Source organism: Bombus terrestris, chromosome 5 (assembly GCF_910591885.1).
Source record: "Bombus terrestris chromosome 5, iyBomTerr1.2, whole genome shotgun sequence".
Lineage (NCBI taxonomy): Eukaryota > Metazoa > Arthropoda > Insecta > Hymenoptera > Apidae > Bombus > Bombus terrestris.
Genome location: NC_063273.1, coordinates 4,176,629 through 4,656,095, shown reverse-complemented (window position 1 = coordinate 4,656,095; position 479,467 = coordinate 4,176,629). Strand labels below are relative to the sequence as shown.

Sequence of the window (479,467 nt, the reverse complement as noted above, 5' to 3'; positions counted from 1 at the left end):
TTAGAGCTCTTTGAAGAATATGAAGTTTCCATGCGCTAATTATTGTACATCGCAGATACCATGATTTAAGGTACCTTTGATTAGAATTTTGCAAGCAGTAGATTGCTCTGGGTTGTAACGTTGGATGACGCGATGACGTGAACGTGGAAACAGGATATGAAAACAGACAATGGGGAAATTTCAATCGATACTTTAGAATTGAAAATACGTGCTCGTAATTTTTGTTCTTTTTTTTTAATTCTACTTTTGTTACGCCTCTGTTTCGAATGAAATCGATTTTGAGAAAGCAAAAAATGATAATGTTTACAGCAATTAATCATGTATCTCGCGTGGAATCCGGTTCGAATTGATTCAAACGTGTGGAGACGATAATTAAATATTATTTGCATTTAATTTGCCGGTTTCTGTACGAACATGCTAACAACAATTTTATATCGTCATAACAATATCGTAGTAGTATTTATTTAATTCTTTCAGTTTCGAATGCTTCGCAGCTATCAACCAGACTTACAACTGTACATAATCTTTACGATACAGCGTTAATATTTCTCCTTTAACCTTTTAACACTTATTTCTCTAGTTCTTGTTATAATTAACTTAAACTATCATAACGATATTGGACCAATAGAATAACGATTATCCAAAGCTAACGGTTCACTCGAAATTAATTGCTATAAAGAAAAGTCGTAAAATTTCATTCTAAGTAACTTTTCCAGCAGACTTCTATAGTTTTTTTCTGGTATTACAAAAAAATAATCATCAGTTCGAACAGCGTTCTCTGAAAGTTTTCTAATCTGTCTTTATTGGACGTTTTTTCCCATTCGTTTGTTCAACCTGCACAAAAAAGAGTTCGTGACTGTTTGCAAAAGTTTTTGTACAAAAAACTTACTCGCTGCGACCATAGTGAAACGTTACAGCATCACAAATCCTGACGTTAACAAAGCACCGAAACATGCATCCGTTCTGATTCAAATAATGTAAAAAGAACGCAGCGTTCATCGACGGAAATGATAAAGTTGCAAGATGAAGCGAAACGATCGGGCAGAACGGTTCTAGAAGTAACAGAGTTTCAACTTTTCCTTGCTCTCTGAATTTCATATTAACTTTCTTGAAATAGCTCTTCTCCGTTTAACGTAGAATATTTTATCTTTTAATATAAAAGTAAAATCGTCAAATGTCGAAGCAATTGTCAAGCAAATATACAAATCTGTCAATTTGTCCTTTTTGTTACAAGAAGATTTTGATTCCAGACATCAAACTACATTCACGGTTGCAAATAATACCACCAGACATCGTTATAACTTTTATTATGCTAGCATTGCATTGTATTTTCTTTTTATGCTCTTCATTTTCCTACCTTACGTCTTTTCGTTGTATGACTGCGCTTAGTCGCTTGTTTTGTTCTCTTTCTTTTTTACTATAGATTCTTCCTACTTAATATCTCCTTTATTGTCGGAAGAACGAATATATAAGAGATAAATAACGCGGGAGAACAAAATAGGTTACAATAGGAGCCACCGTGAAGTTCGATCTTCTAATATCCAAAATAACTCTTTCGTCAGAATATGACGTAATCGCATTTACGATAATACCACCTACGCTGTTCGAAGGATTTTACATCAATCCCTTCGTTCGCGTAAACTCTCAACTAACAACTAACTCCTTCGCGTAAAACCTTCCAACTAACGTCAAATATCTGAAAGACGCGGACACTCTTAAACATCATTATCGATAACGATTAACGAAAATATTAAACAAGTTATTAGTTTTTCCCTTCTTGTTACCACCTTCGTCTCGATTTCCATCGATACGTTACGAAACAGAACTCTTGTTTCAACTATAATTAAAACTGTAACCACGGTTAAAATGATATCCGATAAATCCTCGACGAGAAACGACAAATGTCGTTCTTACCGGCAATAGAAAACTCTGTAAAGTAATTGCGTCATTACCTACAGCCTTCAAGAAATACGACTTCTGTTTCCACAAGTCCTTCTTAATTCTTATCCCGACTCGTTAATCCCGAACAAATTGGCTATTCGTCACGAAGCAGAAAGGGAAAAAGGCTTGCTACTGGAAACGACCCAAGCAATTATCAGTCATCCAACAAAGAAGCCACGTTCGTTTGCCACGAAACCAATCTTTCGCCCGACGAAGCTTGCGAGAAACACAGAATTGTCTGTTATCGAATTTGACGTGGTAAAGTTATTATAACGAGGTGAATAATTAAACGCGTTAAACCGTACCAAATGAGTTTCTGTTCGAAACAGAAACGAAGATTTAATTCGAATTGCTGGACTCTAATCGGAGAGCCGTTATCTCGAATTAATTCTCATACGAGTACATCGACATTGATCGATAGACAGTTTCATTTTAGAATGAAACTGAGAAATTTTTGGCAAGAAACTACGATCTGACAACCGATGAATTTTTAAAGGGAATCCTGAGCGAAGCTGTGTTTGCTTTGAGATTCGTTAAATGGTTTCGAGAGAGATAATAAAGTTTCGAACTCGACGCCAAGCTGATTTGCGATCCACGACCGAGCGTCGAAGGAGTTTATTGGGTCGAGAGAATTAACTGGCTTCCTTGAATTAACTGGATGCTCGGTGAATTTCGAACCATTGGATTGGCTGCTGTCAAGCCCGACCTTCGCGACGTCACGGCGGATTTTTTGACATGATTCTGTCGATCCCTTGTTACCTTGAAAATCTATCGAATATACAAGCTGATTCAACTTTTATGTATACGGCGGCGATTTACGATTAAAAGAAGAGGTCGATAAATTTAAATTTTCAAAATCTTTTATAATTATATCCAATGGTAATTGTATCTAACTTCCTAACAAAAGTATGTGATGGTAAATTTCCAGACACCACGATCGAATCATCCTGTATACCGGAACTACGATTACATCGAAAACATCAAGGATCTCGGAAATCCCAGTCCTTCTAACGCGTTGTCGTCGAAAAATCCGATTCTGGTCGCAGACTGTAACGCTTTCGGAAGATGCGCAGCAAGTTCCCCGTCATGTTGCTGACCGCGACCATCCTATTCCGTGTCGCTTGCGAATTGTTCGAACCGAATTACTCGGGCAACTATTCCAACTTATATCCTTTTGTAGAAAAGTGGGCCATGACCAGTTACACGAAAATGTTGACCGTGGTATTCGACGATTACGAGTATCATCGTGCGTTTGATGTTCCTCGTGACATTCTAATCGGCTTAAACGTCTCCACCAAACTAGTCAGCCTAAAACATGCAATATCTTTGAAGTACAAGAACATGAGACGCGATTATCAGACCATAGAGACAGAAAGTTGCGTGTTGCTGTTGTTCTCGAACGTGGAACATCTCAGGGATATCCTTAGTTCTCCGCATTTGATGTCGTTCTGGCATCCAGAAAATTTCTATATTCTTCAAGAACAGGGTCTACAATTCTTCGATTCGCCGGTATACGAGAAATTTTGCAAGTGGGCGTTCGAGAGGCTTTGGAGATTTAGAAGGGTTTATAAGCTGCTTTTGTTCGCCGCTGACAAAGTGATTCGATACGACCCTTTCGATTACGCTGCTCGTCACACTGGGTATAGCGTTAACACCAGCTGCGATTGGAACTGTGTTAAATCGAACAAGGACGGTTTTCTATTGATCAACGGACCAAATACCACCGATATATCGGATTTTTTCATCAAGGATAGAAGAGACTTTAAATTATCCCCGTTAAAAATCTCCATCTTCGAAACGAGCACGATATCTTTCCAGAACGGCCAATTTTCTGGATTAGACTTCAAATATCTCGAAGAAGTTTGTAAAATGATGAACGTGACGTTCGTTCTAATTAGATCGAAAGATAGATTCGGCTGGGAAGAGAACGGAATATTTTTTGGGACTATTGGACACTTGGTCTATAAGTTTGCAGACGTATCGTTCAATCATTTTTTCATTAAAGACTATTCCACCAGGGAGCTAGAGTTCACGACGCCGATCACCAGCGACAAATTATGCGTGCTTGTTCCTAAAGCACCACCAGTTCCTGACTATCTTGTGATCTTCAAGATCTTCACTGAAGGAGCCTGGTTGTTAGTGTTCGCCACGCATTTCGTCATCTCGATGATTTATACGATCTTGAAGAACGAAAGGTTCGAAGCTATTCGACAAAGCGGAACAGTACTTTTCTGCTGCGAATATCTGACTGGCTTTTACTTCCTCGAGAAACGAAACGGAGGCGTGGTCAAAATCGCTCCAAAATTTACGAAGAAGCGAGCGTATGACGAAGCACACGGGTGAGTAAGTGCTGAAAATACGGAATGTACAGTCTGTTGGTTCTCTACCTTGCGAAAGATTTCATCAAAGGCAAAGGAGAGATTGCGAGGAATTGTCGAATCCGCTTGCCAGGGTACATCGATATTTCGCTTGCGTATTGGCGAGTCATTGTTTGAATAAAATATGAGTTTACACAAAGTACGAAAGGGAGAGATATGAGATAGAGTTAGTACGGATGAAAACGGGTCGAGCTTTTATCATAAAGAGATATATGTGAGTATATAAAACGGTCGCAAAAACTGTCGAGTTTTATCAAGTTCTTCGCTTATATTTCATATAGTTTACATTGTATTACCGCAATAAGTAATTTTAAAATATGGAAGTAATATTTTAAAAAATATTTAAAGGAAGACTTTGATTTAAACAAGGTGATATCATTTCAATTCGCCGGTTGCTCGAAATCGCTTTTAATAAAATTTTTTCTGGCATTGCAGAACGATAGAAAGCGGTAAAATTGGCCCGATAAATATAATACGCGTCAACGTTTTAACGAATCCTACATTAATTTCTCTATTTGAACGTCAATTTGTTTCTCTTTTTACGAATCTCGTCATTCACCAGGCTCGATTATAATATAAAATAAGAGGAGATGAATGAGTATTAGAATTATTTATTGCATACGATGATTATTCTCGTTTTGCTAACAGAATTTACCTAGTCGAGAAAACGCCAAATGTTCGATCGACGATAAAAACGAAGAAAGGCCGCTCGAAGCGATTCAACGAAATCTGTTTGTCCTTTGTCACGTGGCTGGGCAGATATTTAACAAAAGTTGTGTTTCAACTGATGCAGCCCTTTAAATTGGGCCAGGCTTGGTTCCCCGAGAGGTTGTTGATGATGTGCAGTCTGTTTCTAAGTTTGATCCTTAATGGGATTATCACTTCTCAGCTTGCCTCTAGTTTCAGTAAAAGATTGTATTACGAGGACATCAATACCTTGGAGCAGTTGAAAGAAAGCGGTAATATTCCATTTTTGAATATTCATTTTGTTCCTTAATCTATTACCTTTTACGCTTTAACGTGGAAGAAATTATTCTCAGTTAATCTCTTCTAAATCTATTTACAAAGAGGTGATTATTCTTAACGTTCCAGTTGTAATAGACTCGAAATGCTTGAAGAAGAAAAATTATATACACGTGTATGGCTATCGCATCTTTGTAAATCTTGGAATTATGCTTGGCAGGTCTCGCGATTTTAACCGACACCAGAGATGTTCTCGACGACGCGTTGACTGACATTACATCGCCAATAATCAAACAGCTAAACGATAGATTGATATACGCGAACAAATCGGAGGTGTATAGAAGATTATTTAAAGCGAAGGATGCTGCTTATCTTCATCGACTCGAGACACTGCCATTTAAATACAGCGAGGAAGAAATGGAAAGTCTGCACGTCGTCAGCGAATGTCCGAAGGAATACATTCTCGCCAATATAATTACAAAAGGTTCGTAGAGCAAATAAATTGTTCAAAACGATTAGCGGATCGGATATCGTAGGACAGTTATCCGTACATTTTTATTTCACCAGTATCCGAAAAGTAATCTTTCTCGATATGTGAGAATTCGTAGTATCGTTCCACCAATTGTTTCGAGCAACATGGTTCAAGATTACTCTTTCGCATTTTTATCCTTATCGTTCCTCGCTACCTACTACTCTATCGATATTAAATTCTTAAATATCCGCAAAACCCAGACAGGTACCTCCTTTGCAAGTTATCTCATTTCCTTACTCATTCGCTCACCACCAGCGATTAATCGATAAATTCTGCATTCCCTACCACCGATTGTCTTCCACTCTCTTCCTCCATCGATTCATTATTATCACAACTATGTTCCATTATCTTCTACTTTCTCGCCGATATCATTTATGCCAATTCGTAGCTATATGTATATCCACACGTCGTTTGTCAGATCGAAATTTCCAGCTGCATTGTAAAACGTGAACGTTATTCCAGGATCTCCATATGGTGGTCGTATAAACAACATTCTCTCCCGGTTAAACAACGGTGGTTTCTATGGAAAGTGGTATCAGAGCATATACCAATCGCAGAAACGGTCGGCACTGGTGCTGAATGGCTCGACGATGCATAGGAAGATCACGATCCGGCATTTATTCATCCCATTTGGGATACTGTGCATCGGACTGGCCATGAGCATAATCGTATTTATCTACGAGTGTCTGCAAAACAACGTCCGATAATTTGCACGTCCTCCGCTCGGAGAAATACGTCCGAAATGGTTATACCTGGCTGGAAGTAAAAAGCGGCAACTGACGTGGAAATCGTTCCGCCCTGTCCACATTCTGTTTTGCTCGACGGCTAGAATGAAACAAATGGTGCGAATGAAACGCGAAGAGTCCCGGCTGAAGGAGATTTATCATCTTGTCTTTCCTCGTCTTCGATAAGAAAAAACATGCTTCTCGTTTACTTGACGCTTTGGCCAATTTCTTACCGTTTAAAACGATCAACGGGTTTACATATATCAACATCTACGTTTGTCATTTTTTTATCTTTCTTTCGCACTGCAAAAAGATACTTCAACGTTTTCGATTTCATCCATTATCCAATAGATTTTAACAATTTATTCAACGATAGTTACCTTGTTTGAACAATAGGATTGTTGCAAACAATACACAAGAGTCGATAGAAGCAGAATTGTTTCTGTTTTTTTCTTTTTGTTCATTCGTGCATGATTTTATATAGCGAAATATTTTCACGACTAAAAGTTTATCTCTGGTTTCATGAGACAACAAAATTTTTGTCGTCATATCCATATTCGTCAGAGGATCAAAGGAACATAGCGAGAATTATATCGAACATCGGTATTGACATTGATTGTCTGGCACTAGTTGTCCCATTTTACTTCAATTTCTACGCTACGCAACGCTTTCGGCATTATCTATCCATTTCCCGCTGTGAAGACGACTTTTCCAAAAATTAAACGAACCACTCTGTTCCACCTGCAATTGAATAGGCTTTAATCTACTCGTATCTCGATGCTATTTTGCGAATAATCTATTCAAAATTCTGAAAATACCTTTTACAAAAAAGGTATCACTTTCGTAATATCTTGGTTTCTCTTCGTGGAACTTAACGCTGGACTTCGCTTACAGATTGCGAAGCTGAAAGTTATCTTACTTTAAAGTTGCTCTAATGGGTCCTTGGAATAATTTCCACGAACGAACTGTGAGTGACACGACACGATGCAAGTTCGAGTATAGGACGTGGAGAATTAAGTTTTACGTAATTATGCAACGAACGAGTTTAAGGAAAAGTAAGCTCTTTGAAGGGATAAGACACGCATCTAAGTTAATCACTCCCACACCACGCTTAACTTCGTTCAAGTTCTTAGTATGCTGATCAACGGACCGCGAGCAGTCCGATCGTTAGAGTTTCAAGAGTCTTTTGGAATTTTTTTACGAAGAAGCTATACAATTTTTCCGATTGACATTTTACATATATATTCTTTGATGTTTCGATAAGCTGCACAAATCTTTTAAAGAGAAATAATTAAAATTGACTGCACTTTCGAATGCAGTTGATCATTAGAAAAATCGATTTTGTCAAAGAAATACGATAGAATATTCCGTTAAAGACGAAGATCGCTGGTAAGGATTTTTGTCATTCGAAAGAATTATCTTACGTCGAATTCCCTTTGACGTTTTCTCGTTCTAAGTATCTCCTTTGCGAATAAATTCCTTCGATCGTTAAAAATATACTAAATTCGGTCGTTTTCCCCCGTGACTCGTTCCACCTTCCTGAAATTTTGAAAGGTGGATGTAGAAGAAGACATTTTCCGAGTGTACATAGCAGCAACAAACGATGTACAATTTGAGTATCAAAAAGACGAGAATATCTGCAATGTCGATAAATGTATACGTATAAAAGTCTGAGAAGTATATCTAAGAAGCGTCTCTTACCTTCGTGTAATCACGTGTATGTTAATTGATCTGTGTGTCCGCGTTCAAACGTTTAACGAACCGATTTTCTTCTATTTTCTAATTTAACGTGGAAGGATATTAGCTAAGGAGATCTCTCGGTATAGTTCTTAATCGTTATTTCAACAAAGTAAAACGCTATTCTAAGTTCAGAAGATAGGGACGTGCTTCGTACTCGCCGAACACAATCACAATTTCAAACCACGACACGCAATCTTCTTCGACATAATGCCCACATTGCCACGATCTCGTGAATAGTAATTTCAGCAACCATCTTATCTGCGATGAAACGGTAACAGGGTAAACGGTCACACGGTAATTTCCTGATGCTCAAAGGATTATGTCTAAAATTTACCAGAACGTGATAATAACGCGGCGTGCATTCGTTTGACGCCGTTCAGGCGTTAATTTTCCCTTCTCGAAAGCAAAACAATCGGTTTTGCTAATCATAATTGAGTCAGATAGCACAAAAGTATCCCTATTCTATAGACAGTATCTCGTCGTTCACGACACCCCCTTCATCGTTTTACGATTATAGTCGCATTTCATATAGCCGCTCATCTGTAGAATATTAAAACGATTCCGATGAAATAACAAATGGAGGAGTTTCTTTATTCGTCCCATTTTCATCGTAAAACTAATTAATGTTTATTCTATAACGAAATTGTCCGTTAATCTATCTGCATGTAATCAAATTTATGATATTCTTTGTAATACAAACGCATTCGTTTATCAATAATATTGATTTACTGAAATGTACAGAAAAGAAAAACAAATTTCAACCCGTAATCAGTACTTTCCATCGACCTGTAGTTTTTAACAATTCTAGCCGTATTTTTACACGTTTCTACACGTAACAGGAAAAACAAAAATAAAAACGAAGTGGATGACGGCTGTGTTCAGAAGAGTAGAACATGGAAAATGGATGCCCCACGAAGCGAGATTTATATGCATATCTTTTATAGCGCTATTTATAATTCAGTTTAACAGCTTTTACGAATTCATTTACGGAACGACAACCGACTATCATCAGACTATTGTACCGACGTATACATGAAAATTAATAACGAACAGTATGAACAGTATAAAAGAATAAGCAAGATCAGTCGTGTAGGAAATTACATAAAGACTATGTTTTCTGCAAGGGCGCGAGATTTTCGTTCTCTGATCGCGCTGATTTATTTCAACAGATTCAGATTCAATCGTTTCCGAGGACAAAGGGAAAAAGAGTATCAGAGAAGCACTCTCGTAACACAGACAGGTACAACTTAATCGCATTTAGTGGAACATCCGCTGTGAAGAAACGAAGTACGTGCTTAGAATATTAAATCCATCGAGGTGCGACCATCGTTCGCGTAATTTTATAATAATTCTAAAACGCTTCTATCATAATTAATGCACCAAATGTCACGATATCAAATTGCATTTAACGTATTATAGCCGTGATTTACATACACTTTTAATTGCTTCTCATTAATAACGATGTACATAGAACCTCATTAGTACATCGGCTTAATTATTAATCAATCTTCACGATGCGACCTGTATAATTAACGATTCGGTTGATTAAGTCGCTTGATCGAAAGCAACGAGTGCACATTTTTTATTTCCCCATTTCTTCGTTTATAATAGATAATAGAGAAAACAATTATCGATCTGTTTCTGTTTAAAGTAGGTCAAAAGATATTTCCTTTTATCACGTCAAGTAGATGAATGGAGACAAATAATAGATAGGATCGTTCGTGTTTCAACGACGCGAGGAAGGATTGGTCTAGGCGAAAATAACAAATCGTCGATTCGGCCGATCACCGGCTGTTCTGTTCTTAAATTTACCAGTATTCCGCCTGGAAAACCAAACAAATGAGAAAATAAGAAGCAAGTAAAAAAAATGTCAGAAATTGTTTCATCGTGGAAAAAACTGTTGGTCTACTCAAACCGTTAGTGGGACGTCAACATTGAAAATACGCGGTATAAACCAAATAGAAAAATTCGTGATAACTGCACGATAGTGGTAAAACTTTTTTGTTACACAACCAACAAATAAAATACATACTTTCTATTTTTTCTCTGTTTCTGGTCACGAGCAATTTCTCGGTTTGAATTTTCCCCTAAAAGAAATAAATTTTGAAACGAGCATTCCTTTTGTTTGTTTTAACATTTTCTTGTGCTTCGTTTCGCCATGTACAGTTCCACGAAGAACATCACGGTAGATCCAAACAAGCCAACGAGCAGCAATAAAAACGTTAATAAATAATGATCCAGCGATAACATGATCTTGTCGCTCATCCAGCTCTTCATCGCCGCCATATCCTTCTTCAATCTCCTTTTCTTTATCTTAACTATCTTAATACGATACAACATATCATCGAACCAGAAATTAAGCAGGCCCGCTTCTCTCAACCTTAACAACACAAAATCCACTTTCTCTGCGTAAGGTGAATGCAATCTTGACACATAAGACACTCTATAATTCATCGGACATTCGTCCACCAGGTTCAATAGGGGATTTCCTTCTTTGTCGAAATAGTCGGAATCATCGAGCTCCAACGAGTAATATCTGGTGATCGCGATTTTATCTTCGTACGCCACAATATCCTTCGTAGATCGTTGAGTGTTGATCAGGCGAATTCTCTGAGCCAGCGTCGCATCTAGTTCGGTATCGTCTAGGAATACGTTCTTCAAATTCGCATACTTGGTGATCACGATCTTTCCAGAATCTACTACATCTTCTAGATTATGTAGTTGAGGGTAATGGAACGGTTTACTTAGGCTAGATACCAAGACGCTTTGATACAGCCCATTGAGGATAAGAGCGAAAAATAGGGTGCCGAGGAGTAGAGCTCTCTGCGCTGGAATTTCGCTTGTTTGAAAGGGATACGTAAGGTACTCGATAAAAATGATCGGATTTTTGATGTATCGGGGAATTTCTGGTGGTTCTTTGTAATTAGATACATCAGACGAACGATGTTCTTTGATTGGAAAATAATTTTTTATTCCACTTTTGGGGAGATACCATGCATGTGGTTTTCTCGTTGAACGATTAATTTCTAATCGTCGACTAGGATTGGCACATTTGTATTGACGTCGCAACGATTCGCTAATGTGTTTCACCAAGCACCACAGGAACGTAACCGTAATGTTATATGCTATTAGCAGAAACCATAAGCTCTTTTGAAACGGTAAGAAAGGCATATAAGCCTTGGGTACCAGACCAGAATCGGGCGACACGAAGCACAGCTTGTCCTCGTACATGGCACAGGTGAACTGAAACTTTCGAAATTTGCTATAAACCTTGACGAAAAATCCGGTGATAATCATGTCCACGTTTCTAGTCTCGATGTCTGTCAACGAAGTGGTGAATGGATCATCCATGAAATCAGCCTTCCTCATAGCTTTTATACGAAATTTTGCCCCCATCGCCTTCTCCAGAGCAAACGCCACATTAGCGTCTGGTTTGCTCAATTTCAGTCTATTCCGAGTATCGTATGAAACGTTCATCAGCAGAGACTCGAACACCAGCACGTTCAGGGGATAATGATTCAAGTTTTGGAAATTCTCGAATAACCTTGTATCTCTGTTCAGTCGAAGAATCTCGCCTGGATATCCCGAATTATAATCTTTTGGCGAATTTTGAAGAAGATCGTATTCGCTGGATCGCTTGGTAAAATGATTTTTCTCCAAACATGATTTGTATACCCTGCCAAAGCCATTGTTAGATCGTTTCTCGAACGGCATGTACCTGGTCAGACATCGAAAATCATCGTCGACGACGACGATTCGATGAACGTCGTACTTTCTCCACAAGTTTGTGAAAGCCTCCGTCCAGAACGTGGTGACTACTTTTCCAGTGAAGATAATCAAATACTGATTACCGGCTTTCCATAGATTCCATTGCCAATAAACGAAGATGTTAAAACTGGACAAGTCTTGAACGACGAAGATCCAAGTGAGTCGTAGTCGGTTCATCCAAGTGGCCTTCAGGGACAGATCCCTCGCCCTGACTTTGTAGGCCTCGATCGAATTTTGCCCGATATAGCTCAGCAAAAATTCGATGAAGCTCGATTGAAACTCCGGCAGTATTACGGAGAACGTGAGCGGATGAAACTCGGGGGATTGGCGAATGAAATTCAACACCAGCCTCAGGTTGTCAGTCTCCTGGCTAGATAAGGGCTTGCTCTCGATCGACGAGTAGAATTTATCGTGGTTCCGAGAGTGTTCCGCCAAAGTGGAGGATTTTAATAAAAGCAAAATACCGAGAGGGATCAGATACGTTGAATATAACATTTCCTTTCGTCTCTATCGTATTTTATATCGTATTTATTATTATTTTAACTAACGCCACACCAGAGACTTATCGTTTCTTTTCTCTTCGTGGAATATCGTAGAAAGTTTGTTATAAAAGGAAAATGGCATTAGCTGCACAACAGCTTTATAATCTGCTTGACTATTTTTAATTATTCAGATTAAACGGCACTACGCAGTTCTTTGGCTTTTAAAGTTCCATCTTAATAATCTCTTGTTCGCTAGAAAAAACCATTTATTTACTATTAATACCGCAGATAGGAATAGTTGATTATCACGGAAAGAAGAGAACACTCGCGTCAAAGCTAGCGCACGATAACGTCGAAGACAGAAGGATATTATCTATGTACATGCAGATACGAGCGGTTTTAAGCTAGAACAAAAAACTGTTATGGGAATTTTAATACGACATATATGTAGTATCTTAAATGGGTCTTAGAGGAAAGGACAAATAATGATGTTTTGATTTAACAAATGATATTCAAAACAACGAACTGATTACAATGCTGTCGTACGTCTTATTCTCATACTCGGCTCTCGACTTCCCGATTCACACTCTCCGGCTTCTGCACTCGCTCACTCTCGCTTCTCAACTAACACTGCTTTAGCATCCCTTTGTTTTTTCCCGCCCTATCGCGCACGTGTTCCGAAAACGCCGGTGGCTAGGGTCACGCAGCCCTTTTCCACGAAATTATTCACTTGAAAGGACCGACGACACATTGATGTACCCGACAATGTCGCGGCTCTCGCGATATTTATGGTTTATGGTTCGGCCGATATCTTAGGCCTTTTGCCCACGATACTACATATATATAAATATTCATGCACCAGTTTGATAGAAATCTACAAAAATAAGAGGCTGTTCGCGAGATTGTAATCGAAAAGATGTAAAAGTTACAAGAATAACGATCAGGTTTGTGGAGTACAAACATTGTGCTAATCGTTCGGATCAATAGCGTCCTCGGAAAGGAATATCCGAGCAGCGACCTAAAGCACTGTCGTAAATCATCCTGTTCCATGCGTAAATAAATCAATAACGCGACCAGTGACAGTTGTTTCTCATTTTTCTACGAAGTTGACGATATGAAAGGTGGTGAAACGAACTGTGATCTATCGTTGATCTTTCTCACGCGAGTTCTCGCGGATAACGATAGCACTACCTAGTGTTTAGAAGAAATAAAATGGCTGGGAAACGAATTTGTCGCGAGTTAGTCCCAAGAAAAGAACTATTAGCTTCAGCTTCTTCGAAAGTTTCTGAAAAACTTGAATAATGTATTTGAAAGTCGATAAGTAGATACGTATGTTACCGTTCATGAATTAAGGAACAATTTGCTAATGTTAAGCGCCTCGCGTAACGTGTATCAAGATAAGGCGTGTAATAAAATCTTTGAAACATACTATAATTTAGTATCGAGTCAATTTTCTAGTAACTATATTGGCGATCAAACTTAAGATTTCTTCTAAAATCTGTAACTAAGAAGGATAAACGAAGCGCCGTTCTAAAAATGATAATATAAGATTCTAAGTACACAATATATCGCACTCCGATATTATCGCAAATCCGATATTGAAACCAAGAGTTATCGCACGATTGCTGCCCATTTTCCTACCCGTCCGATCAACTTCTTTACGTGCAAACGCGATTAATTTTACTGAAAGTGAAAAGCACGAGGGGAAAAAAAGAGTGGTCGGTCGTATAGATACGAAGAATACAAAGTAAAAAGATCGTGGGTACAAAGTAACCATCCGATATCGCAAACACAGACTCTTCCTTTTGCTGTCCTTATCCGCTTATCCGATATCGAACGTACACGAACGGCGATTCGTCTTTCCGAAAGGAGCAAAAAAGTAGAAAAATAACCAGAATGAAAAATAAAGCGAGTACAGAAAAATGAAAAGTGAGAAAGAAGTGAAACTACCGTAAGAAAAATGAACAAAAACAATGATTCTTATCAGCGAGAAAACCTGGAAAATTTCGCCTCGCGGGTCTAATAAATGTAGATCGTAAAAAGGTTCGTTATCGTTCTTCTCGTCGAGTTTCACTTTCTTAACTTTCAAGTATCACCCTCGCGTCTGACTAACGCGGGCCTTCGCTACTTAAATTTCGACGAGAAGGCTAGCCGCGTCGAAATATTTCATGCCATTTTCCGGCATTTATCTCCTCCTGCTGTGTTTGCCCCGAGCAAATCGAGCAAACGTTTTCATCGCAATGTGGCTCCTCCGCGTCAAACGTCGAAAGTTTGACAGGTCGTTTAACTGAATATTACTCCATACGGACGACAATGATTCGCTCTAGGTACTTTTCTTCTTTGTTCCCTAACTCTTCGTAGCGTCTTCACGTTGACTTTCAAATTTGTGTAATCACAAATTGGCGTAAGAATACTTCTTTTTCTTTACAAATTGTTACAGGCGTTTTCCGTTTGTTTCCTATCCTTTTGCCATTCAGAATTCAAGAACCTGTCTTTATTAAACGCTCAGAAATGTTCCTTTTTATTCACCATCTACCATTAAGATTTAATTAACACTTCGCCATTTACTCGACCTCTCTAAGAATACAGGCTTTAATTAAAGGTTACTATGGATTTCTGGTGAGAAGTTAATTAATATGTAAAGAGTCGCTAGATGTCTAATGCGCTTGACTACCGTATTTCGGTGGAATTTCATGTGGCAAAAGTCGAGGTTTATCATACGACGTACACAATTGAATGCCGTGTCAATTAATACGACTACACGCAAATATGAAACTTTCGCTCGCGTGAAAATCGAGAATTGTCCCAGATAAATAAGAAATCAATTTGTTTAATCCGTCGATTACAAATATTCCTTAACGCTTATGCTTCTGCCTGAAAGGATCCGACGTTTAAGTTTCCCGATAAATCTACTTCGTCGTAATAGTTATACAAGTGTCTGATGCTATGTTACTCGATAAATCAACCAAAACCCTTTCTCAGAAAGTTCTATTGCCGTCACGCTCGAGTGTGCTTGGCATTTTCCAAACGACACAGCCACTATCGCCCATGTTTCCGTTTAATCTAGACCATCGGTCACCGTGTCATCGTTAAATTGCTTCATTAAATTTTCATCAGCAACCAAGCTTCCAATATAGTGGCCAGATAATATTCGAGATATGTATGTATGCGCAAATTTCGACACTCGTGCTGTTTCGCTCCGTCTTCCCCCTTTTCTCTTTTCTTCGACATGATTCGAGTCGGAGATACGATCGCACAGATAGTCGTTGGAAACTCGAACGAGGATGATCGAAGGTAGAGAATCAACAACACCGGAAGGTGTTCGATCAGCCAATAAGTTTTTGATCGAACGCGACGAGGCTGAATTGTCTCGAAAGACGTCGGATAAATAAGGATCCGAGTAAACAAAACGTAATTGCCTATTTCTGTAGCGTTGACGCTTCTGCGTAGCGCGTTGGTTATTTGCATTTGACGGAAAAGCGCTTAGGGATATTTGCAGTCTGACGGGCACGTCGCTCCAACGAACGTTTATCGTCGTTATTAAAAGCAATTGGAGAATTTACTTGTTTGGAAATTCGTTGACGCTGCTCGACAGTTTGCATGTGAAAAGAAATTTCTTTAGGCGTACGCGATCATCCGCGAAAGATGACAATGATCTATGGGCCGATCGAAGCGACAGAAATTTAATTTACGTATCGAGGATTGTCGAGCTGTCGTCGTTCTTGGAACTACGATAACGTATAGGGTAATTTGAACGGAAGAATATTTTGCTACAGAACCGTGTAATCCTGTCTAAAATTCTAATCTACGTTCCGGACTATTCTGAAAATAATGGCAGCTGGTTTGCAAATACCAATATCTAATTGTCAGACTTCGATACAGTTTGCAGGGAACGTAGTTTCGTAAGACTATCGAGACGTCGAGACTAATCTCGTTTGGAACGAGATTGTGTGCGTACTGTGCGGAAAACCGTGTTTCACGGAATTTTCATAAACAGTGCGAGAACTTTGCGAAACTTCGACGTTCTCCTTCGGGCGACAGCGGAATACTGCAACGCGGTTGTTATACACGTATCGAATTTCTAGCAACGATCATGATGCAGACGCAATAAACTTCGACATAGAATGGAACAACGGACGAATCAACGCGCGAGAATGCAGAGACGAGATGTTCGGAGAAAAGTGACGCGGAGATTAGTATTCATGATGAAACTTCTTCGCTATGAGTGGAACGTAAGCGGATAGTGGCACAAGAACGACAAATACTACGTCGATATGTGGACGGTTGAACGTCGTCTTCGCGAGAGGTAAAAGTTCGTTCGAGGCGCTGTTGAATTTTTACACGTCGGTTCACTGAAACAGCAAAGAACATTTCATCGTGTTAGCTACGTGGAACGATCTGCTGACGGAATTGGACGATAGGATACCACTGATCGATAGAACATCTGGAGGAAACTATGGTGTATCAAATTCAGGATGTACTTTACGTCCACGAGGATTTTCATTTAAATTTTTACAATTCATTCACGAAGGCAGGCAAACATATAATATCCGGAATACCGAAATATCACTGAAAACCGATTAATTGGAAGAAAGTAATAAAACGTGAAATGTACCTATATGGAAATTTCATGCGATTGAGTTTCAAATGTCAAGAGTAGGGCGTAAAGGAAGAGTATATGTACGATCGGTCAAAGCTTTGAGCGAGCGTAACCGATTGCAAAGATTTTTTTTCCTAACGACTAACTATTTTCGTATAAAATAAAAAGCATAATTTAAAATATAGTTAAAAAGCCGGTCTGATATAATCTAGTAGAAATGAAACGCATACCATTTATGTTTAATTCATCGTCATTTGAATAACAGATGCAGCGCAGGCCGCACGTGGTGTCCTATAATCGTTTAGCATTTTAATAGATACGCCGATTTCAGCATGGAGACAATTGGAAAGCGTGGATGGGACGTGAAAAAGATGGATGCTGTGTTCGTTGTCGACGCTGACGTATCGACGCGCCGTCAATTTCAATAGGTACCGATTCAACGTGAGCATTTTCGATCAGGAACAAGAGGGGCTGAAATTTCAGGGCAGAATAAATCCAGGTTCGACCTACGTTTACTCCAGAGAATATGGAAGCCTGGGCGGAATTCTCCTGGGGGTACTGGCGAAAAAACTGAACTTCACGGTGAACGTGATCGACCCGAATACGAACGGCAGACACAGCCATCAGTTGGAGAACGACACGTTCAGCGAAACTGTAGGTAATCGTCGCAAACGAAAACCACAAGAGAAGAACGTGTTAAGTCACAATTTTCTTCGCTCGTAGGGCAAAATTCTTCTAAAATTCAACACGTTGTCAATTATCTTCGAGACTGTCTTTTTACTGCATTTTGGAATTACATATCTTTTGCTACGTCTTTGAATATTTCGAGCGTTAGTAAGACAAAGAAGGATTCTATTTTCTTTCATAGAAAAAGTTATTATCGTTTGCTTGAAAAATTCTTATTGTTAATACGGTACCCTTGATCACCTTAATTCAACGTTCAAAAACATTATCTTTATAAATTACTCGATTAACGCGATGCCACGATTGATTTTTCCATCAAGGTATTTCTACCACATTTTCCGCCGTTTCGGGTGACGTGGCGTACCGCAGAGTGGTTGCCTCGTTCTTCGTCTAAAAATATGTAGACAACATGAGCAACATAGTTCACCAATAGGACAGACTTTGACCGGGTTTGCGCGATCGCTCTCAAAGCAACCAACGTACCAAAGGATCTGAAAATGTTCTACATCTTCTACAACTCGTCTGTGTGGCTGTGCAGGATGCTGTCGTACATAATAGAGTATTTGACGTGGCACTACGTGTAAGTACCTCGGCCCAAGTTTCGCCTCCTTCAAATTGTCATAATCGTTGATGAAACGTTATCAGACACCTTTCCTTCCCATTTCTCCTCTTCCTATTTTTCAGTTTGATTCTTCTGGCTGTGGAATTTATGTCATTTCTTGCTACGAGTGGAATTACTTTCCTCGAGAGATTCATTTTTTAATTGCTATTGGTGAACAGCATTGATAAATTATCTCAACAAAGCTTCGTATTCTCAGAATCCTCGTATTCTCCGAAAGAAGGAGCGCAAAAGATACGGCAAAAACTTGCGGGTATTCTGGAACTACGTTATGTGATTTATCAATGTTTTGCCAAGTTTATCATCTAGAAGATAGATAAAAAAAGCTCTAGAAGAGGACGAATTCCGTTAGGACGACGGAAACTCCGCGATATCACGAGAAATATACCCTTATCTGGAAAAGGTTGACGATCAATGGCGCGCTGTATCTTTTATATTGCAACTGATCATCCAATTTCATTACCTTCGACTGCTACTGGAAGATACCTTTCACCAGACATACTTTTCCGTGATATAACGCTAACGAGGATGTTCAATGGTGTCCTATACAAGTGTTTGATAACAGATATATGTTCTATAGCGAAATTAACGATTTATTAACAGAACTGGATTGAGACTCGTCTGGATTGCCAATAGAATTTCTTTTATACGATACAGTGGACTTATTTGGTTCCAGTGACGATGGTCGCTTGAATCCAATATTGCAAGGATTACAAAAGAACATGGTACATATTTCCAACGTTATTAGCATGTCGCCATTCACTTCAATATCTTCCTTTGGTAAACGAATCTATCGGAGATAAAACTGGAACTTGTATGCTGCACCGCGTCTTACAACATCCAGATATACTCTTTTTATATGTTCACCGTGACTCGTATTCTTAAAATTAAAGTTTCCCGAATTATCGTCTACGTTTTCTAAATTTCAGCCAAGTTCCATCTAGCTCGCCTTCCATCAAGCGATTTGTTTCATCGCGCAATGATCAATATCATGATCGGTGGATTCAATCACCCAGACCTTGCAACGTTATGGAGGACACATCCTGTATTAGATAGCATCTTGAGGATGAAGATGAACTTTTAAAATATCGACGAGACAAACTATCGCGGCGTTTCGGTTGAACACGACTTGAAGATCAGTTTCTTCGTACTTGCGACAGGGTTATCCATCGTCGTCTTTTTTTAACGAGAATGGATGGTTCGAATTACGGTGGAAAAAAATCAAGAAAAAATTCTATTATTAAATAATTTTCACGCTACTCGTCTGAATAACCACATGACGTGGCTCGTTTATACTTTAAATTGAATATATTGTTTAGTTTGATTTACTTGTAATTAAAAGGAACAAGAGGATAATGAGAGAATTTTGTAACAATTTGCGTGGCATTAATTAAAATGGCAATTCAAATAAAAATAGCCAAACGGATGTTTTCATTGAAAATTTTCCACCGGAGCAATTCGTTTCTTTCGCCATGAAAACCATCGAATGGACCCATATGATCGATCTAGAAATTGCAAAACGATACTATATGAGATATCGTAGATATTGTACAACCTCGAAAGTACGACCAATTTGGCAGATCTCACGCAACCCCGTTGAACGATCAATTTAAACAATTTTTTGTGCCGCACCAGAGCCGTTGCTCGCTATACTACGTTTTTCATGCGATAATTAAATGTCACTTCTGTTTTATAAATGGCACGCGTTATAATAGCACGCGTATTCCAAAAAATTGGCGAAATAACGAGTTTTATCGTAGAAAATAGCAAAACGAAATTGAGCTGCCAAAGATGATATAGAAATTATACATCGCGTTATATAGATCGATTATATAGATCTTTAAGCGGGTTCGTACGTTTAGAAATTTATTTGAACCTTTAAATGTCGCAACGAATATCATTCAGCTAAAATTGTACCAAAGCCGCTACCAAATTTTTACCATTCAAGTTACCACTGTTATATCTGGAACTTAATTTAATATCGGTATAATATCAATTACTACGGGGGAAGGTTGTCTTACATCGTTTATACAAGATACTAAACTTGAAGAATCAACGAATTACACGAGCAAATTATCACACTTCTCGCCGTTGCGTCGCATCGCGTCGGTGGTATTCGAATGACCGATTCTGGCGGAATCATCGAAAAAATTCCGAGTCAACAGGCTAATATTTCATGCGCGATGTTATGGAGACACGAGAGCAGTAGATCACAGTCTTTCAAGATTTCCAGCCATCTCTATCCCTCTGTATACGTGAATTAGTCAGCGAGGCCCGAAGGAAATGGTGGTTTATTTTAGGCATATCTGAAAATACGCGCACACGTCCCATCGTAGAGACTCAGTTGCTTGTCGTTGCCTCGCAATAGGATCATGGCTCTAAAACGGAGTCTACTTTCAATTACAGTGATAACGATCTCCATCGGTATGTATCTTTTCCATTTTCGCCTTTTCTTCTTTTCGCTCTTACCTTTTTAGTATAAACGTTGATAAGCAAAGAAAGCTTCTCGAGAAATATATATAGTCAGGTATAGTCGAAATTAATAATAAAGAAAAAATTAATAATGAAGAATAATAAAAAAATTGGCGATATTTGTCAAAAAATGATTGGCGGTGAAAAACGTTAAATCGCAAGCAAAGCAAATCGTGTAAGCGATAAGTGATGATGCCATTTTGTGTTTGGCACCGTACGAAATTCATTAAAGTTACACACAAAAAGGGAACGGACGAAGAAGAGCTTTTAGAGAAACAACGAACGCGCGAACAGCACATTTCCAACTTGTAAATTTCTAATGAAGTTTATCTTAATTACGTGTTCAATAACAGTTTCGGAACGTCTTCATCACCGCGCTTGAACGAGTCCAGAACCTGGAGAAATTTATTTTGTAGAAAAGCAGAGAGCTTGGTTCAAAGAATTCGTTTAAGGAACTCGTTTAAAAAGGCAACAATAGCGATTAGATCAACCAACGTTCTCAACTTTTCCTTTGCCGCTGGCTGCTTTTATTATTTCGATTTTCAAAAATTCACGATACAATTACCGCGAATTAATTACGTTTTATTTTCCGTCAGGTGTATCGCCCATCTTCACGTGGAGCCCCGATATTCATCGGTAAGTAATTGAACTTTTCTCTCAATTTTCCAATTAGCGCGTATTATTAGAAAATAAAGTCAGCTTTTCTTCTAAACTCGATTATATCTTTCTTGATAAAAGCCTTCCTCAGAATGTTTGATCAAAGTTTAATCGAAGTCATTTTTGTTAACTACGTATTTTGCTCCAAGCTACGAGAGCTACGATCTCGAAAAAGGTCCGGTCTTCTACGAAGCCTACTATCCAGACACCAACGAGGAACCTCGCAGCAACTATCAACAAAAACGTTACTTCGATCAAGGAGCCGTTTTGGAGAAAACCTATCAAGTACCTTCCGAACGTCTCGCGTATCCGGCAAACAATATTCAAGTGGATAATTATGAAAACAGAGCCAACACCATCCTCCAAAATGACGATCGTTTCTTTCTTGAAAGAAACACGCAACCTCTGGACGTAAAAGAAATCTCGAAGCTGGCTAGAAGAGCGATTTCCCGGGATTTGGAAAACTGGAACACCCTTGAGGATTATTTGGATCGCGCCAAATACCAAGATCTCGCGTTTCGTCGTCGAATCGTCGTGCCTGACGGCCTCGTGCCGAACTTGCCAGATTCTTTGAAGGAACAACGTGATTTGAGAAGAGATCTGTACGAAGAAATTCGAGAAGAACCTTTAGCCTTGCCCAGTCGCATCGAATCAACCGAAGATCAAAGAGATTCGATCAGAAGATTGGCCGCTCGTGATCTTGCTGACAGAGATTCTTTGGGATCGCTCAAATCGATTCGATACGAGGATCAACCGACACGAGAGCAGAAAGTGATACAGGCAGTGAGAACGAGTCAGATAAATGTGCCATTAACGAGAGATACGAATCCATCGGATTCGAGATCGATTACAAGTGCTTATCCAACGGAGAACATCTTTGCACCGCGACCTCAGGTGATCAATTACATTTTTTCCAGGAAACCGGAAATAACTACGGAGAATAAGGTTCGAAGCTTGCCTGAAACGAAGGAAACTAGTGAACTTATGCCGAGAAATTACGGAGATAATTTGATTCAGGATGAAATGAAAAAAACAACAGAGAACAAAGATGTAAAAGTGACGTCCATCGAAGTTAGCGAAGTACCTAGACATAAAACTCGTCACCATCACGGGGAATGGCCAAGGCGCGACTATTCTCGCCGTCATCAGTCCTAAAATTTATCATTTTCATGTATATTTTACTCTAAGGGAAGATAGAATTGATTGATCGTTGATTTCGAGATAAATTTTAAAGGGAGTTTAAAAGGAACAATATTTTGTTTTTAGTATCGCACACGGTTGAAATATTTATTCGATATATTATGATACAATGATACAGTTTTCTTTAACAATGCATAGACATTTCGCTACGCCTTGTTCATTCAAACGTCACTTTATCGTCATATTTATGTAACCATACACACGTACTAATAAGTAAGCGATAACACTCCGTATATAGGAAAATATGTAATTTCTTCCGCGCTCGTGGAAGCAACAACATGCTGATATTCGATAAATAAATGTTTCATATTCATATCTTGTACCATGTACAAATGTGATGTGTAAGAAACAGATAAACGACAGTAATTGTAAGAATTTCGAAAATTTCGTTAATTTTTATCTAACATAAAAATATATTTATTTCGAATATAATTTTTCAGAAATATTTGCAAATAAATAGAACGTGTGAAATATGTCTACTCGATGATGAATGCTCTTAAAGGGATGTTTGTGTAATGCCTTTCCCTTCTGATAAATCGGCAATACGATACATTCAAGTGTAATTGAATTTATGAATGAATCTCGATTTGTGCAGTAAGTATACGATGTTTGACGAGGACAAAATCACAAGTACTTTATAAATAATCTACACTATTGGAACACAACTTCGTCTGGTGAATAGTCTCAGTTAGCTACATCTAAAACATTATAGTTAATTCTTCAGTTTTCTTTTTAGATATCTAGCCTGTAGTAAAGTTCCGTCTTCGCATAAATTGACTGTCCTTTGTATACATTCGGCAAGATATCATTAATCTAAAATAATTTGACACTTGCACACATTCTATGTGCATTAAAGCACTAGAGTATTGCACTGAATCGATGTAATCCTATAAGTTATTATGTAAATACTGTACAATGTTTTTCCTATTCGAGTCGAAGCAAAAGTATATACAGAACTGTAAAAGAAACTACAAAAATAACTTAACAAGTCTCTGTTACTTGACATATACTTAGTCTCTTTAAGTATTGGATAGAAACAAACTGTATGAACATTCTGCATATCCTTGTTTCCTTATTCATAGTTTTACTTCAAACTATACATTTGTAATCTTTGCTTTACAATGCCTTTAAAGTGACATTAATCTGAATTTTTACATTAGTACCATGCATGTAACAAGCTTGAAGCATGTATACCTATATTTACTCTTGCAATATTAAGGTCTATTTAGCATTGTATAAAATTATTTGTTATAAATTTATTCTTTGATCTAGTAATCCAATCCTTGGACATAAGTTAATCATGCGCTTCATCGTGTAATAATTATCTATTATTATAATTTACGCAATGATATATAAAAATAATTATAATTTATGATTTATGATTTCAAAGAATAATGTATCTTTAAGAGGCTTATGTTTAATGTCCTGTAAAGTATTAGAAACGCAAATATAAATATACATAACAATTATACGGATAATAATTAACATATAATACATAAGCACTGTTTATTATACCTGCATCACCTCGCTTTAGATTTGACATCAAAAAGTCTCTTAGTTTTTCATATGCCTTAGAAACATTGTCATTTTCAATCACTATGTCAAAATTACCAGGCTTTTCTCCTAAAAAAATTCTAAAGTATATATATATTTCCTCATCTAACATAAAAATACATAGTAAACGTATCCCAGTTTTTAACAAAGCAATAAATTAATTATAATACTTACCATATTCTATCTCTAGCCTAGCAATGGATAATCTCCGCTGCAAAGCATCTTCTGTTTCTGTTTTCCTAGCTCTTAATCTTTTCTCCAATTCTTCGATAGATGGAGCTTTAATAAATATATACAATGGATCCAAAGAACTTTGTTTTATTTGTTTTACACCTTGCACTTCAACATCTAATACGCAAATTTTACCTGCTTTTTGTACTTCTTCTACTGCACGTTTACTAAAAATATTAAAAAAGATTTATGTATAATCAATAAAATCTATTATTGCATCTTCTGTTTAAATAAATTTGATTTTTACCTAGTACCATACATATTCCCACTGAATGTAGCAGTTTCAAGAAATTCATCCTGTTCTATTTGTTTTTGCATCTTATCTTTAGTAGTAAAATGATAATGTTTCCCATCTTCCTCACCTGGTCTAGGACTTCTAGTGGTATGAGACACAGAATAACCAAATGTATCTGGAAATTCTTCAAAAAGCTTTTTTAAAAGCGTACTTTTTCCACTTCCTGAAGGACCACACAAAACTAATGGACGTGAGCCTTTATGAAACATATTACAAGCACCTAAAAATGAATGTAATATTGTTACGGAACAATTTATCACAATAAAAATTCACAATAGAAGATAAAACTTGAGTTTTTAATTTGAATAGATTCAATCACTTCATACCTAATGCTAATGTTCTAAAACATGAAAGTAATGCCATACTCTTACGTATTTATAATTCAATTAATTTTCACACAATTGAAGAGAACATGTAAGTGCAGACATATCTATTGTTGTATTTACGATGAATTTAATACAAATCGATGAAAGATACGGTAGACCAAAAACACCGAAAACACTATTAATTAATAGTACAATTAGAACAAGAACAGAAATAAGCGTGTAAAATAAAACGAAAAATCATTATAGGTAATCACAGTCATATCATTATTTTTGCAGTATATCGAGATTCTTACAAACCATGGAATAATAATTAACGTGTGGTATCTTCGGAATATTGATTTCTTGAAGGAAAATATATCGTAATTGTGCAACTTACTTAATAGGAAAAGTTGATCGGATGCACTGAAAAATAAAAGCTACAATATTTAAATGCTTTCATCCAAAAATTTTTTCAGAATCTTATTTACTGCAATTAATATATGTACATCTTCAATTTTCATTAATCACGTTGAATAAAAAATGAGATCAATGCATAAAACTGACTTCGTTAAGGGTATCACAATCACTGTCTCTCGTGTATTCTTCTTTATTTCAATGAACAAATAAAAAATTCGACGAATATTGAATATTGTCTCACCTTTATATATAACTAAATTTTAAAAACGTATAATATAGTAGTAAGAACTATTAAAAAATATGATAACAGCTTTTAGCAAAGTAAAGCACGAAAGTCCGCAGTCAGAACAAACAGCTACCACGTTTTCGTTTAATAATGGGCGTCTGCGCGTATACCGCCGCATTGTGAATTAAGAACATCTTATACGTATGTATGTATATAGTATACAATACGTGATTCGTATAAACTATATACATTTTCAAGATATATATATATATTTGTGATAAGAGAAATGTGGAATATTTTTTTTCTTTATTGTATACTTATAAATTTACTTCTTTATATGTTATACAAATAATTTTTAACACGATTTAAAATGTACAAATTCTGTTTTTATCTTTTTATTTAACAAGATACGCAATTGATCTTACTATGAAATGAGAGATATAATGAAAAAAAATGGTTTGTTTATTTTACTAATGCATCTAAAACAATACATAATGCATTTAAAAATTATTGCATTTGAAAATGAACTTTTCGTATATAATAATACCTCTTATTTTGATAACAAACACGAATTATATTTGCGTTTGAATATTTATTATAAATCATACTTATTTGTATACTTGCCATAATTTTCTAAGAAATAAAATTATTATTGTTGAATATTAGTTACGTAATATTAGTTACGTATTTATCCGAGTATATTCCGATTAAAAATAGAATGTGAAACTTAAAAATCAACTACTTAATCATTTTAACTATGGTTAAGTAAAACATACTTTATTATATACAATTAATGTTTAACAAATAAAAATGTTGATCAAAAATCAAAATAGATATATACTTCATTTTTACATTTTATTAAATATATATATATATAGATTTTTTCATAAATTTATACTATTATTATAGTTTATATTATTTTTAATATTGAAATAGTAGTCATGTACAATACAGATTATAAGATTTAAAATTTCTCTGATATTCCATTCTTATATTATATTTAAATCCAAAATATGGATCTAAACACACATTTTCTATTCTATACACATACACAAATTTTAACCAGGATAGAGATGATTTTAGTGATGCAAGTTATATGAATAACAGAACAATAACGAATAATTTTTATAAAATTGATACATACTAACTACATTTGAACATTGCACGAATAATACTAGATTTATGTCGACAAAAATATAGTCTTTTCATATACGTAATCACATACATAATTCGTAATTTTTCGTATCTTGCCTTTACTTTTTGACAAAATAGAAACACAGTTGTTTCAAACTTCGGTAGGACCAGTAGGCTTGGCTTGTGTTCTTCGTCGTGCCAATGCAGACATGACAACAGGTCCAATATGAGGCGACCTTGGACTGCTAGACATCGCTCTATATGTTGCTGTTACTGCTCTCTAAAAATATGTTCAATTTATGCTATTAATTTAATCATGATTACTTGAAATGTATCTGAAGAAAATATTATATACCTTTAGGCTATGTGGATCCTTAGAACTATCAGGTAATACTTTCTGTGGAAGACGATGACGATTAGCAATCCACGAATATTTTAATATGGCAGCTGCAGTAGGCCTCCGATTAGGATCAACGTGTAACATTTTTTTAACTAGATCTTTAGCTTCATTCGAAATTTGATGCCATATTCCACTTTCAACGTCAATGCAGCCGAGGCCAATACGATCTAATATGTCTCTTGCACTATCACCGGGAGTATTACGAAATGGTGTATATCTAAAATATAGAAACGTAATCTAGTATTTAATATACGTACTTTTCAAATTTTATGTAATTAGATTATTTACCCAGCCAACATAATGTATAACAAAACACCAAGTGACCAGATATCACACGCCGCATCATATCCTTGGCGTTTTAACACTTCCGGTGCTACAAAATTTGCAGTATAACAAGGCGTCATTAACAAACCATTTTCCGCTCGTAACTGTTTTGCGAAACCAAGATCGCATAAACAAAGTGTCGATGGATCACCCCCCGACTTCGAATACAATATATTAGATGGCTTTAAATCTCTATGAACAACCTATTGATTACGTAAACCGAAATTAATCAGTAAATTTAACATGATAGAATACAAAACGTAAGTGATGATGACTAAATAGATAATTACTCCATTTTCATGAAGATAATTGACTACGCTAACTATTGTGTACATCACTTCGGCCGCTTCTTTTTCTGTGAGATTACGTCTTTGTAGTAACCGATCAAGTAGTTCTCCACCGCGTAGTAATTCGAGTACAAGATAAGCTCGTTTATCATCTTCATGAACAGCTCTCAAAGTTACAATGTGCGGGTGCCTTCCATATCGGAGCAAAATTTCTATTTCTTCTGTAGGATCTCTTTTAGATTTCTCAATTACCTTCACAGCATACTCTGCTTTAGAAGCTTTATGAACAGCTAAATAAACAGTGCTGTAGCTTCCTTTACCAATTTCTTGTTTAAACTCATATTCATCATTCACGGAGATAGGGCTCACATAAGTTGGGAAAGTTGCGCTAAGGCTATCACAGTTTTTATATTCAGGGATTTTCACGTGATCCTCAAGAAGGCACGGCGCGACAAAGCTAAATCCACGGAACAATTCGTGAGCATTAGCACTTGGTGGTACCCCAGGAGAATCTAAAATATTATAATAACTTTACTCATTTAGAACATAAATTATACAGAATTAAGTAATTCACGTTACCTTTGGGCGTTTTACATGTAAATTCACTATCAAAACAAAATGTATCATCTTCTTGACTAACAGCTGGTTTAAAAGGCGGTTTTATTTCTTTTCTGTAAAGCGCATCCCAATCGGTTTTTGCAAAGAACACATGGTTTTTTATCTCTTCTATTCCGCCTTAAATAAATAAAAATAATAAATGAATATAGCATAATAGCTATTTTTGTATTTTAAAGAACATTACAAATAAGTACCAAATCCCAGTCTGTTTGCAGGGTTTCTTTTAAACAATACTTTAAGAAGTAATTGTGCTTCTGGTGAAATATTATGTGGCATTCCGAGTTTTCCTTTTGTTATCTGTGTCATTGTTTCTTTGCGATTTGCTCCTTGAAATGGAAGAGCTCCAGTCAACATTTCAAACTGAAAGTTAAGAATTTGTTTAAATACAATCTGGTGTATATATGTATATGTGTCATCATATCATTTATATGCAACTAACCATAAGAACACCAAAACTCCACCAATCTGCAGCAAATGAATGTCCTCTCCTATCCACAATTTCAGGTGCCATATATTCTATAGTACCACAAAACGAGTATGCTTTGCAATCGTCTAAAGGCTGCTTACTTAAACCAAAGTCGGTTAAAGCAATATGACCTTCAGTATCAAGCAAAATACTGTCATAAACAAAATGAATATTAAGATTTATATAGCTTTATAATGATTGAATTATTGATGAATGATATAATACAAACTTTTCTGGTTTGAGATCTCTATAAATAATTCCAAGCTTATGTATATGACCCAATGCAAGAGCAAGTTCAGCTAAATAAAATTTTACATCATCTTCAGTAAACATTACCTAGAACAATAATTATAAAAATGGATCAATACAGCCGTAAAAACATCATAAAATTACTAATACTGTAAACTATATACCTCTTTAACTAATCTTGAAAATAAATCACCACCTCTTAAAAAGTCTAAAATTAAGTAGAGTTTGCCCTCTGTTTGGAATGCATAATGTAGTCGCACAATGAATGGGTGTTCAACATCTACCAGTATATTCCTCTCCATTTTTGTTCTAACTCTGTCCCGAACTGAGATAATATTGAGATATTAAGCCACTTTAAAAAGAAAAAGAAATAATTTTCAATATAAGAGGAATTGCTCTGAAAACTCCTTTTATAAATTTCAATAAAAAAATAAAATATGTACACAGTAATAAAAAGATCTTTGTATTTCATAATTAAAATCAATGTTTCATTACAACAGTCCTCATTTTGAAACCTTCAGAGCTACCCTCGTACTTATATATATTTAACTTATTAAGCACCTTTCAATGTTGCCTTTTTTAATACCTTCATAGCATAAATTGTCCCACTATCTTTTCCAACAACCTTTCTCACGAGGAATACCTGAATTAACACAAGAATTTTTATTATTGAATAATTACACTTGATTATATCTCAAATTATTTTTCATTCATTATAATGTTCAATACTTTGCCAAAAGACCCTTGACCCAGAACTTTAAGCAGTTCAAATTGAGATGGATCTGCTTTTTCATGTCCATCCCTTACTACTTCACGTACTTCTATTTCATGTGTCTCAGAACAACCATTTGAAGGTGGTTCAACTACATTTTCTTGAGTTATTACTACTTCCTCTTGGGACTCTGATGGGAGTATATCTACATCTTGCTAAAAAAATTAAATTGGTTACAATGCACAAATTTACAATTGTAATACAGAATTAATAACACGTAATTGACACATTTTTAACACTAATCGATGTATTTAACAAATATAAAAATACTACCTTTTCAGTCACATGTTGCTCAGACCAAGGAACTGTCAAATTCGCTAACGGCATTATATTCGACGTTGTGTTATTATCTGTGAAATTGTAGATGTTATGTTTGTAAAATATTCTTGCGTGCGCGGTCGTCATAAATTAACGTTTATTTATGTTACAAGAGCGCAACGTAGATCACCCTCAAAATGTAATACGTTACGGGTATTCGCGGTAAATTGATAGACGCATCTATGACATATACTCTGATACTTATTGACCACAGATAACGCGTTAAACCGTTAATATGTACTAGAAACCGATGTTTCAATGTTTTGTATAACGACTGTCCTTTTTACGCTTCTGTATTGTTGGTCTAAGAAGTCACCTTTATATGTACTTTATTGATTTGTCAACAAACAAAGCAAAATAGATTGGGAAATGTATTTGTAAGATATAGATAATATATAATGCGATAACAATATATTCAAACAAACATGAAGGAAGAAAAATATACAATTGTTTTATAACTAAATTTAAATTCTTTTACTAAAAATTGTACTTCATTTTTTAATGAAATAAAATCGATGTATAAAACATTCATTCTATATATTGTAAGACACGTTCACATGAAACATCCCTGGCGCCTAACAAGTGATGCAATTTTATATAAAATTATATATTTCTCTTTTCTAACTACAGATGTCGAACTGCGAGCTGAAAAAGTTCACTTCCGCTAAAAGAACTCTGCGCGGGAAGAAAAGAAAATTCAAACTTCCATACTTCCGGAAAAGAGCGGCACTCCCTTTTTCAGGGTAAAAGGTCACCTTTAGCCGCGTACTTCCAAAGTATGTAATACAGTGCAATATAATTCTAGAAATTTTTCAGTTCAAATAAGCCTAAGTTAAGATATACATATATTCACACACACACACACAATACACAAGTATAGTGTAAAGACTCGTTAAGAATAAGTACTAGTAATTGAATAACTATTTGTGAAAATAAAATGATTTATACGTAGATTTCACACATAAAATGAAATGAATAATATTTCTGTTATTATTAATTTTAAATTTTAAAATAATTCCTAATAATTCCTATAGTATTATAGTATACGTGCTGCCACCTAGCAAGTGATACAGCCACGCATGAGCAACTTTACGTAAAATGACTTCTTGTTGTCCCTTTCTTGTGTACATTCTGTTACGTGCAGATGCGGAATTATCTTGAAATAGTGTTTACGGCCATAGTGTCTTGCAAGTATTACTCTTTGCAAACTCTTGTTTATAATAAACAATTCAAACGGGTTAATATAGATAGTATATATAATATTATATATAACACAATATTGTATATAATAAAAAACATCTAAGCAAGTAAAAGAAAGAGAACACCTTAAACATTAACATAAACATTGGTAAGTATCTGTAAAGTACTGTAAAGTTTATGGAATAGTAAAGATTTTAGAAATTTCTTTGTGTAACAATAATTACTAAATTATCATTTATGTAAACTTATATTCAGTATAGAAAAGATTTATTCTGTGATATAACCTGTGTGATATATGTGATATAACCTTAGCGAAGTGTCATTATTTATATAAAGTTTTCTTATGTATGTTATTCTTTTTAAGTGCAATAAAAATGCCGTGCTGGTATTATGAGAAGAAAGAACTACGAAATACACCATCCATTCAAGATGGAATTGACTACGAAACAGAATGCAGATATAGGAAAGAAGGGGCCAGATTTATTATTGATACAGGAACCAAAATGGATTTAGGATACAATACAATGGCAACTGGAGTTGTTTATTTTCATAGATTCTACATGTTTCATTCATTTAAAAACTTCCCAAGATATGTACGTATTTAATAATAAATATTAATTTCTTTTTTATTGATGTGAAAAAAATAAATATTTTATGTTATTTTTTGAATCTCATATAGGTAACTGCATGCTGCTGTTTATTATTAGCAGGCAAAGTAGAAGAAACTCCAAAAAAATGCAAAGATATAATTAAGACTGCAAAGTCTTTATTAACTGAACAAAAATTGATGACTTTTGGAGAGGATCCAAAGGTAAATCAATAAACTATATAATTATTATTCTTAAGGCTATATTATAACTATATAGTTTATTATTATTAAGGATATATATCCTTGAAATGTAATTTGTAAAATAATCTTTTTATAAATTTTCTAGGAAGAGGTCATAACATTAGAAAGAATTTTACTACAAACTATAAAGTTTGATTTGCAAGTTGAACATCCATACAGCTACTTGCTAAAATATGCAAAATGTCTTAAAGGTATTGAAATAAATTTTATGAATTTAATAAATAATATATTAAGTGACAAAATAACCAATGATATTTTGCAGGTGATAAAAATAAATTGCAGAAAATGGTTCAAATGGCTTGGACATTTGTTAACGACAGGTATATTTATATATTATAATGTTTTCTTATTACTTTTAAATTGATTTAAAAAGTTTATATAATCTTTATTCCTTTTCCTTTATAGTTTGTGTACAACATTGTCATTGCAATGGGAACCAGAAATTATTGCTGTTGCTCTCATGTATTTGGCAGGGAAGCTTAGCAAATTTGAAGTGGTAGATTGGAATGGAAGATTACCCAAACATTTACGTTGGTGGGACATGTTTGTTGAGGATGTTACTATGGATCTTCTAGAAGGTACCCTAATAAGAAACCGTTTTTTAGAATATATCAATATGGAAAGTAAGTACATCTGATTTGTTTTTTCAGATATATGTCATCAAGTATTAGATTTGTATTCACAAGCAAATAACACAAAGCCGCCGGATTCACCACCTTTAACACCATCTAATGAGCCTTGTAGAGATAGAGCTATAACAGCACCTTCCACAGAATCAATATCTACTACACCAAATGGTATGTACATGAAAATTGTCTTATTTGTGATGACAAATTGTCTTATTAATATCAAATTGTAGTTACACCAGGAAAGGCTACTAAAGTTGAAGCAGTTGCAGTCTCTGCAAATGGATGCTTAACTACAGATACCACAGATGCAATAAAACCAATGGATGTGCCAACGCATTTTCAAACATATCCAACCAATTTTGCACATAGTAATATCAATTATCCTCCAGCGTTTCCTCCAGCAAATGTTTCTGTACCACCACCTTCTGTAAATACAATGAATCACATTGTCCCACCAATGCATCATATGGGTTCCTCTGGTGCCATTAGACCTGCACCACCTACATCTACTACAACGCCAACACCGTTTCAACCATATCCTTATCCTACAAACGCGTCATACTTCCCTCCAAATAATCCAGTACCCCCAGCACCTACACCGCGTACGTATTATCCACCACAACCTTAACACATACAAATTTATAAGACCAAATATGCAATGTTTGTTTGTATGTAAACGCCATTATTGTAATTGAAGTTAATATTATCAAAGAGATAATAGTTAAATCTTGTCTTGTAATCTAAGTCTTGTAAATATTGTAAATATGTAAGGTTTAGAATTAACAGTAATATTTAATTATAAAGTTTTTATATTATTAATGTTTACGTGTTTAAATTGTTAATTTAAACAAGAAACTATAAATACAAAACTTCTAAGGAAAAATTAGTCAATGTTTTACATGTAAAGGTTGCCTTTATTAAAAAAGTTTTTTCCAGAAAATGTAACAGTATGCAATGGTGCATAATTTGCTAATAATTTTAAAAGCGGTTCTGCAGATAATGAGTCCAATACCATACTGTCTGTATATAAAACATACAAAACTGAAGGTAGTTCCATAATTTGAGCATATGACAATACTGAAACATATGTATGTTTGTACCATTTATAATGAACTTTCATCTAAAGATATAGTTTGTATTATTTGAATATTAACCTCCTGCTGTTACTCCATATATAATATTTGGCTGCTCTAAGTATGGCTCTTTCGATTTGCAAATATTCTCTCCACTTTTTGTAGTCAACATCCGTAAGAAAGAAGGTACTGTTGGTATATCCTTCTTTTTGAAATTTGATATATGACAACATGTTATACAAATTATACTTTTTGCACTTGATATAATATCACCCATCTAATAAATTTAATAAAATTAATGCAAATTACTAGAATTATATACTTTATAATTTAAGTTAAATTTTCTTACCTTTTCTACAAATTTGCCTGACAATTTCACATCAAAATGTGGAGATACAATACCTAAATACATATCATTAGTAACTTGATAAGTTGTATATATCTTTTTTTGTTTTTCATCTTCCACGAAACATACTTCTTCTGAGTTTGGGCACAAACACTCTTTTACAAAATCTACAATATCATTAAAACTATTTATAACACGACCAAAATATTACCGATTAATTAAATTAATATATATTACCGATTAACATTTCACCTTCAATTACAATTAAAGTATCAATGCTGGATGGTTTTGTTTTTAACCACTGAACAAAAAACTCGCTGAAATATATTCCAAAAAGTATTTGAGACACTTTTGAAACACTTAACTGAAGAGGTTATGTTTAACTAAAATAAAACTTACGGTTGATTAACTGAACATTCAGTAGCTTTATTTTCATCTTCATCGTCCCAGAACGCACGTGAGACTGGAAATATTACTTCACCGAAAAAACTTGCCATTTTATCAACAAAGTTAAAAGAAACCACAGTAAAACATCTCCAGTTTGTAACAGAATACTTTTATTGCTGTGTCACAGGTCACAGCCACACTAGGCAACAACCTTGGAAAAAATTATACAGTCGATTGCATTTCAAAACATTAAATTTTGGATACAGTTAAAAACAAATTTTCTTTATATAATTTTAACGCAGCTATTAGAAAATTATTTATTTGTCAATTGTACATTTCTGTATAAAAAGTATAAAAATTCTTACTGCAATTTGTTCATTACATCATATTTTGTCTTTACATCATGTAATTGTCTTTATAATAGAAATATACTTTATATTACATATATTTATATCAACAATGTCTCTTAATTATGTCTAAAATGTACTGTTTTGATAATCACACTTTGTTCATTGCTTTAAAGAATTAAAGAAATGACATGCTTAAATTTAGTGCTTAATGTTATACAATCATTTCTTTTGGTTTTATATTCCACAGATTTGCTATATTCAACCTATTTGCTGTTTCACGTGTGTGTTGCATGAGTATATGGACTCTATATAACGATTCTAATACGACTAAAATATTCTATAAAATAATGAGCATTGCAGTTTTTAAAGGTACAATTTTATAACATATTTTGGTATCTAAAGGTAGCTTTGCTAATATTCTCTACATATTATATTCTAAAATATACGATATAAAATCATGTATTTAACACGTGACGTGTATTGTTCCCAAGCTAAACCATAACGCATTTTACAACGTTCATTATCTCTTCTTGCTCTATATATCAACAATCCTGTACATATAATTGCATAGTAATAAGGTAAAATATTATGTGCCAAACTTATACACGATATTGACCACCACATTATTATATCACCTAAATAATTCGGATGTCTTACATGACCCCATAATCCAGATACTATAAGCTTCTTACCACGGGTGGTTGGTATGGTTTCTAAGTCTACAAAATAAATGTACAAATAATATGAAAAATTAATTTTGTAATGTTAATATTGATTTAAATGTAAGATGATTTTATATTTACGCATTAATGATGGAGATAAAGGATTTCTTCTGAACTCATTCTTTTGTAAATTGCTTATTCTATATAGCAAATATCCAATTATAAATGCAAGTATAGGAAAGACAAACAGATAAGTGAATTGTGTTCTAAAATTGAAGAAACATGTTTCAATAAAATTTCAATGGCATGATGTACTGTTATTTTTTATTCTTAGTACTTACTTGTGATATAACATATACTTTGTTGTAAGAGCCAATAAAAATGGGTACATCATATAACCGGTACATAACATGTAACCAGTTCCTTCATACATTATTTCAAAAGTTGTTAGTATTGCAGATTCAAAGAAGAGTGCGTCCATTGCATAAATTATTTGCAGTAAAGTTCCTAACATAACACCTATGTTAAGATATTCTAAACTATACGTTTCCATTTCTTCAATTGTTTTTATCACAATGGACAAATTTATGAGAATCTGTAATTCGAATAAAATCGTGCATATCTTATAATATACATTTCTACAGATGAGGAAACTCTTTGAATGATTATTACTATTGTTATCATGGAAGTCCGAAAAAGATTTATTTTGATATCCACAGGACCAATTCGTGGATTTATTTCCCTCCCTTGCCAAAAATTATATATCACACTGTTAGTAGATCCATGTATGTTTAGATTAGCTACAGGAGCTTTGCCGCCCTTTACAAATAATAATAATGATAAAATCGTTCCAAGAATCCAACCGCTAATTGAAAATTGTACAGAATTTTGTATAACGAGATCAGTGACTTCTAGTTCTTTATATATACACGCAGCAAATATGATTACTGATAAAAGGCTGCATAAAAAACCTAAAAGAAGTATGTAAAATAATAATTTCATTCATATAATTTTTCTTTAAAATGAGTAATTTAAATAATGAATAGCCACCATTTAGACGATACTGTAATCTCCCAATTCTATTTTGTGGTCCATCAATTTTTCGTCCAATCGGTATAGTCGAAAAAATTATTACAAATAAAAAGAAACCTAAATATGCAGTAAAAATTCTAAGATCGACGTATAACGTTACGTCTGTTAGTATCTTAGGATATCCAAGTATACATTCATCTTTTGTACACATTAATTGCGGTAGTATCATTATTACGGGTGATAAAACTATAAGAAGAAGGGTTCCAAACCATCCTCCCCATTCTTGTGGTTCACTAACCATGCTGATTTCTTTCTTTCGTTTTTCTATTACTTGTGGATTTATATCTACATCTTTTTCATAATTTATAGTTTTTAATAAATCCTGAAGTCAAACATTAATAAATGTATATAGAATGTTTATCATAATATACAATAATCAATACACAAAAATCTTACTTGATCTCTTTGTACTGAATGCCCCCTTTCCTTCACGTCAACACTAAAATCATGCATTTGACTCTTCCTTTCTATGGGAAGTGAGACAGCTCGATTAATATTTCTCGTTAATAAAACCATTTTATGATCTGATTCAGGTTTTAGCGTACCAGATAACAATCTCATTGATCTACGCGTCACTGTTCCTATTTCTTTCAATCGCGATTGAAGAGGCATTGATTCAACAGAATGTTCATCATCATTTATATTCTTTTTACTATCAGTATTGCCATTATCCTGCATATCTATACATTTTATGCGGGAAAATGTCAATTCATTTAATAATATTGTTAAAAAATAGCAGATTATTTGTAACAATATATTTACCCCTAGGTATTTCTATTCGTGGTAGAGAAATTTTTGCAAATTTTTGAGTCCTTGTAGATTGTCTATTTACAGATGGAGATCTTCCGGGTGAACGTTTGCGTGGAGATTTTCTGATTGATGAATATCTGGTGGGACTTTTTCTACTTTTACTACTAGCTCTAGTTGTACTTCTTGATGGCCTATTCATCTAAAATTTTGAAGAAATTATACAGAAAGAAAAAAAGTAGTAAAAGAGAAAACGAGGTAGAATATATAAAAGGCAAAATATATAAAATAGCTTAAATTTAACAAAACAGGTACCTTAATATCAGTTGAATGAACATACTGTTCAATGCCTGTTTCAAATTGTACTTTATACCGTTCACCTCTCATACTTAATATTTTACCTTTGTGGTATCTATCAGTACTTGGATGTTTTACAAGTACTTCTTCTCCTTCTGAAAACTTCATATTGTGTCCAAAAATTAATAATGATCTGTAAAACATCGTTACGTTATATAATAGTTAAATGCATTAAATATGTTGTTCAACTTTTAATTTTATATGGCATAACTGTTTCTACAAAAAAGTAAAAGATGCAAATACTATACTATTGTTCACATCACACAGTAAATGAAATTTTGTTCGCAGTTTTTGCGATCAAAAACTGTCGTATAATAACGATTCATGAATTAAGTTCTAATATATAAAGATGTTAATCAATACAGTTTTACAACTTACGTGCAGTTTTACTCAGATTACAGCAATATGTTCTAATGAGATTCGAGTTAGATTAAAAATAAGAGAACTCCTAATCGTAAGGTTATAATTAACGCTTTTTTTTTGCATCATAACACGAAGACGCACACACGCTATAGCGTTCCGAGATGCATAAAATGCAGGCCACGCGAGGTTAAATATATGCTTACATCCGTTGCGCCAGTTACCTTATGATGTCCTTACAAAGAAGATAAGATTTAAGCGTGTTTCATACGAGAAGCAATATTAATATAACACTAATGTATTGAACGAAAAATAAAATTCAAACTCAAACTCAATTCCTATTCTAAAATAGAGATGTCTTTAAATTAAATTCAAATATCAATTTCAGAACTTTAAAAAACAGAATCTTTACTTTTATTTTATTACTAATATAATATTTTTCATCAAATATATCGCTTCCTTGAGTACGCTCATGTACAAAACTTATTTTAGCTAGATGTTGACTGAAATTAGTAATATGTAATATTACATTTTTTATCCCTTTTTTATTTGAAGAAATTATAATCAAAGAAATAAAGTTTTAATCTTTTATGTTGTTTGTGAGAAAGAGGCATTACAATCGAAAATAATTTATAAGTAACGGAAGAATCATCTGTTATAAAATACATATACAAATTAACTATATGTGAACTTATATGTTTTAAATTGTACCGCGCTGATGTTTGAATTTTCCCACTTTTTGTAACGATTTATGTTTCATGCAGGTTACGACAGTTGTCAACATGCTGAAAGTATTTTCATTGATATCAATCCGTTAAACATACGTGAGAATTACTTGCATCAACACAAAATTCAGTTAAACAATTATGGACAAGGATGATGAAGAAAGGCAAACAAATTTAGGAGATGAAAAACAATTTTTGGTAAATTCACATTGGTTTCATATTTCTTTGATGTTTAAAGAACGATTAACATGGATCCTTTTATATCTATGTTGAGATTTGTAGAATATGAAAGCCTGTTAAAAGGAATTGATACTAAAGAAACTGTGCATCCACGTAATATAAGCATATTAAAACTTTTCAGGTTTCTGTGGAGAATACTCTAAAGACCGTCAAAAGAAGCATCCATAAGTTTGTAACAGATGTCCCTCAAGCACTTGTTAATTCTGGATTAGATATAGATTTAAAGAAACTAAATATAGAAGATGGTCAAAATATTCAGGATCTTATTTCTTCATTTCCAAAATCATTCACTGATCAAATAAATAAGGGTACACATAATGTTTGTTTTTTATTCAAAAGAAAACAATAACACCTCATTTTTTAATTATTTCATTGTTCATAGAAGAGAAAGAGAAAATTTCAGCCATAGAACTAAAGTGTGAACAATTGCACAGTCAACTCCAACAGCAAGTGGACAGAAACAAAAAGGCACAGGAAGAAATAGAATATCTAAGAGAACAAGTGATTCGGCTATAATTTAATTTATAAAATATTCATTATGTTAATAGATATGTTTATTATCTCTCTTTCTCTCTAGATATTGAATCAAAGTACATATTGTGCAACTTTGGGAGCAGTTTTAGGCAATTTAACATGGCGTGCATCTCGCCTCCCAGAAATTGTCGACGTTTGGCTTTCTGGGGTAAATACTGTTAATTCCGGTATTCAACGGACAGTACAGTTTCGCGTTAATTGGTACATTATAGTTTCAGCACATGATCGGCGAATTTTTATCGATAACAGACGGAAGTTTCGTCGCTTTTATAAACACTTATCGAAATGCTTTCCCCCCCACATGCAACGTCGAATATCAGTTTATAATTGGCTTGTTAGGCATTGTATCAAATATATCTGCAACACCCGAGGGACGTGAATTTTTAATGACTGATCCGAATGGTAGAGCTTTTGTACAAAAAATGATGAAACTCATGCCCACTTTGCCACTTTCGCAAGGTTCCTTATCACTAAAGAGGTAATTTTGCGAATTACCGGCAAATTAACAATTCATTTGTACTTTTAATCGTGCCGTGTCTCTTATAGATTAATGCTGATGACATTTTATAATGTCAGTATGAATAAAACCGGGCTGCAGTATCTTTTCGAGTCACGAGTAAGCGACGTGTTAAATTGTTATTTGAGGAACAATTCGCTACCAGATGAGACACAGTTCCTCTGTCTGCGCGTGTTGCATTCGATGACATATGGTTTAACGAATCCCAAATACATTCAAGACTTAATCACCACCCTACCGATCAGCAAAATAGAAGATATCGCTATTTCGAACAAAAATGAAATGAGTACAGTCGCGAAACAAGTGATAAAACAGTTGCGAGATTCACAGAAATTTATTCGTATGAATTGAGCGCGTGACTATCAGGATTTTCTTCTCCATTCGATAAGCTCAAGTTGAAATTTGTTAATAACAAAGGAATTTTTGTTTATGTAACTAATCTTTTAGATTAATGGGAATTAAAAGATTCTATTTTACAATTGCGTTGCTATCAAACAACAGAATATATCTTTAGAACGTGTTCGTGACTAGTCTGACAACTGTCGAATATCGATCTGCCTTATACAGCTACAAAATAAAAGCAATTGTGCGGGATAATATACGGAATAGTACAAAATCGATTATACACACGGTTAAATAGTAAAACGTAATCGGGCGCACAAATATTTTCTGATTAATTAAAATAATTACACAAGTAGTTTTTAATAGAATAGACACGACGTTTATTTACTTTATGGACTTACATCTCGAAAAAACGGTGATTTATGGCAAAGTAAGTAGTTTTTCTTAAATTAAAGATTTCATTTAAAATATTAGAGTTAAGCTTATTTAACGCAAATAATTGGTACATAATTGGTGAACATGCTATTCTAAATTTCATTGAGCATCCACAGCCAACTCCGAAAGTTGCAATAAAACTACAGTTATCTGATTTCTAAGAGATAAACTTTGAACGCTTTGAACTCATAAATGTACTTCTGTTCCAATAAATCAAATAATTACACGAACGCTTTAAATTGTAACTATAGAATCGTTTAAAAGTAGGTAAGTATGTACGTACAACTTTCTACCAACCATGTAGGATCAATATATGACCAGATCGATACATATAGTAAAGTGTGGATCGCGTTATATATTTGTAAATAAATTAGTCTAAATATCAAAATAAAAATCCGATTTTATTAAAAAGCAGAAAACAAACTATCTTCGTCGTTAACCTTGCTACATCCTTCGAGTCCAACCGATTTCTTTTATATTTTCATAAAAAAATTGTTTGATTCCGACGAGTATATGAATGGATCTTTGAAAATAACCGCGATTCTTTGTTTCTATTTTATACTAAAGAGAAAAATTGGAAAATTGTTGTATGGAATTAACTGTCACAGAACGAAATGTTGATGTGAATTATGATTCGCGATAAGGAAAATCTCATTCATTGATTCCCGTGGGAAATAAAAAAAAAACGCGGCACGAGCAAAAATAGCAACACGAAAAAATCTGTATGTTTCATTATCCCGCATGAAGAGATAGACAAAATTGGAAAAGAATAGGAAAAAGGAGGACAGAGGTAGGACGAAAGGGCTAGATATAAGCGCATGCAATACCGACCAACTGTCGCGTCGATAATCGAGCTGCGCAAGCTCGTGGGGAAAGACCACGTGGGGGCGTGCGCGACAGGAGATCGCGCATGCGTGTTACGCATAGGTCCGGCGCGTTCGCGGCCGCGGTATGAAGAGCAGCGGGGGGGTACGCGTCGCGACGTCCAGCGTCGCGTAAACGGGAGATCACGGCAGGCAGGCAGGCAGGACCTAGGAAAGGCGACGGCCGGGCGGTCGTTTTATTGATCCCGGGGCGCCGCGGCGCTACCCACCCGCGGCGGGATCGTCTGCGAGAAAATTCTCTCCAACAGAATTTTTACGTTCTCTATCATCTAGCTGTACCGCGAATATACTTACGCGAACGACAGCGAGGACGGTGACAGAGTGGTTGTTAATTTTTTCTCGCAATTTTACACTGGAACCCGAACGATTGAACGAAACGGATCGGGGGAGGCGGCACGTAGTAAGTTCCTGGAAGGTGGATCGAAATTCCGTGGACTAGGTCGTGCGCGGGGTGTATGCTACGTTCTCGTCGTCGTCGTCCTCGTCTTCGTCATCGTTGAGGGTTCGAACTGATTTGGAATTAGTGCTATTGGTGGCGGTCGTGTCGTGGTATCGCCAAATTGGTCGTAACGAGAAACACCGGAAAAAGAAACGATCGGTGACGTATGACCGTCGTTTAACCGCACTCCGAAGAAATAACCTATTATCCTTCGACGACCGTTCCCGACAAGAGCAAGATCCGTTTCTCTTCTCTTCGGAGTATAATTGTGCGTTAGAACACCGATGGACTGAGGGCAAGAGAAACTCGGAGGGAGGAAGAAGGAAAAAAAAGTCGCGGTGATCGTCCGGAAGAAGCTGTCACCGAGCAGCTACGACTTCCAGGATTGTTCATGCAACACCAATGGAGAGCTCATAATTCGAAAGGGGGCGCACCGGACCGCCCGAAGGAGGTGTCATCCGGCTGGTAATAGCTCTGATCTCGTTCCTCGTACACGGGGACACGGGATCGCGAAGCTGTGATTGTTTCAATTTCGTTGAAGATAGTGACAACTAACTTTAGGGTGGGCGCCGCGGCGCCGAGATGGGCCCCGCCAGCAGCCGCGAACAGATCGGGGAGCAGATCGGTGACGATGATGGCCTGCAGATCAAGGCGAAACCTATGGCCAATAATGTCGTAAGTCTCTTTCATCTTCTTATCTTTTTCCTTCTTTTCACGTGCTTGCTTCCTAATTTTTTAGTCTATGTCATGATTCGACTCATATCCGTATAGTAAGGCAGTGGAAAAATCATCGTAGAAAAAGCTCGAAGGAACCGAAGCTGTGCTTAAAACACGTGAAATGGGTGAACCGAACGCTACGATTTGCTACTCTATTTTCGTCATAAAACAGAGACGTATTCGCGCATCTGCGCTAGAACTCCTTTCGTGACGAAACACACGGAACTGTTTAATTTAGAAAATAACCTCCGCTTGATCGTATCGAATTCCACGAAAATTTTGCGGTAAAAGAGATTTAAGCCTTTCCGCTGTTCTTTTACGCGGGTTTTCCTCCTCCTATGGTATCGTTCTCTTTTATCCTTCTATTATAGCGTTATTCGCATAGTTCAATAGCACGATATCGTTTGCTGATATTGCATCGTTTTGAGTTTGTAATATCGTGGCCACTATATGGGAGATGCTCATCTAATCACGATATCTTGAGCATATTTGGAATATCGGGGCGTACACATAGCCAGGATTTTGTACATATCGATAGATCGGTAGCAGCAGCAGCGCGTTCTGTATTCGCATCGTGAAATGTGTGGAAATCTGGTAGCGGAAGGAAGATGGTCGGTTTCGAGTGCAACAAAGAGAATGAGAAAAGGATAAGCGTATGGAGGAATAAATTGTAAAAACAAAGAGAGAAGCATCCAACAAATCGAGTGATAGTATACACGGAGAACAGTTGGGAAGCAAAATGGAGTGAGATAGATATTTCATAGAGTGGGGAATCGGACAGACTTGACGACTGCGATGCGATAAGTCAGCCGGTGGTTGAGCAGCGCGCATTTTCATATCGCTTGTTTCCCATACCGCAGCTGGACGCTGTCCACTCAGGTGGCGCAAGACCTGCCATCTCTCTTTCCCTTTCTTTTTCTCACTCGCTTTCTCATTCACGACGGGGGTGTATTCATCTTCATTTAAATAGGACATTGCTGCCAGCATCTCGCGATGTCGCCTAAGAATAAGGTATGTAAGATTGATTCGTCTTTTAATGAAACGATTGTCTGCAAAAATGTTCATTTTATCGTCTTCGTTATTTGTATCGTATTTAGTTAATCGTAATTGTAGACGTCGCCTTGTTGTCGTTAAAATTTCACATCGAGATAAACAGATATATCTAATCGAAGTTCAATTATGCTTGCGATGCATCGATGGCGTTCGGTGTAAACGGTAATCGTAACTTTCTCGTCCTTGAAGCCAAACTATAGAATTTCAATGTAAACGGTATACTATGATGTACCAGCACGTGGCCTAACTTAGGGAAGGTCGAAGCAATACTAATCGATTGTTTTGTCGGTTTAACGCGAAATTCAATTTAAATAAATAGCGGAACAGCGGCGACAGACGGCGGTGAATGTGTTCTCTTCTTCGCGTGTATACAAATCGTTAATTGGCAAGTCTCACGGGGTGTCACATTTTCGGTAAATATCGTTGATCGTGATTACCACGGATTATGGAGGATTTAGATTCAAGTGACGAAAAGCACGACGCGATCGAGTTAATCATGATACGCACAAGTGAAAGTGATCTCTTCTACCTACCTGAGACATCGGTAATACACATTTACGAATGGCCCATCGATATATTGCCGGTAACATTACAGAGACAGATTTCGCGTACGAGATTCTACGTTTGGGTGTAGTCTGTGGATGTTATTACTTTTTTTGCAGACATAGACCATATCACGTGCCAGTTTACAATGGATTGGTGTCGAGCCATGGATTAAGATGTATTTTATTACGTGCGAACATCTTATCTTTTGAGTGTTTGTTGAATTCGTTATCGTACTGTATCGATGTCGAGTATTTCCCTTATCCTTGGGCTATTCGGCCCAAGAGCGTTAGATCGTAAGTAGGAAAACGTGTCCATGAATCTGATTGCTTCTATCGAAGGCTCTCTTGTTTAAATGAATATAGTCCGACTCACGAATATATTTCAACACGTACTACTAAAATCTTTTAGGAATATGTTACGTATATTAATATATCACAAAAAATTTTGAAACTGTACTAGCATTATCATAAGTCATGACTAAATATGCATATATACAAGATATAAGATATTTATTCTAAACGTACACATCACAAAGGTTACAAAAATATTTGAATAGTTGATTATCTAATGCAGTCATTTTCAACAGTATTCATATTGTACCAATGTCTTATCGTACGCTATGTCTCATCTCATTGTCGATGAAGTTTCAAAACCTTTTGTATAACACGTATAATATATTCATAAAAGTTTTCTATGATAAGCGAGCAAATACTTTCGTGAGTCACTATAATCGATGCGAATAAATTGCTCTCAATAATTGATAAACGAATTTCTCACACTTAGACTTTATTATTAATTTGCTAAGAGTGATTAAATAGATCGATGAACATGATCGCAACAGTTAATCTTTATAACCATAGACGGAAGAAACAGGCGATTAACAATTCCGATTACAAACAGTAGCTAATTTCCCTATTTCCCTTGAGTCGATTAAGTAAGTACGATTAGGTTGGATTGCATCGTTTGTAATATCAATGATATCGACGTCTCTTCGAATTCGTAAGAACTGCTGTTCAGCAGTTCTACAGCGCTCTAATCTTTTCAATAAATTTTCCGAACAGCTTATCGCGACTTAATAAATACGCGCGGATAAAAGGAGAAAAAATATCAATCCGGTGAGGTTATGATAATTTAAAGCGTATACTCTTGTCAGACGATGTGATTCATTCAGCAAAGGGAACATGCTCTTCCTTTCTCGATTATTATGTTCATGTGTTTATCGGGGATCCTGGTATCTCGCGGTCCTAAGCAAACTGAGACAACGAAGAAGGGGCTAGGCTATCGTCGTAAACAATGGCCTGTTGCAAATCGAGAAAATATCATGATGTAGCTCTCATTTATGGTTTCTGAGTCATTTTAAGCTACTGCTGCCGTTAACATTTCCGAGAAGACGAGGACCAGATGTTCTCGCGATTATTTTAAATTATTGATGTTATCTGCGTTTCTGCACGTTTCGTGACGCTTTCGAAAGCTTTATAATTGGAAGTTCGAAAGAAAGATGCGCGATCGTTGTTGTTCAAATCGATTGATTCATAATTATTTCGAGCTCAACCTTATTTTAGGTCGAGACAAAGAAATTACGATTGTTTCAGTAAATAGAATTCTTCCGTCGCTATTATTTCGTCAAATACTACGAATTGATTGTATTTTATAAAACGGTATCGTGCCGTTGCTTCTGCCTGCTAATTTTTCCGCGGAGATCAGAAGCAGATGGTGTTTTCATGTATCGTGCCTTCAACACTAATTGTCGTTGGTTATTATCTAATTAATTCATAAATGTACTCGTGCGTAGAGACGAGCACAGAGAACACCCAGTGGAATGCAGCATGTTGCAGCAGTAACTCGCGTGATCGACGTTATATACCAGTGGTACCATTCTCCTCCCATCTACCTATCCCTTTTATCGGTGCTGATTCTTCGAGTGTTTCCACCACTGTTATACATCGACTCGAGATCATCTTCAGAATGTTTACTTAGTGCCCTCCTGCCTCATCGCCCCGCCTCCTTTCGCCAGCTCTCTCATTTGTGTTCGCTGTAATTCGATTGTTTGGTGATTTTTGTGGAGACGGCCATCGTTAAAAGGCAATCGATTAATCGAGATTTCATGTACATTGTTGATAATCTTGATAACACGACATATGATATATATATATTGGTAACCTCCTTTGCGTGCAAGATTAATTTCATGTCAGTGTAAGCATCAACTTAGATTATTAGTGCGCGCGTCACGCTACAATATGATGGTCACTTTACGATGTACGATGTTTCCCGCATGGCTACAGTAGTGCTTCGCTAACTGGCCACGGGTTGGGATCTTATCTGTCCAGTTATTGAGGGAGGTATATTTTTACGAAATCTTGAGTATCTCTCTTCCTTGTTGAGTGCGAGATATTTTCGAACAAATGTTTGGAACAAAGAAAAGATAGAATTCGAGAGAATCAGACTGTTTAAGTAATTTTTCACATAGTGTACTATTTTAAATAAAATTCCAAAGACCTTGGTAATACTTCCTTGTAAACCAAATAAACTCTTACACATTTAGTTTAATAATATAAATAAGGAGTGTATACACACACACGCGCGCATGCGAGTGGTGCGCGCGCACACATACATACATACACAAAATTTACAATTTGAAAATTGTCGATTCATTAATATTACTAATTAATATTATTAGTTTGTAAATTATTGTGCAAGAGAGTCCAGAGAGTTCCACTACGAAATCAGTTCGAAGAATTGGTCAGGGATAACAATGGCCAGCAAAATTCTGACCAGTTAACGCGACACTACTGTATTCAGCTGCTCGACTATGAACATGATTTCTCGAAGCCACCAGATAATAACACCGCATCGGGAACTGTCACTTTCTTCCTAAAGTACGAGATCGTTGCCAGCAAATATTTGTTTAGTGAGGTAACGTCTCGAAACAACTAACTCTAAAAATTGCATAAACCTCGAGTGACAAGGTAGGCTTGTCCCTCTACCCCTGATATTGAAAAAAGCTACTACAGCGCGTGGCTTACAAGATTAAGTACGGACTAATGGCTAGCGTGGAACAATATGTCGAAACATTAAACGTAAGTTCAAAAGTTGCTCCTGTAGTTGCACGTTAGAGGAAATAACATGTCGATCTCTCCATTATTATGCCAAATGTGAATCATCCGCGCAGAGCTGGGTGACATTGAGCTGCGACGTGTTGGTTAGTCGGAGTTGCAATTCCTCCAATAATGCACCAAGTAACCCTTGATACAAACATTGCCTCGTTGGACGGATATGAACAACGAAAAGGTTTTTGGCCTCGCGTGGAGCGCAGTGTCACAGAGCTGCTTATTTTTGTGCTCCTTTGTCGACCAAGCATATCTCGACTTTGTGAATGGAATGCAATACTTGATGAGTTTTTTTGTCGATTACAAAGATGCGTGGTTAGAGCAATTTCTTAGCTAGAAAAAATTTAAAATTTGTTTCAGTTCAATTTGAAATGTTTTATACTATAAATATTTTGAGTGTCCTTTTTTTACGACATTTCTACGAAAAACTGTTATAGGCATAAAAATAAATGAAACAATAGATTCGTACTGTTTACACCATGATCACAGCTTCTTAATGCTTTGTAGCTTTCATTTATGTAACACTTTCGTGAAGATATAAATCATTTCATATCAAATACATTTGTCCATGCTATAGCTATATGGAAACAGCCGTTGAAATTTTTAAACGGATTCTCCGCCATTTTATTGTCTGTTTTTTCTTTGTCCTCTTCAAATATAACATCTTTCCTTAATTCTATATCGTTTACGATTGCATCAACTGCTCGTACGGTTATTTGCAACATGGAGAAAAACAAGGAGAAAGTTATAATTTAGTATGTAATTTGGTCGTTTTAAATACTATAACCGTTCTCGTATTGATTTTTTCTTCTTTAAGCGGATTTTGTATCGAACCGTTGCGCCCTGTACAAAGCGTATTTCCTATAGTGCAGAATATGTAAATTAGGCATTTTGCTTTAATTAAAACAAATCGCGATAGGCGAAAACTGCGTACGTGTGAAAATTCAAGGCTTCTTTTAGAATCATGAACGATGCAAATTCGAGTGTCGTCTGGTTGTCGCGCCACGTAATTGTGAGATAGGGAGGGGACGCGTGTGAGACGCTTCGCATTTATAGGTTAACTTTTCGCGCACAACCGATCAGTACCGCTTACCGCTTCAACGGGAGGTCCGTGTTCTTTCGTTGTCGTAAGCAGCTCTTTTGTCCGGCGGGTACTTAAATTTTCAACGGAGACTTGTGCTGTTTAGTCATTGGTGCATCGCGACTTCGCCTAGAACAGAACAGTGGTAAACAGAACAGTGCATTTGCATTTGCACTGCACGCGTGTTCGTAATCGCCAAATCGACGATCGAGTGGTCGTATTATTGACACACCATTGCATGCTGTTCCGTCGCATTCAGCATTACATATTTTTACACTACACCAAAGATCATTTGTCAAAGCCATTCACGATGACAGAGAAAAGAACGTTGTACGCGTAGAGAACAAAGTTACTTTGTTCGTGGACGTTGGAGGAAGAAAGGCTATAACTACGGTGTTTATATATAAATAGATTCATCGTAGTGCGTAGTGATACGCATAGTTATACGTCCAATAGTAGAAACCAGTCGTTTCTGCCGGCAAAATTGTCATGACAATTTACGCGTGCCGTATTTACGAGGTATACAGTGTCATTTGATTCGCGTGCATCCGATGTCTCGTGGCTAGACCTTGTTGATGATCTGAGCTTGGTTGAGACGCGTCACCTCGCGCGTATATATGTTGTGTATAGTTGTCGTGCGCTGCAACGAGGGACAAGATAGAACGTGAACTCTCAATCTTTGCAAAAAGTGTACTTTTTTTAAGGGGCCGTTGCACACTCTTCTTTCCGTTGAATAACCGTCAATCCGTTAATTGGTCAAAGGCGTGCGATATGGCAGTACAATAGAGAGTTGACACGGGAGCGCGTGAGTGTGAAAGACATGGCAGCGGATTTTGACGAGTGATACTGATACTACTACTCCTGTTATTCGCTAACAGGGGGAGTGTGTTAAAGTCGCGCGTAAGAGACGCAGCGTGGTAAAACCTTGCCACGGGATAAAGTCACGGGAAAGAAAGAACATACAACGCGCAGCTGCGCGCACTTCTACGAAAATAGAACTTTGCATAAGTGTGCGGAGGCCAACGGCGAAACGAGTGAAGTGTGACATTAAAGCGATCGTAGAATGTCGCGCGTGTCGCTCAACAAGTCGCAGTACAGCCAATACGGCTCGCGTCGCGTGCGAAAGATCAGTACGGTACGTTTCGAAGATTTGTCTCTATTTGGTAAAGCGCGTGCTACCACGTTTACGCGCCTCTTGCGTGATTCGATCTCTTCATTCTTGGGTGATCTGATTTGCCTCGAGTTTCGAGGCACTCTCGTTTCGTTTCGTTTCGTTCCGTTTTACATCGTTTCTCGTCGTAATTGCTTCGTTTGTTTGTCCAGTTTGGTTCGGGGACGACACGTGACTTAGCCTTGACAATCAACATAAATTACACTTTCGCACAGAAGGTTCTGACGAACACGAACCGAGTACGGCTGGCACACCATACACGCATATGTATACGTTGTCAGCACAGCCATGTACCTACTGCATGGCTGTGTGCACAATTTGCACCCGTTGCGAATGTGACACCGACCGCCACGAAAACAAGGTCGAAAACAATGATCTCGTCGAGCTTCGTTTGCCTTGACGTTAGGTGGCGCACGCTTTGCCAATTCTAATGACAGTGGATCAGCTGATTGGGTTGACCTTCCATTCCGCTAAGCTAAGTCACTATTAAGCCTATCGATATGCGTGTCCTATGCTCTAGCGCTGTATTTAAATTCGTTTAATAATTTTAACATACTCGAGGTCATTGTACGGAACTACTTCGATCCTTCGACATTTCTATAAAAAAATTCCTTACAAATATTTCTTCTTATAACGTTGCTGCGATTCTCGAATTTTTATCCAATCTCACTCATGTTGAAGGACTTAAAATATCTTGAAGAAGGTGTTTTAAAAATACCATTGACGACTTTTTTATATTTTCCTCGAGGTGAAGAAACGATAGAAGGACACGATTGAGTCGAAAATGACTCGAAGAATACAGCAGAATTAAGGAAGCACGAAATTAGATTCATTTATATGATCTGTATTATCTTCTTCTCTAGTATTCTTAAAATTTCCTTATCTTAAGGAATTTTCGTTAAACACGATCGTTTTATCGCGTGATCAATATCGCTTCCTCTTTATTAGATTCAAAGGAAATGCTATTTTACCTTGGATAAACGTAGCCTTAGGGAATGGTTAAGTCACAGTAGCCATATCTATGCTTACGTTTGCGTTATGAGATCATCTTATAATACGGCCGCGCGTTCTCACATTACGCTCCAAAAGATATCTTCCGCAGTAGCGTGCTTTTCGATTTATTTCATTTCATTCTCATAATTTCATTTTATTTTCAACGGAGGAAAGTAATTTACATTCGTAAAAATGATGTCATAAAATCGTAGTTGAATCTGCATGATTTTCCGAAATCTATAAGTATTCTAATTTAACAATTTGTTAATCAGGCATGTATAGAAATATCTATAATTTGCCTATGTATTTATGCATTGGTATGAAATGAAGCTTTTCTTGCAGTATTCAAGGTGAACTGCCACTACTTTACTCAAGGCAAACACAAATATCAATGTTACAATGTAACAAGATTTAAAAACAAATATTCATTCAAATTTTCTAAGAAGGGTGAATTACTTTGTTGGAATAATGTTCGAGAAAATGTAGAAAAATAAGAAAATGTTAATACTTTATGTATATCAGTTACAAATTTATGAATGTTGTTGTACCATTTTACAGACGGACAGTGAATATTCTGTAGAAGAGCATGCAAGATTAACTGCCACTGATGGAGCTAGTGATGAAGCATCTCCAGAAGATGAAGGGGGTTCACTGTGCGAATACCACGATATACCACCTCCACCTGATGGTGGATACGGATGGGTGGTGGTATTTGCATCATTCATGTGTAACATGATAGTAGATGGTATTGCTTATACATTTGGCGTTTTTCTGGGAGAATTTGTTACATATTTTGGAGAAGGAAAAGGAAAAACTGCATGGGTTGGCTCGTTGTTATCTGGCATGTACCTCAGTGCTGGTAAATTTCTTTATTATAAATATCATCTTTCTCTCAAGCGTAATAATGTCTTGGTTAAAAAGATTCAATCTATTTTTAGGACCTGTTGTCAGTGCTTTAACAAATAAGTATGGATGTAGGGCAGTATGTATGGCAGGAAGTTTTTTAGGTGCAGCAGCATTTGTACTTTCAACATTTTCAACCAGTGTAAATATGCTTATGATGACTTATGGTGTTATGGGAGGTGTGTATAATATTTTGGATTATAATCTGATTTACTTATTTACATTTTGATTATGCTATAATAATTATGCTGTTTCAGGAGTTGGATTTGGTCTAATATATTTACCAGCAGTAGTTTGTGTAGGTTATTATTTTGAAACTAAACGATCTCTAGCTACAGGCATTGCTGTATGTGGTTCAGGATTTGGCACATTTGCATTTCCACCTCTTGTAACAATGTTACTAGAAGCATATAATTGGAAAGGAGCAAATTTAATTCTGGCTGGTCTTATTTTAAATTGTGCTGTAAGTGTAGCTATTAGCTTTCTAAGACATTCTGGAACATAGATCGTATATTTGATAACAACAACAGAAAAATTATAGGTTTTTGGTGCAATGATGAGGCCATTAGAATATCCAAAGCCTTCTTCTGTTAAACCATTATTACAAAGAATGGCGGAAGAGAAAAGATTTCAAATGGAACGTGGAAGTATCGGAGGTTCTTATTTTATGGTACAACTGCCTGATGGATCTATGGAGAAAAGAATGAAAATGCCTATTAACATTGATCCTGGTGTTCATTCCAGTTTCAATTTAGACCAATTAGTGCCTGGTAAGAAAATCTGTCTTAAAATTAACTATATTGACGATCGAACACCACCGTATTTTACGATGTACTTCATTTATTTGTAATATTAAAGGAACTCCTTTAACACCAGTTCCAACGGTGCCAACTCTGCCCACTATATCGGAGGTGAAAGTACAAGAACACTCTTCCAGTGGAGCAACTAGTAATAGTGGCAGTATGGACTTAAAGAGTATTTCCACTAAATCGAAAAGCAGAAAAAATATCGATGATACCAAAGATACAAAAGATATGTCAGAAAAGTCTGAAAGCGAATTCAAACCAATAATACCTAGAAATGCTTCTCAACCTGCTTTTACAACTCACGTACAAGGTTTACCTAAAAATGGCTCTGTACCCTTTTTCGATCGAATTCGTAAAACTAGCACTAGCGAGAGATATAAACCAAGTCTTAGTGCGATTAAGAACTCTAGAACAACGTTAAATTCTAATGGCGATATTAGAAAGAGTTTGCACTTAAGACTTTCGACAGGCAGCGTTATGGGTTCTCGGAATAATAATGCAGAAATAGATATAGTACGTGTTTTAGCATGAGTTTTTAAAAATATACTTAATTAAAAAAAAAAGACTATTAAGTTATACCATAAATGATACGTTTTACAGGATGGCGAAAGTATTACTTTTACTACCAGCAAATCTAGTATACCAAAAGAGAAACCACAAATTATTCGACCACTATCGCGAAAGGATATATTTTACAGCGGCAGTGTGGTTAATTTACCAGAATATCAGAGTCAAAAATCACTTGCAAATTATCGTCAAAGTGTTATTTCATTATCAAAATCCGTACGTGGAGATGTTAAAGATACCGATATTGAAAAGGCGCCTCAACGTGAGTAATTCAAAAAATTACAAATATAACTATTCATAAACATTTATTAAAACATAGTAAATGTTACAGAACCTCTATGTCCCTGTTTGGTATTACCTGAATCGTTTAAAGAAGCTTTGTCAACGATGATGGATCTATCTTTACTAAAGGATCCAGTGTTTCTTTTAATTGGTATCAGTAATGTATTTGGAATGGCTGGATTATACGTGCCGTTTGTATATTTATTAGACGCTGCGGTCTTAGATGTAAGTTAAAGATTATAGGATATTCTTTTTACTACATATTGTTTGTTGTATGATCAGTTTTTCAATGTTAATTGTTTTTAGAATATTGACAAGACTCTTGCATCATATTTAGTATCTATAATTGGAATTACTAATACTCTGGGCCGTGTAGCTTGTGGATATATCGCGGATTTTCCACAAGTAGATTCACTATTATTGAACAACATCTGCTTAATTATATCGACAGTTGCTGTAGCTGCGATACCGTTCTGCCATTCTTATCCTGCTTATATCATTATGAGCATTCTTTTCGGTATAGCTATATGTAAGTATTGAAATTAATAAATGTTATTATGGATCTCATTATGTGCGTCAATATTATATGTTTGTGTAATATTTCAGCTGGATACATTTCTTTGACGTCGATTATTTTGGTGGATCTCTTAGGGCTAGACAAATTGACCAATGCATTTGGTCTTTTAATCTTATTTAGAGGAGCTGCAGCTATTATTGGTTCACCTTTGGCGGGTGCCGTTTATGACGCAACACAAAGCTACAGTATCCCATTCTTTATGGCAGGATTTTTCTTCCTTATAAGCACGGTTACTAGTTTCATGGCGCCAGCTATGAAACGGTGCACAACGCCGCAGGTAGATATATAGTAACAAGTAATAAACATTATTTAGAGTAATGGAAATTAACGAGTAAGAATAATTCTATTACAGACCCAGCCTGTGATATTAGATACATTGACTCCAATCGATGAAGATATCGAAGAAGAGAACGAAGAAGATATTCCTGAAATCATAGAAACTGCACCATCTCCACAAGAACCACCCGAGAAGGAAATTAAACAAATAGAGTCTGTTTTATAAAGTCTGGTCCGCATAAGGAGAAAGAAATAGCCTTCATCTCCGAGCCACACTGTGATAGGGCTGTTGCTTCTAAAAGGTCTGAAAAAGGTACTTCTTCGTTATACATTCTAATGGATAAAGCACAAATTAATGAGTACAACCTGATGGTATTTTTGACGTACTTACAATTTTTGCAATTATATACCTAATTTTTTTTATGAAACTAATATTTAAATATAAATATAAATCTTACACACATACACGTGGGTTTGCATGCAAACACACACAAACAAACAAACACGTGTAACAATGTAAAAAATGCCATCAGGTGGAAAACTTCATTTGCCTATGTCAATAGTAGATAATAGATAGAAGAATTTATTAACTTAATCAGTATAGAATGATCAGTATAAAAAATAACGAAAAAGTGAAAAAAATGCTTTTGCACTTGCATATCGAAGTAATGTTGAAAGAATATTAATCTTCGTCGTAAGTGATAAATATTATGATTTAGAATAAGAATGGTCAATCTCAATATTTTGCGACTGGCTCTCTCCTTTAGGCTTGTTTATCTTCATTATAGTACTTTTTAAGGATACTTAGCCGCGTTCTACTTTTTGAGCTACGTTTTACTTGTCGAACACAACGAAAGAAACGTTTGTTATACTATGTCGACTTATCGTGTTATTTACGTTAGCGCGTATCGCATTTGACTTTTAAGGTTGCACACGTGGACAATTCACGCAATGATTGACCATTCTTAATCGAGAATACCCCACCTACAAGTTGTTACTTAAATCTATTTTTGGTCACGATCCAAAGATATGTATAATTCCAATTAAATTACATTCAGAGAAATATTTTTCTTGCATACACAACAAATGTATATACTTATTATAAGTGAAGAAAATGTGGATTAGGCGACATACAGATAGATTCGCTATTGCGGAAAGAATTGTAAATAATTATATAGGCAATTGTAAAATAGTGTATAACGAATTTCGAAACTAGGCAAATAGAAAATGATTTCTGTTTCGGGACCTCATTACCGTATGTCCCTGTATTAATATATTGATTATATGAACAAATAACACGTTAGGTAGAGATTAATTAAATATATTAATGATATTCAGCTAGAATGTTTATTTTACTTAATGTATAAAAGGACACAACTCGTCTGATGCATCTAGTTTGTGTAAATTAATAGTTTTTTTTTAATTGACCGAGAATCTACTGTCGGGAAGAAATGTGAAACGATAGTTACATATTAATTAACACAAACTAATTCTCGACTAATACACGTGCTGTTCGATTCTCGTCTCGGTGAGTCTCGGCAGCTGTAGTTTGTCCTGTCGTTTACACATGTAACTAATTAAATATTAATTATCGAGAGTAGAGAGAACGTTATTCAATTACATAAGTATAATACTTTTTATTCATAAACGCATACACGCCTATGATTAGTATAAATATATAAATTTATGTATGACCATATAAATTTATATATTTATATACACATAATGAACGACAAAAGAAGATAATTGTAAATCTTGTTAAACGGCATACAACAAATGTTATACTTGTATGTACATTGTATATACGGTGATTATTGGTAAGCGGCTATGGTGATTAATTATCGATACGTATGCATAAGACTCGGAAGATTTAAAAAAAAAAAAATAGGAGGAAAGAACCGTTATTATGGATAAAAAGTAAAAGGAAGAGAAAATATACCAACAGTGCTATTATTATCACTGCTACTGCTATCACTATTACCATTACTATTACTACTACTATTACTACTACTATTATACTATATTAATTAGTACAACTATCGCGACACTTATTTTTATTCTCACGATTGTCGTACAGGAGACCGTGTTTTTGTGATTTGAATTGGAATATAATGTATACATGTTATTCAGTCGAAAAGGTATATGTGTGCACGCGTGTCGCTGCGGCAAAAGTGCTACCAGTTACACTTACACACATATAGAGTATATATAATATCGACGCGCGTGTTCATGTGACATTTCGCATGCGCATGTTTCGTATGTATGTATGTTAGTAAGAACAGGCGAGATTCTAGTAGAGATACGCAAAGTATGTGTGTGTCGTGTGTGCATAATAGATGCATATATATATATATACATATACATATACGCGTGTATACATGTATATATATACATATATAAACGAACGTTTCAACACACATGCGCACGACTTAATCCTGTGCATATGTTAAAAAAGGAAAACAATAAAAGAAAAAAAAAAGTGAAGTATATATGCTATGGTACAAAGAAGGACAAATGTATTAGGCGACGTTTATTGAAATTGAAGAGGAATTATGAATTTTTATTACTGAAATATTGCGTTGACTTGTTTATTTATTAATAATACGTACATATTTTCCCATAGTTCCCACGAACGATACTCGCGCTCAAGTACGAGTATCCGCGTATCCCCGCTCGCTTTTTTAAATCGTACGTTGTTTTGGTTCGCAGATTATTCTCCGTGCGTTTTCACGTTATTTTTCTTGCCGCATGTAAATCACGAATACGCAGTAAATTATTAGCAATAAAATATTGTAATACGTCAACCAGGTTGCATTATTGTCAGCGATCGTAACGATGGTTCGTCGGTATCGAACCCTTAACGATTCGACTCTTCTTCCCAATCTGCTGCATATCGTAAATATTACGTATTTGCAACAAAACGTTGCCATTGAAACTTTGCGATTTACCGTCCATATGAAAACAAAAGGAATAAATACGTCTACGTTATTGCAAACATTGAACCAACATTTCCCAGTTATTTCTCCTTAATATTAAATCTGTCGGAGTGTAATTTTGAGAGCTTCTAAGGAATAAGTTAATATAATATACATACATACATACATACATATATATTTTCAAAGAAGTGCTCAAAATTACACTATATATATATATATATATGTTTGTAACGTTTATAAAGGCGGGACGTTTGAATATCAAGGATCAAATCAGCGTGTAGTGAAAGGCCAAGTCAAAAAGTTCGAAGGCTCGTATCTGGCAAACACGAAATTGTAGAAACGTTTTCGCACTCGGCCGATGGTTTCTCTGTTCTTTTATAAGACATACATATATAAAAAAGAAGAGGAGCATGCAAATGCTCTGGTGAATCGTAGAACGTCATCACTTTGGAGTGATCTCTTTTCTATCTCCCTCCCTCCCTCCGTCCCGAAGGAACGGTACGAGAGTTCGTCGTGCAATAGGCGTATATTCTTGGCGCGACCTACCTTAAGTAAACTTACACTTTCGTTTAAGCGCCACCGTGCAACAGGAGGGGCGAAACGCAAGGAAACGAGCGGAGGTTTGGCGAAACACCGCCTCCGTTCTGTCGCGCGAGAATTGCAAGTGGCTCGTCGTCGTTTATCGCGACTTCCTCGTACTTTTTCCACCAGTTCACCGCGTGCCTTTCGCCTCTTTCCCGTTCTTCTCCTTCGTCTCTTTTCCTTCTTCTTTCCTTTCTCCCTTTCTCTCTCTTTCTCTCTCTCTCTCTCTCTCTCTCTCTCTCTCTCTTTCTATCTCTCTTTCTCTCTCATTCTCGCTCTATCTTCTATCTTTCTCGCATACGGTCTCGAACTTCAACATCACTGCCGATTTTTATGGCACTCGTCCCCTCGGTCTGTTCTCACTTCTTCTTCGAGCGAAGCAGTCGGCACCAGGATACGACTAGCGCGAGTGTGACATCCGAAGTTCGTGCTTCGTTGACGACAATCATGACGCATACGTGAGTGCATTTCGGTACATGCTCGATGATATACGCGGCATTCACGGGGTTCGGTACACGTGGATTGCCGTTCGTTTTTGTGAAGTTTATCTCGGTGGTGAATATATATATATATATATATATATATGCACATACATCGTGGGAAGGAACGAGGATGAATAGCGGTCGATTCGTAGGAATAACTCTAATGCTCGATAACAAGAAGAATGCAACGAGCAACGTAAATAAATTTCTGTAAAAGAAAATTATCTCGCGAGCTGTTCACGTACACGGTAATTAAGATCGCGTTCGCGACGCTTTTAAAGAAGATCGAAAACGACGATTTATCTGCGCGTACAGTCCAGAGAACTAAATATACGTATTCTTAGACCTGTCGAACGCACGATCAAGCAAAAAGAGAGCTGGTGTGTATTTCTGCGCCATGCGAGTTCGCGCCACACGACGCGATACTGCGTATTCGTGGCACGTGTAGTCGTGCATCGGCACTGCACGCCGCCCTTTTTCACGCGGGAACTAGCGAAACTTGTACACGAACCAGTTTTAATCATCCGATTTATCAATTGACGAGTCATGGATCACGTTGGTTATACTCAAACTGCACAAGCGCATCGGTATTATAGAAAAGTATCGTGTTTTTCTATGGGACGGGCAGATTTTGTTGGCAAATGGCTGCTTTTAAATTGTTCACAGATATCGGACAACGCATCGTCGCTGTGTAAAATTTTTCCGAATTTTTATCGGCGTTTGAATTATGGAATTGTCAAATTACAACTGATAACGACGCAACTGAACAAAAGCGACCACTAAAAGGCAATCGGTATTACGATAAACTAATCGAATATAAAAAGCGGGCCGTACTTGAAATACGTTTAACCAACATTTTTTCCGATATGCAAACATAATGTTCTATGCGTTTCGTTAATATACGAGTATTACCGCGAAACGAACGGGAGGCAAGGACGCGTGCGCCTAGCCACTTCCATAATAAACCTTTTCGCCATTAATTACGTCATCGAATTCACTATCACCGCGTCTCGTGGTTGGAAACGTCGAAACGGGTTGCCGAATGGTTCGGTGGTCACACAATCTCCGCTGATTCGGGTTATCGGACAGTCGCCTCCGGGGTCCTTATCGACGATCAACGGAACTCGCGGCGCCGCGTATCGACCGTTTTAACCGCGGCTCGTTAGCGCTTCTAAGTGCAGCCGTTCGATCTCGTAACCAAGAGGGTGGCGTGTTTCGATTTCGATTGTCGATCGAACGGAGCGCGAATCGTAGCCGTCTCGATTCGTCTCGCATCGAACGAACGTCGATCGTCAGTTTCGACTTAAGATTTAACGCGTGCACGCATATCGTAGTTAACGATCGATTACGATTGATCGGCGATCGATCAACGGTCGTGAGAATTTCGCTTTACTCTTTGCGAGTCAGGTTCCGTCATCTCGATCGAGATAACCTCGAATCTCCGTAGAAGAAGCTCGATTCGCGGACAAACGCAAAGAAGACGAAGATCGAGGGAAACGGCGATTCGATTACTGGCAAACTTCGAAGAAACCTTCGTATTTAATATAATCGTAACTTTCTACGCTCGTTACGTCACGCTTCGTTCCGGCAGCAGATCATCTGGCGGTGTGAGTCGGAGCATGTGTCCAACGAGACGATCCTGTGAGCTCGAAACGGACCAATCTGGCATTCGGTTGTTATCGGTGACCGATGGAAGCCGTGCATACCCGACGGGATACACAGATCGCGCTTACTCTCGGGCACATCGCGCGTACCGTCTTAGTACACGCGTACGACGCGGCTACGAACACGCGCGCGTTCCTCTCTGGCCTCTTTCCTTCGCACCCGCTCCCTGGAATTTCGGCAGTCGGTGACAGTGGCTTGACGAGGAAAGGTAATCAACCGGCCTTAACCGTTTCAGGTTTAACCAGATGTATCTCTCGTCACGGTGTGCATAGTAATCGTGTACATGTGTGCGCGTGTGTACGATAAAAACTTACGGGCATACGAAAAACTTCTCATTCATGTCTTCTGTTTCTTTGAGTTTACGATAGTGTAAACGCGTGTGTAGTGCACATGTAGGAGTACACGCGCGCAGTCGCGTCTATGTATAGGTGTTCTGTTGTGTTTTGTATTCCATCGACGCTTAGGCGCACTTCCCGCCTCGAGGTTCGCGCATGCGCGCTCCGCAGCGTCCCTTTGCACGTGGTCGTGCACACACGTAAGCTTGTTTTACGTGTTCCTTATTGTTATTACGAAATTATTAATCACGAAAGATGGAACGATAAGTTGGACACGCATCCTTCTACGTTCTTCTCTCTTTTCCGACACGCGTATCTCGTTTCACGCGTGCATACATTTTCTCGCTTATCGTCGATCGAGTCTACGAGACTGTAGCTATCGACGGGAGACTGAACCAAGACGTTTGCTTTTTTCTGTCTCGTTCGATAATGAAAACATAACTTATCTTCGATACCGATGACGTTCGGTCAGACGAAATAGCGTCGTTTCCGAAATTTCCATACGGTAAGAATCGTGTGCGCGTAACAGGCGCATGCGCGCTGCTCGACCGACCAGATCGGAATATTAATTCCGAATCCGTAATGAGAGCCGTTCAACGAATCGACCTTGTCTCGCGTATGAAAGTCGCCTGCGTTAATTTCTTTTTCCATTCCCTTTCCGGCTTATCTTTCGATCCGCTTCCCAACTCGGAAACAGATACGTGCCCCTCAGTGCATGTATAAAAACACCATTTTTATTTCTCCTACGAAACAAAAAGTCAATCGGATCGTTGTTCCTCGATCAGTCTTTTTCTTTCCACGATCGCGTTGAAAAACCCGTATAATAATTATCTTTCGCGTCCTCGTTCGCGAATAACCAGCAATTACAACGAGCAGAATGAAATCATTGCGGTGTCGCGCAAACAAGCCTATGATCATCGACGATCGCTTTATTATTATTTAGTGGCCGGTGTTTTTTCTGTTTCACAAATGTCTCGAATATTTCATCGATCGTCGTTCTATTCGATTTCCGCTTCGGCTCGTTCGGTAAGACATGTAAAACTATAGGAGAGAAGCGCCTGTTAATCACGTGTTAACGCTTAATGGTAAGCAAACACGATTCTACGTTTCTGTCTTTTCCCTGACCTGGGTAAGCTTTTCATGATGAGAGAGAAAAATGCATAGCGAGAAACGCGGAGAGACAAAGACGCGTAGGGTGGGTCGAGTGGCCTGCAAAAGGAATGTCGGATTTATTAGCCCGTTTTAGGTCTATTCCTGAAACACAGTCCATCGTCGATTTAGCGTTGTATCGCGAATAATGTTGGTAAATAAACGTGTGCGAAGAATCTGAAAGATAAGTCCCGTTGAACTTTGGCCTCAGCACGTGGCCTCGAGAAGAAGATCGCTTACTCGGCCACACGATTCGTAGGTACATACTACGTGTAGAATCGTTCATTGTATTACCGGTGCCTTTTCAGCGGTCGAGTCATTCACGTTGACGGTCCGAGTGAATGGGAGCTGGCCCACGAGTTTCGCCCTAATCAATTTCTCGAGAGGGGCAACGAGGCCCGCAGCGGAACTAAATAAGGGATTCGCAGTGCTAGTGTTCAAAAGACTTCTTCTTTCGCGAGTTTTTCATCGAACTTTTGATCTACATTGGCTTCCAAGCGAAGCTCGCCACTTTGCCTCGTACAAATTCGAAGATTTCCCTTCGTTGAATCAACGGAGCTTCGAAAAATCATCTGATAACTGGCTTCCGTTTTTTTTTTAATTTCTCGAGATAGAATTTCGATCTTGATTTTTAAAAACATCGACGAATCATCGAAACGAATCTCTGCCAGCTACTCCGGTAGCTGTTTTATTGTTATTGTTTACGCGGTACGCTTTTCGATTGGACCAGCGAAAAATTCGGATAAGTCGAATATCAAAGCACCGATATCGCGCCGATTGCAACGAGTACCAAATTACACGGCACCTTTGATATCGATTTCCTTAGAACAATCACGACGCGGAGAAAAACAAATAGTAATCGCGCTAATTACATTATCTAAACGAGATAGGAACAGATTTACTTGTACGATAATCAACTTTACATTTTGACTCACAACGAGTCGTGTGCTCGAGATAAACGACACTCTCACGCAGTTTAAAATACCTGTAACACGAGAAAATGTTTTGTCGATTAGTTATCGGTTATTGCGTTAACATCTCGTCGATTTATCTAATCGGCGATCGATCTCGATAGACGGGAAATTAAAAAGTTTCGTAAACACGGAAATCTTGAACAAGTGGCGATCGTTCGTTCGATCCTTCGATATTCTGGAAAAATAGATAATTTACCGATCGGTTGAATTTCAGATATCAGAGTTTTACGGCCTATCGAAGATGTAAAGTCGAAAGTTTCTTAGAGATACGATGTCCGTGAACACAGAGCTCGTTTTATTTTCCATGTCGATACTCCAGAAACACAGATAATTTAGTATTGTCGAGTATTTACGAAATTCCTAGTCGCAGATAAAAACGTCTTGACAACGCACGTTCAGATTTATTCGTTACGATAATGCATTAACTTTTATATCACCGATGATTACACGGAAACATGCAAATATTGGTACGATCGTCGTTTGATTTATCGGGCCAGAAAGCGATGCACGGACGTCCTCCATTCCGGTGTATACCCCGAAGTACATACTGCGGTTTGTTTCAATATTTATACACGATATCGACTCGCACCGCGCATATAATTTTCCATTCGACTATTATTCCAAGTGTCGAAGTTGCACGAGATAAGGCTGCAAAAGAGTTTCCTCTTTGCTCGGCTATCGACGATTCCTCGACATCAGAGAGTCGAATAAAAGTTTTCTCGAGACAATAATAACGGAAAAGTATATTGAAAAGTACGAGGCAACGAAATGATGTAATACCGCGGTGTTCGATATCGAAACGAATTCTGTACGAGAACGATAACGGCATTCGCAACTTGGATTCTACGAGTTGTTGCTCGATCGACCGCGTCTTCGTTAAAAAGAGCATCCTGTTACCGGTCGGTGATAATTAAAGCGAACGTTGCATGAAAATTCAATTGAAAACCTGACAATTTTCCAATTAGGCACAATATGCCGCTTAAATAGAATTGAACGAGCCCCTAACGAGGGCTTCTTTCCCGCCATCAAAACGAATAGTGTGTTTCCGCGGCGTTTCCAGGAAGACGCGTTGAATACAGTCGCAGCTATCGTCAAATCTACTTCGTTAGATCTTATTCGTTTGCAACGAATAAATAGATTATTTCTTCGGTTCCTCCTGGAATATTTGCATTTCCTGACGGGAACCACGTTTATTTGTATCGCGGTCGATGGTTTCGTGGTCAAAATTCCAAATAAAAGAATTTCTAACGCCAACTAGATACTCTTGAAAAATTATTTTGCAAGTTGGCAGAAGGGTAATCGTATTTCGGACAGTTTCGAATAATAAAACGATCGAATTCTCCGACTATATATATTTTATCTATATCTCGAGCAAGAGGCCAGTGAAAGCAACAAAACTTTTCAAACGCTGATTGGAAAAGTTTCGCGCCAGAATAGACGCATTCCAAGAAATATAACTACCCTAACGGAACTTTTACAATCGGTCAGACTGTCTGAAACAATCGTGGCTAGTAACGTCGTTTATGATTTTTAAATTACATCTTTCAAGGGATCCCGCTCTTCGTCTCGCTCTTTGCTTTAAACAGATGGAAATCAAAATTTAGAAAACTGACAATTACTGCGCGCGATAAGGCAATTTGTTTATGGAACAAAGCGATGAAAGAGGATTCGGCCAGACGATTCACCAGCTTGTCGTAGGTATTCGCTTCGTTTCGCCGTGGCGTACGTTGTCTACGACGGCGAAGAATGAACAACGCGGAGAAAAGAAAAAGACAGAATCCGATGCGTTTGATATCGAGCCAGGAACGAATTCTCGAATAAACGGGCCAGTGCATTGTGTCCAGTGCAACACGATAATGGCTATCTATCCGCTTTCCATCGATAATTGCTTCTTCTTGTTTTTGAAGCATCGATTGCTCGCCGATCGGTATCCTTTCGATTTCCTTTTCCGCGTCTCGCTCTTCCGACACAACTGCTCCAATGGGCCTTCTTTTTATATCGCTATTATTAGGCGAGCCTGCCTCTATTCTCAGAGCACGCGCCATGCAACCGGGGGATTATTTCGAGAAAATATCTTCGCCGGTGTCGCTTCGATATACCGTTGCTCGCTTCCGTGTATCCGGCTATTTTCTCGATGTTGGAGACGCTACTGGAAGACTTTTTCACTACAAAAGAAGAAACTGGATGTTTCTTCTCCGGTCCCTCGGAGCTTTCGAAATTGCGGTCCCTCGCATTTATAAATTCTCATCCTTAGTTAACTTCCCCAGGGATAAATATTTCCAGCCGCGTAGTTTATACGTAGCAGAGTGTTGAAACGCAGACGGCGATGATCGTTTTTCCAGATGTCGGCACTTTTCCTATGTGTTTGGATTTACAATTTTGTTATTATTAAAAGTAAATCGATATCGTTGCCGAGTCTCAAGATTCGGAAGTTGAATCTCTCAAACGATCCTCTGATTATCCGCAGAATCTTATCGGCGTATCTCAACTGTGTTTAGAGTGTCCGCTGAAACTGGTGTAACGTAAGCAAGCAACAAAGTAAATTTACTCTCAGGTACTGTGTAAATTGTAATATTAGCTGTTTAGAAAGTTAAATAGTCTTGTCGCAGCTTACAGGTGCTCGTTAAATTCAAATTTTGTGCAACTCGGCCTTAAGGACGATAAAAGCATCTACGACTAGCAAGCAACAGCTCTGCACGTTGTGCAAATAAGAAAACTGATCTCCACTTTGTTCGCTTTAATTTCTATAACACGGTCTCCAAATGAGAATGTTCATGTTCCCAGTTTGCTCGCCGCAGTAGATACTTAACATAACTTCGAATGTTTCTCTGGTCCACAGCTATCGATTAGACTGTAATCGTTGGAGTATGTCGATTACGTGTCTCGATCAGCCTGTACAGCTCAGACGTTGCAAATTCCAGGTATCATAGCGCAAAAAGTTGCTCTCCGACGTTGGCTATTTGAATTTTCGTAATACGTTCTGAGAACGTGGTTATCATCGACAGAAAATGCCTATTCTTAATTTCTTCGTAGTAGGTAATTAACCCTACAACGAGTGCCATTCTAGCTCGTAGTTATCAATTAATTAGAGCATCAATTATCACCGTTTCAATGGCAGCCTAACCGTTCGAAACCCTGAGCACACCCCAGTTGTTGCAGGACCGAGAGTCGATAAGCGTTCGATTTGGCTACGATTTCGTTGCCTTTCTAACAAAATTTCGACGACCGTTGGACAACGTTGCGATATCTGGCGCGTTCGGGTGATTTAAACGTTCGTAGGAAGCTGTAGAGAGAGAGTTAGCCGCGACTTACTAAAAATAAGCTCTCCCCTTATCAGCAGGCTGAGTTTACACAATCCTATTTGCACAATACTCGTCAAACCGTGCAACGATACGGCTTCGTCAGAGAACGTCGTTGTTACACGTGGACCAACGGGACCCTGGACCGTTTCATTTGGCGTTAACCAGCCAGTGTCGAAATCTCTGCTGCGTCCTCTTCTTCGTTTTCTTTCCTTCTGTCTTCTGGGCTAGATCGTAGCAGATTATCCGTGGTTATTCGTATTTATATCTGCTACGACCTTGTGTCCAACGACGACCAGAAGGAATAACGGGCGACAGGGACACTCAGGGGACGTTGATCCAAACCGTTTTCGGGGATTTTCCGATTGAAGTAATGTCGACGCTCGTACGAGAAATATTTTTATTTTGGATTTTTTTATTTGGAAATTTTTGTATTTTTTGTTTTGGATTCGATCGAGTCTTTGCTCCTATACGTATGTGTACGTTTATTACCATCGTATTGTTATCCGAATTAACGATGATTGCAATCCTATCGACGAGCTGGCAAACAAGATCGATCGAATCGAGAGATAATCCAAAGTATCGAATAATCGTCGCTTAGATCTTTTAGTCAAATACGCTAATACGAGAGGCAATCTTGCGTTTATCAAAATTTTGATAAGCTTATCCGGCGATTTCCTGCGGTAATTTCGACTCGAAAGCGGACTGCGATATTAATTCGTTACGATTATTGCCTCGGTGATTCTGTGATGCGTAACTTTTTCCATGATAGCTCGACTTTCGTGTGTTTAGGAAGCCGACAATCACGCGAAGATAACCGCGTTGTAATTTAGAAAGCAGTAGCGAACGAAGTAATTCCAAGAGAAATATTATTCGTCCGAAATATCGGAATTTATTTCCTTTCGTTCTTCCATCAACGATATCACGATGCTCTGAAAGATTTGTGAGCGTTGTAAGAGAGTACATAGTAAACACAGATTAAAACGATTTGCCATGTTTTCAGAGATGCGTTTTGTTTGATATGCAAACGACGCGAAATTGGCTAACATAGGCCGTATCTTATCATTCACAGAATACGGCATACAAACACGCCCGTTTATTAGAGCAGCGGGGTGTTCTCGGCCGATCAATTGTCCATGGTCCTACGTCGAACCATCGACGACAGACTATCCTTCGGTGTTTCGCGAACAACAGGCAGTCTCTAGGTGGACCATTTCTTGGTCAACTTCACAGCTTGTGTAGGAACGTTCCAAGTTAATCGACTCCTTTCAAATACTTCAGCCTTGTGTGAAAAGTTATATTTTTTCATGGTTAAATCCTAGATCCACGGTATGTAATGACATTTCATTTATTACTTTTATCTTCGTAAAGCTTCTATTTTTTAATAAAACATTTATGTCGATCCGTTTTTCCAAAATCTTATTAAAATTAATTTCAAGAATATGATTATTTATGCAATCGTGATTTTCATCGGCAACGATTAAAAAGCTCGAGGTTACTCTAACGAAGCACATGCTTCCAACGTTAAAGTTCATTCTCGGCTGAAGGTCGGTCAAGAACATTGAGAAAGGTCAAGGCCGGCCGAACATACCGAACAATCGGCACGTGACACGAACTATCAACCCGTTTGGGATCGGCATGGCCGATTGTTCGTGTGGCAATTTAACGAGCTGATTGCTCTTTTGCCCGTGGGATTGTACTTCGTGTATGTGGCCGTATCAGCTGTGAGAAATTTTCTCAGCAGAAACTTCGTCCTTAATCGAGTTCTTCGTTGCACGTTGGACATCACGGTCAATGATCGAAGTACGGGTGTCTTCGTTCCAATAAATCAGAATTAGTGCGATTCGCGTTGTTTTTGCTCGGCGTCACGTTTCAAGCGAGCTCTTCCTTTCGATTTCGTGTAGTGTCCCGTGGCTCGTTGAACGAACTTAAATGACGATTCTTTTTTCGATAATTGCTTGTGCTCGTTCCGTGTTGGTAAGTTAACATTATCGAGTCGCATCGCCCTTGACCTACCTCATACTAGTCGTAATCGTATCAAACTCGACCAACGTTACGAAACATGGCTGCTGATGAAACAATGAAAGACAGAAGTCTGGAACCGCACGAGGCTTGTTTTCTTCGACGATATCCGTCCGTAATTCTGCCCACTCGTCGGATGTTTATCAAGACGCCACTTTCTTCCTGATACCGGCCACTCTTAGCTACCATCGCCACGTTTACGACATATTGTACGCTACATAAAACTGGCTATAACATCTATGATTCACACAGACTGCTGAACAGTAGCACACTTCCAGTTGAAGATTCCAGTTGTCCGCGAGTGAAGCCAATCCGTGTCTAAACGCTTTTCCATTTCTTTCGCGATCCATCTCGTCGATCTCAACGTTCGCCTGTTAGAATGTGCGCTTTATAACTTTGTGCTCGTTATATCTCATTGACATCTTCGATATTACGACTCTTCGTTGGAGAGGGTTGGTTCGTCGTAAAGGAGAGAAAGGTCGCGGAAAGAAGGAAAGTCTCGTCGTCGATTCCTCTCTCGTCTCGCGGCTCCGCGTGCACGTGGATAATTTATAGGTATGATAATGCGCGCGTATTTACGTTATGTAGCAGCATGCACGACGAGTCGCAGCGAGGATCGAGCACGATGCGAACAAATACTTAATTAAGTTACACGCTGATACATAATGATATACAAATTACAAAACGTACGAACGTAGTCGTTTGCTTTTCGACCTTATCTTCGTCGCGTTCGCCTTCGTTTCGATTCATCTCTTTCTTTTTATTTTCACGATCTATCACGCTCTTTGCAACGGTCCATCCTCTGTTCCAGTCAACCGTGTACGATGATGGCGTCATTGGAGAATAAAGTGGATGAACAAGTCAACAAGGTACCGCAGCAGAATGGAGGCAATTGCAGGAACGAGGAACTGCAGCTGGAAGACGTTCAAGATAACAATAACGAGGTGAGTCGTACGGACCGTGCAAATGAAACGACAGGGGTCTGTTCATTCGGGACGAGCGACGTTACCGCTGTTAATCGTAGAATACGACACCTCGATGATCATATTCCCGACGTGGACCACACGTGGCCAATCGTTGACATTTCTTTCGAACGATTTCAATGACTAGCGTGACGCCCGGTTATTTTCATAAATTCTCCACTGTAAGAAAGCTAACAGGGAAGAAGCTTGAAGAAGATACGAGCTCTGAAAGGCAAGCTACGCGTAATATGATATTTAAAATTTGCCAACGTTATTCTACGATTTACGTATTCGTTTTCTCGAGAAGGGCGGTCAGCTTCGGTACAGCGTGCGCGAGAGAAAAGTTCCAACGATGCTGGAACAGTGGCGAAACTTGCGAAACGCGGAGCTGCTCCGATGCTCTGTAAAGAGATTAGCAACAATCGTCGGCGATATCGTTGCACGAGACTAAAAATACTGGCCGTAGTAATTCATAAATCGAGTTCTCTGTTAAAGTGAATCGGTATCAGCGTCACATGGCGCGGTCGCGGTCGCGGTCGTCGGTTCGATAACACGTCAGAGTTTTGGGTCACGCGCGGTCTAGCAAAACGCGAAAGTCGCCGGCTTGGACGGTTTAAGACGTTCTTTAGCCTTGATCTCGAGCACCTTGTGAATTTCCACGAATGACGGTGTTGAAACGTTCGTCGCTGGCCGTCCACCGAGCCACACGATCTTTCCTGCCTTCAACTTCCGAACCTCCTTCTTGTTTTTACAAATTGCCAGATGTTCTTTGTTGGCCCGTGAAAGTACCTTGGAAACTTGAAACGACGACCTAACGAAAATCGAGCCGCAAGAAACGGGAAACCGATCCTGCATCGTGTTTTAGCTCGTCTTTGCTTGCCTATTAGTATGGTAATCGAAGGAAAGTTTCAAGGAAACCACGAAACTTCTGATAGAAATACATTTTCATGCACGTGAAAACTTTTTGTCGTTGGTGTTGACAGAGCATCGAGGTGGAGATGGTGGTGCCACCGGATGGTGGATGGGGTTGGATGATCGTCGCAGCCTCCTTCATGTGCAACCTCTTCGTGGATGGCATCATTTTTAGCTTCGGTGTCTTTCTCAACGATATTTCCGAAGCTTTCGCAGTGTCGAAGGCGAGAGTGGCGCTGGTTGGTTCGTTGCAGTCTGGATTTTATCTTATGGCTGGTCAGTGACAAAAAAGAGCGTATAAATATAAATCATCCGATAGGCCGCGCGATAATTGAAAAATACATTTTGTATCGAACGTCGAATTAATTTTTCTTCTTGATTCTTTATGCTTTATTCCGTGACTTATCTCATTTATTTTTAAAGCATCTTCTTAATTAGCTGTCAACGTAATAGCTCCAAGTATAATTAGCTTTTTCCATACGTCGTATAACTTGATAGCAAAATTCCGATTACAACGCATTATAATACGACATTTCCCTTTTCAACGCGCAGCATCGTTGATTTTAACGATAAATTAATTTTGGATCGCTTGTGTTTTATTCGCAGGTCCATTCGTGTCAGCATTGGCCAACAGGTACGGTTTTCGTCTGGTAGCGATCCTTGGAAGCGTGATAAGTTGCAGCGCCTTTGTCCTGTCGTACTTCAGCACTTCTATCGAGTTCCTCTATATCTCTTACGGTGTGCTCGGTAAGTTCTTATCCTATGTACAGGGTAGAGCGTCCAACAGTGTACTTAAATATTACGTTTTGGCTCTTGGAAGCTGCGAATGTTGTTCAAATTTCAATTGTTGGACAAATTTGCACGATTTCGAGGCATTTGCATATTCTTCGACGCACTTTTGCCTTTGGTAACACCTACGTAACACCTTGGAAACTGCACAAACATTCGGGTACGTTCTTTCGGACATACCACCCTGTACACGCTTGTTCCGGACCAAGTTTCTACCGCCTGGACAGAAAAGTTTCCCTTTTATCCTGGTGTTCCATTTTGCATGCAAAGAACGTTGCCCTTTCGAGGCACGCGAACGACGTCACTTTCCATTCGTCGTGTTCTCGCGATCGAAATTTCTTGAATAAAAAGACAGGGAACGGGGAGGAACGGGTGCACTCAAAACTAACGTTAACTTTGATACTGAAATTATCGCAACTGGAGAATTCGTGAAAATTCCTTTCGTACGATAAAACGATGCACTCGACTAACGTTAATTTTCATATCCAAAGAAGCGGAACCTTTTGAAGTAAAAGGAAAGAGAAAAAAAATCGCTGTCGCGCGATTGTCGAAACGCGAGTCCCAAGTAGAGCAGCGACGATTTAAATAAAAAAATTCCATTCCGTGATTCATCGTCTCTATTTCTCCCGTTTCACGTGGTATTTGTGTCTTGCATTGTTAGGAGGTATCGGGGCAGGCCTGATTTACGTGCCGGCTGTCATAACTACCGGATTTTATTTTGAAAGATGGCGAGCGCTGGCTACCGGGATCGCGGTCTGCGGATCCGGAATCGGCGCTTTCATGCTCGCGCCTATCTCAGACATACTGGTGAAGCAATTCGGTTGGAGGGGCGCCTTGCTCTTCCAAGCAGGTAATCGATAAAACATCCGGTTGATCCACCTTTGATATCGTAACACCAGTCTTCGATTGAATAGCGGAGAATTTTTCTAAAATTCCTTAACAACGATATCATCGATTCGGTGATTTGTCAATAAGATATTATCGATGTTATCGTTTTGTGGCATGTTTGACAAGCGTCCCATTGTTTTGTCATTCGACACTCTCTTTTCGAGCAAACAGTGGAAACTTTAGCCTTGTATTTCCACAGAGCGTTGTTCAAACACTTACGCTTGCCCAATGTTATCGATGAAGTTTTCCACTCGTTTTAACGTTTCTTTATTTTTTATATTAGAAGTTGAAACACCAGTTTCAATCCAGGACTGATCGAAAGTTCCTATTCCGCGATATTAACCCGTTAACTGAGCAAACAAAAATCCCTTACGGGGTGCGTAGTTAAAATCAAGCAATGACTTGTATACGTGGTCAACGACGTAGTCAACTGATTAAAAAAAAATTATATATAGATATATAACAAACAAGTATTCTACGTTAGAACATTTCTACAACATTGCTTGAAATGTCATAGGAATGCTGTTAAATTGTGCCATTTTCGGTGCCATGTTCCGTCCATTGAAGTCAACGCGGATTAAGGTGAAATCCAGCCCGGAGAACGCGGGTTTAGAGGTAAAAAGCAGCTTGATGGCAAGGGGAGTGTCTACGGCGTCGTTGCATTGTATGCAACCAGAGAGAAGCGGTTTCTTTGGAACCAATAACAATACCGATTACCCAACGGCTGCTGAGTTGCTTGGAAGCAACCCCAACATAGTAAAGTAATGATTAAATGTCCATTTATTTTCAACTTTTCAAAAGTACTACGATCTTAAAGCTAGAAAAATTCCTTTATCTATGTACTTTGAAATTTTCACTCGAAATAAGAATTGCGATAGATTCGAAGGGAATACTCGGAGAAATAGAAATTGCCAACTTCGTACAAGTTTCGTTCGTAGAGATTACAGTCTCTTATTTAAGGCGTAAAACGTGCTGCGAGTTGCACGCTACGGTTAGAACGAAAGTAGCAGTTAAACGCGGTCGAACCAACACGATGAACAAGTCTTAAGTCGACAAACTTGTAAAGATAGAAGAAACGTTAAGCTACGAAGAAGAAAGAGGAAATGGACTGAGTTTCGGACAGTGGGTGCTGATTTGACAAACTTCTTATTGCAGCGCCTCCAAGTCGTTGCATTCTCTTCATAAGATTCACGCGGAGCTGCGAACTCTGGAAAGGAAGCTGAGTAGCTCGGAGAAGCGGCTGTCCGTGCCGATCTATCCAGAGTTGGACGTGAACATGGACGAGAAGATGGTCGAAGAGGAGAACAATCTCCTCGGTGGAGATGTGGAGAGACTGAATGGCAAAGTGCCCACGGTGAGCGTAAAACACTCATCTCGCGTTATTCTAACTTTTAAAGAGGCCAAAATGCGCGAACGTTTCTAACGTTCTACGTTGTTATCGATTGTCCGGGGGCCGAGTAAATAGAGGCAAATAAATAATTATTTATCGTGATGCAGAGCCAAGCTACCGCCTTGCATAAGCTGCGCGAGAATTCCAAAAGATGAACGATGTCTTACGATTCGTAGAAAAAGACGCAAATTGTAGAAAGATCAACAATTGGTTATGCTAGGATATTCGTAGCGATACATGTAGTTTGCGGACACTACTGAACTTTTATGGCATTTTTATGGCAGTTCCTGTGCCAGCAGAATTCATTTAGCCGCGATAACAGTACGTCCTGGTTAAGTGAGTAGAGGAAATTGTTGGCAGATTCGCAGGCATACGATCAGCGGCAGACGACTGCGCGCGGACTCGGACTGCAGCCAGAAATCGCTGAAGATGGGCAACAGGCGAAACCCATTCAGCAAGGATCCGCAGAGACCGTTCTACAGGGACGATATCTTTTACGGCGGTTCCCTGAACAGACTGCCGCATTACAAATCGCAGGTAAAGAACGCTACGAAATACCGTTGAATGCTTCGAGTTGGCTTGAAAACAGTAAATTTTTTTACGAATTACGCGAGTTTACGATGTCTCCAAATTGTAGCAGTAAATGATCGATTCATACATTTTTTAACCACCATTTGCGCAGCAATCGTCCGTTGGCTATCACATGTCTGTCACGCGTTTGCCTACTGCGACGGACGTCGCCGAAGAGGAGAGTGGAAGCTGTTACATCTGTCCAGAGAGCGTACGTCGAATCTTGACGACAATGCTCGATTTGAGTCTTCTCAAGAGTCCATCTTTCTTGATCCTGGCTATATCCGGTGGACTTACGATGATGGGCTTCTATACACCTTTTATGTACGTCCCAGGTATCGTATCACGTTTCATCAAATCGTTTCTTTCTCATCTTTAAAAGCTTCGAAAGCTGCCGACAAAAATATCCCATTTCCCCCCGTTATCTTCGCGGCATTTCGAAAATGTTGAATTCGCCAAAGAAGAGAGAAGAAAATTCGAAGGATATCGGTTCGATTTTATCCGACCGAGTGTCCCATTTTAAAAATCGACTGTGCGCCAAAAAGATGAAAGAAACCAGCGTGGTCGATTCTGTTCTGCAGATCGAGCCCAATTGGCAGGCATCGAGGCCTCGACAGCTATGTTTCTTGTCTCTGTGATCGGTATCGGCAACACCATTGGCCGTGTCGTGTGTGGATTGGCTAGCAGCTTGCCAGGAGTTAACGCGTTGGTCGTCAACAATATATTCATCAGCGCCGCTGGCCTTTTCACCATTTTCTCTGGATTATCCCTCAGCAAGGGCTACCAGTTCTTTTACGCTGCCGGTTTTGGCCTCAGCATATGTAAGTATATCGTGGTTACTAAGCTTGAAGATATCGTTTCCGGTGTTTCAAATCTGTAGATGTCGAGTTAAAATTTCTGTCGTTGCAGCTGTCTTCGCCTCGCTGCGATCGATCCTGGTGGTAGATCTCCTGGGACTAGAGAAACTGACCAACGCTTTCGGATTGCTTCTTTTGTTTCAAGGCGTGGCAGCTGCCGTAGGCGCGCCTCTAGCAGGTGATTAGAAAATATCGATTCTCATGCCCAGAGGGGATGTTACGCGACAATATATCGGAACGTTGTTGTGCAACAGCGATATAAATCACGAACATTCCATATTATTACACTTTACGATAGAGTGATCGATCGTGATACATTTGAATGTTGAATCAAAAGTCATCGGTAACTAATGCCGTTTCGATCATGTAATTAATTAGCATCGATCTCGAGACAAGATAGAGATCGCGGAATAAATTTCACGAGATACTTTCATAAATTGAGAATACAGATAAGATAAGACGACGATGGATAAGTAAACGCTTGAAAGTCGTCTAATCTATTTTTACAAGTGTAAACAATTTCGTATGTTTTAACGTGTTAATTAGTATCATACAATAAAAAGACGTATTGTTCCATTTGTTTAGGTATCTTTATGGATGCAACCGGAAGCTACGACGCCTCGTTTTACCTGTCTGGTAGCTTGATCTTTCTATCGGCTGTGATCTGTTACCCCTTGAAGAGAGTCAACGTGTGGGAGACTAAAAAGAACGGCGACAAATGCAGCGACGATCCATCCTAGTCCTGGTCGACGTCGAGCGCAAGACAGAACGCCGAAGACTGAAGTCTATCACGTATTCTCGTTGTCGGCCACCGTGTGTGTTTGTACATACTAACGCGTAAATAATTTATAACACGACTGCTCGAATCGATAATTAATCCGTGTGGTGGCAGCAGGACCAGCATGATCATCGCAGCTATGAGAACACGTGGCAAAGGGGCTCGTTCGTGTTCCAGCTTCGAACTCGGTCGATCTTTGCAACTAAAACGGTCTATCGAGACGTTCAGGCGAGTGCAGCAGACGATTCCATGCCGAGAGGAATACCGTCCAGAGTATAAAGATTCTGTCCAAATCTAAGGTCGAGCTTTGCATTCCCATGAAACGTCGGAGTGTTCTTTTCGTATTCCGAGTAGCGAACTCGTTGTCAGCTTTTACGCTGTTTCTAATCACCGATGTGCCTTCTCGTATCTTACAACGGATGGTTGGGAGTCGTGAGATATTTTCCTAGATCGTTCGATGACGGAAGATATGTGTTCGTTGTTACGTGCCTTGCGTTTTCATAAAGAGATCTTACTCGAAGGTTCCCACGTTATTCATTGGGATGCTTTATAATTGATAATTCGCCGATCTCCTGTTAATTTACAGGGATTGCAAGGATTTTAGAATGCAAGGGAAACGTTTGTATATCAACACACGCCTCCGGAAGAACAGATTATTGCTTTGCTCCTATGTACGTTCTATTTGATCCAGCTTCGCTTCTATACGATTCTATACTGTCAAAAATCTTATTTATAGCGCGATATCGTAAATACGATCGTATACACCTATTTCCTTATTGCGATGCTGCAGACGGGAATAATTACGCTGCTTTATCTATTGTACATCTTGCATCGTTTCGAGAGGAATGCGCATGGAACGTTTGTATCTCTAGGAAGATTGGCGCGCGAAGGCGAAGTGAATATTCTCGTTAAATCGATCGATCACGCCTTCCACTTCCGCGAATATCTTATAAAACGCGTTTCTATAATGAATAAGCAACACACTATTACACGCGAAGGCGTATGTACTTGCATAAACGAGTACACGTAATCTAGATAGATCGAGCATCCGTTCTGGTGCAATGCTATTTATAGAGTTAATTAATCACTAAACCGACATCCGGCAGCGTGGTTCCGGATGTTCGGCCCACCACTAGGTGTTTAAGGATTTGCTCAAAAATGAAATCCGTTCCTATTGTTCCTAATTAATTATCTACTCTAGCATTTTTCTTTGTGTTTCTTTTTTTGTTTTTGTTTCCTTAGAATTATTCGATGTGCTTCGTGACGATGTAGCGTTGCATCGTTCCGCGGAGGATTGATCATTTCATTACTTAAGAATTTATTTAACAGCGCCGCAAAAAATAACGTTCGTGGAAAAAGGTACAAAAATATTGTACCAAGTGTATCGCAGCAGATAAGAAACGTGTGAAAAAATTCAATCGCAGCTAGCATTTCGAAACACGGTGGAAAAATGCATAATCCGCTTTTAAACTAAAGACCATCTTACCTGTTACGATACACACCCCGTTTCCAATCTACGAAGTACGAACGAAAAGTCGATATTGTTCAGAGTGCGTACGACGCGCGCGATGCCAGTGATCCGAATCGAATACGCGATACAACCTACGATACGAAACAATCAGAAAAGAAAATATCCGAGAAGAAAAAAAACATGTATTTTCCCATCGCGATATTTTCCCAACTTTCTGAACTACCCTCTCTCTTTGCCAAACCGTTTTCTACACGAGCTTCGACATGTCGCATTAAAGAGCGACACGTGCCAAATGCGATATTCCATTAGACGGCGTAACGTTTGTTTCGATAGGTAATCGAGTCTCTGGAAATAAATTATACGAACTCGTTTTCAGACATATACTTGATCGCGTGTCACGAGGATGATCGCCGCGTGATACGCGTCGCATACTTGCTGATTGACAGCGAAACGATATTGTTACACAAATATGTAAATGTGTAATTAAATATCAAGACTATGAAAAGAAAAGAGATAAAAGACGAGGAACGCCTGAAACTTGAATTTTCCATGCGGTTCGCCCGCCCTGCCTTGTACGTTCCTTCTGTTCTGCCACTCCTACTGTCTCCAACGTACGACGCAACATCGCTCGTAAATGTTATAAATTATTTATCAGCGTGTATACGTACGATCGTTGAAATACGTACGTTTGTCGTATTTGATCGTATGCGTGGTTTTCCTGTTCTTTATTGCCAATTACGAGCTGCGAATCCGGGATAAAATTTATCACTTTTCATGTTACCTTTATTGCGCTCGATCCATATGTTTTGCGAAGCCATTCGTTAACGCAACTTGGAATTCTCTCTTTCTTCTCGTTTTAACAAGAGCGAGGATTCTCGACGACGTTGCCTTCTCCGTGAGTTCTTCGGTTTTACGATCCAGACCAAAAGACGATGAACTGTTTCAAGGGGACAGGTAACCTTTTTCGTCGTATACGAGAAGCGTTAAAGATCATCGGAGAATAGGACTCTTTCCTTAATGGTATTTTTTAATCTTCAATCTCTTTTTTCTCTTCTGCCCTGTATTTTCTTCGTTTCTAAAAAATATTTTTTAGCAGATACGTATGTACCTGGAACACGGCGAAGTACTATCACGTTATAAGGCAGAGCAGAGTTTCGCGTGCACGAGATCGATATTATCCTCATCAGTGCGTGTTAGAATCCATAACGAAGCGGCAGTGATACGAAACAACGCGCCCAAACTATCTGCCGGAGAAACAGATAATTCTCGCTGGCCAAACCAACCAGAGAATTTCCTAATCTTCTAACGAATCGGCCAAATTGAAAATCTTATCTTCGTCGTTTCTCCGATAATTCCTATCGGCCATTAAATTACTCCCCGAGCTTCCATTCGTTCGTTCCAGATTTTTTTCCAAAGCGAACTTCACGATTCTCGTCTAGAAATTTGGTCACCGTGTCGCAGCAGTCGTGGTCAAAGCTTCTGTCGAGGTATAAGTTCAAAGAAGAAGGTCGCGCGATGAGGAGAGGAGGAACGTGTTTAACGAACGGCAATAATTTATGCCCGGGCATGGCCGCGCGTGGAAAAAACTCGTTGTGCTCGTCTTCCCGCCTCGACTTCGACCAGTAGGCCAGCCAGTGAGCGAACTCATAAATAGCGGAAAAGGCTGGCAATTCGCTTTTACGTTCGGAGGGCTCTGCTCGCGTCCGTCCGAATTGCTCTTTTTCGAACTGGCTATTGCCACACTCCACTCCGAACGGATGATTGAAAAAAATGCGGCACAGCCGCTAAACCGCGAGATCCGCGCGCATTTCCTTCGAACTCTAGTAATTCCTTTCCCGGTCATTGGGGTTACAACGTCGTTTCTGGTTATCTGCTTACTATCGCCGCATACATCCTTCGCGTTACTTTCCAAATAAAACCGGTTAATCATCCGGAGCTTACATTTTTTAAACGCGTTTCCCGTTGGTTGTACAAGCGGCCTGGATAAGATCGATCGAACTGATCTTTTCTGTTCGTTGAACGCGAGGGGAAAGCAACGATCCAGGACGGAAGTCGATTAGGAATTCTTCTGCCTTCGGGCTAGCCCTCTTTTTCAAGCGTCGAGTAGAGCGGTTTAAAATCGGAGATACGATGTTTTGCCCCGATATTCGCCCCTTGATAACTTTCCGACGACAGATAAGGATCGGCAATGATGGAGGATACAGCGCGACGTATGATTTGTCTTTTGGCAGGAATGGAAGCACGTGGTTGTGTTTTATCTGGGGGCGGTATTGATTGGATATTTTTATAATACTCTTCTACAGCGGACTTTGATTTAAACCCGCCATCTGTTTATTAATATTCTTTGGACGATTCGGAGATCGAATTATTAGTGGAATACTCGAAGACCAGTCTGCCAACGGAATCATCGATATTCCGAAATGACCGATTTCTTTGTCAAGTATCCCCGCGTCGTCGAATCTGTGGAATAGTATCCTCGACGCAACAACAGTCCCTTCTTCAACGTGCAGCAATTACCTTCCCCCTTAAGACAAAGTAAACCGCTCTTTAAACCGTCCCTCAAGTACTCCTTTCCGTCCATCGAGACGGTCCCGTTTCTCCTATAGACTTGTCCTCGCGCGTTTCTATCCTCTTCACAAGGGGAGACGGAGTAACAGCTCTCGGGGGTGGATCAGCAAAAAAGGAGACAGCAGAGCGGGTTCTCGTCTCCCGTGAGGGAAGGACAGAAAGCGAGGAAGCACGAGGGTCGGAAGAAGGAGAGAAGAGAAAAGACGATGGTGGCTGGTGAACGCGAGAAAGGTAGGGTATTAACCGTGAAGAAACGAGGACCGGCTTTTCACGGTGGTGTCTCGAAGGCATAGCGGGGTCTCTGCTTCCGACTGCAGATACATTGCGACATGGAACCGGGGGTTAGTGTAGGGGGTTTCGTGGTGGCGCGAGAGGGGCGAAGGGACCGGCGACGAGGGTGGTGGGTTGCTCGGGGCTCGAAAGGGGGATGAAATGCGCCGCGACGCGCTGCGGCGAAGCCAGACGGAGACGGACTGAGTTTCTGCTCCGCATCCGCAGCATCCTCCCTCTCTATCCTCTCTGTCCTTCTTCAGCCCTTTCTCTATCTAGTTTTCTTTCTTCGTATCCCCTTCCTACTCCTTCGTCTCGTCGTTCACCCTCCTCCTTCTTTCCCTCTATCATTCCTTCCTCTCTCTCTCTCTCTCTCTTCCACCCGGTTAACTTTCATTTCGTCTTTTCCCTTCTCCACTCTGATCCTCCTCTTCCGCGTTTAACGTGTCTTCTATTTCCACGCGCCCGGCCTTACGCTCTCTCCTTCATCCCTTGCGATCCTCCTCTCTTTCTGTCTCGCTGTTTCTGCCTTTCTCCATTTCACCCCCCGACTCAAACCACCGCGGTCCAGTCGAGTGTCGGCCCGTGAACCGTGCAGTTCGCCTCGTGGCTCGTTCCCACGACGGCTGCGTGACGATCAAATTGTCCATTCGGCTGGTAGGAACACGCGCGACTCGACAACCGGCTTCCTTGCAAAGACCACCTACATAGATCACGGCAGGATTTAAGAAGAGTCGGGCATAAGAGGAGATTCTATCGGCCGGCTGGACAGCGAGTGGCGAGAACCAGTGTAGAAGCCAGCAACCGGAATCCACGTGGTGTTGACGTGAAAGGTAGAAGGGGTGCTCTCACTGGGAAGGGTGGAAAGGGTTCGAAAGTGTACTGTTATTGGTCGTTTAACTAATACGGTCACATGTTTCGTGTTTGAACAAGGGGACGATATTCGTAGCTTGTGTGAAAATATTGGACGTGGTATTCCTGAAGAGTTTGTAGATCGCTACGATAGCGATTCGCTTAATTTGCCTCTCTTTCTCTTTTTTTTCAAACAATGATTTTCAAGTTTCGCGTAAAATATACGATCGTAACGAGATGTTGGATATTCGTGTTTCAAGCAGCACGTTGGAAAAATTGAAATGTAGATGAAATATTTGTTTGTTGCCGTTTGTAGTGCTCTTGACCAGTGGATGGAGCAATGGGCAAAATATTTTCTTTCTTTTCTCTTCTTGATACCAACTAATTTTTCAACTTGAACACGCTATTGCCTCAAAGCAGCCAAATAAGCAGACCTAGTTTACGCTATTCTCAACAAGTCGAGAGGAGAAGCATCTCAGCTTATTAAGCTTCACTCTCTTCAACCTTTCCACCGCAACGCCCAAAATACGAAAAAAGAAAAAAAGAGGAAAAAAAGAAGCTGTATCGCGTCGAGAGAAAACATTTCTCGCGAATTTTCTTCCTTGCAATGAAATTCCTTTCCCCGTTTCTTTTATTCCTTTTTAGAGACGCGCCATGTATCACGCGATTTGGTCTAAAAATGAGGGCTTTCAAGAGGACCGGAAGCAGACCCTTCCGTAACTCTTTGACACGTTAGAAACACGCGTCATTGGTTCGCTTAGCATTCTTCGTATTCTGATCAGACGCGATCGAAATTCGCTTGCGTGCACTCTGATTGAAAATCGGCAATCCCGGTCCACGTGCCGCGAATCCTAAATCCTAACAAGCATCTGGCTACTTGATTCTACAGCCATTTTGAATCCTAAACGTGTTTCTTTCGAACGATACAGATTTTAAGCGATGTTTATTGGTGTTAAAGGATTCTCTTTACCAAGAAGAAGAAACAAACTTTTCTGTCATCAGTCAACGGCCAAACTTTTCTAATACTTTCGTGGATCGCACGAGTTATCATTACGTATTCAACATTGACCTATTCGAACGCTCATTTTTCATATTTATCATATAAATAACGCGTAAGCTAAGATTAAATATTATACATCAAAAGGTGAAATAATTTACGCGGAAAAATTTCGGAGGATCCTTTTTGTCATATAACGCGTCGTAGCCGCGACGCACAAATTTCATTTCCGGTGAAATGCGAGGATGGAACGAGCCAAAGAATCGAATGTTTATCGCGTTTCACGGCTAGCAGAGCGAAAAACGTTTCCTCGTGTTCGGTTTTTCAACAACTGAAGCAAAATCGAACCGGACGATCCATGCTTGTTTGGGCAGCAACGATAAATATCGAAGTTAATGGCTATCGCCATCTAGAAGGTGCGCGATTCAATGGAGGTTAATCGACCGACATCGGATCTGAATGAAACTAAATCGCGTTAGGCTTGATTCCCTTCGCACAAAAGAATCCAATTATAAGCCTTTCAACGGCCATTCGACAATAACCGGCCCAGTGTTCCTAACCTCTTTCCTTTCCGCCAGCATTAACCAAATTAAAATTCCCGCTCGCGATTGATGAATGGTTTTTAAGCCGTACAAAGCTTCGTCGTTTAGCGTTTCTCCTCCAACTCTTTGTTATTTTTTTCCTTGCGGACGACTTCATTTAATATCGCATGAAAGATTAACATTTATCGATTTTACGTTGTAGTATATGTATGCCATGGTGAATGTACTGTGAGTGAACGAAGTATATTAGGCTTGTAAAATCAGTCAGGTGTTAATGTTTACGCTTTAAGAGTCAAAACAGTAATTTTAGATACAAGTATGGCGGACAGTAAGCCAAATACCGATATCCCGTATAAACTGGGAGCGGATTTTGCAAGTACATAATCTGCAATTTTGTAAAGAAGTTGTATATATAAATTGATAAATGGTCCGGAAGCCATTAAAATTCATACGACTTCGAGTATGTCACCGATTAATGTTTTAATTCACGATCTCGTTATATCTCTTCTACAAATTATACGAGATGTTTCATATCTAATGATCCGTTTGTTACATTTCAAGAAATTGTTTCATTCGTCTTGCATATTTGGTAATTCGATTGGTCACGTAAGAAACACCGCAATACCGTATAATACGTGTTTCAGCGATAACGATTTGTTACAGTTAAAGTCAGTGACCAATCTCGTAAATTACATGTTCAGTCATATTGTCGTAGTCGACTAACGCGTGCGCGTTACAGCTTTATTTATGTCGCGATAAACGCTTCTAAATTAGAAAATAATTAACGACGCGTCAGAAGCCAGAATTTCCTGCGAAATTCGCATCCGTTCTTTAATGTTCGCATGGCATCCGCGAATTTTTTATTTCAAACTTTATTCAAACAAATAAATGGCGAAGAGAGAGGATCTAAACAAAGAACGCAGCATCGTTTGTCACTTTAAACTCATCATTCATACCTGGTGTGTTAACCGACGAGACCATTGTGCAGTTTGCGAGTTCGTAGAAAGTAAAATGCAGCATTAATGTTCATCCAAGCGTGTCCCAAGAGCGCTCGAATAATTCTTCCAAATCTTTAGAGAATCAGGTATTTTGTACTAGTAACAGCATAATTAATACACTTCTTGATTTTATTAATATTTTTAATTCCATTGTTGGTTGGCGATATCGCAGCTGGGTTCGTTATGGCGGTGTAACGAGATGTCGAACGAAGAACGCTCGGCAAAGTTATCACGATCTTGCGACTACAACAATTTCTCCTGTGATTTTCACGTATAAATGTCGATAAAGTCATCGAGTCGGCTTGAGCGTATTGCTACGAAGAGGCACTCGATTCAAGCACCGATCACATATACCGTGGCAGCATAAAAAACAACACCGGTAATTTATCGCGATGCTCCAATACTTCCGTTTTCGATAACAGAGTTGATGCGATGATTTTCTCGGTGACCGTGCATCTTTTATCACTCCGCGAATTACCAGGCGATTATCCACGGTTATTTACATATTAAAAATATACCGCTATAGATAAGGACATAATTCTATGTGGCAATTCACTTAGTTTCGTATCTTTCGCGACGAATTTAATACGAAAACGCAACCGTTTAACACGTAAGACACGCACCTTATTTCCCGCGAAACGTGTGATGCACTTGATCAACGATCTTTAGCTATTTATGTCAATATTAAACTGGTGGCGCCCCCTTTTAGTATATTGAAAGAAGTTCAGAATTCACGAAAACAGGAAAGGGGGCGTGGTATGGGGAAACTTTAGACCCGCTAATAGGTTTGTAATCTATTAACAAACTCAGTGGTCGGAGGCTGTCACTGATCTTGGCGGTACCGAACGAAAAGAAGAAACACAAGTATCACTCGTGTAAGGATTTAGATACGTTATGGCGACAAATGTTGTATATACGGTGGAAAATATATAGTGAAATCTTAAATTACGGCATTAATCGGCGATACCGATTGACGCATTCGGAGCTTGAAACTAGAAAAGTTACTTGTGAATTAATCGTCAAATTTCTTTCTGATATGTATATGTGTCTGGTGTGAAAGTAGCAGATTGTGTACTTTTAGAATTCTCTTTCCAAATTGTATGTTACAGAGGTCCCGAACTTCTTATCTTTCTCTAGGCGTATCAAATCACTGTCGGAGTTCTCGAAGCATGTAAGCTTTAACGTGTGATCGATTTCGTGACCGTAATAATATCTTTTCTATTCACAATACGTGGACAAATCATGTGTTTCCATTTTAACTTTACCACGAAACGTATTACATTATCGATGTAACGATCGATGAGACACGCCATTTTCCCGCGCTTTCGAAGTGAACAGAATCGCGACATTCGCGTGACTAGAAATAAATGATCGGGAAACGTTAAGTACCATTCCTTACCTGTATGTCTCTTGCGAAGGTGAAGCCGCGGTGCAGCCAGAAGGAAAACCAAGTCCACGAAGAGAAGAAGTCAGTTATTTCGGTGTTAATTAAGTGACGACGTCCTCACATAGACGCGCGAATACATGGTCATCAGGAGCGGTGCCTAATTGGCACGGAAACAACACGGCCATCTTAATTGGTTAATTTGCGAAGAGGCCCGGGAACCCATGCGTCACGGCACGCTCGACTATTGCAGGATGCAGTTACCTATAGCCATCTCGGAATAATCTTCCTGCCCTTTTCTTATATTACTTCCCTCTGATCGGGCCGGATCCGGTGAACCAAGGACTACCATACCGTCTTAACGATAATTCGAACAACCTTCCTCCTTTTCTATGACAAGTTTCTGCAATACGTGACCAAATTCGCGACCATGACCAGCGGACAGAGGAACAAGTCTGTAGTGCATCCGGAACAGCGGTATGCGTACATGCCCTGTCCGCTCTATGATACCGGTGAGTTAACCATTTCTTTTGTTTCCAATACTTTCCGTTTAACGACATAACGATATTACCTATACCGTTCAAGATTATAATCGATGCAATTTATTTTATTTTAATAATTTTAGAGGATTTAAACCATTATGTAAACCATTATGCAGTTAACGTGTTAGAAAGCATACATTTATTTTCTTTGGATGGTTTCGGACAATTAATCAGGAAACTTCGTAGTTTGAATATATTATATTTCTCTCGTGGAGAAATTCAAATAACCAATGTCCAGTGCACTTGTTCGGGCTCTCGTTTGTTCGAACAAGAGAAAATTGCGCAGCCAGGATGCGTAATACGATAGAAAGCCGCGAAATGCACAAGGATCATCGTTCCCGTAGGCTTCATACGACTGCTGTTCCACTTACTTATTATTTGCCATTGGAATGCAAACAGAGTAAGAAACCGCGGTTTCTATGAGATTTCCCTGTCGATTCCTGAAAGTTGCCGGCCAGAAGTTCGTAATAAAGGAAATTGGATTTCTATAGCGAACGAATAAAGTTTCGGACGGTCGAATCGGAACGAGTACTTCGGCCTTGGTGGCCTTACCGCGAGATCCTCCAGTTACTTTGTATCTAAATGTCGTTCGGTTAACAAAGGCTGACTAATAAATAAGCTTCTTCTCCAACTTTTAAATAAATCGTCGTTTCTTTCGCGTTCGCTGCGGCGAAAATGATCGTTGGATTTTTCGTATCGAAGGGATGAGCAAAAGAAACGGAAAATGCGGAGGCGGAAAAGAATAAGGTCTAAGAAAAAAAGGAAGAATGGAAAAAGAGGAACGAAGTTAAGAAGGAAGAATTTATTGAATTGGGCAGGAAGTTTTCGCATTCTTTATGAGATGTCATTTCCGTATGTCACTGAGTAAGCTGTTAATAATTATGTATTCTCCTATTCTCATAACATTATCGCTTAGCCAGATCGTTACAGAGTTATGTCAATGTTGTGTTAAAAATTATTTTACGTTTAAACAATACACTTTCTATGTAAGCAGATTTGCGGAGCGTGAAATGTTATTCATCGCAACATAGCGATATTTACTATGACAGAAATGCAGAAAACTTTCACTCGACTCGATAATTCATATTCAAAACATTTGAATTATCGTGTAGACTAGGCTCGCGAAATTTATTCGCTCAAGAATGATATTTTACTCGTCGCTAAGCCGCGTCGGTAGCACAATTTACGACCACACATAAATTAAGCGATTAGTTTGCGCATTACTGTCATCATCAATATTTATTAAATCATTTTACTGCGTTTTAAGGCGCGCTTATGTAACTCCTTGTACGTACACATGGCCATTTGAATAACAAAACTACGAAGTTTCCTAGCTAAGTGCGCCGAATGCGCGAAACCACTTGGACGCATCTTTCACTGCAGTTTTCCTTTCATTTTCCGATCGTACGGTATAAGAGTACTTGTCATACAATTACCATTGCATGGGCTTTATTTCGATTAAAATAAACTCAGATGCAACCATATTTACGTAAATACGAAAACAACCGATGCGACGTGTCAGCAAACTCCGAGGAGTTGATTGCCAATAAATTCCTCGCGTTTCGAACAAACTTTTCTTACTAACCTTGTTATATCGTAGACTTACGTATCAAGTTTCTTAAGGAAACTATAAAAGAACAATCAATTTGTCCAAAGATCTATAGTAGAAACTCCCCTTTAGTGAACATCATCCTCTTTCTTTTTGTCTTGAAATGTTTCTTCTTAGAGACAAAATTGTTGCATGCGGCAAATCTACTTGCATGCGGTCAATTATGCCTGGAAATTAATTATAGCGACGAACAATAACCCTGGGTGCTCGTGATCTATCAGCGTGACTCATGCGACAATGAACACGCCGCCTAATTGCAAATTTGACCAAAACTTTAGTCTCGGGACATAAATGACACGTCCTGGCCATAGAACAGCGATGACATTCTGTGTCGAAACTAGTGTATCCAAGTTCGCCACGTATGATGAACGATCCCCTAGTGTCGAAGCCGAATTTACAACAGAGCCTAAGAGATAGGGTAGGAAAAGTGATGGCGAGATCTTCCTATCGTTTCGTTTATGACATTCCACCCACGTGTTTCCAGTACCAACGCGTTGTTAAAACAACACTCACAGGCTAGCTGAATGATAGTTAATCGAGAATCTTTTGATCAATGACACGAGATATTTCACTCTTTCCCTATGGTTGATAAATTTTCAATGTTGGTTAAAACGTATAGTTTTCAAGCGATATGTCATGCTCAAGAATGATTACCTATAGTTCGTCGAATTTGGTTATATACATGGAATAATGGATTTCATTGTTGCCTATTCCAGGGTACCTGTTAAGTCAACATACTCTGCATACAGGATCGGCAAGATAAACTTAAACCAGATCCAAAGATACACGTTTGATCGATGGGTGGTCAGCCGCACAAAGAGACCACCGCACAGTCTCGTTTCAATCGGGCAGATCCCTTCGCTCCATAGAACGTTCGATTTTGTACGCCTTGCTTTTAGTTATCAAACGGATATCCAACGAATCATAACGCTATTATCACTGATCAACGCTTGTCATTCCTAGATCAAAACGTATTTCTTTAGTTTTAAAGAATATTCGACTCAACGTTATTCGGCTGATGTATATTACCGATCAACGCATCGCTATACATAGGAGTTGAGGCAATCTTTCTTCCTCACGAACAACAGTCTACAAGAATGCAGGTGATATTAGAAAATATTAGCAGGACATGAATTTTCCACGTGCTATCCGGAGTACAAAGTTGCTAAAGTTGAATAATATCGAAGCTTAGGGTAGACGTAGCGCAGTTTCAAGTTGTTACTCGACAAGTTTCCCTCCGAAGGGAACTCACTATTTCGTGATGCTGGCGATTTAGAACGATTCGCGTCGCTTCATGTTTCATTCACCGTCCGTTTCATTATGCATCGCGGTGGTTAGCGAGGCCACGTGCCCACGTGTTCCCGGATTAATTGCAATTTCCGTCGCCTCGCGACACACCCGTAGACGATGTGACTAACACCGTCACGAACAAAAACCCGATTCCGAGCACCTGCGAATTTAAGTCTGTTCAGTTTACTTAATTCTCTGCGTCATCGTGTGATATGGAAATTGCCTACCTGTCGCTGCAGAAAGATGTTTAGCATGTAAATATATATCGCTTTGCTTTGAATGTCGTACAGGGGGATCGAAAAGCTGTTAGTCTAGGTAGATTTAGGGTTATAGCAGGGTTTAAGTGTAGCGGGATTGGACCTTTACGAGACTTTAGAAGTACAGTTAACTCTTGTGTCCGAAATAAAGTACATATTCGGAGAGAAGTTGATCTAAATGGGATCTTCTTAATAGCGTTCAAAGATAGAAAGTTTGACGAATATGAAATAAATTAAAGTTGCTTGAAATTGTAAACCCACCGTCATTCGAAGTATGTATTTTTCAAACTTTACTAATTGCTTGTGATTTAAGGATCGGTTTCATTCATAATGGCAAGGCTCTCGTAATAAACTTTATAGTAGAAAAAATTATAGCGAGCTTTCAGTTTGAAGCGATATAATCTTGGAATCTACGATCGTTAAGCCGCGAGATTTACCCCACGCATGGAATCAAAGATTCCAATGTCCAGCGTCTTTCAGCATCGAGGGTCGTTAAACGCTAATCGTCAGGCAAGTTACTTGAACAAGCGCTGCAGTGAGATTGCCATCGCGTTCACTTGGCAGATATAAAAGGCCACTGTGTGTCGTTGGCTCGACGAACATCGGAGAAATGGTCCGAGAATAGTCTAATTAAGGAAACTATCGGTTCAGAAACAGAGTCCATTAGATATCGCGTTCGACAAGTAAGCCAACTATTCTTCGCGCCGCGCCGGATTGGCTTCGCTCAACTATCGAACGAGATAAAACTATTTAACCGAGAACAGAGTGACTATAAAAGCGACTGGTCGTCGTGTCCAAATATTTGCCATCGAGTAAACTTGGAACGAAAGATCAAATACTTTCGAACATACAGTTCTAAACTCTCGTTTCGTAATATTTTATACAATGTATTTAAGATGCCATTTCGTAGGCGTTAATTCTAACGAAAACTCGTTCGAAGTAAAGCGAATCGTGGAAATGACTTTTGACGCAAGTTAAACAAATCCGCGTTACAGCTCGAACAAACGTCAAACTCGAACGAGGATAAGTAAAGTTCTCCACGCCTCGATGGAATTGTTCGGAGTTGCTCGTTCAACCAGCGATTCGCGTGTTTCTGAACGATTATTTACAACGGCAACCGCTTCAATGACTCACTTTTTCCTCTGTTTCGATAATTCGATATCAAGGCAAGGGTATAAAGTAGAAACTAAAATATCGCTAATCGATCGTGGTTAATTGTGCATGCAACTATGTACACGGGGATTAAAGAATTGTTGAATCGCGTTTGCCTGCTGTAAACCAGATTATCGTAAATCATGTTGCAATGCGTGGCGAGGAATCGAACCGAGAAATTCGACATTCTGCGATCGCGGTGCGTGTCGAGCTTTGGTTTTCCGAAATTGCAAAAGTCAAATCGCAGCAAAGTCAATTTAGAAAATCTATCACGCGTGCACTCGGCGTAAATGTTACGCGTTTTCTTTATTGTTTCTTCTTCGAGAGCTTCGTGGAACGTCGATCGAAGTTAAACGAAAATCTGTCTTTCCGCGTTTCGTACGCAACAAGGCTTTGTATTACGACGCGTAGACTGGCGCGTGTAAATTTCACAGGAAATTGGATTTTGTAACTCTGAAATGCCTCATGATAGATGGTATACTGTGGTATAATGATCGAACGGCAAGCGCGGTTCGCTTTTAAATGGCAGGATTTCTAATCTCGTGATAAAATCGAAAAACTTGTACACGATTAGCAGCCGCAATATCTTCCTCTCTCAATTTCAACACCACCTTATTTTGCTGCAGAAAGGTAAAAAGTGTGTTAAAAGAACATTCGAAAAACAAGGATGAATCGTCTCGATCCTATCCTTGAAAGCGGAAAAACGTTCTCAAGATCAATCACCCATTAATTAAAAGTCGCAATCGTAACAGCGTCTAGTAATTCGAGTCGATAGAAAAATCGTCGTCTTGCGATCTCTTTCCCGAAAATAGCAAGAATGCAGCAATGTAAATAATTCCGGTGGTAGGAACGCGAGGCCAACCCCTGAAGGAACTGCGAATTAGCTTTAGAGACTAAGTGCGAGCTCGGGGCGTAAGGAAGTCAAGGTTATCGCGAAGAGGATTACACGTTGGCTCGTATACACAGTAGGGAGAAAAAGAAATTTGCACGGGCGCATCAAGGTGTGCGATCGATTGTCTAACTCGTCCGTGGACGAGCGTCGAAACGCTCGTCTGACGGCCATGTTTTCGTGACAGAGCCCGATAGACGCTTTATTTCTAGGAACGGATTGCTTCGATGCGAGATTTCAAAGCTTGCGTGCTACGTTGTAGGACTGCGATTAGATCTAAACAAAGTATATAGACCCATCCGCGTGGAACGAGGTGATAATTATAATTAATCGATAGTTAAAACGGCGTGACCACGTGTCTTTTAAGCGCGATGGATTTCGAAATAAGATTTGGAAGTCAGAAATTGGCCTCTGAAACAGGAGATACGTCGTATCAAAAGCGTTTCTCTTGCGACAGGTGCCATCAAAAGTTTATTTTCATGCGCACGATGGTTCAATCACGTATGTAGAATGTCTTAACTTTCAACGTGGTACGATTTATCGAGAGATCTCTTTCATTTGTATCCTGCCAACCTTTAGAAGCATTGATAAATCTGGTCCGCCTTTTAACAACTGCTATTTGTCTTCTCCTCAAGCACGCAGCTCGTGTGCTGCGTAGTTTTCTGAACGGTGAAAGGGAGAAAAAATGGTACTGGGTATCGCGCGACATTGGCCCTCGATTTTCCTCGACTGGTTAAATAAGCGATCGAGGATAAAAGAACTGGTCACGGTTCTGGTCGTGGGAACCAGTACGTGACGACGATTTATTCTACTTAATCCGTTCGATCGTACCTGTTTAATGAATCTCGTAGTCGTTAGATCAGCGCTGATAAACGAACGAACGGAGGCAACATCATCGAGGATTATTTATTCATTTACAGTGGACTTTTGCGCGAATTTTCACTTCACAGCATCATCGCGTAAAATAGATGAAAATTATGGCCATCCAATATCTCTCGACGTGAAATACGATTGTGAACGTAACAGACTGATATGCGAAGTTGATTGATATCGAGGTTAACGGCTTTGGCTCTTGTCATCGTTCGCGCGCAATGCACAGACGCTTCATGGTTCGTTGGCGAAAAAAAAATGACACGCTCGATCGAATATATTAGAAACTCAACTGGGAGCCATAATTCTTTACGCTCTTTGAAGTGTCGAAGCTGTGGATCGACGCGAAGTGCTAGGTATTTTGAAGGTTTCGAAAGTAACCGAAGGAAAGAGGCGAATGAAATTTCGGATTAACGTATTTCCATTTAAAATTTAAAAGCTTTTTACAAAGATAAATTTTACAGTCTAAAGAAGTGCAAATAAAAAGCTCGGAGACTTTGGTGCGAAGACTCGGTCTCGATTTTATTTAGATAACATTCATTTTTTTTTCAATTAGATAGCTAGAAGAGAAGAATAACGAAGTTCGGATGGCTGGTAGAAAACCGGAAACCATCTGGTCTCCAAATTTCTGGCAAACGATAAATGCAGGATCGTAATTCCGAGTACCGGCCTTGTTAAGCTCTCGTCTGTTTTATGACTACTTGTTGAACCGAGCAAACGACCGTATCGAAACAGTCGGCGATGGTTTTCCTCTCTCCACCAAGTTTACGTTCCCGTGTTGCATTCTTGGCTGCGTCCTCGCAACATTCAAATTTACGCGCTTGAAACTAGGAATTTTCCAAAATTCCGATATTGTACGGAGCTCTTCATCCGAGATTCATTCCTGGACGATCGCCATTTAGAACAACGAACAGACGCAACTTTCCCCAAAGGTAAATCCTTGTTTCGTTCCGAAGAATCTCGCGATTTTATCTCATCGTTTGGAGTCGAGAGCAATAACGAGGAAGCGCTCGTGCTACATTCCTGAATTTCCAGAGATCGTGAATTATTGCGGGCATGTTATTTGCCACGTACGTCCTTTCAACAATAACCGTGATTTTTTATCGAGCGTCTCAGACAATGCCTGACTCGTGTCTCGTTTTATGTGTGCCGGACGGGAATCATTGTCAACGGTGCAAATTGAGAACGTTCCTCGCTATGATGGAAGTTTATCTAGCAGAACCGTATTGTGTTTACCGAGTGTAGATGGCGTACAATTATACGTACACGCTGGCGTACGATGAAGCTCGACTTTACTCGTTCTTCGAAACGAGTTTCCTTTAAACGAAAGGAGAATTCCTTATATTTTTCCTTATAATCTCTTTACCTTGATCTATTGCTAATTTTTCCAAACACCGACTCTTTCACAGTTTCCTAAGGATCTCGCCACGTGCGATCAAATATTCTACTAATAAATTAAATATCCTGTACTAATGTAGTAGTTCGTAACAATATTTTATTTATTATTTATCGTCGCTTAGTCCGTGCCTTTAGACTTTGGACGAACTTTCGGTTTTACATCTCTTATGTCTATTTCTTTCCTTATATATCTACCTCCCCTCTTTTCCACTCTATTCTATTGCACTGCCTTAGTTATTCTATTCTCCAAAAACTAAAACTAGGAACTACAAATTAACCACTAATAACTAAAAACTATTGCAACTTTGGGCTTTAATCTCCTTGCTGTGCATCCTTCCTGTCGTTTGCCCTTCTCTTCCCTATTATTGCTTTCAGTTCTGCTAAACCTTCTCCCGTTTCGTTTAGCACTTTTCCTATGTCCTTTGGTCCTCCCGTTATTTCACATTTTTCTATTACAAGTTCGTAACGATAAAAACGTTGAAAACACGAATCTGTCGTAACATCGTGTTGCTCTCATCGCAAGGAAATCAGACGAAACGATGTAACCGCAAGCTCAACAAATAAAATAGGCTTGAAGGAACGAACGATCGAGGGCAGGTCGAACGGATCGGGAAACAGATAGATTCGGGGTGTTGTTCGACAAACAAGTGGATGGTTTGCCTTGCACGTGACGCGATGGCAACTACGGCGGGGCTGAATGCAAAATTCCAAAAGGTGGCGCGGGTACGTCTCGATTGAGTTGGACTCGGCTCTAAAAATAGCACGCGGTCGTGGAAGCAACGCGACGTGAACTTGACGACGGCGAAGGTCGAACGCGCGCTATCGGAATGCGGATAAAGTACGCAGGTGAGGTATTTGCGTTGCAATTTTACCTCCTCGAGCGTTTTGAAGCGTAGGGGAGCGAACCAGAACGGAATCGATCGGAGTTGGTTTCGCGAACTGTTGCGGTATCGATTCGTTGCTATTGCACCGTGTACTGTCTAACTGTACTCGTTGGTTTCGCGAAAACAAATCGAATTTTAAGTACGAGCTGCTCCGACTTCCTTTTGAACAGTGCTCCTTTGACGAAGGCGTTTCGTGTTTCGTGGAGAAGTTCGAGGAGAAGAGAAAATAAGTTAGACGTTAGTTGGACGCCGTATTACAACGTGCTGTTGAATATACAGAACGAACATAAAATGGATATTAAGCAACTAATGTCAACCAATGATCACGTAAAAATGAATAAGTTATTCGTAGATCTGGAGATCTGGAATTAATTGATCCTGGAGAATTGGAATTAATGGATTGATTTCTCGTCAAAGTATCGCTTTTATCAATCGTGCTCGTGATATTTGAATATTTCGCTTCTATCGTAAAGTTTCCTCGTTAATTTGTACTTCGAATGTCGATAATGCTGTTCCACGTGGTTTCCCTGCTTCTGCCTTTTTTTCGATAGAAATTCTCAAAATTTGATGTATGATCTTTTCGCTATTTTACGTCTTTCGTGACTGGTAGATTTTTCTAAGAAAGATTAATAGTTGCACGAGTGTAAGAAATGTGATTAATAACCAAAATATCTTCCAACTTTTGCTCTAAGAGTTCGGTAAAATTCTCGATATAAAAAGGGTACTTCTCGAAGTTTTTCATTCGAAGAACCACGATACGAGCTTTGGAAGTAGAATTGTAATTGCATTGGCTTGTAGAAACATCCAATACGAACTGCGGACTAAATGGAATTAAAAAGTCAGAGAAAATATCTCGAATACTTTTACGATACAAAATAAACAGAGCGTCGAATATTTCTCACGCGTATTTCTACAAAACTCTTTGCGTTTTCCTTCAAGAATTCAGCCTTACGACTTTTTAAAATTTTAACCAACGTTCCATCGATCGCGTACCTCTCGTCAGACGTTTACAAATATTTTCTACGATCGGATATTTCTAGGATGTCGTAAAATAATTCGACATCGTCTTAGAATCCCCTTCGAACGTTATTTCGCATTTTCTATCCGAAGTTGACTGGATCCGTGCTGACGTAAAAACCTAATGTCTCCGTGCTCATCTTTTCTTGACAGAGCAAACGTCGCTCGCTGTTCCTTCTACGTTCTTCCGTCGCTACTTTTCATCTCATTTTCGTTTTTGCTCGGTTATTACGTTCCAGAATACTTTTTCGATGTCTGCTTTATAAAAAGCGTTTTTCGTGTCGTTTAACGCGCAGACGTGGCTTTCGTAAACGCCAACTCGTTCGAAATTCGTCGGGCAATTTGTTCGAACAAACCGTTCGCCAGCATTTTATGCCTCGCTCGTGGAACGCGTATTTGCAACACACGGCAACGCGCACGCAAAACGCTGAATTTTGTGTACAGTGGATGTGCAGTCAATGAATACTTGAACTTCATGGCAGTTTCGTGACTATCGATGACCACGTATGGCCTGCCCTTTGCTCGTACAGGATGAGCTTTACATTTTCTATCGAACAATTCGCCGAGTAAAAATAACTCGATCGTTTCGTGTTTCGCTTTCAATTACAAAGTCAGGAAGATCGGAAATACTTGCAAAAAACTATCACCACCTTCTGCAATTTGATAAACGTAGATCATTTAGAAGATTGCGAAAGGGTAACGGCAGATAGTCGCGGAAATCGTAGGAACGAATTAAAAGTTGTCGGAAATGAAAAGGCATAAAAATACGATAAATCGCATTAGAAGTTCGTCAACCTCGTTGAAATGACCTTACGCGGTAAAATTAGCAAACGATAAACGTTGAACCGCGAGCTTGAACCTCGAGGTTCAAGTTTAATGCTCCTCCCGTTCTGCTTTCGCCTGAACGCCTAAGTAGAATGTCGAGCGCCGCGAAGTTACGGGAAGTTGCCAACTCCTCGCAGTCGTCACTGTCGAGCACTTAGTGCCGCGTTTCCGCCGGGCTAATATTCCACCGAGAAACGCACTGACGAACCCTCGGAGGGATCGATTTTGAATAGAAGAACACGCTAACGACGAAGAATCTCTCTTCCAATGGTCGTTTAAACGCTACAGATATTATTAGCTGCGAGAAGTTATTTCCTGCTAACAACGACGAATGCTCAGAAGGATGGTCGCGAGGAAAGAAACTTTATTATCATCAGAAATATAAGTCTCGAGCAGAGGGTGTAAACTGGTCAAGAAGACACTCCTCGTTTCAATTCCTCGAATACGATCGGATCTCTACGAAAGAATCGTGATCGTTGAAAAATATGGAGCGATCACCGTTACAAAGATCAACGAAGTTTCGATAAGCGTTTAGATATCAAAGTCGAGGGTCGATCGCCGTGACATTGCACGATCTGCTGATTCCATCGATTCTCCGTTTGCCAATCTCTTGCGCACAGTACGCCGGTTCCTCTAAATTAGCCACCTTGAAGTATTCATAGTTTTGTCGTACCGCCAACGCGGTGTTAATGCGTTTACGTTAGTCCCGCAACGAATGCCAAGAATAAGCTTTGCCGAAGACACGATGTAAATAATATCTAGCCGATTGACTATTTGCCTTTTGCCGTCATCGAATATCCGTGTCATCTTGCGTTTCGTTTCCGTATTTTCTTTAATTAGTAGAAAAATCGTACGGAGAGTAGTTGGCGGAAATTGTTTCATAGGAAATGTGGTGGAAAAGGAAACGAACGATCGTGAGAATAGAACGTGGCAGGTGAACGAGAGAATTGCAAGAAACACGAAATGCGTCCAAGGCTGTCCTGTTAATTACAAATAAGGGCGTTGTTCGTTAGTGCCTCGCAGTAGAATACGCCAGTACTCGGACCAGTAGCGCAGCCTGGCATTTCTTCCTCAAGAAAAGTGATACTCCATCGTTCGTGAATAGAACTAATCAAACGGTAACGACTATGAAATTTCAACATTGTTTTTGTTTATTCCACTCTCGTTTTGCCTTAACGTTTATTTGCAAGAAAAAAGATCCCTTTTATAAATTATCGATCGCTTATCATCGATTCAAGCTTCGCTAGAAATCCCTCAAACATCGTACGGAATCTTAGAATGTACAACGTAGAAACACAAAATAGTTCGTTTCTTTCGAAACCCATAATCTTGACGAAAGGAAAGTCTGTCGACAATCCGCATAAGTCGAAGGCGATGGCGTGGCAGCCATCCGGCAAATCGAACGTCGATTCCCGACTTCGGACCCAGGTCCACAGGTTCGATCGAGCGATTCTCTTCTCTGTACACACAAAATCCGTTTCACGGAAACGCCTTCGTAATCGACGATCAGTTACTATCTACCATTCGATCTTCCATAGTAAAACTGTTCCCTGGGGGTGGGTCGCGCTGGAAATTAGGTAACGAGGGTATAATGGTCGGTGTAATCCGCGGCCAGTTCTTCAAATACCGATAAATCTGATGGTGATTCTTTATCACCGCATAAAGTGTTGCCAATTTGGAGAGGAGTTCGTAAATTTTCACAAAAACTATGCTATTAATCAGAAAGATAATTTCGGTTTAATTCGGTTTAAGTTCGAGTAAGAAGCGATTCCAAATTTTACCAGTATACGTCGTTTTCGTCGTGTTCACTGACTCGTAAATGGAGATTCCAAGACGGATGAAAGGAATGTTGCCAAAAATGCGACGGGCGCGATTTTCGTCCCGCTCTTTTATTCAGACTGCTGCAGTCACGCTCAATATTCTGAATTATAGCGACATTCTGTCATCGTAAATCTCGCGAAAGGGAACCAGTCTCGTCGGTAGTTCGATTACTTCTAACGCAGTTTCGCGCATTCGTAAAATTTGTACGTTAAATATTTGTACGTTAATTGCAAGTTTGGGGTTGGGAAATTGGTCGTGTTTTAAGCTGCCAATTTTCTCTTTTTTTTGTTATTGTATATCGTTCTCCGCGCAACTAAATTTATATGGAACACTTGTTGATCTTTTAATTCCGTACCCACGTTTCTCTCGAGTTAACGTAGTTTCTCTCATAAGCGAGCAAAATTGCTGTTATAACTTTGATAAACATTTTTCTTCGATACACGTATCGGCTATTTTCCCTTTCCTTCCTCCTTGTACAGCTGGAGACGCAGCAGCTCCGCAATAACAGTTATTTCTCACGTCGTTTTGCTCCAACGAGACACCGTTTGTCGCCCGAAACAAATTTCGATGTTTACGATCGCCACGTTCTTCCAACGATTATCGCGCATTTCGAGCATGTACCAGATATCAAAAACGTTGAGCACCGAGAGAGCATTTTACATTCTCAATGAAACCATGTCACGTACCATTTTCCGTGGTTAAAATTGGTATCGCGTCTCAGGAGAAGTCGCGATTGTTAGAAAGTTCGCCATGTTCGTTGATGTAAAGAAATTATTACCATTTCGCGTGATCGTGTTAGTTCTCGCAGTTAGCAGTTTGTAACAAAGAAACCTTCGACGAAATCCTTCGACTTTTTCCCCGATGACGCTAAGTAGATTCTAATAATATTCACGTAACGAGGTTAGTTAATTTTTCGAAGTGGCAGAGGTCCAAAAGAATTGTTTTGTTTCGTGTCTAAACATTCGACGTCCTTTTTACAAGAGGATAAAATAGCGAGCGCAAAGAGTTTCCCTTGGTGCGTATTATCGATTTTTCTCAAGATTCGCCTGCGTTCGAGTTTTCGATTGAAAACCCGCACCCATTTTGCCATCGAGAAAAAGAACCGTAGAAGCATTCGCGCAACGAGCTCGCAACATTGCTCAGGCGCGTCAAGAACCTCGGTTATTCGCAGTCCTGGCGTGTGTCGCGACGCCTCGTGCTCGAGAACCAGTGCCAACCGAAAGCGGTTCGAGCCGCGATTCCTCGCAAGGAACGTAAACTCGATATTCACAGACGTCTTAAAGCCCATGAGAATAACTTTATACACGCGATTATCGTTGAAAGGATCGATAATATTAACGCGTCGCAAGTGTTCAAATTTAAGAGCGTTTTCCCACGTCGCTTGCGAAGAACGCGTAGTAGCCAGGATGTAGACAGACCTGGTTCACGCAGTCAACGACGCGTCAACTATGCCAACAAACTATCGTCTCGCGTTTACAGGCAACGCGAAGTATTTTTCAAGAAATAAGACACGATCCAACTTGTGGTATTTCATAAGGACGTCGGAACCGATCGGAGCATCCAACGCTGATCGAAAATTTCGGTGCATTTTCTCGAGCATCGGCTAACGAAAGTGGCGCAAAAGAGAAGTCGGTGGAGCTGGCAGGCAACGCAACGTCATCGGGCCTGGTCAGCGTCGCGACGCCTCGTGCACGTTCAGTGCGAGGCTGTCGGTCGCGTGGCGAAGCTACCCTCGCTCTCCGGCAAGTTAATCGACGAGGACACGTGGGTCGCGCGTCAAATCGATCGATCATATCCGTGATCGAGCTTCGACGGAAACACAGGCTGAGGCAACACGGTGTACATACGTGCACGGCGAGGAAGAATCACGGTGACCAGGGTCGGAGATAACGAGCGTTGGCTGACAAAAGGCCTTGACGCTGCGCGACACACACACACACACACACCACTACCACACCCGTCCACCCGTGAATATTTCAATACCGCATCGATCTAGCGCATAGTCGACACACGTGTGTCTCGCGATCGCGTCTCTCTGTATGACTTTTCCGTTTGATTTGTAACTCCGCAACTCGGTTTACCCGTGTGTCGCCTGTCCGTCAACCACGCAGCGGACTAATCAGCAGGTACTACCTCGTCAGGACAAGTTCACCAACCAAGTATCTCGTCATGTTTTGTGAATTGTGGCGTGGAATTATTATGGTCGAACGAACGATTAACGGTGCCATTCTCGGCTCGTAAATGTGCTCGTGCATCTGTTCCGCTGTGTTCCAATCCCTATAGACCGCAGTGAAGTAGATCTGTGTACACCTGGACAGCCATTCAACGCCTCCGTTCCTACTTTACCTCGAAATCCTAGTATATAGCTATATGTACGTTGATCATCGAGTTTCACGATCATCGACTCGACTATTCTTGTTTCGTGTTTACTACAATATATTAACAAAGTACCGATTGCCAGGAATCTTATCCTTCTGGTTCGCTGTTTTTACACGCTTCGCTCTGTATTTTTGAGTAGACGTAGAACCAAATCATAGTAGTAAGATTAATGCCAGTAAGCTGGTCCTGGTGACTCATCCTGTTCGTTATTTGAATGCGTTAAATGTAGCTGTTGGAAGGTTCAGCGTGGACCATGTATGACGGCACTGAACGTGTTAACGATCGTTCTTCGTAGCCGATAACCGATGATTGTTGCTTGCTGTCCGCTTTCCATGTTGAGAAAGCCGGCGTGTATGCGCACGGTGTCTTTCTGTGACAGACAAACGAAAGCAACCGAAGGTGGCTCTTCGTTACGATCGCGATCGTACAGTCGTGTACTTTTTTACTCATAGCGAAGCGTCGAGCTCGAACAACCTCGAAATAAGACGCGGCCCTTCTTAACTCTCGACTTGTACGGAAAAACACAGTTCGTTTTGCCTCGCAACTTTCTCCAGCCTAACGATGTAACGCGACGTACCGAACTGTTACCCATCGACCGCAGACTAGTTCGTAAAACACCGCGCCAAGTTCTAGGAAGAAGAAGGTCCTTCGTTCGCGATGCTCGTTACTTCTGTGCCAGTCGAACGGAATTGTAAGATGGAGCGTAATCGCGCGTTTCAATGCTTCTCTTTTGTATATGCAAAAGGTAACTAGCTCGCAATGTCAAAGGTATTTTGTCCGATGGAGCATAAGGAATACGCGTTTCGCGAAGAAAGGGACTCGATTCTCTTCTTCGCGCGACGAAGGATTCGCTAGGGAGACTGTAACTTCGTTTTTCGAAAGTCAAAGGGAAAGGGACGAATGCTGCTTCTTAAATGTTTTAATTAAAAAATAGAAGTTGCTGCGCGGATAGTTGTTCGCCATATATCTTTTAACCTATTTGCAATGACAGCAGTGGCGTGCAGTTTGTAAGACAGTACGACAGCGTTTAAACGCGTAGTTGGCTGAGCGCAACCCAAACTACGTACATTCTCGCAAAAACTGAATAACGTTTATCTATTACGATTAGCATATTCAGAGGCAAAGTAAAAAATGTTCTCCCACGAGAGAAAAGAATTCTGCTTACGGAGGATTCAACGTTTAAACTCGAATAATAAACTTTGAATCTTCCACAACGACCTCGTCCCTATCTGCCACAGTTTTCAGGAAACGTGAAACGGTATCTTCGACTACAGTTTGTCCATTTCTTATCCCGAGTTTTCTCCTTTCGAATAAATCGGTCTTAAACGATCGACGAAAATTATTCAAACACCTGCAACGGATCGAACCTGTTAACAAATATTGTAGGAGCCAGGTTCGCACAAGTACGATCGACGTTGCAGGTCGAGCCGCATGTATCGAGCTCTCGAACGCCTCTGCCGTTTCCCGTTTCACCGACTGCGCCGTAAACAGCGAACGCTATCGTGACAAGACAGTCCTCCTTGCGGCTGCGGCAGATCAATCGAAAGGCTCGAGTATTAAAGTCAGCGTCGCAGGGTCGGCCAAACAGTCCTCCCCTAGCGTGGAGGGCACGTCCGCGTTGCCTGTACCTCGACGTCACGGGTCACGACGTGTCGCGACGTAGTGTTCGCGTCGCGGATACATCGCGGTGTCAGGAAATCCAATCACGGTCTCTCGATTCGCTTGGAAATCGGCGTCTCGGGATACCGGAAATTTCGAATGACGCGCGAGACGGATCGTGAGAGTTTCCGACGAGTTTCGACAGGCAAACGGGGATCGAAGGGTCGCCGTTGAATCCAACATGGGTAACGTGTCTTTATTAGAACGTAAACGAGGATCCGCGATTCTCGCGTGACACGCGATACCGTTATTGCCGAGGTGTAATTATAATTCTAGACCTTGAGGTTTGTTGGTGAGCTAAATCGAGCGTGGTTAGATCGTCTTCGCGGCACAGGTTGGCTCGACCAACTTTGTAAATCGTCGCGTTCTTCTTGTGATCTCATTCCGCATGATCTTGGGCTTTTTTCGCTTATGATCGGACGATACTTGGACGAGGGCGGGAAATGTTAGATTCAGGTGGACGTACGATGGTAACTCGCCAACTGGACGGAGAAAGAGTTCGAGAAATTAGTTATCTTGGAGCACGCCAAGCAAGGCGGTAGGGCTTTCGATTAAACGAGATTCGTGGCGCGTATAAACTGTCGATGTAATCGCGTTTTTTTCAGTAACCGAACTCGAGACGAAATTGTCGCGTGGCTACCGTGTCGAAAGAAAAGTAGAAGAAAAGCTGTGCATGACGCTAGTGGGTAATTCCGAAGGACGAGTAAAGTAGCACGAATAAAAGTTTACGCTCTGCTGACGATTCGTTAGACACGAGAAATCCTCGTTTTCGAAGTTGGCTGGGAGAAGGACGAAAGCGACGGCAAAGCGAAATGACTCGAACGCATCAGGATGCGTTGAATTCCTTCAAAATTCGGTCCTTTCCTAATTAATCGCGTTTCCTCGCGGCAAGTTTTCGAGATCGAAGGTTCAACGAACAAGTGTAATCGTTCAGATGGACCGTTGTTCTCGCGACCGAAGCTCGACGGCGACGGTTCTTTGGCTTATCGAAAGAGTATCGATGAGAACGCGCGGGTCTGGACTCGTTTCGTTCTCTCGTGAAAAGTGAAAGAATAAAAAGAAACGTCGGAAAGTAAAGACGGAAGAAACCGGAATCGCGTACGGGGTACTAAGAGAAGAAACACGGTTAAACGTAAGGAAGCTGCCTAGGGACGCTTTCGTGATCGTCGAGCACCGTCACCACCACCACCGGCGTTGCTTTCCATACGCTGTAAAGCTCCAAAAAACCAACTACTCCTTGGACTTGAAAACATCTCGAAACAATTACATCGCTCGGCCACCACGTGCTACGGTGAACAAAAAATAGATAAGAATAAGAAAATTAAAAGCAAAGTAAAGAAAAGAGAATAAAACAAAGTAGCGGGAAAACGCGCGAGAACCAGACGTTCCTCCCTGTTCGTTACTTGTCTTTGTCACACTGTACCTGTCTGTTTCACACACTTGTCAGTCATGAATCTTATGTTCCGCAAGAACTTCGGCGAGAAGGGATTCGGTGGTGGTGGAGGAGGAGGAGGAGGCCTGGAGGGTCGAACGACCCTCGGCAGCGTTTGCGGGCCGACGAATTTGGGGTACACGGGGACTCGATTCGGCGTGGTGCGCGGCGCCGGCCAATCGGCCGTCGGCACGCGCGCACCGATCCGACGCAGTAAAGAGTTCGGCTACTTTCCCTCGATGGGCGATCACGAGCACCAGGGCTTCGGGTACCGGACTCATCTGTTTCTAACGCCACCGACAGGCGGTGCCCTCGGTTCACCCCCCGAGGAACCCACCGAGAGGTTAGGTCCACCGCCTAGGAAGAACTCCGGTCCTCATCTGATCAAATGGGGTGGTGGGGGAGGAGGCGGGGGCGGTGGATCGGGACAGGGATCCGGAGCCGGGGGACAGGCTAGAAGGAAACAAACTCAGACCGCGCAGCAAAAGGATTCCTCGGAACCCTCGACGCCAACCGCTTCTAGACAGGTAGGTGCAGCTCTTGGTCAGAGATTTATTTTCTTTTCCATATATATTGACACGTTCGCACATCGCTAGCTTTACATTTACCCAAATTTAAGGATTTGGCAATTATTTAAAAGGTAAAACACGCGACCGGATGTGAATTCCTCTAATCTCGTCGGTCTCCGATTTGACGGAATTTTAACGCACAGTCGCCGCGTCGATGCGATCCGAAAGATCGATGCACCTTGGCCGGACGTGTGATCGTTCGTTCGTGTCTAATCAAATACTTCGGTTCAGGTGTCACCAATGTAGGTTAAATTTAATCAACCGCCCTCTCAAGCCGGCAAACTACTACCAGCAACGAGCAAAGATCCGTGGCAATCGTAGAAACCTAATTCCGATCAATGGCCACTACACGGACGACGATTTCACGGCGGAACAGAGTATTGCAGACGGCGTATATCAACTCTGTGGATATTCCCAACGAGAAAACATCGACCAACTGAGCGAGGATCGAACGTTGACGCGTCTCGCTAAGAATCCCGAATCCTTATAAAACGAATGCCGATGGAAATCGTAAATCTTGTTTCGTCTCGTCGACGTATAGATGCGCAGTTCGATGACGAATCGGGGACACGATACGTAGCGTTATCGCGCTCGATTAAAGCTTGTTGCTCGCGTTCGAGGACACACTCGACATAAAACGCTCGGCCACGGAAGCGGCTTTACGGCCTGACTTCTTTTTCCTCTGATACGAGCATCGTCGAGAGCTGGACGGTGTTGTTCCGTTGCAAATTACACGCTTGTAACCCGTTCCACGAACGATACAGAGACTCCGCGAATCCCTATCGACGAGTGGCTACCTGAAACACGGCCAGTCCGGACACTCGTGACGATATTTCAATGGAAAGTACACGCCCCGAGCTGGATGCACACGGACACGCGGAGAGTACGGGGCAGTCCGGACTGAAGCACACGCGGGATAGTTTCGCGACCCGGTGGAATTACGGAGGAAACGAGAGGGCCATGCACGGAACGACCCGCATAAACTTACACCTACGCTATCCTCGTGGCCGGCACGCAAACTCGCTATCTTATTGCACGCCAAGGCGGATCCTCGCGACGTACCATAAATTTCCTGCGAGCCGCAGCCAACTCTGTTCGATATCCTGTGCTCATTGTGCTCGTTCCGTCCGAACCCTTCTCCATCGCACCCGAATTCCTCAATGGATCGCTGCACTGGATGTTTGTGTCTATCGTTGTATTCGATGTTTCTTTTTTTTAAGAGAGCCGAAAGAGCGATAGAGAAATGTACGGAGATCCCTGCGACGCGTTGATTCGATCGACGCGGTTGGGAGCAGAAACGGGCCTATCTGTAATTTAGAGAATGAATAACATTAAACAGTGTGTAAGATATACTCGATTTAGAAAAGCCGTGCGATACGCCGCTGACGCGCGTTAAGCTACTGAAATAAAAAAAGGAAAGTTTAATAAATTAAAACACGGTCCACTTAAAGGCGCGTTACGGTTGGTTTTCATAGACGTTTGGCCGAAGGACAGCAAGTTTTACGACTGCGCTCGGGAAAATTTCGAAATTCTCAGTTGAAAGTTTACCGCCGTGGAACGTAAAGCGGCTTGGCATCTTTTAGACACACTTTTACAACGTCTTGGACGGAACGGGACGTGAAGTCGGTACGCGTACGACAGCAATATAACGTTGCATACGAACTCGGCTCGGTTTCGATCCCGTGAATGTAAATGTACACCCGCAACGGTAGTGTCTTCCTTCGAAAAGTGAAATACGTAAACTGTACGAGACAAAATGCTTTTTACGTGTCGGCAGAAATTTATCTGGCAAATGGACAGTTTATCTAACGAGATCATTCATATTTTTGCATAATCCATTTTTTACTTTCATTCTTCGTTATGTTTTAAGAAATATTTTGAAATTGCCGAGGGGCAAAGATATTTTGCTGTGTCGTTAAATCCCTCTAATGAAGATTCTTAGCTGCAACGGCTACCAGTATGTTGGAATCAATTTCTAAGTGAACTATGCTCGTACTGAAATCCTCTAAAATCAATGGGACCAGTGGAAGTCCCGAAAAAAAACACGAGTCACCTTCTCACCTCGTAGCTTCTCAGCTCGGGCAAAAGAAAATTTGTAGTCCCTGCGTGTCCCGATCGATAGCCTGGCCTCGATCTTGAACTTTAATTATACATTTTACGTTCCGACTGCGTGGCTCGTTGTCGTGAAATAATTTCAATTACCAACGCGCCATGTGCGTCAGGTAATGTTGTGGCCAATTGGTCTCATTGCAATTTGCGAGGAGACCCGATACAACCAAGCCTCGCTGCATCAACGTTATTACTTGATGCTATTTAGAAGAGAATTATCAATGATTAATTGTTAATTAACGATGCAGGATCTGGACGAATTATTGCAGATTGCTATACGACTATAAAATATCGGCCTTCGCGATCATTTTATAGATACAAAGAATTAAATTAGTTTATGGTCGTAAGAAGCTAAATTCTCTGAAATTCAAAGATAGTCGATAATGGTTAAAGTTGCGTAGTATAAGACGCGTAGCAACCCACAACTTGTTCCTATTTACTCAGCTTGCTCGACTATCCTGAATATCGGCGAAAAGCGTTCGCTCCGTTGAAAATGTCGTGCCATTGTCGAAAATGTCGGGTTTGGTTACTAGCGTTTCGCTTGTCGCCATAAATCACGGAGAGGTTATCAGACGAATGGCTGGCAAACGGGGCAACAAGGGAAGAAATCGCGTTAACCTACATCGTGAGACGACACCGGCAACTTTAACATTCGCTTGTTACTCGAGGGTGCTGTTAAAAATGCAATCGACTCGAGCTTAACGTGGAAACACGAATAAACACGAGGTCGTGTTGCTCACTATTGCTATTTACGATCGGTACAGAACGAGTATGACAACGGTGATGCTGCCTCGGCATTACCAGCAATAGCACGATTAACTATTTCGAAAAGCGACAGGATTATTACGTTTGCTTCGTTGGATGTTTGATCTCATCGTGAGAAAGGTCGAAGAAGATGAAAGTGGAAAAAGACGGAATGGAGCTATTGCTCCGTTCGACGTTAAGAATATCAAGCCTTTCAGCACCGATCTGTTTTAAGGGTAAATTTTGTTTTATCGGTTAGTAACAACGAAGACGCGCCTTTTCCTCGAACGATAACTCGCTTACCCAGTGGCTGCATGTACAAAATGCTCAAGCTTTGAAACAAGAAGCCGTATTTTAAATGCGGGAACTCGTATACATAGTTGGAGGTAACTTTTGATACGAGGCGGGCCAATTCGTTGGGATGTACGTGCACGAGTCTGTGTCTGGTCACCAGAGTTAATTATCCCGAATTGTATGGCGTTTGTAGGTTTCCTTTAGCGGTAACCGAGCTTCCGGCGCGTACACGCCCCTGGTGGTTTCCGGAAACAGTCCTCCGCGTGGCGAACCAATCTCCCTGGCCACCTTGGACCGCGACTGTTTCATCATTCCCCTCGCTTCTCTCGAACGTTTTTTACCAGCGGGAGTACCGGTACGTCATATTAATTTCTACGTAATTAATAAATGCACCAGACAACATTCCTTCGCACGAATGTTTGACTTTTTATGCAATGCGCCTGTAGATTCACTCGCTTAGGCTTAAGACCGTATGGGATTTGTTTATTAATACCACGACGGCGTAGCACTATTTTATTGCCTGCAAAGACACTAACAGAATTTTCTTAAATCGTCTATAATTCTCTTGTGTCGTTTCTTTTATGTCATTGTTACCTTGAGATTATCCAAACCTGTTTTAACATGCACTTGCGTTTCACAATAGCATCTTTCGTAATAGGGAGCTATGCAAACATCTCGCACTGCGTCTGTTTAACATCAACAGCTTGTAACAACGCAGTAACCGACCGACCGAAGCTTACTAAAAAGTACATGTTTCCACATCGATCGTTCGTTCCTGGGTAAACAAAATCTGCAGTTGGATCGTGAAGTAATCCTATCGTGGTATCAACGATCGTATCAAGGTCGAGTGAATACTTTTAAGTCACTCGAACGATGCGCACGAAACTACACTAATCGGGAATGCACTCGTTAAAACCAGAATACTCGAGTTATTGGCCTTAGTGTCTCGGGGAGCAGTTACGACCTTGCTGGCACGGTCTCAAACGAGTAAAAATAGACAAAAACTTACCCGGTGGGGCGGAGTACAACAAATGTCTGATGAACGACGCATCGCTTTAACGTAAATGACGCGGGTAACGCAATAAAAATACAGATTTATGCGTTGCTCTTTGCTTACTAAATTTCGGACATTGTTTTTCTCCTCCTTTTTTTCTTTTTCTTTTTTACTATTATCGCACGTTAACAGTAAAAACAAATAAAACCAGGAAATTAAACGGAGCAGATAATTAACCCTTCTTCTCGATCACAGATTTATTCTGACTCGTTTCAGCACGCACCAATCGCAGACAAAAAAAAGCCAGGAAGCCCTCTGTCGGTTCTCGAAGTCGAGGACCCGAAGCAATGTGTTCTAGCTCATTTCATGACACCTCTGGAGCCACTGGATCCTGTGGTCGAATCTCCAGTTTCTCAGCCCTTGGTCCTGCAACGGGATACCGCGGCCGAATTGGTCGCTGAAATTGCACCCTCAGCTTCCCAGAGTATTCTGCTTACGAATATGGAAAAAAATGGTACGTAACTTGACAATTGACCGTACGACGATCGATCAGTTAAATTTCGAGGAATTCGTGATTATAGTCAAGTATAATTCTTGGCCGATTTCAGCGGATTTTCCATTCATCACCTACTACTTGATAAATAAGCAGAATACGGATCCAGTAGACTTCTACAACGAGGTCCAATGCGCTGCATTGAGAAAGTTCGATCCTCGAGATCTTCGATATGCAGCCAGTCACACGTTGGATCTGTTTAACGAGGTAGCTACCATAGCGAGACCACCCCTGGAACCACCTGGTGTCAGACCACCGATTCCGTCCACTGGCTACATTGTCTCGATTTTTAAGGTGTTCGAGGGCGACGACGGTCTCAAGTTTGAGCAGAACTGGCTCTACTGGACCGGTACTCTGTTCATATTTCTTACAGTTACATTTGATCGGTCATGGTCAGTTGATGACGTTGTTTTTCATGGAATCTATATTCTAGGTGCCCGTATGATGTACCGATATTTGCCGAAATCGGTGGGTCTGAGACGGATCACACTGCACAAGTCCATGTCGCAGGGTGACAAGATGTACCTCCTGATCTGCGAATGTTCACAACTGCAAGACAATCTCTCCGCGGCGGCGATATTATTGCCAGCGTTACGCGCCCGTTTATGCGGCTACACCGGTCTCTACAGACCCTCGGTGTGCTTCTGATTCCTCAGGAAACGCTGACCACGCGCCGACAAAGTCACAACAGTACAGCAGAACAGGATTACTCTGTAAAGTTGTTCGTTTTCAAAGGATGGATTAAATAAAAGGCTGGCCTGTGTCGATTCGTTCACGTTGCATTCGCGCTACGACTAGAGTTTGCGATGTAACCTGGTTTGTAATGATTGTCGACTCACTAAACGCAATATTCTTTAGTCGATAAGGGTTTCTTGATCTCGAGTATGACCAGAGGATTGATTTGATCTGCGAAAGACATAGAAATGTAAAGGTTTATGGTTACACGGTAACCATGCGTATAACGAGGGAGCTTTTCAGGGCTCGTTTCGTTCAGTCGTAATAGCAGCCTCTGCGATATTGGTAGTCCGCTTTCTGTACGATACACTTTGATCGTTTCATGAATTTTCCCGGTTTTATAAAGTCACTTATTTTCTTATATCGCACCATCTACCATCGTGGTGTAACGAGTACCGCGTGATTATAACGCGCTACTCGCCACTTTACTGGAGCCGTACTGCCGACGTTATTACGAATCTCGCAATTTCACGAAACGAGCCCTTCCTTTACCAGAGTTCAATGGCCAGCCAACTGGGAGAGAACCGGAGATCTATTTGTCTCGTGATCTCTGGTTGCAACGAAATGGTAAAAAATATCGTTAGAGGGAGGCACGTTCGTATACGCTTTAGAGAAATCTCGATGATAAATCTGTACGCTTCGGGCTGCACACCCGTCTAGCTACGCCTCTGGCCAGTTTGTATTTTTCGACTTTACATATTTCATCCACCGTTTTATGCGAGCGTTCGCAACGCTCGATAACGAGCGCAACTTGCATGTACATAACATAGAGATTTGCGAGATACTTTTATTACTATATCGACGACTATCGATTAAATCGCTAACTACATATCATATACATGTATACTCGAAAAACTGTGATATTCGAACGATTACCGCATATATCACAACGAACGCAATGAAGTGTCGCGAATCCTTCTTGATAAAAAAGATACTCTTTGAAAATGCTACACACTCTTTTTCGAGGTCAGTTAGAGAAGAAGAATCAAACCTTGACGTGGTAGAAGCTCTTCTGGTCGAGGGCATTTTGTAAACATAATCTCCATATATCTTTTACTAATTGCATTCACACCTTTGATATTACATATCCTTGCCTGGATTATCGATACTCGCGGGTTTTGATTGCAGCTGACATGATTCACGAATGAATTATGACTTCGAAGCTGAAACACCGAAATCGATCGATAAGATCGTCGTTTAACTTTTGAATTTGTATTTCATTCGTCTTATTAACGATGAAAGGGTAGATCTCCCGCGTCTTTTTCTCGTTGGGAGAAATAAGTAGATCGATCGAAAGACACGGGAAAAGCTTATATCAGATCTTTCTTAGGTGCCCGTAGAAATTTTAGGATGAGGACGAGTAGCGTGATTCGGCATTGTAGTACAAAAGATGAGAAAACAAAAGATAAAAACGTATAGTCAATATACGCTTGTTGCATACAGACAATAGCTAGGACGATTGCGCAGGCGCGATCTATTAACGTAGATTTTTAAGGATTCGACGGCGTATGACTTATTAAAATACGTCTCTTCGTACTCGCTGAAACAAAAATGTGGAACAAGATGCCCTTTAAATATAAGACGAACGAACAAACAAACGAGAAATAAAAAAACTCGCGATTTTACTGTGATCTCCACGTGTATCGCGACTGAAACGATACACTCGTAAAAATACATGTACGATTGAACCCGGCTGAAAGACCGCGTGTGACTGCGTGTCTCGATTATGTGAGGTGTGATTGGTTTTGTCTCATTAAAGAGAAACGCCGTTAAATAAAGATTCTTTGTCTGCACAAGTTTGTTTATGAGAATACTTTTGCTCCCACGTGGGAGTAATGCCTCTTCAGGGTAACTTTCCGATCGTATCAGAAAACCGAGTTCTATCCGCGGATCCGATCACCAGATTCTGACAGTTTCGTCAGACAAAAGTGAGATTGTACGATACATTGATACTTTGCGATTATGATAGGGTTTATTATATCGTGTACAACGAATAATAATGGAATATTAATAAATCACTTCTAATATTACATCTTGCAGACTATATGACATCGCGTTCGTTTCTTCTCTTTGTTTTAAATTTGTATAACTAAGTATTAGACGCCTCTAGGTCCTCTGAACCTTCGTCTGCCATCAATCTGGAAAAAAAGAAACAAGTTAACTAGTTATTTGTTTATTCCATTTATTTAACCCTTTGTGGGAGCATTTTAAATTTTTTTGAAAGAAGAACATAGAGAACATATGTTCATTTTATAAAAGCCTATTTTTTCTTTGTATCATATTCTAATATGTATTCCTTATAAGGTACAACTAGTGGAAGCAACATTGGGATACATTATGTTGGATATATTTTATTAAATTAACATACGCAGTTATATATAAATAGAAAGTACACGGTATATAACACGCGTAATTTTGCTTAATGAAAAAAATAATTTCCGTCGAATGTGAAAAGGTATACTTACAATTGAATGTTTGCACTCGAAAAATGTTTGTCGCAATAAGTAACATTCTTCAGGGACAGATGGATCTCTGCTTACAAGACAGTCTTTGGGAGTTCGTCTTTGCTATAATATAATAAAATAAACATATTATATACAAAGTTGCATTTTATTTTGTACCATAAATGAAGGTTAATATAGCCGTAACTGCACAATTTGATAACTCACAATTTTACAACAATCCGTTTCCAACAAACACATTTTCAAATTTGCACGTATGGTAGCACATTTTGATTTGTCTTTTAAAGTTTCACCTTCTTCTAGGTATTTAATCATCCTATAAGCCACATAACACGGAGTAAGTTCATGTGAATTCGTTGTATGTTACTACAGAATTCATAACAGAAACCCTAACCTCTCTTTATAGTATGTGCGTGTACATATAATGTATAGACATATGCATGACTCGTGCAAGGAATTATATCTCGTGTACGATCGACACAAGGTTTAAATAGCAATTCTGTTTTGAAATGTCGTTCAGATTTGAATGATACGTTTAACGAACAATAAAAAATAATAAAGAAAATTTGAGGTAAAGAAAGAAGCGTGAGGCTGTGAGGTAATAAACAATTTTGGTAATCGTAGATGATCGTTTGACAGACCACATATGATATATATTGGAAGATAACTCAAATAATATTTCCCTCGGAAATTTTTTTCTGTTACATTTTGTTTTTATGTATTCACATTTGTGTATATGGCAAAACAATTTCTTTCAGACAAATGGTTTATCAACGTGGAAATCAAAGGGATGGTTCCCCACATTATGTTTTTTTGTATTCGGATGATGAAAATAGTGGAGACGAAGAAAATATTCCTTTGCAACAACGTAACAAACCTACATCATTACCACGTAAAGTGGAAGTTATAAATGTTCCACTTAAATCAGAAGATACATTACAAGCATTGGCATTACGGTATAGATGCACGGTAAAGACACAAAAAAAGATCAAAATCAAGAATAAATTGCAATGAACTCAAATGGGAAGTTCTATTTTTAGATCTCTGAATTGAAGAGAATCAACAAGATTCACAAAGAGAATGAAATACATGCAAGACGCTTCATAAAAGTACCTATACAACCATTTTCTTTATTGACCGAGACATTAGAACACCAGAGTGGCCAGGCAGATAGAAGCAAAGTAAGTATGTCCAGTTCTGATCAAGAGACAGAAAATGCAGTAACAAAAGGTCCATTATTAAATGTGATAAAAAATCCTGTTGTAATTGAATTGCCAAAGGCAGAAATTAATACAATTATATTAAATTCAGTTTGTGAACCTCTGTCATCATTCAATAGTGGTAACTCTTTAGAAATTAGCAATTCAGAATGTGACCAATTACTTACCTCAGCAGAGAGTAACACAGAAAACTCTCATTTAACAGAAACATTTAGATGTTCTGGTGATGATTGTGGATTATCCTGGACACAACTTCTTGGTTTTTCTTTACTGTTAGGTTTTGCAGGACCTATTATATACATACTTTATATAGCTGAATTTTCATCCAAAACTCATTCAGGTACTAATCATTAGTTAGATTTCTACTAGACAAGTGGCTATTACAATAAGTATAATTTATTGTACTAGCAACATTTACAGCAATAATTGTAGTTATAACTTGAAATAACAATCAATCATAGGTAACTATGTTATTTTATATAAGTGAGATTGCATTAAGAAGTAAATTGTGTCATTACATGGCTAGCAAAAATACTTCACAAGAAAATAGTAAGAAGATATTATTTTATGATATTTAAAATGTATAAATGAGATTTTTTAATTATATGATATACAAATAAGAAAAATCAAGAAATAATATTAAGTAGCACAATATATAGTGCCTTTGTGATTATCTGTTTAATACAATATTGTGCTAATAATCGTGAAGTTTTTCCGATATTGTATTAAACATTGTGCGTATAAAAATACGAATCGCCAAAGCTATTTGTAATGATCTTGTACAAAAGTGTTAATGAATATCATATATGTCCTTTTTAAATTCTGTTAATATTTTGACGATTCATGTAATATGAAAATATTTGATATTGTATCAACTCTGTTAAAAAAAACAGATGTTGATATTATGAGACAATTGTGATGCACTCTTATATTATATAGTGATAATTATAATTAAGTATATAATATAAAGAATTATGTTCTCTTGCGACAATAAGCATGTTATTAAGCAGTTTTGAAATTATGTAAAAATTGTTTTGATAAAATGTCTTTCTGATTGAAATTTATAAAAATATATTTTTTAACATGTATTTACGTCTTACTTTATAACGTTTCAAACGTGTTAATTACAAATTTATAACACTAAAATAATATTTTGCGTAAATTAAGAAGTCTTGTATAGAAATGTTTTTATTTATTAATTTGTAACATTATAAGATACAAACGAAGATGGTAATTTCTCTTTCCTCTTCTGTTCCTGTCAATGTCAACCTCTCCTGTAAGGTATAAAATAAGTGTAAAATATCGAGCTTTGTTTTAAAAGTATGTCGAAGTTGTATTTTAAAGATATTCAGAATACGATATAATGTCATTCAATTTAATAAATTCAGAAGACCGTCGTTAGTTTCATCATTCTACATTTTCGATTCTTTTTCTATTAACATATAAAAAATTTTTTAACACCATCACTAACCATAGCTTATGAATTTTATAATCTTAGAATTTCTTGAAACTTTTCTTAGATCCTGTTCCTTTAGAAACCTTCAGAACATTAAATCTGACTGTCTTACTGAGAGGTCTGCATTCTCCAATCGTTACGACATCACCAATTTCAACATCTCTGTAATAAACAATGACAATATATTTATATACATATATAAATAAAAGGGGTTTTTATATATGATAAATGCAACATCCAATTTTTCTTCAGAAGACGAATAAGCTGCTTCAAATTATAATTCAGAAGACCGTCGTCTATATCATCACATGTTTTTAACAACTTCTTTAAAATAATGAAGAGATATATAGGAATTAACCTGAAGCAAGGGCTCAGATGAACACTCATGTTACGATGACGTTTTTCAAAACGGTTATATTTTCGAATATAATGAAGGTAATCCCTACGTATGACAATAGTCCTTTGCATTTTCATCTTTTGTACTACACCAGTGAGAATGCGTCCTCTAATAGAAATGTTACCAGTAAATGGACATTTTTTGTCAATGTAAGTGCCTTCCAGAGCCTGAAAAATAATATTAAAAGAAAAATTATAACGCATTCATTAAATATTATTAGTTTCTATTATTTTTTCGGTTAAATTGGATAGTTACTTCACGTGGTGTTTTGAAGCCAAGACCTACATTGCGGCTATACCGCATTGGCTTCCTCCTTTTTGGGCCCAGACCTTTCTTACGGTTAAGAAAGATCGTGGGTTGCTTCTGAAACGCACGTTCACTCTAAAAGCAAAAACACAATTCATTATTACACACGTATGCACATAACAAAGTATTCTGAATTCTCGGTGCATTCGAATGGTCTAACCACGTGCAGCGGTTATTCTATCAACTTTTTTGTAATATTTTTAAGAAGTCAACTTTTTGCTCCGATTATTAACCACGACGATAAAATTGATCGTGTAACAATTATAGTTAATAAATAATGAAGGTGAATGTAAAAAAGATACATATTGTTATTGTTAATATCGCACACGTACCTGATCAGCCATCTTGTTATACTGAAAGAGCGATCGAATCCGGAAGGATGACCAACGTCATTTTCTATCGTTGAATTTCCAGTTGTACCAACATTGGGAAATAATTTGTCATTTGAACGACCTACGTCCTACTTGGTCCTACGGACTTGAATTTTGGTTTTTATATGTAAGTAGTACGATGTATTTCTTTATTTTAATCAATTTCAACTATGTCACCTTAATTACTTAATAATATGTATTTATTATAATTAGTGTGTATAATGCTTTGAAAATCTATATTTACGAGAAACAATTACAGCTGTATAACATTATATTCGTTGCTGTAACTATAAAATTACTATGTAGTGTTCAAATATTTTGAAAATTTAGATAGATTTCTTTTCAAATTACAATTATTCAAATATATTCAATATATTTCATAATTTCTATCAATACAATATTATTTTTAGTACATGAAGTTAAATTTAGTTGATAGCTCGGACACGACGATCAATCGATCGATCGAACTACAGATAGAAATCGAAACCGTTACAAATTGCAACTTGTTGCAGATCACAGTGGTCAACCGTGAAGATTGGTTTCGTTTTTTTTGCGGTTGTGCGTAGGTCGTGGATAATTCAATTTGTTCGAGTTGACGCGCAAAGAGACATGTTCTATACCACATTCCTGTGTTTGCAACGCAATTGCGGTGAGTGAACATTTTTGTTTATTCGTACAGCATTGAAACGGATTGATACTTTGTAAGCTGTAAACGTTACTGCTGCACTGCGGATGTGCAACAAGGTATAGAATGTATTTAATATGCCAAAATATGCAGAATATCGAGAGTAAAGTACACGTTATGACATTAAGTAGGTGAAATCAGCCTTTATTCAATTTCGATATAGAATTTCGATAAAAGCCCGCAGATTAATCATGGCATTCCATAACACAAATTTTCTAAATCTGTACAATTTATTAAATCATAAATATCACTTACATTCGTTGGTTCCTCTTTCATAAATATTTTACGCGCCAAATTCGGTTTTCTCGGTGTTGTTTAGACTCTTTGCCGGCAGATGGCAGCATCACGCCGTGATACTACGTGTTAAAACCTTAAAACGAATAAAAAATTTTTCACAAACGAAAAGAACATTTGCAATTTTATTAACGTTTTCGTTTAACGAATACATATTTATCGAATCTGAGGTAATCTATTTCTTCGATCACTTGTTTCCCCCACCCCCACCCAACGATACAACATTCCTCGAGCTCTGTAGCATAATAATAATTTATACGATTCTATAAAAAATCAACCATAACCTTGAAATCAATCACCTTAATGATCTCGAATAAAATCTCACGAACTTTATATTTTGTTAGGCCAAAGCGAACGATCGTCTTACTTATCGTTGGATACAAGGACATGCTTGAATAACACAGATACCAAACATTACGTTTTCTATTACTTTCTTAATAGTACGATCGGAAAAAGTAGTCGTTTCGTAAGTGGAAATCGGAACCGCGAGCTTCCATTATCACGTCACACGTCATTGCCATTGTGGGAATCGATCGAAACAATCACAATGTCATTCCTTAAACTCTCCGCATATTGTCACGCTTTCGTTGATCGGCTACGGCTACACCTTAGTTACCATTCTATGATCAGCACGGTGAACGGCATACCGCGATCCAACTAATTTTCCATTCTCGTTTCTATTTCATTGTTGCATTTCATACAAATTGCCGCAGCTCGTTTAACGATGCTTATACAATACAAAATAATAGCCGTTTCGATTGCTACGACTCGTATTACGGTTTCGCTTTAGATTTATTACTTAGAATCGTATATCCGGAGTCGATTCTTAAAGACCATGAAAACCGGTCGTATCTTAAATTCAAATTCAACTCGAAACTCGAATTCCAGATTAAAATTTCAAATTCAAATCTAGGTATTGCGAACGTTCGCGAGCTTCGGATTGAAATTCGAATTTCAAACGAAACAACTGGCGTAATTCTGTTCGCATCTGCGATAGAAGCTCGCGTACTCGAACACGTGGGAGGACAGGACATTTCTGATAAGCGAATGCTTTTTATAACACAAGTTTACTACCTATCCTCGCCATTTACTATCCAATACTTACATCCAACAAAGAAGATGTAATATTTTTCAACGCATCGTTTCATCCTTGTTACAAATAGATCGTATCGTATTTATACTTCTAATGGTTGAAATCCACCTAACTGAAATCGATTTATCTTTATTAACATGCCGCGATCGTACAAGTTTCCGGCCAACGAACGATCCTATTAATAAGCTAATTGGTTCACTAAACAGAGCGCGGACGAACGAACAGTACGAATATTTCTACCATACCGGTTTCTCAACACCGAAAACCTGCATCCTACGACACACGTGTGACCGCGTGTAATTGGCAATCTTACATTCTCCGCTCCAAGCATCTAGCCATGTTCGTTTCAATTTTCCTGAACGACTATCCTCCGCGTAACTCGTCATGTTGCTTTCTCCTCGACAGGGAGTCGAGGCGCGACTACATTCTCCGAAGCGTTTTCATTAGTTCTGCCTCGGCCGAATGCAAATCGCCTTGATCATTTGTTCGGCAACAAAGGGCCGTTAACGATTTTTTGTATCCCCTTTTGTATACTGTTTTCTTTTTTCGTTGACCCACGAGGTTCATAGACCAACGATGAGACGTCGTCAAGTGCGAGTTTTCAACGACATTTCGATTCTATCCGCGGATAATTTCTTCGTACAAGCTGAAAATATAGAAAGAACAGCGTCTAAAAAAAGATATCACGCTCAACGATTCGACCTTTTTCTCCAACTTTTACGTAACACGGAGGAGGATTGGAAGGTGCTTAATCGAAGATAGAACGTGACGGATATTCATGGTACGGCTAACAAATTGATTATCCTTGAACCGTGGCCCGCATCCAGACAGTCGTAGAATGTGTTATTAAGCGGAAGAATCTTAGAAACTTCCGCGCTTAACGAATATAACAGACGTATTACAGGACGGCGTGTTTCGACGTACGCTCGTTATTTACCATTGCTATTCAATCGAACGATGATCGATCTATCCGACGAAGCACACGGCTTTTCGAAAGGCATAGCCGAGCCATGCGTTGGCAAATTATCGAACCTTGAAATTAGTCGATAGTCGTTTGAAACGTGTTCGATGAAAAAACCTCGCCGTCTTTCTTTTCTTATTCTTGCCCTTTTTCTTTTTCTTGCGCGACAACCGCGTTAATCTTGTTTTCTACGAACGAATGGTTCGTGGTTACTTTCTTGCAAGACACGAAATCATTGGTAACGGGGCAAGGAATCGAATCAGCTTGCTGTTTCAGGGACGTGCATCGTCGGAGAAAGATGATTTTTCGTTTGTCTTGTTAGAATTCATCGACCTCGATCGTTCGATCGAAAGAAGCCTCGAGTGTCTTTCGATTAGTAGTTTGCTCGTCGTTAATATTACGCAGGCAAATATTATATAATAAACTTTTTCCTACATCCAACAAGTTTTTTTCATCGTTGTATCGTAACGTTCGTACGTATCGGCCAAGTGTTTTCTAAACTTCGTAACGACGATGATGAGCGTATGCCTGCAGGCTATATAAATATTCTCGCTGGCTACGACTCTCGTCAAATATTTCGGCCGATAGTTTGGCATTGACCTGGCTTTCGAACGCGACCGTGGCTGCTGCATCTTCCTTCCTAGAAATGCCGACGTACCAGCCACTTCGAAGAAATTTTTAGCAGAATCGAATTCCAATAACGAGCGTGCTATCCTTAGTCGGCAGTTTCGCCTTAAGGGACCATCAGATTAACGCTGGCACGTACTCGAACGTGGCTACACTTTGCTTATGGTAAAAGTATCCTTGTACAGCTTGTCTACAGATATCGTGCACTTTCGAAAATGGTCAAACTGGTAGTCTGGTATCTGGATACAAAAAAAAAAAAAAGTTGTAAAGTTCGCAACTTGGAGTTGTCGTACGTTAAGTAACCTGGCTCGTACGTACGTGAAGTGGCGGGCAAGTTGCTTGAATTTAAACAACGGTACTATCGACTTATCGTTTCAAGGATGCCTAAGAATGCCGAAGCGAACGGTTTTCCGATTCCCTTCGAGGGAAAATCCATCTAACGTCGAGAAAATCGATAAATAGCCCCGTAGAGCTCGTTTATCGCGGATGATAGGAAGCGTGCGCGTAGTTTGCACGATTAGATCTCGGTTGGAGGTTTAATTGCGACGACGGAAGAGTTCTCGCGTGCGTGTTGCGTGGTGGATGGCAATGCGAGTTTCGTTCTCGCGAATCGGCCTCACGTAAGCCAACTTAATTAAATAAAGGCCGCGTTCGTATTGGCAAACGAAACCGCGTATCGTGGAACGGTACTGCGTCTAAGTTATCGATTCTAAGTTTAACGATCCTTATTTCATCCGTTTCTAATTTGTACGTTAGCAGGGTCCGGCTCGCCGCGTATCATTTCCCGCCACTTAATAGTCAGCGCGTTCCATCAATCTCCTCGATAATTAGTAGTTCGTGTAATGACAGAAACCATTAGCTTCACGGTCACGCTGCACGGTGCACGTCCGTGCAAAACGTCGATAACGCTTCGGCTATTCTGTCTTCCTTCGTTTATAGGGCCGTATCCCTATTCTTTTTTCATCGTTCGGAAGCTGAATATTCGTTTGGAACCTCGAACGTGTTAGATATAGAAGATTTTAATCGAAGACAGAGGATTCAAGTTGCTGAATCGATGCCACGTTCGGCGAGGAACATCCTTCGGTATCGAAGATCGCGTTACGCTCTTATCGTCGTCGTTATCTTTAGTTTGTTAATCCTTTTGATCGATAATTGAAATTACTTCGAGGACAAAAAGGAGCGAGGAAGCCAGCGAAGAAAGCGGTCGAAAATAATACAAATCAGCGAGATTCTAGTTTATGCCGAAGCTCGTGATATTCCTTCGCGATAAGAACACGTTCGATTGTAACTGCGTTCTTCCCATACGCGTTGTCGAACCATCGACGGCGAAAGTAGTCTCTGAAACGATTTCAGCGAGCCGCGTAACCAGCTACGAATAAAACCGAGAGCAAAGCTATTCTATGTACTCTAACATCGATATTACATAAACGTCTCGAAAGTTGCGTCGCGAAAGCTCGGACTGTTAGTAGAATTCTATCGCGCGTTGCGCAAGTCCACGTTAATTAACTAAAAAGCTAAGAAAAAGTTAGCTACGAGATCCGCTGCTTCCGTCTGGCCCGATCGACGCGCAACATCAGCGTGGCTCGAGAAAAATCTGCGTTTCTCATTAAATTATCTTCTTCGCGGTTCTCGTTGCTCCGTTATTCGTTCAGTCATTTAGCTCGGCTATTCAACGATCGATCTTCTTGCGCCGAAGCTCTGTATCGATAAAATGTAGAAGCCACTTCGCTTGCCAGTGACAAAAGGAGGCGAGGGATAGATGGGATAAACAACGCGACGATTTTACTCGGAATTCGGCAGAAGCGATCAATAGATTCAATGGATCTTCTCTTTCTTCTTCCATTCGTACCGCTTTCCTGTTACGTACTCCCAAGCGTCACGTACTCCTCTTGTTCTTCTCTCCAATTTTCTCTAATTTTCCAATTTGTATACCATTCGTTCAGGGTACAATGCTATTCGGCTTTGAATTTTTCCACGATACATCCATCCGTGTAGGTAAATCTCGCGAAGAAGTGGAAAGTCTCGAGTTGTACGCGATTCGAACACACCTCGGGCTGCTTTTTCACCAGGAAGCTCAGGAAGCCGATGTTGAAATGCCGCGAAATCAAGATGCAGCTTCCTTCTGCATATTCATCGGTGGTTCTTTTCTCGTACACGGAACTCGCGAATCCGGCCGTATCATACAGGAAATTTAATCTTCGTCGCAGCTTCGTCCCTAAGGTTGGAACGTACGGCTGGCTACGTAACTAGCTTCCACCGTCTGCCAATCAATGAGTCGGCTGTATTAGACAATTCTGCCGAGGATATTAAATGTTGGCTGCAACGAGGCGGCGAAACAGTGGCGAGGGGGAGGGTGAGAGAAAGGGCGAGGAGAGTCGCGGCGAGCTGCACGCTTCCGGAGCCGTGACTTCTGTCGGCCTCTGTAATTAGTAATTACAGGCGAACCAGGAACAGCAACAATATGATGTCTACACGACGAGGAGGGATGCTGCGAGCAGAGATCGATGGGACGTCGATGACCTAACCGCGTGATTTTTTTTCCTTCAAGCGATTCGTACGCGCTCGCCAGATATCGGAACAGCCCGGACGCGCATCGCGCGAACATCGCGTAGTTACGCGCGGTTACGCGGCAGATTATGCGCCGTCTGCGAAATTAACACTCGGGAGGAGGTTTTTAAAGCGGTTGCCGCCGTGCGTATACATAGGGGAACGTTTCTTGCCTTGAGCTCGTTTGCGTGTTGCGCGGGCTTATTGCGTAAGGAATGATTCGTAGGATTGCTTTTTAAACTTTGCGCGCCGTATTGACTTGTGCGCGGCTTGATTGCGCTGGGACGGTGGTCGATTAAAACGACAGTACCCGTAATTAAGTATAGGAAGTTAGACTTTTACAATTACGGAGATCGCAGTGGCTGGATTGGAAACCGGGAACCACGAGCCTGTGGATTTAAAGCCTCTAAGGGATAATAGGACGTGTATTTTCTTCGCAATCGTAAATCGTTGGATCGAAAGCTCGAAAGATGGAGCGTATTCTTTGGTGGATGACGGTGGTTGGTTCGTATCAATGATTTCTTCGCGTCGAGGTCCTACCGGAATGCGCTTGATTATCGGTGGCCTTCCTTCGATTGAAATAGGTTTATCGTTGATCATGCAGCGTCGTTTCGTATTACGAAAGTAGGGGGTAACGAAAATACTCGGTTCGTCTCGTCGCTTACCTTTGCGTGGCTGGCGAGTAAAAGAGATGCAAACGGTGTATAATTCATGGCGATTGCAGCGTCGCGGCATTATCATTTACGCAGCGAAACGAAAAGAAGAAGGAAAGAAGCGGAAGAAAAAGAAACCGGCGATCGCGCTGCCGGTATTTACGATATCGAATCGTAGCTGAGAACGTTCGTGCGGCTTCGCGGCAACGCACGAAACGCTCTTTTTCTTTAATTAAGTGTAGGATGTCGATGAGATTGCCGGTTACATCCCCCCGGGCGTACAAATAGCGCAAAACGACCGACCTAATGTTTATATTAAACTTCCGGGGAGCATAGACATTTTGCCGTCAGCGATGGAAGAGATTAGTAAATCACTCGGCCGGTTAGAATCTAGATTACTCTCGCTAAACTCTCGCTATGTCACAAGAACTAATCTTCTAGGAAATGTTGTACGTTCGGTTGCAACAGCGTGGCAACTCGTTTCTTTGCAGCGTAATGCGAGGGACATCGTGGTTGTCGAAGCGTTCCTTCATCTTCCTTTTCATCTTTTAACCCAGCATACGTCGCACATTTTTCTCGTAGCTATTTCTGCCAGATGGCGACTCTTTGTTAATATTTGCATGAATATACAGATTTTTACGGAACTCGATACCGTCGATCGGTTATTAGCTTCGATGGGTCTGCTTCGAATCGATACATTAAATTAACTTAAAAAAAAACACCAGGGAAATCGCATCTCCAAGGATGATACCTCGTTCAAGGACGTTATCTCTCGTAGATCGCTCTCGTATCAAGATTCTTAACGACTCGCAGTAATAAATACACTAATAAAACGATGGTAAACTCGCTCTTACGATGGCGATTCGATGAGATTAGAGGTTGACGATGAGACGCGTGTCATCGTTAAATAAATTCCTGGCAAGAGAAAGAAGAAAGGAACGAAAGGAAAGAAAGAAACGGAGGAAAAGGAAAAGGCAGAAAATATTCCTGGAGACGTGCGATCGATGCCGATGGAACGGCACGCGTTGTGCGTTCGTTTAAAATTTGCGAGCAGATTCGCATAAATAAATATCCGATACAGATCGACGCGATCGCGTGCGTCACGGCCACCGTGCGGAATTCAGCGTGCGACAGCTCGTTAGTGACAGCTTCGAATAGAGCCGTCCGTGGTACGCGTCCGCAGAACCACCGGAGATCGTCATTTATCATTTCAGCGTATGACCGCGCGCGAAACCGCGAATCGACGTAGTAATTTCGCTTAGTGGCGCAACCACCTGTTGAACGCTCGATATCGGTGTTCCCCGTTTCCACGTGTCGCCAATGAATTAAACGTTCGTCGAAGTAACCTAAATTGCTCGATCTGGGACGAAATTTCAAGGTAGTTTGCTCTTTGAAAGGCCGGTAAACCGACGTTTTCGTTTCTAACACGGCGTTGAATAACAGGGAAAATCGCTAAACTATCAAAACGAAGAAACAGTAAACGAGGAAACTCGTAGAGTTGAAATACTATTAAAACCGGGACGTTAATAGCGGGACCTCCTACGGAATCAGATATACTTTTACGATCCAACAATTCATCTGGGACTTGTACGATGGTTACCAGGGTTGAAATCGTACAATCAGATACATTCGTTAACGCGTCGCTTGCCTCAGTCTTTCCCTCCTGACACGAACGGTGACCCGTACTTTGACCCGGCGAACATTCCCAACCAACATTCATACATCTCTCGCGATGAAAATTATGCGAGACTGGAGCTGCTGGTAGGGAACCAGCAGCGAGTGTGTCAGATGGTAACGGGCTTCCCGATGACGTTTGAAAAATTAAGAAATAAAAGTCAGGGATGCAGATATAGGATGTGACAAACGACATCGCGTCACGGGTCGCGCGTTCGTTCGAATCTGGTCAGAAGTATCGCTTTCAACCATCGTTTTATTTTTCCTTCCTATCGCGCTACGGATAATTAAACAACGGTGTCGTCGTCGCATGAAGCAAAGCGAGTTCTCGTTCGATTTCTCAGTCTCTGTTCGGCGAAATTTATCATCCGCTCGCAATTCCCACTTTGTCGCAGAAGCTATCCGAGTATCGAAGATTCGATCAGATTTCGCACAAAACTTGCGATTAGATCGAAGTAGCAGTTGAGAACAGACCGTTGTGGCAAGTATCATTTGTAATCGTATAATCGACGCGAAGAGAGTCCATGAAAACCCAATCACTAAGGCGAACACACCGATATCGAAAGATCAGGGCAATCGATCATCGAAACAACCAAATTCTTTATCTCTGTAAAGGTAGGGATCTAGGTGTTTCTTGTCGTTGCAGTGAGGAAGTTTGCGCAACGATAGTCCGATGTTTCTAGCAATTAAATAGTCCGATCGCATTTAAAGCGAAAAAGTCAGACGCGATGACGCGATGGACGGCATCGACAAGTCGTCTGAAATTGTTTGTACGAGATCCTGAAGTGAAAGGTATTTGTATGAGCCGTTCTTGAATAAACGCCGCTTGGGTAAACATTTCCTTCGAACGGAAGACGAAACTCGAACAAGAGAGTCCTTGCGCTGTCCAATTATGGACAATGACGGGGTTATCGAAGCGTTCTCGATTCGTCGAAAATAACGAGCAACGCTCGAAATCAGAGAAAGTCTGTGTAATTAATTCACATGGGAGTGAAGAGTCGGAGGTCGTAATTGTTGGTAAATTCGAAAGGGTCAAGGATCACGGGTCACTCATAGGAACAGGAAGTTTTATTGTGAGACGCGTAATATCGGAGAGTGTCGGACGAGAAACACGATTTCCTTTAAGCCGTGGCTCTCGAGCAACAGAACGCTGTTAATATATCCAGAGAACGAGCTACATGACAAACAGGTTTCTCCTCGTGGCGTTGTACACTGTTAGGAAGCCATTGAAGCGAGCGGTGCCAAGTTTCTGTGGCAGGTGATAACGCGAAACCGAAGATTTTATCGAACCATCGCGAATTTAGTCCTCGTTCGACGATCCCTTTCCGACGTCGTTTTCTAGAACTTTTAGATGATACGCAATTGGTATCGTATGGATAGAAAAATTTTGAAATCGTTGCTTATTTCGTAAAACTCGAGAATCTACGAAAAGGTCAGCTTAGAATTCCTTTAGATTTGGAATAACTTTTACTTAATTAATGGTAAAATTGAAAATTAGCTTAGCTAAAAGACTTCTTCCCAGAAACTATCGTTCGTTTTCTATTCTAATCTCCTTCGATTTGTAGGTCACGACGTCAAGGCCACGGCATATCGCACCACTAGAGAGAAATCGAATTATTCGTGGCCCGGTGGAGGGTGAAACGGAATTACCATTCTAATTGGCAGCATGAATAACCATCCGCCGAGCAGCCAGCGAACAAGTCGAAGGCGGAGGCGGCGAGGATCACGTGAGTACGAAAGAAAATTGCAAACACGATTAACCGCGATTACGGTAATGACGACGCTAAGGATGGGATATAACCAGAATAACTGACACACACCTACTTGAAAAGTATCATGTACGTATATACCACGGTGGTTGAAAAACACAGTGACCGTAACGGGATCAAAATCGATGGACCACGGTCCTAACAGCGACTTAAAGCGGCGGATCGTGGCAACGGACCATTCTCTGTCACCCTCGCACGTAACGCCAGAGCATCCACTTTCTATGCAGATGGCAAAAGCCCGCAGGGACAAAGCTATTTTTCATCGAGCTTTTAGATAAATTACGGTTCCTTCGAGACTAGCGCGACTTTGGCTCGACTCGGTGGTCCCACCACGTCTCCCTCCAATTTCTTTTAGCTGTTAAATTCTTTTTTCGACCGTTGCGTTCGAACGTACGTGTATGCCGTACATGTTAGCGCAGGGTGTGTTAGAAGAAAAGATTTACAAATCGTGAAATTGTCGGTGAAGTATACGTTGCTCAGTCGGAAGCTTTGTTACAGTTAGAACGGGTGATTAAAAAAATGAAGGATTTATTAACGTGTGAAAATACCAGCTTATGGCCCCATAGTACTTTATTCGATACACGAGTTAACCGTAAAAGCAGGTAGATTTTTCACACGAATGTAGCATCTTCCAATTCATTTGTACGATTTTTACACGAATCGGAAGTATATTCAGCGTCAGCTGACGAGCGTACCTTCTTCTTCGCCTATCTCATTCGCGAGACATATTTGCAAGATTCGTGGAAGGAGATTGTAATTACTCCGGCTCGGAAAGATAGGATATTGCACGCGTAATTTATTCACGATGCTTTTAACGACTCCAATCCGCACTAATGCGTCCGGAAAGCGTCGAGTAGTTTGCGTAATGGTTCGGAGGTGTCTCCGCATTTGCATGAACCGTGATTTTACCAAACAACCGACGATATTGCTTAACGTCCTTTGCTCGTACGGTTAGGATAGCCCGACCTTCTTTCAATTTTTCCATCAATCGCGTATTAATTCTACCTATCTTAACGACGCTTATACGTAATTAAGCGAAGAGAGTACTCAGTAAAAATGAAAATCGATCGTTAGGAATCCGAGGTTGGCTGTCTCCTCTCATTCGAGCGATAAAAAATTGACTCTCGTTGTATTTCACGTTGATCTGAAAATAAGCATTTCCACGAAACATCTACCTGATACTCCAATTATTCAACGACCGTCGATATTTTGATCTGTTCGGTACAGGTTGCATATTTTAATCGTCGTTAAACTAGTGCTCAATGATTTGATGATTATCAACCACCTTTCAAATTTCTCCAAATTGCACGATTTGAAAATTGGTATTAAATAGGAAGTCCGCGAGATGTGTAGATCGTCTTGGAAAAGGTCGTTCGCTGGTTCTCGCCCGAGGAGAGGTGGCTGGAAGGCATAGAGTGGCTGGTAATATACCGTTCGGTGTGTTTACACGCAGGCACGAAAATTGTGGGGAAAATGATGATGGTAGGCGGTCTGTTCGGCCGAGGCCAGGTCGTGTCACAGAGAAGTCAGCATCCACGCCTCCCTAACGATCGAAATTCATTTCCATAATTATCTCACGACCGCGGATCGCCGTGGTTCACCGTAGGGAAACGTTCGGCCTGATTCATAGCCGGAGACATGCCTATTCGTGCGAACCGCGGACGGAAGTTCGAGGTTAAATTCCACGAGTCTGCGGGCTCGTTATCGTGCTCGTTAATAAGTCGACAGGTATTTCTTAATGGATTCGTTATTACGTAATTACGTGGCGGACGATGTCAGAGTATTTCGAACATCGGCCGACAATTTTGTTTCTCTTTCTCTATATCCTATGCGCTGTAAATTCTTCGATCGATTGATCGGTAAGGGGAATCTAGGAAAACGTGGATCGATACGAAACGAATACTTCAAACGGTGTTAAAAGCAAGCGAGAAGGGTAGAACGCAAGAAGGGGATAATTAAAGTATCGAATGGAGAAGAAAAAAATACAGGCTTCTCGTTGAAGAAGCCGGTTTCGACGAACTGTGGAGAATTTCGCTACGTAGCCTGATATATTCGCGAAACGTGTCTTACATCGCAACGCTTTTCCACCTTGTCTCCTCGTGTTTCTTGTTTTAATTGTACGCGTGAGAGAAGGAGAGAAAGACAGAGCGAGAGAGAGTCGAACTCGCCGGAATCTCCCGGTGTTCATTCGTTATTCGCTTGGCGGAAAAACAGCGAGGATTTACGTGAACACCCGCGCGGTATGGTGCACCTTGTGTGCGTGATCAATGTCCCACGTACATTTACATATCCGCAAACCCTCATGATTGCAAATGTACTGTTTAGCGTGTTGCCGTACCGAGTGTGAATCTTTTCTCTTATTTTTTTTTCTTTCGTTTTTTTCTTCCTTCTACCGATCGCGCTCTTCCACTCCTCTGCGTATGTAGGAACGACCGTGGCCGAAGCTGAACGTGGCACGGCGAGAGTCTGTATCATCAGCCATAATGTCGGTTTTTCATAACGGGTGTGTAACACAGTCTTAAATCCTCGCTTCTTCGATCCATGGCCATGCACATTAAATTCACCGAGGACGCCAGATTACTTATAATTAAACCTCCCGAGCAACGCGCTCGCGCGTCTCTCGTCGACTCGTTCGTATATGCGTGTCTAAAGCTTCTCGAAAGCGTCAGCCGTCTCTTTTTTTCTTCTTTTTTAGTCTCACGGTTGGACTGGTTGTTTGCAGTATGTTACGCGTAAGATGCGGTAACGTACTCGCGTAACTTGTACTCCTGCGCGTGCTCGTTACGCCTTCCACGACGAATTAACACGGAGGATCAACGCCGTGCCGGATGGACATCGGCCACTCGGGAAGTTTCTTCTTGTTTCCTCCGAAACTCCATCGATGCCTGCGAATAAATATCGCGATCGTTTCACATTACTCGGATAGATTTAGTAAGAACTGAGATTTTTCACTATTAGCGGACTATCTTCAACGATTCCTTTCTTGGCGACCTAGTGCAACGTCAGCTAACGCGTCATAGTCTTAACTCGTTGACCACCATAGGAGTGTTTCACAGCACGTTGTATTTTATATCGTAATTTTTCCACCAACAGAGTACTTTCGATAGCTGTCGTGACACAATTCGCCGAAAGTTCGATAGGGGAGGTTGGCTCGAGCATCGATCAATTCGCCGTGTATTTTCATCCCTGTTGAAAATTGGACGAGGATGAAGAGACAAACGGCAATAACCGCGACCACGACATCGATTACGATTATCGTTCGTGGCTGTCGCGATTTTATTAGCGAATGCGCGTGCAAAACGTGAAACCAGTTTCTCTCCGTAGGAAGGCTTGATACCGATACGCGGCAATATTTCTACAAGGTAATACACTTAACGCGATGCGAGATCAGCCACAAAAAGCACGGTTAATGCAATAATGCTACGATTAAGGTGATCGTTCGAACGCGTTGATGCAAATTCTCGCAAGTACCATCTTCGAACGACCCTTTACCTCCGTTCGGCAAATGCTATCGATAATAGCGATCTAAACCTACCGTTTTCGCAGAAGCAGGCGCGAACGAGGAAACCGTCGTACGATCTACCGCCAAAAATGTCGAGGTTATCGGTTTCCTCTCTGGCGAACAAAACGAAACGAATTCCGGCAGGCGCGTGCACACCACCGAAACGCGCGTCGAAACGCTCCACTCGACGGTATCAACGCGCGAACGCGGCCATAATGCACGCTCACGTAAGGTACAGCCGAGTTCTTCATTATCGTCAGGGGTCTAAATTGCGTGGGCGTACCTATACCTTGGTACACGTTACTTACCTTGATGTACTATACCCAGTACCTGTACGCACACGTTCGTATAGAAACGTACGGACGCGCGTTCGTTCGGTACGCGCACACGTCCGCAGCCACAGGTTCGAGCGGCGAACGAAGCCGAACTCGGTCGAAACAGGCCGAACGCCTGGAAGCCGGTTGTCGCGCTCCTCGCCAGATGCGACGTCGAGTCAGTACCGCGTCAGTCCTCTAGCGGAATTGGTCAGTGATCTGTGTCAGAGCAGGGCCAGTCGTCACTCTCCTTTTCTCCCTGCCGGTTACTCCGTCTCTTTTCCACGTATTTTCGTTCGGCTCACGTCGAAATACGAAACGGTGATTTCACGTGATTCCCTCGTACTTGTCGCCTTGAATCGCGCGGACGCATCCCCTTTTCGTGGTTGGAAACCAACACATATACGCCCGGTATCTACGTACGTACAGCCGAAGAGTTAGATACATGTATATATAGATATACATACGTACAGTAGATATACGGTAATACAGTGCCACAGTGGAGTTACCAGTGGGGAAAACAAAAATTAGTTTGCAAGCGGACGTGCCTCACGGCGACCGTCGTTCACCACGTTCTGGATCGGAGGCAGTGGCAGCAGGTGAGTGGAAAGTTTTAGTAGGATATCGTTTTCGTAGCGACGCGACGTGTCCACTGGACCTTATGTCCCGCAGGGCCAGCTTACTTCATCGGCTTTCTCGGAACTTTTGGCGATTAATAGGGTAACGGAACTTTCCGTGTTCTATCGAGAAAACTGTACGTATTTCTGTTCGAGGTTGAGTGATTGTACGTCCTGGAGACCGATCGTGTTTTTATTACTCGATCTGTTAAAGGTCGTCGTACGGTAGATAGATTCGTAATTACACGGATATTGATATCGGGGATTAATATTTTGCCGAAAGAATCGAATCGACGTCGCGGCGATTAAACGGTTAAAGTTTATTTCGTGGTCGGACAAATGGCGTCCCATTTGCATCGAAACTAATTTTCGCAAAGTAGCTTGTAAATAAGCAACGCGCGTTAATTTCCGTTGTTATTACGATCAACACCCCAACACGTCTCACGATTACATTCATTGTGAAATACGCGTTCAAAGAAAACACGCGTTCTTCCGTTTACCACGACGAATTATTACTCCGCTATAGAAAAACATTTCGACGATCGTAATAATGTTTACCATTCATGAACGAGACGCGCGGTGATCTGTTCCTTCACCGCTGCCCGTATACATTTCAAAGCAAAAACGAACCTCCAAGTTCCCTTCTGTCTTGACGTGCTCCGAAACGTTCTACGCGCTCCATTTGTTAGCATCGTCTGAAAAAATGGCGGTCAAAGGGGCAGGGACTTCTCTCGCAAGGTGATCGTAAACCGAGACTGGCGAGCCATCGTTCTCCTCTTCTTCGTCTCTCGTCTTTTTTCCCCTTTTTTCCCTGATCCCTTACCGTTAGTGGTTCGCCCTAAGGACGAGGAGCGTGTCGATCGGCGTCGAAATTTATACTCTCGAATAGCTGCATTCTGCAGTACCTGTATTCTCGAACGTCCGTGTTATCGAGAGTACCTCGGTTCACCGAAGTAATCTCGGCTTTAGAATACTCCAACATTTCCAAGAGACCTCGAATATTTGCAGCTTTCAACAAACGTTCTTCTATTAGGTTGTCCGAAATGTTTCTTTCGTCTTGTAAGGAAATAATAGGCGCACAATGTTTTTTGTTTTATATTAGTTTATTGAATTATTTACGAACATAATAATAGAGATAGAACGAAATGGATCGTAGCTGATTCAATAAAATAATATAAAACAGAAATTGTGGCTCATTTATTATCACCTTATGAAACGAAAACAACTTTTCGGACAACCTAATAAATTTATACATATTCTGCTTAGTGCTACCGTAATCGAATAATTTTGATACCAAGTATTTGATATTACGAGTACCTTTGTATATCCATTTTTACGAGATACTTCGATTCTTAAATGTCTATTCTCTCGAGCATACTAAATGCCTTTCGACACGTTAACGATGACGTTTGTCAATCGACGTGACTAGTCTGAGTAATGAATGCCCAATTCCACTGACGAAGTAGTAACAAATTGTCATAGCTGTAGCGTAGCGAGCACGTTGTAAAGTCTCGCCAGCTGTTCTAGCCGAACTTGCGTTAACCTTATCCCTTTTTCCCAATCCTTGCCAATATTAGAATATCGCAATTACGCCTTACTATTATTAACTGTTAATACACGGCTTGGGCCGAACTGGTTTTGCAAATCCGGATTCTCTAACGTTGCCTTGCTTGCGGTGCACCGTACGAACAGTCTGTTCGCTACCAATGGAATCACGTAACGTACGCAAAACGCTAACGTAATATCGATATTCCTATTCGCGTATAAATATATATCCTTCGTAATTTCGAAACCTCTACAGCTACGTTCGCGTATAATTTCGCGCAACGAGCTCCGATCTTGGTCGAGGAAGAATCGCGAATAATATACGTTCCAGGAGTGCAATTCTTTTTCAGTTCCAAACGACTGCTTAATAGACGATCACCATTTTTCCACGGGTTTTTCTCGCATCCAGAAGCGGACAATGGCCCGTAAACGCGGCGCGCACGAGTGACTGCCGTCGAGGTTAAAATCGAATGTGTGTCACGTTCACCGGCCGCGTCGATTAGTAATCGGAGCGCGCGAACGGCAATTACACTTGAAAAAGTCAATGTTACGCTGGAAGGTTTCGTACGGGTTGCGCAACCGCGTGTGTTCCGGGTTACGTCCGAACTACCGAGTATAATGTAACCCGCTTTCGCGGTCCTGTGAACCAGATGCAGACCCGAGCCGTATCGTATTCGCCGCCGAGGTGTACTGCACCTGTAATTACCGCTTGGTTCGAGACATGTATGAGATAGCGAGGATCGAACGAGTCACGCGACTAATCTCCAAATGGAATACAAATTTATCAAAAATAAATATCGGCATTTTCGAGAATTTTATTTTCCAGTTAGTTTTCGAGAAGATTAAGTATTAAGAAGAGGGATTAACTATTTAGATCGAGCTTTAGATTAGAATTATTTGCAACGTTTTCGTCAAGGTTTGGTAGCGTAGATATAGATATCGAGTAGATTATTGCGTTTATTTTTGCCATTATCAAACGTAGCCTATCGTTTGTCGCTGTTTCTTTGATTTCTAGAAACTTTTTCGCGGTTTCTTTTATGCAGCTTTCGTAACGACGTATTTGCAAGATATTATCAGTACAATATCTAATTATCTCTACCCAGACATTATCGTCGCTTATCTACGTAAAAATTTCGTGTAATTTTTTTCGCACATTCTTATCGCAGTACAACTTCTATCGAATTTCATAATCGCGAAGAAAAATCTGCTTCTTCGTATTACTATCGCGTATATAGGTTACTGTTTAACCGGACCAAATTCTTCGAAAAACGCGTACATTTCGTTTGACACGTGGGTGTAATCTGTGTGAAATTCTGCGAACGTGTTAATGTCACTCGATATCTGAGATGCTTCTGAAATAGCGCTAGTAAATGCCAGCGTGCCACCTAGACTGTCCGCGATTCTTCACAGACTGTTCCATGGGGGACGTTTTGAAATAACGATAGCACAACGACTCGAGATTTCTATTGACGCCAGAGAAAGAGTATACCGAGAGAAATAGAGAGAGAGAAAGAGAGAGAGAGAGAGAGAGAGAGAGAGAAGAGCGGAGTGGTGGTGTAAGCCAGCGGTGATCGCTCGAAGCGAGTCGTGGGGACTGAATGTCATGGCGCGATAGGTGCCGCACAATGCGCCTCCCGACGTCGGCATTAAGCATTATATGCGTAATTTACGAAGGTTATTTACTATACAATTAGATATCCCCGCGCCACGTATTACGCGCGCAGGTACACGCGGCTGGGCCCTCGCCACGCATCTTGCATGGTAATGGTCCCGCGAGTCCCATCAGCGGCGAACGGGCCAGAGAGAAATCCCTCAGTTTTTCTACCGACGTAGCCGGCATAATATACGATACATACGGTGTAACGAGGTATGTAATGGGTAATAATGCGTAATGATATAATGCGTACATTCCGCGTCGTACGTTTGCTATAACAAACATTGTTAGCGTAGACGGTGCGGCTAGGTTCCCTGACCGTAAAAGGGCCCGTGGTCCTACTCGGTGATTCTTCGAACGGCCCTTGATGATGCGCCTCTCCATCGTTCTTGTAATGCTCGGTCTGCGTGGAAGAGGGCACGCGTACCGGTCTCACCCCGGAGGATCTCTAATTCCAGATACAAATAGGACGATCGTTTGTTCCGTCGTCGCTCTTTCTCTTGCTTTTACCGCGGGCATCTCGTACCTTCAAGTAGCATCAGCCTGCTAGATAAGAAAATTGGTAGGATATTTGTATAGGGTAATGCACAATGCACACGATGGTAGTAAGTATATCTGTCGTATTAAAGTAGGTACTCGTTGCGTAGCCTTTGAACAAAAGGAAAACAGGCCGTCCAGGAGTGTCGAGCATTATCGAGGCCTATTTTAACTGCCTTGATAACGAGAAACGAATGCGATAATTAAACGTTTCTACCGCGGCTCGATATGTCGGCAGATAAGAAATCCAGTATACGGTGGTGAAGTTCAGGTAGACTTTGCGATCGAACGTTTCACAGCTCTCGGCTCTCTCTTCCTTGATTTATCTGACTCTGTTCGACCATCTTCGTCCCCATCTTCGTTTTTCCTCCTCCAAGCATATATTGTCGCTGACATTTTTCACCAGACTGTCTTCGATACACGTCTCAATAGTCGCGTACCGCTGCTTAATACCGGTGATTTGAATGCGCGCAAGGACACGGTCGCCGCGCCACTCGAAATGGCTGCCAGCTAGCCTCGTTTATTTTACACGATTCTTATCGATCTCTGTCACTCGATCACGCCAGACTTACGTCTCGGGGAAATCTCTGCTTGCAGACTTTTAGATTTTCGAAGGCCGTGACTAGAGAAATTTTACTGAATTAATTTACCCCGCGATAAGATAAGGCGCGAACAGAGATCCGTACGTGACAAGGGAGCGCGATTCCAGCATCTCGTTTATCAATCGGCAGGCTACCGATATCGATTTCGCGAAGGTGAACAGCTTCTTTGTCCGCGCCTATCGCGGATGCAACGACCGCGAAGACACCGCGGACGTCATTTGACCAAAAAGACACGCGCGTCTATTTCCAAGTACCTGCTCCGATCTGTTCTTCTCACGGTTAACGAGACTGAATGATCGCCGTCCAAAAGGTAGTTAGCCTCTCTCAGTCATTTTGAGATAGGTGAAAAATTCCGAGTTTTCGCCCACTCCACTGGTACCGACGAAAACGTTGCGTCGAATCGACAATCTTATTCGGTAAGACGAAGACGAAAACTTGGAATTTTGCGGCCCCAGCTTTCGATCTTCGCCATTTTATTATTTTACATTTAATTATTATGCTAATTTCACGTTAATTGGGACATAGATTCGATTTGGCTAGCGGCAACGAATACCTCGGAATCTAAACGGTTTCTCTGCTCACGAGAGCTTCCTTAATCACACGCGATTAGATGCGAATCGTAAATTTGTCATGCCGCGACGTGTCTCGTATAAACTCTGTCTTTAATTCCAAACGGAGAAGCGGATTTCGCATGGAGAAATATTTCTCCTTTCAATTAGTCAACCTTTCGTTTCCAAACGATTTTTCGGTCACGCTGCTGCTCTAATTCGATGTTTCGTTCGAAGAATTCAAAGATTCCTCGGTTCATCGAACTGTGACCAGCGACTGCGATGCTTACCGACTTTCCACGCTAGAGTAATCCCCGCGATGCGCGAATAAAACGAGTGGACTCTCGTTTTCAAGGGAGTTATCCGAACGTCGGCATCGTTTCGAGGATCTTACCAACAATAATCGCATCTTTACGCGCTTTCTCTTTTATCTCTCTTCCGAAGCTTTCTCACCTTCGTCTCGATAAGAAGATCGAACGACGCGTAGCGGCTAACATTGTTGCTGTTTTCGACGTTGCTGCCGATTGCGACGTAGCAGGGGAAAGCCTCCCGATCGACGATAATTTATGTTGCCCGTTCGAAATAGTTTGTTAACGCTTTATGAACCGGTTCCAGCGCAACTTTGACTTGCTAATATATTACCAAGCGCGTTGCATCACCGCATCAGATTATATCGTGCTAAACACGTTACGCTCGGCGTGATTTTTCGACAGAGTGGTTTAATGCATTCTCGCTTGTGCGAGCGCAACGAGACGTGGTCCTTCTTCCTTCTTTTTTATCCGCCTCCTTGCCCCGTGTCCTCGTGGCGCGATCTTCTTCTTTCACGCTGGAGGAAACACCGAGTCTGCAACCGGGGCAAAAAGCTACTTATAGGAAGCGAGCGCGATAAAACAACGTTTTATCAGAAGCAATTACCGATCGCGCAAAACACAGGTCGTTCGAGTCGATCGTTTCTGGAATGTAAAAGACTCCACCTGTGGGAAAGTAACTCTTTGAAAGATAGACGCGTTTGTCGTATCGATAGGGATGCTAGATACGACACGTTTTTAGGACAACTTGTCGACCAGTTACGAGTAAATCGAGTCCACTAGACCGATCGAACCGGTCCAGATTAAGCAGAAACGTACTACAACAACCAATGAACATTTCACAAATTAGCTGTATTTAAGATCTTTTTTCATTAGGAAATATGAAATTTGCATATACAGTGGAATCTCGTATGATGCGGCCAGTACGTTTCGTGTTTCACCATCTATATTTTTATAACAGTTATAATTGCCAGCATTTATACCGGTTAAGACATTAACATACTATGGATACGTAAACAAGATATAGATATGGCATTCCTAAAAAAGAAAGACGGAGAAAAAGATTTCACCTCGCCTTCGTGACCTCCTTAAACAATGTGGTCATTTCATCTGGTCGTTCACCAGCCATTTTCTCCGCCATTGAGCCTCATCGAACAAAGTAACATAGTGGATACACGAAAGGGCACATCCGTGGCGTAATCCACGAGGCTCTGACCGACCTTCGATCGTCGAAGAACCGGAAGATCGAGTCGTCTTCTCCGCTCGGATGCTCCTGAGAGAAGCGGACCAGCCGGTGTCTCTTCATGGCCCTCGTAAACGCCAATTACAATAATTACGATAACTGTGGCGCCTGAGCAATGCTCGTCGCTAACTCCTGTCCGCGCTCAACTACCCGTACCTGCCCCGTACTCTCTATTAATTACGCCGCTTAATTAATATTCCGGGGTGTATCGAGGGTAACGACTAGCCGATCGGGCGTGACCGGTTCACTTTGCGTTTGTTTTAACGAGCGGCGCCTCTATACGCGTCCTCTATGCTCGTCCCTACGAGCTAGAGAGGTACTTAAGAAACATTAAGGTCGTTTATCCCTTTAACCCTTTCTCGTTACGAAATAACGATAGTTCGTTCATCGATTAACGTTTCGGTCCTTTAGTATCGTTGTATAGAACGGAATAGTAACGACTTTAAAATTTTTGCCAACGCGACAATCGTTATCATGCAACGAAGTAAAGGTAGCGGTGTTAGAAAATGGTCGGGTAATGAGCATTTCGTAAAAACTACTCTAGCGTTGAAAAAAACCACGGGATTCTTCCTGATACCGACAATTTCGTCGTTAGACGTTTGATTTAGTCTCGCACGGACATTGTAGAATCAATCTTGCTTTGGTTTTTTCGATTTGACAAAAAAGTGCCGCGGATAGGATAGAAACGAATGCTAATATACTTGAAACCACTAGACGCCAGTGTAGCGGATACTAATTAGACGTTATGCGATGGGTTTCCGTTTCTTGGATGCTTAGACACCTTCGTAAAAAGGGTTCGAGTTGTTGAAACGCGGAACATTAGCCAGCATTAGCCAATATTCTCCACTCATCGTCACTTTCATCATCGCCAACCAACACCATCCTTTTACCGTATCCTCTCCTCGTAGTTCGTTAACTCGTTTCTTCGGTTCCACGTTGAAACTCGATCATTTACCATGTTCCTACCATCGGAGACTCCTCTTTTTCTTCTCGTTTCTTTTTCGCAGAAGTCGTGAACGTGTACCTTATCGTGCAACCGCCATTGGTGGATACACGAAACAAGGTATAGATCACGTTCGCAGCGCGATTCTTGTACAGTTGGACGATCGTTCCACGCAACGCTTCACGAAAGGCTTAAGTCCGAGCAGACGATAATTATCGTCCCATGCAACGGCGAAACGAGCTCAGGAAGCACGGGAGCGCATATTTTTTACGACACCACGTTGATAGACGCACGCGATTATAGGGCGAATTAATAATAATTTTGTGGCGCGGGTAAATCGGGTGTCCGGGTACGTCCAGGACGAAATCTCACGATGGATCGTTTGCTCGTCGGCCGCGCGTGAAAGAATTCCCTAGACCAAGGTGAAATGTTTGCAAGGGCAGCGATAGCGAAATGGCGGGTTTCTCGTGAGAAACATCGAGGATATCGTTGGCTTAACGAGAGAAATCGTCGTGCAGGATACGAGGCTTAATAAGCGAGGTTAAGAATCGTTTGAAATTTATTTTATCCGTGCGAAACTCGGCTGTCGTTGATCGGGACGAATCGAACAGTTTCTCCGGTGCAAAGTTTGTGCAGGTCGTTTCACACCCAGATCTTGACCTTTTCGCAGCCAGTTGTTTCACCAAAGTGGATAATTAGCACGTTAAAAGATGTTATCAGAGTTTTCGATTTACATGTCGACAGCGAAAGATCGCGGGAATCGAGTTAGCCAGCTGAGAAAAGTCGAGGTTGGATCGTTAGATATTACCGGTATATTAAAGTTTAACTTCGTAATTAAGATATTTTCGTTACCTCATCGATTTAATGGTCTTACATTATGAAATTTATTCGATCGATTAATCATGTAGTTACTAAATATGCCAGAAACATTTGTCTGGTATTTGTAACCTGCCGAACCTAACATAGACAGTGTAGAAACAGAAATTTCACTTCGATTAATCACTTACGATTTCATGGAGTCGCGAGTACGAACGCCGCTTTTCTACATTTGTCGAGGCGATATTTACGATCTACGATAAATTATATTATCTCATCAAATTTATCAATCGTTATTTATCAATCAATATATTCATTTTCGTATTCTGAGAAGAATGAAACGTATTGTCAAACGGTATTCGACAGTCTTGGATTTTAAAAGAAAGGCTCTATTAAATTGTCAATTTCGCTGTAAGCATTGTAGATAAATGTGTCATCGATGATCTAATGACAAAACGATTGTGCGCGAAACACAATATGATCGATGTTGATCGACACATAATCGACCCAATAACCACTGTCATCCAGGAACCAAATCTTCGTTCAACTTTTCCACCAATGCCAGACTACCTGGCAGCAAAGCGTGGAGTAAAACTCGCGTACGCGCGCTTAACCATTTCAATAATCCTCTCGGACGAGGAATGGTTGCGTACACCGAGTGACCCCTGTCATTTAGCCGCGGACGTAATCCACGAGCTCGGGGACTCGTTTCAGGCTGTCTGAGATTTCACGGCGCACAATGGAGGCTCGTTGCTTGTTTCTTAGCTCTGCAGGCGAAAGACTTAGGGGCTCTCGTTGCCCCCGTTTCATTTTCACGTTGTTCACAGCGGCAATTCTAGCCGTTTGACACAATGGCGCGGCTCTCGCTCGTGTAACGACCTTCGCGAATAATAGCTGTTGCGGCTCGCTCCTATCTACGCGTCCAATTTCAAACGCAATGGTAAAACATCCACGATGGGGATAATTCGCTGAAACTTCTCTTCTTTGTCTTCCCTCGAACGAAAGTCGAAGAAATATACAGCGAGGTACGAAAGTGGAGGACCGTCGAATAGATTTTACACGTCCTGTTTAGGAAACAGCAGTTTCATACCAGAACCTTGAGCACGCGTATGTTCGTCGTTTTAAATAGAGAAATGTGTCGAACGTTGCGAAGAATTGAATTTTGTAGTAGAAATGCCAGTAAGAAAGCAAACTATCCCTAAACACCCTGTATACCTGATTACACGCAATTTCAAAGGGAACGACGGTATGGGGCTGGTTTCTTATTTCGTTGTGCTTCCAAGGATGGAATTGTTATAAATTATTGTTATTAAACACAGAGGGCGTAGTGGAAAAAAACGAGCGCGAGTGGTGCGCGTGTTAATAAAACGAGCAGATGAATTCCTCGCCTGTTTAGGACAACGTTTATTGCCTCGTTCGCCGCGAGAAACGCGTATTACCATGGGTTCATGGGCATAAACTAGCCTCGATAACCGGCGATGATTGTGCGTCCGATTCCGTATTGCGAGCTTAAACTTCGTTGTTCGAGGCCTGTTGGATTAAAATCTTCCTTGTTCGTCCCGGCAGGAATTCCCGTTTAATGGCCATTGCAAAGGAATCTTATGGTCGATTGGATACGATCGACAATTTCGAGAGGGAATGCAGGCTACGCGCGTTCACCACTCCGCGCTAGTTTTTGTGTCTAGGTTAAAAAACGGTATCGCGTGCTAATTTCCCTGTTAGAAACTCTGCGACGAGTCCGTTGAGTCAGCTTAGATCGATCGCGCGAGCTTCTCAGCAGGTTTCCAGAAAGTTTCGAGCAATATATCATATAGAGGAACTAGTTTGAAGTTTGAACGTTTCTTACGGTATAATAACTTTAGGAACTAGGTGACTCGTATTAGCGTAAATTATCTTATTTATAGCGTAAATTAGCTTATTTTAGCATTCGATATTCCACAGAGAAATTAATATAGAATTTAGGTATTTGCAAGCACGATGAGTAGCGAAACTGGGTTACTGCAAAATTCGAATAATCTATCCAAATCTAATTACCATCCGCCCATTGTCAACTTAAGTAGAATATCATTGGTCGCAGAATTCGCACACGTCTCGCCACCATAAAAGTAGCGATTAACCTTCGATTAACCTCGGACGACCTTAACCCACAGTTCATTACTGACCCAGATCGCCTAGAACTCCTGGAATACCATTCCCACACATGTTGAACGGATCACGAGTCTGACACGTTCGCTGATCTCGTGCCCATTCGTCTACGCAGAAAACGAAGCCTTGTCCGGTTCCTAGAAGGCGAAAAAGGATCGGAAGGGATCAGGGGCTGGCGTATCGAGCTGCTAAATTAAACGGTTCGTCGCGGATCGGTCTGTTCGGAACCGCTCGTTCGATTATATCTACGCGGTCCCAGGGGAGAGTTATAAGGCTACACAAAGGATCCTGACAGGAGCACCACGAGCCCGGTGAAACGCGCGCAGAAAAGAAGAACGCAACGAAGGACGAGCACACTCGGCTTGATCTACGAGGTAGGCTGGGTGGCCAGGTCCAAATGCGCCTTTTGTTCGGCCGCAATAAAAAATACTCGATAGATCCGGTAAGAACGTTATGGCCTTCTGCTTGAAAATTATGTCTGTTATTAAGCGAAGAATTATACACCTCGTGCAATTTCATTCGTCTTAATCTCTCGTCCAACGAAATCACGAATTGCGATTAAAGGAACGTGCGTGAACCAAGTGGCGCGCGATCAATTTCGAAGAGTCTATCTAGATACACTGGAGATATATTTTAGCGATTTAGTGTGACGTTGAGCGTGCGAGACGGTTTGATCTCTCAGCAAGTTTTTCGATCAGTCGTTAGCGGATTCGATATGTCGCACGCGCTCGTTTCCCTCGCACGACCATACATATGTAACAACGATTTAACAATGAGACGTAAGAGGCAAGCGGTGGCCGGGAAGTGTTACAAGTACAGCCTGTTGCACATTGTATGCCTCTTCGTGGCATACTGAACGGATACCCGTTATACTCGTTTCAAAGATTTAAGCGTTTTGCGCAATCGGTCGTGTGGTGTGTCTCTCTCTCCCACACGTACATACGTACACGGATAATACGAACTCACCACACACTACCAACCAATGCGACACACTTTCCTGCGCTCGCGATAGAATCCCGAGCAACGTGTTGTTGACCTATCGCGTGTACGCGAGAACGTGGAAAAACCGTTTTGAAGGCTGCACGGGAACCACTCGACGTCGAAATTCTCGTCCAACTATCCATCGAACCCTTTGATCGATCGTGCGCCGGCTAATGTCGATGCTATCCACTCTTCTAACGAGGGATAAGAGATCGTCCCGCGAGAATGATAGCTTTCCGATGTTCTTCTTCTGGTCGATCTACTCGACAGTTTTAAATTTCTAATTTTTAATTTGTCGGTTAAAGAAGAGTTTACGTAAGAGTTACAGCGAAGGGAGTAAAGTGTGTCGCGAGAAGAATCAACGCGTTCCATGAAACCTTTTACTCCGATCTTGTCCGTTGATTCTTCGTCGGTTTTATAGATCGAAAAAATCTCCAAGAAGCTAGTAAAAATATATATACGATGCTTGTTTCCTTGCGTCAGCTTGTTAGCCAGCGAGTTTAGCGATCTTCGCTCATAAATCATTGCCATAAGAACTAAGGATCCGTCTCGTTTTTTTGCACGGGTTTCCAAACAGTTACAAAATACAGTGTCTGGATGCAGTGGGTTAATTACTCGTACGCTACGTATTATCGTCGTTTGTATAAGCCGACTCTTTACTTTCGTCGTTGTTTTCGATAAAGCATCGTCATCGTTCGGATTAAGAACTTGAATATTATCTGCCAATATTATCAGAGCGATTAATCACCGAGGTTTATTTTATCACAACGCATCTCGTACAACGACGAATTAATAACGATTTTGTTGACTCAAGCATTTTCTCTCGTCGATAACTCGGGCGAAATTTCCGCTCCGTATCGAAGTTCGACCTGTGTAGCTACCAGAGAGGAGAGACGACAGTTTCGCGCGTGTTCGATTAATAATTCTTTATCGAACAGATGTTTCGACACGTCAGACATGCAACCGGGCAATCCATCAACGTTGCCGACATAGCAGGAAGCTGACCTGAAAAGCTCGGTGCCGCTTGTTGCATACTATCTTCATTATGTCACGAGTGCCAAGAGTCCGCGTTACACTCGAAGAAATATGTCCTGGCCGATTTCGTTGTCTACAAATGACTGTCGCCTCGTTGCGACACCGTCGATCGATCGATCGATCGACGTCGATCCCGTGATCTCGATCGAATCAACGAGATCTCTCGTCCAGCCTCCCGACACTTTATCCTATACGATACATCGATTTACAATTCCCATTTTAGCGCATACTTGTAAAATATCGAACGCTATAAATCGGGGAAACATTGCCATTCGCGCAAGCTGATGAGCTTTTGATGAAATTTTTACATATTTTACCGAATTCTTGTCTTTTTTTTCCCCGTTTCTCTCGCTTCAGTGAAATGGAAAAGGGAGAACTTTAAGTAAGAGAAATCGATAGCGGAACGATAGGAAATCGGTGGCTGGTGAATATCGGTTCGACGGGGGTAACGCTCTACTTGCCGAGAAATGTCAACCGCATTCTGCAACGGCGACCAGCCAGTCAGAACATTCGCCGGCTAACGTTTTCTTGCGCGCCTACGTTCCTCCTTTGATTCCCTATTGTTCGCGTCGGATGATATCCTGAAACGTGTTTCACCGGCAAACGTGCACGGAGACACCGAGAGCGTGGAGAATATGCATATTTAGTCGCGCGGCTCATGCCTCTGGCTCGATCGGGTTACCAGCCGCGAAACCCTCTCCGTGCCTGTCGCTCCTAGACTATGCCCGTTCCTTGTCTCTCCTCTATCTATCGAACGTACCAGTTGTAAAAGGAAGAGGGGCACCGAGACCACGCGGGAAAGTGATCTCGCGTACTTTATGGTAATATGTTCGCGCTGAACTTTGTACTTTTCTTTCCAGATGTTGCACGTCGAGATACGGATCTCGAGAATCTTTCTTCCATGTTACATCTTCCTTATTTGGACAATTTCGTGTTTTATTCCGTTATTCGACCGTACGATACGATACCGTGACTTTTCACGAAGAAAAGTAGGGCTACGCGTATAGCACTAATTCGCCAACATAGAAGCGTAGAATGCACGGATAGTTTTGTGTTACAATATCGAGAATCTGAACGTTAAGACGCAGAAGCGCGTGCATCATTCCCATCGAAATACCAACTGAACCGATACCAACGAAAGAAGATAGACGTTTACGTAAAAACCCACGTACCGGTAATAAGGATCATTATACACATAAGAATATTCGCCACGGACAATTTCGAGGGAGGGCCGATATAAATTACGAGTGCGTGGCGAAACCGGCAACGCGTCCATGTAGTATACGCGCCTCTTGTAAAAACGAGACACGACCGACACGCACTCTCTCCGCACCGCGGTTGTATATGCAACGGGCCACGATCGTTCGTGTACTGTACTGCGAAATAACACTTGGCTAACGATCGACGCTAATGGCGAAGGAGGAAAGAATATTAAGCGTCTCGTTGCGTGGGAGTAACTCTCGCTTTTGCTGGAAACGAAGACCGATCGGGGGAAGTTGGAACGATCGGCCGTCTGTCGTTTACGGACGAAGAATCCTCGCGACCCTTAAGAGAAACACGAGAAGACGTTCTCGATCTATCTCTGGTCGTGGTCCACGCACCGGCTATCGATAATAGTTACGTCTGTAACGTTTGTAGGTATCCTTACATCGGAGATAAGTAAAAGGAAATAGGATAGTAAAACTTGGCCGTCTGCTTTAAGCATGATCAATTAAGATATCCTTGTGTGTGTATCGCGTAATATACGTATTCATGCTGTACGCGTTTCGGCGTTGTCCTTTTGTAATGCAGCGTAAAAGTTATGCAAATGCAACAGTGTTGCAGAACGTGTAAGTGCGGTAATTTGTATATCTCTTTGCCAACCACGGCATAAATCGCAAATACAAAGAGAATTTTCACGATACGAAAAGCAAATATACGTAGAAGTTTGCAGACCTATGTTTGATCTTCACCGTTTCTTAAACTATTCCTTTGCCTCGTACCCAACGCAGTAGCGCGCTTATCGCACCAGATTCGACGCGTCATTAACCCAGTTGCTCGATACGAAAGCTAATTACGATCACAAGGAGGATGTGGCATGGCGTCGTGTATCGTCGCGGACAGAGAACCGTTTCCACGCATTCAGCTCCGCTTTTGGTCTAATGCAACGATCCGCGGCCTGGTATCGCGCTACAGATGCGACGCGATAACCACGACACGCGTGCACCTGTATTCGCACACAAATGCAGAAACGCAGAAGCAACGGGCGTCGGCAACGATAAAACGAGAAGAATTCTGTTTAACCGCGTTCTATTTCTCTCGTTTACTCTCTCGGTCCCGTCTCTTTCGTGGCACGTGAATGAACGCCAGCGCCCCAGCCGGAAGTAGGTTACTGTTACGTCATACGAGCGCGTTCGCGCTCACCCAGTATGCACCGTGCCACGAGGGATAGTTTCGCGCTCATATTAGATCAGATTCTGCCGATAGACCGGCTTGGAGAAAGTAATTAGAGAGAAAGAGAGATCGCCAGGTGAGATGCGGCCGCTGTTTCCGCTCTGCTAAATTCAAGGTTACCCATTGTCGGGATCCAAGAGCATCCAAGCCTTGTTCTCCGCGTTCTCTGCCGCGTTCTTCGCCTCCTATCCATCCTGCACGCGTGATAAGCTGCAAATATTACGACCTTGCCAAGGATCATCGTTAGAGGGTTACGCCAGCGAGTCTTTGATGACAAAGTACGTAACTTTTTGTAGCTTATAGATTGGACGCTGAAAGCGTGGGTTGAAGATTGACAGGGGTTTCGTGGTATTGTCATTGGAGCAGTTTGTTTTACTTGCGAATAGAGTTGGTTGGTTAAGTCGTTTATCAGGTACTCGAGATCTTGTATCGAGATGAAGATAGAGATGGCGATAAGGGAAGAGAGCACAGAGTTATGAATCCGTCGGTTATCATATTCATTTACTCGTCTTTGTAGATTCATTTTTTTTTAAATATGTGGAAAACTGGATATCTTCTATATTATATATATTTTGTTGTTACTAAGTTGATAATAACTATCGAATAAAAGTTGGTGCTTCGAGATAAGGTTGTAACGTGGATTGAGTAGAAGCAACGGAACAATGCTCCGTCAGGTGAACGATACGAGGTTTGTCGCGCGGACTCGATTGGATTTGGGAGTAACCAGGAGGAATTTAAAGGGGCGTGTAGGCGACAGTGAAAGCAACGTTACTTAATACTCGTATCGGTGCTCGTAAATAACAAAGGCCGCCTGTTCAACTGGACCGGCCGACTTTTGTCGTGCCTGCGTACGTTTAAGGCGGGCAGTCACGGGAACTGAAAAAAGTCTCGCGGCTCGCGAGCACGAGAACGAAAGTCGAAGAGACAAATTGCGATCGCTGATCAACACGCGTTCCCCTTTTTCTACCCGCGAGCAGACGGATTCGTCCTTTTGCCGACAATCTCGCCGGATAAGATTGCGTCTCGTTCAGGGTGGTTCGTGTTCCGATATTCGCGGACCGAGATAATTTTCCTTTTGCTCGCTAACGAGACGACAAGATCTACCGATACGGAAAGATTCGTCAATGTGCTAACCTGTATGGCAATACGATGGAATAACTATAATACCGCTGCGATACCAACGATGGGGTAAAAAAGAGGAAAGATAGAACCCACGACGATATTTCAAAAGTTCATTAAGCTCATTAGGTATTCCTATTTCTTTAGCATGCGAATCTTTTTCATCGCGTTCTTTCACCGAACAGCGAGACTAATTATCCAATAACAAACCGTAAAAATTAGAGCAGAAGTCTCGTAACCCTTGTTTCTTATTATACCAATTACCTCATTATCCTCGACCTAATATTCCAGCAACTGTCACGCATTTATTAACCTAAAAGCGTTTCGAACGCGATACATTCGACACGCAGTCGACCGACCAACCGCCTCTTTTTTCCTCCGTACAATGGATCGAACTCGAAGGCTCCAAACAAAGCGGCTGGTGTTTGATTAATGGAGCGGCCGCGTTAAGAAGAAACGGATTAAGTTCCAGGAGAAATAATTAATTTCTTTCCGTCGGAGCATCTGCCCCGGACGCACGATGCTCGTTTAATCAGGATCATCAGGAGGCACGACCTTCGTTGCGCGAGGATGGCTCATTAATAAAAAGAAGGCGCCGCATGGCACGCATTTCCACGCCGATCCCCGTCTATGGCGCCGTGTAAATCGACGGGTCCGCGTGCTCTTGCCAGGCCCGAGGGGACAGCTTTCAAGGCTACGACCGATCATCCTCTTTTTCCTCTTCGTTTCCTCCTGTCCTGCCCTGTTCCACGGCCAAAGAAAACGCGAATGCGTGCCACGGATACGGCAGATTGCACCAACTCCAGTTTCTCGCTCGTTTTTCCATTCGCCTGAAAAGCGCCAACAGGCTGGCATTCAGAGGTTGGAACGGAAGAGCCGAGTTTTCCTTATGCTGGAATACCAAGCCCCGTTTCCGTTCCCAGTGAGCATGACGCGAGATTTTCATCTTTTCCGACTCCATGTTGGGAATCTTCCTTCGATTAAGTTTCTCGCGTGGGAGGATAGCTTTTGTCGTTTGTCGTTGTCGGCCTTTCAGCTATTTTATCTCAAGCGTAGATTATCCTAATGTTAAGGATAGAGTGTGCAATATACAATTTTACAAGAAACTTATGCACGTTTAACGAGTTGGTATACAATACCATCGCACGAACCAATTATCTCAAATTATGCTCGCAGTATAAATAATATCAGGAAGTTGGCAGTGACGTTTGCTTAGAATGGAAGATTTAGTTTAACTTAGTTAGCTAGCAGTAGTTTAAATCGTTCGATTCAACCATCTTTAAAGGCTACTCTTTAAATATTCCCTGTATTTTGCGTAACGAGATTCAGGAATCTGTCAGGAGAACTGGCCACGTAAACATGGTCTTTGGACAGGAGATTGATCGGGGTTGGTCGATTTCCGATCGACAGTCGACGGCTAGAGGTCTGCCTCGCGGCGTTGCATTCGTCTGCGATGGTTGGCGCGTGACAAATCGAATCGAGGCCAAAGGGACGCGCGCGAGAGCGATGAATAGAGGAATAGATCTGTCGCGTTTAGGTCGATCCGGATCTTTTTTCCCCCTCGGTGATACAGCGGACGTGCACGGCGGACGTGCACGGCGAACGTGCACGGCACAGCGGAGGACGACGTCCTTCTCTCGATTCTGGATCTAGATCTCTGCCGGATCTAGATACACCGGTTCACCGCGACGACGACGCTCTCCTCCGGATCGAGTCGATTTAGACACGGTCCGCGCAAAACGATCGATTGTTCCCGTTAACTCGCTTTTTGCTTTCGTTTCTTCGTAGAGCTGGACGCTCGCATCCAAGTGTTTGGTTCAGCAAATTCACGAAGAATCCCGCAGGCCGAAGATTCGATTTTTTTACAATCCAAACGATCGGATACATCTTGGAATTTCGCGGTTCGGGTTAGCTTTGCCGTTACGAAACACACGCAGAGAGCAACATAAAATGTTTATGAGGATGTTAACGAGGAAACGATATTTATCGCTTTCGTCGTTTTATTCGATGAAATTCAAAATTCTATAAGAATACAAGGCTGGTAGGTACGTATTCTTTATGGCTCTGTTGACTGGCGAGAAATGTCAAGGCGACAGTAACGTAACGTTTCCCTTAATAACTCGAAATATAAATAGCAGTCGTACCGCGGAGTTTCGACGTTAATTAAAATAGACGGGGACACGTAGGTCGAGGCAGTAAAGCACGAGATTCGTTTCAGGACGATTCCGCCGTGTCAGAACCGTTTCGGAGGAGCACGGAGGCGCAGCTTTTTTCCCCGAAACGATTCGACGAGTCATCGTTCCGTGGCTGAAATTGCCGTTTCTCTGTAAACACGGTGATAGGTGAGAAAGAACATTCTCCATGGTTCAATCTTCCATGCGCTTCGCCGCCGATTCTTCCTGGACATTAAGCTTCAATCGTTAAGGCGGAATCAAAATGACTAATACTGTTATTTTCTCCCCCTTCGTGTTCGACCTGACGTCGAGTTTTTGAATGGAACTCGCGAGTCCACCGTCGATAAGTGGCGAGCTTTTTACGTCGTTTCCCGGCCGGTTTACAGTTTTCGTAATAACGTGGTCGATGATTTGTCAGATTGACGTCGTGAAGAAAACATGGACAATTCCCAGATTCTCGTACCTTCTCCTTCGCGTGTTTCATACCGCAAGGTACGAATAGAGAACTTCTTAAATTTATCATCGACGAACGTCTTTCGCCGGTAGAGCTAATATCGTATCTATTCTACGTGAAGTTAATTCGATGGCAATTATTATATTTAAGTGGTTGTCAAGTTTCAAGATTCATACTTTTCGCCTACGTAATATTGCTTTATTACCAGATGTAATTTGACGAAACGCCGTGTACTACTCGCCATTGAAATTAAACCCTGTTTCGCAGAAGCGTGTAGAAAATAAAAAGAAAGACAGCAAAGCAAACCAATAAGCGTATGTATCTGTCTAATCCATCTTGGTTGGTGTTCACGTGGGCGTGTTGCTTCGACACCTTCCGCGATATGTGTAACGCCGTCGTGTAACCGCTGGTTTACAAGGTTGCAGGCAATTCGATCCACGAGACGAGCCGGTCTTGTATCGAATCGCAATTTTCCTAGTGAATCGATCACCGAATCCAACAGTTTACGTTTTGTCTACGATCTCGGTAATCGAATTAATGGCAGATTAATCGAACGGAGAAAGGTCGACGTAGGAGATACATAGGCGAGAATAATCTGGCACGCTACCATTTAATTTAGAGGGTGATCCGTGAAAAAAGTCGTAGATCGTTATTAGTGAGGATATATAGGGTCTATATATATATATATGGTCAAAGGAATTAAAAAGTGGGTCATCTCGGAGAGAGGTTTAGAAGGAAAGGAAATTGATCCATGGTTGTCGAGTCACTAATAATATACCTACTCCATTTTTCTCTTCGACCGTTCTTACATATTGGGTACAAGGATTTCTTGTCACCGATTCGAGCGATCGACCATATTTCGTTTAATATCGACACGATCGACACATGGAACGATATATCGTACGTTTCGAAGGAGATGCTTGATTTTGGTCGATAAAGCGAGATCCATTATGAACGATTAATAGACCCGCTCAGTGGGGCTTCTAATTTGTCATGCAAAAGGGACAATGACGAACACCGATTGGACAATGTCCTTTAATTTCGTCATTTCCTCGCTCGATAGCGAAGTAACCGGTTACGTTTGTAACGAAACGAACACTTAGCTAGCTATAACGCGTAACATGGTTACGGCGAAGGAACGCTTAATTTACATCATACTTGATTCAACCTCTGGCGATGTTATCGGTCACGTAATGGTATCGGAAGCTGGTGCAGCGTTATCGACCGCTGGAACGAGTAAAACGCTGTAAATCGTTCGAATTGGATTACGCTCGTTGCCGCGATCACCTTGGACGATTAGAAGATTAGAATCATCGGTAGATTCCTTCGGACGGTTTCGCGCGTGCAAGTAGTCCAGCGTTATAATGGGTCGGACGCGGATAAATAAATTGTACCGTGGGCCGAGATGGCTCGAGCGCACGTTCGTCGTTTCACCGACCACTTCTTATGCTAATAAACATCCACTTCGATTTATAATTACTCGCGATCGATTCCGGATAACTGCTCTTCGTATTTGTACGTATGTATATCTGTACAACCGCGTATTATCCTCGAGGAGTAGTATAGGAAAGACTTCTTTCATTCTCCCCTCCACCTCCATTTCTTCTTCTTCTTCTTCTTCTTCTTTTTCTTCCTCGTGTTCTTACTCCTCTCTTTCTCGCTTTCCGGTGTTCTCTTCGGTGTGTGTTCGTGTCCAACGAAAATCGACTTGCAGGCGGCGGAGGGTGTCGAGGACCTTCGAGACCTTTTCATGTGCTTGGTTCGTAAGAAGCGAGCTTGGCTTATCTCGAGAGGCCCGGTTTCACGAATACGGCCTCAGAGTGCGCGTGTAGCCGTGGATAACACGCTGCTGCACCAACTCTCTAGACTTCTCTCCTTGTCCTTCCGCCCTTCCTCTCTCCGATTCTTCTTCTTTCCCCTCTGTCTTCTACCTATCCTCTTCCTCTTGTTTCGCTGGTTCTCTCGTTCGCTCCGTCGTAGTCCTTTTCTTCGCCCCACGAGTCTCTCTGGTTCTCTGTCGATCTTCGATTCCTTGCGTCTACTCTTTCTTTCTCCTCGGATACTCATTCTGTCTCTAACATCTCGTCTTTCCTTTCTTTCTCTGTTAAGTCTAACGCTGTTTCTCCTCTCCTTCGATCTTCGATTCCTCCACCGCCTCCTCCTCCTCCTGCTCCTCCTTCGACTTTACTTTCTTTCTCTGCCTCTCGCCGTCTCTGTTCGATCGTTTCCCTTCTGTCTTGCTCCGAAGCTCGAAGCGAGCTGGTCCTGCTATAACCCGGAGTCGGCTGACGGTCGCCCCATGTATGGCAGCTTGTTTTATGCTGGCTGCGCTGCATTGCGATGCACGCCGCGCCGTGCGCGCGCTCCGAGCGAACCGAGCGTTGCGCACCACGGCTCGAAACACGCGAGATATATCCAGCGCATAGCGCTCGCCACGCTCTTAAATAAGCGACCGCACGTAACACGGTGGCGAGGATGATTTGCCGAGGTACCGTCCGTTTCCGTCGTCTCGATGAATTGGAAAATTCTTTGCAGGATTTAGGTTGAATCGTACGATGTGTATAGAGGCGAAGATGAAATGGGATCGAGAAACTGGCCAGGAAGTGGTTGTTAGGTTGAGCACGCTGGTTTTCTTGGTCGTCGTTCTTGGCAGGTTTTACAGGATCTACTTAATTTTTTCACCATTGATCCGCTATAATTAGAATTTCGTTCGGTTGCGCGAGCTTCGATTCAATTTGGAACGCCAATCTACCGATACTTACGAACTTCCTCGAACCTTGAAGTTGGCGAATGAATTGGAAACTCGCGTTGGAGTAAGGAAAGAAGTAGCCTTGACATTTCATAAGAGCATTCTTCGAGGTTCGCCTCGTTATATACGACCAGAACTCAGCCTAGACCTTTTCGATATCAATAACCAAGTTCCTATTTATATCTTATCTGGATTCAACTCACTTTCGTACTAACGAAGTGGAATTCCAAGTTTCCATATTACGGAATAGAATTCCAAATCTTTGGAAAATAGAGTTCCAAGTGTTGGATGGGAAAGGCAAGTCGCGTAGAGAAGCGTCGCGATTGGAAGAACACCTTTGCCAAAAAGAAAGAGTACAAGGGTAAGGAGGGAAAGGTAGAGAGGAGGAGCGGTGTGCTGCAGCGGCGACTTCGAAACGCGCGTAATGGCATTCCTCGTTCTCAGCTGCGTTCGCACCCTGACCTTACTCGTCCATATTCGGGCCTGATCGTGATTGCTTTCTGCCTTTTTGCACGGCGCAGCTTCCTGCGGCTGCGCGGGCGCGCGTGCTCGCGGACGCGCGTCGCTCTTTTCACGGGCGCTCTTATTACGTTTTTGTTTTTATCCGCGAAAAACCGGACCCCGATTCCAAATTACCCTACCCTTTCGCTTTCTTTCGCGATTCGGACGTTCTCGATGCATTTTACGATCCACCTTGGTGGATGGCTGAGATATCAAAAAATATGCAACTACTATCGTAACTCGATACGGATCGTGGATCGAACATTATTTACAAGGAAAAACGATCTGGAATCTAGTACCTTGAATCTGTATAAAAATATGTTTCTTCCGAAGTATTTTATTCTGTATATTTTATGTATTTTGCATATTATCTGTTATGCGCTTCCATATTTTTCCACTTTGAATGTTATCCAATAAGTTCGTAAAGACGCGCGGTCTTCTCGTCGCTTACCGCGAAGGAGTAGACGAGGCAGAATGCGTTGGAAATTATCATAAAGCAACGATCGTAGGAATGGAAAGCGGATAACGAGAGTCGCGGCTGGAAGCAGCTCGGTAAAAATCAAGGGTAATAATAATTCCTCATTGCAACGTGTAATGACGTGCAAACGAAACAGGATCAAGCGCGTGCTTTTTTTTGCTTGGTTTTCGCAGACTCGCGAAGAGTTGCGCATCCTCGATGCACGGGAAATGCGGGGCGAATATCGAGAGGATGCGATTGCCGCGCTCGCCACTCTGCGCTCTCGACGTCGACCACGTTTACCACTCGCCAGCCCCAACAGATGTATTTATGTTCGGTTAATCGACTCAGCTTCTTCCAGTCGACGCTCAGACGTACCACGGAGAAGTGGAAACGCCGGTGAAAAAGTAGCAATCCCTCTCGCGACGGACTCGAGATCAATGGCTTGGGACAACGGTGGTCGCCTTCTCTTTTCCTCCCTCCTCCTCCGCCTCCTCCTCTTCTTTCTTCCCCTCCTCCTTCTTTTCTTCTTCTTCTTCTTCTTCTTCCACCGCTTCTGCTTTCCGTCTCCTTTCTGTGTTCCCTCTTTTTCGATTACTTGAAAAGCAACTTGGAGATCCCTTTGCGAACTGCTCGGTTCACTTTCAAGATCGTCCAGCGTCCCTTTGTTGTCGCATCTGGTTCGATCGGATCGTCTCGCCCCGAACGTTTCGTCCGGAATACGTCGGGACGCGGCAGCTCCTTCATCCTTCGAGGTTCAATGAACCGGATCGATTTCACGTTCTCGCTCGTGGTACCGGGCAACGCGAATCGCCGTGCGTTACGTCGAATTAATTACTGAAATGAGACAGTTGCTCGTGTGGCGTGGCCCCGGTCTATATACGCGAACGAAATAGTCGCTCGGTTAACTTAAATGCGCCAATGTCTACAGCCTGAAGGCTAGTCTTCACTGACAAGTCCGCGCATCCAGCCCCTACTGGCGGTCCGCGACCTTGAGCCGACTACGGCTACGCTCATGGAGAGCGTGATCAGAGCCTGGCTGGTGCGAGCCATCGTATCTCGAACCTGGAATCGATCGGCTCGTATGATTCGACTCGGAAGACGCGACGATGAAGGATCGAGTCTTTTTACTATAATCGTGCTATCACGCTCGGATAGTTTGACAGGTTAAATTTAATGAGAATCTGCTGGAGGAGACGTTGGAAGATTTCGACTGGAAATCGTAGTTGTCGAATTTGATGTACGTGCGTTCGCGATTTTGAGGATCGAGCGTGCTTCTCGCTTGAGATTTTCATTGAAAATCGAGCGAATAACAAGTTCACATGGCTAAGGCAATCTCGAATTACTCGAACGCAAATAAGTCGATCAATCTGAATAGAATCTCGAGGGTAAACAATTTTACCAGGTTATATTTCTTCCAACTTCGACTTCCTGGAGGATATTTGTTATTTACGTAGCGTCGGTTCCCGTCGAAGAATATAGTCGTCGCGTGCAGACGATTCAAATTCTCCATTCCACATCTATCAAGACTATTTCGAGAGACAGGGGAAGAACGGCGCTCGGCGACCTGGTTGGTTATATTTTTGCGTTGGTAGGACAGTCCCTTTGTCGCGGAAGGTCGTGTTCGTGATCGAGTTTGCGGGCTGTCTCTCTCTTTTCCTCGGTGTCGTCGCGCGACAACTCTTCCGACTCCTCTACTCCGCGGATTTACGGTAAAAACTAGTTTCGCGACGCGGCTCTATTTCAGTCGTCGAGCTCGCGCAACGTGGAAGCGCATCTCCGCCAGCTCTTCGCTTCGATTTATGTACGCCACGCCGATGCTATATAGACTGCGAGTTTGATAACCGTGCTGGTAATACTCGCGTTTCCAGCCGAACCACCAGTGGTATCCGCGATCGCTGTTATCGGCGTGGTAATTAGCTGCAATTAGTAGAGTGTTGCGTCTCTTCAACGGCGCCACTCGACTCATTCCTTCTGATAAAGGGTTCCTATTATCTTGCTTTTATTGTTAATTAACGTATGTTACTCTGATTCGAGTTTCAGTCGTGAAAAATAGCCAACGCATTGAGAATTCGTCGTAAATTTGTCGAATTAGAATTTCGCGGTATCTCGATTACTATCTTCTACAAGAACGAAACGAATGAAATCAAAGTTTCTCCAAAGATCGGTCATTATCTCGATTAAAACTTTAACCAAGGTGGTCTTCGCTTCTACCATTCTTGACATCATCGCATACTTAAAAGTAGAGTCATCCTAACAAGTTTAACATTTTTAGAGGCGGATCTCTTCATCCGTGCATCGACAAGCTCTTAATGGATTTTCCAGGTGGATTAAAAAAGCGTATAAAATCCTTGCTCGTAATTCGCGACACCATCGGATATCGAATCCTCCCTTCGCTCGTTATGTAGAGCTATCACGCAACGTTCAAGGATGCGATGCTTGAAAGATACGCGTATATTTTATTTATCAATTACTTTAACCATCTTTCACGATATAAACTTAGCTTCGACCTCGTTGAATCGCGTCCGGGTAGCATTGAAACTTTCGAATCCTTGTCCATCGAAGAAGATACATTCCGCGATCGTGTTAATTTCAGAGTGTCGGTGAGACGCGAAAGCGACGAGAAAGGTGACGCGTAGATACTTCCTTGTCAGACAGATCCTTCTATTGCACGTATTACCTTGATCGAATCTAGCTAACCTGGTCTCTTATTGCTAATTTATCAAATTTAATCGTTGCCAGGACGTTCTTTATTCCAGTTCGACTTATTCTTACTCGTTCGTTTATAACGCGAGCGATTAATAGCCAGCAAGAGGCAAACTGAATTTTAATACGTTATCGAGCGATAATAAGCTACGTTTAATCGATTATTAGCACTCGTCTTTGGATAAAAATTGCTGAAATAATAGGGGAAAATGTAGCAGGATAATTAACCAAAGTCGTATTGGGTATTAATGACGATTCGATTGGTCTAGTAGGAATTGTACAGCCTTTGCTATATATTTATCGTACTTAGCGATTGCTACGATCTACGAGTATACGTTTGTAAGTGTCGTTTAATGGCGAGAACGTAGACCGACGAAATAATTAATGCAAAACACGCGTAGACAGGAAGTGCAGCGTTCGTGGGCACAAGCTCGAGTGTTTAATTGGTTTCTCGATAATTACAAGTGCATCCTTTACTTTTTTTTTGCTTCTTCTTAATGGAGAATCAGTGTACGAGCATTTATAAAATCCACCGCGATTTTATCCTCAACTCCAAACTGCCTGACATCCGATTCAACGGATGCACCAACTGGTTTTGTAGGAACGAAAGAATTTTCGGTAAATTTCTCTGCTCGTTTCCTACGGTTTTACTTACGATGAATATATTTTAGTAGATCGTCGTTAGGACGAGAAAGTCCAAAAGAAAGTACCGTAACGAACGACCAAGATTGCGTAGCAGATAGCCGATCGAATGAATCGACGATAAAACCACGTTTGCGTAATTGCGTCTCGTTCTCTTTTCTCCTATCTCGACACGCACTTTAGCGTGATCGAGATCGCGTTTGCAAGCAAAATGGACACGGTTAGCATATGTTGCCTCGTGTATCGCGGTACCATAAACGAGTACACGCTTGGATCGATGCTCTTTCCAATCGTTGATGAACCAAACCGACTAGAATCCCAATCAAGGTACTGAAATTACAAAAATTCTGTTTTCTCTAGCTCGCAGTTTATCGTAATATTGCTACTTAATTTTCGTTCAGCGGTAAATAGTTAACGGTATACGTACGTCTAATCCTATAATTCTAATCGTGTTCTTGAAACAAACGATAAAATCAAGACGAAGATCGTAGATGAAAGCAACGTAGATGAAGGAGGATGCGTATCCCTGAAGAATAGCTGATCGTTGGCGTCACCAGGAATACCATTGCAACGCGCGAATAAAATTACAAGACGGCGAACGAACAGGCTATAGTGGCATCGAACGTGACGATACTCGCTTTCCCGTACACGACAATTATTTGTAAATACGTGACGTCACGTATACGCGCCACTTCACTTTGTACGCCGACGCTAATTAGACGGTTACATCGTGAAAAAGTTCGACGAACCGCGTCTCCGCTTCTTTCTCTCAGTCGTTTCTTTCGAGCTATCCTCGTGATTTCGCGAAGGCACGACCAACAGATCCTCGGTTACAGCTTTTTTATGCAAATGTCCGAGAGATCCTTTTTTTCCCTCGCTGCAAGAATTTTATCGACGGTCGCTTTGATTCCGTTGCTCTGCGCTGGTAGACGAGCTCCATCGCTGCGGTGTATAACTTTAAATCGAAAGAGTTGACCGCGTTCTCGTTTATAGGAAAAGGATGTGCGAAGAAAAGAGAAGGAAAAAGCTGGAAGATAACGAAATCTGAGAATTAAATCCGGTGGAAATTGAAACGGATAAAGAAGGGTGTTTATTGGATCTTTTACGTTGACACAAGTTCCATATATTCGTAGTATGAGACGGTACGCGTTTTGGAAAAAATTCTTGACTTACGTGGAATCGTTTCTATAATTCGTGTTATGTTGCAATTTGTATGCGGCTGGCTGCCATGCATGTTACAAATCCTTCGGATCTTAAAGGCGAGACGTCTATTTTTATCGTCGATTGCTTTATGAGTTATAGATATATACCAGTCTATTATACGTATGTGTGAGTAGTCTTCAAATTACGAGACTTCAGAAGTGTCGCAAAGGATTGCTTGGTTTCTTTGGATCTGTTAGTTTTTCCTGTAAGTATACTATATACAGTAATTATAAATGGAAAATGAAAAGAAATCTCAACGTACTTAAAAAGGGATCAGCCTTGAGCCGCCATGTAATGTTCAGTGTTTTTATTTCTTTGAAAGTTGTTTCTCAACGTAAGCGTAAGAAGATAGGAGACAGTGTCGCGTGATCGCCATCAAAGTCTCAAACATCGAGACACTCTCTGGAAATTACTTTGTCGCTGGCGTAAATTGCAAATTACTAATTCGCGCATCCGTGTAACTGGATATTATCACTGGGTCGTTACATCGAGTTCGTGGTCCATTTACTCGACCGCCACTCGTTCTTGGATTACATGCTACTCCCTTCAATCGTCGAACACAGAATTTTTACGATGGAAACGATATCCCGCTCGACTTGCGCAACTTATCGCCATTTCTTCGTGTTTTCACTGGTTTTTTAACACTTTTGAAATCTTTGTTTCCAACATGTGTTGTCTTGTGGTTTCATTAAACCAAGCGTAAATAGCCTTTTACGTACGCCATTGGAAAAGCAAACTTTCACTGCCTTCTTACAGCGTTATTAGAGAGAATTTATCGACCGCGAAACTGCTCTATTATGTTGCCCCACTTTTCCCATTTTTTGAAAATCTCGGATTTCATTCGGGTTAGAAACTATAAGAAACATTAAGGGTTAACGTTCCACTTATATTTTTAATTTGTTACTTTTATGCCTTATTTCATTGCTCGATTCCTAATGGGTTAATTACTTTTCCTCGCGAATTCATATGCCACAGCATACACGTTTAAGACACTGTTCAACCTCGGAGCTCGTCGTATCACTGTACTGGCAAGGAAACATCGACTTACGCTCGAGCCATAAATCACCGGTTAACGATCACAATCGGTGCTCAGTGGCAATTAATTCGATCTTCTACAATTAGCGTTCCATTCGAAGAACCGCCAGCTAATTGAATTTTATTCTGCAGATTGACATGATCGGTTTCGAGATGAGGGCTCGAAAAATCGCGACCAGTTTCCGCGAATCGATTTGTTTCCCTTGCAGTTGGCTCGCACAATTTGGCATTCAGTCGTTAAACTCTATCAGCCATGTAATTGCGCTCTCGTGTTCTTCGCGTTCGCGATCTCTTCGCTTTTTGCTACGCGTGAGATCATCTTCCTTTCTCCCCCTACCTTGAATCGTTTCCCCTTTCCTCCCCTTCACTTTCCCATTGGAATCTGTTGTTTGCCTTACTCATGATCGTTGTGTTTAATTATCAAATACGGTTCCCTTGGCTTCGCCGAATGAAAAACATCAGATAAAGATCTTGCTCGCGTTGCATCTTAACAGCGGATTCGTTCGAAAGGTAACAATCGGATCTATATGGTTGCAAGACGTTTCCAACCAATTTACGAAGCGTTCTAGAAGCACAACGCGTTACTACACGCTACATCCTTCCTGCGACTGCATAATTGGCCACGGTAGGATCGATCGATTCGTATAAGTGAATAATATCCTAATAATAATGCATACCATTATATAATAAATTATCTCGTACAAAGGAAATTGTTCTTATTCGTTGACGTGTGTTTAACCGGATGAACGTTCATTACGCGCGATCTTATCGTTCATTGGATATTATTATTTTTTATTAATTTCTGGGAAATTAATTCCATATTTTTCCGTTACATCAGAGAATTCTTAATTCGCTAGTCACTTATTACGAACTCGTTCGAGTTATCGAATTATTGGATGAATATAACGAACGGAGAAGTTTCGACGAAAGTATTTGGTTCAATGTCGAGCTCGGTTATCCAGCGGCCATTCTCCTGGAGCGCAGTCACAGGCAGCGAAAGTATTTCCGCCAACCGATCGACGTACACCGTCGGTTTGTCGACGTCAAATATTTTCGCACTTTATTTAAACGGTATTCACACCGGTGATCTGTCGCCGGCAAACATTTGCTCGACAAAGAATTCTCGGTGGCGAGTCGAAATTTCCAAATAGTCGAGCAACGCCTAACTCGCTGGACGATCGTCGAGGTTCCTTCGTTTCGCTCGCTGTTCGGTTATAAAATAACTGGAGCGTTCCGCCACACTATATCATTTAACGCCAAAGTTATTCCCAAGCGGAAAGAAGACTAACGCGAAATATCGATAAAAAGATTCTTTCTTCTAGGACATTATCAATTTTCTTTTATCGACAGTTTTTCTGCGACGTATCCTGGGTATATTTTCGATGCGAGAAAGCATGGGAGACCCTGGTTTTGTAAGTTCCCCTGTTCGTCGCCGCTGGAGGAAACACATCCGGCGTGGTGCGGCGGCGCGGCACGCAGTCACGCGTGCGTTCTCCCGGTGCGTTTCCCCTTGGTCAGTGCCACTCGGAGATTTCCACCGTGGTCTTTACTTGCGCGGGTTTTTGCCCGTACGAGCGGCAGACCCGAGCGAAAATTATCAGCCAGACGCGGAGAAACGGCCCCGCTTAGGGCCACTTAATCACCCCGGACACGTGCTTATTATCGCGCGGAGCGTGCCCTCGCGCGCTTATTGATTCGTACGGACGAGCCGCGTAACGAGCCACGACTAATGCTGACCGACGAGCGGATTTCAATTTCGGTGAACGATAGTCGTGCTGCCACTGACAGTGCCGCGATTCTCCGTCCGTTCCAAGTAGAATGATACCGCGCCTCGACAGACTTGAGGCAGCGCCACGCGGTGTCTATGCCAGACGTTTCTGGCCTGTAGCAATTGGTAGTTTTATTGCTCGCTACTTTCACGGTTTCCCACGTGAAAAAATATCCTCGTACGCGACTTTTTCTCTTTTTATCTCGAGAGAGAAAATTTCGACGTGCTGTTAAACGATCGATTTTAAAGGATCGATTTTAGGAAAGAGAGAAATCTCCTACAGACTGAGTTTAGTGCGAGTAGATTGGAAGAATTGGAGGATTTTCTTACGTTTATCATGTTTCTTATCGTTTGTCTCGTAGCTTGTCTTTCTATTTCTCTTATTGTTGTTTGTGAAACTTGGCTTAGACAGCTACTAACGTATATAGACTTCGACTATAGGATACTTTAGAACCGTGCTTTATCTTGGTAGAAAAATTTACGATCATACAGAACCATAAACCAGCGTAATTATATAGATATTCTGATATACGCAGAAGATAGATTTCATCGCGTCGTCCGGAAGCTTTGTCAAAGAATAGCTACTAAGTTGATCGCAGGCTGTACGCTCATCCCTTGTAATCACAATCCCGTAAGAAACACGTTGCCGTGAAAATGAACTTCCAACGACATCGTAATGTTTATAAATCACGGTACGCAAACTCGCGTTATATAATACCCATAAATCACGCTTTATATTGGACAGTTCGCTGTCCTGCATCTTCAAACAAAAACGCGAATTGTTTATCCGCACGGTCTCATGGTTAATTTATTCGTCAGCCGGTAAGCAGTAAAAACGACGGGACGTTGCACGTAGACTTACGCGTTGCATAACTAATGGATCGTGGCTTGGTGATCGAGGAACGCCGATAGATCGACGTTCTCTCGCTATCTGAATAATAATCCTTGGCTCTCGGTTGTGTCTCGTTTTCGCCCTGCCCCCTCTCTCCTCCTTTTCCCTTTCCACGGCGTACGTAGGAAATCGGCGTCGTCGATCGTTCGACGTGAGAAGGTTCGAATTTGCATATAAACGCGGCCGCCTCTAACGTTTTACCGCTCCTCGCCGTCGTTACAGCCGAAACCTAACGGTCCGTCTTTGTTCGTGCACGATCATTAGCAATTATTAGCAGTAATTTTCGTGACTCGTGAGACGCGGCCGGAGATCGACCGCTTCGAGTCTCGTCGATTCCATTCAACGCGTTTACGGCGCCCGTTCCTCTCCATTTATTTAGGAGATATCCTGTTTCGAGGATTTTTCAGCGAAGTCGGAGATATTGTAGAAACCGAGGCATCCGTTTTCCTTCTTCAACACGCGACACCGCTATAATTCCACGTATTTCACGGTTGGATAATCGTTGAAAAAATAATTAATCCCGTATCGAGGATCGATGGACCGATTAGCTCGCGACACGATCGATTATTATTCGAGTTTATTAACCGCGTTGCAGCAGACACAAGAAATATTGACGAGGCCAAGGCTCGTTCCAGATTCGCCCATTTCCTTCTTTGTCTCGTAATCTGACGATTTTACAAGTCTCGTAACAGGTTGTTATTTAATTCACAGGATGCTGATATTGGATAATAATGGCTCGCAATAATAATCTTTACGATTACGATGGCTATACGATGGTCGATAATTAATGGAGATTTCATTAGCAGCGGAATATTTCGACTGAAATATATGAAGCTTAATTATTAAGCTTAATAGTCTGTATTTTTATAGTAGCGATATATGTCACGGAGGAACGGTTGGTTTACGAAAGCGTTTGACGTAGATTTTAAAATGCAATTAAATTTTTGTCTCTGCAATTTATCACGGGAATAAAACCGCATTAACGGGCAATTGTCGAGCGAGTAAGGAGAAACAGAAGGCCGATTCTCCCGCGTGTTCCATGCTAAACTGACACGAACGAGCAGCGTGTGATATCTTTTACCGCTCGCCTTGGATTCATCGTCTATCTTAATTCGCGATCTTAATACGTCATGCCGTGGTGATCGTCCGACGCGTCAGCGTTACGCGGACGATGTGTTCGCTCGAAGCCAAAGTTTGCCCCGTATCTCCATCTTCGCGTTCTCACCGTTCCATTTAACGTTCATAAACGTCGCGGATCTCCGTCGTCGCATCAATTCCTCCGGCTATCACGACTACCAAATAAAATCTCTAAATTATTAATCAAAAAACGCAGTTACTATATTTCTTTCGATACTCGACGTTACTATTATACGTTCGGCGGCCAGACGGTAGCGAGTGTTTTACGTTGCGGCAAAAGAAAATTGTATCATGGAAGGAATCTTTCTCGGCTTGATTTTCAAAGGTGTGTTAAAAAGAGTTCTATACTACAAAATTAATTTCCTATTGAGTCGTAAATTTCGATAAGACTCTTATGTTCTTCTCACGGGTCCGCGAGACCGTGTAGGCACCGGTTTACGAGCGACATCGTAAAGAGAGGCAAAGTTAGCCCTTCCAGTAGAATTTCTAAATTGACGATTTATGATTCCTTTCCAATACTTATCTAGCAACATCGAGAAAGCGGTTCCATACGATGCACTTAAATATTTCGTCACTTTCGCGGCGGGAGATAAGCGAGAAAGGGATTTCTCGGTTCAGGCGACATCGTCGTTTATCCGACGAACGGAAAGAAATCGCGGGGAAAATGGGTAGGCGGTCAGCAGAGCTCCGCGACACGCGCACACGCGTGAATACACGTTCTTTCTTTCTCCACAGTAGGCACATACGATCTCTCCCGTTCCCCTGGCACACAGTGTCAAGTTCATCGTTCAACGCTCGTCCTACGTGTGCTAACGCACTCGGCTCGCTTCCTCTTCCACCATAATTATGCCTCTTGCGCAAAAGCTTGTACGACGACGTTCGTGTCTTCATGCAACTGCGTATCGGCCAGCCGAGACCTTCTTAGCGGTCTCGATCGACAGCTCGAGGCCGTTTGCCTTACGCTTTCTTCGTTTCCTTCGGTTCCGACCTGCGTAACGCGGAATCGCTTATTCATCGATTAATAAGAAATAGGCTTCTCTTCTCGACCATGTTCTTCACGGTTTAAGGCTGTTCGATGTTCGACCGGTATACTTGAATCATAAGTGAGAATACCGGTTGGTGTTAGACTCGAGTTAGATTACATAATCTTCAATGACACGTTACTCGTATTTTTTATCGTGCCACATCGAGTAGTCTCGTTGAAAAAAATGGAACCGACGTGACCTCGATCCATTCCGTTGACCCGAAGATAGGAATTTTCGTACGTTGTGTGAAATTTGCATAGCTGGGTTTCGATGGGACTGGAATCCCACTTCAACTACGTACCAAGCGTTCGTAACCAAAGTTGTCAGGAATCATTCGATATTCGGTTAACAACGGGAATGCCTACGGAATTTTTATGAGTAACGAAATGTCGAATGTATCTTCGATTCCATTTCGTGAATATTTATTTCACTTTCACGGTTTCTTTTTTTCCTCTTTTTTACACAACTCCTATAAACGTACGGGTAAAATCTTCTTTTCTGCGTGTCTCCAATTTCGATTTCCTTGGTACAAATATCGTGCTGTGGTGGTAGATCTTATCGATTCCGTTTAAAACTAGTTGATCTTAAAAGATCATAAGAGAACATCGTACGAGGAAGAATGTCCGTAAAATCGAGTAAAATTAAATCCGTGAGAAAGGAACGTATGATTCGAAGAAAAAAGAAGAAAAAAAAATGCGAGTGGAAGGAGAGAGGCGAGGCAGGAGGTGAACGACCGGCGAACGACATAATATTTCTATAGAGACTGTGACGCATAAATAACGAGGAGCGAGTGCAAGCGGGTCGAGGAAGGAACAGGAAGTGCCTCGGCACCGACACACGATTTGACAAAGTATTATCGATACGTGACGAGAAAGTCGAGCCTTTGTTACGCTGTACACGCGTGGGATTGCCATTCGCTGCACGGACGCCACTCCGCGGCGCTCGGATTTTCGTGCTATTGCCCCGCGAATCTTCAGATCGAGCAGCTTTTCATTCACCCCTCGCAACCCTTTTCTCTTTAAAAATGCCGAACGTGCGCGAATTTCTGATTTCCCTGCATTCCTTCGGACGTCGAAATTCCTCGGTAACTCGGCAACGACCAGTTTCGTAATTTCATACCTTTGAAACCATACAATAAACTTTATTTTAGATATTAGCAATTTTTCAATGATGACGATGCTGCTTTTGTCGAATAATCTTAGAATAATACTAGTTTCTGCGTTCAACGAAGGTAATAGATTTCTTCTATGTCTATGAAAGTATTAAAAATTGAATTACGAAGGGAGCGTTTTATTTGAAGAATCGAAACGTTCGTAGGTTTTCTAAAGTTGGCGACTCGACGCGTCTAAGCCTGTAGTCCTGGACGAAAGATCACTGACACCGGCGAATCCCAGCGCGTATGCCGTGGAAGAAATCAATGATCGAGGTAACCATGGAGGCCAGTGTCAGCGAACATGGTCCCCGACATTCAAGTGTCAGTCTTATACAAACGATCGCCATCTAACCAGGCGAATTAAAAAGCTCGAGATGTTCGGTTTCGCAACAAGTCTCTGTTGCATTGTCCACGAACGACAAAAGGAAACCCGGATTTTTTTCTGCTTCGCCTTTAAACACGGGGTACAAGGAAGCCGTGGCAGCGAACGATAGACGTTATTGATACGTGACGAGAAAGTGAATCCTTGGCCGGTGTATCCCGGCTTGTCGTGTGTGGGATTGGCATTCGTGGCACTGCAAATGGGAAACAGGCAGCCAGGATGAGCCGGGACGTTGCTATGCAAACTGATTCGAACGTGTCTTCGCTTTCAGCTTTGTCTCGCTATCGAACTATGCTCAGCGTAACTGTAAACTAGCGTTGTTAGAGAGTCTATAACAAACAACCTACGATCGATGTTGAACGACCTACGTTGGTCTTGTGGGATTTTACTACAACTTTCTTTCGAGATTCTGAAACTGATCGATTTGCTTGCTCATCGTCTTGCATTTATCCTACAGAATAGGTACACTGTCTCTACATTATCTTTACGTTATCTTTGTTTTACAGTACCTAGTTAATGGCGGACACACTGTCTGAAAACACGCTCTGCTTCTAACTATTCTTTTATGAGTAGAAATTCTAAAACTTCTCTCAACGTATAGCGTACCGTACAAAAACTTCTATTCCTATCTGTTCCGATGCAAGAGCAACACGAACGCTCGGAAAGGTTCATTGGATTTCATCCTGTAGCCTCGTGCACGAAGAACTCTCTGGCGAATAGTGTGGCAAAAACGAGATCGAGCGATCGCGAACCTACTCGCTATTATTTACCCAGTGCGCTAATGGAACGCCAGGGATCGGTGGATAAAGAGCGTGAAACGAAATTTACGTGAGTTTTTCTTGGGTTTCGCGTGACAGACGGGAGAGAAATTCCTACGGAGTCGGCGACTTTGCGTTGCGTGTTCGTGACCCACGCTCGTAAGTATCCGCGACGAAACGTCCCGACCACTTCGTTCTAGACGATTTAAGGGACTAGGTTCAATTGCCTTTCCTCTTCGCAAAATGAGTCTAGAGTTTCTGGCGAGCGTGCACGAGCGACAACTTTCGGCAATCAACGTCGTCGATCATCGTCGTTCTACGAACTTTCTTCGCAACGTCATTCCAGTCTCTTTCCTAACGGTCTAACGGATATGTTCGATTATTATCATTATCGTTGTGATTGATATCGAACAAAATCGTAATAGCTCGTAGTTCCTTTGCAATATCATGCGTTCGATCGAAGTATTTTCCGCAGGATTCGACGTACTTTCGCAACGACTAAATTAATTTCGTTGTACGGAGCGCGTGAGAAAAATTGGTCGTAGAATGGAAAAATGTTTAGGCGGCAACTGTTAAGACAGATCACAGATTTAATGCAATTTCTCGAGGACATGGAGCGTGTACTGATAGCGGTAAAAACTTTTGTGTACACTAGAAGAAAAAGGGAGATGATACACGCCCATGGTGGCATGAAATTGTTGAGATGTGAAACAAATTGGAGGATGATTATTCGACGGTGTGAAACTCTGTTGCATCATGTTCTGCAGAGCCTCGAAACGCGTTGCTAAGTATCTGTAAATTACACCGCTTAAAATTTACCATCCGCGATCCTCGAATCCACCATACTCGCATTATCGCTCGAACTTAATCTCGTATCTGGTTTTACGATCCCTCGCGTCAGCTATTAAATATCTGTCTAAGATCGAATTATACAAAATTTACGTTTTCATCGATTAAACTTTGATCTTGAAGTTTTCACGTTTCGTAATTGTCAGACAACATGTAGTTAGAAGAAAAAAGAAGGAAGAGAAGAAAAGACAGGTCAGTTTCCGCGTTACTTTCGATGGCTCGCGCGAGCGAGACGGCTAAGGAAGGAGCGAGGGGCCGCGAGATCAGCGACGCGCGACCACGTTTTTTATCGGCCCGTTAACCAGATCGCAAACACGTGCAATTAGTTGAATTCGCGGCGGATAACCTCTTTCAGCCGTGATGCATGTTAGAAAGTCTGCAGCGTCGATTTAGAGAAATTTCGCGACGCTGACCGAGAAATACGCTTCACTGCGCGCGTGCGAGTCGTACTTCTTCGTGCGTCATGGAAAATTGTTGTTTCATTGCGTAGGACGATAATGACGTACAATGGATGAAACGGTAAAGTGGGTACTTTCGGAGAAAAGCGTAAGAGTGGTGATTCGATGCGATCAGTGAGTTCGTTCGTTCGGAAAATTTCATTCCAACGATCTCTTTCCCCAGTTTCTTTCCGATTTTGTTCGAATTTATTAATATATCGCGAATTACTTCGTACAGATTTAACACTCTATCGTCTTAAAAGCGATCGTTCGGTTACGGTTGGATAGAAGCTGCAAGAAGATCGATAGTTTCGCTTGGTTGAATGTCAGAGTGCAGGCTTCCAACCCCTTTTCAAGATTCTATTATAATATCTAGGTGATTAGCTGATGAGTTTCATCGGGTATCGAGTTTCGATTCGCTACCTTTGTATTATGTTATTAAAATCTTACTTTCATGTACCTACGCTTTCGACCCTTAGCTTTTCTTTGTCTTTAATACCTGTAATCCGGTTAAATCGTCAGATGTTTGTGGGCGTTAAACGATTAACGAGCATCAACTTGGTTTACTCATTCTTGTCCCCAAAAGTATTCGATACTTGGTGATTCACGAACGATAACGCGTTTCGACAAACCTCGAATCGCGCATCCTTCTCATCGGCAACGATAATTGCTCGAATCCATCAGCGATCATTTCTTCCGTGAAACAAACAGAAGCGTGTCAATGGAGGTTAAGTAAAATTCCTAAGCGAACAGCGATCGACAGTCGACAATTAAAGCCGCGGCAGGCATTAAGCAAACACAATGGGCCCGAGCAATCGTTGCAACAGTCGTTGTCATTCCAGACACATTTTCTCCTTTGTTCTATCCGTCTCGTAGCCATCTGTCCTCCGCCAATGGATTTCCCAATACGGCTGCCCAACCCTCCATTCTCTTCTTTTCTCTTTCTGATTTCGAGCCTCTTTCCTATGTACTTTTTTTCCGTTCTTTCTTTCTCTCTCTCTTTCTCTCTTTTCCTTTTTTTTCCTGGCGTTACTGCGGGACGCGTCAGGGCGCTGTCTGGCACACCCTTCAGCCGCGCCCTACCGTCGTCGGAAGTGATTGGCTGCTTCGCGTAATTAAACGCGACAATTTTAATCGCGTTCCACGATTTTCGTGCGTTCCGTATCGATCGGAGGCGTGGTTCGCCGACGGCTGATTTAATTAGCGAGGGATTGGAATGGTTTTTTCTAGGAAGAAGAGCAAACCTTGTAATTATGGGTCAAAGTGATTACTTTGGCGACGTTTAGGATTACGAAACCCTACAGATGCACGAACCCGATATTTCTAAAAGAATTTAACAATTTTAAATCTTCTTACGACTTTCGCTCATCGACACGATATTCTTTCTCGTGACTTTTGATTCGAATTAATCGACAGACAATTACACGTAAGTTATGGAAACCTGGATATTCGTATGAGAACGTTGAAGCGTCTCTCGCAATGGATAGAACTTGGGATCGACGTTTGAACGTACCGTGTTGGATATAACCCTTTGCGCTAATTGCGCCGAGTTGTCGAGTCTCGTCGGCTGCATGTAAGAATTTCAAAGAGTAGGGCGCGTAGTATATTTTCCAGTTAGGGGTTAGCAGCGTTGTAAATAACGCTGACGATGGCCTCCGTCGTAAAAATAAACGAGCGAGGCAGCTTTGAACGACAAGGTAATCTGGTGGTAACCGGGTCGAAGGCATTAAACGAGATAACATACGGCATCCTTTAAAAAGAATGTCACGGTGCAATTGTAAAAGTCTTGGGCTACTAAGGCCGGCCTCACGTCGTCGAAGAGTAAGTGAAAGCGTTGTGCGTTAACGCTTCTCATGACAGATAATTAATCTAGCCTGATAAACGATGCTTAACGCGGCGTCAATTGAGATCCACCGAGGGCAGTTCGCGTTGAATGGTCCTTTAGAAAGTCGAAACGAAGAGAAAAACTCGATATCGTGCTCGTTATAACTTCTAAAAAAGGAAACGGACGAGAAAGAGCAGAAATACTCTTACTCACAGCGAGAAGATTAATCTTTTTATTTTTAAGCATCCTTAATAGTACCATTCAGAGTACCAAAGCGTGGCTTATTCATCCTTTCGTGTAAAAATATTGCCTAGAAAGTAGGATTTCTTCCAATAACGTGGACAATGTGAAAAAGAGATACGTTCTTAACGTTGGGCTTTAGTTCGCTTGGTCTGATCGTGACGGTCAAGTTGTCATTTCGGTTTACCGCGTGCCTTTCGTGAAAAACCGGCCACAGTATGAGGCGGTCTTTGTTGAGCGCGTCACTGGGTCATCGGTTCGGTGAGTCGGACCGTGGCGGCAGGAAATTTTACGTGGAACCAGGCCACCTTCGACTCGCCAGGAATTTACCACGAGATTCCATCTCGTCCACTCGTCTAGCCTTTGTGGATACTCCATTAAAAGCAAAGGAAAAAAAGGAATAACATCACGGCGAACATTCGATATATTCCGTATACAACTCTCGTGATCCTTGTCGAGATGCCGGTGATCAACATGCTTGAACGATCGTTCGATTCCACTGCAATCGAGTCTTGTACGCGAATCGTTGAAATTCCACGCGTTTGTTTCTTGATAGGATTAGATCCTTTTTAATAACGTTCGCTCGGCCGAAGTTGCGTTAGATGATCAGTTAACCTTGTACGCATCACGGACGGATATAAAGTTAGAGAAATTGCGGGTAAAAAGGAAAATTCAAAGTGTAAATTTCTCGAAGGTATGCGACAGTCAATGGAATTTTCCATTCTCTTCATTTCTATCAGAACTCTATAACTAGAATAATATTGGAATAATATTTACGTAAGTGTAACGTTACATCACATCCGATTCAGCAACGAAATCGCGATAAATCATTGTGAGCAAGGCCACGAATCCCGTTCGATTCTCCAACGTGAATCGACAAATTTCAATTGAAATTTCAGCTCGTAGCATTTGGTTAGAACACGAAACGCACTGATCTAGGCCAGTGGCCCACGCTACTCGTAACTCGCGCTAAAAGCGTGCGTAACAGGCGGTGAAAGGTGAGGGAAACGCTGGACGTCGATGTCACCGGTCGAGGTAAAAGTGGGTAAGGAGACTCGGTTAGCGTCCGCGAGGGTCGCGTGCCGCGACAATTAAGCGATTAAAGACGCTCAGCGTCGACTAGAATCGCTTGCGCAAATTGCGCGATGACGCACGTCCCTCTCGTGATTTCAACGGCTTCTATTATTGCTCAATGCAACCGGTCGATCGGTTACAAGGATCTCTCGATCGCGCCGATTTTTATGTGCTTCGATGGAATACGCGTGCCTGGATGACCGATAATCGCGTGCGAGTAAGAAGCATCGATCGTCTTGGCGATAATTTCCTCGAGAAAAGTGTGCGTACGTTTAACGAGAAGATTAAAGTGAACGGAAGTCGGTTACAGTTTGCCTGTATCTGAGTTGAGCGATTTCGTGTGTTCTCGACGTTTCGTGGGATGTTTTATCGAAAAGGAAAAGGATTGGCGGTTTCTTTCGAAAATAGGATACTTTCACTGCTACAAAATTCAAGTCTCGTTAATATTTCCGTTGAATCTTGATGACACGCGATTGGAAAACGACGAGGTCTGCAGAGCAATCCAAAAGAAATCGTGAAAGCGTGCTGGAAATCGAACAGGATCGTAGCGAGCTGACTGTTTATCCAGGTGAAGGAGACTCGTTTTATCAATTCCCTTTTGCAAGAAAGTGCGATGCACGGTAGCGTCGAGGTCGTTTTGCCTTTTTCTCCGTCGCTTTTTACACGATCGGATAGAACTCGTATTTCGAACAAACGGCCACAATAGCCGTTCGAACTTTTCTCTCTTCGAAAATGTACAACTATTATCCGTAAAATTCGATTCCAGTTTCGCGACTAAAATAATGCCATTAAATTATCCAGCGGAGTTTAGCAAAAATTCCTAAAACACAGTTCCTGACTCGAAAACGGTAATCGCGAGAAAGGGGAAGAGGAGGTGGAACGATAACGCGTGAGAGTGTCCGAATCGAGGCAAAGAGCGGTCCCATTGCTAGCAATAGTCGGTCGCGATCGCGGTGATAGTCGCCGGATAGCAGCGGAGTATTGGCTAACTATCGCGTTGCATTAGCATATCTCCGGTACGGTAAAGGCTTGGACCATATTCAGCCGTGTAAACTGCTCGATAAATTAAACGTGCTAATCGAACGTCGTTGCAATAAACGCGTGTAATCGAGCGTGTGGCGTGCCGATTCAGCGTTTCTGATCGCCGATCAATGGCAACAGACATCCGAGAAAATTCGTCGACAGTCCGCTGCGATCGTTCGCTTTGTTCGTCGTCCAACGAGTAGTACGACGTATAACGAATTCGCATTACCCGATTACTGCGTTATTTCGTATTTTCCAGCGTCGTTGAGATTCTTGGAAACGTTTACAAAGATATAGAGGGTGTTCTCGTTTGGAAGTTTGTGAATTTGTCCAGGAATAGTTCTGGAAGTTAATTGCCTTTCCGTCTGTAACGTAAAAAGGATTAACCTGCATTCGTGTTTAGCTACAAATACGAGAAAACTTTATCACGAAGGATCAATCATGAAAGCTGTCCTTCGCCGGTTTATTTAACTGGCGTCATTGGAGCCAGCCGAGTGTCGAGGCACGCACGTAAGCGTGCGATCCTTGTAAGGATTCTACTCGCGAAGATCCGCTCGCGGAGGACGAGCATTCCGACGATCGCGACCGCTTTTTCGGTCGCTCGTCCGCGGAAAGTTAATTTCGTTTATTAGGGGAAGTAACGAGGAAGAAAGGGAGAGAAAGAGAGAAAGATCGTCGAGAGGGGCGCCTGCTCGCCGGAAACCAGTTTCTTCGTACGTGCTTCGGCGAAATTTTATTTCGGGCGCGTTCCACTGAACGATTATCCTTACCGAGAAAATATGGAGGTAAAGGGAGCAAGCAGAAAAACCAACGTCCTCTCCGATTTCAACCGCCCTCTTCAGCCACGAGATCGCGATTAGTCCACTTGGAATTCGTGCCTCCTCCCTCTACAAAGAATCGACCTTTTCGATCTCGATGCGAATATTCAACGACGGACCCGTATCTGATCGTATAGTTGATAAATGGCAAGGTTTGGAGATAGACGGTTAGGAGCTATATTTTGTAGGTAGAGATGGTGGAATCTGCCGCTAGATATTTTAGAGTTTCGTTGGTCGTACGGCTGTCTCAAGGTCTCTTTCAAATTATACGCAGAGAAATCTAAAGATAACTATTACATCGTCATAAAAACGTATACTACTATAAGAAGATACGTAGAAATGATAAGAATTATACTATAAATATATTCGTATCGTATCAAGCCGAAACTTCAAGGTTATCTATCTAATTCCAAGTTCCTCGGCATAAAGAGGAAGCAATTTAAACTTGTAAACTACAGATACGTCCTACTATAAATCACCTTCTGTTTTACCCTGAAACCAATAAACCCAGAATTTTGCGAGTTATGGAAACATCCTCGTTAGAGAGGTCAGCTGGACGAATCGTGGGCGTTAAGCGTTAAGAGCAGCCGTGACGCACTTAAGATAGAGTCGGCGAATTGCCTGTTATCCGTAGGGATGGTGGCGGCGATCGAGGAGCAATTGCCACGCAGCTATCAGCGTGCACGTCGACCGGTCGACTCGTAAACAGGGCGTAGAATAGCCGTACGCGGATAGCGGGGCTGATTTCGTGGCTAGATAAAGAAGAAGGCGGCAGAATCTTTACGGGCGGCTGCGAGAGACGTCATAACTCGCGATCGCAGCCACCGTTCGTGAAATTACGAACGCCATTCGCGCGGAGAACGCGTTAATTGAATAAAGCTTTAAACGGGCCGCCTTATCTGTCGGTTTTAAAAACCGAAGTCTCACGGAGGAGTCGTGACTTTCGTACTAGTTGCAGCGATAGGCGAAGGTTTTAACCTCGTGCATTCCCAACACCGATCGCCGTACAATTTACCAAGTTCTTCGACCGAGTCTCTAACTTTCTTCGAACCGACCAGATATAAAAATTAGCTTCTCTGAACGATCGAAACGCGAATCTCTGTGATCGGGGGATGGCTCTCAGCATCGAGCGAGCAATTGTCTAATAATTCAATTGCAGGCTCGTGAGATATCCCGACTAGGTGGAGGTTCGTTAATACCCCTAAGTAAATAGACTGGTAATAACAGATAACACGCACGAAGGCGAATAGATATTCGCGGTCACGCGAAAGAGCGAGAGAAGGAAAGCAAGAGAGGTACTTAGGGGAGACTCGGTTGATTCGAACGGAAGCGTCTCGAGATTTCTGGCGACGATAGTGGACGAGTAGTGCGAGCGCGTTATCGACGCGATTAGTCGAAACGCGGAGTGGCTCGTAACTCCGTAGAACGCGGTGAATTATCGAAGGAAGAGTACGCGGCCCCGGCAGCCGGTCGCAATAACACCGGCCCGTATCCAGCGCGACGATAATTGCCGGTTCGTTGGCTATGTACGTGTAGCCCGTTTTCCCTTCGCCTTTTTCCCTCCGCCTTTCTCCTTCTAACCGTAGCGTCGCTGGTCCGTCTCTGCAAAGGTTATGCTCTTGCGAGACGGGTTGAGCAACGAGTCGGATCGCGTCTACCGGGTGTCTTTGTGCATTATTGTCAATTTTGTTGTTGGAATTCGCTGGAAGTGGCGGAGCACTCGGATGGCAATGGTGGGATATTTGTCTGGAAGGAAAATAATCGGCCGTACAAGACTCTTTTTGAGTAAAGGAGACGAACTCGGATTAAGACGCATATTTAACTAAGACACTCCGTATAATGGACGATTCGTGGAAACTACAACCGCATCGTCTTCGGACACGGAGAGCAAAGGGTCACCGAGGTTTCTTATTGCCGCGAAATTTCACCAACGCGCGAGATTAGTTTTACCGATAAACGATCATCGCCGATACGCGGGGCTAATGAAACTGATTCGAGAACGATTACCCTAGTGACCCTTAGGTGTATCTTCTAGCTCTTCTGCCAAGTTCGAACCACTCTAACATCGCGCATCCTCGTCCTAGAAATCATTCGCTTACCTCGATATCCTGCCGATTGCCCACTGAAATTGTCTGAAATTCGCCTGCGGTATCAATTAGCAAATACTTGCAAATACTTTAAGGATCTAGATCTGGCGAAGTTGAAAATAAATTCGTTGGAACAAGAAACGATACAGGCAAAAATGAACTGTCGTTAATGAACTTCAGTTAGAAACGAGTAAACTTGAACGAAGGTGCCGAATTAATTTGCACGCTTAATAGAAAAATTAATTCCCACCGTTTACTTCCTTCGCCATACGTAGATTACGATCGCGAACGATCCGATTGAGTCGAAAGAATTCCCAGGAGCGAAACAAAAGCGTGCCAAGTCCGAGAATTCAAGGGAAGAACAAGTAGAGTGTGGAGGCGCGAATGGACGATAATTCTAAATGAGAAAAGATGCTCGATGATTGGCACCGATATTGGTGAAGACAAATCAAGTGGAATTCCGTAAGGAGGTGGGGCAGGGGGGAACAAACGACGGATCGAATCGTGCAAACGATAAAAAGTATCGCGATCTCGATTCTCCTGGCGGTAAAGTGCAACGATGCAGCTAAATAGGCCGTGGTCTCACGCTCGCTGCTGCATCTAGTCTTCGACGCGTCAAGGTTGCCGCAGGATCGATGTCGCGAGCAGACCTTTTCGCGATTTTGCAATGAAACCTGCAACGACAGTTGCGCAATCTCGCTCATTGTGAGCGTTTAGGTTTCTCGTCGCATCGCTGAAGAATATTTCGCGCGTCTGATGTTCGGCTAGCGGACGAGACGGCAATTATCAGCGTGAAATCGATGCTCGCGGCCTCGCACGAGAGTCTGCTATTTATGTTGTTCGCGGTGAAATCAGAGAATTAACGGGGATGAAAGTTGTACGATTTTGTCGCTAGAAATTTAGGATCATTTACCTTTCAGTGTGAGAAATTTAGAAAACACGGTTGCCATTCCGGATTCGGGGACAAATCCTAATCTAGAAATCTTAAAATCTTAAAATCTTTTAATTTCCTTAAAATTTCTATTCTATGAGAGGTCAACGATCTTCGAATCTACACGATGTTAAAGCGTTTACCTTTAAATCACGGTCAGAGTCAGAGAACGACGGTTCGATTTGAACGGGCCACACGGTTCGATCGATTTTTCCAGAATTGTAGGATTCGCGCCCTAAGCGCCAACAGGGACGGTGGTTGATGTGTGGCGTCATTGGTTATACGTTGCAATAATGCTTCACGACCAATTAAAATGCACTGTTGGATACTGATATACTGCAAATTAACCGGCGGTACGTTGCCGCTTAATCAGCATATTTATTGCTGCCAGCCAGCCAAGTCAGAGAGAAAAGAAACAGATGCCGTGAGGGAATACGAGAGGGAAAGGAAGAAGCGGACGGGACTGTGTGGCTCAATGTTGCAAGTAGTACCAATTTCATTCGAGATACGTTGTTTAATCCTTCCATTTGGATAACTCGAATACGTGGCTCATATAATAAGAACCCTCTGGGCAGCTACGAGCTACGTTGCCCTACTAGTTTTCGTACGAATGCAACGTATAACGTATCGTTCGCCGAGAGACTTAACCTTTCCCTCCAGTATATCAAGCTGCACCTCGTTTTTCGTTTCGCGCCATCCACGATCTTCTTTCACGCTCGCAGTTTCGCTTGGGAAATTTATTGGACTTGTTTGTTTTTTCTAAGCTGAGAACGCCAAGATATTGGCATCATTTCCTTCGTTTTCTAGTCAGGAGAAAGTATGGTTCTGATGTCTAAAAGTGAAAAAGCAGCTTCCCAAGGAGTTATGTGATTGTAGAATTTGATACGTTGAACCGAAAGTGAGAATTTTTATCTAGAAGTGGAATCTAGAGTAACTTTCGATGGTGGAATTGAATAATTTAAATTAATTGCATCGAATTTTAAAGATAAATGAAATTGTAATTGTTCCATAGAGAATCGGTTTTTCTAACGTCATCGATATATTCGGATATTTAGCGTCGTATCACTGATTGGTCTGTAACTCGGTGACGCCTGATGGATATTTATCCAGTTATTATGTTATTTCACCGCGGCCAATTAGTTTTATCTCGGCCAATCTTCGACCGTTTCTACCGACGTTTATTGCCGCTCGTTCCTTTCTCGCTCCGACTATTGCCGCCTTTGCTTCATGGTCAGACACCTTCGGCCAGTCAAAAGTGAACTCTGTACTTTCGTCTTGAACGTAGAACACAATTCTTAGCTAAGTTAACTTTATAGTATCCGTTGAAGATAATAATTCCAAAATATCACGCGCGGAATCACATAGAACGGAGCGTAGAGGACGTAGAAAGCGAAAAGAGAAAATGCACAGTTTCTGAAACTTTCGTTCTTCGATCAAATCAATCTCGAGAAACTACGATTGAAATAATATCGAGCATTTTCGTTCGATAATTAGACCAACATCTTTACAAGCTAAACAGTAAACTCGTATCCTTCGCAACGATCAAGAAAATGAAATATTCTGACCTTCTAAATTCTCAAATAAAAATGCTCTTAACAGGTAAGAAGCTTAAAGATGACGGCTAGATTCGGTAGACCAAGTTGGAAAATGTAGACACTCGCGTGCAGGAACACGGCCCACGCGGTCGCATATTTACGCGGCAGAGCGTGCAGTGCGATTCGAACGCGGACACGCTGCCCGGCCTCAATTTGTCCGGGTGTTTAAGCGCGCGTTTCGCGCGTTTCCATCGCGCGTATCTATCGGCGAAGATCTCTCGAGCAGGCGGATCCGCGAAACGCGAACGACCGGCTCGCACCGTGTCGCCGCCGGAGAACACGGGATCCGGCCGACAGATAAAACGGGAAACGAGGCAACGAGGCAACGAGAGCCCGGTCGATAATCCCAACCGCGAGAGCAAATTTAATGACCCGCGTGCTCGCCTATCCGACGCTTCTCCGCGGCATTCCTTCTGCAACATCTCTGGTTTCTCTTCGCGTGGTTGCGATAGCGATAGGATGCAGGCTGATTTTTGGCTCAGATGGTTGGAATTAAAATTCACAGTTTGCGCGGATATAGTTACTTGTGATTGCGAAGTTTCTATGTGTTGCGATGCTAGTTACTTTCTTCGAATTCGCTAGATCTTTTGTCGGAACAATATCGAAACGCCTTCTGCTTTCGTTCGATTCTGCGATCGAGAAATATACCGAGCTAATGTTCCACGCATCGAGGAAAATTTCCACGATGCATCCGCCAAATATTCTAAATTCGATGTGGAAATTCGTGTACGCGAATAGGAGCGATAGTACCAGTTTTTGGAACGTGACACCGCGTGTCGGCAACAAGCTCTCCAACTGCACCAGATTATCCAAGTAGAAAATGTAATGGAACGAGTAAAGTTTGCGTTCACGCGTCGTTGAACCCGACCGTAGGACCGGGCCTCCGTGGAGAACGGCGGTGGGGCGAAGGGGACGGGAAAGAAAGAGAGACAATGCCGTGGACGATGGAACACCGGTGCGATTAGGTAACCGAGAACCGTATCGACGTGTTCTCGGACCTGGCGGCGTGTGTGGGTGTACGACACACGTGCAATCCGGGCCAGATAGGTGAACACGTCGAATAGATAACGCATTGCATGGGCTCGTTCCAGATTCCAGGCTGAATCAGTCCAGTTTTCCCCAGCAGATGCCGTGAAACTGCTTCGAACGTTCTAGGGAATAACTGTGGGGATATTTTGTGTTGGAAATGGACACGAATGATGTGCATGTAAATCGTAGATGATTAAAAGTTCGCGATTAAAAGTATTAAAATTAAAAGTAAGAGTAGCTACTGTGTGATATAAACTATCCTAATAGACGATTATAAAGGAAGAGATAAACTAGAAACTAGAACTAATAGAAACGGCGCAATTACGCTGTACGAATATAATCGAAGTTCCTAGAAAATCGCTGGAAAATGCGAAATCGATCGACTTTAAACGAGCACGGGGCTAACAAGCAACGTATAACGTCGATTACGTTTCTAATGGGAAAACTAAGCTAAAAGCCGGTCTCGGAAGGGACGAGACATTCAAATTTTACAATCGATCGAACGGTGGGCGAACGACGCATTAACTCTCGCTAGTTTAACGATCTTCCGAGGACTTAAGCGAAGCGGAAAGTTAATTCCGACGATTGATCGTCGTTTAGAGAGAGTGCAAGCACAGTTGCACAAATTAAAGCGTAACGGGTAAATGGCTCGTTAACTCATGACCGTTTCTCTTTCGTTTTGTTACGCCGTAACATAAAATCTAATACTTTCGAGCGAGAGTCTTCGGACGAAACTAGGCTATGAAAGAGATGGATAAGCTTGCGTATACCACTGACTATAAACTAAGATTTATAGATTAAATCTGTAAAGTGGCTGTCGCGTCATCTTCATTTCGAAGATTTATGGTTTGGGGATATCCCGTTAATCGCGTAAAAACCTTAAGTTTTAATTGACACCGATTGAACCGAAATTTGAGTCTATTCAAATCCAAGAGACCATTGAACTTGAAACAAGCTCGACAGGATCGATTTTTTTGCCCTTTTCCAGTATGGTATCCAATTTTTGCACGACTGTATCCTCTGTTATAATTCTATCGTTTTAATTTCATGGCGATTATCGATCAACGACTCATACTGTTCCCTTTTTTTGCTTTTCAGGAACGATAGGAAATCGAAAGGATCGAGCACGAAAAGAAAGAGGACCAACATTGTCGGTGAGTCGAAACATCTGTAGCACGTTTTTCATCGAGTCATCGGCTCTCAATTAACGCGTTTTTAATCCGTGCTCTTTTTTCCTCCCGTCTCCTGGATCGATGGCTTCCTTGTTTGGCCTCGATTATGTAAGAATCTGCCGACAGGAAGTTTGTTTTTCGAACGATTTCATGCGAGCTTCGAATTTTTTTATCTCCGTTTCTTAATGATACTTTATTCTTCCACTTAATGGGTATTTACATAAAATTTGGAATTTTAAGCGATCGAATTAACCTTGAATCAAAGAGAACGATAGAAGGTCCGTGCGAGGGAAGGGGCGGATAATTCGAAGCTATCGAGTGGAAGAAAAATTAACGCCAGTATACCGGTCGACACATTCTCCTTGTCGATCTTGTATCGTCTTTCCAAAGTTGCGGCTTGCGTTTCGCTAACATCCGGTAGTTTCAGAACGCGACACCGTGAACGTATTATCGCGTTAAGAGGAACGCTCTGTTACTCGCAGAGTTAATGGATCGTGAAAAGCACTCAATCGATCGGCGTTTCTTCCTCTTCTGGCCTTTCTTTCCCTTGGTACCAAAGAGATCGCTTGGTGCAATGACGTGATTGGGTTACACGCCAATCATCGATCCTCGGGTGTCGAGCTTCCGTCTCGACCCTTAATTGCGCCCCATCGAATTTTCATGTCATCGAGTCCGACGAATATCAGGAGTCGCTTCGATCTTTTTCAACGTAGTCCCGAAAACGACTCGTCGTAGATGAAGCGACAACAGTTTTACCTTCTTCCGCTAACGAAAGCGACTCCTGCACGATACCAAGTAATTCCACGAAAGAAAAATAACCGATTAATCTGCCATCGCGCATCAAAACTCGCACAGCAAAACATGGAGTAATATTTCCCTCTACACCTCTTGACTCTACACCACCCGATTGCCCGTCAATCCGTGATCACGTCCGCTCCACTTGTTCCGCGTATCAGCGACCTTATAAAAGACGCGAGCAGGAGAACAAGACGAAGAAGCAAAGAGAAAAGAAGAGGAAGAACCAGCGGACGAAGCAGAAGAAGAAGAAGAAGAAGAAGAAAGAGAAGGAGAAGGGAAAGAAGGAGGTCCGATGCATCTGAACCAGCGTGACCCGGCGCAAAAACGGTCACGATATCTCTGACGCGGTGCATGGGAGAGGGAACAGGTAACGAGCGATCAGATTTCTATCAGGATGCAACAGTCTCCCCCTTCCTCTCTCTTTCTCTCTTTCTCTTTCCATCTCTTCTACTCCTGTTTTTTTTTTTTTTTTTCTATCAAGCAACTAACCACCAACGATCTAACGACGACGAACTGTTTCGGTGGAGTGTGCGGTGTACACGGCAGCAGCAGCAGCAGCAGCAGCAGCAGCAGCAGGCCAGGCCATCGTGCATCGCCGATGAGAATATGACCCCTGCACGTACGACTCGGTCGCGCGGAGTCTCTCGAAGCGTGTATAGTGTATAGGCGTCGTGGCGCGTCTCCGGAGGCCAGGCCACGGTAGAACGTAGACTGTTGGCCAGGACTGAATGCCGTGTGTGTAGGTGATGGGTGCTCTCGCGCGCGCGCTCGGCCTGGTGGGAGTACCGCAAGGGTCAATCCATGGTGCAGCATTATATTCCGCACGGGGGCCTCTGAAGAGAGCGGGTTCACAGCCAGCACACGACGACGTTCGAACGCTTAATGGCCGGAATTTGTCTGGCCGGCAGGTACACTGACAGGCAGTCGGTTCAGCGTGGCTGTTGCGCTGCCCTCGGGCGAACCATGGACACGCCGCGAGGATCGGCGACGACGACCGGCTCTTCTATCAGACGCGGAGACCGCGACCAGTAACGTCACGCGGTTACCAACACCAACCTGCTTCTACCCCGCTATGTGGCACAATTTCAAGATTCGAGCATTTTTATTAGAGAGGATAGGTTTTATGGGCGGATGTCGGTTCGCGGAGGTCGATTAGAGAGGGAATGTGGAACGTGGGGAACTGCTGCTGGAATGGTACGCTGCGCAGCTCGGTAGTAGCTCGTTTTTCTCGCGTTTGCTCCGGCAGACGAACATTGGGACGCGTTGCGAGATTATTAACCTTTTAACGCCTGTGTTATGAAAACGTAATTCCACAATGCGATTTCTAGCAAATACGACACAATGGGCAATTTGCATAATTGCTTGTATACGATATATAGACGCGTTACGAAGTAGTACAATAGTCGGCAACAAATCAGGATTACAAGTCTTTTAATACGACGCGCAGATTTGTCGTGTAACGTACGTTTCACGCGAGGCGTTAAACCTTAGATTATAAATGAGAGACATAGATCCCATATTAGCTCCCTATACTAGCCGTGAAATATATGGTCTTACCTGGAAAGACCAGTAGGACGCGTAAGCCCTATCCTTCCGGACTGCTTCTCTGAATACTACAAATATTCTATCGCACGATTACCTCGTATTAGTTCCACTCAACGTACCTTGAGAAGCTTAAATCGTAAAGAGAAGAAAACGGTAGACAAAGATTGCTTCATCGTACTTCAATATCTTCCGAATCTGATCGCAGCATCTGATTGCTAAGCTTTTAACAAACCCTCTGAAGCGGCCCGAAACACTCGCGATTTCTCGTCAGCTAATCGTAATTGAATTCTCAAACGCGGCGTCGTGTTTCATCGTGGACGCGTGTCAGCCATTTGCAGCCGCTTCCCACGTCGATCACGTTTTAATGGTCCCTCCTAGAAACGGACCGATGACGGACTGTCAAGCGATCCCTGGCTAGATAACGTTTAGAGGGTCTCGCGCCTCGACACCGCTTCGCTTCCTCGTCCATTTACGACAATTTGAAAAGATATCCTTATCTAATTCAGGTCCTAGTGTCAGGATCGTTAACGAACCGATCAGAGATTGCCGGCGGTCCCTCCTCTCGTGTACCACTCTCGGCTCCGTATCTTTGACCTTGGTCAAAGGGTGGAACGCCAGCTCATAGCGAAAAATTACTTGGCCGTAATTAAACCATTGACGGTTCCTCGAGGTACCGTAAGGGTCAATCCGTTCTTCATCGAGTATCATCGATACTTCGGTCGAAGCGGCCACGCAGTCTTCGACCGATCTAACCACGCGACCGAGGTTCTTCGCTGGAATTTGTTCGAACGACAGGGAGGCGTAGATAATTATCGATAGACAGAGATAGATAGGTAAATAGTTAGATAGATAGATAGATAGATAGATAGATAGATAGATAGATAGAGAGAGAGAGAGAGAGAGAGAGAAGTAAGTGGTTTTCTGCTATTTAGAATTATTATTAGGTATCGAAATACTAAGCGTAGAAGCTGGAAAAGATGGTTCACCGAGGATATCTCGAAGGTCGTGTCAAAATACATCAGATCCCATATAATTGTCTTGGTCGAAGGTTTACGCGGATCGCTCTCTTCTAACGATTTAATGAAAAAAATGTTCTCTCCAACCAAGAGAGCGTCAGTTCGGAGAACGGACAAGTATCGAACGAGTTTCTTTAGATAGAAACGAAAGCTTTCCCTCCTTAGCAAGGAGCGAAAGTGGCGAAGGTAGTCTCGTCCCTTTGGGAGCTTGGACTATCAAGCAGACAGGGTTCTGGTTGGTTCACGCGTGCCGCGCGGAAGTGGCGAGACACTTGAGCTTTAACGACCGGAATTTGTCTGTTGAGGCAGGTACACGATACGACTAGGAAGGCAATCAGGAAGCGAAGAAAGTCGAAGGAGACTAACGAGTCGTACTAGGAATGGATAAATAGGCAGTCGTCTCTGGAGACTCTTTTCTTTCGGTCGCGACGAGTTCGTCACCGCGTGAGTTTGTACGTCTCGCTATTGCTCGACATAATGTCCGATGGACGTTCATTTCGAGTGACAAGACTCAAGATATCTCGCTGCAACAGAGCTCCAGGTTGACAAAAATTGATTGCTACCAACGAAATGTTTAACATTTTCTCGGGTTCTCGCGAATTTTTACGTTCCTCGGTCACTGTCACCTTTCTATTTTCGCATATTTCTACTCTCGTTTTTTGCAATATTCCTATCGCATTTTGATTCCCATAGAAATTGAATTTCACGATTCCACCATGTCTCTCTTACTATTACGTTCGTTATCTTCACACATTCGTAACAAACGTTTCGCTGATTATCGCACAATCAATCGTCCGCGGCAAACAAATCGACTAAATTCTCGTTCGTTGAGTACGCCGCGACCAATAAACCTCTCCGCTTGGAAGAAGTCGTACGGGAGAATATTTCCATCGGTATCGGCCATAAATTAATGCTACCAGGAAAAGAGAGAAGCCGACTGTCAAAGGAGGCACGTTGACCGGTCAACACAATCGGCGTGCCGGTTGTGTAGCATGCCTTTTTCGGCGAACTGTGAACGTAGCCTGAGGTCTGGCATTCCCCCTTTCTTCGTCGTCGTCGGCCGGTTCGTCCGGGGTCACCGACGAGAGGTCACGTCGCTCGCATGGCATCGGTGACTTTTTCATTTTTCTCCTCCCACCCTCTCCACCTTCTCATACTCTCTCTCTCTCTCTCTCTCTCTCGTCTCGATAGCCGGGGGCCTGACTGCTCCTCCGTCGCTGCCTCGTTTAAAGGAGTGGTTGAATGCATAGGCGCAGCCTTTTGCGTGGATTCTTTTGACCCTGACGCCTCGAGAGTTCTGCCATCTTGCTGACCAATGGAAGAATGGACCGGAGTTCTTGGTTTTTTCGACGTTCAAAAAAAAAAATCGTTTTTCAAGTTTTTTCATTTTAGTCTTCGAGTTGAGAAGCGGACGAGGCAGAGAGGGAGAGGTTTAGTGGTATAGGAAGGACGGTTCGCTGAGTTTTCGCTGGAAGGGAATTGTTTGCGGGTAGCTCGAGCGTTTAACAGAATGAATGGAATGAAAGTTTATGTACTGTTACGCTGGAAGAGGAATTCTGGTTGATGGCGAACGATCGGAATGTATCGGGATTACTTGATACTGCGGTAGCCTATCTTCGTTGGTAGTTTCATGAAAATCAAGGCTATCAAGTGCGGTTGACGTCCGACAAGTCGTATCGAGCTGTCTGACCACGAAAGGGGCGCGTCTACTTTCAATCAGATTCTTACGTACGCGTCTTCTCGAATACACGATAAAAAACCTAGGAACCTGATGCTGGAATTTAGAAACCAAAAATTGACGATTTACAGTTAACAACCGAGGCTATTAACGTACCGTTTCTTGTACCTTTGCGTCCTTGAAAATAAATGTACTCGTAGCGCTGCCCGCGAGACTGTAGAAACCAACAATCGTCGATCGACCAAAGCTAATCGATCGTTAAAGACTGGCAAGTTGACGTTTGCCACTTCGTTGATTCAAAATCGATGATCGTAGTTACGTAATGGTAAACGCCCACTGATAGTCGCGTTGTCGAGGTTGCAGTTTGCCGGTGTAGAAACACATGGCTGTGAAACGTCGCGTACCCTCTAATCGCCTTACCCACGACATCGACCCGAAAAATAACGGTAACAGCTTCTTCCACGATGAATACTGTTCTTCTAACACTTTTTGCCGCGTGCTCGCTGCGTACGGCGCCAGTGGTCAAAGGTGCCCGCGTATAAAACCGATGAAGACGCACTCCGAAGAGAGAAGCGAGCGAGATAGACTCGTTGCACGATGCGAGAGGGAGCGAGAGAGAAAACGGCTTACCGCATACTCGCCACTCCGTACGTCACCGGCGCGAAAGGATAAATGCTCGCGATTAGCGATTTATTTGAATTCCCGATTGCGCCGGTGAAACGGCGACGTTGACCGACTGTTGCTTCTCTTTCTTCCAAGCTTTGCCCCGAGCCTTCTTCCTGGACTCGGGGGAAAATTTTACGAAGGATGATTATCGAGGAACGCGAGATGAAAGAGGCGACGCCATAAAGGGACGTTTTTGCCACGTATCTCCGACATGCGAAGCTTGCGCGTATCTTTCTTAAAAGGAAGTCCCATTGGAATTTCAGAATCGAAGTTTGGTAAATTCGCCGTTAAAGGATATCGGAATGTTTTAATTCAGGGATAAGCGATCGGTCGGCGCGCGTGATTAGTACGATAACGAGTCACCAAGGTATTTTGTAAAGGATCGGCTTTCGCTCTGCCTGTTTCGAACAGCGTTGCGCAGATTATGAAAAATTGCCCTGCAATTGAGAAATGTCGCGACTTGGTTCTATGTACCGTGCGATTGCGTAAATCGTCGTTGCGATAATAACGAAATATTTCATCGTGATATAGGAGGCACTGGGCGAACATCTTGGATTCTAGGTAACTGTACACGATACTCGAACAATTTTCCAAGTCACGCTGTTAAACGTATCGACGAACAATTCAGGCGAATAAACGCGCGATGCAACGATTAAACAACCGTTCGGGACATTCGTAATTCGAATGGATTCCGAAACGTTGCGCTCCGCGAATCAACTAACGGTTAAAACGTCGTTTCAAGAAGAATTTACTACGGTTCGAATAATTTTCCGATCGTAACTAACTATCGTTGCATTTCGACGATTCTTTTCGTTAACGGTCGCGATAATATTCGAATTATTTCGAGTCGCTGCAGCGGAGGAAGAGAAGAAGAAAAAGGATTAGAAGGCCAGGAATTATTCGCCAGGAGATAATCGAACGATCGGACATTCATAACGGAATCGATTACAAGTGGAGATCGAGTTGACCAACGGTTCGCGGGAATAACGACTTTGCGTAACAATTAAACCGCCATCCGGGATGCAGTTACGATCCTAGGAGATTTCTCGAACGTAGCGATTACGAATCGACCAGACAGCTCATCATTTAACCTGCTTCGAGTTGACGTTAATGTCGGTAGATTTAAAAGGCACTCGAATGGCTTGAATTGTGTCGAAGTAACTACTTCGCCATATTCATCAGCGATGATAAATTCGATTCTTCTAGTCCGCTGTTCCTTTGTAATTAGTATCGCGGCTAGCCGATTCATCGTAAACTCATCGAAATTCGATCTTACGAAATTCAAACGATCCGGTATTTCGTTATCGAGGAATTGAATACGCCGGTCCGTGTACATTTTAGAGAAACGCTTTCGAAGTGCAAAATTCATTCGCGCAACACGAAGGGCAATTTTCCTATTGCCGTAAGACGTACAGAAGCTCGGTTCAATCGATTCCCATGATCGAAGGATCGGTTCGTCAGGGCCTGTACGTAGTCGCAGGACTTCCGTTCGCACGGTATGCGATTAGTCGCGAGAGGCGAATTGTCAAAAGCCTGGGCAAGGAACGTGGTGTACCGTTAAGCCGGCGTTCGCCTATCGAATATTCGACCTGTGACCCGGCGACGCTTGGCAGCGTGAACGCGGAAATGCAGACGTACGCTGCGAGCCGCGCCGAGCCGCATCGACCTTCCACAGGTCGACTCTACGCAGAGTGCATTTTGTCTCTTGCCTTATCGTCGGTGCAGAACGATTTTTGAGCAAGAAGAGCTGTCGTCGATGCTGCTCTTTCTCGCGCGGAGACTCGAATCGAGTAACTTGAAACTTGGCTCGAGTTTACAAGGAATCTTAGCAATTGTTCTTACAAGAAATAGATAAGACACGACGAATAAAAGTTTCGTCCATCGAAAGATCGTTCGTAATTCTCTCGGCAGGCTCTTGTCGTTTCAAGTATCCGTATCTTTCCGTTTGTCTCGCCAATAAAAGGTATCGGCGAAAGAGGAAGATAAATACGTGTCAGACATGGAAGAAGTTGTCCGGTTGGCATTTAAAATTCCTTTTTAGCCAAAAGACGCGCGATTTCACGATAATAGATCGTTATTGGGGCGCGCGATACGTGCAGTCGTACTGTTACATTGAATTTCAAGAATACTTGCTAGCATAGGTATCGCGAACATTGATTGACAACTGTATACCTTCAATCACGATTATATTATAATCGCGGCCGCTGTCACGATTCCTCGCGCTATTACATATATTAGATCCGCTCTCGTGGCTCTGCCGTAACTTTCGATCCGCACGATAAGATTGACGTCAACACGACGCAATGCACCTCCTGTAAATACAAATATTTAATTCAGTCTCGGCAGCGCGATTCGCTTCCTCGTCGACGGCGCGAAAGAACCGACGTAAATACGTTCCACGTGGCGTACGAGGCGTGAAACAATGTTAATTGCGAATGTTAACCTTTTGCATTCCAGAAATTTCTACGATACGATCGATCAACGATTCCAACACTCTGAAAGTTTCGCATTCTCACGATTTTTCAAACAGACCATTTTCTTTCCAAACGCATCTCCAAGCTTTCTGAAATATTTCTCTCGAATTTTTCCCTCCTTTATTCTGAAAGACCACGTTAAAATTTAACGCTGGACACGACGCAGAATTTCCTCACCGTACAAAATCGGTGCGCAGCTCGACGTAAGATCGTTGCGCGAAACAATGCAAAATTGATACATAGCCAGGTAGAAAGCGAATGCGCAACACGATACAAAATCGACGCATAGAAATCGTCAAACTCTGGGAATTGATGTTTCAGTCAGAAATCCAGCTGCATCACGGACCCTGTAAAAGCGGCGTTACAGCGACCGAAAGAAAAGAGGCGCCTGACACGAATGCAAATCGGAAAAGATCGTGGTGTCAGATTCCGCAACGGGAAGTGGCTTTCGGAGGCATTGTGCCGGCCGGATTACACGGAATCTATCGCGCATTATACACGGGACCGACTGAATAGATAGATAAATGGTCGGCGTGTACGGGAATAGGCCGAAGAAAGAATCGCGAGGAGAGAGAGCCGACCTGGTACCACTAAAGTGTACACTGCCTAGGCTTCCTCGAACAATGGGGCTGTTCGCCTCTATAATCGGAAGTAAGTGTTGTTAGCGTAATGCGTAACTGTACATAGTGACCGGCTAATTTCGTATTATGTCCCATTACGTGTCGACGGATTAAGGAGTCGGGATCCAGCGAAGAACTTTTCGATCGCACTCCATTCACCCTCGACTTTTCCATCGATCTTGCTTTTTCGTGTTTGGCGCAAAATTGTACGAGTTCAAGTATAACTCTGTTTGGGAAATTTGAGGCGATATTGGGTATAGTGCGTTAAATAATCACTCGGTGTTTAGGTCAACGATATATTTATTAACAAGTGTCTTCTTTTGATCGCGTCGCGTATCGCCCTCGGTTTCGCTAGTCAGTCTCGCGTCGATCGGATTCGACTCTTTTCTTTTTGTCGCTCCTCAGTATCCACGCTCCACTATCCACGCGTTTGTTAGGCATCCGCGACCGTTACCACGCACGCCTTCTTCTCGAACATTCGGCGAAAGGACCGTTGGGATATTGATGGCTCATTAGGCACTTCGCATCGGCGATATATTTACATTGTTGCAAAGTGCCGCAACAAATTCTACACCCTATCGGCGATATAGATATTTTTGCTCGGCAGTAATCGCGTACACAGGTATAAGCATTTAACTTAGTTAAATGAGAGTTTCAGACACTTTCTATCTTGCTTAATTCACTCGAAACGTTTTACGACGACTAATGAGATTTAAATATAAATCGTGCTACTTGCAGTTTTTGTAAGGAGCAATTTACTTATCTAAAAGTAGACAGCCACATAGTTAATAATCGGTGTGCTCGATCAGAGTGCTAGATAATAATTATTCTGGAATTACACGCGTCAGCGGTATCGAGAAAGTGATATATGTTTTAAAAACGAAACTAGAGTAATTGCCTTGATTTCAAAACAGATCCGAACGAGCGATCGGCGAAGATTCTCGCCTTTTTTGGCCGTACCCGTTCTCGCTTCCTGCTCGACGATCGTTTGCACGATCACGCGAACCTTAGAAAGCGCGTTCTTCGCCTTACACGCTAAAACTTGCCTTATTTACATAATAACCGATATCGGAAATCGACTACACTTCACTCCACTCAGCCATGCAGTATTGGCTTCCTCGCTTTTTATCTCCGTGCCAGACAGTGTTTCGAATTTTCCACAAAAATCATTCGAAATAGCACGAACCATTCTCATATCGGAATAAATATTTTCGCTTTAAAATTTCCATCGGAAATTTCCACGGAAACTATAAATCTTCCCAGTCCCGTACTCTTATTCGCTCACGAGTTATCGGAAGCTCGTAAAATCTGATTTCGCAATATTTGTACGTCGATCAATAAGAAAATAGAATCGCGCGGAAAATGCGATTTTGTAACTTTCCTGTAAATTCTTATACGAACGGTAGTTTTCTCGATAGTAATGCGAAAAGCGTGAAAGACCACGGCTTGTTTAACGCAGTGTTCCCGATTCAGTGGATCGCACAGAAAGAGGAGAGGTACAGGGACAGAAAAGAGGCGGAACGAAGCCCTTTCAGGCGCATCTCGGCGCAGCCATGCGTCTTGCGCCGGGCAGCAATGGCATTTAAATGTTAGCTCTATCTAGCCGCTGGTATTTCGCTGCAGTCTCAGGCCGCATCTCGCCGTTCTCTGTTCAATTTCGAAAGTTAAATGTCAATGAGCAGCTCGAACGGCCGCGTACACGCTGCACGCAGATGCACTTTTCGCGGCTTGGCCACGCAGTCGCGTGAAAGCACAGGAATCTCGCGCGATACGTCTGTATCTTCTTTCATCGGTCGTTTTCTGGTCTCTGACAAACAATCCGTGAAAAATACCAGAAGCTTTGAAAAGGTGACGAACGGGTAGATAGATCAATTGCAGGTAATTTGACGCGCGAAAGAATCTCGTCCGGAGTAAGAGGTTCGTTGAAATCTCGAAACTTTGCCTCGCGACTTCGCTGCAAAAAATTCATCTCATCGTAAGGGACAGGGTATCTTCTTTCATCGAAGAAGAACGGCGTTGCGAGCATCGGAAACAAGAAATCGTCGAAGAACCGAGGTGCGTCTTCCTCGCCGCGAACTTTACTCGTATGTGGTACGTAGCGTGAAACTCTCTCGACCTCCTCCACACCTTTTCGACCGTACTTTATCTTCTTCTTTCGCTCCTTTCCTTTTTATCTTCGTTTTTCTTCGTTTTGTTCGCGCATCACGGCGCGCCGTTCAACTTTTCTACGCAATTTACGTCGAAACTTCGACGAGTCCCCGGTGATATAAAGTCGCTAAGTACCTGCGAAAGTAACTCGATTTCGATCGAAATTGGGCTTGGAGAAGTTACACGGGCGAGAAGATGGTCGAAGGACGAATTCGTGGGGCGATGCAGAGGATTCGAGCGAGTCGAGGATCCTCGATGCTGGTAGGCCATTATTGGCCATTAAATGGTCATTCGTTCGGATCGTCTCTGGTGTTACGTGGGAATGCGGAGACTTGTGCGCGTCAAATTTTATCTCGCTAACGAATGATTATTCCTAGGCGAGCCTGAGAATCATCGTTGGAATCTCGAATTCATCCGAGTTAATCGAACACGATGCCGCTGCTTTTCACCACTAATCCCATAAACGAAACGATTGGACAATCGAATTGTAAATAAAAAAGATGGAATCTCGAAGTTTGAAGAACCGTTACCAAAAATTCTTGGATCAATGAAAGCACCCAACTCATCTCCGAGCACGGATTAGTCTCAATCATTGATTGCACCAACGTGCAATCAATGTACTTACAATTGTCATTGCCCTCGTCTCCCATCTGTCCCGTCCTCTAGAGCCAACATTCCCCGACGGTCTCGAGCTCGGCAGACCCGCACGCGGAAGTCAAGCGGATTATTAATCGCGCGATCAAAATTCAATCAACGCTCGCAGGGAAGGAACAACGTAGCCGCAAAAATCCTAAACCTTTTCACGGTCCACTCGCTACCTAGCTGTCCAAGCACGTAACGTACAGTTTTGCCATAACCTTGTTGAACCTGCGGGTAAAAGAATGGCATCGGGAGGAGACGACGTCGGATCGAGGAAATTCCGGCCGCAAGTATGACAAAATTGGCGTGCTCAAGATCGCGACGCATCGCGAGGAAAATCACGGACGAAGCGCGCGGATGGTAACGGTAGTCGCGGATGAAGTTTTTAGTATGCGCGATCCGTAGCCCCGGCAGGAAACAGAGTCCCTTCCATTAGGGCGGCCGACGTTCCTACCGGCATTGTTACGCCACCGACCCACGAAGAATCTTCCCTCTTATCGCGAGCCTCTGGCCGACGCGACGCAGCGAAACGGCCAAGGTGCTGCCCTTCGGCACCTTAAAAGGTTCTCCGGCGACTCGAGGCGCGCAGGTTCATAGCTTGTGTCTGCACGGGTATAGCTACGGGGATCGTTGCCTCTTCCACGTTTTCTTTTTAACAGAATCGGCTTCATCGTTGTTTTTTCTTCTGTGGGTTCTTAATTTAGGTTGTTTGGAGTCGTAGGATGTTTGATAGATTTTACTTTAGAAATTCTAAAAACTCTAGGAAGAAATTGATCGACCAGAGTTGATCTTCTTAAATATTTCATTGGAATTTGATTCAATATAAACGTATTACGTATTACAGAATCGTTTGAAATTCGACAACTATAGAAAATTTCATTGTAAACGCGATACGAGACGAAACACGGAGATTTTCCTGCTTGTCCTATATCCCTAATGGCACCATAGACGCCTATAGACCGTTGCCACTATATAAACTCGGCTTATTAGCCACACGCACGATTACGTCTGCGTGGCGCGGCGTCACGCAGTATCGCTCGTAATTACATCCCCTATTTATTCTGTCTAATGACCGTTTGATTGGCTCTGTTAATTATTGTTAGTCCGCAGACTCATTACCCGCGACTAACGGAACACGCAAACAAGACGCGTCCTCTGTACACTTTATCTCGTATCTGCTCCGTAATACGCTTCTTTTCAGCTTTCTTCGATCACGAGACCTTGTTTGTGCTTCGTTCGATGGATAGAATATCTTTTATCGGTTTATCTTTCCTCGCTCCTTATATATCTTTTATCGTAGAGATAGCAATCGATCGAATTGTGATACAACGACCAGTTCGTCACGAAAGTGCAAGATTGAGATTCAGCTCGTTATATATAGTTCACGACTAACACGCTGCAGAAAAAAGAAATTGATGGCTCCTTATTGCGTTCGATTAGAACGCCGCTTACGTATATTGGCACTACTCCTTCTACTAACTTTTTACGCTGATTAACGTCGAGTCAGATTAAATCTCGCTTACATTCCGCCAATTAATTAGAGAAACGGCGAACAATGGAATATATCGCGATCATGGAAACTCCTCCACTTTGATTGTCAAACAACCCTTAGTTTATTATTCGAATTGATTTAATTACCACGCTACTCGGAATTCCTTCGTGGTAAGCGAAGAACGGAGAAAAAAAGTAATATGCGGTCGCAAACGAATGGACGAGGATTCGCCCTTGGTCCCGAAGAATCGGCGGCCATTTTATCTGCAGGATCTTCACGCCAACGGCGCCACGGCGGGCCCGCGATAGGAAAAACAGAAGAAAAAAATGAACTAATTGCCGCCCTACCTGAGCTCTACGTTCCCGGAACGAACGCTATCTTTCTAACTAATTAAATTACGCGCCGTGAAATCAGAGAGGCGAGCGAGCCGCGGCGAAGGCCGACCACGGTGCACGCCAAGTCCGGCTCGCGTTAAGTGGTAAATCGTCGAATTAACATCCGTTTCTTGCCACTACAACGATTTCACGCGGCTCACGCGCCATTTTTTCGCTCCTCCCTCGCTCTTCCTATCGCTGATCGTAATAGGAATTACAGACTTCCTTCTGCGATCCAATTTGACTCGCAGCTGAATAATTTTAGGGCGCAACAGCGAACGCGTGAACGCTCCATCATCTTCTCTATGTTCTTTCCATTTTTTAATCATCATCTTTGTAGAAGGCAAAGCCGCGAAACTGTCCATCCTAACGCCAGATTCTCTGTCGCATCTCTCGGCAGAACGATGCACCTAGGATTCTGGTAATCGCAAGGTTGACAACGTTTGAAATTTCGCAAGGTTGCGGTTTCCATCCACGTCGTCGCTACAACGAATCGAACGTAAACGATCTATAGATCGAGAGAAACGCGTGGCCAATTGCGAAATGAGTGGAGATGACGGAGGAACCGAGACGAAGTCGTGCAATAACATCGCGAGAGAGTGCACAGTCATACGTTGCGTCCGCCAGACTTTCATGTCCCCTAGAAACTGAAGTCGCGTAGTAAGAGTGCTCCACATAAGGCAAGACGACGTAACGTATACTGTTACAACAGCCTCGTTCCTGCGCGTAACGCGCATAGTGCACATACCTATCCACGGACTAATATCGACTGCCGGGTTGACTGGTCTCCACGGATAAGCCTGAACTGGGTCAAAGCCAGTCGATGCCAGTGAAAAATTCGCTCTACGCTGTCTCGATCGGTGCCCTTTTCCTTTGAAAAAACACCAAGTATTCGGCGTTTCAATTTTTGCCTGTTTAATCGTTTTTACTCGAAACTTTTCCACTTGGGATTCGATCGATCGATACTGGCGCTATCCAAGATTGTCAAGTTTTCAAGTTGGAAAGTTTTCTCTAGAAAACTGCCCCGAATTCGCGACTTTTCCGTTATTGCAGCTTTTTACACGGTAAGTTCGATCGAACACACTTTGAATTCGATATAGGAAAACAATGGAAAGCTCGAAGACAAAGAAGATGACGAAAGTATGTGTATAGAACCTAGCATAATCACACCATGGCACACTCGCACAGACTGGTCGCGTGATTTCTTCACGGCAGGAACGTTAACTCAGCTGGAAAGTGTTTCTGGCCGTGGTACACGACACTGTCGTCGTCGCGTTTAAGTTTACCAGCTTCTCCGAGGGGGACACGCGTTGCCTGATTCACGTTCTGAGCGGTTGCTAATAGCCTGACGAAGGCTTGGTGGAAATTTGCGAGCCACCATCTCGGTGGATCGCGACGATCGTCGACAGCAGGGGGCCCGATGTGACGAAGGTGTCGTTGGTTGCACGCACTTCCGCGAAACGAGATATCCTAGAAGCGATCCTCTCGCTCCTCTCTACGATTCTCCGGAATCGACCAAGTTGACGACACGGTTAAATTTACGCACGTCCGTCGCGAGAATTCCTACTTTCCATGGGGCGTCCGATTCGCATGCTCCGTCTATCCGGCGATCGTAAGACGAACGTCACGCTTTCCTATGCAAACTCGGGGATAATCGACATGAATCGTCGATGTCATGTAAAACGTTTTACGATTATTTAGAATAGAATATTTTAGACTGTGGGACGTGTGCTGTTTGGGACAGGATCGTGGGACCGTATTAAATTCCATCGAATATTGGCGGCGGGTAAAATCGTGTACCTGGCCTATCGATATTTTACACGAACAATTAAAGTTTGTCGAGTTGATAAAGTAAAATAAAAATCGATAAAAAGAATTCCACGCGATAAGATGTTTGGCTCGAACGACTCGATCGAATTTATTCTTTCCCTATTTCTAGAATTCTTTTATGTATCTATCTTTGATGATTAAATAATTCCACAGTGGAGCAATTCAGTCCGCGTTTAATTAACACGGACCTACGATAACAGTTAACGAGGCTCTAATAATAGAATAAAGTACCTACTTCTATTCTAAAATAACTATCTTTTGAAATCATTCCGCATAGTGAATTAAGTAAAGCAACCGTCTATCTCACGAAAGGCTCGCGGTCGATTCCCCCGTGTTTCCACGCGTACATCGTCGAGGCTTCGCAGACCAAGTAGAGATTAGATAAAAGAAAGGAAAAATAAAAAATAAAAAAACATAGTCCAGGCTAGAATAAAGAAGCCCCCCGCGGATAATTATTGTCCCGGCAGGCTCTTTATCGTACGTGATTTTCACGCTGCCATAGACATTCAAATTGCGCGAGGGCTTTAACCAAGCAACGAGCGAGATAGTGGTCTGCGCCGTGCTCGGTAATAATTGCGATAGGCCGAGCGTAGGGGCAGAGAAGAGGAAAAAAAAACAATACACCTGGGGGAGACAACGGAGCGAGGAAAACTTTATTACGCCAGCGACAAAGAAATTACAGCCTGTGCAGTGCCGGTCGGTCCACGCGGGCTGCGACTATGCCTGCATAAATATCATTCTCCGCGACGTTGGGTCTCTAATTTTCTCTCATTAGAGGCTCGAACGACGTGTTTCTTAGGGAACCGTGTAACGTGACGTTTAGAGTCGCTTTAGTGCCATGTCAGGTTCGAATGTTTCGTCGTTTCCTTCATTTCGCTTGGTTTTCCAGCGAAGCAGTGCTACGAATTGCGAGAGAAAAGAAGAAAGGAAGGGAAGGAAAGATCGTGCACTGATCGCCTCAGACAGCAATTGTCTCGCGTGTCTATATGTTTGCCAGGGAGAAGCCAAGCACAGGGTGTAAGGTTGACAAGCTCGTCGTCAGGACGAATGCAGTGCGATCTCTCGATCGAGCATCTGCAGTCGAATAACCCGAACGTTTGCATTGAATCGCGCTCGCCGCGACTGACTGATCTCGTGTAATGCCATTTACATGAAACGTAATCCGCGAAGGTTACGCGTCCGCTGGCAACACGACGAGAAGAGGCAACGAAACGGGCCGCATCGTGATTCCCTGGAATTTCTGTTACGGCCTAATAGGGTGTTGGTGTCGCCGTCTCGCTTCGTCACACATTCTGTCTGTTTTCTTTTCTCGAATTCTCACGCCATTAGTCACGCTCGTTTTCTCGCCTTCTCAGCTGCACACTGCACAATGGCTCTTTTTCATCGATATATTCTTATCAGCGCGAGCTTTGCAATTTCTATTGGACGTAAAGTACGCCACCTTTTGTATTCTTTAGTCTGCCACGTAATTTACCACACAAATTTTATATTTAATTCGTTTACATTTATGTATAAAAATACTATGAATAGAATAATAGAAAAATCCTTCATTTCGTTTTTTCTACGTTTCTCTATCTCGATAAAAGATATTTTCGCTCGATACCTTGGCTTGAAACACGATGTTCGGATGGGAGAGGAGGACGAGGATCAGACGAAGTAGACGCGCGCGCAATTAATGTTTTTACTCGTGCACGGCCGTTACTCTCCCTTCGACCCCAATCTGCGTTCACTCTCGATATTCCCTTTCACGCAGACCTCGTAGATAGCCAGATAGAAAACGACTTCCTGATCTACAGGGTTAAACAGCGACTGGTCGATCTCCTATATCGCCTTCCTCGTGGCACTGTTTACACGAGCCGTGCTTGCCATTTACACGACATATTTCTGTCTTGTTCGATTCCCCGCTTCGAGAAAGGGGAAAGGTGAATATCGACGCTCGGAAAGGACTCTCCATTCTTGCCAATCAAGGACCTGTTTCCTCGCGGCGTTATTTAACATCGGTGAAATTTCACGTTCGCCAACCGTCCAAACAACGTCGATTTCTAATTGAAATCGGCGTATTTTTTCGCAAACTGATTTCGAATGTAAAACAAAACACGAGCCGAAAACTCGCCAAATCGAAATGCAAATGTTTCGACCGAAAACTAAAAATTGCTCTTCCAAGCGCACTCGACGAAGTATTTAGATAGCGAGCCGATGCCTGAGACGATCGGCGATTCTCCGTGGAACAGCAACGTTCGTTCGGAGAAGGAAGAACGAGACAGAGAACAAGCTAGAGACGAAAGAACGATCGGTCTGGCGGGCTCGCAGTGAGGAGGAAGAAGAGGCGAGGCCAGAGAGGGCGAGCTTTCTCCGTAATGCAGTTGGATGCACGCGCGATTCCACGAGCGGAGTCTGTATCCGTGATGTTCGCAACTCTCGTGGATCCATTGTCCTCGTTCCTCGCGGTTGTTGTAGCTTAGTGGGTTACTTAGGCACACGCGAACAGAGGCGAAGAGAAAGAGGAGGATTTTCAGCGGCGCACGCCGTGGCAGCCAGTTAGATAATGCTCGCGTCACAACGGTGAAACAAAACGGGCAAGCGGTGCTTGACTGTCGTCGTTGAAAGCGAGGAAAGTTTTGTTCCCATTGTCTCGCGCGCTAATCGAAGGCCGTGGAAACGCGAATCGTCCTGTTCACCAAGCTTCCGCTGCTTTCTGTATGTCGTTCGTGCGAACGTGTTGCGTTCTAGCCTTTTTAAATCGGCCGTAATTGGTGTCTCGTGTTATTCTTCCTGCGACCTATTGGACAATACGTACCGTCTTGGTCTCTTTGAAACGTTTGCGCCGAGAGAAAGCGTTCTTACCAAACATATATATTTCTTGGATGGCTTTTCAGCAATCCCATATTTAGATATAATTCTTTTGTAAACGTAAGATATTGTGTAAAGTATGGAGAAAAAGGAATTGTTAATTCAGTCAATATAGTTCGTTAGTATCGGCGAATGGATGACGAGCAAATGCTTAGATAACGAAACTCGAATGTAACTTCGAAGGATTAAACCATCCTTCGGTCTCAAGATATGCATATCGCGGAAAACAACCGAATTAAATGTCCAAAAGCGGCGAACAACTTTGCCAACCGATCAGCTATCGTTTGTGGAATCGTCGATTCGTCGAATCGAACGTGGCCAGGCAGGTTAGTAGAAGCGCGAGGGGATCTATCGATCGGTCGTTAGAGCGGGATGTTTAACCAAACGACAAAGATCTCTCTCGTCCGTGTCGCGAACGAGGTGGACGCTTATGTAAGCGAGGGATCTCGATCCCGAGATCTCGTCTGATTACTCTTTACAAGGATCGTTTCTCCTGCGAACGGAGTTTATCGATATCCAACTACGAATTGATCGATCGCGACCAGGAAATACCAGAGACCGAGATCGCGGTGAAAAATCCACGGAGAATTATTCGAATTGAGATTATTCCCATTTCTTGGTTCACGATCACGAGAAATCTTTTCCGTTACACCAATTTATATACAACGATTTGCTATCTTTTATGCAACGAGATTCGCGATACTTCACGTTGGCAATTTAATAAAAATGTAGTTGCGCCGACTGAGGATTTAGAATTGGCATCAAAAGCATCGCCATATAAGAACAGAGGTAAATTTTCTATCGAGATATTGGGCACGCAATAGACATCGATCGTAGAATATGGAAAAAGAAAGGAGAAAAATAGGAAAAAGTAACGGAACAATGACGAATTTTACTCGCGGTAGAAGCATCTAGGAACGATCGTTTTTCACCGATAACATAATTACGCTCACTAGCCGGGATTTTACGAGCGTGTCTATCTGGAGTTCGTGGCTGGAGCGCGAAAGTTACATAAAGACTCGACGGTACCCCATAATTTGATCGAACAAACAATGTTCGGCGAGCCGGTGTATTTAAGTTGGAGGTGAAAGGCGGCAACGCGAAAATGAGAAAGAGCGAGACGGGAGTAAAAAGCGAAATATCGGAATTATCTAACGTTTCATCTCCTTTTTCCTTTCCTCCTCGGACGATCGTTCGATTTTCCAACGACGATGCGTCTACGCGAATAAAATTGTTATATTTATTCGTATGGATGAAAAGTCGCGAAAGCTTTAAATTTAAGTTGCGAGCATGTTCGGCGGCGTCCGATTCTCATCGGGATACGATCTCGCGATACGGGAAAACGAGCGTTGTCATCTGAAACCATCTTCGTCGTCGTCGTCGTCGTCCTCCATCAGCTCTTAGTCGGTGTACGCGCGTTAGTGGCGCAAAAAGAAAACGCGGACGAAACTTGAGTAATATCGACCGCAGGAAAAGTCGCGGGATCGCTGGTCTCATGGCCTTTGCTAAATCGAATCTCGCGTTGCCGACAAACAGCGCGGATTTATCAATAAATATTTCCGAACGCTTCGAGTTATCTACAGTGTACGCTTACTTTAGCGGATTTTCAGACTTCGCCATTTCTATAGAACGCTTTACAATTTCCATGATCTTTTTATGGAAATATTCTTTTATCTGAACGATGATTTTATTCCGTTGAACACGTTCACGCTTCGAGAATCTCGCGAAAGCTCCCTGCAAGGATAACGTTCGTTCCAACGCGTTGGTGAAACACAAGAAAGCACGGCGGAAACGCGGTCGTCGAACGTGGCGGAAATTCGCGTCCCCGAGGGGCGAGCACGAAGCGACGCGGAAAACAAAGTCGGCAGTCGGAGTTTAGATAACATTATTATCGAGCGAGGCTTGGAAGGAAGGGCCAACCGAGTACATGAGAGCGCGACGGGGTTCTAGGGCTCCGGCATCCTTGCCCCGGGCTAAGGGAACACGCGCCGCGGGAGAGTCGAGGCGGATCGGCGAATCTAACGACCAAATCTCGGCACCGGTGTAAAATGCAAAACAGCGGCGGAGAAGAAGCAAGAGCGTGGCGAGGCGATGGGCTCTACGTTCCTCGAACGAATTCCGCGATGCGTAGCGACCAAGGTGGAGGTCGAGTACTTTGCTCCTTCTCCTTCCTCGTCCTTCTACGCCTCCGACTTCCCTTCTTTCTCTTCTTTGCTTCTTCTTCCCTTCTTCTTCGTCGTCGTCCTCGTCCTCGTCGTCGTCGTCGTTGTTGTCGTCGTCGTTGTTCCTCGTGGTTCTACGCGGTCTCTGTCGCAGCTACTGGCGTTGTTACTTCAGCCCTTGCTCGCCGTTGTTTGCTGCTTCCTCCGACTCCGTTTTCCTTTCTGCCTCCATGCGAGAGTGCGTGAAGCAGAACGAAACGAGGCTACCCGCTTCGTGTCCACGTACAACTCGGTCCGACCTTTTGGTCGTACTCGACGCAGGAGAAAAAGTTGCTGCGATCGGTATCGAGCCCACGTTCTTTCGTGAATCTATAGTTTTCGGGTGGCCAGGATGGCAATGGCGGTCCGCGCACACGAACCGATAGGAGCGTCGCTATCGATTTCGTTCCAAGAGTAATCTCTTCGTTTCGCGGGGAATGCGAATCTACGGTTTTAGAATCGCGATGCAACGTGGTGCAGGGCTGCCAACGCGAGGAACGGAACTCGTGACGAGAAAGCTAAGGCTGTATCTACGATCGGCGAACGATTTATAGCGAACGCGTGACGAATCGTTAACGAACGATTAAATAATAAACGCAACGGCTCCTGGATGCCGCGCAATAAATCCGACTTAACGGAGAGTGGCGTATTATTTACGCGGCGCGGTGACAACGTTGAAAAGCCGCGAGAGGTAATAGCGCGAAATGTCGGCGGATTAAAAGCCGTGACACTGCTAGTTCTACCGATCGTTCTTTCTCGCAACGATGTAATTAAATTCCGCGAATATCATTCGCGAGCTTGCCGCTTTTCTTCTTTCACAGCTGATCCTTCAAACGATCCGATTGACTTTGCATGGCGATGAAAAACGCATGCATGTATATCTAAAAATCGTAGCATCGAAGAATATTCGCGAGTATCAGCGAAGCGTTGATAATCGGACTTAATTAACAAAGGTAGAACAAAATTGTATTACAATCTCGAGATCGAGACGGACGAATTACGACGACCGTGAGGAAATGGCGACAGGAAATCCCGAGTAAAGTGGCGGAACAAGCGTCGACGTCCGTCTCGCGAAATGGAGATCGGTAGCGGTGCAATTACACGCGCAAATTGTAGCCGTCGTCTCGTCCGTCGTGCAGCAAGGCCCGTCTGTCCATAAAATGACAATGTACTCGGTGCTAGAAGCGTGCTGGTACACGCTAAAACGTTTAGATCCGCGTCCCGAGATAACCTAACCTTCGTCATAGCTTACCGAGCACGACGCCGGTCGGTTCCCTTCCTCTTTGCTTTTCCTTCTGGTGTATCCGCCTGCCGCCGCTCCAATCCAGACCTATTCCTATGGGATGGAAACCACCTAACGGTAGGTCGAGCTTTTTTCACGTGTGCGCCGCCATTTAAAAGTCCTCGATCGCTCGTCCTCCATTGGAACGCCAGCTCTACCATTTCCATCAACCATTATCCACTTTTATTGTTACATTACACTCGGCAGTTTCATTCGTTTATTACGTTTAGATGGTAAGTTTGTGTTGTCTATTCTTTTTCTTTTTTTTTTTTTTTTTATTTTATTTCGACTGAAATAAACGCGAGAACGTGGAATCGTAATTGTAATTAATCGTTTTACCGGTGGATGGTTTCCTCGTTGGCTGATGGATGTTAGCAGGAAGCATAGTAAATCTAATGACTGTGTTACTATTGGACTTTCAATTAAGGTAGTTTTAGAGTCAGAAGTCGTTCGATATCCTCTGAATTTATTTAGTAGACCGATGTCGACTTTCACTGCATGATCGCGCTCCACGTTTCACTCTGCCATTCTACAAAACAAACCTCGATTTGACTTGGTCTTGAAGGATCGAACAGAAGAGTCGCGGCTACGCAAATACGAGGCAAAGATTTCCACGAAACAGCCAGGGCTAATTAGAATGAAGGCTCGTGTAATTAATCCCGAACACGCTTAAGCAAACGTTTCCCTTTCGAATGCGCGGCGACAGTTTCGTAGAAGCCGACGATGGTTCCACGAAACCGATCGCCAATTCTGCATGCTCGTCACAGTACGAACGCGTGCTCTCTGCCGTTTCGAGGAACAGAAGGAAAGAAAACGAAAGAGGAAAAAGAAAGGAAAAGGCAGCAGCCGACCGGTGAAGAGTTTACGAGCAGGAAATCGCGCGTTTCGCCGTAGTTTTCGCGCGTGCTCGGTTTTTCGACGTGCCTCGGTGAAAATTCGAGTGGAAAAAAAGCGAAGATGGTCGCGAGAATCGTTCGAACGGTCACGTTCTTAGACTCGGTTGAATAATTCGCTAGTTTACAGGGCGGGCACGACGCGTTGATAGTTTGATCCTTTGGTTAGAAAGTGTCGCGCCTCTGCCAACATTCTTAAAACGTTCGCGAGCACGTTGAGTCAGCCTTTCGGGTGAAACTTTCCTGGGCTCGCTGCGAAATAATCCTTTGTCCCATCTCTTGCACTTTGCCAAATGGTCGGAATTTTCGAACGTTTCTCGCGAGAACGATGGAACAAGGATAGACACAGACAGGACGACACCGGCTAATACTTAAAATTTTATTCGCCGCTAATTTATTAAAGCTAAAGAAAAATAACTTATGTAAAACAGGTTTAAGATCGGACTTGGAGTTTCCTTCAGAACGATCGTTTAGCGAATAGTCTTCTTCTTATTCGCTGTCGTTTGCATTTATTTCTCCTACCATCGCGCCGTCTCGCAATCGTGTCTTTTTGTTGGTCGGTCTTAAGACGGATTTAAAAAGATGACACGTTTGAGGCTGATTCGAGGAACGATCGTTGCCTCATTGGCATCCAAGTTCGCTACTTGTCTCTTCTATGATAGAGTGTTTATTAGCTTTATTGTCGCCCGGTCGTTTGACGTTCGTAGAGGAAGCGAGGCAAGCGTCACTAGTATTCGACGTTGTAAAGTCGGCTTAATGTGCCACCTCCTCGCAATTACACGCAATAAATCGTTTCGGAGCGAGCCATTACACCGCGATCCTTTATGGCATCTAGATAATGATCACTCGCGATTCCGCGCCTCTATGGTCATGCACTTTTCCAGCATCTTTCGCGTCTTTTCTTTCTCCCTGCTTTTCTTATTTTTTCCAACAGTTTACATCCATCGCGGAAATATTTCACGCCAGGCCGTGATCGTTCAACGAAATACGATTCGTCGTCTAATTGATCGTGGCTACGCGCAAGTCGCGACAACAGGTTTCCAGCAGAGGCAAAAGACTTCCCTGTCGTTCTTATGCTTGGAATAATTTTCTAGTTTGCAGGGTAAACATAAGAGGCTCGTGTCGCCTCGTAGACTTGGCTCTGCCTCGAACCGCGTTACGATGAATTCGTTCCTGAACGCCCCGTAATTTCAACGCCCCGCGATATTTCATCGTCGCGTCTCGCTGTTACAACGCGTCTTCCAGCCCCGGCCGTCCTTTTTTTCCCTCCACGCAGTCATGGGACGTTAGCGATTTTTCTTGCTGAAACTTATTGCTCCTGTTGCGTCTCCGCGGGGATCGAAGGATAGGTGGTATTCTGGTAAAGTCAAGGTACTGGTTGTTACGGGTTTTTAATGAGAAGAATCGTTTGCGGAGAGTGTGAAATGGAAAGATCGCATGCGATGTTTCTTATATCCGGGATAGTTTCTTTTGCTCTGGAATTTCAAGTTCGAGTTTTCGAAGTTGCTGCATAGAAAAATGTTACCATAATGGAAATTGATACGTAATATTAGTAGGAGCATTAAGAAGAAAACAAGAGAAAAAGGAAACAAGGATCGAGGAGACTCAAAGGAAAGGGAACTTTAAAGAAAATTCACAGAGTATCAAATGTTAAACACTTTTATTCCTGTCGGTCATTATCATAAATTCACCAAGACTATTCTTCTTAAACACCGTGTATATTCTGTCTGAAACGATCTTTACAAGCGGGGGTCACCATTAGCTTTCACACGCACGATGATTTACTCGTTTACATACACGATGGTTTTACAACGGTGTTAACAACAAATAAAAAAAGAAGATATCGTCGAACGACCGACCAAATAGTATTCCTCCTTGCAAGCCAGTGGCTTTGGAATACGTTTTGAATAATTTCCTAGTTTGCAGGGGGAGCACGATCCTTCTGGTGGTCTATTGTCTTGCCAGACACTCGGAAAGTGTCACTCCTTTTCCGCCGGTGTTGACGCGTCGCCTACGACTCTGCCGTGCAACGTTTCGTCGTGTTTCTACGCGACGGCTGATTCAACGCTACGTTGATGCGTCATTCGATGAATTACCCTTGGCCATTTCATAGCGAACATACCAGTTAAAAACGCATAGCTTAGCAACGTAACGCGAAAAGGCCGCTAAAAGTCGTCGCCAAGCACACAATAGAAAAGCTAAACTTTCATAGGGAAAAGATTAAAAAATACCAGACAATGAGGACGCTGTAAATGTTAATATTTGGAAATTTCGCGTTTCAAATATTTCGGACGTCTCATTACGTATTTCGCTTGCTCGGAAATGATATTCGTATTTTCAAGGATTAAAATCGACCTAATTAACATCGATTCGAACCTTCGTTTATCTTTAATCGCGTTCTTACGTTCCGGAACAGAGCGATTCGTTGTAGCGGACGTTAATAATAAATCATATACGATAGGCGGTCACGGGTTTCGTGGATCTTCCGGTTTGAGTTGGCAGGTCAGGCGGCGAGGAAGGAAACAGGAAATGTGGCGGGCCGGCGACTAAACGCGTGAGCTGCGCGCGCGATAGAAAGCGGAAGGGAGGCGAGCGATCGTTCGCTTTTCGATGTTCGTTCACGCTTGCCCGCGGTGATTTTCGGCTCGCCGTTGCAGTGCGTACGACGGACGGTTCGTTGCAGAAGCTAACCTTGGCCTCTTGCGTTTCTCGCGCGTTCAACAAGTGCTCGTAACTTTTCCGTACGATATAGCGGTCATATATCTTAGTAACGAGGAAAAGGAACGCGATATTTTAGTCTTGAAATCGAAATTGCAATATCAAGGTACGTTGCGACGGATCTTTCGCTTCGTATATTCGCGTGACATTTAACGAGAAACGAAGTGTGTTTGCTTTTTATTCGAGCATCGAACGGGAGAATATGTTTGTCAGAATTCGTGCTGTCGCGAATTATCGACGATCCACTAGTTTCTTAACCTCTTGCATTTTGAGGCACGCCGCGCCGCTCAGACGCAGGCAACGTCTGCTGTCTTACTTGAAGTATCGCCCGAAGGCGCGACAGATTACATACCAATACTGTACCTACTGATTTTCGTACACTTTGCGAGAAATGAGAGGTTTCTTAATGCGAAAAGCAAGTCAAACATTAAACGTGTAGCACGGAATATAAAGGAAAGTCGCTGGTTATTCCGCGCTAAGGTATTAAGCGGTTGAGATCGCTTCGCGACAAACGTTTGTATAAATCGCATAAATCAAAACCGTTAGATTAAAAGAGAAAGACACCGGACAAGTCTATATGTGTTTTGTCATTTTTGTTGCAGATTCGGGACACACAGGACGAAAAACAACAAGTGAGTATTAGAACGAGCTTATGTAAAATATTAAGTTTCAATGTAGAGAGGTCTATGTAGATTTTAAGGAACGTTCGCGTTACGGAAATATCGTATAACTTTCGCGTTGTATTGTAGAATTTAAATACGCGTCGTCGAGAATTACCAGGCTCGAACAATAGCTTTCGCAACGTTTCATTAATAGATTGTTACTTGGCTTTTGCCGCCACCAGTCGATGACCCGCGTTAAGATAACAGTAACAAACATAACGTTGTTTGGAACAATGAAACCGATCGTGGCGAAAGGCATCGCGCCGTACATCATCGACGATCCACGACGAAGCGACCAAACTGCGCATCGCAATTATTCGCAACTCCGTGATACCCTGCAACGGTGCAGAATGTTATTCTTATGGAGAAGAGGTGGGGATGCTATGAGAAAGAGATTAGCCACGGATCGTAGATCGATCGATCGCTTCTTGTGGCTCCGTGGCTCACCGATCACCTGCCGAGTATTAATTACATCGAACATTGTAACCAGAAAAGCAAAAATCTCGATAATAACATTGAAACACGCCGGGAGGATTTAATTAGGAAGTTTAGCCTGGGTCGCGAGAAAAAAAAAGTGGAAACGTGAGTCATCGACGGCCCACTGACTGAACTAAACACAGTAATTACGGTATAATCATCTCCCCACGTGCGCTGTTTACGCTATCGCCCTCGAAACTCAAATTCGTAGCGATGGGTTCGAGTCGCTCGCGAGTTCCCAACAATTCATCGTTCTACGTTAATTACTTGTCTAATTGTAGCGATAACGATAGTGATACTTAGATATACTTCTCGATACTGATACCGGTGGTAGGTGAAGATGAAGCTCAGTAAGAGTTACAGAGGAAACCGATGGAAAAACGAATTTTCAGCTGTAGCGATTCTTCGCATATAGCTGATTTTCGATGCTATTCGATAATGCGTTCGGAAATTAAGCTATTCTTGAGCCATTGCTTGCTAGCGACCGAAAAAACTTATGTTCATGGGACAACTTTGTACTTATACAAAGAAAAGCAGGTGATCTGGCTCTCGGCAGTCAGTTGATCGTGCACCGCCGGACGGTTTTGCCGTACAAATCGGCCTTCTTTCCCAGGAAAAATGCCACTGTGTGTACAGCTTGCAATCAGAAAAGATGCATTTCGCTTCTCGTTCTGCTGTGCACCCTTTTGCACGAATTACGTTCGACTTAATACCACGTTCCGTTGACAGTAATGTCGGTTTTTATTGTTTTCGCCGACACCGCTTCACGAAAGAATGACTCGCGTTGGGATTTCTATCCAGCTGAATGCTTAGAGCGAGATATAATCGATCGACCACGAGCCACGAGATATCGCATTGATGACCAAGCGTGGACTTTCTTGGAAATTTTATACCATCCTTGTATTTATATATTAAACGAATCTCTCGTCGATCTTTCGACTTTACGAGAAAAGATGTACTTTTTGACGTCATTCTTCGGTGACAAGACAGTAAGCCTCGAGTGACTAATCCGAAGAATGTGGGAATAATCGGTAAAGGGCGAAGTTTGCCGGTAAACTGGAATCGTGCGAGTCTTCTTATTAATTTTAAAGGAAGAAGATAATTCACCGACTACGAAGAAGTGGCGAAACGTCGGTGATAAATCAGAACAACTCGTGGAAAGATTGTTTCTAACGAATGGGATAGAATTTCTTGGCGAGTTCGCATGCGAGGACAGAGAGCCGAAGGGTTTTCACTAACAGAAGAAAAGTCGGTGGCATGTTCTGGTTTAAGCGAGTTTCAACGAAAATAATTAATACGTTTCCATGAAGAGAAACGGTCGCGCATCCATTAACGCGATCCAGGAAGGTGTTCCGCGAACGTAGCGAGCAATCAGAGAGCCGAAACCGCTCGTTTCCCGCGCAAGATCGATCGACTGTCCCGTTTTTATGCGTTCGTCGCGTGGTAATGAGTGCTGCTCCTGTAATGGCTCGTTGCATTAACGTCGCGCCCGACTTCGTCCCGGGTACCTTCCTCGGACGACGCCTGAGTCTTCGGAGGTTTGGTCGGTAGTTTTCGGGGTGAGTTTGACGCAAGAGATTAAGAATCTCTCATGGACTGTGAACCATAGAACGTTGCGTTGGAACGGGGCAACGTGGATCTTGGATGGATTATAAAATCATATCAACATAGGGCAACGTTAAGTAATTCTCGGTACCAGCGATGAAATAAAAATCGCGGAACTGAAAGAGACTGGAAGAGGAACGCTTTGAGGTACAGTCTCGATGCAAATTTCTGCAAGTCACCAGGTAAAATACGACGGTTTAGCGTGTCGTCGCGCGGCAAGAAATGACTGAATTTTCTTTGTAAAGGGCAGCAGAAGTGGTGGTTTGCCGCGTGCCAATTAGTATTTCCTAGTTTTCCCAGTCGGCCCACTATGCTATGGTAGCCGCGAACGATTACTTATTCTCTTTGTTGCACTTTGTAATTACGTTTAATTAGTTTTATTACTGCGCGTACGCAATTCAAATGCTGCGCGGCTCGAAAAAGTTCCAATTAACCGGAGAATAAAGATTTCCCGCGTTTCACGCGTACACTCGCACGCTCCATCATTATTTTCGCCAGATCGTTCCTGACTAATTCTTATACGTTTAATATACGTATTTCCACTGTCGATCGCCTACCTTTCTTTCCTTTTTTTATACATTCGCTTCTGGAGAGGATCCGATCAGCGATGGGGTGAGTTGTTTCGCTTTCGCTAGGTTCCAGTCGTCAGATAATCACGCCGCTCAACTTCTCTATGTAACTGGAATGAAAACGCATGCTTGTCGCATGATTCACGTCCAGTTTTGAAACGCTGGATTTCAGAGAAGTGATCTCACCCTGTTCGAGACGGTGTCACGCGACCGTACGGAGGTCGTTGATATTCTCGATGAACAGAGCTTCGTTTGTTTCGTCTCGAGTGGCTACGGCCCGTGCTAAACTTGGTGGAAAATTGCATCAGCTTTCGGTGGAAAGAAAACCGTTCTGCGTTCGGTGAATCGACGTCCAGCTCTCTTGTTTCCTTTATTTATCTGCCAAACCTTAGAATTAGCCGTAAATTGTAAATTTGTACATTGAGCTTTAAATTCCTTGCAAGAATTTAAATTTGAAGCGTTCCATCGTAACGTCGCAAGTAACATCTTTGCTGTCATAAGATGTATTCGAAGCGCATCTTGCGCCATTTCGCGCGATCGGATCCTTCTTGCTTTCGGCCCCTCTTCGCTATAGATTGCGTATAGGAGTTACGAAATTTCGGTGGCAAAAAGCCGCCTGATCCGAAATACGATCCATCGCTCGTGCCTTTGCGGCACGATTTTTTCCAGAGGCACGTTTCTTGCCTTCTTGGCGAAGAAAAGTGTTAAGAATCGTCGTACAAGCTCGGTATTACTTGTCCAGGTTTTTTCTCCGCGGTTCACCGTCAAACCACAGGAATTCCTCCGTGAAATTGGAAAGAAGGTTACACGTATAGAGAGGAATAAAAAAGACCGATGGGAATATCGTACGTTTTAATCTGGAAAAAGAAAAAAACAGAAAATTCACGGAATTATTAACCCCAGCAGTAGAATCGTAGTAGCACTAGAATTGCAAGGAGAAGAACAAGTCTTTGTGCTAAAAAATGATACACTAAGGATCATTGAAATTTCCGTGAAAAATTACAAATTGATCATTTCGGTTATCCTGGTAATTTTAACGTTAACAGGCCATCTTCGATCGCGACACGCCACGAATCTCGCGTGACTGTGAGTATTTTTCGGCAAGATATTCGCAGTAACACCCGGCTGACTGTATATGATAGAATTATTCGACTCACGCGAGATACCGGTCCTAGATGGAAATAACGTTAATTGCAAGTTTGGTAGAATCTCATGGGAGCGTGGGCGTGAATTCAGGCTGATTCCATTAGCGGAATTGCGATGTTACGGAATGCGAGTGGGTGAACCATCGTGTTTCATTTAAGACAGCTGTCATTACGATATCAGCGTGTTTTGTCGAATGAAAATGCGATTCTGCTCTATGGGCAGCTGTAACGAGGCTGCGTCGAATGGCACGTCTGGTTATACTCGTGTCGCGTCGTTATGTTGCTCTTGCGTTACGCTAGAATCGCGTCGCGTTGCACTACCGACTTCGTGTCATATTTGTACCGTCTTCGAGGCCCGCTCCTGATGTTCTTGTACTCGTATGGCAGTTACATATCGCGTACCGGACGTTGTTCATGGCTGGTTGTACGGTTTTTTCGGGAGCAGTCTGTTCTTGTAAGTCTCTCTCGCCAAGTTCTCCTACCAGACGTTTTCGCTTGGCGTCTTTTTACTCGTGAAATTTCTCGCATGCTAAATTCCCAGCATTTTACAATTTCTCGATACTAGCGAAAGTACAGTTGGAAGATGCAACGTTTACGTCGATGGGAATACAAAACGAATAATTGAGAAGATAATTATTTATCATGGAGATTTCTTGCATCCCTGAGAAGGGACGGAAAGAAGGTACTTATATTATTTTTACCTGTGTATTATTTCAAGTATATCATTCAAATTATACAATGTATCGTTGCTGGCGTGGACAATCGTCTTATTTCCGCGCCTTCTTCGTGGCTTTCCTCGAGCAATACGCCTCGGCATCGTAACCATCCGCTCGTGAGATATTCATACTTCTCGAAGGTAGTTTTAATAAAGCCTTCCCAAGGTCGTAGCTCGTCAGTACCAGAGGCCTCATCGAGCCACGATGCTGTCAGTGAAAATGAAGGCTCGGTTAAACCAGTGGCTAACCGGAGCCTCGGATTGTCCTTGGATAAAATTCAGACGGAGTTCCATCCTCAAACCCTTGTCACCGTTGGCCAGTAAATAGCCGTCACGTCGGATTCATTTCGAACGAAAAAGAGAAAAATCGACGCGTGATACGAAAATTAATCGACGATCACGTACACCGTTAAAGTTACATCGTAACGAACTATTTGCTCTCGTTACGATGTTACCAGTTAATGCTCGGTAATCGGGGCAACTATTCAGCAAGCGTCACGTCGAAGAAAGCCGGCTTGTCCCGCGTTGCCGAAGGATGAAAGGTACACGGTGCCATTCCAGAGGAAAGAGACTCTGTCAGTTGTGTTTATGCCAGTGAAATTTCACCGTAGACCGCCCCTACAGCCTTGCCGCCAAAACGAACAGAAAGGGTGGCTTCCAGGTCGATGCACTCGCCGAAAGAAGCCGGTTAGAATAACTGGCGTGGTCTTAGGAAGGCTAACAAGGCGGCTCAAGGCATTCTACTATCTCTTTTACTTTAAAATCCTACGAAAAATGATTATTTTCCTCCTATAGAAATCCGAAAACTGTGATTTACAACGTTATGTCCCAAAGGGATTTCAAGGGTCAACCATTCGAAACAGCCGGTATAAAATGAGAAAGAACGATAAGTAGAATATGTCCGCCATTGGTGTTACCACTCTGTAAATATTGATTTTGACAAGAGTGTCGGTGGAAGTTATCACCGGCGGGGAATAGAATTCGAGAAATAGCTGGAACGAGATGGTGAAGAACGGCCTCTCTCGCGAGATATATTATGGCCTGTGTGGTTGCGGGGAACGGGCATTTCGTTAGATTTAGGGCCAACGCCCAGAGCCTGATCCTGGTCCTGTTGCTCTTTTTTTACACACGTGGACACGGGACGGAATCCGGCGAGAGGGCAGCTGAGTAGGTTCGCAGGTTTAGGCCCGGACGATGCCATAGGCGTGACCAAGAAATTCAAGGCGACCACTTGAAACAACGATCTCGATTCGTTTCGATCGATATCTGTCTCGTAATCGTGAAAAAGGGAATTACGCGATTACGACGCTGTCTAGTTGGGGATGGTCCGAAGAAATTATCACGCAACCGTCTTTGGAACAGGCCTTTTATAGGTATTTCCGTTCTCAACGTCGTCAGGTGTCCAAGAATACATCGTGCCACCGTTTCCGAGCAAACAAACAGGAAACAGAAGGATCCGAACGGCAGCAATCAGCATAGCTAGTGTAGCGAGCGTACTTTGCAGAGTTCCCACGTTGTACGAGTCGATCTGCATACAAAATTCCATCGAAAGTGTATACCGAGGGTTACTCGCTTCTCTAGACCCCATCGACGCGATTCCTGACCCTGGTCGGCCAGGTCGGTGCGGCTCACGCAAGAGCCATTGCGGCATTTCTGCCTGCTGCACGCTGCATCTCGTGTATCCCGTCTAATAATCGTGAACAGGATAGAAATTTTCCTCGAACTCGATTGAATTCCTTAGCGGGATGGGGACGCGCATCCCCGTGAATCGTAATTCAATCATGGAAAATACTTTTCTAAATCTTAAAATCATTCGCTACGAAATTATAGACGCTACGAGTCGTCCTATCCGCCGATGGGAGGCCGTGCAATGTCCGCGAGAAACGCCTTTACCTTTGCATGTTGCTCATCGAGCGAAACGTCCATTTCCACGAGTGCCGGCAACACGATCCTCCAACGAGGGCCTCTCACCAGATGGTAGGTGTCTATACCTACGAATCAAAGTCCGGTCGTGTCGGTTCCAGCCCTGTTCCGTCAAATTGCACGGGCTTCTCACGAATCAAAGGGCCTTACGCCAATGGCAGACGCGAAGGGAAGAGGCGCACGGAGCACGAAAAAGAGTTTGCCATCGGGCGAACACTTTCCAGCGCTCCGCGCGCGGAGTTCCACGACCGCGTTTCGGGACAACAGCACGCCGGTACCCAAGCAACGTGGGGGCCCCCCGTCCTTGGTCCGTGTCAGTGGCATAGACCATACAGGGCCCGTTCAAGGTCGAACCGAGGGAAACCGATCTCTCGCGAAGACGACCGACGGGCCCGAACCGAGTACGGCCGACCGCGCTCGAGTCCCTCTCTTCGACTGGCTGAACGTTGGTGGAGTGGGGGACGCCAGGGGCCCGGTGATGGGGAGCGGCGGACCGATCGAGGGCCCGAGCCAAGTGTCATCCTATACCCGTGTGCCTGCCACGTCGTTTCGCAGCGTCTTAACGCACATTAATACACGTTCTGTGTGTACACTAGGACGACACCCGCCTTCACCCGCGGTTTTCGTTTCTTCTCATTTTTTCCCTTCGCTGGCCACCCTTTTTTTTAGGTTCCGCCCTCTTCTTCTCATCCTCCTGGCTCTTCTTGGTCGTTGCTCTGCCGCTGCTTCTTCTGTCTCTTCTTCTTACCTTTCAGCTCGTCCTCTTCGTTCGATGCCCGGTCGTCCGTTCGGATGTTCGTTTTTCGATCTTACGGCAAGGTTTTGTTGTCTTTCCAGCCGGTCCTCGCTGGGATATTCCAGCGTTACCGAGAACCGAGCTTTCCAACAGCGACTCTTGACGGACGAATTAAATGGATCCCTGCCGTACGAAATCTCGGGGACGTGATCGATCGGTACACGTTTCTCTCCGTCGCGACACAAGGTCGATGACTTGGACAGACTCTCGAACGCGACTCGCTGATGTTGCAAGATTCGAGTTGACAATTTTCTGGCTAATTGGGTGGCTTCGTCCCTAGACAGTCTTCCATTCTTCCGCTGAAATTCCACTCGATCCTCGCTCGTAATGTTCGAATTTTATATTCAACGATTGTCCCTTCCTATCTAATTCTACTCGCTCATCGCGCGCGTTGAGACGATCAAAGCTACGCCCATTCTACCAATGAAAACTTTCATAGACTTTACGTCCGTTTGATTCGGTTAGGCGAAACGCGATCAATTCTTTGTCCGTGGAATAGTCCTCGAAGAGATTTACAGTTAAACTCAGGAAGCTTAGTGGTTGGATTCGGGTAGTTGAATCGGATCTTTTGGTAATTCCTGGATTTATAGAGGCAAGTTCCACGGAACCTGCAATTTCTGGGCCCGTTCTGTTGAACGTAACCGGCGTTCGCGGTACGACCTTCCTTGGCCAAGGATTACGGCAGAACGGTCGACCGATTTTAGCAATCTCCCTCTCTAGTACCGGTGTGCTCGTGGTCATCTGATGTAACAGGTTTCGCCTGGCCGTGGCAACGAGCCACGAAGAGACGGACATCGGATTTCAAGGTTATTTAAGAAGAGGAGAATCGATAGGAGCCAAGTCGTGGCATACGGTGCCGATTAATACTTTTCGTGGGTGGGATGGTATGGGTGGGATTCGGGAAATCCATTCGTTTCTTGTCTCGGAAAAGCGAAAAAAATATCGACAACCTTAGTTTTCTTTTTACGCTTTCCTACGAAGATGACAATATTTATTTTACATTTTTTACAACGCTACGATAAAACTCCTATTTTTCTTTTTCCTCCTCGCGATACTCATTTTTCCCACGCGCGATACATATCCCAAAGCAAATGAGAAACTTTCACACAGCGACCCCCGTAAATCGAACCCCGTAAATCGACCCCTCGGAATAGTCAGCGAGTCGGTGAAACGGCGTTCAAGTTACCAAACGACGCTCCCATACGAGCGCCGTGTGTCCGCGTTGCAACTCGACGCCGTAAAAGGTCCTCAACACTTGATATTCAGTGGTTGCGCTTGAGTTCCGTTAAATCGGTGCCCATTGATCGTGGACATAGAGAGGGTCCGTCGCGCGATCGATGATTTTCACGCGACGCGTTCTTCCGGTTCGCGTGCTCTCTCGTTCTCGATCAATCGGCCGATAAGCATCGATAAATCGCGTCATTAATGCAAAGTGAATCGCAAGCCGGAACACGCGACTCGTCGTACGATGACAGACCTGCCGATGAGCCTCGCTGTCACGTCGTCCGAGATAACGGGCCAGCTGGCCAAATAGGTTCGTCCCATGTCTCCGTCCGGTGCTGCAAGATCGATAACATAGTTCGTTCGAGCTCTAACGCCGATTCATATTCCATTCTGATCGTTCTGGATGGAAACGTTTGTTCCGGTAACGAGGCGCGTCGTTAGGACCTTGCCATGGACATTCGAACGGGACTTTCAGCTTTTACGAGGCCTTAGCCACATGTAAAGTAAGAAATTCAAAGTAAATTTGGTCGAAGATACGGTTTATCACGGATCTGATTACAGTTTCAGGTAGAGATAAAACGTTACCACTGCCTGCCACTAAGTAGATGCTGGAGTTTTATGGAGAATCGCATTTTTGCGGACAAAAGCGAAAAGATTGAATTTGTTTGTACGAAGATGCGTTACGGCCAGTTTTTCGATAAATATCGTATATTTTCGTACGTTACTCGGGGAAACTGGCAAAATCAACAGATCGTCTGGAACACCGTTAACATTTCGGGGATATAAAGAGCGAAATAAACGAACGTCGTAAAGGTAGCCGAAAAGTAACTGCCACCGGCCGACTTTTTTTTTCATGGCGTAAACGTCGATACCACGTTGAACCCTCGTGAGTTTTCGACGTTCAGTATCGATAAAGTTGGCCTTGTGATCGCGGGAGTGGATGCCCACCGCTGGTTACCTGGCTTTTTTTCCGGCCGACAACCGTAAAAAGGCAATTATGGTAATCGGAAGATGAATCGTGCCGACCCAGCAAGAAGATCGTTCCTTCGGTGACCGTTTTAATTTCGTCCTCTGGCCACGCCAGATAACGTTGCTTCGGTAATTGGTTCGCGGTTCCAGCGATGATAAAACTTGGTATCTGAGCGGAAATGCAAAAGCAAGAATCTTTTAAATTACGAAAAGTAGAACATTTGGAATGGAAGAAATTTATGGATGAAAACGAAGAAGATTGATGAACGGAAACAGTCGATCAACAGTAGTCTCTTTGGAAAGTGTTCTCTCCTCTACTCGAAATTTAATATTCCACTCTCGCAAACATACGAATATTCGTTTTGATACGATGCCAGCGAGCCTCCTCCGACACCTGTCTGCCATTAATATTGATTAGAATTAGCGAATTAATAAGTACTCGCAAGTGGGTTTCGTGTGAACGTGACCTCGAACCGTACGCGGTCCGATCAGATACAGTTAACCAGAGCGCCTCGCGATTGTCACGTGCCTTTCAACGTTGGTAGCCTTCGATTTCTCTCATTCTCGTTTCAAAACCTTTTCATAGAATACAAGACATAAAAAGCACTATTATGGACGTGTCTATAACAATTGCTAGATCAACAGGTCCGAAGCAGCCATTTCGAACGTTAGATTAATCAAGTTTCTATCCGTAGACGAGTGTAGAATTGTTCATAAATACATGTTCCTTGTTCTTCCGCTTGCAACTTGATAAAAATGTCGGAAGTGAACGCGGTGGACATTGGCCAATAGACGGATCCGCTCGGACGACGTGCCTTTTCCACTTCCCGTTGCTCGGTTCCCTGGAGGTCAGGCACAAAGATCAGCAACGCCAACGAGCCGAGAAACCGAGAGAAATCGCGTTGATTGGATCGAACCGTGGCGTTCGGTCGCGATAAGAAGCGAAGAAATGACTCTCCTTTCATCTGTTAATTAAGGTAGAAATTAGCGAGAGAGGGGAAGCGCGGCAGGCACACGTCGCAGGGATTTCCTGATATTTCCCGCGCTCGATGAATTCATTGCCGGTCCTGGCGGGCCCACGGCAGGCCTTTTTGCGATTGTAATTCGCTTCCTCAGCGGCGCGCTAGAAAAACCACGACGGCAAGCCTGCAATTAAAATCGTCAAGCGGCCGGGACCAGGTCGATGCACCCTTCGTGTCCGGGGGACCATGCGCTCTTTCCTGCGCGCCCGCTGAAAAATCGCAAAAACCGTGGAAAGCATCTTCTTGCCTCTCTTGTTGTGTCTTTGGTTTAATTTGCGAGCGTCGTTGCTTCCGCGAGCTCTGCTCCCTCTCTCTCTCTCTCTCTCCGAGTTCTTTTGAAAGCGCCGAGCGAATCGTTCTAAAGATGGTTGGTTGGTTTTAGTGCTTCATTAAGAGAAGCTTTCGCGTACACGTGAAAATCGGATGCGCCGTTTTTTCTCTGGGTCTTTCGTTTCCTCTCTTCTCGTTCCCTTTCAGATCTCTTTCGATACCAAGCGCAGACAATTTTGCTCGTTAATTACTTGATCCAAACGAACGTTACTTATTATCGTTTATTATCTGTTTTGCCAACTTCTACAAACGCGTCTCGATAAATGTACGCGCGTATTATTTTCATTCAGAAGCGAATGGAATAGAAGGGAAAAAAGACTCGTCTTTGGTTTCCTCGAACGATCGCGTGAATTAATTAGGAGGAGTGGGCGTAGCCGCTCACTTTCCACTTTCCTACGAGCGACTTATCAAAGGGAAAAACGTGTCGCTCGCTTCCCCTCTTTCCCTTTACTCGTCTTCCCACCCTTTCGATTCTGGGAGCATCGATCGGGAACGTTATTTCGCTGGCAAATTGCAAAGTCTTGGTAAAGCCTGGTCGAGCGAAGACGAGTTAAATATCGTGCGAAATAGGCAGGAATCGCCGACGGAACCAGTTAAAATCACAGCATCAGCGTAAACTGCGCCACGGAGGAACTTGTCTTCATAAATATAACCCGTTATAAATCGTCGTAGTTTAACGAACGCGGTGGAAAAACTGCGAGATAATTGCATCGCTCGTGCCGGTCAATTATAAAGCTGAAAAATCGCCGGGTTAATCGTCGATATCTTGGAATCGGACGCTTCGTTGCGACTCGCGGCCTCGGTGAATTATTGAAATCGTATATCGCCCCTGAAGATCGTTCGCGGACCTCGAAGATTCTGGTAGTTCCTCGAGATTAAACCGATCTGGTTTTATTCGATCAGCTCCAAACGTTTGGTATCTTTGATAACCTTCGCGATTACGCTTTCTGCTTAATGCCTAAAAATATATTTTACCTTGGAGACGATTAAAAGAAAAAGCAACGAGATTTATCGCTCGCATAAAATTATCGTGTCTCATACAGCAACGATAACCATGCGTACAATTTAGGAAATTCTGGAAAACTCAATTGCCAATTCAAACAGAGCCATCGCTACATTGGCGATCATCGCTCTATGGAAAACTGGAGCGTATCATTTACACTCGTTAAATGCATAAACATTTACCGCAATCTACTTACGTCTCTACGCTTCCTTGTGCTACGTTTACACCTAATTCGCCATGCTAATCTACTTGGTTCATTTCCAGTTCCTTCTTCGATATACTTTTTCCATGTTCGATGGAAGATAGCGGCGAAGATGCTGCGATCGGTACAGTTAGACGATATTTTTACTAGTGTTCGTAGTCTTCTTTCCTTTAACGGTGATGCATTCGTTACGGTACCACCGTGTTCTCTGCATTCTTATATGACTGCTAAGTATACGGTTCATGTGTAACGTTCAGACGGTTCGTCGACGCCCTTGAACAATAAACCGCACACTTTTCCTCTCCGTCGCTCCGTTCCATTCCCATCTTTTTTCGACTTTTACGGCGTTCTCGTTCGTTCGCCATTTACATTCGTCGGAACGTATTTCGCGAGAGTTGCCATAAAAGAAATCGCGCACCTGCTACGCCAGGAAATATTTTCCCGGCTGTGCGGCACAGGATGCGTGAAATTAGCTTGGGGATGAATCGACGAGGGATCGCAGCGAAAAAATTTATGCGACAACGCGCGTTGAGTGACTTCTTAATGGTTTATGGCGTCGACCCGCTGCTCTGGATAATTACACGCTCTTTTCTGATCTGCTGATTACCCTTTGTGTCGCCTTCCTTCGCTCGTGGTACACGAACATCCAGCGTAATTATCAACGAATCAAATACGGAACATCTGAACAAAATACAAGCATATTTTTTTCCATTTCCAAGGCAACGATATTTAGAAAAATCAGATCATTTTCAATCATCTCGACGAGAAAGATTGGTCCGCGGTAATCGTAGAAGAGACACAGAAATTTCGATAAGTTTACTTTCGGTAGCTGTAGCGTTAAGCTGGCGAGTTATACCTCGAGGTCTTCGAATTTCGCAATGCGATCGATTCTCGAAGAGAAGAAAGCTTCGTTCGGACAGCCAGTGGTTACCGGTTATATTGCACTGTAAATTGTCAAAGAGTTGGCAAAATGGACGTCTCTCCCTTGAAGAGAAAGGCGCGCGCACTCTGTTCGTGGTAATTTGTTTCCCGACGCGAATTTCTAATACAGGATAACTCTCGGGGTGAACGGCGAGTCTGTCTCTGGCGAGAACGCTCGTCTGTTACGCGTGTGTTTATGTAAATTACGATCTAACTGTTAAAGAAGGATTACCGGCTATACTCGTTGCCAGCCGATTGTAAATTACCTGCTGTAATAAGTTCTCTAGGTAGCGGAGTCGATCTCCAACAACGACGACCGTTTCGAAGACGATCGATAATCGACGATTCTTCGCCATTGCTCCGTATCCTGGCTCGCGTCGTATCTCTTTTTGGGCAGCTCGATAATTTTACATTTGGATATCTTCGTTGAAAAGGTTGATGCAGGAGGAAAGTTGCGAAGAATTTTGGCAAACGATCGCAGTTGAACTTACTTGTTGGTTTTCTTTAAATTGAAGGAGTAAAGTAATTGTAACAATACCATCTAAGCGTTTAAAGCGTCACGTTTCCAGAATACAAGACGCTTCGTCTCTAAATATCAGCAATTCCCAAACGTTTAGCGTCAAATGTTCAGAATAAACTTTCCGACTAACGATCAATTTTCCACGACGAAGAACGTTGGTATAGCGCGTCGCTGGCAAACGAACGCCGGTTTCCGGTTATCCTGGACGAGGCTGGAGCTTGTTGTTTATTCGTGTCAGTGAACTCTCCTGGATCGGGTCCATGGCTCTTTGTTTCAGCCCCCGAAGGGTTCGCTCGCTGCTCAATAGCCGCGTTCAATGTTGCACAACGAGACTATAGCCGCATTGCAGGCAACAACAACGACGACAACGGGTTGTAACTAAATCCACCGTCGCGACGATGCCTCGACCTTGAAGTGTACGCGTGCGTTCTCCTGACACACGCTCCGGGCACTCGAACTTTTCCCCTAAGCGTATTCAGGATCGTGAATAATCGATAAAATCCGATGTTTTACGGAATTAATTCTACGAAAAAGCGTTACAGAGTTGAAAACTCTGCTTTGCTCCGAAGGGTCACGAAGATGGAACCAAATTGAATTCGTTTCGAGGAGGAAAGCAAACTTTCCGAGTACCGTGGAAGAAATACGAAGAGCGACAGACGATAATCTGGCGAGATACACGCGTCGAATTCAAGAGTCGGAATATATTTTCCACGCTTTTCCTAACACGCAAGAACGAATTTTTAGTAATTTATCTAAAATATTCAACGCCATAAGGGAAGCTCGCGCGAATTCAACACCGTGGAAGATTTATTAGAACAAAACGCTGTTGCTGGCAACCGAACATCATTCCCATTGCGTGGTGTTTGTCCCATCAACAGCCCAGCCCATGAAAGGCAGCTCGAAATCGAGGTTCGCGACGGGCGGGGTGTAACGACGCGAAAGAAATATCAGCCACTTGTCAGCATCCAGTTCCGAGCGGCGATTCCACGTCCGACAAATGTTGGAGAATTCACGGTGCACGGTCGAAGAGGGATTAAGGTTGCTTCTGCATCCTCCTCCCGTTCTTCGAACGGCCAACACGCAGCAGAGGAAGCGAGGATACAGAAACGGGCCGTAACTAAATCCGCGAGCAGTTTCAGAGAGCCCGTGGAGAGGAGACCTTGACACTGCTCGTGTCCGACACACGTTCGTCGGCGAACTTACCCACGTGCAGAGCCGTGGATAATCGATTCGATCGTAAAATACGCTCCTTAGGCTGCCTGGCTGCCTCGTCCGCCTGGCTGACTCTCGTCTTCGTCTTCTACCACTCTCGATCTCGCTCGCCTCTTCCTCTACGTTCTACGCGCTGATAGCGAGGCGTTTTTACCGTGTCGCTGATGAATTTGGCGCGGATTGTCGGGGTCTTCGTCCTTCTTCCGTCGCTTCGGTCGCTAATGTTCGATGTGACGTTGCAGAGTACAAAGTCGCGCAAGAGCTCGCACTCGGCTGTGACTCGACGATCGAGAGAGTAATTTTCCATTTGCTTTCCGTATCGACGCGGGCTACTGTCATTCCGTTTCTGCTCGAGCATCGCGTAAGTAGATCCAGCACGAAAGAAGACCTCGCAGTTCGCTGATACGATACATGCCGACGCGTTACTAGGAGCCCATAGATAACGGAGAATTAAAGTGGAAAGACTGGTGCCGCGAGATAACCGGTAGTCCGCCTCTTGAGACCAGCCCCGGCGTAAGGACCAGGAACAGTAGCTAATCAGTGGTATCTGATAAAGATTACAGCGAGGAAACGAGATTAGAATCAGTTCACGAGTCGGTTACCCACCGGGATGCTCGTTGCCACAGCATGGAAAGCGTTGCTTTTACTTAATTTTACGCACGGTAATCCGAGCTGACGTCTAATTGTAGATCCTCTGGTTTCTCTCTTCTAAACACGATCGATCACTCGTTCGGAACCCAACGGACCCGAGGGCCATCATCAATCTAGTTGGAGGGACGTTGCGCAAGAGGCAATCCTCTTTTAGTCTTTTGGTTTCCGTGCGTTTCGCGATTTAGTTTCGACAGGCAGAAGCACGCGTGAAACGTTAATTCGATCCGGCGGTGTATCGCGCGCGAACGCCTGTCCAGCGGTTGAAAACGATTATCGCACCGGCAAAATTAATAGCCTCTAATCGAAGGTAATAACGCGGCCGGTCGATTGCGTTCGTGCCGCGTGCACGCGGTCAATCGTGAAAAATTCGCCTAGCTGCGTCCGATTATTTATCTCGTTGGAAAAGATGGCTACCGGTGGCCTGACGGTAACCCGCGTACGAGTTTCCTGGCTACGATCAGCGCGATTTTCGACCGAACGGCACGCGGGAACATCCGTTTCTTAACGTTGAGTTTCTGAAGCGTGAAGGTGACTGATGAAGCGTGAATGGAGAAAGCAGGAAGTTGAAAGTTAGGTTTGTTGGGTTGCGCTGGAAGACGCGATGTCGAAATTGTACGTCCTTACGTTTGATGGATGTTGGTCGTTTGGCTCGGTAGACTCGTTCGAGTTACGCGTGTAATTCGTTTTTAACAAACGCGTGAGGAAACAAATGCCCGCTGTCTAGAGATAAGTTGCTCGCCATCAGGCGCGAATACCCATAATATTTTTCGAATCTGCTAATCTCTTTGGTTCATCGATCCGGCCATCTCCAGCGTCCCTTTGCCTATGGTCGGATTCTGATCGGCCTGTGCCTCGTCTTTTCTCGTTGTTGCTCGTTCAGCAGAGGGCAGAGGTGGCTCGAGTGCACGGAATCGCGGCTATGCGCCAGCGGAAGATCGCCGGCAGGCGCTGCATCCCTCTCTCTTTCTCTCTCTTGGACACGGGAGGGAGCAGTGGGCGCCTCCGCGTCGTAGTTATATTTAGATTCGCGCTGACCGGCTTCGTGCTTCTTGTTTTACATTTAGTCGGGCATCACACCCGTTCCCACCCTCCCCGGCTCACCTCGCGCGATTCCACAGCGGGAGAGATCCTGCGGGAGATCGAGGCCCGTTTAGAGCACCGAACATCTCGTCCCGATACGATCCTCCGACGTCGTAAACGCGAGGACGCGGCTGCTCTCGTCCTTTATTTCACAGAGCTTTTCAAAGTACTCGGTCGAGATTCGGTTGCTTCGTCGATACAGTGTTTCTCTCTGTGCGGTGATTCTCTTTCGATCTGTTCGACGGTATTTCGTTAAAATTCTATCGATCGGGAGTCGCGATGTCGAGAGCGATAACGAGTTCCAAAGATTCGTCTACGGTTTTCAATGGCAGAATGCGGATACTGTTTTTCTACGCAAAGAAGAGACAAAGCTAGAGACACGATCGGATACGGAAGGCCGAAATGCAAAGCGGTCTCGCTAAAGCGTTTTATTCGTCGGTGGACAAGAACGAAACAGTCACGCACCTCTCGAGGGCCGAGCAGTTTGGCTCTTAATTAGCTGATCAAGGCATCAAGGAAGTTGGTCGTTTTTTGCCGGGCTCCCTCGTGAATTCTCCGCGATCGGCCGATCTTATTCAATTGGACCTTCTTAATGGAGACGGGAATCGACCGATCGGAGATAAGTAGCTGAAACATACGCGACGCGGTCTCTTCTCGCAATTTCGTCGGCATCTTCGACGAATTTTCGACGAATTTTCGACCATTTCTGTTGCCTTAAGAATCTCCGATACTATCGATATCCACTGTCGGCCAATTACTACCGTTCCAATTAATACCGTTACATCCTCATTCTCGATATTCCATTACCTGTATCTTCGAACAATGTTTTATAATACGGTGATCAATATTTTTACAAGTCTCGAGTACTCTGGCTGCTTAACCAGATCATCGAAATATTCGAAGATAGATGTAAGAAAATTAATCGACGTTAAAAGCGCTGATGATTCTTTGGAATCCACTCGTCCGTGTGTATTTCTCAAGTATCAAAATGGCAAGCAAGCACCGGAACATGTTCACCAGGACAGTTTCCCTGATCGCGACCGGCGGAACGAATTCTAAATGTCACGATAGCATCGCTGGAATCGCTTGGATCTCCATCAGCCAGGAAGTACTGTTAATTTCTTACTAATGGGACGGCACAATGACGATCGTACTTTGCATGCAGCGTCCCGGTAACAATGTCGAGCGAAACCAAGTCGACCGTCGTACTCTTCCTTCTTTTCTGCTCGTGGGAAACCCGTCGAAGAATCCACCTCCGCGAATCGGATGTAGTCGAACCGGCGATGATATCGGCTTCGGACGAGACGTTCGGTCGTCCGAACGACCGCGATCTACCGTTCTATTCTCGTTGCTCTACTCCTTTCTTAGATCGCGTGGCTCGAACAAACTTCTAAACACGTACCAAATTCGTTTAACGTTAGACCTACCGACCGTCAGAGCGTAAAAGCGTCGAAGAAATCGAAGCGATGGATACCTGACAAGATATAAAATATTTTATCCAAACAGTTTACAAAAATCGCTCGAATCTCCGAAAATCTAATAAGAAATAAAAAATTGATATGAACTATGAATTTGCTGTAAATTTTGCCTGAAATTTCCTGAATATTTCGTTCGAGTAAATAGCTGAAAACTCTTCACCGATGTGGCACACCTGTATCGCGGCAATCTGCACCCGTATAGTAGCAATTTACGAAGCGGAAAAAACTTGCCGCATGTGCCGCGCCAAAGTTGGGGATTCGAGCGTTACGTGGGAAGAAAAAAGCGCGGAAAAAGCTATAAAACCGGAGACCAAGTTAACAGCCTTGAAATCAAAGTTGAAACTGCCATATTATTCACCTCGAATGCTTGGAAATTACGTAGAATTTCCGACTTTTCTCGAAAATGGTTCCACGAGGGTTGCTGTCGAAGTTGCTTGGTTTCAATTAACGCTGGTTACGCCATAAGGCTAACAGAATCGCAGAATGAAATGGAAGAACCGCAACGCAACGCAACACGACAGTGCACTTGAGCCGGTGTTCACGGTGCTTATTCCGCGCAGGAAAGAAGTCGATGAGTGTCCGCAATTAAGAGGCGGGACGGTACAAGAAAACATCTGCAATGTAGATGCAATCCACTTAGTTGCAGATCCCCTTCATACAGGGTTCTTAATATAGACGCGATCGCCGGTAAAAGGAAGCAGAAACGAGTCGTCCGGTAGCGGGAAACCGCGATTCCTTTTTCGTGCTCTACGTATCGAGACGCGCCTCGAACTCGTGTCGGAGAGATTGATCGACTCGCGGTCGTCGAATTCTTCGCATTTCCACCATCTCGCTTCTATCTGCTCAAAGTTACGATTAGAATATATAATTACGAGGACGATTCGAGAGACTCGCCTGGATATTTGAACGTCGTTGAATTATCGTACGACAATCTCCCTTTCAATCTGCAAACTCTGTAAATGGAAGACGGATGAAAATCCTACAAGATTGGTGGCTAATCGAAATCGCGTGTGTCGCGTAACTCCGTCTGTTGGAGCAAAAAGAAAGCGATTAAACTGCATTTAAATTGCGAATCATCATCGAACAGTGTTCGCTTGAAAGTCACGTTTTCTGTTATTCTCTAATGACCCTCGAAGAAAAAGGACGTATACCACGATCACAGGGTAGAATCGCGATAGCCGTGACGTGACGGGCGACCGATCTAACGACTTATTAATGTTAATGCCGGCGGAATGAGAAAGCACCGGCAAATGACAGACGCTGATCGTGCGTTTTCCAAGAACGTTGCACCGTAATGCGTAGCCCCGTCACGTACGATACAATTTCATTCAAATCGTCCGCATCAGATTAGCTAGTTCTCCTCGTGCCGCGGGTGTTGCGGCTATCGAGAGTGAAAATAACGCGCGGATCGGTGAAACCTTGTCGCTTCGAATCCGATTCCTACGCACGTGGACGAAGGTTTTTCGAGAAGACATTGTTACGAGCACATGGCGCAGATAAGTGGAGACACTGAGCGTGTTAAACGAGTAGTTCGTCCGAGGAGTTGGTCGAGGATAGAGCTTAGAACGTGAAAAATCGTAAAACGTTGCTGGCGAGCGACGTTAACTCTTAGCCAAGGTATAATCGCTGTTTCTTTTGTTCTGCTCGGTTTTAACTCTACCTTCTTTCGACCGCTTTCTCGCTGCTAATTATGGAAGCAATCAGAATTCTAGAAACTCGAAGACGAGCAACGCCTGGCTCTGAGACGCGTCGATCTCGATATCTTCGCAACGAAAAGGGTTTCGATCTCGGAAACCCGACGCAACGAAGATTCGACGCGGAAGAACATATAATGCGACGATAAATCTCGAAAATAGATACAGCGAGAAGCTTGGATCTTGAAAGCTCGATAGCAAAATGTGAACAAGCTGGATCGGAAAGAAACTTTCTCAAGATTCTCTAAACTTGAAAATTCGATGGCACAAAATTTCTAGCCTGGCGAGCCTACCGTCAGAAAGCTCTAATCTCGGAAGCTACACGTTCGAAGCTTCTAGAGGACGAAGATCAATTCCTTTCACATAAATCCTGTTCTTTCAACGATTCGTGTAACGACGAGGAGCGCGTTTTCTTCTTTTTCTGACGAACGATTTCCCACGATCAGATTTCTTGGCAGTAGGCGTACTCGTTAAGCGACAATCGGTAAATGCTTCGTATTCGCGGAAGGTAATCGTGTTTACTTTCGATCATTCGACCGAGACAGTTGGACGCTGGTCGCCGTCGTTGCACCGTTTAGATCTCAACTGGACAGGAACGGTAACGCCTTCTTGTCGATCCGCGATCGAATCCCGGCTTTCTATACCCTCCACGGAACGCTGCTCGTCTCGTTATTGGATTCTTAGAACACGTCGAGACTTCGTTGCATTATAAACCTGCCGTTCGTAGCTTTACGATAAGAATACAAAGCACTTTATATTCGAGAAGAACGCATGATTTATACTTAAAAAAAAATAAACGTTTGTACGTTTATAAAATTATTATTTCCTTCAATATTATTATCATCTTCGATCTATAACATTGAAACACGTCGTTTTGCACGTAACCATACTTTCGGCTCTTCTAACGTCTTAAAACGAAGTAACGTAGCTGGAACTGTGGTATAATATCAAGATATTATAGGATATTGTCGGTGATCCAACGTATAACCCAACCATAATCCAGCCAGTCGATGTTTACCAAACTTTAGATTACAGAATTCGGCAATAAATTTTTCCATCCCACGTTTACGATTTACAATCGGAGAAGTTACAGCTGTGGCTCGCACGGACGTAAAAACCACGCTGCGAACTTCCTGACACGATCGTAAAAGGAGAGACGATTCGTAAAAGGAGAGACGAATCGTAAAAGGGAGAAAATCCTTACGTAAGCGACAGACAGCGTTGAAAAGTCGGCAAAAGGCGCGAGGTCGCGGACTGCAGGTAACCTCGTGCACGGAACCGCGTTCTCTTCCACTTCTTTTTTATTTCTTCCCTTTCGTTTCGTCTTTTTCTTCTGCTTTCGTCGAGACCGCAGACCCCGGCGAAACTGCGGCTTTGTTATGAAATAGGCTTGAAAGCGAAATGCCCGTGCACTGCTTCGCCCGAGTTCTGGCCCCGTTTCTTCTTGGTGCCGACGTTGCTCTGCTCCGGAGACAATGTTGCACGGAACAGTGGGCTCGATAATGCGACGATCGATCGATCTCCTCGATACGTGTGCACGCTTGCCGAACCGCAGACCAACGTAATGGAACGAGAACTCGATTTTCTCCCTTCGTGTTTTTCCAAGCGACCGTCTCGCGGACGATCTCTGTATTACACGTTCGAAATTTGTGAACGCAGCGTTTTATGTATTTGAAATTTCTGAGTCATCGAGCAAACGAAATCGGATAATCCAGCGAATATTCTAAAACCGCTTCTATCAGCAAATAAAATTCGAGTTTCCTTTGGTAGAAGCGACAGCAAACGACAGAAAGGAGGAAAGCCCGATCGACTCGGATACTTCGTTGTTAGATATCGAGTGGTTACCGCCCCGAAGAGTAAAATACACGCTGTCCAAGCGACAAAGATTAGCCATTTATTGAGTGGAAATTGGCCGACGTAATTACCGGCTGGAATAACATCGAATATTAATGCAGCGTCGTTCGAAATAAGCGGTTGGATAAATCTATGCTCTCTTAACAAGGTCCTGACGCGTGACAGCAGCCATGAGGTTAGACGGTGTATCTCGTAACGCGTCCTTAATGCACCCACGACGCCGATAAAACCGTAGCCACGCTATCTGCGGAACCGCTACAGGGCCGAGATATCGGCCGGACGTGCCGCAGACCATTGTGCCTGGTCATTAATAAATTTCGGGATCAAGGTGAACCGGTGCTCTCGTTCGGGACGGTAGATTAATCCCCCGAGGGCTGCTTAATTATTCATGGTGATGAGGTGTCTGGTTGAGACTCGGTCGATAAACCAGGCATTCGAGAATCTCTGCGCACCGGTTTGCGGAGTAATTTCGTTGTTTATTCGTTTGGCCGAGCAATAGCTTGTTAATAGCCAGTTTTCTTACGTGACGTTTCAAACGATCGGCTTGAGATTTATATGGAAGTTAATGACACCTTTTGTTCTTTTCTAATGGCATGTTTGCAATCGGACGAGATTACACAGATGGTGGTTGGTAATTCGAGCAGGAAATTAAGCCTTCAAATTTGTACTTTGGAACGGCTATCCCACGAACATTGATCGCTCTTTCGAATTATCCACCTTATTGAATCATCAAAGATCGACAAGGTTTAGTAAAAGTACGCGTGAACATTTAATTTACTAGCGACCACGTTACACTCGCAACACTGTGCCTCTGCCAGTGTGTTGCAGCGAATATTTCGATCGTTTAGTAAGCCACTTGCATTTACTCGATACCTTTGCCAAGATACAAAGTACACCAACTCGTAAACCTATACATTTGTATGTGAAGTTTCGCATTAACGTTTCTACATTTTTCCCCCTAAATTTTCAATCTCGCTCAAGAAAAAAAAAATCTCACTGGAAGCCTCTAAAACGGAATGAAAAGGAAAAGTGAAAAAGAAAAAAAAAGAAGCTGTGTGGCAATAAATTGAAAGCAAACAGTCGGCCGTCGAGACGGTCCGGGGAGCAGCAGTGTTAACCAGACGTTAACAATCCGCGGCATTAAATTCCGCCGGTCGGTCGATCGATCCCTCGGTTGCATCTGGCTGGCTTGCACAATTGGAAAGGCTGTCAGCGTCCGTGTACCGGGGAACGATGATTCTGCGGTCACTCGTCGAGGCCTCGCCGCTGCCACGGTAGCTGCTTTCCTACTAGGCTTTCCAGCCGGGCTTTGTGCTTCTATTAGCGAGCGCGCACGTGCGCCGCTACATAACTTATTGACAGTGACGGCGAGGCACGAAAGGGAAAGGGGGAGGTGGTCAGGTAGATGGAGAACGCGCGAGCCTCGCGTCTTGGTGAAAAGGAGATCCGCAGAACAGGAGGGAAGAAGAGAAACAGAGTGGAACGAGAAGAAGAAGAGAGAAACCTTTTACCGGCGGCGCATCTCGCGAACGATACACCCAGCCACAACCGCTGCACCGTCGAGATGCATCGTTTTTCTCTGTCTCTTTCGCCCTAGCCACCGCCTACGTGATGGAATGAATTGGGAGAAAGGAGATCCTCGGGGAGAAAGAAGAATCTCTAGTCGGAGTCTGGTTTTCTGGCTTCGTCGAGAGGTTCGTGTACGGGCTTCTTTAGCTTTTGGATTAGGTCGCGACGAGAACGCGACAGTTAAAAGCTGGAACAATTTCCTGGAAACTTTCCTTCTCGATAATACGTACTTGCAAGTTTTACAAATTGTCCGAAAGTATTTGCATTCGTGTCAGTTCAAGTATTTCTAATCTTCGAGGGACATAGAAAGGTAAACGTGGATATTGTTGGAAGGAAAGAAAAGGACGAGGACGAGGTATAAAGGCAGAGATTGGTGGTGGCGAAGAGCGGAGAGAGAAAAGGAGGCAATTGCCGCGAAAAGACTGATTCGAGATGGACGACGTGCGACCACTTTTTAAACTCGTGCCACCTTCCAATTAGCAATTATTGAGACGTTTCGACGATCGCCACGGAATCTTAAGAAGGACACGTCCGCGGGCGGATCGTCGCTATCTCGAAACTTGTCGCGTGAAAAACTTCGTCGACGCTGACTGCCTTTAATTGCGCCCGAACCGAACGTTCGAACGAAATTGGCCATCGTAGCGATAAAGAGAATATTCTGAACAGTTCAACATGGAAATAGTTAAACTCGATGTGCAAAGGTTCTTCAGCCTGGGTTGCCGAGAAACTCTGATGGAGAAAATATCGATTTAAAGAACAATTTACCTCGATTTACGTTCCTCTCGTCCAAGCTCGTCCGAGCCACTAAACATTAAATTCACCTTAAGAGCGAGGATCGAATCGTTCATTGAAAGGTTTCAAGAATCACGTGAGCAACATAGATCACGAATGCTGACCGTGAACGTTCGCCTGGTACGTATATGTAAGAGCAGGTAGGAGAGAAGATTACGAAGCGGGCAGACGCGTGAGACGGTTCCACGTGTCACGGCGCGTCTTCTTCGAACGGCACTGCCCGTCTTCTGCCGTGTTCTCGGTTAATGCATCACAATCATCGCGGAACCAGGAACAAGAGCCATCAGCGAACTTTCAGAACTCTGGTCCAAGTATGATGGATGACTGTCTGTTCTTGCTCGGTTCGTGAGGAAGTTATTACTGGTTCGCGCGAGCCGAGGCTAGTCATGTCCCGTGAAAAAACGCAGAATGTCGAGCATGCAGGGCCCCTGAAACTCCCTCGAAAACCACCTCTGCTCCCTCTTACTGCGCTTCGTGTAATTGGTTAACGAGCCCCGGCAATCTCGCGTCCGATCGACGAACCCCTTTTTCTTACGTCTCATTGAATGGAGTTTCTTATCCTATCCTGCCGGATGGAATTGATCTTCCGTGATTTAATTTTATTTAAAGGAGAACAGACGATTCGAGAGATCAAAGCGAAAGTGACGGAGATTTGTTGGTATTCCGGAGCTTTCGGCAATTCTTAATCTCGCTAATCGACGTTCTTTATGATCGAACTTCTTGCAAGTAGCGTTCATTTTCTCAGGACTGGCGTTGGAAAAAACGACTAAACGAAAATCACTCGCTTCTCGATGAAATGAAAAGAACCGATCGATCGCAAAAAGACTAGAATTTAATCATAGGTTATCGAACGAGGCAAAGTCGTGCGAAGCAGCTTCTAATTGCACGCTGGCGGAAGCGGGATAGACGAAAACTGTATGATTTCCAGCGAGCGTCGTTTACAATGTAGCCTGGTCAGCATTTTGTCGCGATAACTGGTTGAATTAACGAGCGCCGTTCCCGTTGCTCGACCGCGCGAAACTGGAATTTCGCGTCGTTCGTGATGATTTATAAATAGGTCGTTCATAGGCGACGATCAAGACCTTGAGAATGTCCGCTGACTGCTGACACCTCATCGATATAAATCCTGATTCTTGATGGCGTGCCGCGCGATTTGAATATCCGTGACTCGCGGTTCAAAGCACCTCTTTCATCGTTTTACCCACGATGCTACCGCCGTGTCTTTTTCTCGTCCGACACCGGTCATAGGATTTTATTCGCGAGGTGGAGCCGCGATTATTATAGACATCGTGAGCTATCAAATTTCACGTTATCGTAAATAGTTCGTAATTTCGGTTCGTAATTACCAGTCGATGATATTCTAGAAAAAGAGATTGTCAACTTTAATTCAACTTTATTCTATCAACGGGTATGCGATATCCTTCAAGTCGACACTTGCGTGCAGTTTCCGCGTTATAAAGGCTAATCCTAGTTCGACACTGCGATCATCCTGTTGAAACTCCCAATTTTATTTCTATCTTATTTCTAGCCATCTTCGCCGACTCTAATTCTGATTGTCCAACGTCGTTAAATGTTTTTTCTGTCATTTCCACTTGCATCGAAACCACTGATTTTCTTTGACGACGCTTTCCATAATCGGAATTATCAAGCAGCGCATCCATCCTACAACGTACGAACCCAGAAGCTCTCGGAGAGGAGAGTTTCGTCTCGATCGGTGTTTCTCGCGATTGCGAAAGCCACCAGCTGGCATAATTTCACGTCAGACTCGCGGCATACGTGCCCGGCCGTAATTAGATTAATACGCCGCGAAATTGGATTAAGAAAGCGAGGCGGCGGCAGCCAGCGCCGCGGATACGACAACTTTTTCGTGAGAACGCCACGAGGGTTAATTAAGGCCCGACAGGCCGGGTGCGAACGACTTGTCACGTACGAGCAGCCTATCTTTCTCCCTCTTATCCTTTCTCTTTCTCTCTCTTTCTCTTTCTATACCCTCTTGTTGCTCCCTCGTTGCCTCCTCTAGCCCGGCTCTCTTCTTCTTTCGATCGCCATTTTCGTTCTTTGTTGTCGAAGACGATCCAACACGGCCGATCGTCGTCACAGTCCGCTCCTTCGAATTAACGAGTTCGCGATTTAATACTATTTATCCGTACCGTTAATTCGTTTGCTTAGAAAATTAGTATTTCTCTTACAGTACAATAATATATTTAGAGATCGGTAAACATCCATCGACATATTTCATCTTTTTTAATTCCTCGCTACCCTCTTCTTTCTCGCGTAATTTCTCATTAATTTCGTCATTAAGAATAAAATTTGCCTTCTTTTTCTTCTTTTTTTTCTGTTAACTTCGCTTCTCTCCACGTTCTCCTCTTCTTGTACCCTCGCATTGACCCAAAGCCTTCTGCGAATCTCTCTGACCGTCCGCTCACGGGACGAGCCAGCGTGTAAATCATTTCGAAAATGGATACGTGCGCGCGTTACTCGCGTGAGAGTCGAAAAAGAGGCTGGGAATAGAAAGAGAGACCGAGGGAAGATACGATTATGGTAATACCCTACAGGCGTGGCTCGAAATGTGATTACTGGAACGAAGACTAATGCGTATCGGCCTTGGGAATTTTCAGCGTGTTATCAAGCGAATCTTGACGAGTCTCGACATCGTTTCTTCGGTACGCGAATACCCCTTTGACCGTTTAATTTCGATCAGAAATTCGAACCGGACCAATTACGTCGTGAATCGAAGGAGAAAATTCGGTGTCAATTTTGAAAACTACGATACGTCGCAGCGATCAAGTCCACAGCTACATACATTTTTACGTGCATCGCGGTATTCGGATAATTCATTGAAACGTGAATTCGCTGCAGCCACAGCCGCTTAATCCTCTTTGAAACATTTATTTTCCTTAAAGATCTTATCTCTGGCCAACGTACAACGATATCACGATCCCCGCGAACCAACGTACGCAACATTAAACCACCCTGCCTTTTACGGACGTCCTGTTCCCGATGAGGTCGACGTGGTCTAGGGCTGGAGCAAAGGGTCAAAGAGTCTGGTGCGTCGTCGGTTGTCGCGGGGACAATCGTCGCGTTGCGATGGCTGGTGTTGAAATCTCACGGAGGAAACAAAAGGATCGCAGAGGGACGCGGTGGTAGCTAAGACAGACTCGAGCACGGTGAAAGCTGGCTCGGGCCGTGGCGTATAATTCGAGGGCATGTCGATAAATCAGCTCGTGTTCGCGTACACTAGAACGAGAGGATCGATCGTAGGGGAGCGAGATCGACGAAGAACGCGGAGAGACGCCGCGGCGCGCCATGCGTTACGACACACGCTCGTCTATTCGTGGGCGTCCTGCATGTATCACGAGTGATCGAGTACCGCGTCGATCGCGACTCGCCACGATATTCGAGGGCGCTGCCTTTGGGGCTGTGCGATGGTTTCGAAAGCGTTTTTTCACTTTTGCAATCTTTTGCTTCTTTCTTTTTCTTTTTGTAGAGTACAAGGCGTGGCAGCTTAAGTTTCTCGATATGGAAGTTTCGAGCTTTGAAATTAATATTTGAAAGCATATAGATTTTTTATACGAGAATACCAATTTTTAGGTAACAATCGTCGATAAAAATTTTCAAATTTATTCGAGCGAATCCTGGAGAAAATTCGAGGTATGCGAATGCGTGGTTATCGTTTTAACGCGGTCCGTCGACCTCCATAATACACGGAATGCCGTTCGCCGACTACAAACTCGCGTACTAATTCCTCGCCACGCACCGAAGGCCGTGTAACAATAAAACATTACGATTAGACGCCGTGTTTCCGAGTTTGCGACCGTTTGCCCGCTCGTAGGCGTCACCCGTGCTGTATATCGTCATCGAGCCTGATAAGTATCGTAGCGGACTATCGTGAACCTCCCGGTCCCTCCGAACACAAAGTCCACCTTGGAATCTTTAATCGTATTTCAAGAAACGATTGGTATCTGCTCGATGAATCTTGCCCTTCCATTGATCCGCCACAACTCCTTTCGATCGCTCTATTGTTCGAATTTTCCAAGATAATTCCTAAGTATTGTGTCGTGAAACATTGCTTCGATTAGAAAATAGAGAATACTTGATATTCTTCGTTATTTTTACGAGATACTCTGTCGATAATGTTCTTTCCATTCTTCGATTTAAATTCCGCATGGCAAATGACAAATACCTCGTGATAAAAACCGATTAAAATTAGCGTATTATTGCGAATAGGATTTTTCTCCGTTGCTTCGGATAAAGAGGATTTGAGGTACAAGTAGAGACAGCGAAGAGTATGATTCGATTAGAAATTGGAAAATATCAAAAAATCGTGCCACGATTTACTCGAACTACAGTACAACCAGTAGCCGTATACGTATAGACAGGTACGTAAAACAGCGCTACTCTCGCGTACATAACATCCCTGAGAAAGATGTCTCTTCTACGGTTCTAAACGGGCAGATTCCTTCAGAACCGTGCACGTACACTCCCATCGACTCGAAAGAGAAGAGAATCGCGGCTGGCCTCGGTGTGTATCAGATACAATGCGATCCGTCTGTTCCCGTATCGCGTAATCGCCTTATCACGGGAACACGCACGCCGGCGAACGAACATAACGGTTTCCTGCGTTCGATCAAAGCACAAGCACCGTTCCAAGAGGAAAAAATTCCAATACAAATTTGCATCGAGCCGCTCTCGCGCCCGCTAGAAATCCACCGTGAAAGCTTATGTGTGTAGTACACTGGAAGGAGATTCTCGTTCGACCAACAGGGAAATAGAGACAGTAATGAAATACAAACGGGTGAAAGAGTGAGACGGAGAAAGCGCGGTGCGGTCGTGTAAGAGAATGCAGGACAGGAGGAGTGTGTCGAATAACTTCCTAGAGGCGCGCCTGTCACGACGCCCCGGGTCATTGGTCACCCGGTGCTTATCTGCGGCTGGCTGCGGGCCATCTCGGAGGCCCCCTTTCAGACGGCTCGATTTTCACCGCGCGATTTCATTATCCCTCGATCCATGCCACGTACGCTTCTCGCCACTCTGAATGGGCCTTTCACACGGCCAGGCGATAAATTGCGACCAAGGATCGCGGTGTTACAACGATCCGGCATCTGGAACCAGTGCGTCGCTTCCGTGTGTCCACCATACAGCCCTTGCTTCCAAGGGTAAACAGCGAAATTTGCGAAATTGTGAAACTTCTCTCGATTAAGGAATGAAGGATCTTTTATAGGTGAAGATTAAGATTTGGCAACGAGTCGTTCCACGGAGAAAGAAACTTGGTGCGTGTAATATACATGGAAAACAGTGACACAGAACGTCCAATTCGGACAAAGTAACATGGTAAAAGCAACCCCTAAACGTGAAACAGAATGTAACTCAACTATTCCATTCCTAAGGCTAATTTCGCCACACCGATCTACCTAAACGAAAAAGATAATTGGCATCGCCAAGCGTTCCGTCGACCCGAATCGAACCGGACCAAACGGTGATTTATATAATCCTTCGGGTTATCCGATATACACGTCGCAACGAGAGGTAACACGGAAGCATCGGCGCGAGGGTACTTCTGTCGGAGTACGCCCGTTCCCAAGCGTTACGACACCGCGGAATTTCCGTGGCGATCGCGCGGCATAACCGTGAAGCAATTCGTCCGAGGGAATCGCTTTTAACGCGATGCTCGATCGCTCGGTCACGATCGGTATGCCCCTTCCTCGCCATCTCTACGTACTTTCGTGAAATCCGAAACAATCGACGACTCCGCCCAGCTATATACGTACACTCGTTAGGTAACCTGGCTTTGAGATACGGTGCCTATCGTTCGACCGCGTTAATCGTCGGTTACACCGATGATACGGCCCTACGAGGAAGTAACGGGAAACGGGCCCACGATCGCGGCCTGTTTCGCTGTTCCAGTTCGACTCTCCGGGCCAAGCCGTCTTTCGATTGGTCACGGACGCGTGTATTATCCCTGCAGGCGTCGCTCTTAATCATCCAGCTGGAAACGTTTCTCGACGACGTTCTGATTTGTTCGAGTTTGCGGCTTCTTGCGAATTATCAACTAAAAAGCAACCGGTCAGGTCAAACCGATCGATCGATATCGCGTACCTTGAATGACTTAACGCTCAAGGTGGGGGAGGTTTAATAGATCGAGTGTTAGTGTAATTTAGCACTTTATTTGCACTTGTTGTACAAAAGTAAGGTTGGATGTTATGAACACGGCGGTTGTAAGATCTTGTTGAGAGTGAAGTATTTCACCCGCACGGTACGATATTCCGATGACGACTGATTTAGCATATCGCTGATTCTCAGCAGCCGTTGGGTCTCGTCCGTCCATCGTGCCTCCCCGGCTGGGTTTTTTCCGATGACCTCGGAGTCATCAGCTCGGGGAGGACAGGTACTTTGGAATTTCCCAAATAAAAGATAGGTGCTGGTTGAGCCATAAACGTACGGTCACTCAAAATCCCGAACACGGCTTTTACGATTCGAAGTTTACGATTGAACTTCGACACGAGAATTTGGATACTTCGTAAGAGCGATCTCTACTCGGAGACCCATGACGGAACCAATTCTGACGTATCGACGTCGGTTTCTGTTACAGATGGAGCATAGAGGCGCGGTGTCCGATCAGCAGGAGCATCAGTAGCGATACTCGATCGTCGGGGCCCTGAGCGGGCCCTCAGTCCGGGGACGTCGGCATCGGGGCCCGTGTTCGCGAGAAAGCTGGGCGGCGTTGCAGCGCCGCGATGGCCGCGACTGACGGTCAGATCGTCGTTGCGGCGGCACGCTGGGCCGAGGAAGCGACGTACTTGCGCGAATTCGTTTCCAAATATCGTCTTCCGGCGGTGATCAAGATCACGAAAGGTCAGTACGGTGGCCTGGGTGTCCCGACGCTTCCAGCGCCCAGCCTCCAGAGTACGGCCCTCCTGGTATCCGCTGGACGTCGACGAAAGATCGTCGCGCAAGCGGTGAAGATCAAGGAGGGACGCAGAGTAGTGGGCGTAGGGCCCAGGCTGGCCATCCCAGACTCTTATGCCGGCTACTTCGAGATACTGAGCGAGGAAGGTAGAGCTGTTCGCGGGATAGAGTCCGTGAACGAGCTGTGTCGAAGATGTCCAGAGGAAGGAGCTCTGGTCCGGGAGACCGTGCGTGGAATAGCTTGCAGAGTGGACGACGACTCCGGTATAGTTGTTCCGGAAGGGACGAGAACTCTGGCTGCCGGAGAGACGATTGTAACAGCTGGCGAGGTTAGTCTGCCCGGTCGTGGTAGATTTCTGCGCTGCGTCGACTGTCGAGGAGAGAGCGTCCTCCTGGGTATGGAGCTGCGCGGACGTTTCAGCGCCCTGGCGCGCGAGGACAATATCAGCGGCGTGCACACGGCTCGAGCGTTGCTGAGCAAGCGTTTGCCGTTGACGGTCAGACTGGTGCACGGTCAACCACCGAGGGGATTGAAGTCATCGTCGCAATTCGTTCCAGAGCTGAGGCTGTTATCGACCTTCGAGGAAGAACACGTGTTCGCCTTGCCGTTACAGAGAGAAGGGGCTGCCGTGGCGTTACCTTTGGCCGCTCCGTTGAAGCTGGTCAAAGCGCGAAACGAGGAAGCTCTCAGATCGATGCAGGAGTTCACGAGGCTGGTAGAGCGCGCGTCGCGTCTCGTTGCCGACGTGGCCGATCGCGCGCACGTGCTGGACGGCCGACTGGGGGAGAGCAAGCCATCCAGGCAGACTAGAAGCGGATCCGGTTTCCTCAGGCGATCGTCGACCAATTCGGATAACGGGCCGCCGAGCCACCACCGGAACAACGCCAGCCATCACCATCATCATCATCACTATCACAGCAATGGACACCAGGCGTCCTCTGGACACGCGGGCTACCGGGACGAGAATCGTGTGCCACCGTCCGCTTGCACGGAGGAGTACGACGAGATCGATCAGATTTACGACTATGTCCGCGGGTTCGCGCCGCTACCGAAGAGCGTCAGGTCCCCTTACGAGAGCCCGTTGCCGGGGGCACAGGGGTCCAGCCCACCTCTGACGCCGGTCACGGTAACGATCGCCCCTCTGCTCGACGACAGACCAGAACCACCTCCCATAGAGACCATACCGACCAAGAAGATCCAGGCAGAGAAGAGGACCAGACGCGCCGTCAAGGAGGCTCCACAGCCGAGAGTCGAGAAGCCGCCGCTGGCGAAGCTCTACGTGAAGAACAGCGGAACTCAGAGGGGACGTCCTTTGATGAGGCAGAAGAGCGCGTCGCCGTTGAAAGAAACGCCACCCGGATACAAGGGTGGATCTCCGCTTTTTAACATCAGATACAAGAGTTTGACGAACCTGCAGCAAGCCATGGAGCTGGATGGTACGTTGGATTCGAGCCATTCCGGGGGAAGAACATCGGGGGACTCTGGTGCTGGTGCTAAGCTACCGGAAAAGAGGTACGAGCAATTTTTCCAATAGCTTGTTAACGAGGTAAACGAAGGTAGGGTAAAAGTAAGAATCGAGAATTGTATCGAGGATTCGCAACGGAGTAATCAGAAATTGTCTTATCGTTCGCTCAGATCGCGGCGTTTGAGTAGACCACGCTCGCTCACGAATTTAGTGTGGGAGCTCCGCGGCGGAAGTGGCCTTGGCTGCGCGAGACCAGAAACCCCGCCACCAGCCACAGCAGCACCGTTGCCGCCGACTAAATGTGGACCACGTTTGGCTGTCACCGTTGTGGCACCCCGGCGTGTTGGCACGCTCTACCTCTAACTCGTGAGTACCGTTTCTTCTTAACAACTTCTCGTCCTCGCCATAGACCCATCCAATAAATAATTAACAGGCTTTAGCACTTAGGAACAATGTTGTCGGCTTAAATCTCCACCGAACGGTCGCCAATTTAATTCGATGAATCGCCCCTAGCGTTGAAAGCCAAATTGTCAGCTCCTGATCGAACTTGCTGAAAGAACATTCTAACAAAACATCTGTTCAAACGTATAAATACTTCCATCTGCGTCTTCCATTTCTACTATATCCATTCACGTACCGTCGATGACGACTGGGATAGAAAAGACTGGCAGGAACAGACGTGCACCGGTTACAGCGCAGTTAGAACGTAATTTGTCCGGGAATCGTTAAATTTACAAGATCGTAGGCCGGGTCGAGGCATTAACGAAGCGCTTTACTGGCCGTTATAAGAGGTGGGCAAATGTTTCCCTATTGACCACGACTCCTTATACGTTTAATCGTCCCCTGCGCTCTCGTCATAATCTCGCGTCTCGGAAACGCACCTGCGCCATCCAGGAAGCAGCAGCCAGATCCTATTGCGAATTATTGTTGTTATCCTGACGTGCCTGCACCGCGTTGAAATGGTAACTTTTCCTACTTTGCCCTTTTTACCAATTAACGGGAACGTAACGAATTCACGCCGCAGCCTCGAGCCTCCTTTCGTTCTGATTCTCCGACTAACGCAAGGTGCACTCAATGCATGTTCCTTGAGTATTTCTTTTTTATTTCTAATCGGGAACAAAGTTCGTTGAGCGTAACTACATATCCAATTATTTTTATCGAAACTTCAAAGTCTATTCGGGTAAAGTCGTGCGGTGAGTATACGATGCAAAAATACGTTTCAGTCATTCCTGAATTTAACTGTGAGCGTGCAACGTTTAATCATACTTGAGTATTATTATGCAGCCTACGCGACAACCATGTTATTCAACCGGAATGCAGATCTCATCTCCATTTAACTTAATCTACATAGGGGTTTATTATATTCAAACGAATTTCTGCACTTGCGTGCCACTATGCTTTTGCACTTACAAATTTTTCCATGAACGTGTAAATATCAAGAGCCTTATAATCGTTGAAAATCAGCCGTAAACTTAACCAATGGTATCTCGATATATCTCGTAAGAACTGCAAGATATCGACACTGCAGTTCTTCCTATTCTATGGGAATAAGAACTGCTAAAAAAACGAGGAAGTCCTGGACGCGTGTATGATCCCTTTCTTGAGGCGTTGGGGGGCGAGGGCAAGAACGCTTCCGGCGTATCCTGTAGAAATTTGTGGAAATTAGCAAGGTCTAGGCGGGTTAATCTGGCGTGTCCTAACCCTCCTCTCGGCTAGTTCCGTTCGAACGAGCGAAAGAAAACGCCAGGCTAAAGGGGGCGGGAAAGGGAGCTGCGGACGAAGATGAGGAGGACGTCGCAGGTGGAACGGAGACGGTGAGGAGATAATGAGGGAATCGGGAAACGAGAGAAAGACGGACGGTGAAGATAGTCGGTGGATCGAGCAAGCGGACAGCCCGGGGATACGTAACGTCATCCTCGCTCGCCGCGGCGATATAATAGCCCTGGTTTGCCTCGAAGCCGCTCCGTGAGCGGAATTAAACGAGAGCAGGTTCAACGGCTGAACAAACCGTGGCTTCCGGTCGGTGTTCCTCGTCGAGCGTCCGCGTTTACCCCTCTCGCAATAAACTTCAACTTGGCAATGGTGACTTCTTTGTTCGCGAACTGCATTTTGGCTTATCCGAACGGATGAGTTGGAATTTTCTTAAAATTTTGCGTGTAAAAGATGATCGTCTGTTATCGGCGCGTATCGCAATTTGTAGACGAACGCGTAAATGATAGTCGTTCGTTTTAGAAGGAAAGGCACCACGCGACTTTTCCTCGTCTCAACGATCCCTTTGCTCGCTCGAATGCAGTCAAGGCTCGCGATGGATGCTCGAGGTCAGCGTTTCCTGCTTAATTAATTAACCAGGAGAGCATCGCCTGGCCTCCCCTGCGTTTCGACCAAGGGACACTTGGTAATTTTCAACTGTCGCGGTTTGATTATGCGCGTGCACGCATCCAGGCCGTGAAGCGCCTGCGGCTAGCCGCAAGTGACAAGCATACGTCCGGTAATTTCGCATAAAACACTGGGATAGCGTTTGAATGCTCCTTAAAACCACTGGAATCAACCACCTTAAGACCTCTAACTTTGGTATCTTCGTTCATCGAAAAATAAGATGCAGTGGAAGATTAATAAAAAATACATTCTTTATCTACTTGTAATATCGCTATTAACGCGTATGATATTTGTAACGCGTAAGAAATTTTCAAATTCGCGCAGGATGCGCAGGTAGTCGTTACGAGATTAACAAATTTGCATAGGATGCTCTAAGTGAGACGTAGCGGAGCGTTTGCGTAAACCAAAGTTGCTGTATCGCGACGCGAAGTCTGGGTGGTGCTGTCTCATGATTGATGAGTGAACAAGATGGATCTGTGGTAGGTTGCTGTCGGAGGAAAGTAACCACGTTCCCTTGTTCGTGTCAGGTTTGGGCTTGCGCTCTCGCGTATATCTTCATTGCGAAACTGCAAACTCTTGGAATCATCAGTTTCGATTATAACTATTATTACAACGAAAGCTATTTCCATGTCTCAAAGTGTAAAACACTCCTCTTCTTTCTGCCTCGCGGATTTCTAGGTTCTGAAGAAAGTATTCTCGATTCCCTTTCGTCGATGGTATTTACTAGATCGGAAACGCAATAATATTTCAAAGTCTAAAAACTTTCCAATCCTTTCACCCTCTATAAATAAAAGCTTCCTTTTTCATCTTATTTTCAAGATAAAAAAGAGGAAATATTTTCAGATCTCGTCGTTAATGATAATAAACCAGAGGCATGATCGATTCGCCTGGCAGAGTTTTTCACAGTCGATTTCGTCATTAGCATAATGGAGACGTGGTCACGTAAGCCACGCTCGCTCGAAGTTAAACGGTGGATGAACTGCGAGCGTTTCTCGCTCGCGAGAAGGACGTTTCCGCGGGATTATGATATCGAATTCGCGTGCCGACCGATAATAACCAGCTCGTGCTCGGAGCTGGTTCGGTCTCGCATCAGAAAATTAATAACCAAAAAAGAAACGAGAAAAAAAATGGACAATGATGAAACGAATGGCGATGGACATGGTCGGAAATCACACTGTCCCTTGATTGATGTCGGATTAACTACCGACATTTACGAAGCTGATTTATTATTACAGACGGTCTTGCGTAATGCGATACACACACGGAACCGTTCATCTTTCTAATACGAGACCCGTCTTGTGTTCTCCTTTTATGAACATTTATCAGCTACGATTATTCGATGCTGAAGGGCTGTTGTCCGAGATCGGGAGTCAGGATAGTCCTTCCATTAGAAGGTGAAGGTTAAGGCGAAGTTTTCCGACCCGTGAATAGCGGTGATTATAGCCTTTCGAAGTCTTAAGAACGAGTTACATTCGTTTTGTTTTATAATGATACATTAAGGTTCGCTAAAAAATGTAATCCGTTGCATCCTTGATCCAGTTTGAATTATCTGACAGAACGCGGAAATTTAAAATCTTCCAATACGATTTGCAACATGGTCCATAAAATCCATAAAATTTTTCAAAAATTAAACAAAGAACGGCACGTTCCTATTAAAAAAAAAAAAAGAAAAAAACAACGATCTCGTTCAATATCGAAGGACCATCCACCGAAGCCAGAAGCACGATCTCGGAAATCGTTGACTGAATTGACCGCGGGCGGAACCGTGCACCGACGTTGATTAATATCAACAAATTCTACGACACGTTCCTGCGATTACCCATGCCCGAGGATCTTTCCGGAATTCTGAACGCTGGCATTACGATGGAAATTGCTTGATCCTGAATCCCGACAGACTCCACGCTCGATATTATTGACCGCGATCTATATTTTCGAGCGATCCTGCTTCCGTTGCATCCGCGTCTCTCCTAGCTTTACCGGAGCTGCGGATTTCATGGATCTCCGCTCAACATCCTTAATAGCGAGCTCGTAGTCGGTTTATCGAGGTAAACGATGCCGATCCAATCATCGAAAGCAACTGTATTGACCACGAAGATCAACGGCGCTGATCGTTTATTGAGGAAACGCGTGGCGCCGTTTCGATCTTACAAATTGCTCGATTATCGTCCACCGGAACGTGATTTGTCCCAAGAAAGTTAAAGAACCGGATTCTTGAAAAATAATTACAAAAGCAAGAGAACAGCGTAGCGTTAGCCCATTAATTACTAAATCATCGATCAACCGAGATAATGTTTTTTCTAGTTCCTTGGCAGATGCTGAGTTCCTGTAATCGAAATAAACACAGCGATACCGTGATATTGCTAAAAGTACGATGTTTCCTTGCGCGCCTTTGCTTAACAGCCGTAAGCGTACACCATTCGGAACGTTCGATTAAGTAATTACCTCGTAAATGACCAATGTTCTATCGATAGAACGCGTGTGTCTATGAAACGATTTTACGAGCAACGCCTCTCAACTCAGGTTTGCAGTTAGTGGGACGACGAAGCAGTGTGTTCTGCTAGCGCTAACTTTGAATTCCTTAGAAACGTATTCTACCCGATACAGATTCTACAATATCTGCTATTTTTCTTAAAAAATTTGAGAATCGTACAACTTATCTTCGCTCGTATAGCTGGTACAGGTGAAGTGTAATTCTAAAAATTTCACACAGAATATCAAATACCCTTCTCGTCGTGTAATAACATAGACGTTCTTCTTTCGCCTGAAACATCCTGAAGCTGAAATTCGCCCAACCATCGTCCATCCCTCTATCGCCTCGTTCGACCGCTATGCTCGTCAAGCCGAATCGATTTCCATACTGAGAAATCGCTGCGCGGACCACCTACCGATACAGATACCTCTCTAAACGTAAAGGCACGCGGGTTAGAATGATCGACAGCATGTTGCAATGCTGGTCGCAGTATCTGCGCAGCTGTGTTTTCGCTCTTGTGCCCGAATTCATGCATATTTATCGCATTACCGGCTGCATTGCATGCAAATTACGGACGAGTCCTCTAGCTCGTTACCCGGTGGGCACACACTCCGTCCCATTGTCTGCCCACATTCCCCCGAAGTGGATGCCATCGTGGCATAGTTCACCGGTTCCCCCTTGAGTCATGTGACTTTTTCACCCATTTACCGAAGCCACTGGTCGTTCGACCGTCTCGATGCAGGAAGAAGAATAGAATAACAGGAAGACGACGACAGGCAGATGGAGAAGATTCCACCTACGAATTTAGACAAACTTTTCTCCGTGTACGAACGTGGGTGCACGACAGAGAGGAGTTTGGGAAGAGGGTACCGTTGCGAGTATCGATGGTAGAGATCGAGGTAATCGAGTGTCTTCTGGAAGTCGTGTAACGCTTCAGTGGTTCCTACCGCAGATAATATCTTTCTTATGTAATTATTAGAAGAAACATCTACTAATTATTAGATGGGAGGATAGACGTTTATCTAAGTTTTATTAGATGAAAATTAGAAAATCTTCTCGTTCTTTTTCACTTTATATCGATATAAAGAAGAAATAGAAATGAAATTACGTAAGAGGAATAGTATCGACATTCCAGCTTTCCAAGACCAATCGACTACAAGTCGAGTCTGATATATGTAGATATGTAATAGTAACGCGTATCGTACTTCACGCCCACACACGTATTGTCAGTTTGCCTCAAACGATCGCGTGCACGAGATACTTCAAAAATGCATACCTCGTCCTCTACGAATTCGTAAACGAATTCGATCGATGCAGAACGATGGCCTTAACCGATAACGAATGTACGAAAAATCGGCAAGTAGAACCATCCGTGCATAGTCGGACAATCTCTGTGCTCGCGAGACGTCACAAAAACGCGAACTTTAGTTTCTAAGCAAACTTCAGGCTGTGCATCGACTATAGGCTGTCTTTCTGAAATTGCTACTGTTAATAATTATTTGATCGTTGATGAACGAACTCAGCCATCGACGTGTTTAAATCGAGTTAAAAGGCTGCCTTTATTCGCGTACGTCGTGGCTTGTTAACGTATAAACGAATATTTTATTCGATCGTTTCGAGCTAATTGCTCGATAATTTCGGTTCGTTCCGCCGTTTTCACGGCGATTACAAGTTATCAGCGGGGAAATTCCGATTGATGCTACTTATAACGCCCTAACACGCTTATCCGCCAGTTTTTCAACCGATAACGCGACAAGTTGCGAGTAGAAATTGCATCAAGTGCAAACTCGTTCGCATAAATCTGTTCTAGAAACACGGTTGCAAAAACAACGCGTGTAGCTTGTACGCGTCGAGGTTGCTTATTGTTGCCTCTTATATCGCGACGGCAGTCACGCGGCACCGACACGCGGAAAATAAGAGAAGAAAGACCAGTAGAAATCCCAGTGCATGGTCAGGCCGTTATGCCATCGACGACAGTGGCGTAATCGACGTAGCTCAGAGTGGGGATACTCAATACGGGGGCGTGACTACTAACTTTCTATCTTATTGTCGCTTCGACGAGACGTCTGTCAAAGTGTCTCGTTAATAAGATACATGTTATTATACTTATTTCGCATCTGTTACGTAGATGAATTTATAGATGGAATACTTTTATTATGTGCGAACTATTTCTAACGCAAATGTTTGTTAATTAAATTTTTATCAAATATCAATTAGAATTAGAATATCACGCAAAAATAGATTCTGTTGATTTGTTAAAACGAAATTTGTTAAAAATAAAGGAATGCGATAAACAGAGGCCTAATGGAACGGGTATAAGGTACATATAGTGTTATTTGAGACGAGTCTACTCGTCGTAAAATGAGTATCATCGTTTCCAGTGACGTTTCGCAATTCCATTCCATCGTGCACATGGACGAACCCGCAGAAAGAGATCGAATTTCTTTCGGACGGATAGTTGCTGAAACTCCTTTTTTCTTCCGACTACAAAGTTCGCACTCGCAATATTCTCATTGCACGCGTTAGCTTGGCAAAAGGTGGACGTCTTTCAAGTAGCTACTATCGGCTATCGCAGCGTGGCGAACACGAACACGCCTATGGATTATTGGACGCGAGTGTGGCCACGCGTGTGGCGCCAATGCACACGTAGTATGTGTAACGTGTAACCGCAACGGGGATAAGACGACGACTCTCGGTTCGTGGCGAAATTGTCCGGTATCCTTGCGCGCCGCGAACGTAATTGGCCTCCACAGGAATCGTGGTTAATCGGAGCCTATCTCTTTTTTCTCTGTTCTACGCTACGAGTCATCTCTCCTTCTTTCGTAGAAGTACCAGGTTCTACGAGGAAATGCGACTCGATTGTGGCCAGCGAATTATGAGATGGAGCTCAGCAATCCAGTTTGATAGAAAGATCAGTCAAAGGGAAAATGGCCAATACCTCGCGTAGAGTGATCTATGTAGTCCGTGAGACTGTCCGCGTTCGGAGGATCGCAGATCTAAAAGTAAAATTTCACATCTCCAGTTTACGACGAAGTTTTCAAACAGAGTATTGTCAATTTGAATATTCGCCGCGTTTAAATAACTATTTCGAGTCTACGGTTTGGAGCTTCGGTATTCGAAACATTTCGGTTACGCCAGTTTCACGATGATCCTTTTCGTTGATCGCGGTTCTCTAGTCGACAAGTTTCGCGTTACAATACGCATTATCACAATGTTGGCCGTGCATTCACGGTGTTTCTCCTGGTCGGCCCTCCTCCGTGCAACGACGATTCGTAGCTCCGTGTACTTACGTGCATATTTGTGCGTGGGCGGAGACCAGTAGCCGGCTGGCCGCACGGCCGGTTGATCGGCCTGTTGGACCGTGACGTGCCAACCACTACCACTTTATTATTACTACTATGCACTGGCGCGCATTACTCCTGGCCCCGTGTTCTCTACGCTGTTGCGAGCGTACAACGCTCGCGTGTGTCCGGTCCAAGGTTTATTACACTTGCCCCGATCAAGCGTACGCCACGCTACGCATTCGTCTTGGAGATCAACGCGGGGAACGCGGAGAAACGCGCTCGACCAGCAATGCGGATATGTCGGCCGTCTTCCCTGTGCGATTCTTCTTCAACTGGCTGGCGGAAGGACGACTGGCAAGGGAGGTTTCTACAACATCGTTGCACTTCGTTCGAGGATCGAGCGCGTTTCAGAGAAGCAGTCTAGTTCGCAGTAGTAGCGAAGATCGTAAGAGGAAATTGTTGCATCGGAGGTGCCTCAGGTTGAAGGACGTTTTCTTCTACCGTTTCTTCTGCTACGCGCGAACAGAGTTTCATCGGCATTCCTACACCGTGTATCTGATCTCTGAACAATGTAAAGGACGAAGATCAAAGTGCAAGATCCTCCGCCCAAAATAAGTAACATCCGCCCTGCTGTTAAACGATAAAATAACGCACAGCCTAGGGTACAGGAAGTAAAAGACGATTCGTAGAATTCCATCTATATCGACTGTACGATAGACCGGAAACCACGTGGCTGAGACGCAAGAGCGGGGAACGCTCGTAGCGCGTGACTCGTGGTGGGGACGGTAGCCTTGCACAGTCGATAGCTCACGCTTCGACTGTAGCTCCAGTAACTCTTCGATCCAAGTATAAGACCACGTCCACACCCCCTGAGCCTCTGTTCCGTAACGTAGCACAAGCGAAAGTGATTCGTATCACCTTCGATCGACATTCTAAATCTCGTTCTCGAATCACCGCTGAATAGCCATCGAACAACGCCATTAAAACACATCTTGAACTTCATCAACTTTCTCGCCACCCTTCAGCGATACTACTTAACGTCCCTTGAGACTGAATAAACTCTAATCCCGGTATAAAACGGTAAATATGACACAGGTCGGATATAAATTCAATTAAAGTCACGGGCTGTGAAGTATGCAACAATTGACCGACAAAAATAGACGTAAGCATGGATAACGAGTCGAAGAGAGAGAGAGCGAGGGAGGGAGGGAGAGAGTACGATGGACCGACCGGTGGAAGAAGAGAAATGGTAGAGTTTCGAGGTTCGTGGGCACTTATCACAGGTGGACGGGCAGCAAATAATAAATTTACGGCCGAGACACGGTGGACACAGTGTGCACATTGTAGATTGCGGCTCTCAGCCGGGCGAATTTATAATCCTACAACGCTGAAATTGTGCGCGCGCGCGAGTTCCGTTACGAATCTACCTCGTGTTAACCAGCGGCGGCCACCTAACCGGACTTGCAACATTCGCGGCTGAAGACCGCCTTGGTCATCGCATAATACACATGATGCTCGTATATCTTCTGTTACGTAATACTCGTTGGCTAGATTACACCGTTTCACGGGCCGCACCACGCAGTTTCTTCGTTTCTAATCGCGCCGCGATCATTGCTCGCTGCCTCGTACAAAAATTCAACCGGCTTCACGCCAAGGTATATATCGATGAGCCGTTCGGGCCGTTTTCAAACGTACAAGCTTCTACATGGCATCGTGGGATAGCTGTACCTTCGACGAAACGACGCGCAGCAAACTATGCAGATTCACAGTTAAATCTCAATTTATAATTCGTAACGTCCTTGATGGGGTTTACTGGCGCAAGTTCCGTCAGTTCAGGAAGCTTTCCGTTTCTTCTCACAATGGCAGATGGACAAGAAAATTCGAAAGACGACAGAGAAATTCGCTTTTCCATCGATAGCTTCGCTAACGATCCCTCGATGTTCGTGATGTGGTAGCCGTGTTCCCCGTAAGCATCGACCAGGACGATCGTAACGTTGTTACAGAGGGACGAGGGCGAGGCTGCTTTACGATCCGATCTCTCTTTCCTGCTGTCGGTTGCTCGTAGTTTCGATAGAACAGAAGAGGTGATCCCCTTTTTCATCGTACGCGCGCAACCGCGTATAAAATGCACGCAGGCGTGCACCTCTGCGGGACCGAAAGCACCTGCATAGCCGAGCAGCTCCGCGGAATCGGCCGAGAGCCCAGTGTTTTACGACTAACCGTGAAATCGGACTGGCCGGTGTTTGCACGCCGCTTGCGACCGCCTCTCCGCATATTGTTTCCTTCCTGCTGGTTTCTTCTTTCTTCTTTTTTTCCTTTGCTTCGCTTCCGCGAGCCCTGCTTCGCGATTGCTCCTCGTCGCTCGCCGCACAATGGAGCTTTTCTTTGAAAAAGGAGAAAATAGAAGAGAAGAAAGAAAGAACATTCCGCGGAACGAAATTGTATTGCATCGAAAAATCGCATGAAAGAGTCGCATTAACAACTCGAGGAAACATAGACAAATCCACTAATTTAGTTCGTAAAAGAAGAGAAGGTACGAATATTTGCGAATACATTCGCAAACTTTCACAAACATCTTCAAACGTTTGTTGAAACTTACACCCTTGGCATTGATAAATTCGCGGCTCAGCACTCCGATACGAAGTACAAATTCGAGAGCAAAGAACCTAAAAATCCCCCTCGAAACTCCTGAATCCATAGAAACTTCTCTGAGAAGACTCTGGTCGAGTAGAATCTTCGAATAAACTCCGTTTCCCTGCGCATAGTATCGATACGAGGGGGGAAAAAAGATCGATGACCCTGTGAGGTCTGGCGTGCGCTATTCGACGTGCAATAGCCAGCGCGGTTTTTCGAGCAGGAACGGCAGAGAGCCACGCAAAAGTGGAAGCGGAGTGGAGGTGCTCGGCGTTGCGAGCGGCGTTCGGTGTTCTTGTGAAATGCGCGAGTGCGGTTCCGAGAAGTGTGCAGGCCGGTGGGTGGTCTCCATTCAGAGATGTTTATGGCTGTGTCGTGGCAAAGTGGCTGTACGCCATAGCGAGAGAGCCATACTCCTTCGTGGCGCCCGCAGGGTCGAAGACCTAGGTTCGTCAGCTTCGTCCAGCAGCCTCAGCTTCTCTATCGACCAACGATCAAACTCGCCGACCTCGAGCTTTCTTTCTCGTCTCTAGATTCGATATATTGGTTGTACAACCACTTTTCGTTCTTTCTTGGAATCGGATGTCGTAGAAGTTTTCCCTATCCAACAAGACTGCATTGTACGAACCTGAAGATTCCGTAGTTCATAAGTTTGAAGTAATACGAATCGGATGCTATGTGTGGAAGATAAAGTTGGCATTTGAATTAACCTGGAGTAGATTAAATAAGATTCTAATGGACGAAGCTCAAAGCTTTCGTAGATTCGATTTGAAGCAATACTGTGGCTGGTATACGTGGAAACGAACGCATCGCAGGCTACAGTCCTTTGGTTGCGCAATCCTAACAACGCGGAGAAAAGCTTCCGAGGCGTGGTCAGAAATCGCGATCACCTCGTTCATCAAGCCACGTGTCCACCTGGCCTCAAAGTAGATTCCCGCCGTAAGTGAAAGCGCGTGCGCTCTAGGAGCCGTTCTCTAGACTCTAGGCCGAGATCGTTCCGTGCCCTAGAGCAAACGCGTACAACGAAGCAGCTTCTGTGCTCAACCACTTTCAGCAACTTCCAGCACCAGGAATAAAGGATGGTAGCTCGTTTGTTTCGTCGTTACTTGTTCTTTCGAATCTCGTCCGGTGTTATATAGACATTGTTTACATTGTGTCATGCACGTTCTATCAGTTATCGCTGATGTGAGTGACATGACACATCGAGATTAATCTTGCGATCGTATCGTACACGTTTTTTCATCACGAAAAGCCGCCGATACCGTTGGCAATGCTATTTTTGGAAGATGAGAATTTGATTTGCCACGCAAGAAGATCCTATCTTGTATCATAGTTCTTCCTATTGCTATCTCATCCTCCGATCACTATATACAACGTTCAATTGATCCAAAATGAGATACACCTCTGCTCGAAACATTCTATTTTTAATCTCATATCGGTGTACGTATAAATTTTTATTTCCTTCTTCGACGTACGATGGTTCTTATATTCGTCTGAAATAAATAAATAAATAATTAAATCCAGCCTTCGCCGACTTGAAATACTTGGTTACCTAATGAAACGCGAACGTTTCAAGCATCTCATTCTTAGATATCGTAACGCGTTCGACTTCCTGATAGGATTAATTAAAACCAGCGCAGAATGCGGCTACGAAGTTAAGAATGTAATGCTATAATATAGATAATCCGTTTTCAATTAAGATCAAAGGTGGAGCATCACGGATTCTGATCCCTTTCGAAACGAGAACAAACTGGCAACGTTTCGAATGGAACGACAAGAACGATTCATCGATCTCGTTAGGCAGCGTTTTAACCTTTCAAATTAAAGGGGCGACACAGGCAATCGCGCAAAAGAAATATCGTTAATTCCGATGATCCGTATCTCGCTCGGTTTCAATAGCGAAATTTTCATATCGTAATTATCATCGTTAGATTTCCAGTACCGTCGACGGATTTCGATCGAACAACGCGAGCCCTGTCCGCTTTCGAATGATGTATTAACCGTTTGGACTACTTTCACCTATGCGGCTCTAACTCTGTCCGTGATTTATGACGTTTGCGCAACGCTTTTTTCTCCTATACTGGATCCGTTGTCCCTTTTCGCTTTTTCCTTCTCGGCGTAGTCCTGTGATCGAACCTTTCAAGGTATCGCTACATTGAAACCAGCCTGAATCCTTTCTCATTGCCAGTCAATTCGATAGACTTCGATAACATGCATTTACGCAGATGTTACAAATGATTCGACTGCTTGATAATTAAATAAAAAAGTATCATCCTGTCCGTAGAATCGTTAAGTGGCTAGCAATAACAACGATACGTCGAATTGGATTTAAAGAGGAGTTGAAATTGCCGGGAGCTTTGACGGGAGAAAATTTGTTTGCTGGTAAAGGATAAAATATAAAAGATCGTAAAGGCATTTAGATGTTTGAAATGGATATTTACACAGATGTTCGGAGCTGCGTTTCCAAAGTTGTTGGGAAACGTAGCCACGTCATCTACGTCCTTTTATTCAATTAACTCTTATCGGTTCGCTTCTATATCCTCGTGCACCAGGCACAACCAGTTTTTTCCGTCGGTTTATACGCCTTCCCCTTAATTTCCTGCTGCCGTAGCTCTCCTCTTCTGCCTTCGTTTCATGATAACCATCCTCCCCCGTGACCGCAAAAAAACATAGATTTTTCCGCGTTTTCACCACCTCATCCAATTAATTTAAATGCTTCCTCTTATGTACAACCCCAACAGCATCGCGCGTCCACGCTCTCGCCGCTTCCTTATGGGAAATCGGCCAGTTTTTCAGATACTTGTACGGTGTCGATCGTACAAGGGAAAAAATATTTAAGCGTTTGAAAAGAGAATAGCGGTAGCATGGAGGATCGCGATGTTACAGGCTAATAGCGTTATGATAGTGGTACTAAGGAAGTGTAATGTTATGGAATGAAACAAGATACTGAGCTGACGTAATTACAGTAGTAGAATGATATTACAAAGGGGTATAAATTAACAAACGAGCATATACGGCCGCTATAATTGTAGACTTGTAACGTGTATTTATTGAAAGCTGAACTTTTAAATTCCAGTTACTTTTTAACCCTAGTTTGCACACTTTATGTTTCGTTCCATAGCGATTATTATGTGCTTGAATCTCGCACATATCGAAGCTTAGGTTCAACGTTTCCCAGACAGGAGCACGCGATTTAGAAATTCTTTTAATTTCAGTAACGGCACATTTCGAACCGCGTATTTTTCGAAGCTCGAACTTTCGTATTTTCACGATCAGACATATTCGTTATGACTTACCTAACACTGATCGATCTTCTTGGTGTTCGATATCGTCCGACGCCCACTTCCTTCTCGGTCTTTTAAATCCCATTTGAATATCGATCGACCATCGATTCTTCAGGATGGTTCGCGCTTGGAAAGAAGCCAGCGAAACGTAGAAAAGCTCGTACGTGTTCTTTCGTCTGACTTTTCTTTCTAGAACTTCGTATATGGCATATCGTTTAGCATACAATCATAGCGTTGCACTTCCTCCTACCGTGTTGTTCGGGATGGTTGCATCTGCAGGGTCTTCGAATGGCCTCCCATACGAGGCCAGGTGCGGTCGATCGAACGATGATAACGTCGCGGTGCCGATATTAATCGATATTCTAATCGGTTAATCGATGCCGCGGGCCTCTTTGAACGTAATATCCGCTCATAACGGGCCACTTGTGCTTCTTCCTGGCCGATGATAATCATCGACGAGGCCTGAACGCGTCGTCGAGGCCACGAGGAAACTAACTGTCCGATCCAACAACGACCGTACTCAGTTCCATCGCTTTTTTTCCTTCTCTGAATATTGATTTCAATACAGCGATGGTTTCGTGTGGGAATTGATTCTCGGTTGAAGCTCGATTCTCACAGCGAGCGGTATCTTTCGAGTTGTTTCTGAAATGGAAGAATTCTTTAGACGCTTTCAAGACAAATTAGCTGACAAAGATCATTCTCTGGGACTATTTGCGCTCTTTCAGAACAGAATTTTAAAAGAAGTTGCTACAGAAGCTCTTCAACGACTTATGCGCGTTACGATAAAGGAACTGGAAGACAGCCAGTAGGTGTATACATGTCAGAAGAGCATTAACGCGTGTATTTGAAACAGGAACGGCTATATATTTCACAGCTTTAGAATTAGTACGACATTTCGAAGCAGAGAGATCCTGTAATAGATCGTTACAATTATAATATGCACGGAGAACTCGACTTTAATTTCATTCTTAATACGTCTGACAGTCGCCAGTACGGTAGTTCCAACTTTTCAACTTATCATTTAAAAAGATAGAAAGGAAAATGTTTATCACTCGTAACAAAAACGTAAGAGAGAAGTTGATAGGTGATATAATGTACACAGAGTCTCGAGGTCACTTCATATCGGATGGCCTCGAAGGAATTCATCCGGAGGATTGGCGCGGCACAGCTACAACACGGGAGAAACGCACGAACGCGTTATTTGAATTTTACCGACGCTTCGCGGCTGTTCGTTCGCGGAATCCGCGCTTTACCGACTGCAGATCATTTGCGCCCTTTCGCCACTTTCGTCACACCCTTGCCAGACGATCATGAATTATTCAGGGTTTCGCCGCGGCCCCTGCGAATCCGCGCTTTTGCCGGCCGGTTAAGTTCACCGTGGCTGCGTTTCGAATCTCTGCTCCTCCCAGCCTCGGAATCCATCGGATTCTCTCTCCGAGCAGCTCTCTTAGGGAAGTACGATGCGTTTTGCATTTGAATGCCGGCCACTTGGAATTATCCGGCTGTCTCCTTTCTTTTTCCAACGCCTTTTATCATTTCACGCTTCGGGAAACTTCGAGAACCCAGAGGATCGCTTCTTCTGTGGATACTGGCTTCTACGCGGACTGTGTCGATGCGTGCTTTCTATGAGTCGATGTTTGACGAGTAGAGGAGGAAGAGAGATTATTCTTCTACCAAAGTCGTTAAACTTTCAGAAAACGAAGCCTCGAACTTACAGCTTCGAGCTTCGAGTCGAGAGACTCGAGCTTCTTGCAAAGTTAACGTGTCAGCGGAAGCATAATCGTCGACGTTGCATAATCCGGAATTACGCGACGGATTCACGGGGGTTTTACGATGCTGCTGACGGCGACGACCTCGCGGCGACCTTCTTCCCTTCGACAGCAACTCACGCGAGAACAATCGAGGCGAAATTCAGCGCGGCAGCCAGCGAGGAAAGAACGCATTATCTCAAATCGAGGATCTCCTCCGCTTCGACCGGATGTCGAGGCCTCAAGGTTTCGGCGCCGACTTTGACCGTGACGGCTGCCTCGGGGCTGTCGGCGCCAATTATTCCTGCTTGCCGAAGCTTTGAATTGTTGTGACAACCACGCGTTTTCTTGAGTAACAGATCTTCTTTACACGATTCATTTTTACGAAGATGTAAAGTATCTCTTCTCTTGTTAGAGATCTCACGTTCAAAGAATTCGATTTTTAAAGTACTTTTCCAGCTTTCATGTTGAAGAGTTTGCGTTGCTATTTCGAAATTGAAAAAAGATCCACGTGTGAGCGTTGAAACATAGACGATCGTGCGAATCGGCGAACATCGATAACGTTAATGACGAACAGTTAGACGACGTTGACCGCTTATCTGCGGCTCGCGAGAAAAGCCTCGACCGAGATCGATGCATCGGTGCATACAGCCACGACCAGGGAACATATAAAATGCACGGGTTATTGTCGCCGGGACCCTTACCGACAGCTGCTCGTTAGTTGTTGCCAGCCGCGGAGGTGAACCAGTCGAACCTACTCTTATACTGGGTGTTTCCCTTCGAACCGATTATCGCCACTGTCCCAAAGGTTTTTGTCAGAAGTGCATTTGAAAAGTTAGTAGAAACGTTACTCTCTTCAGGCTCTACGTAGCTATATCGTATTCCGTACTCTTTTCAGAAATCCATTGTTAATGCTAAGCTCTGATAGAACGATCTCTGTACGTTGGAAAAGTTTATTACGAAAAACTGCCTACTGTGTATTATGAAAACGACGCTTGTACTATTTTTATTTCCTTTCCTTGCCTTCTGTGGATACCTGAAGATATCAAATAAGAATTGAGAAATACCGAAGACTGTACTTAGGATGCTAACAAATTTCGCAATAAATATGCGACCTCCGCTTCCAAAGCTATCTGTTACTTACATTATCTACCTTCTGCAAAGTATTCTATCGTTTTAACACAACTCTGAGTGAACTTTGTACTCCGAGAACGCTGATATGTCCTGATGGAAAAACGAAAGATGGCTTCGATTTCCGCACGGAGAGTCAAAGAAATTCTTCCGGACGAGGAAGAAATGCCCGAAAAGTAGAAGAATTTGATGAAAATCGTTCCGAGAGGAACACCCTGTGCTTGTGCCGAGTGGAAGGCGAGCACAGCGCCAGAAGAGAGCAGAGGAGAAGAAGAAAGCAGGCGAAGGCAAAGTAAAGGGACAGACCACGCCTTGCGCCGCCTTGGCAGTGGAGAGTTCGCCTCCGCTTCTTCGCCTCACCTCGCCTCGAGCATAACTAATATATCGACGGGTCCGTGCCCCTCGCCTCCCTCGCCCCTTTCCGCCCCCTCGTCCTCTTTCACCTCTAGCACCGGCGATCCGCGATTCACGTGATCCCTCTGACGCTCGAGCACTCGCGAACACGCGACTCTTCCAACAACTCTCGATGCTCTTCACGCTCTGGCCTTTCACGCTCTGATTCGAGATATTCCGATGCGTTTGCCTTCTCGAGGAACACTGCCAACAAGCATCGACGAATACAGGCAATTTTCAAACGTTTTATCAAAGAAAAATGACTTTCGCTGGGAATTCAGGCGAAATGATCGAATTTTGAAGATTACGGTTAGATATTTCATCTCTGGGGATTCAGACGAACTCGTTGGACGCACAGATAAGTTTCGTAAAAGCATTACGAAAAGATTCTGCTTCTAATAAAGCTCGTTTCACAATGGAGGATACCATTTGCTGAATACATAGGTATCGATGTTCGCTACCAAATGATTGGCATTTAACAAAGCTGCATTTTCGTTCCAGAATGCAAGATACAATCTCCTGTACAGTTAGAGGAATCCACAGATGCAGGTACAAATAGATTTCATCGAGTATTACGAAAAAAGACGAAGAAAGCTACAACCTTTTTTTAGAGTAGAAGACGTCTAGATACCTGCTATTTCCTGAATAATTAAAATACACGTAGAGGAAGGTTTCGCGGAATCGCGAGGAAAAAATTGACACACTACGCGTGTCGCCGGTCACGCCAGCAGATTAAGTTAATACCCTCGAGATCGTATCGTTCGCAAACGAGCGTTACGCGGATGGGAACAACTCCACGAAGGTCTCGAGCACGGTGTCACTGGGTTACTGGAAAATTTTCCAGACCAGCAATCGCGACAGCAGCCGCGGCTACTCGCCGACATTCCATTCACGATCGAACCTTTATCTTCGTTAATTGAGTCGCCAGCGTATCGAGCACGTGTTTCCCCTATTTTAAATTCAGTCGCGAATGCAATCTCGAACTGAAACTCGCGCGATCTTTGTCCTAAGACTGTCCAAAAGGAAAACACGAAAGAAAAATTAAAAGGTGAAAGAACAAAATGCAGAAATCTTTGTCGAAAAGTGATACGAGTCAAAAATAAAGCAGACTTCTTTGACAACGAGGCACGTTTTATTCGAACGCGTGGAAAGTTGCAAAAATTCTGAAAGCTAAAGGAAAAAACGAACTTATCTTGCAGCTGAAAGGCTCGAAAGCTTGAGAAGGTTTAGACAGGCTACCGGCTATCACGTATCGAGGTGTAGCGATTGACGAAAGATTCCGCCGCTTCTCACAGTGTCACTGGGTTAGTGGATAATTTTCCAGGCGAGTAAGCGCGCCGCGTGAGAGCGAATCCGAGCGAGTTGCATTGCGGCAACGCGATTCGCTCGAACGTGCCTCGATAGCGGAGCACGGGCACGAGAGCCTCGTAAACTATTTGCGTGACCATAAAAATCGAACGGAACATTAGCAACGCGCCTGCTCGCTCTGATATACAGAGCATTACGCGCGGTTAATTGCCCGCGAAATTCAAAACCTCCGTGTTTTCCACTTGCAACCGATCATTCGGCATTCGTAACGCGCCTACAAACTTTACAAAGAAAATTCATCGAATCTACCGATTGATTTTTGTTCCTGACGCTTGTCCCTCTAAATGATTAACTCTGAACTTCTTAAAAAATGAGCGATTTAGGATTTTAAGATTCTCCAAGCGGTTTAAAGCGCGAGACCGAAAATCAAACCAAAGCGTCGTTAAATCCGAAGATAATTCGATAAACAAATAATCGAGCTATCTCTGAACGAAAAAACCAAAGAAATTGAATAGAATCTCAGCGTTCCCGCGGTCATATGTTATAGACGCGAATTAATAGGCTCATCGAGCTTCCGTTCCGATACCGAGCGAAGTAAAAAGCGAGCAAGCAGCGATGAAGAAAGCAGGGGGTGGGGGCCGATTACGACGCGATCCGAGGAGAAAGAGAAACTCGTCATCGAGAGGCACTCGCCTGCAGGCCATGAGATCGCTTTAATCGGTAACCCTCTCGGCTGCTAAATAAATAACATTGTATTACACACCGTCGCCGATCTCCGCATCTCACGGAAGACGAAGGAACGCGCGGATCGTTTTCCCAGGCGTGTGCCTGTGTGTTGCACTCCCGTTATCGTTATCCTCTCTCACGTACGAATCGATGCCGCGCGCCGCCCGATTCAGCCTCACGACCGCGCGAAACCCGCGCCCGTTCACGGTGCTGCTAACGGTGATCGATTTTCCGACCACGGGAACGATACTATTCTTGTAAACGTCGGTATGGTTGACCCACGGGTTCTTCTATTTTCCATTGATCTACTCGAAATCGATCTTCAGCTAAAAGACCTAATTCTAATAAAAGGCCTATGATCAAACGATACGAAGCGAAGATTAATATTATGATAATGATGGAAGAAGATTTCAGCAATGTTCATTTAAGGATTGAAATAGGAAGCACTTGGCACTTTTGCGACGAAACGCGATAAACGTTAAAACATTGCAACGTCGCATCGTGGCAAGCGAAGCTTCTTAGAAAGATACAACTCCCTGTTTAAAAGGTCCCCCGTACCGAGAATCAAAAACTAGTTTTACCGTGGCTCTATCGGACGGTTCGCACATTCGTCCTCTGCTATCAGAGCGGACGAGCATTTTTACGTGACGAGACAAAGAAACGAGTGTCGATAACGGTGCCGTTTCCCTTGTCTCCTCCTCCTGCTCTCCTTCCCATATCTCAATCTCCGCCTGCTTTTCTCTGCGCGTTTTCTTCCATCATGGAACATCCTCTTCTTCAGCTTAGAAATAGACTGCTCGATCTCACGGATTTCCACTTTCGATTCATTCTACATGGAAAATCGTGTTCTCCGCGTGAGAAAATCGCGTTCGCTACTGGAACGCGCCAGTTGGAGCCCTTAGTTGCTTCTTTTCTTCTTTCGTCTATTCTTTTCTTCTTTCCGTACTAGGAGGAACGATCGTTCGAGGCTCGATCGTTTCACCGTTGGAAATTGTGCGTTGCTGGTGTACGTTGGTGAAACGGAAACGAAGGGCCACAATTATAGCAGTCGTTACTTTTCCCGCTGTAACCAGAGTGACTATGTATCTCTCGGTCGATTAACTATGACCTTCGCCGCTCTGGCGAACGTAGAAACTCGGACGAACACTCGTACGCGAACATAACCTCCTTCTATTTATGTACAGGGTGGTCCGACTACCTCGATGCTGACTGCTGTTTGAAATTTGTACGATCGTGTAACTCGTGTTCGAATCGTGTTCACGATAATGGCCAACGTGTACTTGCTTATAGTTGATAGTTGAACGCTGTGATCGATGCAAAACATTGGTTCCATACGTCAGTCCTAATGTTGGTCCTGTAGTCCGCGCGAAATAGATTGTCAAGGTCGCTTCCCCTGCTTCGAACAGCGTCGGTAGTCACTCTGCTCTTTGTAACTTTGTCACGTCCATAGACGTTCTTTGATCTTTTCTATTTGTAATATGAGGAAAAAAGATAATACGAAATAGTAGAACAAGCGAAAAGATATTTTCTCACAGTCTTAAAATCGATTTCCTTCATAATCGAACTTTCTTTCCACCTATTTCATTTACCTTCTTCCATTTACTTTCGTTTGCGTAACATAATCGTGAGAAACTTAAAATCGATATCTCGTAACGATACCGGCAATCTCTTCCCATAACCGTAACTCGAAACTGATCTTTAAGTTGCGTCAAAATATTCACTGGGAGAAAACGTCGGCCATCGAGACCATTTTCCAGGCGTTTCCAATGGACGCCTCGATTAATTGCCTCGATTAAGGAATCACCATAATAATCATGTGCGCGATCGAGGTCGACGTTGGGTGGAAAAGCTTGCGTATCCTGCACTTGGAAGGAAAGGGTGCAATTATATTTGCAAATAGGCGAGTCCCTTGCATGCGTGGCAATGCAAATCGCGTCAAGACCTTTGACTGCTTGAGCTTCGAACAACATAGATAAACATAGATAAAGAAACAAACAACTGATTTGAGAAACTAACTATCGATTACCAAAACAGATGGACTTGTTTCTCTAATTTTCCCTTCTTGAAATTCGTCACGTTAATTTTTTGTTTAAAAAAAAAAAGCAATAATCGGATATAATTTTCCGAAATTAACCTTCTCAGAGAAAAGAACAACTTTATCTTTTCCACGTGAGCTTTTACGTCTGCATTAAAAGATCTCTAAAAAAAAATTAACGTTCATGAATATCGTCTTGCCGATACCGACTTTTTACATTGCGATCAGGATGCTTTCGGACGATAGGCAAGTGCTTTCTGTAGCCACGATATCTCCGTCGAACATTCGACGTACGCTGCTCGTTACCTGTTGCTACGAAACAGACGTTGACCGCAACACCTGCGGAAATCGCGGAAGATCACGAAGCTGGTTGCGCAACCAGAGGGCTAGAGAACGAGGCGTGATGGCTGGAAATCAATTAGGGGTATACGTTGCATCGGCACCAATTAAGTTTTCTCCGGGCGACAATGATAAATTGTGCCGGGCGTCTATTGCGGCCGGCCGATTATAAAGGTCACCGAGTGAAAGTGCGCGGCCAATTAATACCGATCGATACGGAGCGCGATCCGCTCCGATAATAATTACCCACCGCATCAAGTACGCGCGAAAATCCCGTCTATGCAATTGCCAAGCTGTGCAACCTGTACGTAACGATTTTCATCGTTGGCAACGTTCACCTTCTGGCTCGTCATGCTTCTCCTGATAAACCATCGTTCCAAGAGAATGGATATTCATGAAGGAAGCTACGCGAGAAACAAACTGTACCATGTAGGCAGATGTAATTTAGGAAACTGTCGGGTTATACTTGATCGTATTTTGGATTATCGTAGAGATTTGTTTTGCGCTCGATCGTCATTTGTTTCGACTCGAGGCTGATTCGAGATTTGTATTTTGTCAGCGTCTGTCACGAAAGGAAAAAGATTATGACATAGGGTTTCTTGATTGTGCAAAAAAGGAAAAAAAGGAAGAATCTATCCAATAAGACGATGACAGGATAAAATTGCGGTATCCTAAAAAGGAGACGAAGAGGAATGATGCCTGCTTGCGCGTGATAAGTGTGATGTATCTGCATACAGGGTGTTTCAAAGCTGCACGTTCAACCGCTGATCTAAACCTCGTCCATCTTTCCTATATAAATTCTCCAAAATTTTATCGAACAGGAAGGAAATTAAATTGACAAATTTGTATTTTAAACGAGTGTGTCAGGGTCTCCTCTCGGTTTTGCCAACGCGATAAAACTAGCCTTACAAGATTTAGAGGTTAGATCGCAGTTCGTAGAATTCGGAGTTCTTTTCCGGTCGTCCACGGTCAAGCCGAATGGAGCGAAGCGATCTGGGTCGGCCGATTGCTAACAATGCGCTTTGTGCAGCGCGTGCAGCGAAGGAAGGAAGGTACGATCTACGTGTGCATCGGAAAATAGCTGGCTGCTCGCCTACGTGCACGTGTCATGCAGTTGGCTCATTCGTTCCCTGCTATTTGTTGTTACATTTTCTCCCTTCGACAAACTGAATCTAGTTTGAATGTCCCTTTGAAACACCTCTGGACTCGCGCCTTACGTTACCGTTAGGCGGCTTCGTGTCGTATTCGCTACCCTTATCATTTGAATTTATTAGTCTTATCGCAGTGAGCTATGGCGATACGTCTATTTTGCGTACATGACAAATATTGGAATTTTCTCGAATAAAAATTTCCAAGTAGCAAATAGATGCAGTCGTGGAAGAGTAAAATTAATAAAATTTTAAAACGTCGCCACCTTTAGAATTCTTTCGCCAAGTACACGTACGTTAACCCCATAGGTATCAAACAATCGAACGGGAAAGAAAGGTTTTACAGCTCGATTTTTCCCTTCCCTTCCGAGTCTCGCCAGGCTACGCTCTTCCCACGAATTTCATTCTCGATAAGCGGCCAAGATTTAACTAAGATTCTCGTATTAGTACGGCTGAGTAGCATAACATGGTTGAGAACGGTACATGAGACGGCGACAAAGGCCGCTCAAGTAACTTATGGGTATGAACTCTGCAAAAGGACTTCCTGTATGACCTCTGATCGGGAAACAAGGCCGTGGCCACGAGCTGACTCGTTCCACCAGCTAGACGCCGCAAGTGCGGAATATTCTCACCGTGTTGCTCCATCCTTCGTTCTACTTGGTCACGATGCAAAAACTTTGTGAAAAATTCCCGATTGCCGATAAGAGAATTTACTTAACCGGCTCGATCATCGTTTTCTCGGCGAACTTGGAATAATTTTATCGCTGGAGCTTTTCCAGAAAGCTGAGACTTAGAACTGTGAAATACCGTTCGACAAATTTGTCAATTGACTGATTTTTATTTATTTATTTATTTAATTACGAACACCAGAAGAAAACTGTTCGCCAGAAGTGGCACGCGCGACAGTTCACCAAAATCGTCGAAGAGGAAGCGGCGTACCATCGAGTAGGGGGGAACCCACTTTGCTTGGCAATCGCGTCACGCTCGTTTACGCTAGTTTACGCCAGTTTACACAAGCGATATTATGTTAAGACCCATCTTTACGAGGGCCGACAACGTCTCGTGGAAAATATCCTCGGGTTTCGACGTTATTGGCGAACGGAGAAAAAGAGGAAAAGAAAGAAAGTAAGAGGAACGCAGAGTTGCTGGAAAAGAGAGACGAAAGCTGTGTGTTAGCAGCAAAGCGAATCCCAAAGCGAAGTGTTTCCTTCGAGACGATCGCGGCTGAGATATGACGTCCGACTGGCTGCCAGGCTTTGAAGGGCTTCGCAAACGATCGGTCGTTGAACCGCGAATCGTTCTTGAAGCGTTACTCCCCAACGATGGGACGTGCAAATTTCACTGGCCGACATTTGCCTGTCTGGAATTTGAGCATCCTCCGCTTCGGGCTATTTCGAGCCTGTAGCACGTTCTGAAATTTGTCTCTATCAAAGAAATTTTGAGTGCCAAGCTCTTGGGTTTTTTATTTGGAACTTTATATTTGGATAAGTTTGATATCGCTGTTTGTAAAATACGATATTCCTCGAAGTTATGAAATTTCTCATCGACGAGTAATCATTTAAAGTTCCAAGTTCTCGCATTGCTCGACCATTCTTGAATATGGCATTAAAGGAGGATATTTCTTCGTAAGAAAATTGTGAACAATAGCATTCACGATTACCATAAAATTTTACAGCCGTCACTACGATTATTATCGTTAAACGTTAAACCTTCCGATTGCTTCGTGGTACGGCAGTCGGCATATAATAGCAGAAAGGAAGTAATTAAAATTCGATAAAAGGGAAAAGCGTCAGCTGCGTTCGATTTTCGTGTGGCATACGGATCCTGGCGAATCCTACGCCACTGCGGGGTAAGAAAGAGCGAGGAGGAGGAACAAAGCGACCCACGCTGCTACGGGTATCATCATAGTCATATTCATACGCGAGTGTAAGGGCATTTCAGCACTGGGACAATAGCGAGAGCGAATTTTTTCGCGGCTGGATTGCAGCGTGGCTTTTTTGTAGCCACGCGACGAAGCGACGTCGACTGCCAATAAAGGTCCTCCTTTATGAAGCCTGCTGTAAGTACCTGGTCGCAGCTGTCCGCACGGAAACGGGCCACTGTAACCATTCTTTGTTTTCCAACCTTTCAAACGTTTCCCCTCTCGAACGACCATTCTACTGTAGCTTAAAAAATTATCGTAAAATGTTTCGAGGACGTCGCGTCCCAAAGACGAAGGCTTAAGAATCCTACCGTCTCGGTTGCAACAGCTTACAAATTTTTCATTTTCCATGCTTTTTTCATGAGATAACTGCATATCGTGTTTGGATCGAATATAGTGGCTTGGTTCGACAAAGTTCTTTCAGCGAAAGAAGTTTCACGCGACTTCAACATGATAAACGGTGGCAGGTACAACAATGGGTTCATTACCGAAAGTTTGGACCAGCTTGGGCCCCCTTAGCGAATCCTGGGCCGGCGAAGGGGTCCGGGTCGGTGACCTCTGCACACCGACGGCCGGACCGCGGCACCGGCCTTTGCGAAAAGTACACGTGCACCGAGCAAACGTCGCTTCTAACACGAAGAATTTTCGTCGAAGCTTAAAAATCGTTCTTCAACAATTCATAATACCATGTGTTAGCAAGCTATGAAAATATTACTATTTTATCGACTATGCTAATATTTATGGCTCTGGAAACGATAGAACGATCAAAGCGAGAGATTAGATTATTCTGAAACTCGTACCAGTTTGTAATATTTCCTTTTTTCGAACTTGCAAGTTGGTTGGACACGGTGGTCACACATAGTCGCCGAAAAATAAATACATGCACGGTCATTGTGCGGCCACGCACGATGGAACAACGGCAGAAGGGTTTTTGTTCCAACGTATGGCGTACCATGCGCGGCGACTCGTGTCGTGTCATTCACTCGACGTGATACGACGCCACGAAAATGACTGCAAAAGCTGCGAAAGCCAACTTCTTTTCGCTCTCGACGAAAATATCCTGTTGAAAAGGATTCTTGGAAGAGTAGCTGAAACTTTCCTTAACCCTTTGAAATTCTTCAAACTGTTTCACGTATCATTCGTCACACTTCGCAAACGTTACATCTTCCAGTTTATCGTTGTTCACCCTATTCTTTAGCGTATGGTTACGGTACGGTAACGATCCAACACGGTTTGCGTTTAACTCGAATAGAAAATAAGATGTGCGGTCTATATTTAGAATCGATCTTACGCGGAGATTCCTCTCGCGTTTCAATTTGCCTCTTGCCTGCTTTCAATGCAAATAAAAGGAGGGGGGAAAAGAGAAAGAAAAAGGAAAAATCACGTTTTCGATTTAACATCAGACGCAAAATTAATGATCGTTTACGATTATTAATAGCGACGCGAAAGCCTCGACCGTCGTCGAACGCGAATTTCGCACGATTATCGTCGAATGAAATACCTCAGCTGAGGCTCTCGTAGTAATTGCTACGTACCGTCGAGTGATAAATAATTTGCAAATATGCCGCGCCGCGCAATGACAACATTGTACATAGGGGCGGGCTCGCGGTATCGATAGTCGCCACGAGATTTATCGATTCGTTCGATTGCCGTTTCACAAACGCGACCTTGAATCCCTTGCATCCTTTGTCTTGCTCCTTTTTTCCGCGCGTACGTCCATACACCGCTCTATTAGTTGTTCCATCTTCTTCTATCGATGGTAGACAATCACCGATGTGCTTTCGCTGATAAGATTTATCGCTTCAGTTTGTCGACGATAATCGTTGTTTAAGCTTCGTGCTCAAACCTCAGATGGATGAAACATGTCTGTTGATGGAGACATGAAAAATCCGAGTCGAAAGATAATGTGATTTCTAAGGAACAAATCTTTTCTAACAAGTTGCTTTTCGAATCGTTTGATACTTCGTTGAATGAAAAGACTGGGTTGGAAAGATAACGGAGAACTGAGGCGAGGACCATGCGAGGAGAGAAGAAGGAGGAGAGAAGCTATTGACCCGTTTGATTGATTAAAACGTCGAGCGCGTCGCAGTTGTTCGATCGCTAAATGAATTTCGTTCGCCGCGCTAGCCAGGTATACAAAGCGGTGCTTTAAATCTTCGGGGCTTAATAATAATCAGTCTGAAGGCTCGTAACTCTTCGCCGTGAATCCTCCGTCTGGGGGGACGTTGAACGCAACAAGCTAGATGGAACGCCATCGTGAGGGCGTGCTGAAGCATTCGCCCAACCGAAGTAAAGCCAAGAAGAAAGCTGCGTTTCAAAATATATTTTATGCATTTAATTTTCTCTTTTCTTACTTCGATAATAAGAAATTGATTTAAAAAAAAAAAATAAATATAGACAGAGATTAAAAATATTCAGGTAGTCGAACGAGTGGAAGCCTGTGGGCGCCATTTACCATTTTTAGAGGCACGTTATTGCGCCACCGGTGTTATTTTGCGGCGATAATAAATCGTCGTGAAATTTTAATTATCAATTGTATAAAACGCTCGGATATTCTTAGATATTATTAGTCGTTAGGTAAACATCTGAAACAGCTGTAAACGAATGCATTTTCTGCCCTCTTTGCCTTCCCCCTGTCATCCTTCTCATGAATCATCTTGATAACGATCCACTTGTACGATGGAATCGACGTATTTCATTACTTATTCGATCATGACCTATCCCGCACGGGTCGTCGCACGTCCTTCGCGAATAATAAAGCGGTCGTTTTAACACTGCAAACCGCCACTGAAATTCTTGATGTTTCAATTGAATTTCAAACGGAGCGTAAAGCGCCGCTAACCATCTTCAAGATGCGTGTATATGTATAAGAGAACGCGAGCACAGGATGGCTGGTGTATTCGTCTGGCCGTTTATTATGGCACCGAAGGAAATTACGAACGCGCAGCCTGTGGCCGTGGCGGTAGCCGAGTGGTGCGCGGGAATATACGAGTGGCGGCAGGAAATGAACGCCAGCCTCGAAAACTCGGATCAGCTCGAGTGCCTTCGTGTCTCCTCTGACTAAATGAAAATATAGCAAACGTCTGAATTTAAAGAAAATATAACTTCGTGCAAAATATCGTGATGTTTCTCTGAGACTACCCCTTTTTTACAACGCGTTCCAGCTTTCGGACATTTTCGACAGATTAGACACTGTTCTGAAGGAATATCTATCTGTGATCTTAGCTCCGTTTCCAAGACACGAATCATCGACGAATCGAGAAATGCCTTGGATTCTGCTGTATGCACCACGATATATTGTTTCCCACGTAAAAGAGAGAAGATGGTCAGTATCGCGGAGGGCAGGCCTGCATTCTGCATCGGCAATTTGCATGACCGATGATCGAGCACTGGTGCACAGACGGTGGACTAGGTGCATCGTCATTACGCACTGACCAGATACGATCAAACTGTCGGTAATGATAGTCGCGCGACCCGGCGCACGTACGACGAACGCCAGGGTCGCGTTTATTAAATTACGTCAAATTATTGGTACGCTCGAAGGGTCGATTATCGGGGCTGCTCGTTCAACCGCCAGGGATCGTTCTCCTTTTCCCCGATTACCACGGGAAACCAGCACGTGGTGGTAGCTGAGATCTTCATGCTCTTGGACACGGCTCTTTGCCGATCTACCATCCGTCTATCGGTCTATCCTGACACCATTCCTGTTAAGACAGAAAGAGAAAGGGACAAACGAGAGCGAGATTAGATGTAAGAAAGTTCATTTTCTCGAGGGCAGTAATAAATAATAATATTTTCATATTAAAGTAGGTTATTATCTCTACATCATTTCCTAGAAAGAACATCTTTCCAATTTTATCCTACTCTAAGCTTGCTTTCTATACGAATAATCGATAAATCAATACGACTCAATTAACGTATCAGCTTTTGATTTCAGATTCGAACCGACGAAGGGCTGAAGAAGGCAAAGAGCGGTCCGGATGGGGCGTCAAGGATCTCCGATGTCTTCGATTAATCAAAACTCGTAGCCAGAGCTCAAGCAACGATGGAGGGACGGATCCAGAGTCCGTCGATGATCCCACCATTTGTCCCTTTTTCTTTTTTTTCTTTTTTAATTCCTCGCAGCCGCGACAGCCATTCGAAAACCTAACCTTTTGAATCATTCTCGCATCGGACCGCGAGAGACGGTTAGAACGAGAAAAGAGCAAGAATCGCAACAGAATACCGCGTGCTTTCTGCGATTATCAATCGAAGATTTGCATTCAACTTTCATCTCGAAGACGAGGCTGTGACGACGCTAACTGGATGACCTGAAGGAACCGGAAATGGTACTCGAAAGACGGCGCTCACGACTCGCGATCTAGCAGCAAGATCTCTGTAGCTTTAGAGTAGAATAAATCTGAATATCTGACATACTTAATTAAGTAACAATAAGAAACAAGGTTAAAGATCGAGGAGACTCAGGGAACGATTTTATAAAAAAAGGAAAAAAAAAGGACAAATTGTAACCTAGAGGAATAAGATAGATGAAAATCTGATTGATCTTTCGAGTCCTGTTTTTATGTAAACGTCAAGGGACTCGGAGTACGATTTAGGAAACTCGCTCTACCAAAGTTTGAGCGACTTTTGTAATTACAGAGATCTCGAGAGATTACTGAGAGATAAGTCGCGGAAAAATAGAGCTGCGTCGTCTTTGAAACGAGAAGAATAATCGATTGGGTCCAGAACGATCAATGAAAACAGTATCCGAGGATGGTTTTATGAAATTACGAGATCGCCTCTAAAAGAAGGGAACAAAAAATAGCGAATGTAGTAGGCGGTAGAGAATGAGGTGGTCGATTACGGAAGCGCTTCTCGCGATGCGGAGATTGCGAAAAATCATCAGGCACACGATTAGCAGAGAGATTTACGTTAACACGCGCCGTTAGTTAATCTAATAGGGAGCGTAGTTAAGGATTATGAATGCCATAATAATGACTAACTTCTTGTGGTTGTACTTAAGTCATAACTTTACACTTTACTGTTTACGTTTAAGGCCAATTAAGTATGTAAGTTGCATAATATTTCACTATCGGAGTGTCTTCAAGTTAATTGCTAGGCATTTATTTCTACATCTTCTTTTGTTTTTTTTTTTTTTTTTTTTTTTTTTTATTTCGATGGTTCCCGGTACCGGAAGATTCCGTGACGATAGTCGTCGACTCACTGGACAGAGGCTTAATGAATTCTAATTTTTTTTTTCCTCCTTTCTTTCTCATTAAAAGGAAACTTCTTTCTGACAGACGTTGTTCACCTTTCGAACGAACGAGAGTTTGACAAATCACCAGTCATTTGTCACAGCTCCGGTTCGAGGTTCGACGAATATTCTACCTGTTACTCACAGAACAGTGAAATATTAACGAAGTACCCTTCCGACTCTCATTTTTTTAGTCTCGGATAATTATTGAGTAAAAATTCGGACGGGTAATCGATTGGTTTTACAATTTTTTTCTTCAATTTACATTCATTTCTGCGTCCAGCGTTTCGAACAATGTCGATGAAGGCCTGTGACACCCGAGATTGCGCAAAGGAACTGTTTAACAAATTCTTTATCGGAAATCAGGTATCGAGACCGCCTGTCGGTTAATGGTCCTGGCCAGACTGCGCGCTCTGGACCTTGGTCTCACATTTGTGATTATTATTTAAGTAAATTTTAAGCGTACTCTAGGTTAGGTTAGGCTTTTTACAATGTTTCTTTAAAAAATTTTCCTTTTACTCTTATTCTTTTTTTCATCGATGAAATTTTACGAGCGGAAGTAATCAACGAACCATGTCGACGAGACGAGCGTAGTTATAAATATTTGAACAAATAATAACGACGATAGAGCTCGTAAATATTCAAAGAATCGTAAGCGAGATAAGAGTTGTGCATTTATACGATTCGAATATCCCGCTAAGAGTGACCATTTTCCTCTCGATTCCGGAGGAAAGGCAAGATAGAACCGGAAGAGAATTCGATTCAAATGCTGATTTGAAAAATAGTTTCATAATAAGAATACGTTTTAATCTGTCATAATAGTTGTCACAGTTCTCTGTAACATAAGTTTCACTAGTTGTAATGTTAAGAAGATTTTGGATTCTCATGATAAACATTCTATTTTGCGTAATGAATCCGAGTAAGAAGGCACTCGGTCCCCTTTACGATGGAACTCTGTGCGCTATAATCGTTCGTAAACCGAAAACGAATATTTCGTATATCGACGTTCGCCGAGATTTTGCCAGGAGAACAGATTGCAATGCTGCCAATGTTTAGCGCGTAAAACTCCCTACTTTTTTCCTTTTTCCACTCGACCATCTTATATGATATAATATTCATATTTTATCCTATACATAACTTTGTCCTTCTTTCCTCGTGTCCTTTCTTTGTTAAGTCTAGTTCTTTACAGGGCATTGGGTGTATCATTGTCCGCGTCTTCATGTTGCGCCTGATTGACGTAAAACGATGTTTCAGCATCACAAGGCGGCACGTCGGTTTTCATCATACGATTCGTGTTTTCATGGCGAAATACTCGATGCGTAAGGGTCGAGGATCGTTGTGCCTTCGAATGCACGCGTTCGAATGATACGTTTATCGATCGTAAGAACAGACATCCACTTTGTGATTTCGTAAGCAGTTGTTCAATGTTTTTTTTATACTTTCCTTAATGCTTATCTAGGATAGCTTGTGTACCCTAAAGAGTGTTTCAATAAAAGTGACAATGAAATCAATTCCGATCCTGTCTTTCCTTCGCCAAAGATATCACTTTTAACTCGTTTGTTTATTGTCAACTCAACTTACTCGTTTATTTGAAAATTCGATTATCGAAAGTAACAGCAGTTTCGATAATCAAAAGCAAATTTAGCCTCTGGTGGCGGACGATCGTACTACACTAACCAAAATGGCTCTCGTGCCGGGATACGAATTGCTGTTTTGGCGCGTAATTTATTAGTCATTTTTTCAAAATAATTCCAACGGATTGTCTCGCATTTTTGAAAATGAGTTTCCTTGAATATCCGTCAACGCGTCACGTAGTTACTTGCGTCCGTTTCCGTTGATACATCGAAATAATTATGAACGTTTGTTTCCGTATGAATTGTCAGTGTGCGATAATTACGTTTTCTAGCGCGTGTGACGAAGGGAAAATTCGCAAATATGGCACCACGTTACGAAAAAATAATTTTATGTCGTGGCTTGTCTGAAAAGAATGATTCTCAAGAGGCTTACGTAAAAACGTTGAAAACGGCAGGTTATTCGTGCGACTGTTTGCCTACTTTACGTTTCGAATTCGTAAATATATCGAAGCTCAAGGAATGCCTTCTGTCATCGTCTTCGTACTATGGTAGTAATATTGCATATGATTTTAGTGCCTTTTATATGTGGCTTATCTTCATTCATCTCATTATCTTCTTCTATGCATTCATAGGGTTGATATTAACAAGCCAACGTGCTGCAGAGGCAATTAAACTTTCTGCAAAGGAAGACGATAACATTCTACACCCTTGGAGAATTTTGCCAGTGTATTGTGTAGGACCAGCAACTGAATCTTTTGTTAAAACTCACTTAAGTTCAGACAACTGTATTGGTAAAGAAGCTGGCAATGCCAAAGAATTAGCTGAATTGTTAGTGGCTTCTGTTGCAAACAAATCAAAGCCCTTACTATATCCTTGTAGCGAGATAGGGCGAGAAACAATTGAAAAGACCCTTAATGAAAATGACATAAGAGTCCATAGAATGGTTGTTTATAAAACTCTGCCCAGTGAAACTTTGGAGCATGATTTATTAAAATTCATGGACAATATGCCCAAAATATTTGTTTTCTTTAGTCCATCGATAGTAGAACATATAGTAGCTCTATTGAAAAAGAAATTATATGATATGAACAATATAAAAGCAGTTGCTATTGGACCTGTGACTGAGCAAGCACTAGTCCATGCTGGTCTGAAAGTATTTGCTACTGCGAACAAACCTGATCCAATATCTCTATTGAAGGCCATTAGTGATGCTGAGAAAAGTGGACTTGATGAAAAGACTGAATGAAGAAATTGTTTATTATTTTGCTATGTAAGTATATAATTGTTATTAATCTATCGAAAATTGTATTTAATTTGTTGATATTATACTACTAAGAAGATAAAAAGTGGTAATAGTCATTTTATCCATGGTCCAGAATTACAATAATGTGGCCTCAATAAATTAAAATATGTCTTTGTTAGTATTTGTCACCTTTATATAATCTATATATAATCTATTTCTATAGAATATTTGTTGGAATATTTATTTAGTAAATTCAATCAGTTCATAGATTGACAGATATCAGTAAACTTTATTTTGGTTATAATAATAAATATATCTTATTTTATTTAACATATTGATTAAAAAAAATAAGATTACCATCTATTTACAGTATGATGTTATCTAGGTCTTATATGACACTCTATACATTACTATATACTATAAATTATAACAATATTTATGTCAAAAAACTGATATAATCAGAAAGATCACTTTCCCATCTATGATAAAGGGAATTATTTGTGAACATAATGAAACTGCGCTATGCAAAATATTAATATTTAAAAATAGTATGTTTTAATATATAGAGTGAAAGAACAAATAGTTTGTAAAATTGTGCGTGTCAGTCTTAACCATTAACACTTTACCGACCGATAGCCGATTAATCGGTTTTTTTGTTGTCGACCATCTTTCTCATTATTTGAGCAGTAATTTGTTATACAGTACTAAGGTACCTTCAGCAATTGAGTCAGTTGTGTTGCTTTGTAAGCTCTCACAGTTTTATACCAATTTGAAAAACGTACCGTTCGCGATGAACAAAAAGAATGGTATTGGAGAGTTTAAATCGAAACCGGCGTCAGGGAGAATCTGCGCCAGTCGAACGTACGTATACTGTTGAATCGCTAGTTGTCAGTAAAGTGTTAATCCAGAATGTAGGATTTTCTGTTATTTCTCATGAAGGTGTGGCTGTATATGAATAATTATTAGGAAATACTGCTTCTTAAAAACATTTATAATACTCGGGACGATTATGTTTCTCATCTCGTATGATCTTGGATGATAGAACTCGTAATTCGTAATTTCAATATCTACTTCGATTGACTACGTTACCAAGAAGGCACGAAATTTCTGCTCCCACAATCGTGGATTGATTAGCGTAATAAGGCTGGGGTGGATTTCCCCCGTTATTATATTTCATTTGGACAGCAGTTTCATAATCAGGTGCTGGTCTATAGGACGGAAGTAAGGCACGTAAGTTATTGATGTCTGTAGACGACACGGATACAACGGGATACGGTGACGTTGAGAGATCATTATAACTAGTCCATCTTGTGTGACCCTCTGCATTTCTGTTATCCAAATTTACCGATACCGCATGATCTCCCGAATCGTTCGTGTCGCTGTCCTAAAATATGATACAGAGATTTTACTTGGACCTGCTCTTGGCGCAATGTTGCGCTTGAATGAAATAATACTTACGAAATAACCATTAGTTGATCTCTCCATTGGCCGAGATTCTTGATGTTGCATGTAAAATGTGTGCTGTGCTATACATAAACGCCACACATATTTTGCATTCCGCGATTCGGTAAATATGAATTGCTTTGGCTCCTCGCCTTCGGCTTGACATTCTATTCTAAACGTCTTTTTGTGATTGATCACATTGCTTATATCTTTCCATCTGAAGCATATATAAATCTCCACTATAGTTGCTAATTCAGTATGTAATATATTTTTACGAAATAAATACCTATAGAATTGTGTTGTCTGTGTGTTAGGATAGATGACCATAATCCCATTGACAGATATTCCTAGTATCACTTCATTATTTCCATTGTCCTGTAAGTCAAAGTTCTCAATCTTGTGTTGTTAAAGACTATGCAAATTATAGGATAAATGTAAATACCTTAGTAGAAAATGTTTCATTTCCATATCCCTCTAACTGCATAACAATAGAAATGTATAATTCCTCTGCTGCAGGCTGAGTAACACCAACCAGATTCTTGTATTGACATACAGCAGTATGCAAAAGAGAATCTGGTCCTCCAGGATCTGCTTGAATAACATCCTGAATAATAAAATAAAGTAAGAATCAAATAAGACATATCTAATAATTCTTTTATTAGTAGCTCTCTTTAATTACCTTGGGAAATAATGTACATTGTTGCAAGCACTCCATTGTATGTCGTTCTGCATCATAGTTACCAAATTCTGCTTGCATCAAGTAACTTGCTAAAAGAGTTGCTTGCCTAGAATTACACTGAAATCTACTTTCCAAAACATCGCTTTTCAATTGAAGGTAATAATGATACCTAAAAACACGATATTAAAGAAATAAATGGTAATAGTTGAATGATATATAAATATTTAAGATATTACATACCTTGTCATTTCATCTTGAATGAGTTGCACATCAGTAACATAGTACATGACCCTCAAATATAGACTAAAATTTTTGGCTTCTTTTTCCAATTGTTTTTTCAATGGTTTGTCCATGTCAACCCATCTTGGAGATGGAGAATCATGCCTTGAAATATAACGTAGACCAAAGAATTCAGGCTGTCCTAATCCTAAACGTTGAGTCACATTGTCCAAACACTCCTGACCAAGGCTATCAATACTCAGTGTGCATTCTATGGAGGTGGTATCCAACAGTTCTATGCATATCACATACTGATTTTTGGAGACCACATTATATTGTCGACTTTTCTTCAAATGAAACTTAAACGGCATTGTAATAACGCGTTTAACTGGAAAAAGACAGCATTGGTATAATATTAAACAAAATTATAGAAATCGAATTTTTTTATGTTCGATTCACTGCATAGAATATTGGAAAGTATTTTTCAATGAAAAACTTATGCTGGAGATAATAGTTTAACAATGAAAGAGAAACGAATAAAATACAAAAGACTGCAGCAACGATGCGCTTTTATTAAGACCGCGAGAGAAAAATAAGTACCGTATAACTACGACCAAACACCGAAATGCTTCACATTCCACGGTACTTTTACTTTTAATTGAAATATATATGCATACACGTACTGTATACATTCCACTCTGTCGAGCATGAGAAATGTATAATTTTTCACGTTTAATAAATCGAAAGCATTTCTAACCTCGTTTTTCACGTCATTAATGCTAGTTACAAAACTGTGGTATATATACAGTTCCTAAACCGAGCTACTATGACACGAGAAATTAAAACGATGGATTTCTCATTTAAAACAAATTGAAGATAGCATTAGAAACTTCATAAGAAATACATCAAATGCGTAAAACGCATAAAATTAGCATATAGATTACGAATAAAAGTAGTTTTATCGAAAGTGATATGTTCTCCAAATATTTTCCAACTAGATTGGTCATATTTTTGATATCTAAGTGAAAAACTCAATCGATGTTATATTTTTTATTAGAAAGTCAGTCAAATTTGGGCTGAAATTGTTGGAAGTTGTTTACATTATGGATAAATCGATATATTAAATCGAAAACTTATACACTAGAGTAAAATTCTACTGATCTTCACTAGAAATAAATATCACTAGGTCTAGTTACCGAAAAAATTCCCTAAACATCTCATTATGCAAGTAACTCAAATTCCTTGGACGTAATATGTACACGATGACTAATGGTCTTATCAAAATTAATCGCTTGCCTTTTATTGCAAATCCTGTTATCGCGTTGGATCGAATAAAATTACGAGTCTCGTGATAAGAGGAACGTGACGCGTGCAAAATTCCACTTGGTAAAGTTTTTGCGTCTTATCTACGTGTCTTATTTGCAATAATCAAAATTTCCACTACATGGAATAAACAAATGACTACGAAATTTTAATATAATAAATATATTTTGTAACAATTAACAAATTATTATTGTTATACAGAATGCAACATTCATCTAAAATAATATAGGAATCAACGTTTTCGAAAACGTACTTTATAAAACATTTTCCGATCAACTAGATAGTTTATTTTCTTCGACTTATCTCTTTTAAATGGAATAAAATTGCGTGGCCGTAGAAGATTGCATTTCTATTTGTCCCATCTTGAACTGTAATCGATGCAACCATCGTAAGAGCGTGGCATTTGATTCTCGACGAGAGGAGGCAAAGTGTTCGGACATTTTGTTGGGTGGAAAGTCTCGACAATTTTGCAAACGCACTTGTAAATGTCCTGGTAGCTAATTATATATAAATTTTTCATGTAAAGATCATCTTTCAAAAACGGAATTATTGGAACTGAAAACGAGCCGTTTTAATAATTCGTCTCACCTGAACATGATGCGAATGTAGTATGGGGCTCCAAAGGGGTAACAATTTACTTAACAGGATGGACCCACACTCAAGAAGAGCCTCGAGTAGACTCAGGAAATGCAAATTCACCATCTCAGCCAACTACAAAGGCAATTTTTTATTTGAGAAAAGAGGAGTTCTACTTCTGAGGACTTTTATGAACTGTTCACTTACTACTTTTGAGAATTGAATCAATTCCAATATACAGGGCGTTATTTTGCCCCAGAACTCCAATAAAATATTCATCGTAATATTATGACCCTCGCTATTCGATGGATTGTTTTTCGACAACTCTTCCAAATACATTGTCCACAACTAAATACAAACAACAACGATACTGTCAAATTGTATCCATAGATTTTAATTAATATACACAGATACGTACTTGACACAATATGAAAGCATGAAACAATGAAGACATGTGTAAGACCGATGCTTTAGATTGTTCTGGGAACCCAGCGAATATGACTTGCACATGATCTGCAACATGGCAAGATACTTCCTGCGGTATCGGTTGCGCAGATGGAATCGATGGCCCGTGGGTGTGCGTATTATTATTGCCAGCATACATTGCAGTGTGCGTGAGAGAGCCTAATAAGAGCCAGGATAGTAATCTGATGTGTCCTATACAGTCTACGTACTCTCGAGCTCTGAAAATGACATTAACTTCAGCGTTCTTGAACTTATCTTAGTAATTCATCTTTAATTACCCTTGTTGTATCATCGAAGGTGCGCTGTAGAGCCATGGAAGATATCGAGCGACAGCTCTGTTCTCTATATTATTGCCTCTAGTAATTTCTATCGCTACATATTGCGCGAGACCACATTTCAATATACCACCCAATGTATCCTCGTTTAATCCAGCCTGCATTCCCTTGCTGTAGCTCTACATCATTGGAAAATTCATTTAAAAATTATTAGTCTCGTTATTTGTCGTGGCTATGACTATTATTTCATGTTATTTCGACTACCTTCACTTTACTCAAAGTGTGAAAGTCTGCCAAGAAATCGAGCACATCTGACAGCTGATTCTTCAGTGACTCGGAGGCGTTCGTATTGTAAATTGGCGATACGTCCGTTTGGACGTTCTCCAAAGCGATCGTGTTAGGTAACGAGCCTCCAATGTCCTAACCATATTAAATCATAAATTATCCGATCATTATTTTTTAACAACCTTTCCCCTTACCTGAAGCACGAAGTGCAGGAGCAACAGAAAATTCGAATCCGGTAACGTGGTTTTGAATTTAATGGCTTGAATTAACTCGAACACGATGGTTCTTCCAAAGAAGTGTTTGTCTCTGTCTCTAGTGAAGGCTCTGTGACAGAGGTAGCACAGATCCGTCAGGTAACTATACTTTATAGTAGAATTCTGAATGGCGTAGCTCAATACCTTGGCAAAGGGATCCAGCATGCCCTGTAAACGTATCCCAACTAGATATTTTTGCAACAAAGATCTATAAAGCATTTAAAAAAATTCCTTCCTGGGCCACTGTCTAACCCTTGACCTCGTCAGGCGAAAAAATTGATATTTTTTGAATGAAAACACGAGTTTCCAAATAATTTAGCTAAACCAGACCCAAGATCATAAAACAGAAACTCGCTGTAAAACCGTATCATAAATCTGTCTCGAACGAGCATCAAACGATCTCTTAGTCATCGAAAATTCCCGATCATTGCATCGGCCAGCCAGAAGGAATAAATCCTCCGGCACATTTACGTCTTTCCTATAGCGACGACGATCGCGCCGCAACGATAATAATCGCGAACATCCACGGACAGGTTATTTACGAGCGGCGAACAGCTGACCTTCGACTGTTGAATGCTCGGGACCTTCAATAAAGAAATCATGATCCTTAATAACGAAGTGGTGTCTTCGATGGATGAGAGCATCAGCACCAGCCTACGGAACAGGCCATCGAACTGCGTCAGAAGACCGCTCCAGGTTGCTGCACCTGGACCCAGACCTGCTTCTAGCGGCAGACAGTCCAGGTAGCACGCTATGTTGTATAGTATTGTCGGCAGGCGCTCCATTGGCAGAGATTTCTTTGCGTTTAGGGCCTGAAATATGAGGATACGATTATTCGTGATCATTATAGGTTGATAGCGATCAGTGGCGATTCTTATTGATCGTGACAAACACTCATATCTGGATATATGTTTCGTAAAAGATTGTCTTATCGATTTTAGTCTCAATCTTCTTTTGTGAATTTTATGACCAAGGTGCAATTTCTTGCATAAATTATGTTAGTCATAACGTTTATAGCAAATTTGCAGACTTGGAATACGCATAAAAGTACCTCGAGTAATAATTGCAGAGGTGCTATCGGGTTTAGTTCGTTGAAGTCGACCAAGGCCTGAGTAACACTCTTGAAGAACTGCATTCTTGTAGATTCTGGAAAATAAAATGGATTGTCATAGGTTCCATATAAGAGGTCGTGCGAAATCTTCGCACCATTTAAATGCGTTTGGAACATCTGCAAGAAAACTCCATTAGGCGCCAGTTGATGTAGAACACAACGGAGGAACTGATGCGCAACGCTGATTGCGCCACCGGGCAAATGCATGTTGGTCTCACTTTGCCAAGGGTACATCGCATTGAGGGCCACCCTGCAAACGAAGATATATCATCGAGACACGTTTTTGCAGTGTCATGTTATTTGGAAATAGAACGATAAAATAAAATTCGAGTCAGACTTTGTCACGACACGTAGGATTTCTGGCAAGAGCGGAGCTGCCAAGGATGGTTCACGATGGATGAACGTGCCTAGGTTGATGATGCATAAACCGAGTTCCTCGTCGGAATATTCCTCCTTTATCGTCCCACATTCCGAACACCTACGACAAATGTAGAAACCAAATTATGCATCATGCAAAAATAAACATTTATTATTAACAGCAAACTAAAAGCTACCTCTCGTAAATGCAGTCGTCTCCGATGCGGAATAAACTTTGCTTCAAGCTAAAATCAGCGTGGTAGGCTTGTTGGGATGCGACATCGAAGTTAGGTTGCAGTTGAGCACCGGACCTATGAACGATAAAAGAAGATCGTAATGTACGATCTTAAATTTCGAATAAGAGTGTTAGGAGTGTCTTCTAAAGTTTACCAAGAGTCTGTACGTCTGGATAATGGGCCATCGTGTCCACTGATACTATCCTTTCGAGGCCTGTCTCGTTGAATACGAACGTGATCCTTTACTCTACCTCTTCGATCAGGATCGAACACTCGAGAAGGGTAATCTGAGGATTCCATCGCTGGAGGCGGTGATTCTAGAGCTACCTGCTTGGTCAGTCTTCTCGGACTCGCTGATCTACTTGAGTGTATCTCGTTCGACGTTGGAACTAGAGATGCCGACTGAAAAATCGACATTTTTTATTTTTTGTATAGATAGTAGGATTTGCGAAATGAAAAGTACTTTTTACCATATTCTCAGACGTTGTGCTATCTTGTTTCACCGGTGGCTGTGCTTCGCCTTTACCATTTTCATTGTTATTGCTAAATCTATTGGAATCTGACAAATTTGACAAGGTATTATCGTCAATTTAAAAATTATACTGACTTTTTCTATCGAATAATACAATTTTACCGCCGATTTCTTGGACACCAAGCGCTTGACGAACGTGCTCGACCAAGCCACTGAAGTCTCTGTGAGGCCCGATAGGTAACAATCGTTCAGGCATAGGAAATTCCAGCTGTGATATGCTTCTAGGACTCGTTACGTCGCTGGACATACACGTTTCACTATCCTGATCGAACGAGGAGCCTGAAAAAGTTATTTCATTTCTTTCTTATTCGACATTGTGTTTTTTTTTTCTATATCTTCGAAATAGTAGCTAGAATTGTGAAATAGTATGGCGTTTGAAAATCTACAAATACTCACTGACTGTTAACACATCCATCTTGGACAAAGGTGATTCAGGCGAGCCATAAGTATCCTCGCAACGTAGAATTCGTTGACCTACGCTTGGTCGTGGAACTATAAAATTATCGAATCGATGAAAATTCCATTTGTCTTTTGTTAACAAAGATACTTACCAACTGGACGAATGGTAGTTCCAATTGGTAGAAGTCTTTCAACCGTTGGCGTGGTTAAGGGATAGGGAGGCCCGTGCCAACTCGGCTGCTGGCCATTGTCGGTGCTCGTGACTTGCGAAGATACCGAACTGACTGCTGGAGAGCTCGAATGATCACTGCTCGTGACTGTAACCACTTGACTTGGAGACACAGGCGAACCTATGGTCACACTTTGCTCTATGCGCTTCTGACGACCCAGTTGTTTAGTATTTGGCGAATCTGAATTACCGGAGCCTGTTGGGGGTATCTTTTCTTTTTGGAACTCGAATCTGTAGCATAATCATATTCGTCTTTGTCAGTACGAAGATGATACAGTGACGTGTTATAGTAACGAAATGGATAATTTTACTTTTGAACTTGAGCTGGTAGGGTGGTTGCGAGAGCGCTGTATAACTCGAAAGGCTTCGAGGAAGCAGTGTCTCCGTTGAAAGCTATCTGTACAGTGATGTTTCTTTCTTGGGCTGCTTTTTCTGGCGCTGGCTTCTCTGGAATCGCTTTCTCTAGAATCCCTTTTTCTGCCCTTTCTGACATTTTCTCGATTCTCGACACGGGAGAGTACCTTTGTAGATCTGGTTGACCACTTAGCAACGTACTCGTCACCATCATTTTTACGCCCTCGTGAACGCTCCACTTCTTTTGGGGACCAGTTTTTGTACTCTATAGAAAAATAATAGAAAGCTAACTAGCGTCAAAGAACGTTTATTGGTGGCAAAAGAAATGAAATTCTGAATTATTTTAAGGTGAATCTTCTAAATACCTGATGAGAATCCTCCTCGCTACCAAGAAACCAAGTGGGTCGGCTGATCCCTTCAGATTTCCTGATGACGTTCTGATTATTCCAATCCATTTTCGTCAAGACGTCGGTGGTGGTTCTAGATCCATGGAGCGAAACACTTCTGGTAACAGCAGTCGGGGTTTCCTCCAGTTCGCCGAGCGATCCACCACTGCTGCCATGCAAGGTGCTGTCAGATTTTGGGCTCTCGGGTATTGCAGCCAGCTCGGACTCCGTATCATCCGCATTGATCGAGTAGCTTTGCAGAGCATTCACAATAGCGGAAATTGTAACAAGCAGCTACTGGTGTAAGCACAGGCACAGATGTATCATGATGTAATTCTCTCTGGGTCCTGGACTGTATATTCTCAAGATATTCTAGGTAACTCTAGAGCCTAGAATCTGCTAGATTCACTATTCGATTAAAAGAAGGGAAGGAAATTCTACTTGATGTAAGAAAGGTCACCTCGTAGGTTGTATCTCTTAGCTTTTGCTATTGCTACTTCGTTCCATGCCTATAGTAAAATACGAGAGAATGGTGGAAGTATCGATATCTTTGTTCCCCTGGTCTTGAGTCGTATCGTGAAAATGATTCTAAGATCACTATAAAATAAAGTAAAAAATAAATTTTGAATAATCTTTTGACAACTTGCTTCAGCTATTCTTAAAAGAACATGATCATTCTAGATGAGATGATGATGATAAAAATCTGAAACAGAAGTCGAGAAGTGCAGAATTCGCAAAGACGTCAACGTGAAACATTCCAAGCTGAAGTAGCCTAATGCTCTACCTTTCCATGGGGAATCTATGATATTGACTAGGATGCAGTATCGCTAAGAACTAGGAAATGTGTAGATTAAATAACCTGGAGTGTTTGTTCGTGTAACGGCAGGTCGTTGTGCTTTCTTCCCAATGAGTCTCCATCTGACCATGCGTCGGTCCTGGACTCCGTTGATGAACCGATACCATGGGAGTCCTCATTGGAGGACTCTCGGTGTTCATATCTCCCATACCCATTAACTCATGGTCTACGCCTAGAGACGGTTGTGACACATCTGAAATTCAACAGAACGTTTTGTGAAGTCCAGTTTTCTTGTAGGGATGTACCTTTTATTTCAAAACTATTATCTGTGTATACCACGTGATCTGGATGGCGGACCACCCATCACTACGGTAGCTGGTATTCTTTTGCATTGATGATGCTGCGTGTCCAGGGTGTTTAATACGATCTTGATCAACACTTGCAACTGGCTACACCACGGTTGCTGGCCATACTGACACTAGGCACAATGAGAAATGAATACAATTCGATGAAAAGGATAGAAAGATATTTAAAAGGCTGCTCATCTCACCTTGTACAGTATGACGAGAAGAGACATTAACCAAGATCGTCTGTTATGGGGTTCGAGGTACCAGAGACTGTAAGTTGGTGTTTGATGATCAGATGGAGGCACACCTTGCGGTGGACAAGGACAATGTTGAAGGATAGCTAGAACCGGAGGTGTCATCACCCATCCCATCACGTGATTCTGGTCTAGTAGTTGAGGAAGATTCGCGATGAAAACGTTGAATACAGGGGAAACTCTGAAGAGAACCACGGAATTGTTACTTTGGTAATTGGTGTTGTTTCTTCTTTCTATTCTCCTTTTTATTATTAATATTATTATTGAATACCTTAATCGTTGTGGAGAAGTATGAAAAGTGCGTTCAGTTTGGTTGTAACCTAGGAGAAGATACAAATGGCGTAGCACGATTCCTTGCGTTTTTGACAGGGGTTTCTCATCCGTTGGATAAGCCTGTATTTATCAATATATTCTATTAATAACGGAGGATTTTGAATGACTCAATTGTTCATTTACCTGGTCTTGTCTAGAAAGGAATTGCATCAATAAGAAGACCAGCAAATGCATGGTTTCTTTGTCAGCTTCTTCCAAATCCACAATTCTGTGGGTGTACCCTGGTAATGCGCTAGCCTCGTCCACCATATTTAAAGAATGAACGTGACCATCTGTAATATCGAACGCTAGTAAATATGGTCCTTAATCAAAGTTAACCGAGTGAAATAAAACGATTGAAGTTCATAGAAATCTTACCACCATCGCTTGCATTTTAAAATTTTCTAAGACTTTCGTTATCTGCGATCATGCACAAGCAAAGCCTCTCTCGATGTCATCAACGAATTTCTAAGGTTACAAATCTACCTTACGTTGGTCAACACCGGGAAACTATCTACGAACATTCACAGTTATTAGGGTAAGCGATCTACCCACTAGCAAGAAGAAGAAATCCATCGATCAACAGATAAATTGTCCAAAGGAACTACACGCTAATTTCTACTCGCTACAACTACACAGAAAACATTCTCTTTCAACTTCTAAAAATCTCAATCAAAATCGTCGGTCTTACGGACAAACTATGCTCAAAACAACGGGGGAACAAAAGAATACTCTCAATTCTGAAATTGTCATTTCCCTCGAACGAAACTCATCGCTTACAATTAGCTTCATAGCACAAAACCTACGCAATACAAGAACCAAATTCCCGTATAATCAAATCGATCATCATGACAAAGGAAACACCTTTAACCCTTTTAGTTTAGTTAGTTCATATATAAAAAGAAAATGTCTAAAGCGAGCTCCTTAAAAGGAGGCTGACGAACCATCAAACTTACCACAAAGGTTCCACATCGAACATCCCCAAACATTATCGCGTTTCGCGTACACAGAGGGGGCAAAGGGGGTGTATATGTGTACGTGTATACGTGAGAACATAGATAACACAGAGGAGAACGGCCACGTCTAAGGCTAACATCAGCAACGCTACTCTACCTGGTATACTGTTATTAGGTGGGGTGGACCCCAGCAACTGACCCAGTCCGAATCTGGAGCTCTTGCGCTTCAGGATAGGCGCCGAGTATTGCCGGCTGTACACCTTCTCCTTTTCTGCGCGGTTCGACACAGTGCAACACAATTGAAAAACGCGTGTGACAGGTCAGGACGTGAAGTGGTTTTAGACGTGGTTTTTACATGGACGATCGACTAGCTTTCTGTAACTCTAAAGCTAAGTAGCCAGCAAGAGAGTCGATAGAGATCGCGAATTGTCGGTCGTAAAGTCCTTCGAGAGTTAGGGATTCTCTTTTGGTAATAGAATTTTGGAATATACAGGATGTCTCGAAAGTATAGATCGATCACGTGGATCATACTCTGTGTAAGGACTATAGTTTTACTAATATCGGAATCCTCAGCTCTCTTTAAGGATTCATTCGACTTTAACGGTATTCTGAAAGAATATGATAAGTCTGTAATCTGACGTGACTCTCAACTTTGCAAGTCAAGATCAGAGGGACTCTCTCTGACTTGGACTTGGACTCCTATGTCTTCGAGTCCGACTCTTTACTTTATCCTTTAGACTTTCATGATTCATCGTCGATAGTAATCAATTTGAAGTGAATCACGATATGTTGTTCATGAACCGTGAGATTCGTGTACCTTGCTTAGTGTCCTGTCGCGGAATCATCGACGCCGGCGCTGACATGGTGCGTTTGTAGGGCCATTTCGTGCCAAAACTCGCGCTCAGCGTCTTTATAGAGTTTGTCCCGCTTCCATCCGATTGGGACAGAGCTTCCTGCGCTCTGTGCACCTTCTTCATGAAGATTTCGCTGTTCAGATCCGTGTTTCTGAGATCTGCGAGTCGATTTATTATGATTAATATACATAGTGTACTAAGACAACTTTGGCAAATTCAGTTTTACAGCTGAGTTTACAAACTGACCACGTAGATAGGGTACATCTCCGGATCGTTCCAAATTAATTTGAGCCTCGAGAAACAAAGCATCGAAACGATTCAAGAAAAACTCCCAAGTTAAAACATGTCTGTCGCTGAGACTATTGTGTAACTGATACAGTGATTGGAGTACCATTGGACGATCGACTATCACTGTATCGAACTGAGTTTCCAAGCAGAGAATCAGAGACTAGAGATATTTAAATTAAACAAATAAATATTGTGTCAGAATAAATTAATAGACTAGTTATGTATGCAGATCTTACTCTCATAGCTGTATCATGGATGGTACCAAGGTACAAGGTGGCTCTCTGAGCAACATATACGTTGCTGTCGTCCATGCTCGCGACCAGATAACAGAACGCGTTTGCTAGAGCAGCTTGCAGACTCATAACATTTCTCAGAGGAGTGGAGTCCATGAATCTAGCTATTAGTGTGACTCTTTCGACTGTTGAGCGTTAATAAATTGAGCAATTTTTCAGTTAGCCTCCTTCGTCCTATAGTGTTTAATCGTTATACCTGCCACGAATCGAACGCGCCAATCCAAATTATGGAATTCTTCCTGAATCAGACGCCAGAAAGTGTCCGTTCCACACGGTAAAGTCACGCAGTGGAGTAACAACGGCACGGTGACCTGGGCTATGTGAGAGTGTTCGGCGTTTAGGAGTTCCCATAGACTGTCGAAGGAAAGAAGCACAATTTAGTTGGAGAAAATCGTTTAAAGTCACTAAAACGGAGAAATATTGTTACTGAGGTGCAACGAATACCTGATGTTTCTATTCATCTGAAAGTATAAAGATGTTGTTGATAAGGAATAGATAAATATCATCTTCCATGGAAGATGTTATATTCACATATTAAAATTCATAAGGAATAATCTTACTTACTTTTTTATCAATAAATTTTCTTGGCACCATATGAAGAATCCTTGATGATCCTTCACCGCCATGTTGAAGGCATCTCCGTAAAGGCACATCACGTTTAGACATTGAAGCATATAGTAGAGTATGTCAGGCTTGTCAATCGTCATTATCTCCTATGAATCGGAGAAATAGAAAACAGTTTCATCTCCTAAAATATTATCAATTTTTACAAGTACTGTACCTTCAAAAGCTTGTGTATGTACTGTAGTTGTTCAGGAAGATCCTCGATATTAAATCGAAACTTTCCAACGGAGGTGTGCCAGAAGTCGTCCGCCTCATTTTCTGGACTTAGATTCAAAGGTTGATCATTTTCTCCTATCAATCGAGGTTTGGCTACGCTCACGGTGGCTGTGGCTGCAACAGAGATTCCTGATCCTTACGAAAGGACCTTGATGTCTATGGAGAGATTGGTAGGATAGCTAGGCAAATATTAAATCTGTGGATTTATGGGATTCGAATATTTCGCGATCCGAAGTAGAATAGACCCATGCTTGGTCAGGCATCAAACGCACGATTTCCCTCGGTCGATAAATTCGAAGTTGCGTTGATCGAAGGTATCGACGTAATTCAGAAAATTCGCCTTCAAATAATTTAAGTTAATACTACGTTCACTGCAATTTTACATGATTTTTAGTAATTTTAAAATTCCACGTCGAACACGGTATTCGAAATTTGATAATTATTTTTCGATTAACCACGTTCGAACTATTTCAAAAATACGAAAGGTAGAACCAGGCGAATTTGTTTCTTACCCACGTCAGTCTCAGAAAGGGTAACTGCTCGAGCTACAGCTGACATGACCTTTTCCGTTGGCATGATAGCTGCGAGATCCAGCTGCTCCGAAACTGTCTCTACTGTGGCTGTCATGATCTGTTCGAAGAACTGATATAAACGATCAAAGTAGCTACCTCCGGTCACATAGATTAGCCTACCGTGTTAATGGTTCACACAACGCCATTTTGCAGTAGAAGAAGAGAGACAGAGAGAGGCACACACAGTTTTGTATTTTTTTTGTTTTTGTTTTTGTTAGACGAACAGCATGCTGCGTATTTTGTTGTTGCAGAAAGTGTTTCGCACAGAGAGATAGAAAGAAAGACGCTGTGTCTCTTAGGCAGTGTAACAAGATCGTGTAACAAGATAATAGAACATCTCAAATTTGTCAACGAGTGAAGTTTATTATGGCAGTATACCTGAGGCATGTGTGCAAGAACGCCACCGACCGAGTGCATTTCCGGCACTGGCATACTAATTACCACGTCGGATTTTGAGTCTCCTTTTCGCGCTGTCTCTGGACTTTTACGTCCATGATCCTCCGCACTTTCGTCGACGATTTTCTGAACGTTAGAAGACAGTTGAATTTAAACAGAAAATTACAAAAAGACTTTAAGCGATCTGGTTATCTGATCATCACCGAATGTTAGCATAAGGGACTCACGTCAGGCGGATAAGCTGGATTTTCCGGTGCCATGTAAGTGACTAATTGCAGGCATAATTGATGCCAGATCACGCTAGATTCACAGTAAGTACACTCAGCGACCGCGTTGCACACGTGACAGTTGTTCCAATTCGAGGCAACGATCGATTTCATCAATCGACACGCGTCCTTGCAAACCCACGTGTTAATCCCTGTGTGCTTATCTATGTTCTGCAATTCCATCTGTAATATTTGATACATTTCATTAGATTCCTCGTTCATTCCTTCGTAATCATATCCTACTCTTGGATTTGTATCCGCAAAAATGGATGCACCTGTTTTAATAATATATCGAGCATAAGAATGCAACAGGATAAATTCAACTCCGAATTGGTAGTGAATTCCATGTGTCTCGGTGTTGGGACAACATCGTCGGACAATGGCGTCGATTTTCCTGATTCGTTTTCGACCACAGAACCTGTACATATTACACATTAGTAAACCCTTCACTATCATGAAAACGTGAACATTCACTTCCTTTACGAATCGGTAATTGTCATTTCGACGTACAAATAGTATTTCCTTCCTCGTCCTTCTTCTTCTTTCCTTTACTAGGCTTCTGCTCAGACTCGGCAATGTTCATGGTACCCATAACAGCCACGCCATCGCTGAACATGGAAAACAGTTGGCACAGAGGAATGCTGATCTCCAACATAGTTAGCGTTTGCAGCCAATTCAGAGCTTGTTCTTGAACCTTTGCGCAAGTGTTGACAAATCGTTTCGCCACGAAATTGTACATCTTCTTAGCATCGAATCCTAGAGGACTCATGTCCCGATCCAAAATTTTACTGGAGACGATAATCGGATAGTTTTCAACATTTTCACCAAGAATTTTCCAGGCAAGAATCGTTATTGAGCGAGGTATTTCGTACCATAAAATCATCTTTAATTCGTGCAGCTCGTACTCCGGTACGTCGTTCACCATGGCCTCCATCCAGTGTGGCATCACGTAGTCCCAAACGTCTGGGGTAATTACTTCGTAGGGGACTAAGCAGAACAAGCGATTTAGGCCATCTTTTAAGTGCGACGTCCTCGAGGCCAATGTTTCCCTTAATTGCAATCATTCGTTTGTCAAAATCAGCTTTATTTAGGTATCTTTCTTTGTAAAATTAATTTCTATGGCTAAATTAATTTTATTACTCCTCGAATTCCTAACAAGAATTTTCAACATTCGCACCAGTGTCCTCCGACTCGAACGTAGTCCGCCGGATGTGGAAGAAGACAGGAAATGAAAACTTCGTAATGAGTTTTCATCACTTCCGACAGCCATCCACAGACGTATTCGGTCTTCAATTTCTCCAATGCACTCTCTGCTTGCCCTACGGTAAAACATCGCGATAGATCAGACGTGGTCCTTAAGGAAACACCTCTTAAAGTACGTTTGAGAATATCACTGGTCGAATTTACCGTAGAAACCGGGTACTTTATCAGTTCGTGTGTTTTCGAATGGAAACGATACAAAAGCGGAATTTTGGATCACACAGCAAACACGGGGAAGGTACAAAGCTATTGAATCTGTATTAGCAGTGTTACTTCGACAGCATGCAGAAAGTATCATTGAATCTCTGAATCGATCACCGAAGGAATTTTGAGAAACCGATCGATCCAATTGTATTCTTATTTGGGAAATTCTTCGCGAGTTTTAACATGGCTATTCTCGAGAAAGAATCACTACTTCGATGCATAGAAACTTCGCACGATATTCTTTCAGCGTCGTCATTCTATGCATCGATCTTTGAGAGACTCGATCAGCCGCGACGCAGACGCACTCTTGTTCCTTATTTCTGAGATTTCTGAGTGGAAGCTCTTCGTATGTGTGTGTGTGTGTGTGTGTATGTGTGACATGCACACGTAAAGGCAACTTAACGCATAGGCGTCAACCTAGCAGATCGTCGTCGAATATCAAGAATTTTCTACAGTCCCTGACCATCGAATGTAGAAGATGTCATTCTTCCAGGCAACAGTACTATGTTACAAGCAGCAAATTATACTCTTTTCTTTATGCTGTTCAACTCGTTATTCAAAGCTCGGATGGTCGAAACTCGATAGCCGAGGGCTGTGTATTCACGTAACATCAAATATCAATTCTATCTATGAGAGAAGAAAATTCTATTGGTGTACTTCAAACTACACAGTGACGAAGTAAAGGAATAAACTCTGAAACGATAAGAAATAAAATATAGAAATATCGCAGGAACAAGCTGGAACAGCTGCAAAGCTGACGCCTCTACGACAACGAGTTCAACACAGGTAACATCGAATACATTGATTTACTGATACAATTTATAGACACACACACAAAAATAAATATAGGGAGAATTTAGAGAGAGAAACAGGAAGACAACATTGAAAGCTATTCGATTGGAATATGACGAACGGCGATAGTGTTCACGATCAAGCTCTTGTCAAAACACTAACAAATGTGTAACATGTGAATGTCTTTTTACCTAACCATGAGGATTATTCATTTTCTCTGTTTCGTTCTTTTCTAGTCACCACTTTGTCTAACGTTAAATATCGTATAGAGTGTAAAACATGGAGTAGTAATTGTGTCGAAAGCATCTGAAGACAAAGCGAAAGAAAAAGAACGAAAACCAATGGAAAAATCGGCGATCCGCTCGAATGTGCCTACGATCGCGGCCAAACACTACCTACGGTCTAGTGATGGGCTCGAGATGCTTCGAATCTCGTCGAGTACGACGCTCGTGTCTCGTGTTGCCTCGACTCAGGCTATGGTTACAGTGAACGAGCTGTTGTTCTTACGGATGAACAACATCTGAACACCGGAATGCACACACTCGTAAGAATCTACATTGGACGTGTTTGTCAGAAGGACAATTCGTCGCAACATGTATTTACCATAACCACGGTTTAATAAAAAAAAGAGAAGTTTTAAAAAAACTAAAAAGCCTTCAAAATGTCAAAGAAAGGAATTCATATCGTTTTGCAATTATTTGAAATTTGTCGACCTTTAAAAGATTCGAAGCAACATCGTGACATCATCGTCGTTACTCGACATTATCCAAGACCTTCCGCCGCCCATTCACTGCTCATCTACGTTCTACGTTCATTAAGTGTATAAATATGCGAAGTGTTAAATTACCAACAGAAAAGATAAGGTGCATAAGGCTTTTTTTAGTACCATCGAAAGAGTAGGCAGTAACATGAAACCAATGAAATAGCATTGACAATAAACGGCCGAGTATTTCGATCGAGGTTTCTTGATTCGGCGTGCAAAGCCCGACCAGCAGCCAGACACCGTATCTTCCAAGTAGCTGTCTCTCCTCCAACGTAGCCGAATCGAATTGCCCACCGCTCCCGCTACCAGAACCACCCCCGCTGCTCCCACCGCCGCTCCCTGGGAATCCTGCGCTTCCCTTATTAGTATTTATTTCCAAGATGTCTCGGTTACTATCCATACTTAGCGGTTCAGCTTCCTTAAGCAGGCTGCAAGTAGAGAGGAAACCTGGTCAGTGGGATGTGAAACGCGATCTACGGCCACGTCTGGTTGTGGTCGGCTAAACACCGGCAATTTTTCACGCGATAATTTTTTCAACAGATCGTTAAATATGATTTTTAACTGAGATCGACACTCTCTCGGTTAAATCTATCACTTGGAATCGATAGACGAAGGTTCTCGTTGTTTTACATTGAAATATTATCCAATAATAAGAGCGAATTTGATCGGAAGTGAGATTTATTTGCAAATGCAAATAAAGGAACAAATTTCAGTACAATTATTACTTTCTATGTTGTTTCTAATTTTGATTGTGCCGCGATTCGAAGCTTCCACTAACGATTTCAGGCGAGCGAGAAAATGAAAGAGCACCGAACGTCGAAGAATCGAAGCTTCCACGTTCAATGGTGATTTGAATTCCTTCACGATCCTTTTCTTACTTATACTTGACTGAATATCACACCCTTTTGTATCACAAAAGATAATAAAGAATCGCGTGACGGTATCGATCGTGAAACAGTTCATAAAATTCTATATTAAACAACGACAATGTCGATCTACTATTCGGACATTCTGTGTTACAAATGTTCCAAAATAGAAATCCGATTAATCTACGTCGACCACAACGTCTGTTCGATCAGACGCGACTTTAGATCGTGCTCACCATAAGAAATTATATCCATTTATAATAGTATATAGACAATTAGATCGTCGAGAGAAATCTTGAAAGAATTCCTATCTCAAATGACAGCAAATGTAATTCACTGTTCCGTGTTCTATAATTCTAACTACGGGGACTCATGCTAGTTTCAAGATATCAAAACTACATGCAGTATTGATGTGTCGACATTCGAGAAATAACATTCTAGACTATAAAAAAAAAGAAAGAAAGAAATATCAGTGAATAGAAGATATCAAGAATGTCAGAAAAAAAGATCTCAGTGTTTCATAGAGTCCGCGATTCTATTATGAAAATAACAATTGAAGAAAAAAAAAAAAAAAACAGAGAAACAACAGATCCCCGGATATCCCGTTAAAAGAGTGTCTCTGTTCGTGCAGCATACCAGTGTGTCTCGGGTAATGGGTATCTATTCAAGCCTGCACCAGTGGGTCCGTTTTTATTTGTAGAAACGGTACCAAGCTGCTGGTGCGTCGTATCCAGGACGTGATACGGCGTGGTGTCCTCGCATTGCAACTTTAAGGTGCACTTTTCCTATGCTCTCTACTGTGAGGCTGAATGCTTCGGAGTCACGTGTCTTTCGCTTGTGGATAACTCGAAGAAAAACTTGTCCACGCTAGCCGCCATCCGGTTTCGAACGCTCTCCACGATTTTCGAGGCGACTTCGATGCTGCGCTTTTCATTCAACGTTTTCAATAGTCGATAGAAGCGATTTAGTGAAAGTTTGTTCACGTTGGTTATCGCATCTCGACTCCTTTAATTCGCGAGTCGGTGAATCACGTTAACGCTGGCTCTAAAATCTCTAGAATTTTGACATCTTTGCAAAGACAAATTTCTTATTTTGAGATTATATCCCCGATGAATCCATAGAGATTTTCGAAGTCTGGAGGCTTTAGCGTCTATGACGGATCGAGATGTACGCGAAACAATTTATTTATGTGATAAAAAGGAACGTGGAAGATACATTCTTGATCGGAATAGGGTGACATGCGACATCTCGATCGTTTCTGTGAATATTCAAACACAATAATATGGAGCATCGATTAACCACGTTTAATGGACATTACTGTAATCGAATATCGACAATTTATGCTACACGAAGATATAGCAGAACAGTTGCTTCGATGTATCCTAAGTTTCCATTGAACGTGGTTACAGCATAATGTCTTACCAAGCAGGATGGACCAGCACGAACAAACACGCAAAGCAACAATGATCCTGCGATCATTCGTTAGTACGCGTCATCGTGTTACTTTCGAACACATCGAAGATTGGACATCGTGGATAGTGATTAACAACCATCGTTTGGATGCGACCTGTTACCGCTAAATAAATAATTAACTGTCCCGTTAACTACAATTTTTAACGATAAATTTTTCTTCTTTTCAATGGAAATTTTTTAATATCGTAGAGTTACACACGTTATCAGAAATTAACACATAATTAATACATCATGGTCGCGATCTGCGGGTTGGTAAACACGAATGAAACCAATCGAACTGTATCAACGTGCGTCGCATACGTTCACGTCATCAAAAAACGCTTCTGTCGCAGAAAGGACTTTGACATCGACGATACGCTAGAGACAAGAGACTCTGTATCTTTCTTACTATATTTAGATAAGCATACGCTCAAAATTTAGGATATTTAATCGATGGAAATTCTCAATGTTTAAACGTATCAGAGATCCGTGTGAGCGAATCTCTCGTCTCTAGTCGCGACAACGTCTCATTAAACTCGTGCAAATTACAACGACTGTTAGTGTCCCTTGTCCCAACCATAGTCCCCATCCTTGTTCCGATATCTTTCGAACGTTAAGCGATACAGGATCTTTTAGCAAATAGAAAATGGGTTGGAATTTAGGTGTCTCACCTGACGATCGCTTGTACCATATAGGTCTGCGTCTGAGGATCCAATTTCGATATGTGAGGCAACGCCGTGTGATACACGTGGTCCTCACCTCGGCCTTTATCGTGTCGATTAGTGTGACATTTCTGGCAATAGCGAATCGGATGGTTTCCGTTGTAGCTGGCGCATTCGGTGGAGAAACAGACGCTGATCGCCGACTTGTCTGTGGCTTTACAGTTCTGACGTAATTTAGAAATGTTAAGAGGTGTCAAACGGGATTAAATTCTCGCTAGAAACACCTATTCTCGTGTCTGAATTTATTTTAGATTAATTTCCAACTAAAAACCATTCGACTCACCTTATTTTCGCATATCATCGACACCTGTTGCATGGGATGCAAAATGTCGTAGAACATTTGATTAGGATGCGCCCTGTGTATTTCATTCGCGCATTCGATACACAGGTACATAGGTGGTGGTGTTTCTGTAGCGAATGTGATAGATATTCGATGATCGTAACAAACTTTGCCAGCTTCGGCGTTGCCCGCGTTTGGACAAGAATCTCTTTGACAGACGAATGGTGCCAAATCATCTGCGTATGTTAAATTCATATTTTGTATTTTATCGAACGAAGGTTTCAGCGGTATTATCAAAACCCAGTGGGGAAACGCACTTGCGAATTTCATTAGAACCGCCCTGCGATCGAAGAGATTCGGATTGAACGATGGCCAGTAGTAGAACAGTAATTTAGCTGCTGAAGCTCTTGCCGGTGCCGTGCCGTAAGCTACCACGCAAAGAATGTCTTTTACCACGCCTGGTTTCAATGCCATTAGACATTCCAATAGTTGACAATGGTGAGCTAAACAATCATAGACGTTTAGACAATGTTTTTTGTAATCTTTAATTACGAATACATCTCTGTATCTTATAAAAATATAACGATGACAATTAGAACCTGGGTTAGTGGAGTATTGAAAGATCATCATGATAACAGCTGCTATCGATTGACTAGCTGCGTTCTCCGTTCCATCCTCTGTTTTCCTCGCTATAATTAAAGGAACATATTTGAAATAATAAAAACATGTTTTAGTCTCTGCATCTATTGCACGAAACGAAGACACGTACTGATGGTGAATGGTAGAATGTAGAAACAGAGATAGTTAACGATATCTTGATGAAGTTCCACTGGAAGTACCGAGATCGAGCTGGCCGTGAGATAAGGTACATTGTCGATCATATCGTGGTCCAAAAAAGGCAAGAGACACGCGAGACACTGAAGCAATGCCTGTCCAAACACTGAAACATGGATCTTGAATAGCAAACCATCGAATAAAAACAAAATATAGGACAGACCTTGCAAACCGGTGTGAATAGAGGAAACAACATCGATCAGCTGAGTGAGCGCGTTGTACAGCTGTTTGTAATCCAAATTCGGGTAAAGAGCCATACGTTCCGCGTCGTACTTCTGAGACTTGATCATTTCGAAAGGTGCTTCGCGAACTTCCTTTAACAGAGCTACGAAACAAAGCATAAATTATCGAACGATTTTTAACAGACACGACAATAACACGATATTGAGATTATTACACAGCAGCATTTGAGAAAAGAATTTCACTGTGTTTGCCATGTCGAGACCAGAAGGTACAGGTTGACTACCGTGAAGAAGTCTCTGATAGTAGTCGTGCAGATTAGTTAACTTCAGTGAATCTGAAAAAGAGCAGTTATACGTAAATAAATATATAAAACATTGCGTCACTTTTCTAGTACTCACATGCTGCGAATCTGGTCCCCATTTTCTGTATTTTTTACTCCTTTTGTACTTTACTCGATTTTAGTTACCAAAATGACAAGGCCACGGTACACAGATGATAATCAAAACACCACGAATTTCACGTTACTCCATTGTCAACCACCTGCATTTCCTCGTTTTATTTGTCGATTTTTCCTCGTTTCCTAGGATGAACGACATAAAACGCGAGACCTCTGTTCGTGATATGTTTTGCAACTGCAGAATCAGCACGGGTCCATTCCAGCACAGTCGTCGATGGAGAATGAGCGCGCAGGTCGTATCGACCTGTTTGGGAGAGCGGCGCCCTCTCATCTTTTCATCCCCTTCCGGGGCAGTGCTCAGTTCCCGGGAAAATCCAAGAGACACGAACAAATTTGAAAACTACTGAAAAATCTTCATAGCTGATATCGATGTTCTAACGTAGATTCGATTTGTAATAATTAATCAGAGGTAGCGACGGATCTACCTTAAATGAAATCGAACACGATGCTACCAATGTTCGTTGAGTAATCTTTTTACGATGGAAATTATATAATCATTTTATTCTTTATCATTTTTTAAATCGCTGACATCATTGTTTCGATCGAGCGATGTTGGCGCGTTTGGGAATCCGTTCCGACCAACGAGAAATGGAATCCGTCGACCGATGCTCGTTAAACGTGATATATATCATCGTCTAATGACGGAAAGCCGTCTGAAGACGCGTTATGTAAGAAGCTTCCGTGCGATCACGTAACTTCGATCGCATGAGGTTTGACAATTATTCCGTAATACCATTATCCTTGATCCAATGAGCTGCAATTACGGTCTTTAAGAGATTACCAGGTACCGTGGAATTTACGACAGAGCTGCATTAGTAAACGAGCCTCTCAGATCGTTACCTGTTATCGTTACTTCGTTTCGGAAAACGTTTCGAAACGTTGATAAGATAGTCACGTGTCTACACTGGTGATTAAGTGGTTTACTCTAAATTTTAGATATCCGACTCTGAATCGGTGATTCCAGATTCTATAATTTTCTTACTTTACATCTTTCAACCTAACCGGCTGTTTTTATTCTACGATTATGCCATATTAAGATTCTCTGATCATAAAGCGATTGAATAATAAAAACGAGTGAATGAAGCAAAGTCAGAAAACAAAGAAAAGTGTACCTGCCCTATTTTTCTCGTATGATCTTCGTGTATTACGTCACTATATCTATTTAAAGAGCCAGGCTAATGGAACCCATTTTTCCGGAACTGAGGGAGGGAAGATAGAAAGGACGGGATCAGGGGAAAGGAAATTTGAGAGGGAGGGAAGAAGGAAATTACTCTGTTGGATTCGTAGCTGTAAAAAAATCGTTCCTTGATCATCCGCAACAGTTGTCGAGCTAAACAATCCCACGGATTTCGTAGTGACTTTCGTGCTAAAGCACCGTGAACCAGGCTGTAACTGTGTCACGAGGGGTCGATTCTAGGCCGACCTATGACGTACGACTCGCAATCGATATCATCTAAATACGATGCACACTTGCGAACGGTGAAGTCATTCTCCGGAATACGTGCACTTTGCGCGCGGATGTTCGATCGCTACGCCGCGCCGCTTGTTAATCGAAATATATCTACGACGACACCGGAGCCCACCTTTAAATATACCTTCCGTGTCCTGTAATACGCGCTAGGCCGATCGATCTCGTCGACACCTGCTTTCAACCCGTCAACGTGTCATAACAATCGAATCAAAGCAATCTGTTCATTGTGACGTCGCCACGTCGTTTACGTGGAAACGTGACTAACACGTATTATTTCGAGAATTTTTATTTTCCGATGATGTAGAAGAATGGAAATAAAAATTTAATATATCGATAGCCAAAAGAATCGTTGCGAGATTGAAGAAAGAAACTGTTGCATTATAGAGGAAACGATATCTCGATCGGTAATTTTCGAATATTCGCAGGGACGAAGGACGAAACGATCGAATCGTTACGAAAAAATCCGTGTACCCAATTAAGTCACAAAATTGCTTTAGGGTGGCGGTGCGATTGAAATTAAACAAACGCGTGTGGCGGTCGATATAATGATAGTAGAAACGTATTTTACCTGATAAAAGTTTCTGGTATGTTTGGAGGAGAAGAAGGGACCAGTGTAGGACTGCAACTTCGCGATAAAGGGGACGTAATCGCGAGGGGTGCGAAGGCAGGTGACTGGATCGATTTCTCTATCTGGCGCGCGCCTGTGTTCGAATGGTTGCAGCAGTGACGCAGACGCGAATCCACGCGAGATCGCGTGCTTCGCCTCGACAAAGCTATTTAAAAAGATATAAAAAGAAAAAAACCAGCGAAAAACGAAATACTACAAAATTCCATCTTAGGAATCCAAAAAAGTATTAAACGACGAAGAACACGTGGCAAGAAAAGAAGTGAAACTGAAAGAGTACGAAAATAAGCATCGCTACGAATGTGAAAAGGATGAAACGTGAAAAATTAAGAAGATACGATAAAGAGACAGAAAAAGGAAAAGGAGAATAAAAGACAAAATTGAATTGTCTAGATGAGACGTACGGCAGCAAACGAAGACAGAAGATACAGACTTCGCGATGGGGTGAAAGAGGGTTAATGCAAGACAAAGAGAGCAGAAGAAGTGGAAAAAAGATGGTAGAATGGATATACACACGAATGCCGGGTTGCCTAGGACACCACATGGACACCACGTTCGCGTTACGACGTCACGGGACGCGATGGGGGTGGAATGCCGCGCAACCCTCGGCCTATCGTGATGTCTTAGAAAACAGTGCTCGCGGAGCAGGCCACGTCGAAAGTCGTGCGGTGAACCGCGCTCCGTCACGCTTCGATACTCGCACGAGAAAGGTACGAGAAATCTCTCAGCGCGCGTGTGTAGACATTAGAAATCTTGGAACAAATGACGATTTAAAAGTAGAAAATTGAAACGTAGTGTCGTTCGAAATTTAGAAAGGTAACGAAATTTATTTTGGTTGTTATCTCCCAATGCATCGATGAAATTGAATTATTTTTAACTGGTAAAACATATTTTTTATGTGATCGAGGCACAAGTAGAACGTTTTGATCCTACGCTGTCGCGTTGGTTTTGTATCGAAAGACAAGTTACGAAGATAGATAGTGGAAGGAAATATTCGAAAAATTCGATCTCAAAGACGAACGTAATTAAGATAGTCTTCGTTTGTAAGGATCAGCTTTGCGTTTCGTTTCCTCATCATGAACTCTAACTGCAAATTTGGATCCTGAAGGGATTTCGATTATCCCATAATTCTTTTTGTAAGAAATTTAATTATATCTTCAAAAAATCAATTCTGAGAAGAAAAACGAGAGAGAGAGAAACGATCGATGCGTAGGAAATCTGTCCAAACGAACGAATCGTCGGTTTCTGCTCGATAATTCTTTCCGGTCGATCGAAAATCGTTTCGGGACGCGATCATCGTTTATGCACTCGCATTCGTCATCACCGTGGCTGATCCCATCAATTGATTAATGCCACCCTCGGCTAGATAGCTGGTGCTTTCCGGTGGTCGGCGAGATAATAAAAAGCAAACAGATGAATCAACCGGCATTCAAGGCCAATAGGCGGAGGCGGCCAGGACCCGGTTCGGGGGCTCGAGAGGGTGGCCATCCCCCTTTTGTAGCCTGTCAACGGGCATAACGGAGCTGCAAGGGTCCATGTGATTTGATTATGTTGGTAATACGCTCCGTATGCCACCCTAATTGCTGCGGCCAGCCCCCCACGACGCGATACTTGCGCGGCGATCGCGCAGGAATCCGATTCGCTGAAAGACTTTACGGTAGCTCGTTCGAGGGTAACTTGTTTATTTTTCCTCTTGGAAACGACCAATTTTATTCTATCGTAAAATCGTTGCTGGAAGAGCGACGCAGCTAGAAAAAGGGACTTTTTCGGAAAATCGTTTCGAATTAGGAAGCTCGATGTATTAACTTATTAATTGCTCGACTATGTAACAATGAAGATATTTCTTTCTTTTATAAATTAATCAATAATTCTCCGTCTTTTATTATTTTATTTTATTTTTCCGTAAAAGAAAAGATCGAGGCTAGCTCGGTTAACTTCTTCGAGCGAAGCTTTCACGAACTTTAATTTACGTAAACAGGATCATGTCGATAATGAACTATACGACTATTTTTAGGAATATTCCGCGATATATAATATTTTACGAGCGCAACTCACAAAGTCTAACAACTTAACTCGCACAAGAAGCATCGTCAACCGTCCCTAACTCGGGAAGGTCGAAAGTGGTCGTCGAAAGCTTCGATGTATCGATCCAGACGAACCTCCTTAAGGCTGTCGTTTCCGCTATCCTCCACCTTACCCCCGCCTCGATAAATCATTGTTTCTTTACAAAAACGTGTTCCAACTGCATTTCACCTGCAGAGATTGCACAATTGTCCGCAGTCCAAGCAATGATCGATATTATCGCGTACGCTAGTTGAAACTAAATTAATTGTTGCGCCACCTTGCTAGAGATAAAAAGCGAACGATGATGTCAGAATTATTATTGGCGTCATGACGGCGTTTAACCAGCGTTACAATTAGAAGATTCGCATGCAATCTCGTTTCATGACGTCAGGATGATCGTTAGAAATATCAGAGATCGGGCGATAACATAGCGAAGGTCTTTGGTTGCTCGTTAATATATTTAGCCTTCTCGATGTTCCAGAAAATTTCTCCGCTGTTCCACTTAGAAACTGAATCACTTAAACAGCGATTTAAACGATCGTTCGACTCGTATCTGTTTCGATCTACAATCGATAAGCGACGTGCATGCTAGCTAACGATGTTGGCGAATTAAATTTGTCGCCTCGGTTTCGAGCTCAATTATTTAGTTCAACGAATTATAGAGCTGCCACGCCGCATAGGGATGTGAAATGCAAATATAGATTCTCAGTGGCTCTCAGCTTTTCACACAGGCCATCTCCAACCATTCTTTATACACCGTTAAGATGTAATTTTACTAAAAAAGATGTATCGTACTCGCGAAGTATAGATCGTTAAAAGAAATGGCTCGCTAAATCTGTTATCAAAAATTAATGAAACGTGGAACCGTGCACTCGTTTAGAGAAGAAAGAAGTCGACGGAAACCCAAACCAACGTCTCATAAACACTTCAAAATTGTCCCCAATTCGCCTCACGATCTCTATCGCGAAAATTGGTTACCTTAATCGAGTTCGCACACGAGGAAAACGTTTGGTCGGGATACGATCAACCGGCTGTGATCTACAATCGGAGGGGGTTGATTTGTGAACTGAAATTAGCATGCGTTCACCGGAAAAAAGATCTGCGTCTCCGATACGCTCGAGATTTTTCGAGACAGATGGTTCGCTACGCGAATCGCGTCTTCTGTGCAATGCGTGTTCGCAATGCGTGTCGTGGACGCAGATGCGGGCCAGAGATACGCGCGCCACGTTAACCCATTAATCGTGGAATTCCACCCTCGACGGTGGAGCTTGCACCGCTTGTAAACTGCCGGATTTATTACGGCTGTATTTATTAGGCAGAATAATTGGTGTCGTTGCTGATCCTTCCACGAGAGGCGAACTTTACGAGGAGATTAACATAATCGAGCCCCAATTAACTCACGAAAGACAAAAGTTGCGCAACATTTCGATAGCAATATCTTTCATATTAGTGACTTCTATATCTTAATCGATCTCGTTACCTGTATTGTCATCTTCGACGAAACAATGATTTTATCGTGCAATTTTTATTCTTCGTTTCATTTATTGCCATCATCGAATAATCGATTGTCTTGATGAAGCAGATGAACGATCGTTAACGAAAGATCTTCAAAGGGTATCTTATCGAAAAGCTGAAGCTCGAAAGTCTAAGCAAACATCCCGACCGCTGTCGACATTAGGTGCACCTCCAAGGCCGCTGCGACGTTCCGCGCGTGACCTTAAACACTGCTTCGTGTCAAAGGTCTGTGACCTCGCCTTTACCTGTTTTACCCACGAAGTATACCATGCGACATTCAACTTAAAATAGTCTCCTCCGAGTAACTTCGTTCTACCCTATCCGATGACATTTACAATACAGTAACAGAGTTACGTATCAACTGCAAATGAATTTCTATACAAAGTTGATCGATCGTATTTCCAAAAATATAGCAAATCATAAAAATTACCGGAACAAGAAGATCCGGTGGAATTCTAAATGGCGATTCGCGATGGCCGCTCGGGATTCCGGTTATCGTTCGTTAAGGTGGTAAATCATTAAGCGGATGACGGGGGTTTCGCTTTGGTTGCGCGGTAATAACAGTATCGGTAAGTAATAGCCTGGTGAACTGGCTGCGGCGCTCTGCATACCTAGTAATGCGGTAGTGGCAGGGTTCTGTTGCGTTATAAAGTGGCCTTAAGGTGTGCACTCAGTGTCCAGTTACGCGAAACCGTTGCCGCTCGATATCGTCGCGGCTGGCAGTTTTGTCTTCGGTATTGATTCGTCCGAAGTTATGTTGCACACCGTTCGATATCGTTGTGCAATCGCGAGAATATGCATCTCGATGTTAATCGCCGTCACAATGGACATGTTAATCACGACGCGCTAAAATGCTACTGCGAACGCGTTAATTGTGGGAACCAGACGCTAATGAATTCGTCGTGCCGCAATTTAGCCAAGAAATTATTGTATCATGCTCGATTTCCATACGATTATGGTAGCTTAAAGATCGAAAACACTTCATCCATCCCGATTATACGAAATTCGATCGTTTCTTTCGAAAAAATCTTGCGAAACTCTATCTGAAAATTATCGCAAATTTTCCAACACTCGAAATTACTGTCTCATTTTGTTTCCCACTTATCGTTAATACGGCTGTTTATCTTGTAAAATATCACATACACGTTGGTATCGATAATTATTCAACGAGGAGCGTAAATCGAACCGGGAGACAGGAATACGGGAGGCGGCCGAACGTCGCCGCGTGATCTCGATCTCTCGGCCGGTTGTCGGCCAGCGGGATTAATTATGTATGAGTTACTTTCGCGCGTTTAGATGGCCGCGTTTAAGCCCGTTTCACCGGTGGCAGTGATCCGGCGCGAAGCATAAAACAGTCGGAGTCCTTGCCACAGCCTTGCGTTTTCTCCTTGAGGCTTGAATTCTATTTAAATACGCGGCACAGAGCGCGCGACCCTTGGGTGGGGGGCTTGTAGAACTGGCGGCATTTCTACTCGCTCTTTCTGCGCTCCACGCTGTCCTTTTGTTCCCTGACCGCCTCTTTCACTCGACTTCTCCGCGTTGTCCGCGATTTCCGCCGATATTTTCATCTTTCTACGCTAAAATAGTCGACGATGTGGCTTATTAAACGATCGATCTTCCCAATTCTTCGCCGTCGAGTGGTTTCGTCGTTGATTCGTTTGAAAAGATAGTTTGTCGTTTGGAATTATAATTTATATTGGAATTTAAACAATTTGTACGAACATCGAACCAGGAAGATTAAATGGAAATTAATTGATTGAATATAATCGCCTTCGTTTATTGATTAGATCAAATTAGTTTGAACATGTAATTGAAAAGATAACTCGTTGCCCGATGCAGATCTAACTTGGCTCCTCACCGACGCACGTTCTCGTGATTGTGAAATCTGGCCTTTCTCCGAACTTAACCAAATTAACATCTCCAAAGACGTACCAAATTCTCCTTAGAAAACCATCTTGCCGAACCATCACAAATATACCGTAGAATACACGGAAGGGCATAAATCTTCGCGCATAAGGCTACCTTTGAAACTTCCACTTCCTGCTGCCTTCCATTGGCCAGCAAAAGAAGGACCTCCAATACGAGTTGTATCTTTTTCCGAACACGCTGTTAATCAGGTTCTTTCGATCAGTTCGTGTCTGCGGCACTTAACAAAAATAATGGAGATAAACTCGCGGACGCTGCGTTAATGCTACAGAAAGTTGGGACAAAGAGACGCGCGGGATTCTGGCTCGCCTTGGCGCGGAGCCTGTCAAGTTCCTGTTCCCTCTTCAAGGTCCGCCGGTGGCCGACGTCTGAGTCAAGCGAGTCAACGCGCTCCCGGCTGCTGTCCCTCGTCGTGTTTTTCCGTTGTCGATGTTATTCTTGCACGGATCACCCGCGGACATTGTTCCCGGTGACCTGACGCGTTCTCATGGCCGGGTGGAACTCGACCATCCAGAGAATCAACTGATCTTTCCTTATTTGGTCGTAAACCGGATGAAAGAATGAAACATTCTTCCTGTTTTGCTTCACACCTGTTCGTAAAAATACAGAGACTCTGTTTCATTTCATATTTGGCATCTGGCCCCTCTTACGTAATCTTATCGGAGGAAAAATTTTACGATTCGTCATTTTTCGAGATAGAACTGTGAATAATATTTACATACAGCCGTAAAAACTACAACTTATTGTCGATCGATTCACTGATATTGGTTAATAAACAATGACGCAAAACGAGACTGATGTGAATGAGCTATCCATTTATTTGTCGAGAGTCCAAAGAAAAAAGTGATTACTCAATAACAAGCGATGGGTATTTTGTTTGATCAATCTATTCAAAGAGTATGAGTCAGAGTAAGTTGTGTTTATCCACACATTGTTTGTGATCGATGAATCATTACGACTAGAAATTCGTGTCCGAAAGTGTTCCACTGACCACACGCAAATTTGCATCACGTATAAATAGCTGTAGTTGTTTGTTAAATCAATGTTATGTTATTAATAGATAGCTTTCACTCTATAATTTATCTGGTCTTTCTCTCGGTGAAAACACGAAGAATATTTCCAAAAAACGAGTTCCAAAGAAGCCGCAGACTTCTCGATATAATAATCATTAAAAAAACATCTTCAACTCGTTAAAGAATTAGGTCGGTGCCAGGAAAACGCCAACTAAAGCGTCAATAACATGTAAATCGATCGTAGATCATAGATAAGTTCTTGGAACTGTGTGAAAGAAGACCACGTGTCCAATTCTTTCAGATAAGCGAACGAGGTAAGAGAATGCTGGTAGACAGGAAGTCTGGTCCAGGGTTAATACGTCAAATATGGTAATTCCTGAACAGAGATCAGCTAAAAGATCGTTAACGGAAGGCCCGTCGTGATTTCAAGCCGCTTGACCTCCAATTTCCGACTTCCCTGTACGTGATTCCGTAGTCGCAACTCAGTAATTTACAAATCGGTAAATATCGATGAAAAAGTCTATTACCATCCGTCAAACTCTTGCATCTCGATTTTCGAGCGATAGATGGTGATTCTAATAACCAGAATGCGTGTTAGTTTCAGATCGACCAAGACCTGCGTGCCTTTTCGAACAACTTTCGTTTGGACAACGTCGAAACATGTCTGGCAATCGTTTGATCTCGTCTTCCTGGTAGGTGTTAACATCGAATGATCCCTGGTTAAATAAACCGCGTTTGAAGCTGACCCTAGACTTCTCAAGAAACGTGTCAGCGTGATTTTCATGAGCTTCGTGGTTACGTGCATTTGTTTAGAATCGGGGCTGTCAGATTTGCCGAGGAGATTACGACGTTTGCAATTGCTGTTTTGGAAGATTGGCAAAACGATTTAACAAACGTTTCCTCTTTAAATTCTACGATTGTTGTTTCTATCGTTACGATAGAACTTCATTTGCTCGAGATCGTTGGTCTCAAAGAACAAAGTTCGAATTACTAATGAATTACTAATTACGCGTAGTAGTTAGGAACCTCGGTGATTTGTCGTCCAAATAATACGTTCGAATAAGTGAACTCGGACAACGGTACACACGATTCATTTGTCATGCTACGACGTTCGAATCTCTAACCTCGCCAAAATCGTATCATTTCAAGGCAGAGTCTTCTGCTGTTCATTTGTAGATCCTCAAGCAGCGCCGAGGAGAACAACGGAGGATCAAGAAAAACATATCAGTGGCCGGATCGAACAACAACAGCGACCAGAAGGTCTAGCTTGATTTAACGAGGTGGCATGCCAGCGCGACCTCCGAGCACCACTTCCCGGTACGTGAGTCAGGATCGCAGGAAACGGTAGCCTCCGCTAGGATGAGTGCAAAGATATCCCTCGCAAGCCGTGGAGCGGCGCAGTCGCCGGTCAACCATCGTGGCAAAGCATCGTCGGGGCTGTTGCTCGCCGGAAAGTCTGTCAAGAGGCCGTCGTCGATGAGTAAGTCCTGCGAGTACTATAGCGGTCCACGTGGACCGCGATGTGCCGTGTGCGTCGTTAAGCCGCGAATTCGAACGTGTTTGACAAATTGTCGCGACTATCGTTTCGATTATTTGAGCATGATTTCTGTAGAAATTTTATTAGTTCAGAATACGATCAAAATCCGTGGTGAGTAGTTTTCGATCTGTTTGGAATCGTAACTTTACATTTATAACATTTTAGATAGTAGAAAACGTGTATTTCATGTTTATAAAGAATAGTTTCTGGTTTGTTAGGGATTACGGATCTTTATTTATCGATAAAGAGCTTTTCGGAAATATACAAAATATCGTCAGCGTTAGTTAACTCAGAGTATCTTGAATTTTTATATATTTTTATATAAAAAATGAAAGAGCGTGAGTCTTTGTTGGAATGTTTTGTTAAAATCTATTAGAATATTTGTATCTGTGCACTCGATAATGTTTACCGCTTCCGTTACCATAGATAACGCGATATTACGTAAGTACGTATATTTTTCGCTCTTGTTTTTACATTGATTGCCTCGCGCTTGATTCTCCCCGTCATCGTCTAAAAATGCGTCAAATAGATGAGAATTCTTTAAAACAAACGAAGAATCCAGTTATCGTTTACAGCGGATGACGTTGCAGATTGACGTAGTAGTTTCAACGTTTCGAAAACAAAACGATTGGTCATATTTAGAAAATAGGACGTATTATCTAAAGCAAGTGTCGTACTGGGCATCGCACAGTCATTCTTTAGATCGCGACTAACGTTCAGTCATAACTCGATGAATAATCGATTGACATTTTATACGCGTAACTAAAATATACGTGTCACGATACCTGAGTAGAAATTTCAAATGGATGGAAATGTTTGGATGACGATAAATCAGAATTGATCGAAGTGACTTCCATGCGTATGCATTTCTATAACAAGTTCAGCTGCAACATCTGCGTCTCACGTGCCTCTTCAATGACGATCCAACCTCGAAGTCGAGTAAATTTCATTTCGAGGTCGTTCCCTTGCCGAAAATACGCTACAGTGCTTTCGTTTTCGTTCGCGTCCGACGATCGAGCGTGTCATCGTCGAATAAGCAAACGTCCAATCGAACTTGCTTTCACGTGGAAATCCTTAGATCAACAAATTCTTTCGTCGCGATACATTTCGCAATGCGAGCATCAGCATTTCGTGAGCAGAAAGAAAACGTCGAATGTAGGCGATTTACTTCCTCGTAGACCTGTTGATAAATTTATTAATAACGTAACTGAAGCGGTGGGGTCTGCGATTCGAGAAAATTCCAACGTTGGTGAAGTTAAACTTGACTAAGTAGTCCAGAAATACGTCAAAGTATTGACTCGGACGAGTCTGGCTATGGCTAAGGAAAGTTATATACGAAAGAATCGATGGTAGAGCAAGAACTTGCGCGAACAATAGCCCCTCTGGTGGCAGACGCGTGTAATGTTGCCATAAGTAATCGATTTTTCAGTGATTTTAGCGAAGGCAGACGAGCAGCGTTTAAATTGAAAGATTTTGATGCTCGTGTTTTAAGGATTAATCCGACCAAGTCATTTGAAGTAAGAAATTTAGAAGTTAAAAAATACCTAGTTCTCTGTAAGATTCTTCGAACGAGCAAACGTTCGCAATAACGTTATTCTCCGCACAACCAGATATCTATCCTTTCTCTTTTAAAATAAAAATTTCGACACAACGAAACAGGCAAACAAACATTTTTATACGATTATGTATTTAGTACTTATTCAATTAAAATTCCATCGTGCTCCAGTAGGTCATAAAATGGAGAAAAATAACCGTAGCAAAAGTACTTCGAAACAATTAGTTCCTGAATTGGTTCGCGTGGCCACCTGTTACGGTGGAGCGGGGAAATTTTGCGAAATGACGCACGATTCGTACGGCTTAACGACACGCACCGTACACGTCACGAGTTTATACGAGTGAACTAAGGATGCGTTCATTAGCCGTAGAGGTGACTGGCACCGAGGAAAGAGTCGTCAAACGAGCCGCTGCCCCAAAAGTGGAAGGATCGTCCAGTTTATCACGTCCGAATACGCTGTTGAAGAGAGAGAGCACCATGCCAACCTTGACGCGCGGTTGCACTACTGTGACGCTGCCGAGGATCAAGAGATTCAAATTCGGTTCCTTCGGTGAGTCGAGTTACTTTCACATTTTTTTCTCCTCCTTCGATATTTTATCAAGTTGGATTTCCGTCTTAATATTATTTATTCTACGATAAAATACTTTAAATCAGTTGCTCAGGATTTAAGATTTATTCGATCTGAGGCTAAATCGTAGCATCTGATTTTGATATTAATAGGATTCTTTCGTGGATATTCGATAAAATGCTTCCCTAGAATTTTTTTCTTTTATCAAACGTATAATTTATTGGAACGTAAATTATTTTCAATTTCTTTTGTATTAATGGACAGTTATTATTACCAGATAGGTCAACTATATAGCCTTAGAATTAAACATATAGCCTTAATATTATAATATATATGACCTTAAAGATTACGTAGAAAGATGATGAACTCGTATTTAGTTACAAGGAAGATCGTTACGGAAACCTAACCCCAACCTAAACCCAACCTAATCCCAACCTAACCTGTGCGTGATTTTTAATAGACAACGTCAGTCTCGAGTTAATTAGAAGCGTGACATCGTCGTGCGAAATTCAGCTTGTGATTCATAATCGTCGGATGTTGCATTTTTCCTTCTTGTGTGACACTTAATGGTTACATTGTGTGTTGCAATTGCCCAAGGATTATCAGCTTATCGATAGTATTCAAAGAACCGAATGAGTGTTGCCGTTCGAATCTTATCTGAATATCAACTTCATTCATGTAAGCGTAAAGTGACTGAGCTTTTTGAAATGCACGAGATCAAGCACGAAGAAGAACAAAGTGATCGATCCTCGATGGAGTCCTAAGTAACCACACTGCACCCATATCGATCCGTATCGATCGATATCCGCAGCCTATATTCGCGAATTGTCGATCAGACTGTCGCGTAATGAAACTCGGACGCGGTTCGAATACGTAATTACCGCGGAAATAGTATACGGGCCGGCTGGTCAACGGCATAAATATAAATACCGCGGTCGGCCGTTGGGCAAGCGAGTCGAGCTACGACACGCAGAATCGGTGAGTCAAGTTGTGTGTGACGCCACTCCGCCGCGCCGCTTCGAGAACCACTTTCTATCGACCACGTTCGCGCTCGCGGCATTCCGCTTGTCGTTCGACTATCGATGACTCGGCTGTAAACGTTCTTTAGTCGAAAAAAAAAAGAAAAAGAAAGAAAGAGAAAGAACGATGCGATTCGTCGTTTCATCATATCGATCGCGTTGCTTGACCATCGATCTTCATCAGCGTTTCTGGAACTCGTATTCTTTACGTCTTTACTTCTTTCTTTTTCCGTCGATTCAGCCATTCGAACGAATTCCTAGAGCGAATTTTAAGCGACTCGACGAACCATTGCGATATGAACGTTAAGCCAAATGAAAAGCTAAACCGACTAACTGCATTCTTGAAAATTTTCTTAACTTTATAGTATCACAGTGGACGATTAGCGTTTATTTTTTTTTTTTTTCTTTTTTAGAAACAGACGATGAAGTTTGATATAATCGAGCTTGGCTCATTCGATAAATTGGTTGGAAAGCAAAGTGTGAATGAGGAAGTTGCGTGGGACGTATCTTGTAATTCGTCGACTGCATTTAGGATCCTCGTTGTTACAGTATTTGTCAACGTTGTTTGATTTAGTGGAGCGCATAAATAATTCATAAGCCACTTTGTTTGATGATCTACGAAAAAAAGAATTCAACGTAATGCCGTGAAGGCATCCATCAAATCCATTCTTTTATTATCTGTACACTGTACGCTAGGTGACGTCAGGTTGATAGCACAAAGACGCATGTTTACACGCGATCGAGGCTGTATACTCTGTGCGTTATCGGAGTAGCGGCAAGTGTTACGAGCTACTATACGGCTTAAGCAGGCGACAAATAATAAAACGAAATCGTGGCAAAGATACTGTCTTTCTAAATTTACCGACTTCGATTCCGTTTCGGTTCGATAAGATTTCAACGATGGAAAGTGAAATTCGTGAAACGAAGATGAACGAAGAAACATGATCCAACGATCCATCACACAATCCATCGATCGTTCTGTTTCAATCCATCAAAATCCATTAAAATCCATTAAAATTTCAAACCTCTTTCATCGAATACCTTTCGTTTCGAAATGCATTTAGAATTTTCACCATCTTATAGCTCGGTTTTCGACATGACATCCTACTTAAAAATGGAAATTTGTTGCTTTCCAACCCTTTTTCTCCGCGATTCTCAACCATCTTTGCCCGTGAAGTGCCAATTTTCGTTATTTCGACAATTTCTCACGAAACATCAGAGTGCATTGGAAGATGTCAATTGAGACAGTTCTAACAGACAACGTAAACCTTCCGCGTACAGAGGTATCGTGTGTGCAAGTATGTTTATCGCTCGTTCGACCCGAGTGATGCTTCTGTGTATGATGTCAGACTCTATCTTTGGCGCGGAGTAGATGACCACGCTGAAACCGGGTTGCACATCTGCGCATACACGCGGATATCTCGATGAAATTCGCCTAACGCCAATTTGATTAGACGATTTAAGATCAGGTGAAGGTTTGTCAATGAATTTGATAAATGGGCAAAACGCTTTCGATGATTTCGAGGCAGGAAACGTGTAAAGATAGATGCAAGAATTCGTGAAATAAAATTTCAAGATAAAAATATAGCATTGCGATTACGATCAAAATCGATACTTCCGTTCGAATAGTTGATTGGATCTATGGAGACACATGTATCTCTATATGTGTATAGGTTACTTTTATTGTTTTAATGGCGCAAGTACATAGGAAAATGATTACATTATATATCGTTATATTCCGGAGAATATTTGTTACCAAGGAACGTCATACCGTGAAAATGACAGAGACGCATCGCGTCATTCGCGTTTACTTCTGCTTTTCCTCATCTGTGGCGTGTTTTTCGTTTCACAGATATTCCACGCAATCGTGCAAACGTGCACATTTCGCGCAACCGACTACGCAATCTAAGATTACTTCTTTCTCTTCCTAAATTCGTGATGTGATTTCGAAAATTTTTATCTTTCACGTACAACGATTCTTTCGTTCGATAAACGAGGATTTTATGTACAAGTACACCGATACGGACAATCTTATCTAAACGAATGGTTTGATCAAGAATTTATAAGCGCATCGATTAAACTTGACAACTCGATAATTCGATAAGGATAATTCAACAAATTTAAACAAAAAATACAGTAGCGATCCGCCACTGTTCGAATATATTAGAACCATGCGACGAATGTCTGACGAAATTTCCGTTTTCTGATTTTTCCTTCTTTTCCTGTCCGATACCGGTTCGAGAAAAGAAGTTTGCACCGATCGATAACAGATCGACAAAACCTGATTTAGAGCGCCGTAAGAAAGAATCTTAATGTAAATCGAGATTTCGTTTGGAAATTATCTGGTTCTTTTCAACTTACACCAGTCTTCTAGTTAATCTAATTATAGAACGATTAATATATAAAGCAAGATAAGGAAGTTATTTTTAATCGAAGTTATAGAACATTCTTGTAAAATTGAGGCAACCCAGTTATCGATGAGTCAAGACAACGATTCTCAATTTCATCTGAACAAAAACAATTCGCGTTAGCGCATTACCGTGACTCGATTCATCGGAACAATCTCGTACGATCCGTGAAAAATCGCTTTTCACGCGAACCGTAAAACGATCGTAAAACAAAGACAACCTTGTACGTGGAAGGAGAAAAAGTTTCTTTCTAAACAGTCGCATTACAAGTCTCGCTTATGATTCCAAAAACGGAATACAAACAATCGAAAAAGAAACTAAAGATAGAAACGCTATATATATTGCTGCGTCTTTTAAATAGCGCCAATTACACCAACATCTAACTCGAGCTAATAAACTCTAATTGTAAGTGTCACGGTTTAAGAATCATCAAACCGACAAAAAGTATCGTTGGTTGATCGTTGGATGAATAATTCATGGCCACGATCGGGAAAATCGCCATTGGCAGAAACGAGGCAGAAAAGAAAACAGCACGGACGATAATAATAGCGTATTGGCCGGCGCCACGTTGAGTAAATGGAGAGAGGCGCTTGGTTCGGGACGCGACGATTTCGAGTCGTCCGAATGGATGGACGTCGCGTGAACTTTCACCGCGTCGCACGAGACAGGAACGCAGGTGACAACATCGATCTCGCAATAATTTTTGTCGGGTAGCGTCGACGCGTGCTCAGCGAATTTTTGTAAACTCGATCGTCTCGTATTCCGCGAATCCGAGTATTGACTCGCGATTTTACACGAAGATTTTTCGCAAACACCGAGTCGACTTACGCGGAGTTCGTTTGGTGCGAACTTTGGCGATTTTCACGTTGGAACCTGTACTCATTCGCAAATTATTTTAATCATGTTCATCTCACAAACATAATTTCGGAAATTTTGGAAAATTATAGACGATCGGTGCGATATGGAACACTTTGAATGACATTCTTACCAATTCCAGGTCGACATCCGACGTTTCACGTGACGGGGTTAATATCTCGTGGAATCGACACGATCGTACGATCAATCAACTTATTGTTTATTGTCGCGATATCGTTCTTATCAATGGAAAATTCGCCATTGATCCTTCAAAAAAAAAAAGAAAAAGAAAAAAAGGAAGCTTCGCGACAGCGAACTCGCGCGCGCGTGTTACCAACGAGAGGTGACTCATTGGCTGGCTCTCAGTCACGTGTACGTGTCTCCACGTGTACGTGACTGCATTTGTACGTACGCTCGATGCACACACGGATGCCTCGCCTTACAGTGCCGTACAAGCATCGTGGTTCGTTTGGAAAAATCGCGAATGCTTATCGTTTACTGATCTGACATAACGCGAATCGGAGATTTCACTTATAGTGCGCTAGTCGAGGTGAATCACTTTTGCTTTCGAGTCGATAGCCGTCGATAGAACTTTTGCTGGTTCGATCGTCGGACATCGGAAAGAAATTATTGTACTCAAAATACCGGGGATGCATTCTTTTATTTTAAATAATTGTACAGAATCGAAAGTTTTACAAACATGGAATTTAGGTATAATTTTAAGGTGGGTTCGAAGTGATAAATTTAAGGTGAAACGTGATGTAGATAAAAGAAATTTACGGGAATGTCGTGTTTAAAAAAGTTGAAGCGTGCGATAGTGGACTGGACAGAATTAACCGACAGACAAGGTGTCCGTTCTGTACGAGTGTTTATTTTATCTGAAACCAAGTATACATGAATCTATTAATACGTTCGCGGAGCAGACTCGCTAAGTAGTTACTAATTTCTGTTACACGTGTGCAAAACAAATACATCAGCACGCATTATAACGAGACTGATATAATCGGGACGACGTGGGAGGATGGACAAAAGTTGTCGGTAATTTTCTTTTTTTTTTTTTTTTTTTTTCGTGCAACGAAAACGAGGATTGATGATCAGACTGTCATAGTAATGATCAATTTTCTGTGATTCGTCGACGGAATTAGTCGAGCTTCCGATCTTCGAGCTTTGAACGTTAGGAAAATGATTAACGACGGTTCTTTGACCCCGTCGAGCATTTTCGTTGCAGGAAACTTAACAAGCGCGTGTTACCGAAATACCAAGTTATTGTTTCCTCCTGGCCAAATGGAATCTGTCGACATTCGTCTTCGAAAATTTATTGAACATGTCATGTGTGAAGGAACGTGACAAGTATATTTCAAAGAATTATCCGAAAATTAATTCTGAGATTAGAGCTCGTTGCGCAGCACAAAACACTAGGACTAAACCAGCTCGGAAATACAAACAATCGGTCGTCTTTCTTAACCGAATAAATTAAAAAATGGGGCGAATACCAAGAAATTGAAAAAAAATGTCGAATTGTTTGGAAAATCCGATCGAACGATTGCGCTGAACATTAGTGTACGTACCTGCTCGATGTTGATGGCGCGCGCGCGCGCCTCCGAGTACCTCGGCAAGTCCTCCCGATGCGATGGTCCGTACACTCACTCACTCACACGAGTAAGTTCGTATAGAAAGGCACTCACACGATGGCCAAGCCGGGCCGTGGCCTCGCGTTGGTAGTACTCGTAGATCGCGATCGGGCGTTCCGTGGGGACGAGCCGTTCAGTCTCAGCTCGTCGGCCGCCGTGAACGGATCTATCGAGCACGCTCGGTCGATCACACGGTCAGCATCGTGTTTACTTCCGGCCCCCTATCGTGGTAGCACAGCGCAACCGGAAATGTTGACGAAACGAGCCAGGCACGGGGGACGTCGCACCCGCGTGCCAACGCTCTCCTGAACACCTCGTTCTCGTAACCGAGAATAACCTATTTCTTCTTTTCTCCTCCCTTTCCTCCTTTTTCTTTTCTTTTCTCGTTTCCATTCTTTTCCCCCTCTATTACCACCTTACTCTACCTTCCTTCCTCGTCACTTCATTCTTCCCTTTTATTAATTTTCTCTCTTCTAATTCCCCTTAACCTTTTTTTCATCCTTTTTCGGTCCTGTTTCTCCGTGTACCAGCCTAGTCTTTCCTCTCGTTACCGGTCGCGTCCTCGAGGACGTTGTGCCTCGAAATCCGCCGGTGAGGACAGTGGTGGTTCCATGCTGTCGCACGTGGATTATCGTCGACTGTTATCGGGATACGGAGTGCACGACGGGTTGGTGAACAGGCCTCGAACGACGACAACGGTGCGTCACCGGCACGGTTCGTGAGGCGGCTGTTGGTTTCGTCGTAAAGGCGAACCGGTTCGATCGATCGGGAAAGGTAGGTGCGTCTGACGAACCCAGCAGGAACGTTTCGTTCGGTCCTATTTTTTCCTCCCTTCTTTAACCAACTATGTGCCGTTTTATCGTGTTCCCGGCACATCTGTTTATTATCATTGACCGCTATTGATTCTTGGTCGTCTGATCGACAAGCGTGTTTGGTAGTCGTTGAAACGATCGTGGCCGACGTTACGATTCGCTGAAAGACTGGTGAATCTTGAACGGCGACTGGTCTTTCCTTTAATTGAACTGGATGGGGTTGCTGATACTTATCTGGATGGGAGATCGGTGTAATTGCAAGCGTAATCGGGAACGTGGATAAGTGAGATCATTCTCGACTGGGCTGAGATCATTCTGGAGCGTTACGTTACCTCGAACGCTTTTGGACCCGTTGTTCTTCCGTGGAACATCTTAGGAGGACACGCTCGCGCGTTCGCTATTACGAAACGCTTCGGTTCTTCTGTTTATTTTCTTTCCGTGCGTTTCCCTGACGGTGAAAGAAACGTATAGCAGAGAGTGACTAGAGAAATTTGAAAACTGCTTTTCAAGGGAATAGATGACGAGAGTGGAATGCACGCAGGGATTACACACGGTGAAAATTGATTTCACTTGGGTAATAATAACTTTGTTAAACAATCGAAATCATGTGAATTCCAATGCTTATTAACACCTTCTTTTTTATCCTCCCTTAAAGTTTTCTATTACATACGTGTGTATGTATGTATGTATGTATGTGTGTATGTGTATATATATATATATATATATATATATATATATATATATATATATATGACTGTCTTTTATATATTAAATCGATCAATATAGTTGATGATTAACAAGACGAAAAGAGTTTTTATTGCCGAGTATGCTAACCACGTTGAACCCTGAACGAAATCACACGATCGTTACTATTACATCATTAGACATAACGAACTTGAATTATCAGGCAGGCAAACCTTCCCAATGATCGTTAACTTCGTGACTGCTCAATCGACCCTGTGACTGAAAAATCGCCTCTCTCTCTCTCTCTTTCTCTCTTTAAATACCGAGCAACTATCAAAATACTTACACCCGACATCCGTAATGACCATCTAACCCGTAAACCTACTCATTTGCAAACGATTGGTTCCTAAGTCATAGCCGGTTATTATCTATTTATCGAGAATATCGACAAACGTTTCCATCATTTTTAAACTGGCACCTGAGAATTTCAAGTTTTCTCCGCTTCCTTTAAATCTACGTAATTAACGACCGCGTACAGTCTCTAGAAACCATTTCCGTCGTTATGCTATGCTCTAAACGCAACAAGAAAACCAAAGTAATATGAAGCAAGCGTCTCAACATTCTTAGACAAGATGACTCGATGGAAGAATTTGAAATCAGTAACCCACTTCCTCGAAAACCTGCTCAACCATCGTGTTTGAAAATCTCTTTCACCTTTATCATCCGGTGAAAACAATCTCGGACAGTTGGTCTATCGCGTGTAAGCGGACCAAAGCGAGAGGAGTCGCGGAACAGAGGCAGCAGGTGCTGGCGCTACACCTGTCCGCAGGCTGAGAGAACCCGGGCCCAGGTTGTGCGCGCCGCTCGCCGCTCGAAGCGTCGAATTCCACGGCGTTTACTCATTCCAAACAACGAACCCGAAGACTCGCCGGGGCCGGGACGAGTGAAACTCGGTGGCGGCGCTGCTAGCCGCCGGAACGGAAGAAGAAAGAATGAAAGAGCGAGAGGGACTGGGCCAAAGCAGCTTCCTCACCTTCTAATATTAGTCGGATGACTCACTACGATTCGTTCCTGCACGGCGCGGCGTGCGTCGCCTCGACGGACGGTGTCGTTCGAGTCCGTTGCCACGGCATTGACACGAAACCTTATGCCTGGCCGAGTTCGTGCGGAAGTCCACGGATTTTCCAGCCCAATTTCACCGAGTTTCGCTGTGTTTGACGACGTTCGTTGAACGAAAATTGACGATTCCGTCATCGGACATTGGATAGAGGCGTTTAATAGCGGTGGTTTTGGCTCAAAAACTCACAGAGAATTTTTAGATTGATAAATAGAGAGAGAGAGAGAGAGAGAGAGAGAAATGAATTTGGAAAGAATGTTCGTGGTTGAGACGTATGTTGGTAATTCGTGGCTTGGAGTTTCGATTGTTGGCAGGGAGATTTAATAGCAGCTTTGAACTGCAGTGGTCGATCTCCGACATAAGCTGGCAATTCAGTTTGATCGCATTTCAAACCAGACTCGGCGGAAAGTTGCAAAACAGCGATAACAGAGACGACGATTGCTCTCGTAAAATCAGAAAATAAAGATCCATATTTCACCTAGCTCCCTCGGTATCGCGCTAAGAACGACCAAAGTCAACGAGGCTCGTCAACGATTTTCACGCGTTTCTCGTTCGCGCCAAGACAGCTCGATAAACAGACGTCGAAAACGTTGCTGCTTTTCGCTCGATCCACGTCAACGGGACTCTAAATATATCGATGCATCGCTCGTCGATCGTCGAGAACGTCCTCGGTTTGTCGGAATCGCGACTCCGACAGATCTCGCGATTTCGCGGCAGATAAAACGAAAAAGGGCGTTGCAGGATCGTGGAGGCATCACGTAACGTCTAAGTTGGGCCAGCGTGGTGCTTGCAGCGTGTCTTTCGTAACGTTTCGGGACCATTGGTCGACGTCCAACTTCCAAATTAGAACAGCTCGATCTGTCACTCTCGCGACAATGGCACGATAAGTTCGGTAAATTTGTCAATGGTGTCTCGCGTAGAATTTAATAACGCATAGAAAGATATCTTGTTATATAACACCTTATTACGTACATTATAATAAATATATTACACATTTACCTAACCATAATTTTTAATAACCCGAGCAATTGAAACTAAAGTAAAGTATCGCTTAAAAAATATCTGTCTCGATTCTGGCATGAAAGTTAATTAGCTACGAATTTGAAAAATTCGTCCTGCGGACATAAAAATGTTGTTTGACATTCCAGCAGAGTTTATTCACCCGATTTATCGTTGTACACGAGAAACGAGCGAGCAACGTGGCAGCGAGGAAAACCAATGTAGACCGGTGGTTGCATTTCGTCGCGTTATCTGCACCGTACGTAGATTACGGAGCGGTTTGTAACGGTGTCGCGCTCACCAGCAACCGGCAACGATTCTAATGCGGGCCGACTCGCATCGGCGAGAACGTGCTTTCACTCTCGAACGAACCACGCCGCGGCGTCGATTATTATGCAACCGGAGTCGCGGCCATTATTTCAGGTTCGCTTATGAACGACATCCTCCAAGGTTAATCGAGTCAATCGTTCGCCTCGATGCCAGTTACTCGCGCTTGATAAAGGATTAAGTGTCGCTTAAGCGGACTCGAGAACACGGTTACGGTTGTTGCGCTGATGCGAAGCACGTGTCACGACAGACGTTGTTTCAGCTACCGTTCGTTTATAGGCACGTTGCTGGAAGACGTGATGACAAAGGAGTGTATCAAGAAAATATTTAAACGTTGCGTTACCTGTATGCACTTTAAGTCACGTTACTCAAACTCTCAAACAGACTTTGATGCTGGTAACTTGGCTAATTCGAACGAGGCTTAAAAATTATAAAAGAAATTACGCGCAAATTCGATCAGAACAGAAGCAGTCATATTTTAAAGTAGAATTTCTTCGCGCTTAATTAAATATTTGATCGAAACTATCGCGAAAACCAGAGAGATTAGACAAGACGAAGGAAGAGAGAGGAGAATCGGTGCATAATACGAGTGCTCGGCGTCACCATATATCACCTAGACGCGTCGCGTTCTCCCATTTACATCACATAATAAGTGTCTTAGCACCTGTGCAAGCCGTGGAATATTTTTGTCGACGTGATCTGCGTAAAGCGACCGCAAATACGGGTATTTCGGTGGCTTGACTCATCGGCTCTGTAACGCTATTTAAAACCGTCGAACGTCGCGGACCGATGTATCGAACCCAGTATTTACCTTAGCCTCCCGATAATTCTACGAACAATTTAAACTGTTTCACGCTGCCAAGACTCGCTTTCACGATCAGTATCATTAAATATCGTGTCGAAATGTCTTCTGTCACAGTTACTTCTACCTTCTTCCAAAAAGAATCATCGCGTCTGTACAACGTTGCGATCGTATTGCTACTCTTGACGTTGATATTTAAGAAAATTGCTAAAGACCAAATTTATCTTAGACTATAGAGTCGTTTAAAGTGTCACTTCACGCTACCTCGGCTTGTTTTCGTTTAACAAACTAGTTTCTCGATCGAAGTCGCTTTAACCTTTACGTCCACGCGTGAAATGCATCGTACGCAAGACCAGAACGGAAAACTATACAGAAGGAGCTCGGTACTCGGTTCGTTAATCCGTCCTATCTCGTGAAACTTCCCTCGTAACGTTTCACTCGTAAATTGACAGAGTTAACGAGCAGATATAATGCCAAGCGCACGGCGTGTGTACGCTTTATCTCGTTTCATGGAAACGTAGCAATAAGGAAGCACGAGATTTCATAAGCCATAGAACGAAACAAGTGACTCACTGATTGGACGATGGCTTACGCGACTATCGAGAGATTCGTGGCATGGACCGCGATCGAGGGCTGTCGCTTTTCCATGAAAGATTAAAGGTCGCTGGCATTCTCGCCATCCTCGTTCTCTCTGAGTCGAGCGGAGTCGCGTCGCGTCCCGTGGAATATCGTTGACCCACGCGTTAGATCTGTCCTGGCTGCAGGCGATAATTCTAGCGAACACGAGACTCCTAAGTCGTTACTTGAAACTAGACTACGAATTTATATCATTGTGCTTGTGTCTTTGATTCATCGTGTCTCATACGCAAGCAAGAGTTTTGGAAACGATTCAAATTCGAGCGAATTAGTTAGATTATTATGGAACATGCGATTAGAGACAAATGCTTCCTCTGTCTTAGACGCAACAAAAACATTTATGTTTGTTTAATGAAGCCTAGTGGGCTCTATCGGTGTTCTGAAACATCATTCGTAAGATTAACTTGGACGAAGATCCTCTCTGTAGTCTACGATTTTCTAGAAAACCGCCAATCTACAAACCCGAATTACCGCTATTTCCTATTTTCCACTCCCACCTTGTTCCCGAAACTTCATAAACCTCCCTGAGCATCGAATGCGCGTCAGAAAGCGCATAACATCTGACGAGAGCACCCTTCTGATCCGCAGCGTCCAGCTCGTGTCTCGATATAACCACGACTGACGTCAGGAGCACGTACACGCTCCAACAACAACAGCAGCATCGGCAGGCAACGTCGCTGTCACCGATGTCGACTCTGGTGTGCTGCGAGCCGGTCTCGGCCGGACGTTCCCGGGACAACCTGAAGCTGGTTCTGAATCGCAGTTTGAGCGAGCCAGGACCACCAGCGAGCGCGTCTACGTTCCTGTCCTCGCCGACGTCTACGGTATCGCCTAGCTCGTCGACCAGCAGCGGTGTCGACAGTTGCATAGCCAGCGACGGCACCGAGTGTAGTTTGAACGCCAGCGGAAGTAGCATCAGCGCCTGTAGCAGCTCAAGCAGCGGTACCGACTGCGACCTTCCGTTATCCGACGTTCATCGTCACTACCATCTTCATCATCATCATCACTTTCATCAGCACCAGCTGTCCGCGTCGAAACGCTGCAAAGTGGAGACCGTCAGCCTCCCAGCGAGTCCGTGCTCCGAAAACAACACGCTGCAAAGACAGCTGGTACTCCAGAGGACTAAGACCATCACCGCCGATGAACTAGCGGATCGTCTCCTCGGACGGGATCCCAGTGGTTCCGTGTTGCTCGATTGCCGACCGTTTATTTTGTACAATGTGAACCACGTAAGGGGCGCCATCAATGTGAATTGCTCGGATCGATTCAATCGGAGAAGGTTGCAATTGGGTAAAGCGAGTCTGGCCGATTTGGCCAACACTAGAGAAGGCAAAGAACTGTTGCGTAGAAGGCACTACAGGGAGGTGATCGTGTACGACGATTGTACCGACGATGTGGATCGACTACCCGTTCAGCATCCGCTGTTCCTCGTGCTCGTTGCGTTGCTGGACGATAACAGGGAGCCCGCTCTTCTTTTGGGTGAGTGATTCTTATTTTTTATTATCTTAACCGCGCGTACTCGGTCTGCATAGGAGAATCTTTCTTAATTCGTCGAAGAAAGGAGTCGGTTTTGTATGCGATCGACTAAGCGAAGCGAATTTAAACTTCTCGTAATATATTTCATTTTAGTTAAGTTAAAAAATAATACGTGACAATTCTCGTTATATGCGTTGTTTGTTGTTTATATAAGATAACGTGGAAGCGTCTGACTTTCGGAAATAACGATGATGCGACCGTCGCGAAAGTCGATTCTGCGCGCCTTTGCCTTTGTATATTTCACTCGAAACGCCGAATCATCGCGATGCTTTATTTGCGCTAACCACGAGCCAAAAATTTACGAGTTTCGTTACCCCGCCAGATATGTATTTTCTTACGAATCGTTCGTGTTTTATCAATTACCATCGTTACGTAATACGTAAGAATTCGTTGCGCAACTTGTACGTTTATCGGCACACTATTTCACACTAAATTCTTATTTTCATTGTGGAAAATTTTAGACGTTTGCATATTTCATTATAAACGAGACGAGATATAAATCTCCAATTTAATCTAGCAAAATTCCAAACTCCTTTTCCCAGGCAGAATGATTCAGATGTTGTCGTAAATGAAAAATTAGAGACGGCAACTGAAATTGCCTCGTTGGTTTCATTAAGAGCAACATGTGAATCAACCGGGAAACTGAATGGAAAATATGATGGAAACGTGGGTGGGAAGATGGCGTATCAACGATGGCTCGTGCTCCTCTGTGTCGAGGCTCGAGTAACAGTACTCTGTACTCCACTAAACGCGTTTTCTCGCCTCGTTCCGGCCAGATACGCCGATACGTGCTCGTTTTACGGAGTGCGGCTACCGATGTATACGTCGACTCTGCCGTTCAACCTCCCTTCTTCGTCCAGTACGCACCATTTCTTCTGCTCATCTCTCTCTTTTAAATTTACCAACATCGTGCTTTCAAAAATCATATCTTTATTTTATATTTCTTTTTACAAATTTTTTTCAATACAGAATTCTGCCGAAGACTTTGAAAATAGCGATTAGATACTCGAAGAACCATTGGAAACTTATCTCTATTTTTAGAACTATTTTTCTTCTCTACGTCACACATCCACTTGACGAAAAGGTTGCGTCTTCAGGGTCAACCATTCTCCAATCGCCAAGCTGCATTCTGCAGTTTTATTATGCCATGAAATTCTCCTTATTCTTAGATCTGCCTATCAACTAAATTGAATAGAATCGTTCGCGTTCGATCGAATCATCCGCAATAAATTCGAGCGTTTCGCACGAAACAATCGTATCGCTGGATCTGCGAACGAGGCAAACTGTCGCCAAGAATTAGTCGATCATCTGATATCGATAACGCGCGTATTTTTCCATCTCTTGTGCTCTCGCATCGTGAATCTAACCATCCCGATAAAGGCTGCAGAAACGACGCAGAATCGCACGAGATGGTTGTGGCGAAACGCGATAAACATGATTCTAGTAATTGCATTGGGATGGATCGTGCGTCAGTGACACGCGTCATAAATGAAGCTTCGAGATGCCGGCGAATATTCCGTTGTTAACTTAATTCCTATTCGCGTGCATTACGATGCACGTGGCTGCATTGGATTACAGTGCACGCGGTTCGAAGTTCTGCAGGAAGGTCGTCCGATGGGTTGAGGAAGATTGCGTGGAAAATGCGAAAATAGAGGGGGATTTAATACACGAAAGTGGTACGAAGGCTACTGGCAAATTCATTCAGTTTCAAGGAAGAATGAATGAAATTTCTTCAATGAGTTTTCTTCTTTAAAACCGAGATACATAAAACGTGGCGATTGAAACGATTGTACGAACGAATGCAGCAAGTGTCTAAATCGTTAGAACGAACAACTATAAAAATATCTGCAAATTTTAAATCAGCGATAAAGATTCGCTAGGTTCGCGAAAAAGAAATTCAACGCGATCAGACGATCAAATTTTTATTACTCCACCTACTTTACTATACTTTTTATAGACAAACGCTTGGATATTTTAATATCGAATATTTTACTTTCCAAGAACAATGAAATAAATTCACCAAACTGTATGCAGTAGGTGGAAAATTCGAGAGTTGGAAATATTTTGCGAAAAAAGGGGAACGACATCGCGAAGCCGTGTGAAAGCTAGCGGACCAACTGTTGCGGCAAAATTTTGCAACTTCATCGATGTAACTCGTACAAGTGGGGATTGCGATGAAGTTGATGGCGAGTGGTAGGGAACGCGCTATTCCTCGTTGTGGCGGTAACAAAGTTGAGGAAAGTGTGACGACGCGTGCACGAGCTGCGCCTCTGGTATGGCGCGATGTTCGGCGTTTGGCAAACGGAATCAGGGACGGGAGCCCGGTGGCATAGTGTAGTGCGCAAATTCTGGCCAACTATTCGCGGCGTCATCTCCGACATGAGTCATTCCTATGAATAGATCCCCACCTTTTGCCGCGGCTCGTGTGTATCGCCGTATGTCGTGCGTATTCTGTCTGTTCGTCGCCTTCTCTTTCTCTCTCTTTTCCTCTTTGCTGCTCGCTCACCAGTAGGCTTAACAAGTTTCTCACCTTCGACGCTGTCGCTCGCATCTTTTTGTCACTTTTTTTCAGGATTTTATGTCGAAGCGTATTCACAGAGTTTTCAAGGCTCGAACAGATTCTTTTCGAGTCTCCGTCTCTTTTTTTCTGCTTTTCTTTTTCTTCTCCTTTTTTTTTTTTTATTTTTTTTTGGAGAAAATGAAAATTAAGATTAACGCGGAGTGTAAAAAATTACGAGCGTACAAAATATTGCGTGACCCTGAATCGCAGCTGTCAATCGTTCTTCGTCAAGCGTCTTCTTTTTCTCGCCAGCTATCTTCTATCCTGGTAAAACCGAATTTAATACGCTCCTTCGACACCGAGCGATCTTTTCGAAAGCCTCACTTAGTCACCGCCGATATTTTCGGAGTGTTGTTTTTTACTCGTCATCCTCGAGGACGTTTTTTTCCACCCACGAGCGGAATTTTCAAAAATCCATTTAAAAAAGAGAGGAAGAGAGGAAATCGGACGAATGGGACGATCGTTGGTTATCTACGATTTCCCATGACGGAAGGATGGTTCCAGTGATTAGAGAACATCAGTTTATCGATGTGGTTTATCAATCGTCTTGGAAAAGCCGAAAGGCCGTGGCGATCGCGCGTAGGTAAGCGCGCCCGGCTCCTACGAAAAGAATATTTGCGCATTAGACGGGAATGCATACGCGGAATGTTGGATGAGAAAAAACGCGTAGCCTTAGAATTATGAAAAACCGCGTGACTCACGCGCTTGCGCGGCCTTCTGCTTTCGACTTCTTTGCGTAGAAGTCGATCACGAGACTCGTTCTCTGCTCGAGGGAATATCAACGAGCCTCGCTACTCCAGAAACGGACGATCTTGGGAAATGTGCCGTGTCAGAGAAATTTCTTTGGAAACTCGTTACGATGTCCGCTCGAAATAAAATACAAAAATCTCACTTTTTTGAATATGTAATACGTGCTTTGATAAGAATTCTCGTTGACTACTTGGACCCGCGAGATTTATCCACCGATAAGATTAGATCGTAAAAGAGAAAGGATGGTCGATGAACGTCAGTTGATACGTATCGCCGCCAAACAAGTCGTAGGATCGCGGTTTTATACGAAATTTCACGATTCGCGCTGTCTCGCGGTTAATGAAAAGCAAGATTCGAACTTGATTGTGCTCGGTTATTCTTATTTTGATCGATCGATGAGCGAGAACAGGTACGCGATAACCGATTGCTCGCAAGGTGAACATTGCCGAATGTTAGTAGATATCGTACGGTTATTAATTAATTGTTATCTATCGGTGATCGGAGTGGGTCATACGTACGGGACAAACGCGAATTGCCTATCTCTTTTATTCAATCGTCGCAAATTTTTCCCACCGAAATGATAATAGACTCGATAGAATTTAAAGAGAACGATTGGCTTGGAACATTCGTACTTTGACCAAGTACCTTCTCGATTTCAGCATTTTTAGAGCTCGAAAGTTTACTTTAAAGTACTTCATCGTACCTTAAAATGTGCAATTTTTTAGTGTTATCGCGCTTTGATTATTTTAAAAAGTGCATCATTTTTCCACCTTTGCTTTCCTTTTATTCTACGATGTCCCCGATCATTGGTGTGCTAGAATTTACTATAGAATTTATTAGACGTTCAGCTATTATATTTTTATTGTCGTTTTACCTGGCCGATCACCGAATACATGGAGCATCCGCTTGGAAAATACAACACGTAGCGCGACTCTCGTTTGATAGCATGCTTACGAATACGGCTATCTATTGTTGCGATTGGCAGTGACCTTGATTGCGGATTAATAATAGTATTATTCGCTATCAATGGCTGATAACCCAATACTCGTGACTCTTAATTTGACAATTTCGTACGCAGTTCTCGATCGCCGGAATTTCACGTTCAATGAATCTACGAATCTTGGAAACCTAGGCACTCGACTTGTCTGTAATATATCAACGACGTAAGAGAGTGAAATAAAAAATTCTATCGACTTTAAAATCGAAATCTCGTCGCATCGAAAGCGATGTGAGATGTTCCAAAAAAAAAGAGACTCGCCGAGTTCCCTGAAATCCGACGAAACTCGCGAAGACGCCTAATGGCTGGGGCAAAAAATAGAAGGCACCTTTCTAAAATGCCCCTAATCCACGTGCTCGCCGGTGTCTCGTCTCTCGGTCCGGGGAATAATTCGCAGCTCGCGTCACAGGGAGTCGTTTAAATTTATCTCCGATTTGCGTCACACTTTCGGTTTATTGCCAGTAAAAGCGTTTGAGCGTCCGGTCGTACCGCGGACCGAAGTTCCCTTGTACGCGCCACGATTGTTGTTTCACCAACGTTTCCTTCCTCCAACCTTACCTCTTCCGATTTTTCCGATTTTTCGTCCCGGACGAGGCTCCAGATACGACGCGATTATAAATATTCAAACGACGAATCTGCTCGTGGCAACCGAGCCACGAGGAAAGGTTATCGACTGTAATTTCAAGCGCGAAGGATATTACGACTTTTTCGCCGGATGACGAAAGCAGGGTGACCGGTTAAATTAGCGATGAAGTAAGCGTCCGCGCAGTGGAAAGCACAACAAACAGAGAGACGCGCACGCTCGGACTCCTTCCGCGTTCTACGAACCGTTTGTCTATTTTACCGAGAAATTCCTAGTCGAAGAGAAAATTGGGATCTTCTTCGTTCGTGTACTCTTTGCTTTGAACAATCTACGAAGAGTTTCGCGAAACAAAATTACGTTTTTTACGTTCTTTCCATCTTCTTCATTTTTTCCATTAAAATAATTTTATCACAAGAGTGGTAAACGCGTTTTGCGAAATCAGGTTAAAGAACGAGATTTTCTCGTATGGAAAAGTCGACGATTGAAGAAAAGATTTGTAATTTCGAATTCAGAGGTTCCATGTTTCTCTGATTGGCGTACCGATTCCACGCACACGCCAGGCTATGAATACAGCTGATTAGAGCTGCTTGTGAACCAATTGTGTTCGAGTTTTAAACATTTTGAAACCTTTTCGCATAGGAAGTTTGAGAAATTGGTAGAATTTTATGTCGCTTGTATCAATAACGAGCGATCCTCTACTTCTTTCGATCTGTACTGCATAACAAATTAGCAAATGCGATATATGTATTGAATTTCGATGTCCCCAAAAACGATTACTCAAGAGGAAATGGCATCTAAAACCTAAATACTGTCAGCGTGGCGCAAAATGGTAGTCGTAGAACCGCTTGGACAGCTGGTCTCTAGTCTGGTCTTAAAAAAACGCGTCCCGTGGTCGCGCAAAAGCGACACGTCGCGGTGACGAGACGCGACGGGGAGACCAATATCGGCTAAATTCACCGATGAACTAAGCGCCACCAAGCTCGAACGATGCGGCAAGGCGCGCGCGATATCGCTTCCACAGATAAGGACGTAGCGATTCGAATCTCGTTCACGCGGTGCACGCGCGGCTGCATGTGCGTCTTCGTCGTAAATTATGCAAGCAGCTTGTGTATTACACGCGGCGTCGTGAATGCGATTAGCTTGCCTATTACCATCTATCCTCCTTTTCTATCACGACGATCATCTTTGTTTCTAGAACGAACAAGTAAATAAAATTCGAATTCTTTTGCTCGAATTTACGAATTTCTAGCAACGTTCCGTTACTTCAATCGGTTAAAGGTTAAACGATACATTATGGATATTCCTTTTCCCTCGTGTCAGTTGTTCGATGATAAGATAAGAAGTATCTGATCTCGAAGGTTTTCAAGCCTGGATGCTCGTCGAACGTTACACGGTTCAACATTTTTACATATTCCGTTTTAAAAATCACTGTATTTTAAAATTGTATTACAGTTTGCGATCGTTTCACCGTGACTCTTGAACTTTCTCGCGATCCTGAAATAGTTGTACCCAGCCAGTCGAATCACCAATGTATTTATCTCTCACAACGAAATACATTAATACGATCTGCGTATCTATCATCTTCGTAGATCTCGCGTTTCCGCCGCGAACAAATTTTCTTCCCAAACATTCGTCCAACCGTCTACCTCCGTCTGCAACCATTGCGAAACTTTCCCACTCGAATTTCCAATTACGACTTATTTTTAATTGTTACTCGTGCACAATGCCACGACGACATCCGCTAAGAAAAGCGCACGCCACCTATCCTCGGCGAAGCTCTCGCTTTTCGGTCTATTTCGACTAGCTGGAGCGTGTCCCATGGCGAGTAGCTGTGGTCTAAACATTAAGGTCAAAGTGGCAGCCAAGTCTCGTAATGCACGCCTGAATCACCTCTAAATATCCGTAAGGGAACTCGAGATGGAGGGATGGAGGTGGAAGCTGGTCGAAGGGGAGGCGGCGCTCGTTATGCAACCGTGATTTTGACATACGGCCATACGAGCGCACTTCAGCCAGCGTAAACATGCCGCGGGGTTAATATACACGATGAGTCATGCTTTCGTCAGTGGAAAGCGCGATTGGACCGACGCGACGAGGACGTTGTACGTTATCGAGTCTTTTGCCAAAACAACGATAACCGGCCCTTTCTTGCTGCTCCTGCAATCCGCCAAGTTCCCTCGTTTCGCCGAATATGCTAATCGCGCGAATATGCGAGGAAGATGGATGCAGAGAAAAGAGGAAAGTCGCTGGCGAAGAGATAACACGCTCCGATGATGATGTTTGCCAGCGAGAGTTTCGTAATGGCTGATTTTTGATCGGCTTTATCAATCGAACGAAACTGTTTTCCGTTGTACACTCGAGCGCCGATTAGTTCAACGAATAGTAGGAGAGTCGGAAATAAATTTTACCTTCGATGGAACGTACTGTCGCATTGGAAAAATATAGTCGCTCGTACGATTGACAGGGATAATCGCTTTGACAAATTCTCGCGATAAACTTTTAGATCACACGCTTAAATATTCAGTTAACTCTGGAGATTGACCTTTATTCGCGAAATAAGTCCTAATCAATTATCTCGCGCGCAGAAGCTCGTTAATCTTCTGTCAACTGATCGCGAAAGCAGATTTTTACGTTTCACAATGGTAGCTCTGCTCGGATCGTGGCACTCACCGCGAAAATAAATCAATTTCCAGGGAAGCAATGGACGTTTTCGCGCTATCTCCTGCGTTTCCGGCGGCAACACAATCGTAACCGAGGTGGCCGTTCATTGAGACTTCGTAATCGTGTTCATTCTTGCGAGAGCGCGTGCTATCTATCGCTCGGCCGTTTTATCGCCACTTCCGCTACGTTAACGTTGAATTACGTCCTCGTGGAGAGCCACCCACGGAAGCGAGTCGCCGAGATTCGATCTTTGCCTGACGATTCTCGATCGTCGCCACCCTCCTTTCACGATCATCGGCTCGATCTTATCGTCGTTTTATCCAACGCATCGGCAAACGATGGTGCCAATCTTAGAAATATTGTTCGTTGGTCTCGAAATTTCTTAGATCCTATAAATATCATAATCTATAATCTTCCGTTTACGATATTAACAAGAAGTTGTTTAGAAACGAAAACGAGGAATTTCAAATTCAAGGATACCGTGTTCAAACCGTGATAATAAATATTCATATCCAGCATAGGTTTAATGAAACAACAGCAAGAAGAAAATTTCGTTTACCGGGACATTTTGGCTGATTAATCGCTCGATTATCGTAATCCTCGATTTACATATAATCCCAGTCGAAACGTCGTTGGTTTTTCGTTACCTCATTCTCGTAGAGACAAAAGATTCTCTCGAAGAGAGAAAATAATGTGGATGAAAAGAACGTGAATGGAAAAATATTTTTCAAAACGGAAGCGGTGCAAAGAGGTACATTCCCGATTGCGTTATCACGGGACCCGCGAATAACAAACGATCGCGAGGCAAATAATTTTATCGATAGCGGTTGCGCATGAATCATCGTGAATCGATTGAACGATGGGCTCTCTAACATCGAGTGTTTTATTTGCGATACGCTCGTCCTTCTGTCGCGATAAGAGGAAGGACGATGTGTACGTCACGCATAAATATGCATCGGCCGATGTCGATAATAATTTATGGAAATTGTATTGGCGAAATCGGCTTGCAGATTCAGCGAAATACCGCGAGACGACGTACGCGCGCATACTGACGTTTCTTCTGACAATCATTCGGACGTACGTTCGGAGTTTCCTCTTTAAATTCCAGCTTTTTAAAAAATTATTAAACACGCTACTTACAATACGAAAAGATTCTACGTATGGCACGCGCGCATACTGACGTTTCTTCTGACAATCATTCGGACGTACGTTCGGAGTTTCCTCTTTAAATTCCAGCTTTTTAAAAAATTATTAAACACGCTACTTTCAATACGAAAAGATTCTACGTATGACACAGTATCGATTATGTTTGCTAAAGTGGAATTGAACGTTAAGGTCTATCGAAATCTTTAAACTACGATAGGAATATGTCTTCCTTCTGTGATACGTAAAAATGCGATACAAACGCAATTCGAATCTAATTTAGACCAGTCGATGATAGGATTCTCGTAAGAAATGGCAGCTCTTAAATTCAATCTCTCTTAAACTTGCAATTTCAAAAGTTCCAACGAGCTTTTAAAGCATTTTACGAGCACTATCTCGCGCGGTACTCATAAAATTAGGGGCAGATCGTAAAAGAAAAATACACGAAGCCCTGAGCACTCAGCATTCCCAATTTGCCATCGCTAAACGCGTTCCAGTAGCTCTTTTTACCTATGCGTTGCACCGCGTGTCACGACAATTTTGCGAGCACCGAGCGATTTATTACGTACATTGATCCGCGTATAGAAACGATCAAAAAATGGGAGGTGTACGTTCCACGTGCAGAAACGAGGAATGGAGGTAATGAATACGCGGAGAGTCGGCCATTACAGTGGTGTACACGATCCTGCTAATTCTCACGATCTCGTTCTGCGCGAGAACAAAGGGAATAACAGAGTGTGACTGGCGAGTTTGCACGTATGTGTTCCGCGGCCATGTAACATACCGAAGAGAACCGCCGCCGCTGTAATTCATGCAAATTGCATTACGTCCAGCGAGAGCTGGTCTGACCGACGCGACGGTTCATCGAAACCTTTCATTCACCGTGCTACCATTCAGCGGTTTGACACTCGTGATGAATCGTCCGTCCTGTGGAAAACAGCCTCATCTTTCAGCTGCCATTCCTCTTTCTGATATTACGCAAATATCGATGCTTTCTTATATCGGTTTCTTTTTAAAATAATGGATCGTAATGAAAGTAATGGATCGTAGATTGAAGTACGTAAACCGGTCATTGAATCAAATAAATCATCGAAACACCCTTCGTCGACTTTGGTTTTCAGTCCGATAAAAAATCCCACTTCGACGCGCCCCCAGAATTTCACCATTCGTCGAATCATTCGTCAAGCCGTGCAACAAAGCGGTCCAAATATACACTCTCGATAGTTCGTCACAAAGAAGCGTCGCATCAAACGGTCGGCAACCGGTTGAATCATCATGCAGTACGTAACGAACGAGAATGGGGATGGGGGAGAGGGAAAGGAGAGAGAAGAAAAAAAGGACGAGCAAAGACGGTAGGCAAGGGGAGAGCTCTTATTAGCTCGATCAGTGCCCGTGGGATTCACCCCCCGCCCTGACTCGACCACGAGGAGCTGCAGGGCCAAATTGAAAATCGGAAAAGCGTGGAAGCGTGAAGGCTGCGCCGCTTTTGGGCAACGCAGGCCTTTAATGAATTAGTCATCGCTTTTTGAACGGGCCATCCGGCAGTGGGGAGCGGAAGGGAACGGGGAGGGGGAGAGCTTCAGAATGGCTATATTTTGCTTTTGTGCGCTTTGCTCGATCCCTCGCTCAGCATCCTGAGAGACTCGGGAGGGGGGAGGGTGGTTACCCCTCGATGCTAAGCGGCGTCCAATCGAGGGAGAAACACAGGACTCGACGCATCTGGATCAGCTGTCGATGACGATTATTATATGTGAGTCACCCGCTAGAAGCTCGGTTTAAAGTGTATCAATGACTAACGTGTCCAGTGCACACGCGCCTTGCCCCCCGCCCCATTTTTTCACCGCGTCCACCCCTTGTACGCAACCGGCCTGTTCCCTTTGATACTTCTACCACCTTCTCCCGGCCTTGTCAAACCCTCCCCTCCTCGCCTCTTGTACCTAATTCACGGGCTTATTCATCGAATGCGTATGACGTGTACGCATTGTTTCTCTTCATCCACCCCTTTGCTATCCAGCCCCTCCTGCCAGCAATCGCGGATGGCGACCGTTTGGGATGGAATTTCGGATCTGGTTGAGTCACTTTTTCCGGTTGTGTAAGTGGGTCGTTGCCTGTTCCGGCAGATCCAGTTTCCGTAGCGATAACAAATTTTTTAATTAAAATTTCTTATCAGCTGGTACGCGAACGTCGAGACTTGGTTGATAATTTTCCTATACGATACCGTAACATTTTTAAGCAAGTATATGGACAATCATTATTTTACAAATCGAACGTAATTACGTTCAAGTTGCAAAGTTCGCTTCGATCGACGCTATTTCTCGTATTTCTTTCGTATTTCCCGTCAACAGCAGCCACACGCTGGCCACGTAGCTTCAACCATATCTATTGCCTTCGATATTTTCTTACACCGTTTCTACGTCCACTCAGCTCGTAACAGCCTTCCCGAGCTCTGTCCAGCGTATCTGTCTCCCTCTTTCCTTCATCCTGTGCTTCTGTTTACCATCCACGAAAGACATTACGATCGTGACCGCAGTTTCCTCGTTGTCGAGGGTGCCCCGGCAAACATAAACTGCTCTACGACTCTGATGCGCTATTCACGCGTGAAACCGAACCATCGTCAGGCGCATATGGTCCCTGGATGATGCATAGTCCCTACTAAACACCGTTTGTCCTGCCGGTTTCTTTCTCGACGGTATCCGGTTGGACGATCTCGAGGAATCTTCATCAACGGGACACGCAGGTTTTTATATCGGAGCCTTAATCCTCAGGGGCGAGCCTGCAGGCATATCTGCGTAGGTGGAGGTCTTTAATTTATGAAGGACGACGAGAAATAGGATTAGAGGACGGCTTTTCGTGGAACTTCACGGGGGTGCGGTATTACCTGTACGATACAAATTTCCGCATCGACGATGAAATATATTTCGAGAGAAATCTAATTTATTATAGAAATAGATAGTATTTCGAAAGATAATTTTGTCGAAGAATCTCGTGAATCTCAGTAGGATCAGGTTTCGGGACTTTGTCCTATTGTTGACTCATGAACCTCGAATCTTTTCGAGAAAAGTACACACGATGACGGTATTTGGAATAATTGTTCGCTAAAATCATCCATCGATGGTGCAATACTTAGATTCCACTTATCGATGACTGGATTTCGTCGCTTTTTCTTGGTTCCGCGAACCAACGTGCGAACTAAAATGACGCACTCCATCGTTGGTTCGCTATTCACGGAATTCGTTATCACGATCCGCAGATAAACAGGCGTTAATCTGACGCCGCGGCGTTTAAACAAAATATTGTTCATCACTGAACGTATGACGCGATGTCTGACAAAAATATCGCCGTCGATGGCGCTAGGCTTCAAGTGGATTCGAGCGTTTGTCATGGTATGAACAGAAATTCCAGGTTACTTACGATGACGCGATTGTCATCGATAAAATTTCTTTTAAACTAAAATGGATGTTCGAAACTAAAATAAGATAAGAGCATAGATCGATGAGAAATCAGTGACAGGGATAAAACGTATTCTTCTTTCTCTTAAATCATTCTTCTTCCAATATTTCGTAACTATCGCTTGCAATGTTGCGTTCTGTTGAATCTTGGACCAATCTCCCTTTCAATTATGAATTACGCCATGGTCGCATCGCTTTTCTTTCCTTCACGGTCGTTGTTCGTTCGAGGCTTTATCGAGCTACGAAATCTTCAACATCCTCGGTATAGAGGCAGCTTTCGAAAGCGGCGTGTTTATTCATCGTCGCGGATTTCAGCTGCATCCTCTTCCACCTGGTGGCAACAATGGTTCTCAACCATTTCGACGATAATTCCGATAACAGATTCAACAAGAAGCATTTCTCAAAACGGAAAGAATTTTCATTGTCTCTGTTCTTTCATTGTCTTCGTACGTTATTCGACGCTTCCTTTGATTCTATTTCTTCTTCTTCTCGTTTCGATTAATCAATTCTATCCAGACGTCGATTAAAACGTACAATTCTCGATCTTTCGTTGTCGTCTCTCGTCACGTCTTGTTTCGAGGCATCGCATCGTCGAGAAAAGCAGAAGCTCGTGTGACGCATCGTTCGGTAATTCGTGGCGTGTGGAGATGCGAACGCGTGGCGCCATCGGATCGTTCCCTGGCTCCGGTGTCGAGGAGGACGCGGATGATGCGCGTGTTTCGTTACGTGCCTGCGTCGTGGGTCGAAAAATTCTCGAAACCCTTCGATGGAAAAATTTTGTCTCGAATCCTATTCTGTTCGATCGCTTTCATCCTCGACAACGTCACCTGAAAATTGTGCTGCTATATTTTAGAATCGTTCGTGCAAGCCACCGCTTTTTTTTTTTTTTTTTTTTTTATCTTTGTTTATTAATTCCAGGTTTTTTACATATTTTTTTACATCATTTTTTTCCAGAATAAACGCTGGATTCTAATTGTAGGGTGGTACAGGCAAGAGTACCGATACGCGACGGTACGACGTAGCCATGCATTATTACATTCTTTTCTCTTTTTCTTTTTTTTTTTTTTTTTGAGATTATTAATGTTAAATAAAATAAAATTAAGCCGCTGTTGCGCTGTGCTTATGTACGATATTTTAATTTATGTCCTGAAAGCCTGGACGTAAAAACAGGACAGTTCGCTAGCCTATTAGGGAGGGGCTGGGAGGGGATGGACTGGGAAGGGTGGGGAGGGGTGTTCTGTGGGATTAGTATAATATTTGTTTATCTATTTATATATTTACATATTTACATATTTACACTTTTATTCGGTGAGCGTTGCCGTTCTGTGGCTCTTTATCTTGTTGTTTTTTGTTGTGGATTCCGTATCCACCAATATTTTTTTGTATTTTTTCTGTGTTTGTCTTCTGTATCCTTTTGGGGGAGGGCCATGTTGTATCTCCACCTAGTGTCTGCCGTACGGCCATCTAGGTTTTCCTCGTATTGAATAGATTTCATTCCTATTTTCCTTTGCATATGATAAATTATGGGTATGTTGGTTTGGTCTTGGAGATAGTTTCTTTTGTCTAGGTATAGAAAGGCTTCGGGGGGGGATGTAGCCTGTTAACAGAGTATTTTTGAAGTATGCGTCGTTTGGGTATAAGCAGCCGAAGATTAGGCTGTTTTCTTTGATCTTCGCGTGCAAGCCACCGCTGCCATTTCAAAATTGTGCTAATATTATCGACTATCGAGGGTTAAGTTCAAGAAGCTTCTCTTTACGTTTCTCGTTAGAACCTTCCTGGTTAAGCATTCCGCGTCTTATGAATTTGATTAATAGCCAGCCTCCTCCGTTATTATTGCATTTTTCTCATCAGTCACGTTGATAAGGATACGATTATTAGTGGGTTAGCGTTGATCGCGTTTATTTTCGCGTTGACAGAATCGCTCAGATTAGCAAACATCTTGGTGAAACGGGTGCGTCCGATTATTTTTCCGGACCGATCCCCCCCGTTCCCTCGCGATATATCTAGAAAAAAATATAGCAGAGCGTGACGCACCGTTCGATATTCGTGCGTGATACGATGCGATACGCAATTACGCTTCAGCCGACTGTACGCTGTTTAACTCTTGACCACATCGAATGTTCCATATTGTTTTGAGAAAAGATAGCTTCTTCCCTTTTTTTTCTTTTTTTTCTTTCTTTCAGAATGTCTCAAAGCGACGATGTCGAAATTACATTGTTCGCGGTGAAAAAGGAGAGACAGCCACGCTTTCTCACTACGAAATTACTATGCATCTCTCATTCATTTCCTTTCCCTTACTGTGTGACGAATCCCACCTTTTCTGCGCAGTTTTTCGCATCCTTTCACTCTGCCAGAGGTGTTCGCTAAAAGTTTCGTTTCCGCATTGATCGAACTGGATTTTTCCGATATGATAAAACCTCGCGAGGAATGTTAGTCCTTGCAAAGTGGATCGAGAAAGTTCCAATCACGTTACAACGATCGCCGATCTGACGTTCGATAAAGCTCTACGATCGCGTATAGCAGAAATTTGAAAATATTGAGATTGCCAGGTACAAATCTAAAGCAATATCTAACAAAGCTAGAATTATTTGTTGGAGTTTGCAAAGCGAGAGGAATGCGTTGAACGCGATTACGAAAACTCGATCGCGTGTCACGGAGTTTCCTCGAATTTATGGCGCGAGACTTGCGCGAAACAATGATTGGCAGTCGCAGCCAGCGGGCGATGGCCCCGCGTGGAATCGCGTTTCTAATCCGTGGCCTGTTCTCCCAAGCCCGTCAAGTCAAACCATCGAATCACGAAGTTGCCTCGACTCTTACTTTCTCTCTGACTCACCCAACCTCGTCGTCGCGGCTCGATCCACTTGCTTCTCCCTCGAACGATCGACCACTTCGATTCCTGGTCCGGGACCATTCGTGTCCAACGAGAACAGATTCCCTCGGGAATCGTTAAATTCATCGTACTGTAATCTTTGGAAAACTCATTACTTGTACGACGTTTCGATCATCGCTCTCCAAACCTTCGATTCCTAAGACACAGAAATTGGAATCTTCGAACTCTCTTTAAGCGACAGATTGGAAATTTGGACTTTCGCTTTTTCTCCGTCAACGTTTCCCCGATCGAAGCGATTCCTCGAAACATCTAGTCTCTTTCGACTCTTCGAGTTTAGGTTTCAATGGTTGGATCGTTGTCACCGATAAATCGTCGCATCGATTTCGCGCTAGACACCGGCGCAGCGACGACGACAGGAATCGGCGTGCAGCTTTTTAATTGATGCCTAGGTGAAAGTAAGGGAACTAGAGCAGAACGAAAACGTCGAGAAGCGAAGTGGCGGTCGCCTTCGATCGACCTGCTGTTTCACGAAAATCGCTCGGCTAAGAAAGAGAAAGAGGAGAACCTAGCTGTACACGCAGGACGCTTTCCAACGCGCTGTCACTAGCGAACAGCACGGCTGTCAGCGTCACGTGTCAAATCGTGCATCTTCCTAGAGAAGCTGGCACTCGTGAGTACTCGTCGCTGAATTCTGCCAGCTTATTGTACTCGCCACACGTGTTCTCCTCTCGTCTCGTCGTCTCTCTAATTGATAACGATTTGGCACTGGCTGCTGAGCTACATGGATCGATGAACGCCAGCATGAATCAGGTTTAAGGATAGATCGTATTCGTTAAAGGAAGCGACGATCTACATAGGTAGAAATAAAAGATAGACGAGCATGTGGAACGGAGTTAATCGAGTCGGTAGATGAATGGATAAGATATTTATTCGTTGTAAAAGCCAAGCGTATTTATATGTATATATATATAATAGGAAAACTGCGCTCGATGGATGGCAACGATTTCCCGTTCAGGGAAACAAACGTGATACTAATTCGGTCAGGAGCCGGTGACCGGCAGAGGCGAAACTCCGAAAGCGTCCCGCGAGAAACGAGGCACATTTTTCACAAGGTGTCGGAACGTTACGGACACCGTGCCAGATTCGTCAGCGACGCCCGATTTAGCCAGCTTGGCGAGCATTAATGAGCAGTGAGGTCATCGTCTCGGTGCTGCCAAATAAAAGCCGGTCAGACACCGTTCCCCAAAGACTGTCTCGTCTCTTCTTCGACCTTCCCTTCGAGTGTATCGTTTCCGTGGATTAAACGAGCCCCCGGGATGCTGGCTTCCACTTTCGTTCTTTCACGCGTTGTCTCCGTTCGAAAGAATGAAAGGACGTGAGAAACGTGGCCAACAGGGGCTGAAAAAGGGGGAAAGGAGACACCAAGACAAAAAGAAGCATGGCGAACAAGTTGCACACGCGTCCTCGTCGCGGTCGTCCTTCGTCTCCTATTCGGCCGCTTTGGGAATGGGGAATGAATCATCGGTGCTGAGATCAAGCGGATGAAAGGAGCCGGCACGAACAACGGACCGTTGCCGACGCTCGAACGTCGTCAGCTGGTACACAGGGTCGACGAACCGCGTTTTATTTCGCGACCATCCGTTCGGTATCCTCCAGACTCGAGACTCTACCGCATCTTTGTCTCTCGCGATCTTGAGAATTTTTCTTTTCCTTTTCTTTTTCTTTCTCGAGGACGGACGCCTTTTATTGGAAAATGATAATTTGACTAAGTTGCAAGCATGTTCGTGTTACTTAACGGTGCTTTCATTACACCACCACATTATTTTATTACAATTATTTTATACGGAACGGGATTATGATCGATCGCGTTTTCTTGTCTCTATATAGAAACTAAAAATATCGCTACTAAATTACATGCTATTGCAGAAGGTCAATATTCTCATTAATCGCGTGAGCCGAGGGTATCGCGAAGTCCGTTTAACGGGTTTTCCAGGAAACAGGGTAAATGTATCTTCATTTTCAAAGTTGCTTACACGGAATTGTTGCAATGGCCGCGTGTTTCTGACAACCTATTAAGTCAAAGATTTAAATGGAAGAACGACGTTAAATGCACAAAAGCGTTTTGAAATCGATCCATGAGTCAACTAGTAGTTCAGTCCGTGTTAGTATCAGGCAGACGATTGTTATGCGACGAGAATCGAAAGGAGCTCTTTATCATACGGTTGTCGACGATTTTGGAAAGATGATATCATTGAAAAGGCGCGAGTATCGACAGGAATAATATTCTCTTCGATGGGTCTTTTTTTAGTAATAGCAGACAGCGTACCTACGTTCAATCGTCCTCCGTGTCAATAAATGAGTACATTCGAGGTGACTCACTGTCGTCCACTTCGTTCTTTCTTTGTGAAGTCATCCATGCTCGAACGAACAATTTCACTCGATCGTGAACCGTGAACAATCAGCGCTGCGATGACTTCGGACGCCAAAAAGCGGTACTCGCCTCTTAACCCGTTTAATGACAACCTCCGACTGCCGGTATCGTGCTAGGAATATCAGGTTTGTCGTGATAAAACCGCTGAAAACAAAAAGTGTTCGACGAAAGAAGTTAATTGCTCGCACTTTGTCGCGCAGCTTTAATAAAAAGAAAGACAGAAAAAAGATACAAACGAGAAGATTGTAAAAGATCTGCGTCGATCGGACCGATGATATTTTGCGCAAGATACGATGAAAACTCTGGAACCACTTTTACGTCGCGTACAATGCGGAGATCCGCGAACGATAGGTTGGCAAATTGATGAAATTTAAAGAATAGAGTCGCGAAAGATCGAGTAGTAACGATAGCGTTATGAACGCTCGGTTTCAATAAGCATTGTATATTGCTGATGCAGTTAATCCTTTCATTGTTAAAAACGAGCATTGTGAGTCATTGCCGCGGGTAAAGGAGGCAAAGTGCCGTGAAATTGCCTGAGAGATGGAGAACAGCTCGAGTAAGTGCGGATCCGTGATCGAGAAATACGGAAAGGAAGATAGAACCGTGGAAAGATCCTTGCTGGCCGTGTAATTGTAAACGATCGCAGGGAAACAATGCGCGCGACGCGTAGTACAATAGAAAAATAAATTTAAGGTAGGTCATAGTCGAAGAAACCTAGGAAATTACGAGTTGCATGGAATACGACAGGGGAGAAATGGACGAAAGAAAACACAGTTGTTACGGTGAAAAGACTAAAAGAATAAGACGAAGCGAACCAAGTAAATGTAAGGGGAATAAGAAAAAAAGAATGGAAATCACAAGGTTGGAGGGAAGTTGATTCCGATTGTCCAGGTGCAAGGTGACGACAGGTAGCGAGCTGGAGTTGTGCCGCGTTTAGGAGAAGACCGGATTGATCGAAAGTGTCTGAGAAGGGGGAGATCGACAATGAACGAGTCGAGATGCCGTTGGAATGCCGTTCATTGGCAGACCTGCACGAGAAACGAGCAAAGGGGTCCGGAGGAGGGAAAGGGCGGTCACAATGCGGGTTGCTTTCCTCGCATGGCCTTCACACCTTCGCCTCGCCTCACCTCTCGCTCGGCCACGCCGCTCCACCGCGTACCTACCCGATTTCCACATCGTGTGTAATACGTTACAGGCTTGTCTACGCGGCGCGGCTTCTCTGTTATGGTATCCAGGATCGTGGATCCTTGCCCTCAGGCTCGAGCAACACCGTGTTTGGCTTCTTCCTGGTCTCGGTCGGTGGCCACCACGACTTGTAAGATTTCCAACGTAATTGGAGGTGTCGATGTTGAAGAATTTAAGCGGAATATAATTAGACGATTGGGAGGAATAGCCACGGTACAACTTGATCCGCTAGAACTCTGAGGAAATGTAAAAAGCTGAAACGAAATCTGCTGTCTAAATTGCCGTGGAATCGCGGTCGATCCCACTCGTCCGAGCTCGATGAACGGTCGATGAAGAAAGTAACCTGAATAATTGAGACAGAAGAGGCGCTAATAAATTTAAATGGGCGGAAGAAGGAAAGGATCGTATCGTAACCGCAATCGGTTGTGTAACAGAAGTCTCGTTTAGATTTTCACATGAGCAGGCATAACGAGGCTGACCTCTAGAACCGTGGGCAGAGATTTTACGACGGTATCGAGATGCCCGACGATCGTTGATTCTCGTTCAGACAATCAGATCTTACGAGCCCGAAGGTTACTTAACCATCAGGCGTAAATTACTTTGCTTCTCACTTTGGGCGTTACTTTATGTCTCGCTTTAATACCCCGTTCTATTTCCCCGTTTAACGACTGCTTCCATTTCATTCGCGGATAAATAGCGTGTGTTCGTCGTCCGATCGTATCGTTTATATCGCTTAACGATTTCTAAAACTCTCATTTACCACGGAGAGAACGCGCCACGCTTCGAACCGAACGTCGCCGATGAAATTGACCTATCCAATACGATGTCATTTAGATTTTTCCTTGTGCAGATAGATTGACCTGTTGTTTCGTAACGATGTATTACGCTCGTCGCATGGTTTAAGGCTCAATCGCAACGAAAACAAACTGTATTCGCATCAAAGTACAGTTTTAAAATACCCGCTGAAAAACGAATTAAAAGAGAAAGGATTATGACACTTATGACAGAACTGGAATTTTTGTAGAAATTTACAACTGTGAGAAAGTGAAATTATCCAGCGATATTGAAAAAAGCAGCTTGATGCGCGTTGCTTAGAAATCATCGGGATTGCCACACCGGCGATGCAACGCGTCATGTCCTTACACGTAGGCAGAGATTTTACGATCGATTCGATTTTCTCGCCAGTCCCTCGCTTGACATCGAACCCATCTTCTTTCAACTCGTCTCCGGCCTTAAACAACGATCCTGCCAACAGTGTGAAACGAACCTACGTATAAATTTAACGACGTATACGTTTAATATGCGATACGAATGTATCGGGTTGTCCGAAAAGTGTCTTTCCTTCACAGACACGTCCTTTACAACGATGCATCTTTATACAAACATGAAACCTAATCTGTCAAACGTTGTGATCTTTATCTTGATGGAACAAAATGGATCATACGTAATTCGATAAAGTAATATAAAACGTAAAATGTCGTGCATCCATTATTTGCTTCTAAAACGAAAGAAACTTCTCGGACGACCTGATAAATCGAACACTTCCAGATCTGAAACTATATAAACGCGTACTTTGACCTCTATAAAATTATAGCACACCGTTCGCGAATTCCGAATTCTAATTTTATCCCGTTTCGATTAACTCGTCTGTCATCGAAGTTTACTTCGATCTTGAATCACGGGAAAAATGTAGGTAGACTTTCTGTTTAGAATTTCCACAAGGTGCACGCCATGCAGTCCCCATAGATCGTACTTAGTCACGCTGTTTTACGACGCATTGTGCCGGTAAACCGTTCAGTGCGTGAATAATATATGCGAGACATAATGACGCCCCCTTCGAAACGCGTCTCGAAATTAATCGTGGTACAGCCTCTGCAGATTTACGTTCGTCGTGGCGGGAAACTCGTGAATTTTCTACGATTTTACGTGATAAATTATCGCACACTATTTAATCAACTATTTCGAAAGTAGTAAGTTTAGTAACATTAGCTAGTTGACTTGTTGCTTACGCGTGCCTAACGTAAATGTAATTATCGTTTCTTAGTCTCGCAAACGAGTGGCAGCCAATAAGAGCTGCACAATACACGTTGAAAGCTAATAATCCGAGTCTGATTCTACGTATGAATCGGTCTCAGGCAGAAGCAAACCTGAAATCATTGTGAAATTGCTGTTACTCTTAAGATTTCCAATAAAACTGCCGGTCAAAGTGGACAAAGAGGTTCGATCAAAAGCGAGCAATGCTATATCGTTGCGTGACGTTGAAGAGTGAGGTATGCCAAATACCGTAGTACCATCTAACTGTAAGTCGCGTTAATCGACTCGTGCGATTGTTGGACTATAAAGAAATTAACCATAGACCATTAGGGACACAGTACTCCAATAGGGAAATGGTAGATGATCGTAAATTCTGTGTAGCAATAAAATGAATTGATGTTCGGACAAAGGACAATATATACAATGTTGGAAAACATTTTTACAACTGTACGACTTCGACTAAATCGCATTTCTAGGAAAAGTCGTACACGTCGGTAAGAATAGTAGCTTCGTATTCAGACGGCCGATATCGATTGCACCGGTGCATACGGGTACACGACCGAGCCGATCTGCAAATAAGCAAGCGCGCAGGTAGCAATCAGTTGCGCACGGGTGCAAGCGCACATAAATCAAGCATGGCAAAGGGGACTTCCGTGAAGTCGTCTCGCGACAACGGCCCGCTTGTACCGTGTCCCTTTTTCTTCCCCTGTGGGGAATTTCAGGCGTAATTGGGACCGTCTTCGAACGATAAGCACCAGCCAACCACTCTGGTAGCAGCAGCTGCGGTATTAATAAGAATTTGAAGGCGAGATAAACTTTTAAAGGTCGTTTTACGGGCTATCGAGGACAGGATAACGAGGAATTCTTCGAATCGCTGTAGATAGCCTTCTCGGAACCTTAGGAACCTCTGCCATGGGGGCGAGTAAGCGTTAACAATTGTGAAAAAGATAACGCTTTAGGAGGGAAAATGGACAGGAAAAAGGAATTTGTGGGATTCCTTTCTCATCTTAGCGTATCTCGAGGTATCGCTGGTCGAGAATGGTGTCATTATCGATGCCAAGGTGTAGACTTCGCAATAAAATCGTGAGTCACTGTTCGTACTCGGCCGAAAGCTAATTGAAAGTACAAGTAATTCGCTGCGGGATGACGTTCGACGGGAGCGTGGCTGAAATTAATGTAAATTGACGCAATTAGTTTGCTCGTAAGTCGTTTGGAAATATCGATTGCTTCTCGCTGTGTCGTCGTTCCATACGGGTACTCTCCACGGAAGGCTGTTTGACAAACGAGCGAGTTAAATAAAAGAGCGCACCGTGAACTCGGAATTGTCAATCGAAACGCATTCTTTTCCTTCGTAACGATCCATGATTTCCTGCTTTATGGCATACGGTGCATAACGTTGCGCCAGTTTCATTAAATTCTATGGCAGGCCAGCTATTCTAAAAGATGGAAGTTTCATCTTTAGAATCGCCGACGAGGGAGCGACGATGCCAACCAATAAAACGAAAAATACAAATTTTTATTCATGAGCCGTGCTGCAGGTTTCCTGTTTGCATTCGTTCGTTCCCGTTGGCGTTGAAACAAAAGCCAGATCAATTATGCAATCGAGATTCAGTCGAAGTCACATTAGTGACTCAAATACCACCATAAACAGCGTAGCGTAATTGAGAGTCACGCGTGTTTCTCGTTACGACGTTGCGTCGCTTGAAAGAATGCAAAAGCAGCCGTTTCATGCAAATTCCGAAGAATAGCGTTAGTGTTTCATTTCCTAGAGACGTTCCTCGGCAGTTACTCGAGAGACCTTCTCGAAGAACGCGCACCACAAAGTCGCTCATGGCCTATTTTTAATTAGAACAACGCAGTTAATGTAAAATCTCTAGTTTCGACGATTGCGTACCCATTAGTCATTTGTTACGAACATTGCTTCATCGTTCTCGCGAAAAACAAATACAGACGGTGGCAGGAACAACGCAACTTCCCGACAAAGTTTCAAAAATCAAACGAATACCTGACTCATTTAGTAATCTGTATTGTAAGTTTCGCGAGTATCATTCTCGGTCGCGAATGTTAAATTAAAACGACCAGACGAGGAAAGAAGAACAGGAATTAGTACTGCGCGTTTTTCTACGTTTCCTAGCCAATAATATTTCGCTCACGAGCAATGACTCCGCTCGACGCGAATAGAACGACCAACTAAATAAACGAGCATCCATACAACAAATAAATATTCATGCAACGCAATCTCAAGAATGCGACGAGCACGAACTCGGTACAAAATCATCGCGATAAAATCACAAGGCCAATATTCTTTACGACTAGATCAAAGTGCCGTATGAAAAATCATCGCGGTCTATAAATATATTTACGACGCGTTCAGCCCAAAAATCAACAATCCCAACAGCGCGAAGATCCTTGCGTAGATGTTCTCGAGAAGGAAGGATTGGCAGATATCGCTAGAGCTTGCAGACGCTAATGAAATCAGGGTCGCGGGGTTGTTAGCGCGAAATGAATCAGAGCCTGTGCGTGCACGCGGAAAGAATGCGGGAACGTCGGTCTTAAAACGTCCTTCGAAAACGTAGCCGTTTCCTACTACGATCCGCCGCTGACTCACACCGCCCGGTATGATTCTCTGGGCTATTCGTGGCACGAGCTCAGACAGCATGGACCACTCGAATAAATCACCGAATCCGCCGTCCGTCCCCCTAAGCGTTCACTGCTTCTGAATCCTGTCATTGATCCGCATACGATTATGCGTCCAAATACGTATGTATCGTCCAAAGCACGGTTCATGCATCTAATGTACTTTTCTTCTACATTTTTTCCCGGATTATCGGATTAGATATTTGGCGACATCGAGCATGGTGACATATTTTTAGACATCGAGCTTTTTATTCGAATAGTTTACCTTTGTTATTTTCGGGAAGCATGGGAAAGAGGAAATTTTTTCTTTATAAGTCGATCGAGACAATTTTGACGTATATATCCGTTTATTAGCGCGTGATTATGATTATTTACTAGCCTTTTATCAGCAACGTCGATCATCCATCGATCTTTTACGCAAATTTCATCTACAATCTCATTCCTCATCCCGATAGCGCTTTTTCTTCGATGAACGGCGATCGACCGATTATCGAGTCTTACGTTCAATTCGATTCTTGGAAATTGAACAAGATTTTCTCGAAGTAAAATGCCTCGTATCGGACGTTATCTTTCCTTTTTATCGTCGATACCCTCGATCTATCCTTATCGAGCCACGAGTTTCTCCTTCTTTTCACACGGAGTGACTAAACAGCCTCATATCGGACTGGCCACCAGAATGATAAGCGTGGCGATAAAATCCCCGATAAATCGACGATTCGTCTAGGTATTCTAACTAGGAAATAGCCAAAAACCGGGTGAATAATGATTGTTTTTTGTCACACACCTGTCTGACCGGACGTCAGTCACACTCATTCCCCGATAATTCCCTAACGACTACAAATCGTTTCTTGGATCGTTGGTTTTTTATAGAAAGAGAGCAGATGTCCTGTGCTCTATTTTTATTTACTCGTACGTTCTTTTTTTTCTTTCTTGTTTTATACTTTACCTTCCTCGTGTTCTGTATCAAATGTACCTGGAAAATGGAAGCACGATGAAGGCCGAAGAAAAGTATCAAAACTGACACGTACCACGTCATAATTAGCGCTTTTACTGCTGATCGATAATGTTTATTGACAAAAAGAACTTGGTCTCTAGATAGTTGTACGTAACAATAGCGCGACACGATTTTTGCTTGCTGTCATAGAAGTTACATCGGATTAAACTATAGTGCAGTAGTTAAATTTAGAACAATAGAAGGTGGATCAAGCTATAGATGCTTCTATTCGATAAAAGGAATAAATGTCTGAAGTGCATGAAATCATCTTGACAATTTCTACTCGTAGTTCTTTATCGATGTTCAAACGGCTAGGTATTATAGAACGAATGCAACGCGTGCACGTCGGTGGACGAAAATCAGTGCATCGGAGGAGAAAAGGGTTTCCCAAAAAAACGTTCATAGGGGAGCCAAGCGTCGTTGAGAAAATGTTGGACTGACTCACAACCGATGCTCACTGCCAGCTCATACCGTTCCATTCTCTTCTGCGTCTCCCTCGTTATCCCTCGTCATTTTCACCCCACCTCGAGTCCTTTATCCGGCCATCGTCGCTCTGAAACGAATTAAATGTTCGTCCGAACGAAAGAACGAAGAAAAAGTAAGCAGAGAGAGGGGTGAACTTAATATCCAGCACATATTTCACCCTCCTCTAGTTCGATGTAATTCCAAAGATGATCGAGATTAAAGTGATATCTCGTTTCGTGACGTATGTCAAACTTGTTAAAAGACAGTTGGAAAAGTAGTTTCCTTCGAAGAAAGGTTTCGTGAGGAATTCCGTGAACGTGATGGCTGACAGAGTGGATCCGTTGCGAATCGACAAACTCACGATATTTAATTTTAGGCAATTCTTCCGAATGATCGATGGGCTACGACGAGCGATCGATGTTTGATTCTTCGGAGGTGTTTTTTAATTTGCCGATGGCATCGATGTCGTTTCTCGAGGGGATCCGTTTCGTTTCGTTTCGTTACAGAGGGATCGTTGTTCGATAGAAACATTCTCTGTGTTAAGCGATCAGCTGGATGACTCACGTTTACGTTCACGATGCAGTAACACGGTTCTATAGCGTGTCTTGCAAATTGTTTAATGGAACTGTCTGTCAGTTGAAACACTTATCTTTGTGTTTAGATATCTTGAAAAAATTCTACATTTTTCGAATAGATCGACTGAAATAGCGAGGAAACCACTCTGCTTCTTTTTCTTATCAACGAAAACTACGATTATACCGAAAAGATCTTTAGTCCCTAGAGTGCGATAGCGGAAAGGTAAAACTTCTTTTCCGCTGACTCTCTAAACTCGGTTCGCAATCAGAAATTCCTTGGAGAAAGAAAAAGCCACTAAGTGTCTTGCCACCGTCCATCCATCAACCCGTCATCTTTCCGGCAAACATCGCAAGCGCCGCGAAGAGAAACATTACGTATGCTCGGCACGTGTTTCTCGTTAAGTGATTCATTCACACCAGAATCCTTCGTGACGCGTTCCGTGCGTGCATGTTCCAGCTACGCGAATTCCCAGGACGTACGATCCACCAGCCTTGTGGCAGGTGGCTGGATCCCGCTTCTCATCCATTGGGAAGCGGCAATGCGTTAACCGCGGCATTACGCGTGTACCGTTGTCTGTGTTTTGCCGCTCTGTAAACTGTGGCCTCGGGCCAGAACGACCAAACGAACCCAGCACAGGGTTTATGGTATTCGCCCGATACGATTCGCAACCCCTTCGATTCGCCGGAATTAATGTAGAATATCTGTCGAGGACACGGTGTACACGACACCTGTGGCTGGCGGGAGATCCACCCTCGGGTTGGTGTTGCGTCGCTTCCAGCGACAACTCGAAGGGTGTCGTGATTTGTTTTAGGGGCTGTGCGATGATTGTGATTTGCTCCAATGCTTCGTAACGCTCTTCCGTGATGATTGAACACGTATAATGCGCTCTATTAAGTTACGAGTCCGAAAGAGAGCGAAATAGTTCATTTCGGAGTATTCCATGAATAGATGGCGGATGTTTATGGGAATTGATAGAGTAGAAACGTCCGCAGTCTAATTATGAATTAGCGATTTGTTGGCGCAACACCACGAAAATGGTATTTTCCAGTCTTGCTTCGGAACAGATATTCGTCCGAGCGTTTGTTTTCTTAATTAGAAGAAAGCTTTTAGCTGGACGAATGTAACCGTTTGATGATAGATCAAAGTGAAATAGAGCAATCCGCGAAGATGCGTGAGTCAGACGACCGAGTCGTTCATTTCCCATTTTTCTCGCTTACACTTAGTGAGTCATAATATTGAACGAAGATTAATCGAAGATTAATAGACGATCCGTATTATCACGGGTATCATGTATAAACAATATTATCGTGGAATAATAAACTGTTCTTTCATGGGACAACTTCACTGCTTCAGCTAATGGTAAAGAAACAAAAAAGAAAAAAAGAAAAAAAGAAAGGGAGAGGAAAAAATGAAAAACTCGGTCGTGACTAATGACACAGATAAACGAAGAAATATCGGCGCCTAGTCTAGCTATTGATATCGATATTTTATAAAATTCCTATCGGCTTTGCGATAGTTCGAACACGATGCAATAAAGTCGTATCGGTAGAGAGGAAAAAGTAGGATATATCGAAATATTGTGCTCGATTTGCATTTTCCTGCGTTCTTGCCGTTTGACGAATATTTTATTAATAGCCAGCCAACGGTTACAATTGGCTCGGTCAGAAATAGCAAAGTTGTTGTCCGTGCACGGGACATAAAGTCCGATTGAAAATAACAGTTTGACAGGAAACGGCACAGCCACGGTGCCAACCAGTTTCGAATTATCGTCGCGCGTGCCATAAAGCGTCGTAACTAGACAGATTTACATAGTGGCCGCATGTAAATGAAACTGTTAATCGCCTGCGAAAAACTGTCGACATAGAGTGTCCGGGATCTGCCTTCTGGCACGCTTCCCTTTGCTCCTTCGAGCGTTTAACAAGATCGAAGAGAGTCTCTTCTATGTATACGAATACGTAAGACAACGAATGATGTGAACCACAACGTCTCCTCGTGACGCGACACGTTAATTTGGAATCTCAATAGCAGACACATCAAGATGCATCCTTGCAGATCTATCTGCTGTTTTATTCTGTGTTATTCTCGAGACACGCAAACGTCGTCGATAAATTGCGAATTAAGATCATCTTGGCTCCATCAATCAGTCATTCTATGACTTTGCAATCCTAATCGTGTAACCACCGAGAATAAGAAAACGATTGTCATCGATCATCTTCAAAAAACTAGGGACTAGAATTATTTATTCGCAAGTGCCGATGAACAACGAACAGTAAACATGTTTACATGTTGTCTCAATTAACATTTTCTGCTACTTTGTATCATGCGTGAGATGTGTGGGATGTTTTTGCGAAACGCAGCGAGCAACCAACGGAGTTTCCGTGAATTGGACGGCGCGACAACTCGCTCTGACTTATGCGAATCTCTCGTAAGTTCTCTTATCTGAATCACAAAGAAGTTAGCTAGCTTGAAAGCCGGTAAACAAAAGCGCGCGTGGATCGCCGACGTAATTCAGGGTCGTTGAGAACTGCCTAGGCGCTCTGGCCGCGTGACTCATAGCTAACCACATCGAGCATCGATATCAACTTTTGCGTCTCGATAGCAGGAACGGTTTTACGCCGTACCGTGGACTAAGCCTTCGCATTTTACCGATTTTGGTAACAAGATGACGTATTATATCTTTTCCTTTAAAATCTCAAATCTTTGTCTAACAAGTATCCAATTTTTCGATCATCGAGATTCTTCATTCTGAAATCTTCGAGTCTTTCTGAGTGATTCGTTTTTAAGTTTCCCAATGTTTCCACTTTAATTAGATTCGTCGTAACGACGTATGGTCCATTAATCTTGTATTAGATACAGAATTATCTGAAAAGTCTGACTGCGAAGAAAAATTATTTAAATCACCACAAGCTACTTTAAATCGACATGCAAAGTATTTACGATGCTACTGGCGAAAAGTTTCCATCGATATTTATCGGAGGATGCATTATCCCTATTTAGCCGGATCGCGAGAGTATTATATCGATGAACTTTATTCCCAATAGACCGAGCGCCACGGTGAATCATGGCGGATCGCGTACCACCAAGCAGACTATTGCGAACGATGTATCTCGCGTCTGTTTACCATTTGATTCACGTCGTGTCGCGTTGGGGCGAATGCCTCGATCTTGTTCGCTCGTGGTCCCGATCGCGATCAAATCCAGCTGGAATGCGCGCAATAAACACGCCTATGGTGATTAATCCGGCGTTAAAAATTCACAGGACGTATTCGTTCGTATTCGTTGTCATCGGTTGCGATTATCGATTTGCATATGTCGCAGCTGTGATGCCTCTTGCGATATCTGCTACGTAATTATTCTCTTCAAATTAATCTCGACTGAAACGAAATAATAAAACATTGTCTTTGATCGTCGAAAACATCCAATCTTATTTTAATCTGGATCGACGAAGTCAGACTTGTAAAGTTTGCTAAACTTCTAAAGCTGAGGAAGTCAAAACGTACCGTGCAATGCGTTGGTGCAAGAAATTATGGCCAATATACATCAAGAAGCGATGACTCACCTAATATAGTTTTGATTAGATCTGCCGTGAAGGTCGCGTATCTATCATAAAGAAATTGAGATGCCAAAGATAGAACAAACATACACACCCAACATATATCCTGTATCTTCTATAATGTAAACTACTAAATGACGTAAGAAGGTCAAACATGATCCTTCTTAGATCAAATCGTCCAGATATCCTCTACCCATCCCCATATCATCGAGATACGTCATTCTGACGCCTCGTCTTACGTCTACGTTGGAATCATTTAAAACCATGGATCACGTTCACAATCCCCTCCCAGATTATCCGGAATATTTTTCTGGAGGATGATCTCCAACTCTGCTTGTGATTAATTCGATTCGGTCGAACTGACTAATTCACTGGAGGAATCTTAAACGGAAGCATCGTGATGGAACGACGCGTATCTCGATCGCGGTTGAGCATTGTTCGCCGGAATTTTTCGTCGTCACCGAGCAACTGACATCACAGTCTGGATTTAGAGGTAAGCACCTGTTGGACACGATGACTCTCATCGCCACATCCTCTGGTGGAAAGTGCCGTCACAATGAGAATCGTTGCACCGTTTATGGCTTTCGCGGAGATGACTACGACGGATCGCGAGCGTTTCGCTGCAAACGTTAGTCATTGGCCATGAAGGGATTTCCATCTCGCGTGATCAATTGAATCACTCGCAAGGCGTTCTAAGATCGACGGCCTCGCGGTTTTTGATTAAAGAAAAACATGCTGGTATTGTGACGAGTCAGCTTGGAATTTGCGATTTTAGGATATGTTTGTGGTCTTTTTTGGGTTCGACGAAGGATAGAGGTTAAAGAGAGGACAGAGAGACGATACAATTACATTTGCAACTTCAACCATGCTCGACCATTCTTGAAAGATCGATAAGCGTATGTGGCTTAACAGAAACATTGCTTGCGCTTAAAACTTCCTCACGTTTCCTTGTACGATATTTAACAATAATAATGAAACAATGACGTTATATCGAAGCTACGCTTTTGATACGGGGAAATCATTACGCGTGTCGAACGTTTCTTCGTAATATGACTGCAGCAGTCGAGACATCTCGATAAATCAAGCAGCCTCGTAATAGTCTCTTCTCATTTACGAAGGCGGATTTTCCAAAATCAGACAATGCGATGGTGCGATCATTCCGAGAAACAGGAAAATCCTGTTATCGTGTTCTCGCGAACATAAGAAGAAAACCACAGACAGAGCAAATGTTATTCCTTCCTCGATAACGCATTCTTCCGAAATGAAATCTTGTCTAGACAAATTTTAAAAAGCAGGTCCATTAACAAGTTCTATGTTCGTTCGATGACACGTAGATAGGTTTCGGGGTGCGAAAAGTCGAAGATCGGCGTTCGACAGGGTATTTATAATTTGCGTTTTCGATTTTCTGGCGCGAGTCGGTCGCGATCGACGGCGGGTAAGACACGAGCGAGAGAATTTCATAAGTGCATACTAAACAAGGGATCGCGATAAGCGATAAAATTAGACGAGAGAGCTTTTGCTGGGTGAAAATTGCGTAAGAGTATTCGTCGATGTGTGTACCAGCGAGTGCAGATCCCGTGAATCATAGTGTTCGAAAGACGCATAATGCCTCGATTTATTTTTGCTCCGCGGCATAAGTCAACCTTTGATCTTTTGTTCGAGGGGCCCTCCTCGTGGCGTTCGACTTTCTTCGACCGTCCAATATTCGCTGGCGACCCGTGCTCCTTATAAATAACCTTGGACATAAGCTAGAAATTTGATTTTCATAAAGCGTCTACGAATTCTAATTATACGGGTTAGGCCACGGAAGGAGGAGGTTTGGTTTTTTTACCATGGAAAGAAAGGAGGGCGATTGTAAAGGCAAATCCGTCGGAATCGCGACGTCCGATCTTGACGAGCGTCGTGAAAATTCAATTCTATTCAATTCTATTCAAATCGGGTTTTATTTTTGAATTACATCTCTGCCGTCGCCTCTTATTCTAAAGCACGAACAGCGCCGACGCTCTTAGACTCGATATCGATAAAAAGATGCTAGAATGTGACCGCCAGGTAGGACCGATGGAAATCCACGGAGATTCTTATCCCGATCTTTGGTACTTTGAATCTTCTTTCCATCCGTAGAGTGCAACGGCGCCGATTTATCGACGCTTCGGCAATTAAGTCGCGTTACGTTATGTATTTACGAGCAAGTCGCGCGACAAGGTCGTCATAGGACGCCGCGGAGTTGCGTGCCGCTACAAAATGCACGAAGCCCTGCGAGAAACTAGGAAGAACGTGGAAAAGGACGCGGCGATCCGTTCACCGCGTGGTGAACAAGGACGACCGTATGGTACACAGACAGCGGTTCGCACTCGACTACGTTCGTGTGCCTTCGTCCGCGAATCGTGTACGTCACGAAGCGGCCGGCCAATCAGCGCCGTGCCGGATGACTCATCCAGTCGAGCCTCATGTAAACTCTCTCGTGCCGCTTAGCCAAAGCAGTCTCCCGCCAACAAGCAAAAGGGCAATCGCCGCTTTTGCCACGTATCTTTCCCTATTTCATCGCGAACACGTAAACACGCTTTTCTCGTGGTGTCGTGCTACCAGTGAGGAATATTCAAGTAGTTGAAGCTTGGTACCATCGTAATAACACGGATTAGACGGTTGACGATCGTCAAACGAGAGGGACACTCTCTCGTAATCGTTGTTTTGTGTAACGCAACGCCGAAGATTTCGAGCGTGATCGAATACCGGGACTCTTGTTCTTTCTTGCTGTACGCGTATGTGTCAAATGGTGAGGAGGTGAGAATCGTCCCGAGAATCGTGGAGGAAATCTCACGTAATACAAGAATAAGAATGAAGAAGGAAGCGCCGTGTCTCGTTTTGAGGCTAGTTCCTCTGGAGAATCTCGAACCATGGGGTAAGAGAATAAGAATCTACCTTTTTGCGTTTGTCTTTCCAAGGTTTTTGTTAATGCGAGTCATTCCAGGCTCCCTAAGCGTAAGCTCACGGACTATGTTTCTCGATCTATGCCCTGGAGACTAGACCGATGTGTCTCGTTATTTGACTGGACCATTCCGATGTATCTGTCGGTTGATTCGTTTCCCTTCTAACCAGTCTAACAAATTTGACTCATGGTTTATTCCGTTCTTGTTGCACGCTTTCGATTCTGTTGAAAGAATAACACGATCCTTGCGCATGGTACATCGAGATAATTCGAAAAATCTCTGGCGTAAAGGAGCGTATTTTTTATTTACAGGGTAAGGAGGAAAAACAAATAGCACGTCTGACGATCGAGCGTCTCGTTCGTTACGAAAATTTTTCAAAGATGAAAGCAAACGATATTTATGGTCAGATTGTCGGAATCACCGCTGATTAATCGAATTAATGCTACTGGTAGGATGATTAATCACGCTCATATTTTATTTGTTATCCATGTTTCGTTTAGACATTTAGTTCTCAACGTCATCCGACCACTATAGTCGAAGGTATTTCTGAAACGTCCACAGCGGCGGGAGAATACAAAGTCGAACGTGGCACGCGGGTAAATACAATCTCTTACGCGGATGACTCAGGCCTTGGTATCTTAGATTTAGGCGTAATGCGTGCTCGATGACTCGTTTCGTGTTAATCTTTGGCACGATGGAATTTACAGATTCCTCCGAGGCGTCGCATTGAAACGTTTCCACGCGTTTTTAAATTGAACGTACGTATTTACGTTTTCAAGTCGAATCACATCGTAGATACACGTTTGCTCGGCGTGACAAAATTCCTTACTAATTCTATACGACGGGACAAAATGATAAAGTATATCGTCGATACGTTGTAAAAATCTGCTCCGTTTTGTGCAGTACGCGATATCTCGCGGACTACACAGATATAAGAAACAGCGATACAAATAAGTTAAAGTTTCTGAATTAATTGTATCGTTGAATACGAACGATCGGAGAGGAAAACAGGATGTAAGAAGGAAAAGATCGGTGTCCCATAGAATGTACGTACATGGTGGACAGTGGAGTGCACGGCATCGTCGCGATGGAATGTGGGTCACCTCATTTAGGTCATTATAACAATCAACTTGTACTCGAGGTTCAATGCTCTCGTTTCGCAGGTGGCACAAAAATATCACTCCCCTATTACTATATTGACCTTTACCATTAGCCTTATCTTTCGAACTCGTCGAAAATTGCCATCGATTTCTTCGTTACCACCATTTCCTGACAGTTGCTTGATATCCTATTAGTCATCCAACTTTTTTTTTTTTAGACATTATCGCTATCCATTTCGCTCCGCAGAATATCAAATGACCACAGTTATAATCAACGCGTTAGATTTTGTTCTCGAAGTAAGTTTAGACTAAAATCGCCAACTGTTACTTGCGGCAATTTCTGGGACTGATTTCGTGCAGCGATACAGCTCCGGTGTAGCAAATCTAAAATCAACAAGTACGTCGGGTATCGCTATCTGGCCGATGCTCGACGTAAAAAAAGGAGATTTCCTAGAAATACACCACCCCTGACAATTGGCCAGATAGGATGCCGCCCCTGGCCATTTAACGAGACGCTGGTGTATCTTAAACTAAAACGAGAAACACGCGTCAGCGCTTAAGATCACGCGTACGCCAGCCAACGCTTGGAAATCAGGCCAATGCCCTGCGAAGAAATACGCGTACTCCTTTTCTTAATAATCGCGACCTATTAAGGGTAATTACTGTTCGGTGTTTGGCAGGAGCGCGCGGTAATCGGATATCGCGATGGTAAAACACGAACCTGTGACGTCACGCGCTCTGTCACGTAGCACGGCGTATGTTTTAACCATATAACGTGACCGCGTCGCGATAGATCGTGCTCAAAGTTGCGATTTCCTTTGAAAACCAGTCCTCGGCGTAGGATATCCCTGTGGGTATTGATAGGCGGCGCGGTTGTGCCACTTTGTTAAGAATATGTGGATCGTATAACAAGTTTCGCCGCGTTTACATAGCCGTCTATGTAGAACCGAAAACCGTTACGCGTGTTTCGAATCGTCGCAGGGAAATCGTTGAAAAATCAACGATAAAACGATATCGTTCCATTCGTGAATAAACACACATGTTATACACTCGTGTCGTCGATACGTGTTCGTCGGACGTGTCCAACGCTATATTTACGATTTCCGGCAGACAGCCTTAAGACTAGGTCACGGAATTGCATTACGACTGCTTATACGCCAGCCGTGTCGATAACGCATCGTTCGCATCTCTGAACCTTAATCCTCTCATTTTAATGTCAAATGGAATTTCGCGCTTGTAACGCGCGTCGTTGTCGATCGAACGATCTTGCAGCGATGCGAGTCACCGCCGAATTCGATCGGTCAACGTCGAACAACGCTCGCACGAATATCGTGCAAAGTCTAAAGTAATAAATGCAAAGAGAAAGTAGGAATTAACGTGATAAATTGAATTAAATCCGGAAGCGGGAGGGACCTCCTCGTTGCACGAACTCCTGTCCCTGTCCTTCCCCTTCGCAGAAGGAAGTTTCGTTGCGGCGACTGCGGAATAATCATCGGCCGCGACAACAGTAGCCGCCACACGGGGTTGGCGGCCGTGGCGGCGCGACGGCAGGGGGCGAAAAGAGTGACTCATCGTTGAGCCAGGCCAGGCCTTGCGAGCTGCAGGTCAGGAGAGGAAGACACTTTTAGCCCACATTTCTTCCTTCTCCCCCTTCGATGTTCTGCGTCTGACGTTCCTTTATTTTTACCTCAGCCGTTTATTCGCGGTTCCTCTTTCCTATCTCATTTCCTCCTCTGCATTTCAACGTCCGTCTACTCCGCTTTCCAGACGCGTCGCTCAGCAGGATATTTCGCGTTAATCGACTCAGGGTCTGCTAGATTCTACGGATCCTTGAAGTTTCCTACAGTAAATCGGTAAATGATAAATATGACGGGAATCTTGCGTAAAGGCATTTCGAAGAAAATTCCAAAGAAATTTGTCGCGTTTAATAATTTCCGGGGGTATATTAGGTATTCGGAATCTCTTTAGCACCCCGGTGCATCGTTCGAGCCCGCGTTTCTTAAGACTGGAAGACTCTCAAGATCCGAGATTCATAATGCAACTTCGATAGGGCTTCCAGAACCACACGAACCATACCGGATTAAGAGATACTAGATTCTTTCTTAGGCTTTTGAAAACGTGCTAAATTTATCGAGAAATGCCCTCGAGGCACCCGAGAGATGTTCTCGTCGTTAGCGGCGAACCAGGGTACAGGTTTAGATACAGTACACGGAAGTATGGCGAACTTGCTACGAGAACCGTTTATTAGCTCGTCGCGTTTCTCGAGAAATTGCTGTGTACACAGTTCTAGGATACGATTCGGCACGACTGAATCACTGCGTTGTACCGACGGCCAAATGAGAGAAAAAAACGCGGTTATAGGACACGTAACATCTCCGATGTTTCCCAGGATTTTCTGAATAACGTTAAAAGTATGGGACTTGGACGTAAACGAGGAGGGTTTGTAGAGCGCGAAAAAGTATGCTTCCCCACAGAGAGTTAAATACCATAAATAGGATACGTGGCTAAACTATAGACAAAGATCACTGGATCGAACGAGCACCATCTGCTCCTGGTCCCTGTATCGGTATTTTCAAAGTAACTCGATGCTTCCCTCGAGACCAGTTCCCACGCCCCTGATGTCTCGTTAGGTTTCCAGCCAGCTCTGCACGCCTAAAAATCAAAAGCTGCTGCATTCTAACACGGACCCCTTTTGATTACTTTCAGGTGGACACAAGGAGTTCCATAGGCGGCACAGGGATCTCTGCGAGGACACGCTTCTACCAACTGTCGCAGCTGGCCCATCAACGGTCGCCGGTTGTTCCAGTCCAGGACCAGGTTGTCCGGTATTAAGTCTATCCGGGCCACCGACTCCCCAACCGGCGGATATCGATAGTCATCCAGCCTCCAGGGTTCTCCCGTTCCTCTATCTTGGAAATGGCCGGGATGCGGCCGATTTACAACTCCTTCGCGCATTAGGCGCCACCAGGGTGCTCAATGTCACTTCACAGCTACCTGGATATCACGAGGAGAGGGGTATCACGTACAGACAAATCCCTGCCTCGGATTCTGGCCATCAGAACCTTAAACAGTACTTCGAAGAGGCGTTCGACTTCATCGGTGAGTGTCCACTCTCGATACGATACGATACGAAGGAAACAGCCGGAATTTACCTACCGTCGATAATAGCGGCGCGCTGGACTTTAGATAACAACGATGGAACGGGTGTACGAACGAACAGATTCTAGATAATTCTGAGAACGTTTCTCGTTTGATCGAGTCCTATTGCTTTCTAATGGCTCGGGGATGCCTATTAGAGAAAACGTTCCGAGTGGACTCCTCGAGTAACGGTGTACCCCGCCTCCATGGAATCAACATTCTTGGAGCACTCACGAACCGTGTGACGAGTATTGCTGCTCGTAGTAAGTCGGTTTACCGACAACGATGGTACGACGATCTTTTGAAAATCTGCGAGCTGCTGGAATGTTTCCTTTACGTTCACGATATATGGATGGAAAAAAAGTTTGTTGATTCAGCTACGCGATCAATGAAACGAGCCTCTATTCATTAAACCGGAGCACCATTCGTATAGGTGACGCACAAGTAGTTTGCAACTGCGTGTTGACATTGGACGAATGAACGTGGCAGCTCCATTGACGCTCTCGAACCTGTTGCGTGTGATTCAACGAAAATACGAGGATCACCGGTTAGGGTAAATTGGTCTAATTGCATCGGCGATGCGATATGTCGGCTCGTTGGAACGTAACATTCGAGGAAGCTGCGTTTAATTCACCGTGAGAGTCGAACAGAGCGACGACGAGCAGGGCGTTCACAAAGAGGAGATGTTGGACTCTGTCGATGAGTAATTCTTTCGGCTGACTGGGTGTGTCCTCGGGCAATGATCGTCGTTACCATTTGTATCTGCGCCAATTCAGTCTGGATCTATCAGTAGAAGTAGCTTCGAAAGATATAGTAATTTGAAAGAGGCGATAGTTAGTACGTATTCTTCGTTGTTCAAGCAGATCGTGAGACTACAGGGTATAGAGCAAATGCGCTTAAAACAGGGATATAGAAATCGATGGTTCAGATGACAAAAAGTTGAACGATAGAGCGACCTTCTTGGACCGTGGCAAACGAAGAGAAGAACCTTCTACCGGTCCGGATTTTATTTCCCCTCATGGCCAGTGTGAACCAAGGGCTGCGATCCTTTGTGAACGGGCACCAGTTAAACTTTCCATCTAACCTGGCTGCGTATTTCGAATCGTAGAGCAAACCCAACCGAAGGAAATATCGTATAACGCCGCTTGCCCTGCAGCTCCTACTCAAACCAAAGAATAAATTAAGATTATAGTCGCAATAACGTAGTTAGAACGCGCAAGAAGCCATAAAATTGAGCATTGTCCTGCCCGTTGCCTGCAATTACACGCTTACTGTTCAAGCTTATTAATTATTCGCTGTATCGAAAATCCTAATTTAACTCGGATTTAACTTCATATTCGACAACATCGGTACCACCTCTGCTTCTCTCCAAAACTCTAATCGACGTTAGCTATCCATCGACGATTCGTTAACGTGTGACAAATTGCCAAACATTGGAAATGAATCGAAATCGATTCTAGTAAGGGTTCGAATCAACGCAACTTTGTTTGTCCTCCATCGTCGAAGAGGCGGCTTAACGGTCAACGCACCAAAGTGCCCTTCGTTTCACGCAACAGTCCCTACGGTGTTGGTCGGTTGGCCAGGTACAGCATTCCACCAGTTGCGCATTCGGTAGGACCCTCTTTGCGAGCCCTGTCGCGCGCGCGCTGACACACATACACGTACGTACATACACAAACGCGCGCGCTCCTCATCACGTTCACGCGCATGGAGCAGAATGTGGTGCAATAAACACACGGGAGACGAAAGGCCGACACTGGGGCACCATGAAGGGGATTCACGGGTGTGCATTCGTTGGAGCGTTTGCACACGCGCGCGCGCCAGTGACTCATGGTTTCATGAATGGAAGCCTTTCGTCTTCTAGTCTTCGCACACGGTGAATGGTCCACCGGAAACGGCTGGTTACACCCTGTTTCCGTTACACCAAACTGCGCCGTTCTGACGAGGGAAAAACGAGCGTGACACGATGACGTGCTCCGTTGGAAATTTTACCTTCGTGACTTGCACAGGCGTGTTCTTTGGCCTACGTGAATCTACGGACACTTTAAGAGCTTACGTTCATTACAGATGCTTTTTAATTAATTCGACATCCAATGACGTGATTGGTTTGTTCTCTTTGGTCTTGTTCTCTTGTTCTTCGAAATTCGTTTGTCATTTCATGGTTTTTAAGTGCGCAGCATAGAAAAGTAGATAGAAGCGAATTATGGCGGGGACGGTGTTGTTGCGCGGACCAATCGATTACAAGCGAACTGTAGATCTTTTAAACAAGAAAAATTGACGATCAACAATCAAATAAGGTTACCGGTGTAACGAAAAGCATTAAAATTACGGTTGAAATTCGCTGCGTACGTTTCAGTAGAATTTCCTAACATTTGATCGCTTAGGATTGCGCAGAAAACACGCACAATTTAGCTGTTCGCGGAACGCGATACCTCCGCCGTTAATTATAGCCGGGTCGTTTTAGGGGAGAAAGCAAATAGAGCAAAGGCAACAAGAACGCCGGATTTCCCGGAACCTGGTATCATTCTCGACATCGCGGCAGGTGTCGTGGCTTTCCGTCACTATGTACACACGCGCCTTCTGTTACCAAAATACGGTTCCCTCTCCGTTTTCCAACTAATTTTCACCCTATTTTTTTTACCTAAACTCCCTTCGACGACTTTAGCCCTTTTGTTTTTTCTTTGAGATCTGTACGTCCCCGAGATCTTCCATTTTTCGGTCTCCTCCCTCCTTTTTCCTTCCTTCCGCACTCTCGTTTTTCTCCCTTTATCTATAACTCTCCCTTCTCGCAATCCCCCACTTTGCCACACCGATTTTCTGCCGCTTTCTCCGTCTCTGTCCGGCCATTCGTCAGCCGTGACTCATAGCAGATGCCAGCCGCGAGTCTACGGTCTACACGCTGCAGGCGCACACGAGCGCACATCCGTAACGTTTAGGGGCCGATGCACCCCCGTGTCTCCACTAACGCTTGCCTAAACTACTTCTGTTACGCGACCCTCCATGCGTATCCAGATAAGATTAGTCGCGCTGCTTATCGCCGTTTAGAGGTCTGGATTAGCGATTAACCGCGGCCTTGGGGAATGTTTTTCGGCTGTTTCTCAAAACGACACCTACTTGCTGATACATCATGTCGTTTGTCTCCGGTAATTTGTTCCAACGATAGGTGGAATTTTATTTTTTTAATCTACGAATTGTTGGTTTGGCCACGAGAACGATCGTGGCGATTCTGCACAGAATCTGTCTTACTCGTTTCACGAACACTCTATTCGGATAGAATATCGGTACTAACAGTTAGCCCCATTCGTGTCACGAACCCGTTAGCTCGGAACGATGATATTTGGAACGCAATAATTCTCAACGATCGTTTACTTCATATTCTACTTGCTTACTATTTGGTTAGAATCGATCTGATTACGTTTCGCGTAGCCCTTTAACTCTGGTCGAGTTTCTACGTGTAAAACATCTGTCCGCTAAATGGAAATCTGCGAAGAATTCTTCGAAAAGGAAAAAGATTAAATGCCACGAGACCGTTCTTCCGTATAGATGTCGCGAAATCCTCGTGCCTGCGCACGTGCACTTGTGGCAACTCTCATGCTCTCTCTTCTTCCCTCCAACCGATGGCAGCAACGTCGACTAGTACGTCACGTAAGATACGGGCGCGCGTCGCCATGACTCATTGGCGATACGATAGCGTTGCCCGCATTACGTAACCGAATCGCCTGTTTGGGTTACACGGCTGGTTTTGTTCGGATGTTTTACAACGATGCGATCCCCGAGTCGTTCGACGCGGCCTCCGATGGACCATTGCTCTCCGCTCGTAAACCGCTTCCTAGAAATTCCGAACGACGTAGACTGGCGCGCGTCGATGACCCTCGGATTCTGGGCCCGTTTCTCTTTCTCGAAACAAGTAGGGTCAGAATAGAATCGCCCTATTGTCGTTGGATGTCACCACTTCATCTTTCGTTGAATCGTTTCACTAGTCGTATAAATTCGTTGATTTAGCAAAAGTAGAGAGGAAGACTAACTAGCAGAGAATTTTAACAGCTTTCCAACATCTAAATGTTGTTCATTACGTACGAAAAGAAATAAAATTGCTTACACATGGTGTGTTTCACGATTTACGAAGACACGTGAAAAGTAACTCGAGAGCATTTTCGTCGAGACGACGCTGTACGTTTGACAACAACGTAGCAGCCAATTCGAATTACATTTTAATACTTGCTTATCCGATCTAATTATTACGAACGACCTTGAGACCCTGGAAAAATACTTGAGAATAACCGTACCTTTATTTCTCCCTTACAGAGGAAGCACGGAAAGCCGGAAGCAGCGTGTTAGTGCACTGTCAAGCGGGAGTGTCGCGCAGTGCTACGATCGCCATCGCGTACATAATGCGGCACAAGGGTTTGTCTATGGTGGAGGCGTACAAGCTTGTGAAGAATGCGCGACCTATCATTAGCCCTAATCTGAACTTTATGGGACAATTGTTGGAGCTCGAACAGGGTTTAAGGGCGTCCGGTGGGGTGGCTGCAGCCCCGGAAGAACCGAAGAGTTGTCACCAGTGTCGTTGGTCTCACCAACAGAACAGCGAGGAAGTTACTTCCGGTTGCAGCGTCTGAGCTGAGCGAAATCATCAGGCGAGCATCACCCGAGATTCTCTGGTGTAACGATCGGGTTCCTGCGGAGAAAGAAGAAAAGAGCCCACGCGCGGATTGCGAGGCTGCTTTACGTTTCGCACCCAAGGACGCGGTCGAAAGACACACTCTACACATATCGTACACGTATATCCGTTAAACGAACCGGAGTCATCGTTCTTCCTGTTTCACACACACGTGCGAAGAACTCGGATAGCATACCTTGCTACACGTGCCTTGGCGATCGGCCCTAGAAACGGGAAAGGCTGATTTACAGAGAGACACTTTATGTCTATTATCGAGTAACTTATTTGCTGAAAAATGAAGTGGTTCTAAAACAGAGAGAGAGAGAGAGAGAGAGATAGAGAAAGAAAGAGAGAACGCGTTGTTGACTTTCGAATGGCGAAGGAAGATGCGAAACGAAAGTAAAAAGATTGGCGGCGTCGTGTACGCGTCGCCCTCTATTCTGAAACCGGAGGACCAACTTTGTGTACGCCTAATGAACGAGTTTCTTACCGTATACGTTTGTCAACGACGCGAGCTCGTCCGCGTTACGAGTTATTTATGCGTGAAAGAAGAGAAAAATATAGAGGAAGCTTTGTGCAATCGTCGCGTCGTGAGAAAAGAGACGGTGTACTTACGCGACAGTGTTCCGTAGTTTTTATTGGTACAAAATATATACGTGGTAAGAAGCGCGTTCGTCGGAGGAAATCGTCGCGAATATTTTTTTTTTTTTTTTTTTGTTTCTTGCGTAGTCGATTGCAGTAGCTAGAGTATGTACATTTGATTTTAACACGATGATACACGATATTCCACTTTTCTTGGAAAGATCTACGCGTTTGTAATTTATGAAACTTGATTTTATCTTTTTGTTTCTTTTTCCTTTTTTTTTCTTTTTTCTTTTTAAATGTGAAGTCTTCTCGTTTAATTTAATTGGCCGCGATCCTTCTCTTTTCGGGTGTGTTGCGTTCAATTCTATCGAAGAAGCATCGAGCAATTGCGTCCGGGCTATCTTGCGGAATTATCTCTTTGCCATGGAGAGACAGACGCGCGTGCGTAAAGGAACAGTTAAAAAGGTGGGATGAATGTACGTCAATTGAGATCAATAATAACTATGTTTGCGTTTTTGCCTTTTGCCTATTTGTATCTCTGTATTCGTAATATTACTTTATTCGATAGCGAAGTGGTTTATATTTGATAAAATAATATATCGTTAATCGAAATTAGCTTAACCACGAGCTCCGTAGCATTTAAGGATCTGGTTGAGATCCAACCATCGTGATCTAGTCGTTTGTTGGGATGTAACTGATGATAATTATGATAATGATGATGTTGATGATATGTAAGGTGCGAAAGAGAGAGCGAGAGAGAGGGAGAAAGTTCAAATATCCCCCGCCAACTAATTAAGATAATATAAGAACGACGTCGACAACTCGAGAGACAAACATGCGATTTTAAAAGCGTAATTAAGATGCCACACACGGATTTTTAGTTCGGATTCGACGAGTTTCAACCTTCCAGTTGAAGTTTTACGTAGTAACCAAAATTATTAGCATTTCTCGATTTTGTACATAACAAGTAAACGTTAACGCACGACGACGCGCGGATCGAAGATACTTTAGACGGTTCTGCTCGCTGAACAAACATCGAATTCAAATAATATGTATCGCTCGAAAATTCCTCCATTTTGCTCTTTCGTCGAGATTCGTCGAATTACTTGTTGCGCGACACGAACATTTCCAACGAATCGCTAATCTAAATAACGACAGAAGTTAGAAATGGATTAAACGGATGTTGTTGGCGGTTCAAGCGATCGTATTTCATTTTAATCGGATAGGATCGTTGTATTCGAAGATTATTTGATATCGATGTGCGTGCAGTCCCAGGCGAATTGTGCCGCACGAAGTGAAATTTCTCGACTAAGAACTTGGTCTGTGTTAGCGGTAAAAGTATTATGAGAAAGGAAAAGCGTATTTCCTCGCGTGGCACGCGTCGTCCGAGACGCGTGTGTATCTTAACCTCTAATCGCTTCTGTCTTAAATCGCAACGGGCGATTCTCATTTCCTTCTCAAGAATCGACGACAGTCAATATCGATCATTCGGCGTAATCACCGGGAAACTAAAACAATCGTGCGCGCAGTTCGCTTTAATCGTCGAAATACCTCGAGCAACGGCCTACATAGGACGTTGATTAAACGTAAAGAAGTAAAATATACGAAACGTGTACAAAATAACTGTACGACACGACAATCGCCGCTGTTAAATCAAACCGAGCAGCTGTTCAAAAAAAAAGTCGCTTAACCGATATGCCTTTCTACGTTAGAGAGACTCAAACTGTTGACAATAAAAGCTCGACAAGAGAAATAGAGACCTGCTGTGCGTGAAAAGTAAAATATATAGGTTCGCGTCATACATATATGTTCACGTTATATCGATATATTATATATGTATATGTGTGTGTGTATGTATAGCATAACGAGGCAGAGCAAGTTCCTTCAAGTTCTCTCGAGGAAACGGTACATATCAAAGAAATGTCGCCTTGTATTTTTTCCTTTTTTCTTTTCCTTTTTTTTCCGTTTCTTGTAGATCGCGAAGAACGATGTCACATTCGAAGGGAACAATTTCTGTTCGCATCTCTTATAATAGTTGGGCGCCGTTAGGCTTCATGTAGAACTTGTAAAAAGCATTAGCGAATAATATTGTAAATATTCACCGAGCAAAGACACACGAGCGATCACGAAGGGATTCGCATAGAAAGGAGAGAGAGAGACCGATCAACGTCATGTAATAAATAAAAAGAGAGTTCTATTCGGTAGAAAGAGAGAAGCAGAAAGCTACGGCCGTAGTACCTGTTGCGTCATGAGAATGTACGATACATATGTAATGTTTACTAGATTGTGGAAGAACTTTGACAATAAAATGTATGTCGATTTACGATAAATAGCCATAGTTGTCGTGTGATGATAAAAATAATGCTCGGTGCAATTTTGTACTGGAACTGGTAAAAGCAGAGAGTCGTAAGGTTGCTAGGCGGCCTTGTCACATTACACCACTCTATTGCAATTAAGATAGCTTGAAAGATAGAACTACTAGTAGTAACTAATGTCAGGCGGTCGAACAAGTTCCTAACACCATCTTGCCGCTCATAATTTGGACCTTTGCTTATCCAGTTCTATTTTGCGCGAGAACCGAGTCCTTAACAATAACGATTTATCGTAGATCGATTTACTCTTTTATTACTCGTGTCCTTCTGCATCAGTATAAACGTGTTGAGGTTCGCGTACACACATTTCTTGGGATGGTTTAGTAGATGCTGCACCGAGTTGACAATTTTTTTGCGGAAACGTCGCTGTACGATCGGATACCTTTTTTGTTTTTCAATGTACAGTTATATAAATATAGCGTAAAGTAATTGTGGATACGCGAGGACAACTATTGTATCATATCAAAATTTAGTTATTTTATGAATAAAAGTATAAACCGCACGCTTTATCGAGGTGTTCTTTTAGTACATAAAACAATTGAATAACAAAAGAATGGAAGAGCAGCAGGATTCTATCTATAGTGGACAGATGTGATATAAAAGATACAGTTATTAAGAAAATGTTTATTTAGACAGAAAATATCGAATTTCGAATATAATAAAGTTTCCAAATTCTCGCGATGGAATCGGTTAATCTTCTTAGACCGAGTATTCTTCTCTACATGCATTTTCAAGAAGGAATCAAAATAATATTCCAATCGACTACCGAAACAAATTGGAAAATATGCACGATAAACTTAATAAGCAAACACGTTCTCTTCGTGTTGTTTTCTTTTTCCTTGTTATTCGGTACGGCGTCTTGACAGAGAAAAATATGATTGTGCACACGATGAAGTGCGTAAATACAAATTCGATCTTATTACTTTCTCTCGATTCTGTTCGCTCACATGCACAATGTACTCGCATTCTCAGTCTCCTGCTTTCTAAATATTATATAGTTACGTTTCGCTGTAGGTATGTAAATATTAGGTTGTAACGGTATAGCTAGTAATAATAGCAATAGCAATAGCAATTTTTAGGGGTCATACTGAACTTGTTTGCTGCTTCTTCGTTTTCTCATACCCCTGTTCGTTATGTTTCGTTCTATTGATAGCTGGAAATGCGAAAAACCTATCGTTTCTTCGAATTAAATGCATAGGTAATCGATAAGGAATTGCCAGCTTTGTGCTGTTTTATTTACACGTTCTGCACAGATCGCGCCTAATTTTATAGAGGTTTGTATTACGCCCTTGTACTACCGTTACGCCAATATAATTGCGCGACGAAGCAAACATTTTTCATAGGTAAAAAGTCTTACGTGGAGTAACTACGTTACCAATAGATCCATTCGAGTATAAAACAGACAACGTATAATTCAAGTTATAATAAATACTACGCAAAAACGATACTCTAAGAGTCTTAGGTATTTTCAGACATAAACTTTCCAATATTTACTTTGCACATTCTCTGCTTTAAAACCAACGACATAACAGATCGGAGCACCTTTTATTCCGTTGGGTTGTTACATCGCGAAAAAACATATTTGCTCGAACTTATCGTTCAAGATTAGATATCGATTCTATGCGAACGCACAAAATAATAGCTTGTCTCTTTCTGCTACGAAAGAAAAATTCCCGTAAATGAAGCATTACCAGTGAAGCGGATAAATATAATTACTTGTTCGTACTCGACGATCTATTGCTTGTTGCAAGAATGATTATAGTTGATACTGCGATTTTATGTTTATACTGCGTAACTTACCCTGATTTTTTAACAGCGTAAATCAGTAACAGATAATCGTTTCTCTTTTTAAAATCGCTTCGCAATCTTCTCAGCTATTATTAACAAGTAAATTCACAATTACTTACAAGCTATCGGCATATATGTATATGTATATGTGTGTATATATACATATATACATATATATATATAGCTTTTCTTAATTGGTGATCCGCAAGTTCTTGAGAATCGGCTATAGAATTGATAGATCGGACTGTTTCGCGAATAGCAGAGTTAATTACTCGCCAGGGCTGCCATAGCACGAATTAACGCGGCATTCTCCTCACGAAGCCGTTCCCTTTCTATGGTCATTTCGTGTTGCTGTTGAAGCAGCCGAGCTTCAAGGGCCATTATCTTATGATCCCGATCCTCCAGGAGGGACAGCAACCTTCTATTTTCTTCTTGCGCTCGTTCTATCAACTGAAAGTTTTAAACAGAATATTGTACGAGTTTGTGAATTGTTTCGTTTTATTTGTTAGATGAAATATTCCAATAAAAAAAAAAAGAATACTTCGTGTGGATTATCTCCTGTTGGCGTAGACAGTCTTGGTTGATTGATGGTGTTTACGGATGCTTGTGGCTCGTGATTTCCATGATCTGATTGATTGACACTATCAGACTGATTCAAGGAATCGAATTCCTCGTCATCTGCCTCTAAATCGGAGTGGCTAAAATTAAATGGGTAATTTTGATATATTAGTGAACGTACATGGTTATACACGGTATCGGACTGTCTATGATATTATATTAGGCACGACCCTTAATATCGTAATGTTTGATGGCAATTATATATCTCGTTTACCCTATATTTGCACTGTTTTCGAGTTAATTAGTTGACGCTTTAGTGTAACATGAAATACGATTAGTATGAGATCAATGAGACATTACGCGATTCTTATTATTTCTAGATCGTTGTAAAAAAGGTATACAAAGGACTTACGGTACTCGTTACAATACGCAGGCTCGTTTTTAAAAGAATCTACTAGCTCTACCGTACTTCGTACAGGTCGTGCCTAATTGTACATAGTCACGTACAGTAGCACTTACCAACTGTGCCTATTTATACATGACCTGTAGGAAGTACGGTAATGCCTAAAAAGCAGTAGCAGTTTATTACAAATGACTACTAAATTTCACTAAAGCACTATATATAGTTTACTACCGTAATAAGATATCTCAATGTTTTATACCTTTTGTTTCGCCTTTGAGTAAACATTTTTGCTGTCCGTTCCTGAAACATGCGTAGTTTGACATACATAGGTAGTCTCGTTTGCAACGATCGACTTTTGACCGTGTTCGAAATAAGTAACGAAATATCTTTTTTAAGAAATGAAAATCACACGCACTTACTTCTATGAGTTCATGATCTAGGAACTCATTGTGGTGTGTGTTGTGTTTAGTTTCAAGACAAGTGCCACTAAGATCTTCTTCATCTTCTCCTGTACTACCTCCTGTACTCTGTAGAATTAAGTGGCTAACGAAATTACATTGCGGAGTATGAACGGGTTTGCACACAAAACTTTTACCAATATCCGTTAACGCTCGCGGCCAAACGCAATTAACGCTAGAAGAACGCGGTAAGCAGTTTCTAAGTGCAATACTACTTTGTCATACATTCCGTGTGTGTCTAATATGATCTTCTAGAAAGATACATTCGCGCAAGACATTTCCCACAGAAACCGAGAACATCAAATATACGTTTGGAAAACAAATTCTTTTGCAGACGAACCAAAATATTCATCTGAGGTATCGATTCAGAATAATTGATCAAAGGATCCTTTGTAACGAATATAAGTAAAACAGCTCTAAATTTGTCATGCAAGATACAGAAATGACTAGAAGATTTTTATCAAATGAGTATAGGTGCAAGAGAAATCCTTATTTTAAAATCCGGGATATTGCCGCGAGAAGTCATTAAGATTTTGGGTCCTTAACGTGACTGGAAACAGTGACAAACCTCCGTTGATGGCAAATGTACTACTCCGGTACTTCGTCTCTTCTCTCGAAGCTTCCGTCGATCGCGTTGCTGCTTTCCCTTGTTTATGTGCGTTGGCCTATGCAAACAGGATACAACACTAAAGATACTAGAACCAGATCCAGAAACTGTTAACAAACCGCGCAAACTCTATACTGGAGCTACCTAGTCGTATTTAGAAGACACTTGTGCTCAGCACAAACTTCTTCCCACGAATACCTTATTTAAACGACCACGCTTTTATTTACTCACCGACCAGTCACTCGTTTGTCCTGTTTCCTCATTATTGGTTTATTCTGTTGATTCTCATGTTCAGGTGGAAGCACACTGTTCGAACTCGTGTCACATACACCTTGAGATTCTTCTACATTCTGTGCACCCTCTACAAACAAAGCCAATTGAATATAAAGCATCGTAGGGCACAAAGTAACAAAACAATGAACATATACGTTACTTTGAAAGTTTATGGAAGATGAGTCTCCTGCCCTGGGTGGAACAACCCGTGCCCTTGCAGTTCTGATCCTAGACCTCCTGGATGTTAACTCGAAGTCATTGTCAAAATCCTCCTGGCTGACGGAGCTGGACGCCATGCCGGTTATATCGCTGGAAAATGAAGTAGCAAAATTGAACTTGACTTGATGATGATAAGCGATTATAAAAAAACTGCGCAAACAGAATTAAAAAAGGGCTCTTACAAAAAATACCTGGACATTTGAACAAAAGAGTAGGTGATGATGTGCGATACCTATGTTGGACCAGCACGATATTTGGAGGCCAAAAAGCGAGTGCTTGATTAAGTTTGTCTAAGGGAAAGTCACAAGGCATGAACCGCTATTAACTACGAGCAAGTGCGTGCGCAATAAGATGATAACACAACTTCAATAGGAAACAAAGAGTAATTCTTAAGGTATTAGTCACCTGTCGAGGTGAGTAGTCTTCACCTAGTTCCACTGCCAATGTCGTGACTCACTACCAACCTATGTGCAATTGACAGCTGTCAACCATTGAAACATCTATAAACACGTATGGCCTGTACGATTACATAGTTCAAAGATAGATAGACATATCGATCGTTCATATACCTTTGCTAAAGCACAATCTCCAATGCGTAAATTCAATGTCACTAGGGTAATGATCGCTACAACGTGAAATGTCACTAGATAGGTAAAGAATTTGGAAACTCACTAAATGCGATATAGTGACAGAAGCGTACAAAGTTACTAGTTAAGAAAGATAAGAAAAGAAAAATAAATATGTTGAAAAACTTTACTCAACTATACGTAAAAAAGTTCACCGTTTAAGAATATTTTAAGGATTTGAAACAAGAAACACGTTGCACAATATTTTATTGTATCGAAAGCTTTAGTTTGTAGCTGGTATTTAAAAATTAAGGGATTTACATTTTTCAGAAACCAAGAACAGATAATAATAGACATATTTTATCTCATAGAGAATTTAAGTTTTCAAAAAGAAAGAAAGGAATGATTCGGAAAATGATTTATGCAAGAAAGATAGTAAACACTGAATAGGTGTATGTCGTTTATTTATTGAATCGATCTGATCGCAGATATAGTTTCTTCATTCATTATATTTCATCTTCCATAAGTTAATTACAAGTACTCATCGTCGTCTATAATCTAAAAGGGTATAGGGGGTAAAGTTATAGGTAATTTTTTTCACAGTATTGACTCTATTACATATGCTAATCAGATGGCTAAAGTGTTTGTATCTACAAATATATCTTATATTTCTTTCCTATATACATATATACATATATACACATACGTATAGAATCTGTATATGTGCATATCTATATATACATATATTCATTTTATAATGCACCATCTCGCATTCTCTTTCCCTCTTCCATATTCTTTCTTTCCTTCGTCATTTGCTCTTCAACGGCTAACGTGTAACTTCCGCTTCGTGTTAACCAGAAGCACGCAGTTCCTCTCTTACGCTTTTATACATTTTTTCTTCTTTTTCTCTTTTTCTTAATGTTTGTTTTCTTCGCTTCTTGTAACTCGAACTCTAAATTTGTGTATGTATGTGTATACGCATGTGTGTGTATGTTGTGTATGTGAGGAGAAAAAACTAAGTGGTGTCGCCACGAGCGAGAGTAGATTTTGGTTTCTTTTTTTTTAAGAGGGCTAGATTCGGTGTATTTTTTTTCTTTTTTCTCCTTTTTTTTTAAACGAGATATTAAGATTTAAAAGTATATACGTATGTATATAGTATCTGACGCTTGATTTGACACATATGATTGAGGTCTCGAGCAAGTTTCTCTGCTGCTTAGCTCGCATCTCACAGCCTAGAGGTGATTTAAACCAGACGCGGGGCCCGTTCACAACGAACCGCATCGCTACAACGACACACGATAAATCTCCGACAAATGCCAAGCTCGCAGGTTTATATATATATCCATATACTTCTTTTCCATATATATAATATATATATTCTTCCTTCCTTAATATTTTCTTTCTCTTCTTATGCTTACGTAACGTGTACATATGTATGTCCGTGTCCATATGGTCAGTTGTGCATTTTCCAGTAAATACAACATAGTAAAATATTAAAGCGACAGCAGAATACACTGCAATACTGTTTGATCTATGAAAAAGATGTTTCTCTCCTCTCTTGTTTTCTTTCAATTTCTATTTGAACCATGTCTCTTAGATCCATACCAATCACTTTTTCATCTTTCGCTTTCTCTTTCTCCTTAACTCTACCCCTATGTACCCCTATGTACAACACGTTTACCGTTTATCTCCCTTTTTCTCTCTTATAATTCTCCTTCTCTTTCATTTTTATTATCCTTCTTTGACTTCCATTCTCTACTCTCGCGATAAACTTTTCTCATAGTCAACACTTTTCGTATAAACTATGCAGTGCCGATGCCTATCAGATAGGCAAGTACACATAAAATATATGGTAATCGACAAGTGAGTAACGTATTAAAATTAGAAAGTACATGTCGCAACATTGTGGACGATACATAGAGACAGAGGGAGCGTCTCACGAACCTTCGCCGTCTTTTCTCGTCCATCGGCTATGGACTATCCACTTTTTCTTTCTTCTCTTCATCGCAATTGGAAACAGTCCTATTGGTTCTTGGAACTGCTTCTTCTTTTCTTTCTCACTTGATCCAACGCATGTTGACGATGAGGTAGATAAAGAAACGTATTTCATTTTTATACGTGACGCTCTCGTACAATTAACGTATCTAATTTGGTTCTCTAAATCTTTTACACATTAGATATAGGCCTGGTAATTTCGCTTGTTCCATTTTTTCTTAAATTTTTATGTTTCTTTTGACGATTTTATGTTTGAGTCTGTATACAAAATGTTTCAAAAACTACTTCAGGCTTAAGAATGGACAATAAAAAAATCTCGGTCATTTCGGTCCCATTCTAACAATAAATTCATTCGCTGGTGAATACGATTTTATGGATTATCAGATCGATGCAGTAGGCTGCAACATTCAACCAGTGAGATTATGTATGTCGTTCATATTAATGAAATAAAAACTCGTAGGACGCTATCATATTCCTCATTATCCGATTACGTGATTACGAAAATCTTCAGTTCATTCTTTAAAATACTTGTACAGCGTCAAACGTAACGAACGAAGAAAAGAACCGTATAACATCCATGCATTGTGTCCTAGCCGACTGTAAGTGATTATGAAGGTTCGTCGAGTGCTCGACTCTCTTGTTTCGATAAACATCATCCGGAACCGCGATTTGTCTGCGGTTTTCAATTAAGTAGACATAGTGTGTATTGACGAGCATAGTAAAAGTTGCACGCTCAAACGTGATTATTTCACTCCTTTTTTAAAAGATATTTGTTCGTCAACTTTTTCTTTCTTTTATTTTATAGATAAACTATACGTCATGTACATATAAGTATATTTATATTCATGTGTATATATATATATGTATATATATACATATACATAGATAGTGCCTATCTAAAAAGATGAGATACGGCAGAATTTCGCGCCGCGTATGAAATGTGACATGCACACGACACTTAAATGCGACAGATTACAACGCTACACGCTATTCTTTGATGAAAGTCGGTTAAAGATCCTCGCGAAAAATGTGACTCATTTATTTTTGGCATTCACCGTTCGTTCATTCTGTGACTCTATGCAGGCGATACCGTGAACGCGTTCTTCTTTTTAAGGTTATCACCGTGATGGTTACACGCGTAAGACGCGCACGCACGAATGCACTCCCTTTACTTACTTACATAGACGTACTAGAGCCGTGAATCGAACCGGTAGGCCTTGGACAGTGTAAACGCGAACCTAGACGAAGATTTCAACGCGCAGGAGCTTGAGAAGTACAATGGAAAGAACGAATTTCAGTCCTGTAGGTAGGAGATGCGTGAATACTCGCCGTGTTTCCTCCGTTTGTCGTTCGCGGCGCTAGTTGGAAGTAAACGCTACGGTTTGAACTTTTATGGGGACGCAATGTCGAGGTGCCGAATAGTTTTCAGATTTGGTACAGTGAAATATATACATATATATACATATATATACATACATATATATGTATATATATATATGGATTATATATAAAACGATGAATGAAAAGAGAGATTTTTTCTTCACATTGATGCTCTGTGCGTACTTGTGCTAGCAATTTATTGCTAACGTTTTAGGTTTACCGATGCATTTAATAGATCCGTTTTATCATTTAAAGTTTAGATTCTAGTCCTATCGATCAATCACTGATGTTACATCGATCATCTATGATAGATTAGTATGTCTTAAGACTTTCGCGGTATATTTTTTTTTTTTTTTTTGTAGTATATTAAGAAACTTCAACTCTATGGATAGTTCTACTATTGCTAATTCCTCGTGTTAATATCGATACGAAGAATGCGAATTAATAACTCGAAAAAGATTTCGCGATATATATATATTATATATAGATATATATAATGTATATATATGTATATATATACTTTCCTTAGGACATTTAGCGTTAGAATTCTTTAATCGTAAGTAGATCTATGTTTCATAGCGATGTAGTGATACGGATTCGTAATTTTAAGTAAACTGTGAACTCGTATTGCTATTAGAATCCTGACGTCGTATCGATGTTAAGTGATATAAATTAGTAATTTCAAGAATACCTTAGCACTATACTTTGTTTCTAACACACCGAAAGTCTGAACTTCTTTTTCTGCATCGATCTCGTTACCATTGATCCTTGTACACAATCTTAAATAACAGTTTGGAGAATATTCCTTTTTTTCTGGCAGTGACGTACTTTTCTTTATACGTCAAAAATTGTCTACTACTTTTTTGGCAATAATTTCAATAATATTTATTTCATGAATTAAGATATGGACTTGCCACATTCTCTGTGTCACATTTTCAGATACATTTTCAGTTCTGCGTCCGCATAAAATCGTTCAACGCTGGCAACGTTCGTCCTAACTTTCGCCACGTAGGCGCAAAACGCGCGCGGATATTCGCGCAAACGCAGGCGCTACTGCTCGTCGGCGTACTTCACCGCGCTATCCTAGGCTACCCTAAGTTCATCTATAAGCAGTAGAATTATACATACCTATTATACTCTCTATAACGACAATGCGTGTAGAAAAATGAGCCTCTCGCGTCTTTGGTTAAACGCGAAGCATTTAGAAAGTATTCTGGCAGTGGTTTTCGTAGATGCTTCGATCTTAGCCTCGGACCAAAAATTTTGATTTCAGTTTCAAATGGGAATATAATCGTCGGAGTCGTATCGTACTGAATTATACTTTTGTTTCTTTATTCTCGAGACGTATCGGTCTCTTCTTTGATTCGACCTTCCGTATTTCCCTTTCGATTTCCTTGGTTTTCGTCGATTGAAGATTGAAACGTTGTCTTAGCGACGTAAAAATACGCTCCGCTTTGTTTTTCTATCTTTCCTCTTTGAAACACTGTTTTGAGAATCCGATTGTATAATGACAAGGTCGAAGTATGCTCTGTGTGCAGCCCTCTGTGCTAACTGTCTGTTGTGTGGTCGCACGTGTAACACGTGTGACACGGATAAAAACCACTTTTTGTATTTTAAAGTCTCTAGCCTCATCGAGAAAAGGGACGAGTGTAAAATAAGATAGATCCTACGTTTCCTAGTTTACGCGTGAAATTCATTCGAAGGAAATTATCTTATCCTTTGGCATGTCACTTTTGGCCTTCTCGTCGAGGGTCAGTTTCTTTTCTTTTCTTTACCGTATAACAACTAACGTTCTCGGAGCGGGTACGTTGGTGCCCGGTTTCGTATCCGCGGAAACAGCGTCGTTGATCTGTTAGCCGGGTTATTACTGTGTGTGTGTGTATGAATGTGTGTTCACAACGCGCAACGCAAGTGACTGCTCAGACAATGGCACAAGAGCAACGTGTTCCGTAGGATGAAGTCGTTTAGGTCTTTCAGAAGTAAACTAGATTTCCGCTGTCGCGAGGCGATTACTTCGATTGCAGCCGGTCTAGTTCACGAGTAGATGGTGATCACCTCTCGTCCGCCACCACGCACCATCAGCACCCTCTCCAGACCTTCGGTAAGAACCTCTAGGAATTCCATGTCTATGGTGCGTTCATTAAGGAAATTAAAAGAAAAAAAAGGAAGAGCAGGAACAGAGGCAAGAAGCATCTGTTATTCCAGTGTCAAATATAGAAAGGATACAGTTTGATTCACGTTCCACTGAGGTGTCCCTTGGTGGTCCAGGAAGATTCAGGATGACTAACTGAGCGTTTTTGCTCTTCTTTACGATCACCTCGTTCAGTTTGATGGAAGTGTGCATACGTCTTACGTTGCCCTCGTCCCTGAAGTCATCATCAACCATGTTTTCAACAGAGGATCTCTATCAATTAGATTTAACGAATCGTTATATCGTGATTACTCACGGTGTAATTGCAGGTTTCTTAGACTCCGGGCTATCAGTTTTCTTTTCCTCGTTTTCTTTTGCTTCTTTCTCCGTGTTTTCCGTGTTATCCTTGTTCTCCTGTTTCGGTGATCCACCAATTAATTTCGCTTCCTCCTCGTTGACCTCCTTGGCTTCCTCTCCGGTTTCGTTAACTTCTCCTGGCTCTCCCTCTTTACTCGCCTCCGTCTCTTGCACCAGTTTCTCCTGCGCCTCGTCCACCGCGTTCGGATTTTGGCTTCCAGGCTCCTGGAATCTCACCTTGGTGGCGATCTTCACATCAACATTGTGGTGATGGTCCACGATCGCCTGTACCTGTATCACGTTAGTCAAGTATCAACGAATCTGCGACCAACTACCATGTCCCGAGTAGCAGGAGACAGTCAAAGTGTGTCGGAAAAGACGACTAACTCTAGCATCAAAGCACTCTATAATGATCTGACTAAATGAACGATCGCTAAATGGAAGCATTCTGGGCTATGAACGTGCCAATCAAAAGCTGAAACATTTGGAGGTTCTCAGGAGGCCCGGAGACGGTTGTAAAACGTAGTCATGAGAAGCAAGAAAGCAAACTGGTGGAGGGATCCATTGCAGCAGTATTCCAAATCAAAACGTTGCGAGTCAGAGAAAAAGAGATAGACAGGCAGATATAATATTATAATTCGATCGATTAACCGGCGAGGAATCGTGTATATTCTGAAGCGTCGATTCCTACGTCACCTCCAAGAGTTCATTTTCTCGATATGGAAGTGAGTTAATTCGAGTCGAACGTTATATTATCGCTTTTGTATGTATGGCATATGTACATGTGTAAGTTGGTCAATGCGAATGAAATCGATCAAAAGTGAAATGTGATTTTCTTTTTTGTTACGAGAGTTGGAAAGAACGAGGATTCGTGGATGACACTCGTGTGTGTCTTGGTCATAGTAGACACAAATATAAAGGGGATAAACAGACGAAGGAACTCCGGGAATTTTCTGACAAACCAGAGGTAAATTTTCTTCAGCGGGTACCTCGTTGAAGTCCACCAATGTCTGCACCTTATCCGTGACGAGCACGCAACAAACAGACACATACCGATCAGTAATCGTAATATATATACACATATAGGCAGATCTTATACTACATATACATATTGCTTTTTTTTGCTTATGGCTGTTCATCGGTTTCGCGATCTCGTCACTTACCACTCCTAGAGACTCCTTCTTGTTCAGCCGCAACTCCCGCAGCATCTGGTTCCTCTGCTCCATCATCAAGGTTCGCTCGTACGTGTACGCGGATATGTCGGAATCCATCTATGAATATTACCATTAAATGAATAATAAAAGCAATTAGTCGCGTATAATGAATTAGAATCGCCATATTCGCATCCGTATTTGGTTCTTTCGAACGATGGACTTAGACAACTTTGTTCCATCGAACTTTCTATCGACGACTAATCAAAAAAGTATTAAGAAGAGGTAAGAAGAGGTAACACAACTCACCATTTCAACGATCTCCACCTCAGCTTCGATCCTCAAGTCATATAGGAACTTCTTCAAGTCTTTCTTCATCTGAATAGAATTATCTTCCATCTGTGCTACGGTGAAAATCCTCATTTTGCAATTCTTCCATGTGCGATGTTGCTTCAGCAGGAACGGTAACAACATCAGAAGACCACCATCGTGAACGATCCACCACACATCGATATTTCCCACCACTTTCTCCGTCGAGTCAGGGAAGAAGTTAATTCCTTTAGGCACCAAAAGAGCCATCCTGGCTGCCGCGACTGCCCTGACGGTCTGCAAGAATCCCCTCCAATTCCTTTCCTCCTGCGACTGCTTCCAGCGATAGGGCCAGCCAAGAATCACGGTATTAGGCTTCATTCCACCCAATCCAGTCGTTTGGATCAAAGAACTAAGTCCATCGACAACGTCCCTGACAACCAATACGTCTACGAATCCTTTCACCTTTTCCTCTCCCATCGTTTTGCGTAGATTCACCTTTGCAGCCAGAATCCTGCCAGTGTTTTGAATGTAATCTCCGCCAATGCAGCTGACGCAGATCGTGAGACCTTTACCAGCCTTCAGTTGACTGGCAAACGCGAATAACTTGCGATACTTGGGCACCAGGTCGTCCGTCAGTTTGGCCAAGATGAGAATCTGTGGTCGCCAGTTCTTCGTATGAGGTGGTCCTTCTTCTAATCTTAAAAGAGAATAACGAGCGGCGGATAGAGCCAAACCACGGATCCCGTCACCCCATTCCTTTTCAGCACCACAGTATTCGATATATTTGTAAATGCACCCAGCCATTCCCATGGCCAATAAAGCATAGTACCAGCTGGTCATGAACATGATGGCGATACAGAGGGACAGACCGAGGAATGAAAGACTCCAGTGGTAGTATTTAAATCTTGGTCTCCAGTTCGGTGTTCTGAGAAGGGTCTGTAGGGCGCAGGCCAGGTTCACGAAGCCGTAACACATCAAGAAGAACATGGATAGCAAGGGAGCCAAGTAGTCGACGTTGCCAAGGAGAATGCCACACTGACAGATGATGATCGTCAATAGCAGAGCTCTCGTAGGTTCTCCGCGACTCGAGCTGGTGGCGAAGGGAGTCAAGAAAGGAATGATACTGTCCTTGGCGATGGCTTGAAGCAATCTCGGAGCGCCTGTTAAAGATTGGAGACCAGCACCGAGGGTGGATAAGAAGGAGCCGATCAAGATGACCCACTGATTGGGCCAGGCCATGTTCGCTACCACCAGTTTGCCACCGATACTTTGACCAAACTTGTCTCGAAGTAGAAGGTTATCCACTGTACCAGCGAAGAGCAAGACACTGGACAGGTACACTGTCGAGGTTGTCAAAATGGCGCAAATAGTGCCGATGGGAATAGATTTCTGAGCGTCTGCGAGGTCACCCGATCTATTGGAACCAGCCATGATGCCTGTGAACAATATATAACAGTGACTAAACGCTTTAGTCACGTTGGTGTTCAATCTTCGATATTGCAAGATTCCTAGAAACGATAGGAAACTTCGTTACAACTTGCCTGTGACCGAAGGGAAGAAGATACCGATGAGAATGGTGAAGGTAGTGGTAAGATCGACCTGGATCTGGTTGTACGAAGACGTAGCCATTTGGTCCATGTCCTTGGGATCTTTTCCATAGGCGATCAGTTGGCCTTCGTCTTGGAAACTGTTCCAGATGTTCTCTAAACGCCGTAAAACCAATGTGCTTAATATAATCCACCATTTGCAGGTCACTGGAAGATCATGTTCGAAGGTGCCTACCTAAGAATACACCACTGGCCAGTCCGCGAATCCCATTCACGATAGTCACATTATTTTCCACGTAGTAGGGATCACACTTGGTAGTGCTGTTTCCACAGTAAATTTGATGAAGAACTCCGCTGACGTTTTTATTGCAGTCGGTCAGTACATTGATATCCTTTAACAACCTCTTGCCAAGAATACACATCCTGGAGAGCAAACAAGAACATTGGTGAAGTTGTTTGAAAGGGAATTTGGTGTAACGAGGATTAATTGTATGTCTATGTACTTGAGGGACTCGTTGCCGTAGATGTTGTAGAATAAGCCGACATAGACGGCCACGATGGAGAGGATAACGCAGGCTAGGGCGACCGTGGCGAACTTGTTGACGAACTTGACGCCGATGAACACGATGGTGCCCATTACCATAAGTAGACACGTCCCATATACTCGGAAGTTATTATACATGATGCTTGGGTCTTTGGTGAAATCACCGAATATACTGAGCGACGGCGCCATGTAAGTCTACGACAGACGAAGCGTTTACTTTCAGTTGGTAGAGAGATTTTTGGCTAAAGATGAAACGGAATCTTATTTTGTGGTTGCTAGAGGGAAGTTTTAATCCTTTGCATTTCGGTAAATTCCTGGGACGATCGATTAGCACTCTTTCGTGGTGAAAGTTTCTGAATCCCAAAGGGAAGAATTATAAATTTACCAAGACAATTTCAACAGCGCCGATAATGTACATGGCAGCAGCTAAGGTGGTACCCGTGTAGAAGAGCATTCCCACAGCACCACCAAATTCTGGACCTAAACTTCTGGATATCATGAAGTAGGAGCCTCCGGCTGGTACCACACCATTGGTCGCGATGGCACTCATGCTGATGGCCGTCAGCATTGTCTACGTGGACAGAGAAATATAAACGTGGTATATAATTAAACGAAGCTTCGTCGCCGTTTTATCGATACCTACCACGCAGCAACAACATAGCACGATGAAGAAACCTTGAATGGCGCCAGCCGTCCCAACGACCCAAGTCAAACGAATGAAGAGAATAACACCGAAGATATTTTGGATGCAGGGCAGAAAGACACCGATCAAGGTACCCATTCGTGCTCCACTTTGAACAGGCGAAGGCTTGGCGTCCGGATCGGTTGCAGCTGGAATCGTGTTGCTGTAATCCGACAGGCGGGTGAGGAGCGTAGAGATTCGAGGGCGGACTTCCATCTCTTCCTGAAAGGAAGAAAATCGGTTTATAGTATCTTGTTCCTTATCGACGCGAAATCTAGGAAAATGATATAAAAATGGTCAGATATTCAGAGTACGCTATAATATCTAGGGGAGAATGCACAATTTGAACAGCTTAAGTTCAAGCATATTAAAAGCCCCGATGATGGCCAGGCTAGCGTGAAACATCTGGTTAATTGGATCGCTTTGAAACTGTTTCCACCTGATACACAGGCAGCCCAATTTCTTGGAAACATAAGCTGGCCGTAACAGGCTATGAGATTCAGACAGAACATTATCCCCAATATTTCCAACACGAAGGTGAGCCCATTTTAATTTATACTCCACAATATTTTACGTGATAAATTCATTTACGACCCCTGCCATATAAAATATAAAACGTTAATTAAAGCGTAGCTTCTATTTCAAAAATAAATAACGATTCAGTCTAGATCTGTGACTCCAATTTGGAGTTAAAAAGATATTAAGAAACGAGAAGAGAAAGCTGGCTGATATATTTGAGTCGGTCTGATCAGGCGCTTACTTTTCTACTACTTTGTTTCATAAAGGTTCGTACTTTACAATGGTAATTTGAAGAATCGAACAGTTTGCTTTCAGGCAATTGGCTGAGCTCGTACTATCTATTCTACTTATGACGTTAAGTTTATTCATTATAAGCGTTATATAATTCTATAAATTGGTAAATTGTAATACATTGGCTTTTACGTTTCTAAAGATGTCCGTAACTAGAAAAGAAAGCTTTTGAAGAAACCTTATGAAGTCGTACAGTTTGAAAACTTTCGAAGTTATTAAGGTTTCGAAAGAGTGAAAGTCTGCAACATTCGTTATCACGTCGTCTGGTTTGTCTTCATTAACAGGAAAACAGGTCGAGGAGCGGTTAAAAGAAGATGCCGGATTATAAATATTCAGTGCGACAGAGGAAAGACGATACTGGAAGGAAATTTCATCCCGTCCAGACGGAAAAAAATCGATAAATATACCGAACGGTCGTTTTAATTGGACAGGCGATGATACTGTTTGTGGATTAATCGCTCGACGTGTTCAATTAATTGATCAACGAGACTTAATTCATTGGCAAAAGGAAAAATCCGCTAGGTCGACCGTCGGAAGATATTTCCTACAAAATGCAATTCACTCAGTATTACACGAATTTTTATTTCGCAGGAATCTTGTCGTTAAACGCTCTGTAATCACAGAGGAACTTTCATTGAAATTCCTCGGCAATTCAGCTGAATTTTCAGCAAAGAATAATTAGTTCTCGGGGAACAAAAAGCTCTTGCTAAAGCGAGTATAAACAATGAAAAATTGACGTGTTTCTTCAACGAACAACTTCAAAGTAAGCATTCGCTCGGAAGAAACTTCTCGGACGAAAATTGTTTCTCTCGGGAAAGTTTTGCAAAATGTTGCTTCTAATTTCCACGCGGTTCTCCCGGTCCGTTTGGCGAATTTCAACGAGCTGCTTTACGACGAAAAGTCGTTTTCAGCATCGACACGGTGTTACCAGTCTAACCAGAGATGCTCATCGAGCGGGAACGCGATAAGGCGCTGTAGGATTCGATTTATGTTTGCGTCAAAGTCTAGCGAGTTTCGACCAAGTTTCTCACCTGTTTCTAATCCAATTAGCATCCTATCTAAGCGATACCATTAATTAATTGTTAGCCCGCGAGGAATCGATAGTCGATAAGATGGGCGACAAATCTAAATAGATCGATGGATGGAAGATTAATAGCACACATTTGTAGGAAGCAAAACGGAGGATTTCTCTCCGAATTAACGACGTATCGACCTTTTGAATTTATGTATGAGATCTTTTGCGGCATAATGTCGAACGATATAAATTTCCAAGTCAACAGAATTAACGAGAGATTTCTTCATTTCCAATTATAAATAATCAAAGATTCACCCTCTCGAAGCGTTTTATTATCATTTTTTTACAAATTCAAAAGGATCGATGAAAACCATTAAATCGCAATAATAGTCGCAATCGCTGAAGCATTCGGAAGGCCGAAAGAATGCGCTCGACGAGCCTTTCGTTTAAACGGCAACGCGGTTGGATCGCTTTCAAGCGCAATCCTTGAACCGACCAAGAATCCAGGTGCAATGTTACGTAACGAGCGCATTCTGACAAGCGGAGATGCAGCAAGAAAACGGAAGGGAGAAAAGGTAGATCCGGAATGACGCAGCGGAGGATGGAAACGCGTGGCACTCGTCGTCTATAGTCGGTTAATTAACGTGTTCCCTTTGGCCGTATCGTAGTTTTCTCATAGACTGAAACTCGCGCGCGGTTTGGCTTCGACCTCGATTCCTGAATATCCAATTATCCGTTTCTCTTCTTGCTGCAATAGTTCTCTCTCTCTCTCTCTCTCTCTCTCCTTGTCGGTCGAAATTATCTGCGACCAGACCAGCCTTATCGTCGCTGATTTCCTCTGTATCTTTCTCTCGTTGCTGCTTCTCGTCTCTGCCCCCTTCCTCTACCTCTGCTTCGTCGAAGAAGCGAAACGAAAAAGCGACGAAGAGTCTGCTGGAAATACGAAGTATCGAGAACTTCAGAACTGAAAATTAACGATCTTTGCCGCTTTCTTATGGGAAAATTCAGCATCGTCCCTTCGCCCGGTAAAAGGCAAGAAGATAATTCGACAGAAGCGAGAATTTAGCAAGGAAACTAAAGTGAGCGTGACACCGCTCGCGGGAATAGAGATTACGGTAAGAAAAAGAAGCTCGAGACACTCAGGTAGGAAAGGGGCTCGTCAGAGGAGGAACGAACAAAAGAAAAAGAAAAACCGCCGACGAAGGACAATGTTTCGAAGAATAAAACAAGATGCGCCACCGCGGAGGAATTCATTCGTGGGTTGCTTGGTCGTTGAACGACAATTAAGCGAATTGCACACTCCAGTGATTCCAACCCTCCCGCTCTATCTCTCTCTTCCTCCTTCCTTTGCGTTTTAACGAAGGACCCTTCTTTCGAGAGAAGATAGTCGGAACCTTCGTCGTCCCAGTTTTCTTATCTGTTCAACTACCATCGCCATTGTTCGCGTAACCAATTTCAATTACAAATTCAACTCTCGATACTTCGCGTTTTGCCATTTCCGCTATCACTTCGGACTTAAAACTGTGCAAGCATTTCTTAGATCGTGCCTTGTAAAGCAATTTCAATCGAATTTCAAGCATCGGTTTATGTCGTCGCGATTTTAATGTAGAAGCTTAACGTCGTCGCTGATCGAAGCGCTACTGGATCCAAGTGAAATATATTTACTTACGCTATAGAGGAAGAGATTCGTCTCATATTCCGTCTTCTTCTCGGAATTACCACCGCCCACCATGGAGTCGCCATCTCCGCCGGTGCCGCCGCCATCACCTGAAAACAGAAAAACATTCTGTGATTCTCCCGTGCTTTATCACGGCGAAGTCTGAAAGAAATGTCCGATAGTCGACCTACGTTACTTGATCTCAGAATATAAGACACGTTTAAATATTAAAGGTATAGTGATAAATTTCCTAGTTTGCTAGTTTATTTGACGATTTGTATGGAAGAAGAAAAGGCGACAGACGATTTAAAAAAGATTTGCCCGGAATATAAACGACGTTGCAGCGTAACGATAAGATGATAAACCTACCGTATCTTTAGAAATAGCTTAAGTGATCGACGGCCGCGTGTAACCGAGGAAAATCTAACAAAGCGGTTTTTTGGAATTAGCGTGCCTTTTCTACCTTTCCTCGAACTCGCCACGCTTTATTAATTTATTATCTGCGGGCTGTTAGACGGACACGCGCACGGTCGCTTCAGGGGTTAGACTTTCTGCTTCCTCGGAACATACCTTCATCGATTACTTATTTTCTCCACCCTCTTTATTTCGAGAAAATACCAAGTCAGGAAATTCGAACGTTTACCCATACCAACAACATACCTAACTCGAGCCATTTTTCTATCGGTCAGTCTGTAATGGAATTTTGCCAAATAAACAGGTATTTCTTCTCCAAGTCGTCCGTGCGCCTATTCTGACTTTCTCCGAACCGTTTTTATATTTCAGAAACGCTCAACCGTGTCAAACTCGTCTGTATACAGTTCGTGCTAGTGGAGTGATAGTTCGCGCGAACGATCTCTCGTACTGCAACAAACGTATTATGGAGGAAACAATAGCGATAAAGTAAAGTTAGTAGTTAAATCGTCTCGAAGCTTGTTTGCCCGTTGATCTGAATATCTGTGCAATAGAAAGTGGAGAAAGTTTTAATAGAAATAGGAGAGTGAAAGCGCGAACGCTTCAGTTAAAAAGTTTTAATAGGCGTCGAGAGGGAAGCAAACTGACAGATTCCCAGTTAGTCTGTATCTGGAGATTGACTTTTTCACTGCTATATGTTTTTTTCCCCCGTTATTTTTTCTGTTTGTTCCTCTCGAACGCGCCACCGCAATCACAAATTGAATTTCGATCGAAATCCAAGCTTTTCCTTTCTACCGCGCGACGATTAATAGCAAACGAATAGAAAACAAACTTCCATTTGTTTCTGGCTGGCCGTGTAAGCCGGAAAATCTACGAAACTCGAAACTTGGATGCAATTTCAGCTTTTCCCACCGAACGATATAAAACTATAAAAATCAGTAAAATATTTATATTTCACATAATACTCGATGCCACGTTGAATTATCGTCGAGTTTGTCTGTTTGTCGTTTTCTGAAATAAATAAGAAAGTCAATTATACTTGTATTATCATATAAAGATAAGAAACATAAACGGAGCAGAAATACGAGTTCCCTGAAGCTGCACGATCATAAGCTGCGTTAAACATTCGTATCTCTGCGGTGTAACAGCCATTTCTAGAAAATCCCAAGTAACAGAGAGTCGCTTTATCTTTACAAGAAACTATAAAACGTTTCTCGTGTTACCGTGTCGCAGACAGAAAATCGTACGATAACGGAAAAGGAATACACGAACACGCAAGATACCCGGGAAATATCGTTCAGTCGTCGTGGATCCACGTTATGGTTGAAACGTACGTGCAGAATATAAGTCTGCCAGTGGTACGTGCTAGTGGTACGAGTCAACCTATCGATCGCTATCTCGTAAACTTTCAATTTAAAATTTCTTTCGTCACTCCGAACCATCTCTGTGTGTTTCATAAATTAATTTCCTCCTAAGAATGAAAGGAAGAAGAGAACGAAAGAAGTTCGTCTTATTCCAAGAGACACATACGTATATACTTATAAATTTATATGGAAAAATTGTCTCATCGTGTACGGATTGATACGTGGATCGATCGGATGCGGTAGAGGCAAGCAGAGTCTGCGGAGGCGTCACGACGTGCTTCCACGTCGAATCGACGTCCTCCACTTCCGCGGAAACGTATTTCTACCCGCAATAACGAATTACTCTCACGTTTCAATCTGGCCTCTGGTCGTGAATTCCGCGAACGTTCGTTTCGTTCATCCAACGTTTCAACGGACGTCTTGCTCTCGATTTATTTACCTTAGGTCTTGGCTGTATCGTTTCACGAAGAACTAAAACACGGGAAACCGTGAAAAGCCTATCGTGCACTGATTTCGATCTTCTCGCACGATCTCTTCGTCTCCATGGACCGTAGCCTTACGTAAAATATTTGCGTTGGCTGGCGATAGTTTTAAGATAGAAACGGTATACAGTGGGCAAGTTTCATACTTCTGGAATATCGTATTCCTAAGACAAAAGCTCTACCTAGGAGATTGCATACGGAAATTTACGATTTAGAGAATTTTCTACGGTTTTACGTGGAGTCATAGAGTTGAGTTCATCGAGAGAAATCTCGGACAGAGGACTAGATACGTGGAGATTGTTAGTTGTCCCGGCAAATCTAGGCAATTTACTTGTTGCCAATTGTATTTCTCCTATAAAACTGCAAAATTTCTTTGATCGTTATTTCGAAACCGGAACGGAAAACAACGGCGGCTATTCTATGGAAACTGTGTCGCTTGGAAAAGAAGTCGCCGAACTAGAATTCTCTCTCTTAAAGAATTTTTATTCGGTGACGTGTGATCGACCGGAACGATATCGATTTACGACGCAAAGTGAACTCGAAACTTCCTTTGCGCGAACAGAAGCTACCGAAGGGAAACAGACCGTACATCCCTATTTCCGCCGCGTATTTTCTCCTCCTTCTCGTTGCCTGGGGGAAATGTTATGAGAAAACAGGATAAGTTGAGGTCGCGTACGGCCATCGAAGCGTCGAGTATCCAAAGGAAGCTACAAAAAAGAATTGCTCCCTCGTTTTTCGTCGAGATGATCGTCGTTGTATACTTAGGTTCGTATTTTTCGACAAAACGTAAGTCGTGGAGAGAGAAAAATTTCAACGAGGACCCTTCGATCGATATGATAATGGGATTGGCGAGGAAATCTCGAGGTCGACGAGCATAGAGCAATTAGGAAAGGCTCGATATTCGAAACAAGCTTCCCAAAGTAACGGACAGGTTGCGTCCGAACAATCTAAAAACTAGGCCAGTCGATATTAACTTGCTGATTTGTCTCTCTGTTCCTTTGTGAAACCGCGTTCTGCCTCCGTCTATATCTAGAAATCGGTAATTGCATTGAGATGGTCGATGAAATTCGTTTAATTGAAAGTTTAAATGAATTGTCAAGCGAAGAATTACTCGATCCTGCCAATAGTTCATCGATATTTCGCTGATTTAGTAGCTTCTTCCATATCGGAGCGATGGCTGCTCTGTTGCTTTATTATTTTATACGAAAAAGCGACGATTCTCCGCAGAGATATTTTTGGCCGAATAACAAGGGAATAAAAGAAATCGAAGGAATTGGAGGCAGATTGGAAGGGAACGTCGGTGGGAAAGGCCAATGCTGATTCGGCTACTTTAATCCGCGCGCTTCTTTGTGTGGGAGGAGCAGTTTCGCCGGCCAAAACAGGACACAGGGACACGTGACAAAGTACATCGAAGAGTGCGGTTACGGTCGACTTTCTAGAAAAGCTCTTTGTACGTCGCTTCAAGCACAAGTCGATTTGCTTTTCCAATTCTTCGCTTTGTCATTTGGCTTTCGTGTTTCTTCATTGAATGTTCTTCCTCCCTTAGATTCCGTTCCCTGATTCTTTTCAACATCTCCAACGTCTCTTCTCGACGTTCCAATTTTCTAACTCGTGTTTTCGAATTCTCCGATCTCTTTTCTGAGAATCGCCACTCATTCCTTTTCTTACTTTTCTTGTTCTTACTACTTGTTCTTTAGTTTCCCGATTGATCGATACGACAGATATATATAAATACAAAGTTTGAATCGAAATTGATCGAGTCGATGGTCAGCATGGAAGCATCGGACACTTCACTCCCATCAAGATCCTACTACCGCCGTGCTCATAACATCACACTTTACGTTTATAACACTCGATCTATTAAACCTGCTCCACCTTGAGCGTTAAGTCATTCGAGATACGCGATATCGAGCGATCGGTTCGACCTGACCGGTTGCTCTTTAGTCGAGAATTCGCAACAGGCACGAACAATTAAAAGAACAATTAAAATCGTGCGTAACTGTGTAAGCAAATTAATAACGTATCGTAATAACATCCAAAGATACTTTCGATTCTCATCGAGGAGGAATCGCGGCAGCTGTTTAATCGAGGCTCGCGTTTAGTCGAGTTTCCAGCCGACAAACTATCATCGAGTTCCATGCATCCCTAATTATTTTAATCGTGTTTGCTCCTTCCATTATGCGTTCCTTGGTGGCGGTGGTGGTAGCGGTGGCGACCGGAAACACCGTTAAAAGCAACGCGCGCGGCCGATAGCAGTTTCGCAAAGCGTGGGAGGCCAGGGTAATTGCGATGCATGCCAATATCGACAGCGAGAACAGGTAAATACGAGAATACCCTAACGAAACCAAGGGACAGAGTGAATTAATTAGAACGTAGATTCGATGGGAATAGGGTATCGGTTGCGCAATTGTTGCGGTCTATGTTTAATATCAATCCTGGTCAATTTACGTGGAACGGTCGGCCGATTATTTAACGCGTCAGTAAAATATACAAGTTCTCGTTGGTTCGGCGCCGTTTCACTCGAAATTCCCTCGCTTCAATCATCGTAAACGCTAATTACATTCGCGCGATAAATATACGCTGATATATATCGCAACCGTTGGATTTTATTATCGGGCTATTTGGATTGGGTATTTAATTTGGAATTGGACGAGAACACGCGAAATTACCCGATGATTGATGTTAACGTTTCTTTCATTGGGATATCTGATGAAATTAACGGCCTCGAATCTGATTTATCGGTTGACTCGAAATTTAAGAAATTTCTGCCGTATAAATTGAGACGTCGAAATCGTTTCTTCGAAGATTCATTGACTGACGTTTCTCGTAGCGGCTTACGTAACCGCGTAACAGGGAACAACGTTGGTGTACACGTAAACGTTCGGATACGTGCGGATGAGTTACCCTAAGTGGCTGAACTCGTGCAGGTGGGTTTCAAACGCGATTAATTCACCGGCACGTCTTACCTCCCGAACTCTTAATCGATTTTGCTCGAGACGACGAAGATTTCCCCATATCTACACCTGCTCAAACGTGTTTCTTATATCGTTGAAATTAAGGAAGAAAGTTTGGAAAGACAAAGATGATCCTTCTTACGATACAGGGATTTAATAAACAAAATTACCAAGCACATATAACCATATACTGTACGTTTGTGGCAATGGTATATTTTTATGTTTGATCGTGTTTCAGATAAATATCTGAGCGTAGTTACTCTGGGACAGGGAGTTACAAAGCCTCAGAAGTATGCAGTAACCTTCTCTGCCGTGGATACTGCCAGCTACATTTACGACCTGTTCCACGAACGATCATAAACTCGTAGAACTTCACGCGTGCACTGCGACCAGCGAGAACAAAGTATGTGACTATTCAAACGCGGATTTTCGGCTGGAATAGTTTCAAACTTCCTCGATCTGGACCACTGGCAACTTGCGCGGGTAAATTTCCACGTGATTATCAATTTCCAGTTCTGGAACAACTACCATCCATTCTACGTTCAAGATTACGCTCGTCTAATAATCGTAAAGTTACGGAAGATTCGAATTCCATTCGGTAACCACAGTAGAATATTCGTCGTAGAACAAAAGCGGTATAGCCGAGGAAAAACGGCGGAGATTCAACTAAACCGGAACATGGGGTCAGGGGACGGAAACGATTCTTCGAAAGATTCGAGCCAGATACGAGATCGCGCAATTGGAACGCGAACGATAAGGAGGAAAAGTGCAGCAAGGGTTGGAATTCGAGAATTTCGAGAACATTTGCCAACGTTTGTCGGCCAGATCGTTCGCTCACAATTTTCGTAGTGAATTCGCCACGAGAATTAAGCACCGCGTCCTTTTCGGCCAACTTGAAGAATTATTGGCTGAATTGTGAGCAATTAAACTCACATTTTACATTCATTCGTCGAATATTTTGGCTTAAACCCGGCGATGATGGAAGATCTAACTTTTCGCGATGTGACACTTTTGGAAATAAATTTTGAATATTCGATGGCAGGCAATTGGTCGGATTTATATGAGCCGTACCATTTAATTGGTATCCTGTGGTTCTACGAACGCGCGTGGAATCCGCCGCGTAATTACTTACTTACGTATGCCCGGTTAAATCGAATCGGCTCGAACCGGATACTCCGTGACCCGAATGAGGTCTGAAAGCTGGGACTAACGAACGATCGTTTCGCCTCTCTTCTCCGTGCATTCTTACGTTATCTTCTTAATTGGCACAGTGATGTACGATTCGATGAATTTTTACGCGATTTTGATTCGCTCGTAACAAGATAGAATAAAAAGTGTAGCATCCATAAATCTGTCAAATAGATCTCACCATCTTTTTCTTCAAATTCTCTATATTCGTGCTAATTATTCTTTCTATATCTATGCTAATTTCTTGTGACAATTCGAGCTCAAATGAATATTTGACAAAGCTGGAAAACGCTTTGCAACGTTTTCAAACGCTTTGAAAGCTAGTCGAAGAGGGAAATGTAGGAAAAATCAGCAGGCAATAATGGAGAATGGTTGATGATCGCGGGCTTGATAACCAAGCTGTGTGCGTACGAGCATAAAAGCAAATGGTAACAATGTCGGGCGTGTCCCGGTTGGTCGGTGTCCCAATTTCTCTGCTCGCTGAATCACGATAAATCGCGCGGCGGCGCGGCGGCGTGGGACCGAGGCGGCACGGCGTCGCGACGATAGTATTCGGCATTCGATTTTATTACGACGGCAGTCAGGTGCCGGTTATTGGCACTGGGCTGATTTATGCTATCCTGCGTGATCATGATCGACGGTGTTACTGAACGCAATGGTGGCCAGAATGGTGGTTTGATCTCGTGGAAACTTTGGTCCACGTTTCGACAAAACTCGTCCAATGTTCGAAATTTCTAACTTTCATGAAAACTTTGTGTCATTGTGTGATTCTTTCTTTTTTGTTGAGGAAAACGTGACTACCAATTGAATGAAGAATTTTTTATCTAAAGGTAATCTAAAGTAATTTAAAAATTGTTCGCAACTTAGTATTTCGTTAAACAGTTTACACATGGACGAAGAAATGTGAAGTTGAAGTGGATTATCGAAACAATAGGAGCGTTAAAAATCTTAAATTAAAAGCGAGAAATATAGTGTCGACGAAGGTCCCTAATTCGTTTAGAAGGAAGCAACAGCGACCTAGAAATTTCCACTTGATAAATATGTCGAATCAGACGTATCAAAAAAATATTTCAAATTTGATCTTTTCTAGTCGTTTCAGATTCTATGGTCTAAAGCAACGTTATTATATTTCTCGAGGAAATAACGTTTACCGCGTCGGGATCCCGTTGAGTTAAACGTAAAGCGTGGCCGTGAGCTGTCTGGATGTGTGCAGAAGTGTGGTAAGCTCGAGATAGCAAGAAACGTCGTCACGTCGTGAGCATCCTTACAATGGAAACTACTTAACCCTCCGCTTGCCCTTGTCCTAATCTCGTTTAAACGCGCACGAGGCCCAGCACACGTTTTCGTCGTGGATCGACCGGCTACTCGACCGAGAGGAGATTCAGTTGAATCAACAAAGCGTTGGCTTGCATCGACTACTCGTCGAAACGGCTAAGCTATGCTAATCTATCTTCTTCCGTCTTGCACGGTTTCGTTGCAAATGAGAACACAACTATATCATACCACAGTTCGTTCTGTATTATATTGTAATAAATAATAACAATTACCATTGGAGTAGAATGTCCAAGTACCTTCGATGTAAATTTACTTTCTTATTTACATATAGTAATTTTTATATTATCGTATTAGCGTTTCGAAAAAATCGAATTCGTCGACTAACCGATGAAAACGAGAAAAAAGATGCGAATATTCGATAGACTGAAAAATCTTCCAGTCTACCGAAACTGTACTCGTCCTTGTCCAAGAATTCTGCAAAGTCCGCGATATCCTTTTAACTGGGATCGATCAGCCACTCGAGCGCTAGGCAAATTCGATTGGATCAACAAAGTGCTGGTTGGCCACAACCCCCAAACGAGCTCGTTTCATCGCAGCTTCAAGGCTTGGTTAATAAATGTTTCAGAAAAACAAACTGCCAAAGTGAACCTGCTTCGTTGCGATTAATCGAGGCAGAAATTCGCGATTTAAACGTTAAAAGGCAATTGAAGCGGCGTGGCCCCCGACCCGAACAGACTGAGCACGTTTGCCTGACGGGTAAACGAATTAATTTGTCAACGCGAATTCACCAGGGCGCGGACGAACAGCTCGAGTAAGAGCACGCTTGTCTCGCGTCGTTTCTAATTTCGTTAGCTTCGATGAAACGACGACAAATGGCCAACCGTTGCCTCTGCCGCTGATCAAATTAATTTCTGATCTCTCTGGCGAACTTCCCCGAGAACCTGTTCAACGGAGAAAATTTCATTACGCGTGGACTGGTAGCGTGACTTGTTCGTGAAGCTCGTTTGTGTCGAGATTCGGAATCAGTTAACAAATTTCAAGATTTCCTTAGATTTCTCGTGTTTCTCGAAGCAAATACAATTGGTAACGTTTTGGAAACTATTCGATGGATGTTACGAACTTGACTCGTTGTTTGGAGCCAAGTTGGAAATGTTTTATGTGCGAGATAGAAATATCGTGTACCGTAATTTACTGGCAACAGCAGAGAATCGGATGGAAAAAGTCGGTTTGCTTGCCTGTACCTTTTGTTTGTTCTTACGGTGAGTTCACACGAAGCTTGCGAGATGTTGTTACGACGAACTGTTCCGCTGGAAGGAAAGCTCGGATAAACCAACTACGCGAGACTCTAAGTGACTTTACCTACTCACTCGAACGATTAATATTATCGTTGTTTGCATTGTGGAGCTTCCCGATTCGATACGATTTCGCTCGGATGAAAAGTCGAAAATATATTTCTATATATGTTCATTTTGAGAGAAATGATAAATTCGAGGAAACCAAAGGAATTCGAGGAATAACTTTACCTTGTTAAAGGGAATTTTGTTGGAGGAAAGAGAAAGAGGATTATTTTTCCTTATCTTCTTGCTGAACTCTCGGGAAATAGAGATTTTCAGATCCGAGAATCTTCCTTGCAAGTTACTCGATACACAGCTACGGCGAGTTTAAACGTTCTTTGTTCCTGAAACTTTGTCATTCGTCTTTTTATCCTTCCTTAACTCGTTCGGGCTTCCTTCTGGCCGCAGCAAACCGACCATAGATTAAGGCTAATACTGTTCATCTTGCCTGCCATCTCGGCCAGGCTATAAATCATACAAAATAACAGATATGAATTCTATGAGATAGAAGCAACCTGCATTTTTCCCTCTACAGACCACTTACTTAATCCAGTCTTTTAAACAACATCTGCGGATTGCTTTGCTTCCAGTTGTGTCTGCGTTTTGATCATCTCTGCTTTTAGCTCGCCTCTGTACCTGCTAAATATTTATCAGCTGAGAATTTGTTTCCAAGTTGAATTTGAATTTCGATGCCTATACTTTAAACGTAACGTCACGAAATCTCCTTCTTCCAGCGAATATCGTTGGTTATCCTCTAACGAATTCATATCTCGCGTTATGTAGCGTGGAATAGTTTTAGATCGTTAAAACCAACGAAGAAGATCAATGTGTAGCACATAAATGAATTGGACGACGCGAGAGAGCGCGCGTTCCATATTCGCGTCGCATAAATTCACCGTGAAATAAACTCTTCCGGCTGGGATGTTTTTCCATCCGCAATTTCGACGATTTACCGAGGTCCATAGGATCGCGCGCGTAAATTTCACGAGCGGTGGACGTCTCGCGAATCTGCTCGGTTCCCGACGACTCTGCTCGTAAATTTCGCCATGGACGTCGCGATATTTGCGCGGAGAGCACAGCCCTTCGGGGGGTCCAACACCGACGATGCTCCACTTTCGAATTGTAGGCCAACCAAGTGGTAGATCTTCAACAGCGTGGAACATTCGAGCGTCCCCGAAATTTGCATATCCCACTATGAATATTCGACACCCTTTCTCGACGTGTTTCCGCGCCAGCGAACACGACGTTTCTTCCGAAAGTAGCCGATTCTATTTTTTATTACGCTTGCTATATCGCGTTTTTTTTATAGCGCCTTTTATTCGAAGATACGCGATGGAAGATATTTGGAAGATTCTATTATTTTCCGAGTTACATTTTTTTCATATTATTTTCAACACATTTTCCTTGCCATTTTTATGTTATATTTCCTGTAGACTTGGAATTCCCTTCTATTGTTTCATTTTCTGGCACAGTTTCCAGTCCATTTGCGATACACAGATTTTTCACGACGTTCCTCCTTCTTTCTTCTTGACTTTCATGAATTTTCCTCCTCTTGTTAAAGACATACCGCGATCCTTTCTGATAAATTGTATTTTCTCCTGAATTATGTAACATTCCCATGTGTATTGCCGAGCTGGTAGCCAACCATCCTCTTTCTTCCCTTTTTCTTCCTGTCTTCTTCGTTCAGGGAGTAACAGTCGAGGCTTTCTCTTGTTTCAGAATGGAGAGTAATTCTAATTTTATACGTCATATATACTTTCTTTGTGACGGAACGTTTTTACATTTTTTATTTGATATTTTTAGTTGCGTGGCACGTCCGTTAATCGATGGACCCGAAAAATGCGTTGAAAAATATTCCGAAAGATTGGACCGACTCTGCGGGACTCGAACCACGACCTAGTTGATGGAAAGCAATAGTTCCAACCGGTCTACCTTTGTCACAAGCCTTTTTATTTCATCGAATTATCGATAGATAGGTAGAAAGGATAGTCTTCGAAATTAAATTGCCGATAGGAAATGTCATTTAAGAAATTCTATAATTCGTCTTCCAAATGTCGACCATAATCAGTTCGGTGAAATCAAGTTGTCGTGTGATTATTCGCGCGTCGACGACCGCCGAAAAAACAACCTTTGACAATTTCGATTTCAGACGTCGTATTTTTACACGTCAACGCGACAGACCGTATCTCCGAGGAAATTCACGCTCTGTTCGTTCCTAATTGTCGATTATTTAAATTTCATCCAGTTTCCAGACAGCTCTCTGCTCTGCCCTCTCTTTCTCTCTCTGTCGCAGCATCCGATAATGTTCCTCCTTCTTATATCGCGAAACACCAACACATTTCCGGTTAGCTTTTGTTTCCTCTACTCCCGAACGAATTACCTCGCGATATATATATATATATTGTCTCTCTTTCTCGTGTTATTCCGTTTCGTGGCATTCAATTCGCATCGGTTTTCCCTCAGCAAGGACGAATATTTCATTGAACGTCCAGCTTCGTCACGGGTATTGTTAAACGATTTCTATTCGCCCCCGAGAATACAGCTTTTTAACGTTTTGTTTGTTCGAGGATATGGTACGATTTTTGAAAGAGAGGCATAGCGTGTTGCGAAAATAGGTGAACCTTTTTTTACCTTTAGCAATTTTTCGAATAAAAGATTGTACGCGAGAAACGTGTCGAATGCGATACACGGTTCTCGCAAATTTTTTATACAGTCGAGAGTAATAACGCTTGAATAAAACATTAGTTACGTTTTTTCTGATTAATTATACTCTTTCTTGATCATTTAAGGATGTGAATAAACGCTTGCAAACGTGAATTTTGTTACAAGTGAAACGTTGTTAAAAGATATCAACGTTTAAATAGTATACAAATTCCTATAAATATAAATCTATTGTCTAATCATAGGGAAGTAGAATGTCTGACCACATACGAGCTGCTTTCACTTAAACCTTCTCTTCCTGTTTCCTTTCAAGCTTCTTTATCTTCTCTTCGTATGGTAATTCTTTAGTCGCAACAATACTTGTTCCTTCTCTCTATATCTACGTAACGGCATTAATTACGAGAAATTACGTGGCTATTATTTCTAATTAATTTATTCGAGAAGATTGTCTAACGCAGATCTCGGATCGAAACAGCGATTGTAAGGTCAATCGAGTCTATTCGTTAGCAAGTTTCATTTCTGCTAATTCGAAAGAGCCATCACGTACGCGCGGCGCTATAATTTTTTCGCTTGAAATACACAATTGATCGGGCGAACAAGAAATTCGCACGGGACGCAACCTCGTTAAATTAATGGACGCTCGTGCAAAACGGAAGCCGCAAATACCTGCAGCCATTTGTGGTTGTCGCCGCGATACGATTTCGCTCGCGTCACCGAATCGCTTGATCGGTTTCCGGCGCAGCACGTCGTTACCTTTCGTACCGTTTGGAATTTTCGAAACCCAGTCGATCACGCCTTCTACATTTGAAATATCAGAATATTTTCGAGCGTGAAGCAATTTTGGAAAGAACGAAATATTATCGTAAAAAAATATTAAAAAAAATATTTGCTAACTTCATGTTATACTCATTCACTCTCTTTCTCTCTCTCTTTCTCTCTCTGTTGAAGTTTGGCAAGTAGAAGAGAGAGATGAATAGAGTTCAAATCATTGAACGTTTTCGAAAGTTCTTTTCATTGCGGGTTTTCAAGGAATAATCACGTTCTTATGCAAGCAGCGATGAAACTTTAAGCGCAATGCAATTCGTTCGTCAAGAAACCGACACAAATTGTAGGTGTAATTCATGACGGTAACATAACTCGAGGATCTCACTGGCATCTTAAACGTGATCATTGCGTTGCCATTCACGTAGACGCTGAGATATATGCAACTGCATTAGCGCAAACAACCGGATACTTTCTTGCGCGTATTTATACTGCATGGCCGCATCCTGGTTTCCGTACACGTAATATGTTAATGCGAGTTTAGGCGACGCAGCGGGCTAGCGGAACAACTGACCCGAAATTTCAGCACGCGATCGCGAGAATACCGAAGGCGTTCCCTGCATTTTTAGAATATTCCTTGAATATTCCATTTTTTTAAGATCCACCAGATTTTCCGATATCTTTTAGAATAACGTCGAGTCTAAGTTAAACGTTAAAATATAATAAGACTCAAGTACATAAGAGTTCAGAGCTTCGTGCTTTAAGACTTTTTACGAGAGCAATGTTAAATCTTAGAACGTTAAAAATACGGCTTTATATTGAAAGTTGCCTAAAATGTTCGTCGAAGAGGAAGCGATGCCATTTGTAAAACTAGCGTGGATCAGAAGTGACGCTAATTCCGATCCAAAGTGTTAAGTGAATAGAAGGTGAACAGAGAGAAAGAAGCAACGAGATTGGCCAATTTTCAAGGATCTCGGGACTGGTAGAATTAGGACAGCGGTTCGAGATAGAAGGAAGGGGTCATTTAGCATCATCGAGTTCGGTTCGCAAGTTCACTTTCTGGGTTGCTCTCGAACTTCCACTACCTGCACCGCGATGCGAAACTTTTGCGGCAGTTACGTTACTCTCAGCGTTAAGATGGAACTTTATTCCGTGCGAAAGGAGAATTTTCCTGAGTGTCGAAATGTTCTTCGAAGAAAATCGAATTAAGTAATATCGTGCTTTTGGGGAAAGGTGCTGCTATTGGATCAATTTTGTAAAAAAAGGTACTCCTATCGTCATATTTTATATTTATACGTTGATATAGAATTTCCCATATATTTGAAAGAAAAAGGACCTTTTACACTGCAGAATAATACGTTCCACCCTCCACGCCATCAGAGGTATATCTTTTCCACCAAGAGGTATATTTCTTTTGCGCCAGATCGGGTACCACGGTACCGTTAAATTTAGCATTTCCATCACATTGCCATTTCACACTACTTAGCCGAAAAAATGTCTCTCTTTACCTTCGTGCCACATTTTTATATGATAAAAGGGTAGCGCGCCTGTCTCTCACGTCCGAAACGACTTATTCTCCACGTTGCGCGAAGATACAGTAGAATGGAACCTTTTCGAAGAAGAAGAAGAATATCATCCAATTTTCAGTGTAATCTAGAGAACGCCCTGCTATGATCCGGGGAGACGAGTTTTCAGATAACAAGTGAAGACTGAAATTGTACCCAGAGTGCCATCGCATCTCGAAGAGTTTCAATGTTGGAATTCGTTGGAACGAGCAGAGAGATCCTGCGGGTCTCGGAAGACTTTTGCGATATTAAGGAAAAAAAGCCGGTCACAGCTCCTTCAACCGAAATCGTTGTCCCAGTTCCGTGGAACAGCCACTAGCGTACAAAAGCCAATTTCTTACCACTTTCAAACTTTCCTCGCCAAATTTCTTTGTGTACTTCAAACTCGACGCGTTACACTGGCTGTACACGATCGCAATGGAAAACTGAAATTTTCTTTATAACGTCGATTCCATATTGTCGGGCTTCGTGTCTTCGAAGAAACTTGGTCGTCGCGCATATACGAGGGCTGAAGATACGGGAACGTTCTTGAAAATGAAATTCTTGTCCCGGATTCGCTGTAATCCCGAAAATTCTCTCTAGACACGCAGTTTCGTCCGTTTTCACGAAGCCACACGACATCCCTAGCATGTTCGCTGAATGCGTTATTATGTACGAGGTTTTATTAAATTATTTATGAAAGGAACTTTCGAATTTTTCACAACGATGAAGAACGATTCTTTCAAATGTTTTCCAATTATACGGATCGTGGAATTTTTACCTCGTGATAGGGCCCAGGTGCTTTCAAGACTCATGTTCGTCGCGAGTAAAATACTTATGGTAAGTACTACGGTATTCCGTGTCATGGTGGAATACGTTCTTTCATATTGCAGTGATGCTTTTGGTATTTATGAATGGACTTTCGGGACGGAGCGGAGCGATGCACACACACTTTGACGCTTTCGAAGAATGGTATACTTAGAAACGGCGATAAATATTTAATGCGGTAAATGGAACACTCTTGGTTCTAGTATAGTGCTACTTTTATCATCGTTTTCTTTTCAGGCCTAGAGCCTTGGTATTGATACAGCAGAAAGATATTTTAATTGTTCGAGTGACAGCCTCCTTTGCATCGCAGGTTTGATATTTTTAATAATTTAAAATTAATAAGCAAATAGTTCCTATAACGCAGAAAGAAACTCTTTTCGTTTTAATTTGCCCTATACTCGTATTCTTCCAATTTTGCAAATAAAATATCTTCTTCGTAGCGCAATAACGTCATCTTTCCTTCATAAGCAAATTTACTTCTCACAGTTTGCTATTTCTATTTTTACGAATACGTTCTTTATACTATTTTAGTGTTTCGACTGGCAAATGACATTTTGCTTATTTTATTACGAAACGTTCAGTGTTTCTTATTTCACTACGTCCAATATTATTTAAAAGATACTTCCACACTTTCGAAACAATTTTAAGAAAAGATCTGTTAAGACCTTTTCCAACCTTTAAAAAACATACATCGAACAAAACGAGTATTGCTGAAATAAGCAATCATAAATTTTCAGAAGGTCTCAAGAAGCTGACAGAATCGTAAATCGCGATATCGGTCAACGAGTCCCAACCTAACGTTGTCGTCAGCGTCAAAGCCACCCTTTTCTTTGGTTTTTTCCGGTCTCTGGACAGAAGATTGCCCAAAGGATCGAAACGAAAAGTTTGAACGTGTCCCACAGAGAAGAAAAGAAAGATCTGAATTCAGGAATTTTAGTGGAACCTCGAATAGAAATTGAAACGTCCACTCGGCGGACCTTTACCCTTTGATTGTCGTTCTTCGGCTACGTTTCGCGTTTCACGTTTTACTGGTCAAAGAACGCGGACGGTTCGCGAATATTTCGCCATCATATAGCTTTTACGAGTTGCAAGAGACTAGAAATTGAAGAAGAACGAACGAGAATTTTTCATCGGTTCGAGAAAATCGCCTTTTTAAAGAGATAGTTTAGGTTTGAAACGTGAAACATTTGAAACGAGTATTTATTACAGTCATCGATATATCAACAAATCGATAAATAATATCGATGAAAGTAATATTCTTCAAGTATTCGAAGAATATTGGAATACTTCGATGGTATTTGGTACACGTGACATTAATGTTAACGTAGTTGAAGGATGAATCCCAGGGTGAGTCAGGGGAGAGAAACTATCTACCATACAAATCATGCCAAGCAAGGTATAAACGATCTGTGTCCCTTGTCAATTACAAATCGAGAAAACTAGACTTACATCGTTCTACCAAGAAACTAGGTGACTTTAAAGTTTACTGGAAATAGTTTAGCGAAAGTGGATACAAGCATACCGGCTTCCATACGAGCTGGCGAGCCATCGGGCACAGTTTTGCCCTGGGACTTCGGCGTACTCTCGCTCATGCTTTTGCCGCGTCTTTGATCCTTCGAAGTTGAGTTAACGCAAACCGCCTCTTGCAATCGCCACCTAGACGTCTTCTCGTCTCCTTGTTTACGACTTAGAACCCGCCTTCCCTTGGAATCCTTCGATCGTACTTTCTTCGACGGCACTCCGTCTCCTTTCGCGCGACTGTCCTTTCCACCCTTGTTCGGGGTTTTTAGGTAGGTAACTAGGTATTTGGCACTTTGAATCGTTTCTCCTCGAACTCTCCACTAGTCACTTTAGTCGACGAATTGTTGCGAACCCTCTGGAGAACGAGTCGGACCACTTTCGAAATATTTGACTTCTTCTCGAAAGAGTAATTTTATTCGGAGGAAAACGATGGAATGCACAAGCCGGGGACGACGAGGCCGAGAGGAGTGACGGGTACACGCACGCCGGGCCCGGACGAGTCTCGCGGAGGGTGTGTTGTCTCAACGCTTCAGCCTCATCTTCCGCATCCCTCCTTCCGTAGCACACGGGCTTGGGTTACGCTTATCGTGTCGCGGTGTCACAAGGTCACGGGATCAGCGACGGGATCGGCTGGTCTAGATCGAAAGAGAGGAGCCGCACGCACGCAGCCAGTGCCGGCTGGTCGCTCGGTCGCGCACGCTCCTCTAATTAAACCACGCCGGAACGACGATCCCCGGAAGTGCGCGTCTGTGTTCGGGAGGATCGATCGTTCCGATTGCCACGGAAGCGCATCGACAGGTGCACCAGGAACCGGGTGGATTTCTCTCTATCTTTCTCTTTCTTCCTCTTCCTTTCTTTCTTTCTTTCCTTCTCCTTCTCCGTCGGTCCTCGATAGAAACGTTTTCCTCGGTTGGTCAAATCGTGGAATACGGTTTTTCGAAAATATCCAGCGAGTAAAAGCTCGAGAGATGCTCTCGCGGTGGCTAACGGGAGAGAATTACGACGCAACGAAGACGAAGAGGGAATGGACGAGCAGCTAACTGTAGGTCACCACCCCTGGACGCTCGTCTTCCCCGTGGCTTAGATGCTGCGGAGTGCTGGAGCACCTTCGCCACCCTCTAGCCTGTTCCCCCTCTCTCCGTGTCTCTCCGCGACTCACTCGTGCTCCACCGCTCCCTCTATCTCTCCTTTTCTGTTCCACCCACTGACGGCGCTCCGGTCGTCGTCAGTCGGTCGGTCGGTCGGTCGGTCGGTCGATCTGTCGATCCGTCGTTGTGTCTGGTTCCGCTGTCAGCCACCGCGGCTGGATTCGTCTCGGGCGTGGAACGCGACCGAACTCTCGCTTCCGCCGATAGACGCGCACGACCACACGACCCACTACACGACCATTACGCGACCCACCACGGACCACACCATCGACAAGACTACGGCAACAACGAGGGTAGGTTTCCCTCGCGGAAAACGGGAAAACGTCGACTGAGACGCGGTTGAGGAGAGGACGTGGCCCGAGAGGGTTTACTCCAACGAACACTCCCGGCTTTTCCAGGCCTCCTCCTCTCCTCACCTCCTCGTTGCGCACGCTCCATCCGACTCCCTGTTCCTGCTTCCCCTCTCGTTTCCCTACCCTTTACCCTCCTCTGTTTCGCTCATCCCTCTCGCCCTCTCCGATCCTCTTCCTCGCTCTTCCTACCTCCGCTTCTCCTACCTCTCTCGTCCACCCTTTCGATCTTCTCCTTTTATCTCGTGACTCTCTTCCCTCTTGGTTCGCCACCCTCCGCTACCCCTTCGTTTCTTCTTTCCCAACCGACCCTCTATGTATATCCAATCCCTTGCCCTCCCTCGCGTTGGCATCTTCTCTCGCCCTGCGTAGCGTCTACGCTTCTCCCAGCGTTTGTTAGTTCGCTCGCACTCGCGCGAGCCAGCCGCGACGCGACGCGTCCCGGGCGTTCTCAGCTTTTCCACCCTCGAAGCGCGCAGGCGCTGCTGCAACCCCGGGGATGTCCTCCTTTCTCTCGCTGCGGGAATTTCTTTCTATCTTTTTCGCTCCTGCAGCTTCGAAAGATAGAACGAGATCGAGCGAGCGTTGGACAAAGAGGCTAGGTAAGAGGGTGGTTGCATCCCCTTTTTCCTTCCGCCTCCTTCCTCTTTCCGTTGATCCTGTTTTTTCTCCTCGATATTTCGACCTTTTCGCCTTTCGATAAGTTTATTTTCTCTTTTTTTTTGAAACTCTATGTTCAGACGCGAGTGCAACATATTTGTTGCGTGTTGATTGCTTCTTCTCTTTCCTCCTTCTTTTTGTTCCTACAGCGTTTCTTTCTTTATTTTATCTTAAAAAAACTTTTTCGTACTTTCAATTCGCTTACTTTTTCCAGTCCGCGTGCATATTTCACTGCTATTCTCCCGATGTTGCCAATTGGCGTCTCCGTGTTTCAACTTTCACACGCGCGTCGTGTGTCCCAGCCATAGACCCGACCTGTCCCTTTGACTTTTATTTTACTTACCGCGTATGTAGGTACGTGGGACTTGATTTTCCGGTCGCGAAACTCACCTACTGGTTTTACCTTATTTTCTCTCTTGGCTTCGCGTTGCTCCCATCCACCGCTCGTTTCTCTCCTCCTCTCTGTATTCGTTTTACGCGGTTTGCCATTCCCGTTTCCTCTTCCCGTTACGCGTCGAATCTTCCTAATTTTACTATCGAATATCTCGTTACCCTTTCCATCACCGTTTTTCTCTTCTTTCTTTTCCATATACGCGCAAGTTCTTCTCTGCTTTCTTACGAGCGTTTCTTAACTTTCCTTCTCCCTGTCTAATCCCTCTTCGCTTCGATCGACTTCTTTTTTCCATTTATTCCATATTTTCAGTTTGCCCTCTCCCTGCTAAAAAGTTTTCCATCTTTTCGTTTCGCTGTGTACATATACCTTCGAAGCTCATGCGAATCGTCTTCCGCCAGCCTGCAGCAATATTCCGGTTCGATTCACCGACGTCGTTGAATATTTTAACCGTTGATCAATTTCGACTGTTCCGCAAAGAAGAAACCATCTACGCCACAGCGAATTCTTGCTGAAATTTCTACGAACCGTTATTCGTCCTTCGATTGTTGCTTTTTCGGTTCAGTTTTTGTTCTCTTTTCCTTTTCTTCTTTACGAGTGTACGAGGTTTTTTGACGAATGAACGATCGTGGAGGGTATACGGAAGCTGTTACAGAGAAAATGACGCGTGAAAGGTTGGATATAGTTCTTGTCACTGCTAGTTTTCGAGCTTCCGCTTCCCCTACAACCGTTTGTCTTTCCTTTATCCTTTTTTGTCGCACTTAGGCTCCTCTTCTTGTTCATTCGTCAAACGGCAGACCGTTTTGTCGGTTGACACGAAATCGGACAACGCGACTTGTCTCTCGTAATTTCGGCGAAACAATCGGAGTCGCTGGATGCCAGCTCGAAAGCAGCGAGAATTTCTCTTTAAGCGGAATTCTCGTTCAGATCTGCCGCGGAAAATTGCCACAGTTGCTCTCCTTTTACTTTATTAATATCGTTCTTCGTACGAATTGCCTTTGTTCTTTTAGCTTTATTTATTTCTTTCTTTCTTCAATTATTTAACACTACTTGATTTATTTAATACTGACAGTCTTCGTTCCAATATTATAATATAGAGAATTACGTCGAATGTTAGTTACTTTCAGATCAGATGATCTGAATACGGCCGTGAGTAGAACCAGGAAACGGGCCAAAATAGTCAGCAATTGCATTTTCGCGTAACGAGGAAGATAAATTTGCGACTTTGACAATGCAATACGACGAGTTTAGAAAGAAAGCTGTTCGTTTCTAAAATTATCTTCGTTATTACCGATGTTCTATTTTAAATATTTCGAATGTTTTTCACCTCAAGTTCCATGAAAAGAGATGCAAAGTTGTCTCGTTAAAATAAGCACGTCACATTGGTTTCTCGTCTTATCGTTCTTCCAGCACGATGGAATGGTCGGCGTTATCGCGTCTCGTGTTCGAGATTTTCTAGGTAAACGAGGAACGCGCGAGGGGAATCGAACGCGAGCGAGCAGCGCGCAAAATTCCGCGCGATTTCTCCTGTTACAACACCATTTGAGCGACGCGGCTTAATGCGGCTCCAGGGGGAAAAACTGCGCGTTATTTCCTACATAAAGCGCGATATTTATATCACGAAGCGTGTATGCGCGAACCAAAGCCGACAGCTTAAGCTCCGTATGAAACGGCGTTCGATCGAACGTTCGTTCTCGTTTAACTCTCGTCGAAAATATGCTAGAAATTTAGTATTTCGATTGGTTTTCCCTTTTGACTGCTTCAATATTTATTTTTCCCTTTACTGGTTTTTTATCCATACTCGCCAATTTATATTTTGCTTCCAATTTCTAAACCACGACACAAGGGACAGTGACAGTTGAATAGTCTGTATATTTAATTTATTTAATTACTTAAATTAAATGTATATTTAAATAGAGATTAAATATTGGTAGTTCTGGCCATTAAAGTTATCGCGGGACGATATCCGCCATTAATTTGACTGTCATTCTTAAAAACGATGATTTATATTACAAGGCTGAAGATTCATCTTTCGTATCTTAAACTACAATTTCTCGCGAAATCGCGACACCGATCGTTTTCCTTTTTCCTCGACCCACCGCTCTCCGCCAGCAAAAAGGATTGGCGTTTCAATTCGCCGGAAATTCGACAAATTCCGGCCGTTTTTTCACGCGCTAACGACACCGGACAGATTTATTCAGCCCGCACTGCAACTCGTTTCCGGATAAAAGTTCTTCCACCTTGGCCCGCTGGACTATCTCCGAGATAGTCTCGCAAATTCTTTCCCTCAACGACGCTTCCTCGGCGCTCGTTTGCGACATTTTTTACGGTTCCGAAATCGTAACGATCTGCATGAAATGAGACTTCCTTAACACTAGCCTTACCAGGCTAGGTCGAACGACCGGTTTCAATATTTAGTATAAAATTGTACGTTCCTTGTTATTTATCTCTATTCGTCCAATTTTAAAATTCATATATTATCTGATTAATCAGTTTCTTAATTTTTATTAATTTAAGAATTTACATAAAGTTAGACGAACGATAGGAATGACAACGAATGCACAATTTTTAATTAAATTTTGATTTTTTTTTTTTGTAATTAATTGTTTTTTGCAGCGATTGCAATTAAAGGTGGAAATGGGAAATATCTTCATTCAGCGGGCGAGTAACGCTAGGAAAAAATATATCCGAAATTTTGTAAAGTTATGGAATTGTCGAAGGAGGAATTTTGGTTCCGCCCTGAGGATTAGATATTGGAAAGATCGAACTGGTTTCTAGGGGTTGCTGCAGAAGACTCGAATCTTTCTCGAAGATCGCTCGTGACACGACCACCGCCAAGTTTCCACGATCCTCTGTTCCACATTTCGATCCACGTTTTCGATCCACGTTACCGAAATTCGAATAGCTAAATCCTTTTCCGTGGCCGAAGGAATTATTTCTCGATTCAACGAACGCACACAGCGAGACGAATCGTCTCTTTCATTGTGTTTCTGAAATTGGATCGTGAAAAATAGGGTTTCCTCGATACTCTGGCCATTTTGAAATGCTGCCAACGCGATCGTATCGGGCTAACAGGCAATAACGAGGGGCGAGCGATGATCGTAAACGATGCAAAAAGCAGAGGATAATAAACCCTCGATCGTGGTTCGTTCGTTCCACTTGATAACTCACGTCGCACCCCGCTTGCCAGTCGCTTCACGATAGAAACTTTCGGCAAAGCTCGGTCAACAGCACGGTTTACAGTCGGTGAACTTTGCTTTAGCGCAACTGGATTCGTTGAAAAATCATCGAACTTAGCTTGCTTCGTCTCCAAGTTATCGCACCTATCTCCTCGATCGGGAAACTGTGACGAAAATTAAAACTGTCGCGAGAGAAATGCTTGCTTGGTGCGGTGAACCGAAAATTTACGCGGTTTGCGTGCGCAAGAAGTTTCGCGTTTGGCAGAAAGTCAAAAGTATCGCGAGCAACGTTCTCTCGTTCGATGGTTTATTCGAATAAACTCGCGTAAGTACAATGCGTCGCGAATCAAATGGAATGGCCCTGGGCCAATAATTAATTCAGGCTCGTGCAACGATCGTTTAATCTGTAACGCAATCTCGCGTCGTGTCTCTCGCCAATTTTCCAAAGCAATCTCTCCGTTCAAACAAAGGCCTGTAAGTGGATCGAAATCATTCTCTATCCTCGATTCATTTCGTTCGTTTTATATTTTATTTTTATTTCTCCTCCGCAACAAATCGAACGTAGGTGTTCGACAAACTTTGAAAAGTATGTCGCCGACGACGAATACGATGAAAATATTTGACGAAATTCTTCTTCTTCGTTGCGTATAAATCGTAAAGAGATATTCGAAGTATAAAAAGCAGAGAATAAACGAGAATTCGTCAACTGAATATACTATAATCCATATATTATGGAAAGCAGCGGTACGTACAATGGCAGCGACGTTAATCCGACTGGAAGGGAGAAACGGCGGTAATTAAGGCGTATCACCGAGCTGCATGGGTGGTGCAATCAAATGGCGCAGCCAAATCCCTCGGAAAATTGATAATAAATGGAGAACCGAGATCATTGTGAAGCATGGATCCGCGTGAAATTGTACAGCTTCTCCAATGTAAACGTCGAACACGATACTAGCCTTCTGTGCTAGTAGTTTGCACTGATTAACTTCGTCAAGTTGTTCTCCCGGAGGGTCTTCAACTTGCAACAGCGGTTTAGCTCCGCTACTAATACAATCGCTAATCTTTAAACGATTCGTACACGATGCTACAAGCTTAATTGGATAAATTTATTGCTCCGCATACAGAAAACATTGAAAAAAGGGATACATTGTTTCCAATCGAAAGTATATTTGCAAACAGTAAACTAATTCTTCGAGTGTAAGATATTAAAAACTAATTCTCTGTTGATGAGTCAAACGAACCTATGCAAACTATCCTGTTCAAGTAGTCCAGCGTTTCCAATCGAAAATATTTTATCAAGAATGAAAGATTCTGTTTCTATTGACATCACGCGCGAACTTTTCTTTTACCAAGAACGTAAGTAACGAAATAATTGTTTCCACAAACAGTAAAATAATTCTCCAAGCGTAAGATATTAAAAACTAATTCTCTGTTGATGAATCAAACGAACCTATGCAAACTATCCTGTTTAAGTAGTCCAGCGTTTCCAATCGAAAATATTTTATCAAGAATGAAAGATTCTGTTTCTATTGACATCACGCGCGAACTTTTCTTTTACCAAGAACGTAAGTAACGAAACAATTGTTTCCACAAACAGTAAAATAATTCTCCAAGCGTAAGATATTAAAAACTAATTCTCTGTTGATGAGTCAAACGAACCTATGCAAAATATCCTCTTTAAGGAGTCCAGTGTTTCGACTTAAAAGCGTAGCCAACGACAAAATCGTCCTAGGAAATTACATAAATTTCCTTCTGATCTCCGAGCCGTACAATTTTTTCCAAAAGCTACGAAGAGAATGGCAGAGCAACCGGTTCGCGATTCGGTTAATTGCGTTCTGGCTGTTTCGACGGGGGTTATTAGCAAAACGGCGAGCGTACAAAGGAGCGGCACGATCAGGTAGCCAGTTGCGCTCGCCTCTTTCGTGGAGCAATTAGATTCAATTACAGGATCGCTCGACCGTAATTAGAACGACCCCGTGCTTTTCTGTTCGCCACCATTGCGTTTATCTCCGCAAGTCCCGCGAATCGACGCCGCGTCGGGACGCTCGGCGCCTCGCCAGACAAATTGCGATGGGAACTTCGACGAACCCGGTCGTGCAAACTTGCTTTTTCAAATTTCTTTGTTTTTTCTTCTCCTCTTGCTTCCTTTCTTTTTAACGTCTGTCCTCTTTTTCTAACGAAATACAAACGTAGGCGTTGGGAGAAAAGAGAAAACGAATTCGAAAAGGTCAAACGTGCAACAGTGTCGAATAGCAATAAAGTGGTGTATCGCTGAACCTCGGCTCGCTTTCTCGGCGGATCATTTTAATTTTAATTGCACGGACACTCGTCACGCTGGCTTTTTCGTCGCGCGATCGCCTTTGACGATGCTTAGCCTTGTCCCCTTTGTGCTCCGTGTTGAATTCGCTTCGGACTATACCGGCCAACAGAGTTTTAAATATCTTGAAGTAATTTCGCTAGACTAAGTACCTCTTTACAGCTTCGATAATTATAATCAACCTCCTTTCGTTGCGTATGCAGCTACGTAGATGGTCTACTCGAACGTCTGTCGATCTGGAAACACGTTTAAGCGCGTCTGTTCATCGTCGATTCTTAACGTACTATCATTAACCACTCCCAACAATCAGTTACTTGTTTGCGTCAAATATTTTTATGTCACGTACGTCTTCGTGGTAATTCAAAATCGAACGAACCTCTCCCCCTTTGCGCGAGATGAAATAATCTTCGACTTTCCGCATCATCAAGATTCTTCCAAATGCCCTGAACAATCTCCTGCTGCCCCGTAATTAATCAGCCCTTCAACTACGTTCCGAAAAAGACATCGACCCCTTTGGAAACGCGAAACCTGACAACGACATCCCTCGATTCTGCGTTCCAATCGAACGTTCGGTTCCACCTTCCTCCCTGAGGAAACTTCGTTCCTTCGTTCTCGGAAAGTCGATGTCACAGAATGCAGAAGCTGGACGCTTTTAAATTCGATTAGAAAACAAGCCAACAAGCTTTGACTCGGCCGAGCCTACGGATTGACGCAACTTACTCCTCGGGAGAGGCAGGAAAAAAATACCCGGCGCGGCGAGGGTGTGCCGCGAGGTAGGAGAGGGCTGAAAGTAGGCCAGTGGGTGATCGGTCCACCCTGAGTCTCTCCACGCTTGCGTAACGTAACGTTTCCCGGCTTTTACGTCATCGTACAGTCCAATGACGTCACTGCCGACCACCACGCACCACCTCACCAACCCTGGTCCGCCGGAAACACGGGGTTGGAGCATGGCGCCACGAGTCGAGCGATGCCTGCTTTTGCTCCCGGAGGAGCCAACCTACCGTCCAACGGTTCCCCACAGAATTCTTATGCGAGAAATTGAAAAATGAGCGCGACGGGAGTGGCAGGTTTTTTCGCACGAGGAACGCCGACACGACGACAGGATGACGAAAATGAATCGTCGTTCGCTCTTACGGTTCTTCGAGTGCACTTTTCATTATGGATTCTTCGAGGCGCGATCGATAGTTTTTGATTGGAACAGGTCGTGGTTTTAATTCGCGAATAAATCTTTTCGTCGTTGGTACAAAACTTGTACAAAATATTCTGATACTTGGCGAAGCTCGTCGATGTTTTCTGGGCTTCCGGTGATGTTTGGTTAAAATTCGTGATTTAAAATACCTAGCGATATACGTACGTACGTAATTACTGTTGCAAGCAGAAGGTTGACACGATCTTTAAGAATCTTCCTCTTTAAAATTCTCGCATTTTGTTCGGATTTTTCTTCGTACTTATGCAAAGAGTGAAAAGAGGAGAGGCTGGTGTTAAAACGCGAGGGTCCGCCGTGCGAAAGGAATCCGCGAGAGCCATTAGCTAGAACATGGAATCGTGGACGTGGTATTACAGAGGGAAAATACAGCGATACGTATACGTTCGATGTCCGCTTGCGAATAACGTGGACGCGGCTCGTACAACGTCCCTTTGTTCGGTGCTTCCGCGCGCGCGTTCATCGAGGTCGGAAAGTTTATTTTACTTCTCTAGCGATCTTCGTTTTTCACTTCTATTCACTTTGCTCTTACGTATTATTATTACAAAATCTTCTCTGTAGTTGAAAGATCTTCCATCTCTAAACGTAATTTACCTTTAACGCGGGTAATTTATTGGCCCTTCAATTTTACGTTAATCTTTCTTAAATGACCATTTCTTAAATAAAACCAGACCAAAACCGCGAAGAAGTAAAAATTTGAAAACTAGAATAGCAAGGTTAACGTCGATAACCATCGCACAATTCCTAGACGCGATACATCTGCCATATACATAGTTCCTACAGCGTATTAACACTACGGCACAAATTACAACAATTGGCGTTTTATTAAAAATCTGGCTGAACGATATAATCTGTCGTACAATTTGCGGCCTATAATTTGCCATTCAGAACGCGACCTTGCACTGCAAATGACGTACCACGTGTAGCTTAGTCATCGTAATCATCCTTCGTGCGAGTAAGAAATTTAAAGTATAGAACGTTATGGTTTTAGGGGATATGTGTGACGCGATAAATCCAATCCTAAGGGTTGCCAGATTTCTCGAGATTTCAACATACGCGAAGGGGAACATGTAAGTCCGTAGGCATTTGAAAAATTCTCTAAAACTCAGGAGCAACGCCCGAAGGTGGCGGTTAGCAAGCAACCCTCATCTTCGCGTATTCAAGCTCCATTAAGCCTGACACCAGAAGCTCCGTTGCCCCGGGCTATGGACCCGGGATAAGAACCCCCTCGAATTCCTCTTATCTGGGTCAAAGATATGTGCTCTATCGCCTGTATATATGTATATCTATATACACGTACGGTGTGCATCCTGCACGATAAACATCGTTGACACGGATCATCCGTGCAGACTTTTCATGCCGGTTCATTCGTTTCCGATAATGCGCTGATCGAGCCATTTGCAAAAGCGTCAACTGATTCGCGAGAGACGACATACGCCAACGATATTAACCGTTTGCTATTTTCATTTGTCGCTTTGCTGCAATTTAGTCATTTACCATCGTACTTTGAGTTCGTTGAAAGTGAATTTGCGAGGTACGATGATTTCTTGATGTAAACTTGCGGATTCTCAATTGTTTCTAGTTCAATGGGTTTTCTAGTGGAATTCCGCGTAGGGTAGAACCTGGATTCTCAAGTTTCAATGACTCGTCGGTCTCAACTCGCAGGTTTCCAATTTCCTTTTATCCCGACGTAGTCTCGTTTTATTCTCACGTAGTCTCTGATCCGAGCATTTCGAATTTTCGTTTCGTTTGATCGTAACGCTCGTACGGTTGAGTCCCAGGACCTTCAAAATCTGAACTTGCAACGTTTACGTTTATTTTATTTCGAGCACTTTCTGCCTACAGCTCACGGATTGTTTAATTTCCATCTGATTATTTGCACATTCAGATCCAAACATCTCTAGTATCCGAGCTTGCGCCGTCTTATCATCTTACAGGCCTCTCGAAATTTGTCGTTTATTTTGCTTGCAAAGTCCAGAAATTTCTTGGCTCGAGTTTCAGCTTCGTTTTCGCTACGACGTGAAGCAAGTTCCTAGCTCGCCTATCCAAATTCTTTCTCAGGATATTAAGTACGGAACAAGGAACGGTTCTCGAATAAATAGTCGCGACTCGATGATCCCAAGCTGCTTCTGGGAAATTTCCGGTCTGTCAGTACGGAAATTCAGTGCGGTGCACTTGCTCATCGATGTTTTCCGCTCGGGCAAATAAACTCGGCCGATTTTCGCGTTTCCTCCCGTTCGCCGACGCCGCTACGCCCACAATTTCAAGCGTACAGTTTAATTCCGTAAACAGTTTCGTCTCGCGACCCATTAACCCGAAGCGTGCTAATGTATGGTAAATATTTAATAGCAGCTGAAACCGGTAAATAATTTCACGAGAACGAGGTTCGATAGTTGTTGCTTGGCCGCAGCCACCGACGAGGTGGACATCGTTTTCCTCTTTCCACTCTGTTTGCTTTTGGCATTTCTGTTATTTGCACGTTACTCCAAGATATCGTTAATCGATCTGTATTTTTCGATCGCACGCCACGATGCTAAGACGAGAAAATAGGAGGGATACTATCTTTATATAATTTAATTACATAATTGAATTAATAACGTTTGCTGTTAGAATTCGTTCACGCCCGTCTATTTTATTAAAACAATGCAGAACTTTGGTGATTCTAATTCGATTTTAATTCTACAGGGACTGTAGACCAATAGCAAGACGAAACTGGAGCAAATTGGAAAGCTAAGGAATCGAGTTTGCGATATTCTTCTGCAATTTTCGACAGTGGAAAGTAGCTTCGAAATTAGAATAAGAATTTATCCTTACGGAGCTAATTTAATCGACCGAGTTGTCGCGAGCTGGCCTGTCTTCCAACAAAGTTTCTTCGAGAGAACGTCCCTTAAAGCAGTCGCCGGACTCGCGAGAGTTTCAAACTGACCTTTCGCCACAACGTAATTATAACGTTCGTTCGGTCTTTAGAATGCGATTATACGACGATCGAAGGGAATTTCGTCGGTTGAAAGCCAGTTATAAGCGCGCTTTTGGAAAATGTGAGTCCATTGTGATGCAACGTTCAACCGTCGAATCAAATTTGCATAAAGTTTTCAAAGCTACGCTAGCTGAAATGCAATTTGTATTCGTCGGTTCGGTGGACGAGGAATTAATTCAACGCGGCAGATGCTTCAAGAATAGATCCAACATAGCGATTCTTCCAAGTTAAACGTCGTTCGAGTTGTGGCTTGCGTTGCAAATACAAAGAGGATGGAGGCAGCTCAAATCGCTTCGGATTGAAATCGCGAGTCTTCGAGTTACCAACAGTTCCAATAATCTTGATGTTTATGTTCTGAAATTTCGGTTTACTTCTAAAAGTCATATTCTCGTCTTGGAAGATGCTGTACTTTCGAAGCGTGTCTGACAGAAACTGCAAGTGTATTTCGAACAACTCGAGTAGAAGAGCAAATTTGAACGAATAAATCCATCAGGACTTCGACTAGATTTAGCGCTGTGACATCTGTGATCATTATTAACGGAGTTAACTGGATGTACATATTTCTATTAAAACGCACCAATCTGCTCTAAACTTTGCGAGACTTCGATCTTTATGCAACGAAGGAATTAAGAGTTTACGTAAAGCGACAAAGTTTTACAGGAAGCTTTGCGTAACTAATTACGACACTTAAGGTCGTACATACACAAACGGACCAAGGTTTGCAGAATTAAATCTTTACATAGAACGACGAAATCTTCTCACAATTTCGGCCATTTCCGTCTAATTTCGTCTCAACGTGGAAAATGTTAGACAAATTAACGAAAAGGAAATCACGTCGATTCGAAGGTGTTCGAAGTTAATCGATAATCAAAGTTAATCTGGCGGTATACGTGCGCGCCGGAAATCCACGTCCCAGCAATTCTCCACCTGAAATAACCGTCGATCCGTGACCTTAACCCTCATCGCGCGCGTGAAATTTCGCCGAACCATCACGTCGCTTTGATATAGCGCGCAGCCGAGTCTCGGATGTCTGTAAGTCTGCCAAAAGTCGTAGCTTCTATCTATCATCGCACTCTACGCGACGACAATGCCAATAAACGCCACTCGACGCAAGAGTAGGTCAGGATTTCGCAGCGAGATACGTCGATCGAGAGTTCGTCGACGCGATCGCGGCTCGGTTCCGATGCCTGTTGTCTCGTTAGCCGCGTATCCGCCTTTGGTTTCCCGCTGCCGGTCTTACTCAGTTCGATTCCCAGGCTTTTCCTACCCAACGTTTCCGGTTTTGACGTCGACCGTAGATTTTCAGGTTTACTGCGTGTTCTTACGACGGAGCATCGTAGGATTTGGATCATTCGGTGTTTGATGACGAAGGATATTGGGCTTAGGAGGGCTTAGCTGGAAAATGCAAGGAAGAATGAAGATCGCGGACTAGGAGAAGAAATAGGGACCGAACGAATGAAAATAAAAACCATGGAGTATGACGCGATTTGCGGAGATTTAGTTTCGATGATTTAGCGAGTCTTTCAGAGCTCGCTGGATAAGAATATATTAAGTCCATGAATAAAATATACTATTTGTTAAATTAGACTCTCGATTTTATCCTTCCGAGATTCAATAAACACAGAGATAAAACGCTATCCCAGGATCACCATCTTTTACACGCGAGCTTAAAGCTCCGATCTTGAAACCCTCGTCCCTATGTTCTACTCTATTATTACGCTTCTATCGCTCCTCCAAGGAGTCCGTAAATAAAGTAGCTACTAGCATAAAAGCAACGGTAAAAAATTTCACAACTCACTGAGAGATCTCAAAGAGAGACATTAACACGATTATTCGAGAGAGAGACGTAAAAATCGCGAGCAGGAACGATCCATTGGACTGACGAATTTTTTCGAAAATTCGCCGTTGCATCGGAGGAGAAATATCTTTTTCCTCGAATTAAAATTACCTTTCAGTTCACGTACGCGTTGTTCGAGTAGACCAGCATAAAGGTAGAGTTTCACGGGTCACGACAGCGAAATACGAATGATCCAGCGTAACGAGATACGGGGGCAGATAGTAGTTTCCGTCCACCTTCCATTAGCGGGCCGCCACTCGATGAATAAACCCGCGTTTAATCCAATTCTTTCAAAAGCGTGCGCGCTTTTGTTTGCCAACCCACTTTCGTGGTTTAGCGTGGAATTTAGCGACACAATTGTGTATCGTAACATATTGAACGATGAAAAATGCATATTTCGTTAGGGGGTATGACGAGCGAGGAAATTGAAGTCTCAAGGTTAATTCTCCAGCTTGGAAAGGAGGGTGTGCTGCGAAATAGAACAAGCATTTGTGGATCAGACGGTGATCTATGCGGAGTCTAATCCTTGACGTGCTAAGAAAGAACGATCGACGTCTTTTCCTTGAGAAGATCTTCTTTAAGAACTCTGTGAATTGTTTTCTCGTTACGTTAATTTGTATTGCCGTATTTTTTCGTTAAGGCGACTCTCTGGAATTAGGTGGCAGCCACGTTATGGTTATCGTCGTGGTTTAACCTACAGATACTGAGAGGCCTTTCTCTTCTCTATTAACATCTTTTCAACAGGATTAACAGCAAGAGGTACGATGAAAGAAAATATCTTGCAGATTCGTCCTTTTCCTTGTCGCAGCATGCGTCGCCGCGGCGCCATCGGATGGGAGATACTTAGCGAGATTAGAGTGTAATAAAACGCCCTCAATTAGAGATGATCCTATTCGATGGATCAGAACCACATCAGCGCGGTCGCGGGTGCGGTTATGAGAAACTTCCCCGGAAGACTATTCCGATAGACACACGTTCTCCCTCCCTCTCTCTCAGCCTCTTCCGTATTTCGCGTGTTTCAAGCCCTTGTCTCTCCATTATTTTTCTCGAATGTTCGCCTCCGCTTTAAAACTACTACTTCAACTAGCTGTTTTTCTTCCCTTTCCTTTCTACTTTCATATTTCATCACATTCATCTTCCTCCTTCTTCCGTTTCTTTCTTCCCTAATTCTACCCGTTCCACCGAGCTTCTTTCGCAAATTTGTCATCCTCCTAATCGTGGTCCAGCTCGGGACGTCTCTACCCTCGATCCGACCCTCAATTCTTCACTCTATCGCCTCTTTCTCCATCTTCCTCCCACCTTTTTCTTATCTTCGGCCAACGTACGGCCAACGCGATTCTTTTATCCTCGTCCACAGGCTGTCCCTTTCTCGTCCCTATCAGTCAGAGCCTCCCTTTCTCTGCTTCCCTTCTCTGTCCCTGTTTCTCGTCTCTCTCGATTCATCGCGATTTCATCCGGCGTTCTCGTCTCGTTCCAGGCCGGATCGATAGAGCGGAGTCTGCGTCTCCAATCCGCGCGTATATACCCGTGTACTTTATTATCATGCGGTGCACCCGGTATATTCCCCGGATACACGGTACCCCGATGTGAACCGCGCCCGTTTTTCAGCCGGGAACGACAACCCCTCTGACAGAACATGTCGGCCAGCCTGCCGGAAACCACCGCGTCACCGGAAGGATACCGCCGCGCACCGGGGTAACCTGCCTGTCTCACCATTACACTCGTTGGATTATAATTAATTATGTTCGATTCGTTGATAATTGGGCCGAGGGGGATTGATTATTAATTTTCCTCTCGTGCTATAGCGATCTTGATATTTTGATAATTAAGGAAATTTCTGTACCCTGTTCGTTTTGTACCCTGGAATGTTTAGAATTATTTTTGGAAAATTCTTTTTATACGGATCGACGGAAAGTACTAAAAATTTTATTGCGATTGATTGTAAAATTGATGATTAAAAATGAAAAATTATTACAGTGAAATTATTAATATTGCATTACCATGTTCGGTTTAACTAGGTAATTTGCCTGCAACGAAAATCGAGGAAGGGGACAATCTCCGCTAGAAGATGCAGCAACAGTTAAATAGCACAGTGAATACCAGTATTAAATGTACAAAACACTAGATAAATACAGGTATTTCCTTTGCCAATTTCGACCAAAGTAGCCTGAGTTTGTTCTACTTTAATTACCAGTGCAATTTTACCTCTAATTAACAAATGTGCTATCAACATCTCCATTTGCCATTCCGTCTTTTTTCTAGCAACGTTACGCTTCCATGTAATCTTTTATAGAAAAGCCTTTGAAATTCTTCCGATACTTGAAAAATTTCACGCGAGACTTGGGAAATCGATTTTGCGCGGAGGGGATCGAGGCAATTCAACATTCCAATTACACGGTCTCGGACTTGTCGGCTGACGAAAACTTAATTGCGATCGCGCACCACCGAAACAGGGCCAAAGAGCTGCGTGAAATCGTCTGATCGGGGCCAGAGGCTCTGCAGATGTAATTCCACCTCCGTTTTCGATTCTCTCGCACGGAAGTAATAACCTCGTCTCACGGGGGCGTAGCGAACGCGTGATTCCGTGTAAGAAAGTTTCCCCCGGTTCACTTACATAATTTTCTCGTATCCAATTTGATGGATCGGCTTGGCAACTACGATCGGACGGGGACCGAACTCGCGAATCTCTCGAATTCAAAGTTTCTCGATTCCTGAACTTTTCTTCTCGTTGGCGTTCATTTTTTTATTTTCAATACCCGCGATCAAACGCAATGTTTCATAAAAATTCGCGATCTAATCAAAACGTCTCGTGGATTGTAATCTCCGTGACCTTTAACATTAAAACTACCACGTCAATCAAATTGATTGGTTTTACAATTTTATTTTAACATTCCTACTTCATGTTATATTTTTTTCTGCAATGACTTTCGCAACGATAACTGAAAGAATAATATAATGAATTTTATTTTATTTTCTATGTATTCAAACTGAAAATAATTTTGTATCAATTTTGGTACTTGTCAAAATGTGAAAGGTTCCTGAAATCTGTTTATCGAACTCCAATTAACCAGTTTCCTCGTTTTGTACAACTTCCCACACGTTTTTTAAATTTTTACTGCGTATCATTCGATATGATGATATCAGTTATCGGGAAAAATCCGGATCGATCGCTAGATCGCTAGATGCTAACATTAGAAATACCACACCAATCAAAACGACTGGTTTTACAATTTTATAAATGTGTCAACCCTCGTTTAGGGATGATGGTCCCAGATGAATTAATAATACCAAAAATGTACTACATAACATGGAATTCCTTCTGTAAGAAACTAATAAATCAATAAATATAAAAATATTCTATTATTACGTATTTTTTAAAGACCAGTCATTTTCACTAGTTTTGATAGAAATAGCTTCGTGTTAATTATCGGTAGTTCTAGTGTTAAAATAAAAGGTTGGACAGAAAGATGTTATCTAATATTCCTCTACCGCTGTTTCATACGTGTACAACTATCTGCCTTTCGTATTTTCAATTACGTCACGCTCTATATTATGTTGACCAAACTATAACATTCGTCCTACATTCCGTAGCTTCCTTGATTTCCTCAAGATCTCGTCCGATCAATCAACGGATACTAGGAGCAATCAGAGAAACTGTATGGGCATTCGTGCGCGAATAGATTCCTAGTGAGGCACAATATGCGCACACAGGCCATCGTGCACGCTGACCCAACACGTTTTAACGACGATCGATCCTGTGTATAGATCGCGGGATGCAGTCGAATATTCGGTTCACCAGAGACACGCTGTGAGATCAATGCTGCTTGTGATTCAGGGACACAATTATTCGAATTAGAGATTGGCCGTGCTGTTTGCGTCAAACATGCTATTAAATATCCTCGAACGGCGACTCGACACGGGAATCAAGTGATCCATTCGATCAGCATTGTATATAGTCAAACGACTCTGCTAAGGCGTACGAAGCGTTCAAACCGCTGGAATAAAATCGATCAAAAACAGAATCGTATTTCGATCGCAGAATTTTGATAGTAAAATCCATGTTATATATTCCTTAATTGCAATGAAATACAGGCACGTAACTAGAACCGCTTCTGTAGCATCACAGGCAATAACTGTGTCGAGAAATTGGTTCGGTCGAATGAAAGGGCCATATAACGCGCCAATTCTCTCCAAAGTTATTACTTGTAAAGTTATCGAAGTAGTTCTAGCTACGTGTCACTCTGTATCGAGAGTATAGCGATTAGATTTTTACAATCGTACGTAGAGAGCACTGTCTTTGTATCGGAATTTCGCTTTTATCTCGAAGACTTTCTTCGTTCTTCCACAAGAAGATCTCGATCGTATCGATAAACGTAGTATCGACTCTTGCACAGCTTACCGATCGTCGCCAAGTTTTCTCGTGATTCTTACTTCTCCTCGGCGTTATTCTTCTACTGCTTTTTCCATACATATCTCGTCACAGCTACGAAACGTCTTTGCAGTAGCACTCGTCATCGATCTTGTCAAAATGATCGAACGAGAAAGCGATTGGTTAAAGGGGGAAGACGACGGATAGAGAGGAAGAAGTTGACAGAGAAGGAATTAAGGTTCGAACGATCGAGCGAGACAAAGTCGATAGAATTAGAAGGATTAATCGATAGAGGACTGTGGGTAGGGGCAGGGGACATAGTAATTTATATCAGGCTTGCATCTTAATAATGGCGTCTCCTCGATTTTGCACGACCAATCGATCATCGATAATTGGTTGCCGCTCGATCGACACCGCTCGTCTACCGACGATTAACTTTTTTATTTCTTCCGCGACCGCGTTTCTATTCGAGTTAAACGCTCGAACGGCTTCGCCTGCCGGCCTATTAACGAGAATCGAACTCAAGGCGCGCTTCCATTGTCCTCCCGTTGACGTTAAGGCCGGGGAGGATCGCTGGAAAGGTCGAGGGCCTCGTAGTTCGTCGACGTCGCAGCTGCTCCAACAGTTGCACAGAAACTTGTAAGAAATTTTCAAAGAAAATGTTCTTTCTCTTTCTCTTTCCTTTCTAGAAAGTAATTTGTAAAAGAAAAAAGTGATACCTATAAGCTGGACAGATAAGAAGATTGTTTAGAGGTTGATACACGTTCATATTACGCGCGTTGACGTTCGTTTGAGAACCACCGTTCCAACGTTCGACCAATTTTTATACTTCTCGATTAGGTTGACACGCGGTATCACGTATTTATCGCGTGTCAACATTTGATGGATACGGATCTATTTTTAATACGAAACGTATCTATGCAGGACGAAAACGAATATAGAGCGGATAGTTCACCTGGCCAGACGTACAGCTTTCTCACGATTCGGATATGCATATCTATATACAGGGTCATTCACAAGTAAGGCAAACTTGGCTCCAGGCGAACCATCAAATTATTGCCACGTTAAAGTACAATTTATAGCAGGTGATTTCGATGGTCAGCCAAAATTTTTGACGATCCTAACAAAATATTTTCTACAAATATCCGAATGGTCGGTCTGTCTAAAACAAGCAGCGGTTACGAAAGTAAAATGTCATTAAAATTAGAAGAGATATCGTTGAACGTTGATTTCTTAGAAACGTTTGACCTAGTTCTTTTCAATTGTACAGTAGCCACGTGTATCGAGAGAACGACGCGCGAACGAAGCTTACTTTTCGTCAAAGTTGTCTCGTAGGAAGGCGAATTGATTATCGATTTTCGTTTATCGAGCCTGGTCATGCGCGAATCTTCATTCGTCTTCCGTCAACGGACTTCCGGTCGAAACGTGCGTCACGTGGGCCCGATCGCTAGCTACGTTTGATTCGACGAAGCTCACCCGTGCCGTGAGATGTTCGCAAATACTCGACACATTCCAATGAGGACGCCGATTTCATTGAATCGGAGACAATGAACCGGCGCTTGATTTACCCTTCGATCTTCGAATTGAACGTCGCGTTGAGAAATTACGATCGCAGACGAAGATTGCAGGAGCGTTTATCACTCGGACAATTTTAACCGTTTTAAACGAGGAAACAAATATCCAATCCTGAAATTTCACTAGATATTTTAAGGTTACCGATAAAATAGTAAAAGTAAATATACCATCGTCGATTACGAAAGTGCTTAAAATACCTTCGAATCCACCACGCGATTCAAACTTTCCCAATCGAGTAAAAACAATAGTTGGAAACTTGGAAGAAAATACGTGTCCCAAGCACGTCGACCGCTCGTATGAAGAAGCGCGAATCCTCATCAAGGGTCCCATGCGACAGACAATGCTCGTTTCGACTTTGACAGTAAATCTTAAATTGTTTTTCTTAACCTTCCCCGTTCCTGATGGCGTTGAAACTCGGTCGACGCTGGAAAGGGGTGGCCATTGGCCCTCAATTCCCCGCGAAAACGTCCTAACTCGCGACATCAACGCTCTTCGCCCTTCGAAAAATTTCCACCCTATCCGCGCCACGTTGATCGGAGTAAATCCAACGATGATTTCATTATTGCCGCAATTCACGCTAGCTCTCATCGTCGAATCGACAGGAACCCTTCCCAAAGGATTTACGACTGTTTGTTTTTAGAATCGTTTGCATAGATGATAGTGAGTGTTACCGAATCATAGTTATCGAAAGTGTTGGAATATCGAAATATCATGTTCCTTCGTGGAACAGAAAAAGCGTTTCAAATCCTTGCGCGCTTCTTTTCGTTGTGGAAAGTGCGCGTTTGGCGATGATAGAAAACGAATCGTAGATCCATGAAAAGGGAAACTTAGCAGGCTGTGTACTTAATGCATAATTCATTGGCTGCTGCTTCAACTTCCATTGATTTGCCGAGGTGGCAGGGTCGCGACCGAATGAAACTGGGTTGCAAAGTCGCAGAATCGCCGAGAGCAACCGCGGCGATGATTCTCCTGTGGTCGCGTATCCGCCTCTCCGGAAACAAAAACGACCGACCGCGATATATCGTGGTACTCTGAGAACTGGCATTCGCGAAACATCTGCCATCGCTACGAATTTAATCTTCTCTGACTGGGAAACGTAAACGAGAAACGCTCGGGACAGTTTAAGCCCCTGCTTTACTCTGTCTCTGTCTATTAACTTGCTCCCCCGATGTTTCCCTTTATTCTTCCTGCGTCGCAGCAAAACTTTCGAAGCTAAAGTTCTCGGTCGAACCTTTCAACGGAATTTCTTTTGTATCGAGAATTTACGTTTACGGCATATTCTGCAATGACACGGTTCGCGTATACCGCGTCGGAGACTTTGTACTTCCACTCCATCTCACCTAAAGCTGCCATTCTTGCGTATCTGGCATACGCCCTTTGGTATCGTTCGATATTCCAGATATTTGAAGATCGCTTTCGTTCCAGGACATTTACAAAATACATATTATATTTCGTTGTATTCTCGATCGTGGTTTTCTTTCTATACTTGTAACACTTTTCTTGCTTTCCTATAACGTCATTTGTTGTTCGTTTTATTGGTGGAATATTTCTCAAGGTCGTTGCGTAGTTATTTCCACAATTGAAATCCCTTGTGAATATCCCAAAGCTGTGTGCTTTCATCGCTGAAATTTCTTTCTGCCGTTCTAGTGCCATTTTCTTTTTTGCCGTTGGAATTTTTCCACGCCCTTGCATCTCTTTCTTTCTTTCCTTCTTCCTTATTACTGGAATTTCATTTTTAATGCTCTTTCCCTGCTTTTGCTTTTTATCGCCGGAATTCCTCCATTTTCTTGGACGATTGGCGTCCCTCGTTACTACGAAGTATCTGGCTATGACCGCTTCTCCAAATTGCGGAACATCCAGCTTCGTCGATTATAGTGTACCATGAAAAAGTATGGTCGAAGGGAAGTAGCGTGTGTCGAGTGATAAATTACTTCGCAGCACCGGGATCCACGGTGGACACGAAAGTAGCTAGAACTATCAGGAGCACGCCACACACGTCCTCGGCGATCAGTCAGTCGACAGAAATGATTCTCGAGGAAGTGACTGCTGGTTGACCAGCGGATGACTACAAGATGGATCCATACATGGCAGGTACTTGATTAGATAATAGCTAGAAGCGTATAGAATAGGTTTGGACATCTCGATACTTGTTGCAATCGAAGACAACCGAGTCAATTAGAATTCTAACGAAAAGTGCCGTTTCTAGCCGAGTTATCACAGAACTCGAACGTCGTCGCGATCGACGTGAATCGCAGAAAGAAGAGGATTTGCCGAAGGAGATTTCGTATAATCTGTTCTACCATAGATCATTTTATATCGTTCGAGTAGAATAAGATGGCAGAGCATCAGGACGCTATCTGCAAAGGTGATCGAAAAATTTAGAAAGAATCCAGCTGTGGCTACTCGTTTACAGATGGAATTATCGCGAGTCAAACGGATTTAAATCGTAACTCGTCGAATCATAGGGTTCGTGGTTAGATGCTCGTAGAGATCGGTAAACCTGCGTTCATTCAGGAACATATTAATGTTTGAAGTTATTAGACACTGTCTGCTGGTATGAAATACCTGTTACACGCTGTCATTTGATCACAGCGTGGTGCGCTTTGTGAGCCAAACAACGCAGATGAAAATTGATGTTGAAATGAAATGGAAAAAAATTCTTCTACGAGTTACAAGAAGCGATATTATCATTTAAATTTATATTTCAAATTTGCTCTCAGATTTAAATGTAAATTTCTCTGTAGTCTACGTTTCCTATATTCTGCCAATTCCATTTCATCGACTTTCCATCTCATTTTCTCGTCGAGTATTCACTCATTTTCCACCTATGTTCCAACCGCGGCTAAAGTATTCCCCAAGGTCGTTTCGCTCAGCTAATCAGAGCATTCTTCCGAGGCACGAGAGCGTAGAGTGCAGAGACAATCGCGAAACGCGGCGTCTTTAAGAGCGCGTCGTGCACCACCCTTGTTCTCCGCACCCTTTTGATTCCTGCGAGAACAGTAAGGCTAACGAGTAGCGCTCTTGAGGCCGAGCTAACTCGTTATCCCTTCAACGTGACAACTTTTGGTGACAGAGGCGACACGATATGAATGAGAATAAAAAGATCTCGGCGAAGAGGATTCTTTTTGAGCAACGAGACGTGAAACGAGAACGTTGCGTTTTCTTTCGGACGAACTTTTAATTTACGATTATCGAGGATCGAGGAAAGGAGAATTTTGCAAATTTTCCCAACAAAGCGATCAAGCCTGGGGAATTTCGGTATTTTTTAATTTACCAACATGCTTCGAATTCAAATCTCAGCTTGTAAATTATACTTATGAAGCTCCGGCTGACCGAAGATCACTGAAATATCTATTGGGTTGGCAACTAAGTGTTTACGGATTTTGTCAATACCACGTAATGACAAAATCCGTAATCACTTAGTTTCCAGCCCAATAGCATCACGCGATACATGAAAGTGAAATTATAGCGACGCTTATAATAGCTGAGGATCCAACAGATCAAGCTATAAATTACTAAACGCGTACCAATCGCGAAAACGCAGTTTAAGAGTAAAGATTTAGAGGTTGACAGATTTAGAGGTAACGATCAAAGTATTTTCCAAATTTTTCTAAGACGAATCATGATTTACCATAGACAAAATTACACGCACAAAGCGAATCCGAGAAGAAAGAAAAATGGAAATAAAAAAAGAAAAAGAGCAGGTGCGACCGACAAAGATCTGTACGTAGCTCTATCGATCGACGGTCGTCAATTAGACGCGCAATGGAAAATTGGTTAAGAATAGCCCGACAATGGAGGAGAATAGCACGAGGACGCGGGAAATGTGGAAACGGGAAAGCAAATGCGCGGAGAAAGATGGAGGAAAAAGGAGGTGAACAAAGAGAAAGTCGACGCTCGAAGAGCTCGTCCGCGCGAAGAAAAGCTGCACGCTTATAAATAGCTCATTAACAGAAAAGCGAGCTATTACCGCACCGAGCCGGTATCACGATTACGCACACGTCGTTGTAAAAACGGTTCGTCGTGCTTTGAAGGATAGATGATTCACCGGAAGAGTACAATGGAGAAGAACAACAATGGAAATTTTTAGAGAGCAATTTAAAAAATTCACCGCGTTCTTTTCCCGAGATCGACCGGATAAATCGGACACGCGAAGAGAAATTGAAGCAACAATTATCGGAAAATGTATTTCGATGGAAAGGACCGTATCTAGCTTCGACGAAAGCGAAATCCCACGTGAATCTTTTATCGTTCTTTTTAATAAACTTCTTTCTAAGTATTCTGTTGTTTGCTATTTCTGTGGTTCTTACTTTATCATCTTTTTACTAACCTCTTTCCTTTAACTTTTATCTTTATCCTTCTCCTTAATCTGTTTAATCTCTTTTTGCGTATTTATATAAACGTGACAGATCTATAGATGGAATAAATAAAGATCCTCCAATTTATCTTCATAAACAGCGTTTCTCCTCGTTAGAAATTCTTGTCACCGTTAGCATCTTCGATAGCCACTTCGCACGATATGCCCTTCGATCGAAGGCTTTTTACGACACTCTTGAAAATTCGCTCTCGATCGAGAAAAGGTTCTGCCAGTGTCGTGGATCGAGAAAAAAATATTCCGAAGCGTCGAACGAACTTCCGGTTCAACGATCCCCGTTAATCGGTTATTATTGAAAAAAAATCCGGCTGACCCCGGGAAACTCTGTCCATGAATCTGTTTGGCGGAAAGTTGGAGAGACAAGGGGTGGAAAGTGTCGCTAAAGTGCACTCCAGCCAAGACTCGCGACTATAACGTAGCAAAACGAGGAAAAAATTGGATTCGAAAGGAGATGCTGGAGATTGCCTTCTAGATTTCTTTGCCTGTTCTCTTTTTTCCTCCTCTTCTCACCCTCTTCTCGTATTTTCCCTTATTCGCCTCGTGGTTGATCGAAATTTCCGCTTGATTCGCAAGCATTTTCCTCGTACGCGCCATCCTCCACCGAAATTACTCCGATCTCGAGACTGAGTTTTCGACGAACAAGCGTACATTCTACGAAATCACTTGAAATTTCGCTTGGCGGCAGATATTTTCCGAGTACCATTACACGTAGGTTGCTACAGATTCTACCAAGTTTCAAAGATTCGGCTATGTTTTCTATAGTTTCGTATCGGACACTGGCTTTTAAAAAGAAGCGTTGTAATGGCGTGACATCGGGTTTCAAGCGCAAATAATTCGTCGTTACTTGGAACCAGGAGATCGAGCAAACCAGTGGCGGACAACGTGCGTTCGGGGGAAATTAATTAGCCCGAAAATTAGTTCTAGAGCCATTGGATACAATGAGCCAAGCGCAACGAGGCCGCCATAAATTACTCGAGCGCGTGCTAAAGAGAAGCAACTTCGGCTCCTATAAACTATGCAACGTCATCAAACGCGTGTAAACAGGATTTACTAAAATTCCAACGCGAATCTATGCTCTTACGATTAACTATACAATTCAATGAACCACGTTATCTGGCGTAACGTCGCCATTCTACGCAGGCATTACGCTATCGTTGGAATATACCTGCAGAATACAAGGAGAATCGAGGTATCTGGAAAATATCCGACGAGCGAAAAATACTGGAATATTTCACGATTGCCGTATATTGGAACCTGATTGGTTCAATTTGTCAATTTGTTGGCCCGACGAGACCGAAATAACCAATTCCTTGCAACCTGGTCAATGCTGTCCCGGATATTGCCGTGATAATGGAACCGATCTTCGCCGAATTCTCATGGAAAACTTAGAACCTTGAACTACTTTTACCTCGAAGCAACTTATACGCGGTGAAACGTCTGCAAACTGTTCTCCAATCGTACGGCCCTGAATTGATTTCTAGTCACCTATTCGTTAATATAACGATTACGATAATGTTTTATTCGGACGCTATTAATCACTGAAGCGATATTACTAAGGTGACGAAACGTTTACCGTTTATACTTTTTCATCGAATACGAATGATTTATCGAGAAAGTTTCTCGAGAGAAGAACGCGACGTGGGAATACCATTTACGGTAGGGAAAAATTGTTTTTCATGTTCAGAGAATCGATTCATAAATTCGTACGAATGGTACATGGTTTATTGCGTATAGTTCTTGAAACTAAATGATAAATGAACAACGATTTCGCGATCGTTTCCATACCTTCACAGCCAATTTCCTCAGGGTAAAAATAAAAAAACGGTACAACTATCGAAAACGAATGATTACATTGGCATGGAAGGACCAGATAAATCGATAGATTGCAAAGAAGGAAACACGAAGTACGAGACGATAAAATCGTACAGTCTATTTACGAATCGTCGATATCCTGCAAGGATGTTCGTTCGCAACCGTTTCCGGACAGATCGAGAGATCGAAGAGGCCGTTTTAAAGGGTATATCGAGCTAATTCGTGGCCTCGTGCTGGCACAAGGTCAGGAAAATCAATAGAACACAAACAACGGTGTAACGATGCCGCGGTCTGATAGCGGCCGTGGCATGGCGGCACGACATTCCATTTTGCGGCTTATCGCGTGCGTTCCGTAAGGTCAGTGACAAAACGAGCCGTGTACCTGTTACCACGATGCAAAGCTTTTTCCTTGAGATTCGCATAAATCGTCCACTCCCATCCCGTCAGTCGTCCACTTTTACGAGACGTACTTTGGAGAAATAACACGTTGTTGCAAGAAAACGAATATCAAGTAGAGAATACCAGGATATCAAGGGGAACGAAAGCTTTTCGTACAAGTAGAAGACGAGATGTCACGCGAACCGATTTTCATGGACCCAATTTATTTGCGCATCCTTCCGTTGCATCGCTTCACGTTACACGTAAGATATTTCGTGACTATGTGTTATTTCTTCTTTCTTCATATTCTTTGTTTTCTTTACGGTAAATGGTCGTTGTTCTGTCTCATTTATTTCATCGCAGAAGGAACAGCGGCGCGATAGAGCCTGTTTTACGAGACTCGTTCTTCTCTCGATCCGAACAATATTTTTCCCTCTTCGTGAAAGCAATCTCGATGCAACGATTCGTAAGAGAAATAGATACTTTAATGTGGATGAATCGTGCGAGATATTCTTTACACCGTTTCATACCGTTTTGCGTACGAACCACGTACACACTGATATTCGCGTAAAATTTGATCGATACAACCTACGTCATCCACGTATCTGTCATAATCGGAACAGTATTAAACTTCTACGTGTATTGTCTCGTAATGTGACCAATTTCAGTACATAGGTATTACCGGATAAGGAACAAGCGTATCAAAGACAAATACAGTGGGAGCCAAGGTGTCGAATAAATAAATTCGGATCGCGATATATTGGATTGGCAACTAAGTGATTGCGGATTTTGTCATTAGGTGGTATTGACAGAATCCGCAATCACTTAGTTGCCAACCCAATATTACGTTCCTGGATGCGAAAGGATGGAAGTGATTACGTAGCAATTTCGACAGACGACGTAGAAATTTGTTTACGTGGGACGAGTGGCAAATTAATAGCGAGATAACCGTGGTATTCTGCGAGTCTCTATTTTATTTCGTTAACTAATTCCTCCGGAAATATTCGTCGATGCGTTGAACACCTCGATGAAATATCAAGCGAATAATACAAAGCGAACGTTAATTGTCACTTGAGAAACTGTTTCAATTTGCAAGATCTCTAAAACCTCTAGATCTTCTTAGTTTACTTACAAGTCACTGTATGAAGTTCTTCGTGCGACTGTCGAAGATTAATTAGCTTTTCTCTGCCTTTGTATATTTACTTAATGCAGAAACGCGATAACCACGAACTTGTAAACGAGCGAAAAATGCGACGAGACGATTCTACGAACGAGCGAATGAATAATTCCTCGAGACAATTTAATAAATTTTAGATCAGCTAAAGACCGACAGACGAGTCTGTTAGAGCAATGACAGCGCAACTTGATCGATGACGTTCCTTATCGTTGGCTGTTTAAAGGTTAATGCGAGAGAAGTAATAGATCGGTCACGCGACGATTAGCTCGTGAAACAAACAGTACGAGAAACTGTCTCTTATGATTAATATACCTTTATATCTGAAGCTCAACTTTTCCAGTACTTGTTTGAAAAGTTGAATATTTCAGTCACTCGAAGATAGTCCAACTCCATTTGCAAATGTCTCCGAACCAATTGTCCACGAACGGTCACGGTCATCTCGTTATATGCGACGAACCGTTTTCTCGGGACGAGTTCGTCTCCGCTCACTTTCACGGAATTTAATTTCGTCGTTTTATCCCGATGACAACAGGCCGTTTCGATGACAGCGTAAAACGGCTGCGAAAGTGTTCTCGCACAGCGGAATCGCGACAACTCTGCCGTGAAATTCCGACCATTTGCCAAATACTTGCAGCATTCCTGATCTCCTCGACAGACTGCTGCCAACGGATGTCAAGGAGCTCGTTTAAAGACGGATCGCCATAGAAATCGCTAGTTCCTTTGAAACTTTCAAAGCTGCTAGGTAATTCTTCCTTTTCCCTTCTCACGGAGAAAGTCTTTGCGGAACAATTTAGTATTATCGTCCTTCTTTGGCGCGACGTTCCAAGGAATTATTGGAAAAGAAGAATTTCTTCAGTCAGATCGCCATTTCAGTGTCAATAATTATTCCTTCATATTCTGCCTGGAACGAATCTCCAAGAAATCTCTAGTTTCGTTCATCGTCGAACGAAACTCGATTCGTTTTACATTGCCTCGTAATAGTCTAATACATCATACTGACCGTTTATTGGATCGCAAATGTCCACGCACACGGCGTTAGGTTTCGACTGCTCCACGTTATATAATTGGTAGGATCGCATTCGCGGTTCACCGTCGATCGCAGCTGGCCGTCGTAACTGTGATTAATTAATTCGAGCCTCGCTCGTCAATGTTTATTACCTCGTTTCCTGCCATACTCTCTCGTGCTGGATTTCTACGAGACCGGTATCAAAGCGACCGCCGATCAAATTGAATTCTCTGTTTGATCTTTCCAACTCTGGGCTACCTGTGCCACGTTTCCGTGAACGCGTCTCGTAGGTAATTACAGGTCGCAAGCTGAATCTAATCAATTTGCCAACTGTTCAGGTTGTTATTTAAAATGGCACACGGGGTTTCAAGGGGGCATTAACGCGGACGACAAAGGATCTTCGCCCGATTAAATATAGAAAATACAGGGGACGAGTTGTACCGCTTGTAATGTAATAATTGCGCGGAGTCAGAAATTCAATTAAAATTGGCTCTTTGTTGAGATTATTAATGTTTCCAGCGTTTTGATAGCGATTTAACCCGCGTGACGTTCTGTGATTTTAGCGAATGAAACGCCAGAACGTTGAAAATGAACTAATTGGTTTAAAAGACCGATTGGTTTATTCGCTCGCGTTACGGTGAAAATCGAATTAGGGTATTATGGAAATTTCTTTGGAAAAATATTACCAACTGAAACGGAGATAATATCAATAGAAGGTATTTGTAACGTCCATTAGTGGCGTTGTATAATGCTTTCTTCGATTGTAATTAAACTATTAATAAACTACGAGTTATATAAATGGCGTTATATATTGTAATAGAATTTGACAAACGTGCAGAACGTAAATATTCTGACGGCCGAATCGAATATCGATGCGTTTCAAGCTGTTTCGAGGGCCGATATAATCACGACACAGGAATCATTCGCTCGCTACGTCAGCTGCAACTATCGATTGCAGTTGAATTTAATTAATTTGCCAGCCACTTATCGCGACATCGACGAAATACACGTGCGATGTCGATCGTTTATGACTGTTCATTAATCTAGCGCGCCACGTTGACCACCGTGGAACACGTTTTATCCCTAAAAACTTGGCTGGTCAGCTTTTAAAAAACGACGTTCGCATTGCGACTTAAGTTTCAAAATATTGCCTCCGTTGTTACCTCAAATAGTAATCGATCTTAAGCAAATCGTAGTCTATTCTCGATTTCTGTGCTCTTTGAAATCAAAATTTGACGAATTACTTTCCAACCTTTCACGTTTATCAGAATTTTTCATATTGTTGAGGTTCACTGATAGAAAAACGAGTGGATGAATTTGTAATAGAAAAATATATTTAAATAGATAAAGGTATATAAGTATAAGTTTATGCTGAGCCAGATCCTTACTCTCTTACCAGGTATGTAAATATGAAACCGGAATTTTTGTATAAAAAGTACACGTTTATTGTATGAAAATGATTAAAAATTGTCTGGCAATTGGTGGATGCCGCGCAGTTTAGTGATAACTACATTAAGAGCTAGGGCCAATAGGCAAATTCCGGTTTCATACTTACAGATCTGATAGTGTTACAATACAATAGAATCGATAGGGAGCACGTTCATATATTAACAGCAAAAGGACATTATCAAAAAAGTTAACCTTATAGCTGTAGCTAAAAGCTACATGGAACATAAATAGAAATCTATTTATTAGTTTCTTTGTTCCTAGACCTCGTAACCCAAAATATAATTTATATTCAGGGGCACAATAATATGGACCTCTCCTTATTTAGAATATTTTTGTTTCACCAAATTCTATTCTCTGCGTAATAGCGGTCTTCAGGTTGCGGATATACATAAATAAAGATGTAGAGTCTTTCTTGAAGTAATTATTTCAACACAAATAAAGCCTAATATAATATAAAGCAACGAATTAATTAATTAATAAAGAATTGCATTATGAAGAAACGAAGAAAATTTACATCTTTCTATTTTAATTATTCCCATTCGCGAATCCTCGTGTAAATAACTTTCCATACAATTGCCAGTCGTCGACGTTTACGTTTGGCGAAATGCAACCAACGATCCAACGGGATGTAGATTCGTGTTTGCAGGAGGTGAAGCTGCCTCGACGGCGCAGCGGAATGCGCAACGTCTCGTGGACTTGTTAGGCTAATGGAGGACTGAAAATTCAAAGGCAAATACCTGCGCGGGAATTTACGTCCAGCAAAGGCGATTAAGTAAATCGAATTTCGAATTGAATCGCCGCGACGAATCGATTGTACCAAATTATTCCCGATTGTTCGTCCATGCTCGATGTCATATTCCATGTAAATTGGTTCCGGTAAATAATATCATCCTTCGTTTTCATAATTAGACAATTAAAATATATTATCGTGCTACTCTGTCTAAAATGGAATATCGACGATCAATGAATTCAAATTTGAAAGCGTTTTCTTAATAGAATCTTGAGATTCTTGCGAGTGAAATAAGGAAAAATGAGAATAAGAGGAAGAGTGGAAGAGAGGGAGAGAGAGAGAGAGAGAGATAAGAAGAAAAGGCAAACAGAATGAAGGGAGAAATGAAGGCGGGGAAAGGGGAAAGTTTCAGTCGTTAACGAACGACCCACTCAGAATCGGGTATATTTCAGCGAACCGCTTCGAAAAGGCTGCCGGTGACACTTGAAATCTCGGCCTCATTATATCGCGGTTTCACAAACGTCACTTCACCAACGTGCCTCGTTGGCTCAGTCTAAAAACTAGGTTGTCGTAAGCCACAGACCAGTCACGGGGGTGCAAAACAGCGAAATGACGAATACCCGCGCGGGCAACAGCTTACGTATTTTTATTTGTTCACGAATGATGTTCTATTCGTACATTTAAGCTATTAAAATCAGTTTTACATACTGGAAGAAAAATAAGGCAGTATCATTAACTGTATCGTTAATATATTTTTATAGATACAGCGTAGAATAGACGTGGAATTTAATATCGGATGAGAATGTTTCAATTTTTAAATCTTCTAGAAGACTTAATAACATTTAAGAATAGTATCAGTCGAAGCATTCGACACAACAAGCTACAAAGTCGGAACTTGCGTTTGATATTAAAAGCTTCCCTTGGCATACACCATCGACGTCACTTTACGCGTGGCTTTGTTCCGGTTGCGGAAAAAGTGGGTTACGAACATAACAGAAAAATTGTCCGCAGGGATACGGACAGGGGTTGAAAATATGAGAAACACGGAACGAAAGAGGGACAACGGATCGTAGTTCCCTCGTGTCATATTCTCGTTGTTCCCTCGTCGGTCGTTTACAGGATATTCCTACATTTTGCCGTTTAAACGAGTCGAATTAATAGTCCAGTGACCAGAAATCCTGCAGCGTCGGTCATTACGGTCTCTGTCTTTACAGAGGTTTAACGTTCCAGCGTGGAATTTGATGTTTACATCTCGCGAATCTCCACTCGATCGACTGTGTAGTCAGTGGGAAAAAAGAGGGCGCAAACGAATCGGGGATCGATGACTGAAGTGCCGGACTCGAATGTTTTCGCCATCGAGTGGTAAATATCTCATATTTTTGCTTTCACAGACAGAATAATACTTTTATTATATTAGAATTATCTTCAAAACCTGTATACTCTCATTGCCCTTGATTTTAACATATTCTCTATTGTACGATAAACTTTTGGAGTAAACGTAAAGGGAACGAATAGAAGGTGGAATCGAGACAGGAATAGAAGGAAATCGTTGTGCGGGAAATCAGCAACTGACGGGTGTATTGCCAGCTGCGGCACGTTACGCGGCGAGTGTCAGAGATTAACTGTCCCGCAACTGTAACATCTATTGTTCCGGCGTGCATTCGAAACGAGAAGTCGAACAACACGGAACAGCGGCGTATGCGACATCGGAGAACGAGGGGGTTTGAGATTACCAATAAGGTACGACCGGTTTCGGTCGAGAAACGCGCAACACGTGGCACCGAGCATCGTCGAAACGAAATCCGACGACAATCGCGGCTCGTTTAAGCATTAATGCCACCCTCGACATCCGCGGCTCAAAGAAATCACGATGTCTTTGTCCCTGATCATCGTTTAAACTGAAACACTGGAATAAAGTGGTGTTTTGGCGAGCAATTCGCTCTTCGATTATCGGCTGTTTGATGAAGATGTTCCAATATTGGAATATTTCGAAACAGGGAAATGAGATCGGAGAGCGTCGACGTTAAGGAAGTTTCAGAAGTTTAAGAGACAGTTGCGCGGTCGAACGTGAAATGAAATTTTTAATGGGGATAATTTCCTCGAGAAAAGAGGGGATTAATAAGAAGTTCGTGTCGATGGAAGGACTACGATAAAGGAATTAACACTGTAGCAAATAAGCTACCGACTTTACTTGCCAGTCCATGTACATCGGCAGTAATTTAGAAGGTCTTCTCTATTTTCTTCTCTCAAGTTTCCTTCTTTTTTTACGTTTCTTCCTAGATAACTTTAGTTTCCTGTTCCCTGGTTTCTACTTTTATCTGCTATTGTCCTTGCCTCGAACACCCTACCGATTTTGCAAGAGCCCATGGGCGCGTAATTCAAATTTTCCTGGCCATTTCCTCCGTCGTGACGAAAAGCAGCACGATCACTCCATTACTTCCGCCAAGTTCCGTATCTCATCGATTCGTCCTTCGAATGAAACTTCGCTATAGCTCGTAAAAGGTGTTCGTCTATCGGTCATTAATGTGGTTGGCGAAGCTTTAAAGATTAACGATCGACCGATTTAACTTAGCTCGGGTTACTTACGGCCGGGAAAACGTATCTCTCTTCTACTGGATGGTTTAAAATACGCCGTTTTCTACGCTCTCTAGATATCAGCTGGCGTGTAAATCACCAGGACACTCGAGAAACCGCTTCGAACGAAACGATATCGTTTAAAGGAAAACGAAATTTGAGCGCTCCACATACAATACGTTTAATCTCGATTGCCTTCTAGTGACGTGTAATTTCAAATATTTCATTTCTTTCCATCTACTTTTCCTTCTTCTCGATGTTCGGATATTGGAATCTGTGGGTGAAAGTCCTAAAGCTTAAAAGAGTCGTCGTTGCTATCTTTATTTCTTAAAACCGATAGCATACCAGATAGAAGCATATCTTTCAGAAAAGATATAACCCACTTCCTCAAACTTTAAGCTACCATTTCCGAGAACTCCAAGAGTCATAAATGTCAGGAAGAAACCTCGTTAACTAACCAGAACCTACCATATTCACGAAACTGCTTAAACATTCGCGAGCTTTATCATTTTCCCAAGTTTTCCACGGACCTCGTAATTTTAAATCTCGTAGTCTAAATCCTGGGCAAACTTGGAAACCGTGAATCGAACGTCAGGATATACGACGATTTGGCGTATCGATTATCTCGTGTCAACCCTTCTTACACCGACTTTCTGTCACTGGTCCAGGCAAAAACATCGTTTTACCACGTCTATTTTCTCTCTGTTGGAGGTTTCTAGGAAAACGCGACGCGTTTTCGCTTCAAGACGAGTTTCACGAGCTACCGTTATTATCATGGACACGTTGGGCGCAAGTAATCCAAGGAGGATTTCTGTAAAAGCAGCTCGCCATTGTTCCTGGCCGTACAATGGCAGAAACAATGCGCGAGATTATCGAGAAGAGGATAATCCCGAATTTCATTAGCGCCCAGTGGAAATCCTCGTTAAATTTACGTTGTTTTTATCCGATGACGAACGCGAACGCTCGAGTGTGCAAGTTGACAGAAACAAAAGGAGAAAATAGGTTCGTAAACGTTTCTATTCGACGGAGCTAAGGGATGCTTCAAGCAATTTCACTGTATACGAATTTTTATACGAAAACACCCACACAACCGTAACAGAGGATAAATCTTCGAAAACCAATCCGTTAAGCTTATCGGTAGAGGATTGGTCGGTTGGCTTGTAGCGTTTTCATACAGGCGAACTGGCAGCTTTGCCCGGGGAACGTCCAACGCGAGAAATCGTAAAGGAGGTGCTTTCACGGTGGAAATTTACGAGTAACAGAACGACGTTAACTTCGCCGTGGAACGTATCGGCGAGAGATGTTGCGCTTGCCAGTAGAATAAGCGATTAATTATCAGACCTAGAATTGTTACGTTGAGTAAGAAAATCGTGGTCAGACTGAAAATTTCTTTCGATCAGGGTAAATGAAATATAAAACTCACGTCGCGATTGTAAGGTAAAAATGAAGAAACAGCGCCTCTGTTCGTACACGTCGGTAGCGCGAGACACAAATGTTTGATCGAAAACGAAGACGAATTTTAAAAAGGCGGTAGGAAAATGTAGAATGAACGAGACTCTCGATATAAAAATGGAACAGTATGATTTTCTTCGTTACTCGTGAATAGGCGAGAGTTTTTTGGCGCCGCGCTGGCACGAGTGGCTCGCGTCGACGCGCTCACGACAGAAAATTCCGCGGAAAACGCTGATTCCCATGCCAGCTACACGTTGCAACTTCTCGTTTTCAAAGCAACGCTTTAGATAGAAAAGCACGATATTCCGAGCAAACGCGAACTTTCGCGAAATAAACGTCACGAATTGGCAGCCACGCGGAGAGGGAACTTCTAAAATTCGTGTATCGTTTCTGTTATCGGTTAAAATAACCATACCGTTTGCGTTCGCACGGTCATCCTACATATCGAAAAAGAGCAAAAGTGCTCGGAACGATCTTGAAATTAAAAATTCCAACAATTTGATAATCCAACAAAAATTCATCGAAATAAAATATCTAAATTTTTCGGTGGTGTCATTTTATTACACGCCCAAACCAAAAATAAAAGGAAAGATCGTAACAAAAGACAGGCGCAAAGTCGCAGAAACTTCGGTGACGCGGATCTAGGCCGATCGATCGGTCGATAACGATCGGCCTAATATCATTTCCTCTGTTGGAAGAGCGGAACATCCGCCAGGGGACAATGGGACGTCGGTCCGTAGCCCTGATCGCACAATCGAGCCGGCGACAATGAGAAAAAGACTAAACGCGATACTTGCCTTCGACGAGCTGCTCCTTCTTCACCAAGATCAGAGGAATAGCTCCGGAGTTGCTCATAGTCCCCTACTCCGATTCGCTTATCGAGTCCTCTTCCGTTCACCGGTTCCTCGCTTTTCACCCGCGCGACACCAACCTCGATAACATCCAACCCCGCACTTGTGCCGATTTATCGCCACGACAGTTGCTATTCTCGCGCTCGATGCTGTAACACCGTGTCCACGCGACGACTCGCCGATCCTCTCCGCTCCTTCTTTCACGATGGCTTCTCCACGATCGACTGATACAAACGTCGAACCGAGAATTAATTACGAAATTGTTTGGTCATCGCGACGATAACAGGCTCGATATATGATTAGATAAATTACCTGTTTGTCACTTTGTCCGTAGAGATCAATGGCTTTTCTTTGTTGACTGATCACGCGATCGTTGGTGGAGGCTCGACGGTATTATCTGAAAAAGTTTCGCTGGCCCATCGTGTGTTTCCTACGCGGTTCTATGTATTCTGTTCGAAACTCTCTTCGGATAAAATCGAGGGCACGAAGCGTAAATGCAAAGAAAAACTTTGTTTGTTGTTCGTGTGTTTCACGATGGTCGTTCGATCGAGCTTTGCTTCTTCGGGATACAGTGCCGCAACAACGACTCCAATAAAAGCGTCATGGGTTTCGCAGAGGCGGAAGATCCCCGTACGAATCTTTTCGATGTACACAGGAATGCAACGCGAACAACACGAATCAGCGAGGCACACACCAACTACGATTCTTTCTTCTAATCGTCGATCGTTGATAATCGTATTCGCGAAAGAAATCCAGCGAAACGATCAAACAGAGGGTAGCATAGAGCAGCAGGGATTCAAACAATGAAAACTTCTGCTTTTATATTCCCTGGGAATTGTTCGATCGACCTGTCCAAGGGTGAGACACGGAAGGGGCGTTCCCAAGCAAGCTGAATGGATTTCCGGCCGTTTTCGAGAACGCTTGGGGACGCTCATCGATCTTCATTTAGACCGACTTTGAGGAAAAATTGAACAGTGGCCACGGTATAACGAAGCAACCGGGTCAATCGGGTCAACCGGCCGCTTCCGGTATCATGGATATTTTCGATTCTCGTATTACCATCGTTTCGACCAACTTTTAATTTATGCGCACCAGGTTTCGATGAAAACTACCCACTTAGGGTAAACGGACGTCCAGTTCACATGGACGGAATTGAAACAGACTTTCGGAAGTTCGACCGAACGATAGATTCGTTCGATTTTATTTCAACGAGTCCGGGAATTTTTTTAGATAAACGGAACCGAGTTTGAGTTCGGTACAAGCGGAGAATTAATAATGAAAACGGGATGATACACGGAACACGTGTTCCCGATGAAAAATTAATCCCCGGTACGAGGTACAAGGAAACTGTGTCATTCGGTTGATTCGATGACACCCGGGTGTGATCGATTACGCGATATAATTTTGGTCCCTGTGGATATAGTTGAAGTAAAGCAGAAAAGTAGGGCGGAAAATAAAATTGCAACGCATCGAATACAACGTACGGAGAAAGAATAAGATTTGCAACAAAAATTCAAATATTTTTATGTTCGATATATTTTTATGTTATGTTGTATTCGATAATATTTTGGCGGAAAAATCAATCTGTTGAACGGGTGACATTGATACGATACGGCGGAAAGGGTCAACTTTAGCTGGTTATTTCATCAACGCGTCACTGATCGATCACGCGTTACGTTGATCCCACCCTGTTTGTGTCATATTGTATCGACGTGTAAAACTTGGATGTGCATACACCACAGCCAACGTTTATAACAACTAGTGCAACTTCTGTACGGTAATCTATTTGCTCCGAAACGAACGAACTCGCTGAATTGCTTTTCCTTTTTCACTGGTCGAGCTCGGATAAATTTCATTCTGTGTATCGTTCCAATTTCGCCTTTCAATCAGGGCTCGAGAAATATTATAAACTATCGAGGAAGAAAAGTTGGCGAAAAAACTATCTACGATCTACGCCATATCGAAGGAAAGCTTAAGGAACTTAGAACTGTGATACAATAACTTTTAACAATATAAACGAACGGAGCGATATTGTTTCTGCTGCAACCATCTGCAGTATCAATTTCATACACGTTACACGATTTTATCGGGCAAAACGATATTTCGCCTGTGAGGCTTTACACATACAATACCTATATCGAGCGCAGATACTTTTCCAAACAACGTAGACAGCCTGTCGCGTGCTACTCGCCGTTTCCGTCAATGGACTAAATCTACCAGAGGAGAAAGGAACTCGGTATTTTTCTTTTCATACGAATTATAACTTCTTCGCGACCAACACATAATAATAACGATTTACTTGTTATTATAAAAGAGAAAGTACACTCTAATACAATAATAGGGAAATTTAACGAACACTTGTTGAACATAATTCGATGAAAATATCGGCCAGACTATCTGGAATCGTGCCTGCGCCTATTCGACCTGGAAAAGCCAGATTCGATTAATTTTAACGACAACGATATGCGTTGTTCGCGACGATCTCGTGCGTTGTATTCGTGCCTGCTTTATTAACGAGAACCGCGAACAAAGTGGAGCAATTAAACCAGCGAACGAACCTCAAACGAGCAAAATGTTTTTAGAATATTACAAGGGAACAAAGGGCGCCGTATCGAGCAACAAGTAATCGCATCGTATCTTCCTAACCAATTACACGTCGCTCGGATTAGATCGCGCTGACGTAAAATTCGGTTGAAAATTGTGAGAAGCGAACAAACAAACAGGAGTGTGTTATAGGAAAGAGATAAATCATCGATCGATCCGAGGCAAAGGATCTAACGTTCCGAGCAAGATTATATCTCCGTATTTCTTCCACCCGGCACGTATTTATATGCACGTCGAAAAGATGAAGTAAATCCTGAACGAGGAAGCTCGTGAAATTTTCATCGGGTCTTGTCTTCGACGCTCCTCGAACTCATCGATTCGTAACGTATAACATCTCCAACTTGCCATAAAAAAGACAAGGAGAGATGTTTCCTCGGAAAGCAACGAGGAGAGAAAAGGAATCACCTGAGATCATCCCGAAGAAGCCAGCTTCCCCTTGACGCGCAACACTACTGCCCGCCTCTTTCAAGCCAACTGGCAGAAAACGAGTAAAAAGAAAGGAGATTCGAAAGACCGAACGCGCACACGAGGCTGCTGCTCTCGATCCCCGATGGATCACGTGGCTGGATCGGCGGTTCAGGATCCCGGCCAGTGTCAGCTCACCCCCGGTTCAAGCTGGATCGATGAAGGCTGCTCCTCGCATCGCACGCTGCCTGGGTCTCCTCTCTCCCGTATATCGACAGTTTCACCTTTCGAGACGCCGTGAATCGAGTTCCACGATTTCGTTCGCCGATCTTCCCACTGCTCGATCCGAATCCAGAGGACGGATACTGCTCGTGCGGACGAACTAAACCCTCGAGTTAGTCGCACTACCGCGGTTCGCGATCGAATTTCAACTGAACGCGGGCGAAGGATCGTCTTTGAATGCTAGACCCGAGTGACAGTGGTGGACGTCGAAACGACAACCTCCAATCGACTGACCGAACCACGAGCAAGCAAACGACCGAAGGACGATAGACAGACGGGAGGAGTGGAGCGATATCGTAGGACGCCACCGATCGTCAGGATGGAGACGCACAAGTGGTTTTTCGCGTTTTGTCCCGGGGGTTGGTTGCTCTCTCTGCCCCACTCACCTGGTATCCGCGTAGGGTGCGCACCTACTACTACCCACTGGGTAGCTACCTCTGCCACCCACCCGACCTAACCCGTCACCCACTCTGGCCACCCCACTGCTTCACTCGCTAACGCCACGTTAGGAACTCCCTCTCTCCCTCTATCCTTTTCTTTCTCGTTCCCTCCCTATGGCTTTACCGTGCGCCACTCGCTCCGTCTCTCTTCGGGTTTCGCGGTCTCTACCCTTCCTTCCTTCGACATTCGAACTGGTTTCCACCGTCTCTATCGACCCCGTTAAACGAACGTTTGGCTATCTTTGTCCGAGCTTCGCGCGCTCCCGGTTTATACTCCCGTCGACAGTTTACACCGGCGCGGCGCCGCTTTTCTTCTACGATTTTCTCCACCACCACGAACCTCGTTACCTTTCTATGCTTCTGCTTCTTCACCAACCACGCTGTAGTTTCTCATTTTGTCACGGCGAACTTGCTTCATGCTGCTTATCGTTGTTGCCACCGGTGTGCTTATTACTTCTACGTCCTCTCGGTTCGAGTCTGTTCTCTACGTGTCTTCGATGCTTTACTTTAGGTAACTTCGTTTACGTTCCGCCTATTTCCAGTAAACTTTCTCTTCGCGGCTATTTCCTCCTTTCGCTTTCTTTGTCAAACGAGTTTGTTACTTTTCGTCCGTTTCCACTCTTTGTTGCTAATAAAATTTCCCCTAATTCGTCGCTTGGTGGTACCTGTACGTAAGCCAGATATCGCGTGACTTTTCTCCTCGTCGTGCACGTCTTTCTCTTCGGGACGACGTCGATACGTTTCGACGCCGCACTTTCGAAATTTCCAATCGTTCTAATTGGTGAAGAGCGAAGAGTACGATTTCTATCAATAATTCCGAGAACGTGCGGTCTATCCACGGCTATAGTTACGTCCTACTTTTTATTTAAATGGCAACTGCGCGGCCTGATAGGGATGAACGTCGATGAAAGTTTGATGAGAGACCCGTCATAGGGCGGTTGCGAAACGATTAAAGTTTCACCGGATTCCGCTCACTGATTCTCCGCTTTCGTGATTCATGGGTACGCGTCCGACCGAAGATGCGCCCTACGGACGCGAATCGTTCGTTTTAGACGCTTGTTAATATCGATTTGGGAAAATTGGCCTCGACGAAGGTAAACGACGATAAATGGCTGAAATATGGATTTTGGGATATCGTTCAAGGTATTTTCTAAATCACCGATCTTTGTTACAGTCGTTTGGTATTTCCAGCACGAGCAAATGCATTGGTATTAAGCATTTCGCGTATCATTCGTTGTACACGACCATGACGCAAAATAGCAAACGATTGTTGACAGAATCTCATCCGATTCGCGTTGTCGAATCGAGCTAAAAAATGATCACTCCGATCGAGAACGTCGCCGTAAAGAAATATCCGCTAAATTAGAAAACTGCTCGTTCGAAGAACCGTCGAGTTCCACGTGTACAAACATTTCGCGACTAGTTGGAGCGTTTCGAACAAACGACAGACTCATGCACGATTTCAAGCATCCGCAACGTTCGAACAACGCGAATGTCCCCGCTATAACCACAGGATACAACGACTACTTCGAATAGTAAACACATTACCCGCGCCCTTGTTGGTCCGCGTGATTTCCAATGCATCTCACTCTTTGTACGCTCTTTGTGCTTTGGCAACGTACGAATTTTGTCTCTAGTTTGTTTCTCTCACGCGATGGTACCAAGCCATCACGAGAGCGATCACTGGGTCTCTATGAGATTTTAAAATGAAAAATCTAACGAAAAGTACAAAGAACCACCGTTATTTTTCATGAAAATGTGCCCTGTGTTTGCTATTTAAAACGATTCGTTGTATCCTTCCCTGTTGCAATTCAACTTTATTAGTTGCGAGACTAAAGGAACGATACGTTCAAGAGAAGAACTCCAAGTTCTCAAAATAATTTGATTTTCACTACTTTGATTTTCAACTCGCTGACACCTCGATCCATTTTTCCAACGTTTGCCTCGTGCGATTAAACGATGCGGCTTTTTCTCCTCTTCGAGAATCTAATCCTCGAAACGTCCAACGTGAATGGAACATGGCCAATAGGGGAAAATCTCATGCATTTTGAGCTAAAAAAAAAAGTCAAATTCCCTGTTCCCTTCGTGAAACGCGGGCCGAAACGCGGCCGCGATTTATTGCCTTGGCACGAGGCGATCGTAATATCGGGTCGAGCGATATCGGATCAAGCCTCGACTGAGTAATTAACGTAAATCGGAAAAAAAGACGATACGTTCGAGTTGGAATCGGCAAAGTCTAATTGGTCACTTTCATCGACAAATTATCGCGGATAAAGAATAGATCGACGAAGAATCGATCATTAGTGCTACAAACCCGAGCGGAGGATGAGGAGGCTTTCGTTTTAAATTCGATTTCACATTTATACATTGGCGTGTAGTTTAAACGGGAAACTTGTGTAGAAACTCGTTTCATTTCTCGTTCTCGTTTATAACATTTCCATCCCTCGACGCATCCATTGGCTGGGTCTTCAAATTTCCAGCCAAAACTTTCATCAAGTTCTGATATTTGCATTCCTTAAGTGAACGAATCGCAGAGTCGCTAGCTTCTCAATCTTCCACAGCTATTTTCCTGAGAAATCAATTTTTCTGAAAAAAGATCTCCATTCGAAAGGAAAGATGCTGGCCACGAAAGTCGAGGCAAAGAAACGAGACGAAGAATGTTGTTTGTTCGGAGAAGATTCGTGAATCAAAGCGATCGGTGTGCAGTAGTCGTTGGAAATACGTCGTAATGGCACAGCAGTTCTCTCGACAAACAAGATTCAGCTCGATCGTATACGTGGCGCGCAAACGAACGACGCTATGATTTCTCTTGCTCGTAATTGAACGATCGAACAACGTGTATGGATTTTATCGTTGATGGCAACGAAGGACGTCCTTAGGACGTGTTTTCGTCCGCGACACGTGCTTCTGTCCAAGTCCAATGGATGAAGCGAATCGCACGCATTTGGAATGAAATCCTCTGTTTTAGACTTAAACCGACGTTTATCGTAGGCTCGTAGAATCGATTTCGTTGGATCTTGCGGCAAGACTGGATCGGAGATTGGTTAAACTCGTTTAGAGTTTAACAGGTAGTACTAAAGAGTTCTTGGATCGGCTGCGGTAATAAGGATAAACGTACGGTCCTTTTTATGATCCTCTTTATGTGTAGATAACCGCTCATTGGAGAGAACGAATGGTACGAGAAACTCGTGCTAGCAAATCTTGGGCAAGAAAAGTTGGAGAACTTAGCGGAATATAGGTTAGTATAGGTCGTTGAAAATTTCAAAGTCTAAGATGTATTTTCGATTAACTCCTTGACGTCGTTTAACGCGAAGCAGAAAGTTTATATAGCGGTAAAGTTTGCAGAATGAGTGGCTGTGTCTCAGTTAGTAGAAGTAACTACGTATTATCTGATCGAATAAATATCTAGGTTTGGTTCCAACGATCTTTCTACAAGTATGTCCTGCAGGCTCCAATGATTTTCTCAACGATTAACCATTTTTCTTTCCTTTCTATAGCTATACGGTTCAGTTTGCTACGTATTAGACGCCATAGGCCGTTCACGATGTTTGGAATCGACATCGCGGTACAACGAAGGCTCAACGAGGGTCGATCGTGTAATCGAGAACAGATAGGGCGGCACTGGTTTCAACGCGAACTCCAGATGATCGATCAGGTCGAACGGGTTACATGGCGAATTTTATGCTTTTAACTTAACCACACACAATACCTCGCGGAAATTTAACATTCAACTGTATCGAGTTTGAAAAATACACCTACGATTTATCATCGGCGATAATTCAACGACGTTGCAGCGACAAACGACTGGCTTGCCTCTTTTCTCTCTTTTATTGTTACGAGCGTTTCGATATCCGAACAAAAAGCGAGACAAGCTAGAGAAAAGGCGAGAGCAGACGGTCGAAAGCCGATCGACTCGTCGTTAAACGAAACTATTTATTTTTATTTCCCCGCGGCCAGACGGCGAATCCCTTTATCGTAGAATCCTCTTACGGACTCCAATTCTGAAATACAGCCTCGAAACCGGACCACTACATGCTCCATTTCGCCCTTTTATTCTCAAAAGCTTCTCGTTTACCTTATCTTCCGATTTCAAGTCCAGTCTGTCTTGTATTTCCTCTGATTGTTCCCTGTGTATCGAGAATTTCGCGAATCGTTCGACCAGTTATTCCAATGCAGATTATGACCAATGTTTGCGTTGAAATATTTGTAGCGGCACGTGAGTTAAAGAACAATTCAAATCATGTTGTTGTTTTGTCTCGGAGTATCAAGATCGTTAGGATACACGTAATGTAAGAATAAATAAATTTTTCGACTCTCCCCCAACCAGTATAAATAAGCGGACGCGATCACAAGGAAATGAGTTACAGTCAGTTGTCGATCAGTTATCAACCAGTTATCAACGAATTATCAGCGATCCAATTAACGAGTCATTAGCGATCCTATTTTACGACTTATACACTGTCTTAGCGAATCGATTAGTATGAGCGTTTTTACATTATCTGTATACTAATTTATCATTTTAAATATATTCCACGGTTTTAACAACGAGCAATCTCGTCCATTAAACCTCACCGATCAACCATCCTCTACACATAAACTTCTACATATTTGTCAAGCATCACTGTCGGACAAATTCGCGGTTCTTAAAAAGTAATTCGACTGAACTTTAGAAAACGTTAACAAATGTTACGTAAACATAGCAGACGTTTCGCGCGATCGCCGGCTTTCTATTGTTTCCTTCGCATAAAGCACTCGAATCTCGCGAATGAATAAAACTGTAATATCTCCGGGAACGTGTAGCCACCGACAACTTCGATCTCGAGCGACTTCTAAAGTCTACCCTAACGTGACGTAAAAAGTTTCCACGAGTTGGCGCAAAAACTACGACAGACAAGTTTGATAAGCCATTATCACGAAGAAATCCTCTTTACGGAAGTATTAGTGGACGGAAGAATGTTGTCAAACTGGAGCTACTGCGAGCTGCTCCGCTTTTCACTTTAATCTCGATATTCGTGAAATATTGTGAAATATAAGGTAGCAAAGAAGTCTGTAAGATGACGTTCAAGTTTCGTTTACTCGAGTAGCTGTCAGCTTCGTATTCAACGAGACCAGCGTAGGTGTCCAAGACGAACAACTCTAAACAAGAATGATAAATTATCCACGAGAAACATCGGTTCTGACAGCTTGTATCTTTGATAATGAAATATTAGAATCATGCTTGGAAATTACTTCTTGAGAACAGGCAAAACGATACCAAGTCTTCTCGAAATTCCGAATTACCGTCAGATGAATAACAAGCAACTGTTTTTTCTGAAATTTCCTTCTCGAGTCCGAGAATAATGAAAAATGGCAAGCAGCAAGATTTATCTCCTGCAATGCTACATCCACGGTAACCACGGAAGACGAGCATTAAAGATGACAAACGATCTTGCCTCGTCGGTTAATCTCCGTTGCTGAGAAGTAACGCGTTCTCGATAGAATGATCGATGCAATAGCAAAATGCGATAGTAAGGTGTAATGGCAAGAAGATTCAATAGAGCTAAAAGGCAACGAGACACGTTAAATCACGTACAAGCCTGTATAATGGCAACTAAGTTTATGCTAACCACTCAGCGATCGAAGCGAGATAGTCGTGGGAAACCCCAAAGAACATGGTAATTCCAAGACGAGTCGACCATCCCAGATACCGTTGATCATAGATCAAAACCATCAGCAACTTTAGACCTCAACCCAAGTAATTGACACTTGGAGATGTCTCCTTCTCGCGTAGGTGGTAACACGGATCTTAACAATAAGATAAATGAATAGTTGTCAGCCCAAAAATATGACAATATCGTATGTGGAATATGTTAAGGTTTTATCTCGTAATAGAGAGAGAGAAAGAGAGAGAGAGAGGAGATGCGTGGACGAATGTATAATAGAATAGAATGTATAGAATGTATAGAATAATAGAATGTATAATAGAAATATATTTTAAGTAAGATAACATTAGAACTATCACACCATTCCAATTGACTGGTTTTACAATTTCATTATAAAATTCCTACTTCATATTATATCTTTTTTTCGCAATGATGTAATGACTTTCGTAACGATAACTAAAAGAATAATATAATGAATTTCATTTTGTTTTTTATGTATTCAAACTAAAAATAATTTTGTATCGAGGCTACTTATACCAATGCCAGTCAAAATGGCTGGTACTTGTCAAAGTGTAAAAGGGTTCTGCAATGTGTTTATCGAAGCCCAATTAATCAGTTTCCTCGTTTTGTACAACTCCCCATACGTTTTTAAAATTTTTACTCCGTATCATTCGATATAATTATATCAGTTATCAGGAAAATTCCGGATCGATCGCTAAAAATATTCTATTATTACTTATTTTTTAAAGACCAGTCATTTTCACTGGTTTTGGTAGAAATAGCTTTATGTTAATTATCGGTAGTTCTAGTGTTAAATATAAATACAATGTGTATGCTAGTGCAGATCCGCACGCTGGCTATGGGTATTTATACAATTACGAAAATTAGCCTATCTGTACCCGGCTGCATCATTTGTGCAAGACATGTTCCTAGAAAAGGCTATGGGGCTGAGAGGCCTCTCACATTGATTACTGATAAACAATATTCAATGGCTTCGAGAATTAAGAAAGCTAAACATCAGAAAAGATGCGGAGTTTTGCTTGAAGTGAGATCCACTTCAACAGAATATCTTACGTATTATTGTAGCTTCGTATAAAGATGATTGGCAACGAAATCGGAAAACCGTTTTTTCGTGAGCACCAGGTGTGTTAGGTGGGTCTATTATTCTCGTTATTAAGGTTTACGGAGAGGAGCCTGCGACACAATGGGGGCTCGCCTTTTCGCGGCATGCGCCGCTAAGAATTAAAGAACTAAATTCGGTCCAATTAAATTTACGACCGCTGCTCCTTCTAATGAAAGCACGCTCGACACCTTTTTGTCCCCTGGATCGACAGTGACAGCGTTCTCCAGCTGCTGCAGCCAACATTTCCCCGTTCAAAACGTGCAATACACAAGGTGACTTGTGTAAAAGATCATTCATGGAACTGCGAGACTCTATATCGTGTAAAATATAGGAATTGGTATTTTAGATCCTAAGGTAAATCGGCTAAGAAATAAGAAGAGAGTACAACCTGGAAATTTTAATATAGAGACGTTGACTGCGTAAACTGCGGCTATTTCGTGAAATAAATAAATACAAAGGTTCTTAAAGACTGGACTTTTCTGCTTATAAAATTCATCGCGAGAGAACAGGACATTTTGAATGTTTGCGAACCAAGAGGATTAGAAGGATGGTCCGTTTCTGTTTGATTTCTAAAATGTGGCTAACCAACCAATCTGCAAAGACTTAAAAATACCAACGATCAAAGAAGAAATCGGCAGAAAAATACAAGGAAAGAACGGCAACACATCCAAACCAGCTGGCTGCTGAAGCGAGTAAAACTTTCATTGAAAGAAGACTAAAAAGAAAGCACCCCACTGACCTCACTAAAGAAATAAAATAGTCAAACTCGAAGATCGTATCTCGCTGGGGGTAGCAATCCACATGTTATTTAGCAATTAAGTTAGAAAAATTTACCAAATGTCCAGCTGGACAAATTGTAAAGTACAAATTAAATAATAAAAAAAAAAAAGAAAAAAGAAAAAGCCAACCAATCTTCCATTTGTTCTGTTAGTACAGAAGAAACCTTTTAGCATTTTCTTCCGCTGATCCTTCGTGTCTTCCGTTAACGTTATTTACGATTTACGAATCGATACTAATATTCGTAACGATTTGCATATCGTCTGAATCGTGACACGACGATATCTTATCTGTTTCGAGTAATATACGGTAATCTACAACGGTAAATTACAGAAAAGGGATTGGATGAAATTGGAAAAAGGCAGCGTGGATGCGATAGAACGATGGAAACGTGGATGACGGCTAGTTTCACCGTTTCCTCGGGGCCGTACTGTTCCGCTAACGTTTCATTAAAACTTCTCTGCGAAAGCGCCGGTGTCGTGAATTTAATTAGGACAATTACGCTCCCTCCGTGTTGCCAGCTCCGTTACAGTTTACTCGTGGTGCCGCGGGAGTCATTTTTACGACTCAAACCCGCGCGACTAAAGTCGTTCCGTGACGTCGAACATCCAATTAAAATCCTCTAATCACAGGTTTATAGATAACAACGACGAGATTCGGCGATAGCATCTGACGAATAAATTTTCTTTTCGCTTTAATCTCTTTCTCTTATTCTATTCGCGTCTATACATTTTCGAACTGATCTTAAACTCAATTAAGATACGCGTTAAGATATCGCAATAAAATTGAGACGAAGATATTCTCTACTTTGCAACGTATACAAATTGGGATTAAAATATCTTCTGTACTATCACGACCGAAGATAATACTTGGCTCGTTGTTTTCGGATGATAAAAAATAAATTCCTAACAATACGTAGAGAACTGATAACACGTGAAAAGACGAATTTTACGTTTCACGTGAAAAGATTTCGAAATTGGCAAATTTTTTCCCACTCACATTGCGCCGAAAACGAAACCACAAATCTTCCAAGCTATGCATCTCGAAATCCCGCGAAATATTCCAAGAATCGGTCGATTCGATTGATCGAGAGACTGCATGGCAGGAAGGTCGGGTCGGCAGTTTCTCCAAGAAACACAAGCAGCTTCGCTCTATACTACCGAGCACTTGTGTAACTGTTGTCGTATCCGTGCAGCCCCTGTCGACAGTTCGAAGGGTGAGAAGGGTGCACGAGCGATAGATCGCATGCCTGGCGCCAGTTAACAATCGAGAACCCTGCATTTATGAATAAGGCTGCACAGCAGGCGAGGTAAGGTCACAGACAATGAACCTCGATTCAGTTCAGGGCCTCAGCGCGATGTCACGTCAAGACGTTGTCGGTCAGGGTGGTTTTGCCACACCCTCGACCTGTCGCGAATACGGTACCTTCTCCTCCTTAATCTGTTTACAGACGTGCCTTTAATTGACCGAACTGTATGCCGTGTAGTTGTAAATTCGATCAAGGGTCGATGATACACATGTTTTGAAACGGGCTGGAAATTTACTTCGATCGATTCGAAAAGAACAATGGTTTCGGAAAAAATTGAACAGCTTGGAAACACAGTATACGCGTGAATGTAACATTCACAGATGACGCGAGATGTACGCGGTAGAACGCGGCACGATATTGTACTATCGAAATTGTGGCACGCAGCGTTACATGATATGAAGATGTGCCTCGTATGTTTCGTGCAGAGTGCGCTGGAATCGATATTTCAGACGCGAAAACCGATCCACTGTGGCAGATAATACGAAACAAAGCTTATAAATACCGGAGTCCATATGGAAATCGACGTTTCCCGCAAAAATTGAAGCAATCAGGGAAAAATTCACACTCGCCTACGATATACGCGACCTCGGCACTGGGCTACGATACAACCCTCGACTGGATCGATACTGTACACCTGCGATCGTAACGAGACAGAGAAGCGTAACGGATCGTAACAGAAAACACAAAGCGATTCCGGCGGAAACTATTCCGCAGGAAGCGTGATGTTTTGGCTTTCGTCGTATTAGCGACGAATATATAATATCGTCTCAAGATCACCGGTTATACAGGCAATTATCGCGGCGAAGGATCGCTCGATAGGGAAACGTCGGGCACGAAGGTCTAGGATAGAAATTGCGTGCCATGCCCCAGTTAACGATCGAGGTCTGCGTTCAGGAGAATATGGCTGGAATAAGGTCGCAGCCAATGAACTTCGCCATCGTTATTTTGGAGGTTGGAACTCTTTCGATTTCCAGTAACGAAACGATCAGCCGGAATCGAGAACAGAAAATCGGGAATGCAGCAGCGACACACTTCATTTCGTGTTACCACGACGAAGATTTACGGCCAAAGTCCGTTTTTTCTAGAAATCGCATACTCGATGGACAGAGAAGCGCAATTAGCGGAATGCTGGACGACGCGGCGTACCTCGAATACGTAGAAAATTGTTATGAAACTTGCGCGCAATTCATCAAGAAGATTCCAAGCGTGATCTTTTGCCATTTGCTTCTTAAGAAAATTCCTGTTTCTCTCTTGCGACGTTCCCTGCGAGTATATCCGGAAATGCACGTTGAAAGGGTGAATTTCCATTTTGAATTTCGTTCGAACGCCTGAAATATTGTCGATTGTGTTATCGTGAATCGCGAAATAACGAAGTTTCTTTGAAAGCGCGAGAAAATAAAGGTTGTAGAATCTTCGAGATTGGTGTCGAATTGACCTTCTAGTTTCGCAGAAGGATGAAATTGAAGAGTAAAGCCTGTAGGCAACGAGATAGTGGCCCGAGTTTATAAATAAGGTTATCAGGGTCGGCGCATTGAGGGTGAAGGTAGAAAAGCTTGGTTCAAGGCCGCACGTCTTCGTGCGAAGATCTCGACCAGATGAACCTGCCATGTCTCTATTAACGGACTAGTAACGACTTTAATCTCGTCGGCCTTCGCGGTGGTTTCTTGATGAAAATTCGATAACACAATGCGCGTCGATTATCGTGGAAACTAGTGGAACCGACTAGGGAAATTTCGAAATTTCCAGAATTAGATCGAAAAATTGATCGATCACGAAGAGACGGTACGACTAAATGTAGAAACTCAGATACAACGGATGTAAACTAATAATTTAGAAAGCATATATATATATTTTATTAAGGCGCGAATATTTGATAGATTGCTATTTCTGGAACTAGGAAACTCTCAAAGTCTGTTTTTATATTAAACAAAATTTCATTCGATAAATTCTGCCTGATAATGGAATTTTCCATTACGATTTTTGCTTTAAGTATAGTTTTACAGGCGTCGTTGTACGCACGTAAATGTTTGTGCCTCGTTAAATATTTTACGCACGTATTTTACTTCGAACACCATCGAGAACATGCAACATTTTACTTCTCTAGATATTTCCTAATGAATGTTTCATCTCGTTGACTCTTAAAATTCTTTCTTAAGAGTGAAAAAGCAGTAAAGAGAAGAAAAATGGACAAAACGTAAGATACAAAATGTAAGACACGCGCATATTACGAAGAAGCTAAATTCGCCGGGTATTATTCAAGAATTAGACACAAGGGGAACTTTCCCAATTTCACGGAAGAAAAAATGCAGTTCCAAAAGATAAACGACTCCTGGGGTGGGAATTTATCGTCAGGTTACTAAAATTAGTTCCAACGACGAAGCGAGTTACCTTTTCAAGGAATTTCTCTGCGCGTTAATCGACGATTTTCTCAACCTCGGCATTCGACTCTCTCTCATCAGTGAACATTCGATATTTTTATGCTTATTGCATATTCGGGAACGGAATAAAAATGCGATAACAAAAGTAAAGAGAAACAGAAGAAAATTGAGGATCGCGAAGCTTATTAGGATATAAAAATTGAAGGAAAATAAAATCGATATCGTCGATGGAATTTCATCTGGATCGAGAGCTCCTTTTTCATAAATGAGAATCGATCGAAATTCCTAAATACGGAAGATAAATGCTGCCATACCAACCACTCGAGAACCTACTCGTATCTTCCTCCTTTGCCCTTCTGTTTCCTTCTTCTCTTCCAGGTTTCAGCGAAATAATGGATAGATGAAATATTCGCATGTTACTCGAGATAGGAACATATTAAATGTCCTCGAATCGAGCACGTTGTGTGTAAGTACAAAGGGGAGATTCTGTTCCGGCGTATTATCAGGGAACGCTGGCAATAAGAGTGTAAGAAGACTTTCATGATTTTCAGACAACTCCCGAAACGCGTAAGATTCTTGTTTACTCTACTTTGATACGACCCGAGTTTCCTCTGAACAGAACATCGCGTATTTCGTCTTTCAGCTTGTGCATCGATGAAAGATCGAGACATCGACATCTATCATTTATTTAACGACATATTTTTCTGATTATTTCGTTTCCATGAATATAACGCGACGAGAAATTACGTGACACTGAGTTATTAAACGCAGCGCACGTTACAAAAGATTGAGAGGATTCGATAGATAAAGAAAGAATAGCAGAAAAGATAAAATTTCCTGTTTTAAAAAAAAAAAGCAAATTCCCAGCTAGAAAGTTACTTAATTACAGTCATTCGATCTCATCCACGTCGTCGTATGTAAAATACTGCTTACAGCGCGATTATTATTATTATTATTCGCATGGACGAGTATCCGTAAACACGAGACGTGTACGTCTAAGTAGGCGATTAGACGCTGGGAGCAGAGGCCATGCGCCCACATGACCGCGTAATGCTAAACGATTGTGGAAAGTGGCCTTGGGACTTGCCACGAATCGATAATAGCCCGGCTCGCTTGATCTACCGATCGTTCGCGACGTTGGATCGCGGATCACACACGGAAATCTAATCACCAATCGAAATCTCAAGCGATTCTATCGTCTATACACGTACGCGTGTATATATCTGTAGGTTCGTTAATTTACCGTAGCGGAAGCCGAGAACGCGAACGAGATCAAACACTTCGAAACTATCGTTCTCCGAAACTATCCGTATAAATAAGAGGGGAGTGAGGCCAGGTAGAATCTAATTACGCCACGGTTAAGCGGGGCAACGGAGTTCGACAACAATTTAATTATGGCAGCGCGTGGAAATATTAGTTTATCGAAATAACAGCGAATCAAACAAGACCACTGGCCTTTACCAACTTCCCGATCGCACAGTTATCGAACCACAGGAACCTTGGACCGGCGAATCATTGTCCCGTAAAAATCGCCTGTCATAAAGCTATCAAATTATAGAACCGTAAAAATGCCAGAGTGAAGATTAACTGGCAAACCCCAGTCGATATACCTGTCTACGCAATTCCTTTTATACGCCATAAAACACATTTCTTTTTAACTATATAAAGATGTACGCTGCAGGCTGTTTTTTCGCTACCTTGCTATTTAAGACCGCCTCTTTATTATTCGTCGCTGACATTTTATCCATTATTCAAGAATCTTGTCCAATCGTCAGTCTTATTCTCCAGCTCTTACTATCAACGTTATCGGAAATATGAATATTTCACTGTTTCGGAGGCGTTCTATATACAGGCATCTTATCTCATTATCAGATTTCCTTTTCTATAAACGTTATCGAAAAGGCAGATGTATTTCACTCTTGTATAAACACTTTGTCAGAATCTTATCCGATTATTGTATTTGAATGTTATTAAAACGATAAATATATCTCACTGTTTTCGAGACATTGTTGGAGAATTCCAGCGGAAAGTCGAATGAAAAATCATTGAGATTCCAAGAGCGTCCGGTTCGGTTCAATCGACAGGCGTTCTCGACGACGAGTGAAACCAAAGTAATCAATAGGATAGCACCGATGCATTCCGCATTCCTCGTTCAACTAAGTCGTTTATATCGCGTACGCTGGGCCGTAGATTCGTGTCCCGGCTGTTTAATTCTGAAGCGAAACGATGGCTTCGTCCAACTGGTAGCTCGGCCACCGAAATAAGCTCGTTATTCAATTAACCTAATCAAATTTCGAACGGCACATTCGAACCGGCAATTGGGACTACCAACGTCGCGCGATTCGCGTCTTGGCCCGTGTCTCACCAGCTCCGATACCGGAACATCGATTAATTATTCTCTCGACCCGATCGAACGATAGACGTCAATTTTTTAACGCGTTGCTATATTTATCGGCGTCCTTCGGCCCGATTTATGACCGCGGCATTATTAAAATTCTATGAGCTAGCCGGCGTCGTATATAAATTATTGCGGCTTTATAACCAATCATGAATACGTAGAACGCGCTTGAAGAAATGGAAAATTACGCGTCGCAGTGATTCTGCTAGGATTCGAAGAAGATACAATTTCACTACCATTTTCTTCGTACCCTTTTAGATTTAAACAGTAGAGTATACTAGAATCAAACATACAGTAAACACTTATTATTCAAGTTATAGTACCACGCCAAAATAATTTACTTATAATTCTCAATGAGAATTGATTGTAAAATTCTTCCAAATAAAAAAAAAATGTTGTAAATGTTGTAAATCATGTATGTTGTAAAACGAGAGTTTGATGTGATTATTTATTGCGAGTGACAGATTCTGCTAATAAGAGCGATAAAAATACGATGAACACAGCGTCGATAAAGGTGTGACACTAATCACATGTGAAATTAGTGTAATTAGTCTTCGATTGAATCTTACAGACGTAATTAGGTACCGGTTACCCTGCGAGTATGAAAACGAAGGTCTTTTAAGTTAAAAAAATTGAAAGTTATGGCGGATCGAGAGCTATCTCGCCACTTATCTGAAATGGCTTTTAAAGCTCGGATCAAAAGCAGTCCGGAAGCTTTAACGTAATGCCCGTTTCCTGCTAAAAATTTCGAGAATGGCTCGCTTAAACGTTCAACGTACAAAAGCGTCTCTTTCCCCTATTCCACCTATTTCGCACGTTCCACGAGGAGTAAACGGTTGTTTCACGCGATTATGAAATATCATGGGATTAAGGTGTTTCTCTAGCCGCCACGTTTATCCAATTAACGAATAATTAAACCACGAGAAACACGATGCCAGAATAGAACTGTTCCTTTCTATTTTCTCTGTTCGCCTCGTTTCTTCTGCCATGGTGAACATTAATCGACGTCGTTTGACAAAGAGAACTACGCTAATTATTAGATAATCGAGAAAAGGAAATTAACGAACAAATAATTTACAGCGAATTATCGAATCTGTGTACACAGTACGGTGACGTTATCACAGCCACGTTTTCACTGTTATCCGAGAACTAATCTAGACGTACCCCCGCTGTCTAGGTAATCGATAATTCATCCTGCTTTCTATTTTAATGGCGTTACCACCGGTAATAGGGGGAATTAGTATTCTCGTAATTATATAAATTACGCGTTGAACGGCGCGGCTTTGAAACAAACAAGGAAAACCGAAGGTATCCGACGCGACGAACAAAAGCATCGATATCGAGCCCGCAAATTCATTACACGCGACACGATACAACGTAATTGGACGATACGTGGGTAGGATAGATTGTTCGCCGAACGCATTTGTTAGACAAACTTCGCTCAAATGACAAATTAGAGAGAAATATCTTTGCCTCTGGTCTCCGTTGTATTTAATGCAGATTGATTCCAGATGAACACGATGCAAGTGACTGGACAGATATTTGAGGATTAATTGCTGGCAACTTTGTTAGCAGGATTATCAAAGTTGCCCCGGCAATGGATATTTATGGTGTACTTTAGCTGCAACGAGTTGCAAGCTCGAAACTCTCCGGCGAAACTTTCAGGAAAACAAAATTCATGGCTTCGAGAAGAGCCAGGTAAAAATACTCGATCGATCAATTGACGGTGCAACAATCAGAGAGAAAGTGAAAAGTTTAATCGACGACGCTAATCGTCCTTAAAGTTGCATACTCTGCGTGTATTTATATTTCTATATCTTTTATATTATAACTTTCCACATATTTTCTCCTATTTTATTTATTTCTCCATAGGCGTCCGAATTATATTGCTACCCTAATGTTTAACCTTTCATCGAACATTAAAAATCTCCAGAGATTTCCTTCGAAGTAAATTTTAGCTTTGATCTTAACAACAAACCATATTACCAAGCTGTGTATGAAATAAAAGTCAGACTTTTTAATCCTTGTAATCGTTGGCATATAAACATCTGATGAATTAAAGCTGTCTGTGTGCATTGCGCTCGAGTTCTCCCAGAAAACTTGGCAAACGCGTTCCAAATCCAGGCTGATCGCTTTGTAACTTGGCCTAACCAGCGTGGTCGAAAGGACTTCGTCAAAAAGCGAGTCAAAGGAAGGATTTTCGTGATGAGCAGCAGTTGGTCATCGAGAGGTAAGCGAGGGAATCGAAAGCTCGCGATTTAGGCACTGGACACGGTACACGAGTGGCGGATGCGAAACGCCGCATTGGGTGCGTATAATCTGCGACCGCTGGGAATTGGGTCGAGGAGACATTCCCTGTAGCCGGTCCTCGCCCTCCTACAAACACCTCCTGGTGAACTCGGCCGGTGCCCCATATAACTCGCGAATTTATCGCTCGCGACCGAGCAACAATCGACGATTCGGGTCAGAAGCGGTTCCTGCAACCCGAAAGCCGTGCGGTTCCTTTTCGTTCTTAACCCCCTTCCACTCCCTTCTTTTGTAACAGCCACGAAAAAGTGTCACTGTAAATAACAGCTACAATACGCGAAACGTTGTATCGCTGGTCCGATAATCTTTTTCTTTCTTTTCTGTCCCCTGTCGAATGCGGTGAAAAATGTTTCGGAAAAAGAATGTTGGAAAAAGGATCCCGTTTAAATTTGATACGCTGGAACTGCGTGTGACGCTGGAGATAGCTGACGGTGCAGCTTGTCAGCAACGCGCTTAGAACAGTGGAAAGCGGCTTTTTACGAGATAATTATAATATCAATGGGAGTTGATAAAATGTAGCGGCTCTTCTATATTTATTAGAGGAATACGTGTTGAAAAATACGTGCTCGAAGATAAATGCTAATTTCCCTGTTTTTACAAATACGTCCTCGGGCTAGTGCATCGTGTTGATGCCCAAGGTAGGGCAAGGCTTTGCTAAGATAATAATAATTGCAGCACTACAAAAATATCATGAAAGATATTTTTCGATATCGACGTTCGATAGACGATCAAGGTGCATGAAAGTGCAATCGCTAGAAATCATTGTTGACCTAGACATCACACACAGAAGATCGAATAAATGGATAAGTCGAAGAAAGATAGCCCCTCGGAGGCTACGACCATGAAGGGTGGATAGCATGATAACGAATCCCTCTGTTCTCTCATCGATCGGCCTCTCGTTGCTCTTCATGCAGCCGGAGGAGTTTCTTTTTAACTCGTCCCGACAATGAGGCGCGAAAGAAAAGGGAGAAAACGAGAAAGTTGGCGAAGCCTCTTCCACGGAGCCTATCCAGCCGCCGTAGAATGGAAAAGTCACGTGGAAATCCTCTAGCGGGGTATAGATCAGATGTTGACTACGTATATACGTCTACCTAGTTTCCCCTTTGTGCGGAAAAATACGAGTTCCAGGGTGAGAAAAAGAGGCTCAGATAAGTTTGAAACGAATAAAGGGACGAATGAAGACGCAGACAGTACCTTTTACAGCAATCAGAATGAACGTTTGTTTGTTCTTTTTACGAGTTTCCGAACAAAGTAAATACAAACGTTAATCCTATCTAGAAAATTTTACTAGATATCTATCTTATCTGTCTATGTTTATATCTGTCTTTGTTCGTACCGTGATTCCGAGACTCGAGGTAATCTCTATCTTTTACGAAATAAATGTTAGTTTATCAATTAAGCAACCAACAACAAGGAATTTTAATCGACTTACATTCGCTAGCAGACTTAGGGACGAGATGTTGATGCTCCAATTGGGCTCCATTCAGTGGCGGATCTGAAAGCAAAATTCACCTTCCGTCAGTTCAACGTCAATTTAATTATTCGAGTATAGACACACGTAGCGAGAAGTGGACCGTACGTAATGACGAGGGGGGAAGGAAAGAAAAAAAAATTAGCCAAAAGGTGTCGACGATCGAAGTCACGTATCGCTGATTTTGATCGGCAGCGGCACTGGCATCGACGAGGGGCCTTGGAAAAGCCTCTGAACCGTATATAGACCAGGTAAAAGGGGTAGAGACACAAGAGGCGTAAATGTAGGTGAAACAGAGGAAGGCCTTCGCGAAAGAGAAGAGCTGCTGACGCCGTGGTGCGGTTTAAGCTCCACCCCAACACCGATTGGTCGATGAAACCCTGCCGGCAGAGAGGCAGAGCGGGTGCAGAAGGGAGAACGGAGACGTGTACACCCCCGACCCATCTTAAACGACCCTCCTGAAAATATATTATGCAACGCGTAACGTGTGCAGACACTCGTAGCTCTGATAGCCTTTAAACCGGCACGTACCAGCCAAAGATTTTCACATGATTTTCGCCCGGTTACGCGTACAGATTCCTTCTGATACGCTTGAAACCATCCAGAATCCTCTGAGCTTCTTCTTCTTTGCTCGACAAATATAAACGCGTATTAATAGCGTAACAGAAGGACACACGTTCCTTACGTTTCAGTATTTATTACTTAAAAAGTTTCTGTGAATTTTCTATGAACGTTTAATCCACTACGTAGTTCGTCGTTTCACTCACGCGACGTTAAATCGATCTTTTTCCATTGTCAGCTTGAAAGTTGGTCTAACAAAATTTTCACGCGAGAAATTATATTTTCCCAATTATATTCGCATATACGAAATCCTTGGAATTTCAAGCACACTGAAAAATAAGGCGGTCGAAAATATTTTGCAGCACGGTGAATTTCATCCGAGGTAACTCACGGAATACTTTCCGCTCGTATTAAAATCAAACGAGAAATTGCTGGCGTTGGCGTTCGGCGCGTGCATTGGAGATGGTGAAGATGGTGTCACAAAGATTTACACGGCGCGTACAGGCGACCGAATAATTCTTGACGTAAGATGAGAGCTCGTCGTTATCAATTTTTTGATACCGCTACCCAAACAGACGCCTCCCCGGCACAACTGGTGTTCTATGAAATATCGTACGGTCAAGAAACTTCCGATTTAGAAAATTTACTTCTAAAACGTTTTGTATATTTCGATATGAGTCCTTTGATCTAAATCATCGTACTAATGTTTCGTCCATTTATTCGCTGGCTAATTTTTTAATTAAAAACGTAACTTCCTCTACACGGTTTTCCATAAGAAAATCTAGATGCCAGAAAAATATTAGTTTAGCGAAGATATCGAGCGAGGAACATTGTCTTGGACGAAAGCTCTCCGCGATATTAGCGGATAAAAGCAATAACATTAATGCCCCGCGTGTGGGGGAATCGAATCAATTTAAAAACACTTCTGTGAATCATGAAAACCTGTGACACGTGACAGGCAATGCAACGATAAAAAGAAATTTTGAAATGAGAAGTAGTAAGTTATAAGATATATTGCTCGAGCGTAGCATGTCGCGGAAGTAAAAGAAGAAGAGAGGAAAACGAAGTGTCACGTATCCTACATTTGATCATCAAGAAGTCACACTCGATCTCGAAGATTACAAGGTGTGTCATATACGCAGACACGAACTATAATAGAAGAAGAAGAAGAAGCTAGCGAACAAATGGACCAAGGATGGACACCTATTTCGATGTTTGCGAGTGCAATCACGACGATAGTTTCGATAAGATATAACACGAGCAGGCGATACGATAGAAAATATAAAGAGGAACGACATTCGACGCGACACCCGTTGATTCTCGAAATTACAGGCTCGTTTGCTGATCGTTGTTGACGCTCATCAACAGCTCGCGATAGCGAGCCCCGGAACGTGACATCGGAACTCGGTGCCCACGGAGATCAGCCCAGACATCGTTTCCTCCTCGGCAAGATAAAGTGACACTGAACGTGACACTGCATCCGCGTGCGTTATCTCGATCTTTCGAACCTACAATTTTTCGCATTTCGTACTGCCTCGCCTGGTCGATTATTATTGGTGCACGTTAAAATGCTACACGATGTAGCAACGTATTATACTGGCTTATCGTATTATAGTAATTTGTTAATGGAACGGCATACGCTAGGGGGAGTTTGGATTGAATTCTTAGGGGTTAGAAATCCCGGAGGATTTGGAGAAACGAGCAACGACATTTTGGTGATTCGGTTTCAATTTTCAGTGGACGTAGCTGATTAATAGACTCGAATTAACCTACTTTTACTCGTTGTCAGATCAAGTAAGAAATAACGGTGCTGCATCGAAATAGAAGGTAAACCGTAGAAAAGAAATTCAAGTCCTAATGCAAAAAGACATTTTCATCCATTCTCTTTGAAAGAGTTTCTCACAGCGATATCAGATACGATACGTCATATCGCATCCTCCTTGTGCACGACATCGTACAAAGAAACGCGACTAGAAATTTCTCGTCATTGGTATCTGCGCTCGTGTCACAAGCTGCTGTTCCCCTGTATCGCGAAAAATAGGTTCGTAACTTTCGGAATCAGGGCGACGCGACGCGACACACGCTGCTGAAAGCCGGTAATCGAATTGTGCCTCGGTTCTCTGAGATTCAGGTGTCACGGGGGAGACAAGATTTCGCCGGAGGATAAAGGGGAAGCGAATCAAGGGATGTACAAGGGAATGTGTAACATTGGCAAAGCGTACGAAACTTGGACAGATTTTGATGAATATTGAAACCGCGGCGTAAACGTGTGCACGTTTTCCAGCAAACTCCAGCAGATATTTAAAACAGAGAAAATGGGTCGCCAACGTTTTCTTTTTTCTTCCCTCGAATCTTGACGTGCACTTACGAAGATGAGGGCCCGTGTAGCTTCTTCCTCGCTCGTTTAATCAAACTCATTTAATCTTCGATATCGATACTTTGATTTTGTACCTGTCTCTTCGTCGCCAGGTGTAAATTGAATTTTTATTAAAAAGATATATCCCTATGCAGTACGTCGTCCGTCTTGGATACGGTCAAGACGTCGCGAGATAGGAAGCATATTTTCGCGCATAATATTACTCAGGAAAATGAGAGACAACAGTTGGCGTCCTGTTTCTCGTCTGGTGCAGCGGAAAAGGAACTGGGAACCCTCCCGGGGCTAAAGTCGAAATTGCTTTTGGACACGAAAGCAATATCGTAGGCACACGGAACTTACTGCTACCACCATCAGAATTTTCAAGTTTGCTTTACGTATAATGCCAGAATATCTCAATAAAGCGACGGATTATAGGGAAAGCTTCAAACACGAGGATAAAAGGCTTTAAACGTAACTCAATTTCCAGGGATCCGTTTTACCGCAAGGACCATGAAATTTGCTTTGTTGAATTCTCAGCTACTTTCGAAGTTAAACGATCCACGTTTCTCGTTATCTCCTAAACAGTGCAGGAAACGAAATAAGACAGCCAATTTATCCGAAACCTCTTATCGATCGAGTTCGGTTTAGGACTTTGAAAGCCTGAAAACTCCAACAGGAAAGCACGAAGAATGAATAAAATGGCTCTCTCTCCGAAATTTCCTAAACGGAGTAAACAAATTTTCTGAAACAGCTCCCTCTATCCTTCAAGAGAGTACGAAAACAAATCGTCAGTGGAAATTTTTTCTCGCGACGACGCATGTAACAAACGCGTTGCACGCGACAACGGGCGACCGGACGAAGAAACGCAAAAATCCAGCCGGTTGAATCACCCGGATGATTGCAGAAGCCGCTGCAAACCGCTTTAAGTGATACGTCGCGTGTGTGTGAAAACAATAACGGCGTAATTGGGCCAATAATAAAATAATTGTTAGCGCTTGGGTGTTGCTTATGCGCGTGCCTATCCACGTCTCGACCGCGTATCGTCCTGATCCAATTGTCTTACGCAAGCCCGAGAAATTTTCTCGCTAAATAATAAACCCTGAACGCTTAAATCTTCATCAAACGTCGATGTTCGTGATCCAGTCGAGGGCAACCTTCGCGGAAACCATGCTTGTCATTGTGACGATTGTGGAACAGCACGACGAAGATAAATGTCTCATAAACGTAGTTTTCGCTTAACAAGAGTAACTTAACTGACATCTTAATAAATTTTTTGGATCTCCTGATTTCTTTGAGACGATAATTAGAAGTAGATGTACGTATTTATAATTCACTATCTGGTAATTTAGAAATTTACACGTTAGGCGTTCGTTGCGATTTGATTAATTTCTAATTAATTTTTTATTTATGTTTGAGACGACGATCGTGTAACGTTGAATCGAAAATGTCCCCTTTTTCATTTGTCGTAATTATTTCATTAAAATGCCACTAATGAACAGAAATCATCAAGGTAGAAATTAATGAACTTCGAGACAATATTTCAAAGCAAAAGCAACGAATTTATGAAGCTCTGAAAATCCAGTCTGACTAAATAATCCGTGTAGATTATCTTCACACGGCTGTTTAACTCACGGTTGAACATGTTCATCAGATTGGAAACGCAAAGACGCGTGTTGCAAATATGCACGTTTTCTACGAAGACCATTCGCGTTTCCCATGTTCGTTTGCCCGTTGGAAATAAATCGATGGAAATGTGGCTTCAAAGCGTGCCGCCTTCCGCGATTGCGTGGGTGGTTAAGAGCAGAACGATTAATTGAAAAGTCAGGGATCAATGGACACCGCGTGTCTAAAGTTTGCGATCCTCTTCGACCCGCAGGTCTTTGAAAATATCTCAAGTATGAATGTAACGTCGTGCAACTGAGTGTGTGTACAGTTGTGCGTCGTTTTATGTTCGTTGCAACTGTGTTACGTCTGAAACGTGGGATATTTCACCGCGAGAATTCCGTGACGAGAATTCGATGATATTTTCGTAAATTATCAAACTTGAAATTAAATTCGAAGAAAATATTTACAGAGGAAAACTTACTTCTATTTATAATAAAATATATCGTAAATGTTTACCGTGCTAATTTGTTAGCTACTGCCACTGTGTCGTCTCAAGTACTTAACACATTAATTTATATTTGTTCGATCATCATATCCATGCAAACCAAATTTGGTAACTTCTAATTACAATTAGCTATTCCTTTATTTATCTCCACATCAACTTCAATCGCGATAAATAATTCCTACTCAGTTAAGAGTCAGAAACAACAAAGATCCACTCGGTGTCATTATTGACGCAAATTAGCTACATTAAATTAAACGATTCCAGGCAATTTCGTTTGTAAATTCGAAGCGAACCGAGAGGCTGTTTCATTCATGAATCTTTGGAGCGAGCGACGACGTAAGAGCGGTTGGACGTTGCACGAAGCAGATAGCTGTGGGAAAGATCGTTCCACCGAGAGCTCGGCGTGTCAATTGACATTTATTCTCGGGGATACGTCACAAATTCTCGAGGAGAAACAGCCCAGCCTGTGTCCAGGCAGACGGTCGTGTATTAATATCTGAATTACGCCAACTGTCGTGGCAGCGGCTGCTTTTGTTCCGTTGCAGCCGCGTCTATCACGTCCAGGATAAACTTAAAAATATATCCACGGAATGATACCGATACACGAACAGACCGAGAAAGCATAACCGGCAGCTGTTGGCAAATTTACGAGAACGTGATCGTTTTATAGAGCGATCTATCGTTTTCAGGAGTAAATCGTTCTTATACTTGGAAAGTTCATGGCGATGTCTCTGGAATATTATTTTTATTAGATTATATAAAAGACAATATTTTCTGCAATCGAATAACAAAATTTATAGAAAAGTGTTCGAAGTAATACCAATAATCGTACGAGAGAGATCGAGTCTCCAAGCTTAGAATAGAACTCGAAGCTAAGAGTTCTCATAATTTTTCTGTTATATAATTTCGTCTATTGTGCGCTGTATTGCGCATCGAACAATGATTATGATGTGTGCAAATATGAGAAAATAAAAGTTGGGTAAAAATAGAGCGCATGGACGAAAGGAACGGACATACGAGGAATGAGAGAAGGTTATAGAGGATGACAATGAGCGAAAGAAAAATAAAAGATGAGAAGAAAGATAGAGAAAAGGAAAGAGATTTGTGTCAAGTGCGCCGCTCTCGCAGATTCTCAAGATTGCTGTGATCGATAAGCATGTTCGACTAAGCAATCGATAAGCAATCGAGAATGAGCTTTTCAGCGTCCGAAAAATCTAAAATGTAGTTGACAAAAATCCGTCGAATGAAAATTAAAACTCAAATCGTTCTCTGCTATCTAGACGTACAGAAAATTTTTTGAACAGCAGAATTTCGGAAGCCTTTTAAAACGGAACTTCGAATAGCGTCGCGATGTACAGTTATGTGTTTCTTTAAATAACCGAAGGTTGACGCTATCTGTCACTCGAATCTTTCCATTGACAAGGAGGCAAAATTCCGTGAAATTTCTCGCGACGATCTCGTCGAAAGAGACAAACGACCCAGATCCAGCGCGTTCTGGACAAAAGCGCTTACGTTTACGATGGTGGAGCGCGAAGAGCTGCGCTTTTGAGAATTCATTGGTGATGAGTTTTCGAAGAACTTGGAGCCACGAAACGGACAAAGGGAATGCTGGAACAGAACACGCCAAGTAGAATGCTCGCCAACCTCGCAACATCGTAGTTTCCCGAAATAATCCAGCGCACGACCAAATAAACGAACACCGGATATATCGTATTTGTAAGGAAAATGGCGGACCCACGAGCGCTGTTACGTTTTACAAGACGGTTTCCTTCGAGATTTCAATGCCTCGCGAGAGCTCCCACGAATTCCCTCCGCGAATGAAGATTTATCGAAGAACAAGTTACTCCATACTGGCAACTTTGAAAAATAACTCTCTTTCTTTCTTTCGGAGGTATCGAATGGAAGGAGTTTTGTTCGCAGCATTGTAAAGTTCTTAGGCAAAAAAGTAACTCGAGTAACTCTCTCTGTTATACGCGCTCATACATCATATTTCGAGCTCTTATATTCATTTAAATACTTGAGAAAGAAAGTTATACAGCCCAAGAATAGTTCTTGTCTTATTTTTCAAACCACTTCTACCAACAGACACGACTATGTTAAAAATTCCACTCGTTAACCCCTGAGAAAAAATTCAGCGATAAATTAAAACAACATTCTCTACGCGCAACAAAATCCTCTGAAAAATTTGCAAGCTCACAATCGCGTTACACGTTCTGCAAGTAGTCTGCGCTACAAAGAAACGAGGAACTGAACGGAGGGAAGGAGCTCGATTGAAAAGAACTGGGCATCTGAAAATAATCTTTCCACGGATACGCTGGGAACGCTCGAAACGCGACGCGTCGGCAAAAGGCGGGACCATGGGTTCGCATAGTCGACGGTCGACGTTAGCATAATTCTCTGTTGATAAACACATAGGCAGTGGAATGGAGACTGTAGGGCTGTGAGGTCTGGCACACTGCCATGGCTAGCAAAACGTCTGAACTACGTCTCCGTAATACGACGCGGCGCCGCGTCATACGTCACTGGAAAGACGTATATGCATAATACATTCGGGCGTGAACACACGCGCACGATACCACTGGATACACAATGCCATCTACGATCTGAAAGCGAAAAATCTGTTAGAACGTGCCTCATTTATGCGGACATAGCGGAGAGCTTTCTTGTTAGTTCACCTCCTCCTTCTCGCTCTTCTTCTTTCGCCGCCGCCTCCTCTTTCCACCTTTCTTTCCTCCCGAGGAACGCTGTTAATCGCGTACGAGACTAGCGCCCCGAGGCACTGTCTGCTCTATACTTTAAAAAAGTCGTAAAACACCTCGAGAAACCATTCGTCAAACAGTCATTGAAATTCTACGTCGGTGGAATAAACTAGAGCTTTGTTTGTTCTACGACACCTGACGATTCCTTAAGAAAGGTGTCTCGTCGCGATCCACGGAATCTGATGACACGAGCGAGCAATATCGGTCATTGTAATCCATCGTTTTATTTTTTGCTCTTTGCGTGCAAAATACCTCTGTTTCCCTGCTCTTCGGAACGTAGATTTCTGCTTTAAGTGACAGTGATGAAGTCTCGTGACTCGTCTCAAACATTAAGCTATTTACTCTGCGTGTAAAACGTAGAACGTCCAAAAACCGAAAATAGCGTGTCAAAGTCAGTTGGCACGTAACAGGAGAATATGGAAGGTTACAATGAAAATCGCCAGCGAAGATGGAGAATACACCGCGGACACGTTGGATTAAACAGCAAATTCCGAGGATTAGTAGACAGTCGTAAACAAACCATGTTGCGTTCCAATCTAACAGCACTGGCTCGCGAGTAAAGGTCGAACTAATTAATTATTGTGAAATAGGCTGCTCAAAAGCCGCTCTGAGGACACAGCGGCAAGTACACACAACCATGTTTGAACGTGTGTTCGATTAAGGACACAAAGTTCATGGATTTTGAACGTTGAATCAATTTTTACAATATTGCTGATTTTCAAATTGATGGTTCAAGGTTTACTATTAAAGTTAGACTACTTCTGGGAAGCTTGTTTAATTATTTGATAAATTAAAAACTCTGTATTTGTAAGAAAATAATCCTTCGACACAGTAAAATCGTTTAATCGGTCGTTTGAGCGAATATGACAGAAGTTTTGGTTTAGTTAAGTTAAACAAATAAAATCATCCCTCTTCCAACAGCAGGAATCTTGTAAAAGAGAATCGTTTGTGAAAGGGGATTCGAACGACATTGTTCTCCACGCCAGGTAGCTTGAATACAGCTAAGAAAGGGTTTCTACCATGCCTAAAGCCACACGTTCTACTTTCTGTTGTTTGAGGGCGCCACGTCTCTCGCATGACACCTCGACAAAAGACACGATATATTAAGCGAAACTGCTTCTACTTACCCCCCGACGTAGCTACGAGGAGAACGAATCCGGAGAAACGTTCGTGTGATAAATGTTCTGGTATAATCTGAATCGTATTTCTCCTATCTTACATGCATTTCGCCCGATTCGATTCGGGTTCGTTCACCTCGAAGTCTCGAAGATAGCAAACTAGAACTTCTACTCTATTTCGTAACACATCCATTTTGAAATTGTAGATATGATCGAAAAATTTGATATATTGGCTATTCTGCCGTAATGGAGCAACTTGCTTCCGAGAAAGGTACATGTTTCTAACATGGGCGTCAACATCCACAGATTTATCTGCTAAATTTACGAACAGAGAAAATATGATGTCGCCCATCGCGTGTACGTTCACGGGACACGTGACCTCAGAGTGCAATCCAACGGCAACACGTACTCTGACACTTTAATCGTCGATATTCCACGATTCAAACCTTCTTTCCCTTCGAAACAACTCGCTCTACCATGATAATACGCGTGTTTCATTTATATAATTAGGCACGATGTTATTTTTCTGGCTAATTAAAGTCGCTATATTCGCGAACAAAACGAAGGACTACCATGTTCACCACGGTTTACGATTAAGTCTTAACAAGCAATAACGCGCGAACAAGTTCATTACACGGCGCTCGTCACACGTTAGATATCCACGTAGGTTTCCTCGACGGCTAACGCGTGTCGTTCATAGACAAACGGAACACATGATAGAGCGAAAGGGATGAAGCAAAAGAGGGAACGCGAAAGAGGAATCGGTAGATCGAGAGAGAAGGAAGGTAGGTGCACAAGTCCAGCTCGTGCATGAATCGCAGACAACCGTGCAACGAAATACAACGTGTAGAGTGGGGTTGCGTGATTATCGACCCCTCGTTGCCTCGGCTTTTGTAGCAGGGATGCAGCTGCCCCTTTTACCCCGCCCTGAACAGTTGGGTTTCTCGTCGACGAACTTCAGCCATCGAACAGCTAGAGAGACTACGAGTGGTTCTCATGCGAGCCACTACTGTTTAATGGTAACTAAAAGAAAGAAAGAGATCTTTTCGCGTGTCGTTCATGGTCGTCTCATAATCAGAGAGATGAAGATAGTATTCCGCGGTAGCGTGGAGAATAAAGTACAGTGGAAGCGATAGCCGAAAGAAAGCGGCAATAAAGACGATTTAATGACGCAAATAATTGGTAGTTGATGCATTTGGAGATCGTAGAGTCGACTTGTATTTGGTAATAATTGCAGGTTCGCGAAACTTGTTGGAAAGTTGGTAAGCGTTACTTATCGGCAGATACGTTTAATTATCTCGAGAAGCCAGAGTCGCAGGGAACGGGATTAATAACTCTACAACTCCTCTCGTTACCAAAGTACAGTTCGCGAGGATTACGCAACGATAATTTGTCTGGAGAGACGAATTCGCGACAGCGCTGACACGAAACGAGCGATTAAGTTCTGCCGGTGATTCGAAATCGAAGCGATCATTTACATAACGCTCCTCGTTGAGGCTTCTTTCTATCGCCGATCTAACGCTATTGAGAAACACTGACACTCGATAATCAGATCTCAATGGTTTGGGTAAAAGACCAAGGTGGTCGACCTTGACAATCGCGATGTTACATCGATATTTTATTTTTGGAGCCGCCATTCTGGATATCTAGACAATGGCGAAAACGTGAATAAGCGTTTCTCTATACGTCTGTCGTTGCTCTACAGTTCACCACGTTACTTCCCCTCAGTTATCTCTTACTTTTTCAACGTTTCACCCACGAAAGAAAACATAAACGAAGGAAACGTAGCTAATTATCCACGAATTATCAGATCCCTAGGGAATCGATTGTGCGGCTGCATCGAACTAGGTATAGGTACGCCACAAAGAAGCATCTCTCTTTTAGCTCCGTGATACGTAATGATTTCCTCATTTCATCAAACGTCCAATTTCTTATGCAAATCACCCGCGATAGTGGATATTGACTATTCGGAGACGACCACGCCTTTGGGAAACGTCCGAACGAAAATAGACGAGCCACGCGTGTACGTAAAACGTCAAGGTCCAGAGTTAGAATCTCTTCTCGTTGAAATACCAATCGTTCTCCAATGAAACACTGACTTGCGAAACACTGCCGCGTAGAATTATTAAGCGGCTAACCGATCGATAGTTAAAGGACACGCGACGAACCGTAATTTTGCAAAATAAGCCGGAAAAAGTCAACAGCAGGTAGATCAACCGATCGGTAAACGAAACGAAACCGCGAAGGTCGCTTAGTCAGCGTGAAAACGTCTGGAAATCGGTAACGCGATGCCGTCAGTGTATCCAGGCGCCTGGTGGAGTCACGATAGCGTGGTATGCGTAGCACGACGATATCCAACGATGGAATGGACTGGTTTCTCCGAACCGACATGGTGTTGCGTTGTGTAGACGCGTAACTTGCGGTTATAACCGTCGCGTCGATAGCCATCGGTCATTTTAATCTTGTTTAACCATCTTCTATATTAATACAGATGATAACGTAAAGGCGCCAAGTTTCGCGCGTCTTCCATGTTCCTTTCGAATCCAGTGTTCGATTCTTTCAAGTTGAACATCTTCGAGGAATAACTATTCAAATGTAAGAGGAATTATTTATATCGAATAGGAACTATCATCGTTCTTGCTAAAAAAGAAAGTGGAAAGATACCGGTCTTTCGATCTTGGGGATGATTCGAACGGTAGATAAGAAATCTAGTCAATAGCGAAGGAGTTAAATTCGCAAATAACAGTATCGAGATTGTCTGATGGAACTTTGGATGAAGAATACGGAGGGACTAATTTTCTTAATTAATCGTTTCATTTCAGAAATTTATCGCGATGCTTGCTGGTGGTGGGCCTCCACGAAGATCGATCGACCTTGACGCGAAAACCTTTAACAGAGTGGAACTCTGCTCAACGTTTTAACGGATATATTTCTAATACCGTTAAAATAGAAAATATTCGGTCCTCTGCGCAAATTTATTGTTACATTAACGACTCGGCACAATCGTGTGAGATTGGTGAAAACTATTCGAGGAAACCTTAGTCGATTGTTCCAGGATATGCAAATTATGGGGTATTATGTATGCGCGCGCATGCGTGTGCGTATGTGTGTGCATGTTTTGAACAGGTAGCTGGATTATCGCTTGCAAAATTTCTCTTGTATAACGCGACATGCATATCCGAGCATAATCGCAAATGAAGCAACTCTCTCGCGTTCGCTTGTACGTTTAACCTTTTGATCACACGTGTGGAGCAAAAAACTAAATAAAAACAAGCACTTACCATAGTCCAGCGATGGTTGTTGATGCTGCGCGTATTGCGACGTATTATTGGCCGGTGTAACTCGAAAACGATCCATTCTTCGTTATCCTCAACGAACACCACCACCAAAACAACACCAAACAATCTCTTCACCTCCGGTTGCTCGATGCGCACACCGTTTATTCTCGATTAACGCGAACCGCGCAATAAGTTAGCCGGGGATGCTGTTTAACGACGAAACACCCGCACTTTCGTTTACGATGATTGGTGAACGCGTTCTCCATTCGCCGGTGCGGTGTTACAGGCTTCTGGTAGCCGTGCTGTGACTGTGTGCCACTGACAACACCACGAGAAACAGACAGACGACCAGACACAGAGCGTGCAAGAGGGACAATAAAAGAGCGAGTACGAAAGGGAGGGAGAACGTAGCAACTACAAATGATCGTAGGTGGGAAAGAAACAGAAATTACAGAAACGAGAGCGTGCGTTCGTGTGTTCTCTATCGAATGTCTTTATCACACCTACGGATGTGTGCACGCCACAGCCGCGCCTCGCGTCTCGTGTCTCGCACGTTTTGTCGAGCCGCTCGGTGCTGAATCCCGGACGAGCGTGCAGCGCGTGCTGTATGCGATAACACCGCGTCTGCTCGCCCGTAAACTCGCCAACGGAGGGGTACACTACTCTCCACAGACCCGCGTGTTAGGACACGTCTCTATGTGTATCCTTATTTCTGTCTTTCTTCCACTTCTTCGTGAGCAACGACCGCACTCCGTTTGGGATACCGTCTGTGTCTGCTGCGCTGACACAAGGACTCTACTCGTAACTTCAGTCTGATCGGCTGTTTTATATGTGTAAGATACTCACGCGTGTGTGCACGCGTATACGCCAGGGGGCCCCTCGATAGAACGCTTTTGCCGACTGTCGAGCGCCGCAACCAGAGCACCCACGTGTGCGTGCGTGCAACCGGCTTTCCCCAGGATCGTACCAATCACGAAACTACCCTCTTTAGTCCGCCATTGGTCTTCGTCGAACGACAGTAGGAGGAGCGTTATGTTGCCAGGGTACTGAAAACCTGAAAGATATTAACATGTTAGTTTCTTGCACTGGAAAGGTGTTGCGTTAATAAATAAAGTTGTAAATATATAATCAAAATTTTAAGACATAACTTTCCGACCAAACTATAGTTTGGAGCAAAGTATATGACTGCTCCGAATCAATATGTGGAGCGGTAATTAGTAGTATTTGTTAAAGAGCAATTCGAAAGATCACGTTTGGATAAGATAAAAAGCAGAGTATAAACGATAAGGTTATACGACCTTCGTTATTATAAAAAAGAGTCGTAAGATCGTTCTGAGATGGTTTAAGCGTGATAAAAGTAGAGGAAAGTCGAATGTTATCCTATGTTTCTTGGCTACGTTCCAAAATCTTCTTTCTCCAGAATTATATCACTCCAGCAAATTACCGGAATTCAATTAATTTAATCATAACCAATTCAGAACGAAATTATTAATCTCCGACATACAGCTACAACCGCGATACAGTTTGTCCTACCAATTGTCATATACTCGAAACTTTTGACAAAGCGTGCGCGACGATAAATCGTGGAGTTATTGCCACGGACGATACATGAGCGCGGCCACGTGTATGCGTGTATCCGCACCGGCTTTTTCCAGGACCGTAACTATGTCACGATATGCCATCCTCCTTTGCCAATTTCGCGCTTTGACAAAGCAGGCCCCAAAGAGAATTTCTCGAGTTTCGATACTCGTGGTCAATGTCCCTAACGAAAATGAGCCACTTTCATTTCCGGCCTTTATGTATACAGATACGTATTTACAATTCAAATGGATATGCAGCCACGGTTTCGCCGCAGGAAAACCGAAAAGGACTTTGGCGCGTGAGTATTGATTATCAGGGAATCTCTTTAAGTGCGCCTCGGGATACTTAAACAGGTAATTACCAATTGGATTTTTATCTGGCCGATATTGAAGTGATTATCGAGTGTGTTAATACTCAGAATAGATCGATGATCGAAAAAATGATCATAGCGCATAAATTCTGCAAAGAGCAAAATTTATATCTGATTATTCAAAGGTACATACATATATTCATATATATGCTCCCATGGATCACGTGAATGCATTATACATTGTATGCAAGCATGAGTATCCTGTATTTCAGAGTCACGCTGTTGTGCTACGGTGATAACACTACTGTAATCGAATTGCTACATTTTCCTCCACAATACGGTGAGTAATCACACAACTTCATCGGTTGCCTGTATCCTGTTCTAGGTGGCAGCAGGAAACGGAAACCTCTCCTTCGGGAAAATTCCACTGCGCGCACTGCTTTGCATCTCGAATCCTTTCCGAAGGGTTAACGATACACGGACAGACAATCTTAATTTGCAAAATAAAGCCAAACTATGAAAGTGCAAGTTACTATCTATCTATCTGACACGCGCATTATGTTTCGTATACTTATCGCTTCGTTCAACATCGTAAATTACAATATGTTGTTTATTCTAAATTGCTGAATTCTTATCGGACACAATTTGGTCTTTCTTTGTATCGTATAATTTAATTACCCATTGAAATGTTATCTCAATTTAGCGGCATTTCAACGAGACGATACCGTGAATGTTGCTAGTGATATACGGCCCTTGAAAGAGCAACATGACGTTAAAGGGCGTGTAAATTTCAAAGGTTGTGCATATCACGAACATTTGATTGAGAGTCTCGGAAATTTGTTCTACTATCAACGGCAAGTAAAAGCTGTTCTGCGTTAATAGAAAAACTATCCAACGACTGGCATTCAAGAAGCGTCTCTTCTTTATAAAGACTAACAGAGAGAGAAATAGAAGTGTAATTGAAGGTGGACTGTGCTTCTATATGCACATTGCGATATATTTTATTTTTCGCACAAATATCTTCCTCTGTAAAGATTTACGACTTCACGATTTACAATTTCACGATTTACAATTTCACGATTTACGACTTTAAACTCGACGCTGCAAAATATAAGGAGCTCGTGACAAGTAGTTAGATATTAGCAAACCTAGGATCCGGCATCATACGTCCGTAAGCCATTTTAATCGAAAGAAAAATCGCATCAGCATTTCAAATGCATGGAGATCGGTAAAGTGCGCTACTTTAATGCAGAAGCTAAGCCTTAAGCTAGAATCCGTGAAGTCCCCGGCTTTCGCATATTTTCGCGTTCCATTGATAATGCAAATCCATTGTCACTATCGTTGCTTTTGTTCGACTTGACAATCTATACCTATATATGTATATAGATATAGATATATATCTCGTTTCGACATATTTTCAAAAGCGCAGCAGATTCGAGTGCCGCAGATAGTTTATCGATTACTCGGTTTGAATGCGTTAATTGAATGTCCAAGTATCTATTGCATGCTTAACTCAAATAGTGAAAACTGTTAAAATCAAGGACAATGTACACGTTTAGCGATAATAAAACGTAAAATAAAAATGTTGAAAGGAATCAGAGGTCAGTGAAACGTCGGGAATTTTCCGGTCCTTGTTCACTTAAGGTCGGCAAGCTTCTGTTCGGCGTATTCCGAACGAATACAGGAGATTCGAAGGGAGGCAAACAGGAATTGGCTGGTCGATGCTCCTTAACGTTCGAGATACAGTGTAACGCAGGGGAAGACGACACATCTGTGCTGTTGTGTGTGAATTTTTTTTCGGAGCCACCAAGAAAACACATTTCTCTTTCTCTCTCTGTTCCGCTCGACGTTTTACCGAAACAGCTGATCGTTTGCCCCTTTAATTGCATCGCGGCTGGGTTCGTCGACGCCGCGGTAAGTTGCTGGATATTTCAATAAAAATTCGCCATAGTGTATGCTCATTTAGTGGGGCAATCTTGTACGGTAAAGCGTGCCTGTGAATACGGTCGAGTGTCTCGTTCCTTGGTGTACGGTAAGTGCTACTACTTCAAGCGTCTTTTGTAGGTTAGGAAGCGCCTTTCGCCTTTAAAGCTCCATACACAATGTTTCCCTGGATCGTCTGTGTATGTAGAAGTAGTGTAGATGTCATGGAATCCTGTTCCGGGAGAAATAATTTTCTATCTATAAAACTTTTAATCTTGTTAGTGTAATTATTGAGAATGCTATCGTGTTTGCTCGTGAAATTCGATTTACTATAAAGCGACTGAGCTTTTTTGTTCCATTAGGTTTCATTACTTTCTCAGTTGCAGAGAATTAACGAAATAAATCATCTTCTTAGATTCGATATCGAGTGTTTTTTCTTTTTAATTAGATGCAGTTGAAAATATTATGGCGCAATTTTTTTTATATATATTGTATGTATTTCGAAACAGGATAGAGTTTAGTTAAATACAATAAAATTAGAAATTAAGTGTAAATTAATGTTAGTTCAAATCTAAAGCTACAAATATAATTTATAATTTTTCACTCTACATATTTCAAAATATGCAGGTACACTACCGTTGTTTAAATTTTTCATAATTAATTTGTTGATATAGAAAAAAAATTTGATACCTGCTCAACGTTACAAAGAGAGTATCTTGAAAAGTGTGAAATTAAGTTTTCAATGTTTTAATGTAAGTGGAAAATGATAAATTTATATTCGACCGCATTCGTAATACGCGCTTCTTCGAACGACGCGTCGCCATGACAGGGCAGCTGGCGAATAAACGTTGGACTGGGAGAACGAAAGGCATGCATCCACCATAACGGCTTGGCAGGGCTTGAAGTTCTGTGACGTCTTCAATGGCTGCCGCCGTATTGCTTATGCATGTAACGGAGCGCGGTACTCTCACAAACCGCGTTCCGTACTGGTTTACGACGTAGTGTTTACTATTTATCGTTAGAATATTCTATCAGGCTGTGAGCCAACGTGCTAACCATGGGCTCGAAGAAGCATAAAAAGCACAAGCGCGAAAGGCACGAAGGTGAGGATCAAGACTAAATCCGGTGTATCTCGATCGTTTTATCGTTTCTGATCACTTTTAATTATTCCTTAACATCATCAATGGCATCATAGGTCGCCACATTATTATGTTCCGCGTTTTGAATAGTACAAAATGCCGCACACTTTGTTCTTAGAAAAATACGAAATGCGCGTCGAATTGCAAAAACGCTTCGATCATCGTTCCACTGCAATATTTGTTTTTACATTTGTTAATCGAATCATACTCGCGACAGTTTGTTGCCACGTTATCAGGTGTTTTTGTTGTATACAGTATTTTGGAGCTTTCTTTTTCGACACATTGTAGATCGTAGCAACGAGTATTTTTGATTTCTTAAATATTTCATTTTTTCTCATTTTTAATGTTTCTCTATTTGTTATCACTTGTCGATTTTTATATTACTGGAATATTTCACTGAATGTAATTCTATAGTGTTGACATTTGTGTCGATTACCTGAGGATTCAAATGAAAAGATCATCCATAAATACAAATGTGCTCAAGGTATAGAGATTGACACAGTACAAGGACCTTAATTGGTTGAAATTCTTGAACTTTTTCATTGGAATCCTTTTTGTACTCATAGTTTAATGATGCACAGGAATGTTGACTACGTTTTTACCACGGACAAACTGAGAGTGAGGTTGGAGTAGAAGTAAGGTGGATTCAAAAGTATAAACGAAGGTTCCACAGCAACAGGTGCGACGTGGAAGTAAGTGACGTGTAACAACAGACATGGACTGGTTGCACGACAGAAACTAGCTGTGCTTCCAAAATTACTCAGATGTCCCAAACCCTTTTAGTTCTTTTTTTGTCTATTAAAATTAGTTGAAGTGCAACAAGATTTGTGATGAGACAAGTTTGTTACAATTTTTTGCTATAAATATTTTGTGGGTATTCATCTGGGATACATGGGATATCTGTTGCACTTCAATCATTTAGTTCCCTGGCTGTTATGTATTATGGCATCAGAAAGGCCATGTGCTTTTGCTTTACCTCGTTACGGGGTATTTTCAATTTCAAAAGTTGTTCCTTCCTTGATTATTCCTGCAGATTCAGTTGGTTCATACAACAGTAATTATTTTATTGCATACTTCTCTATCAAGGTTTATTTAATTTAAGTCGAGCTACTTCCATCTCGCTTCCAGTTTGTTGAATGTGAAAACAAGGTCACTGTCCTGTTATAAAATCATCTTTATTATCATTATTATCAACATTTCCTTCTACCTTTCTGTTAATATCCTGTAGATTTTTATTAATTCAAAATTATACTTATTTTTTCATAACCCTGCAAGATTATTTAACTTAATATTTAGCACCATATTTTTACATTACAACACTATTACGCTGTTATTCTGCACTTCTGTATTGATTTTCTGCAAGACATCTTTGTTGCATGCACTAGATATTATGTATAGCTTAATGCTTTGATGTCTTCATACATATTACACATGTAATCTTAATTTCTTGCAAATAATTTGCCCTTTCTTTTTTAACAGAAGGGCAGTATACAAGCACGGATAAACCCCGTACCTTGAAGTTAATTTTAAAGGTTGGGGGTAGCAGTGGGACACCTGAATACGGGAACGAATCCCCAAGCCAGACAACAATGTTGTCCCAACATTTGGGTGTTTACCAACAACAGTTGGGTCTCAACTGTCCTGTTACACAAGAATCTGAATATGACAGATACGTAGGGCATAAAAAGCTTAAAAAGAAAAAGAAAAAGAAGGATAAAAGACACAAGCATCATCATAAAGATAAAAAAAGGAGAAGAGAGGAATCCAGTCAAGAATCAGTGGGAGATGCCGATGAAAGTTTAGCAGAAATCCCTAAAAAGATTCCTAATCATCAATTGTTACCTCCAAGGCCACCATCTAGTGGAGAACACCGAGTTGGTGTTACTAGCCATATTAACTCTCTTTCTCCACACCGTGAACCTAGAACTTGTGTACTTAGAAAAATTGCTGAACGTACACCTCTTCAACGACTATTGGAACATCTTCTTAGGTCAATGGAAAAACGTGACCCGCAGCAATTTTTTGCTTGGCCGGTCACAGATAGTATTGCACCTGGATACTCTCAAATCATTACTAATCCTATGGATTTCAGTACTATAAAGCAGAAAATAGACGATAATAGTTATCAAAACTTAAATGAATTTGTAGACGATTTTAAACTAATGTGTGATAACGCTACTACTTATAACCACCCAGATACAATTTATTACAAGGCAGCAAAGAAATTATTGCATGTTGGCCTAAAAATGGTTACACCTGAAAAACTTCGTCAATTAAGACCTGTACTAACTTACATGCAGGATATCTCAAAAGAGGAGCTTGGGTTTGAATTGGGTACAGAAGATCCTAATAATCCAGACGTTCCCGTAACAGAGGAGCAAATCGAACGGGAACGGGAACAGGAGGAACGTAACGAAGAGGCAGAAGAACTTCGAAAAGAGAACCAAAGGAAAATGAGATTAGCAAATTTAGGTAAATTTGAAGCCATTCCGGATGATATGACGCCGGAGGAAATCTTAAAACAAGCCCGAGGAGCCGCTAAAGTAGCATCGGATAAGTTAACGTTGAAAAGGTTGAATTCCAAGATGGGTTTCCTTAGACAAAAGAAAGACGGAACTACTAGTTTACAGATCATAGTGCCGGGAGACGGTGTGATTCCTGGAACTAATCAAAGACCAGTGTCATTAGTGCAGCTTATAGGTAAATTGAATCATGGTACAGGAGCGTTAGCAGGATTCCGAGAAGATAGGAGAAATATGTCTAAACCAGTTAAACCTTTATATTACGGTGCCTTTGGTTCTTATGCTCCAAGTTACGATTCCACGTTCGCTAATCTGACAAAGGAGGAAACAGACTTGGTATATCAGACATATGGCGATGAGACTGCTGTACAATATGCAGAATCCATATTAGACTTTGCTAAAGACTGTGATTATACGTTAACTATGGTCGACGATCTGTTGGATATCCTGACAGGAGGAGATCACAGAAAAACTAAGAAGTTCCTTGAGGAAAAGCGAAGACTCAAAGAGGAAGAAGAAAAGATAAAGCATTTATTAGAGAAGCCTATGCAAGATGTTAATCGCAATATCCCAGCTTTAGACAATGTTAAAGTTGATATCGACCAACTGAAGACATTGTCAGAATTAGGAATTGACGTTAATTTCTTGGAGAATATGGGTAATTATACTTTAGAAAAAATTGGAGTATCTATAATAACTTACTTTGTACTAAATAGGTACTTACTCGTAATAACATCTGTAATTTTATTTTATTTTTTATAGAGGAGGAATTGAAGCTGAACGAGGAGCGTACAACTTTACAGAATCGATTAGACGATACGTCCCAGATGTTAGGTCGTTTAAAGCAGGTGCAGCACGAACGACTCTCGGCTCCACCACCCGCTCATTTATCAAATGTTACTAAAGCGTCGGAGGCGGAAGTAATGATAGCCGACAAAATCACAGACAATTTAACGGAAATAGCGAAGAAACTTCCTCCCTCAGCTATTGCTCCCGTAGACGGCTTGCGAAGAGCTATGGGCATAGCACCTCTTGGTGGACCAGAACCCATGGAAGTAGAACCAATCACGCATAATCCAACCATCGTTGCGGAGAATAATCTCTTATCGCAAACTAGTAACAATCAAGTCCCATCAAATCTGTTATCGGCTCCGTCACCGATTCAGAATACTAATTTACTCAGTCCAACCAGTCAACAAAATCAACCAATTAATATCGTGAATACCAATCAACCACCTATTCAGATACAGATCGGTATGACGCATAATCAGACTCCTCCGTCTTTATTGAGCACGTCAGAGACTTCTGCGGTACCAGATTTAGAATCGGAGCTTCGAGAATTTCTAGAGAGCGATCCTACATTAGGACACTCACCACTCCATGACGATAAAACTTTGGAGGATATTTTATCCGAATCTTAGTATGTACGAATCTTGAGATATATGGTTTTTATTAAGATTTACCTTCTATAGGTTGTACATTTTATTAGACATATACAGTAGATTTAACGTCAGTTTAATACCACAATTAATAAATATGATGGTATTGCGTAAAATAATGTATTTCAATCAATATTGCAGTTATTTTTTCTCAAAATATACATATATGTACATTATTTATGAAGTTTGCGTAACAAATTATATTATATGAAGCTTTATAAAATTTTAATGTTGTACACTATGAAATAGTTCAATTGAAATCATGAAAGAACATGTTTTAATAAAATTGCTTTTGTTTTTATTTTTAAAAAGCATTGTTCAAGATGTAATTATAATTAAATTACTGATAAAATGTTACGCAAACGATATTCTTAAAATATACAATCAATCTTTATATGAAATTCAATCTTCCCATTGTTAAATTACTCAGTAAATCATGAAATAATGAATTGTCATTTCTATTTTAAAATGAAAAAATGTGAACTTGTAAATATTCATAAAGTGTATTTTTAAAAACAATTACTGTATTTTCTTTTACACTTCATGATAAATATAAAAAATATTGTTCTAAGTTTTAGATCAAGCTTTCATATTTTTTTGTATCGACCAATTTATAAAAAAAATGGAATAGAACAAGAAATGAAAAAAGGTCTTTGTGTATATAAAATATTTGAATTTTTTTACTGTTTGTTCAATATGACCATTAACCATTACGAATATAACGCGCGTGGCAGTAAAAGCAAAGTGACAGAATTTCAACAAATAATTGTTGATCGTTACATATCACTATCTTGTTCGTTAAATACCTGTAAATGCCCATTGTATAAACACTATTGTATCATGTATTCATCATCAATCATTTTTATTTTATTTCAAATTGATGGGGGACGATAGAATAGGCACTTGTTCGAAATGCGTATTTCATATACAAATTAATGTGACAAAATTAAAGCTAAGGCGTTAATTTATATGAAAAACTTACCCCGTAAATTTTTCTGGCTTAAACAAATATCATAGAAGCAGGAAAAGTACTTTTTTTTTTATTTAATAACGAAATTTAACATTAAAATATCGCAGATTCTAACACGTACAATTCGCGCACTTAGTACTAAATTTTACCGTACGGTAGCGCCAGTAGACACTTCCACCAATCATTGGCTTTCTAAAAAAGAATTCAAATTGTTCTTAATTTCTCGCGCGAAAACATAAGATCGCCATATTGGTTTGAATAAAAGTCTCCCTACAAATGTGTGTAATTTGTGACGTGACAAGTGAAAAATTTTCCATCGTTTACCATGAAATCGGAAAAGGTAATTATCTCTCTCTCTCTCTCTCTATATATATATATATATGTTTATTTTATATTATTTTTGGAACTTTTCCTGTATTGTGTATATACTTCGTTGACATCTTACATAGAAATAAGGTTATGCGCAGTGTGAGATGTTCACTTTACTTAAAATAGGATTCTTATTTTCCAATTTTCGTTTCGATTATCTTTATGATTTAAACTATCGCCAATCTATTTCTATAAAATTCATAATCAGATCTACGAGATGTTTGATGCATCACTTGAAAAGCCCTAAACCCCGTTCTACTTTAATGGAAACAGTCTATCCTCTAATGCTTTTTAGCGGTAACAGCGAAAATACTTCCTTTTTCGCATTGTATAAAAATGTTATTTACACAACGTGTGAAGCGCAAAGCTCGCGACCTAGTCGATTCCAGCGATGTAATGCGATATTCCGAGGGACGAGCGCGTAGGAATAACACACAGTAGCAAGTATGGGAGTTGTAGTTGCTCGATAATAGGATTACGCCGGTAAAGCGTAGGCTAATATGAAAATTGCGTGGTATAAGTTCCCCCGCATCCGGTATAAGTATGAGTCACTGTAATTACGTCATTATAACGAAATAGACAAGTTCGAGTATGGAAAACTAGAAACTCGATTAGCTACGTTTATTGCGGGCCAAATCTCTTTACCGCCAGCACGCCCGATTAATTGTTCCATTAGTGTATTAACGTGCAAATTAAAAAAATTACTGTGAAACAACAGTTTCACAAATGTGTTCGATGTTGTTTCGTTCCACTTTCCTTTTTTTATTCGTATTTATTTTCGCCGAATGCTTCGTGCTGAAACTAAATATTGGAATTTTTCATCGAATTTCAATTTTGTTTTCAAACACTCCCCAATCGATCGTGAAATATTCCAGAGTCCCGTTTGTTTTAACATTATTTCCTTACGTTTCGCTTCCTAGTTCACATCAAACTTTTCATCCATCGGGAAACGTAATATTTAAACTACGATACTTGTTAAATTCTCGTTTTTTTTTTCTTTTTTTGAGTTTCTTTCCTGAAACGGTAATCAAGCGAGATATTCGACGATTGAGATCCCCAGGTGTGTTTAAATTTCATTTCGACGTCACGACGGCGTAACGTAAATAAAACATTCCGATAACGAAGTTTGCCTTCTTCCATGGTCCGGGATTTAATTTAATCGGGCGTTTGGAGACGCCAATTTTGACGACGTATTTCGTGGATAACGATTTTCAAGATGATCGCGATTTCGATTTCGGTGAAGGAAACGAGCCGATTTAAGATCCTCACTCCAACTGTGACACGGGCCATAATAATTCCCGGCGAAACGAACGCACTCGAGAGCATCGTCGGGTTTGCATCCTGACAGGTTAATTAACCGACGATTCCGTTCTTTCGAAAACATCGGGATGTGCCTGGAAATGGTGTGCTCGCGTGGTTTTCGAGCGGAAGCTCGTTACCATCAACTATGAGCCGAGCAATTATCATTCTTTGATATCTGCCTGTGATACTTCGTGATTAACGTTTGCGCCATTTCCGCGCATAATCTTTCTCGATTCGCAAATCTACACAGAGTCACGTGAATCGAATAGTTCGTAATATTTCGACGCTTGTAAACTGTTTAATTTTTTATAAAATTCTTGCCTCATATTTTTGGCTAACTTAATGTGGAAGTTCTACGATAGAAAAAGAATAATTTTGATCCTCTACTTTTGTCATTCTCCAGCTATTTTTAGATACTGGCACATATATCCTTTAAAAGGTAATCATCAATAGCGCTGAATAAATTTACGAAAAGCTTTCTAGATTCGTTCGGAAACAATCTATCGAGGCTACCGTATTATAAAGGAATAAACGCGAAGGTATTCTGAAAGTTTAGCAAAACATAGATTCAATTACACAGAACCTGACCGCAATTTCATCACGGCTATGTACTATATACCAACGATATTTCAAGCTTGTCGGATTAGTTTTCCCCGTAGGTACAGTCCACGACATTCTAGAAGATCCTGACGGCTGGCTAACGTGGGAATTCCACAGCCAAGTTCGCAGGTAGTTATCTGAGAGACTGTTTAAAATTTAAAAATGTAAGGACGACGCTGATTTGTGGTTAGTCAAGTTCGCCAGCTAAAATGCCGTGGTTAGTACATATACGCGAGTAGATACTCGCTTGTATACCAATTGTTTCTCTTTTTACTTTTCTCTTTGTCAGTTTTCATAATTCTTCGTTCTTTAATTCGTAGTTTGTTCTTCTACGAATTTGTATATTTCTATCACGCCCTCCTTTCAACAAACAAGCAGACTTTCAGTGTTCTAAAGAAAATTGTACGATAAAATTCATATTTTCTTCCAGCTTAAGATTCTTTTTAGCGATGGGAAAACTCAAACGGCTAAAACGAAAGGAATTTAAAAGAAACTGGAAAACGACGATGTACATTATACACGTTGAACCGACGTGAATTTTGCTTCGAAGACGAACGATTTTCTGTTTCTATCGAAAACCGTGCAGCTTGATTGGATCGGCATGATCAAAGAAGCGAGTCCGCTATATCGAAATTGATTATCGTAGCGGTAAAACATAGGCTTCATTATCCGCGCGTTATTCTGCTGAATCGTACAGAGCAACCGAATGGAAGTATTGGATTCGGGGAATTTGCTTTGGCGGCGGCGCGTAAAATCGGCGTGGTCGAACGATCGCCTCGTCACGAATGCTTGCCTCTATGACAAATAGATAGTTGTACACGCAAATTACAGCGATCGGCGATTAAACGGGATAACTAATTACTGATTGCTTTAAAGGAAATGTGTTCGTTCTAAATATCGGGAGATGTTTTCGAAACTAGGAACAAAGCATTTGCTTGTAGAATAATCGAGAAGAAATATGGTATGTGGTAAAGAAGTACGAAGCAGATAAAGTATAGAAGCATTAGGGTTTCGTTGAGAAATGGAGTTTTGAAAAATAACAGATACACGTAAGAGCGTAGAACCTACCATATTTTTAACTTTAGCTTGAATTATGAGATTATGTGAATACTTTCCGCTTAAAGCTACAGCTATCGACCTGTAATGTATGTATATACAAATATGTTAATGGATAAATCGTTAAAATTAACGTGATACGATGAAATATTTAAGCGAGAGAAATATTTATTTAACGTTAGTAAATATTTAACTCGAAAACGTTTTATCTCCGTGATTCGTAATTAAAATGTTAATGATAAGGAGAAACATGGTATGCTTAGTCAGACTGCTGCAACGCTATGTAGTTAAGCAAGTAGAATATAAGCATATCAGGTTGAACGAGGGAAATACGCAGTAGAATAGGAACCTAACTCGTCAGTCAGGTCAGATAGACTCGTACGTAGCTTTATCTATCTGATTAGCGCAGTAAATGTAATTCATTTATTTCGTGATTAATCAACGCAGCGCAGTATAGAACTATACATAGTTGGAAACTGAGACACGTATAGATGTATTATACCGCGCGATTCTATCCGGTCCACAACTATTCCTCATAAATTCATGAACGACTAACTCAATTAAGCGAGCCTAAGCTGACAAGACTGTGGTCAGCTAGCAAATTAATTACGGTATCGACGTGGAATGAATTTATTACGCACGAAAATCTCTGTCCTTATGAATGCAAATTTTGCTTAAAGAGCTTTTGATTTAATTTTGCCACAAATGTCAAGCATGTTTTACATATACGAATTTCCTATTTTTATTTGACGCTAAAAATACCAGATAATCAGGTTATTATTTTTATATGTAACAATTTTCGCCAATTCGTCATATCATTAACGACGAACTTTTCAAAAAAGTTCTATGTTAATTTTATACGAATAGTTATACAGTTTCCGCTTTGGGCGTTGTAAATCTAATCGCATACCTCACAGTTTCGACAAGTTTCGACAAATTTAATCGTGCTATCAGTCGTGTAAGCAGCCCTAACGCGGCTTTAGATTCTAATCGACTGTAATAATCGGATAGCTCTGCCGCCGGATGATATTCGTCGTTTTAATCCTGTTTTGTTCTCGCAAGCTATCGTGCAATTCCATTAAAATTCTCGTGAAAATTGAACGCGTCATCACGTTTGAACTTCCGTATCTAGATTCATCTAACGCTGGTATTATCGATCTTCGACTTCGCTGTTCGCCACCATATAGTTTTATAAGCTCTTAGAATTTTACGCATTCGCTATTCATCAACTTTACTCCATCTTTTTAAGGCGAGAAATTTATCGTTGGAAGTGAATGGGTTCGCATAGAGGAGCGAGTCTTTACAAGCATCGTGTATTTTAGCCAACGAAAGCTCCTTTTTCATCAAAGCCGTATTCTTTGAAGAAGCGTAGCCGAAATGCATCTATAAGGCGAACAGCAATCATATTCACGTTACAGCGCGTAGGAAATTGCGTAGCTCTCTTTATTTATGCGGCTGCTACGAACATAGACTGCTGCTCCACCTTCCTCTTCCGTAGTTATATACGCACGTCTGTGTTTCTTGATTTTTCCAGCGGAAGAACTTTCATAAATAAATCGATAAAAGATCGATCTTTCGAATTTTTTTTATAATATCCGGTTCGTATTCAAGAAGAATTAGTTATTTATGATTTGTCGTGTATTCGTTAGATTATTACTGTTGGAAATGAATTCCGTTTGAGGCGAACATTTTTAAATTGCTGTTTTCTCTTCGCTTAAACTATCAGATTAAAACAGGTTGAAGCTTAATTCCCCGAGCCATAAAGCTGAAATTCATTGGTCCACGAGTTTAGTCTGTAACTTACGATCCTTAGCTTTGGCGAAATACAAGTTGGACTAATCGTAAGTGATACGAGATGCTACCGTTCGGCCTCGATTTTCGCGAGACAATTCCTAGGAAATTGCAGAAAGTATTTTTTGACGATTATTGTCTACCAGACAAGCTCGAAACAAGTCACGGTGAAAGTACGAGTTCCAGAACATTTAACGATCGAATTCGCGCTTCGTTTACCAATTCTATGGCATGACGTTTGTACGTAGACGCGATATAAGACAATTCATAGCGCACGGAAGTTTGGTTAAAAGCGTTCGCCTCCTATTTCGCTCCCGTAATTCTCTAATAAAGAGTATAAAGCAAAGGAGCTACCATCGGCTGTTTTTCCATTCGTTCGTAATTCGATTTTCCACGCGTCCGGAACAAGTCCTCTTTCAGGAAGTTTAATCGAACGGGATCATCGCAAGATTTTCTCTACGAACAATATCGAATTCTGGATATTTGTTCTCGTCTGTAAAACTTCGTTTCTTACCCTTTTTCTCTGTACAACTTAATTTATATCGTTTCTATTTCAATATCTCTGTATATTAGCATTTACCGTACGAAGAAACAG

At 42.5% G+C, this 479,467-nt stretch overlaps 23 protein-coding genes and 3 long non-coding RNA genes across 101 annotated transcripts; 14 read left to right on the top strand and 12 right to left on the bottom strand.

Annotated features, from left to right (window-relative positions):
- Positions 1–827: 827 nt before the first annotated feature.
- On the top strand, positions 828–9,827 carry LOC110119313. Its single transcript, XM_048405811.1, has 4 exons — positions 828–4,280; positions 4,968–5,278; positions 5,503–5,766; positions 6,277–9,827. The coding sequence occupies exons 1-4, from the start codon at positions 3,007–3,009 to the stop codon at positions 6,519–6,521; spliced, it is 2,094 nt and encodes a 697-aa protein (XP_048261768.1). The 5' UTR covers positions 828–3,006; the 3' UTR covers positions 6,522–9,827.
- A 508-nt stretch (positions 9,828–10,335) lies between these two features.
- LOC105665800 lies at positions 10,336–12,542 on the bottom strand. Its single transcript, XM_012309119.2, has one exon. The coding sequence runs from the start codon at positions 12,540–12,542 to the stop codon at positions 10,410–10,412; it is 2,133 nt and encodes a 710-aa protein (XP_012164509.1). The 3' UTR covers positions 10,336–10,409.
- Positions 12,543–15,526: 2,984 nt separating this feature from the next.
- Positions 15,527–23,725, top strand: LOC100647061. Of its 10 annotated transcripts, none has more exons than XM_048405671.1 (7): positions 15,527–16,835; positions 17,461–17,557; positions 17,629–17,787; positions 18,134–18,393; positions 18,498–20,856; positions 21,501–21,540; positions 21,711–23,725. In XM_048405671.1, the coding sequence occupies exons 5-7, from the start codon at positions 20,805–20,807 to the stop codon at positions 22,714–22,716; spliced, it is 1,098 nt and encodes a 365-aa protein (XP_048261628.1). In that variant the 5' UTR covers positions 15,527–16,835; positions 17,461–17,557; positions 17,629–17,787; positions 18,134–18,393; positions 18,498–20,804; the 3' UTR covers positions 22,717–23,725. The 10 variants fall into 10 exon arrangements, with proteins under 10 accessions (XP_048261628.1, XP_048261627.1, XP_048261622.1 ...); XM_048405670.1 differs by having other exon boundaries at positions 17,613–17,787; XM_048405665.1 differs by having other exon boundaries at positions 17,461–17,787.
- Positions 22,816–25,965, bottom strand: LOC100646945 (guanylate kinase). Of its 13 annotated transcripts, XM_012308801.3 has the most exons (7): positions 25,805–25,964; positions 25,465–25,569; positions 25,168–25,342; positions 24,794–25,061; positions 24,490–24,713; positions 24,277–24,384; positions 22,816–24,186 (listed from the first exon to the last, which is right to left on the bottom strand). In XM_012308801.3, the coding sequence occupies exons 3-7, from the start codon at positions 25,202–25,204 to the stop codon at positions 24,179–24,181; spliced, it is 645 nt and encodes a 214-aa protein (XP_012164191.1). In that variant the 5' UTR covers positions 25,205–25,342; positions 25,465–25,569; positions 25,805–25,964; the 3' UTR covers positions 22,816–24,178. The 13 variants fall into 13 exon arrangements, 12 of the variants coding, with proteins under 12 accessions (XP_012164191.1, XP_048261635.1, XP_012164190.1 ...); XM_048405678.1 differs by having other exon boundaries at positions 24,490–24,594; positions 24,682–24,713; positions 25,168–25,965; XM_012308800.3 differs by having other exon boundaries at positions 25,168–25,569.
- A 727-nt stretch (positions 25,966–26,692) lies between these two features.
- Positions 26,693–30,827, bottom strand: LOC100647294 (ribosomal protein S6 kinase alpha-2). 2 transcript variants are annotated; one of them, XM_012308808.3, is made up of 12 exons: positions 30,313–30,827; positions 29,997–30,194; positions 29,829–29,910; positions 29,432–29,592; positions 29,248–29,354; positions 28,992–29,169; positions 28,747–28,912; positions 28,514–28,669; positions 27,938–28,446; positions 27,612–27,850; positions 27,279–27,540; positions 26,693–27,203 (listed from the first exon to the last, which is right to left on the bottom strand). In XM_012308808.3, the coding sequence occupies exons 1-12, from the start codon at positions 30,442–30,444 to the stop codon at positions 27,075–27,077; spliced, it is 2,319 nt and encodes a 772-aa protein (XP_012164198.1). In that variant the 5' UTR covers positions 30,445–30,827; the 3' UTR covers positions 26,693–27,074. The 2 variants fall into 2 exon arrangements, with proteins under 2 accessions (XP_012164198.1, XP_012164199.1); XM_012308809.3 differs by having other exon boundaries at positions 29,997–30,190; positions 30,313–30,454.
- A 617-nt stretch (positions 30,828–31,444) lies between these two features.
- Positions 31,445–34,930, top strand: LOC100647417 (cyclin-K). The gene is made up of 8 exons (XM_003395651.4): positions 31,445–31,705; positions 31,922–32,150; positions 32,237–32,368; positions 32,493–32,598; positions 32,670–32,727; positions 32,813–32,985; positions 33,058–33,204; positions 33,267–34,930. The coding sequence occupies exons 2-8, from the start codon at positions 31,932–31,934 to the stop codon at positions 33,662–33,664; spliced, it is 1,233 nt and encodes a 410-aa protein (XP_003395699.1). The 5' UTR covers positions 31,445–31,705; positions 31,922–31,931; the 3' UTR covers positions 33,665–34,930.
- On the bottom strand, positions 33,930–35,085 carry LOC100647534 (proteasome assembly chaperone 1). 2 transcript variants are annotated; one of them, XM_048405761.1, is made up of 5 exons: positions 34,855–35,085; positions 34,708–34,772; positions 34,459–34,622; positions 34,191–34,386; positions 33,930–34,113 (listed from the first exon to the last, which is right to left on the bottom strand). In XM_048405761.1, exons 1-5 carry the CDS (start codon positions 34,950–34,952, stop codon positions 33,932–33,934), a joined length of 705 nt encoding a protein of 234 aa, XP_048261718.1. In that variant the 5' UTR covers positions 34,953–35,085; the 3' UTR covers positions 33,930–33,931. The 2 variants fall into 2 exon arrangements, with proteins under 2 accessions (XP_048261718.1, XP_048261717.1); XM_048405760.1 differs by having other exon boundaries at positions 34,693–34,772; positions 34,855–35,072.
- A 60-nt stretch (positions 35,086–35,145) lies between these two features.
- On the bottom strand, positions 35,146–38,779 carry LOC100647654 (delta(14)-sterol reductase LBR). 2 transcript variants are annotated; one of them, XM_003395652.4, is made up of 10 exons: positions 38,429–38,774; positions 38,009–38,183; positions 37,709–37,895; positions 37,492–37,626; positions 37,343–37,413; positions 36,905–37,268; positions 36,527–36,825; positions 36,196–36,449; positions 35,996–36,120; positions 35,146–35,911 (listed from the first exon to the last, which is right to left on the bottom strand). In XM_003395652.4, exons 2-10 carry the CDS (start codon positions 38,156–38,158, stop codon positions 35,628–35,630), a joined length of 1,869 nt encoding a protein of 622 aa, XP_003395700.1. In that variant the 5' UTR covers positions 38,159–38,183; positions 38,429–38,774; the 3' UTR covers positions 35,146–35,627. The 2 variants fall into 2 exon arrangements, with proteins under 2 accessions (XP_003395700.1, XP_012164214.1); XM_012308824.3 differs by having other exon boundaries at positions 37,343–37,626; positions 38,429–38,779.
- Positions 38,780–38,984: 205 nt separating this feature from the next.
- Positions 38,985–41,429, top strand: LOC100650074 (heat shock factor 2-binding protein). Of its 2 annotated transcripts, XM_048405756.1 has the most exons (7): positions 38,985–39,046; positions 39,175–39,333; positions 39,497–39,683; positions 39,758–39,876; positions 39,953–40,057; positions 40,122–40,387; positions 40,456–41,429. In XM_048405756.1, the coding sequence occupies exons 2-7, from the start codon at positions 39,277–39,279 to the stop codon at positions 40,775–40,777; spliced, it is 1,056 nt and encodes a 351-aa protein (XP_048261713.1). In that variant the 5' UTR covers positions 38,985–39,046; positions 39,175–39,276; the 3' UTR covers positions 40,778–41,429. The 2 variants fall into 2 exon arrangements, with proteins under 2 accessions (XP_048261713.1, XP_012164213.1); XM_012308823.3 differs by having other exon boundaries at positions 39,000–39,333.
- A 769-nt stretch (positions 41,430–42,198) lies between these two features.
- On the top strand, positions 42,199–57,607 carry LOC100647772 (monocarboxylate transporter 3). Of its 9 annotated transcripts, none has more exons than XM_048405740.1 (12): positions 42,199–42,991; positions 43,088–43,201; positions 51,753–52,053; positions 52,133–52,276; positions 52,355–52,560; positions 52,639–52,867; positions 52,956–53,416; positions 53,504–53,732; positions 53,802–53,977; positions 54,059–54,281; positions 54,359–54,606; positions 54,682–57,607. In XM_048405740.1, exons 2-12 carry the CDS (start codon positions 43,109–43,111, stop codon positions 54,829–54,831), a joined length of 2,460 nt encoding a protein of 819 aa, XP_048261697.1. In that variant the 5' UTR covers positions 42,199–42,991; positions 43,088–43,108; the 3' UTR covers positions 54,832–57,607. The 9 variants fall into 9 exon arrangements, with proteins under 9 accessions (XP_048261697.1, XP_012164210.1, XP_048261696.1 ...); XM_012308820.3 differs by having other exon boundaries at positions 43,068–43,201; XM_048405739.1 differs by having other exon boundaries at positions 42,199–43,201.
- Positions 57,608–58,059: 452 nt separating this feature from the next.
- On the top strand, positions 58,060–77,194 carry LOC100647965 (monocarboxylate transporter 12-B). 9 transcript variants are annotated; one of them, XM_048405749.1, is made up of 13 exons: positions 61,985–66,397; positions 67,100–67,356; positions 68,861–68,993; positions 69,995–70,199; positions 70,530–70,670; positions 71,374–71,562; positions 72,118–72,361; positions 72,756–72,954; positions 73,351–73,527; positions 73,673–73,895; positions 74,142–74,381; positions 74,470–74,595; positions 75,003–77,194. In XM_048405749.1, the coding sequence occupies exons 3-13, from the start codon at positions 68,874–68,876 to the stop codon at positions 75,155–75,157; spliced, it is 2,019 nt and encodes a 672-aa protein (XP_048261706.1). In that variant the 5' UTR covers positions 61,985–66,397; positions 67,100–67,356; positions 68,861–68,873; the 3' UTR covers positions 75,158–77,194. The 9 variants fall into 9 exon arrangements, with proteins under 9 accessions (XP_048261709.1, XP_048261708.1, XP_048261707.1 ...); XM_012308817.3 differs by lacking the exons at positions 61,985–66,397; positions 67,100–67,356 and adding an exon at positions 58,066–58,581; XM_020863058.2 differs by lacking the exons at positions 61,985–66,397; positions 67,100–67,356 and adding an exon at positions 58,066–58,801.
- Positions 77,195–98,005: 20,811 nt separating this feature from the next.
- On the top strand, positions 98,006–110,329 carry LOC100648162. Of its 2 annotated transcripts, none has more exons than XM_012308813.3 (5): positions 98,006–102,828; positions 106,211–106,372; positions 107,267–107,525; positions 107,620–107,913; positions 107,998–110,329. In XM_012308813.3, the coding sequence occupies exons 1-5, from the start codon at positions 102,319–102,321 to the stop codon at positions 108,210–108,212; spliced, it is 1,440 nt and encodes a 479-aa protein (XP_012164203.1). In that variant the 5' UTR covers positions 98,006–102,318; the 3' UTR covers positions 108,213–110,329. The 2 variants fall into 2 exon arrangements, with proteins under 2 accessions (XP_012164203.1, XP_012164204.1); XM_012308814.3 differs by having other exon boundaries at positions 98,068–102,828; positions 107,288–107,525.
- Positions 110,250–111,105, bottom strand: LOC100648630 (cytochrome c oxidase assembly factor 5). The gene is made up of 3 exons (XM_003395660.4): positions 110,969–111,105; positions 110,765–110,866; positions 110,250–110,437 (listed from the first exon to the last, which is right to left on the bottom strand). The coding sequence occupies exons 1-3, from the start codon at positions 111,074–111,076 to the stop codon at positions 110,396–110,398; spliced, it is 252 nt and encodes an 83-aa protein (XP_003395708.1). The 5' UTR covers positions 111,077–111,105; the 3' UTR covers positions 110,250–110,395.
- A 112-nt stretch (positions 111,106–111,217) lies between these two features.
- On the top strand, positions 111,218–112,498 carry LOC100648509 (lysM and putative peptidoglycan-binding domain-containing protein 3). Its single transcript, XM_003395659.4, has 3 exons — positions 111,218–111,359; positions 111,520–111,730; positions 111,802–112,498. Exons 2-3 carry the CDS (start codon positions 111,524–111,526, stop codon positions 112,333–112,335), a joined length of 741 nt encoding a protein of 246 aa, XP_003395707.1. The 5' UTR covers positions 111,218–111,359; positions 111,520–111,523; the 3' UTR covers positions 112,336–112,498.
- A 653-nt stretch (positions 112,499–113,151) lies between these two features.
- LOC100648276 (40S ribosomal protein S11) lies at positions 113,152–115,993 on the bottom strand. Its single transcript, XM_012308829.2, has 7 exons — positions 115,790–115,993; positions 115,452–115,566; positions 114,473–114,617; positions 114,090–114,215; positions 113,796–114,001; positions 113,453–113,599; positions 113,152–113,255 (listed from the first exon to the last, which is right to left on the bottom strand). The coding sequence occupies exons 3-6, from the start codon at positions 114,482–114,484 to the stop codon at positions 113,476–113,478; spliced, it is 468 nt and encodes a 155-aa protein (XP_012164219.1). The 5' UTR covers positions 114,485–114,617; positions 115,452–115,566; positions 115,790–115,993; the 3' UTR covers positions 113,152–113,255; positions 113,453–113,475.
- A 12,801-nt stretch (positions 115,994–128,794) lies between these two features.
- On the top strand, positions 128,795–266,822 carry LOC100648821. Of its 2 annotated transcripts, XM_048405754.1 has the most exons (6): positions 128,795–129,229; positions 177,199–177,254; positions 203,099–203,128; positions 233,499–235,328; positions 235,452–235,647; positions 264,016–266,822. In XM_048405754.1, the coding sequence occupies exons 4-5, from the start codon at positions 233,644–233,646 to the stop codon at positions 235,642–235,644; spliced, it is 1,878 nt and encodes a 625-aa protein (XP_048261711.1). In that variant the 5' UTR covers positions 128,795–129,229; positions 177,199–177,254; positions 203,099–203,128; positions 233,499–233,643; the 3' UTR covers positions 235,645–235,647; positions 264,016–266,822. The 2 variants fall into 2 exon arrangements, with proteins under 2 accessions (XP_048261711.1, XP_003395709.1); XM_003395661.4 differs by lacking the exon at positions 203,099–203,128.
- A 152-nt stretch (positions 266,823–266,974) lies between these two features.
- Positions 266,975–268,231, top strand: LOC100649134 (uroporphyrinogen-III synthase). Its single transcript, XM_003395664.4, has 2 exons — positions 266,975–267,433; positions 267,518–268,231. Exons 1-2 carry the CDS (start codon positions 267,247–267,249, stop codon positions 268,129–268,131), a joined length of 801 nt encoding a protein of 266 aa, XP_003395712.1. The 5' UTR covers positions 266,975–267,246; the 3' UTR covers positions 268,132–268,231.
- Positions 268,232–268,393: 162 nt separating this feature from the next.
- On the bottom strand, positions 268,394–271,833 carry LOC100648937 (tyrosine-protein phosphatase non-receptor type 14). 4 transcript variants are annotated; one of them, XM_003395663.4, is made up of 7 exons: positions 271,666–271,833; positions 270,491–270,857; positions 270,251–270,419; positions 270,014–270,175; positions 269,858–269,946; positions 269,587–269,788; positions 268,394–269,512 (listed from the first exon to the last, which is right to left on the bottom strand). In XM_003395663.4, the coding sequence occupies exons 1-7, from the start codon at positions 271,688–271,690 to the stop codon at positions 269,189–269,191; spliced, it is 1,338 nt and encodes a 445-aa protein (XP_003395711.2). In that variant the 5' UTR covers positions 271,691–271,833; the 3' UTR covers positions 268,394–269,188. The 4 variants fall into 4 exon arrangements, with proteins under 4 accessions (XP_003395711.2, XP_012164241.1, XP_003395710.1 ...); XM_012308851.3 differs by lacking the exon at positions 271,666–271,833 and adding an exon at positions 271,227–271,570; XM_003395662.4 differs by lacking the exon at positions 271,666–271,833 and adding an exon at positions 271,070–271,569.
- Positions 271,834–271,938: 105 nt separating this feature from the next.
- LOC100649255 (protein unc-79 homolog) lies at positions 271,939–291,510 on the bottom strand. Of its 11 annotated transcripts, none has more exons than XM_048405732.1 (47): positions 291,180–291,508; positions 290,996–291,115; positions 290,762–290,923; positions 290,534–290,704; positions 290,364–290,453; positions 290,082–290,267; positions 289,768–290,000; positions 289,434–289,648; positions 286,847–286,872; positions 286,529–286,792; positions 284,603–284,744; positions 284,298–284,474; positions 283,936–284,213; positions 283,701–283,843; positions 283,387–283,608; positions 283,142–283,285; positions 282,704–282,833; positions 282,133–282,305; positions 281,916–282,064; positions 281,548–281,705; positions 281,295–281,476; positions 281,017–281,218; positions 280,734–280,928; positions 280,074–280,187; positions 279,105–279,253; positions 278,920–279,041; positions 278,598–278,829; positions 278,384–278,525; positions 278,111–278,300; positions 277,231–277,504; positions 276,823–277,130; positions 276,435–276,742; positions 276,280–276,375; positions 275,986–276,162; positions 275,822–275,910; positions 275,506–275,753; positions 275,313–275,426; positions 275,096–275,236; positions 274,699–275,008; positions 274,208–274,459; positions 273,588–273,815; positions 273,373–273,528; positions 273,112–273,287; positions 272,787–273,051; positions 272,576–272,716; positions 272,381–272,503; positions 271,939–272,289 (listed from the first exon to the last, which is right to left on the bottom strand). In XM_048405732.1, exons 1-47 carry the CDS (start codon positions 291,199–291,201, stop codon positions 272,101–272,103), a joined length of 8,328 nt encoding a protein of 2,775 aa, XP_048261689.1. In that variant the 5' UTR covers positions 291,202–291,508; the 3' UTR covers positions 271,939–272,100. The 11 variants fall into 11 exon arrangements, with proteins under 11 accessions (XP_048261689.1, XP_048261692.1, XP_020718745.1 ...); XM_048405735.1 differs by having other exon boundaries at positions 286,568–286,792; positions 291,180–291,507; XM_020863086.2 differs by having other exon boundaries at positions 274,699–274,793; positions 274,854–275,008; positions 286,529–286,872; positions 291,180–291,505.
- A 2,414-nt stretch (positions 291,511–293,924) lies between these two features.
- On the top strand, positions 293,925–360,466 carry LOC100650319 (dual specificity protein phosphatase 10). Of its 5 annotated transcripts, none has more exons than XM_012308844.3 (8): positions 293,925–294,044; positions 300,154–300,352; positions 300,451–300,544; positions 301,029–301,332; positions 303,315–303,494; positions 315,391–316,281; positions 351,916–352,308; positions 356,653–360,466. In XM_012308844.3, exons 4-8 carry the CDS (start codon positions 301,212–301,214, stop codon positions 356,964–356,966), a joined length of 1,899 nt encoding a protein of 632 aa, XP_012164234.1. In that variant the 5' UTR covers positions 293,925–294,044; positions 300,154–300,352; positions 300,451–300,544; positions 301,029–301,211; the 3' UTR covers positions 356,967–360,466. The 5 variants fall into 5 exon arrangements, with proteins under 5 accessions (XP_012164234.1, XP_003395392.2, XP_012164235.1 ...); XM_003395344.4 differs by having other exon boundaries at positions 303,309–303,494; XM_012308845.3 differs by lacking the exons at positions 293,925–294,044; positions 300,154–300,352; positions 300,451–300,544; positions 301,029–301,332; positions 303,315–303,494 and adding an exon at positions 309,840–310,199.
- On the bottom strand, positions 318,990–321,447 carry LOC125385072. Its single transcript, XR_007224026.1, has 2 exons — positions 321,204–321,447; positions 318,990–319,498 (listed from the first exon to the last, which is right to left on the bottom strand). It is a non-coding gene; the product is annotated as an uncharacterized LOC125385072 (long non-coding RNA).
- A 107-nt stretch (positions 360,467–360,573) lies between the features above and the next one.
- On the bottom strand, positions 360,574–364,858 carry LOC100649375 (PRKC apoptosis WT1 regulator protein). 6 transcript variants are annotated; one of them, XM_012308841.3, is made up of 10 exons: positions 364,840–364,858; positions 364,676–364,770; positions 364,212–364,360; positions 364,010–364,139; positions 363,740–363,836; positions 363,133–363,240; positions 362,973–363,013; positions 362,830–362,874; positions 362,294–362,450; positions 360,574–362,202 (listed from the first exon to the last, which is right to left on the bottom strand). In XM_012308841.3, the coding sequence occupies exons 3-10, from the start codon at positions 364,345–364,347 to the stop codon at positions 362,017–362,019; spliced, it is 900 nt and encodes a 299-aa protein (XP_012164231.1). In that variant the 5' UTR covers positions 364,348–364,360; positions 364,676–364,770; positions 364,840–364,858; the 3' UTR covers positions 360,574–362,016. The 6 variants fall into 6 exon arrangements, with proteins under 6 accessions (XP_012164231.1, XP_003395715.1, XP_012164228.1 ...); XM_003395667.4 differs by lacking the exon at positions 364,840–364,858 and adding an exon at positions 364,453–364,560 and having other exon boundaries at positions 364,676–364,833; XM_012308838.3 differs by lacking the exon at positions 364,840–364,858 and adding an exon at positions 364,462–364,560 and having other exon boundaries at positions 364,676–364,833.
- Positions 364,859–365,283: 425 nt separating this feature from the next.
- On the bottom strand, positions 365,284–464,690 carry LOC100649574 (solute carrier family 12 member 4). 7 transcript variants are annotated; one of them, XM_020863129.2, is made up of 15 exons: positions 451,650–451,668; positions 430,865–430,949; positions 430,499–430,776; positions 378,430–378,527; positions 374,897–375,157; positions 374,639–374,824; positions 374,213–374,448; positions 373,945–374,132; positions 373,704–373,865; positions 372,160–373,598; positions 371,863–371,970; positions 371,662–371,715; positions 370,659–370,990; positions 370,438–370,577; positions 365,284–370,337 (listed from the first exon to the last, which is right to left on the bottom strand). In XM_020863129.2, the coding sequence occupies exons 3-15, from the start codon at positions 430,554–430,556 to the stop codon at positions 370,246–370,248; spliced, it is 3,354 nt and encodes a 1,117-aa protein (XP_020718788.2). In that variant the 5' UTR covers positions 430,557–430,776; positions 430,865–430,949; positions 451,650–451,668; the 3' UTR covers positions 365,284–370,245. The 7 variants fall into 7 exon arrangements, with proteins under 7 accessions (XP_020718788.2, XP_048261695.1, XP_020718787.2 ...); XM_048405738.1 differs by lacking the exon at positions 451,650–451,668 and adding an exon at positions 433,760–434,207 and having other exon boundaries at positions 430,865–431,015; XM_020863128.2 differs by lacking the exon at positions 451,650–451,668 and adding an exon at positions 433,760–434,207.
- LOC125385070 lies at positions 396,046–411,738 on the top strand. Its single transcript, XR_007224024.1, has 3 exons — positions 396,046–396,182; positions 410,413–410,499; positions 410,823–411,738. It is a non-coding gene; the product is annotated as an uncharacterized LOC125385070 (long non-coding RNA).
- LOC125385071 lies at positions 437,219–438,019 on the top strand. The gene is made up of 2 exons (XR_007224025.1): positions 437,219–437,521; positions 437,781–438,019. It is a non-coding gene; the product is annotated as an uncharacterized LOC125385071 (long non-coding RNA).
- A 2,541-nt stretch (positions 464,691–467,231) lies between the features above and the next one.
- On the top strand, positions 467,232–473,303 carry LOC100649806 (bromodomain-containing protein 7). Of its 5 annotated transcripts, none has more exons than XM_048405745.1 (4): positions 467,233–467,675; positions 469,405–469,515; positions 470,303–472,003; positions 472,108–473,303. In XM_048405745.1, the coding sequence occupies exons 3-4, from the start codon at positions 470,413–470,415 to the stop codon at positions 472,764–472,766; spliced, it is 2,250 nt and encodes a 749-aa protein (XP_048261702.1). In that variant the 5' UTR covers positions 467,233–467,675; positions 469,405–469,515; positions 470,303–470,412; the 3' UTR covers positions 472,767–473,303. The 5 variants fall into 5 exon arrangements, with proteins under 5 accessions (XP_048261703.1, XP_048261704.1, XP_048261702.1 ...); XM_048405743.1 differs by lacking the exons at positions 467,233–467,675; positions 469,405–469,515 and adding exons at positions 467,711–467,793; positions 468,359–468,787; XM_048405744.1 differs by lacking the exon at positions 467,233–467,675 and adding an exon at positions 468,380–468,787.
- Positions 473,304–479,467: the final 6,164 nt, after the last annotated feature.

Coding starts and splice junctions, on each gene's coding strand:
- LOC110119313 (XM_048405811.1), top strand. CDS start 3,007: ATGCGCAGCAAGTTCCCCGTCATGTTGCTGACCGCGACCATCCTATTC. Junction 4,281..4,967: donor GCGTATGACGAAGCACACGG/GTGAGTAAGTGC, acceptor TTTTGCTAACAG/AATTTACCTAGTCGAGAAAA. Junction 5,279..5,502: donor GGAGCAGTTGAAAGAAAGCG/GTAATATTCCAT, acceptor TATGCTTGGCAG/GTCTCGCGATTTTAACCGAC.
- LOC105665800 (XM_012309119.2), bottom strand. CDS start 12,542: ATGTTATATTCAACGTATCTGATCCCTCTCGGTATTTTGCTTTTATTA.
- LOC100647061 (XM_048405671.1), top strand. CDS start 20,805: ATGGCTCTAAAACGGAGTCTACTTTCAATTACAGTGATAACGATCTCC. Junction 20,857..21,500: donor AGTGATAACGATCTCCATCG/GTATGTATCTTT, acceptor ATTTTCCGTCAG/GTGTATCGCCCATCTTCACG. Junction 21,541..21,710: donor TGGAGCCCCGATATTCATCG/GTAAGTAATTGA, acceptor TTTTGCTCCAAG/CTACGAGAGCTACGATCTCG.
- LOC100646945 (XM_012308800.3), bottom strand. CDS start 25,204: ATGGCATTACTTTCATGTTTTAGAACATTAGCATTAG. Junction 25,062..25,167: donor TTTTAGAACATTAGCATTAG/GTATGAAGTGAT, acceptor ATTCATTTTTAG/GTGCTTGTAATATGTTTCAT. Junction 24,385..24,489: donor TAGGCTAGAGATAGAATATG/GTAAGTATTATA, acceptor GAATTTTTTTAG/GAGAAAAGCCTGGTAATTTT.
- LOC100647294 (XM_012308808.3), bottom strand. CDS start 30,444: ATGACGACCGCGCACGCAAGAATATTTTACAAACATAACATCTACAAT. Junction 28,670..28,746: donor TGCAAACAGACTGGGATTTG/GTACTTATTTGT, acceptor TATTTATTTAAG/GCGGAATAGAAGAGATAAAA. Junction 27,204..27,278: donor AGGATCCACATAGCCTAAAG/GTATATAATATT, acceptor ACATATTTTTAG/AGAGCAGTAACAGCAACATA.
- LOC100647417 (XM_003395651.4), top strand. CDS start 31,932: ATGCCGTGCTGGTATTATGAGAAGAAAGAACTACGAAATACACCATCC. Junction 32,986..33,057: donor TACTATGGATCTTCTAGAAG/GTACCCTAATAA, acceptor TTGTTTTTTCAG/ATATATGTCATCAAGTATTA. Junction 33,205..33,266: donor AATATCTACTACACCAAATG/GTATGTACATGA, acceptor ATCAAATTGTAG/TTACACCAGGAAAGGCTACT.
- LOC100647534 (XM_048405760.1), bottom strand. CDS start 34,952: ATGGCAAGTTTTTTCGGTGAAGTAATATTTCCAGTCTCACGTGCGTTC. Junction 34,773..34,854: donor GAATGTTCAGTTAATCAACC/GTAAGTTTTATT, acceptor AATATATTTCAG/CGAGTTTTTTGTTCAGTGGT. Junction 34,387..34,458: donor CAGGCAAATTTGTAGAAAAG/GTAAGAAAATTT, acceptor TAAATTTATTAG/ATGGGTGATATTATATCAAG.
- LOC100647654 (XM_012308824.3), bottom strand. CDS start 38,158: ATGAAGTTTTCAGAAGGAGAAGAAGTACTTGTAAAACATCCAAGTACT. Junction 37,896..38,008: donor TTCATTCAACTGATATTAAG/GTACCTGTTTTG, acceptor TCAAAATTTTAG/ATGAATAGGCCATCAAGAAG. Junction 36,121..36,195: donor AAGTATATGTTATATCACAA/GTAAGTACTAAG, acceptor CTTCAATTTTAG/AACACAATTCACTTATCTGT.
- LOC100650074 (XM_048405756.1), top strand. CDS start 39,277: ATGGACAAGGATGATGAAGAAAGGCAAACAAATTTAGGAGATGAAAAA. Junction 39,684..39,757: donor CACTGATCAAATAAATAAGG/GTACACATAATG, acceptor CATTGTTCATAG/AAGAGAAAGAGAAAATTTCA. Junction 40,058..40,121: donor TCGACGTTTGGCTTTCTGGG/GTAAATACTGTT, acceptor GGTACATTATAG/TTTCAGCACATGATCGGCGA.
- LOC100647772 (XM_012308819.3), top strand. CDS start 44,742: ATGGAGGATTTAGATTCAAGTGACGAAAAGCACGACGCGATCGAGTTA. Junction 52,054..52,132: donor TGGCATGTACCTCAGTGCTG/GTAAATTTCTTT, acceptor ATCTATTTTTAG/GACCTGTTGTCAGTGCTTTA. Junction 54,282..54,358: donor TCTTTTCGGTATAGCTATAT/GTAAGTATTGAA, acceptor GTAATATTTCAG/CTGGATACATTTCTTTGACG.
- LOC100647965 (XM_012308817.3), top strand. CDS start 58,457: ATGGCACTCGTCCCCTCGGTCTGTTCTCACTTCTTCTTCGAGCGAAGC. Junction 72,362..72,755: donor AGCAACCCCAACATAGTAAA/GTAATGATTAAA, acceptor TTCTTATTGCAG/CGCCTCCAAGTCGTTGCATT. Junction 73,896..74,141: donor ACCTTTTATGTACGTCCCAG/GTATCGTATCAC, acceptor TCTGTTCTGCAG/ATCGAGCCCAATTGGCAGGC.
- LOC100648162 (XM_012308813.3), top strand. CDS start 102,319: ATGAATCTTATGTTCCGCAAGAACTTCGGCGAGAAGGGATTCGGTGGT. Junction 102,829..106,210: donor CGCCAACCGCTTCTAGACAG/GTAGGTGCAGCT, acceptor TGGCGTTTGTAG/GTTTCCTTTAGCGGTAACCG. Junction 106,373..107,266: donor TTTTACCAGCGGGAGTACCG/GTACGTCATATT, acceptor TCTCGATCACAG/ATTTATTCTGACTCGTTTCA.
- LOC100648630 (XM_003395660.4), bottom strand. CDS start 111,076: ATGATTAAATACCTAGAAGAAGGTGAAACTTTAAAAGACAAATCAAAA. Junction 110,867..110,968: donor AAACGGATTGTTGTAAAATT/GTGAGTTATCAA, acceptor ATTATATTATAG/CAAAGACGAACTCCCAAAGA. Junction 110,438..110,764: donor TCGAGTGCAAACATTCAATT/GTAAGTATACCT, acceptor CTTTTTTTCCAG/ATTGATGGCAGACGAAGGTT.
- LOC100648509 (XM_003395659.4), top strand. CDS start 111,524: ATGGTTTATCAACGTGGAAATCAAAGGGATGGTTCCCCACATTATGTT. Junction 111,731..111,801: donor CATTACGGTATAGATGCACG/GTAAAGACACAA, acceptor TTCTATTTTTAG/ATCTCTGAATTGAAGAGAAT.
- LOC100648276 (XM_012308829.2), bottom strand. Junction 114,002..114,089: donor GCTTCAAAACACCACGTGAA/GTAACTATCCAA, acceptor ATTATTTTTCAG/GCTCTGGAAGGCACTTACAT. Junction 113,600..113,795: donor CATCTGAGCCCTTGCTTCAG/GTTAATTCCTAT, acceptor TGTTTATTACAG/AGATGTTGAAATTGGTGATG.
- LOC100648821 (XM_003395661.4), top strand. CDS start 233,644: ATGGCCGCGACTGACGGTCAGATCGTCGTTGCGGCGGCACGCTGGGCC. Junction 235,329..235,451: donor GCTAAGCTACCGGAAAAGAG/GTACGAGCAATT, acceptor TCGTTCGCTCAG/ATCGCGGCGTTTGAGTAGAC.
- LOC100649134 (XM_003395664.4), top strand. CDS start 267,247: ATGGCACCACGTTACGAAAAAATAATTTTATGTCGTGGCTTGTCTGAA. Junction 267,434..267,517: donor GTCATCGTCTTCGTACTATG/GTAGTAATATTG, acceptor ATGCATTCATAG/GGTTGATATTAACAAGCCAA.
- LOC100648937 (XM_003395663.4), bottom strand. CDS start 271,690: ATGAGATGTTTAGGGAATTTTTTCG. Junction 269,947..270,013: donor ATGAAACATTTTCTACTAAG/GTATTTACATTT, acceptor TTTGACTTACAG/GACAATGGAAATAATGAAGT. Junction 269,513..269,586: donor GATCAACTAATGGTTATTTC/GTAAGTATTATT, acceptor ATCATATTTTAG/GACAGCGACACGAACGATTC.
- LOC100649255 (XM_048405727.1), bottom strand. CDS start 291,201: ATGGGGACCAGATTCGCAGCAT. Junction 281,477..281,547: donor GCGCGTTCGATTCGTGGCAG/GTATAACGATTA, acceptor AACGCTCAACAG/TCGAAAGAGTCACACTAATA. Junction 273,529..273,587: donor TCCTGCACTTCGTGCTTCAG/GTAAGGGGAAAG, acceptor TAATATGGTTAG/GACATTGGAGGCTCGTTACC.
- LOC100650319 (XM_003395344.4), top strand. CDS start 301,212: ATGAGTGCAAAGATATCCCTCGCAAGCCGTGGAGCGGCGCAGTCGCCG. Junction 301,333..303,308: donor CAAGAGGCCGTCGTCGATGA/GTAAGTCCTGCG, acceptor TGCGTTCATTAG/CCGTAGAGGTGACTGGCACC. Junction 352,309..356,652: donor AGAGGCGTTCGACTTCATCG/GTGAGTGTCCAC, acceptor TCTCCCTTACAG/AGGAAGCACGGAAAGCCGGA.
- LOC100649375 (XM_003395667.4), bottom strand. Junction 363,241..363,739: donor TACATTTGCCATCAACGGAG/GTTTGTCACTGT, acceptor TTAATTCTACAG/AGTACAGGAGGTAGTACAGG. Junction 362,875..362,972: donor ACTCAAAGGCGAAACAAAAG/GTATAAAACATT, acceptor ACTGCTTTTTAG/GCATTACCGTACTTCCTACA.
- LOC100649574 (XM_012308830.3), bottom strand. CDS start 463,949: ATGGATCGTTTTCGAGTTACACCGGCCAATAATACGTCGCAATACGCG. Junction 371,971..372,159: donor AGGTGGAGATCGTTGAAATG/GTGAGTTGTGTT, acceptor TAATATTCATAG/ATGGATTCCGACATATCCGC. Junction 370,991..371,661: donor CTGAAGAAAATTTACCTCTG/GTTTGTCAGAAA, acceptor AACGTGATACAG/GTACAGGCGATCGTGGACCA.
- LOC100649806 (XM_048405743.1), top strand. CDS start 468,742: ATGGGCTCGAAGAAGCATAAAAAGCACAAGCGCGAAAGGCACGAAG. Junction 468,788..470,302: donor CAAGCGCGAAAGGCACGAAG/GTGAGGATCAAG, acceptor CTTTTTTAACAG/AAGGGCAGTATACAAGCACG. Junction 472,004..472,107: donor TAATTTCTTGGAGAATATGG/GTAATTATACTT, acceptor TATTTTTTATAG/AGGAGGAATTGAAGCTGAAC.